Source organism: Saimiri boliviensis, chromosome 15 (genome assembly GCF_048565385.1).
Source record: "Saimiri boliviensis isolate mSaiBol1 chromosome 15, mSaiBol1.pri, whole genome shotgun sequence".
Classification (NCBI taxonomy): Eukaryota; Metazoa; Chordata; class Mammalia; order Primates; family Cebidae; genus Saimiri; species Saimiri boliviensis.
The window spans coordinates 58,470,251-59,046,966 of record NC_133463.1 but is presented as its reverse complement, the minus strand read 5'-3'; the positions used below and the strand labels follow the sequence as shown (position 1 = coordinate 59,046,966).

Sequence of the window (576,716 nt, the reverse complement as noted above, 5' to 3'; positions counted from 1 at the left end):
TTCTTGATGGCTCTTTACCGGGCACTGGACATCCTTCTCAGTTTCTAGAGGCCCTCCTGCATTCTTTGGTGAAAGTTGCCTTTCTCCATATTCAAAGACAGTACTGGCTGTTTGAATCCTTCTCACACTTCAAATCTCTCCTTCTTTTCCTTCTTTCTCACCTCCTCTGCCTCTTCCTCATAGAATTTTATACTTTAAATAAGTGTAGTTTATTTTTTATAAATTAAACCTTGATAAGGTTAATTTAAAATATATCTCAGTAAAGACGACAGAATTTATAAAACCAAATATGATATTTGAAGAACAAAATGACAAGATAAAGTAACCAATTAAAAAAATAGCAACTTGAAGCATATTTTATACAGTTAACATCTTCAGTTATCTTATTTATGGTTAATCTTTTTCATTTTTAAGAATTTTTATGTTAATAATGATTGTGAGGGAATTTTTTGATTGATAAAAATATTTTATATCATGACTGTGGTGGTGAACTTAAAAGTCTATGCATTTTCAAATCCTATAAAAACTATACCACAAAAAGTGAATTTTATTATACATATACTTAAAAACAAACATCACAAAAAAAACTGTATGTAGGAGGAACTTAACAGGAAACAGACTAAAAAATAAACCGATTTTTTTTATTATAAAAGATTTTGGGGGAAGAAAAGAGCAAAGGAATCTAGCTGAGTTGTAAATGAATGTAAGCATGCTGAGAGAGATGGAAAAGTAAAGAACTAACGTACTTTGCAAAACATAATTTCAGCTGGATAAAAAGAGAAAGAATTGTCCACAAATGCATGGGTTGGCAATTCAAAAACTATGTATATAGTGAGGTTAATTAATAATCAAATATAGTTTAGATAACAAGAACCAGTTACTGCCAGAGAAAGAAGTTACAAATAAGGAAAGGGGGAAGGATAGAATTCTTTGAAATCGGAGGTATGGGTACAAACTCATTGTCTTAAAAATTATATGTATTGGGATAAATACTCAAAGAAATTTACCATGCATTTGCCTCTGGGGGTGTGTGTGTGTGTGTGTGTGTGTGTGTGTGTGTATGTTTCTATTCTCTGTTCACTAAGCAAGCTACAAATGACAGCCCAGTAGTAATGACCCAGATAATGGTTCTATTGGAGCACGATGTACCATTCTCCAGTAAGAAGCAGGGCTTCTTAAAGAAGCACTTGATTCCAGGTCTGGAACATGAGAAATATAAGATGAGCCTAGAACATCTTATAGTATCTGAAAGTTTTTTAAAAATTCAAAAAGGATGAGGAGTGGGTCATGTTGGAAAAGCTCTGGAGCCAATTGGAAAGAGCTCCCAATGGCCAAAGATAGAAAAATTTGCAAACAAACAAACAAACAAAAAAAGAGTTATTAGATTATAATCCAAAGAATAAAAGAAAAATGCATGGGTCCAACTGATATAAATACATTGTATGAATAAATTAAAAAGGAAGAAGGCACAGCTTTCCCTTACAGAAGAATTCCAATTAATGAATGTAGGCAGAATGAGGAAAATAGAAAGTCACCATAAAAATACCACAATAATAATTGTTGCAGGCAAGAACCATCAATCAATGCTAAAATTTGTCATCTAATGTTTGAGGAGAAATAGAATGTTTGCACAGTCTCAAAATATCGCCCCCAAGATATCAATTACAGAGGAAAAAATAAACGTACATCTGTTCTGTGGTAGTCCTACCAAAAATGTACAATCTCAATCTAATCAGGAGAAAACATCAGAAAACCCCAATTTAAGAGATATTGTACAAAATAACTGATTAGTACTTTTCAGAAGTATCAAGTTCATAATAAGCAAGGACAGACTAAGGAACTGGCATAGATTTTAGTTGTATAGTTCTGAGATAGCCAGCTGGGAGATAAGTCAATGGAGAAACTCCAAACAGCCTGCCCACTGGGGTGGAGCCTCAGGATGTTCACGCCCTTTGCAGGGGGGAGGAGCCTGAACTCTTCTTCCTGTGTAGAACCTCGGATCCCAGAGTCCTGGTGGGAAGTGCTCTAGCAGGGACTCTGGCCTAGCAAAAGTCCCTGTTTCCCTGCTTTCTTCCTTTTCACCTAATAAAACCCTGCTTTACTCACCCTTACAACCATCTGCCAACCTAAATTTTCATGACCATGGGACAGACAAGGACCTCATCTTTAGCTGAACTAAGGAAAAGTCCCGCAACAGTTCTTTATATTACAGTCTTTTATCTGCTTAGAATTTATTAAAGTATTGACAAAACCACAATCACAGCAGGAGATTTTAACCTCTCTTTCAATAATTGATGGTACCAATAAAATTTTTGTAAGAATTGCTTGTTGGAGCAGTTTTATAATCACTGCTTTAAAGTTTTTTCCAGATAACTCCAACGTCTGTGTCTTGGAATTGGCATCAGCATCTATTGACTGTATTTTTCCCAGGTGAGGTAGTAGAGTAGAGCTATTTTGCAGATGTAACCAATAGGTCTTGATGATTTTGCTTGCATTTCATCAAAGGTATGGGTGAAATTAAGGTAGAGGTAGTGAGGAATGAGATCTTAGGAAGCATCAACAAATTTTTGTGGCCTCTGGCTTCTGTATCTGGGTGAATTTTTGGTAGCATTTAGTGAAATAAAAGAGAAGGTAAGAATATGAGGGATTTGTCCGTTTGGTTGGTTGGTTGTATGCCTGTGGTACAACCACACAGATATATCCAAAATGCAGTTGGATAGTCAAGTCTGATCTCACAGAAGGTGGCATATCTAGGAATACAACTTGTAAATGTGTATTGCATAAGTGTTTAAAGCAATCAAATATGGTTTATAACAGTCGATTATAGAAAACAGAATGAGTGCAAAAGTGTTTTAGGGAGTAGACAGAAATAGGAGACTCAGAATAATTAGAGAGAATATACAAAAGAAATCTAGGAAGTAAAGTGTGTCAAAGAACAAAATTTCAACAAATTGAGTTGAAAGATCCAATTAACTTTTATTAACTATTTTGGCCCCTTTCAAAGTCAAGTTTGATTGCATAGCACCTAGTATGAATGCTACTTTCCATTCTGGTTTGGTCTGATCTGTTGGCAGCTGGTACAAGAGCTCAGTACCAAACAATGGCCTCTCATAAGTTCTATTTTAAAAGAGTTTCAAGAAACATAAATCCATATGATCAGAAGGTGGAGAAGAGTGTAGTAAGATAAAGAATGAAAATGGTATTGGTCACTGATCACATTTGCCAGTTTCTGTGTCTTGGTGAAGTTGGAAAAAGATCAATGCATTATGGAATGAGGGAATTGAAAGGAAGTGGATTAAAAGGTGGGGACCACTGTTTTTTTGGATTATGGCTAAGAAAGGAAGGAATGAGTGAGGCATATGGTGAAGAAGCATATGGAAGAAAACCATGTGATTCCGAGATTTGGTCAAAATACCTTTTTTAAGTAATCATTTGTATTTGCTTCATCTCATGTAACTGAAACTTCATCTTGGAAAATAAGAATTACTGAGACTGTTTTAGCAACTCAAGTCGAAGTGATGATACAAAGCCACAAATAGATCTTGAAGAAGCACAAATTCCCAGAGCTGCTGCTTGAAAGTAAAACTATTCCATCAATTTTGACCTGCTATTGCCATGCAAAAGGAGCCAGAGGTAGCTAAGGCTTTGTAAATTAAGTTACCTCTTGAATGTCTTCTACACACTGCAGGATATGGGTACAAACTGCTTCCTTGTCTGAGCTCATTAACTGAAACTAGGCTGCTGCCCTCTCTTTCTGCCATGTCTCTGGTGGCCATGATATTCTTAGAACACTAAATAGACCTTCTACTAAGCAGAGGCTTCCTTTTTCCCACCACCTGTTAATAATGCAATTATACGTTATGCTTGTTTTCCTAGTTTCTTTCTACTTCTGTTCTCAGTGTTTATAATGTATGTTTGATTAGTTTCCTTGACCCTTCTAGAGGGAAGCTGATTGGCTGAAGATACTTCATCATAAAAAATAGAATTACCGCAGCATAACTCCATATCTGTAAGAAACTGTTTTCCAACTCAGAGACTTTGATGCAATAATTTTTCTGGTTGTAGAAAGGCTACAATATCATCAGACAGTTTCTGCTTTGCAGAGTGATACATTCAACCTATGAAAGTAAAAAGAAAATTTATATTTTCTATGTCCTATTCTTTTGTTGTTTCAGCAGAAATTTGCTTACCTCTTGACAAAGGAAGCAAGTAGGTGAGAGTGTTCCCAATACTGTTTATGGCCCCAAAGCCAACAATTCTCTTTGAGGGAACCAAGAGAGGAACACACTAAACCTGGATTCTTAGTTTTACCTGATAACACCATTAGAGATATCATAATTAGATATGAAGGGGGCATGATGGCTCTAGTATTGTCTCACTCTGGAGCCCCCAATAGTTTAAAAGGGAACTAGGATTATAAGGCTATAGGGGCCCCAAAGGGTCGTGGGGTATCCCTTATGCTGTGCTGAGGTGCCGGATCTGAGAATTAAAGAGACAAGACACTGAAGAACTGGTGAAGAGCATCTGGACTGAGGGGACCACACCACCTGTGAGTGGAGATCAGTGATGGCTCCCAAAGTGTTCTAGAGCATCTGTATTTATTAGGTACAAGCAGGGGCAGGGTCGTGAGTGAGGTTGTCATCTGTGGACTTAGTAATAGGGCATACATAATCACATGAGTCACAAGTGAGGGGGCCAGCCCATTATGTCACCTGGGCAGAGGTGGGCCGTGAGCAGCAGGGGTTGGTGCCATGCACAATAGTAGAGTCGTGTGCAGAAAAGGGGTCCACCCCCATTAGGTTACTGAGTCAAGCAGGTAGGCTGTGTGCAACAGGTGTTTTGTACAACACTTATCTGGGGGCTGGAGACTTCAAAGGATTTCTAATAGAAGGATACTGTAAGCTTAATGCAGTGGGAGCTGACAGACTTGTGCTCTTCTCTTAAGATATTTATGGGAGGATGATTTGAGCTAGCACAGAAGTGAAAAAAGACTGACAGAGTGTACAGCGACCATGACTGGTTGCACCAGAGGGGTTCTTCTTCCTCAGTTACTTCCAGGATCTCAGGCCTGAGGCCTACTTTCCACAGGAACTGGATGCAAGTTACTACAACTGCTTTATCAGGAGGAGAGGCTCTTGCTCCAAGCCTGCCATATAGCATATGCCCTTTCAGGCAGGGACACCACCACCTGGATCTTTGGTTCTTGTCCTGGTCTTGTCCATGTATTGCTTCTGTTCTGTGACTGCTCTAGGCATTCTTCCTACTATAAACTACTATATGGTTATATGGAAGGATTATATAAATCAGCACTAAATGTGTCAGTATAGCACCAACCACAATACCTATATGATTATATAGAAAGATTATATAGAAGTAAGCATGCTAGATATAAATATTAAGTCTGATTATATAAACTAAATTTATGTAACCAGTAAGTTACACTTAAAGCACTAACTAATATATGATTATATATGAAGGATTATATAAAGGAAACAGCTGAGCAATAACACTATAAACTAAGATATTCTTCAAGCACTTGTTGTGCCTGGAGTCTGGACAGTTCTTCCTCAGTGCCCATGGGGGATGCTACCCACAAGGATAACAATTCAAAAATTAAAAAACAAAATGGATGAGAAAATAAAAGGATTTAGCTTATTTAATCTGCATTATAAGAATAAAATGGGGAAAAATGACTTTGAGAACTATAACCAACTCTCCCCAAAGTAAAGTAAAAATCATATTAACTGTAAGCTGACTAATGAAGACCCCAAATAAAGACTGTGTATCACTTAACTTTCATGTGTTTAACATTATGTTGAATAAATTTTGTCTCCTGAAAAATTATCAAAATAATAAAAGCAATTTATGACAAATCCACAGCCAAAAATTAGAAAAAAAGAGAATCCTCCCTAACTCTTTCTATGAGCCAGTATTGTACTGAACAGGCAAAAACTGGAAGCATTTCCTTTAAAAACTGGCATTAGACAAGGATGGCCTCTCTCATCCCTACTATTCAATATAGTATTGGAAGTTCTAGCCAGAGCAATTAGGCAAGATAAAGAAATAAAGGGCATTCAATTAGGAAAAGAAGAAGTTAAATTGTCCCTATTTTGATATACGTTTTATTGATACCTAGTTTATTGAGAGTTATTAGCATAAAGGACTGTTGAATTTTGTCAAAGGCCTTCTCTGCAACTATTGAGATAATCAGGAAGGGGTCCTGTTTCTGCTTTCTGCACATGGCTAGCCAGTTTTCCCAACACCATTTATTAAACAGGGAATCCTTTCCCCATTGCTTGTTTTTGTCAGGTTTGTCGAAGATCAGATGGTTGTGGGTATGTTGTATTTCCTCTGAGACCTCTGTTCTGTTCCATTGGTCTATATCTCTGTTTTGGTACCAGTACCATGCTGTTTTGATTACTGTAGCCTTGAAGTATAGTTTGAAGTCTGGTACTGTGATGCCCTCCACTTTGTTCTTTTTGCTTAGAATTGACTTGGCGATGCGGGCTCTCTTTTGGTTCCATATGAAGTTTAAGGTGGTTTTTTCCAGTTCTGTGAAGAAGGTCATTGGTAGCTTGTTGAAGATAGCATTGAATCTGTAAATTACTTTGGGCAGTATGGCCATTTTTACAATATTGAGTCTTCCTAACCATGAACATGGAATGTTTCTCCATCTGTTTGTGTCCTCTCTTATTTCGTTGAGCAGTGGCTTTTAGTTCTCCTTGAAGAGATTCATTACGTTCCTTGTTAATTGTACTCCTAGGTATTTTATTCTCTTTGTAGCAATTGTGAATGGCAGTTTGTTCTTGATTTGGCTTTCTTTAAGTCTGTTATTGGTGTATAGGAATGCTTGTGATTTTTGCACATTGATTTTGTATCCTGAGACTTTGCTGAAGTTGTTTATCAGTTTCAGGAGATTTTGGGCTGAGACGATGGGGTCTTCCAGATATACAATCATGTCATCTGCAAATAGAGACAATTTGATTTCCTCCTTTCCTATTTGAATACCCTTTATTTCTTTTACTTGCCTGATTGGTCTGGCTAGAACTTCCAATACTATATTGAATAGGAGTGGTGAGAGAGGGCCTACTTGTCTAGTACCAGATTTAAAAGGGAATGCTTCCAGTTTTTGCCCATTCAGTATGATATTGGCGGTTGGTTTGTCGTAAATAGCTTTTATTATTTTGAGATATGTTCCATCAATACATAGTTTATTGAGGGTTTTTAGCATAAAGAGCTGTTGAATTTTGTCAAAGGCCTTCTCTGCATCAATGGAGATAATCATGTGGTTTTTGTCTTTGGTTCTGTTTATGTGGTGAATTACATTTATAGCCTTGCATATGTTGAACCAGCCTTCATTCCCCAGGATGAATCCTACTTGATCATGATGGATTAAGCTTTTTGATGTGCTGTTGCAGTTGGTTTGCCAGTATTTTATTGAAGATTTTTGCATCTATGTTCATCATGGATATTGGCCTGAAGTTTTCTTTTCTTGCTGAGTCTTTGCCGGGTTTTGGTATCAGGATGATGTTTGTCTCATAAAATGATTTGGGAAGGATTCCCTCTTTTTGGATTGTTTGGAATAGTTTCAGAAGGAATGGTACCAGCTCCTCTTTGTATGTCTGGTAGAATTCGGCTGTGAAACCCATCTGGACCTGGGCTTTTTTTGGGTGGTAGGCTCTTAATTGCTGCCTCAACTTCAGACATTGTTATTGGTCTATTCGGGGTTTCAACTTCTTCCTGGTTTAGGCTTGGGAGGATGCAAGTGTCCAGGAATTTATCCATTTCTTTCAGGTTTCCTAGTTTATGTGCGTAGAGTTGTTTGTAATAATCTCTGAACATGGTTTGTATTTCTGTGGAATCTGTGTGATATCCCCTTTATCATTTTTTATTGCATCTATTTGATTCTTCTCTCTTTTCCTTTTAATTAATCTGGCTAGTGGTCTATTTTGTTATATTTTCAAAAAACCAGCTTCTGGATTTATTGATTTTTTGAAAATTGTTTTGTGTGTGTCTCTATCTCCTTCAATTCTGCTCTGATCTTAGTTATTTCTTGTCTTCTGCTAGGTTTTAAGTTTTTTTTTTATCTTGCTCCTCTAGCTCTTTCAATTTTGACGATAGGGTGTTGATTTTAGATCTCTCCTTGCTTCTCGTGTGGGTATTTATTGCTGTATATTTTCCTCTAGAGACTGCTTTAAATGTGTCCCAGAGATTCTGGTATTTTGTGTCTTTGTTCTCTTTGGTTTCGAAGAACATCTTTATTTCTGCCTTCATTTCATTGTTTATCCAGTCAACATTCAAGAGCCAGTTGTTCAGTTTCCATGAAGCTGTGTGGTTCTGACTTAGTTTCTGCATTCTGAGTTCTAACTCGATTGCACTGTGGTCTGAGAGACTGTTTGTTATGATTTCTGTTCTTTTTCATTTGCTGAGGAGTGATTTACTTCCAATTATGTGGTCAATTATAGACTAGGTGAGATGTGGTGCTGAGAAGAATGTATATTCTGTGGATTTGGGGTGGAGAGTTCTGTAAATGTCTATTAGGTTTGCTTGGTCCAGATCTGCGTTCAATTCCTGGATATCCTTGTTAATTTCCTGTCTCATTGATCTGTCTAATATTGACAATGGGGTATTAAAGTCTCCCACTATTATTGTGTGGGAGTGTAAGTCTCTTTGTAAGTCATTAAGAACTTGCCTTATGTATATGGGTGCTCCTGTATTGAATGCATATATATTTAGGATCTTTAGCTTTTCTTGTTACATTGATCCTTTTACCATTATGTAATGTCTTTCTTTGTCTCTTTTGATCTTTGTTGGTTTAAAATCTATTTTATCATTGACGAGAATTGCAACTCCTGCTTTTTTTTGCTGTCCATTTGCTTGGTAAATCTTCCTCCATCCCTTTATTTTGAGTCTTTGTGTATCCTTGCTTGTGAGATGGGTTTCCTGGATATAGCACACTGATGGGTTTTGGCTTTTTATCCAATTTGCCAGTCTGTGTCTTTTGATTGAGGCATTTAGCCCATTTACATTTAGGGTTAATATTGTTATGTGTGAATTTGATCCTGCCATTTTGATGCTAGCTGACTGTTTTGCCCATTAGTTGATGCAGTTTCTTCATTGTGTTGATGCTCTTTACCATTTGGTATGTTTTTGGAGTGGCTGGTACTTTTTGTTCCTTTCTATGTTTAGTGCCTCTTTCAGGAGCTCTTGTAAAGCAGGCCTGGTGGTGATGAAATCTCTGATTACTTGCTTGTTCGCAAAGGATTTTATTTTTCCTTCACTTATGAAGCTTAGTTTGGCTGGATATGAAATTCTGGGTTGAAAGTTCTTTTCTTTAAGGATGTTGAATATTGGACCCCACTGTCTTCTGGCTTGTAGTGTTTCTGCTGAGAGATCAGCTGTGAGTCTGATGGGCTTCCCTTTGTGGGTAACCCGACCTTTCTCTCTGGCTGCCCTTAGCATTTTCTCCTTCATTTCAACCCTAGTGAATCTGATGATTATGTGCCTTGGTGTTGCTGTTCTTGAGGAATATCTTTGTGGTGTTCTCTGTATTTCCTGGACTTGAATATTGGCCTGCATTGCTAAGTTGGGGAAGTTTTCCTGGATAATATTTTGAAGAGTATTTTTCAGCTTGGATCCCTTCTCTGCATCAAATTTAGCTACACCTATTTAATGTAGATTAGGTCTTCTCACATAGTCTTATATTTCTTGGAGACTTTGTTCATTCCTTTTTACCCTTTTTTCTCTAATCTTGCCTTCTCATTTTATTTCATTGGATTGATCTTCAACCTCTGATATCCTTTCTTCTGCTTGGTCAATTTGGCTGTTGAAACTTGTGTATGCTTCGCGAATTTCTTGTGTTTTTCAGCTCCATCAATTCACTTATATTTCTCTCTAAGTTGTTTATTCTCATTAGTATTTCATCTTTTTTCAAAGTTCTTAGTTTCTTTGCATTGGGTTAGAACATGTTCTTTTAGCTCACAGAAGTTTCTTATTACCCACCTTCTGAAGCCTGATTCTGTCCATTCATCACACTCATTCTCCATCCAGCCTTGTTTCCTTGCTGGTGGGGAGCTGTGATCCCTTGTAGGAGGAGAGGTGTTCTGGTTTCGGGTGTTTTCACCCTTTTTGCGCTGTTTTCTTTCTATCTTTTTGGATTTTTCCACCTGTCATCTTTGTAGTTGTTGACTTTCAGATTGGGTCTCTGAGTGGATGTCCATGTCTGTTCTCATACTGCTATGAAGAAATACCCAAGACCAAGTAATTCATGAAGGAAAGAGGTTTAATCAACTCACAGTTCTGCATTGCTGGGGAGGCCTCAGGAAATTTACCATTATGGTGGGAGGCAAAGGAGACGCAGGCACCTTCTTCACTGGGCAGCAGGATAGAGGAAGTGCAAGCAGGGGAAATGCCAGATGCTTTAAAAACCATTATATCTTATGAGACTTACTAAATATCTTGAGAACAGCATGGGCAAAACTGCCTCTGTGATCCAATTTTCTCCACCTGGTCCCACCCTTGACACATGAGGATTATGCGGATTACAGTTCAAGATGAGATTTTGGTTGGGCACACACCAAACCATATCACTGACTTCTTGCTGATGTCTCCCTTCAGCCACACTGACCCAGAATCTAGCCAGCCAAAGAGTCTGGATGAGGCAGCCTGTAAAGCAAGACTTCTGGGAAACAGAGCAGGACACATGAAAAAACTGAGACTGGACCTGAGGAAGGTGTTGGGATAATAAACAGAAAATAACTAGCACAGAGACCAGTTAGAGTTTGTTGCAGCAGTCTAAAACAGAATAACAGTAACTCTTTTTCAGGGACTTTTAATTAATGACAATAAGAGAAATAGACAAATTAAAAATACTCTTTGGAGATAGAAACAATGAGACTTACTCACTGATTAGATATGAGGGTACCGAGGGAAAGAAAGGAATAAAAAATGATTAACCAATACTGTGTTAATATGAAATATGAGCCCACTAGGGAACACTTAGTGGGCTAAGACCAAAAAGAGTTTCCCTAAACATTCCATAGCAGATGGGCATTCCAGGGGTTTTCAGAGTGCAAGTGCTTAAGTTAGAGGCACTGAATATTCAATAAGAATTTATTAGAAAGAGTATTAGCCCATGTGGCAAAGCAGGGTGGTACAGCTCCTTCCTCAGAGGAATTAAACATGATGCTGAGATTTTTAGCTCAAACTGGAGTATTAGATTTATCACATTTCATCATAGTTATATGAATATGTTTCTCTTACTAGTTGATTGAGGGCAGGCACTAAGTCTCATTTATTATTTTCTATCCAGTTCTTAACCCCCATTCAGGGGGCACAGAATAGGAATGGAATAAATGCTAAATAAATGATCCCATGTTTAATTTAAATAACAACAACAACAATAACAACTATTCCTAACTATAAATGCAAGTAGTAAAACCATCTACACTTTATCTTTTTCTTATATTTTCTCCTTTTTCATTACTTCTGTGTAAATATTTTAGATGTAAACATTATTGAACGTAGAAGAGAAGAAAATTATGTTTTCTCCTTTTTCATTACTTCTATCCGTGTAAATATTTTAGATGTAAACATGATTGAATGTAGTAGAAGAGAAGAAAATTAGATATTGGATGTAGGAATAGGACCTTGATTTTCCTTTTACAGAACTTTTTCATTTTGCCATTATGCTTTCTTCTTTTGACAGAATAAGATAGAAAGCAATAAAGATGGGGAGGAGGGAGAAAATAGCAGTGAGGTGGAGATTTAATCTGAGGGCATATAGAAGAGAAAAATAAAGATAGGAAAGACATGGGACCAACAGATGAGATGAGAGTTAAAGCAACCCAAGAGGATAAGAGAGGCTGGCAAGGTGAGATTATGCAAACCTTCTCTCTTCCTGCCTTTTATCTCCCATGAGCCTGTTCCTTTTGCTGCTAGCATACACCCCCAAAACACAATTTGAACATGAAATCCTTAATGGAAAAAGAGACCCTTGGTCTCATGCAGGTAGCATAATCTGGATGAATGACTAAGTCAGAACTAACAGCCTTTCAATTTTGGTTTCTTAGCTTCAATTTAAATGCTCCTGCAGATAATAACTCTTGAAAAAACAAACAAACAAACATGAAACAGAAACTTACCGGAAAAAAAAAAAGAAAGAAACTAATGAATAATCTTTCAAAAGCATCTTGAACAGTGAGCACATGTGATGCCTTCCTGATTCATTAATTTGGGCAAAAGCTCTGGATAAACTTACACCAATTACTGCAAGGCATTCTCTATTCTTACTGGATTTTTAAAACAAAGTTCTTCCCTAAAAGTTAAGAATTATACAAAAGCTTTAGGAAGAATTTTACTATTCCATTACCCAAAGTAAACAGTGGTTATTTTCTTAGCTCTGAGTTCGTATTTATTTGTAAGTTATTGTGATTATGTATACTCATATATTTACAATATACTAATTGTTTTTAAATGAGATTTTTATTCTGATTTTAAAACAATTCATCCTCACTGGAGAATATTTGGAAATATAGCATAAAAAGTAAAACATGTCACCATTATTCCATTTTGATATATATAAACTTTAGGTAATATTTCATATATAGTAAGGTATTATTAGGTAATATTTCATATATAGTAAGGTATTATTTTATATATAATAAAATTAACCATTTTAGGTACATAATTCAGTGAATTTTGTCAAATGTATAGTCATTAATCACCACCACCACAATCTTAATATAGAACATTTCTATCACCTAAAACTTTCCCTTTCTCCCTTTTGTAGTCAATCCCTTGTCCCCACTTCTACCCACGGCAATCATTGATCTGCTTTTTGTCACTTTTGCTTTGCCTTTTTGAGAATTTCAAATACTCAGAATCAGATATAGTATTTTGTGTCCAGCTTCTTTCACTTAACTTAATACTTTTGAGATACTGATATTCTTACAATATTAGTAGTTAATTCCTGTTTTATTGTTCAGTAGTATTTGCATTGTATGGCCATACCACAGTTTGTTAATTCACTTACCAGTTGATGAATGTTTGAGTTATTTTCAGTTTTTTAGCTGTTAGGAACAAAGCTGCTATGAACATATTATACAAAAAATGTTCCTGCTGTGCTTTGTGAGGTCTAAATATAGACAAGATATATGTTGCATAGCTTCTTGGTTATTAAGTTTAGATTTGTCCCCATGAAGCTATGTTACTAGCAGTCTCCTGGCCACCCTGTAGAGAGGTATATTCAGTATATGGGGGAGTGGTGAGAGACACACAAGATGTGGAGGTGCGATGGTTACATACAACTTGAACTCCTATGAACCAGAGAGAAATCTTTTTTCTCCCACATCTTTTTTTTCTTCTACTGTAAAAAGAATATTTACAACTCATGTAATAATACTAGTGGCCATATTGTTGGGCATTCAGTGTGGGAAAAAAAAATTTCTCTAGCTATGTAGAAACCCACTCTAGCTAATGTATGTAAGAAGGTGTTTATTCTAGGGTATTAAATGGCTTGCGAAATTGTTGGGTGAGATGAAGCAACAAATTCTACATTGAGCATTCAGGAGTGAATCCCAAAGCCACTGCAAAATTGGACCTTTAAAAATGTTGCTGCCGAACAAAAAACTAAACACTGCATGTTCTCACTTATAAGTGAAAGCTGTATGATGAGAGCTCATGACCACATGGGGAGAAATGATACACACTGGGGCCTGTCAATATTGGTGGGGTGGTGGGGGAAGGGAGAGCATCAGGAAGAATAGCTCAATGGATGCTGGGCTTCCTACCTAGGTGATGGGATGATCTGGGCAGCAAACACCATGGCATATATTTATTTGTGTAACAAAGCAGCATATCCTGCACATGTACCCCTGAACTTAAAATAAAAATTGAGGGAAAACTCAATACAATTCATTAACTACAAAAGAGAACTAAAAATAATTGCACAATGTCTATCTTGATGTGTAAGTGCTTAGGTACGATGACAATGGAAGATGTAATGAAGTCACCCAGTGAGCAATCTGCTTATAGAATCTCCATGAATGGGACAGCTAAGAGGCTCACCTATGACGATGTGTTGTTTCATAATTCAAATATCAAGAGTGGCCTTGCCATCTATGTCATGACGTCTCCAAATGGTGGACAACTTGGTAAAGTTCCCATCAAAATGAAGTATAATTTTCCTCAATTTACAAAATAATTGCATCCCTGGAAAAATCAACATGTCTTAAAACCATGCCAGAATTATCTCATGTTTATATGTGAAATGGAGTTATGTTATACTAATGATTAGAAGCAGATGTTTTTTTGTCTATGCAAATATCCAGAGGACAATAAACAGGGTGAGAAACGGGAACATGACTTCATCATTTAGGATCATCTTGTCCATTACAGGAGGTTGTCACCTTCTCCTGGGCCCACTAAATGCCAGCAGTCCCCCACACGTCACTGTGACAACCAAAAACCCTCATGCCAATATCCAGATTGCCTGACCCCCATGAGTCTAGACTGTGGGAGTTACCTTCAGAAGAACCAAAACAAGAAATAGTTAGAAGAGGTTGCCTCTGGGAAGGAGGCCACTGGCTAGGAGGGATGGCTGGGAGACTTGCTTTTTATCATAAGCACTTGTGTTCTATTTAATTTTTACCATGTTTATGCATTACATACACATATAAATTTTATTAAAAATGAAAAAAATGTTTTCTTTCCTATGGTCAGGAAGTTATTGGCTTCAGCCCAAATTACCATTGCCACAATCAGGCTACCACAATCGTCAGGAAGCTGTTGCTACTGCCACCAGAGTAGGAGCCATACTGCCTTTTGCCATCTGTATCTGTACCTGTGAAATAGTTGTTGCCTTTCAACATGTATGAAGGTAGTGATTGGACAATGAGACCTTTTCTAACACAACCAATGAAAATACAAATGTCTCCACAATCTTAGTTGATCACATAAACAAAAGCAAAGCAAAGGAAAGGAGACTGACATCCTCCTCACTTTGCCTTTCAAATTTTAGAAAAGTCCATCTCCTTTCCAAAACTAAATCACGTTCAGGTCTTGGCAACGATTTATTGGACTGGAGTTATACCATCATCTCTACTGCATCTCCTGCTTGTCAGTTGCAGATCTTGGACCTCTCAGCTCCAAGTGTGAGCCAGTTTCTTATAGTAAATACACACACACACACACACACACACACACACACACATACACATTTCTTATACTACTATTATAAATTATACTATAAGACTATATATATTGTATATATAACATCATACGCAATATATAATATATGTAAGTATGTGTGTTCCGTTTCTCCAGAGTACTATTGGTCTGTTTCTCTTGAGAACCCTAACACAGAATTTGAAATTGGGAGTGATTCCACAGATACAGAATTTTAAGGATGAATTTTCTGAACTATTTTATATTTACAGAAAACATTCAGAGTACAGAGAATACCTATAATCCTATACCCAGTTTTTCTTATTATTATCATCTTACCATTAAGATGGTACATTTGTTGCAATTAATTAACCAATATTGATGCATTAGTATGAACTAAAGGAATACTTTATTTAGATCTCCTTAGTTTTTAGCTAGTGTCCTTTTCTGGGGGTGGGGGGGGATCCTATTTTAATTACCAAATTACACTTAGTCATCACACTTCTTAGTCTTCTATTGGCTATGACAATTTCACAATCTTTCCCTTGTTTTCCTTTCTTTTTTTAACAATAGATATTTTGCTCTTATTATGTGACATATATCAAAATAAAATTAACATGTAATTTCTATTTACTTATTTAAACATTATTGGGGTATAATTTATATACAAAAATGTGCACGTATTTAATGTATACACCCATAATACCATCACTACAATCAAGGTATGTGCTTACTATGGTATGTGCACATAAACCTATAATCTCCAAAATTTCCTTGTGCTCTTTTGTGTGTTTGTGCTTCTGGTAAAAACATTTAATGAGCTTTATCCTCTTAACATAGTTTAAAGTGCACAATACCAAATTGTTAACTATAAGTATTATGGTGTATAGCAGATTTCCAGAAACTATTCATTTTACGTAACTGAAACTTCATACTCATTTCACTGAGATTTGTCTGATGTCTTTATTAGACTAGTAGTAGTTAATTTTTAATCATTATTTTTAGTTAATTTTTAAACATTAAGGAAATGGAGAGATGCAATTTCTGAAATGTTTCAGTACTACTATTTTAAGTGAAACTGTTAAAATGCTCTTTTAATTGTATCTAATCCAATCTAAATACTCTAGCAATTTGATAGCCATCACCATTCATTTTAAAAATACGAGTAACTTTTTAAGTGTAAAAAGTTGAATGTCATGTACTCATTGAGCTCTACATTTTATCTTACTTTCCCCATAAAATTTTATGTTAAGAAAACATGTTTGTATCCTTAAAATTATTTTATTGATCCTCTATCAAACTTGTTTTTAACAAAGCTACGTTTATAAATTTAAACTAAAATGTTTTATTATATTAAAACATATGTATGGGATCATACTATCATTGCATTATGAGTATGCAATTTGATTAAAATAATATGATAATTATTAAACAAAGAATTTAATTAAGCACTTACTGAGATGAATGGCACCTTTTTTCAATTAGTTAATGCAACTCTGGATGAATATTACTCATTGCTTTAGTGAGACAGGGAAGGTTCAGCATCAATTCACATAAATAAGTAGATGGGAATAGAATGGATTTTGTTACATTGATTTTCCTTAATTCTTTGAACACTTTCTGAGTTATATGACAAACATCTCAAAGTGATCTAACATCAAAAAGCACATTTGATGATTTATTAACTGAATATTCTATTAGGTTTACCTTCAATTTTGTTGAGAGCAAAGAATTGAAAATCAATTCACTTGCAAAGATTTGCTACAGAGCTGTTGGAATCATTCATTTTCTCAGTTTCTGGGAACTGTACCAGAAGTGCTTCACCAATACTTTTTGGATGGCTATTAATTGTATCTGTTATTTTTGCATAGAGCCATGTAGTTTAACTCAATACACTCAAGAAACAACTAGAACATGAGGTAGTAATAACTTCTACATACCTTTGCCAACAGAATAATTTGACAAAATACTTTTTCTCCATAGTCTATATGCGTTAAATATATTTTTATCAAAAATTCGGAAATTCAAATTCAGTTCATCCAATTAATAGATTTCCAATCTACATCCAAATTAGCAAAGCCATTACTCCTTAGTAAACCAATCAACCAAATCAAGCATACTTATTGTTAGAAAAAGTCTAGCATTATTTTTTAATTCAACTAAATGGATTAACATGTGTTTCATTTTCACTATTACTAAAAGCACTGGAAACCAAATTATGGAATGCATCTTGTAAAATGGATAAAGTCTAGCTTTATTTTTTAATTCAAGTAAATGGATGAACATGTGTTTTATTTTCACTATTATTAAAAGCACTAGAAACCAAATTATGGAATGCATCTTGTAGGATAGAACCCCCAAAACAGCTGAGTCTAATTTAAGATGATGTAGGATCTAAAATAATAAAAATGTTTTAGTTTTTATGAATCACAAAACAAAGTGTATCACATTTAAAATTTATTATGTATAATAATGTAATATTAAACAATATCCAATATCTTATGTGGTGGATAGCCAAAATAAGTAGCTGCGAAGTGAGGAGTATAATAAATCAGCCATAATATTCCTTTCCTAAATGAGTTTGTAGACATTCATTGAATTCTAGCATCAGATTTTGGGAACTATTAAGTATATTATATAAATATTCATAATATAATCAATTTTTGATAAAATAACATTTTCTATGTATTTTATGAAAGAAAAATGTTTTTATTGCTGAATTGACATGGCAGCTATTATATTATTGCATACTATATAATAGGAAATAGAAAATATTAACTACTTTATAAAATGAACTAGTATATAATTACAATGAATATTTAGAGTTCTGATTTGATAAACTATACTTTAATGACTGTTTAATAATGCATACTGAATCTAAAAGAAATTACATAAAATCTTCATCTGTAGATATAATTTCCACTAAAAGTAGAAAAAATATTGAATAGTCCTGGAAAATATACTCTTTTTTTTCTTTTAAGAATAAGTATTGTTTAGTAAACTGGTTTTATAAGTACTATCTACATACTATGTTGGTGAGAAACATTTCTCAACAGAAAATATACTCTTAAGAAGAGTTAGTGTTATTAAGCTGTAGTGTTTTGCAACAACATGCCTTTCATTATGAATATTATAAATATCCAAAAAATTGCTCATTTTAGAAAAGGAGTTTTTAGCTTTTAATATTTCTTGACAATGCTTTCTTCAATATTCTCTCCTCAAATTATCCCTTAGGGGGCAAGGCATTCTTTGAAAAGGGTCTAGGGAAAGGAAAAGGTGAAGACTGCCTCTGTATAACAGATCACATTTTAAAACATTTTTATAAGGATCAATATACCCTGATTTCTAATGTTACATGCTTCAGTTTTGTCAGAAATATGGATAAAACACAGAAAAACAGGAAGACAGGGTCTTGATATATCAACAAAGGAGCCTTTCCTGCATATATTACATTAATTGCATTTTACTGATGCCCCAGATACTTTTATACCCTGGCATAATGGCATAATTAGATTCCAGATGAGTCATGACAATGTCTTTCTTCTGTAAAATGAGAGAAGAGTCATTTTGAAAGGGAAAGTGGGGGAAGATAATCTACCTGACGATGAGGAAAAGGATATATGGAAGTTGAGAATCTGAAAATGAATGCTCGTAAAATTATAGCCCGATGTGAAGACTATATCTATACCTGACCTGTCCCAAATCTGGCTTTTTTTTCTGCCACAGAAATATTGTTATTTTGCCATTGCTTTCTCAGTGTGATATTCAAACCTTGCTCTGTTTTCTTCTTTGTATATTTTAACTTCATCTTTGGAAGAGAAAGAACAAAAGAGCCACTTTTATTCATAGCTGTCCTTGAAAGATAATGTTCATGACTTCATGGTCAAGGTCTCCAGCAATATTGCTTACCACTACCAAGGTACCAATACCAACTGGAAATGACAACAGACCCAATTATGATACTAAGATAATGACTATATTTGAGTACATCTTCTTTAAAAAAAAAAACACAAAAAAATCTACATAATAGAAAATAAGAAAATATAGTAAGAAAGAAGGAGATAAATACAATCATTTAGAAATAACGTGAACATTTTTGGAGTGTCTATTTTTCAATCAGTTGTCTTTTATCTATCTTTTATGTATGTCAATAAATCTATCTGTTTAAAATTATACAGTGTGAACTGTTTTGAATTTAATTTTACCTCTCCAGCACATTAATAACATCTTTCTGTGTTGATAAATGCACATCTACAACATAACTTTTAATGGCTGTAGAATATTTCATTGTATGATTGAATAAATTCAATCAATGTAGTACAGTTGAATACATTATTTTCAATTTTTTCAAAGCTCTAAAAAATATGTGATTATTATCTATGTAACTAAATCTTTTAATACCCATTAGTTATTTCCTTGGAAGTTTTTTCTAGAGAAGCTATTTCTGTGTTAAAATTAAAATCTTTGGATATATAATCTCCAGAATGGTTATATCAATGTACACTCTTACAAGAAACATATGAGTCTCCTTGGAGGCTTCTATACTTTACTTAAGAAAAGTTAATACACCCAGCTTTGGTAAAAAGTGTGTATTAAAGTTAAGAAAGTGTGTAAGTAACATACTTCTTTATGTATGTGTAAATAATCTATTGTAGAAGAAAAGGAAAATTATAGAGATGTTTGGTTTTCTTTCCTTGCTGGGTAATCTCTTCCTAGCTCTTGTATTTTTAGGCTTTACAAATAGAGTTTTAAATATCAACTGATTGGTGGCAAACATATCAAGATAATTATTTTGCCACATATGAAACATGTTTTGCTCTCTGCATCTATATAGTTTAAAGCTTTGATTAGTTGTTCAAACTGAAGAATCCTAAAGGTTGGCTTATTTCCTTATTCAAAGAACATTTGTTAGGAAGTTTTGAACATCAGGAAATAGCAGAGGCAGATTGAGACAGGCAAACTATTTACACAGTGCAGAGGAAAACTTGGTTTTATATTCTTTATTTAGAATCACTATGAGGTTAAACACCAGTGTTCCCAGTAAGTAAGTAGATAGTTACTGCCTGAAAAAAATTATTGGCAATGATGATGATAAAAATAGGATCTAAAAAGAGGTTGTGACATTTTCTTCCCTAGAAAGCATGGAATAAAGACTTAGATTGTCACTAATAGAGAAGCTGTAAGTATGACTGAAAGGGACACTACGAAATAACTAACATGGATTAATAGAAAAGACTGTCTAATGGCATAGGACCAGGGAAGCACATGTGAATAGACGAAAGTTTATTGGACTTGTATTTGTACTTGAGTTATTCATTTGTGCATTCATTTAACAAATATTTGTTGAGTATTTACTATATGCCAGAACCTACACTAGGTACTTGAATATAATGGTGAGCAAAACTGACATAATGTTATTTTCACTGAATGTAGAATTTAAGGAGAAAGATGGACATTAAAAAGTAAATACAGTGTTTTTAGTTTCAACATGTATAGATCTTAGAAATCTTTATTTCTGTCTTTAAAACAAGAAAAAAAATTAGAAAAGTGAACATTAATGACTTTTCTTGGCCCCATCAGAGAACTGAGTTCACAGGGTACCATATTTCAATCTGGAAAGAAAGGTAAATTTGGGGAGTTACAGCAGAGATTTGCTTCCCTGGAACAGAAATTAAACTGGTAAGAACATATAAATGATGATGTTGATAATTCTTGACACATGCAAATTTTAAAGAAATTATTTAAAGGTCACCAGATCCCAGGATGGAATTCAGAATCTAACTGTATTACAAATGTATGAAACAACCACTGCACTGAAAGTACTGTGGAAAAAAGTGCCAACCTAACTAACACTGGAAATGAGTGGAATCTATAAGACAAAAGGCAGAAAGAACTGCATGTAAGCACTGTCTGCTAATTGATAAAGTTGTCTCCCACAGGAGTATGAGGTAACAATTTGATACCACTATATGTGTATATCGGAATTGAAAAACCAAGCAAATGGATGTATATGGTGAGTTTCTCACTATTGGAATGAGGGAATATAGATAAACAAGAGGAAATGATCCATGTGGTAATGGATTAGAGTTGGAGATACCAGTATAAACTCATGTTTAGTCTAATATAAATACTAGCATGATTATACTGAGAGTGTGGAAGAAGGCCAGTACATTTTGAGAGGAGAAAAAGTGAGGGTCCATGGTGGACCAGGCTGTTGAGGCCTGCTTGAGGCAGACTGTGCAGGACCTTGTCTGCCTATCATAGCATTTTTGTGTGTATCCTTAGGGCACTGAGAAATCATAGAAGGGTTTTAACCAAGGCATTGATAACATCATTTTGAAAAGATCTCTAGCTGAAGTATAGAGAATGGATTAAAGGAGGCGAAAATGTACGTAGGTTAGAGCAGTTATGAGGCTACTACAATGGACAATGTCAGAGGCAATGGCAGCTTAGTCCAGGGATGGGGAGTGGGTGAGAGTAAATAGCATTCAAATCTCAGCTGTACCTAACTAGCAGTTTGCACGTGAGTAAGTTACTTGTTCTTATGAAGGAAAATTAGAAACACTTAAGGCAAATTGTTGTCTTACGAAACACTTAAGGCACATTGTTGTCTTACTTAATTTTATAGATTTCAGGCATGGACATACTACAATCCATGCTAGTATTTATCACATGTGTAATTAACAATATTTCCCAATTCCTTCCCAGCAATTTAAGACATTTCTTCTCATGAAAACCTATGTGAAAAGAGAATAATTTACTAAATCTTTTTGTGTAATTTTTTTTACTGGAAAAATGTCATCAAAATACATAAATCTATGTATATTTTTGTCTTTATTTAATTCATACTCTATAAATTTAAAATTGATTAACATTACCTGTCTCAATTTCCTATCTTGTTAAAAATGTGACATTCAGGGCCAATCCAATCATAGCTGTCTCTTAAAAATATTAACTTTCTTACAATTAGCAATGTTCAAGTGTTATTTCAAAAAATAATGCTACTGTTTATGTCATAAAAATTGAGTAGTAATTTCCCTAGTTAATAAAGCATCATACTCTGTTTCAATCTTTACATTTCAAAAGAAGTTTTTAGTGCTGAAAGTCAAAAACAGTGACATCTTAAAGCATGACAGTGAGGAAAGGTTAAACAAGTTAAAATTATTTACCTTACATGAAAATAAAATGAAATCATAATTTGATGACTATTTTCCAGTAAAAGAAAAGTTATATAAAAATATTTAATAACTTATTCTCTCTTTTCACATGGGTTTTAATGAGAATAAATGGATTACATTGCTGGGAATGAATTGGAAATATTGTTAACTATGCATGTGATAAATAGTAGCATGGATTGTAGAATGTCCATACCTGAAATCTATAAAACTAGGTAAGACAAAAATTTGCCTTAGGTGTTTTTAATTTTCCTTCATAAGGACAAGGTGGTTGCATCAGAAGACCCCTGGAGTTCTCTTTCAACCCTTTCATTCCATGAGAGAAGGGATTAGTATCTACTGTTTCTGACTTGGTGACAGCAGTTTTTATCATGTTCCTTAATCCTTACAGTTATCCTGTGAGGTTGGGTAATTATTACTGCTTTACCCATATCAAACACTTTTTTCCTTCAGTTCTTTTTCCATACCCTGGAGAGAGCATCTTTTTGGATGTGAGGAAAATCACAATTGAGCCTCCAAATTGCTTGTAAATCTTTTTTATGTGTAGCAGTCAAACTGTTTATAGTCACAGATTCAGGTGCAAACATGAAACTTTATTCCTCTTTTCTGCTTGCTGGTGAAAACATAATTTTGCTAAGCTCAGACTCTGCAGCTTCCCTCCTCCCCTTTCTTCCCCTTATCTCCTTGAGTGGTGTCTAGAATTGGAAGAAATTCTGCCCTATGTAACATCATGAAGTGGGTGACATGGAGATCCAAGATCATCTTTTGACCTTGCTTGCCTGTCTTGATGGGTGCCTTGTCCTAGCAGGTCCTGGCTCTTCACATCTGGGACTGCTGCATCTGCTGTCAGTGTAATTTCTACCACAGCCTTAGTTAGCTGGATACCATGGTGTATATTAGCCTTCCCTCAGGCATGAGCTCTCTTTTGGCTTACTGTTAATTTCTCTGCTTCTCTTGGAAACCTGAGCGATGGTTAGATGCTTTGCATGTAGCTTTAGCTCTGAAGGAGACTTGGAGGGAGCATATCAAGCCCACTTTCTTTGTCTATTGATGCTACACCCATTGCTTATCCACTCTCTGGTGTTGTTTGAATGCAAGGCTTCTCTCAGAGATATGCATTCTATTTAGGCTAAACCTTGGAAAGAAAGGCTATATCCCATCCACCCTAGGATCCCTCTAAACTGATCTGCCACCTGGGATTAAAATATAGTAGGGAAGTGTGGCAGAGGCTTTCTCAGGTGCTCTACATTCATATATAACGCTTCTGCTTTTCTTTTTAAGTTCTTGTCCTTTTTCTCCATAGCCCATAAAGGGTTTTAGTCGCCTGTCTGGGTGTTAAGAAAGATATTCTTGTGCCATCACACATTCTTCTCTGCTCTATGTTTTGAGTTTTCCAGTCTTTGCTCTTAATCAATAAAGTCAAGCTTTTAGAACTCCCACAAGTCCACCAGAAACTTCCCACAGAAAAACCAAGCAGCATAAAACGATTATTTCTTTCAAATACCTGGTTCTTGCACTGGAAAGTCACTACTTTTAAGACATTTGGGAACAAAAATCCCAAAATTTGACAGTTTTCTTACTGGATTGCTTTATATTCTCTCTTCTAGGGCAATAAATCTTAGCTTAATGGTCTATGTTTTTGTTTTGCTTTTGTTTTAACTAACTTTGATACTGAAATATAACATACATATAGAGGAGTGGAAAAAAAATTAATAAACATACAGCTTATTGGCTTACTGCAAAGTGAATATTAGTGATACCATTACTCACATCAAGAAACAGAACATTGCCAGTACCCTAGAAATCCCTTAGGCCCGCTCCTTCCCCAGATACTACTCAACCTTCAAAAGAACCACTGGTTTAATTTCTAATACTATAGATTAAATTTACCTGCTTTTGAACTTTATGTAAATAAAAGCATAGAGGATGCATTATTTGTGTCTGACCTCTTTAGCTCAATATGACATTTATGAGAAGGATTTCTATTGTGAGTAGCAGCACTTGTTCCTTTTCATTGCCATACATTCCATTGTATGATTTTCCACAGTATATTTATCCATTTTATTATTGATGAATATTTAGGTTGTTTCCAGTTTTTGGTTAATGTAAATAGTACTTCTAAAATCACTCTTGACAATTTCCTTTGGCACACATTGTATCCATGTATGTAGATAAACTCTTTGGAATAAAAATATTCATCTTTCATTTGCAGTACTTAGTCTAGATACAATATTATTCTTTTAATAGCTTCCTATCTTGACTTCTTGCCTTTCTCTAGTGCATTCTCTATACTATAGATGAAGTACTCTTCCTAAAATGAAGCCAAATCCTATAATTTATGTTTTTGTTTGTTTTGTTTGAGACGGAGTCTCGCACTGTCACCCAGGCTGTAGTGCAGTGGCATGATCATGGCTCACTGCAATCTCCACCTCCTGGGTTCAAGCAATTCTCCTGCCTCAGCCTCCTGAGTAGCTGGGACTACAGGTGTGTGCCACCACACCCAGCTAATTTTTTTGTATTTTTAGTAGAGACGGGGTTTCACCATGTTGGCCAGGATGGTCTTGATCTCCTGACCTTGTGATCCGCCCGCCTTGCCCTCCCAAAGTGCTGGGATTACAGGCTTGAGCCACTGTGCCTGGCCTAATTTATGTTTTTAAACCACTTCAGTTGGGTTGCATTGCTTGGGAATATATTATAAACCCCTTCCATGGCCCACAGACCTTCTGCGAGTTGGCTTCTGCTTGCTGCAGCTTTTACCCTTTGCTCTAGCTAAACTTTGTTCACCTTTTCTAAATGTGCTCCTTCACAGATGTTTACTCTGCTAAAAATCAGTTTTCTTTTACTCTTTGCCCATCTCCATCTTCATTCCTTTCTATAATTTTATCTGGCTAACTTCTACTTACTTCTCAAGTCATAGATTGTCATTTCTGAGATAACATGGAAGGTGGAATTGTCAAATCCTGGGCATGTGGAAAATCACAACACTGAAGGGAAACATGGAGAAGTCTGGACATGTCAGCAAAGTCACCCAGGTCTGTTCTTCCCATACTAGGATGTATATTAGAGCATGTGAGGACCTAAGTGAAGCTTGAGTGATATTACTTGCATAATGGGAGTCATTTCAGTAATGGAATATTTCTTTTATATACACCATTAATTACACAGTTTACATGACATTTCCTAGTGAGCTATGTTCTAAAACTCATGAATTCCATCTTTAGTTATAAAAAGTAACCTAACAGTTAGGACATCTCATAGAAAGGACTCTTCCCTTAGAAAATACCATAAGCTCTATCATTAGTGTTTACAAAGGGTTTGACTGTGGCATCTCTTCCTAGAGGTTGATTCTTGGCAATCTCTTCTTTCTCCTGAAGGAAGAAAACAGATTATTGACTGGACGCAGTGGCTCGTGTCTGTAATCCCAGCACTTTGGGACGCCAAGGCGGGTGGATCACAAAGTCAGGAGATTGAGACCATCCTGGCCAACGTGGTGAAACCCTGTCTCTACTAAAAACACACAAAAAAATTAGCTAGGCTTGGTGGTGAGTGCCTGTAGTCCCAGCTACTTGGGAGGCTGAGGCAGGATAATTGCTTGAAACTGGAAAATGGAAGTTGCAGTGAGATGGATCACCCCACTGCACTCCAGCCTGTCAATAGATGGAGACTCTGTCTCAAAAAAGAAAAAAAAAAGAAAAAAAGAAAGAAAAGGTAAAGAAAATAGATTATAGACTTGCTGTTAATCCTTTTTTTCTCAGTTTCCTAATGTAAGCACTTATGATCTTCTAAATCTGGACGGGTATCCCTACCAATATTTCTGTAGTTTTTAATTTCCTCCACCCAACTGATTGCTGAGGTATTATAACTTCTTGGTTTGTTGTTCCCTGTAGCCCCCTAAATGCTGTGAACTCCATTAAAATGATGATTATATGTAATTTATTTACTATTGTATGCCTGATGGATGGCAGTGTGCCTGAGACATACTAAAGATTCAAAAACATTTACAAATTTGTATATCTGCTCCTTTAAACTAAGGTCATTTGTTTACTCAGTACAGAAACTGACATGCTGCCTTTTAAGCTTGTTTGAACAAAGTTTGTATTGACATGAGTAGTTTTAGCATAGCAGAAAGAAAAAGATTTATGAGTTTCTTGCACAAACCTTGTCATAATAATTTTATTTTTATATTCTTATCAAATATTAGGCATAATATGTCTTTGACCTTTTTGGAGTTATATTATTTATTGCCAAGCACATTTCCACTGACTTACAATTTTTTGTTTCATGATCCTTTTCTCTTTTTTGTCATTTTCTCACTCTATTACTCTTATTTTCAATTTTTACCTATTTGTGATTTACATTTTCTTTTTGTCTTTTTTAAAAAAATCCATTTCCTTTCCTTAGTTTTTGTCGCCTGATAGATATAATTTTAAAAATTAAATTTCCCCACCTTTTGAATTCAATATTAAATAGTAAGTTTCTTGTTATTAAAATAATTAGGAGTTTAGAACTAGCTTTTTTCCATGAAGGCTCACCTCCAGTTAGCCAGGAGGCTGACTGATAAGGTTATGATAAGCCTTCTAACACTAAGTGGTATTCCTAAATGATGCTAAAGTATATCAGTGAAAAGTGATATATTCAATCATTTATCTGCATTCAAACAATAATACATTTCATAATAATATGTATGATAATATGTGTATGAGTTTACTTGACATCTAACATTTTTGATAATAATAATATGAGTTTACTTGACATCTAACATTTTTCTGAAACTAAAGCATCATTTGCATAGGGAATCTAGCACTGACTGCTTTCACATGGATTCTTTTGAACTGGACATGCCATTGCTTTCTTGTGCATTGGTTCAATCATGGCAGTCCTTTTTCTCTAGCATATTTCTCTATTTAAATTACTGACAAGTCTTTATTCAGATAGCATTTATAATTACAATGGGTTTTCACTGAGTATGAATACATCATTTATGTAATTAGTTTACCTCTGATTGTATCTCATTAGCTAGTTTATTATCAACAATTAAAGTAGTACTACTTGGCATCAATGAAATTCTAATTACAAATGAAAATATGGGCACTGAAATTATATTACAATAGTCAGCAATATGATGCTTATTTAGATATTTTAAAACAAGTTTGTATTAATTTTGTTCAGATTATTATCAAAATAGATACACAAAAGTTAAAAATTGTATAAACAGCTCTCAGGTCCTTGAGACTATGATTTGGATCCCCAGAGGGTAACATATATTAGTTTGAGAAATAATAGCCTCTTACTTTAATTCTTAGACCTGTGAATCTCAAAAGTTTGGTTTCCTGAATAACAGCATCTGCACCACCTGAGAACTTGTTAAAGTGCAATTCTTGGGACCCATCCCAAATCTACTGAATCAGCAGCTTTGGAGATAGTATCCAGCAATTTACGTCTTAGCCTTTCTGGCGATTTTGATGCACAATAAGGTTTGAGGACCACTGTCCTAGGCTATAAGCAGAAGCTCTTTGCCCTGGATAGAATAGGCAAGTAGGACAATATAGCTGTATGTATTCTAGAATATGCATGTGACTTGATGTACATAGCATAAACCATTAAAGGTTAGTATTCACATAGCAGGGTAACTATAGTAAGAAATAATTTTAAGTAATCAAAAGAATAGAACTGGATTGTTTGAAACACAAAGCTAAATACTTGAGATAATGGATACTCTACCTGATGTGATTACTATACATTGCATGCCTGTATCAAAATATCTCATGTAATCTATAAATATACACACCTACTATGTACCCGCAAAAATGAAAAATAAAAAAGGCTAGTATTTAATCTCAATTGCATAATGGGGCAGGTTCTTACAAGTTAAAAGCATCAAGAGGGCACTAGTAAAACAAAACTGTTTTTCTAAGATTGGAAGACAGGGGTACCATGATCTGAACCCCAAATCTTATGTATGAGGATCAAGCTAATCCAGGAGAGACTGGGGGTCTGGGAGCAACAATGTGAAATCTGAGGATTCGGTGTTAATAACCCCCATCTATGGACAAACAGAACATAAATTCTAAACCAAGGGAAGACAGTATTTTGCTGACTTTTCTGTTGCCATAGAAAGTTCTTTGGACCAGCTGAGATCCGTTATTATTGCTATAGGGTATATCTCTATTGTTCTGAAAGCTTTGGTTTTTAGAGGTATGTTGAGGGCTATTCTATGAAGCTGTATTTTAAAATGTATCAGAATGTTAAGATCAGCTGCAGCCATCTGGATGTCACCTTATCATTCAGGGTTCAGTATGAGCTTCACTTCTCTAGAAAAATTATCCTGACCCTATCAAGACAGGTAAAGGTTTCCTCCCATGTGCTCCATAGTGCCATGAAATTCTCCTGTCATAGAAATCTTGCACTGTAATAGAAGTGCCTTGTCATCTACCTATCTTCTATGGTAGATTATAAACTTCATGAGGCACTGTGTCAGGAATCCCCAAGACTTCCCCAACTTTGGTGATTCCCTAGTTCACAGGACTCTTCATATAGATGTACTCAAGGCTAAAGACTTATTACAACTGTGTAGTAAGGATGCACAGCCACCAGATCATAAGGGAAAGAGACACAGGTAGATTCTGGAAGAATCCATGTGTGAGTGTCCTTGGGCTTTCTCCAGTCCATTAGGGCTTACACAGAACACACTCTGCCCCAGAAAAAAAACAAAACCAGCAAAATGCATATGACATTTCTGCCTAGGCAAGCCCATTAGAGACATAGTACCAGGGTTATTATTGGAGGTTGGTCACATAAGCATACTCTGCACAGAAAGTAACAAAATACCAGATTCCCACAAGGAAAGAACGTATACAGCATAAACTGTCTACATACAATCTAGCCCTTATCAATTAACTGTTTAATGAAAACACTCTGAGAGCCAAATTCCCAGATGCCAAGCAAGGGCCAACAGTCTCTTTCAAGGATAGCAGTGTCAAGCCTACTGTTAGCTCTTTTCTGCCCAGAGACTACATCTGCCATATTCTCTGCTGTTTCTCTAGCAACTAGCATATTGCCTGAGACACAGAACATCTTTAGGAAATACTGGCCAAATGAACTTCCTAAGGTAAAGCTGCTAGACTTGTACACATAAACAGCATGATTCTAGAAGTTTTGGTTTGAGCACATTTGAATAAACACACATATAGAACATATTCCATGGGGAACTATGCATGTGTCAGTAAAATGTTGTCAGAGGAAAACTTAATAAGTTGACCCTTGAGCAACATGGGTTTGAACTTCATGGGCCCACTTCTACACAGTTTTTTTTTAATTTCAATAAAACCTACACTGAATGCAGGTGCCTGCCTTTCTTGCCTCCCCTTCCACTCCATCTCTTCTTCCTCTGCCACCTCTGAGACAGCAAAACTGACTCTTCTTCTTCCTCCTCCTTCTACTCCTCAGCCTACTCAATGTGAAGATGATGAGAATGAAGACCTTCATGATGACACACTACCACTTTATGGATAGTTAATGTAAGTTTTCTTCCTTATGATATTCTTAATAACATTTTCTTTTCTCTAGCTTACTTCATTGTAAGAATATAGTATACAATACCTATAACAAACAAAACATGTGTTAATTGACTCTATGTTACCAGTAAGGCTTCTAGTCAACAGGAAACTATGAGTGATAACATTTTTGGGGAGTCAAAATTTCTCTGCACATTTTTGACTGCATGTAGGGGGTATGGGATGGGGTTAGCACCCTTAACCCCTGCATTGTTCAAGGGTCTGCTGTATAGGACTTGGGCTTATGTCAGTTGATTTCGGGAAAGTATAAAGAGCAGGATTTTGCTTTGGATTAAATGCTGTCAGGAATCAGGAGTAATTCTATGATTGAGTATTTTTACAAATCTTATTTAGAGGAGGAGAAACAAAGGTTAAAGCCATGATTGGTAAAGAAGTTACAGTTATTTATATTAACTGGAAGAAAAGGATGTTTGGTATTTGTGGCTTCAATGGTGTTCATATTTTGTGTGCTCAGATATGATTATGAAATGATCCTATTTTAGTCTTCACCCATCTTAGTCACAGAGTGGCTTTGTCCAATGCTGATATGTGAAACTACTTACGTTCATCAGCAGAACAACAAGGCCTAGCTGGGAGTACCAGATCAGCTCCTGCATGTCAAGGACCATTTTTCTTTCTCTCACCTCTGTAGCTGACATGAAACTGTTATAGAGGGCAATTGATACACATTGAGGGACGGTGTGAAGAAGTTGTGTTCCTATAGAAAATTAAGTAATGTTTTTAAACAGACATATAAATTTAGAGCTTAGGAGAAATACATATACTAAAAGAGAATTTATAGACAAAGACATCAACAGTTTGATGAGAGAATGCAATAAAATCCCACTAACATTTCCTCCTTTATTTCTATGAACATTATTTTCTTCAATCCAAGAATCAGTTAGAATTCAATTTTGTGTCATTAATAGTTTGCAAAGTGCTTTCCCACTCTGTGATTAATTTGATTCTTATTGTAACCTTGAGGCAGATATTAACCTAATTTGTTTACAGATTAATAAACTGAGGCTCAGAGAGGTTTAACAGATTTGTAACAGAACACAGAATCAACTTCCACCAACAAATGAGAGAGAACTTGATACCTGATACCAAATCTCATGTTCTTTCAAAAATAGCACCCAGCTTTCATTGGGAGAGACTTCTTTTATCTTTCAAATAATTTAACAAGTAGAATAACACCTTTCTTGGGTCACAATAATACCTCTTACACAGCATTTGCAATGGTTCAGAGACTGTACTAACCACTTATATATTACCTCATTTGATTCTCACTGTGATTCAGACACTGTTCTAACCAATTCACATATATTACTTCATTTAATTCTTACTATGATTCAGAGACTGTTCTAATACTTTCACATATATTATCTCATTTAGCTCTTACCTCCTCTGGTAGAGAGACGTTAGTATTACAGAAGATGAACTGGAAGCACAAAGGATGAGACTGAAGAACAAGGAGAAAATTTGCACAAGGTCACACTATCTGTGTGAAATTTCACACCCCTATGAGGGGTGTGAAATAAAAATGAAACACTAAGTCCCCAGCTGACTGAATCAACCCCTCATGGCCAAGGAGACCCCAGAAAAACCTTAAGGACTAAGTTTTCTGCCCATGACAAGATTGGAGGTGGGTCATGCCTCATTATATCCCCTCTCTTGCTAACTGCCATTAGACTTTTTTCCTAAGGGTTAAACAGAAACCATAGAATGGAAGAATGGAACAGCAAACAAACAGTGGAAGGCTTACTCCACTGACTTCAGCTCACCTCCTGGTGCTGTGACCAAATTCCCCTCCTCTTGTGAAGTTTCCACACGACAACTACTAGCATTTCTTCCTGATAAGTGATCACCAACCACTGTGGATCAGTCTGGTCCACAAAGTCTAGACACAAAGCACCTCTGTGTAGTCTGTTTCACTTTTTGTTGTATAAAAGTGAATTGTACTGCATTTTAATGTTAAGTATCCACCCCACAGTGAACATGGGATGCATGTAACATCCATGTTTGCATACCACACATGCACATGACTTCTCCTAATGAACGAGTCGGGCCAATCCATCAAGCATAAAACTTCCATAACACCCTCCTTCTCTCAAAGTTCGTGCTTTTGGTCTCTGCTGGAGGCTACACTTCCCAGCCTGCAGGTTGCAACTCTCCATAAGAAATAAAGTTCTCCTTTTCAAATTTATGGATTTCATGATTTTAAGTCAATGGAGAAATGCCAGAATTTAACCCCAAGTATACGGTCTCCAGTGCCATAATCTGAACTGCTGTTATTTACAGTCACTTGTCTCCTCCAGATGTTTGGCTGGTGAGTGATTAAGCTGCTCCTGGCCTGATGAAATCATGGCTTTCTGTAAGGTCTCTGATTATCCTTTGGCTAGCCCCCATCTTCTAGGGTTCACTTGCATCAAAAATAGCCCAGGCTTTTATTTAGTTTCTCATGCACTATTTCTGATGAGAAATATTTTCGAGTTGTTCACCTCAATCCTAGCAGAAGAGGAGGAGGAGAGAGAGAGAGGGAGACAGAGAGAGAGAGAGAGAGAGAGAAAGAGAGAAAGAGAGAGAGAGAGAGAGAGAGAGAGAGAGAGAGAGAGAGAGAGAGACCCTCAGGCCTATTTTTGTAAACTTGAACACTTTGGCCTTTGTACAATTTTTCTGCCCAACTTCACATTCTTTGGCTATGTCACTGTTCCAGTTCCATGCTTATCCTTGACTGTCATGACTGAACTGGTTTAGTTTAAACTAAAGCCTTCCTAGTTAAACCCCATATTCACTAAGTTCAGGGCCTGGACTCACTTCTGGTTCTTGGTTTTTAAGTTTTTTCTGGGGTTTCCTTTGCTATGAGGGGTAGGTACTTCTGGCTCTGCCTTTCCAGCTCCAGACTACAGGAGGCATATCCTATAAATATGATTCAGACTCTGATCCCAATGATCTGTTCATCCCATGGGGCCTCCAGTGCCCTTTGCCTTCAGCAGACCTGTCAGCTCTTAACTTCCTTCTCTGCTGCTGCTACCACCACAGGAAAAACCACCTTCATCTCTCACAGAAATCACAGCTGCAAAAGTTTCCTCTCTTATTTCTCTTTTGCATCTCTGTAATGATTCTCCACACAGAAGCCAGAATGATCACTCTTTGGCATAACTCTGCTCAAAACCCTCCAATGATGTCCTCTGAAACTAAACATAAAATCCAAAGCACATACAAGGCCTAGCAGGCCCCATGTGATCTTCACCCGGCTTCTGGAGCCCATGGTGCTTCTGGGCTTCAGATACACCAGTCTGCTTGTTATTTGTTCAACACAGGCCAAGCATGTTCTTGCCAAAGGACCCGTACATTTCCCATTCCTCAGCTTGTAGTGCTCTTCTTCCAGATGTTTCCATGGCTCAGTGTCTCATTTCCTTTAACCCTTTGCTCAAAAGTCACCATATATGTGAGGCCTTCTTTGGTGCCTCTAAAATAAAATTCCTGTTATAATCCCATAATCCCTTTGTCCTGCTACAAAATTGCTTTATCACTGTTACCGCTACCCAGTATTACATTGTATAATTTATTAATTTTTTATTGATTATCCCTCACCTCTAGTAAAATTCAGTTGCTAAATTGTCAGGAGCCATTTCTCTTTCATACTCCACTGTCTCCCCAGTAGCCATAAAAGTCCTGGCATTGTGTGTGTGTGTGTGTGTGTGTGTGTTACCCTGTGAATATCACATTTACATTGTGTGTCCCTTAAAAAACAGTCAGGATATCTTGAAAAGAAACATTTGGTAAAACTGGATATTATTTGGTAAATGAGGTACTAAAACCATTTCTACTATAATCAGGAGCTGTCCACATTAAAGAAAGCACAATAATTTGAATTTTTCCTTTACATAAGGGGTCATTCTTGCCACTGTTTTGTCTTTCTGTCAGAACTGAGCTAGAATGTGTTTAAAAATAGTGTTGCCATAATATATACAATATTCATTTCACAAACATTTTCTAAGCATTTATATTGTGCTAGGTCCAGTATTAGGCCCTGGGGTTACACGCATGCAGCCTACACAGTCCACATAAGGAAACAAACTGTTATGTATATTTAGGGCTTGTTCTAAGTACTAGGTTTTTCTATTAGTCCATCCTCATGCTGCTATCAAGAAAGTCCTGAGACTGGGTAATTTATAAAGAAAAGAGGTTTAATTGACTCACAGTTCCACATGGCTGGGGAGGCATCAGGAAACGCACAATCAGGGCAGAAGGTAAAGGGGAGCAAGGCACCTTCTTTACAAGACAGCAGAAGAGAAATGAGACTAAGCATAGGAAAAACTGCCACTTTAAAAACCATCAGATCTCGTGAGACTCATTCACTATCATGAGAACAGCACAGGGGAAACCACTTCCATAATCCCATCACTTTTCTCCCTTGACAGGTGGGGATTACAATTCTAGACGAGATTTGGACTAGGACCTAGAGCCAAACTACGTCAGTATTTAAACTTAAACAACACAGTATGCCCTTGTAGGCATCACATACTCTAATAATTACATGTGAACAACAGTCAGTTGATCAGGAAACATTTGCTAAATCCCTGCTGTGTACCACGGACTGTATTCGGCGCTAGTGATAGAGTGGAGAACAAGCTAGACACTACCCTTACCTTCACGGGGTCACAGAGTAATGTGTGTGTTTGGGGGAGGTGCTTCAACAAGGCACATAGCCCAGTCTTGAAGAGGGGATGAGAGCAAGAAGTAGTAGTTAGCCATATGAATGTGGAAAAGAAAATAAAACTCTTAACAAAGCAGGAAAAACTTCACTCTGCAAAGTTTCTTAGCTAAGACAGAGCTCAGTGCCAGTATGTCTGCAGTACAGAATTTTATGCAAGAAAGGAAAAGAATTCAATTTATATTATTCCATCCAATCATTCAACTCATATTAGCCATATTAGAGAGTTTGGACTTAAGAACAATAGGAAGTCTTTAACAGGTTTTAAGCCAAAAAAAAGACACAATCAGATCTACTTAAAAAAAAATCTTACGTTCTAGCTACAAAGAATGAATTAGAGGGGAGCTAAATTCAGGGTACAAAGATCAGTAGGAGATATTTTGTGACAATTCAAGTGAGAGAGGTTCAAAACCTAACCTATAGTGATGGCCTTAGGATTAGAGAGAGACACATTTCATAGATATAAATGATACACAATCCACAAGGATAGATATATAATTCCATGCATGTCATGAAGAACTGAAGCAAGAGAATCACTTGAATGTGGGAGGTGGAGTTTGCAGTGAGCTGATATCACACCACTACACTCTAGCCTGGGCGAGAGAGTGAGACTCTGTCTCAAATAAACAAACAACCAAATAAATAAATAAATAAATCACCTCATATTGGAGGCTTTCTATATAGAGAATAACTTCTTACTGTATGCCGTTTCTATAATTGCATGAAATTCCTATTTTTTTTTTCACTTAGCATAGTAGTCTGTTGGTTCACATGCTTGTTTTAATAACTGAAGTCCAAGTTCCTTGAGGGCAGAAGCTGAATCCTACCCATATTTTTTTAATCACAAGGTCCTACCACAGTACCTAGCAGACAAGGAGCAGTACCCAACCTTTTTGGCACGAGGGAACAGTTTCATAGAAGACCATTTTTCTACAGATGGTGAGGGGATGGTTTCAGGAGAAACTGTTCCACCTCAGATCATCAAGGCATTAGTTAGATTCTTGTAAGGAGCATGCAAACTAAATCCTTTTCATGTGCAGTTCACAATAGGGTTTGCGCTCCTATGAGGATCTAACGCTACCGCTGATCTGACAAGAGGCAGAGCTCGGTGGTAATGTTTGCTCACCCTCCACTCACTTGTGGCTGTGCAGCTTGATTCCTAACAGGCCATGGACTGATCATCGATCCACGACCCAGGGGTTGGGGACCCCTGCCATAAAGAATAAACATTACCTTAGAAAGATTTTAAGTCTTCTTGCTTTCTCTTTTTTTTTTTTTTTCTTTTTATTTAGACAGAGTTTCACTCTTGCTGCCTAGGCTGGAGCGCATTAGTGAGATCTTGGCTCATTGCAACCTCTGCCTCCCGGGTTCAAGCAATTCTCCTGCCTCAGCCTCCCCAGTAGCTAGGATTACAGGCATGCATCACCACACCCAGCTAATTTTGTATTTTTAGTAGGGACAGGGTTTCTCCATTGTTGGTCAGGCTGGTCTCAAACTTCTTGACCTCAAGTGGTCCACCCGCCTAGGCCTCCCAAAGTGCTGGCATATTGCTTTCTTAGTGTACTTTGGAGCAAGACAGATTGCCCTGTCTAATCTGACTCAGTAAACTTATACTATGCAGACAGTGGAAATAGCTTCACTGTGTCTACTGTTCAAAGATCAGGGTAGCTCTTTATACGCCCAATCAACCCCACATCAGTGCTTAGAATACCAAAGATGGGACCAAGAACAGTTAACAGAATCAAGTAATTCTCTTAGTCTTCTATTTTACACATACCCCCTTGCCCACCCCTCCTCCCCACACACATATTATACACATCACAATATAACAACTTTTGATGTTAATTTTCCAAGTGACTGCAGAAAAGTTATTCGCTGCTGACACAAAAGCAGCACTCCTTTTCTTTGAAACATTAACTCGTTTCTACAAAACAGTTTAAAATGGAGCTTTCTCTCCAAGTCACCCTGAAAAGTCAATGATACTAATAACTAAGTTGTCTTTATTGAGCTTTCACTATGGGCTGCACATATTTTTTTAATTCAATCTCCTGCATGCATAGTTTCATTCACTCTTCTTTAGAATAGAATGAAAATTCCTGTTAAGCAAAGCTCATCGTTTGTTTTAATACCTCCCTGAAGCCATCTGGGCATCCATTCATTCACTCTGAAGTGCCTTAATATCAACTTGCAACATGTCTAAGATTTTAAGGAAGAAAATGTGAAGAACTGGCCACAATATTTCTAGTTAACAAAACTTCTGATGCAAGAACACTAAGATTATGCATTCTGGAAACAACTAGGGAAACCCTATGGATATATCTGTAATGGAAACTTTAAAGTTATCAGTATTGGAAACTTTATGGTATGGGTTGTAGCTGTTTTAACATAAACCATAGACTAAGGCTTGTTTGGGATGGGGTAATCCTGTAGATATTTTATGAACACTATCTCAGAAGATGAATGCTTAGAAATGACCAGTGGATGTATTGTGCATGAATGATGACAGAATGCAACACAACATTCTGACCTTTCATTCTATTGAGAAAAGTGGGGAAAAAGCTAAAACTCTCCTGATAAAATTTGATATATGTATATATTCACACTAATGAAACAGTATACATGAAATATGTGCAATTTTTAGATATCAATTATACATCAATATGATGGCTATTTAAAAATGAATTTCCACCAAATTAAATTTTTTAAAAGTATGTTGGATTTTCTGATGATCAGCAAGAAAGAGTAAAGAAATTGACTTCCCAAAAGGCATTCTTTAAGTTCTGAGTAATTAATCATTTAGAAGGAACATCTGTTGCATCTTGAAATGAACTACTGGGAGAAAAACATTCTCTGGAAAACAGAGAATTTGAACCTATGTCACAGAGAGTTTTACAAACAGTTTCCAAGACTACAATAAAAAAGAGAATTATTCAGCACTTATGGCTACCAAACCAACATTCTATGGCATCATGCCAATGTTATTATTTTTGTTCTGTTATGAATTCTGATCTTTAAAATTCTCCTGAAATAATCAATCAGAAATAAACTTTTAATGTTATCTTATTTGATTTCATGGTGCCTAAAAGTCTGTTCTTTAAACTTGGCATGCACATGTATTTCTTTTTCTGAACTATTGTTGCATTGAAAACTAGAAGACCACCTGCTCGAGATTGACTCTAATTGGTATTATTATGTGACAGAAAGGTAGTAGGCTTGCAGTCAGCCTAATTTGAACCGTGTTTCTACCACTGACAAGCTGAGAGAATTTAGGTAATTTAGTTACTTTCATTCAATAGAATGGAGTTGCCTCATACATACACAGGGACTAATATCTATCTCTTGGAATTGTTGTACAGAATAAATGAGCATTTGATGTGCTCAATTACAGAGTAGTTCTAAATGTTTTCCCTTTTTTCTTCATGAAACTCCAGCCAACTCTAATGAAATCTCCTGACAAATGCCCGCAAGTCAGGACAGAGACAGAAAGTATTATGGGTAGAAATACATCTTGCAGTGGTCCACGTAGGTGGCTAGTGTCAAATTCTTTTTTCTGATGAATGATATTTCAGAAGGGATCTAATGTACTCGAATGATCAGGTTAGGGAAAAAAAGTTTATTAACCTTTCATTTGACATTTGATTTGTCTGTAAATAACCAAATATTTAAAAATAATTAAGTTGGTTATTTATTGACGCTGCCATGATGCAGGCACTCTTTATACACACTATTTCATTTAAAACTCAACATAACCAGACTTAGTATTTTTATCATCCCTAATTTATAGATGGAAGCCCTGAGATGAAGAGTCAGACTTTAAAATTAGTGGCAAAGTCAGGGCTTATATCCAGCCTATTTGATCTGAAAACCAGGCACCTTTTACTTCATCACTTTGCTTCCTCAAATCATTCCTTTTTCACATATGTGAATTATGTTCAAGGCCACATCATTATTTAGCAATTGCTAATAAGTATTATAATTCCACAGATTTTCTTTCCTTTGCTTTGTCCTATGTTCATTTTTGTGTAAAACCTGCATATTGTCTTGTGTGGCTTTCAAAGTGTACATTAAACATCTTCAAATGTATATATGTCAATCACATGTCAATAAAATGGTTTACAAATTAAGTAAATAATTAGAAAATTTGACGGCAACTTTATGTCTAAGTAACCCAAACTCATGTTTCAAAATTATATTCCTCCTCCTTCCCTTCCTTCTCTCTTTCCTCCTTCCTTTTCTTTTCTCTCCTTCCTCCTTTCTTCTCTCCTTCTTTTGGCCATTCCAATCCATTAAATGTTACATGTCTATATATACAAACATGTATGTATAGAAATGTAGCAAAGCACTCCAGCTGTGCATACTTACAAGTGTTAAAGTGTACTGTGCCATGGAAGGACACGTTCCAAAAAATGGCAGGTCTGTAGAACATGAATAAATGATATATGGTTGGCTGGGTGCAGTGGCTCATGCCTGTAATCCCAGCATTTTGGGAGGCCAGGGCAAGAGGACTGCTTGAGCCCAGGAGGTGAGACCAGCCTGGGCAAAACAGTGAGACTCTGTCTCTGAAAAAAAACAAAACAAAAAAAAAAACCTGGGTGTTGTGGTACCTGGCTATAGTCTCAGCTACTCAGGAGACTGAGGAGGGAGGATTGCTTGAGCCTGCTAGTTCAAGGCTACAGTGAACCTTGATTGCACCACTGTATTCCAGCCTGGGCAACAGAGTGAAATGATCTTATAATTGAATGAATGAATGAATGAATGAATAAAAGATTGTTGAGTTCAGAGCTTGGCTGGGAAGGAAAAGTAGATAATTGCCTATATTATGGTGTAGGACATTAGAGAGCCCCTCTAATTGCCTTCACATTTGAAAGGTCTATAGTAAACTTTTTCTTTTTTGTACTAAGCTATTGTTGAATTCTAAAGCACTTTTGTGAAATAAATCATTCCAAAAATAGACTTTGTAGTTCAAGGAATAAAGCCTTATTCATTTAAAAAGCCCTGAAATCTGGAACATTAAATTTTCAAATTGTGGAGCCCTTGATATGCAGTAAACACTGAGTATTCAATAACAGAGCTGAACCTGTCTTTATGGAGCTTACAGTCCAATTGAAACAAGTATTTTTTTTTATTTAGTCAGAGGGAGGAACAAGGGTGAAACTAGAGAGCTGTTGCATTAGTTTGTTTTCATACTGCTGATAAAGACATACCCAGGACTGTGCAATTTACAAAAGAAAGAGGTTTAATTGGACTTACCATTGCATGTGGCTGGGGAAGCCTCACAATCATGGTGGGAGGCAAGGAGGAGCAATGGATGGTAGCAGGCAAAGAGAGAATGAGGAAGTTGCAAAAGTGGAAGCCCCTATAAAACCATCAGATCTTGTGAGACTTATTCACTACTATGAGAACAATATGTGGAAACTGCTTCCACGATTCAATTATCTCCCATCAGTTCCCTCCCACAACATGTGGGAATTATGGGAGTACAATTCAAGATGAGACTGGCGGGGGAACACAAAGCAAAACCATATCAGCTACCCTGAATAGATGTCCACAGTTGGAGTCCCTTTGTTCACATGGACAAAGGGAAGGAGCAGAGGGGAGGGACTCGGGGGAAGACAGCAAAACGATGCTAAGACAAACATGAACTCTTTCATAGTTTTACCTGTTAGTAGCTCTGACCATGCAACACACATAGTGTAAAAATACAGACATGCCTCTCTGAACCACAGTGGACTGGATCAGTACTTTTCTATATTCTGCGCCGTCTAAATTCTATACTTGGATTCCCAAGAATTATTGTCTTAGCTAAGTCAATGTTCCCTAGTGCACAACCACTGTATCCCAGAGGTGATGGTTCCAGAGAAATTTCCAAATTCAGCTGCATGCAGTGTTAGAACCAGCCTTTCCACATATACTCTTAAGCTATGTTCTTAAGACTGGGTCAAAAGCCTACACAGCTACCCTTTTTGTCAAGGTAAATTTATTTCAGGCGCCCTGTTTCTATTTCTTGCCAATGAAACCTGATCTGAGCAATTTCAGAAAGCCCCATCAGGCCTTCTTCCTAAGTTTTTTCAGGCAGCAGTGTTGAGGCTGTGTTCCTTTGACTTTCAGAAGTTCTCTGGGTTCCCAAGTAATTCTTCTAAGATCATGAGCTGCTCAAGTTGCAGAAGGTTTTTGTTTCCTACACTGCAACAACCAAGAGGGCTACTCAAGTGAGTTTTGTTTTGATGAAAATAAAGGGCTTTAAAGATTTTCATACAAATAATACAAGTTCAAATTACACACATATGCATGTATATAAAATCAGATTATTACACAAATGCTGCTTTATATCTTAAGTACTACTACTACATAATTTTTAATAATCCCATAATATTCCATCTATAGAATTATAATTTACTTAATTTTCTAATGTTGAGTTTTTAGATTATTTCATTTCTAATTGCCATCTATTGTAAATATTTCCTCACAATGAACACCAGAGGCATAAGTTTAAATGCTCCTAATAGTATCTTCAAAGACCTTTTTAATCTGAAAGACTGAATTCAAAGAAATCCAGAACATTGCAAAATAAATTTGAAGATTGGTTGGAATGTGTCACCAAGTCTAACAGGGAGATCGTGAGTTAGAACCATACAGCTATTCCTTTTTGTTGCAAACAATACTCAAGTGATGGACCCTAAATCCTCTTACTTGGCTGTTCATTTGCCCCTTGTATGTTGGATTCCATCTGCCTCTGAAATCCCCTTTCTGAGTCTTGAGTTCCTCCTCCATGCTTTCCCAAAGGTGACTCTGGACCAAGACCCTCCCTGTTTCTGCCAGGTAGGCATGGGGCACTTCTGAGAACCCAGTTCAATGCCTCTCTGCTTCTTTCTCAGCCTTTTAGAACTTCCAGTTTACACCAGCCCTGATTTCTGGAGAAGCACAAAGAGGTGAACACAGAGAACTTTTTAACTGTTCCTAGTAGGGTAGGAGTTCAGAGCCAGATCAAGAGCCGTGTTGAGGTCAGGGAGTTGACAATCCACTTTCACAGTGTAGAACCCAACGCTTCCCTAGGTACCTTCCAGCAGTGACAGTTTATTTCCTCTCTCTGACTCAGGCTATGTTTCAGCGCCTGCACCTGTGCTGTGCACTTCATTTATCTTTATCTTCTTTTGCAAGCATACAGGCCCCTGTGTTTTACTGAGCTCAATTGGCTTCTGACCCTATTCCTCCTTCTAACCCTTGTCAGATCTCCTGAAGACCCAGGAGCCTCTTCTGCTCTGGCTGTCTTAGTAATGAAGAGGCTGTGGTGTTGCTCAGTTATTTATTCAGTCATTCATATTCATAGAAAAGCATAAAGACAATTTTCTTAATTACAGTACTGGATGCTGCAATGTGTCTTCCAATTTTCTGTGTGCAGTTTCCTCTGTGTAACAGCCACTCTGCATGAATTCGACGCCTTTAATTGCTGGAGAAATTTCTCCAGGAGAGGTAATGCAGAAAGAAGCAAATAAGCTTCCAGGATTCCATTTAAAGAATGTTTACTTGACTCTGGTCTTACTGGGTTTGGGAAGCCTGGCTGAGCTGCTGCTTTGTGATTTGCATGTACAAACCAAGATTAAGCCTCTGGTTTGCATTCTTCATTTGCTTATGAAAGTTCTGTTTATTTACCTGCAGGTGGAAATTTAGACCTTACTCTCTCCTGAGATCTGTGAAAGGAGGGAATAAATAATTTTATGATCTCTAAAACATGAACAGAGTAAATAATTTCATGATCTTTAAAACATGGAGAGAGACCACAAAATTGAATTTTGTGAATCCATCAATTAAGGGCTATGGAAAGTGGAGTGTGGACTCTGTGGCTTCCCTCCAAAAGCACAAAAAAATGTCAGCAGATCTAGATTTGTTAGGTAGAATGCTTTATAATCTCAGTCCAGTCTAGAGAATTTTAAAATAACAGCTGGGAGGCAGAAATAAAGACCGATGAATACATTTGCTTTCAGGATCTTAACAGTTAAATCTCCCTGTTTAATTTCAAAATTCTACCTCAGCTTTCTCAGGTGTTAGCTGCTCACACTAAGTAGATTATTTTTCTTCTTAGTCATTTATAGTCTTATGACAGTCAAATATGTTTTGTTTCATTCTGGCTCTGCCCCTCTCGCCATCTGAATGCTTGAGGCTGTTGCTGATTGAGAGACATTCTGAAGCTGTAAGTGATGATGTCTGAGTTGGTGTTAGTACTTCTCCTTTGGGTAGGGTTGAACTCATGTTTGAAGTAAGCTAGGGATCCCTTGAGTTTTTCTCCCCTTTGACATTTACTCTTCTTCCAGGTCCCCAAAAGAAGAAAACTAGCACATTTACTTTGTTTCTCAAACCGCCTGTTTTCAATACAATTCTAATTTTCACTGAACTGATACTGCAATTCAGTCTGCTGTTCTGGTGAGCCAGTGCCTGTCATTATTTACCTTCATGAGTTGACTTATATTGGTGAGGAAGATGTGCTAGAGATGGAAGTTTTGCAATTAAGTGTCTGATAGCAGCAGTGGAGGAGGCAGAAGATCCAGCCAGGCTAGATTTGGTCTTCTAGCAAAAGAGCATTCGCAGGTGGAAACTGAGAGCTTATTTTTGTAAGAATCATTCTTATACACAGTACAAAAGCGGTGGCATTAAACCAAGGTTATGACAAAAGTTGAAGTGACATAGGAAATAGAGGCTATTTTACAAAGAGCAGGAAAATAAGTGTAGTTCTTTAAGACAACAGAAAGTTTTGCACCTTTTAAGGTTGGAAGAGATGATTCCTTTGGCAAAGCTGCATTATCACAAAGGGAACCGGAAGCCATGGCAACAAGAAGTGCTATTCTTCTGTGGGCTTTGAGTCAAAGAGGAGGCTGAGGTTGAAGAACAAGATAAGCCTTGAGCAATGTGATACCCACCCTGCAGGAAATAACTGAAGGAGAGGCTGAGGTTTTGTGTTTTAGAAAGGGCAGTTGACCACCCAGTGAAATTGCATGTTAACCCTAATATGATTTAGTTTGTATCCCTAGGCTGGTGAAGACCAGAGGAATATAAACTACATTTGCTTCTATTTCACACAGCACAGATACGTATTTGGGACTTCAGACTTGAAAACAGAGACATTACATTTTACCTTAGGGCACTTTATGTTAATGCCAAACATTGGCAGAGATCACTCTTTTTGTTGCATTTCCATTATTTCAGCACATTTGCATCTGGTGACTTTCTAAAACCTGATGAGATAAACTTTGCTATTTGTTTTGTGTTGTTTCCGAAATGGAAGCTTACAGAATGTGAAATCCTCCTGGGATAATAAAAACAAATGCAGAAATTGCTTCATGGCAGATGATAGCGTGTGGAATGAATTCGTTGTCTTTTTTTTTTTTTAGCAAGAGGGGCGAGAGTGGAAGATGAGGGATGTCTGAAAGGCAACTTGTGAACTTGTGGGAGTTTTGATGAGACTTCTAGAAAGTGAACTTGTAGTGAGAAGAAAATAGGAAGAAATAGTGTGCCAAGAGTAACCCTAAAAGCATTTTTAAAAAGCACTGAAGTCATCGTTTAGCAATTTAAGTATTCAAATAATATCTGCTTATCTGTCTGGTTGAGTTTATCTCTCTCTCTCTTTCTGTTCATCTATTTATCCATTAATCCTCCTTAAATACATAAAGTCAATCTTTAATTGAATAAAGATCTTTACTTCGATCTCTAGTAACAGATATAGAGAAAGTATAGCTTTATGTTTATGTGTTTTTTAATGTTAAAAATTATGAATTTAACATCTGACATAGATTGATTTGGTTTTGGTCAGAGCAGTGGTAAATTGAATAAGCCCTTAGAATCTTCTGGGGAATGTTTTCTTGCTTAATTAAAGTAAGAAGAATCTCTGTTAATAAACCCACTTGGTCCCTCCGGATGTTTTAGTGCCATGTTTTAGATAATGCTCTGTGAAGAATCAGGAAGAGAATGAATAGAAAGAAAATAATGCAAGAGAAGAAGGTAGAGAAGAAGAAAGAGAAAGATGCTGAGAAAGATTAGTAGACATTTTGAACCTGCCTTGAGGCAGTCGTGGTAAATAAGCTTGTAGCTCCTGTGATGTTTTGATGCAGCAGCTTGTCCCAGTGGTTTTGGAGGAAGCACTTTTGACTCAATCTAAGAAAAGAAAATTATCAAATGATTGGTGTATTTTATTACCCAGAAATGTTTGAAACAAATATTCCCACCCCCATCTTTAGGTTTTACCTCTTTGAGTTGTGTATTGAACATGGGGTGGGGGATGAGATGGTTGGAAGAGGAGATTAAAACTCAAGGCCAAGGAGAGGAAGAGAGGGCCATTAGACATCACTTTTATACAAAGCACATACAACCAGGAGAGAAATGGTTACTAATTTTCCATTTTCAGAAGGCATAGTCAGTTCTTTTCAGCATGGACACTGTTTAGTATTGGAGAATTCCCTGGAATTATAAATGGTCTCCGTCTCACTACTCATTTGTTGCCTTCAGTTGATTATGTGTTGGATGTTTTCCCTACTGGACTGAATTCTTTTTCTGGTTCCATAGATAGATGACTATCACCTCACTTTCTTCTTAGTGCCTGCTTCATGCAGGTGGCAGTTTTGATGCCAGGTCCCAAACCCTCTAGCTCTTCTATTTGACTATATCCTGTCAATTATAATCTGTCAATTAAATCAATATTAATTTTGATAAAAATCCCAAATATATGCAACTGACATAAGAAATTAAAGAATTTTATACTAATCATCTTTGTTGCCACTTCTGATCGGCAAGCAGAAGGGCATTATGAGATATAGCCTAGATGATCAATAAATGATGGCAAACTCAGCAACTACCCAATTTGCCCAAGTTGTAGTTTGCCATCTGACCATGGCAATCAGTGTTTTCACATCCTTCATATCTTGGCATTTTAAAAAATATGTTCAATATTCCAAGCAAAGGAACAGATTCTTTCAATTGTCTCAGATCGTTCTGGTGGCCAATTGTATTCCTTTCCAAGAAAATGACTGATTGTGAATGAAATAATGGTACTCATATGAAATATTTAATTTAACCTTTCCCCCAATAAAGCTAACCCAGAATATGCTATTTGGAAGACTTATCATTGTTCTAAATTCTGTTTTTCTCCTCTTTATCTGTCTGTTGGGGTAATGGTCTCAAAAATATTTTTGTACATATCTATCAAACCATAGCAAATAGGACTTAGAAGCTAAACAAGCAAATATTCTAATTGTTGGCATTATTGCCTATTTGTCAGGATTTTTTTTTTCAGCTCAAGAGATAGTTTTCCATAAAAGTTTTAAGTTGTCACAAACATGTCACCTGTCATTATAGCCAAGGGCATGAGATATTTAAATTCAATATATGGAGTGTGGGGTAAAAGTTGAAACCCATTTAATTATCAATGATGGAGTTTCTCTGAGGATAACTTGGCAAAGACAGAGTCATTAGGAACTGCTAATGAAATGAAGTTAGAAACTGCTAATGAAACGGAGTCAATTGGTGTCCATTTCACATTAAAGGAGAATGACCAAAGTCATGAGTGGTAGGTGAATGATATATTTTAGTTGTTGAGTAAATGTGTGTATGAAGTGAAGTAAGAAAGATGTTGAGTCTGTGCTTCCTATGATTTATACTTCTGAAAGTTTTGTGATTTGGTTGTGTGCGTGTGTGTGTGTGTATTTGGAGCTGAGAGGACTTTCGCTTATATTGCTACATAAGAAAATATGAAACTAACTGACTCAAGTGATAGTTATTCAAAAAGATCCTTGCAATAAAAGCCCTGCTATACTTGAATTATGGTTTAAGAATTATGAACATTGTTAGTCATTTTGAAAAGAAAATTTAAATAATATTGCCATTTGATTAATTAAAAAAAAACTTTAGTGCCAAAATAATTTGGGGCCTTATAGGAGAAACATTTAGATCAAACTACTTTTCTTTTGGATTTCTATTACTAACATTTATTTATTTAGTAAACATATTCTTTTGGAATAATTTTAGGTTTATAGAAAAGTTGCAGATACTGCTACCATTATTCTAAACCAGAAAAAAATAAGCAAAGTAGTGTTATAATTATCATGCATTATATTTTCAAGAACAATGTCTTTATTTTTTCAAGAAAACTTTTTTCAAAAAAAATCATAAGATGTAGCCCAGCTAAATTTCCTTTAACCTTCCTTCCTTCCCTCCTTCCCTCTCTCTCTCTCTATCTCTTTCCTTCTTTCCTCTCTCTCTTCCCTCCCTTTCTTCCTTCTTCTCTCTCTCTCTCTTTCTTTCTTTTTCTTTCCTCTCATTCAGTTGCCCACACTAGAGTGCAGTGGTGCAATCATGGCTCACTACAGCCTCAACCTCCTGGGATCAAGCTATTCTCTCATCTCAGCCTCTCCAGTAGCTGGGTCTACAGGCCTGTGCTACCATGCCTGATAATTTTTTTATTTTTTTGTAGAGGTGGGGGTCTCACTGTGTTTCTTAGGTTGGTCTCAAACTTCTGAGCTAAAGTGATCCTCCAGCCTTTGCTTCCCAAAGTGCTGGGTTTATGGGAGTGATCCACTGCACTTGACCCTAAATTCTCCTTTTGAATGAGCACTAGCTGACTTCAGAGCTATTCCACTCTTGATATTCTATTGTAAACAAGGTAATTTTCCAGTTTTTAGCTAACTTCTCTGTAACCACACCATCTTATCCTCTCTTATTTCTTTCACTCAGACATTTTTTGAATGTCTCCTTTTCTGCCTACTCCACCCCATACCTTCTCTGACCTTTCACATTTTACTACAATTTAACATTCAGATCATATCCTACTGCCTTCTGAAAGTCTTTTCTTGCTAGCTGCTATGATCTGAAGATTTTTGGCTCCTCATTACCACCAAATTGTGTTGAAATCAAAGTATCAGTGTGCCAGTATTAGGAGGTGGGCTTTTGGGAGGTGATTAAATGTTGAGGATGGAGCCTTCATGAACAGGATTAGCGTCCATATAAAATAGGTCCAAGGGAGCTCCTTTGGCTCTTCTGCCATGTGAAGACACAGCAGAAAAGCATCATCTATGAACCTAGGAAACAGCCCTCACCAGATTCCAAATGTACCAGTGCTTTGGTCTTGAACTTCCCAACCTCTAGAACTGTGAAACATGCATTGCTGTTGTTTATAAACTACCCTGCTCTGATATTTTGTTATAACAGGTAACAAAATAAGATACTAGCTTAGACTGAAGTAATTTATCTCTCTCTTCTGAAATTTCATGACCATTATTGTTTATGTTAATAATTGGGGAATTAATCAGGTACTTCCTTTTTTCTTCTCTTGGCCTCTTAGGCTGCTAGTTAAACCTGATGCTGCTACATAAATTTAAAATGTTTGTATTTAATCTCTTTAGCCAGATTGTAAGATTCTTGAGGACAATTCTTATTTCCTCTTTTGTCTTATTGTAGCACCAGGGAAGGTGCCTTGTTCCCAGTATTTCTCAGTGAATATTTATGGCTTCAGATGGTTGAAATTCCTTTTATTGAGTCTGATTAGTAATTGTTAGGAAATGTTGAGTGTAAACTATGGGCCCATCTTATAACTACTTTTAAATGTAATTTAATTTAATTATCTTAATTCATTTATGAATTCGATGCATTACTATCTCTATTTTACAGACCCAGTTGTTAAATTCTAAGAGTAAAATACTTATAAATTACACAGGAGAATTTGAACAAAGTTGAGTTGAAATAACATTATACTTTATGGTTCAGGAGTATAGAGAAACAACTATTTTTTCTGTGATACATAAACTTTGTGCTATATTAAAACTATTTTAACTGACATACATATGCAATGGTAGCTCTTCAGTATTTTAGAAGGCAGTGTTTCATTGGAAATGAAAATACTTTCTACTTTTGATAGTTTGACTCATCATACTTATGATTTTTGACTTTACTGTGGTATGAAAGCAATACAGATTCAGTAGAAACCATAATTTGGAATAAATTACATTAGATATTCAGCACTCTTTCATAAATAAGTTTTGTGTTAGATGATTTTGCTTAACTATAGGCTACTGTAAGTGTTCTGAGCATGTTTAATGCAGGCTAGGCTAAGCTACAATGTTCAGTAGTTTAGGTGTATTAAACATATTTTCAACCTACAATATTTTCAACTTATAATGGGTTTATTGGGACATAACCACATTATAAGTTAAGAAGCACCCTGTACAGAGAGAACTATTTTGTGTCACTTTCTGATTTTTCATTTTCAAAATGATATTTCTGATCCACCACTCATAGACATCTACTTAAAAACATTATCACATCGATGGTACTCCAAAGCAGAGCCTGAAACAAGGATTTGGGTGCAAATAGTACATTTTGTAGGTTACTTCAGGAAACAGAAGTGAGGAAGTGGGACAAGGAGGGAGGAAAAGTCCATGAAGGGTATGTGTTTGAGTTGATTTCCAGTAGGAAGAATAGGGGCTTGGTAATGCTGAGGACCTTTTGAAGAATTGTTTTGAAGATGGCTCAGAAATATTCCATTAGACGATAAGAACCTGGAACATTTGTCTATTAGTTTTTACTCCCCACTTTTTGATGGGTGTCCCTAGGGGTATTAAATCCCTTGAAATCTTTGACTACCTGTGCTTACACTGAGTGTTATAATACAGCTTGGAGGAACTCTGCCACTTCAGTTTGCTGAAGATGGGATAACAGCAATGTATATGAAATGGTCTACCACAGCTGTGCTGAAATCATGGGACCAAAGAGGAGATGTGGCATGAGGCACCATGAGTGGCTACTATCACTGGTTTATTTTTATAGATTCATCTACATTATCTCCCCTTATAGATATAATAGGCAGTTATGCAGAGTGCATGGGATGGACACATTCAATTTATTATAAAATTAAATGTCTATTTGTCTATTACTTATAATTATTTTGAAAAACCACCAGTGGTACATGTGGGTGGCATTGAATTAAAATGAAGTATTTTGGGCAAGTGGTTTAGGGTCCAGTCACACCAAAAATGAAATAATTTTGAAGAAAAAGAAATCTAAAGAGCCAGGTCTCTCAGTTTGATGCTTTATTGCTCACCATACGATACTGGAACAGACACACAGTTTCTCACAATAAAGCACATAATACTGTACTTTATTAAAAAAGAGTGTTTGCCCCACAAGGACACAATGATTAATTCCCAAAATAATGAAATAAGTCAGCATACAACTTTCTAAAGCTGATAGAAGGAAGCCAAAACATTCCAAGGCATGTCGTAAGCAACATGCAAGTCAACACTATTGTCACAGTAGTCCTAAGCAAATCACATGTTTCCCAGTTTCATGTTTAATGTCGAAGTTTGGGTTCATGAAGGGCCTAGGTCCCTGAGCTAGCTCTTATCTCTATGTGTAGCATAATTGGATAAATCCAGAGTCATTTAGTACTCCTGAATAATATACACATATTTAAATATTTTTAAGTATATGATGATAATGTAATATAGAAAAAAGATAAATATATACACATATATTTTTCACTTGGACAATTAGGACTATAAGAATACTTTTAGAATTATAACATAAGACTGTATTTTCTAGATAATCAATGAATTCACAAAGTTTAGAAAACAGACATAGCAGATTTATATACATTTCTACTTTATATTCTTTTGCATGGGTGAACATTTTCTCACCAAATATAAGCACAGGTTGGTCCCTTACTTCCTTTATCTTTTTTTTTTCCCCTTTTTTGGACTAGCTGCCTTCCTTAATCAATCCCTGATGAATTGTATTTGCTTTGGATACACATTCTTAATATCAAGAGCCTTGCTTTAAGATTTATTTATGTCTCCTTTCCTTTACTCATCTTATTTTTTCTCACATGGATCATCTTTTCTTTAACTATCTAAATCAAATCTATCCTTGAATGACTTCAAGCCCTATGGATGCCCCCTTTCCTCTGAAGAGCTCAGCTGTGCGTAGTCTGAAATCACACAATTTGGCTCTCAATTATGTATTCTTTTTTCTTCTGGCATGTTTCTGTGTTAATACATTGTCACTAAATTGTAATCTCCTTGAAAGCAGAGAAAATGTTTTAGTCTTCCTTTTTCTCATTATTAAAGTAGATGGGTGGACATGAGAGTACCACTGAAATTGCCATGCATGTTACATACATAGGGATTGTTCTGACCATCATCTGGCACACTTCATGCAGTGCCTTTCAATGAGCCAGGAGAACTATTTAAAACATAAAACAAGCACAATGAGTTATCTGATTGTGAAGATATATCTGTAGTCAAATTAGATATTATTAATACCCAATTTAGAATATATTTCTGAATTTGGGATTGATTTACTCATTCATTTTACAGATATTTAGGGACATCATCCAACAGATAATAAATAATTAACTAAAAAGTAGTTTAGATAATTTGTGAAATACAAAGATGAAATAGACTTACCCTCAAGGATTTTTCCATTTAGTTGCTTAGTAAGAATTACGTGAGCTTGAAGGCTCTGAGGGCCCTGAACTCAGTGGTTTTTAAGGTATGCTCAGAAGACTATAGGCATCAAAATTATCTAATAAATGAGAATTTATTAGGGCAAGACCAAAAGAAAGTGCATTTTAAGATAAGCTCCCAGGTAACTCTTATGTATATGAAAGCAGAAATGTTTTATTATTCTTGGCTAAGGATTAAATATTTGGCCTCCTTACTAGGGCATCTTGTGCCGTTTCAGGAATATTATGTTCCTATGGACTTCTGAATTCAGATCTCTGGTTAGATGGAGACTTATTCTGCTATCTTGTATTTATTTCTTTTTTTCTGAAAAGTCACCATTTTTGTCAATATCAGTCACAGCATTTTTTAGGAAGCTCATACTATCTCTTGTTTGGAAGTCAGAGAACAACCTAATGCACAAGAATTAAGTTCATTATTCTGTGAGGAATGAACTAAGCACTTACAGGTACTGCTTCGGGGCTCAGATACACTGAAGGAGCTACAGCTGACTCCACTGTTTATCCTGCCTTTTTAACTTTTATAATTTATGAAGTACTTTTATTTCCATTATTCCAGTTGAGAGTGTGTAGCATGGACTTAACCCAGGTGCTTCTCCATTGAGGCCAGGCAGGAAAGCAGTGTGAATTCACTGTTTATTGGCCATTAAAACTATCCTTTGTTACCTTGCTGGATCCAGATTTGAACATTTGGGACAATGTACTGTCCTAGCTGTACTCCTTCATTTAGCTCTTTTTATTTTTCCAGATGTCATTTCTAAAATGTGAATTAATAACCTTATATTGGCTTTGTCATGAATGTGCTTGCTGTAGAAGAATGTAAATAGGCCCAATGATATTGTACACAAACACTCATGATCCCTTTTGTCAAAAGAGATTACAATAGTTACTCCTTCTACACAGTTTGGTTTGGTTTTCTGCAGTTTCAGTTACCTGCAGTCAACCTCTACACAAAAATATTACATGTAAAGTTCCAGAAATAAACAATGTATACGTTTTAAATTGAGAGACATTCTGAATGGCATGATAAAATCTTGTGCCTTGCAGCACCATCCCACTCAAAACGTGAATCCTCTCTTTGTCCAGTGTATTCATGCTGTGCACGCAGGCTGCCTGCTGCTAGTCATTTAGTAGCCATTTTGGTTATCAGATCAAAAAAACAGTATATACAGAGTTTGGTACTATCCACAGTTTGAGGCATCCATTAGGGGTCTTGGAATGGATCCCCAGAGGATATGGAGGACTACTGTATTTGAATATTAGAAGCAGAATCCTGTAGATTTAGTTTATGTCAGCATTGTCATCATTTGGTACTAACCATGTCAGTGACAAAATTGTTCTCTAATGTGCAACCCCTGTAAATGAGGTTTGCTGCTGAGTGATGAGATTATACTAATAGGCTGAACATATCAGAAAAATAGTACAAGGTCTTAGCTGACCTTAGTTTCCTGTGTAATCAGTGAAGAATTAAGTTAACAGATACTTCTAATTAGAGTCCATAAAGTAGAATGAGAATATGTAAAATTGATCATTATATTAAAAGTCATCTTATGAGATTTCCAATGGACCGTTAACAAATGCTTCTTTAAAATCATATTTCTGACATCTCAGATATGTATTCTAAATATTGCCAAATGGTTATATCTTGAGGTGATGTCATGTTGGTCTTGTTTTTCTTGTACGATTATGAGCTTCATAAGAATGAGAAGAGCCTTTTGTCTGCTGAAACAAATTTCTGCAGCAATTTTGCACATATTGAGTGTTCTTTGATTAGTTTCTGACAGAAATCTCTAAAATGCCAAACTTGTACTTTGTTCTGTGAGGGAAAGAGCCATATTAAACTTCTCAACTCTATACATGATCCCTCGCATGTAAATGAGGACATAAATAGAACTCTATTTTAAGACATCAGTTTTTCAATGTTTAAAAGTGATTTCATGAAAATGAAAGTTTGCAAAACAACCACATATTTTTATACATAAATACATTTGAAAGAACACTTGTACTTAAGATATTTCATGTCCAGGTTTAGTCTTGAATGAACTTAGATGAATCTTTCTGCTACGAGGAAAATGATGATTGTGGAGTGATGAGAGTTTGATGGGGAAGAGAGAAGAGAGAGAGAAAAATACTTATGACCACCGAGCTCTGTAAGATTTCTTCGTGTGTATTATTCTGAAAGCTTATGTTCATTCAATCAGATCTTGGTTTTGATGGCTGTTTATTGTAGACAGCTATGCTTGCATAGGAAATAAATTGCTGGGGATATTCATGTTTACTGAGTGACTTAAAACATTTGAAAACATTTTTTCTTGACTTTGGAACTGACTAGTGTACAATAATTCACATTGAGTTTCCCTATTTCATACACAAATATTCCAACCCCTGTTTTAATTGCAATTGAGAAGTAAACATATTAAATATAATATTTATAGAATTCAAAGATTGATGGGTTAACCACATAAAATCTGTTCCTTCAGAAAGTTGTTCTCTTTTTATCATGTTTAGAGATTTAGCATAGTTTAAAAGGATATAAACTCTTTTATTCTTTAAAAGCCAGCCAAAACTATGTTGACCCAGCTTTTACTAAGACATATTGTTCTTATTATTCCAACATAGTCTTCTGAAAATAAAACATTTCAGATATCCATTAAGACTTAGTTGCACTACACTAAGTTTTATGGCTGTGGCTTTTCCTTTGATATTATAAGTTGTTTAGCTAAATCAGCCATTTATTTCTGTGTATTATCAAGGTTTATTGTTCTGTACACTGAATTTGTTTAAGAATGGCTATAGAGTCCAGACTTGTCTTATTTTTCTTCAGCATTTAGAATATCTGCCTTGTTTGTTAAGGTCTAGAAATAGACCCACAGCCCTTAAGTCCTGAAAGTGAATTTATGTTTGTTCATTTTATTCATGATTGGTGCCCTTTACCCAATTATCTCAAGTGTAAGATCTAACCAATAACACTCAGCAATTAATGAAATTGGAAGTAATAAAATAAAACAGGGAATTTTTATTAAGGAAGGCTCTTAATAACATTACTTCATTTCACCAGCAAATTTTAATCTAGCTCTTTGTTTCTCATTTGGTGGTATATTAAGTTTTGATTATGGAAATATTTCATAATTGAGTATAGTGTGATAAAGAATATTTTAAAAAGTTATGTCTCTTCTGGATAAATTCAAATATTTATTGGATGTTACATAGGAACATTTAATTTTATAATGGCATTTGCTTTAGAGTTAAAACACTATGAACTGAGTTCTTATGAATTTCCCATGTGCTCTAAAACTAATAGATTATTGGCAAATAACTTTTTAAAAATTAAAGTAGAAGAAGTCAGTCCATACATTAAATATCCAAAAATGAGAAGAGCATCTTTGTATTCTATGTATATCGTGTTAAATTAATTGTATTTTTTAACACCTGATATAATCATTCTGCAAAATCCATAAATTTTTATCAGTTAGGAATTAGGTTACAGGAAAACTGGTCTTACCATCAGAGAAATCACAGCTGTAGTGAAATTGTGATGAAGATAATGTTGATTGACTCTACCCGCATACCTGGGACATAGTAGGTGCTCAATCATATTAGTTTCTTTCTGTAATGAAAAAAATCTCATATATTCCAATCCCTTTTTCTCTAGTTTATGAACATGTGGGTATGTGTTTATAAACACACATATGCTTGTGTGATTTGGGGTTGGGTCACTCTGATGCTCTATACAATGCCAAGATTAATATTTATACCGGAATGAAAAGTCAGTTGACGTAGATTGCTTACTGTCATGCAGGTAGAATTTTAGGGTATTTTCTGCAAATATTGGCTTTCATTTGTTTACTACTATAGCAACAGGATAAAAATGTCTTGGTGGAGTAGATGAAGACAATTTTCAAAAAAGCATATTCTAGAATGAGGTTCTGGATAGTAGAGTCTCCATGAAACAGCATTTAAAAACAAGTTTTGAAAGTAGAATGGCATATTCTTCATTAAGAAGGTGGGTAGTCCTAATTATCATTAGCAACTAGGTTCTAGAAAAGTCCATAAAATAGGGATATAGACTGGAGAGGGAAAATGCCAGGCTATGGGGCATGTAAACGTATGGGTACTTTTTGATCATCCAGTCATTAAAAATCAGTGACTACCAAACCATTACCAAGGGCAATTTACACCCTTGAAGATTCTGGTTGGCCAAATCTCAGTAGGTAAGAGATTCAGGTAGGAAATGATAAATGCCCTGGACAGATTCATTCACAAATCTCTAATAATCACTGCATTAGCAGATCTCAGTCATAAATATAAAAGTGAGAAACTGATAATATGATGAAATCAGTTTTAACTCTACTGAAAATAAAGCCAACAGAATTTTGCATTGCTTTGATTGAGAATCTGTAAACAAAATATCAATAACATTTGAGAAAAAAACAAAAAAAAAAGAACCTACAAATGACAAGCAGTTAGGAAGAAAAGACCATTGCAACCAAGGTAAAAATCCATAGACTACAATTCTCAGTGGGAAGTCTTCATCTGGAATGGGGATACCAGGATTTTGGCTGATTTAGAGTAACAATGAAGCTTTTACAAATGTTTCAGACTTTTAAGCTAGATTTTGCTTGAAGGATGGCTCAATAGTTTATAAACAAAAACGTCCAAAAAGATTTTCTTGCTTAAAAACTTCAAAGAAGAAGCAAAACGTTATTATAAATACTTGCTTTTGTCTTGGCTGTACTTTTCAAAATTAATCATATGTTAGTTTGTATCTTCACAGTTATTTAATCCGGGTTTTTACCTTGTTCCGTCTATCATGTAGGAGGCTGGAAGAGTTGATAAGAGTTGGATTTATCTTAAAATCTACATTTCTTCTTAATTAAGAATTTTGGATACTTTGAGGTTTATTTTACGTTAAAGTTAAGTGATGGTTATCTGCCTTCTAAGATAAAAAAATCATCTCAGAATTTTATAAACATTATGACAGTTTTTAAAATACAGTGAACATGTATGTCTAAAATCTTATTTTTACTCAATATATAAAATGTTTTCTATAATATTTTTCCTTTTAATTTCAGATATACACGAGCTAGCACTGTACTATGTTAAAAGGAAATACTAACTGCAAACATTTAAAAATCTGCATGTTGTCAAATTATTGAACGTATAAATAACTTAGGGGGTTGAAAAGTGACATTTGATAAGGTTATTATGAATAAGGTAAATTGCAATCTAGATTTCACTGAAACTCTATAAGCCCAGAAAATATAATAAATTTCTTAAGTTAAACGAAAAGGGCTAAACTTTCACTTTTTAATCATTTAGCTATTTCACAGATCGACTTCATTTTTTTGTGATACTAGTTTGAAAGAAGGAAAGTCTGAATCATCCTTCTTAAAGTTTCTAGGGTCAGGACTTGTTAGAACATTGACAAAGACTGATCTGCTCTGTCTTCACATACAAGTATTGGCCATATTCTCCCTTTTGTTGATTACTGCACAGATTCTCATTTTCTCTGTGGTTTGTTTTCCCCTAATTCATGAATCAACTTTGGCTAAAGGATACCTCCGAAGCCAAGCAGGTGTCATCAAAAGATACTTTTGTGGCAGACAGGTAAGTGTCAGTGACAGTGATGTCATCAAGCTCTGTGCTGAAATGGTCTGACTCCTTGATGACACTGTAATTTAGGGCCACAGTGTAGTTAGCAGGTTTCTCTGTTAGTTTCTGCTTGCAGTTGCAGAGCTTTCTGAAGGCTGCACGGAATTTCTGGGACATGAGGTTGTAAATCACTGGGTTGATGGCACTGTTGAGATAAATGCAAATTCTGCAAAAGAGCAGGAACCAATTTTCTTGGAAAGGAGTGGAGAGAAATGAGTTGACAACCACAAGAGTCCTGTAGGGCATCCATAGAAGGGCAAACAGAATTACAACCACTGCCAGCATCTTGGTAACCTAAGGAGAAATAGAGAGAAATGCTGTACAAACACAAATGAAAACAAAACAAAACACCCTTTCTTCTCTCACCCAAACCTTTAGTTCCCAAAATGTGGTCTGAGACAAGGACTTAGGTGCAGGTCATTTACTGGGGAAATAATCCTAGGAAGCAGGATTAAGGATTATTCATTAGAACAGAATGCAATAGACAAGGAAAAGCCAAAGTAGGGTGTGCTATTGAGATAGCTCCCCCTATGGCCAACTCTGACTCAAATAATGCAATTGAGAATTATCTGCCAGAAGGAAGAGAGTGGATGCTGGTGTCCATTCATTAAAGGGTGTTGTGAAGGACTTTAACTCCTCTGTACTTACAGAATTCTCTTGCCTGAAAACTCCTAGGGCCTTTAGAGAGGAACTTAAGGCCAAGAAGAGGATAGACAAATGGTACAGTGGAGGCCTGGAGTGAGATGTTTCCAGCTGCACGAACCATCTACTGCAGCTGTGGCTGAAATCAGAGTCTCGTAAGAGGATGTTAGCACAGGGCGCCAAAAGTGTCTGTGACAAGCATTAGGAGATTTGGAGTCAAATCCCTTCTTTACTTACCCTATGCGTGGCCTAAGAAATTTTCTTAACCTATCTTATGGCTCATCTGTAAAATGGAGCCAAGAATGCCCTCCTAAATTGAATGAGGTAACAGTGGATGAAAAGAATAATGCAAAAATGTCAGTGTTTATTGAATGCCTGCTATATGCTAGACACTATCCAAGGTGTTTGATATCTGTTATCATGTTTAAAACCTCCTAAAATAGGTTTTGTACCCACTACTTTTTCAAATTATAAAACAAGTACAGAGGCTGTTAAGTACTTTGCTGGAAGCTGTAGAGTCTCGGGCCAGGGTTAGTGAGTGAGCTTAAATTCAAAGCTTTTGCACTCTTTTAGGTTAAAGGGAAGTGAAAGAGAGAGAAAGCAAATGCTGGAATTCTACCTAACGCTGAAGCCACTCCTAAGTATAAGCACTGCACAAGAAGTTAGACAATAGGTAGGATGAGGTTAATATCCCACATTGCTCACTGCTCACTGGGCTTCATTCTGACTCAATGCAGGTAGGATGCTAATGCTCCCTATTTTGCCACTGGGAGTAGAAACGTTGTTCAGTGAGATTTCACATTGGTTCATATACTACCAAGTAAGACATTCCAGAGATTCTGACTTCTTATAGAGTCAAGAAGGGTCTACTTAGCAAAGGGGTTAACTGAAATGTGATTTTTCCTAAGTGCACTTTTAAAACTGTGTAAGTAAGTATTTTAATTGGTCATAGGAAATCAAAGTGATAAATGTTCTAAGCTTTTGGAGGAGATGCAGTGATTATCATCTTCATTGTCATCATCAACCACATCCCTGCCTTTATTCTCTGCTTGGTACTCCAGACTCTGAAATCAGATCACTGCTTCACACTTGTCAGCATTCTCCCACTCCCTGTCAGGCGTAAAGCATCCTACATTGAAATACCTAGTTTAGTATACAATTAGATCTCTACCATCACATTTTAGTCCTTTAAGATGGCACAGGTAATCTGAAAAGTGCTATATAAATGTTATCTTATTTAATGCTTATAGTAACTCCACGAGTAAGCTAGTATTCATTTCATTATGCATATGAATAAATTAAAGTTTAGGTAATTTATATGATTTGTCTACAGACACATGAGTAGTAAGTGACAGAGCTGTGATTCAAACCTATGTACTTAAGACAAAGTCATGCTCCTTTCTTTATACTTTGCCCTTTCTATGAAAGTTTCTTGCATTTTTGTTAACATTTCTACTGTATTATTTTCATTATGATCACCAAAACACTTAACTTCTTCAATGTACAAACCAAACGACAATTACTGCTGCTAAATTTCAGAAGAAAGGTTGAATTTCATCTACTTTTATCTTTCCCTACAACTGTCAGGTGAAACACTGAATCCACATTGAATCCACATGTAACATGTACCTACCTCTTTTCACTGAATGTCAGTGAAGGGAGCAACTTAGATTGTGTGGAGAAGAGCAACCTGTTCCAAGGTTAGCATCTCTCCTGTGTATTTCCACAGCGCCTCCAGGCATACTTTGACATCATTCCCAAAGATTTCATTGCAGTGACCTATACTTGTTTATCTCTCCAATAAATAGTAAACTTCTTCACAGTGTGGGTAAATTTACTCATTTCTCTACTCTCAGGGATTTAGGGCACTATGTAATGTAAAGTGGCCCTAAGAAAAACTTTAATAAATTCAGGCATGGAAGGAATTGTTTAAAAATATGTAAATCTGATCATTTACTGTGCTTCAATGCTCTGCTATATTGTTATAGGGTTTTGCAAGAATATATTATTTAACATTTTAAACACTCTCATAAATGGAGATTAGGTCAATTAGTAAAATGAGTCCTTAATACATTTCAATTTTTTTGTTTAAAGTGTATTTGTAAAATGTTAAGGAGATGTGAAAAGAAAAAAATATAATACTGTTTCTAGGATTTACCCAGAAAAACTATACCTCCAGTGAGATGAAAGAGAGTACGTTTAATTCTGCCCATACTTATTTTTAGTTAATTTCAAATTTTTGATTTAGTTTAATCAATTTTTTAAATGTTCACAAGTTTTTACTTTAGCTATAGTTTGGATTTTAACAGCTCATACTCAGTGTAAGAACAAACACCTAGAAAAGAAATGTCATCAAGATTGTCTTTTATACTCAGGTAATTTCACTGTGGTTTTAAAAATTTTATTTCTGCTATTATTCCTTATCCTGAAAACGTGACATAAATGTAGATTTGAAACACATCTTAAAAACCTCATTGTTTTGAAATATTTACGTTTCTGCCAGAGTAGCAGATAGGGTGTATGGTGATATGAAAGATGGCTTCTTTACACCAGCCTCTGCCCTAAGATTTAAACATTCTTGAGAAATAGCATGACGCAATCTTTGAGTGAAAATGATCTTACAATATACTTTTGATTGGGAATGATTCTATCCATTCATTCTAAGTTATGTATTTGCATCCCTACTGTGTATCAATCAATGTTCTGGCTCTCAATGATTTGACAGTGATCCAGAGAGACATGACAATGCCTTCATGTACCTTAAATCTGATGAACAATTATAATACAATGTGACAACTGCTCAGACAGAGGAATGTTTTGGTTCTAAGGGAACCCTCGATATAAACTTGGGGTTGAGAGGTTGTTAGCAGGGGCTTCCTTGTCCAAGTGACATCTAAGTCAAAATCCTAAGATAAAGAGGGATGAGAAGACTGTTCTTGCAGAGATTAAGTGTGTGTGACAATCTGAAAGCATAACAGTGGGCATATGATGGGACTAGAAGTAATTTAGTATGCAGATTTCAATTGCAGACCATGTAATGTAGTGGCACTATCTCTTTCTTTAGCAATCTTGTGGAAACCACTACAAAGCCATTACTTTTATATGATGAGGTGATGTCACACTCTGTGGAGCACCTGGCTTCCATTCCTTCTGCTTTCCCTACAGAAAGAGATACAGCTGCCAAAAGGGGTACAGGTATATTGAGTTCTGAAAATGTCAGCTCTGTGGAGTCATTTTAGTCAACATAAAAGCAGGCAGCCACTTTTGCAGAGTGTATTGAAGGCAAGCAAAGGAGATTGCAAAAATAAATAAATTAAAATTTAGTATTTAGAGAGTGAGCTTCCTGGCAGAGACAGTTGGGAAGGGCAGATGAGAACAGGAGGGTCTAGGCTTGATGGCTTCTGTTCTTGGCCACTCTGGCTAAGCGTTACCTTCTTTGTGAGGATCAGCTGGTAATTTTGGTATCAAATTCTGCTATATATCTTTTAGTCTTCACTGTATTTAATATGTAAAATAAGCAGCATAAACCTCTTACAAAAGTTGGAGTTCAGTCCTTCTCAAAACCCCCTTTTGTCATCTTTATAAGGCCTCTAGATAAAGATCCTATTCAGGCAGTTATCTTTTATAAGTGTGCATTGGACAGATTTCTGTCTTATTGCTAAAATGAAGATTATAGTTCCTCAAGTGGGCTGTATATGCAGTTCAACCCTGTGTATATCTGCTGCATGGAAGAAACAGGCTAACTGGGTTCCCTCTTCTAACATGCTTATGAATCTTCTATTACTAATTACTATCACTGTAACTACTGCTATGACTCTTACTACAAGTTCTGAAACTATTAGCTAACATTAGTATATTGCCTTTTTGTTTTAGAAAGGTATTAGATTTATAGAAGTGTTGTAAACATAATGCAGAGAGTTGCTATATACCCCACACCAAAGTCCTTCTATTATTCACCTTTTGCATCAGTATGGCAGATTAGTCACAATTAATGAATCTATGCCAATAATTTTTATATGGAGTTCATTAGCTCCATGCTTGATTCAGATTTCCTTACCTTTTATCCAAAGTTTCTTTCCTGTTCCAGGATCCCATCCAGAATACCATATTATCTTTAGTTGTCACAGCACCTTAGGTTCCTCTGGGCTGGAACAGTTTCTCTAACTTTCCTTGTTTTGATGGTCTTGATAATTTTGAGGAATACATGAGGTATTGTATAGAATGCACTTTAATTTGAGGTTGGCTGATATTTTTCTCATGGTGAGACTGGGGTTATGAATTTTTGAGACGAAGGCCACAGGAGTGACATGCCATTCTTGAACCTGCTCCAAACAGGTTTGCCAGAATGGGAGAAGATGTGAAGATAGCTATAGTAAACATATCTTTTGAGAATTTTACTGGAAGAGGACAATTAGGGAAACTGTTCTAGAATAGTGAATAGTCCAGTGCACAGTGTGGGGTTGTTCTCATCTCAAACATATCTACAAAATTATTTTTTAAATATCTGCCTCTTCTTTATTTCTTAGTCACACATTTAAGAGATCAACATAATGCATGAAAAAAATGTGACCTTTTTCATCAATGATCCAAATCCTGAGTGGAGTTCTGATAGCAGTTAATTGTTGAATTTTTAAAAATTAACAGTTCTTTTATTGTAATTGAACCATTTTGTGCTTATATTTTTCTGAGATTTGTAGGACAAGTGTTATCACTGCCATTTTATTGATGAGGAATTAAAAATTGAGCTCAGAGAAGCAGAGAAATAAAGCCATACAGCTTATACATAAAAGAAACAAAGCTAGCTACTGAACCAAAGTTTTCCGAGTCTTTCCAGATAATCACAAAAAAATCGACATATATAGTGAGTTGAAGAATTTTAATCACTGTAAATATTGCTTATGAACTATTTGGAAGGCATAATAGTGTTGCCAGAAATCACTGGTAACTATGGAATTGTGGGGTTTCTGCCCCCTACATTCAGAAAACACTGATTAAGAAGAAAGTTTTCTTAACAAGGCAGATAGAACTCCTTCATACTAATCTATTCCTGGGGACAGAAAAAAATAAAATTGAAAATACAAAAATAATCACACTTTAAAAATGAAAAATTTTATTTCTTGGGCCACAGTCCAGTTAACAGCATGCCATTTATTAGGTTCTGGTTACATAGTATCTGGGGACATTTTGATTAATTATCAGATATTAGCTTATAGGTTTACCTAGGAAGTCGTAAGGATTTGATTCATACCTCAATGCCCTAGGAGTTTTAGTCAAAATTTTTGTACTGATTCAGAAAAAATTCTGAATTTTGATTCTATATATGATTCAGAAAAAAATCTGTGCATGCTCATGTATCTTGCTAGTATCTGGCTACTCCTGCTTTGGAGATAAAAGATATGGCTTTGTTCTTCTGTGTGTTATTGAATGACAATATGTAGTAGGTACAGAAGAAAGAGTTGAAATTTGCATTCAGCATGGTGGTTTCACAGTCCTTTTCTGCCTCTGAAGACACTGGCCAGGTAATATGACTTTTGTCTGAACCTAATCTAAATTCCAGGGCAACCTTAAGTTGTGAAAAAGCTCTGTTAGTACTAAAAACCAAAGCCATATACCAGACGGTGACAACCTTATCTTTAAAATTGTATTCGAAGACTATTTATCTCTTTTATAATGAGTGATCTTCAAGGGTATTACAAACAGATAACTTTAATTTGTGAATAGACTCTTTATCAATTTTGGATCTCGCCTTGCATAATGCCAAAACCCCTGTTTGGCTTCATTCACAAAGTAGATCAACAACAGATCTTCACTTCATCTGTACTCTACAAAACGTTGGGAGAAGTCTTTTTTTTTTTTTTTTTTTTTTGAGACGGAGTTTCGCTCTTGTTACCCAGGCTGGAGTGCAATGGCGCGATCTCGGCTCACCGCAACCTCCACCTCCTGGGTTCAGGCAATTCTCCTGCCTCAGCCTCCTGAGTAGCTGGGATTACAGGGACGCGCCACCATGCCCAGCTAATATTTTTGTATTTTTAGTAGAGACGGGGTTTCACCATGTTGACCAGGATGGTCTCGATCTCTCGACCTCGTGATCCACCCGCCTCGGCCTCCCAAAGTGCTGGGATTACAAGCTTGAGCCACCGCGTCCGGCCGGGAGAAGTCTTTTGTACATATACTTGGCACATAAGTACTCAATGCACAGCTAAATTATTATTCAGTAAATATTTTTCACAAATGTTAAAATATTATTATGGAGTTATGCATCAGTTTAGAATTTGTTAAGTCAGCAAAAATACTCTAGTTCTTGTATTTCTTCTGGCTGGAATACTCTCATTTTCAGAAATATACTTCTCTCTGGAAATATTTTTTTGTTAATGAATATAAAACATTTAGTCTTTATTATTCTAATGCCATTCTTCAGAGGGTAACAATACATTCTGTGCTTGGACTCTGTCCATGTTCTCCAATATTTCCGCATATTAACAAAGTGTCCTATAACTAGGAGTATTTTACTCTCAGATGACCCTCAGTAAAGCGGTCAATGACTCTTTAAATTTTGTTAAAATAATTGTGCCTGCTGAATGATGAACTTGACACGATAATTAAACAAATCTGAATTTAGCCAAGCTTCCACACTAATTGGAAGCTCTGGGAATTTCTTCTTGCATATTATTCTGCTGTTTTGATTTATCTCTGGAAACTCAGGTTTTTTTGTTTGTTTGTTTGTTTGTTTTTTTGAGATGGAGTTTCACTCTTTTGCCTAGGCTGGAGTGCAGTAGCATGATCTTGGCTGACTGCAACACCACCTCCAGGGCGATTTTCCTGTCTTAGCTCCCCAAGTAGCTTGGATTATATCTGTGCACCACCACGCCCAGCTAATTTTTGTATTTTAGTAGAAGTGGGTTTTCACCATGTTGGCTAGGCTGGTTTTGAACTCCTGACCTCAAGTGACCCACACTCCCTTGACCTCCAAAAAGTGCTGGGATTACAGGCATGAGCCACTGCGCCTGGCTGACATTGATCTTTCAAGAGACAGTTATAATCAATGTGGGGTGCTTCATGTCATGGAATGAGATCATTGATGGGGCTTAAAAGTTGAATGAGGGGGATAAAACGAGGGCTTGACATCAACTCATCAGTTAATTATAATGAAAGTGAATGACAACTGAGTGGTGATTCATGGAGGAGAGACTGTGGACTGATATTCTGTGTTGTGTATTGCTTATGGATTTCTTGCCAAGAAGCCACCCAGGGATGGTGATGCATAGGTTCTTGACTTCACTTGCCAAGTACTGTACCTAAACGTTTCATTCAGAATAGCCTTTCTGGCAAGCGTTATGGAGTGTGTTCTGGGCTCACTTCTGATTAAAAATGCTCAAGAAAATATTAGCGGGGATTCACAATAGGGAAACTTTGGTTGTATCTGATAAGGAAAGAGAAGAAGGACTGAAGGAAAAGAAAACAGTGACACAGGATTTTTATTTTTGTTTTTTTTCTTTTTTGTTTTTTTCCACAGACAGGTTATCAACTGTCACCCAGGCTGCAGCACAGTGGTATAATCATAGCTCACCGTAAACTTGAACTCCTAGCCTCAAGCAATCCTCCCATCTTGGTCTCCCAAAGTGCTGGGATTACAGGTGAGGGTCACTGAACCTAGCCAGGATTTTTAAAGTATAAACTTATAAGTGTGGCACATCAGTGAAATGGGGAAATAAAGTATTTTCTTCACAATTCTAGAGTACGCTGAGAAATATAGGGAGACTTATTTTTTGAGCAAGACATTTGAGGAGACAGTAAACTATACTTTATATCTCAGGGGGTCTGCATGCACCAGCAGGGGCATGAGTTGACACTGTTATCAGGGGGTCTGCATGCACCAGCAGGGGCATGAGTTGACACTGTTATCAGGGGGTCTGCATGCACCAGCAGGGGCATGAGTTGACACTGTTATCAGGAGGATATCAGAGCACAGATGACAATAGGCTTTATAGGATGGCTTAAAGCTATGTAGAATATGACATGACCCTTCCTCTGTGACACCTTCGGTTCTCTAGGAAAATAACTTAGCATCATCAAATGCAAATGTGAAGGTACTTCTTATGGAAAATGAACAGAGCTCTGCTTTTCACTCTGATGTGAGATGAACCCTCAAAGCCTTGTACTTTCTTTTGGGAAGAAAGTTAGAGGCACACATGGAAGAGTGGGAAAGTGATGGGATTTTGAACTGTCCTGGTTAGTGGAAATGGGGTTCAATGCTAAGTTACACCAACATTTCTCAGTGTAAGAGAGGCTCCAAGTGATGATGAGCCTTGCTTTCTGAGAATCAACAACAGTCTATGTGAGATGGGAACTATGCAGTATTTTCAGAACATATTTTAATCTAGAATGGAAAAAATGAGATGAAAATGGAAGGTATTCTAATCTAAGTAATGGGAATTAGCAGATCAAAGGAAGAAAGATAATTAAAATATATGAAATACGTAGCAGGCACCAAGCAAGGCACTTGGTATATTCTTCATAACAGCCCTACTTTTTATCTACATTTTACAGATGTCAGAAAATGTATACGCTGGTCATCAAAAGCCACACTTTTGCTGTATCGGTATATAAAAATAATACATTGGACTCCAACATCATCTTTTTCTCTTTACTATAATGCCTTGAATTTTGGGAAAGAATATTTTTCCTTAAATTTGAAAAACCTAAAAGCAAAACTTGGGCTTAAGTTTGGAATTGGCAGAGGTTGTATGTGGGAGGGGAGTAGGGAGAATGAAAAATGAACTCTTATTTCTACACAAGAGTTTATTATGCCTATTAAACCTAACAAAGATATTCCTGTTCACACTGTGATACTAAGTTCTTATGGAACGTATTTTTAAATGTTTCTTATCTCAGGGTTCTTCTAAGAATGGAAAACAGCTGTGTGCTAGGTAAGATTTGAATATAGACTTGAGGATTAGACATAACACTTTCTACAATGCTAGCAACTGTTATAGTTCTGAGGTTTTAGTATTGATTATGGAGTCTGGTAATCACGAATGATGAGAGGTTGGTTTTTCTCCTTTTGCTTGGATGTTTTCTTGTTCACAGGAGGTGAGTATTTAGAAACATACTGAGAAAGAAAAACTCAACTGGCAGAATTTGGATTCAAATTACAATAACATCTAAATTTAGAAAACAAAATGTCATTTTGAATTCTTTTGTGAGCCATGCTAGAAAAATGCTACAGTTGATCTGCCATGGGCTAAGTTTGCTATTTATCCTTTTCTAAATATTCTCTCTTCTAGATAAATTACTTGTAAATAGCTAAGCCTGTGGAAAAGTCTGTCCTAATATAGCTCACTTTAATTTTCTTAACTTTGCTCTCTAGGGTATGTTTACTTTTTCCTGCTTATTTTTTCATTTGGAACTAGTTTTTAGGAATTCTAATTGAGCACCTTAGCTGGCTCCGAGTTGCTAGTTGTAACACTTCTCTGAAGACACTGATCTTTCCCAAGGGAGATATTTCACAGCCTCTTCTCTCCCCTCGTGCTTCTCTGGGCTATACAGCCTGGTAAAGGTGATATTGTAAACAGAGACACAGATAAGTGATTCCTCAGCTGCTTACCCAGTAGGGGATGGGAAATCAAAGAGGATATTTTAAACTGTAGAATGCAAATGATGGAGAAGGAGAGAGATGATGGTGATCCTTAAATAGAAGTAAAATTCTCAGAGCTGCTAGATTTTTAAGGGGGCATTTAGTTGTCTTGCTTCTAAAAATCTTGGACAAAGTGCCTCATCATAGAGCTGGGAGCACCTGGGAGGCATCAGACTCCTTCTCCACCTGTGTCTCTCCCAAGGGAGACAGGCTATACTACGTTCAGGCCTGGAGTTACAGAGCTAATTTTCTAGCTATCCTAAAAGAACTCACAGAGTTAGCCAAAAGGTAGGCACATTATCTTCCTTCAGCAAACCATACATTCAACCTTTTCCACTAATTTTAGCTTTCTGATGAACTAAGTATGATACTCAAAATCAGAAGCCTTGGTTTTAAATCTCAGTTTTACAAACCATTGCCACTAAAAGATTTTTTTAGCCTTGATATCTGCATTTAATGTGTGAAAATATATGCATAAAGATTCATTACAAGGAGAACATGAAAACGCATTATAACATTTCTTATATAAGGGGCTGTTATACTCTTTATCTTGTCTTGAAATCTGCATCCTTGGTAAGAGGTGCCAGCTTTATCACTCTGTGTTAATCTAACAGACTGAATGGAGTTTCTTTGAACTTACCTGCTTCTTCACTGCTTGACTAAAAACATAATTTGAGCCTACAAACCATGCTGGCCTTGGCAATGGGTTCTAAGCAGTCAACACAGATTATTATTGCATCAGAGTCTCTTTTGGATGATACAATCAGGATTGATTTTGTAGTATTAGCATAGTGATGAAGGGAACAAGCTATGGAAGTAGACCTAGCTACATTTCACCCTTGTAAGCCTCAGAATATATGTCTGTGAAGTACAAAGAGGTATGAAGAATAAATGAGGTAGTTTAGGTAATGCACCAGCATAGAGTATGGTTCTCAATAAAAAACAGCTAATTTTCCATAATTTAAGGGGGTACGATTTACCATCACTGGGGAAATATGTAGGATTTAGCCAAATGACAGATGAAGACTTTGACAATAATATAATAATAATAATAATAATAATAATATCTTACTGAACACTTTATATTTTAAACATAGAACCAGGAATTTTATTGAATTGTTTATTTTTTATGGTATTTATGAGGCAGGCATTCTATTCTTCATATTATATGAATGCAGAGAAACAGATTCCTAGGTGTTAATAATTCTGGAGAGAGGTAGATACTAATCCTTCTTCCAGTTACTTTCCCTCATGTCTCCCTGTTTATTTGTTTGTGCTAAGAGTCATAATCTGAAAGGATCCTGTTCCTTCATTGGCTTGCTTATGCACTGTCTCTCATTCTTCCCTAGACTGATGACTCCTTGAGGGTTGCCACTCCTCTACCTGCAAGGGGCAACATGAGGCTCTGGCACTTAGTAGGTACAATAAACATTCAGAAAAAGAAAGAATAAATGAATGAAAAAAACCAGTTCATTAGTGCTAGTCTAAGTCCTTCTGCCTCTGTGGAGTTCTGTGTTGCCATTTTACATTTCCATTCCTAATCACGAATGTCAGTATGATATCGTGTCTGGTTTCTTTCCTGCTTAAGAGGCAGGATATGTATTGCATGTTTTTGTCTCTAACTTCTAAAACAAGTTTGGCATCAAAAACACTTGCATTTAAAAATCAGAATCAATGTGTAAAGATTCCTTCTCAGAAAAGGACATGATTGATAGATCAGAATACAATTACAGTGAAGAAAATGTTTTCAGGAAACAGTCAGTTATTCCATAGAAATAAAGAATTATTGGCTATATTGTTAGGAAGAACTTAGGAAAAATAAAGAGCTAAGGGAATGCTAACTCAATTTGATTTATGATAAGTTCACTTCCTATTACTGAATATTGATTGGCACTATGTTAATATGTACCAACCTAAAATGGGATTTGCCTCCAAAGGATACGAAGCTCATTTTAACAGGTTTTCTTGCTCTGTCCTATCTGTCAGCTGTCACATTCAATCTTCTGTGGCTCCTCCTTTACTCATGAAGTTGTTGAAGGCTATTTCTCATGATGCCACTCTGCATCTATAGATTATAAATTGGTATCTTTAGGGTCTACTGAAATAAGCAGGTTCCAACATAACACAGACAGCACTTTGTTTAGGAGATACAGAGTTAAAATTAAAGCAGGAGATGCACTAGCTGCCAGTTTAGGCTGCCTGCGATAAACTTGACCTTTACTGCATTTGGCAATTTTGTGGAATGCAGACATATTTATTTAATGTGTATTAATAATTTGCTTATTGAGCAATTATCATATACCAGTACATATACTAAGTGTATAATTATTTTCACAAATAAATTCTTAAGTAGGAATGGTTCCGGAGTCAGCAAGCTTTTACTGTAAAGGGCTAGATAGTAAATATTTTAGCCTTGTGGGCCATACAATCCTTATCACACTATTCAATTCTGCCAATGTAGTAAGAAAGCAGCCATGGTCAATAAATAAGGGAACAGGCATGGCTTTTTAAGATCTACTAAAAATTTAATTAGGAAAACAAGCAGTAGAACTGCTTTTGCCCCATGATCTCAGTTTGCCAGCGAGTGGAGTAGTTGAACACTTTTAATACAACAAATGTATATAATCTGTTTCAAACTACTGTTCATATTTATGGCTCATTATTTTTCAAATTCTTCACCTATTATCAACATAGACCATGAGTAATATAAATCATATTATGCTGGTTCTTAGCTTGTGAACCAAAGTTTTGATTTAGAATTTTCTTTCTTTTATGACAGAATCATAATTTGCATTCTCTCTCTACCAACACCTAAAACAATCATGGTAGCATTATACTTTTAATAATCTTGGAGCTCTTTTCCAGAAGATATGTACTGTTGTGCATGGTTAAATCAAAAAGTAGTGTAGAAAACCATGCAGGAACCTCTTGGAGAAGATGCATGTACAAACGGATGGTAGTTGGCCCTCCAGACCCAAAGCAAGCCAGTCGCTTGGATTTTGTATCAGACTTCATTTACCAATATAAAAGACTCTGCTTTTTTATGGTAGACCCTCTGGCTATCCTGGCTCCAGCACTCACCAGTTGGTAGGCATTGGGCCTATTACTGTTTGTGAGTTTCAGTTTTTTCTTCAGTAAATGGTGACAGAATTTTCATGTGTCTCACAGAGTTGCTGTGTGGATAAATGTGGTAAGTGCTTATGCCAGTGCTGGGAACATAGCAAATTTGAGAAAAGTGAAAGCTATTTTTGAAACTAATAATAGAAAACACCCATAATTTACTATGCACCAGGTTCTGTTCTAAGTATTTCACACATATTAGCTCATTTAATCTCCACAGTAACACTGCAAAGAAGATAGTATCATCTTTATTTTACAAATGAAGAAACTCATATACCACTTTGAGATTTGAACCAGGCAGAAGAGTCTCTTGTCCAATCTGTCCCTAGAAAGGTAACTATTTCTTATTCCCCAGGTGAAAAAGACTGCATAGAGATTGCCATACTTTCTTTTACAAAAATGGAGAGAGCTAAGACCTATTTGGATAAAGGAACACCTGTCACAAACTTCTCTTAATTACTGACCTTCCTAAAGGTCCTTATTCAACCACTGGAATGTTGTAGTTTTGAATTAGAATGCTGTTGCAGTTTTGAATTAGAATGTAGAATGCATTTTCTTTTAGAATAATATGATTAAATAGTATCGCTAATGCTATATTTCCTGTACATAGAAACCAAATGACTTATGTAGGCCAGTCTGGTATCTTAACATAGCATCAATGGGAAAAACTCAGGCTTTGGTGTATAAGTTTCAGGTATTGATGTATAAATGACATTCACTAGTGCCTGAATATAGAGTCAATACAACAACATACTCTGAAAATGGGCTATTTATTTAATATCACTGACTGTTCTATTTAAAATTACACACCTCTCATTTCAGCATTTCATTATTTCCCTCATTCGCTTGATTTTTCTCCACAGTCTGACAGGTTGCAATGTGATATAATATGGGCATTTGTTTTTTATTCCCTGTTTCCCCTTAAAAAGAAAGCTCCATGCAAGAGGGATGTTTGTCATATTTGTTCATTGCTATGTTCCAAAGGCCTAAAAGAGTGCCTGGGATTCAGAAATGTGTAAATATTCAACATATTTTTGTGGAATGAATGAATAAATTTAATTGTCACACATATATGATGATGCTCACTTTTTTCTGGGTGGATACAGCCTTTATCTCTGCACCTCATTTCTGAGATGCTCGTACCGTGGGCAAGTGAGTAAAGAATCAGAGAAAAGTGTTGCCATCAGAGACTTTGGATTAGATTCTGGGATTAGACTTTTTGCTCTTCATTTTTTGAATGTGTGACCATGAGCTTAATATCACTAAATCTTATACCCCTTATCTTTAAAAATCACAAGATAAATTATACTTATGTCATAGGTACAAATGAGATGATGTGTGAAAATTCCTTAGCACCAACATGCCTGGCACATACTAATAGCTCAATAATATTACCTATTACAAAGGTTAATTAATGATGAACACATATGCAAATGGGACAGATTATTTTCTGGATTATGTTGTTAGAAGGATAATCAGACAAATATATTTAATCTGTTACATTAAATATATTTATCCAAGAGATGGGGTATCTCTATGTTGCTCAGGCTTCTCTTGAACTCCTGGGCTCAAGTGATCCTCCCACCTCAGCTTTCCAAGTAGCTGGGATTACAGGCATGAGCCCTGGTACCCAGTTACCAAATGAGATATTAACTGAAGAATTTAAGCTAGAATATTTAAACAATGATTCTTGAACTGGGATGGGGAGGTTTTGAGGAGGATTAAAAAATCACTTAGGGGAATTTTCAAAACTCTCCATGCTCTCTGGAGAGTCTGCAATGTTGCCTCATCTTTAGAATTTGTCTTGGGATATACCTCTAATACTGACAGGAAAATGTCCTGTTCTTCAGGGGTTTGGGGTGAAATAAATGTTGACAACAACAAATTTGCAATATATAAATTTGCAATGTATTATATTAAGATATAATACATTCAAATCTTCATAATGACTGTAAACCTGGCAATAAATACAAAATATTGGCTAGTTTTAGTATATGAGGAAATCACTACTCATTCCAAAGGCTTTTATGCATAGCATTTCCCCTCGCAGTACTACATAACAGTTTACCAAGATGTTTTACTTCTGAACACAGACATTTCTATTTCTCTTTGGGGAAAATGGTTTTGTGAATTTTGTCTTTGCTAATCATCATTTTTCAAGTTGTCTTTATGGTAAATTTTTGGTGCTTTTGAAAGAATAGTTTATACTCCCCAGTGTTACTAAGCAGCTTGACTCTCTAGCATTGATTTTTGGAATTGTGTTAGGTCACTTTAGCTGAAGAAGAAAGATGATCTTACTGAATAAGTAGAATTCTGATTATAATAACTTTCCATTGTAACTCTTTAAAGATAGTGGGCAACCTGGCAGTGGGCTTACATTTGGGAATAAATTTGCAAAAAAAATTATTCTACCTTTCTTAAAGTCTACCAAGACCTTTCTAATGAGCACTAAAAATTATTTGAGATGATAATTCATTTCATCACAGCCCATAAGTTTCTGCTTTTTGACTAACAAGGCATATAAAAACATGAATTTTCTTTCTTCTGCTGCCTCAGTGTTCATGGTTTTTTTTTTTTTAAATCAAGATTGCTTTCTCTGCTTGTGGTATATGCATGGGCATTGTTCTGATTTAAAACATGTTAATGAGAGAAGCAATGAGCCTGGTGTGATTTAATAACCTTTCCCGATTGATTATCCTGAGGAAATGGATGGAGTTGAGGAGAAGCCAGCAACAGAAACTGTTATTCATTAGCTTAAGAGCCATGGTCAGTAATGGCAGTTTTCCTCCTGTCTCGGTTTGGGTTCTACATTGGATTTTGAGTGGTTGACACAGACTTCTTGAGTTGGGAGAGCTCCCCTAAGGAACAACCAAACATTCTGCATGATGCTGAAGTGTGAAGAGTGGTACATTGATAGAGAAAGCCTTTGTAGCTTTTGCCTTTAGTACTCTTGATGCTGTTGGTGAGGCACAAAAAAAAACCCAGTATGCTTTCACATGAACAGGAAGAGTCAAGCACCCTTGATCTATCCTGTTTATTAAGAGCATTGTACCTCACACTATCACATTCCTTTGATGTTAAGGCAGTAACAAAATAAAGTCAAGAACTGTGGGCAAAATGGAGTGCGTGGCTTGTGTCACAGGCTAATTGAATTGCTTCTAAGTGTGTTTCTAGAATTCTTTAAAGATAAAGTGGAAACAGCCATGATATTTGAGGGGAAGAAAAAAAAATGGACTGTGAGCATCAGACATCATCAGGGAACGCTGATAAGGGAAAGTCCTGGTTCAAGATTGTGAGGAGAGAGTTATTACTCATAAATTGGTCTTGTTCACATGTTTTTGAGTAAGGGATGTATTGAGGCACTTGGCTTCTATTGATTTAAAATTAGGACTTTGTAGAACTTTTTGGCAAATGATGAAATCTCTGACCTGTGTTATCATCCAATATGATCCAGTCTGGCCTTTAATTATAAGATCCTTGCCTCAGTGAAGCGGAATAGAGTGCTAAATATGAAATCATACCTGTTGTGTGTGTGTCACTGGCTGCAGCAGCAAAGGAAACAACCTTGAGGACCATGCCAGCTAGCTACTGGCTAATAAAATGGCTTGTCTAAATACGGTGTATTGGGAATGAGTCCCAGAACAGACCCACTGGAAAGTGTTTAGATGTCACAGAGAAATTCAAATCAGCTATAATTTACTACCACACCAGTTTCGTTTTTTAAAGAAACATGAATGGAACTTAATCTGTTATCAGTCTACCCATCTCTACTTCTTCCATTTCCCACAATGAATAGCCATGCCTTTTCTCCTTGCCATTACCCTCATTCTCAATCAATGATTTTCCATTTACCTCGCTGAAAAAACAGAGACCAACTTGCTAAACTCACAGCTTTCTTCCTCATTACTTAAAATTAATCTGCAACCACGATCATCCTTATCTCTTTTCTTTGCATCTCATTCATTTCTTCTTTAATTCATTCATTTATCTATCTGTTTATTTGACAGTTATTTATTGGATACATCCATGTACCAGATACTGTGCTAGATGCTGCAGATGGATCAGTGAATTAGGCACAATTCTATCTGACAAGAAAAAGAAAGATGAGCCCTATCCTATTCCTTCTTACCTCCTGAGGAATCATGCTCCATCAATATCAAGTCTTGCTTGTGCATCTACAAAAATTCCTTCCACTCACTCTACTAGCTCTTTTTCATCAAAATCAGACAGATGTAGATTTCTTCTATCTTAATAAGTAAAGCAAAATAAAGCAAACAAATATACCTGCCTTGTTTCTCCATGTTATTTCTGTTCTGTCTCATAATCAAGCTTGTTAAATCATTCACCAACACCATGCAATCTAATTTATTTTTCCAACATCTTATGGAAACTGCATTTACAAACTGGGTGCTTTTCAGTCCTTATCTTTATGTTTATCATGGACCACTATTGAAATAGTCTCCTTTTTTGATTTCTGTAACTCTTTCTCCTTGTGTCCCTCCTCCCCCTCAGAATATTCCTTCTTTGTTTATTTCAAAGGCTCTTCATCTCATTCTCCCTAGAATTCTAGCTACTCAAGGGTTCTTGTCTATTTTATAAAATTTCCTCTAGTGATTACATCAACTCTGATGTCTTCAACAAACCATCTGTATACTAATTACTCCCAGTTATATCTCCAGTCTATATGTTTTTTCTGAGCCTAAAATCTATATTTCTATTTGTACCCTGGCATTCTATAGCCACTTCAAGAGCAACATGGACAAAACTAAACCTGACATGCTTACCCTACTGAAACATGTTTCTTCTCTACTATTGTCCACATTTACAGTATTCAATTAATAATAACAGTAGCTAACATTTGTAATTTCCATGTCAAGGTATTGTGAGAAGTACTTTATATGAACTTTTGCACTCAATCCTAATAAATCCCTTGTGAGATAGGTACTGTTATTATCATTCTTTTTATAGATATGCAAATTGAGGCTCAAGGTTGTAAGTTAACTTGTTCACATCACATGATCTGCAGCCAACCCTTGCTGTGACTCCAAGGGGTAAAATTGGAATCCAGGCTCTTAACAGTCACACTACTTTCTCTCTCAATGGTTCGAGTAAAGTCACTTTGACTCCTTTCTTTTCACTTTCTACACGTATACTCACACCAAATCTATTGATTTTATTCCAAATGTATCATTTTTTCTCTAGCCTCAATGCTATTTACCTTATCATGTCAGGCCTTTGCAGATTGATTCATATCTTACCCACATTGTTGCAGTCCTCTCCTAACTAATGGCCTTAACTTTGGTCCAATTATTTGGCCACATAGAAGACAGAGTGGTCTTCCTCAAGCTTAGCTCTGATTATAACACCCTCTGCCTTGTAATCTCCCAGTGTCTTTCCATAGCCTTTAGAAGCTCATCCAAATCCTTCATATATGAAGGAAAGGTCTTATTTCCTGATCTCTGTTTACCTCACTAGTATCATCTTCTGTTGCCTAGACTTAAGGTGTTACTTGCCATTTTCTAGACTGATTGTGTTATTTCTAGATTTCTGGTCCTCACCTGTGTAGTTCCTAGTATATAAACCATCTTACTTCCCTTCACCTACAAAATGTCTATGAAGCCACAAGGCTCAGCTTAAAAGTCCTCATTTCCAGAAAGCCTTTCTTGTGCCCACCTCTTCCCAAGCCATGTAGATCAGGTGCCATTAATCTGGGTTTTCACTATGATAACATTTATTTCTTTATAACTTTATCAGTTTACTATTCTATTCTCCTCTATTAGACTGTGAACTTTTTTGTGAGCATAAGCTTTGTTTTAATCATTTTTGTATCCTAGTGGCTAATAAAGTTCATGACATTTAGTATGTTTTCAATTAAATCATAGGTGGGGAGATGCAAATATGTCCGAATCTATCTTCTCCTTACTTTCACCATTTTCCTGTCCCATACAATATAACATACTGGAAGGGACTGTAAAAATAGAATTATTATTTTGGAATTCAAAACCAGACCATGCTTAATTCCAGGATAGCACCTCTCCTGTGCACTGCAGTTGCTTTATACCAACATATTGATTCTATTGCTTTTACTTATTCAGACAGATTTCCAACTGATTCCTAAAGAAATCCCTGGAGGTCCATCCTAGCCCCTTATAATCTCTAGTTAAATATTTCTCCTGTAAATATACTCTGAATCTGAGCCTATTCCTATTTTTCCTGGTAAAACAGAAAATCTACCAGTGAATTATTTTCTCCTACCCTTCTCTACTGAATTTTATGTATGCATAATCTTTCAAATGTTCATGAGGTAAAATTAGTCACAAAGCCAAGCTCCTATCAGAGAAAACATGGCAGGGTGTCAGTTCTGCACATTGCCAGGGGCTTGAATCAGTTGACTATACAAAACGATCTTTAAAAATTCATGGAGTGCTCTGCATTCACCCTGCCTCTGTCCTTTCTCCCTCTCACAATGGTGCCACCTCTCTCACTGAGCCACTTCCTTATTTTCTAAGCTAAGAGCTGCTGCCCACAGAAAATATGCTGAGTTTTCCCACAGTCATAAATCCTCATAAAACTCAAACAACAAAGGCCCAAAATGGAGAGGCATAGGATGCTTTACTTTCTTGCAGCTACTATATAATTATGTTCAGAGCAATCTATCCAAGGGTTATAGCCAAAAGTCACCAGTGTTGTTTATGAAAGGTTGCAGTGTTTTCTTTTTTGAAATGTTATCTATTTTTATTTCAACTGAATATGGCTGTCAAGTGTTTCACATTATGCATCCTAATTCATGTGCATATGTATTTGGCCTTGTTCAATTCTCAGAGCTAATTTAGCTTTAAATTTATTCAAGTTCTTCTCATGTACTTCCATGTAGCTCTCAAGTGTTATGTTTGACTCCAGTGGCAAGACCATGACTTCTAGTAGATAAATCCACTTATTCTTTTAACTGTATCTTCTCTTGCTCCATGACTCATTTTTCTTTCTTTAATTTTCCTCCCAAGTGGGAGAATCCACTAAAGCATGTCTTTGGCCCTCCAGCCACGTCCAAGAGGAAAAAACAGGTCCTTTTATTTCTAGCTAAGTTCTCCTATCCCATTTTAGCCTAATTGTAAACATTCTTCTGTACCTCAGTTTTTGTCAGTCTGTTCTTCAGGCCTTAAATTCAACCCCCATCACACCTTCTTTCCATAATTATAATGATTTACAAATTCACTTTACCTGATCCTGACCACTCACTTCCAATCCCCTATTTCCACTTCCTACATAAAACTCCTCCTCTTAATCTCTCTCCATTTAATATCTCTCCCTTACCATTTATTTCAATAATTCTACCATTTTCTGTTTCCTGAAAAACATCTTTAGAGTCATATTTGATTCTTCCATTTTCTTATCCTGTATACCCAGGCTTTACTAGTTTAATCATTTATCAATATGACCATGGAGGCACCATGGAGGCTCCATGAACACAAAAATAAATGTGATCATGTTTCTGCCATTGTGGGATGCGCAATCAGCTAAAAGAAAGGCACGGGAAGAAATGCCAGATGTAGATGACAGGGGGATGGAGGCAGCAAACCACCTTGTCATGTATGTACCTATGCAACAATCCTGCGTGATCTGCACATGTACACAAGAACCTAAAGTACAATTTAAAAAAAAAAGAAAGAAAGAGGCATCTGAACACATGATTAACAGCAAAATAGTGAGCTGTACAGATGAAAGCACAAAGTATTGCAAAGGGAAGGGAGAAACACCCAACCCTGCCAGTGGTGGTCAGGAAAGCCTGCTCCAAGAGGTGACCTACCACAGGAAGGATAGAAAGAAACAGGTCAAATAAGTGGCTACCGAACGCTCAACACTGGAGGAGTCTGCATGCTCGCTGGCAGGCATGAGAGAGTGTAACAGTGAAGGAAACTGCCTGTATGAGGGTATGTTGGGAGACAGAGGGCCCAATGAGTTTGGGAAAGTAAAGCAGGGAGCAAATCATAAACGTCCTAGTATGCCAAGATAGTGACTTGGGATTTTAACATATAGGAAATGGGAAGATTAAAGGATTTCAGGCAGCACGGTGATGGTATCAAGTTTGCATTTTAGATGATTCTAGCAGTACCCTGGGAGAAGAACTGGAAGTGGGCAATCAAGAGGCAGGGTGGGGGTGGGGGGATGCGATGGCCAATGGCTGTAATTCTAGCACATCGGGAAGGCAAGGTAGAAGGATTCCTTGAGCCCAGGAGTTTGAGCCAGCCTGGGCAACATAGTGAGACATCATGTTTATACAAAAATGAACGAAATTAGCCAGGCATGGTGGCATACCCCTGTAATCTCGACTATTCACGAGGCTGACGTGGGAAGATTGCTTGAGCCCGGGAAGTTGAGGCTGAAGTGAGTTGAGATCAAGCCACTGTACCCCAGTCTGAGTGACAGAACAAGAGTGTCTCAAAGGAAAAAAAGGGCAGGGTATTGATAGGAGGCTTCTGCACATGTGGCAAGACAGGAGATGGAGATTAGCCTCCTTGCCTACAGTGCAGAGAGGACACAATGGGACTGGAACTGTGGTCATAACAATAGAAGGGAGATATTGGATGTGGGAAAAACTTCAAAGGAAAGAACTCCATGTATAATGACATGAGGATAGTAGGGAATTTTGAAATAGCCATTTAAGAAACAAAAAGAAGAAATTGATTATGGTTCTGCATATGGATAGACAGAAATCCCTGAGGGCCCATTTGGAATGGAAACTCCAAGGGTGAGGAAGCTGCTGTCTGTAGAATGTGATATTCTCTGGCATTGCTCAATTGCATGAAGAGAAAACTGAGAAGGCAGGTGTTGATGGTGGTCTTGGGCTTGGTTTTTCTGGCCTCGTTGACTACTTCTGCTGGTTGGAAGGTCTTCTTGTATTTCACGTTGGCCTGGTGAATGCCTATTCATCCTTCAAGTGTTGAGAGTGACTCATATTCCATTGGGGGCTTGCTCTTCAACCTTATACACAATAAGCACCACTTTCTTGTCACTTCTATATGCTGCACAGCTTAACCTTGTGTTTTAATGTCAATCTTTCATATTTTACTGAATGTTCCAGAAGAGAGTAACTACCATTGGTTCTTTAGACAGCTCCTGGCTTAACATTGGTGCTCAATAAATGTTTATTGAATTGAAGAGATAATGGATGAACAAAGACAGAAAAATGATGAAAGGGTCATATTTTGAAGGGTGTTGAAAGCCCTCAGAGAAGATTGGATATATTTTCTTTTTATGGAAGATGATGTGTGCAAACTGTTTAAGGAAAATTAGTCACATAGGGGTACTTACATGGATTCCTTCTCATCTTTATACCTCTGTTCATTTTGTTTCCCTTCCCTGGGCTGTCATTTCTCTGCCTCTTTATGCCTTCTATCCAAGGTAGCTCTCTTATTGTGGAGGGAATTTGAAGGTTCATGGGAAAGCCAACAGGTTGTTGTACAATGAAGTGAATTATTATCTGAGTGTGCCATGTTTTGAAATCAACCTGTTCTGTTTGGAGGGGGAAATCTTCCTAAAACATCTTCTTCACTAATATAATCACCATCATACTGTCTAGTTGCAGTTTTGTTATTTGGGGAATTCAAAAAGGATTTAATAAAATACAAGGATATTTTAATTAAAATCAGAGAAGGATATGTCACATGGAAAATATAAGTTTTCAGGGAGCAAAATAGAGTGTTGGACTTGACTTAGACCCTAAGTCTGTATGACTGTATTATTTTACACTTTCATTTACTACATTTGTAAAATTGCATATCATATATGCATATATATAATCACAAAAACACAGAAGTGTGCTGATAAATATTTAACAATCATCTCTCCCCAGAAAAGAGGGGACCCTGGCTTGTCATATTTGCTGATTTTGTGGAGTAAGTAATTCAGCCATGACCAATTTTAATGAACCCATGTGATGGCACTGAATGTGGAGTTAGGGAGTGAGACTAATCACCTGCTCTTGCAAAGCCTGTACTCCTTGGCAGCTACACACCACTGAGTGTATACATTTTTGAGAACTTATTTTATGCCAAATGCAGTGCTAAGGGTACCAGAAATACAAAGCACTATTCTTAGGGATGTTAGTGAAGGTAAAAAGACATGCCAACAATTATAAGGACCAAGAATTACTAAACCACATGTGTATGCAAAGTACTGTGGAAACACAGCAAGAACACCTAACATAGTAGTTAAGAATGTAGCTACATAAATCTACCTGGGAAATTCTATGAAAGCTTGATGGGATGGCTGGGCATCATTTGATTTATGACTTGAAAGATAATTGGGAGTTTTCCAGATGAAGGGTGTTCCAGCTGAGAGAATGCAGCAAGTTCAGAGAACTACAAATAATTCAGAATTGCTGGAGCGTAATGTGTAAGCTGGGAGAGCCACATGAGAGGAAGTCAGAAACATAGGAAAGGGACAATCTCTTATTTGTTATGCTGAGGAGTTAAAACTCCAGGCCTCAGGGGACTGTAAAAATTATGCTGATAGTATCTCTCTGTGTTAGAGAGATCCCTTAGTGAGCAATGTGCAGAATGATTTCAGGGAGAGTGCCATGGGAGCCAGAGAGGCTGGTAAGGTGTGCACTGAAATAGGGCAGCGAGAGGCGGTGAACCAGGGCAGCAGCAATGTGAGTGGAGAAGTAGGTCAGCAGGAGAATAATGAGCTGGAACCACTAGAACTTGGCTATTGCTTAGCTATGGGGAGCGGGGGGATAACAGGAGAAAAGGGCACTTAGAAGGACTCCCAGGTTTCTGGTTTGGGAATCTAACATAGGAAAGAAACAAAGAGGTAGATGTTGATAAGGCAAAATAATGTGTTTTGGTTTAGACATATTGGATTGGATGTAATTATGTGATGTCCAAAAGGCAACTGTGTGTATGGGTCAGGAAATGTCTTCTATAAAGCTATACACTGAAGACTCAAGTGGTAGTTGTAAGCATAGGCATAGAAGAAAGTATGTAGAATGACAAGGGACAGGATGGGGAGGAGAGGTGAGAGTTAGGCATAGCTGAACCACAATCTGGCTCAGACTTCCTTCTCTAGAAACTTCCCTTCCATAGCCCACTTCAACAATACCAGATTATTCTCTCCCTGAACATGCCCGGTCCTCTCCCATCTGCTTCTCCCTTTCTGCTGGTTTCTTTCTTTTCTGTCTGACTTTAGGGTTGCTTGTAGACATTCGTCCCATCTTTATAGGTCCAGTTTAAATACTATATACTCCAAAAGCCTTCCTCCATTTCCTTATCCTCTCATGGATGCCATGTTCTCCATCATAGAATGTAGTGGTATGCTCAGAATTATTTGTGTATATGGCCAATATTAAGCTCCTTGAAGATAAAGAGTTTTTCTTTATATATCCCTGTAGCCTCTACATCTAGGGTAGTGCTAGGGGCTTTTTGGATGTGAATGAATGCTTAATTTAATTAGGAAACATATTGAATAAGAATGACCTACTGCAAAATTTTGCTTAACACTGACCCAGCTTGAGCATTATAACTTTTGCTTTTTCTGAAAATCATTTAAAAAAACTTAAATGAGGCTAAGAACAGTTACTGATCAGCCTTCACCTGACTGGAACTTGGGGTATCTGTGTATATTTTGAAGAATTCATGAGAAGTTATATAAAGAAGTATAAAGTAGTTTGTCATCTTCAAGGTTAGCTGATATTATGATGTTTCTTGTGTGACCACACTGAATTCTATAGGAGCATAGGTCTTTCTTTTTTATAGGCATATAGAAAAATTTATTTTTCTCTGCCAGTGAAATTATGGCTCAATTATTCATAAATATACAGTGTTTATTTCTAATTTAATATTTGCATAAAAGCTGCAAATATCAAACTAGGAATAAACAATGTGTATTTAAACCAAGGCACACAAAACACACAACTTTTGGGGGTAATTATCCAATTTATAGGATAAGTACAAAATTTTTTCTTGTACAAGATGTGAATCAGAAAATAAAAGACTATTCTTTAATAAAAATAAAATGGCACACTTAGCTGTGAGCTGTCATAAAATTATACATTTTTCTCCTGAACTTAGAGATATACACTACCAAGTATATAGTTGATCTCAGACACTTGGAATAAATAAAACAATGAAAAATGAAAGATGAGCTGGGTGCAGTGCTGTGCACCTGCAGTCCCAGCTACTTGGGAGACTGAAGCAGGAGGATTGCTTGAACCAAGGAGGAAGAGGTTGCAGTGAGCTATGATTGGCACCCCTGCACTCCAACCTGCATGGCAGAGCAAGGCCTCCATCTCTAAAAAAAATTTGAGAAATGAAAAAAGAAAAAAAGAAAATGAAAGATGAGCCTGTAGCCTCAGTACTTTTGGGAAACCTCTAATCTAGGCCTAATGCTGAAGAGTTTAATATCATTAATTTGCCCTGTGAGGTTAATCATTGATTAAGCTACCTGGGGAGAAGGACGAGTCTGTTGAGTAAAGGTTCTCTTAGATGTAGGTAGAGCTGGAAGTTGCTTATGTTTACAATTTATGAGATTTTATGCTCCCAAATGCCAGCCCTACTGCCTGACATTCCAACATTGTGCCTCCTTTCCTTTGTGTATTAAAGGATTTACATACTCTCTCATGAATTTTTCAAAATGCAAACTAATAACCCAAGTTCCAGACAAGTGAAGGCTGGTCAGTAACTATGTTCTTAGTCTCCTTTACTCTTTTTTTTGAGATGGAATTTTGCTCTTGTTGCCCAGGCTGGAGTGCAATGGTGAGATCTCAGCTCACTGCAACCTCCTTCTCATGATTCAAGTGATTTTCCTGCCTCAGCCTCCCGAGTAGCTGGGATTACAGGTGCCTGCCACCATATCCAGCTAATTTTTTGTATTTTTAGTAGAGATGGGCTTTCACCATGTTGCCCAAGCTGGCCTTGAACTCCTGACCTCAGATGATCCACTCACCTCCTCCCAGTGCTGAGATTACAGGCATGAGCCAGCCACCACACCCAGCCTGCTTTTTTTTTTTTAATTTTAATTTTATTTTATATGAGTTTGGGGGAAAGCAAAAGTTCTAAAGCTAGAGCTGGGTCAACATTAAGTAAAATTTTGCAGTAGGGCTGTTCAATATCATCTCTAATTTAATTAAATATTCATTCACACCCTAAAACTTGTATTCTTTAAAAAGTAAATAGGTTGGGCATGATGGCTCATGCCTGTAATCCTAGGACTTTGGGAGACCAAGGTGGGCAGATCATGAAGTTAGGAAATTGAGACCATCCTGGCCAACATGGTGAAACCCTGTCTCTACCAAAAATACAAAAATTAGCTGGGTGCAGTGGCACGTGCCTATAATCCCAGCTACTCAGCAGGCTGAGGCAAGGGAAACCCTTGAACCTGGGAGGCAGAGGTTGCAGTGAGCCGAGATTGCATCACTGCACTCTAGCCTGGTGACAGAGGGAGACTCCATCTAAAATGTATATATATATAAAATAACAAATAAAAATGAAAGTTGCATTTTTTTCTTGGGCTACCAATGTTTCTTCTAGATGTTCAATAGTTTGACAGAAACCAAGACTGTTTGATATTTTTAAGGTTTGATGAGTCAAGTGAATTCCATAGTAAAAATTCTGCCATTACTCTTAGAGCTTCTATTAAGACTATGTTGCATGGTTTCTCTATTAGTTATTCTGTAAGAATTAAGAAAAAATTATTAGAGTGACTCCATTGAAAATAAAACTGATAGCCTGTTTTATAACTCTATAAAATATTCTTCATATCTCTGCATCCTCTAGAAAGCACATATTTGAATTGAATGTATTTATTGATATTACATTTTACTAAGATGTTCAGGTGTTTCTGTGCTTTCAGAATGCCAGAAATCCAATCAATTACATAGAAATATACAGTCAATGATAGAGATATTTTATCTACATAATGTTAAACAGCTGAACTGACTGAACTGAGGAACTATTTAGGCATTGTGTAGATAGAGCTGAAGTGTCACAAATATGGTAATTTAAACCATGCCTCTTTTGTACTGAAACAACCAACTATAAAAGCAATACATTTAGTCAATCAGATAATCCTTTGGATTTACACAATTCCAAGTCATAAGTCTGAGTAATTTATCTTATTGAATTTACCCAACATTTAGATGGCTTCCTAAAATATAATTGAATCTCTGAATGAAAGAAGAAAAGATTCTGGGCTGGATTTTCTGCATAGAGACTATAAGTAAAAAACAAATAAGCCAGGAAAAAATTCCCATTTGTCCCTAATATATAAATATGCTTTTACTTCCTTTTCATATAGCTCTTTTAGGCTATGCACATTTGAATTTAAGAACTTGGTTAGAAAGACCTGACCCAGATAAGTATTTATTAAAATGTAAATTAAACTTGCCTAAAAGAAAAAAAATGCATAGAAAATATTAAAATTAAAATACTTTGGCTACAGAAAGTGGAGATTTGAACCTTTCAAAGATTTAAGAAAGTAACTATTTTGGAAGAAAAAAAAAGCAGGCCACTAATTTTGTACTAAACTGGCTCGCCTTCCCAGTTCTCATTTCCCGTGATCAGGGCACCACATTCTTCCAGACTCAGAATCCTGGTGCCATATTCAATTGTCCTTTCTTCATCTTTTCTAATATGTTCATATCACACCCTTTCTTTCTTTGAAACATTTTTTGGTTTACTCTTTACTTGAAACTATCCTGATAGAGAATCTTACTGCCTCATACCTGTAGCACTACTAACAACTTCCAAAGTGGTTTTTCTGCCACCAGTCTCTTTCTCTTCAAATCTGCCTCCCCCAACGCTATCAGATTTCTCATCCCTAAACACCATTTCATCATCGCTGCTCTGTGCTCATCACTCACATTCTTTATTACCTCTCATTAAGTTCAAATTCCTTTCCTTGCCTGACTGGATCCTCTACAGCCTTCTCTGTCTCTCTTTCTTCCTTCACTCTCACACACACTGCTATCAATCCAATCCTACTTTTTAACATTCCCCCAAATAACATCATTCATTTCAGACAATTAAGTCACTCCATTCTGTAAGTTCCAATCTGTATGCCCCTTCTTGGCCCCTCTCCAAGCCCATACTGTTCTCATTCCAGCCACTGCATCTTGTCCTTTATGCATGGAACACCACCCTTCTTGAGTTTTACTTTTCAAATTATCTTCATCCTTCCAGAACCATCTCAAATGCCACCTCTTCCATGAATACTTCTCTGATCCCTGTAGCCCAGTAATTTTCCTTCTTTGCTCTGAACTCCCATCCCATCTATAATCAGGATTGAATTACGAGACACATTACTTAAATACACTCCTACTGGCTTATATGTCACCCTATGTTTCTCAATTAGGGTGTTATGGGTATTCGTAACAAGGAACTTCATTCCTTACTCTTGGATGTTAACTGACAGTGGTGTTGATGTGACAACCCCAAATGCTCAGAATGTATTTCCAAATGCTCTAATTATTTAAAAACAAACAAACAAACAAACAAACAAACAAAAAAACTCCTTAAAGAAGTTACTATGTCATACACACATTTGTTCAACAAGTAATCTATGTTAAAGCAGTGAATATATATTTTTAAGGAAATACCTGTAGTTCCCTTATGGTTACCAATATATTCTTAAAAATTAGGAAGGAGCCTAGCTAACACTCAGGTGTTAATCATCACTGCACTTTAGGCATCTTTCATGAGGTTTTTCACAGGACCTTACCCTGATCCTAGATATTGCTATTTATCTCATTTCATAGATGACAAAACTAAGGCTCACAGAGTTCTGCTTATCCAAGGTTATAGAGTTTGAACGGAATCCTGGCATTTAAGCCCAAGGTTGTTTAGAGCCAAATTTTTGGCTTTTTCTCCTATCATACAGCCTCTGTAAAGACAGCTTATCAGTAACAGCTTTGAAATAAGAGTATGAACATGTAACATAATTAGCAAATTAAAGCATGTTATTAATGCTGATAGGTACTAATGACTGTAATGGAAAGAAAGGACATTAGACAAGACAAACAAGTTTTAAAAATTTATAACAGGAATGCAAATTGGCATCTAATAAATGGATTTACTCCCTGAACTTCCTTGCTGCAGACATTAACCTATGTTTGATGTCTAACTGAGAAGTATATATTCTTTACTTTCTTATTATGTTTGTCACCATTTGTCTTGGAAGATAGTCAATAGATCTCTCTAAATTTCCATTAATCAAGTTTTGGGTGTTAAATGGCCAAATAAGCCTTATATTAGGTAGTATTGCGAGATCCAGGCTAAAGAAACCTGAGCTGACAGTAGTTGCTTAGGTCTTCTCTTCTGCTGTCTAGTTAACTTTAATAAGACATATTGCACAAAACAAGTATCACAGCACCATTTAAAATGCAATATGTATTTCCTTTAAGTTATGGCTCATTATTCATTTCATGCATATCTAAAACACTTAAATTTTTTAGTTGTTTATTTCACTATGTCCAGTTACAATGCATATATCAGCTAGAGTTTATGAAGTAATAGTGTGAATGATTCATATGTATACTTGTTAGAAAGTACACTCAGTTTCTAGCTATGTACACAGAAAGAACTACATTCTTTGTGAAAAATATGAGAAGATTCAACCCATTTAAAAGAATCAGCATGTTGATTTTAAGTTTGGTTTTCTTTTTCAGCTATAAGAATAAATATCATCTGTTTATTATGTTTAACGAATAAAGAAATTTAAAGCTAAGTGTATAAGTAACTTAGAACAATTGTACAAATATAGATAAATGTGTAAATGATATAAAACATTTTATTCCTATATGATTTTATAAATCATATATACTGCAATAAAGTTTTGCACTTGGTTCACTAGTAAAACCACTATTCAACTAATTATATGGGCATTCAGGTGATCTAAAAGCATAAAGGAATTTTTAGGTATGCTTATCAGGAAAAAAACAGATTCAAAAAATTCAATCATTCTTTATGAAAAATTGAGCTTGATGTTGGCCCTTTTATTAGAGCATTTCCTGAGCAAGGTGCATTTTCAGTTTCTGTATGTTAGGACATTGTGTAGGGAGCTGGAGGAGAGGGTGAATCTTTCCCTACTAAGACTACGAAAAGTAAGTCCAGGAACCTTCTCAGGTAGGTCTCCATTGTCAGTAACTGTAGAATGGCAAAGAAAGTTACTTTTTTTTTTTAAACTAACCTGTTTTCAAACTATTTTGTCAAATCTTTGTTGTACAATAGAATTTTTAAAGATAATTCTTTACCATGTAATATAATTCTTCCTTACAAAAGCTAGAAATTGTCCAAATATTTTAATAATATTTCCAGAGAGGCACAAACATATTAAAGGTGAATTTCAAGAGTTTCTGTTTATATTTCTTTGTTTCTTAATAGCACCTGAACTGATACCTGCTGATGTGCTATCAAATATTCCCTATCTATTTTTAGATCTTCAGTTACTTTAGAGATGGATTTAATATGTTAGGCAGAAGCTTACACTGTGAAACATTTGCATGATTGTATTTTGGTTTCGCCATCAGCTAAACAGGGCAAAATTGATCCCATCTCCAAGGAACTCTATCCCACATTTTCTCTATTGACTTGGAATTTTGGTTTTGCTTACCTGCTTCCTTGAAGATACCGTGCTGTTGAAACATCTGTTAGAGGTATTTAAATTCAAATTTGTGTTCTGATGGGTTGAGTCATTTTTCCATGTCTTAGAGTTTTCTTTAGGATCTGAAGGAATGGGATTTAAGAAAAGGATTCTAGCTATGAATCCATAGAGGACGGTAGCCAGGATCATTGGCACAACATAAAAGACACCAAAGTCCATTAGGTAAATAGGTGAGTAGTAATTCCTGGAGATCTTGTAGCCACAAGATATCACAATAGCATCTTTGTAGGTGCTAATATTGAGATCCAGCAAGAAGAACCAGAGCATACAGTAAATAGATGTGAACGCCCAGACAAAGATGATAATCTTTTTGGCTCTGGAAAACGTGCAGAGAAACTGGGCTTTGATGGGGTGACAAATTGCTATGTACCTCTCAATGGTAAAGGCTGTTATTGAACAAGAGGATGCATTAATTCCCAAATACTGGAGATAAGTAATGCAGAGGCATCCAACATAGCCATAGACCCAGGAACCATAGATACTGTCTGTTATATTGGGGAGGCCTGCGGCCACCAAGACCATGAGATCGGCTACTGCCAGGCTCACCAGGTAGCAGTTTGTGGGTGTTCTCATGTGCTTGGTTCTCATGACAACGAGGACTACCATGATGTTGCCCACAATCCCCAGGCCACAAATAATGAGCACCAGTAAGATGGTGACCACCTGGTATTCTAAGGCCACCACTGCTCGTGGCTGAAGCTGTGTTTGGTTCAGTTCACTGACTGTCTCGTTTTCCATCTTTCTTGGGTTAAAGTTTCTCGGAAACACTGACTTCTCAAAACATCTTCTTTCCAGTGCCCACCTTCATTGCAGCAGTTCCATCCCCCTGTGAAGAGTCATAGTACATATTTATTAACAGTGTTATTATTTCTGATCAAGTCCCAATCACAAGTAACTCACTTCCACTCCTTTCACTTCCCATTTTTTCTATGAGAATAAGGCTCACATGTACTTCTTAAAACTTCTTTTATTGCATCTCTAGTGTAGAATGGAGTAACTGTTGTGATCAGCTTACGTAAAGAGGGAGAAGTTCCCTCTTAACGGAGAAAAATGCTTAAGGAAAGAGAAACAGAAAAAACTTCCTGTTTTGAAACAGTGCCCAATTGAAAAAAAAAAAAAAAAAAACTAAACAGTATCAGCTAAATGAAAAATAAATACTAACAAATCTCCTAGATGCTTGGCAAAAGTATAATAAAGAAGAAAAAGATACCAGAGAAAAAAGCCAAGAGGCTCAATAATCAAGCTTGTTAAAATTTAGCTGTTGCATCTTTTGCTCTCAGAGGGTAAGATCTGCCTTTGGTATAAAATAGCAAGCCTTTAAGATGACATTTTCCCATGCCCCATGCCCCCTGCCCCATATATCCAAGAGAGAACAGTTTCTTTTCTTACCTTACCCTGTGTAGCGCTGCCTGCTTTTCTGGGTAGATGAAGTAGTAATAGGTCCAAGTTTCTAATCTCGCAGAAGAGCTCGTCTACTCTATTTGACAGGGAGATCACTTAGCAGTGCTCAGTTTTTAAAACTGCAGTTTCTCCAAACCCTCACAGCCCTTTTCAACTAATGACAGACCATACAGCTGCAGCAGAAGCAGAAGCAGCAGCAGGAGCAGCAGCAGTGAGGCTGTCAAATCATAGATCGTCCCCTAATGAGAACATACACGCTCGCTCGCTCTCTCACACACAGAGACACACACACGCGCATACATTCACACACACTCACAAATGCCAGTCAGTCCTCACTGATTCAGTGTCTTCTGCTCTTGGAGGATTTACTGTTAAATGTGTTGATGATACAGTGTTTACTTTGGAAAGCTGAAATCACAAGCAAGGGGTCCAGAAGCAGCTGATCTTGTGGTTGCTGATCGTCTAAGTTCTGCAGAAGCTCCAGTACCTGAGCTGCTCTGAAATACATTTACACTCCTTGCTTAATAGGACTTTGGGGGTAGCAAATCCTTGTCAGTCTAGACACGGCCCTTGAAGCTTGAAATACCTGTCTAAGCTGAAATCAACCTCTTTATCTTCTATGAAAACCTTTACACTGTTTCTCAACTGAATCAGTGCAAGTGGCTTCCTCCTTTCATATTTTGTGAATGGAAAATGAGTTAAAATTGATTTCAAACCATTTCAGCTGCAATCTTCTGATGCTTATAACAATTATTTTTCAAAAGCCTCTTTGAGCTAAAAATATCGATTTAAACCTACATAGAGTCTGTTACGTTTGTTTTTGAACTCTTGTTTCTGGACGACTTTATAGAATCTATCAGCCCTGGGTGCTTTTCCCCTTTGCCCATCCTCTGGATTTCCAATCACATGAACCACCTGGCAATGCTGTGTCTCAATTTATTTCTAGGTGAAAAAAATCATCAAGTAAAAATCTAGACTAGTGCCTCTCTGGTACCACAACTCTGAAATGAAAATGTATAGATATACCTTTTTAGCCGGGCGCGGTGGCTCAAGCCTGTAATCCCAGCACTTTGGGAGGCCGAGGCAGGTGGATCACGAGGTCGAGAGATCGAGACCAACCTGGTCAACATGGTGAAACCCCGTCTCTACTAAAAATACAAAAAATTAGCTGGGCATGGTGGTGCGTGCCTATAATCCCAGCTACTCAGGAGGCTGAGGCAGGAGAATTGCCTGAACCCAGGAGGCGGAGGTTGCGGTGAGCCGAGATCTCGCCATTGCACTCCAGCCTGGGTAACAAGAGCGAAACTACGTCTCAAAAAAAAAAAAAAAAAGATATACCTTTTTAAGAAAAGTATTCAGCTTTATTTCTCTGAAGTAGCCAGTGGGCAAATCTATACTTTTTTTTTTTTTTAAGATAGGATCTTACTCTGTCACCCAGACTGGAGTACAGTGGCATGATTACAGCGCACTGCAACCTCGAATTCCCAGGTTCAAGTGATCCTACCACCTCAACCTCCCTTGTAGCGGAGACTACAGGCACACACCACCATGCTCAGCTAATTTTTGTATTTTTTGTAGAGATGGGGTTTTAGGGTTTTGTCATTTTTGCCCAGGTTGGTCTTGAACTTCTGGGCTCAAGTGAACCACCCACCTCAGCCTTCCGAAGTGCTGGGATTACAGGTTTGAGGCACTATGCCTGGTCTTAAATCTATGTATATTTTTTAATGGAAGCTCAGAAAACATGTATTTTTTCTCAAGACACCAACTGAATACATCAAATGCTAATGCTTCTCCGCTTTCATCTTATTAACTGACAATGAAAAATATCCTTAGCTAAATTTCCTGTAAGGTAACTGGTGGATTAGGAATAGACCTCTCTGCCAAGTGTAATGGCTCATGCCTGTGATCTCTCTGCACTTTGGCAGGTGGATCACCTGAAGTCAGGAGTTTGAGACCAGCCTGGCCAACATGGTGAAACCCTGTCTCTACTGAAAATACAGAAATTAGCTGGGTATGGAGGCATGTGCCTGTAATCCTAGCTATTTGGGAGGCTAAGGCAAGAGAATCACTTGAACCTGGGAGGTGGAGGTTGCAGTGAGCTGAGATCGTGTCATTGCACTCCAGCTTGGGCAACAAGAGAGAGACTCTGTCTCAAAAACAAAAACAAAGACAAACCTCTAGAAGAAGTCAATGGAAGAGCCTATTTTGAGTAGACAGGACTGTAGGGATATCAAAAACATGCCCAAGGCCGGGTAACAATGAGATGAAGGTGAAGTTCTGGATTATACTGAATGACTCTCACCTGTTGAACTACTGAGGCATCACTGAATTTCTACTTCCCAATTATTTGTAGTAACATATTAATGACCTGCAAGCCCACGGTCAGCCTTCAGTCATGTATAGTTTGGCCTGTCGGTAGGCCCAAGGGATTTAACACAGTTTATTATTTTTTACCTTTTAAAATCGAGGAATTGAATATCAAATTGGGATTGTTATCACAAATATTTGAAAGGTCTGGCAACCAAAGGCTTGCATTTCTTCACAGAAATAACCATTTGCAGCGGAGTGGCTGTTGTGGCCAAGAGTTTGTATCGGTCCCTGGTGCAGGATGTGCATCCATACTACCTCCAGCTTCTCTCAGTCATGCATACCCGCCCTCTGCTGCCATTTGAGTTCTGATTCCTGCATCACACCGAAGTTCTGAGAGTGGAGGGCACCAGCCAAATGCACATTCTTTTACTCCAAGCAGGATTTTTGTCTGAATTTTAGTTTTCTCCTCCACCTGGTTTGCTGGACAATGACTGTCCCCTATGCCTTTCTCCCTGGCCTAGAGGACAGAGACTATGCTGAAAACCCTGTTTCTTGTCTAGCCTTCTGCTTTTCAGGATGAAAAATGCTTTCTGAAGCGAAGGTGTTTTTCCCTACTGCACCCTACCCCCACCACTTCCAACTCAAAATTGCTCTTGAAAAGTCTTACTTCGTAAAGCTCATCTTCCCATCTTGTTTCCCTAAGGAGTTTAGCTAGCCTTCAGGCCTCCTGGAAACAGCTCACTTGAAGTCCTATAGCTGAGTTGTCAAGATGAGAGGAGAGAATACATATATTGCTACCTGCTGTCTCAATTCCACCTCCACTCCAATTCTTTTTTTATTGCCATTCTTCAGCACTTAACAGGCAAGGCTCTTTTCTGTGTCTCTGATTGTTCTTTTAACACCTAATTATGAAGCTCCTACTATGTGTCAGGCAGCTAGAACATAAAATTTCGTTTTACCTCCAAGTAAGTTGTGGTCTATTGGGAGCAACAGGTTTATAAACAGTTACAGTGAGATATGCACTAAAAATGTGTGCTGACAGGGTTTGGATTATGAAGGGAAGGCATTTGTGGGTGGTTAGGACAGTCAGCTGAGGCAGAGAGGGCTTCTGAGGCAAAGTAACATCTGAGAACAGCCTTGAAGAAAAGCACAGCTTTCCTTTGAAAGGTGGGAAGAGTGAAGACATTCCGGCTAGAAGTAATAGAATATTACGAGGGTCAGCTGTGTAAAATGGCCAGGGATGTGGGAAGACAGGAGAGTGATTTTATGACTCAGCTTTGGCCATGAGGAGTTTGAGTTGGTGATGAGACAACCATCTGATGACCACCAGATAGGTTTTCTAATAAGGCACTCTACCTGTGCACTGACTCAGACTGTCCTTGGTCCCGCTTCCTCCTACCCCTTAACTTGTTCTTTCAACTCTGGAGAGGCTACGCTTCTGAGTTTACCATGCTAGACTTGCCTATTCAGTACGGTACTATCAATCAACTTTCATGCTGCCAATCATCTTTCAATCAACTTCATGCTCTTTTCGAAATTATATTTTCAAAGTGTGATTTCAAAGGTAGGGTTTCTATTTGTAAACTCAGATAATATCTAATAAATGCTCCCTATGTGCAAACAACCGCACAAAAATGGAAGAACTTTTTTTTTAAGGCAGGATCAGTATTATGAATTTTCCCTTTTGCCTCAGGTTCCAAGTAGTAATCCCCTACTTGCTTTTTCGATATTTTGTTTATTACATATTATTTTCCAGCAATTTTGATTTTTAAAGACATTTTAATAGTAAATGTTATCTTGATGACTGAGTTTTTTGGAGCTCCCTATACTTCGTGCCATCACTTAACTTGTTCTATTCTCAGGTGTCTCATCCCTGGCTAAATTTCAGAATCAACTGGAGTGTTTTAAAAATTATAGCAATGTGGGGGCTAATCCAGGCTGCGGGAGGGCCAGGCAGCTGAAATAAACTGGGTGTTAAGTAAGCACCAACGTTCAGAAAGGTGACAGCTGTAGAAAATTTGGCAACAGAGAGCACTGGCCTGAGAGTCTGGTTCCTGTGAGAAATAAACTATGCAGGTTCCTGGGTTTAGACGTGCTGAATGCAGTACAGTGTATTGAGTTAGGATCCAGACAGAGAAACCATGGCAAAGATTTGGTCACTGGAATCAGCATGTAAAGTCTGGGTTCTGGAGCTGGAAAATAAAGTCACTATAGGATTTGATGCTGAATCACCTGGGTACTGAACGAAGCAGCTTTGAATTTTTTTTTCTGTTCAGTTATAGACTTCATCACAGACTCTGGAGTAGGAGAAAGCATTTCACAAACTTTATAGGAAAAAAAAAATCAAAATCCATTTTGACTTAAATTTAAATATTAGCCAGAGAAATTTATCAGCTTTTGACCACAAATGGAAATGTTTTCTTTCCTAGGATTATGAAGTTGTATTTGTGCTTATTGGAAGAGGCATGAAGACTTGTTGTTTACCCAAAAGTAAAATATACTGTCTGGCAATATTGTCTATTTTGTGTATAAGCTGCCCTCCTTATTTCTCTACCATATATACTTTTATATGATCCAGAGTCCATGTTTATAGAGAAAATAGAGTATTAGTTTTGAAAACAACGTTTTCAAAATCTACAATGAAGGGAAGAAAACAGCCTAAAAAGGCTGAGAATACCCAAAATCAGAATGCCTCTCCCTCTACAGGGGATCATAGTTCCTCCTCATCAATGGAACAAGGCCTGATGGAGAACGAGTGTGTTCCATTAACAGAAGCAGGCTTCAAAAGGTGGATAAGAAGAAACTTCTGTGAATTAAAAGAACTTGTTCTAACCCAGTGCAGAGAAACTAAGAACTTTGAAAAAAGGTTTGATGAAATGTTAACAAGAATACACAATTTAGAGAGGAATATAAGTGAATTAATGGAGCTGAAAAACAACACGAGAACTTCTTGAAGCATGCACAAGTTTTAACAGCTGAATTGATCAAGCAGAAGAAAGGATATCAGAGGTCGAAGACCAACTTAATGAAATAAAACGAGAAGACAAGATTAGAGAAAAAAGGATAAAAAGGAATGAGCAAAGTCTCCAAGAAATATGGGACTATGTGTAAAGACCTAATCTACGTTTAATAGGTGTGCCTGAATGTGACGAAGAGAATGAATCCAAGCTGGAAAATACACTTCAGGATATTATCCAGGAAAACTTTCCCAACCTAGCAAGGCAGGACAATATTCAACTCCAGGTAATACAGAGAACACCACAAAGATGTTCTCAAGAAGACCAACCTCAAGGCACATAATCATCAGATTCACCAGGGTTGAAATGAAGGAGAAAATACTAAGGGCAGCCAGAGAGAAAGGTCAGGTTACCCACAAAGGGAAGCCTATCAGACTTAGCAGATCTCTCAGCAGAAACCCTGCAAGCCAGAAGAGAGTGGGGGCCAATATTCAACATCCTTAAAGAAAAGAACTTTCAACCCAGAATTTCACATCCAGCCAAACTAAGCTTCATAAGCAAAGGAAAAATAAAATTTTTTGTGAACAAGCAATCACTCAGAGAGTTCATCACCATCAGGCCTGCTTTACAAGAGCTTCTGAAAGAACCACTACACATAGAAAGGAACAACGAGTATCAACCTTTCTAAAAAATACCAAAAATGCCAAAAAGTAAAGAACACCAACATAATGAAGAATTTACATCAACTAATGGGCAAAACAGCCAGCTAACATTAAATGGCAGTATTAAACTCACGTATATTATTATTAAGTTTCCCAATAATAGTGGAAGACTTCAACATCAATATTAGACAGATCAATGAGACAGAAAATTAACAACGACATCCAGGACTTGAACTCAGATCCGGAACAAGTAAACTTAATTAACCTTTATAGAACTCTCCACTTTAAATATACAAAATACACACTTATCAGTACCACATCACACCTACTTACAGGTTTAAATGAAATATTGGTTGGCTGCTTGTTTGTTATTTTCTTCCCTCATTTTTTTCATGTCTTCATTATTAAGCAGAGTTATAGGAATTCCCATTTTTAGGCTGCATTCTAGCCCGGGCAATAAAGTAACACCCCTGTTCTCTCTCCCTCTTACTCTTCCCCTTTCTTCCTCTCCTTCATTCTTTTATTATTATTAATATTCTTTTTCTTTCTTTTTCTTTTTTTTTTTTTTAAAAAAAAAAAAGAAATGGGTAACAATGGGAAGAGGAAAAAAAAGAAAACAAAGCACAGTAGAACTCAACCTAAAAGTGTTTAAAAATGAAAAAGTGGCTGGGCGCGGTGGCTCCAGCCTGTAATCCCAGCACTTTGGGAGGCCTAGGTGGGTGGATCACGGGGTCAAGAGATCGAGACCGTCCTGGTCAACATGGTGAAACCCCGTCTCTACTAAAAATACTAAAAATTAGCTGGGCATGGTGGTGCACGCCTGTAGTCCCAGCTATTCAGGAGGCTGAGGCAGGAGAATTGCCTGAACCCAGGAGGTGGAGGTTGCGGTGAGCCGAGATCGCGCCATTGCACTCCAGCCTGGGTAACAAGAGTGAAACTCCGTCTCAAAAAAAAAAAAAAAAAAAGAAAAGAAAAAGTACAAACACATACACACTGCTTTCCCTTGGCAGTCTGTGCAGTCTGTTGTCTGGTCAGAGGAATAGCCTGTTTAGGAAGGGTTAACACTGTTTACAAAAGTTTCCCCAAAGTATCACTTGGGGATACAACCAACATAAAAGATTTTAAATGATAATAATTTTAATCAAGTGTTTAGCTTCTGACCTTATGTTTACTTTGATTTATTGCGTGTTTTATGGAACACTATTTGAACTTATTTTTAAACGTTCATAGAATTTAAGAAAGTTATTGTAATTAAGTTATTACAAAAGCCCCTTTGTAACAAATCATGTTTTAATCTTTACTCCAGACAGGAGGAATTTCAAGTCCAAATTTATATTTTACATAAATAGTTGTGTAAAACAAAATGCTTTTTTTTTTTTTTTGCCTACTAAATTTATCAACGAAGTATTTGATCTTCAGTTGGTCTTCGGTTCATATTTCTTTATGTCATAGATATGTGTGTGTATACACATAAACACAGATACATATACACTGCTTCACAGAACTCTGGGGGAAATATCAAGAATTACATTTATGTGTGGATATACATATATACTTCAAAATCAGCTTTGTTGAGGTATAATTTACATACAATAAAAATAATTTAAGTGTATAGTTTTTTGAGTTTTAACAAATGTATAAACTTTTATAATCTCATCACCGTGACTAAAATTCAGAAAATTTTCATCTCTACATTTTAAACATTAAAAAAAATTTTAAAAACATTCTCTACATTTCTTCCCAGTCAATTCTTTACCTTCTGAACAATTCTGTGTTAAGACAATTGTTTTTCATCATTGTTCAGCTTTTCGTCTCTAGATTGTATTTGTCTTTTGAAGAGTTTCATATAAATAGAATTATATAGTATGTACTCATATACTTACCAATGTTTTTTGATTTTTTGTTTTTTTGAAACAGAGTCTCGCACTGTTGCCTGGGCTGGAGTGCAATGGTACAATCTTGGCTCACTGCAACCACCGCCTCCTGGGTTCAAGTGATTATTCTGCCTCAACCTCCCTGGTTAGCTAGAATTACAGGCACCTGCCACCATGCCAGCTAATTTGTGTATTTTTTGTAGAGACGGAGTTTCACAGTATTGGCAAGCTGGTCTTGAACTCCTGACCTTGTGATCTGCCTGCCTCAGCCTCCCAAAGTGCTGGGATTACAGACATGAGCCACTGCACCCAGCCCCGATGTTTTTGAAATTCTAATTGTGATAGAAAACATTGATAAAATATTCGTTTTAGATGTTAAAAATTGTTGGCTTAAGTAGCATCTTAAGGCAGAAAGGAGAATGCAGAATATTGAGGCTGGATATATTTTTTTTTTGAAAGAGAAAAAAAGACAGTAGTTACAGATAGCAATTCAGTCACTTAATTTTTAGGTTGTTAATAGTAGTTGGATATTTGGGGTTACTGATGAGATGATTCTGGCACTGATGTGCAGAACAAACCACATCTCCATAAGGAAATTTTTTCTGGCAGTCCCAGAAATGGCTCACACCCTCAGAGAAGGTGGGTCAGGTGGGGAACTTGTTGAGAGTGAGAATGATAGGAAATGATGATTTATTTGAAGGATGTAAGCAAGATCTGCCTAAGTCAAAAGTACAACATCTTAGAGAATCAGAAGCCACTTTAATATTGGAAATGATTTAAAAATTAAAAAGAGACATTAGTGTGGAACACACTTTCACTTTGTAAAATCACCACAGTCATTTCCTTTAAAGCAAGACAACTCTGAAATATTTTACTAACTAGTCTCATAAACTTTCCAGTCTGCTGGCAAAGCCTCTGTGAAGAAGAATGGCAGGAAAGAAGAGTAAAGAGATATTACAGAGTGATTTCTCACCAAAGTTGACTGTGAAGAGTCAACTCTTTGTCCACTCATGCTTGTTCAGTACTTACTTATTGAGTGCATATTATTTCACAGGCTCTCTGCCAGACACTGCAGATAGAAATGTGAATACGAACAGCACAGAGGAGTCCCCAGCCTGGCACGGTTGACTTACAAAGAGTGCCAATTATACTGCAGTGTGTCAGCTCCTGTAATTGAGGTATGTACACATTTTTAAGTGTGATTAGGGTTAGAAATGACAAATTCCATGTGAAATGGTACAGCATAATTTTGCAGGACCAGAGAGAAGGTCAACAGGAACAGGCCCAGGATTTAGGAAAAAATTAGCAAGTTGGATAAATAGCCCCTGAGCAACCAGTTGGGGTAGAGAAAAGGTACCATCAGAGAAAATTCAGAGGACACAGCAGTAGGTGCCTTGCCTTTCCCCAAGAATGTCCCATGCAGGGCCTGAGTCCTCCCTGGGCACAGGGCCCCATTGCAGAGACACATGCTAAGCCCATGGTTCCTGATTCAGGCTGACAGAATCATTAGTCATTAGTCAGTCCTAGAGCACTTCATACTATCTGTGACTTCAGTAAGTCATTGAACTTTTCTGTACCCCAATTTCTTCAATTGTAAGGTAAATAATAATAGAAGCTATCTCATAGGGCTTTTGTCCTTTTCCCTAGGATTAAGCGAATAATATGAATTAAAATTATTAGCACTAAGCTCACACAAGGAAGGCACTGAGCAAATGTTTGCAGTTACTATAATTATAGTAGAAGAAAATAACTGTTTTCTAATTCTTCTGATTTTTGAGGTATAGCCTTCTGAAGTTGTGCCCACCTCATAAATGGTTTCAAGAAGTGGCAGGGCTATTTACAGGAAGCTCTACATGCTCGATATATGGCAGAGAACTGACTGGGAAAAGATAGAATTCAAATCTATTCAATGATGAAGGGAATTAATAGGGTAACTCTTTTTTTTTTGAAACAATGTCTCACTCTGTTGCCCAGGCTGGAATGTAGTGGTGTGATCATAGCTCATTGCAGCCTTAAACTCCTGGGCTCAAGCGATCTTCCCACCTCAGCTTCCTGAGTAACTGAGACTACAGGCATGCACCATCATGCCCAGCTAATTTTTTACTTTCTGTATAGACAAGGTTTCACTATATAGCCCAGGCTAGTTTCAAACTACCGGCTTTAAGCAATCTTCCCACCTAAACCTTCCAAAGTACTGGGATTACAGGCGTGAGCCATCACGCCGAGCTCCATAACTCTTTTTTTGCTTATCAAGTCCTTGAAATAAGTCAGGGAGATGAAAATACCCATCCTTATTGTCTCTTTCTGACTGAAATTTTATAGTCTCTGTGCCCATTCTATAGCAAAATGAGTTTTTACCAAACTCTAGCAAAATTAATATACTAAGAGAGAAGGATAAGCATTGTTAATTTCAAATTGGATATTTGATAAGAAATTGATAAGCATTGTTATTTTCAAATTGGAATTTGAGACCCAATTTGAGTTATAAAATTAAAGTTTTGTGACAAATGCTTTTTTAAAAATATTTCAGATAATATGGGTATTATTTTATAAACTTCTAGTTTCACTTATGCAAATAAGAAATAATATAATGATTGACACTGAGATAGTGCCCAACATTGTTCGCAGAACTTTATAGTAACTCAGTTAATACTCATAACAATCCTAAGAGATAGGTCTTATTACCAACCCAAACTTGCCAATGAGGAAACCAAGGGGTTAAACAACTTCCGAAAAACAGAGAATTGGTAAATTCTAGATACAGAGCACAAACCTGGAAGCCTGGCTCTACAGCTATGAATTACATGATAATGTAATATGTACATCTTACTGTGGATCTGGGTCAAAAAAGTTTGAAAACCACTATGATGAAGGAAATATGGGCAACTCCTACCGCCCCAGCATCCCTAGCAAAGTGCACTATTTTTGCAGACCCTCAATCTGCTGGGTGATCACAGCCAGTTTCAGCGTTCAGGTGACTTCTGAACTTCAGCAAAATGATTTAGTCCATTTAAGAATAAGAATAATGTCAATCCATGTGAAAGAATAAAATATCAGCAGAAAATCAAACACCACATGTTCTTACTCACAGGCAGGTGTTGAACAATGAGAACACATGGACACAGGGAGGAGAGCACTACACACTGGGGTCTGTTGGGGGAAAATGGGGGAGGGATAGCGGAGGGGGGAGGTGGGGAGAGAGAGCATGGGGAGAAATGCCAGATATAGGTGAAGGGGAGGAAGGCAGCAAATCACACTGCCATGTGTGTACCTATTCAACAATCTTGCATGTTCTTCACATGTACCCCAAAACCTAAAATGCAATTAAAAAAAAAAGAATAAAATATCAGTCTTCAAGGGCATGCCTTTAGGAAGGAAATTGGTGAACTGATGGAATGTGCCTACCATAAAAAAATTAGTATCATTCACAAAACACTATTTTAAATAATGAACATTAACCATGCACCTACGTATTCTAAGTACTATGGGGAGCAATAATAAATAAAATTGGGGCCTTTGTTCTTAAGTAGTTTATAGTCTAACAGGAGAGAGAAGCAAACACAAAATATGAGTCACAATATAACTTGATAGGTTCCATGACAGAAATATGAAGAAATGCAGTGAACTCTTCAGTTTTATGTGAGTAGCCACCAACTTGGCCTGGAAGATCAAAAAAGCTCCTGGAAGAGCCACTCCTTGACTTGAATCTTGAAAGTAAAAAGAAGAGTGAGGTTTTTTTCAGGCTGTGGAAGGAATGTGTACAATAAAGTGAAGGGATGGGAGGGCAGGGCATGTTTATAAAATTGAGTTTGTTCCGACTTAGCCCTTACTACCATATTTCCTAGTAATGAGAATGACCTTGCAAATAAACATTCCCTATTTTTCTTCCTTCCTTCCTTCCTTCCTTCCGTCCTTCCTTCCTCCCTTCTTTCTCTCTCTCTCTCTCTTTCTTTCTTTCTTTTTTTGAGACAGAGTCTCACTCTCACCCAGGCTGGTGTGCAGTGGAGCAATCTTGGTTTACTGCGACCTCCACCTCCCAGGTTCAAGCAATTCTTCTGCCTCAGCCTCCCAAGTAGCTGGGACTACAGGCATGTGCCACCAAGCCCTGCTAAATTTTTTTTTTTGTATTTTTTAGTAGAGATGAGGTTTCAACATATTGGCCAGGCTGGTCTCTAACTCCTGACATCGTGATCCACTGATCTCGGCCTCCCAAAGTGCTGGAATTACAGGCGTGAGTCACTACGCCTGGCAACATTCCCTATTTTTCTACAACATCCTAATAACTGAAGAAATACTGAATCTTGACAAAATAACTGTTTTTTTCCTAGACTCAATTGAGTATGTATAATGGAATACTATTGCAGTTGAAAAGGCAATATCTACCCATATTATGCCTGTTCCTAAGATTCTGCTGAATTAGCTTACCTAAAGTTTTAGTGTACTTCAAAACAGTTTCTACTGATTGATTCACTGCCTTTCAAAGATGATGCTGTAGGCAGCAACTTAAAACTTGCCTCACTTGTCCTGATTATATTACATTGAGGGTTCACCAATTCTCCAGGACAGAACGAGCCATAAGAATGTCTTCTCCCAATCTACACATGCTTTTTAACAATGTGCCTCAATAAGCAATGCTAGCTTTTGGCATCCAGAGTTCGGTAGAATGTATAGTGATGCAGTGTCATCTTTTGAAACAATTGGCTCCATGCTTGGAAGAGCAGGGAGGAAGGGTGATATATATAATAGAAACGAAATCCTTGGGGAGGCTCCGTAAAAACTTCACTGTCCTACAAGTCAGCTGGATGAACCTGAGCATGTGCTTCAATTCTTAGAGCCTCAGTTTCCTCAACTATAAAATGAGGTTGTTCTGATTTTTAAATGTTCGATTTTGAGGGCATCTTAGGCTCTTCTTGAGAATGAAAGGAAAAAGCCATCAAAGATTCAGATAGCTTACAGTCATGCTGTACCATAGCTCCTATTTAATTATTTTGAAGGAACCATAATGGAAGCCAGTTTCTTCTCTTACTAGACTTAGCTATATTCTGGCTCGAGAATGTGAAGTTAGACCCTCTGCTTGTGCCCCTGGGATGTCATCACATCTGTAAAACTGCTTTGCCTACATTACTGGCAGCCTGTGACGCTGCTCTATTTGACTTCCCCTTTGCTGCTTTACCTCCATCATGGAAAAGCCTTTTGTATTGAAGACTTAAAACCGCTAGCTAGTAGACAGTCTGTGAAGGTTAAGAGTTGCATAAAGGAACAGAGATAAAAACCCATGTGATGTCAAAGAATCAAGCTCTTGGGACCTTTAAATCCACTGTACATATTCAGATGAGTCCTCTTGAGAGCTCAGGGTAATAGTTCCTCTTTGCAGAGAATTGCATTTACCCACTTGCTCCCTGTTCTTATGAAATGCATATTAATTCAAAAGAAAACCAGAGCTTTACCAGTTTAATGATGTATATTTTATGGTCTTTTCATCGAGTTCACATATTTGATTGGTTACCCACTTATCTGTGGTTAAGGAAATGCTGAATCTGGCTCCTGTGCTGTTGCTATAGCGATTCCTGGGAGACAAAAGCCAGGCATGAAGTATTCAGCTGAAATTTTTATCAAACTAATGTTTAAATTAAATGTGGACTTAATTTATTTATTAAAATATTTAAAATACAGCCATCTGGGAAGCTGAAGCACTACTTTCCCAATTACCTTTTCCTTTTCCTTGTTGATTGCTGTTTTATGCACACAGGTGTCTTCAGCAAGAGTGACTCACTTGCATTTTCTTATTATGAGGTGAGAATTGCTGAGCTACCATGAAAATAGTTAAGTGACTGGATTAGCTAAAAAGATGGTCTTCTTGGGCAAGAGCTTAAGCTTTTATTCTTTGATGAGAGAAATTTAATTAGAAAAAAATTTCAGATGCTTACTGAGATATGCGCCCCCTTTCCACCTTATACAATGGACTGAATATTGTTTTAAGTCACAATAACTGTACTTAGAAAATGCGGGTTTCTTTCTAATTCAATTTTGCATAGAATGTCCTCATTCACCTTTGCTGGTGTATCATGCTTATATTTCTCTATATACATTTCAAGACAAAATAAGCTAACTTGTGCGTGGTGGGTCAGACATTTATTGTGCCACATTCTCACACAAGAGCAAAGATATGAAAATGAGATCGATGGAGATAGGTAGAATGGAAGGTTCACCCAGACAGCAGTGGAAGGACAGGTCATCACTCGAGTACTGCATATGTAAAACATCCTCCTCAGCCCCTTGTTTAGTATTGTACAAACAAGGCATCAGAAAACTTTTCCTGTAATGATCCAGAGAAGAAATATTGTTGGTTTTGCAGGCCCTCCACCTGTTGTCATTACTCGATTCTGACACCATAACACAGAAGCAGTCATAGACAGTGTGTTCCAATGAAATTTTACATATTAACAATGAAATGTGAAACTTACATGATTTTCATGTGTCACAAAATATTCTTCTTTTAATTTTTCTCTCCAACCAATAGTGTAAAAACTATTCTTAGTTCATGGGCTTCTGGAATAAGAGGTAGTGGACTGACTTGGTCATCCTGTTGCTGTTTGCACTCCTCTGGCATAGAATGCTAGAAGGGTGGAATTCAGCTGGGCACGGTGGTTCACACTTGTAATCTCCCACTTCTGGGAGGCTGAGGCAGAAGTGTCATTTGAGGCCAGGAGTTTGAGACCAACCTGGGGAACATCACATGACCCCATCTCTACGAAACATTTTTTTAAAATTAGCCAGATGTAGTAGCATATGCCTATACCCAGCTACTAAGGAGACTGATGCAAGAGGATTGTTTGAGCCCAGGAGACTGAGGCTGTGATGAGCTATGATTGTGTCACTGCTCTCTATCCTTGGCAACAGAGAAAGACCCTGTCTCAAAACAAAACACACACACACACACACACACACACACACACACAAAAGAAAGAAAGAAAGAAAGGGGAGGGGATAGTGTCTACAGTATCTGGAGTCAGTATCTCTCTTTGAATCCCAGACTTTTCCTTTCTACCTGTTTTGCTGTGGACAATTAATTTATCTGTATCTTGGTTTCCTCATGTGTACAATGAAGTTGGTAATAGTACCTACTTGGAGATTTTTGAGATTAAATAAGGGAATGTATATCAGCTGAAAAGAATTGTTCTTAACATGGTATGCTCACTAACAGGCATAATTATTACCTACAGAGTGCCTCTGTTCACTGAGGAAGATGCTTGATTATCCTGGGACTAACTGAAGTAGCAAGAGTTGATATTCATGGAAAGAGCCAATGTAACTTAGAGTGAGGATATAAACATCCTTCCTTTTCTGCAGGCACCAAAGCAATGCAAGCTTTCTTTCCCTCATCTGCCCTGATAGCCTGCTCCTGGCCACTATCTATGGCCCGCTTATGATGAATGCTTCCCTGTGGAAACAGCTGCTTGTGCTCTGCGTGCCCGTACCTTCTGCCACAAAAAATTTAATCATTTTTATTTTTTTTCCACTGCAGTTTCTAAGTGTTGACACAGTCATTTCAGGACTAGTCTCATCATTTTCAGATCTTATGATGGCCATTTTTTATACTTCATAAATCCAGACAGGCAAAATTTTGTTGAACATTATACAGCTGTTGGGTAGCAGAGAACTGCCCTCTCAGAGCTGTCGATGAAAACACAATTTATTTTTTATTTTTTTTTTAAATGATGCTTGTTGTTTTTCTCCTCATGTAACCGCTCCCATTTGGGAAGTTTGGAGCTGAGAAATATTTTTAAAGAGGGAAATGTAGAAGATATAGGATGGGAATGTTCTATTTGCGAAGAAGTTTGAAAATACCTTGAGTTTTTCCTATGATGATTTACTTTTTTAAAACACATGATTGATTTAAAATCTTTCAAATCTGTTTTCCCAAGACAGATCAAATCAAATGGATTTTTATTTAGAGATACCAGCCACGAAAAGAAATGCTGCATCAAAATGTTATCTCCAATTTCGGCCACACGTACATCCATTTGGAAAATTTCATAATTTTCTAACCATACTTTTTATTGCTGCTTGAAAATTTTGTCAGACACTTTCTGGGATTAGTCATTTTCATATGATTGTGATTCCTATGACACTTTTTTAGATGTGTGATTCCCTACTAAGTTGTATTGTATTTTATTTTTTAATGCTGAATTATTGATCCATTCAAAGCATAAAAACATGATTTTGAGAGTCAATTTTAATCCTGGACCGTCACTTAGTAGTTTTGTCATTTGGGGTAAGTTTAAACTGTCTTTGCTCAGTTTCCTCCTCTGAAAGAAACAAGGGGGTAATAATTGCACCCACCCCATGCAAATATTGTAAAGAATATAAATGATAACAGACATAACACTCCTAGAATTGTGCCTAGCACAGAGTAAATGTTATCTCTTTCTATTCATTTATTCATTTAGCCTTGAGTTCGTGTGTCCCATAATGCTGTGGGATCAGCCTCTTTTATTTATAGCTGTGTGACCTTGGGCAAGTTACTCAATCTTCCTGAAACTCAAGCTTCTCATCTGTAACATGAGGATAGTAAGAACTTACCTAATGGAGTTGGTGTGAGGAGAAAATTTGCTAATACATTTAAAGCATTTACATCAAGGCCTGATGCATAGTAAGTGTTCAGTAAGTGTTAGCCATTATTATGTTTGTAATTTGCCAAGGCCCCGTGGTACTTCTGGGTTTCAGTGGACAACTGCTGTCATTGTCCACTCAGAAACTGGTAAATGAGATCACTAAGGCAATGATTATAACAGAGTGTGATCATTGTGATGACAGAGGTGTGTAGAGACAGTGCTTAGTCGAAGGTAACAAACATAAGGCCTTGTCTCTTGGCTTCTAAAGATAAAACTTTAACATTCTACTGTTGTAAACTCATGGAGATAATTGAAAGTGAAAAAATATTAATGTGGACATGAACTTTACACCCTCCACAAAAATTAACTCAAAATGGAACACAAACTTAAATGTAATGTGCAAATGTATAAAATCTAGGAGATAATGTAGCAGAAAATCTAGATGACCTTAGGTTTGGTGATGATGTTTTAGTTGCAGCATCAAAGGCATGGTTTGTGGAAGAGAGTTGATAAGCTGACCTTCATTAAAATAAAAAGTTTCTGTGCTGCAAGAGTCACTATGAAAAGACAAGCCACAGACGGGGAGAAAATATTTGCAAAAGACATACCTTATAAAAGGATACTAACCATAATAGGCCAGTGCAGTGGCTTATGCCTATAATCATAGCACTTTGGGAGGCCAAGGTGGGCGGATCACCTGAGGTCAGGAGTTCAAGACCAGCCTGGCCAACATGTTGAAACCCTGTCTCTACTAAAAATACAAAAGTTAATTGTGGATGGTGGTGTGCACCTGAAATGCCAACTATTCGGAAGGCTGAGGCATGAGGGTTGCTTGAACTCTGGAGGCAGAGGCTGCAGTGAGCCAAGATGGTGGCACTGCACTCTAGCCTGGTGACAGAGTGGGACTTGTCTCAAAAAAATTAAAATAAAATAAAATAAAGAAAAAGAAAAAGAAAAAAGAAAATTTTTCGTAATATACAAAGAGTTCTTAAAACTAAACAATAAGAACACAAACAACCCAATTAAAAATGGGATCCAAAAAAGACCTGAACAGATACTTCACCAACAAAAGATATACAGATGCGAATATGCATATGTAAAGATGCTCATATCATATGTCATCAGGTAAATGCAAATGAAAACAACAGTGAGATGCCACTACCTCTTAGAATGTCCAAAATCCAGAACACTGACAACAGTAAATGCTCACGAGGGGTGACACAACAGAAACTCTTATTCATTGTGGGTGGGAATGTAAAATGATATAGTTACTCTGGAAAACAGTTTGACAGTTTCTTATAAAACTCAACATACTTCCACCATATAATCCAGAAATCATGCTCCTTGGTATTTACCCAAAGGAACAGAAAACTTATGTTCCCCAAAACTTTCATGCAGATATTTATAGTAGCGTTATTTGTAATTGTCAAAATTTGGAAGCAACCAAGATTTTTTTCAGTAGGTGAATGAATAAATGGTGGGACATTCAGACAATAGAATATTAGTCTGTGCTGAAAATAAATGAGGTACCTAGCTATGAAAAGTCATAAAGGAAACTTAAATGCATATTACTAAGTGAAAGAAGGCAATCTTGAAAGGCTATATACTATATAATTCCAAATATATGACACTCTGGAAAACTCAAACTAGACAGTAGAAAGACTGGCAGTTGCCAGAGTTTGGGACGTGGGAGGGGTAAATAGATGGAGCACAGAGAATTTTTAGGACAGTGAAACTATTCTATGCTACTACAGTGGTGGATACATGTCATTATACATTTGTACAAACTCATAGAATGTACATTACCAAGAGTAAATCCTAATGTAAACTATGGACTCTGGGTGATAATGATGTGTCGATTAAGGTTTATCAATTGTACCAAATGTTCCACTCTGGAGAGGGGGATGTTGATAATAGAGGAGGCTGTGCATGTGAAGGTGCAAGATGTATGTGGACTATCTCTGTACCAGCCTCACAGTTTTGCAGTTAACCTAATATCTCTTTAAAAATAAATTCCACTTTAAAAAAACCCAAAAGCCCCCCCCAAATATATAATTATTGCGTTTTCTAATCCTTGATACAAGAATCAACTGGTGATTATTAAGAGAATATTTCTTAAAATCTTTTACCAAAAACACAAAGTTCTGGCTGGGTGAATTGGCTCATGCCTGTAATCCCAACACTTTGGGAGGTCGAGACTGGAAGATTGCTTGAGCCCAGGAGTTTGAGATCAGCCTAGGCAACATAGTGAGACCCTGTCAGTACAAAAAATTAAAAAAAAAAAAAATTAGCTGGGCATGGTGGCATCATCTGTAGTCCTAGCTACTTAGTAGGCTGAGGCGGGAGGATTGCTTAAGCCCAGGAGGTTGAGGCTATATTGAACTGTGATCGCCCCACTGCACTCCAGCCTGGGTAACAGAGTGAGACTGACTTAAAAAGAAAAATCAAAATACAAGTTCTGCTAATCTCAAGTGATAAGGATTTTGTGGTTTAAATACTTGCAGAAATTCTGGATTATAGATTTATTTACTGCAGAGCACTTCATACTCTTTTAAAATACTAAAGTGTATTGGGTGTCTCTTTGCAGGGATAGAATATTAACGTTTCTTCAGTTTATTTGATCATGGTACTCCCTCTTTCTCTCCCCTGCCCCTTTTTTTTGCTCTCTCTCTATGCGTGTGCGTGTGTGTTTTATTCTATGCCCTTGTCCAGTAGAACTCATTTTGGAAAACGATGCTTTATCTTTTTATACTCTCATCTAACACTCATATAAGTCTGCTGCATTGCCTCTTAGCAACATCCCTGCTGGTGTTCTGAAGGTCAAAATATAATATTGTGCCAGACACAAATATGTTCTTCCTATTTTCTAGACTTTAAAGGATTACTAGAGTTTTACTTTTGAACTGCCTACAGTGAGTTAATCATGAACATCTTAGAATATTTTTTAAAGAAAAACTTACTCAAAGTAACAGGTTAACACTTTGAAATTGAAAAAAATAGGAACAAATAATAAGAAAAAAAGGTGGCAGTTGAAATCCATTGCAAATATTTACTTCCCCACAGTCTTTCATCTCCAATTTGAAAGAATTCTGTTTTGTGCATTAATAAAAATTTCTCCCCTGTCTGATTCAAGCTCACTTTCAGGTAATGCTTGTACAATGTTCATAACCAGAAAGATACGTTCATAAACATAACTATTCATGTTATATAGGCAAGGATACATTGCCTGAAAACAAATGTATCTTTTTGAAGAATGAAGGGAATGGCAATGGCCAAGGTCGGCTAACAGAACATGTTACCTGTGGTTGTGAGTTGTAAAATGCCTACATAGACAATCAGGAGTCCATATTGAATTTTTTTGAAATCCAGGTCTAGCTAGGAATTGAAAACAACAAAACAACAACAAAAACACACTTTTGGTCTAAACTGTTGTTTTTATAGGCATCCCCCCAAAAGTACATTCACATATGCCTGCAAAACCTCAAATACAAATTAACATTTCCAAAGCATGTGAACAGTTTGGTGGCAAAACCCACGTGATGCTGGCAGGCATGCTTAGTCACCCTGCTGTCCTGAACTCTGAGTGAGTCATGGAGCCCTAGGGATCTACCTAAACTAGGGCTTCATAACTAAAGCAGATGGCAGTCCTATTTGTACGTGGCAGTTTGGGGATAATAATTCAGTTCTTAATAGAGAATAAAGATGGATTTAATAAATTTAGTAAAGCCTGTAATTAAACAAGTTAAAGGTCTTTAAAACTATCCAATAATTGATTGTATTTTTCTAATTTGTTCTCTCAAACTAAATTTGACCTGTCAGGCTGACACAGCTCCATGTACATTGGATTATTGAAGGGAGGCAACAAAATCATTCCAAAGCATAGAGCTTGGATCACACAGTCTTGAAGGAAAGCAAAAGAGGGACTAGAGACTGCCCTGTAATATTTCAGTTACTTTTAATTTGTCTTCAGAGCAGCAGCGTGAGTTTAGAAATGCCATGTTCTGCTCTTTCTTCACATTATTGGGAACTTACGATTTTTAAAAGAATTAAGACATGGGCCGGGCGCGGTGGCTCAAGCCTGTAATCCCAGCACTTTGGGAGGCCTAGGCGGGTGGATCACGAGGTCAAGAGATCGAGACCATCCTGGTCAACATAGTGAAACCCCGTCTCTACTAAAAATACAAAAAAAAAAAAAAAAATTAGCTGGGCATGGTGGCTCATGCCTTTAATACCAGCTACTCAGGAGGCTGAGGCAGGAGAATTGCCTGAACCCAGGAGGCGGAGGTTGCGGTGAGCTGAGATCGCGCCATTGCACTCCAGCCTGGGTAACAAGAGTGAAATTCTGTCTCAAAAAAAAAAAAAAAAAAAAAAAAAAAAAAAAGAATTAAGACATGAATTCTAAAAGTGCTTCACTTTTTTTTAACAGCAGGTACTTGATTGTTTAGATGTAATTGCTTGAGCATATTTTGTGAGGAAAAAATTAGAAGTTTAACATTTGTATGTATTGGTTCACCAATATCATATTTCTCTTCTAGTCACTCCCAGGGATCTTTTCCTGATAGCTAAAAAAACTTAAACACTACCTGAAACCTAAGGCCTACTTCAGACCCTATGCTGTAGAGCTATTCTTAGTATCTCATTTTTCAGAACAGGTAATTAAAGCAAGCAGGTGGTAAGAAATTCACCCAGCATTGACCAATTAGTCTGGAGCAGAGCTGGGATTTGAACTTGAGTGCTTTGTCCTCAGAGCCTGTGCTCTTAGTCTTGATGCCTGGAGTCTTCCAGATAGAGTCTTCCTACAGTATAGAAGAGGCTCATTCTGAAACCGCTGTAACTCCTTGAGCCATTTATTTCTCATTAACCAAGTGTGATGGAAAAAAGGAAGCACACACGTGAGTGGCAAAAAATGCCACAGTATCAGATGAATTCTGAAAGATGAGATCCCAAATGTTTTGGACTATGGTAACCACCTTAGCTGTGTCTTCTTCCCTTATAGCTATTTTGTAGTGTTCATTAGGGTGCATAAGGGCCACTACATTTGTAAGATGTTAGCCCCATCACATTGTGTCACATTCCATATATAGTAATCAACATGGGTAAGTGGCAAGCTAATGTTGGCCAACCAATTTTCTTTTTTTAATGCTAGAGAAGGAAGGAAGTAAAAGCAAAGATGAGGCACTGCATTGGTTTCATTAAGATTATGCTTCTAGGAAAATGTTGTGATCGTAGAGCAATTAGGTGAATGAATAATTATCTTTAATATCCACAGGCAAATAGTGGGTAGTTCAGGCTCACATGCTGTGATAAAAAACAGATACTAATTCTGTGGTCAAAGTAAATTGTACATAGCTCCCTCCATTTCTGTAAGTATCCAGGATTCTTGTCGTTTCTTTTCTTAGGGATCTTTCCTTCTCTTAACTGGAGAAATGCCCTCTATAAATGAATGAACCCTGCAGTCACCGCAATCTGTTTCAAATTATGGTTGTTTATTGTGGATTGCAATGTGCCAGCCTCAGCCCTGTTGAAACTCTTCTTTGAATGAATCTGGTTCGTGTGGTTGGTACTCTCAGCTAACCAGTATCCAGAGTCCCACCGAGCTTTTATAACACTCTGAACAACTTTTACAGTAATTTAATGCCTTTGAATGCAAAATTTGGGTGTCTTTTATTTACAGTGCTTCAGTTTAAGAGTTTGAGGACTTTATAACATTCCCACTGTTAAGTGCAGAGCTTCAGAAGTATTTATCAACAATGTTAAATGAAGCCACCTGTCACAAAATTAACTGGTACAAAGCTCATCGTTATATTTGATAACATTTTCATGTCTATGAAAGAAAGCAATGTTTCATCTTGGTACATATGATTTGTATATAAAGTGTTTCTTCCTGGCAAATGTTGCTGTTTCCCAGTATTGATTTTCCCCTAAGTAATAGGCATGCCTCGCGGTTTTAATTCCCATCTTCTCTTTAAGCTCTGAGATGTAAGTAGAAGTTGCTCTTTGGGACTTGCAGAAGGGCTGAAAGGAAGCAGTAAGTTAGGAAGTGAAATTTTTGGATTTTCTCTCTCCCTGGGGAGCAGGCTGATGGCTGGAGATCTAACAGCTATCATGGAGCATTAAGTAATTCTGAAGATGCTAAGGCTTATCTTGACAGAAAAAACCCAAGTCCCTGATGTTCATAGGCAGACCTATCCTAGCCTTCCTACTTCTTTATTTCTTTTGTGTGAGAAACAAATAAATTTCCATTTTGTTTAAGGCTATTAAACTGTTTTTCTCTCTTTTCATCTGTTTGGCTTAATGCTATTTATAGGCAAACTCAGTTCTAAGAATAGAGCAGTTGATTTAAGTGAATATTCAAACAAATGTTTAATGGTATGGTAGAGTTAAGATGTTAATAAGAATTTCTTGATCTATCAAGACTTCTAAATAAAATATTTTTCTTCAAGTTTCTAGTCTAAATTAGGGTGAGTTTTTAATAAGTGACCAAAAAGAATGCAATACAAAATTGTCATGACCAACTGGAAGACGTGTGGGATAGCTTCGAAAAAGATCAACCGGCCTAGGCTGAACAGCATTTCTCAGAATTTCCTTTCCTGCATGTTTACAGAGATAGTGGGCCATAAGAAAGATCCCTTAGGATATTTGGAAAGCAGAAGCAAGCTTCGGAGATTTTGTAGCTTACACAATGCTGTTGCATATCGTGGGGTCATCTTGTTAGTATGAGGCAACAGCCAGGCCTGCGACTACTCCACCTTCATCTGGATCCTCCTTCAGCTTCTTGGAATCCTGGGCCACATGTGTGTGCTTAACGCCATGCTGAAAGCCTGGGATTTCTGTAGACACCCACATCTTCAAGGTCAGAGGAAACAGGGACTGATGTGGATTTCAGTCTGTCTTTATGAACTCCAGCCCTTATCTGGTGACTCTAGCTTTTTCTTGCTCCCCCTGACTGATTGACATGGTCTGAATATTTGTCCCCACACAAATCTCATGTTGAATTGCAATCTCCAGCGCTGGCAGTGGGGTCTGTAGGAAGTGTTTAGGTCATGGGGACAGATCCCTCCTGGCTTGATACTGTCTTCGCGATAGTGAGTTCTCACAAGATCCGAGATCTGTTTCTTTAAAAGTATGTGACACCTCCCTGCCCCATTCTCTTTCTCTTGCTCCCATTCTTACCATGTGATGTTGTTCTTGCTTCCCCTTTGTCTTCAGCCATGATTGGAAGCTTCCTGAGGCCTCCCCAGAGGCTGATGCCACTATACTTCCTGTACAGCCTGCAGAAACATGAGCCAATTAAAATTCTTTTATTACAAATTTCCCAGTCTCAGGTGTTTTCTTTATAGCAATGCAAGAATAATCTAACACACCCACTTTATCTTCATCCATTTTTCCTAATACATGAATGAACTTCAAGCTCTGTCACCAGGTTCAAAGAATATAATCATACAGAGCCAACCTCATCAGCTCTCACAATTGCAAGAAGGCCAAATCCCTGACACAAGTTCCTTCACATTATAGGTTGCTCAGGTTGTTCTACTTTTCTAATTGCATCTTAACTGATACAATGCACCCTTCCAAAATAGTTTGAAATTGAAGAGGAATAAATAAATGTAAGGTGTGCCAATTAGGGATAAAATGGCCAAAATAAAATATAACTAGACAGAGTGGAAAAGCAGGAATCCTATGTATCATTTTTTATTTTCCTACGTGATTATTTAATTCAACAAATATTTATTGGATGATAAATAAATGTAAGACACTGTGCTATCACTAAAATTAAAATGATGAGCAACAGATTTAGACTTTTCCAACCTCGTATTTATTGTGCTGGGTATTGGGCATACAGTAATGGAAGAAACAAATGCCCCCCCCCCCACCACCCCATCACCACCATGGAGGCATTCTAGTTCTCAACCAACATTCTAGTTTGTTGAGGCATTCAGTAAATATCTACAGGCTTGGTGAGGTGGCTCAGGCCTGTAATCCCAGCACTTTGGGAGGCTGAGGCTGGTGGATCACCTGAGGTCAAGAGTTCAAGACAAGCCTGGCCAACAAGGTGAAACCCTGTCTCTACTAAAAAATTAGCCACACATGGTGGCATGTGCCTGGAATCTCAGCTACTGGGAAGGTTGAGGCAGGAGAATCACTTGAACCCGGGAGGTGGAGGTTACAGTGAGCCGAGATCACACTATTGCACTCCAGCCTGGGCAACAAGAATGAAACTCTGTCTCAAAAAAAGAAAAAAGAAAGAAAAACTACATTTTATATGTAATATGTACATATCAGACTAATGAAATAAAGAAAAATCAAGTAGAAGGAATAAGCCCTACATTGCATGATATTAGCAAGAATTTAGAGACAATATGTGCAAAGTGCCTGACTCAGGGTAGACCTTCTAAAAACGATAGCTATTGTTTTTATTAGAATTGTGGCAGAGGGATAAAAAGGAGGAGGAAGATGTGATAAAAATCCACAGAGGAGGAATCATTAAAATTCAGTAACTGATTACTTGTGTTAAATTCTGGCCTCTACAATATGAGAAAATTAAATAAACAAAAGACATTATTCTCCATATTGATGAGAGAGTAAAAGAAAAACTTTATTGGGAGAGCCAGACAAGATAAGGCAGCCTGAAATGTGTCAGGAGAGAGTATAAATGACCATAAAGGAGAACAGGAGAGCATTCATATGGTAAAACCCTGTGTACATTGCTGAATCTCTGTCTGTGGAGAGCTCTAATAAGAGAATTAAATAATGTAAAAGTTGATTGATTTAGTCCCTTTTGCTTAGACGGACACAGCTGTAAGCCTGTATTACTTTGTGATCATCTGATTCTCAGACGATAGTTTCTGCTGGTTTTTGGACCAGACCATAAAGGAAATAGGCAGCCTGGGGTGTGATGGGGCCCAACTGAACAGTCCATCATTTTAGCTACTGGTCCACTAGTGTGGGACTGTAGGTGGATACCAAGCCTTGCATCTGCTGAGTAAGCCTCCCTGAAGCCCCTGCACAACCCAAGATTTCCGTTCCCATTTGCCCTCCATGATTAAACACCCCAAACAAGGTAAAGATCTGATTATTATCTTTAAGACACGTTTATAATTTCCAGTGAAGAAAACGGAATAGTATGTTCCATGTTGTTAGGGGCATTAAAGAAAAAGTTTAGCAGTGAATAAGGCCAATTGAGATGTAACGGGCTTCATTTCAGCTGGAAATAATAATCCCACCTTGAATAATTGCACACAGCTGCAAGTCACTGATCATTTGTGTGAGTGAGCCATGCCGAAGAATTAGTGAGGTGTTGCAGAGAGGGTGAGAAGGCAGTTCCGGCAGAGACTGTGTGGAGGTGAGGAGTGCTGCGTCTGACCAAATGGTCACCATGACCTCAGGTGACTGCAGAGGATGCTTCAGCTTAGCTGGGTGAGTGAGACATCCTTGACTGTATTCACATTATTACTGTATTATGTGGAAACCAATTCTTCAGCTTTCTTTTTTTTTTTTTTCTTCAGCTTTCTAATGAGAGAAATGATGTTCCGACATTTTCTTGCAGAAAACAATCTATGAAAAGGTTAAGATGAAAACACAAGATCTTTTGATTTGAGGCAATGAGGAAGCACATTATTAAAAAAAATTAGATAATAACACATTGACATATAAATAAAACTTTTTTTTTTTTTTTTTTTTTTTTTTTTTTTTTTTTTTGCCCTGGTGTATTCCAGAAATGTCAAAAGTCCTGACATCCTATTTTGGTAAAGAAGTTATGAAAGACTAAACACATTTGAAACATGGACATAATTTGAAATTAAGATTTTCAACAGGAAATTCTATGAAGCTTACGGGGGAATGAATGCATAGGAAGGGTAAGCCTCTTTTCTAAGCTAAATTGAGAGACTAAGCACAGTATTTTTTAGGAAAGCCTTGCTTGATGCCATGACCCAGGATCACCTCCACCAAAATAGTTATAATCCTCAGATACTGCTCTCTGAAGGCAATATCCAACCTTATTTAGCATCTTGTCCTTGGAACCTATAGCAGTGATTGGCTTAAAGCAGAAAGAATGATAAAATACTTACTTTTTTTAAAAAAAAATTTACTTTAAGTTCTGGGATACATGTACAAAACGTGCAGGTTTGTTGCATAGGTATACATGTGCCATGGTGGTTGGCTGCACTTGTCAACCTGTCATTTAAGTTTTATGTCCTGCATGTATTAAGTATTTGTCCTAATGCCCTCCCTCCCCTTGCCCCCCACCCCCGACAAGCCCCAGTGTGTGATGTTCCTGTCATTTGTCTCATTGTTCAACTCCCACTTATGAGTGAGAACATATAGCGTTTGGTCTTCTGTTCCCGTGTCAGTTTGCTGAGAATGATAGTTTCCAGCTTCATTCATGTCCCTGCAAAGGACATGAACTCATTATTTTTTATGGCTGCATAGTATTCCATGGTGTAGATGTGCCACATCTTCTTCATCCAGTCTATCATTGATGGGCATTTTGTTGGTTCCAAGTCTTTGCTATTGTAAATAGTGCTTCAATAAACATGTGTGTATGTGTGTTTTTAGTGGAATGATTTATAATCCTTTGAATATGTACCCAGTAATGGGATTGCTGGGTCAAATGGTATTTCTCGTTCTAGATCCTTGAGGGGTCACCATACTGTCTTCCACAGTGGTTGAACAGTGTAAACCATTCACTTCCAACAGTGTAAAAACATTTCTATTTCTCCATAGCCTCTCCAGCATGGATTGTTTCCTGACTTTTTAATGATTGCCATTTTAACTGGCATGAAACGGTATCTCATTGTGGGTTTGATTTGCACTTCTCTAATGACCAGTGATGATGAGCTTTTATCATATGTTTGTTGGCTGCATAAATGTCTTCTTTTGAGAAGTATCTGTTTGTATCCCAGGTGCTGTTCTAGACTTTTCACCTGCATCTATTCATATAGTCCTCACAACGCTTATATTTGATAGGTGCTATCATGATTTCTATTTTGCAGATGCAGAGATACAGGCACAGTGAAGTTACACAACTGTCTCAGGGGCACATAATTCATAAAGTGACAACCAGAGGTTTGCTTTTAGATGCGAGGTGCATACCAGCATATTGTACCACTTATTTAAAATGGTTATCTTAGAAAAACAATATCTTTAAAACTGTGTGAGAAAATGTCCACTTGTGAGAATAGCACTTAAAATGTTGTCTTCTTATCACTTTTGAACTGAGAAGACATCTGTACTACAGATGCTCAAGGGAGGGTTTGGATATTCTTTTATGCCAGAGAATATTGGGATACCAGAGGAGGTATGGATTTTTATTATTGACTAAATGTTTGTGAAAAAGAACACAAATTTCATGTGAAAGGTTTCCTTTTAACAATTGATAGGAGCACCATTTAGCAAATTTCTACTGAGTTTTAAGATCAGCAGAGATAACCTGTGAAATTTTTTCTTTAGTGACACTTTGCATGACCATTATTACTTTTGATCTTCCCAACAGCCCTACTGTGCAAGGATTAATATTTCTTATTTTAGTATATAAATGAAAACTTTGAATATTTGACTGACCTGCTAAACTTAGGCAGAGTAAAAGGCAAAACCAGACAGTATTTGATACCGGAAATTAGGAAGTAAAAGTTCAATGCCATTCTCACTTTGCTTCATTTTCTAATGATTTGGACATTTTATAGACAAAATCAGAATAAATTTGTCCAATATAAATGATATAGAAAGATCAACTGTTCCAGTTTGTTTAGGACCTAAGAGGTTCTCTTGATGTGGGACTCTCAGTTCTTAACCTTAGAAAATCCCCTGAAAACTGAGATGAATGCGTCACCTTCTATAAACCTGATTGTTTACATGACAAAAGAAGCAATATACACCATAGAATGCTATGTAGTCATAAAAAAGGATGAGTTCATGTCCTTTGCAGGGACGTGGATGAATTTGGAAACCATCATTCTCAGCAAACTGACACAAGAACAGAAAACCAAACACCTCATGTTCTCACTCATAAATGGGTATTGAACAAGGAGAACACATGGACACAGGGAGAGGAACATCACACACCAGGGCCTGCTGGGGGTTGGGGGCTAGTGGAGGGATAGCAGTGGGTAGGGGGATTGGGGAGGGATAACATTAGGAGAAACACCTAATGTAGATGACGGGGGATGGATGCAGCAAACCACCATAGCAATTGTATACCTATGTATCAAACCTGCATGATCTGTACATGTTCCCCAGAACTTAAAGTATGAAAAAAAAAAAAATAGAAATACAGAAAGGTGGAAAGTAAAAAAAAAATTAAAAGATATATTATGTACTGAAAAAAGGAAACAAAACAAAACAGTTGTTGGTTGTAATGGCCATGTATATATATTAAGAAAAACCATGAAAAGATGAGCTTGCTATTAGGTGGGTTGTGACTGAACATGATTTAATAAGTAGATGAGAATATTATTATTCCAAATAAAAGTCAGAAGAAATAAAGATGGCAGAGTGTAAATGTTCCCTTTCCAACTGATTATAAACACAGGATCATAAAGGCTAGGAGAATGGAAAAGCTTTAAGTGAAAGAAAGATAGTGACCAGTGAGGTTTGAAATATTATTCAAAGACAGGTGGGATTTTTTTCCTGATTATTTAATGGAAATCTGGTGAAGCTTGGCATGAAACCACTTTTTCAGAATTGAATTGAAAGGATGAATGCAATTCTATACTTATATTTGTATGGAGTTGGAGAATTAACCTTGCAACTCTTTTAAAATATAAGCTAACATTGTTTGCAAGCCTACCCTGTCCCAGGCACAGTAAATGTTTCACATTTAATTCTCACCACAACTTTTTGAAAAAAATTCTTAGTTCCATTTATATAATACATGGAGAAACAAGCAAGTCTATGGCAAAGCTTTAATACAACTTAAGACAATTAGTTCTAGATTCCATGTGGTTAATTTCTATGCTGCATCCAGTCAAGGGTGTGACAGGAAGTGATGGTACATCTGTTTATGGATAGCTCTCTATTTGAAATAGAGTGGGCAGATAGTCAGACATGAGTAGGCAAGGAAGTCTCCTGGGAAAAGAAGCCTTGGAGACATTGTCTATTGATAGCAGTGTTTACTGACAGTAAAAAAGGCAATGGGTTATACTGGCTACTTTTGGCCTTATGGTTGGGTTTTCTTTTAAGTCTTAAAAAAAGACTTATTAGACCCTAGTCAGAGATAACCACCACACTAGGGATTTTTCCCACCAATGAACATGAACACTCTTCTAAACACTCGCCCTTGAGTAGTCTTTTGCTCATTATAATAGTAAAAAATACACCCCTGGGTGGAGATTTTAGATGCTAATGAGACATACGACATGTGTACTAGCATGTACAACCACAGAACATGTGTGCCCACAAAACAACCCTTACTACATATCTCTTAACTAAATTCTTTCTTCCAAATTAAACAAAATCTGAAAATTACCACACTTCCCAATAACAAAATCACTTCTAAACTGTGTAAAAAGTAAGGGAGAGGGAAGAAGCAGAAGGAGGAGGAAGGTTTGGGGTCAAATCTTGGAAGAAATACTGACTGGTGCATTATTAATGAGAATCTTGAATGTATTATTCTCCCTTTCTCCTTGTGTGTTCGTATCAAATCAAGTAGGATACTACCTTCTATAGCAGTCTTCTAGCTTCCTTTACCTTCATCTCTTTAAAATACCTAAATGAGATTTGAGGGAAAGAAAATGTCAGGTCTGTATAGCAATTCCTGTCCCCTCTATAAACACAGTTTTCCTGAGGAAATCTATGGTTCACTCTGTACCTTATTTCTTTTTTCAATGGAATTTTGTTGAGGTAGCTTTTTCATTATTGGAATATGGTAGAGGGTTAATGTCTAATTTATTATAGGAATGCTCCCTTAGAAAGGTTCTTTATATTTGATATTCAAGATGTAGATAAATGTTCTCTGTGATTACTTATACTGAGAGCTACAGGTGTCAGGTTATTTTTTATAGAATATAAAAACCACAGAGTATGCTTCAACTATGCAGTCACAAACTTTAAGTATTCATTCTTGGTCTTTTCTGTTCAGAATATTTTAATAGGCTTTTAAAATATGGATGGAGTATTTCAATATTTTCCAATGACAATGAAGTATCTTCTTTATTCTGAAAAAAAGAAAAATACTGACATTTGGGTACTAGGAATACATCTGATACATATTCCAAACCATTAATTTCATGTTTTAAAGCTTACATAGGATTGGCATTTGTGAGTATAGAAGAGAAAGTAGAAGCATTGGAGTTAGATACATTTGAATTTTTCTTAGCTGTGTCATTGGTTAAATCTCTCTTACTTTTCTTATCAATAAAATGGATAAAATACCAACTTATGTAACATAATAATGTGATAATTAAATCATGGAACTAAAAAAGTCTAATATATAGTAAACAAATAGTAGGCATATATTTATTACATTGACATTCTGTCAATGTAAAAGCTCTAGACTTGCTAATGGGCAAAAATAGAGCAAAACCCAATTATTAGTAGTAAGGATACATTTATCAAAATTTTCCCTGGCTCTGAATTCAAATACGTCTGCTTACACGGACAATCAATTTGAATATGCTATTCCATCCTTAGACAAATGCTAATACGTTGAAAGAAAATATGGTGCTTATAGGTTTCATTCAAATAGACTTTAATTCAAACCCTACTTATATCATTACAAGTCCTGCCAGAGCTCAAGATTTTCAATTGCTTCTTAAGAGCTGGTCAGGAAATATTCCCTGGAAATATACCACATGAACCTAGAGATGACTGCTTTAATGTTCTAGTAATTAAAAATTAAGGCTGGGAAATTCAATTTTTTCAACAGTTAAAATATAAGCTCATAGATTAAAATTAATATGGGTTGGCACTTGATAATTTCTCTTCTTGCAAGTCTTTCTTAAGTGTATCTGGTCAAGGCAACAGGGGTCTAAGAGTAATAAGGAAGGATTACTTTTTTTGCTGGTGTACTTTAAATTGAATATTTTACCCTTAAGTACTCAGACAAAGAAAATACATGACCTTGTATATGCTTGTTTTTCCATTTATGTGAATAGCCTGTAAATCCTCCCAAAGTACAATTATTACTAATAAATTATATAATTCAGATTTCCTTCTTTTAAGGGAGATAGTAAATTCCTAAGGGCAATTACAAGAAACGAAACAATGGTTGCCCTTTAGAACCTTTCTTTTTTTGTGTTCCCATTCCTTCTGCTTTTATATTTGTTCTTCTACATCTTCATTAGAGGTATTATTGTAATTGGACATTTTTAATTAACATGAAGCTCTCAGAAGCCATTGCTGCAGGCACAAGAAAGAAAATGTTAATTTTCAGACTGAGGAACAATATTTTTAAATTATAGAGTGATTTTATGGCCTTCCCAACCATGACAGCTAAGAAAAGTTACTAAGATTGGAAAAAACTTAAAATATGTTATGTATTTTAAGGCATTATGTTTGCATATATTCAAAATGATAGATATATTTCTTATTTTACCCCATAAATTCATACTTATATGTAGAAGGTGGATTAAAGCTTTATTAACTCAATTTTATAACATGCTAAAGAATGCCAACCCACCCTAGAAAAAGAAGCGGTTTACTCAATAACTCCATGATGCCAAATGATTGTGTTGACCAGCTCTGACTCAGAATTATATCTCTAGCTTCCATCATTTATTAACCACCTTAGTCTCAATTCTTGCCAGAGTGGTCTATTTTGCAGTTCCCAGAACTTGCCATATTTTTCCTAGCTTTTAGTTTTTATTTTGCGTATGCTTTTGGATGTGTTGTTCTCCCTACTAGAAACATTCTTTCCCGTTGAGCGAAATGTCCGCATTCCCTGGCTAATACGTGCATAAATGATTCAACCATCCATTCATTCTTTGGGCATTCAAGTACAATCCACCACTAGCGTGTGTACCGAATGTGGGCAGGACAGGGGTATATACAGTGAATGAGATATTCATGGCTCCTCCCCTAGTGGATTTACAATTCTGACAGAGAGTATCTTTCTACATTCTTTTTCTTTCCTATGTTCCTTCTTAGCTTTACTCCTGATGGGAAGAGTTTGTTAGTCTAATAACTTTGACCTTAAATTTAGAAAGACATACAATAGTCACAGACAAAAGGCTTTTTTGTCTCATAATTTACCTAAGAAACCAATGAGCCAACAACTCTAAGGGTCCCCCCATCATCTTCACAAAAGGAGCCAGGGGGACAAGGCCATTCCTGCCTTGACCACTGTCACCTTTGTGGAGCAGGAACACTGCGTTGGTGACAGAGGAATAAAAAGCAAGTGTGGAAGAAAGAGGATAGAGGAAAATCTCAGATGCTCATCTGGTCTGAGTTAGAAGTCTTTCCATTTTGCACTCACTATAATATATTGTAATTATCTGTCTCTTTGTCCATTTTCCCTAGTAGGCTCTACATTCCCTACCAACCTTTATGTTCTCAGAAACTGATCTGGAGCTTAGCACATAGCGGACACTCAATAAATATTACTAATGGATGATCCAGAGCAGCCCTTAGCTGTAAAGGTAACATGCTGCACAGCTACAGAGGCACCACTTACATAGATTATATTGTGAATGGGATTCTGCATTTGCACAACCATATGTTGTGACTCTGGAAATGAACTAATAATGTTACTATCTAATGAATGACTTTCTGTGGTAGTAAGTGTAACTTAAAGTACTTAAATGAATAACACAAAAATGATTCAGACATATACAAGGAAAACTATAATAAGCAAAACAAATATTAATGTACAATACGCTATAGAAAAGAGATGAACTGTGATGTGCTGAGCTGGGAGGACTTCATAAATGAGTTGATATTGGCCAGAAGTGGTGGCTTGCGCTTGTAATCCCAGCACTTTGGAAGGCCAAGGCAGGCAGATCATAAGGTCAAGAGCTGGAGACCATCCTGGCCAATGTGGTGAACCCCATCTCTACTAAAAATACAAAAATTGGCTGGGCGTAGTAGCATGTGCCTGTATTCCAGCTACTCTGGGGGCTGAGGCAGGAGAATCACTTGAACCCAGTGAGCCGAGATGGAGCCACTGCACTTGGCTTGGTGATAGAGTGAGACTCTGTCTCAAAAAAAAAAAAAAAAAAGTTGACATTTAGGCAGGATTTTGAAGAACATTATAAGAAAAGGTAACAGTATAAACCCCACAGCAGATTCTGAGAACTGTAACTAGTATCATGTAGATGGAAAGCAGGAAAAATTAGAGTAATAATGGGAAACACAGCTATTTAGAAAGAAAACTTCATGAAGGACCCTATAGAAATAACATGGAAAAAGGGCTTGTACATAATTCTAAAAAAACAGAGTCATTGGAGAATGTATTATGGTTTTACAACAAATACTCTAGCAAGGATATGGAAGATAGGTTATCAGTATATAGATATGTATGTGTGCATAAATGTGTATGAACACATTTTAAAAATCAGCTTTATTGAGGTATAATTTACATACAATAAAATTAATTCATTTTAAGTGCACAACACAATGAGTGTTGACTACATTATACATTCCCAGCCTCTGGCAACCACGGATTTACTTTCCATGCTACGGGTTTGCCCTTCTAGTATTTGACATAAATGGAATCATACAATATATACATTTGTGTTTGGCTTCTTCCACTTAGCATAATGCTTCTGAGCTTCATCCATGTTCTGTGTATGTCAGCAGTTTGTTCCTTTATATTGCTGAGCAATATTCCACTGTATGGATATACTGTAATTTGTTGATATCTATTCATCAGCTGATGGACATTTAGGTTGTTTCTAGTTTGAAGTGTCGTGACTAAAGCGGTTATGAATATTCAAATATAAGACATTGTGGGCATATGTTTTTTATTTTCTTTTGGGAAAATACCTAGGAGTAGAATTGATAGGTCATAGTATCAGTGTATGTTTAACTTTACAAGAAACTGCTCAACTTTTCTAAAATGGCTATATTATTTTTTATTTCTATCATCAGTGTATGAGAGTTTTAGTTGCTCCACATCGTCACTAACACTTGGTTTTGTCAGTCTTTTTAATTTTAGCTATTCTGGTACGTGTGTAGTGGTATTTTGTTGTGTTTTTAACTTCTACTTTTCTAATGACTAATGAAATTTTTGAACTCTTCAGATGCTAATGTACCATTCCTATATCTTCTTTTGTAAAGTGTCTATCCAAGTCTTTATGGTCATTAAACAAATTGGGTTGTCTTTATTTTCCAGTTAAAAAAGAAAACAATGTATTTTAGAAAAAAGTTATTTATCAAAATATATATTTTGTAAATATTTGTTCCTAATATACTTTTCCACTTTCTTGATGTCTTTTGAAGTACATGTTTTTAAAATTTTGATAAAATTCAGTTTATTAGGTTTTTTTTTATGGTTCTTTGTATTCTATTTAAGGAAAATGGTATAACCCAAGGTTACAGATCTTCTCTTATGTTTTCTTCTAGGTGGTTGATATTTTGGTTCTTAAATTTAAAAATGATCCTTTTTTTTTTTTTTTTTTTTTTTTGAGATGGAGTCTTGCTCTGTCGCCCAGCCGGGAGTGTAGTGGCACAATCTCAGCTCACTGCAACCTCTGCCTCCCAGGTTCAAGCAATTCTGCCCCAGCCTCCCAAGTAGTTAGGATTACAGGCATGCCCCACCCTGCCCAGCTAAGTTTTGTATGTTTTAGTAGAGATGGAGTTTCCCATGTTGACCAGACTGGTCTCGGAACTCTTGACCTCAGGTGATCCACCCACTCAGCCTCCCAAAGTGCTGGAATTGCAGGCATGAGCCACCGTGCCTGGCCTTAAAGGTATGATACATTTTGAGTTAACTTATTTATAATGTGTGAAATAAGGGGCAAGGTACTTTTTAGTCTTCTTTTTCACAATCACTCTGGCTAGAGGTTTATCCACTTTATTATTTTATCTGAACAGTCAGCTTTCTGTTTTATTGATATTCTCTAAATTTTAAATGTTTTATTTCATTGATTTCTACTCTTTCTAATTTCTCTTGTGCTTTATTTGGGTTTAATTTGCTCTTCTTTTTCTATTTCTTAATGTGGAAGCTTAGTTCCTTGACTGCAGACAACTCTTATTTCATCAAATAAGAATCGAATACTTGAAATTTTCTACTAAATACTGCTTTAGTGGCAGTCACACAAATTTTATGTTGTTTTCATTTTCATTCAATTAAAAATATATTCAAATTTTATGTCTGATAACTTCTTTGACATGTATGTTATTTGGAGTTATGTTGCTTAATTTCCAAATGATTAGGCATTTGTAAGATATATTTCTGTTATTCCTATCTGATTAAATTCTGTTGTGTTCAGAATGTATACTTTGCAGGATTTCAATTTTATTTTAACAATGAGTGAGAATGTTATGTAACTCACAATGTGTTCTATTTTGATAAATGTTTTCTATACACTTGAGACAAGTGGGTGGTCTTAAAGTGTCCAGTGAAATGTTTTATAAATGTCAAGTAGGCCAAGTTGGTTGATAGTGTTCAGGTCTTCAATAACTTTACTGATTTTATTTCTGCTAGTTCTATCAATTACTGAGAGAGGACTTTTGAAATCTTAAGCTATAATTGGTAAATGTGTCCATTTCTTTTTTTTTTAGTTTTATCAGTTTTTTGCTTTATCTGTTTTGAAGTTCAACCGATATCAGCAAATATTTAGGGTTTTTGTAAGTGAGTTCTTCATTATAAAATGTGCCTCTGTATATCTGATAATATTTCTTATTTTTAAATCTACTTTGAAAATAATATATCCATTCCAGCTTTTTTGGGGGGGCTTGGGATTGCATGCTGTCACTTTTTCTATCATTTTTGCTTTTAACCTATGTGTCTCTTTATAGTTAAAGACAGTTTTTTGTTGACAACAGCAACAAACTACTTTTGTGCCTTTTTTGGGGGGAATGTTTATACCATTTACAGTTTGTGTATTTATTTTTATCTTTGTGTTTTAAACTGCAATCTTGTTACTAATTTTTATTTGCCCAATCTCCTATAACCTCCTATTTGTCTCTTTTGTTGTACTCTATGTTTTCTTTTGGATTATTTGAAGTTTTTGTTTAATTTTACCTTTAATGCTGGCTTATTAACTATATGTGTTTTAAATTTTAAGTGGCTTCTTCAGGGTTTATGATATACTTTTTTTTTCACTTATGGCACTCTACCTTTAAAAACATTATACTATTTCACATGTAGTGCAAGAATCTGTAAATGGCAAACCTGTTTTTTATGCTATTGTTGTCATACATGCTATTTTTATCTATGATATATACCCTATAATACATTGGTCTTATTTTCCTTCAACCCATCAGTTATCTGTTAAAGGAATTCAAATAATTGGAAAGAATGTCTTTCATGTTTATCTACCTTCTTAATATTTCCAGTGTACTTGATTCCTTTGAAAAAGCTGGCATCATTTTTTTAATACATAAAGAACTTCTTTAAACTTTCTTTTATTGTAGGTCTGCTAGCAATAAATTCTCTTCGTTTTGGCTTGTCTTAGAAAAAAAACCCTTATTTCCACTTAATTTTTGAAATAAATTCTTGCTAGGTAAAGAATTCTAGCTTGAAAGTTTATTCTTTTATTACTTTAAGGATGTCATTGAATTTTCTTCTGTCTTGGGTAGTGTCTTAGAGCGTTTTGTGTTGCCGTAACAGAATACCTGCGACTGGGCAGTTTATATAAAAACAAAGTTTCTTTTGACTCACAATTCTAAAGGCTGGGAAGTTCAAGATCGGGCATCTTCATCTGGTGAGGGCCTCAGACTGCCTCAACTCATGGTAGAAAGCCAAAAGGCAGTTGGGCATGTGCAAAGAGATCACATCATGAGAGAGGAAGCAGATATGAGGTCACCAGGCTCTTTTTAACAACTAGTTCTCGAGTCAGAAAATAAAGCAAGAACCCACTCACCCCTGAGGGAGGGCATAAATCTATTGATGAGATATCCACTCTTATCTCCCAATCACCTCCACAATGGGGATCAAACTTCAACATGAGTTTGGAGGGGACAAACATCTAAACTATAGCAGGTAGTTTCTGATGAGAAGTCTTCATTTCTCTGTATATAATATTCCATGCATATAGTCCTTGAGATTTGTTGAGTTTCCTGGAAGTACAGTTTTATAGTTTATAATTTTCTCTCTTCTTTTGATGAAATTTTAATAATAGATGTCACTTGATAATTTCCTATAGGACACTGTGTTTGTTTCTTTTTCAGTTTTTTTTCTTGTCTCTCTGCTTTATTTTAAATAGTTTGTATTATGTTTCAAATTCACTGATCTTTTCTCCAACACTATCTAATTTGCTCTTAATTGTACTCGTTTTTTTTAACCCTAATTCTTTCTAGATCTGTTATATCTTCCATCATATTCATGATTTCCTCTACCTACTTGAGTTGACTTTATGTTTTCCTCATCACATTCATGTTTTCTTCTATTTATTTGAACATGTAGGGAATATTTATTAGACCTATTTAAATGGGTTTGCTCATTCCTTCATCTTGTTATTGGTACATCTGTTTCTTTTTTTTTTTTTTTCTTGAAATGTGTCATTTATTTTCCTGCTTAATTTTTTTTTATTGAATACTAGGCATGTTTGAATTTTATATTTTCAGAACTGAGTTTTGTTGTATTATTTATTATTTAAATTATGCTGGGATTTATCTCAGCATATGTTTAATTGGTTTCAGTTTTATGCCTTTCCAGCTTGCTTTCAAGATATGTTAGGGAAGATTGAGAGAAGCCTTTTTGTTTCATTTTGTTGTTTTTAGGCATGTAGCCCAGGGAGATTGTGTGCATAATATAATAGGGCTTTGTTAGTGTTCTTGTGTAGTTAGTGCCTTATTCATTTTGGTCTCTCAAGTCTGAGTGTCTAGCATTTGAAAGCTTCTCTACTGATATCTGTTAAGTGGGAAAACAGATGGATTAACTTGTTGATTTGTTTAGTTAGAGGAAAAGAAGCTGCCTTTAAATTAAACAAAAATATTTTTAAGTTTGTCAACAGGTAAATAAAACTACTAGTAGATTAAGGCTTGAATATGTTAAAACATTTTTCTAAGAAGTGTGCTGGTATATAATTTTAGCATTTGAAAAAAACTAATAAAAAGTTAATCATAAATAACTACTTGTTTTTAAATGCATGGCTGTGTACTGAAGAAGCTTTAGGAGAGTAGAAACAACATTGATCTTCTAAGCAAAAAATTGAAATTGAATTCAGATTCCCTTAATGAGTGATCTTAAGCAAGTTAATTATGACGTTCAGAGGTAGGCTGATATGGTTTGGCTCTGTGTTCCCACCCAAATCTCATCTTGAACTGTACTCCAATAATTCCCACATGTTGTGGGAGGGACCTAGTGGGATATAATTGAATCATGGGGGTGTTTTCCAGCATACTATTCTCATGGTAGTTAATAAATCTATTGAGATCTGATCATTTTATCAGGGATTTTCCTTTTGCATCTTCCTAATTTGCTCTTTGCCTGCTGCTATCCATGTAAGATATGACTTGATCCTCCTTGTTTTCCACCATGATTGTGAGGCTTCCCCAGCCACATGGAAAACTGTTAGTCCAATTAAACCTCTTTCTTTTGTAAATTGTCCAGTTTGGGGAATGTCTTAATCAGCAGCATGAAAATGAAGGAATACAGTAAATTGGTACCAGTAGAGTGGGGTGCTGCTAAAAAGATACCCAAAAATGTGGAAGTGACTTTGGAGGTGGGTAACAGGCAGAGGTTGGAACAGTTTGGAGGGCTCAGAAGAAGACAGGAAACTGTGAGAAAGTTTGAAACTTCCTAGAGAGTTGTTGAATGGCTTTGCCCAAATGCTGATAGCAATATGGACAATAAGGTCCAGGCAGAGGTGGTCTCAGATGGACATGAGAAACTTATTGGGAACTAGAGCAAAGGTGACTCTTGTTATGTTTTGGCAAAGAGACTGGCAGCATTTTGCCTATACCCTAGAGATGTGTAGAACTCTGAACTTGAGAGAGGTGATTTAGGGTAACTGGTGGAAGAAATTTCTGAGCAGCAAAGCATTTAAGAGGTGACTGGGGTACTATTAAAAGCATTCAGTTTTAAAAGGGAGGCAGCATGAAAGTTTGAAACATTTTCATCCTGACAATATGATAGAAAAGAAAATCCCATTTTTGAGGATAAATTCAAGCCACCTGTAGAAATTTGCTTATGTAATGAGGAGCCAAATGTTAATCCCCAAGAAGATGAGGAGAATGTCTCCAGGGCATGTCAGAGGTCTTCACAGCAGCCCCTTCCATCACAAGTCCAAGGCCTAAAAGGAAAAAGGGGTTTTGTGGGCCAGGCCCCGGGTCCCTGAGCTGTGTTCAGTCTAGGGACTTGGTGCCCTGCATCTCAACTGTTCCAGCTAAGGCTGAAAGGGGCAACATAGAGCTCAGGCCATGGCTTCAGATGTCTAAGCTTCAAGCTTTGGCAATGTCCATGTGATGTTGAGCCTACAGGTGCACAGAAGTCAAGAATTGAGGTTTAGGAACCTCCACCTAGATTTCAGAAGACATATGGGAATAACTGGATGCCCAGGCAGAAGTTTGCTGCAGGCATAGGGCCCTCATGGAGAACTTCTGCTAGGGCAGTGGGGAAGGGAAATGTGGGATTAGAGCCCACACACAGAATCCTTACTGGGGTATCACCTAGTAGAGCTCTGAGAAGAGGGCCACAATCCTCCAGACCCTAGAATGGTAGATTCACTGACAGCTTGAACCTCGCACCTGGAAAACCACTGACACTCAATGCGAGCCCATGAAAGCAGCCAGGAGGGAGGTTGTACTCTGCAAAGCCACAGGGGTGGAGCCGCTCAAGATTATGGGAACTCACCTCTTGCATCAGTGTGACCTGGCTGTGAGACATGAAGTCAAAGGAGATCATTCTGGGGCTTTAAGATTTGACTGTCCCACTGGATTTTGGACTTACATGGTTCTTGCAGCATCTTTGTTTTGACCAATATCTCCCATTTGAAGTGGCTGTATTTATATAATGTCTGTACCCACATTGTATCTGGAAAATAACTAGCTTGCTTTTGATTTTACAAGCTCATAGGCAGAAGGGGTTTGCCTTGTCTCAGATGAGACTTGGGACTGTAGACTTTTGAGTTAATGCTGAAGTGAGTTGAGACTTTGGGGGACTGTTGCAAAGGCTTGATTGGTTTTGAAATGTGAAGACATGAATTTGGCAGCAGCCAGGGGCAGAATGATATGGCGTGGCTCTGTGTCCCTACCCAAATCTCATTTTTAATTGTACTCCCATAATTCCCAGGTGTTGTGGAAGGGACTCGGAGATAATTGAATCATGGGGTAGTTTCCCCTACACTGTTTTCATGGTATTGAATAAGTCTCCAGAGATCTGATGGTTTTATCAGGCTTTTCCACTTTTGCGTCTTCCTTATTCTGTCTTTGCTTGCTGTCATCCATGTAGGATGGGACTTGCTCCTCTTTGCCTTCTACCATGATTATGAGGCTTCCCCAGCCAAATGGAACTATAAGTTCAATTAAACCTCTTTCTTTCGTAAATTGCGCAGTCTCAAGTATGCCTTTATTAGCAGTGTGAAATGGACTAATACTTATGCAAATTATGGCCCAAGGACCTGCCATCTGTTTTGTAAACACAGCTTTATAGAAACACAACCAAAACCAGTTTAAGTATTATCTATGGCCACTCTTATTATAACAGCAGAACTGAGCAGTTGTGACAGAGACAAAATGACCCAAAGAGTCTAAAATATTCACTCTGGCCTTTTATCAAAAAAGTTTGCTGACCTGTGCATTAGAGCCTCAGCTTCCTTATCTGTAAAAAGGAATGATAGTGCCCATTGTACAGGGTTATTGCCAAGTTACTTACTATGTTTATATGTATGAAAATCTTTAGGCTGAGTGCGGTGGCACACGCCTATAATCCCAGCACTTTGGGAGGCCATCGTGGGTGGATCACTTGAGGCCAGGAGTTCCAGACCAGCCTGGCCAACATGGTGAAACCCTGTCTCTACTAAAGATACAACAACTAGCCAGGTGTGGTGCTGGGCACCTATAATCCCAGCTACTCGGGAAGCTAAGGCACAAGAATCACTTCAACCTGTGGGGTCAAGGTTGCAGTGAGTTGAGATTGCACCATTGCACTCCAGCCTGGATGACAGAGCAAGAGAAAGAAAGAAGGGGGTGGGGGGAGAGAGAGAGAGACAGAGACAGAGAGAGAGAGAGAGAGAGAGAGAGAGAGAAGGAAAGAAGGAAAGAAGGGGAAGGAAGGGAAGGAAGAAAGGAAGGAAAAGGGGAAGGGAAGGAAGGAAGGAAAGAAGGTAGGAAGGAAGGAAGCAAGGAAGGAAGGAAGGAAGGAAGGAAGGAAGGAAGGAAATCTTTAGTGCTGTGCTTATCACATAGCATTGCACAACAAATCCTTATTAAATTTAAATCTAAAAGTTTTACCCTCCTGATGGTTGGTTTTAAAACTGAGCTATTGTCTTTTTAATCTTACTTTTACATGTTGAAACAGTTATATGTCAAAAAGTAAAATTTGTCTTTTAAAAACATTGTTATTTGCTTAGTCATCATGACTTTGTCAAACAATATAACTTTTATTCATCTTTGTCATAAATAATTAAATAACAGTAGGAATTTTTAAATGCTGTACATAATGCAGTGCTGAATGCCACAGACTTCTACAAATAGAAAGGAGGTAGTAGAGTATTTCTAGTTTTTAAGTGGAAAAGTTTATAATTATCTTTATATAGCAGCAAACATAAAAACTTGTAAAGTAAATCAAGACTAGTGGTGTTTCTTTCTTGAATGCCACTGGTGAAGATATGAAATTATTTTTTATTTCTCTGCTTAATATTTAGAAATACATTGATGAAAAATGAAAGGTAATCTGAAAACAAGTATCAGCAGGAATATTCTATATAAGGTACTATTGTAGCTACTGCATAATTCTCAGCTACTCATGCTGACTATGACAAATAGGTAAATAGGAAGAGGCAAGTCACCAGGTGGTATTTCTTCCTCATAGAATTGCTTTTATTAAATTGTGCTCTGCTGTGACCAGTCTATAGTGAGGTAAAATGTAGGAACATTACTGAACACATCCTCCTGTCTGATTTTAGTGTAATAGTCATTGTACTTGCCTCACATATTGCTGCTTCCATGTTATGGATGCTGTGCTTTGAGTAACTGAGCAAGTTTTCATTTTCTAGAGAACCTGGTCAAATTGTGACTCAGTGAGAGCAATCATGTAGTTCTATTATGTGCACTGTCACATCAATCCTACTAGGATTTTATTTCCTTTGTTTCTTCCTTTTGCTCTGCTTTTATTTATGCTAAGTGTATTTTGTGTAACTTTGTAAGCCACATTCAATTCTTTCTAGAACAAGATTGGTTACAAATAGATAGGTAATAGGGGAAAAGGTGAGTAAAATGCTAATATAGCTATTTGGTTTTCTCCTTGAAATCCTTACAAATAGCACAATAAAACAACTCTCAGCTTAAAGCCTGATAAATCCCACAACTTAGAGAAAGAAACTTAGTTACTTGGATCTCTACCTCACATAAAAAGATTGAAATAATTTTTGTTGCAACTGATGCACTGTCTTTTAAATTAAGCCTGTGATCTTAACCAAATTCTTTAAATATCAAAAAGAAGGAATGCTTATGGTCTACATTTAAATCATTCAGTCACACTAATTTTATTTGCTTGACAAATATGATTTCAGTTAGTTATATTTTTAAAAGCTGTGCAAGTGAAAGTATAAAAAATTACATATTTTTGCTCATGAAAAATGCTGTGTCATTTATTATACTAAAGAGCTATTTGTTAAGCACTGCTATGCATCAAATACTTTTCTCAGCACAGTGGATACTGCAGTGAATAAGACAAAAGTCCTTCCTTTTGATACCGTAGAAGAATTGTATCATTGTAGGTGGTTCTAAGCACTGAAAAATAACTGGAACAAATGTATACTAATATTATCTTATTTATACTTATCTATGAAGTTTGATGCTAGAAATGTGAGGCATTTTTAAAGAGATTTGTTACTTATTGGAGGAAAATCATAGAACTCTCATCTAGCTTTCAAGGTACAGAGTTAGGTAGATCAAGGAAAAGATGAGAATTAAGTCCTAATGGCATTTGACCCACTCAGTGGCTTTGGTCCCCTGAAAAGCCATTGGCCTAGAGGTGGTGCCATGATGTTTTCTTTAAGAGAGAGGCTCACACTTCTCTAGAGGGTGACTAAAAACACATATAGGAAATTAAGACTGGTAGAACCAATACATATATCTTGGAGTAGGCTAAGGTAGAGGGAAACTATATAAGCAAGTAGTTAGGGCTAATGTCTAGTCAGTGGAAGCTAAAGATTAATAGAGGTTAAAAGGAGCTATGGCATCAGAAATTGCTATGTCCTATAGGAAAAATAAAACTTGTCACTTAGTCATACTCCACCTGTTGTTTCATACCTTTTCCCTTTGTTCAACTTACTCTACTGCCAGGAATTTTTTATACCCTCATCCTCCAGAAAACTTATCTGAGATTCAAGGTTGAACAAAATGTTGCTTACCGGTTCTCACACTATCCTGTTGTTACCTCCATTGTTTCTTTCACCACGTTACCTATGATACTTTCCTTTGATGTGTCTGTCATTCTTATTAGACCAAGAGGTTCTTTGATGTTGTAGACCATATCTTATTTCATTCTCCTCAATGCCAACTACTTTAAGTCTTAAGAAGAGATTTATTAAGTTAAACTGAATAAATCAGGTAAACAGCAACAAGAAAACAGGGAGCATGAAGGCATTATAAAATACCATGGATGAAATACTCCAATACCTTCACGGCCTGGCTGACATTAGAAATTAATCAATGTATGCGCCATCTAAGGGGAACAACTGTTCCAATCTTGCCAATTGTCATGTGGGAGAGCAGCCTCATATTGTCAGACTAGAGGTTTTGGAGAAGCCAGAATGATAGATTTTTAGTGTAAATATTCCTATGTCAGAGGTTAGTGCTAATAAATCCAGTTTAAAGATTCTCTTTGGGCCAAGCAAAACCTGGCTGTTTCCAGAGTGGGGTTACCACTCATGTCTGGGCTGTAAGATTTCTCCTAGAGTTTACAAACTATAGAAAACAATGTTTGATATCCCATACCAGAAAAAGAAAGCTGAATAACTAGATCCAAGACAGTACAGAACCTGGGTAGTGCTAAGAAATCTTGTCCAAAACCAATGGCCAGTTGCTTTAGAAAGCAGCAGAGTATCTGCGCTCCAGAAGGCTTCTGATTATGACAAGCAGCTATGACAAATTATAGGTAGAACTGCCTGATTTAGCAAATAAAAATACAAGACAGTTAAATTTGAATTTCAGATAAACAGCCAATAATTTTGGTATAAACTTATGGTAAATTTATATTCTGTAATTTATAGGTATATTCCATGCAATATTTTTAACTTAGCAATCCTCATAAGTCAAAATCAGAGTCTGATTTGTTTAATTTGGGTCACATATTTTTCCTTAGTCTCCTGGGTGCACCATCTAGGAATATTGTAAATAATGGAGTAGAGATACATCTCCAAATAGAAAGGAGCAAGGAATGCTAAGATGTCAAAATAAATCCACCCATTCATCATCCATCCACCTATTCATCCATTTATCTACCTGTCCATCTATATTATCTATTACCAATCTATATGTTTATCATGGTTGCTTATACACACACATAATGAAGTGGCATTGAGAATATTTTTTAAATGTTGATAAGGTTGGATCAAGGTCCTTTGCTGTGCTGCATTTTATCTGTTTAGTTTCTGAATTGTAGTGAGGAGGTCTGTATTTCCAGGGGAGGGTCCAGGAAAGTTGTAGGGGAGGAATAAGGGATCTTGGTAGCAGCTATTTATTGCTCAGTAGAGAAGTATTAGATGGCACAAAGATAAGCCTTTAAGAAAGCTATTGCCTTTGTTTGGAAAAAATACCTTGATGGGATGTTTTGACAGAGTGGCAGTGTTATTAAATAATGGAGGAAGAGGTAGCTAAAGTATGCTTTGTAAAAAGTTAATTTCTTTGTAAGAAGTTGAGTTTGTGAGGAAGAAATTACAGGGGAGGGGAAAATATAGAGAGAATATGAATGCACAGTCACTGGCTGGAACCTATGGAGAAAGATAGTGAGGAATGCATGAAAGTTAAAGGACTTATAGACAGAATAAGTCCCTTACTAGGCTGGAGTGCAGTGGCACCATCACAGCTCACTACAACCTCCAACTGCCAGTCTAAAGCAATCCTCTCACCTCAGCCTCCTAAGTAGCTAGGACTACAGACACATGCCACCACACTTGGCTAATTTTTTATTTTGTCGAGATGAGGTCTTGCTATGTTGCCCAGGCTTGAACTTCAAGCCTTAAGCAATCCTACTCTGGCCTTCCAAAGCGCTGTAATTACAGGTGTGAGCCACCATGCCTGGTTCAGCTACAGGACTTTTAAATAGAGATGCTTAATATTAAATTCTTAATTGGTTATTGTGTTGAAGTAGCATACAAAATACCTTACGGAAATAGTTTTGGAAGAAATTATATAAAAGAAGGTGTGTTCTGTTTCTGGGATGGCAAAGAAAAGAGAGAATAGAACAGCCCTGGGAAGTAAGAGGTGAGTGAATTTGAGAATTCATGAATGCAACAATTCACAATGTAGGCACTAGGAGAAATGTGTGCTATTAAGAATTCTTTTGAATGTGGTATATATGTCGGGAGGGAAATCCAGCATTTTATAAAAATTTAGTTAAATAATGGTATATAGGGTAACTTCAGTTGATATTTGGTTCATACATATGACTCAGAATAGGGTAACTTATATTCTGCAGTTGTAGTTTATTTATTAACCCCCCAGTGCTTTCTTTCTAAGCATTGTTAATATCTCCATTCTTAAAGGTGGGTGAATCACTTAGTCCTTTTTCTGGTTTCCAATAATTTCTCCTGTGCTACTCTTCTCATTCCAAATCCTCAAATCTCCAGTCTTCCTTTTTCTTGTGAGTTGCATAGATTCTTTGATACCCTCTTTGTTTACCCAGAGTATAGTAATTATGGTACAAGGACTTTCTAAGTTAATTGAAAGATAATGTCTGCCCCTGATATTGCTGCTACTGCTCATATTCTGTTCATTTCTTTAATTTCCTCTTTTATATCTACATATTCCATAAGATATTAATACTGCCATGAATGAAGAAGCAATTTCCTTCTTTTTGGAGCACATGGCTACGAGTTGGTCTTAGATGAGGCCATCTGGGTTAAAAACATTGACTCCACCGCTTATTGTCATGTTACTAGATCTCTGTGTGGCCCCCTCCTGTAACAAAGGTTTCATGATAGTGCCTCCTTCATAGGTTTCTTCTTTTTAATTGAGTCTCAGATTCATAGAATTGAATTAATTATGATCCTTGATTTATGACATACTCTCTTTATTGTCCATGCAAGGCCATTTTCTAACCATTTCTCTAGGACAATCACTTATAAAACTACCACCAGAAATTTAAACAAAGAGAATACTAATAACAGCTAATATCAACCTGTATGTTTCTTTCTCATCTCATCCCTCTTTCTCTCCTCTATCTAAAGGCACCACTATCTCAAATGTGGTACTTACCATTTGCTCACTTTTTTAGTAGTATATTTCTATTATATCTAGTCACCCAAAACCTTTTAGTTGTATTTAACTTTATAAGAAAAGGTAGCATGATGCACATAATCTTTCATGATGTATTTTTGCATTTAAAATTATATTGTAAAAAGTCATCCACATCTTTGTGACTAGGTATAGTTCATTTGTTTTGACTGCTACATTTTATCATATGTGCATACCACAATATCAGAATTTATTTATTCATTTTACTTTGAACATAGTTGTTGCTAGGTTTTTGCTACTATGCAACCGGGCTGCTATAAATGTCTTTGTACAGATTTTCTGGTACATATGTGCAGGAGTTTCTCTTAGGTATGTGGTTAGCAGAATAATTTCTGGGTCATAAACTCTGTATATCTTCAACTTTAGGTAAAGCCAAACTGATATCTAAAGTCCTGAGATGTTTGGAGTTAATTCTGGAGTATGGTTTGAAGAGTAACTTGATTTTATCTGTTTTCCTGTTTATAATTTTATTCTAATTCCACTTATTTATTTTTTATTTTTTTATATTTTGAGACAGAATCTTGCTCTGTCACCCAGGCTGGTGGACAGTGGTGCGATCTCAGCTCACTGCAACCTCTGCCTCCCAGGTTCAAGTGATTCTCCTGCCTCAGCCTTCCAAGTAGCTGGGACTCTAGGTGCTCACAACATGCCTGGCTAATTTTTGTATTTTTTTTTAGTAGAGACGAGGTTTCACCATGTTGCCCAGCCTGGTCTTAAACTCCTGATCTCCAGTGATCCACCCACCTCAGCCTCCTGAAGTTCTGGGATTACAGGCATGAGCCACTGCATCTGGTCTAATTCCATTTATTGAACAGCCTTTTCCCCTAAATGATCTGGCATGCCCAAAGTTTCACATATGTGTGGGTATGTCTCTGAATTCTATACCCCATTGGCTAATTTTTCTGTCTCTGTGCTAAGATATAATTGCCATAGCTTCAAAAGGAGCCTGGATATTTAGTAATGCCTGAGATATTTTGGACGCATTCTCCTTTCATATTTATTTTAAAATCAATTCTACCTTTCATAAACATACACACCTCTTTAGTTTCTAAAAATGTTTTTCAATGAAGCCTATACATTTCCCACAATATTTTTCGAATCTTTTGCTAAGTTTAATTCTATTTCTTTTATTTTTTGGTTGTTATTTCAAAGGGAAGCTTTTTTAATATACATACTTTAAGTTCTGTGGTACATGTGCAGAATGTGCAGGTTTGTTATACAGGTATACATGTGTCATGTGTGCCATGGTGGTTTGCTGCACCCATCAACCTGCCATCTACATTAGGTATTTCTCCTAATGCTATCCCTCCCCCAACCCCTACCTTAAAAAATGATTTTAATACAATAGGAATGATTTTTAAAAAATAATTTTTTAAGAATCATTCTTGTTGTATAAAAATGGATAGCCACTTTGGTAATTACTTTCATTATTTCTAATACATTGTCTGTAGATTCTCTTTGACTTCCTATGTAAAAGATAATATTGCCTGCAAATAAATGTTTTTTTAAGAATTTTCAATCCTTCTGATCTTCATTACTATTTCTTGTTTTAATTTTTTGGCTAACTCCTCCAATAAAATGCTAACAGAATGGTGAAGATGGCATATACATCTATTTTCTATTTTTTTAATTCCAATTTAGGGTGATGTGTTTTTTAGGGTATGTTGTTGTTGTTTAGATATCCTTTATTATTGCAATTTATGGAGGGTTTTATCCTGAATTTAGGTTCACTTTTATTAATTATTTGTGTCTGAGAGGTCTATGAAAAAGGTACTATGCCTTTTTCTGTAATGTGTTAGTGTAGTTAATTGCATTTATAAATTTTATCAATCATCTCTGCATCCCTGGAATATACTCATTATTCATTATGTGCCTTCATTTTTACGTATTGCTAAACTGAAACAATTCCTATTTGGTTTAGGATATTTTGTACTTATGATTAGCAGAGAAATTGAGCTTGTTTTTCTTTGTCTGGCTTTGCTCTCCAGTTCATGGTCTTCACAGAGGAATTTAGGAATATTTCATCTTTCCCTTCCTTAAAAGAGTTTGTAGAAGATTGGTGCCTTAGAAATTTAACCCTACTTGCCTACAAAACTATCTGAATCTAGTGATTTCTCTGTGGAAAGATTTTTGGGTCTTTTCAATAAAGAATAATTTAGATTTTTTGTTTTTTGAGTCAGTTTAAAATTATGTTTTTCTAGGAACTTTTACAATTTATTTAAGTGTTCAAAGTTGGGATACAGTTGTTGATGGGATTAATTTATTTGTTAGGTATTATTGTAATGTACAGCAAGATTGCATGATTTTTCAAAATTGACACTACTGACATTTTGGGCTGCATAATTCTTTGGTGTGGCTTCTACCCACTAGATGCCAGTAACGCCCCCTAAATAATGATGGTCAAAAATGACTTCAGACATTGTCAGTTATTCTCTGAAAGAGCCACTCATCCCTGGCTGAGACTTACTCATAGATACTTATGTACCCTTTTTGATTTCTATCATTATTTATTTGTTTCTTTGCCCCCCTCTCCAATTTATCTGCTTTCCCAGAAGTTTGTCAATTTTGTGAGTCTTTTCAAGGAATCTATTAAAGGAGTCTTGGGAAGACCAACAAAATCTTGGCTATTTTAAAATCCTGTTGACCAAAATCTTCTTGGCCATTTAAAAATCTTTAAAATCTTCTTGGCCATTAAAAAAAATAATTTCTTGTATTTCATTGCTTTCTGTTCTTATTTTATTCTCTTTTCATTCAAAAATCTTTGGATTTGGGTTTACTTGTTATTTTATTAACTTCCTAAGTTACATACTTAGATCATAGACTTTTAGCCCTTTTACTTTTATGTTCATTTAAGGCTAAAAATTTTCCACAAAGCACCACATTTGTTGAATTCTATGTGTCTTTATAATCATTCAGTTGTAGACTTATCTAAAATATAAGAGCATAAAGATTGAAAATAAATTAATAGAAAAGTAAATATTGGACAAATAATTTTTAAAGCTGTGTATTAGTATATTAATACTATACAAATAGACTAAGACATAAAGTATTCTTTGTGATAAGATCTCACATATTGATAAAAGTTTCAATTCACCAAAAAGCTACAAAAATTCTAAATATATGTGCTATATTAAGAAGGCATATATTTGAAGGAATTTCAGGATAGACATACACGATTCTACCACCATTATGGGGTGTTAAATACCTCTTTCAAGTATTGATATGTCAGGATGATTTTTAAAATTAGCAAGAATGTAGAGTAATGAACAGTAGAATAACAAATTTGACTTTGCAGGCATAGACTGTATTCTGCAAACAACAATCAGAGAATGCATATATATATATTTTCAAGTACATGTAGAACATTTACAAAAATTGATTATGATATCAATAAATGCCACAGAATAGATATTATTTAGATTATATTGATAAAGAAATTATGCTAGAAATCTATATCAAAAATACCAAAATCTATATGCATTTGGAATTCAAATAACTTATTTCCAGATAACTTATAGGACAAACCATAATAAAAATACCACTTCATATCTGTCTCCCACAAACAGTTCTGATAATAGAGTGTCTTCTTTCCTCACGGACAAACTTTGGGTAACCAATGGAACACTGCTAAATGTATAGCATGTGGCTCTTGGTCAGGGCCAAGAAGGTAGAGTGGTGAATTTGTACTGCCTGGTGACTTCCATGGTTAAATACTCCCATCATGACTGACTTCAAGCTACTGATATGACATCACTGCACGTTGGTGAACTGGGAAGAGACATGCCCAATGGCCCTTGCCAGACTCCAGCAACACTAACATGACCCATAACTTCAGTTTCTGTCCTGCAGTCACTTTAAGTGCAAAGACTATCCATTCAGACATTAGAGTCAGAAGGCTCCAAAAATAGTTAAAATCTGACGTTGATGTGATATGAAATGTTGTCTCCTCACAGTCCCCTCCAGCCTGGCAAGATCACTGGGGAAAGGGGCCATCTCCTCTTTGCCTTGTTCCTTAGAGCTCTCAACAGCAATAGAGAAGAGTGAGAGAGTAGTGCAATTCACCAGGGTAGGATGGGGAGTTCAATTGATGGAAAAGATCACATGATGCTCACAAATGTCTTAATCTAAAAGGAACCTTCTGAGTAATAGATATACAAATGCTGAATCTTTTTCCATTGAAGATGGCATGAGTATTTTGGAGCTTCCCTTACAGGCTCTCTAGCTTGATCTCCTGTGATGTGGCAGTGGCTCTCCTTTGGCTGGCCACTTCTGCAGTGCTTTGTTCATTCATCCATTCTTCAGTAAATATTTATTGAACACCTGTTCTAATCACTAGAACAAGGATTGCCCTAGGTACTAGGAAAACAGCACAAACAAAATACAAATACCTGTATTTTTCAGGTTAATTTTCTTGTTTCACAGGGGAAAGAAATCACACATGCTTTGACCCACCTTAAGGGATCATTTTCAAAAACTGGAGTCACTTTCACTAGGCTGCAGAAACTTACCTTCTCCCTATCATCAAAGCAGCGCCGGTGCTAGTCTCTGCTGCCTTCCAGATTTCCATAGACAGAAGTCAGGGCTTGATTCACTGTGTCCCTAACATCAAAGACTCTCTAAATTGTCTTGCTGAATCCCTCTCCCAACCCTCCTTCAATCACTAGACTCCTCTTAAGAAGACTGAACCCATCAACCACTCTCACTTGAAGAAAGAGGGACTGGAGCTCAAAACATAGACTATGCCAAAGAAATCTTCCTCACAAAATCCTTTTCCTCACTGCACTCTCTTGAAACTCTTATCACCCCTTTGTAGATAAATTTTTGTTTTTAGTGTTGCAAAAACCAGCTTTCAGCAAGCTGATTCCTAACAAATTTCTGCATGTGGTTATTTCTTGAGCAACCTCAGTTATCTTATGCAGTACTTTTGACCTCACTCTAAACCAGAATACCTGGGTTTAAATTGGAATCCGAGACTCATGACAATAGCTGTGCAATATTGGACAAGTTACTTGACCTGTCTGTGCCTCAGTTTCATCATCTGTAGAAGGTTTTATAAAGTTCCTGCTTCCTATCTTTATCATGAGAATTAAAGTCAGAAAAACTCTTAGAAGAGGGTTTGGACTATTATATGCTATTGGTATTTTATAGTATTTCTCTATGCCTCAGTTTAAACTTCTAAATTAGTATCCTGTTGTTTTATCCTGTTTTCTCATAATCTCTTTTATTCTTCTGTCCTTAGACTGATTTGAATTCCAACCCATCATTGCCATCAAGGCACCAATCCCTACCTAAACTTTGGATACTGATGACATTTTCTTACATAAAAGCCTTTCCTCTTTCATGCTCACTGTCTACAGCTCACATAATTATGAAAAATGAGTCTCTTCATCAAATTTCCCTAAGCCTGTCTTTGAAAAAGCAATATCTAAATGATTTCCAAGCAAAGAGGATGTGGTAACAATTTTTATTTTTTAGTGGCAGCTAGAAATCAAAAAGCTATCTGAGGGAGGGATTTAGTAGTAACTTTCAATGCTTGTTCTTTTATTTTGACTCTTAAGCAGATAATTCTTCAGTGATAGTGACTATTTTTAAGATAAGGCAATAATTTCTTATAATGTTAATGATGCTTTTGAATAATACTCCATTCTCAATTTGTGACATATTCAAGGAAATCCATCTTCATTTAGTTGCTTTTTTCCTGATTTCTCAAAGGTTCTAGTAGTTTTGAGTGAATAATATCACAGAATCATAATTCAAATAATTGACAATTAGAGCACTGTTTTCTTGATGTGAGACTTTTGGAATTGCAAAGCAACGAAGTTCAGCATTTTACCTACTTAGTAGATTTCAGTTGCCAGAAAAGTACTTTTGCATTTTTCCTCACTGAAGGTCATGAAATCTTTGAATCCTCTCTGGTAGAGATCAAGCAAGGTTGTAAGTCATTGAACTTTAGGTCATTTTTCTGAGAAGAAAAATTCTCAGCTATAAAAAAGGTAGAAAATTCCTCTAAAGAGTAAGAACCTCATATATTTCAACAAAAGATTAAAGCTATTTTTGTGGAATAGTTATGGAACTCCACACAGTAAAAAAATTTAGCCAAAACATTTTTTCTGCATTAGTTTTATCAACCAAATAACTTATTTTATAATTTCTCTCTTTCCTGCTTGTTTGAATTTAGTTGTTTAAATTAATCAAATCTATCTGTCATTTTGGCATTATGACAACCATCAATTTCTGAATGTATTCTATAAGGTGCCTGCTGGTCCTGTGAGATACTTATTCATTCACTCGTACACTCAATGCATACTTATTCAGCACCTGTTATGTGTCAGGGATAGATATTGGGGATAAAGGAGCAAACAAAATGGAAAATATCTTTGCTCAAAAAGTTTACGTTCTAAGAAGAGAGATGAGAAATGAGCTAATCAGTAAGTGATTCTATAAAATATCATGTAGTGAATAGTACTGTGAAGAAAAATAAGAGAGATTAAAAGGCTAACATGTAAAGAAGGAGCTTGTTTTTTATATGATGTTTTATTTAGAAAGGTGATAAAAACTTTGTTGGAAAATGATATTTGAGAATAGATAAGAATAGAGTGAGTGAAGCAAAAGGATAGCAGTGGGAAGCACCCCAAGACAAAAGGGTGTGTGGCATATTCCAGAAGCAGCAAGGTGGTCAGCGTGACCCGTGAAGGCATCATGAGGCAGATGCTGATCAAGGTGAGAGACCAGATAATGTAGGGCTTTGTGGACCTTGGTCTGGACCATAATTTTTGTGCTGAGTTGATATGAAGCCATTGGAGTCATTTTTAAGCAAAGGAGTGACATGATCTGATTCATGCTTTAAATTGGAAAATACATAGGGATTGGAAACGAAGAGTAGGATATTAATAGAATTTTTCCTTAAGATTTTTGTGGTCAAACAAGTTTTGGAAACACTACATTAAGTGACGTAAATATTAAGGAGTTTTTCAGAGTCAATATGTTGTTATATTTTGTATATCTCAAATAATTTGTAGAATATGAAACACTCTCAACTTTAACCACAGAAATCTTTACTGAGACCCTCTTGGGATTAGTGTTCCATCGTCATTTAAGGCAATGATGATGTAGACACCACCTAAATAAATCCTCTCCCTTCTGGGAAACAGAAGCTTTGAAATATCACTGAGAAAGAAGTTTTCTGTTAGACTTTCTCATAATTTCTTCTATGACCTTAATACCTAATGCTGGTGAGATTGTTTCCTGTTTTCAGCAAGATTTTGTTAGTTTTTTTTTTTTCAGAGTTCTGAGTGGAGGATCCGAACACTATATCAGATTCTAACGCTTTACATAGTTTTGATCTATGCCTGTAGTTTCCAGCTTTCGATTAAATATCCACCTTTTTTTATTTACCAGAGGAAATAGGACCATAACAGAATCTTGTACATAACTGGGAAGACAAGTCAGGCTTCCCACAGAATGGCTAGTTTTTGATGGGCAGAAGAACGCTGGATTTGTCAAGAGAAATGTTATGCCCTGTTTGTTAGAATGTTACCCTGGAGCCAAAGTTATTCACATCGGGAAGCATGCTCATTATTTTAAAAGTAGTTCTTTAGCTAATGGATACCGCATAATCACGGAAATCTTAGATTTTGCTCACCCCGGTGACATGATATGTGTGTTTTCTAATTATCTGTGAAAGCAAACTTAACATGTAACTGTGTCATTATTCATCACATTTAAATGTCCCTGAACAGACAATGACTAATTATCTACCAATTTTTGCCTTTCACTTTGTTGAATTAAAATGTTTTTAAAGGTTAATTGTCAAATCTTTGAGGGGAATAAATGCTATCTAAAGGCTAAGTTTCCAAATTAAGTAATATGTCCTTATCTCATTTAAAAACATTTGCTTAAGGTGGTTTGGATTTGCTTTGTAAGGGGTTTGCTTGCTGGGAAAACTTAAAGCAAGAATAGTTGTACAAGGGTAGAATGAAATCACCTGTGTCCTTGGGCCCAATTAGGCTTCTTGCCTTTCCTTGGGAAAGAAGGTAGAACATGCAGCAAATGGAGAGGCATCATGATATGGTACAAGGCTTTGGGATCATGCACCCTTCAGCTGGAATTCCAACTTTGTCACTTCCCAGATGTGTGGCTCCAGGATGTTAGTTGCATTCTGAGTTTCCATTCTCTCTTCTGATAAAAAGATGGCAATAACTCCTTAGTGGAGCTATTGTGAAGAGAAAGCACGATAATCCCTGTGCAACTCATTTCTCCTCATCCCTGGGCAGCGCATTTGTTGTTGCCAGTGTGCCAACCTTGGTGCAGACCTGGGCTGCTCACATTTACCAGCAGGAAGCTACTGCAAAACATTAGTGAACAATATATATATCACTAAATGTTTTGGCAGAAAACTCCAGGTGGGTCTTCACATGGTACAGGATATAGCATTTTACTCCAAAACTCTCAATTAGTTATTTCTTGTGGAGTGGGCAGAGACTGCCCATACTGCTCTTCTTGCTAAGAGTAAGAGAAGCCTCAAGTTTTGTCTGAGAACATGGCTGCCCTCCTAAAGAGAATGATGAGTTTGGGATTTAAGATTTGTGCCTCTCTTGCACCCAAGTGCAACCATGTAACCAACCCAGGTCCACGAACAACAACCATGTGTGCTATTGCCCAGTCATTCTGTCAAAGCTTTAGCTGTTTATTTTAGACTCTTCCCCAGATTTCATATCCTAAAGAGTAGGGACAAATGAAACAACTTTAGAAATCATTAAGTTCCCAACTCTTCATTCTTAAACTGTTAAATGCTAGCAAAATAAACCATCTCATTTCAATCACTACATTTTAGGATCTTTTTGTTAAAGCAGCTTAGTCCGTATTCTAATCACGCAGAGACCGGTTCTTGGTCTCAGATCTCTTTTCTCTCCTTGTCCTCCAGGGCTGGGCTTTGCATACTGCAGTCTCTCTCTCACTAGGTCTAATGACTTCATCTTATTCCATCTTTTTTTGTTCAAATTTAACTTTTATCCATTTTCTCCAAACATTTATTCGCTATCCATCATTCTTTTCTGTCTACAAAGGACCCTCAAGTCTCCAGGGTGCATCTTTTTTACAAGATAGAAGAGGATTATAAGTTACATATGGTATTTATTTTTTTCATCTCACATGTGGAGAAACTCCACATAGACTGGACGTAAAAGCTGTTGATGACATGCTCTTCTACAATTTATCTGTGAGCCCTGTTCCATCTCTAGAAGTTAGCAGTACTCCTAGGATAAACTACAATAATTTAAAGATCAATTTCTACTGTGTTACTATAACCTTGCTGTAGATCAAAACTGACCCCTGGGAAAAATCTAGACCAGTGGTAACTTGAGTCAGACACCTTAGGAATGTCTTGGGCCAAAGAGAACCTTCTTAGTAAATCCAAAATCTAGTTGATAATCTGCAAAATATGTAAATCCCAGGGTCCCACTGCTGGAAGGTCTGGTTCGGTAGCTTTGCTGTAGGTAGGGTCAGGATATCATTATTGCTAGATTATATACCAGGTAATTTTGATGCAGCCATTTAGCTAGTGTATAGATTGAAAGCTTGGATACTATAAATATAGGATTTGGCAAAAATCAAGCAAATTAAGGAGATGCAAAATGTCAGATAATGCTCATTTCTATTACATTATTTTTTTTCCTACTCTCAGCTTTATTGATAGAAAAGCTTAAATTGGTTATTCAGCCATTAAATAAAGGGCCTTAAATGTTTCTAACCATTTTAAACCATAGGTCAGATTCAACTCTCAGGTTCAAACATATTACCAAGGACCACAGAGGGCTTTGAGTACATCCAAGTAAGCTTTATAGTTGACCTTGGCACTCATGTAGAAATTGCCAATGAAAGAACAATGAAGAATAACACGAAATGAAAACACATCTGTTTGGAGGCCCAGCTACCTGATATGTTAGGTTTGCCCATCTTTGTATACTTTGTCCTGCCAATGAAGTTGCTATCAGGGAAACTGGAACACTGACTTTATATGGGTAGGATTAGCACCAGTGATGCCACTGTATATATTGGTCCTTCCAAACTTTATTATTGAATTCCAGAGGTTGATCTGGGGCTCAATTTGGCAGCCCTGAGTCACACAGCTCATCACCTATAATGAGAATTATGTATTTTTATGATCGATCTGATTTATTTCAAAAATATTCCTGGCCTAGGGTCTAGAACTCACATACGGAAAATAAATACGATATTTAAACTCAAAACAGCAAGCTTTCAAACAAAAAAAAATATTGAATGGTGGAATTTCAGAGTCCAAACAGTGTGCTGCAGATGCTGAAGGTCAGAAGAATTCATTAAAGGGGAAAATGCTGGGGAGTAGAAAACAGAAGCAAGAGAGAGGCCCATAGAGACCTTCTCTCCCATCCTTCTGCAAAGAGATGGATGCTTGACAAGTCACCTGCCACTACTGACCATGTCCCTCATTAAGACAATGACAGGAGGAGGAGGAGGAGGCTGTGAACCAGTATTTGCAGGGGCATCAACACAAGACCAGATACATGGGATTTTATTTTCTTTATACATTTCAGTTTTAAGGAATGTCAAGAGGTGCCATTTGTAATCTATCCAAAGTCCTGGATTTAATTACTTAATAAAAGAGTGCTAATTTTGGATGTAGGGGTAAAAGAATTGAACCAGCATGAAAACAAGACCTCAAAAGCCTTACTCAAAAGCCTCACCTTTAAATTAGCACATTGGATTATGCAGTTTACCAAAATGTCCAATATGAGTAAGAGATTATTATTTTCTTTTTTGTGACAAAAATATACTCAAGCACTTGGATTATCTTCTGAGCCTCAAGTCTTCAGAGAATCTCAACACCAGTTGAGAAACCCATGCCAAGTCAAATTATTCTGTTCTCCCCTTCTTTGTGATATAGTAGAGGTCTCAGGCTGAGATCAGTAGGAGGGAAAATTTTGCTGGCATCTTATGTATTTGATGATCAATTTTTCTGGATGACTTTATGTAGATTTTTTCCATCTTTATCCAATTCCTCTTATTTTCCTAGTTCTCCCTCAGCCAGAATCATTTACTTCATCCCCTAGAAAATTTCCAATATTAACATTTGTTGAACCCCTACTTAATGTCAGCCTTTGTGCTTGATGATTTACACATAGGCATTCATTTAATCCCTTTAAAGACTTCTAAGGAAGTGGCATTGTTCCCATTTCACAGATTAAGAAATTGTTACTCAGGAAGGATGTGTAACTTAATCTAATAAAACTAGCCAGTGTCAGAGCTGGAATTAGAGTCCATGTCTTGTGACAACAAGCCAGTGGTATATTCATCGTATTATGTTGCTCTGCTCTCTTTTTAAGCAAGAACTAGGACTTTTTGAAGCAAATGAATTCAGGAGTGTATCAGATACTATCTGAATTCAACCTGATGAAATAGCATTTGATTAAAAGACTAGGTACACACTTCTTATGAGTGTGTGGAGACTGCTATGATTTCTGTTCTTTTGCATTTGCTGAGAAGTGTTTTACTTCTAATTATGTGGTCAATTTTAGAATAAGGGCAATGTTATATTCCATCTCCTCAATGGTGACATACTTGCAGGATTTATTTGGAAAATTTTTCACAGGAAATTCTGTTCTCTCCCTCTTATTTACTTATTCAATCATTTATATCAGTGTAGACTATGATATTTATTTTATACTTTGAGTTATGATCCACTACTGTTTTGTTACTCAATAGTAAGTATTAATTTTGCTATTAATGTTATTACCCAGCAGAATCTATGGTGAATGAGTATTCTGCTGAATTCCATTTGGTAGTCAGAAAGGTGAGTGTGAGGTTCAGGATTTGTGTCTATTTTGTCCACCTCTGTACTCTCTCTAGCTTAGCTCACGTTATATGCCAAATAGACACTATTGAATTAATATCTGAAATACACTGCTAAATTATAAGTCCTAATGATTATAAATATCATGGGTATACAAATTAGTTGTTGCAGAATTCATAAACAGGATTGCAAATGTTTGGTAGTCATAGAAACAATCTGCAAATTTATCACGGGACTCCTGCATGTTTTTTCCTCACCCACTCCACACTCTCCCATCTCTTAGAATAGTCACAGCTGGAGCAGAAGATGCTTCAGTTCAGTGAACTCCATCTCTAAGAACCACAGAGAAACATCCTATGCAACACTGAAAAGGCTCATGTATTTTGTAAAATTCTCTGTTAACATAAAACGACCTGCAGAGTTTTCCCCAGCCAGGTTGTGAAGTCAACTGCAAGCACATGGCTGAGAGAGCAAGCAACCTGTGAGAAGAAGGCAAAGCCATGCTTCTGACCAGCCTTCAAAGCACCCTTCATCTATCAGCGGTACAAGCACTCAGTTTGGAAAGGGAGCTTTGGACTACGTATCCTGTCATTCCCAGTTGGGGAATGAATCTCAAAGTTCCAACTAATTCCAGTTAGAGCAACACAGGCATTAAATTAAATGGAGTCCACCTCTGGTGGTGATCCACAGTAGATATTTGTCTATAACCAGGGACAAGTCCAAGCATTGGCTTTAATTTATTGTGTCTGGCAGTTTCCACTGCTGGGATTTTTGCCAAAGCCAAGCTTTCTTTCTCTGTCTGTCTTTATCCAGCTCATTTCTCAGTTAACATTTTGAAGTACTCTTCTTTATGAATCCCTAAATATGCCTTTTGGAATTTGACTTATAATGACTTTGTTCCTCCCAACATCTGTTACATATTGCTTCTGTAATCAAGATTTTGCCAAATTCTAATGCTCTCTGGATCAGAAAAATCTGGAACTATATGAAATCATTAGTATAGTATGGAGCCCATTGTAGGGGATAAATAAATAATAGACATTTGTTTATCTGAAGGTATATGAGGAGCCCTTTTCATGGTGTCAACATAATGATATACAAATAAGAAAACTTAAGTGGGAAAATATATTAGAAAATGACTCCTTAGGAATTATTCACATTCTTCATTGATGGAAAGTTAAGCAAATCATTGTGCTGGTTTGGTCGGTTCATATTAGTCACTCAAATTCCATTTCTGTGATGGTGCCTAGGAAAACTTCAATTAGTGAATTCATCATGACAGAGCAAAATTGAAGGAGTTTAAACCAGGAATGAGACTCACTCCCAGGTAAAAGTCAATAATGGGAATAAGAAATTTGATTTTGGATTTCACCCTAAATTCTGAAATGAGTGACATCAAGTAGTAGAGGCAGAAGCTGATTTATTCAGAAACAGAAAAGGAGCCAGAAAAACAAATCTGGAAATTAAGAAAATATGAAGTAATGGAAAAGATAAGGTAAAGATCAAGGTAGAGCCAGGAATCAAGTCTAGTGGATGTGAGAATTGTTCAAATAACCAAGAACAAAACTGGGGTCTTGGTATAGGAAACATTAACTAAAGATTTGTTTCAACGATAGCCAATTTCTAGAGTAAGTTAGGTTTGTAAGAGTAAAATTTTATCCTGTCTTCCCTTTTCCACACTACTGCCTCTGCAAACCCATTCTATTGACTTATCTTTCTCTGCTCCTGCAATAGAGCTTAGGTAGATTCCACAGCTTCTCTGCAAATCAGAAATTATTTGCATAAACAGTCTCAATTTTTAAGATAATAAACAATCCAGTATAGCCTAATGTTAAAACTCCAAGCCCTCTTTCAGTCTAAAAACGTCTATACTCCTCCCCATCCCACCCCAACCTGCCTGTTGGGCCTGGATTCAGGTTAGGGACCTGTAGTAGAAGAGACGCCAGGGTTAGCTGCTTCCCACCTCTCCCTAAAACTGCCCTGGCCCCTTTACCTCTCTCATTTATAATTCTGCTTCAAAGGCTAGAGGGGAAGAGGAAGGGCAGCACAATGAGGGGTAAAGAGATGGAGGGAGGCTTTGATGAATACAGTTTTCATCCATTATTTATGCCTTCTGAGATGTCAGATACCCAATTATTCTTTCTCTTATTGATAATTTTGTAGATATTTGGAGGTTTCTTCCTCCTCTGGAGGCACCCGTAGCAATTTCTTTAATGAAAGTGATTTCTCCGCAGGCTGGCTGCTCTACCCCTTAGCTGGATCACCACATCCTTCAGGAATTCCCAAGGTATTCAAGGCTACCTCCGTTCATAGGGTCCACACCAGTCACATTGTTAAGGAAGTGCAGAGGCCTCCAGGCAACCTTATTTTGCCTCTGTTGACCAGCCTCCTACCTCTGGACTTTGGTTTTTCCAGAGATCTGCGGCAGTCTTGGAGTGGCTCCTTTGCAATCACATTCACATGGCTTGAGAAGGTCGGTGACGGTGAAGCCTGGCAACAATCTCACAACTCTCCTCTAAAGAAATTATCTGTATAGATTTTTAAACCAATTTCATCATATCTACCTCTCACATAGCCCGGAGATGGGCAATGGACTAAGCATCATAAAATTGAGGTCAGTCTCTTGGCAGGTCATGTGTAGATGGTCCAGTGCTTATTGCTTATTGTTTTTGGCCTTTGGAGCAGGCCCAATATTCCAAGTCCACAAGAAAAATCACATCTAACATCTGGTTACCCAGCAAGATGCCTCTCTAAAGACTTTTTCTGTGACAGTACAGTATTATTTGCTGTTCTTGCATTTCCCTAAGGGGATCTTCAAGATGCTTGATAGCTTCCCAGCTACTGTGTAAATTTCTTCTTCTAAGAAGTAGTAACAGCTTCATAGTTCAAAGTACATGGTTTCTGTTTCACCGTATTCAGCTAATAAGTTCTGTCCCTTGTTCTGTGAGTTATCCTGTAAAAACTGTTTAGCTCTCTCTGTGCCATACTTTCAACATTTATGAAGTAGACGTAATACCTTACTCATTGGGTGGTTGTGAAGATTAAACAAAACACCATGTAAAGTGTTGACCACAGTGGCTGGTCTACAGAAAGCACTCAGAAAAAGGTGGTTTGTAAAAGGTGACCTTGTGGAATGGATCAGCCTTTTTAAAGAAGGATCTTTTCTTTTTTTTCTTTTTCTTTCTTTCTTTGTTTTGTTTTGTTTTGTTTTGTTTTGAGATGGAGTTTCCCTCTTGTTGCCCAGGCTAGAGTGCAATGGCACGATCTCAGCTCACTGCAACCTCTGCCTCCCGGGTTCAAGTGATTCTCCTACCTCAGCCTCCTGAGTAGCTGGGATTACAGGTGCCTGCCACCATGCCCAGCTAATTTTTTGTATTTTTAGTAGATACAGGGTTTCACCATGTTTGTCAGGCTGGTCATGAACTCCTGACCTCAGGTGATCCGCCTGCCTCAGCCTCCCAAATTTCTGGGATTACAGGCGTGAACGTCCGTACAGGGCACAGGAATAATCTTTTTATGAGGATCTGGGGGAAGTTAAACAGGGTACTGAGGGCTTGGTACCCTGCTGTAGTAGAATAGAAGCAAAGGTATATTGATATATGCATGGCTCAGATAATATGTTTTAGTGAAAATGCAAAATAAGCAAGAGATATATTGATAGATCACCTTGCTTTAAGAATTATACATACATATATATATACATAAAATTTGATTTATATATACATAAAATTTGATTTATATATATATGTAGTTTTTAAAAATTGTACTTTAGGTTCTAGGGTACACATGCAGACCATGAAGGATTGTTGCACAGGTACATACATAGCAAGGTGGTTTGCTGCCTTCATCCTCCCATCACATATATCCCCACATTATCCCTCCCCACCCCCCTGACTCCCTGCTATCCCTCCCCTGGCCCCACCAACTGACAGCAGTGTGTGATGCTCCCCTCCCTGTGTCCACGTATTCTCACCCTCCTATGAGTGAGAATATGCAGTGTTTGGTTTTCTGTTATTGTGTCAGTATGCTGAGAATGATGGTTTCCAGATTCATCCATGTCCCTACAAAGGACATCAACCCATCATTTTTTATGGCTGGGTAGTATTCCATGGTGTATATGTGCCACATTTTCTTTATCCAATCTATTGTTGATGGACATTTGAGTTGGTTCCAAGTCTTTGCTATTGTGAACAGTGCCACAATGAACATACGTGTGCATGTGTCTTTATAATAGAATGATTTATAATCCTTTGGATATATACCCAGTAATGGGATTGCAGGGTCAAATGGAATTTCTGTTTCTAGGACCTTGAGGAATTGTTACACCGTCTTCCACAATGGTTGCACTAATTTACATTCCCACCAACAGTGTAAAAGTGTTCCTATTTCTCCACATCCTCTCCAGCATCTGTTGTCTCCAGATTTTTTAATGATTGCCATTTTAACTGGCGTGAGATGGTATCTCAATGTGGTTTTGATTTGCATTTCTCTAATGACGACTGATGATGAGCATTTTTTCATATGTTTGTTGGTCTCATATATGTCTTCTTTTGAAAAGTGTCTGTTTGTGTCCTTCGCCCACTTTTGAATGGGTTTGTTTGTTTGCTTGTTTGTTTGTAAATCTGTTTTAGTTCTTTGTAGATTCTGGTTATTAGCCTTTTGTCAGATGGATAGATTGCAAAAAATTTTTCCCATTCTGTTGGTTTCTGGTTCACTCTACTGATTGTTTCTTTTGCTGTACAGAACCTCTGAAGTTGAATTAGATCCCATTTGTCTATTTTGGCTTTTATTGCCAATGCTTTTGGTGTTTTAGTCATGAAGTCCTTGCCTATGCCTATGTCCTAAATGGTTTTGCCTAGATTTTCTTCTAGGGTTTTTATGGTGTTAGGTGTTCTGTTTAAGTCTTTAATCCATCTGGAGTTAATTTTAGTGTAAGGTGTCAGGAAGGGGTCCAGTTTCTGCTTTCTACACATTGCTAGCCAGTTTTTCCAACACCATTTATTAAACAGGAACTCCTTTCCCCATTGCTTGTTTTTGTCAGGTTTTTCAAAGATCAGATGATTGTAGATGTGTGGTGTTGCTTCCAAGGACTCTGTTCCATTCCACTGGTCTATGTCTCTGTTTTGGTACCAGTACCAAAACAGATTACTGTGGCCTTGTAGTACATTTTGAAGCCAGGCAGTGTGATGCCTCCAGCTTTATTTTTGCTTAGAATTAACTTGGCTATGTGGGCTCTCTTTTGGTTCCATATGAAGTTTGAGGTGGTTTTTTCCAGTTCTGTGAAGAAGGTCATTGGTGGCTTGATGGGGATAGCTTTGAATCTATAAATTCCTTTGGGCAGTATGGCCATTTTCACAATATTGATTCTTCCTAACCATGAGCACAGAATGTTTCTCCATCTGTTTGTGTCCTCTCTTATTTCCTTGAGCAGTGGTTTGTAGTTCTCCTTGAAGAGGTCCTTTACATCCTTTCTTAGCTGTATTCCTAGGTATTTTATTCTGTTTGTAGCAATTGTGAATGGGAGTTCACTTTTGATTTGGATCTCTGTTTGTCTGTTTTTGGTGTATAGGAATGTTTGTGATTTCTGCACATTGATTTTGTATCCTGAGACTTTGCTGAAGTTGCTTATCAGTTTCAGGAGATTTTGTTCTGAGATGATGGAGTCTTCTAAATATATAATCATGTCATCTGCAAATGGAGACAATTTGACTTCCTCCTTTTCTTTTTTTTCCCTCATATAAATTTTATTTCCAATTTGCTTTGTTTATTTATTTATTTTTAATTGTACTTTAGTTTCTGGGGTACATGTGCAGATCATGCAGGATTGTTGCATTGGAACACGCATGGCAATGTGGTTTGCTGCCTCCATCCCCCTATCACCTAAATCTGGCATTTCTCCCCATGTTATCCCTCCCTGACCTCCCTACTCCACCAACTGCTGTCTCTTCCTTGGCCTCCCTCAATAGACCCCAGTGTGTGATGCTCCTCTCCCTGTATCCATATATTCTCATTGTTCATCACCTGACTATGAGCGAGAACATGTGGTGTTTGATTTTCTGTTCTTGTGTCAGTTTGCTGAGAATGAATACCTTTTGTTTCTTTCTTTTTTTTTTTTTTGCCTGATTGCTCTGGCTAGAACTTCCAATACTATATTGAATAGGAGTGGTGAGAGAAGGCATCCTTGTCTTGTGCCAGATTTCAAAGATAATGTTTCCAGTTTTTGCCCGTTCAGTATGATATTGGCTGTGGGTTTGTCATAAATAGCTTTTATTATTTTGTATATTTTGTAATATGTTCCATTGATACCTAGTTTATTGAGCGTTTTTAGCATAAAGCGCTGTTGAATTTTGTCTAAGGCCTTCTCTGCATCTATTGAGATAATCATGTGGTTTTTGTCTTTGGTCCTGTTTATGTGATGTATTACGTTTATAGACTTGCATATCTTGAACCAGCCTTGCATCATGATGGATGTTTTTTGATTTGCTGTTGCATTCAGTTTGCCAGTATTTTATTGAAGATTTTTGAGTTGATGTTCATCATGGATATTGGCCTGTAGTTTTCTTTTTTGGTTGAGTCTCTGTCCCGTTTTGGTATCAGGATAATGTTGGTCTCATAACATGAGTTAGTAAGGATTCCCTCTTTTGTATTGTTTGGAATAGTTTCAGAAGGAATGGTGCCAGCTCCTCTTTGTACCTCTGGTAGAATTCAGCTGTAAATCAATCTGGAACTGGACTTTTTTTGGTTAGTAGGCTCGTAATTGCTGCCTCAACTTCAGCACCTGTTATTGGTCTATTCAGGGTTTCAACTTCTTCTTGGTTTAGTCTTGGGAGAGTACAAGTGTCCAGGAGTTTATCCATTTCTTCCCAATATCTGGTTTGTGTGCATAGAGATGTTTGTAGTAAACTCTGATCATAGTTCGTATTTCTGTGAAATCAGTGGTAATGTCCTTTTATCATTTTTTATTGCATCTATTTGATTCTTCTCTCTTTTATTTTTTATTAGTCTGGCTAGCACTCTATCTATTTTGTTGATCTTTTCAAAAAATCAGCTCCTGGATTTGTTGATTTCTTGAAGTTTTTTTGTATCTGTGTCTCCTTCAGTTCTGCTCTGATCTTAGTCATTTCTTGTCTTCTGCTAGCTTTTGAGTTTTTTTAATCTTGCTTCTCTAACTCTTTCAATTTTGATGATAGGGTGTCGATTTTAGATCTTTCCTTGTTCCTCATGTGGGCATTTATTGCTATGAATTTCCCTCTAGACACTGCTCTAAATGTGTCTCAGAGATTCTGGTATGTTGTATCTTCGTTCTTGTTGGTTTTGAAGAACTTCTTTATTTCTGCCTTAATTTCATTGTTTATTCAGTTGACATTCAGGAGCCAGTTGTTCAGTTTCCATGAAGTTGTGTGGTTTTGAGTTTCATAATCCTGAGTTCTAGTTTGATTGCACTGTGGTCTGAGAGACTGTTTGTTATGACTTCCATTATTTTGCATTTGCTGAGGAATGATTTACTTCCGATTATGTGGTCAATTTTAGAGTAAGTGCAATGTGGTGCTGATAAGAATGTATATTCTGTGGATTTGTGATGGAGAGTTCTGTAAATGTCTATTAGGTTCAATTGGTCAGATCTGCATTCGAGTCCTGGATTTCCTTGTTGATTTTCTGTCTCGTTGATCTGTCTAATATTGACAGTGGAGTGTTAAAGTCTCCTACTATTGTGAGGGAGTCTAAGTCTCTTTGTAAGTCATTAAGGACTTGCTTTATGTATCTGGGTGCTCCTGTATTAGGTGCATATATATTTAGATAGTTAGGCTGTTTCCCTGCTTTCAGTTCCCCTTGTTTCTGGGGGGTGGGTAGCTCCGTCCAGCCAGCTTTCTGGCTTTCTTTGCATCAGCCAGTACTTCCGCCTAGATCTGTGCCGACAGCCCTGGCACTGGCCGAAGTTGTTGATCAGCCCTGTTGAGGCAGTTTACGGAGGCTTTTCAGTCCAGTGAAGATTTCCTGTTCTGTGGGTTGTAGAAGGTTTGGGTGGAGTGCTGTATCTGAACCGAAGTCCCAGAGAGGAAGATCCTTTAGTCCTCTGGTCAGTTGCACGCACCTCCTGCATGGGCAGTGCCCTACCTTGCCTCAACTTGCCCTATTTGATTTATACCCACTATCCAACCAGGCCAACAAAATGAACCTGTTACTTCATTTGGAATTGTGGAGATCACTCAGCTTCTGCATCTCTCTCACTGGGAGCTGTGTTCCAGAGCTGCCTCTTATTCAGCCATCTTGGGACCCCCCATACATATAGTTTTAATGATCAAATCTTGTTTCTATGTATGATGAAGTGTATGAGGCAATAATAACTAAGCACTGTAAGGCTACCTCTTTGAGATCTAGGAGGAGATTTTCTGGGGTAGCATAGCATGTGATGAAATGCATCTGAGTCGAAAGACCAGGAGAAAAAGCCTCAGTGGTCACATTTTGAGCATGATTGTTCTACCAGCTGTGAATTTACTCTTTAGATTCAGTTTCTATCTCATCTTCAAGAATATCCTATGAGATTTTCCTATTCTGCTAAGTTACACATCTAATATATCTAAAGAGGCTGTTATCTATCAACTGTTATTCTAACTTTGAAAGTCATAAATGCTCCATTTCAGAAACGCCACAGACCCAATAAGCCTCCTCTCCACCCTCTGATTTGCTACCATCAAGCATATCTAAAGTAATTTAACATGGGTTCTCAAGTTCTCTTTATTTTTCTTTTAGCCCTCTCTGGCCTGCATAGATAAAGTTCTCTTTAAGAATCTATTCCTTGACATTTAGTACTTTTACTCTGGGTTTTTAGGTAGTAGTCTAAATAAATGGAAATCAGTTGAATTTTTTTTTTTTTTTTTTTTTTTTTTTTTTTTTGCAGTTCTATAACATACCCAAGGTCTAGGGTTGCCAGGTTTTTTTTTTTTTTTATTTTTATTTTTTTTTTTTTATTGCATTTTAGGTTTTGGGGTACATGTGATGAACATGCAAGATTGTTGCATAGGTACACACATGGCAGTGTGCTTTGCTGCCTTCCGTCCCCTCACCTGTATCTGTCATTTCTCCCCATGCTATCTCTTCCCACCTCCCCACCCCCCGCCCCTCCCCCATTTCCCCCCAACAGACCCCAGTGTGTAGTGCTCCCCTCCCTGTGTCCATGTGTTCTCATTGTTCAACACCCGCCTATGAGCGAGAATATACGGTGTTTGATTTTCTGCTCTTGTGTCAGTTTGCTGAGAATGATGGTTTCCAGGTTCATCCATGTCCCTATAAAGGACGTGAACTCATCGTTTTTGATGGCTGCATAATATTCCATGGTGTATATGTACCACATTTTCCCTATCCAGTCTATCATCGTTGGGCATTTGGGTTGGTTCCAGGTCTTTGCTATTGTAAACAGTGCTGCAATGAACATTCGTGTGCACGTGTCCTTGTAGTAGAATGATTTATAATCCTTTGGATATATACCCAGTAATGGGATTGCTGGGTCAAATGGGATTTCTATTTTTAGGTCCTTGAGGAATCGCCACACTGTCTTCCACAATGGTTGAATTAATTTACATTCCCACCAACAGTGTAAAAGTGTTCCTATTTCTCCACATCCTCTCCAGCATCTGTTGTTTCCCGATTTTTTAATGATCGCCATTCTAACTGGTGTGAGATGGTATCTCAATGTGGTTTTGATTTGCATTTCTCTGATGACCAGTGATGATGAGCATTTTTTCATATGTTTGTTGGCCTCCTGTATGTCTTCTTTTGTAAAGTATCTGTTCATATCCTTTGCCCATTTTTGAATGGGCTTGTTTGTTTTTTTCTTGTAGATCTGCTTTAGTTCTTTGTAAATTCTGGATATCAGCCCCTTGTCAGATGGGTAGACTGCAAAAATTTTTTCCCATTCTGTTGGTTGCCGATTCACTCTACTGACTGTTTCTTTTGCCGTGCAGAAGCTGTGGAGTTTGATTAGGTCCCATTTGTCTATTTTGGCTTTTGTTGCCATTGCTTTTGGCGTTTTGGTCATGAAGTCCTTGCCTACACCTATGTCCTGAATGGTTTTGCCTAGATTTTCTTCTAAGGTTTTTATGGTATTAGGTCTGATGTTTAAGTCTTTAATCCATCTGGAGTTAATTTTGGTGTAAGGTGTCAGGAAGGGGTCCTGTTTCTGCTTTCTGCACATGGCTAGCCAGTTTTCCCAACACCATTTATTAAACAGGGTGTCCTTTCCCCATTGCTTGTTTTTGTCAGGTTTGTCGAAGATCAGATGGTTGTGGGTATGTTGTATTTCCTGTGAGGCCTCTGTTCTGTTCCATTGGTCTATATCTCTGTTTTGGTACCAGTACCATGCTGTTTTGATTACTGTAGCCTTGTAGTATAGTTTGAAGTCCGGTAGTGTGATGCCTCCCGCTTTGTTCTTTTGGCTTAGAATTGACTTGGCTATGCGGGCTCTCTTTTGGTTCCATATGAAGTTTAAGGTGTTTTTTTCCAGTTCTGTGAAGAAGGTCATTGGTAGCTTGATGGGAATAGCATTGAATCTGTAAATTACTTTGGGCAGTATGGCCATTTTCACGATGTTGATTCTTCCTAACCATGAACATGGAATGTTTCTCCATCTGTTTGTATCCTCTCTTATTTCGTTGAGCAATGGCTTGTAGTTCTCCTTGAAGAGGTCCTTTACGTTCCTTGTTAGTTGTATTCCTAGGTACTTTATTCTCTTTGTAGCAATTGTGAATGGCAGTTCGTTCTTGATTTGGCTCTCTTGAAGTCTATTACTGGTGTATAGGAATGCTTGTGATTTTTGCACGTTGATTTTGTATCCTGAGACTTTGCTGAAGTTGTTTATCAGTTTCAGGAGATTTTGGGCTGAGATGATGGGGTCTTCCAGATATACAATCATGTCATCTGCAAATAGAGACAATTTGATTTCCTCCTTTCCAATTTGGATACCCTTTATTTCTTTTTCTTGCCTGATTGCTCTGGCTAGAACTTCCAGTACTATATTGAATAGGAGTGGTGAGAGAGGGCATCCTTGTCTAGTGCCAGATTTCAAAGGGAATGCTTCCAGTTTTTGCCCATTCAGTATGATATTGGCTGTTGGTTTGTCGTAAATAGCTTTTATTGTTTTGAGATACGTTCCGTCAATACCTAGTTTATTGAGGGTTTTTAGCATAAAGGGTTGTTGAATTTTGTCAAAAGCCTTCTCTGCATCAATCGAGATAATCATGTGGTTTTTGTCTTTGGTTCTGTTTATGTGGTGAATTACGTTTATGGACTTGCGTATGTTGAACCAGCCTTGCATCCCCGGGATGAATCCTACTTGATCATGGTGGATGAGCTTTTTGATATGCTGTTGCAATCGGTTTGCCAGTATTTTATTGAAGATTTTTGCATCTATGTTCATCATGGATATTGGCCTGAAATTTTCTTTTCTTGTTGAGTCTCTGCCGGGTTTTGGTATCAGGATGATGTTTGTCTCGTAAAATGATTTGGGAAGGATTCCCTCTTTTTGGATTGTCTGGAATAGTTTCAGAAGGAATGGTATCAGCTCCTCCTTGTATGTCTGGTAGAATTCAGCTGTGAACCCATCTGGACCTGGGCTTTTTTTGGGTGGCAGGCTCTTTATTGCTGCCTCGACTTCAGACCATGTTATTGGTCTATTCAGGGTTTCGGCTTCTTCCAGGTTTAGGCTTGGGAGGTTGCAGGTGTCCAGGAATTTATCCATTTCTTCCAGGTTTACTAGTTTATGTGCATAGAGTTGTTTGTAATAATCTCTGATGATGGTTTGGATTTCTGTGGAATCTGTGGTGATATCCCCTTTATCGTTTTTTATTGCATCAATTTGGTTATTCTCTCTTTTCTTTTTTATTAATCTGGCTAGTGGTCTGTCTATTTTGTTGATCTTTTCAAAAAACCAGCTCCTGGATTTATTGATTTTTTGAAGAGTTTTTTGTGTCTCTATTTCCTTCAGTTCTGCTCTGATCTTAGTTATTTCCTGTCTTCTGCTAGGTTTTGAGTTTTTTTGATCTTGCTCCTCTAGCTCTTTCAATTTTGATGATAGGGTGTCAATTTTAGATCTCTCCTTTCTTCTCATGTGGGCACTCATTGCTATATATTTTCCTCTAGAGACTGCTTTAAATGTGTCCCAGAGATTCTGGTATGTTGTGTCTTCGTTCTCATTGGTTTCAAAGAACATCTTTATTTCTGCCTTCATTTCATTGTTTATCCAGTCAACATTCAAGAGCAAGTTGTTCAGTTTCCATGAAGCTGTGCGGTTCTGAGTTAGTTTCTGCATTCTGAGTTCTAACTCGATTGCACTGTGGTCTGAGAGACTGTTTGTTATGATTTCTGTTCTTTTGCATTTGCTGAGGAGTGATTTATTGCCAATTATGTGGTCAATTTTTCTGGTTTCGGGAGTTTTCATCCTTTTTACGCTGGTTTCTACCCATTTTTGTGGGTTTATCCACCTGTTGTCTGTCTCTGTCCCAGGGAGTTGGAGCTTTATGAGTTTCCGTTGCACTACTGCCTTTTTTGATTTTTTTTTTTTTCAGGTCGGACCCGCCCAGCTAGCAGCACGCCTAGCCTCTGCCTGCCCGCAGGGGCTTTGCTGAGCTGCTGTGGGCTCCGCCCAGCTGCCCTGAGCTCTTCCCTGTAGTCCTTTTTATATGGGCGTAGTTAGAACTCGGAAATCAGTTGAATTTAAGAATGTTTTAAGAGAACACTCATTTAGACCTGAGAGAGTATTCAGGGTCTCACCTGAGACCCAGTTTAGGAGTAATTATACAGCTAACAGATTAGAACAGGGTTAGTGTAGATGGATCCAAGTCAATTCTTTGAGTGTGGAATCTTACAAGACCTTCAGAGATATATTTAGAAGCAGCAGAACCTGGAGTGAACCACCTCTGTGCTCTCTCTCACAACCCTCTTCATAATATTTGGTACATAAAATTGTTTAGTATAGAACCAAATATATTAAAATGTCTTTAGCATCAGAAAATAAAGAAGATTAAAAAGAAAAACGAAGGTTTAGTAAAATGGAAGTTAGGAGAGAGATTCTCATCTACCTTGTTATGTGATGAACACACGGAGGAGTAAATTGGAAGATGGGTAGACCATCCTTTCCCAAACTCTCATTCATTATAAGAGGTGGTATAATATTTAAAATGTGTCTTCTTAACAAAAAGCCTGAACATAACTGTCCTAATTAATTATAGAAACAAAAGGAGCATGACTGCTTCTGGGGAAAACCCAAAATGCCTGTTTGAGTTTGAAGCCTCATTTTGTTATTTGGGAATTGTGTGAGCTGAAGAAACTCCTCAATATCTCTGAATTTCATGTTCATCTAATATAAAATGGGTACATTAATACATATAAGTAGGATTTTATCATCATAAAATGAGATAATATATAATACAACTTTATAGACAAGGAGTAAACATTTGCATAGATTACATGTTATTTTCATCACTTCACAGGAGGTCTCCTCAATGTAAAGGATATAGTGTAAGTTTCAAAGATAGGGTTATCTAAGTTCAATATTCATCAAACATATCAGGGGCACCTTAGCTTCAGCAAACATCAGGCTCTGGTATCTTCTATGCAAATTATGCTGTACCATAAGAAGTTCATCCAGACCCAAAGGCAATTCAATAGCCAAATAAATTCATTCATTCAAAAATGTGTATTGGATGCCTGTTCTGTAACACTATGCTAAGTGCTCTGGATGTAATTTTTGCTTGAGCAAAGGTATCTGACATATAGGATTTATTTGGCTACAAGTGATATCAATGAAGATAATCAGTTCCAGAAATTAGAATTATGGTTGCACTTCTGACCTTATCTGCTCATTACTAATAAAGGGAAGGAAGTTTGCAAGGAAGCTCTAAATATGTGCTGCAGCCAGGTGTAAAATAACAGGAAAGGATGGGGACTGTGATCTACTAAAGAGCTCACATCCAACCTGCAGGTAGTCATGTTTCTTTCAAATTCAAGTTAATTAGAAATAAACTGAACTTTCTGATGTGATTTTGATGTTCTCCCCTCGAATTCTCATGTTGAATTGTAATCCCCAATGTTGAAGGTGGGGCATGGTGAGAGGTGGTTGGATCATGGCCATGGATTTCCCATGAATGCTTTATCACTATCCCCTTGGTCATAGTGAGCTGCTGCTTGGTTAGTTCATGTAGTATCTGGCTGTTTAAAAATCTGGAACTTCCCTCCTCTCTCTCTTGCTCTTGCCATGTGATGTGCCTGCTCCCACCTCACCTTCTTCCGTGAGCAAAAGTTCCCTGAGGCCTCCTCAGAAGCCATGCAGATGCTGGTGCTACACTTCCTATATAGCCTGCAGAACTGTGAGCCAATTAAACCTCTTTTCTTTATAAGTTACCCAGTCTCAAGTATTTCTTTATAATAACACAGGAATGTCCTAAAACACTTCTCAAATAAAAGATGACTGCAAATTGAATTTGGCATGGTCATTCCAAGTGTACGGTTTTCTATTATGTGGTCAGTTAGAGACTGTTTCTGCAAGAAAAGAATTTGCAAATTCTAACATTCTCCAACATTCTAGAGCTTTCTGTTTTTAAAAAATTGTTCTCACCAATATTGATACATGACAGATACAGCTGAAAATAAGAACTGTGCAGGGCATCTCTTTTCAAATTCTACTTCAAATCAATGAGAAGAAAGAAACAAGGTCTGTCTCTAACTGAGGTCAACGGAAGAATCATGCTCTTTCTGTTAAAACTCATGAGAAACACAGTAAATCACTTGCTCTCAGCCATAATGTTGGGGCCTGTTGGCAGTGACATTTTAAAAAAACCACAAATTCACAAATGGTAAGATTTTTTCTGGCTTGAATAACAAAACATAGGACAGTCACCAGCCACTACTAAGAATTCACATGCTTGTGGGCTGTGCTACTTACTATGAAAAACTTGCCAAGTGCTTCTGATGAAATATCCATTTGGAATCACTTCCTTAGGGGGAAAAAAAGCAGAGTTAATTTCCTGTAGAAGATTAAATTTTATGTTGGATGATAATGGCATAGGCAGAACTAGTAAAGACAAACATACATAAACATTGATGCAGTTCAAGAGGTAAATGCATTTAATAGGCATCACGACCACAGATAACATTTTTTAGTTTGGTAAAATTTCCTATATGAGTCAGGAATGAGAGAGTATTGGCACGATTTTCCTTGTCATGTTAATAAGATGGCAAAACAATTCAACTTTTTGGATATGATTGTGTTTCCATAACGAAAATTTAGAATGTTTATGATGTGTATTGCCCATTCAGATTAATGCACATAGCAATCCACAAGCCCTTTCTTGAGAATCTCATGGCTTCCTCCCAAATTTTCTCTAGTGCTAGCCTCTGACTTGTGTGTCAGGGCTCAATTTCCTAATGCCTTTTGGGAATTTCCACCTGGAAGTTTTAAAGGTATTGCAACCTTTACATTCTAAAATGGAACTTAACATGTTGGCCCCAAGTCTTCTTATCTCTCATACGTTCTACTCTGGTTACTGTTATTTCTATTCATCTAGTCTCCCAGCCTTCAAACTGTAAATTCAGTCCCAGTTTTCCTTTTTCCACATGCATCTAACTGGTCATAAACATTTATTTTATGGTTATAATTATTATGCATAAAAATGTGTTTTGAAACCTAAATATATTATTTATCTTCTTTGTCACCTCCTTAGTTCAGATGCCCATTACTTCACATCTGGATTTTTTGGAGCTAGAAACAAAATCCTAAGTACATATATACAACCGCATTTTAAACATGCAGAAATAGTTGGGAATTAATACTATAAATTATACCAAAAAATCAGGAAATAAAGAACAAAGCAGTGTGTATGAGTGCACAGAGCTGGCCTAGCATTCTCAGCTGTGTCTGTCTTTCTAGCAATTAGGCTGGAACACATGTCAAGGTGTTTTCTCCTTTGAGAATAAAACATTTCACAGAACACCATGACAGAATAAGACAAAAATGAGAATTCTGCATAATCATGCCCAAGTAGAGACAAACAGAGGAACACCGAACAAACCACAGAAAACATCAGCGTTTGCTCTGTGTTAGGACAGGATAAAAGGGTTTCCCTGGTTCTGAAAAATCAGTCCATTTGAAGCACTCACCCAAAATTTATTTTCCAAATTAAAAATGCTGTTTGTTTACTGGAATAGTTCAGATCTTGTTACTTCTCCGTTCAAGAACTTTTAACCTTTCTTCTTATCATACGTAATGCTTTTCTGATAACCCAAAATGCATTCCTGAACTTCCAATATTATTTTTTCATATTTTTGAATTGTCAAAGATCTGTCATTTAAACATATCCTGTTCTTAAAAGAGTTGTTGCTTTATTTTAAAGTGACAGTCTCAGATTCCATGTTTTTAAAATATGATTGCCTTTCAGGAAGCTGAGATATTAATTATACAGAACATTTGGAATCAATGAATTATGATGACACTTTACTCACAGTCCTTGGTTGATTGTCAAAAATAAAGGGCAACTCTGAAACAGCAGCATATCAGGATTGAACTTACAACAGAGCTCTGTTACAATTGTGCTAACTCACCACTCTCAGGATAAGTTGGATCATCAGAAATCAGAATGAGGATATCAATGGGGGGAAAAGCACACAATTTTCCACTTTTGCCTTTGGTAGATGTGTATATATAGCCACTTCCAAGAAATATTTGAGACTTTCCTATAAAAGGTATTGGATTATGAGCTCTAAAGGTAGAAATACATTTTTGTTTAACTTTCCTTCTTTCCCCTCTTTTTCCTTGGCCTTTCCTCCTCTGCTTCCTCCTTCTTTTTCTTTTGTTCTTCAAAGTATCCTTAAATATATAAAAGTTCTGACAATCAAATTGTGGAGTGTTAGACATAATTCTATTCTGATTCTCGCAAAAAGAAGTTACATAAGCAGAATATGCAAGTGGAAAAAAAAGGGAAGAGAAGTGGTATTAGCACAGGCTGTATTGTCCTTTCTGGTAGTGGTTTGCTTATAAGGACTTGGTCGTTTGAAAAGATCTTCCACAATTCCTCCTACCTAAACTGCAGACACATCAAAAGTCAAAATAACAGGAGCCAGAATAAAAAAATATTTTAAAATACAAAAAATACAAAAAGACATATATATGTATATGTGTCTATATACATATTACATAAATATAAAGAAGTTATTTGAATTACAGAGAATATGCAGAAAAATTTTGATTAAAAAATGATGCATAGAGACCTAGTAGGTTTCAAAGAAAACCCCAAAAATTTCAAATTAGCATGACATCTTAGCATTTTTCTTTTGAGGAGTTACCCTTTGGTGGTCTCATTAACTTCAGTGGACTTGACTACATATATAATCCATGTCTCATTCCTGGGAGCTTTGTATTGAGAGCCACTCCTCTTATACTGATGGCAAGCAGAGTGCTGCTCTTACTGCCTGCTTTTGAGAATTGGAGAGTTAGGAAATCAAGAGTTCTATCAGCCATCACGAAAATGAGAAGTATGCTACCCACATTTTAAAGTATTCAGAGAAAACATTCTTTAGCTCAAACAGATGAGTATTTTAGTTTAAGTGGTAATACTAAATGCTATGTTTATTTTCCAAAGCAAGACAGACAGACATTTTTAACCCTTTGAAGGTTGAGGAAAGAAAAGAACCCCTAATTTTTCCATAATTTCAAGCTTCATGTTAATATGAAATATTCTATAAAACAATGCTGGTAAATTCACCCACATTTTAGTCAGAGAGGTTTCCATGTTTTAAGAATTGACTCAATAAGGTATTTGTTTTATTGAAAAAGTAGTCCTTGCTTCTGAAGTGTTTATGGTAACAACAATAAACATCATAGAGTTGCATGGTAATTATTGTCAAAGATCAGATTGCTGTAGATGTGAGACATTGCCTCCAACACCTCTGTACTGTTCCATTGGTCTATATCTCTGTTTTGGTACCAGTACCATGCTGTTTTGATTACTGTAGCCTTGTAATATAGTTTGAAGTCAGGTAGTGTGATGCTTCCAGCTTTGTTCTTTTTGCTTAGAATTAACTAGGCTATGCGGGCTCTCTCTTGGTTCCATATGAAGTTTAAGGTGTTTTTTTTTTTTCCAATTCTGTGAAGAGGGTCATAGGTAGCTTGATGGGGATAGTGTTGAATCTATAAATTCCTTTGGGCAGTATTGCCATTTTCACAATATTGATTCTTCCTAACCATGAGCATGGAATGTTTTTCCATCTCTTTGTGTCCTCTCTTATTTCCTTGAGCAGTGGTTTGTAGTCCTCCTTGAAGAGGTCCTTTACATCCTTAGCTAGTTGTATTCCTAGATATTTTATTCTCTTTGTAGCAATTGTGAATGGGAGTTCGCTTTTGATTTGGCTCTCTGTTTCTCTGTTATTGGTGTATAGGAATGCTTGTGATTTCTGCACATTGATTTTGTATCCTGAGGCTTTGCTGAAATTGCTTATCAATTTCTGGAGATTTTCGGCTGAGGCAATAGGGTCTTCTAAATATATAATCATGTCATCTGCAAATAGAGACAATTTGACTTCCTTCTTTCCTAATTGAATAACCTTTATTTCTTTTTCTTGCCTGATTTCTCTGGCTGGAACTTCCAATACTATATTGAATAGGAGTGGTGAGAGAGGGCATCCTTGTCTAGTGCCACATTTCAAAGGAAATGCTTCCAGTTTTTGCCCATTCAGTATGATATTGGCTGTTGGTTTGTCATAAATAGCTTTTATTATTTTGAGATATATTCCATCTATACCTAGTTGATTGAGGATTTTTAGCATAAAGGGCTGTTGAATTTTGTCAAAGGTCTTCTCTGCATCTATTGAGATAATCATTTGGTTTTTGTCTTTGGTTCCCTTTATGTGGTGAATTACCTTTATAGACTTGCATATGTTGAACCCGCCTTGCATCCCTGGGATGAAGCCTACTTGATTGTGATGGATAAGCTTTTTGATGTGCTGTTGCAATCAGTTTGCCAGTATTTTATTGAAGATTTTTACATCTACGTCCATGATGGATATTGGCCTGAAGTTTTCTTTTCTTGTGAGTCTCTGCCAGGTTTTGGTATCAGGATGATGTTGATCTCATAAAATGATTTGGGAAGGATTCCCTCTCTGGCAAAGGGCTAATATACAGAATCTACAAAGAACTAAAACAGATTTACAAGACAAAAAACAAAGAAACCCATTCAAAAGTGGGCGAAGCATATGAACAGACACTTTTCAAAGGAAGACATATATGAGGCCAACAAACATGAAAAAATGATCATCATCACTGGTCATTAGAGAAATGCAAATCAAAACCACGTTGAGATACCATCTCATGCCAGTTAGAATGGTGATCATTAAAAAATCTGGAGACAACAGATGCTGGAGAGGATGTGGAGAAATAGGAACACTTTTACACTGTTGGTGGGAGTGTAAATTAGTTCAACCATTGTGGAAGACAGTGTGGCAATTCCTCAAGGACCTAAAGTAGAAATTCTATTTGACCCAGCAATCCCATTGATATATACCCAAAGGGTTGTAAATTGTTTTATTATAAAGACACATGCACATGTATGTTCATTGTGGCAGTGTTTACAATAGCAAAGACCTGGAACCAACCCAAATGCCCACTGATGATAGACAGGACAAGGAAAACGTGGTACATATACACCATGGTATACTATGCAGCCATAAAAAATGATGAGTTTGTGTCCTTTGTAGGGACATGGATGAATCCGGAAACCATCATTTTCAGCAAACTGACACAAGAATAGAGAATCAAACACCACATGTTCTCACTCATAGGTGGGTGTTGAACAATGAGAACACATGGACACAGGAAGAGGAGCATCTGTTGTGGGGGACTAGGGGAGGGACAGCAGGGGGTAGGAAGTTGGCTAGGGATAACATGGGGAGAAATGTCAGATATAAGTAATGGGGATGGAGGCAGCAAACCACATTGCCATGTATGTACCTATGCAACAATCCTGCATGTTCTGCACATGTACCCCAGAACCTAAAGTGCAATAAAATATATTTTAAAAAATGGTTGTTACGTTGATTCATAAAAAATAGTGTGTGTGTAATTTAAACTTCTCAGAAAAAAGAAGTGGAGATGGTTGGTATGGAACGTAGCTCAGCAGTGGTTGGGTGGAGAGAATTGTAATATCAGTTGTACCATTGTATTTGTTTGTATGACACAACAAATCTTTAGTAAAGATTACAGAAGCTATTTACTGCCTGTTGAGATTAGATTTATAGTAGAAATCAGTGATGAAGCTAAGCTTTGCATCCTCCTTTAAATGACGTGGAACCAGTAATTCCAAACAGATGAGATATAGCTGTCACAAGGAAGAGTGATTAATTTATTTCAGAATGAAGTTCTTACTTTGCCACTCAATATGCTATAAATCTGGTTCATATTTCTTTATTCTGTTTTCCAACTTGTCTACATCTATGTTACTTTTGCCAAGTGAAACAATTCATTTTTCCTGCATGCATTTTGTACTTTCCTATTTCTGTGTCTTTGCTTCACCTGGATTGCTCCTTTCCCCTTTTCCGAATCCAAATATTTATAACCTTTGAGACTAAATCATGTGTACTCTCTACTTCCTCTAACAAACATTTCATGCATAATAGATATCCTTTATGATATATGTTCTTTCTCATTTGCAGACAACAGAAGCCACTCTAACTGATTTAAGTAAAGATTAAGGAATATGGGAAACTTCACAGTTATTGGAAGAGTAGAAAGAGTAAGATAATCCTCAAAATGCAACAGCAGTTGCAGGAGTATGGAGATTTGTGGCAGGAACATGGACAAATAAAGTTGAGTTTCTAGAAGAAGTAATGCTGGTGATGCTGGTGTTGTTTTTGTTTTGTTTGTTTGAGATGGAGTCTCGCTCTGTCACCCAGGCTGGAGTGCAGTGGCTCACTGCAACCTCCACCTCTTGAATTCAAGTGATTCTTCTGCTGCAGCCACCTATGCAGCTGGGACTGCAGGTATGCACCACCACGCCCAGCTAATTTTTGCATTTTTATTAGAGACGGTTTTATCATGTTGGCCAGAATGATCTCAAACTCCTGATCTCAAGTAATCCACCGTCTCTGTCTCCCAAAGTGCTGGCATTACAGGTATAAGCCACGACTCCCACCCACAAGTAATGTTGTCATTTTTAACTACAAGTGGAAGGGAGCAATTAATGTCTGCAAAGTAAGGGTGATTAACTGGTTGCCACATGAAGGAAACTGAAATTAATTAGCATGGCTGGAGTGGAAAGAGTCAAGAGGAAGTTACTGAGACCAGAGAAACCTGATGGGCACCAGGCCCCAGGGTCCATGTGTGACGCCTGTGGAGTTTGGACATTACCTTACCATCTCCATGATGAGGGTATAGGGAGTGCTTTTAGATAGCGTTGTAACCCCAGGCTCAGCACAGTGCCAAGTACATAGTATTCTATTGGTTGCTGATTTTCAAATTCCATTATTTCTTCTGTATTTAGTGATTGACCTACTTGCAGAAAACCTTTCTATTTTCTCCATTTTAAAAAAATTTACTGGTTTATTTTTATCAGTTTAGATGCTTATTTTATTCAGTGGGTTATGATCTATTACTATAATGAGTTGTGTTGATGCTCCAGTTGTCTGAGATTTGACCACTAATAGCCTCTTCATCTGGCTCCTGCATCCTTTGACATGTCTCCATTATTCTAAGCACTTCCTTACTTTTTGGCAGAAGTAAGTGTTCTGGATTAAGGAAAACTAAAGGATCATGGCAATAGAATGCAAAGTGTATCCTGACCTAGTTCCTGGACCAGAATAAAAATATTTTCCTATAAAAGATATCATTAGAACAAATTGCCAGGTTTGAATAAGTTCTATAGATTAGATAATAGAATTTTAATCAATATTAAAATGTTAATATCTGGATTGTAGTTAGCTATAAGGATATTCTGTTTTAAGGAACTGTACACTGCTATGTTTACAGGTAAATGAGTATCATGAGTATCATGTCTTCAACTTATTCTCAAATGATATTTATTAAACAATAACAATAATAATATATTATTATATATATTTATATATATTATATATATAAATATATATATATTTTTTCATGCTATTGATAAAGACATACCCGAGCTGGGCAATTTATAGAAGAAATGGGGTTAATTGAACTTACAGTTCTATGTGGCTGGGGAAGCCTCACAGTCATGGCAGAAGGCAAGGAAGAACAAGTCATGTCTTACAGGTATGGAAGCAGGCAAAGAGAGCTTGGGCAGGAAACCTCCCCTTTATAATAACCATCAGATCTCATGAGACTTACAGTCACAAGAACAGCACCAGAAAGACCTGCCTCCATGATTCAATTACCTCCCACCAGGTCCCTCCCACAAGACGTGGGAATTCAAGATGAGATTTGAGTGGGGACAGAGCCAAACCATATTATTCTTCCCCTGGCCCCTCCCAAATCTTATGCCCTCACATTTCAAAACCAATCATGTCTTCCCAGCAGTCCCCCAAAGCCTTAACTCATTTCAGCATGAACTCGAAAGTCCAAAGTCTCATCCAAGACAAGGGAAATCCCTTCTGCCTATGAGTGTATAAAATCAAAAGCAAGTTAGTTACTTCCTAGATACAATGGGAATACAGACATTGGATAAATACAGCCATTCCAAATGGGAGACGTTGGCCAAAACAAAGGGCATACAGGCCCCATGCCAGTCTGAAATCCAGCAGGGCAGTCAAATCTTAAAACTCCAAAATAATCTCCTTTGACTCTATGTCTCACATCCAGGTCATGCTGATGCAAGAGCTGGGTTTCTATGGTCTTGGGCAGCTCCACCCCTGTGGCTTTTCAGTTTATAGTCCCCTCCCAGCTGCTTTCATGGGTGGCGTTGAGTGTCTGCAGCTCTTTGAGGTGCAGTGTAAGCTATTGGTGGATCTACACCATCCTGGGGTCAGGAGGACAGTGGCCCTCTTCTCACAGCTCCACTAGGTGGCGCCGCAGTAGGGACTCTGTGTGGGGGCTCTGATCCCACATTTCCCTTCTGCCCTGCCCTAGCAGAGTTTCTCAGTGAGGGTCCTGCCCTGCAATAGTCTTCTGCCTGGGCATCCAGGCATTTCCATACACCTGAAATCTAGGCAGGGGTTTCCAAATCCCAATTCTTGACTTTAATGCACTTTGTAGACATGGAAGCTGCCAAAACTTGAGGCTTGCACCCTTTGAAGCCATGGCTCAAGCTCTACATTGGCCCCTTTCAGTCACAGCTGGAATACTGGGACACAGGGCACCAAGTCCCTATGCTGCACACAGCATGGGTACTCTGGGCCTGTGATGGGAGGGGGTGTCATAGGACCTCTGACATGCTCTGGAGACATTTTCCCTATTGTCTTGGGGATTAACATTTGGCTCCTCATAACTTATGCAGATTTCTTCAGCCTTCTTGAATTTCTCCTCAGAAAATGGTTTTTTTTTTCTATTGCATTGTTAAGCTGCAAAGTTAACAAAATTTTATCTTTCCTTTCCCTTATAAAACTAAATGTCTTTAACACACCCAAGTCACCTCTCAAATGATTTATTCTTTAGAAATTTCTTTCACCAGATACCCCAAATACTCTCTCTCAAGTTCGAAGTTCCACAAATTTCTAGGGCAAGGGCAAAATGCCATCAGACTCTTTGCTAAAACATAGCAAGAGTCACTCACCTTTCCTCCAATTCCCAACAAGTTCCTTATCTCCATCTGAGACCATCTCGTCCTGGATCTTATTGTCCATATCATTATCAGGCTTTTAGTCAAAGCCATTCAACAATCTTTAAGAAGTTCAAAACTTTCCCACATTTTCTGGTCTTCTTCTGAGTTTTCCAGCTGTTCCAACCTCTGCCTATTACCTACTTCCAAAGTCGCTTCCACATTTTGGGGTATCTTTTCAGCAGTACTCCACTCTACTGGTACCAATTTACTGTATTAGTCTGTTTTCACACTGCTCATAAAGACATGCCGGAGACTGGGAAACTTACAAAAGAAAGAGGTTCAATAGGACTTACTGCTCCGCTTGGCTGGGGAATCCTCACAGTGATGGCAGAAGGCAAGAAGGAGCAAGTCACACATCTCATGTTTATGACAGCAGGCAAAGAAAGCTTGTGCAGGAAAACTCCACTGTATAATAACCAGCTCATGAGACTTACTATCATGAGAACAGCACTGGAAAGACATGCCCTGATGATTCAATAACCTCTCACCAGGTGCCTCTCACAACATGTGGGCATTCAAGATGAAGTTTGGGTAGAGACACAACCAAATTATATCAATATATATCTATATACTTTATGTATGTATTAATGTATGAATGTAACATAAATTTAACATATATATGAGAAAGAGAATGATAAAGTAAACATAAAAATGCTATTATTTGGGAAACCTGAAACAATGATATATGAATTTTTTAATGTAATTCTGAACATTTTAAAATATGAAGTTAAAAAAGTAAACAAAAAATTATCTTGACTATTCTATAAAAAATTAAGTTGTAGGAAAATTAAAGTGGAGAAGAAAATCTAAGAAAAGAAGCTATTCCGGTGGTTTGGGAAGAAATGGCCATGATGTGGATTGGATGTGTGGGAAGTGGGTATGTCCGATGTAAACAGACTGAAGGCACATATTAGAAATAGAACTGACAGGACTTGACTATGTGTGAGAAAAGGGATGTGAGGGTGAAAAAAAGGGAGACACAAAGATGATGCCTGGGTTTGGACCTTCGGCAGCTTGAAGAATAGTAGTGTCATTTATATGGCAGGAATTTGGAGATGGAAATTGTGCAGAGAAGAGAACATCATGAGCTTTTAGTTGTAAAAATTTGAGGTTGGTGTTAGTCATCCAGGTGAAGACATATGGCATATACAGTTAACTCAGGGAGGAAGTTTATGGTAGACAAAACTTACGGGAGTTGCCAGGATAAAGATGGCATTTAAAACAATAGAATCATATGAAATTATTTAGAAAGTGAACTTGAAGGGTGAAGGGAAGACTGAACCTGAAAGCACTATGTTAAATCAAAGTAGATAGAAAGGATATGCCATGTAACTTCTGAACACCAGTGCAAAACAAAAATGCAGGATCCTTTGTTCAAAAATTATGAAGAATTTCAACATGGCAATGAAAAGCCTGAGGGCCTTCTAAGCAGTGTGGGGGGGGGGGTTGGGGAGGGGATTGTGACTGTGTGGATTGAAACACTCATGAAACCAGCACTGTGGATAGAGAAAGGAGGTCCAGTAAAGGAGATGGAGAAGAAACCTTCAGGGAGTTAAATCTCTGGATACTGATCTCCCAACAGCAAGATGAGGAGAATTTCCAAGGAGAAAGAATGTTGATTGTTTCGAATGTGCTTAGGTAGGTTCAGATAAAGTAGGAGAAATATCTGTGAATTTGGCAGCATGCTTATTTGACAGAAGTCATTAAGAAGAATATTGGGCAGAGAGGTCAATCGAGTGAACTAAAGTAGAAAGAGTAAGTGTAATTAATTTTTTTAGAGGAAGATTTTCTTGGAAAAGGAGCAATGAGATTGTGTGGTAGATGGAGGGAAATTGGGATTTTTATTTTTTTAAATGAGAAATGAAAGAGTCTGTAGGCTGATGGTCATAATCTAGTAAAAAGGGAGAGAGCGATGATGCAAGAGGGTAAAACCTCAAAACCCAATTGGATGACTTAATTGCTTGAACACAGGCATGGATGAGGGCTGGCAGAAAATTTTTCATGGAACTTTTGTGTTTCTGTACAGCTTGTAAGCAGGGGCACTGACTTACTTTGTTGAGGACTATCTTTTAAAAGATATTTGTGCAGTGTACAGACTTGGAAAATGAAATGATGTCTCCCACCAGAATAAAGGGCTGTCATATTGGTTCTTACAGTCTAGCTTAATAAACATACTATCTTGACTGTAGTGGGTATGCTAATGTCCATTATACACAATTCAGGTCCCTTAAGTGTAGGTCTCCTCTCCTGGAATGCAGCCCAGGGAGTATATTATCTGATCCTCTTTGTGTCACCCTGTGGGAACTGGAGCTGAGGGAGCCAGAGGAAAAATTTTGATACTCTGGCTACCACTATTGCTGTGAGTAATAAAACCATTCTTTACTTCTGATCCAGGAGGCTTGATTTCAGCCAGCATCCATGAAATTGTGGCAGTCTAACCTGTTAACTTGCAAATAAGGTGAAAACAGGTATTTCACAGTTCTTGATGATAAGTTCCAGAAAAAGAGCAAGAAATCAAGTAATGAAGGTATTTTAAGGGAAAAATTAAAATATTGGGATTATAGAATCTAACCTGGGAAAAGAAAATGAGAACAGGAAGGTGTAATGGAAAATTAGCTGCACATGCATCCATGTTTGTTTGTTGGAGAGCTTTAATAGTGAAAGAATTGTTTGGGTGTATCTTTACGTGGAGATACTAGATTATGAAAGGAAGACAAAGTGTGTGATGCTTGAGATCAATATGCAGAAGAGGCGTGGCTGCAGGAGATGAGAAGCTCCAAGGTATGTCTGACTATGCAGTGAGGGACTGAAGTGGAATGAAACAAGGTTTGGAGATTATTTCTGAGAATGTTTTCAAGAAAGAAGGGTTTTCCTGGTATGATCCCAAATAATTACATCTACCATGCTGGGATCCTAGACAATTACTCCTCACCATAACTCTTGAGGAAGGTGGTGGAAGTGGGCAGGGTGAGTATATCTTTATCCTCTTTTGAGAACAGTCCTCTCCCCACTGATTCTCTGCCCGTCTCTGTACCCTGAAAGATTGACCTCTATCACCTGGACTCAATCTCCTTCCTGGGGTGGGCCAATGAAAATTGCTGACTGAAGCTTGGAAGACAGGAGAGGGGAAAATATTTCGTATGTTGGTTTTTCTTCCCCATTTCCTCTTGACTTTGCCACAGTTCTGGGAGTGACTGTATCTCTCTATGATTTACAACTTACATCAGGCAGCCCATCTTCCATGGCCCTAGCCCCCAGAGGGGCTCTAACACCTTTCCCTCTAGGGTCCCATCAAACCAGTGAACCAGAAGAGTTTCCAACTACTGTTCGTTCCTGTGTGCCTCAAAATCACGCGTTGGTTCCCTTAACCCTGCTGCACTTCAATAAACAGCTTCTTCTTTAGACAATCTTTGTAAAGTTCCCAGCTGAGTGTGCCATCTGTTTCCTGCTGGGACTCCAACTGATGTAACCGTATGGGGTGGGGAGTGTCATGAGGTGGGTAGGCAGGAGCCAGAAGCCATTCTTACCTAAAATAGAAGAGACACTGACAAAGGACTTGATCACAGTTGTATAAGGGAATAGTGTCTCTTCTACTTGGGCAAGACCCAGAACTGTTTTTACGTTATTCTTGATGTAATGTCATATATAATTATTGTGTCCTTGAAATACTTTAACATCAGATAGTGTAAATTTTATAATGACTATCTTTTTTCACAATTTTCTTCACTTAATTTTCTTTCTTTCTTTTTTTTTTTTTCCTTTGAAAAACTATTTGTAGAGACAGGGCTTTGTGTTGTTGCCTAGCCTGGACTTAAACCCCTGGCTTCAAGTGACCCTCCTGTTTTGCCCTGTCAAAGTGCTGGGATTACAGGCATGAGCCACGTCACACAGACTTTCACTTTTTAAATGTATTGATTCTTGTACATAGATTACTTTCAAGTAAAAATAAATTCACTATATTGATTTTGGCTATAATTACATTAAAAGCTTAGTTACACACACGGAGTCATAATCTGTTTTTAGAGAGAAGAGTGTGAAATGACTGATACATTTTCCCATTCAATAATACCTTCTTGCTCTTTATCCTATCTTTTGTAATTCTAAGAACTGTTTAAAATTTTTTGGAATGTGATCTACAATTTTCTGATTACTTTTGTCTTTAGACACCTCATATATTGTTTCTATTATGATAAATTATTTTTCTCTGTTATGTTTTTCAATATACATTACATATTTTTCCATTGTTGGGAAAATTGGCTAGCAGTGTGTAGAAAGCAGAAACTGGACCCTTTTCTGACACCTTACTCTAAAATTAACTCCAGATGGATTAAAGACTTAAACAGAAGACCTAACACTGTAAAAACCCTGGAAGTAAACCTAGGCAAAACCGTTCAGGACATAGGCATAGGCAAGGACTTCATGACTAAAACACTAGAAGCATTGGCAACAAAAGCCAAAATAGACAAATGGGATCTAATCAACTTCAGAACTTCTGTACAGCAAAAGAAACAATCAGTAGAGTGAACTGGCAACCAACAGAATGGGAAAAACTTTTTGCAATCTACCCATCTGACAAAGGGCTAATATCCAGAATCTACAAATAACTAAAACAGATTTACAAGAAAAAAAACAAACAAACCCATTCAAAAGGATGTGAACAGACACCTTTCAAAAGAAGACATATATGAGGCCAGCAAACATATGAAAAAATGATCATCATCACTGGTCATTAGAGAAATGCTGATCAAAACCACATTGAGATACCATCTCACACCAGTTAGAATGGTGATAATAAAAATATCTAGAGACAACAGATGCTAGAGAGGATGTGGAGAAATAAGAACACTGTTACACTGTTGGTGGGAGTGTAAATTAGTTCAACCATTGTGGAAGACAGTGTGGTGATTCCTCAAGAATGTAAAATAGACATTCCATTTGACCCAGCAATCCCATTACTGGGTATATACCCAAAGGATTATAAATTGTTTTATTATAAAGACACATGCACATGTATGTTCATTGTGACATTGTTTACAATAGCAAAGACCTGGAACCAACCCAAATGCCCATTGATGATAGACAGGACGAGGAAAATGTGGCACATATACACCATGGTATACTGTGCAACCATAAAAAATGATGAGTTTGTGTTCTTTGTAGAGACATGGATGAATCTGGAAAACATCATTCTCAGCATACTGACGCAAGAACAGAAAATCAAACACTATATATTCTCACTCATAAGAGGGAGTTAAACAATGAGAACACGTAGACACAGGGAGGGGAGCATCATTTACTGGGGTCTGTTGGGGGTCAAGGGGAGGGACACTAGCGGGGAGGGAGGGAGGGTTAACATGGGGAGAAATGCCAGGTATAGATGATGGGGGGATGTAGGCAGCAAACCATCTTGCCATGTATGTACCTATGCAACAATCCTGCATGATCATCACATGTACCACAGAACCTAAAGTACAATTAAAAATAATAATAATAAAAAGAAAGGTACTGATATTATTTTAAAGACATAGAGACTGAAATTTTTTTAAATAACATATAGTGGAACAAATGGGTATTTAACTGAAAAAGAATGTTTTCATCTCTATTGCTTCTTACAACAAAATAAGCTCTTACTGGATTAAAAATTAAAATAAGCCAGGTGTGGTGGCTCACACCTGTAATCCTAGCTCTTTGGGAAGCTGAGGCAAATGGATTACTTGAGGTCAGGAGCCTGAGACCAGCCTGGCTAACATGTTGATACACCATCTCTACTAAAATCACAAAGAAATTACCCAGGTGTGGTGGTGCACCCCTGTAGTCCTAGCTACTTGAGAGGCTGAGGAATAAGAATCACTTGAACCCAAGAGGTGGAGGTTGCAGTGAGTCAAGATCGTGCCAGTGCACTCCAGTCTGGGTGACAGAGTGAGACTCTGTCTCCAAATAAATAAATTAATTAAATAAAAAGTAAAAGTTAATTCATATTAGTCCATCATTGGATGTGCAGTTTGCAAATATTTTCTCCCATTCTGCATATTGTCTGTTCAGTCTGCTGACTATTTCTTTTGCTGTGTAGAAGCTTTTTAGTTTAATATATCAATGTCACAAAACTGTATCTGTAGTCCCTAAATTTATACAAATTCTTTTTTTATTTTATTTTATTTTTTTTTTTTAGTGAGATGGAGTTTTGCTCTTGTTACCCAGGCTGGAGTGCAATGGCGCGATCTCGGCTCACCGCAACCTCCGCCTCCTGGGTTCAGGCAATTCTCCTGCCTCAGCCTCCTGAGTAGCTGGGATTACAGGCACGCGCCACCATGCCCAGCTAATTTTTTGTATTTTTAGTAGAGACGGGGTTTCACCATGTTGACCAGGATGGTCTCGATCTCTTGACCTTGTGATCCACCTGCCTCGGCCTCCCAAAGTGCTGGGATTACAGGCTTGAGCCACCGCGCCCGGTTACAAATTCTTAAAAAAGAAATTAATTCCTAAAAGTAGTATAGGATACATGATTTGAAGTAATTTTATTTGAGTAAGGAAGGTATATCAAAGTATAATAGAAACATCAAAGCTATAAAAGAAAAGAAACATTATTTTGACTCTGCATCTATATCTATTAATATCTATTGTCAAAGACAAATCTCAAACTGAAAGAAAAGTTTTCAATACGCGTGACAAGATACTAACTTATGTAATGTATAAAAATCGCCCGGAATTCAACGTCTTAGTCAACAAATAAGAAAAGAAAATGAATAAACTATTCACAGAAAAGGAAATAAAAATGACTTATGAAAATATAAAAAAGGTCAATCTTTTAATCATAAAGAAATCACACTGTTTTTTCAATGAGATACTATATTGACTTCTATCAAATAGGAAAAGATGAAATAGTGATAGGATACCCAACCATTGAGGGTATAGTTAAACACTTTTATGGATTGTTATTAAAAGTTAATAGAGCTCATTGAAAGACAATTTGGTATTATCTCATGTAAATTTTATTGTTCAAGTATTTTAAGTTAAATTTTAGAAACCACATCAGTGTCAACGGAGATTGATTAAATGCAATATTATGCATGTGTTTAAATATCAAACAACTTGATTTGTACTGATCTATTTCCAGAATGAATTAAGTGAGAAAAGGAAAATACAGAAGAAAGTTCATAATATGCTACTAAATATAGGAGATTATCTTTTTATCTAACTAGCTATATAGCTAGCTATTGATCAGTCTATCATCTATCTATATTTATATTTAGCTATCTAGCTATGCATGCCTATGTATGACAAGGATATATCTTAAAAGAATAAGAACTGAGTAACTATGGCTACGTCTATGGCAAGGGACAGCAACATGTGGGACAGAAGTGAGAAAGAGATTTACTTTTTAGTACATATCGTTTTGCACTATTTATTTATCTTTACCATTGAGTACATTCTTTACCTATTCAAAATTAATTTGTTTATTTTAAAAGAAGGTACAAATCAGTTACTATATGAAATTATCTCATGGTTATAGTTACCTTTTCTGGATTTTCTGGGTAGACATGAAAACAAAAGAACAATAAACAAGAACACGGGGACACAAAGAAACTCTGGGAGGTGCTAGATACGTCTGTTCCCTTGATTGAAGCGATAGTATCATGGGAGTTTGCATATTGTCTACACTCAACAAATTTTATACATTAAATCTGAGCATATTTAATGTATACAATTAAAGCTGTCAAAATACAAAAAATAATAGATAAAAATCTAGGAATGAGAAAAGAATCATCTTGAGTTTGTATTGATGATCCCAATTCTAATGCAGGACCAGAAGGCTTCCCCTTAATCTCATCAATCTTACTAACAATATCATCTATCTCCTTTCTTCTTTGTCAAAAATTTAGATCTCAATGTAATTGCTTACTTGATTTATCCCAAAATATATACATGAAAATATCGGGATAGCAATTGTGACACTACTTTCACTATACAATCACTAAAAACAAGCCTAATATCTTTTTAAATTGTTTTTGTCCTTTGCTTATGTCTATTTAGGGATGTTCAGTCAAATCTGTGAATTTTCAAGCCATTTGGATGGTCATCTCTATTGGCCATGCCATGAAATGGTTACAAAATTCGATTAATTTGTTTAGTTTCCTTTTTGTTTTTAGGTATTTTAATTTTTATCTGCATTTTAATAATTATATATGGTATTGAGTGGTGTCAATGTAAAATCAAGCTGTATTTAAAGAATTCCAGCTTTTCTCTCTCTCTCTCTCTCTCTCTCTCTCTTAATTTTATTATCCCTCTCTTATATAACCACTAAGAAAAAGGTTATTAGTTATTCTTCCAACAAAATCAAATATGTGTACATCATATATATGTGTGTCTCCTTTTCTGTGTAGCTTTTCACTCCCTTTCTGACATAAATAGTACTCTATTATATACTTTCTCACTTTCCTTTTTTAATGTAGCCTCACTTTCACACTTTTTTTTTTTTTAACTTCCTTAGTGATCTCCAGTTTATGGCTGAGAGCTGGACTTTGTAAAAATAATTTTTTATTTCTCAAACCCAGGTCTTTCTTTAAGCTTAGGAGAATTTTCTGGTATTATTTCTTTTTTATTATGAGCTCCCATTAAATTTCTTTCAATTCTCCAGTAAACTATCACACATAGGAGGATTTTTTTTCATTCTCCATCTGTTATGACTCTCTCCTCTCACTTTTGACTCATGGTTAAAAAACTTTTTCTTTGCTTTCCTAGAAACTTTAAATTCTTTAGGTTAATTTTCTTTTGAGTATTTATGTCCTTTACTAATTATCATAAATTCTGCTGTTGGAGTTTATCTTCTAATCCCATGTCTTAAATCTTACAACTTTATTTCTGTGCATTATGAGCATCTTCTCTTCTGTATGCTGCTTACCATTTTATAAAGTAGGTAATTCTTTAAAATTATGTTTTATTTCCTCTAGCAAAGCATTTTCTAAAGGTTTTTTTCCTCTGCACCTCAAGTTCGATGTAGTTATATTTTTAAGTTCCAAAATCTTTCCAAATTTTTCATATAGGGTTTTTCCATTTCTTTATCTGTCAATGAGAAAATTTTATCCCAGCTTTAGGTTTGCCTATAGATAAAGCAAGTGGATGTTTATGGTTCTCCTCAGCATTTTATTGTAGGTATTCTTTTCAGAAATATTAAGGTAGATATCTATTTGATATATTTAAGCCTTAGCCAAGATTTTAGTCTTCTATTCTTTATTTCACATAGATCCGTTGACTGAGTTAATTCTCCTTGTAATTATTGAGAGGACTAAAATTTATTCTTGTGTAAAGTGAAGCAATTTAGCAGGGTATCCTTTCTCTCTTAAAGTAAATGAATAATTATGACTCCCTTTGCATGTGATTTCCATGGTTATTCCCAGCCAGTTCCCACTGCTGATGACAGATCGCTAAATGATCATTGCCACGTTCTCTTTTCTGACCCCACACACATTGGCTAACTGGGATTTGGAATGTTGGAATGGATGGAGAGAGTATTAATAAAACGAAGTGAAGCAAAAATATTCCTGCTTCCCTTAAAATACTGAGTAGCTTCCTTCCCCTTTTGAGCAAAGATTCCTGAGGTTCTTTTAGCCGGGGTACACACTGAGAGAAGTTTTCTTGTTTTTGTTTTCTCCTACATGGTCCCACTTTACTAGTTTGTGGTTTCATCCATGCATTGTTTAGTCAAGTGGAAAGTTCCTGACAAATGTTTCTAGTTTTTAATGATTGGGATCAGTGATTGTTTTTAGTTTTTATAAATATTAATATCAGTATAAAAATAGGAAAGAAAATTACTTACTGCTAGCTTTCATTCACTCTATTCCTTCTTTTTAAATAATTTTTTTTTTTTTTTTTTTTTTTTTTTTTTTTTTTGAGCCGGAGTTTTGCTCTTGTTACCCAGGCTGGAGTGCAACGGCGCGATCTCGGCTCACCGCAACCTCCGCCTCCTGGGTTCAGGCAATTCTCCTGCCTCAGCCTCCTGAGTAGCTGGGATTACAGGCACGTGCCACCATGCCCAGCTAATTTTTAGTATTTTTAGTAGAGACGGGGTTTCACTATGTTGACCAGGATGGTCTCGATCTCTTGACCTTGTGATCCACCTGCCTCGGCCTCCCAAAGTGCTGGGATTACAGGCTTGAGCCACCGCGCCCGGCCTTAAATAAATTTAATCCCAAAACTGTACCTCTGGTTATAATTTTGATAAAGCCCAATTTTTAATATGAAGTGCTTTAAATTCAACATGAAGATTATTTGTATGTTCTGGCAATGTCCACAGTCTTCTATGCTAGATTAAGACGATGTTTCCACAGATAAATTTAACTGCAAACTCAAATGATAGTGATTTGAGTCACTTTCAGAAATGAGGTTTTTTTAATGAGTAACACAAGGTTCTTTTTCATTAATTGATTGACTAGTTAATCTTTCTTTTTGATGCTTCCATTTTAAAATATTTTAAAGATTGCATTTTTTAAAGTTTTGTTTTAATAGCATTAGATTATTTGGATTCTATATATCTTTTCCAAAGAAAGTAAAAATTTATTGTTTCATTTTCAAACCATTTTACCATGATGATTAATGATCCAATTACCTATTGCTTGCATAACAATACATCCTAAAATTTACTGGCTCAGAATAAGAGCAATTATTTGTTTTGTCATGAATTTGCAGTTTGGGCAAGGTTTGGTAGGTAAGTTTTATCTCTCTCCTAGCAGAGTCAGCTGAAGTGACTCAACTGGGACTGGAGGATCCAATCCTAAGAGAGCTCATTCACAAGGTTGGCAGATTGGAGTTGGCTCTCAGCTAGAAGCTGAAGACTTAGAATCTTGGTTTTTCTCCAAGTGAGTACCACCACAGACTGCCTGGGCTTTATCACCACAAGGTGGTTGAATTTCAGAGCAAGCATCCCAAGAGAACTAAACAGAAACTGTATGGTCTTTTTGACATAGCCATAGAAATCATGCTAGTAGCTACATGACAATTCACCACCAATGGGAAGGAACACTAAAGTCAACCTCTTCATAGAATGAATGTCAAAGTTGGATTATAGGAAGAGTCTGTGGAGTAGAAATAGTGTTATGAATTTTTTAAAAACACAACTTGCTTTGCTTAGTAAGAAAAATAACAAAATAAATGGTGTTACATTGGATTCACATTTAAAATAAAAGTTTGCCCACTTCACCATGCACAGGCTTTTCAGAGGTTGACTCTCCAAATCTGCATCTAATATCATGTGATGATCATAGGCTAAATGATATTTATTCTTTGTAGTTAAGGAACATTGAAATAATTATGCATCATCAACTGTGAATTTATATACTTACCTTTTTAAGAGTTCTTCAATTTACTTGCCTTGTTCAAGCCGTTAAAATCATTTATTTTATAGATATTATCTTCATCTATGTCTTTCTTGCCTAAATTACTACAGCTCTGAAAGTTGCATCAACCATTTAGCTACCAATTATATACTGGGTTACATTTTCAAGTGTCTTTCATTAACTTTTAAAGCTTAACTCTAATATCCCTTTGTTAGGAAGATTCCCTTACCATCCACAACTCATTATATGCTCTGTACTATATCTTAGCTTTATCCAGTATGAAATAGTGATTCCTCTATACAGCAATAAGCCTGTGCTCCCTGACTGTCAAGTGTTGGGTGAGAGTATACCACTTACTTTGGGTCTTTTATATGCTAAAATCCTACTGCTCTTTCACTATTCCCTCATTTCGGTACTTATTCACATATTCCCTGTTACAGGCTTCCTGTTTCCTCAACATATCTCTTTCTCCTGCTCTCAAATGCCTATAATTTCCTTAGTTGAACAAACACCAACCAGCTAAACAAAGAAACTTAAAGTACACAGAAAATATACTTCACATTAAATGTACTTATTAAGCCCTAATTAGAATAGTATCTACTGATATATTTTTTCAGAACAAATTTAACTAAAGAAGAGAAGGAAGTAAACAGTAGATTTTGTTATTGCTGTTGGAAGATGGAGGCAGGAAAAAGAAAGAGAACTCATAGGATGTCAGAAATAAACTCATCACAATTTTCCCATGGGCTGTCTTGTATCATGATGTAACATCCTCATATGCATATGCCTCACTCTTCCAGTATGAATGTAAGCTCTTCCAGGGCTTGGGCTGGCAGAACTGGGAGCATATTGTGTTCAAAAATACTTTACTGATCAAAATAAATTTAAATATCTGACAAAGAAAGAGTACATTCTAGTCTCTTTGTAAAACCTAGCATTCGGTAGAATAAACAGTAAAGGGTAAATATGTTTTGCTCAATTATTCTCTGTAGATGAAGAAATAATATATTGTCCTCTACAATTATTGAAATGATCCCTGAACAGTTTGTACCTAAGTTTTTTTGTTTTTTGTTTTTTTTTTTTCTTTTTATCGAGACAGAGTCACTCTGCCGCCCAGGCTGGCATGCAGTGGAGCAATATTGGCTCTTTGCAACATCTGCCTCCTGGGTTCAAGAGATTCTCTTGCCTCAGCCTCCTGAGTAGCTAGAACTACAGGTGTGTGCCATCATGCCTGGCTCATTTTTATATTTTTAGTAGAGATGGGGTTTCACATGTTGGCCACGCTGGTCTTGAACTCCCAACCTCGAGTGATCAACCCACCTTGACATCCCAAAGTGCTGGGAAGTATATGTTTTTAAGAGACTCTCCTGTTAGGTTCAAAAAGACTGAAAATCAGCTCTAAGATTCCTAATTATCCATCATTGTCTTGCTTAGTAATGCCTGGGTAACAAAAGTTTCTTTCCTTAGTCTGGTGACAGTATAAGCTATCTTAGATGTTACCCATAATGCCAAGATAAAGATAGAAAAATGGCCCGTGGAGACTAGGAGACTGTCATGTCTATGATGGGTGAGATGTGGCATCATCTAGGAAGGACAGGCCTGTTGAATTGAACCAGGTGACTCAATGGAGTCCTGCCTTCTGCCTAGGACTTCACTACCATAGTGAGTTGACACAATATAACCGGCATTTTAAATTTAAAGGATGCTTTGAACATATCAAACTTGTCACACACTTATTGTCCATTAGGTACTAGCTCAGATAAAGACGATCAAATATTTCCTTCTTTTTTTGGAAGGTGTTATAAGCTAAATTGTGTACTCTTCAAATTCTTATGTTAAACTTTTAATCCCCGGTACTTCAGAATGTGACTGTATATAAAGATAGAATTTTTAAAAAGGTAATTAAATTAAAATGAGATCATTTTAGTGGGTCCCAGACCAATATGACTGGTGTCTATAAGAAGCAGAAACTTGTACACAGATGGGTACAGAGAAAAGACAATGTGATGACGCAAGGGGAAGTCAGTCATCCTCAAGTTAAAGGAAAGAGGCCTCAGAAGAAACAAGCCCTGCCAACATCTAACGTGTCCTCTAGCCTGCAGAACTGAGAAAATACATTTCTGATGTAAAGCCACCTAGTTTGTTATACTTCGTTATAACTGCCCTAGCCGAGTAGCGTAGAAGGAAACAAGCAAAAATTGGATAACTTGGTCAAGGTCATAATGAAATCCAATGACTGGGAGATTCTGAAATAGCATCTTTCTCCAGCCCCACCTTGTGCTCTAATCATAAAGTAGCACTAGCATCTTTATAAGCTACAACTGCTGGAAGTCCGATATGTAATATCAGTTGTATTTTGGAGAAATAAAAATCTTTCTTGAGGAGTTAATCACTCAGAGTTGTATTTGGTCTTTTCATGAGTGGAAAATTGGATTTCATTGTACATAGCTACATTCTAGCTTACTGATTTTAGTTTTCCTTGTTGTCTAGATGTCTTCTCTTCTTTTTCTTTTTCCTTAAATAATGTTTAAGTAAAAATTAAAACTTTCAATTAAAAATTTGTATAGCACAAATACCTAAATGTAAATTTGCCAAAAGTATTCCTTCTCAAATTATATGAAGATGATGTAATGGAGTACTTAAGCAGATAAAGCAATATATAGTTTATTAAATATAGGAAGATAAAGCAATATATAGTTTATATAAGATTTGCATTAGAGTTTATTTCACATTACAATTTTATATTATATATCTACAAATGATAATTTATTGTAATACATGTTTTATATATAAACATAATTTATTATAGATATTGTATGTATATTACACATTATAATTACCATATCAAAATGGCACCTTGAACCTTTGTGAACTCCTTATCAGGGAGTATGATATAATCTTGGGATGCATGGAATTTAAGAGAATCTGTAATGTCCTAAAATTGAGCATAAAAGTTTTTGTGTATGTGCTTTTTTCTGGAGATAAGATCCATAGAGTTCTTGAAAATTTTAAAGCAGCCTGTAGCCTCCTAATACCCATATGAGAATAAATGTTTTAGAAGAAAACTAAAGATGTTATCAAAATTTTAAAATTTTGTTATGAAAAGGATAAAATTTATATTTTGAATTGAATTACAATGCTGTGTGAATTTTAATATCTTGCACTGGTTGCTATAGTCTATTTAAAATACATATAGTTTTGTGAATTGGCATTTTTATTAAGTGATAACTTTCATTGTTTATTGCTTTAAACATTTATCTCTAATCCTCATAGATCTCTTGAAAGTAAATACTATTGTATTTTACAGTTAAGAATCTGAGCCTCCAAAAACCTAAGATACTTATTGAGCAAATAAATGGCAGAATCTGTATTTGGTGACAAAACCTATGCACATTTATTTTTTCTGTTAGAGGCAGTGAAATATTTTATTTTTTGAGCACCTACTATATCAAGCCATAGGTTAAAAACTTTATAGTTGTTGGCTTTTAATACTCATATATACCCCAAAAGATGACATCATTATTCTCATTTAATTGATAAGTATACTGAAACGAATGAGGTAACACCATGGAAAAATGTAAAGTGGTGTTCAAATACCAAAAAGTTGTAAAATACATGTTTCCTTTTACAGACTCTAACCTCTCCTAAGTTATTGGATGAGTTAGGAGTATGTTCAGGAGCAACTAGGATATGCTTCAGAATAAACAAGTAAGGAGCTTATTCTCTAATAACAAGACACTTGGGAAACAGTGGCCCAGGAATGGCTTAGTAATTCAAGGATATTTAGCAATGAACTAGACTCATCCAATATTCCTGTTCCGTCATTATTATGTAATTTTCATTCTAAGATGACAGCTTTACTTCCAGACTTTATCTTCTTATCCAGCCCAAGAGAAAGGCATGCAAAACGGGCAGAATGAGAGACTTCTTCTCAGAGTTAATTTGCAAAGAGGAACCCTCTTAAAGAAATGTCTTCCTACGTCTTAACAGCAGAATTTCCCAAAAATTTTTGTTGGTACTTTAAATAGAATATTTATTGAATGTAAAAACTCTTGTAGAAAGAAGTTAAATCTCTTTGATATTAAGCCTTTCTATTGAGAAATGAGGTATGTTTTTCTTTTTGTCTTCTCTTGCCTCCTTTGGTAGAATATTAACATTACTATGAGCAGTATATTTTCTTTTCTTTCTTTTTTTTTTCAATTTTTATTTTATTTTATTTATTTTTAATTGCATTTTAGGTTTTGGGGTACATGTGAAGAACATGCAAGATTGTTGCATAGGTACACACATGGCACTGTGGTTTTCTGCCTTCCATCCCCTCGCCTGTATCTGTCATTTCTCCCCATGCTATCTCTTCCCACCTCCCCACCCCCCCGTCCCTCCCCCATTTCCCTGCAACGGACCCCAGTGTGTAGTGTTCCCCTCCCTGTGTCCATGTGTTCTCATTGTTCAACACCCACCTATGAGTGAGAACATGCGGTGTTTGATTTTCTGCTCTTGTGTCAGTTTGCTGAGAATGATGGTTTCCAGGTTCATCCATGTCCCTACAAAGGACGTGAACTCATCGTTTTTGATGGCTGTGTAATATTCCATGGTATATATGTACCACATTTTCCCTATCCAGTCTATCATCGTTGGGCATTTGGGTTGGTTCCAGGTCTTTGCTATTGGAAACAGTGCTGCAGTGAACATTCGTATGCATGTGTCCTTATAGTAGAATGATTTATAATCCTTTGGATATATACCCAGTAATGGGATTGCTGGGTCAAATGGGATTTCTATTTTTAGGTCATTGAGGAATCGCCACACTGTCTTCCACAATGGTTGAATTAATTTACATTCCCACCAACAGTGTAAAAGTGTTCCTATTTCTCCACATCCTCTCCAGCATCTGCTGTTTCCAGATTTTTTAATGATCGCCATTCTAACTGGTGTGAGATGGTATCTCAATGTGGTTTTGATTTGCATTTCTCTAATGACCAATGATGATGAGCATTTTTTCATATGTTTGTTGGCCTCCTGTATGTCTTCTTTTGTAACGTATCTATTCATATCCTTTGCCTATTTTTGAATAGGCTTGTTTTTTTTTTCTTGTAGATCTGTTTTAGTTCTTTGTAAATTCTGGATATCAGCCCCTTGTCAGATGGGTAGACTGCATAAATTTTTTCCCATTCTGTTGGTTGCCGATTCACTCTACTGACTGTTTCTTTTGCTGTGCAGAAGCTGTGGAGTTTGATTAGGTCCCATTTGTCTATTTTGGCTTTTGTTGCCATTGCTTTTGGCGTTTTGGTCATGAAGTCCTTGCCTATGCCTATGTCCTGAATGGTTTTGCCTAGATTTTCTTCTAGGGTTTTTATGGTGTTAGGTCTGATGTTTAAGTCTTTAATCCATCTGGAGTTAATTTTGGTGTAAGGTGTTAGGAAGGGGTCCTGTTTCTGCTTTCTGCACATGGCTAGCCAGTTTTCCCAACACCATTTATTAAACAGGGAATCCTTTCCCCATTGCTTGTTTTTGTCAGGTTTGTTGAAGATTAGATGGTTGTGGGTATGTTGTATTTCCTCTGAGGCCTCTGTTCTGTTCCATTGGTCTATATCTCTGTTTTGGTACCAGTACCATGCTGTTTTGATTACTGTAGCCTTGTAGTATAGTTTGAAGTCTGGTAGTGTGATGCCTCCGAGCAGTATGTTATCATAGGCTTTTTGAAAATGTAATTACATGTGATAATTTTATAGAAATTATTTTTTAAAAATCTGTAAAAATAAAAACAGAAAACAGCAGAAGTCAATGGCCACTTCTAGCTAAAAACGTGGCTGGAAGATGATGGACTATGAACTAATTACATATTGTTGCAGGAAGTCAGTGATGCATGCTAAATTGGTCTTCATTTTTTGACCATATTGATAGCCTATTGGTAACATTTTCAGTGACTATCTAGGAACTAACAATGATTAGAAGACATGGAATCCAACTTATAAATAAAAAAAATTAATGAGAAAATACTAAATGAATGATAGGGCCCCTTCTAGAATCTTATGATAAAGTGGTAAGAAAAATGTCCAGAATGTGCAGAAATCGGATGAGTCCTGCTGAAAAAGGAAGTATGTTATATATAAATGAATATCATGACTATCTAATGTGATTTGGGTGGCCAGAAGATGAGACCTAAAGAATGAGTAAGAGTTTTTAAGTTTAAGACCTTGGGAAGGCAAATGGGTTTCAGGCAGAAAGACAGTATCTACGAAATATTTGTGGAAGAAGAGAAAAACAGGAATGCATGGAGAATATCCACTGTGACCACAGCATTGAAAATTTGATGAGTCACAAAAAACGAAACAAGAGCCAGAGGAATGGGCCAGATTATGATGGGTTTCCTAGGGGATGCTTTGTTCTCCAATCTTTGTAAGATCAATGAGACGCCAAGGAAGATGTTTAAATACAAGTGATGCATGACTTGATTTTTATCTTAACAGATTACTCTAATTGTCTTTGGAAACCAGAAAGGAAAATATAGAGCATTTTAAATTCATAAATGGAAATATGCAAGCTTAGATTAGCATGGGAACAGTAGCACTAAACAAATGCGAATAAACCAGGGTGGGATTGAGTTAGTAGGATCTGCCTATCTGGGTCTGATACTGGGTATGAGGCTGGAGGGATAAGGGAATTCAGGTTTCTGATTTAAGTAACTGGGTAGATTGCTCTGATAATCATAGATTAATAATAATGACAGATTGGTCTGGAATCTGGAAAAATCTCATTTAGTCCAGCATCAATAATTTATAAAGGAGAACTGGAAGCCAGAAGTAACTTACCTAACAACTGCTTTTCAATGGTTAAGCTAAGACTGACTGATTAATTAATAATTATTGGGTACCTATGAGTTTTCAGACCCTGTGTTTGGCATCTGAAAATGCAGAAAAGAATAAGAGAGATTTGGTTCCTGTTCAACCTCTCAGAGTTTTAAGCCCAGGTTGGCTAACTTTAGCCTGAGATATCTTTCATGCAATTGCTCACATTTATATCTTCTTTTCTAAACATTTATAGAGTTATCTTTATTGTATTTTATCCACTCTTAAATTAATATCTCTGAGAACAATTATTTTACCAGTTTTGATCTACATAACTGCATCACTACAATTAAATCTCACCAAAATTTCTCAATATTCACTACACAAGTTGTCTTAAAAACAAATACAAATTTTCTCTAATATCTTGATCTTCCACTTGTATACTTCTATGTGCTCTATTATACCTTAAATTAGTTAAAAGCACAATTATGTCAAATTTCATTTGTATTCTCAGTACTTGACTGTGTAGATAATTGTGGTTGCAAATTTAATTTTTTTAGGTTTTAAAATCGCATTGGATTTATAAATTTACTTAGAGGAGCACATTATGGGATTCAAAAGTCCAACTTCAATGTTGTTTTTCTGCTTTTTGAATGCTTTATATGAGAGTTTAAAATTAAGTTATTTAAACTTTTCATGAATTCTTATTTTAAAACCACAATTGTTAGACATTAATTCATACTTGGGTGGTTATTCTATTTATCTTTCATGAAATGTATTTCACTAAAGAATCATGAAAAAGTTTTATTGGCAACCATAAAAATAAACAAGAGCTTTTAATCTTGAGGTATTTGTTACAATAGTGATTTTTTTTTTTTTTTTTGAGACGGAGTTTCGCTCTTGTTACCCAGGCTGGAGTGCAATGGCGCGATCTCGGCTCACCGCAACCTCCGCCTCCTGGGTTCAGGCAATTCTCCTGCCTCAGCCTCCTGAGTAGCTGGGATTACAGGCACGTGCCACCATGCCCAGCTAATTTTTTGTATTTTTAGTAGAGACGGGGTTTCACCATGTTGACCAGGATGGTCTTGATCTCTCGACCTCGTGATCCACCCGCCTCGGCCTCCCAAAGTGCTGGGATTACAGGCTTGAGCCACCGCACCCGGCCGATTTTTTTTTAGTAGTATGATCGATTTCATGCTATGTGAGAGTTTATGTGTTTTCAATATTGGAGTTTCCCTTGGGAAGAAGTTCACAGCATCTCTGACTACTGTATTATCTTACAGTGGATGCTGCGTTATTATGCAGGGTTAGTTTTCAGATGACTTCAGGAATAAATAGTGGACAGTAAACCCAAGTATATGAGCTCTGGACCAGAAAAGAATGTGAAATTGCCTTCATTTTCTAATAGAACTCTATTTTCCCCAGATTTTTCAGAATACCTTTTGAGGAATTGATCTTAAATTTTATTTATAGTTTAAGTTTGAATTTTTAATCAAAAGCCTCAACAGTAAAATTATATAGTGATAGAATCATCTCTCTCTGAAGGTACTGAGTTTTCCTATCATTAGAGGATTTTAACCATAAAGTAGAATCATCACTACAGTATCTTAGTACATCTGGTACATAGTTAGTGCCCATTAAAAATAATGGTAGAAGTTATAATGATGATGGTGATAGTAGCAGTAGTAATATATAATAATGGTTACCTTTTGTATTTATCATTATTATTATTATAATTATCTGAGGTGGAATTATTACAGAGAAAATTCAAACACAGGATAGCTAGCCAGATTATATGTAAATTGGGAATATTTCCACCACTTAGATTTATTGATTCTTTAAGATTTACACGTTTAAATTTTGTAAATGAATATTAAAAACCGCTCAATAAGTAATTTTTCCCTGTTGGTTAGTTGATTAGAACTTTAAATCAAAGTTAGTATACTAGAAACTTTGAATAAAAACTTAGTATTCCAAACTGAGAAATTATCTGTTAACTTATTGTTAATAAATATTCTGGGAAGACTCAGTACCATAGTCACTTTGTAAGTACAAGATTGTACCTTATTTCAAGGCCTTGACCTATCTTGAGTGGTGTAGGGCAAATGATTTTCCTAAAGCTATTTGCTTTTCCAGTATTAGGACTGAATTGATTTTGTTCACCATACAATTTGGATATATGGCCCAAAATGGCATGTGGATATGAGTTATTACATACACAGGGTTTCTGTTCATTAGAGCTGGCTGAACTGTTATAACAAAAACACTCCAATAGTTCAAACAAGTTAGGAATTTAGCTCTCTCTCATATAGTTATGCTGGGGCTGGATGAAGAAAATTCTTGAGATCAATCAGTGAACAAATATTATCCAATAATTCAGAGAAGAGTTTCCTTCCATCTTGTTTTTCTAGCATTTTCCAGGATATTCATTGTATGCATGGTCACAAGAGAGTTGCTAATGCATCTGGGTAGCAGACAACAGGAAAGGGCAAATCGAACATGTAAGCAGTACATCCACTGTTTAAGGGCAATAGCCAGGAAATTCCACCACCACTTTCGCTTATGCTGGAGAGTCTATCTTATCATCAGTGAAGCAGGGAGACATCATGTGTCTGGGCAGCCACAGGCTGATACTTCTATCACTATGGAATGAATGAAGCTTAGAGTTTGGTAGACTGGACTACAAGCAGTCTCTTCATCGCATCCAGGCTTCTCCTTGTACTCCGTGATGGAGCACCTTAAAATAAACTACAATTCAGCCTCTATCACTGATAATCTGGTCTTCCTTCAAAGACTAGAACAACATGTATCTTCCAGACTGTTGAGGAATGGGGCTTTCAAGGATATTAAAGGTGGAGATATTATTTAGGGACCCCTTGTCTCTGACTCTGCTATTTACTTTGAAAGAAAGTGTCATCTTATTATGGCTGAGTCTGGCTTTGGAATCAGGAGGGACTCAGTTATTGTCTATTAAAGGCATAGACTATTTGTTTATATTGTTCCTAAATTTAGCAAAAGCTAAATAAGAGTATAAAAGGGTTATGGCACATCAAGAAATGAGGTTCTCACTTCTAGCAGTGCCTGATGTTGGACTGACAGTGTCACCTAAGGGAAGCTCTTTGAAGATGCTTTGTCTCCTCTGTTTCTAAGGGGCCACCTTATTGCTAATCACTCTTTCTGGCTCTTGGATAACTAATTTGGGAATTTTATTTCATTTAAAGTGGACTGTGTATCTGACCTTGTCATCTGTGTATCTATCTGGCTGTCCACCTATCTATTTATCTATTTATTGTCCATCTATCTAATACAAATATATATAATTTTTGTTATAAACAGTATGCATTTTATGTTATTATTTAAAAAATATTGTTCTGAGAATGGGAGCACAGACTTTACCCAAGGAGGTCTATGAAATAAAACAAAACAAAAACAAAAAATCAATAAACCGTGAATGAGACAGAATTTAAAGATCAAGAAACATATGCAACATAGATTCAAATTGGGGCCTTGTTTCTTCTTTTTCAATTCCTTATTAAAATTTGAACTGAACCCACAGAAGCCTCTTTGTATTGTTGCAATCTTCTTCTAACTTCCTTACTCCTAAAATCCCACAGTTTTGCACTTAATCTAAGACTTGGATTCAAGTAATTTCCAAAAGGAGTAAGGTTGTTTGAGGACTCCAAAGTATTTGAACACATAGATATCTGTTACATTCATGTTCTTTAAAATAAGGTAGTATTGATAAATTATTATAATGAGTTTCTCTACTTTTTGACTGTCCAGGTTTTTTACTGAAAAATAGCAGGATGGGCAGTCATCAGCTCTGTGTGGGATGGAAGGAAGTTTTATAGAGTGTATTCCATAAAGCATGGGATGTTGGCACTTAGGCACTTTTCTCCAGCTGCTTCCTGCTTTTAGTCTCCTCCTCCTCCTCCTCCTCCTCCTCCTCCTCCTCCTCCTCCTCCTCCTCCTCCTCCTCCTCCTCCTCCTCCTCCTCCTCCTCCTCCTCCTCCTCCTCCTCCTCCTCCTCCTCCTCCTCCTCCTCCTCCTCCCTCCTTCTCCTCCTCTTCCTCCTCCTTCTCCTCCTCCTCCTCCTCCTCCTCCTTTCTCCTTCCTCCTTCTCCTCCTCTGAGTTGGATGGTAAGACATTCCTAAAAAGAGGACTACATCTTTATTGTTCTCATGACATGGGGTTTTCCTTGCTTGTCCCGAGAACTTGGATGCCCAACTTAACTGCTTTGTATGGGCAGTTTAAGTAGCAGCTTTGATGGCTATCGTCTATCACATTGATAGAATTACGGAGAAGTGGAATCCAGCATCTTGTGCAGCCTAGGCTTGGCACATAAATTTGTAGACTACCATTAGAATATCAATTGAACTGAATGTCAAAAAGAAAGAGAGAGCAAGAGAGAGATTGAGATTGACATTATTATATTAACTCTTTAAGCAAAATTTGTGCTATAATCAATGCATTGTATATTTTCCTTTCTTGTTACAAATGTTTTGAAACTGGTTTAAAAACTTCTTAACTTTAGTTCACAGTAGATAATGTGACTTGAGATACTTAGAGCTTGGATTGTGGATCATAATAGTTGTGTCTAAATATCTGTAACTATTGTTGAATATAACTCCGTTCGAAAAAAAAATACTCTATCAATACTGAAAACAGTGTGCTAGGCATTATCCAGAATTTTACCATGGTGTTTATGAGTATATCATAGATGGCCAAGTTGGTTCAGTTATTTTCTTTGCCCAATTGTCTACAGAGTTTGAGATGTTTCATATCAGTGATAAATCCATCTGATTTTGTGCAGAGTTGGTGCTCAAGCATAAAATAGAGTTCAATATATCAAACCTAAACTTTCTTCAACAACACAAGAACCAAATATATTGCAAATGATAAACTATATAAAATGAAAGTGTCAATAGTTATCTGTCCACTTTTGTTCCAGTCTAGATGGTAAAAGTTATAAATATCCCTTGTTATTGCAGAGAATTCCATTATTTTAGAAGGTCTTCAGGAAAAGAAAATCGTCATATCATTTAGACTCTGTCTATGCATGTCACTGTTTCAACTCATTTTAAAAAAGCTTTGTCTACATGTTCTTAGTCAGAAAATAAGAAATTAAAAACCAAAAAATATGATTCATCTTTCTCTTTTATAAAAATTACACCTAAGACATAACACTACTAACTCTTCACTGAGTCACACAATATCCCTCAGCAGAGAAACTCATTTATATCAGTGATTATTTTATTTAAATATGTTGATTTATTAAGCTCATCTTAAGGATTAAAATTCTACAGCAGATGGGAACTGGGTATAATTTTTTATAGGAACATATTTTGTCAGTGTTAATTGCATAAATTATTTTTTTGCAGAAATAGTAAACAAGAACATAAGAGAAGCCTTGAGGGAAACTAAGATCAACAATTTTTGCTTATTTTCCTCTTTATTTTAATGCTATACCTTGAAATCTACATTTTGTTAAAATGCATCTATTTTCTCTTTGCTCACAGTAGTAAGAACAAACTCATACATTTTATTTTTCTGCAGATTGATGAGATTATTTTTGCTTAGAAACTATGAGTTAAAAATAGCAAGTATTTTCTAGTCATCTGAAAGAGAATGTTTTATAAGCTCTTTATAAGGTTCTGGTATATATTTTAAATTTCTAATAGCTACCACTGAAGTTATGATAAGAAAAACAAAAACAGTGAACTATATTTGAAGACAAATTTTATGTGTGTGTGTTTTTCTTATAACTCTCTCATCTAATTTCTGCCAAGCATAGGACATAATTTATCTTGATAGTAATCATTCACTTTTCACCAGGTCTAAAATGAGAATGTGTTGTGCATGATTGTGCAATGCTATTATCCTAAACCAATAAATAAGTTTCAATACGTTGCTACAGTTTGTTTCTATAGCTTACATTAATAAAAGGCTAAAGAAGTCCAAGGATATTGCAAAATCTGTCACCATGTAAAACTGCAAATTAAATGTCAGATGTTTATATTTAAAGCTGCTAAACTTCACTCTTATTTATTTGGAAATTGGAACTTACTTATAATACTTTGTTATTTTATTTTATTTTATTAACTTTTACTTTAAGTTCTGGGATACATGTGCAAAATGTGCAGGTTTGCTACATAGGTATACATGTGCCATGGTGGTTTGCTGCACCCACCCATCAACCCATCATCTACATTATGTATTTCTCCTAATGCTCTCCCTCCCCTTGTCCCCTCTTCCCCAACAGCCCCAGTGTGTAATATTCCCCTCTCTGTGTCCATATGTTCTCATTTTTCAACTCCCACTTATGAATGAGAACATGCAGCATTTGGCTTTCTGTTCTGTGTTAGTTTGCTGAGAATGATGGCTTCCAGCTTCATCTATGTCCCTGCAAAGGACATTAACTCATTCTTTTTTATGGCTGCATAGTATTGCATGGTGTATATGTACCACATTTTTTTATCCGGTCTATCATTGATGGGCATGTGCGTTGGTTTCAAGTCTTTGCTATTGAAAGTAGTGCTGCAATAAACCTACGTGTGCATATGTCTTTATAGTGGAATGATTTACCATCCTTTGGGTATATACCCAGTAATGGGATTCCTGAGTCAGATGGTATTTCTGGTTCTAGATCCTTGAGGAATTGCCACACTTTCTTCCACAATGGTTGAACTAATTTACATTCCCACTAACAGTGTAAAAGTGTTCCTATTTCTCTCTACAGCCACACAAGCATCTGTTGCTTCCTGACGTTTTGACAGATACTTTGATAATTAACTTTAAATGAGGACCGTATGTGGTCTTGTTTTTCAATAACATAACAAAACATTTTTCAGAAGAAGAAAAACCGAAGTCTTAGTCTTACTAGTGTTTTTATCACATTTCACTTGTGGGGAGCAAATAGATTTGCTGGTTATTTCTGAAAACACATCTTGGAGGTAGATGAGAGGTAGATGCTTCTTTTATGCCAATGAAGAAATGTAGAGCGCATGAGTTTTCAAAGCTCTATTGGAAGAAGGAGTAGAATTCCAGGGCATGATGCTTTCATTTCTGAATGCATTTACCGTACAAGGCAGCATGTCTCCACATTTATTAATATGCCTGCAATTCACACCAGTAAGCAGTGGGGACCCTAGTCTCCCAATTGGCAAAAGGCCAATATCTGTGTTGCTGTGTCATAGGAAGAATTTTCTAGAACAGTGACCGTTTCCCCTATCCTTTTTCTCTGCTCTACGTATCCTTTTCTTTACACTTATACTATTTGCTTTTTCAAGAGGGAGAAACCTATGTGAAAGATTTTTATAAATACCAGAGCTGATATCTGTAGGTAGTAATAGAGTTTTAGAGTTTTACTTGTTAAAGATTTCTTAGCATGGATTTTCAACTACGTAGAAAATTTAGTCTGGATAGAATGTTATATCTATGTAGGCTCACAAATTAAGTCTACCCTGTATTTTTACTGTTATCGTCATTCTTATTCTGCAATAATTTATTGCCTCTCTTCACCTCTCTCTATATAGTATATAAAAGTGAATAAACTAAATGGAAGCTATAATTTCTCCCTTCTTGGGAGTCAGGTAAACAATAAAGTGCATCAGATCAGGCATGACTCAGGTGTTTCTGCAACAGGTCTGGCATGAGTCAGGTATTTCTGCCTCAAAGAATACGTAGTCATGGTTCTTTATGTGTAACTTTTGAAGAAAATAAATCACTTAAGAATAGCAGAAGAAAACTAAGATGAATAAAATGTTCTGTATGATTTACGGTTAAACTAAAACTATAGTTCAATTTCAGAGACCTTTAAAAAATGAATTTATATTTTTGAGTTAAAGTTTAGCTACTGTTCATTTTTTACTAGGTTGTTCTATTGCTCAGTGGTTTCGACGGCTAAGTTCTTTGCTCATGTTATCTTCATCCTTCAGGCATAATTTGCTGTGCTTTTTCCACGTATACCATTTTTCCCTATTGATTCTGCTCTTATACCTGGTTATAATCTCTTCGAGCACCTCTTGTAAATATTTTAGAGAAAACTTGTAGAATCTCCCTTTGAATATCTTAAAAACCAGCTTTTGCTATTACTAGCAGGGCTCATTGGGCTTAGATAAAAAGCCCATTACTGGGTATATATCCAAAGGATTATAAATTGTTCTATTATAAAGACACATGCACACGTATATTCATTGTGGCACTGTTTACAATAGCAAAGACCTGGAACCAACCCAAATGCCCACTGATGATAGACTGGACAAGGAAAATGTAACACATATACACATTTTTATGGCATACTATGCAACCATAAAAAACGATGAGTTTGTGTCCTTTGCAGGGACATGGTTAAATCTGGAAACCATCATTCTCAGCATACTGACACAAGAACAGAAAATCAAACACTGCATGTTCTCACTCATAGGTGGGTGTTGAACAATGAGAACACATGAACACAGGGAGGGGAGCATCACACACTCAGGTCTTTTGGAGGGGACTAGGTGAGGGACAGTGAGGGGTAGGGAGTTGGGAGGGATAACAAGGGCAGAAATGCCAGATACAGGTGATGGGAATGGAGGCAGCAAACCACATTGTCATGTATGTACCTATGCAACAATCCTTCATGTTCTTCACATGTACCCCAAAACCTAAAGTGCAATAAAATATATATATATATATATATAAATGAAAAATAAAAGATAAAAAGCCTAATGTTCTCACAATTTTCTCTTTATTATACTTTAAGTTCTGGGGTACATGTGAAGAATGTACAAGTTTGTTACAAAGGTGCACACACGCCACAGTGTTTGCTACATCTATCAACCTACCATCTACATTAGGCATTTCTCCTAATGCTATCCCTCCCCCATCCTCCTACCCCTTTATATCCCTCCCCAGCCCCTCACCCCCAACAGGCCCTGGTATATGATGTTCCCCTCCCTGTGTCCATGTGATCTCATTGTTCAACTCCCAGTTATGAATGAGAACATGCAGTGTTTGGTTTTTGTTCTGTGTTAGTTTGCTGAGAAAGATGGTTTCCAGCTTCATCCATGTCCCTTCAAAGGACATGAATGCATTCTTTTTTTATAGCTGCATAGTATTCCATAGTGTATATGTATCACATTTTCTTTTTCCAGTCTATCATTGATGGGCATTTGGGTTGGTTCCAAGTCTTTTTCTATTGTGAACAGTGCCACAATAAACGTAAGTATGGATGTATCTTTATAGTAGAATGATTTGTAATCCTTTGGGTGTATACCCAGTAATGGGATTGCTGGGGCAAATGGTATTTTTATTTCTAAATCCTTGAGGAATTGCCATATTGTCTTCAACAATGGTTGAACTAATTTACACTCCCAACCACAGTGTAAAAGTGTTCCTATTTCTCCACATCTGTCCAACATCTGTTGTTTCCTGACTTTTTAATGATTGTCATTCTAACTGGTGTGAGATGGTATCTCAATGTGGTTTTGAAACAACCCCATCAAAAAGTGGGCAAACAATATGAACATACACTTCTCAAAATAAGGCATTTATGCAGCCAGCAAACATATGAAAAAAAGCTCATCATCGCTGGTTACAATTTTCTCTTTCAAAATCACATTCCCACTGCAGCCTCTCTCTTAACTCTTGCCCGTCTTACTCCCCACCCACTTATTTGCTTGAGAGGCCCTTGTAAACATTACTTCTGCTTTTCTTCTTGGCTTGCTTTCTGATTCTATTCCAGGTGGGCTGAGTTATTTAAATTCCTTTCATCTGGGCAAGTCATACTTGGAGGTATTGGTAATGCCCCTAGGAGAAGAGAGAACCTGTGGAAACAAAGCGAGACATCCCTTTTTTTAAAACTTTAATTATTATTTCTTTTTTTTGTTTCAGGGTTCAAAGGTACATGTGCATGTTTGTTATTAGCTAAATTTCATGTCACAAAAGCTTGGTGTACAGATAATTTCATCACCCATGTAATAAGCATAGTACCTGATAGGTAGTTTTCCAATACTTACCCTCCTCCCTCCCTTCACCTTCAAGTAGGCCCCATGTCTGTTGTTCCCTTCCTTGTGTCCACATGTACTCAATGGCAAAACATCTCTTGATGGCGCTTGGTTCCTTCTTTATCTTTTGGAAACGTTTGTAAATCAAAGAGTAAGATGACAGAGTTCCATCACTACACATAGCCCACTACGCACTACAGGGTTACATAAGTATTTAGATATATCTAGTAGATAAGAAATACCACTCATTTTTTTTTTTTTAGATAAGAAATACCACTTTTTTTTTTTTTTAATGCAGGCCATTTTCTGCCTGTGGTTAGTAAAACCATCCAAAGGGCAACTGTTTTGTGGTATTTATTTATTTAGGTCCATGATCTATTCTCTTCTTTCTTGTGGCCACGACGCTAACTTCACTTTGAGGTTCTTTCTTCCTTGTGTCACTTATAGGGTGGGTGACACTGAAATCAAGGAATCTCATGTCTCCTTGTGGTTAACAGGCTGGGAAGGCTTTCTGAAGAAGACCGTAGACTCAGTGCTCTTCAAAGCTAATAAGCATAGGGCAATAGGTTCTTAACAAAAGGGTTTCTGTTCCCAGGCTCCATGGGCTCAGGGCATCTAGTCAGGATATTCTCCCCAAATCTTCCCTGCCTCTCTTTTCTGCCCATTGTTGGTGAGCTCTTCTTCAGATCTGGTCACTGCCTTATATCCAGATTTAGGTCTTCATCGTGTTTTTGTGTAAACTTGCTCTTGTCCACAATACAACTCTAGTTCTACTTTTCTGTCTGCTCTACAGATGAAAGTCAATTTTAACTGCCAGTGCCTCAGCTGGGGTAGACCATCCCTAAGCCTCTTGCTCTCTTAAGGTGGATGGTTAGCACAGGTTATATCTGAAAAAGAAGCCACTAGCCAGTTAGAAGTTAATGGGGCCATATTCTGGGCCTTGGAAATGATTCATTCTAATAAATGATTCCCATATATTGAATCAGCTTTTTCTCAATTTAAAATTATCTCTTGGGATGACTGGGGCAAGATGGCCTAATAGGAACAGCTCCAGTCTGCAGCTCCCAGTGAGACCAATGCAGAAGGCAGGTGATTTCTGCATTTCCAACTGAGGTACCTAGATTGAGGGTACCAGAATGTTCCAGATCTGTTGGAGGCTCATGAGACCTGGCTCTGTTGGTGTTTCAGTCTACAGTTATATTTATGGCATATATGTTAATCTCATTGGGACTGGTTAGACAGTGGGTGCAGCCCATGGAGGGGGAGCCAACAGGGGTAGGACATTGCCACAAGGGGTCAGGGAACTCCCTCCCCTAGCCAAGGGAAGCCATGAGGAACGATGCTATCTGGCCCAGATACTACACTTTTCCCGCAGCAGTCACAAACCACAGACCAGGAGATTCCCTTGGGTACCTACACCACAAGAGCCCTGGGTTCCAAGCACAAAACTGGATGGCAGTTTGGGCAGACACTGAGCTGGCTGCAGGATTTTCTTTTGTACCCCAGTGGCGCCTGGAACATAAGTGAGACAGAACCATTCACTCCCCTGGAAAGGGGGCTGAAGCCAGGGAGCCAAGCAGTCTTGCTCAGTGGATCCTACCCCCATGGAGCCTAGCAAGCTATGATCCACTTGCTTGAAATTCTTTTTTTTTTTTTTTTTAAAGATGGGGTTTCACTATGGTGGCCAGGCTGGTCTTGAACTCCTGACCTCAGGTGATCCACCCACCTCAGCCTCCCAAAGTGCTAGGATTACAGGCGTGAGCCACTGCGCCCGGCTCACTGGCTTGAAATTCTTGCTGCCAGCACAGCAGCCTGAAGTCAACCTGAGACACTCCAGCTTGGTGGGGGAAGGGTTATCTGACATTACTGAGACTTGAATAGGTGGTTTTCCCCTCATCATGTAAACAAAGCTGCTGGGAAGTTTGGACTGGGCAGAGCCCACCATAGCGCCACAAAGCTGCTGTAGCCAGACTGCCTCTCTAGACTCCTCCTCTTTGGGCAGAGCATCTCTGAAAGAAAGGCAGCAGCCCCAGTCAGGGACTTATTGCTAAAACCCCCATCTCCCTGGGACAGAGCACCTGGGAGAAGAGGTGGCTGTGGGTGCAGCTACAGCAGTCTTAAATGTTCCTGTTTGCTGGCTCTGAAGAGAGCAGCAAATCTCCCTGCACAGTGCTTGAGCTCTGCTAAGGGACAGACTGCCTCCTCAAGTGGGTCCCTGATTCCCATGCCTCCTAACAGGAGCCATCTCCCAGCAGGGTTGATAGACACCTCATACAAGAGAGCTCTGGCTGGCATCTGGCAGGTGCCCCCCAGGACAAAGCTTCCAAAGGAAGGAGTAGGCAGCAATCTTTGCTGTTCTGCAGCCTCTGCTGGTGATACCCAGGCAAACAGGGTCTGGAGTGAACCTCCAGCAAGTTTCAGCAGACCTGCAGCAGACCTGGATTAAAAACTTAAACGTAAGACCTAAAACCATAAAAACCCTAGAAGAAAACTTAGGTGATACCATTCAGGAAAGAGGCATGGGCAAAGTCTTCATGACTAAAACACCAAAAGCAATGGCAACAAAAGCCAGAATTGACAAATGGTATCTAATTAAACTAAAGAGCTTCTGCACAGCAAAACAAACTATCATTAGAGTGAATGGGCAACCTATGGAATGGGAGAAAATTTTTGCAATCTATCCATATGACAAAGGGCTAATATCCAGAATCTACAAGGAACTTAAGCAAATTTACAAAAAAAAAAAAAAAAAAAAAAAAAAATTCCATCAAAAAGTGGGCAATGGATATGAACAGACACTTCTTAAAAGAAAACATTTCTGCAGCCAACAAACATGAAGAAAAGCTCATTATCACTGGTAAATAGAGAAATGCAGATCAAAACCACAATGAGATACCATCTCATGCCAGTTAGAATGGCAATCATTAAAAAGTCAAGAAACAACAGATGCTGGAGAGGATATGGAGAAATAGGAATGCTTTTACACTGTTGATGGGAGTGTAAATTAGTTCAACCATTGTGGAGGACAGTGTGGCAATTCCTCAAGGATCTAGAACTAGAAATACCATTTGCCCCAGCAATACCATTACTGGGTATATACCCAAAGGATTATAAGTCATTCTCCTATACAGATACATGCACACATATGTTTGTTGCAGCACTATTCACAATAGCAAAGACTCGAAACCAACCCAAATGCCCATCAATGTTAAATTATAAAGAAAATATGGCACATATACACAGTGGAATACTATGCAGCCATAAAAAAGAAGGAGTTCATGTCCTTTGCAGGGACATGGATGAAGCTGCAAACCATCATTCTCAGTAAACTAACACAGGAACAGAAAACCAAACACCACATGTTCTCACTCATAAGTGAGAGTTGAACAATGAGAACACATGGACACAGGGAGGGGAACATCACATATTGGGGCCTATAGGAGGGTGGTGGCAAGAGGAAGGAGAGCATTAGGAGAAATACCTAATGTAAATGACCAATTGATAGGTGGGTGCAGCAAACCACCAAAACACCATTTATACCTATGTAACCAATCTGCACACTCTGCACATGTATTCCAGAGCTTAAAAGTCTAATAAAAAATAAAATAATCTCTGGACACATGCTTTTCTCTGGCATTATAGGCTCTGAAGTAAGTCCCACAGGTGTCATACAAACCCGCGAAGTGTTGCTCAGGCAGTTTCTTCCTACTCATGGCTGTGCCGTCACTGCATTAATCAAAGCTTGTTCAATCAAACTCTCTCCTGCCAACCTGTTCAACACAATCTGACAGTTATTAAATGTGCTTCAGAGAAAAAAGTGTTCCTTGCTTTCTTTGGTCTACCCCTAAATCTCTGCACACTATCAAAGCCACCTTACTAATAGTTCAATCAACAGCTATGCATTTGATAGATGTTTCCATAATATATTCTAATTTATTTTATGTTTTATTTTTTCCTCTGTATTAAGTGGATTTTTTCAATTAATCAATCTATGCAGTATTTTTGAAAGAGTACTTATGGTAGCTTAGTTGATTTTTCATCTCCACAACATTTCTTTGAGAAACTACCGTCTCCTTTTCTCAGTCCCTGTGGTTCCACTCAGGTTGATACCAACATCCACACTTAGCGTTAAAATGACCCAGCCTGGGCCTATCAGGGCACCAGCTTTCTATTAGCCAGAGTGATTGGTTTAAATGTGGATATAGGCCAATTTTTAAAATCCAACCAACAAGATGAAAATATCATTAACTTTATTATAGAAGCAATCTAAGAAATTGAGTACGTATGGCTAGTGCCAAAGAAATACCATTTTTCCTTTCAACATTTTTGGGAATTATCTGTATTTGCTTAATTAAACGTGGAAATTACTATGCCTTCTATAGATAGCATTTTATTTTGGGTTTTAAATAGGTGCCACAATTAAGGACTGTCACCCTGCTCAATAGCACTTCTATATGTTTTCTCTCAGATATTACCTGTATGTAAGACATTCCTGCCTTTAACCATAGTGTCATGTTCCTCTAAAGAAAAAGAGAAAAAATTTAGAGTCAAGGAATGTTCCAGATCCGTTGTAGGTTCACGAGATCTTTTCTATTGGTGTTTCAGTCTACGGTTATGTAATGTGATCATGTGAATATATTCCACAGGAATCTTCTACCAAAATATCCATGCATAATCTGGGTTTGATTACTTATATGATTTTAGATATAAGTGGTAAAGTCTGTTTTGCTTAAATGTATATCTCCTTTGCTAACTGCCTCAATGGCTACTGTTCTAACAAGAGAGGGTCATGGCAGTGGATTGGGACTCTGTCTTCTGCTCTCTCCTAGGAAACATGCATGTACCAGCTGTAGTGAATGAATTCACTAATAAACCATCAATACCCTGTTTTGTTTAGTAGCTAAGATTATTTTTCTACCAGTGTAGAGATAAAAGAACTTGATTTTTGAGGTGAGGTCAAGAGACACGTAAGTTTCAAAAGTGACAGAGGGCCAATTTTATTTCAAGTGGGATAATGATGTGCTGAGGAATTCAGGATAGAACATCTTTACAGGAAGCTGTTGGGGAGTAGAAAGATTAAAGTTGGATTTTGGAAACTTGGCTTTAAATTCGTGATATGACCTGCCATGTACTCAATGTATGACCTTCAGAATGCACTTGACATTACTGAACTTCACCTTCCTAATTGTATAAAGTGTAAATAACTATATGTTCACCAGAGTTATCCTGTGAGAGTGAAGTTAGGACAAAGTGTGTGAATGTATGTGGTGTGTGTAAGCATTTAAGGAATTCCTGGGGAGAAAAGAAAACAAAATGGCATGAAAAAGTAAGGATTATGGAGCTACCTAAGCCAGGATTTGTATCCATCACCTATGAGCTGCATAACCTTACACCTGTGCCTCAGTTTCCACATTTGACTAGTGAAAGAGTTATTTTGGAGGTGAAATAAGATGACATGCATAAAACACCTGACATAGTGTCTGCTTGATGGTATGACATGATTGAAGTTGAATCAATTTGAATTTCACTGGAAAACTGCAGCACAAGTGGCTTTTCTAAAAATCTCAATGTATTAAATTTCAAATATGCCTTCCAATAACACTATCATAGTGAAATTGTTAGGAAGCAATCAGCTTTGTGTCTGTGCCTGTGAACCCCTGACATTAATCAGCACATGTTTTAAATCTACTAAATTCAGTTTAGTTGGTTGCCATGCAACCTGCTTTACACAGGCTATAATCCAAAAAAAATTCTATTTTTTTCGCTTCCATGATTTTGTTTAATCTATTGAAATATAACGGTAAGACACACCAGGTAGAAGTCACTTTTTTAAAAAAATTATTCCTTGATCTCTATGTAAGGTGGCTCCAAGTATACATACAGACTTATTCTTTCATTTGGAATTCCAAGCACACCTGCCCACAGAAGCAATATTAGCCATGTTGATTAGGTCTCCAGTTCAGCCAAAAGGGAAAAAATAAAATCAATAAAACTCACAAAGTCCCTGAACTGCAGGATGAATAGTGCTGCTCTGAGGTCTACATTCTGGAGAGAGAGCACCATGATCCTCTAGGGCAGAATCAGCTGAGAAAAAATGTTAAAATAGTTCAAGTTTAAATGTGGCCCTTTTACATTTTCCACTCAGCACTTCTCAACTACTGCTAATATTTCTTTTCCCAGGCTTCACATATTGCTTTTTTAATAAAACACTCCATATAATCCTGGTAAGTTTCCCCCTTCTCCCTGTCTCTCCCACGGAAGCCGTCATGCTTTACCATGATGATGACTCACCTTTCCTTCATTGTCAAGTCAAACTCTTGTTTCCTCAGTGCTACTCTTCTCAACTAGGGAGAAGCAAGACGGTTGAATTAATTGGTAGTAAAGTGAACTATCTGATTTTACCAGCTAACCGTTTTTCACTTCTGTAAAAAATGATTATCCTCCCAAATTTACACCCAGTAGGTAGAATTTCAGGACATGCGACAGATAAAGTTAAAGCAGAAGGCAAGCTGTGTCTGTGTGTACACAGCTGCTGCCTAAGTCATTCAGGTTCAAGGCTGGGTCGGGGGATTAGGAGGTATAACAGATTAAATCTATCTATTCTCCTGGTCAAGCCTTGAACCCTCGTGCCAAGAATCTTCAGAGGAGGGGTTATACCCCTTTTTCTAATTTGTAGAAAGATGTGGCAATGGCTAGCAATGATCCTCAGGACAGGTGAGCTAATTTTGGGCTGAGGACACTGCAGAGAGGCCAGCTCTATATAAAAGAGCACAGCTTGGACATGCTGTTTTTGCTTTATCCAGCTAATTTTACTCTTTAATTACAGATTTATAACATTGTTAAATATTTCTATTCATTTTCTCTTCTAGAATGGATTCTTGGCAGAATAGCGGTAAGAGGCAACATGTTGAGGATCATACATGGGTCCGTTGTAGGTCAGAGTCGATCACTTCTGAGAACTTGGTTTTGTTTGTTTTTTTTTCAGTGTTCTGTTGTTGTTGCTTTTTGGTGACTAGGAGCATCCTCATGGAACATCTATTTTCTGCTGGTTGCTGTTTACTAAAGAGATTTCCCAAACTCCTTGGACAGGTTTACATAGCTATTTAGAAATTTCCCTGCATTTAGCTCTTCAGACTTGTTTTCGTCTTTATTGTCTCTGTGTCTGTCACTCTCTTCCTCTTTTCTCTAGCCATAGTGAGCTTCTTTCAATTTCCCCCCAAAGTCAGGCTTTCTCTGACCTCTAGAGTCCAGACTTTTGCATGCTATTCTCTTTACTGGGCTCCCTTTCCCACATTACTTCATATGGCTAATTCCTCTTTAATTCTTGGATTAAATGTCACTACATCCAGGCTCTTCATCTTTTAACTCCACTCAACCAAAACTAGGTTAGATCACCTGGAAGGAATCTTAGACCTTTTCTATTTTTTACTGTAATGACTTGCTTTTTTTGAAACACTGGAAGCTCTTTGCAAGAGAGGCCCTGTCTGTATATACTCAGTGCTGTATCTCCAGTACCATGTACATTGGAGGTGCTCAGTGAATGTCTGCTGAATGATTATGCTTGTCATACAGGTCTGTGGAGGAACAAAATCACCATCTGGATTTGAGGCAGTGGACCTTGTAAAGATTAGAAATGCTCTGACTTGGTTGTATTAGTGAAATGAATGCTGTGCTTGCCTCCAATCATTCAGTCAACAAGGCCTGTTATCTCCAAAATCATTTAATATTAAAAATATGTGAAAGAGTAAGAGACAAATAAAGGGTAACTCAGAAGTAGCAGTTAACTTGAGCAGGAAAAGGGAAATGTGTTAGCTGGCCATGGTGGTGCACACCTGTAATCCCAGCTACTCAGGAGGCTGAGGCAGGAGAATGGATCGAACCCAGGAGGTGGAGGTTGCAGTGAGCCAAGGTCGCACCACTGCACTCCAGCCTGGGAAACAGAGTGAGAGTCTGTAATGAAAGAAATAAAGAAGGAAAGAAAGAAAAGGAAGGAAGGAAGGAAGGAAAGCAAAGAAAGAAGAAAAGAAAGAAAGAGAAAAGAAAGAAAAAGAGAAAGAGAAAAAAAGGAAGATACAAAGAAAGAAAGAATAAAAGGGAAATGTGTAAGTCATTTAAGAAGTTTTGGGGTATTGAGGGTGGTGGAGAGTATATGCTCCCACAGTGCTGGTGTTTTCAGTCTGGGCCCAAGGGCCCAATATGGGAATGAACTGTTGCCACGATTCTACTCCTACCTCTCTTTCACGTTTTTTTTGTTTGTTTGTTTTGCTCCTCTGCTTACAAAATACTTGGAGATAACAAAATTGCATCTACCTAAAAGGCAGAAAGCCAGCTGTGACATTCAAAGCAAAACATGAATGCCTTTATCCTAAGAGAATGTCAGCAATTAGAATGAATATATTTATAAAATAGAAAGGATTATGCATATATCTAAATGTCTAATGTATCTACCTTTTAATCCATATTCTTCTCTCCACCAGACACACAGACGAGGATCACAGCATTAAACTTTGTGCCTTTGTAATTCCACTCAGGAAGAATAAGTTATTCTATTTAATTCACTTGTTTCCTTACCCTAAGAAGAGAGAAAATTGCTAGTATAGCTAGCTTGGATTATAAAGAACAAACTCTCCCCCAAGGTTCAGCAAGAAACTTTGACCTTTCACTTACAACTGAAGACTTAGCTTTATTTAGCAAAGGGTTGGAAAATTTCTAGGGAGCACAAGACAGCTTGTATACATTCTAGCATGGGCTATTACTCAAGCCTGTAACACAGATCACAATTACGTGCCTCTCTAGCAGTTGAGTTCCACTGATGTTTTGTATAGAGCAGTTACAGGGTAATTTTGTGTCTACCTGTGGATGCTCTCACACCAGCACTCACTTCCCCAGGCCTAAAAGGCAGAGGGGGATTTTCTCTCAGTCTTTAGGCAACCTGGACAGAAGAAATAGAATGAAAACAGACCACTACCTGTTATGTGTGGACACACCAATTTCAAAGCAGAGCTATTTCAAAACAAAGAAACAGATGGAAGATTTAAAAGAAAATGAATCTTGCATTTGCTGTTTTGAAAAGCACTTACTGGGTAATTGCTGGGCTCTGAGTGATCTGAGGTGGGAAATGGGATTCAGATTTAATGAGATCCAGCCTAGGGCACCATTTGTGGAAGCCCAAAATGGCAATAGTGGAGTTATTTCATGCTTTCTGTTTGCTCCTGCTTGGTCTCTGTGGAATGATTAGAATTTTCTAAGTACAGTATTGTGGGATGACTCTTCATTCCGTAAAAATGTCTTCTGGTGACATCAATTTGTGCAGGTACACAGGCAAATCAATGACTAGGAACATGCTGTCCTTCCAAGACTAAGAGCCAGCCTGTTCCATCACAAAGAGGTTGACTAATATGGCTTTAACAATCTCTCTACTTGATGATAGACAGTTTTCTTTCTGACTATAGACTCAGACCTTTTTTCTTAGAGCACTTACTTAAGAAAACTAGCAATTGTAACTTCTTTCTCTGCCCCTTTGAAACATATGTAAATCTTTTCCCTGCGGCTTTTAAGTTTTACAACCCAGGAATGTCTTTCTTCAAGAGCTGAGAACCATCTCTTTGAAATGTAAATACTGAGAGAGCTAGCAGTCCTAACTCCTTGTCTCTATGGGAGAGTAAGGGCCTAATTTCAGTGGGTGCCAATTAGCAAACACAGGTGGCCTAATTACAGAGAGATAACTTCACAAATCCTGGAATAACCCATCATGCTGGACACATCCCACCGATCAGCCTCTCCCTACTGTTCCTCAGTTCTTTTCCACTAGCTCACCCCAAAGGCTTAAACATTTCTCCCACCATTCGTCTCAACATAATTGAATTCAGTCTTTCACCTTTATTGCAATAGTCTTCAAAAGAATCTTCCTATTCTGCTTAACTTTGTCTGGTGCAATTTTACTTTGATAAGGCCTAATGCAAAAAAAAAAAAAAAATGATGGTAAGGATCTTGAGAGTCATTTATCAAACTAGGGGCATTCAATTACTGTGGTTGCCATAACAAAATGCCAGTCTGAGTGGTTTGAACAACAGAATGTATTTTCTCCCAGTTCTGGAGCCTCAAAGCCCAAGATCAAGATGGTGGAATGTTTGGTTTCTCCTGAGGCCTCTCTCCTTGCTGTTATGTGGCTGCATTTTCACTGCATCCTCATAGCTTTTCCTTTGTGTGTCTGCCTGTTATCTCTCTGTGTGTTCAGGTCATTGCCATACACCCACTTCCTCCCTTCAACACACACCTTCCAAGTCTGCCTCTTAGCTCATCAAGGCGAATCCCATCAAACTCTTTATCCCTATTTAATTGGTAACACCAGCAGGTCAAGGACCCCAGGTTTATCGTTCCAGATTTTGCTTCATATGACTTCATATATTCTCTGCAATTCTGTCCCTTCTAACCTCCTCTGTGCTCTCTGGGACATAGAGTCTATCACTGTTCTCATTCTCTTTGAGTCTTTCTTTACCTGTATATTAGTTTTCTGTGACTGTTGTAAAAAATTACTATAAACTAGGTAACCTAAAACAACAGAAATTTATTCTCTCACACTTCTGGAGTCCACAAGACCAAATAAGTATCACTAGGCTGAAGTCAAGGTGTCACTGGGACTATGCTCCCTCTGGAGGCTGTAAGGAAAAACTTAGAAGTGAAATCTTCCCCAGTCCAGCCTTCAGAGAAGGTAAAAGCACTAGCTAAAAACCTGCCTTCAGCCAGTGGGAGACCCCTGCAAAGCCAGACCAGAGGACCCAGTGAAGCCTCATCCAGATTCTTGACCTGCAGAAACTGTGAAATAATAAATGTGTGTTGTTTCATGCCTCTAAGTTTAAAGGTTATTTGTTAATACAGCAAAAATTTTTTTTTCATTTAAATCTACCTGGATTCAAATCTCATTTCTACAACTTTCTAGCTTTGTAATTTGGGGAAGATTATTTAATTCTCTTATACCTCAATTAGCTTGAAAATGGGGATAATAGATTTTGTAGGATTGTTGTAAACATTAAATTAAATTAGCAAAAAATAACTAATAAAAGAACAGAGCAGAGTATTTTTAAGGCCAGAAAATGGCTTATATAATATCTGCCCACATCCAAAAGGCCAGAATTCAGTTTCATGGCCCCAGGTGAACTTCATGGAAAGTTGAGAATGCAGTCTTTCTAAGTGCTTAGGAGGCAAATAGTGTGGTACACAGATGTGTTGTCATGCTGCAACTTTATTCTCCGTATTGCAGCATTTTTTCTAGATGTATATATTTGCTTATTTCTATTTATTGTGTCTTCTATGAAATACATTTTTTTCATTTTTGAGAAGCACATATCTCTATCTTATATTTTCTAGCTTATGGGGTTACATAATTGATTTAGAAAGTCTCCATTAACATTTGATCTTTATATAAAGTCCATTCTATTTTCTTGCAGGATTTTTTTTAATTTTTTAGATAAGTTTTAAACTCAGGTAATTTATTTTCACATTTGAAGTATAATTTTATTTTCTCTCACGTGGCTAATGATGATAGATGGCATCATTTGTTAATTCTCTTCCCACCCCAATTTAACTACCAACTTAGTCACATAGACCTGTTAAGTCATCATAGAGATTAGAATCTATTTCTAGATCCTCTTTTCTGACCTATTAATTTAATGTTTATTACTGTGTCAATACAACATCAAGTCTATTACAGTGCTTTCTGGTGTTTTCTGTTATTTGTGAGGCAGGACTTCAACCCAATTTCATTTCTTTTTTTGACTATTTTGGCAATTTTCTTCAATGTAAAATTTCACATTATTTCATCCAAACCTATATACACCCTAAATACTGAACAAAAAAATCTTTTGAGTAGTGTGCCATAAATTAAATTTCAGTTTAATACTACTTTGGAGATAATATTTGTGTATTTATATTATTTATATGTATTTTTCCTTCTCAAAAACGATGTATTTTTAAATATGTTAAAAAATATAACATATTCAACATATATGTATATAAACTGAACCAACTTGAAAACCACTGCAGTATTATTCATCAGTTGTTAGCCCTTCTGCATTGGTTTCTGTCATGCCTTTTTGCTATGTATACAGATATTTATATTTTTCCTATCTGTTTCTTAATTTGTTTCAGGGAAATAACACACCTTCCCTTGTGTCTTACTTGGCTCATCTCTAATTTGCAGAAATAACGCCCTGTGCGGTGAGTACCTGTAGCACATTGAGAGGCATAAAGTATTATGGTCATGGCAACATTGAATACTAAGGTCACCTGGGTTCAAATCTCATGTCTACAACTTTCTGGCTTTGTGATTTTGGGAAAAGCATTTAATTCTCTCATACCTCAATTAACTTTAAAATGGGAATAATAGTTTTTGGAGGGTTGCTGTAAAGATTAAATTAAATAGTTCATGAAATAATTTACAATAATGCCTACCACAGACCATGATTCAATCAGTGTTATATGTTTTCTTAATGGCAGCAGGAGCAGACACTATTTGTTTAAATTGACTATTCATTCTTTATATCTGCTTCAGAAACAATGATCTATTGAAGAAGAATAATTCAAGGAACATTGTTATTTATATTTAACAAAGTGAAGTATTTGTAATATCTAAAAGGGATTTATAAATGTGGGATAGTTTGGTAATTTGCTTTTATCATAAAAAATGCTGAATTTTTTTACTATTGCTTTTTAGTGATTCTGATAACTGCCCAGTGCAAATGTACTTCTATTCTTCAGTAAAATTTTAGTGATTTCCTTAAGGAAAAATATTCAACAACAGCAAATTAACTAGGGGTATATTTTTATTTTCTTTTATTATTATTTCTTTTTTAAGAAAAGCTACTGTTTATTGAAAGCTTTCTATTTGCTGGGGAATCCTGTGAAGTGCTTTGTATATTTTATCTCACATCTAATTCTTCAAACAACTATGCAAATATAAATTGCTGCTCTATTGCCAAAAACCTGTTAATAAGAACACGATAGGTGGGCAGTAGAGCCAAGAGTTGGCTCCCAATTTCTACACTCACCTTCTTAACCACTGCTTTAGACCAATTCCTGAGAAGAGTGAAAGGCAGCTTAGCCAGGGGTCCTTGCTTTGTTTTCCTCTGTCCTTTGACCCTGAACCCCGAACTGTCTCCCCCACTAAAAGGCAGGTCACGGTTATTTGACTTCTTGTTAATTTTTCAATACTATCACTCAAGAAAAGGCATGCATGTCTTGCCTTAAACTGTTTTACTAAATCTACTACTTTGTACCAGCATTATTAGACAAAATGTTAATTGGCCTCAGGTGCCTGAACTATACCAAGAACTGTGCACCAATATTTACCCCAGAGGTACAACACCCAAGCACAAATGAAGGTCAGATATATCTGCAGAAAGAGAAAGTACAGAAAAATGTTTAATTCCCCCTATTATTCTTATGTTTGCTATCATAGTTCAATATATTAGTGTTTATGTGAAATAAGGGAAATTTTCTCTCATTTGTTTTATAACCAACCCATCAAATCATGCCATTTATTCATCTATTTCTTCAAGTTTTCATGTATTTATTCAGTAAGTGTTTATTGAGTATCTGGTATGTCATAGCCATTGCTCTAAGAACTAAAGAAACAGCATAAAGAAAACAAGCAAAAGGGAAAACATCATCATCATAAAATAAAGTTTCTGCCATTGATAAGTTCTGAAGGGAAATTCACATGCTTATTAAGTAAACAAATCTATAACATAATGCCCAGGAATCACAAGTACTATGCCAATTCAGAGAAGGTCACGCTGAGGAGGTATCATTTGGGCAGGAGTTTGTAAGAAGCTAGGGAACTAGTGCCTGGGAGCCCTGGAGGAAGTGATACAGACAGAGGGTACCCATGTCAAAGGCTCTGATATAAGTGGGCTTGGTGTGTTTGAAAAGCAGCAAGAAGGCCAGTGAAACTGGGTGCATGAGCACAGGGAAGAGCTCCGGGAGATATGGTCAGAATGGAGTCTTGTAGATCAGGGTAAGAACTCTGGACTTTATAATATACATATGAAAAAAAGCCATCGGATGGTCAGGACAGGGAGAGGGGTGCTCTGGGTTACATTTTAAGTAGATATTATCTTTATCCTTTTATTTGCCAAAATCATTATCTCTTCAATCTCCACATTTGTTATGCCTTTGCCAAAACCTGAATAAAGTTGGAAACTGGCCCCACTAACAAGTGGGGAATGGTCATGCCATTACAGCTCCATCTATGGGGAGGAATTGGCTGGGTGCCTCTGAAACCAGTTCTAATGTCCCATAAAAAGACCATCTGAACCTTGTTAAGTTCTCTCTAAGAAAATAAAAATTAAAACCTCTGGCCTTAACTTGAGTGAGGACACAGGTCACAATTGTGAGTCTTTATTCATTTTGTTTTCTTCATCCTTCACTCATTCAACAAGTATACATTACTATCTACTATGTGCCATCACTACGCTAAGCACCAAAGGTACACCATGAAGGAGACAGAGGCTTCTATCCTCACAGATATTCTAGTCTATTGGCCTACATGTGATTCTAGGGCACACTGTTCTTGGCCACCAAACCCTCCAATGGCCATGCGCGTACCAGGTTGATATATTGGTAACAATGAAGTGTCTGGATTTATAGTCCCTGTAAATATGCACTCTGTGGCATGTTCTTGGTAGTAATACCATCTTCGAACAAAAGACAAGTTCAATTAATTTCAGCTTCTAAGTGAAGGCACTTTGCTGCTGGGATGCTGGCCATTCACTTATTATGTCTTTAATAATCTAAGACTTTAAAAAGAATATATTGAATTAAAATGAAGCATTCACAGAGACACAGACAATCATGTCTTGTGAACTGGAATATATATATAACAAGATTAAAAACTCATTCTTTTCTAAGAAGAGAGCCAACAGAGAAATAATTCAAGATTTGGGATGAGAAATCAATTATCCTTTCTCTACCTGAGGAAACTAAGTATTTTAAGAGTTTATGAAAAAAATAACTTGTTATAGCTTTATGTAGGCAAAGACAGATTGGAAATGTGATCAAATTATACTTTTCAGTATTTGAACTTGTTAATAAACCAACGAGCATTTGCTGAGAACCTGTGTATGGAGAACTGTGACTGTCTTGATTATGGGGGTGCCTGGATGTCTGACTTTGACTCTTGACCAAGGAAAGGGAAATGAGACTTATGATGTGCTATTTAAAGTCCAAAACTCCCCTGAGGACAGCTAAGACTGGTTTGTTTGCTGTTCACTTTTAGCTGTTTCAACCAGTTAGACAGTTGGGATTCATTTTGTGACCAGAGGAACATAAAAGATCCTGCTGGGAACTTGACTTCACCTGAATTAAGATTCATCATACAAATCTTGGCAGTTCAATCCAGAGATGAAGCACATTACTACACGAAAAAGAACCCTAATAAACTAGCATCTTGATGTCTTTTGGATTCCCAGTGCTGGCTGATGTTCTTTTTGTCTACTGGATGTGGCATTTGCCTTTAAATAAAAGCCTCATGTAAATATCCTCTGTGGAATCATAGGAATCCTTTTAGAAATCCGAGCTTGTGAGGCCGGGCGCGGTGGCTCAAGCCTGTAATCCCAGCACTTTGGGAGGCCGAGGCGGGTGGATCACGAGGTCGAGAGATCGAGACCATCCTGGTCAACATGGTGAAACCCCGTCTCTACTAAAAATACTAAAAATTAGCTGGGCATGGTGGCGTGTGCCTGTAATCCCAGTTACTCAGGAGGCTGAGGCAGGAGAATTGCCTGAACCCAGGAGGCGGAGGTTGCGGTGAGCCGAGATCGCGCCATTGCACTCCAGCCTGGGCAACAAGAGCGAAACTCCGTCTCAAAAAAAAAAAAAAAAAAAAAAGGAAATCTGAGCTTGTGGAATCTTCATATTATATATTCAGCACTGTGCTAAATAGGACTTTTGGAGCATACAAGAGTATTAAGAAACTTAAAGTTCATATGGGAGAATAACAGTAAATAACAAACATAGAGAAACTACAAGTAATACGAATACAGGAGCTAAAAAAATTATTTAGACAGTTCGTGAGAGAAAAGAGTCCTGGGCAAGACTTTTCTTTTAATAAAAAGCAGCCCCCAAATAATTCTTTTCTAACAAAGAGCAGCTTGTAAAATCGAGCTGCAGACATGGATAAGCTACTTAAAAGCCTGGCATAGGTAAATGGTGGCACCTGAGCCAAGAGGAAAAGGTCACCTGTGGGCCAGGCATGTTCAGCATGGTGGCTCCATCCTCCCTTTGTCAACCACATGTACAGTAAGGAACAGACAATATGGTGCCGGCCAGGTAGAGAATCCATCTGCATAACAAAAGATTAGAGTGGGATGGCCAGCTTCTTTGTGGGCTATGCAAACATCACACCTGGACTGACCAATCTCTTGGGCCCTATGTAAATCAGACACCGCCTCCTCAAGCTGCTCTATAAAAACCCGTGTATTTCACTATGAAACCAGAAGATCCATTTGGAAGCCCCTCTTTATCCGCAAGAGAGAGCGAGTGAGCAAGCTATTCTCTATTCTCTTTCTTTTGCCTATTAAACCCCCACTCTTAAACTCACTTCTTGTGTGTTTGTGCCCTTGATTTCCCTGGCATGAGACCAGTAAACAACAGTAAACAAACCATGAACCTCAGGTATTTACCCAGACAAAGACGCCACTTCTGTATAAAAAGAAGATAACAGTTAATATCATATCATATCACATTATCATATCGTATGATATCACATGGCATTATCCCTCAAGTAGTCCAATTAGCCACTTGGTGGCAAGGGGACTATGTTGAGCTCTTTCCACCTGGCAAGGGACAGTAATTTATTCAAGTGAAGATAGACATACACTCCCTGTATAGGTTTGCCTATTCAAGCCACAGAGTTTCAACTGACACTACTCTCTGGAGGCGTATGGCGTGTCTGACTTTACCAGCACAGTATTCCATCAGAGAAAAGGAGATAAGGAAGTAAGCCCATGACCATGGAATCCACTAGTCACATCACATACCATGGCATCTGGAAACTGCCACATGATAGAGTTTTGGAAGCAGTATTTTAGAAGCATAGCTTAAGTGCCAGCTCAGAGGTGATAACTGAGGATGGAGCACCATCTTACAGGTCATTATACATACTTGAATCAAAGATCTTTATATAAGGGAACTATGTCTTCAACAAAAACAAAAAAACAAAAACAAAAACAAAACAAAACAAAAAAGATTGGTCCATGAATCTAGGGGTAGAAGCAGGAGTAGCCTTTCTTACTCCCAGTGATCATCTTGGAGCATTTGTGCCTTCTGCCCCCAGAACTCTGGGCTCTTTAAGCTTATATGTCCTGGTCCCTTAAGGGAGAATACTTCTGCCGGAGAGCAAAGAAAAGCTATGATTAATGTTGGAGAATTTCTTTGTACCCAGGAGTCATGAAACAAGAAGAAAAGTCACCATGTTGGTGAAGATAATTGATTCTGATCAGCCGGAGGAAGGGCTGCTGTTAAATAATGGTGGAATATTATTAACACCTCAATGACCTGTTTGGGCACGGCTTGGAACCCTTTTGCCCAATTTTGATGTAAAATTCACAATTCTCAGGCAATCTCAGCCATTAAGGAAGCATTGTGACCAGCCAAGATCAACAGAAGTGCTATCTGAAAGTGAGGGGAATTTGTAATGAATAAGAGAAGGAAGACAAAGAGACTCAGATAAGCTTCAGTTGGAAGAATTATAGTTCGTATCATTAACCTTGCACTTTTAAGTTTCCCTTGGGAAGAGAGACCCACCAGAATCTTGAAGGAGTTGCTTCCTAAACACATATGAAGAAGTGAATCAGCATGGTACTAGGGGTGGACTGCAGTGGACATGGTGATGTACCTTCTAGGTCCCACTTCAAGGAAGGACTTGTTGATTCAGTTACTAAAAAGGCTGCTGGCAGACAACTTACAGCTGTCAGTCCCTTCAGGGATTGCCTCAGCTGCAGAGAGCTGCCTGGGCAAGGTCACACTCTTCTGGGAATGACTGACCAAGCAGAAGTTTAAAGGTTCGGCCCTGTTGACCCACCCAAAGCAGAATAAGTCTGATGGAAAGAGGTTGTCTTTGGGACAACTTGACTTTTCCATCTACCCAATCCTGCTTCTTTTTCTCTTCCACAGGAGCTGATTTCAAGAATACCCTTTAGTAAACATTCGAATCATTGAAATTGCCTGAGTCTGTTTCCATTAACAGTTATCAGCTACTTTAAGTGGAAAATTTAATTCTCATAACTGGTTATCTTTTTTCATTCATTTCATGAAATCAAAGTAAAACCTTTAAGAGTTTATTCCATTAAGTTGTGAATGCTAGTGTAAATTCAGTAAAGAAATTCACCATTAAAGATAACATTATTTGTTTCAAGGGGAAAATATGAATATAAATTTTGGTGGATCACAGTATCATTGCAAAAATAATGTTATCACTCCATTATAACAAAAAATGCATGACACAGAAATATACTTGGAATTTGTTGTAGTGTATTCCTAATTCAGAAATTGGCAAATTTGTGTCTGGTAAGGGGCCAGATAGTGAACATTTCAGGCTTTGTAGGGTATATGGTCTTCATTGCAACTACTGTTTAGTGCAATAGCAGTCATAGACAATCAATAAACAAAAGAGCATGGCTGTGTTCCAATAAAACTGTATTTACTAAAACAGGCAACACTTTGGATTTAGCCAGAGGACTATAGTTTGCCAAAGCCTGTCCTAATTCTTCAGCATCCAAATGAGCTGTATTGAAATTGGAATTAAAAATAGAAACATATCTAATATAAGCAGTATTATATTAGCACCACTTACAGTAGTCTCCCTTTGTACTCGATATCAATCACATTTCATAAGTGTTTCAATCTCTGAATTACTACTTTGCAAATTAACTTAAGTGTCTACAATGATATTGAACTTATTTTGAAATGACTCCTCTAAACTTTGCATTGTGTTCAAAATTAGAAAATTTAAATCAATATGTGCACAAATGGACTGCCAAAAATTCCAGTGTTTGAAGCTTTTAGCATTTTGTAATCATTGGAAACATTGCAAGCAGGGAGACATTTAAAGTTATTGTTCCATAGCAAGAGAGGACCTGAATAAATTAATTTTTTGAGCTCAATGTAAGAGATTTATTTTTTGAAATTCAAAACGTGTACTTTTAAGTATCACAACTTATGTAAATAATCTTATGATAGAGCTTCTATTTTAGTTGGATATATGTATATTTTGCATAAACAAAATGAAATTGAGAAGATCTATGATTTTACATCATGTAAGTTTTGTGAAATGTTCAAAAGAATTGTAATTAGTGACAAATTACTTGACAGGATTTATCCTGTATGAATATTTATTGAAGAAAGATACTCTAAATGAAGGCAAAAAGATAGTATCTATGGAAATACTTTGGCTAAAATATTACAAGTTAAGAATATAGAACAGATCATTTTCCCTATTAAGCACATTTTTTTCTGAGCTTAGTAGGTAGCAGAGCACTAAAAAAGAAAGTTTATTTTTTTCTCAGTCAAAACTTTATGTTTTATGGAGATGAGCCGATTGAAGGCATCAGAATATCAAATTTATTAATCCTAAAATGCCAAATTAAAGAAGATTGAAGGCAATTAAAAATAAGGCAATTCTCTCATATGGATAAAAATATAATCTTCAGAAGAATAAAAGAACAATAGTAAAAATTGATACAGCTAAGAAACTGATTAAAGTGAATGAGTATACAAAATAATTATTCTGCATGTATTCAGATAATCAACTATAAATTTTTTAAAATTTTGTATTACATAGTATTTTAGAAAGAATTTTATTTTTGCAAATGGGTTTATTATTTTAACTAGCCTACAAAATAGTTTTATTTAAACCATTTGCCAGTCTATATATATTTAAAATTATATAATTTTTTGATTTTCTGTTTCATTCTCAAAACTGTCCTGTTTAGAATATAATTTGTGATTTTGTGACAGTGATCAGCAAATACAAAAGATCTTCATTAGAACTCAGACTCTGCATGGCAAAGAATGGGAGAATTTTAATAATTTCCATTCAGTATATCTGATCATGTCACCCAGATAATCTCATCTAACTTTTATAGTAACTCTACTCTAGATATTATTTACTCTATTAAAATACAACAAAAATGGCTGGGCTGGTGACTCATGCCTGTAACCCCAGCACTTTGGGAGGCCAAGGCTGGTGGATCATTAGAGGTGAGAAGTTTGAGACCAGCCTGGCCAACATGATGAAACCCCATCTCTACTAAAAATACAAAAATTAGCTGGGAGTAGTGGTGGGTGCCAGTAATCCCAGCTACTTGGGAGGCTGAGACAGGAGACTTGCTTGAGCCTGGGAGGCAGAGGTTGCTGTGAGCCAAGATTGTGCCACTGCACTCCAGTCTGGGCTACAGAGTGAGACCTTGTCTCAAAAAACAAAATAATAAAAAAATAAAAAATAAAATAAAATGCAACAAAAATGAAGATTAGAAAAATGAAGTAAATTGCTAGAGATCACACAACTATTAATTTGCCAAGACAGAATTAAAACTTTGGTTTGCCTGTCTCTAAAGTCTGAGCTTTTAATTATTATGCCATATTTTGGAAGACAAATTCTTAATCTTATTATTAAAGTTATGTTTGTTATTATCTGCTTATAAATTTGTAAATACAAAAATATTTTTTAAAATGTCTGTAGTATCAGTATAAATAAATAACTTTGGTAGTATTAATTATTTTTCTAATACATAACTTCATGTATTTAAGTGATTGAGATCGTACAATATATTATACTCCTTTAGCTTGAGAGAAAAAAAAACATAATGTGATAAATGGTTGATAATAAACTTCCAAATAGTCCTGGGATGTTGTCTTTATAGCAACTTAGTCTTATTTCATTTCATAAGTGCCAAATACTTTTCCTTAAAGTTCTCAGAAAAACGTCCTTATAAAAGAAACGACTTATAATAAATACATGGCCAAGTTTTATACAGAATATTCAAATCATATTCAGCTCCTCTTGTAGTTATCTTTAATAAAACTTTAAGTTTCTAGGGTCTAGTTGGAGAACACAAGTCATACTTTGCTTGACTTTATGTTTGAGACAGGCTTTGTGTACTTCAAAAAGATTTTTTTTTTTTTTTAAATTGAAATGTAATTTGCCAAGTGAAAAATCCTCCATGGATACTCTAAGTAATGTTGAAATTCTTGACATGTGTAATTAGAGGAGAATTTGAATGGAACAAATTGTAAGATACTCTATTTACAGTGTTACTTAGGATAAAAAAATAGTAACAATGTGAATTTTTTTTTTTTTCTGGAACACGAAGTACTTCTCAAGTGGAATCCAACTCTAGACATTCATCAAGATGACTGCTTCTCCCACATGTAATAAAGAATCCATAAGCACTCATCATGATGAGCAATATTTATAGTGATTTTTACATTTTATTGCGAGTAATAGGAAAAACATATTTTTTTGGTCTGTAATTGTTTATTGCTTAGTTTGGCATTTAGCTCTGGTTTGTACTTACAGATAAAATTTTGAGATAGGAAAATTAATTTGCTTTTACATAATGTAAATTATATTATTTTCCAAATCTCCCTAGTTTTTCAATTATTCAATCTTGGAAAATTTTGCATCAAGATTGTGTTTATTATTTGTGTCAGTGTTCTTATTTTACAAATACTAAATTAAGAATTTTTTAAAAACAAAAATAAATAGACCTTCTGACTTCAGACATAGCTCCTTGTTTTCCCACTGCAGGAAGCAATCAGACTGACCTGAGGTCCAATGGTAACTTAGCTTTTTCACTTGTTTGAGCCTCAGGTTCCTATTTATATGTTGGAGACAACTACTTCTTAGTGGTGCTTTGAGGATTCAATAAAGTAACAGGCAAAGACTTAGCCAGTGGGCTGGCACATAATACATGAAAAAACAAGGAACATTATTTGGGCTGGAAGCTAGTGGGGAATAGAGGGATGTTGGTCACATAGACAGGAGGATAAGTATTTGATATCTACTACATGGCATGGTGACTGTAGGCAATAATAATGCATTGTATGCTGAAAAATTGCCAAAGGAGTACATTTTAAATGTAGTCACCACACACAAAAACTGATAAGTATGTGAGGTGATGTCTGTGTTACTTAGCTTGATTTAATTATCCTAAAAGGTGTACATCTATAAAAATGTATTGTACCCTATAAATATATACAATTATTATTTGTCAATCAAAAATTTTGAAAAGCAAAGTTGTTTTCATTATCTTTTCTATAAGTGCAAAATGAAGGAAAAATAAAAGAAATACAAAACTAATGCTTGCAAGCTTAAAGAAGCTGCATATTCAGAAGGAATTAATCCTATAATATATAATTAGAATTGTTAAAGAATATTGTGTGTTGAGATACACTCAAGAACTCCTGCTAAAGTGTTGCTATGATAAGAGACAGGAAAAATAGACTCCTTGGATACTTACACAAGGATTGTGAGATAGGACTCATAACTCAGATGAACTAGAGGAAGTAAAGCCATTGGGAGATAGGCCAGAAGTCAACCTCAATCAGCAGAAACATTCACGATGTGTCAGGTTCTGTACCAACTCTATGGACCCAAGTGCAAGTTAAACAAGCCCTGCCTCCAGGGAAGCACAATTAATCACAAGGGTTATTAATGCACAAGCTACTTTGCTGTAGAGAGGATTGCTTACTAACATAGCCAGGGAGGACTGGGGGAGGATTCCTGCTGCCTGAGCAGAGCCAGGAAGGGAAAATAGGAGTTAGCAAGGCAAGGCAGGTCATTCCTGGCAGTGGAAACAGAATGAACAGAGACAAGAGAACTTTGGGAGGCCGAGGTGGGTGGATCATGAGGTCAAGAGATCGAGACCATCCTGGTCAACAAGGTGAAACCCTGTCTCTACTAAAAATACAAAAATTAGCTGGGCGTGGTGGCGCGAGCCTGTAGTCCCAGCTACTCAGGAGGCTGAGGTAGGAGAATTGCTTGAACTCAGGAGGCGGAGGTTGCAGTGAGCTGAGATCGCTCCATTGCATTCCAGCCTGGGTAATAAGAGTGAAACGCCATCTCAAAAAAAAAAAAAAAAAAAAAAGAAAAAAAAAAAAAAAGACAAGAGAAAAGGCAGTGTTTTGGGTAATGAAAAATATGCAAAGTGTTTGGAGCTTAAGGATCATATGAAGAGTGGCAGAGGTGGAGCCAGGGTGGAAACAGGGTCATGAAGAGTTCTCTCTGCCAGGCTGTGGTTCTAGCCACACATAAATGCTTCAGTTCCCCGAATGTAGCACTGTCATAGTTTGGGCTGCTATAATTGAATACCATAGACTGGGTGGCTTAAACAACAAATATTTATTTCTTGCAATTCTGCAGACTCAAATTTTCACATTAGGGTGCTAGCACAGTCAGGTTGTCAGTGAGGGTTCTCCTGCTGGTTCACAGATGGTTGCCTGTATTCTAACATGGGATATAGAGAGGTAGCATGCTGTCTTGTGTATCTTCTATTATAAGAACACTAATCCCATCATGACTGCCCCACCCTTATGATCTAATTAACAAAAAATCCTATCATTATGTGCCATCATATTGGAGATTTGGTTTTTACTTATGAATTTTGAAGGGACACAAACATTTAGTTAGTAGCCACCAATCTCCCTGTCAAATCTAAAACTGGTCTTCTTCTCATTCTTGTAATATTTCTAGTCCATTCCTTCTTCAGGGTCTTTGTACATATGGTTCCCTCTGCTTAGTCCCTCTTCTACAAGATTTTGTTGTGATGGCTCCTTCTTACAACTCAGGTCTCAAAACAAATGTAACCTTCTGGAAAAAACCTTTATACACTCTCTATAGAGCTTAATAATTTTTCCCTAACAATTTATCATCATTTGAATTTGTATCCTACAGTTTCTTTTTTGTGTTTGAATTAATCTCCTTCCCCCCATGAGAAGGAAAACTGCATGAAAGTGGGACCTTTTCTGTGTTGCTCATGCCTGTAATTCTGTCCCTAGAACAGTGCATGATACACATTGACACCCAATCAGTAAAACACAGGCTGTTCCTTCTGTCGGAAAGTCCCACCATTTCTGCACCAAAACAATTCCAACCTTCCAGAGGTGTCTAGGAATCTCCTTTCCATTCATCTTTCCTACTTCCTCATTGCTCCCAGAATGAGGTGATTTTTAAAAATGTTCTCTGAGAGAGTACATTTCTATTTCAACCTTATTATACTGCACTTTAATCATCTGTTTACTCTCTTCCATTTTACTTTGAACTCTATGGAAGCAGAAGCTGTGTCAACTAGTTCTTTTATTACCAGATGCCCAACATAGGGGCTGGTGACAGTAGGTGCTCAGATAGTTGTTGAGTGTTAGTAAGTGAAAGAGGATTGAAGAGGATTGAGACAAGAGGTAGGGAGGGCAGATAGGAGTCTCTGACATCCACTGCTAGGAATCTCACCTTTGATAGTAAACTCACACATGCACAATGATGATGGTGGGGCCTAATAAAAATAGGCAACAAGCTATATTCACATTAAAAGGGAATGGTTAAGTCATGTAATCTACATCTTTATAATGAAATACTAAGTAGCCATTAAAAATATCACATGTATTCACACACTGAAATAGAAATCTCTCTAGATATTTTATTAAGTGAGAAAGATTGAGAGACTATTATATAAAGCATGTAATATGTTTTGACTCTGTGTCCCCACCTAAATCTCATCTTTTAGCTCTCATAATTCCCATGTGTTGTGGCAGGGACCAGGTAGGAGATGATTGAATCATGGGGGCGGGACTTCCCTGCACTATTCTTGTGATAGTGAATGGGTCTCACAAGATATGATGGTTTTGAAAATGGGAGTTTATCTGCACAAGCTCTCACTTTGCCTGATGCCATCCATGTAAGATGTGACTCACTTCTCCTTGCCTTCCACCATGATTGCCTTCCTTGCCTTCCCCAGTCACGTGGAACTGTTAAGTCCACTAAATCTCTTTCTTTTGTAAATTACCCAGTCTTGGGTATGTTTTTATCAGCAGCATGAAAACAACCTATTACAGCATGTTCTCCTTTGTATAAAGAAATACTCATACCTTATGTCTAACCATCCATACATATATATGTATGCAAATATAAAGGAATAAGAAATGAAGGAATATATACCAAATGCTTAACAATGGAGATATTTTATATATATATATATATATATATATATATATATATATATGGAAGAAGAGAATCAGGATGTGGTATGGAAAGAGAAAATTTACCCTTTGTACTTTTATACTATTTAGATTTTTTACAAGGAGAAAGTATTTATTTACTAACTAGGTAATTAAATGTTCTTTTAGTAGTCTAGTCACTAATATGCACAAGAAGTTATTAGGATCTGATCAATGACAATTACAAAAACACATCTTTGACATTGGTAGAACTTAGTGAATAATTGTAGAAAATGAAGGAGAAGGAATAGACCAAGATTTTAAGCTTAGTTACTTCAGTGGATGGTGATACTCACTTTGTCAGACAGCAAGGCAGAGAATATGAGATTTAGATGGGAAGATGTGTTTAGTTTAGGCATGTTGAATTTGAGGTGCTTGTGGAATTTCCAAATGGACACATTTAGTAGTTGTACATACAGGTCTGGAGTACTAGATAGAGACTGGAAATTAAAAAAAAGATTTGGGACAATCAACACAGATTAAATACTGAAGTTGGAGAACAAGTGTTTGTCTATCAGCAGTCATAAAGCAGGGAGATCAGTAAGTCCCTCAAAATGATATGTAAACTTTGTGAATATGCCCCCTGACCCCCAATCCTCACACTTCTCTGAAAGAGTTTATTATTTCAACAGATTTTTGGAAGAGGCTCATGACTTGAAAAGATTGAGAGGAATCTAGTAGAGTGAGAATGGAAAATGGTTGATGATAAACCTTGAGGGCAACCAATGAAGGAAACTAATTTTTTTTAAAGAGGTGAGAGAACAAAAAGAAATCATGATGGAGACTTCAAATTTACAAGGAAATAAAAAGAGACATAAGAATATTAAGGAAGTTAAGAATATTAAGGTAGAGAAAAATCAAGAAAAATAAACTATTTGAAAGTATGAAATTCTTCAGAAAGTTTCCCTAAATACAATCTTCCTGCTAAGTAGAGTAAACAAGTAACTTAAGGCTATAAACAAAGAAATAATTGTCTTTTACATCAAGGAATACAGAAGCAAAGAGAAGGATGTAAGATGTCTGCTGATTTGCAAAATATCCTATCTTGCTTTGAAATTTTGTTTTCTTTTTCTGTTTTTGAGATATGAAACTCTGGAAATTGTCCAGGTATTAATAGAATAATGGCCTATGATCCTGAGTCAAAAATCAGAGAGCCTTCAGATGGGAAATGTTTATAGGAGGCTGTTACATACTGATCTATGCAGTGAGAGCATGTAACAACCTGCATTGAACATTTGGTAGAGAGAAAGGAATTTGTCACTGTGCTCTGTATGAATTACAATATACATATTACTAACCACAGTTTCCACAAAGCTAGCACGTGGCAGAGCCTGAATATAAGCTTAAGTGTGTATTCGGAACACCAGAAACATTTGTTCTACATTGGAGGAGCTACTACACATTGTGCTAATAACCCAGTACCTTTCTGGTTAAGTCAGATCTCCTTCCAAGATTTTTCTAAGAAAAGTGATATTTCAAATAGCATGATGTTACAAGTCTCTGAAATGTTTTCTCCTAGATGTCTAAACCAAGAGTCTTTAGAGGGCTTGGAGAAGGTGGTGAGCCAGGGTGTGGTACAGAAAACCAGTGCCTACACATGGTGGGACTTCGATTTGTTTCTTGGGACTCTGATTGACTCAGAAAAGCTTTCTTCTAACTTAGTTTGCATTACTTTGGAGATTAGCTAGGAGAATTAGTCCAAACATGGCAATGAAAATGTCATTACTCATCTCAGGTATCCATTTAGATTTTACTTTGTTTTACTTTATATTTCATTTTTGCATTGCCCATCTCTTTGCAGTCTTCTGTAAGCTCCTGCTACTTTATACATTCTTTCCAAGGTTCCCGGGTCAGTCATTGTGGTTTGCATACATTGAGTTGTCTACGGTAGCTTTAATGTCCTGAGTCATGCTGTGGTGTGGAAGCTATAGCTGTTACAAAGAACAAATGATCTGAGTTTAGGATTTCTACAAGAGAGAAATACAAAGCCCTTTCATGGAATAATATTAAAGGGAAAAATAGAAGGGAGAGAAAGAGAGTTTTTGTTATCAATTTGCCCAATTTCTTGACTACCTCTGAGTCATTTTCATCAGAGGGGCTGCTTAATTTCATCCTAGCACTGGGTAGAAAACTTTTATGTCCAAGTTAAGAACCAAAAAGAAAATTAAATAGGTTTTTCTCTTTGCTAGCTTCAGACAGAGTGCCTGGAGATGTTCCTGTGACTGAATCAGAATGTTCAGACAGGCTGGCAAAGCATATTTTCCTTTTATTTAAAACAAAAATTGAAATTAATAAACCTCAAATTGCTTCATGTCCTCTCATAGCCTCTCATATTTTGGAATTGCTACTGGAAACCACACAAACCTCGGTAGTAAAAGCAAGATTTGGCATATATTATTAAAATGTTCATTTTTAGACAATCTCTTGTCAAGCCAAGTTTTTCATACATCTTCTAGTTCATCAGTTTTGGTTTTATTTTTTTCTAGTTCATTATTATTACTTTTTGTCCTACAGAGATCAGTGAAAAAAGCAACAGGAGAGAAAATGATGGGAAGTAATAGACCTAAATTACCCACACTTTCAGTCTTTAGCAGTGCCTCATGATTAAACGAGATAATGTTGTGTTCGCAGGGTTTTGAACAAATTGTAGAGCTCAGTAAATGTCTCATATTATCATAATTCGTAATGCCAATCAAAAAAGATAATATTTTTATAATTTTTTTCACTTTCTCATACTCTTTATGTAAAAATTTTTAGTTCAACCATTGTGGAAGACAGTGTGGCGATTCCTCAATGACCTAAAAACAGAAATCCCATTTGACCCAGCAATCCCATTACTGGGTATATATCCAAAGGATTATAACGCATTCTACTATAAGGACACATGCACACGAATGTTCATTGCAGCACTGTTTACAATAGCAAAGACCTGGAACCAACCCAAATGCCCATCAATGATAGACTGGATAGGGAAAATGTGGTACATATATACCATGGAATATTATGCAGCCATCAGAAACGATGAGTTCACGTCCTTTCTAGGGACATGGATGAACCTGGAAACCATCATTCTCAGCTAACTGACACAAGAGCAGAAAATCAAACACCGCATGTTCTCACTCATAGGCGGGTGTTGAACAATGAGAACACATGGACACAGGGAGGGGAGCACTACACACTGGGGTCCGTTGAGGGGAAATGGGGGAGGGACGGGGGGTGGGGAGGTGGGAAGAGGTAGCATGGGGAGAAATGACACATACAGGTGAGGGGAAGGAAGGCAGCAAACCACACTGCCATGTGTGTACCTATGCAACAATCTTGCATGTCCTTCACATGTACCCCAAAACCTAAAATGCAATTTAAAAAAAAGACAATTTTGATTCAGTGGAAAGAGAACTGGCCTGTGAGTAAGGAGAATTTAGTTTCAATTTTGGTATAGATTTTATGCATTTGTGTAATAGTGACATTTCTATTTGAATGTACTTCATAGCAATGGAATGTTTCTTAACTCTCAAAAAAAAAAGTAAGAAGTCACTTTTAAAAAACTTATAAGTCAGTTTATTCTATAGAAGTAATCTTCTTCAAGTAAGAAACACTGGCAAAATTCAGGAAAAATTCACAAGATATTTTCCAATTACAATGAACCTTTACAAGTTACCAGGGTCCTGGCCAGTGCTCAGATTTAGGTATTTTAAGTATAAATTATTTTAAAAATTGAGGCATTTATAAAATTATTAAAAGATAATTATTACCAAATTTTGTTAGGTCCTTATACTTTATCATATATGATTTAAATAATTATTTTAGGTACTATTAGAGATAAAATAGAATCTCCCTCCCAAAGGAAGTTTTAATATTTAAATCATTGTCTCCTCTCCCAAAATAACTGTTTCCTGGAAACTGATGTTTAAAAATCTTACATATGCTTTTGTACCATTCCTACATAATTATGTGTCTATAAATATTATGTAATGTTATTTTTTATGCCATTTTATGTATTTGTTATCAGACTATATATATCATTCTAAAACTAGTCACCCTCCAACATTATTTTTATTTGATTTATCCATTGTACATAGACTTACAGTTCATGTATTTTAATTTCTTTGTGGTATTCCAGTGATAAAATATAAAAAGAAGTTGATATCTCCTTCAATGAACATTTAAGTTGCTGCCTAAATTTTCAGCATTATGAACAATCCTGCAGTGATTAATCTTGTGTATATTATTTTATGCATAAAAGTGAGCATTTCTCTAGTATATTTGTCTGGAAGTGAAATTTGTGAGTTGAACACTATGTACATATTTAAATTTGCTACATATTGTCAAATCATTCACCAGAAAACCAATACCAGTTCCAAATCTCAGTATTTTTATATGATGTCACAGATATCTTACTTCATGTTGGTGATACTATTTGCATTAACAGATTTTACTTATTTGCCAATCTGGGGTTAAAGGAATGCAAGTAGAAATCAGGCAACTGATATTTTATTTTTAATTTAATTTCCATTTCTTTGATTACTAATGAGGTAAAGCATCTTTGAGTGTGATGATTGGAGTTTGATGTTTCTCTACTGTGAATTGCTTTTGTCATAATATTTGCCCGTGTTTCTATTGAACAGATTTGACTTGCAAATATCGCTTTTCAGATTGTGTTTTGTCTTTTACTTTTGTTTATGATCTTTTGTGGAACAGGAAGTTTAATGTTATAAATATAACAACTTTTTGCTTACAGATTTTTCTCCTTGTGCCTTATTTTGTCACCATTTCCTTCCTGAAATTATATTTTCCATTTTTTCTTCAAAAAGTTTTAAAAATGTAGCATTAGGTCTTTTACCTATCTGGAATTTAATTTAATTGTGATGTGAGATATGATTAATTTTATTCTTTTTCATATTGGTAAAAAAACATTATAACCATAGTTGGCATTACTAATCAATAAAGAAAAGCTGTATCAACCATAGTGTTTTGATTAATACTATCATTCATCATAGTATTTGTGGATAACATTGTGATTAATGTGTCTTTTTCTTTTGATTAGTAATGCCAACTGTTATGGCATTTCCATATTTTTATGAGTTCATTTCTGTGTTCCCTATTCTGTTCCATTGCTTTATTTGCTTATTCTTTCACCCATAAAAGACTATATGATGGCAGACTTACAAGTCTAGCTTTACAATAGAATAGACTTAAAATCTGAAGCCCTGCCAATGTCATTTACTTCTCTTGGCAATATGCTCTTTTATATAAATCTCATGATCAGATTGTCTATTTAATCCAAAGAAACACTTTTAGGATTTTACAATAAAATGCATTGAATTTATAGATCAATTTGCAGAGAAGTATCTTTAGACTTTTGCATCATTATAATCATGAGTATTTATTCCATTCTTTTTACTTAGGTCTTCTCTTACTGTCTTGGTTATTTATTCTTTTTTATTGAGAATTGTATTCATTATGTAAATATCTCATAATTTATTTTCTCATTCTCCGGCTAATGGGCTTTGGGTTCTTTCCGGCTTTTGGCTGTTATAAATAAACCTGCTGTGAACATTTTTACATGATTTTAAGTGGACATAAGCACCTAGTTTTGTTGGAAATGTACTCAAGGGTATAATTGCTTAGTCAAAGGGTACACACATGATTAGCTTTAGCGGATATTGCAAAGTGGTGGACATGCATATTCAGATATCCAATAGCAATATAAAACACTGCCTGATGGTCTAAAACGTCAGCAACTTTACAATTGTACTTTTAATTTTAGCTATTCTGGTGGTGAGTATGTCTTTGTATCCTTTTTGTGGCTTTAAACGTGTTTGTCTTTGATGACTAATGATGTTGAGCACCTCTGCATATATATAGCACTGATTTTATTATCCTCTTCTGTGAAGTACTTGTTTAAGTCCTTTGTCTTTAAAAAAAATATTTATTATACTTTAAGTTCTGGGATATGTGTACAGATCGTGCAGGTTTGTTACATAGGTATACATGTGCCATGTTGGTGGTTTGCTGCATCCATCGCCCTGTCATCTACATTAGGTGTTTCTCCTAATGCTGTCCCTCCCCAATCCCCCCACCCCCTGCTATTCCTCCCCTAGTCCCCCACCTCCCAGGCCGCAGTGTGTGATGTTTCTCTCCCTGTGTTTGTGTGTTCTCATTGTTCAACACCCACTTATGAGAAAAAAAAAAAAAACTGTACGTCTTTTCTTTTCACATAGTTTAGTACGCATTATTTATATATCCTGGATACAAGCTTTTTGACAAATATATGTATTAGAAATCTCTGCTTTCAATCAGTAGCTTTCCTCTCTAGTACATTAAGTAGTGAAATTCAATAAACAACAACAAAAAATTTATTTCATAGTGATTTTTTTGTCCCATTTAAAAATATTTGCTCATCCCAAGATCATGAAAATAGTCTTTTTATTTCAAGAAGACTGATGATTTTACTTTTTACATCATGATCATTTTGATTATATCAATCTATAATCTATGGTGTTGGGAGGAGTCAAATTTCATGTTTTAGCTATTCAGTTGACTCAGCTCCATATTTTGAACAAGACCACCTTTACCCTCTGATTGGTTATGGAAACTTTGTTGTGAATCAGTTACTAAACATGTGGACACTACGTCATTCTGTTGATCTCTTTCTCTATTCTTGTATTGCTTAGACTGAATTCATTCTTAGCCGTATTAAATTAACTACTTTTAGTTTAAAAATAATCTCTCTATAAGTAGAGTAAATCTATCAATATTTTTCCTTCTTTGAGATTGTCTTGGTTAGTTTAATTCCTCACATTTCCTTACACATTTTAGAATGTTAATTTATACATACTCAACGATTTGGATTATGATCAAAGTAACATTGACTCTATAGGTCAGTTTGGAACAAATAGACACCTTTAAATTGTAGAATATTCTATTCCATGAGCATAGGATACCACCTCATTTATTTTTGTCTTTTTTGTATTTGTCACAGAAATATTTTATAGTTTCTAATTCAGAGGTCCTTTATTAGATTTATTCTGAGATATTTAATATTATTTGCTACTGTCTTTTTTTTTTTTTTTCTTTGAGATAGAGTCTTATTCTGTTGCCAGGCACCAGCTTGGAGTGCAGTGGTGCAGTCTCGGCTCACTGCAATCTCCACCTCCTGGGTTCAAGCAATTCTCCTGCCTCAGGCTCCTGAGTAGCTGGGACTATAGGTGTGAGCCACCATACCCAGCTAATTTTAGTATTTTTTAGTAGAGACAGGGTTTCATCATGTTGGACAGGATGGTCTCAATCTCTTGACCTTGTGATCCGCCAACTTCGGCTTCTCAAAGTGCTGGGATTACAGGCGTGAGCCACCATGCCCGGCCTATTTGCTACTGTTTTAAATGAAAGTTTAAAATTTTAATTTTCCACTGGTTTAAGTGTATTAAAAATGATTCTTTAATGCTGACTTTGTATCACAATCTTGATAAATAATGACAGAATATTCTGGTAAATAATTTATTCTTCTCCAACCTTAACCTAATTTATTTCTTTTTCTTGCCCTGACTAAAACCGTCAGTGAAACACTGTGTTGATTGAAAAAAGCTGAATTCTATAAAATATTTGAAGAGATTCTGAGCCAAACATGAGGACAAAAAATTATATATATAGATCTTTATTTTTTTTTTCTGAGATAGGATCTCTTGCTTTATTACCAGGGCTGGAGTGTTGTAGTGTGATCATGGCTCACTGCAGCCTTAAACACCCAGGCTGAAGCAATCATCCTCCTCAGCCTCTCAAGTACTATAGGCATGCACCACTGTGCTTGGATAATGTTTATATTTTTCATAAATATGGGATCTCACTATGTTGCCCAGGCTGGTCTCAAACTCTTGGGCTCAAGCAATCCTTCTGCCTTGGCCTCTGAAAGTGCTGGGATTATACGCATGAGCCACCATGCCCATATTAGCCCTATATGGTAATATTTTGTTTCTATTTATGTTCATGAGAATTAGTGGCCTATAATTTCTCATTCTTATAATGTTTTATTAGATTTTGGCATTAGTGTTACTTTCAGTTGGGAAGAATAACAAGATAAGTTGGAAAGTATTTATCTTTTCTTATTCTTTGAAAGGAGTTGTATAAAACCAATATTATTTCACCAGGGACAGTTTCTCTTATAGGAAGGTTTTTAATTACAGATTTAATTTCTTTAGCAACCAAAGTTGCTTATCAGATTTTTTATTTCTTCTTCTGTCAGTTTGGATATTTGACATTTCTCAAGAAATTTGTTCATTTCATCTCAGTTGTCAAAGATATCAACTTTTCATAATATCTTCTTATTCTAATATTCATGATTTGAAAAGAATAATGTTCCTGGGGTATTATCTTTTTATAAATTTTAAAATAACTTTTATTTTATTGACTGTCCCTATTCAATGTTTGTTTTCAATTTCATTCATTTCTACTTTTACTTTTTAGATATTCTTCCTTTACTTTCTTTGGGAATAGTATTCTCTTTTATTTCCAGCTTCTTGAGTTGGGCATTTAGATAACTGATTCTCTACTTCTTTTCTAATAAATGTATTTAAAGCTACAAAATCCCTCTAGGCACTACTTTTGCTATATCTTACAGATGTTTATAAATTATAATTTTAGTATAAAATATTTTTAATTATAGTTCCATACAAAATAATTTTTATGGTGAGTTCCTATGTTACTCATGAGTTATTTAGAAGCATGTGTCTCAATTTACATACATTTAGAATTTCCATTTATCTATCTGTTGTTGACTTCTAATTTAACTCTCCATGGACAAAAACCTACACTGTAAAATTTCAATCCTTTGAAATTTCTTTCTTTAACATCTACTTTGTCTTATGTCAATATATATGTGCCATCTTTTTTTGGTTAGTGTTTGTATAATATATATTTTTCAGTTCTTTATGTTGCATTTTTTCTTTAATCTTATTTTTAAATTCTGTCTTATAAATCACACATATATATTTTCTTTTTAAAATCCAGTTTTACAATCTTATTTTTTAATCTGAGTGCTTCACATTTACTGTAATTATTGCTATGCACAAATATGTCAGGTTATTTGTGTCCTATTTGTCACATCTGTCATTTTTGACTGTATTGGTTTTCTAATGTTGTGTAACAAATTTCCATAAACTTAGCATCTTAGGACAATGGCCTTTTATTATCTCACAGTCTTCATAAGTCGAAGGTTTAGGAATGTGTTAGTTGAGTCTTCTACATGAGGTTTCACCAGGCTGAAACTGAGGTAATAGCTGGGGTTATAATCTCATGTGCGACTCAAGGACTAGTAGATGTAGGTGTTACATGAGCTGTACCTATTATGAAATCTAATAAAATGATGTTATTAACTTTGGAAAGTGGGGGTTAACCATGGGGCTGGGAAAGGAGCTATGCCTTGGAGATCAACAGTTCTGGGCTCAAATTCTAACCATGATGTGTATGAGTTTTAATTTTATCACATACATACAAAAGAACATTTTGCTTAGTTTACAGGATTAAGTGATTAAATGAAATATCTGAGACTACCAAGTAACTATAACTCTTAAGCATCTATCTTTATTATTAAGCATGGAAACTCAAACATATTTCTGAGACAGGGGAATCATGAAAAAATATTCAACGTTTTGAAAAGATGTTGAGATGATAGGAAAATAATGAATCGTGTCCAGTAGCCTCACTTGATAATGAGGGTGCAGTAGTGTGGTTAATACAATTGAAAAGATCCTGAAAAAGTCACAGAAACTGCTTTAGTTATTTCATTTATTTATTCATCCAATATTTGTATGTGCGTGAGAACCTCCTCTGAGATGGGAATCTTTCTAACTGCTGAGGATATGGTGGTAACTAATCAGCCAAGGGCCTCACCCTTTGTATAGTCCAACATTTCCTAAAGTGTATTGACTGAGATGTTATGAATCCTACAAATTAATAAGTGAACAAGTGATTTAAAAATCAAATAAATTTGTGAAGTTTTATGTTATGCATAGTTCAACAAATTCTTTTGCTGTAGTAGTTCTCAGAGCCTTGAATATGCAAATGAAAATTGTGAATCTATAAGAATTAGACATAATATGTAGCATTTTCAAATTTATTTTACTTCAGAGCTTATATATAGAGGAACATATACTAATATCTTGCAAAAGACAGTTTGAGAAATGCTCAATGAAGCCCCAACTCAGATTGAATAAACGGATTTATAAAGCAATACTAAAGGCTTGTCAGTATTTGGATTGCATTCATTGGTAACGGATCTAATCATGAAAATTATATGATGTCATTTGGCACAATTCCACAACTTAACAGAAGGCCTAGAGAAAATGGGCAGCTGATTTGTCTAGGTCTAGAAATTGGGCAGCTGATTTGTCTAGGTCAGACAAAGTGGCATAATAAAATATGGAGGTATAAGAAAATCCAGGAGGCTTGTGAAATAAAGATAAAACAGTGAACCATGTATTCCAGCCTGGATGAGGAATGCAAAGCCTCAATAATTTGAGAGAATGATGAAATACAAAAATATTAGAAGTATAATGCATGTTGCTTAGAAGTAAGAAAATGTGAATCAAAATAACATCGAGATACCACCTCACGCCAGTTAGAATGGCAATCATTAAAAAACCTGGAGACAACAGATGCTGGAGAGGATGTGGAGAAATAGGAAGATTTTTGCACTGTTGGTGGGAGTGCAAATTAGTGTAACCATTATGGAAGACAGTGTGGTGATTCCTCAAGGACCTAGAAATAGAAATTCCATTCGATCCAGCAATCCCATTACTGGATATACCCAAAGAATTTTAAAATTTGTTCTATTATGAAGACACATGTACACGTATGTTCATTGCAGCACTGTTTACAATAGCAAAGCCTTGGATCCAACCCAAATGTCCATCATTGATAGATTGGATAAAGAAAATGTGGCACATATACACCATGGAATACTATGCAGCCATAAAAAACAATGAGTTCGTGTCCTTCATATGATGGACATGGATGAATCTGGAAACCATCATCTCAGCAAACTGATACAAGAACAGAAAACCAAACACCACATGTTATCACTCATAGGTGGGTGTTGAACAATTAGAACATGTGAACACAGGGAGGGGAGCATCACACACTGTGGTCAGTTGAAGAGAGGGGCTAGTGGAGTGACAGTGGGGGGCAGGGAGGGTGAGAGGGATAACTAGGGGAGAAATACCAGATATAGGCGATGGGGCAATGAAGGCAGCAAACCACCTTGCTGTGTATGTACCTATGCAACAGTCCTGCATGACCTGCATATGTACCCCAGAACCTAAAGTACAATGAAAAGTAATAATAAAAAGGAGAAGACAATGTGGAAGAAAATTATAGTCAGAGAGACACATTGCAAGTTTCAAGATATCATGTGAAAAACTGATGAAAAGTGATGACATTGTTTGGAACATAACTGTGGGTTCATTGCTAAAGTGGAATGAAGAGAAGGTCAAAGCATTATCAGTCCATAGTATATAATGGTTGTCCATTTGAAGAATGAAGTTACTTAAGCATCTAGAAAATTATGAAGTAGAAAAGAGAACTGTGGTCCTGGCATAAATAATTTGTGCATACTGATAGGTACCTAGAAATTGGTAGAATTATTTAAGGCCAGGTGTGGTGGCTCACACCCTTAATCCTAGCATTTTGGAAGGCCGAGGTGGGTGAATCATTTGACATCTGGAGTTTGAGACCAGCGTGGCCAACATGGTGAAACTCTTTCTCTATGAAAAATAGAAGAATTAAGCAGCTGTGGTAGTGGGTGCCTGTAATCCCAGCTACTCAGGAGGCTGAGGAAGGAGAATTGCTTGAACCCAGGATTTGAGCTAAGATCTCACCACTGCACTCCAGCCTGGGCAAAAGAGCAAGACTCTGTCTCAAAAACAAATAAATAAACAAGCAAATAAACAAACAAAGTCAATATGTGGTCTTCGAAGTAGGCATGGTAGAACCAATCTGAAAATCTAATGGGTTTGAATGAGACAGTAGGAAGCAAGGATATTGCCAACCTTTTCTTACAGTGAGCAGATTTAATGCAAGTATGAGTGCCTTTGCATGGAGGTTCCACAGGTAGTATAGGGGAGAATGAGTCTCGAGTTCAGACAAACACTGGTTAGATTACTGACTCTGCTGCTTACTGCATTACAGTCTTAGTTAAATATGTAATGTCTGTATGAATTCTAAACTCTTTCACAGAGTCAATATTCCCATTTTATATCCTTGAGGGCTATTCTGAAGATCTACAAAATTGTAAAAATCTTAGCACAGTGTCTATTCTTCACACAGGAGTAGCCTTTATACTGTGAAAATGAGAGCCATATTCTAGAAAAACATTGTAACTTGTGTGAAGATTATGAGCCAGTGATAATAGAAGTAAAATTCTGAGATATGGGTTTGATTGTTATGGAAAAGATGGGAAAAAACTCTGGATGGAGTTAATTCTTTTCCAATTTGTACTGAATATTTGTGGGAACTTTGGTCTGAAGTGTAATGATGCACTTTAAAAATACTTGTCGAAGGTAGAGATTGCCAAACTTGATGATAATAATAAAAATGAACAAAATAATAGCTACTTTATACTAAGATACAGCTAACTCTATGAAGTAGATTTTGTCACTCGACTACACTCTTTATTTATATGAGAAAAATGAGAAGTGAAATGACTTGTACGAAAGCATAGAATTTGCAAAGCCAATACGCCCTCTCAGATCAGATAGACATACAAACATATACAGATTTGTGTGGATAAATATACACATATTTACATGTATTTACATAGGTATAATGTGTTTATGTGTGTATATATGTGTTTATATGTGGGTATACACACATGCATTCACACACACACACACACACACATATATACACACACACACACACACACACACACACACACACATATAGACACACCCACACAGAGAGAGAGAGAGAAAACATTAGAATAGATCCACCAAAGGAGCTCTCTCTTTTTAAGTACTACTTAAAAATGTACCAAACATAAAAACTTACTGCATTTGATATTTTGACATAGAAGATGAGGGAAATACAATGGCTCAAAAATATTCTATAAAGCCTGTTATTATAATCAATAACACAAAAGTTTAAAAACAAAAGATCTAAAAGTTTAAGTGTTGTTCAAACAATTTAATGTGAAGCTGGATTCTATAAGACACAGGAATCTGATTTTCAGGTTACAAAATCTTCTATTGCATAACCATGGGATTCAATGGCCAAGGCAAATATGTTATGAGAAAGAATAGTTTTACTTTAGAAGAGAGAAAAAAATCAAACATGAAGTCTTGTCAACACTAACACAACCCAAAGAAAGTGGACATGGAGCAAACTAAACCTCTTTTGTTCAGAACTGTATGTCTAGTGCCTAGTCAGAGCCTGGCAACTAGCAAGTTCATTAAATGAAGTGAATGAATGCCTGGGAAGAAAGAGCAGAAGCACAAGAACTGGTTGTTGACAATCAGGAAGACATTACATAGAGCTTGGGTGATGAGACACTTGTATCTCTTTTAGACTGCCTGTGCTTCATATCTTTATTTGTTGAGTAAATCATTCCAGAAGAGCTTGGCCATAAATCAACAGCACTATTCTCTCTTTATTGACAGATATTCTGCAAGAGAAAGGGAAAAATCACTTTAGGTTACAGGCAGAAAGTCAACTGCTACCTAAAATCCATTTTGAGGGAAGGGACATTACTCTTAAGTGTTGGTGTAACAAAGAATAAATGTGGCATTAAGCTTCTCCTTGACTCACCGAAATCTAGGATATATCAATAAATAACTTGCCTAGAAATTTTGAACTAAAAGCCCACTTAATTATTATTGTGGGTTTCTGAAGTTCCAACAAACTTAGGTCATGACCTTAAACACTCTGGAAAGAAGCATCTTTCAAGCTAAATGGCTCACAAATCTCAGACTGTCTGATTTTCCCCAATTCAATCATATTAACTACATAACTGAATGATTATGGTATTTACAGGTTTTTATTCACTTTGACACAACTAAAATATCTCCACAGCGTAGACCAAAAAACCCATAATCATCTCTCAGTAACAGCAACATGGGTAAGCAGAATAGAAGACTGCTTTTTGATCAAGCACACTTGTTAAATGGTGGGTCATGGGGAATAAATTGTGTAATCACACCAGATTAGATCTTAAATTTTACAGCCTCACTGAAAGTACTTCCTACCAATCCAATGGTCAGGACTAAATGTGTTTGTCACACAAGGATGACAGGCAAAATTGAACTGTATTTCTGAATCATCAGTCCTAAAGGCTGTTAAACTAAGTCACATATTACATTACCTTATATGACCTAGAAATGCAATCTTATTCAACAATATTTGCTAAATACCTAATCTGAGTCCTCAACATAAGCCAAACTAATAGTTATAATACATTGCAAATACAAGCATAATTAAAGTATCAAGGAGTGACATTGCAATTTAAAAAAACTGAAATATTTTCTTGCTGTAAGTCACTGACATTGTCTTCTCAGTTGTAGAACTAAAAAATACCACCAAGAAGTCATTGTGTACAGTCTCCTGCCTTTGTGGGCATGATATATTGCTATGACTTATTGGTGATGAAGAAACAAAAGACTAAAAAGCATACATAGCTTTCTGAAGATTATGTGAATAGTAAATGACAAAATGCAAGAGCAGAAGTCAGGTCCTCTTACTTCTTGGTGCAAAATTTCTTCTTATATTCCATGCTGTTTCCCATAGAATTATACATGGGAGAGTGAAATAAGAGTCCAAATGATCTGAGGTATGACTGTATAAATACTGATTTATAAATTTCTGCACAAGTCTGACTGTCCATAGTTATGCTTAACTAAGACCAATTAAAGATTTTCATATGTGAAAGGTCAAACAGCAAAAATAATACAGCTTAAATTACTTTTGTTTGTGAATATTATGCTTTGGTCAGTTAAGGACTAGAAAGAGAAGTAAGAACAATGGTAAAGATTGTTCTAAATTAAGCTATAACTAGGTAGACAGAAGGATATAGTTAGTTTGGTGTCATTGTGAGTGTTGTTTTATTGAGGTTATTATAAAGTACAGATAAATTTAACAAAATGCATGCATATCCTGGATGTTCCAAACTATAAAACATTGCTGAGTGAAATTAAAGAATACCTATACAAATGAGAAGATATAGCATACATTCCCCCCAAATTAATCTATAGATTAAATGCAATTCTAATCAAAATCCCATGAGTCCTTTTTTCAGTTCAAAATTGGCAAGCTGATTCTATAGCTCATTTGGAAATGCACAGAAGCCTACACAGGCAAGGTAAGTTTGAAAAGAAAAAAAAAATAGAGGACTTGTACTACTACAAAGTGACAGTAATTAAAACAGAGAGCTGTTGGTAAAAGAATGCACTTATAGATCAAAGAAACAGAATAGAGATTCTAGATATAGACCCAAAATATATAGTAAATTTATTTTTATAAAGCTGTTTATTTTATAAAACTCTTTAGCTATTTTAATGGAGAAAGTATATGTTCTTCAGCAAATGATGCTATAACATGTGGATATTCATATGGAAAAAAATGAACCTCACGCATTCATGCAGATTAACGAATCACAGAATATATTTTTAAAACCTTTGCAAGCCATTAATAAGACAGCAGGCAATTCACAAATGGCCAATGAGCACATGAAAACAACAACATCATTAGTCATCAGATAAATGCAAATTAAAACCAAAATGAAATACCGCTACCAGCCATTTAAATGGCTAAAATACATACCAAAATAAAGAGAAAAACCTTAAATCTCCCAGAGAAAAATTATTTGATAAATTAGATTTCCTTTTCATCTTCACCATAAGACCAAGATTTCTGTCTTGTTCCTCGTTGTATTTCTAGCACTTAGCAGAGGATATGAAATGCAGTAGTAGACTCAACAGATAAGAAATGGATGAATGAATGTATGCATAAATGAATATGTGATTAGAGTTATTTATCATTGTACCAATATGTAGTATCATGGGAATCACTATCATCTTGTTAAATCACATTTCCTCACACGTATTTTGCTTGTAAACACATATTTTTAAATTTTCAATTTTGAGATTGGTTTGTTCCCAAGTTCCATAATAAAATTGATACTAAATTTGTTTGACCTGTGGATGCTTTCCAAATCATTTCCATTGTCTGATTGAAGCAAACAGAAATTTTCTTTCTGATTAATACTAGAAATGTCATTGTTGAGGTTTTTAAAAATACTTATTCCATGTGTTTAAAAGAGTATGGAGAGTTTGGGAAAAGATAAAGGGGTGATGACCACTTTTATATCCAACCTCTTTTTTTCAAAACTGCATATTCTACTCCATATAAAGTAGGCTACATGTACCGGGTTTGGACCTCTGAATTTAGAATGAATTAGGATTTGTAAAATTTACTGAGAGATTCCTAAGTCCTGAGGGCAATTTGATGTCCAATAGATTGGAAAGAAGAGAAAGTTAGTTTCTGTACTGATAATAAAGAATGAAAAAGATTGGGAGAATGCCCCAATGAGAAGAGATAATGATGGGATCTTCTTCTGGTGGTTCCAGTCTTTTCATGATTCTGAGCAAGATTTTTGCCCTTGCATTCTATTAGATTACTTTGTACTCCTATAATATGCACCCCTTTCCCCAACTTTTGACTTTATGCTTTGGTCAGTTAAGAACTAGAAAGAGAAGTAAGAACAATAGTAAAGATTGTTCTAAAGTCAGCTATGACTAGGTAGAGAGAAGGATATGGTTAGTTTGGTGTCAGAAGTGTTTCTTTTGCTAGCTTCTCCCTTGACTCCTGAAAACACACATACATACACACACACACACACACACACACACACACACTCCTCATAATGCACTGCAGATTAATCCCCAAGAATGTCTAAGTACTTCTTAGCATGATCCTCTCAGAAACGTGGAGAATGGATCTGATTTTAGTTTCGTAGTAATAAATTTATGAATGCACTTCTCTGAAGCTGTTATTGCATGATGGAATTGAGAGTGATGAATGAAAAGCTTGCTCCCGTCTCAGTAGTCTGTTTGAGACATTGGTGTTTAGTCTACACGGTATTACCTTAAACTTGACTAGCTGCATGAGGTCCTGAAATGGTGGTCTCTGGTGTGTTTCCAGATCAGGCTGCCTCTTGGGCCACTCCAATTATACATGTAAGGATGGGCTTGCTGAAAATTAGTTCAGAGACTGGTTGGCCCTCACCCATGTATTATCATCCATAAACTATTCTAGACATGGATCTACAAGCATATTCCTTCACTGTTTCCCACTTACTTTGGATCCTCATTGCAAATTGTTTCTGTATTGTTGAGATGAAAAAATCTTGCTTAACTCTTTCATCCCTGAGGTCTTTCCTGGCAACCGGGGCCCAATTTTCACATTTGTCACTACACTAAACACACTTACACATAAAAAGAACTTTGCTCTTCCCAACTCTCAAGGTAGGCAATTCATGAGGCACCTGCTGAACCTCACTGTGAATTCATTATATGTTTGGTATCTGGATTTAACAGATTAAGTTTCACCAATGCCTTCTTTGATTCCCAAGGGCAGAATTAAACACTTAATTCTTCCCTTTTCTATACCATCCTATATGTGCTTCTCTTTTGTAATTACTTGTTGATTTACTTGTTTTTTCCTCTCATATGTGAGATCCTCAGGAGCAAGTGATCTGATCGCATTAATATTTGTATCTCTGTGCCCTATCCTAGTCCCAGGGATGTACATTGCCATTCAACAAATGTTTGTTTTGTGAATAATTAAATGAATAGATGGACGGATGAATGAATGCTTGACTCTCCATAAAAGTTCAAAGGCTAAAATCATGAGATGTCTAATTTCCGTAGGAAGAATCTCTAAACACTGTTTTATTACTAACATCAAATCATTTACACGTCTAATTTCTGTAACAAGAGTCTCTAAATACCGTTTTATTACTAACATCAAGTCATTGTCATAGGCAAGGACCAAACAATACTGCTTTTAACAAAGAGATAAACAATGTAAACCTTCGTCTAGTGTGAGGTTGTGAGAAACCATTTAGTGAATTATGAATATATAAATATATATGTGCATATTTGCTGTGGAAGGGATACTGAAATTCTCATTATGGAATTACTGACAAAGACAGGAATTTTTCCTCTGACACTAAGGTAAGCTGTGTATGTGAGAGGAGTGAGTGAAAGAGGATAGAAAGGGAGGGAAGGAAAGAGTGAGATGGAGAGAAAGAGACATTACGCATCTGTATTTTTTTTCCTGTGCATGCAATCCTGATAAATCAATAGTTACTAAAATCAGAGTTTGTGGTTAAATCATAAGCAAAAAGCCACCATTTTGTCCATCTGCTACAAACTAATAGCAAAAAACAACCTGCAATTTGTTATTCTAAGAGGCGAAAGTTGTCTTCAAAACATCTCTTATTAAACATTACAGATAATAAATTCTCATAACGATACTCCATTATTTGTATTGTTCTGGCTAAAGATGAATCATAAAATAAATACAATTGACAATGAAGGACAATAGGGTTGGCTGTTCAGTTTAACAAGCTCCAAGTTAATGAAGCCAAGGGCATGGCTGTCACCACCCTGCAAGCCTAGTAGCATTGTTTTTTTGTATGACTGAAGCTGCTCTTCCCTGTGCTGTAGTCAGACTGTAACTTCGTATTTTGAAACCATTTATTTCCTTTTATGCCCTTCTTGTCTCCTTTCTGCCCTTGTTTTTTCTGTCTCTCCATTTTCTCTCACCTACATTTATCATAAACTAGGTATATTTTTAGGCTCAAGGCTTATAACAAGAAATAAGACAGTGGTGTTTCTTTTTCAGTATCCTTAGTCTAGCTAAGGAGAAATGCGATAAACATTTGTTGACAATGTAATTTGATAAATGCTTTTATAGTGGTAGGTACAGAGGAGGAAATGCCAAATTGAATACTAAGGCAGACCAAGAAGGCATCACAAAGGGAATTCCCCTTGAAATTTGTCTTAATAAGAGAAACTTGAAGGAGTAAACACTCCTCTAAATATTTTGTAACTATATTCTTAATATGTTATAAGAACTCTAATAGGTTTATATATATACGTGTGTGTGTGTGTGTGTGTGTGTGTGTGTGTGTGTGTGTGTGTAATGATTAAATAAGTTTTCTGCTTAGAGAATATAATCAAATGTATTCCAAGGGCATGGAACAACATATCCAAAGGCAAAGTAGCGAAAGAGAATTTGGCAAGTGCATAATGGGTCAAAATGACAAGGAAAAAAATGAAAATACTTGATGCTTCATTGTAGGATTATAAAAGGAATTTAGAAAAGGATTATAAATAATTTTGATGGTATTTTTAAAAAGTGAAAGCTATGATTTATACTATTTGTATGATCAAAATATTTCATTCTATGTTTTATCTTAGCTGTATGTCAATATTGTATTCTAATTTCTTCCTTTAGTTTCATAGCAAAAATATTTTCTAGATTGCTGTTAGGTCTGTATATGATTACTTTTCATAGGGATGCCCAATATTATTTTGACTTTACTCATCACTTAACCATTGTTCTTGTTTTTTTTCGATATTACAATTTAATCCCTTAACAAAGTCTAAATCAGTATCTTTCAATTTCTGGGTCAGGCAAGAAGCAGCAGCATGATATCTATAATTTGCTGTGGGCTGCGTTTATACAGAGCCAAGGAAGCCAGGTCTGGTTTGCACTTTCCCAATTTCCCTGAGGGCCACTTCATGCTATGAGAAATTCTATAAAAGAAGATTTAAGCACCTTCAATCATCTCCCCAACCCAAATCACATTTGGGTCAAGACTTCTCCAACTGGGGGCAGTACTGTCTACCATAGTAAGCATTAAAGTTAGTGACCTAAATAATTGAGTGGCCCACTCCAAGGGAGAGCTAGTGGACATGTTCCCTCCCTCAGTGCTTATGAAAGATGCTGAAGAGAAGGGCTCTGAGAGGTGCACTGGAGAGCCCTGCCCAGGGCAGCCCTACATTGTGTACTTTCCTCAGCTTGGCTTTCTGAAGAGTTTCATAAGAACAGTTGGGGTGGCAAGTGCAATGGGAAGCCCCAGAGAGACTTAGAGTTGTAGAGGGAAGATGGTAGTCTTGGAGCAAGAATAGGGCAATGGTGAACAAAACTCTGGTGAGCACATGAGAGGTTCTAGAAAATTTCTGTTCAATGAAGAAGTCGTGGAAGCCAATCAGTAGAGATTCTGCCAAATCAAATGCAGAGCAAAAGCCAAGAGAACAGAGGAAACCCAGAGCACTAACAGGGTAGGAGCACAGGGCAGTGTTTGGCAGGAAGAAGGGAGAGGGTTAACACAAAAGCTTTGTGGAATTGTAAGGGTTCTAGCACAGATTGGTTTCTCCAGTCACTAAAGGTTTCAAAAAAGGTTTATTTTTTTCTCTTAGTGATGTAAAGTAAAAAGAATAAAAAATTGATTACAAATAAAGTCTGATACAATCAGAGTCTCAGAACATCTGTGTTGGGATTCACCTCTAATAATGTTTTGATTGTTGACCAAAGTTTGAGTTCAGCAAAGAAGGCTATAGGTAGCTGAGAGAATTAGACACAATTCTCCATTTGGAAAATGACCCTATTGCTTCCCTATAATTTACTTGGGCATTTCTTTGCCATCTCTTTTTGTTTGTTTTGGAGATGGAGTTTGCCTCCTCCAGAAATCTTTCTTCTGATATACACCCACAGGCATTTCTATCTTATTTTCCCATCATACCCCATATGTATAATAGCACTTATCATACTGTATGAGATTTACCTGTTTGTCTTGTACAATCCTTTTGGGGTTATATTAGTTTCCTAGAGCTGTCATAACAAAGTATCACTAACTGGCTGGCTTAAAACAATGGAAATGTATTCCTTCAATGCTGAGGACTAGAAGTTTGAAATTATGAAGTCAGGAAGGCTACACCCCATTCTAAAAACTACAGGGAGAAGCTTTCCTTGCCTCTCCAATTATCGCTCCTAATGTTAGTTTCCAGATACATCACCTCAGTCTCAGCCTCTGTCATCACCTGACCGTCTTTTGCCGTGTATCTTTCTCTTATGAAGGCGCCAACCATACTGCATTAAGGGCCCACCCTACTCCAGTATAAGCTTATCTTAAATAACTTCATATCTGCAATGATTGTATTTCTAAATAAGTTCACATTCTAAGATACCACGGGTTAGGACTTTAATATCTTTGCAGAGGAGGGGTCTACAATTCAATCCATAATAACCAGCAAGGATTGTGTCTATTCCAAAACTGATGCTTTTTGTATCTTTAGCAGTTATCTCATTGCTGAGCACATAAAACATGTTCAATAAAAATTTGACAAATAAAAAGAAAAGAAATTTCCATAGAAAGGTATGGGATTAAGCTGCAGAAACTTCAAGGCCCTTCCAACTTCACAGTTCTACCATTCCTTTGTCTCAACACTGATTTGATTCCAACTATTTAGAAAATACCTGTGAATAGCAACTGATTACTGATCACATCTCTTTAAACCCCAAATAGACAAGATGAAGTGTCATAAAGAATATTTAAGTTCATAGAATTGTATGCCTATTGTTTGGAATTTTGGAGGTTTTCAAAAGGTCTTCACCCTTATATATTAATTTTAGGCTGTTTTGGGGTTACTTGGGAGAGAAGCAAAGATTCTGTTTGAGTTGTATGACTGACATCTTCTGGCTACTTTGGATATTTACAGAAAGACTGAAATTCCAGAAAGGGTAATAAATGAAATCACTCTGCTTTTAACATTGAAAAAGAAACGAAAGGTGGCCTTATATGTGGAACTAACAGAAAGCGATTCCCAGATAGACCAATTCATTTTTTTTTTTAGAGATAATGAATATATAGCCTAAGAAATATTTGGAGTTCACCAGAATTGATTTTTGCCTTGAATAAGAAAGTGAAGGAGATGAAAACATAGATGCAGAGAACATTCAGGAACAGAGCATGAAGAAACAGATTAATCGTGAATGTTGTTGATGAGAGACTAGTACTTTGGCTTTCTTATAAAGAATGTAGGCATGTGGGGAAACTATGAAAGACATTCTTGAATACTTTGGCAACTTGACTATTGTTTTGCTGTGACCCAGACAGAGGTCTTGGTAGGAGTTTCCGTCTGTACTTCTGCCATTTATGATTGGCTCTCTTTGCTCAGTTATAGGGACACTCTGGGAATAATTATTCATTCCTTCATGAAAAACATGCTGTGCATGTTTTTTTCTAAGGTCCAAACATGTTCTCTAGCGTATTGTTCTCCATCTCTCCAACCTGTTTCATTTTTCTTTTCTTGATGATGTAGTGCCCCTGCTACTTCCCTGCTGAGTTTGTTGTTCCTGGCTACTCTCAATCCTGAAAAGAGGGCATGTGACCATGTTAAAGAATTTGGTTTTTATCCTAAGAGTAATTGGATACTATTGAAAGATATCAAACAGTGAGTTTACAAGATCAACTTTTGCTTTTTACAAAGCTCAATCTGACTGCAGTGTGGACAGAGACCTCGATCGCTCCCGTATGCAATTGACAGGAGGGAGCTACCTTCACTAAATTACCTCCATGTTTGCTGTACTTGGTAGAAACAGAATTGCTATTTAACAGTTAACACTATAGCCTAGGAAAATGAAGCAATGTTTTCACATATTCCTGACAGGTGAATATTCACCTTTAGGTTTTCACTAACAGGCTGAGTGAAGTTTCTCAGAGGTCCTCTGCCTGGGAGGACACCCGATAGAATCTTGCATCAGCTCTTAATTGTTGGCTTTCATTGTTATTGTAATAAGCCCTGCTGAACAGGGACGTTCAGTGCTCAAGGGAAGCTTACCTGCAATCACTCATTGTCTGCCTGCACACCTACATGCAACCTCAGAAAGCCAGGGTAATTTATACATTCCAGGATTAAAGGCAGGACCCAGGAGGTGGAGTGACCAGGAGTGCAGGGAGTTCCAGCCCACCTACAAGAGAGGCAGCATCTCTGTGCAAGCTTCCCTTTAGAAGCCTAAGTCATAATAGGCAGTAGCTGCTCCTTACCCAGTCCTCTATATTAGAGTCTTTTTATGTCAAAATTTCTGGTTTGCAGGTCTTAAAGCTTCAGATTTCCGTGTTCTATTTTCTACTGCAAGTTGTGTAAGAATGTTGTCTTCTGTAATACAACCTTCCTTGTATTCATATTTTACATTTCTTGAGTACATTGCTATATAATTTTTCTAAAGTATGGTCTGATCTTGTTATTCAGTCCTCAGAAATATTCTAATATTTTATAACAAATGAAACGAGAGACTTTTGAATTTGGGATTCAAGGTGCTTTATAATATTATTCCTTTATCTCTGTTTTTAGTAGTTTCTTCTCTGTAACCTGTGTTTCAGGAAAAGTAAAAAAATCCTGAACATTTCTTGAAATTTTTCCTTCTTTATTATTTCTCCTGTTCAATTCTCTACCTCAGCAGCAAAGGTGCTTTTGCATCAACCACCCCTACGCTCTTTCTCTATTCACCAAGAAAAAAAAAAAAAAAAAACTGAATATGCTTTCTCCCTCCTTTGAACATGCAATTAACTTTATCTCTCTTATAGTACTGGCTGACTTTTGCCTTGTAGTAGTATGTTTATTGTAAATTTTTAAATTCCCATCCCCTAGTTTGTAAGTTTCTTTGAGAGTTATTTTATACCTGAGGAGCCATGGAGATAAAGTCACTATTTTGTGGGTTTGGGAGGGCAAAATGATCCAAGTTAGCACCTTGAGTTTCAATATTTGATAATTTTGTGAGGAGTAGGAGTCCAGAATTATTAGGCATCAAATAAATGTCTTCTTCCTGCTGCTTCTCCAGCTCTAGGGAAACTTGGAATTCTCTTAGCGTATCCATTAGTTTCCTTATATCAATCTTTCAGTTTTTGTCTATTTCTTGCTAGGAAGAGAACTTCTAATGCAGCCTTAACTTACCGAGGCAGATACATACCACTAGCCAAAATATTTTATTACTTTTATCATTTCTGTTCATTTTTCCCTTTTTGAATGAAATATGTAGCAGGCTGAAAGGACATTAGTTACGTTTTTAAGTGGTTTGTCTCAATAATATGACATAAAGGCATTTTTTTTCTCTATATGCTTATGCATTTTCAGCTTCTTTTTTATTTACTTTTACAATAAGCCTTTATATATGTCTAACCCATAAATATGAAGTTAAAAATAAATATCCTGAGACATTTTTGCTGAGCTGCCTTTTATTTTTCTTTCTACAGCTTTGCTTCCATGCCAAGTGCATACCTCTTAAGATCAAGGTAACAAATAAAAAGTAAAAGTGGACTTCAGCCAAAGCACTTTGCAGGCTGTCAGAAAGCACTATAGGTAGTTGCTTCTGATTAAAATCAAACCAAACTTCCTTGAAAACTGAGGTTTCCAAAGTCACTCAAAAGTTATAGCAAAACAATTCATATTGACAGCAGTTGCTAGGGACTTCGAGAAATCTACTCATATAGTAAAGATAACTGGAAGTTTTGGTGTAAATTCTGGGCTTCTGTTGGGATGTCAGATGGGGAGGGAGGTTCATAAAGAAGGTCTAGATTTCTACACAAAACGCCTAGTAGGAACAAGAAAAAACTAGGCTTAATAACAACAAAGGATACCACTTCCTTAATAAGCCACTGGAGACCAAACTTGTGTAATAATATTTTTGTCCTAGTTATACGACAAAATTTTGAGACTCTAAAATCAATAGTTGAGATTGTGTTACATGTATAATGAATTACTGTTGAACTTTTCTCACCTTATGCAAAGTGCACAAAGAACCCTTTGAAAATCAAATGTGTAAAACTCATTCTGGAGGAAGGAGCATAAAGTACAGGGAGAAGATGTGTACCTAAGATTTGGTCATGGAAGAAGTTATTGCTTCATTCTACATCTGGTGGAAGCAAGACTTTCAATAACCCCCACAACCTGTGGATAAAGTTGGGGTGTGCTAGGACACAGATCCAATGACATGTCATACAAGCAAATACAACGGTGTTGTCAGGGCTCACTGGGATAGGTCAGATGGTCAGGACAATCAGTAGTGAAAAGAAAGACTGTAGCCTTTGGGGTCAGAAACTTAAGTTATGAATTCAGCTCTTCTGCTTACTAGCTGTGTGCCCTTGGGGGAACTGTTGAACTTCCATGAAATACTTTTATCTCTGAAATGGAGAAAATGGTATCTTTGTTTTGTTTTGAGAAGTAAATGGGACAGGGCATATATATAACATGACAGATGAAGACACATAATTAATTTGAGTGGAGCCAGATGAAGCTCATCTACGTTTGTTGATCTTTGCTTCTCCAGTACCTGGCAGGGGTAATCGCTGAGTCTTCATGGAGTAAGAGGAACACTTTCTTAAGGGGAATAGGGGTGAGGTGACTTGAAGACAGTATTATCACAATAAATAAGGAAATAACAATATTATTAGTGTTATCAAGAAATATTATTAAGGAAGTAATATTATTATTATAAATAAAGAAATGAGGGAACAAGGGAAATGTGGAAGATCAATGGAGATGAAAAAGGTCAGAAAGGGGAAGAATGGCACACTCAATTTTTCTTTTTTTTTTTATTGCATTTTAGGTTTTGGGGTACATGTGAAGAACATGCAAGATTGTTGCATAACTACACACATGGCAGTGTGGTTTTCTGCCTTCCGTCCCCTCGCCTGTATCTGTCATTTCTCCCCATGCTATCTCTTCCCACCTCCCCACCCCCCCATCCCTCCCCCATTTCCCCCCAACGGACCCCAGTGTGTAGTGCTCCCCTCCCTGTGTCCATGTGTTCTCATTGTTCAACACCTGCCTATGAGTGAGAATATGCAGTGTTTGATTTTCTGCTCTTGTGTCAGTTTGCTGAGAATGATGGTTTCCAGGTTCATCCATGTCCCAATTTTTCTACGTTGGGAAAGGAAATGGTTCAAGGGCTGAATGTATGTGTGTGTGCACAATGCATCTGACTAACAAAATGTAAACAAGAGAAATGTCAACATATAATTACCTGTTGAAATGTACTCTTCCTTTCATTTTACATCTATCCCCAAAGTGTCCATTATTAGAGGGGAGTGCATTTAATAAGTTAGGATTATCTCCTAGAGTTGCAGAGCAAGATGAACCAAGTAGAGTGGATTTCTGCAGTCCTCCTTGCAAAGAAGATAGGTTTTTATGCGATTTTTAAACTCTTGGTATTAACTATTCTTTTGTATTATGATGTTTTAAAATTAATTTTTTGAAGGGTTTTTTTCTTGCTGTATGAAGTATGTTATTAAACTGATATAAAGAGTTGTCCTATATGATTGGAAAGTATTTCTGGTTGTAAAAGGGTGGCATTTTAGAAGGAGCAGGCGTTGAAACTGCTAATCAATTAGAATCGAATAATAAATGAAGAATTCAATTCATTTTGGAAACAAAAAGCTGATGAAACACTTTTGGAAATTGATTTGTGTTGACTAAATGCTCCCCTTAACAAATAAAATTCTGGAATGATGATATTTGCTCTGTGCACAACATGTGTGATCTTTTTAATATAAGAGATTATCTCTGTGAAATTTAGTTTGTAAGGCTTCTTAGAAGGAAAAATATTTTAAGTGAAAAAGAAGTATTTTTAAGCTACTATGCTTAGTGTATAATTTAACTTAAATGGAAAATTCATAAATGCATTTAATGATTTTTTTAATAATTGTGCAATTGCAATATAATTATCCTTCCTATTTGCAAAGATTACATAAATGCATTTCAACATTAAATAACTTAAGAAATATGATTATAGTGGTAGGTCATTATGTTAAATTTGAGCAAACCATAAAATTCTGTACATCAACCAAGTACAGAATTCAATTACATATATATCTCTATGTATAGTTAATGGAAATTTTTTTTTAGCTTGAGAAATGAAATAGGCATAGTACAGCCCTTGAATTCCTACTTTGCTTGAATAAATCCTCAGCTGAAAAATATTATCCAAGTTGAAGAGAAATGTCAAAAACAAAAGAAACCAAAAAATAGGCAAATCCTAAGAACTTCAATCAATAGGAATATGAGTACCTAGGAAAAAAAACAAAAATTACCTGACATTCATTGAATACCAGACCTGAGCTAACACTGTGCTGAGTGTTTTGTATATGTTGTGACATTTAATTATCACAATAGTACACTGATGTAAGTATTGTAATATTCATTTACAGACCAGGTCACACAGCTGGCATACAATGCTGCTGGGATTCAAACTTTGAAATGTCCCACTCTGAAGCTCATACTAGACCTATCGGATGAAGGAATGCATGAGGTGACTAAAATTATGTAATGAATATTTTTAGGAGGTCAAAATTTTTTCAAGTCACTAGAGTAAAACATGTTTTTAAAACAGCACAAGATATGTTGAATTAGATATTACAGAAGGATTTTTTTTCTAAAATATTACCTTACCTTAACTTTTAATAAAAAGAGCCAGCCAGGCTAAAAAGTATCCCATGAGAGAGAACAGGTAGTATAAAGAATATAAATTAATAACAACAGTAGCAGCAGCAACAACAAATAGGTCAGTATTTCTAGAAAATCGAGGTAAAGGGGATGATGGTATTAGGTAGGAACAGAAGTGTAGCTAGTGACTACAAATAATTCAAGAATTTTGCTATAAAAGGAGTAGAGAAAAAAGCTGATGGTTGGAGGAGCATTTGAGTGGGGTAGGTAAGAGGTGATGGTGTCTTAGGAGCAATGAGGGTGGTAAGAATGGTTGGTTTCTGGAGATATTTTGAAGTACTATCATATAGAATGTCCTGACAGTTTATATGAAATATTGGCATTAACCATAAAGCATAAAAGTACAGTCTTTACATTTAACTCTCCATAGAAATAGTACTTAATTGGCCACCTCTTTGATTTTAATCATCGTTTCTGTCATATAAAGCTATAGGCAGACTAGCTTTATTTTCATTTAAGCTACAAAACTTAAATTTAATTTTAAAGAGTTCTATTGAAATCAGTGTCCTTATTTTGAAATTGGCTATAAAATATTTGCTAGTTTTAAAAACCTATGCTAAAGAATCTAAATGTCTTAGTTCACTGGGAGGAACTATCAGGCAGCCCCTTGCCAAGGAATCTGTCTAAACCACTGGTGTTTTCTACACATCTTGGAAATGAATCTGCACAATAATGAGTATTTTACCTTTTATGTGCTTTATCCTCCAAATATATCTCCAGAGACATTTCTTCTGTTATCCCCATAGATTCTACTGTAGATCTAGTTTGACATAAAAAGTTTGAGTCTGATAACCTCCAGATTATAAATTTTATGCACAAAGCATAAAATCATACATAGATCCTGCCTGTATCTACAGGCAGACAGACAGATTCTATTATTCTATCAAGACCCAAAGTAGACAACAAATCACTTACTAAATAATAAGACATCCTTTCTCATTGCAGTTTGACTCTCCTGCTCCTTATTAAATTCTTCACTACCTCACTGAATGTGAGAAATCAAGAGGTAGGGTAAATATTTATTCTTCTAAAAGTGCAACTTAATATCAGATCCTTATCTGTACTTTCAAGCGAGCAACATATGGGGAGCTAACTAACTAAAAGAATATCACAGAAGGAAAGGAATATGTTTTTTTCTTGCTCACATATTTCCAGGTAATTTAAGAGGATGAAACAATTGTAATCATATCTTCAACAGCTTTTATTTCCTTTGGATTCTATTACTCCAGTTTTGCAATATCCCTCACCAAAACAATTAAACTAAGTTCTAAGAAATAATCTTGGCCGGGCGCGGTGGCTCAAGCCTGTAATCCCAGCACTTTGGGAGGCCGAGGCGGGTGGATCACAAGGTCGAGAGATCGAGACCAACCTGGTCAACATGGTGAAACCCCGTCTCTACTAAAAATACTAAAAATTAGCTGGGCATGGTGGCGTGTGCCTGTAATCCCAGCTACTCAGGAGGCTGAGGCAGGAGAATTGCCTGAACCCAGGAGGCGGAGGTTGCGGTGAGCCGAGATCGCGCCATTGCACTCCAGCCTGGGCAACAAGAGCGAAACTCCGTCTCAAAAAAAAAAAAAAAAAAAAAAAAAAAAAAGAAATAATCTTATGGCATTACATTTGAATTTTGCTATTTTCACAGGTTTAATACAGTTTAATTTCAGGGACTGAATTGCCGTAGCTAGATTGACAAAATATTTTTCAAATAATACATTTTATTGTGTAACTTTGGAATTCTACTGAGATCTATGAAATAATTTGTTATTATATTCAATGAATGCTGTGATTCCAAATTAAATGCACATATTCTTTATCAAGTGTCTGTATGAGAGCCATCTGTTCATGGCTCACAAGTAGGCATTTAATAAATATTTTTAATGATGATACATGTCTTGAAGAAACCTTAGATTACCTCAGTAACACTTATTCTCTTTTATCTTCTAGAATTACTTTTCTCAATGTCTTGAGAAAAGTTTTACAAGTGTATCTCATTTCAAAGCCTAGTTTCTTTTCTTATTAATGACATACCAGTCAGTATGTGATGTGGTTTCTATTTTGGGGCCTGATATAATAATAGATTCTATGTGTCTGTGAATGTAAGGAGAATTTATGTATACTGTTCCCTATACAATGCAGGAAGTCAAAGAGTCACATTACCAATAATGTCTTAGATAGAATCTAAATCTACACAGTTCCCCCAATAGTTTGTAATTTTGGTGTTATCAGGCTCCTTTCACCCTAACTATATCTTCGTTTAGTTTATGCCTCCAAGAGTACTAGAGGTTTTTTTTTTTTGTTGTTGTTGTTGTTTTGTTTGCTTGTTTTTTATGAGTCTTTAAACAGATTTTTTTTTCCTTTTTTTTGAGATGGAGTTTTGCTCTTGTTACTCAGGTTGGAGTGCAATGGCGCGATCTCGGCTCACCGCAACCTCCGCCTCCTGGGTTCAGGCAATTCTCCTGCCTCAGCCTCCTGAGTAGCTGGGATTACAGGCAGGTGCCGCCATGCCCAGCTAATTTTTTGTATTTTTAGTAGAGACGGGGTTTCACCATGTTGACCAGGATGGTCTCAATCTCTTGACCTCATGATCCACCCGCCTCAGCCTCCCAAAGTGCTGGGATTACAGGCATGAGCCACTGTAGAATTTTTTTTATTGCATTTAGGTTTTGGGGTACATGTGAAGAACATGCAAGATTGTAGCATAGGTACACACATGGCAGTGTGGTTTGCTGCCTTCCTCCCCATCACTTATATCTGGCATTTCTCCCCATGATATCCTTCCCCAACTCCCCACTCCCCACTGTCCCTCCCCTATTTCCCCCCAACAGACCCCAGTGTGTGATGCTCCCCTCCCATGTGTTCTCATTGTTCAAAACCCACCTATGAGTAAGAATATGCAGTGTTTGATTTTCTGTTCTTGTGTCAGTTTGCTGAGAATGATGGTTTCCAGGTTGATCCATGTCCCCACAAAGGACAGGAACTCATCATTTTTTATGGCTGCACAGTATGCCATGGTGTATATGTGCCTCATTTTCCCTGTTCAGTCGATCATCAATGGGCCTTTGGGTTGGTTCCAAGCCTTTGCTATTGTAAACAGTGCTGCAGTGAACATTTGTGTGCATGTGTCCTTATAATAGAACAATTTATAATCCTTTGGATATATATATACCCAGTAATGAGATTGCTGGGTCAAATGGAATTTCTATTTCTAGGTCCTTGAGGAATCGCCACACTGTCTTCCAAAATGGTTGCACTAATTTACACTCCCACCAACAGTGTAAAAGTGTTCCTATTTCTCCACATCCTCTCCAGCATCTGTTGTCTCTGTTTCTCTCTCTTACTTCTGTGATTCTTGGCTTCATAAGTTGTCTTAAGCAATAAATTCTTCTTAGCTGATGTTTTACCAATGAAAGGTAAAAATATGTCATAAAACTTTCTTTGAACAGTGTAGCATAGTGAAGAGGTGACTGAGATGATTATGTAAGTCAGACTAGAATAAATGCTACATTTGAAATACAAACAAAGTGTTTATGAGGTTCCCGAGATGAGAACAACTAATTTTGATAAAGGGGATTAGAAAGACTGTGGAGAAAACAGTTCAGTTTCACAAAGAAATACAAGATTTCAACATGCAGAAAGGCAAAGGAGGACATTGTAGAAAAAAAACAAACATGAGGAACAAGAAAATCTGAACAAGTCATTTTCTAGGTGACCAGAGAAGAAAGCAGAAGTCGAAACTAAAAGGGCATTGGGTCCAGGATGTAAAAGGCCTTGAATGACAGACTAAGGAATCTGGATTGTATTCCACTGGGGGAAACCATTTAATATTTTTAGAGTAACAAAATGATATTTACATTTCAATTACTCTGGAAATGTGAAAGATGAATTGCAGCAAGTTTCAGAAAACAGGCATGGAAAAGAGACTATTGCTTGCCAAATATCCAGACAATTCTCCACATTTTCCTTTGGAGTATGTGACTCAATTCTTACCAACAGGATTTGTGTAATGATGTAAACCTGTACTGTCAGATTTTGCATTATATATCTTAAAGTTATGTTATTGGCTCAGTGACATTTTCCATATGAATTTGATACCTTTCTTTTTATGAAAGTTTCATCTTTAACTGTAGCATGCTTTTTTCTTAAAGCCCATTAGTGTGCTGTTTTTTACGCTATTTGCATGCTTTAGAAGAGCTATCCACCTTTTTTTCTTTCTTTCTTTCTTTTTTTTTTTTGTTTGAGACAGAGTCTCGCTCTGTTGCCCAGGTTGGCATGCAGTGGTGTGATCTTAGCTTACTACAACCTTGGCCTCAAGTCATTCTCCTGTCTCAGCCTCCAGAGTAGCTGAAATTACTGGTGTGTGCCACCACACTTGACTAATTTTTGTATTTTTAGTACAGACGGGATTTCACCATGTTGGCCAGGCTGATCTCAAACTTCTGACCTCAGGTGATCTGGGCACCTTGAACTCCCAAAGTGCTGGGATTACAGGCATGAGCCACTGCGCCTGGCCTCCGCCCTCCTTTTGGTTAGTGTTGCAGAGAAACTTTAAAAAAAAATGATTCTGGATAGTTAAGATTTTCCAAGCAAATCTTACTCAAACTTGGGACCTGAGGTGGAAGCAAGTTTGGAAGTTTATATGATTGGCTAGATAGTAAAAGAACTCTAGAGATCTCTGTTTTAGAAACTTTGTATGTGCATGCAGGGCAATATTAATAAATATAAATTAAAAATTTTAAACATGGTATATAAATTTTCTTCTTTTCTATTTCTGGCATATCTATTTTTAAGATTTTTAACCCAATCAACTAATCTTTGTCTTTTAATTGAAAAATTCAGCCTGTTTAAACTAAGATATACTTGCTTTTAAATCTTAGTTATCTATATTAGTTATCTAGCTCATCTATTTTACCATGCCTTTGCTCTTCTTGCCATTTTATGATTAAATATTTATATTATTATATTTCCTACTTATTAGCTTGTTAGTTATGTTTTTCTGATTAGTATTTTTATTAAGTTTTTCTTGTCGATTAGCTTGTTAGGCCATGTAATATTTTACTATAGTTTTGGTGGCTACCATGGAGACTACAATATGCATCCTTGAATTTTTAAACCCCTATATATATGAGTAGTTTTAACACTTCACTTACCATCTTCTCATCATTTTAGAATTGTTTTCATGTATTTAAAAAACAGGTATTTTCAAATGCATATTTTTACAATTGTTTCTGAAGTCAATATTCATTTAAATTCGCTCTTGTACTCACTCTTTCCATTATTTTTCATTTCCTCCTACGTGTCTGTGCTTCCATGTGGAGTTATATTCCTCCCATGTGAGTAATTCATTTGAGTAATTCTTTTAGGTGTAGGTCTTCTGGGATAAATGCTATCAGTTTTTGTTTCTTTCAAAAGGTTTGTATTTTGTCTTTATTTGTGAAGGATATTTTACTTGGTATAGAATTTCTGAGTTGGTAATAATTTTGTTTCAAGACTTTAAAGATCTTCAACATTTTCTGGATTTCATTCTTATAAAATGTCAATATTACTATTACTCCTTTTACGTTTATATGCTTTTTCCCTGTAGATGCTTTCAACTTTTTTGTGTGTGGGTATAGTTTCCTGAGTAACATGAAGTGTGTTTTCTTTTATATTTTTCCTTATTGGAGTTTTTTATGCTTCCTGAATCTATGAGTTTTCAAAATTCTTGTAATTATTTCTAAATACTATTTTTTCCCCCTCCATTCTCTTTCTCCTCTCTTCCTTGGATGTGAATTACATACATGTGATACTTTTCACCTAATCTCAAATCTCTAATGCTCTTTGGTTTTACTTTTTTAAAAATCTCCACTCTAGTCACAATTACTTCCTTCCCCTACTAGATTTAAACTTAGTTTGCCTTTTATTTTCTAGTTCTCTAAAGTGGAAAATTAGGTTTTGATTTGAGATCTTAATTTTTTTATTTTTATTTTTATTTTTTTTGAGACAGAGTTTGGTTCTTGTCGCCCAGGCTGTAGTGCAGTGGCACGATCTCGGCTCATCGCAACCTCAGCTCACCACAACCTCAGCCTCCTGGGTTCAAGCAATTCTCCTGCTTCAGCCTCCCGAGTAGCTGGGACTACAGTCATTTGTCACCATGCCCAGCTAATTTTTTTTTTTTTTTTTGTATTTTTATTAGAGACGGGGTTTCACCATGTCAACCAGGATGGTCTCGATCTCTTGACCTCGTGATCCACCCACCTCGGCCTCCCAAAGTGCTGGGATTATAGGCAGGACCCACCGCGTCTGGCCGAGATCTTTATTTTTTAATGCATATGTTTATAAATTTTCTCCTGAGCATGACTTTTGCTGCATCCCATAAATTTTGGATTGTTGTGTTTTAGTTTTCACTAATCTCTAAATGTCTTCTAATTTCTCTTGTTATTTCTTCTTTTACTCATTAGTTGCCAAAAGTGTTGTTTCCACGTATTTGTGAATTTTCTAGTTTTCCTTCTATTATTGATTTCTCATTTCATTCTGTTTTATTCTGAGAAGATGCTCTGTATATTTCAATATTTATTTTAAAATTTCAATATTTTAAAATTCGTTGAGACTTGTTTTGTGGGCTAACATTTGGTATGTCCTGGAGAATCTTCCATGTGTACTTGACGAGAATGATTATTCTGCTTTTACTGAGTGAATTATTCTCTATATGTCTATTTGATCTGCTTGGTTTATTACGTTAAGTACTCTCTTTTATTATTTATCTTCCATCTAGTTGTTTTCTCCATTATTGAAAGTGTAGTGTTGGAGTATTAACTCATATTGTTGAATTGTCTATTTTTTCCTTCCATTCTGTCAAATTTTTCTTTATATATTTTGAAGCTTCAAAGGACAAGCTGATTTTCTTCCTGGGAGATAGCACAGCTGGTGACTTTAAATGGAAGCCAATGCTCATCTGCTATTCCAAAAATCCCAGGGTCCTGCCTATGCTCTATACATAGAACAAAAGATCCTAGATGTCCTTTGAAGATTTGAAGCTAGGTGTTGACTTCTCCTATCTAGCCATAAAAGTACTAGATGACATCTTCTTCCAATAGAAGGCTAATTTGTCCACATTCAAAAATCTGCTGTTTAGTTTAGCCACCACCATTACTTATGTTTGCTAGATTTTCTGAATAACTTGATGCAGCTTCTACAGCAGCACTTGCTGCTTCCTTTTGCATTTTTAAGAGGAATGGCATTTTTAAGAGGGATTTTTATGGGGATGGCTTCTTTCCTTAAACCTTATGAACCAACCTCTTCTGGTTTCAAACTATGCTTCTGCGCCTTTCTTATCTCTCTCAGCCTTCATAGAACTGAAGAGAGGTAAGATCTTCTGAATTAGTCTTTGGCTTACCATAATGTTATGGTTGGTTTTGTTTTCTGTTGAGAACACCAAAACTTTCTCCATATCAACCACAAGATTGTTTTGCTTTCTTATCATCCATGTGTTCACTGGAATAACACTTTTAATTTCCTTCAAGAACTTTTCCTTTGTATTTATAACTTGGCTGTTTGGTGCAATAGAACAGGCCTAACTTTCAACCTGTCTCAGCTTGTGACATGCCTTCATCACTACACTTGCTCATTGCTTGCTTTTGATTTAAAGTGAAAGACATGCAATTCTCCCTTTCATTTCAACACTTAGAGGCCATTTTAGGGTTATTAATTGTCCTAAATTTCAATATTATTATATCTCAGAAATAGTGAAGCCTGAAGAGAGAAAAAGAAATGGAAGAATGGCCAGCAAAGCAATTAAAATGTACACAATGTTTATCAGTTAAGTTTGCCATCTTATATGCACATGGTTCTTGCCAGTGCAAAGCAATTGCAATAGTAACGTCAAAGATATATATTACAGATCATAATGACAAACATCATAATAATGAAAAAGTTTGAATTATTGTGAGACAGAGACACAAAGTGAGCAGCACATGCTGTTGGAAAAATGGCATCACTAAGACTTAACTTGGGAAAAGGTTGCCACAAATTTTCAAATTGTAGAAAATGCAGTATCTCAAAGTGCAATAAAGCAAAGCATAATAGAACAAGGTATACTTGTTTTGTTTTGTTTTTGTCATTAAGTTATAGGAGTTTCTGATATATTTTGGAATATTAACCCCTTATCAGATATATGGTTTGCAAATATTTTCTCCCATTCCATAGGTTGCCTTCTCACTCTTGACTGTTTCCATTGCTGTGTAGAACCTAGTCCCACTTTTTAGTCTGATGCTAACCACTTTCCTATTTTTGCTTTTCTTGTCTGTGCTCTTCATGTTCATATCCAGGAAATCATTGCCTAGACCAATGTCATAGAGTTTTTTCCGTGTGTTTCCCCTAGTAATTTTATAGTTTCTGGTCTTATATTTAAGTCTTTATTTAGAGCTGATTTTGTATATGGCATAAGATAGTGGTCCAGTTTTATTTTTCTGCATATACATATTTATTTTCCCAAGACCATTTGTTGAAGAGAATATCTTTTCTCCATTGTATTCTTGGTGGCTATGTCAGATCAGTTGACTATATAGATATGGGTTTTATTTCTAGGCACTCTATTTTGTTCCATTGGTCTTTATGCCTGTTTTTATGCCAGCACCATACTGTTTTAGTTGCTATAACTTTGTTTGTTATATATAATTTCTATATAATACATAAATATAATATAACTATATATTACATAATTTAGATTATATACATTACATATAACAAAGCTATAGTAATGAAACATTATAGTATATATAATAGCTTTGTTATATATAATTCATATATATATATATATATATATATATAAATTTGTTATATGTATAAATTGAGTCAGGGTCTTACTACGTTACCTAGGATGAAGTGCAGCAGTGCAATCATATCTCTCAAACTCCTGGGCTCAAGCAATCCTCCCCGCTGAGCCGCCTAAGTAGCTGGAGCTACAAGCACATGCCACCATGTGAGGTTAATGCTTTGTAATATATTTTGACTCCAGGAAGTGTGATGCCTCCAACTTCATTTTATTTTATCAAAATTGCTTTGGCTATTCTGGGTCTTTTGTTTTCCCATGTGAATTTTAGTATTTTTTTTTTTTGATGTCTGTAAAAAAAGCCATTGGGATATTTATGAAAATTGCATCGAATATATAGATCATTTTAGGTAGTACAGACATTTGAACAATATTAGTCTATGAGCACAGGATATCTTTGCATTTATATGTGTCTTTTAAAACTTTTTTATCAACATATTGTAGTTTTCAGTATACAAGTGTTTCACCTCCTTGGCTAAGTTTATTCCTAAGTACTTTATTCTTTTTGGTGCTTTTATAAATAGAATTGTTTTATTAATTTTTTTCAGATAGTTTGTTGTTAGTATATAGAACTAAAAGCCTTTAAAATTTGTTGTAGGGCAGTTCTACTAGGAATGAAATCTCTCAGCTTTTCTTCACGTGGAAATGTCTATTTCTCCTTCAATTTTGAAAGACAGTTTTTCTGGATATAGATTTCTTCATTGGAAGTTCTATTTTTCTTTTGACACTTTAAATATGTCCTTTTATCATCTTTTGATCTCTATGGTTTCCAAAGAGAAATTAGCTTTCTGTCTTATTGAGGATGCCTTGTTCATGAAAAGTCATTCTCCCCTGCTGCTTTCAAGATTTTATCTTCTTTTGGCTTTGGACAGTTTAATTACAATATATCTTGGTGTGTGCTATGGTCTATTTGTGTGCTCCCAAATTCATGTGTTAAAACCTTATCCCCAGAACGATGGTATTAAATGATTGGACTTTGGGAAGCTGACTAGAACATGAAAGTGGAGCCCTCATGAATGGGGTTAGTGCACTTATAAAATAGAACCAAGGGACTTCATTTGTCCTTTTCTACCTTGTGAGGATGCAACAAGAAGGTGCCATCTATGAACCAGAGAGGAAGCCCTCATCAGACACCAAATCTGATGGCATCTTGATTGAACTCCCCCATCTCTAGAACTGTAAATAAGTTTCTGTTGTGTATAAGTCATCCAGTTTGTGGTAATTTGTGTTAGCAGCCTAAATGGACTAAATTTGGTTATTTCTGAGTCTATCCTATGTGGAATTTGTTGAGCTTCTTGAACATGCAGATTTACATCTTTCACTGAATGTTGGTATTTTTAGCCATTGTTTATTGAAATATATATCTTGTCCCATCTTAGTCCATTTGCTATAAAATAATACCCAAGGTAGGGTAATTTTTAAAGAAAAGATGTTTATTTGGCTCACAATTCTGCAGGCTGTACAAGAAGAATGTTACCAGCATGTGCTTCTGGTGAGGGCCTCAGACTGCTTCCACTCACAGTGGAAGGTGGAGAGGAGATGGTGTGTGCAGAGATGACATGATGGGAAAGTGTATTAGATCATTCCTACATTGCTATAAAGAAATGCCTGAGACTGGGTCATCTACAAAAGAAAGAGATTTAATTGGCTCACAGTTCTGCAGGCTTTAAAGGAAGCATAGTACTGGCATCTGCTCAGCTTCTCGAGAGGCCCCAGGAAGCTTACAATCATGGTAGAATGTGAGGGTGAGCAGGTATTGCACATGGTGAGAATGGGAGCAAGAGAGAGAGTGCTGTACACTTTTAAACAACCATTTCTTGCAATAATTCACTCACTGTCATAAGGATAGCACCAAGGGAATGGTGATAAACCGTTTGAATTAGTCTGTTATCACACTGCTATGAAGAACTACCCGAGACCGTAATTTATGAATAAAAGAGATTCAGTTGACTCACAGCCACACAGGCTATACAGGAGGTATACTGGAGAGGACTCAGAAAACAGAATCACGGCAGAAAGTGAAGGGGAAGCAAGCACCATTCTCACGTGGCAGAGCAGAAAAGAGACAGAGTGAAGGAAGAGGTGCTACACATCTACAAACAACCAGATCTCATGATAACTCTATCATGAGACAGCACTTGGGGATGATGCTAAACCATTAGAATCCACTCTCATGATCTAATCACCTCCCACAAGGGCCCACATCCAATATTGTGGATTACATTTCAGTATGAGAATTGGGTGGAGACAAGTATCGAAACTATATCAGAAAAGAAGCAAGAGAGAGATGGAGGAGGCACCAGGCTCTTTTAAACAATCAGCTCTCACAAGAACTGATAGAATAAAAACTTACTCATTACCGTGAAGACTGTACTAAGTCATTAATGAAGAAACTGCCCCCATGACCCAAATACCTCCAATTTAGCCTCACCTTCAAAATTGGGTACCAAATTTTGACTTGGGATTTGGGAGGACAAATATCCAAATTATAACATGCCTCTTTCTCTCTCTTTCCCTCTGTGATGTTCACTATGTGTGTGTTGACTTTCACTATGCATATGTTGTTATGTTTAATGTTGTTCCACCTATCTCTTAGCCTCTGTTCATTTTTCTTCATTCCTTTTTTATGTTCCTCAAACTGCATAATTTCAACTGGCCTATATTTATGTTTTTTTTTTTATTCTTTCTTCTGCCTGCTGAAATTTGCTGTAGAACCCCTCCAGTGACTTTTTGATTTTCAGTTATTGTACATTTGCTCATGCATCATTCTTTTGATTTTCTTTCTTTGTCCATCATATCCTTTAGCTCTTTGAGCACAGTTAAGACACTTGATATAACTATTTGTCTAGTAATTCCAATATCTGGGATTCCTGTCAATTGATTTCTTTCCCTTTGAGTTTGCCATGCTACCATTTTTTCTTGCATGCCTTATAATTCTTTGTTAAAAACTGGCATTCTGATTATTATACGTAGCATTTCTGAAATATTATTATTTCCCTTCCCCGGAGCTTGCTGTTGGCTCTTGCCATGTGTTGTAGTTATCTTTTTAGTGGCTTTAAAAACTAATTTTATCATGTGTAGTCACTCAAGACTGTCCCATTAGTTTGGTGGTCAGAATATTTATAAACCAATTTGTTAAAGTATTGGTATTAGATTATGTGGTCTCCAATAGAAACTCAAACAAATAAAAATATAAAACTTTATATAAAAAAATAAGAATTCAGGAAATTACAGCAATTTAAGGTTTTCTCTAATTTAGTTACAATGTAAAGTTTTTGAGTTAAAAATTTCCATTTCCCTAATTTTGGTTTATGTGGAAATTTCAGTTTTAACATGAAGATGTTAATTACTTTGAAAGATTCAGTGTTTACCAAAAAATTATATAAAATGCAATTTTAATTTTTCTAATTAACTGCTAGTCACCTCAGGACATTTTTGCAAACTTCTGTCTTCCTAATAGAATCCCTTTTTATTTAAGACTGCAACATGAGTGTTAATTACATGGCTAATATTTCAACCTCCTTCTAACTGCAGGCAACCATGTGATAGTACACTGACCAAAGAGATGTAGGTAGAGTTGCTGTGAAAGACTCTCATCTCTTGTTCACAAGAACAAAGCCCGCTTAGACTGTCATCTCTTTGTCTTTCTTTCTTCTTTTTTCCTGGACTATGCACATGTGATCCATCTTGTCTACACACTGCAGATTGCAGATCAAAAATGTGAAAATATCCTGGCTGCCTGATGCCACTACAGGTTGTTAAAGAATACCTCAGAGATTCAAATCTAAACAAAATGCTAAGTCACGTTCCTCCACATTCACAATTAAAACAATTGAGTGATTTGGGTACAGATGATGAGGGAGAGAACAGAACTCACAAAATATGGTTTTCTTGTTTGGGTGGGCTGCTTTTTATGGCATTAAGGCACAGGCACCATATTTTATTGTGTTTGATTATTTACTTATAACCTTCTATCCCATCAGATAGTAAGGGTTTGGGGGCAAGGGCCTTTTTCTGTGTTATTCACCATTGTTTCCCTTATATCTACTACTATGAGGTTAAGCACAAAAAAAGGTACTCAATAAATATTTGTTAAATTTTTAAAAATGGAAAAAAAAATAAGTATAGTTTAGGACACAGTTTATCATGTCTGTGACGATGGGAAGCGTAAAGCTAACACTAACGTAATTGCCCATCAGGTTCTTCCTACCTGCCCCACAGACAAAATCATTTTACTCAGACCACAGCTTTGCAGTAAAGAAAGAGTTTAACTGACGCAAGACTGGCCATGCCATACAGAAGATGGAGTTATTAAAATCAGTTGCCCTGAAGGCTTGGAGGTTAGGGGTTTTCAAGGACAGTTTGGTGGGCAGGGGACTAGGAAATGGGTGCTGCTGACTGGTTGGGAAAGCCATCACAGGGGAGTGGAAGATGGTCCTTGTGTACTGAGTCCACCTTTGGGTAGGAGGTGGGGATCACAGGACAGGTTGATTTATGAGTCAGGAGTCCAGGTAGAGTCAGCTGTGGTCAGAAATGCAAAAGTCTGAAAAGAAATCTCAAAGGGCTAATCTTAGGTTCTACAATAGTGATGTTATCTACAGGAGTAATTGACAAGTTCCAAATCTTGTGACCTACAGAACAAGGGCTAGAAATCGTTTACTTACATCTTAGCAGAAACCAGGCCCCTGTCATAATTCTAACCTTATGGCCTTTCATAAATTTTATAAAGGTTGTTTAGTTTTGGGAAGGGCTATTATCATTCTTGCTTTCAGGCTAGACTACAAACTATATTTCTCCCAAAGTTAGTCTGGCATACAGTGGAAATGACCAAGGAAAACTTGGAGGTTAAAAGCAAGGATGGAGCCAACTTTGTCAGATTTCTATTATTATTATAATTTTGCAAAGGTTGTTTCACTAGTAGTTAACACTAAGTATTTGCTGTGTGCCAAAAATTGTACTAAGAGCTTTACACACATTAATTCATTTAATTTCAAAAACAAAAGATTAATAGGTAGATATCAGCATTACATCCATTAAGATAAGGAGATTGAGGTAAGAAGGGCATTAATTTGTCTGAGATTACATAGCTTATGTCAGGCATCCCCAAACTTTTTACACAGGGGGCCAGTTCACTGTCCCTCAGACCATTGGAGGGCCACCACATACTGTGCTCCTCTCACTGACCACCAGTGAAAGAGGTGCCCCTTCCTGAAGTGCAGCATGGGACCGGATAAATGGCCTCAGGGGGCTGCATGCGGCCCGTGGGCTGTAGTTTGGGGACGCCTGGTATGTAGAAGAGCTTGGATTCTAATTCAGTTGGTCTGGATTCAAAGCTTATGCACTTAACAATTACCCTCTACTACCTGTACTTCCTTCCCCAGCTAAGGCAGGTCACAGGCTATATATATACAGCTCCTGTGTCCAGCCTTAGTTGGGGGAGGAAATAGATAGATAGTTAGATAGATAGATAACTGTGTTAATGGGAAGTGTGGCACTAACACTGACATCATCACTCGTCAGGTTCTTCCTACCTGCTGCACAGGCAAAATCATTTTGCTGAGACCACAGCACTGCAGTAAAGAAAGAGTTTGCCGGGCGCGGTGGCTCATGCCTGTAATCCCAGCACTTTGGGAGGCCGAGGCGGGTGGATCACGAGGTCAAGAGATTGAGACCATCCTGGTCAACATGGTGAAACCCCGTCTCTACTAAAAATATCAAAAATTAGCTGGGCATGGTGGCGTGTGCCTGTAATCCCAGCTACTCAGGAGGCTGAGGCAGGAGAATTGCTTGAACCCAGGAGGCGGAGGTTGCGGTGAGCCGAGATCGCGCCATTGCATTCCAGCCTGGGTAACAAGAGCAAAACTCCGTCTCAAAAAAAAAAAAAAAAAAAAAAAAAAAAAAAGAAAGAGTTTAATTGAAGCAAGACTGGCCATGCCACACAGAAGAAGCATTACATATAACTCATATCTACATATGAGTTAAAGGTCATTTTCCAAACAGAATTGGAAGAAGAAAAGTTATGCACCTGAATTTCATTGTCTCCAGCAGAGCTGCACCAGTTGTTAGGAAGCCTCACAAGATGGCTCTGTTCACCACAATCAAGCATCTAGCTGTCAGATATGCCTGTCAAAAATTCAGATCTGCTCATGCTGCTTTTGTTAATTTAGTATAAGAAACTTGACTCACACTAATTTATAAATGACTACTAAAATCAGAATGCTTATTGACTCAGTCAAAAAGAGAAAGTTAATTGATGGACTAAACATCTGTGCAAGGAAAGCAGTGTTCAAAAGAGGTTCTTAGAATAAAATAAGAACTAGGAAAATTTGTAAAACTATTGTAATGCTTAAAGACTCTAGTATTTCATACACTGTACTTCACCAGTGATATATCTGCCAGGTAGACATGATTGAGCACCCTCTCCTTTGGCCTATGAATGTGCCTGGTCTGTTTCTGTATCTCTCACCCTCTTGAGTCCTTCTGGTTGACCTACCCTGTGTTTAGATTTCCGTCAAGATTTCCTAACATGACTACCTTTTCCTGAGAAGATGTCTTCATTTACAGTTAAGTCTGGAAAGGGCAACCTGATTTGTTTCTCCAAGTTACTTGTCTCTTCCTACCTCCCTTTCACCTGTATTATTTGCTGACTTTCCTCTGCTTTTTAGTCACCATACAAGAAACATGGAACCTCTATCTTGAGACTAAAACCTCCCCACGCTGTGCTTTTGTCTCCTGCTCCTTCTTTTACTTTTAATACTGTGACCACTATTGGTGGTCTGTCTTTTCTTCTGCACTTTCAACTTCAACTTTACCAACTCATAAGATTGAGCAAATGTCTACCATTAAAGAAAAAAGGCCACAATTCCATGTTCCCTCTAAAAAAGAACAGGAAGCTCTCTTTCATTCCTGTGTCTCTTTTAAGTATTGCCATGCCTCCTCCAACCCACAGCCAACCTCCTTGACAGATTGACTTCCATTCACTATTCCACGTCTTTACTTCTGTGACTTGCCAGTTCACCACAATCTGGCCCTGGCTCCCACTGCTTCAATAAATATACTTTGGCACACATCCTCAATGGCATCCCATTTGTCAAATTCAGTGACTTCTTTTTTTATATTACATCTTTTTTACCTCATCAGCATTTGGCACTATTGAGCACCTGTGTAAAGCTCTCGTCTCTTTCCCTCATGACACTATATCTCTTAGTTTTCTGTCTATGCTTTCTTCCTCATCTACTTTGTCTGCTCATTTTCCTTTTTTCTTCCCCTTAAATGTAGGTGTTCCCTAGGGCTTCGTTATTGGCCTATTGCTATTTATTGTGTATACATTCTACCTCCGTGATTATTCCCATTTCTACAGCTTCTACCACCAATCATATCACTCATGCAGATTCTCACTGGGGCTCCAGATGCGTACATTCATCAAAGGACATCTCAACATTGACATTTTAAAACTGGAATTCAATAGTTTCTTCAAAATCGGCTCCTTTCTCTTTTTGTTCTTGGCACTATTTGTCCAGCCAAATAAGAAACTTGAGAACCATTCCAAGCTTTTCTTCTATCTCCTGAACCCTCACTAAATTAGTGGCAACAGCCAATCCTATTAATTCTATTGCTATACTTCTTTGGTAGTTTTAACATTCTCTTTATTGATCATATGCCAAGAGAGACGTTGTCTAGATTTTTCATTTCTGTCATTTTCCCTCAAAATTGTGAAACCTCATAAAAGAAGTTTTTAATATTTTATATTTGATTGCCCAAATATTTTATCTATTGGCAGAAAAATCTCCTGTAATTTTGACGTGAATGAATATACCTCTTCTTAGGTGCTAGAGGAGCTTTGAGGAAGAGCCAGATATACATCACTACAGTTATTTCTTACTAACAAGCAAACACAATTAATGTAATGTTTAAGTATGGCTGCTAGGTGCAATACATCTAATTAAATTTGAATTTCAGATAAAGAGCAAATAAATTTTTTAGTATAAGTATGTCCCATGCAATAATTGTGGCATCCTTATGTTAACAAAAACTCATGATTTATCCAAAATTCAAATTTAACTGGGCAGATTCTCCCAGTCAGAAATCAAAGGGCAAGCTTGGCTCAACCCATCACTAATGAGCTGTTACATGAATCACTAAATAAATTATAATCACTTCAAATCCCCTTATACCCATATTCTAGGACAATAGAGATTTTTGAAAATGAGAAGCCAGAAACTCAAGTTACATTATCTAAGATCACAGATGTAGAAAATAGTAGGTCTGTTATGGCAGGGTGCTTAACTCCAAACTAGTTCTCCTTCTACTATACCCTGCTCCTTATAGGTTAGCCTTGTAATACTGGAGATGAGAAAACACACTTAGGTATCTCTAGAGTAGTTACTTAGTATACCTAGACTCCAAGAAAACATCAATACAACTTTTAAACTAAATTACAACAGAAATGTATTGTAATCTTACAGTTAATAAAATCAGAAAAGCTTTAATTATAAAAATCTTGAGCCAAATTGTTGGAAATTGTATTAAAATGTTGATTAATTGAAGCATTAAAATTGGAGAAAATTAGTAAGGCAAATCATTTTCAAAATATTCTTTGTGTTTCTTTCCCAGACTGAGAAGCTGTTTCCTTAGTAGGAACAGTGTGTCGCTCCTGACACCATGTGGCCACTTTGTGTACTGCTTCTAACATTTTTGAAGACTAATGGTCTAGCCACGGGGAAAAACCCAATAAAAGCATACTGTGAGATGCAAGAAGATATCATTTATTACCATTTATCTATTTAAAAGTTGAAGATTATTATAAAAGTTACCATTAGGTGATTATCAAGTTTTTCATATCTATACTTTAAACCTTTATTCCCAATTTTGTTACTGGTGTCAGCCGGTACTTCTGGAAAGATGTAATCAATTTTAAATTTCTTGACAGTAAGCCAAGTGTTTTGCATTACCCTTTTTGAGCAAACTAACAATTGCTATAGTACGGCAATTAAGGAAAACTAGTTTTTAGCATCAGATGAACTTGGTTCTCTCCACCTCCTTCAACTCTTATGTACTGTTGAGGCCTCTTCTAGCCACAGACTGTCCTGCAGTTATCCCAAAGCAGCATATATAGGACATTACTGCTAAAATCTTGGCCACTAGCTGATGTTCCCAAAGCTGGGCATTATCAATGCTTCCCCAACGACAGCTAATGCCTTAAAACCTTCTTTGTGCCAGTAGACACGCTATTCTTGAACTATGCATCTGATGAAAGCTGTGCTTTATTACCCACAAAATCTGGAAGGATGTTCTTTGTTCTTTTTTTATGCAACACTGTCTCATGTACATTAAAGTACTGTCGTGCTCCCCAGTGTCTAACAAAACTTTAAATGAAATTGATTCCTGGAAGTCCATCATCAGACATGTTTAAAGTGCAGTAGGAAATACAATTTAGTCTTATGCTGGCATATCTTCCTCACTTTTCACATGTACTCTTAGTTTCAAATTTTAATCTGTTGTTGAAACAATTACACAAATATTCTACAGATAGAAGAAAACATGCCTGTATATTTCCTGAGAAGTTTATCAAAATGTTAGGTCAGTGACAAGTCTAATATTATGAGGATAAATTTAATGTTCCAGTTATTTGACCTTGTTTCTATCAGGTGTGAGCCATGTCTGCAAATATTTTATTCAGCTTTAGAGGTTCAGAAAGTGCACAATATAGCTCTCAGCTGAACACGGTTGACAAAGCTTGAGTTAGACAACCATTAGAGAGAGAGGGGTGGATATAAACTTAGTTTTAAATAATATGTCGCAGATAATGTTTTATTGTATATGCATGTTTTCACTGACAAGAGGAACTTTTGGGGATTATACATAAATATTAAATGAAATTATGCTTTTACATTAATATTTCCCTCTGAATTAAATCAGAATTTATCTATACCTCAGATATATATCTTTTTGTTAGATATTTAAAAAACTTTACACAAACATATTACATATGCTTTTCTATATATAAAGTGGGCTATTCTGAATGCCTTCTTGATTGATTAATGTCAAAAAGACTATTCATATAAGTGAGCTTTTATAAGTTCTGGGAAGTCCAGTCAATCAATGACAAGAGTAGCTCAAATACATTATAACCTTGAGTGGTGATATTGATGTAAATGCTGTATATGAAACAGTCAGCACTAGATCGAGTTATATTTTTGTATTTGAAAAATGCTTGCTACAAAGATTACTTTGAATTATGTTAGAGTCCAGAAAGAAATTCAAATAAGTTTGTTTTTTCCTTTTTTTTTTTTTTTTTTTTTTTTCTGGAAGACAGTGCTATGTGTTAGAGAATTACAAAAGAGAAAAGCAAGTAAATAAAAGCTTGTAAGAAAACTTGAAACTTTTAAGCATGAAAGTACATTCCTGATAAAGTAAGGGAAGCTAAAACTATTAATAGTAAATTTCCAGTGGAGAAAGCTGGCAAATATCACCTTCACCAGGTGGTATTACATAGCAAGTGATATCATATGATATCATGTATCTCCTGATAATATGTAATGAGGAAAGAACTTCACTTCTGTGACATTCTTTCCAAAAATCAAAAGCCCCAGTATAATCATGAGAAAAAACCGGATAAACCGAAATTGAGAGACAGTGTACAAGTGCCTGACTAGTATTTTTCAAACTACTAAGGTCATTAAGGATAAGAAAAGGCTGAGAAACTGTCATGGAACAGAAGATGTGACATGACATGACAAGTAAATGCCATGTGGTACCTGGATTGGCTCCTGGAACAGAAAAAGATCATTAAGGGGAAAGCTGGTGAAATTCACATAAATATGGATTTAATTGTTAAAATTGTTAATTGTTAAAAAATGCATTTCTGAGCTCATAAAAGTAGACAACATGCTTGAGATTGATTTTTCAAGTGGTGGTAATTGTACTTAATTATTTACACTCTTTAGCAACCTATCAAAACCCTGCAGAGAACTGTGACGATGCTACCCAAATCAGAAGACTTTTTCTAAAGTTAGATATTTAGGTCTTCTCTACTGCATGCACTTTCACTCCTCCACAATTGTCTATTTACACGAGTGCTAGAATACAGACATTGCTACATATTCAAGAATTTCTGGAAAGCAATAAGAGATTTCAGAATAGTATAACTGTCTGAATAGTATCACATTAATCTAAGACACGAAGAGGGGTGGGCAGGGTTTGGTAAGAAAAATAATGTATTTAATCTCTGAATGTGATAAGTTTTAGGGACTTCTGGTGGCAGCTACAGGTGTGGCCTGGAGCTCAAGAGAGAGAGCTGTCAGTGACACAGACGACATAGATTTGGGAATCATTAGCCAATAGTAAGACTCCCTCAGGGGAGGGGAAGGCAGAGAGAAGACAAACCTATTCCTTTCAGTCTACCTGTTTTTTCTCACCCGTGTCATGAGCACACAATCAAGAAACTCAACTAAATGGGAATTGGTTTACATCACTTTTCCAGCCCATGCGCCAAAAAAAATTTGAACTTTAAAGCAGCACTTTGCATAATGATATGAAATGTTGAAGGAAAATGCAAGCAATCATACAGACTACCAATATTTTCAGCAAGCTGAAGATATTCCAATCTAAATTTTGTCTCACTCTTTGACTGCAGTGTTTCATTTGACACCTGATGTTGTGGGAGGAGTTAAAAGTTGAGAAACTGACCACAGATTCATGCAGGCATTGAAATCAACACGAGACGGTCAAAATGAGAGAATGCTCTTGGTATCTATATCTGGAAGAAATCCTGCTTGTTTTACCATTTATTAGTTACCAAATAACGAATTGTTACAATTCTACATGAAATAGATTCTTATGCTTCCCTCTATCCTAAAGAAGAAAGAAGAGCCTTACAGGTTTTTGTCCACTTAGATTTTCTAGGCCTTTCCTGTAAATCACTTCAGATTCAGATTTTTATGTGGATCTGGAGGCTTTGCACAATTGATAGTGCATGTTTTTAAAGTGCAGATATGGGTTTTGGTGTTTGTATTCCACTCATTTCAATGATCTCATTTTGTTTATATCCACCAGGGGTTCCCATAAGAACTCTTTGAGGTGGCTCTGCACTGTCCAGCTTAGAGGTCAGAGCGATCGGTCAATTGCTAGGACATTGGACTCTTGCCATAAGTGTTAGGTCGGGAATTGCTGTAATTTCTCAACAGGTGTAATTTCCCGAAGGTGAACTCGATAACAGAAAATGCGAGATACAAAGATGTAAAGAAAAGGCAGCATCCCTCAGAAAAGTTTATCCTGGTGACAGGACAGAACTAAAAGGAAATCTTGTTGCAGATTAACACTTCTTAACTCCTTTGGCGTGGGCTCTCAAATTCAGCCATTTCTGAAATATTGAAAAGAGCATCTAGACTGTAATCTCAGAACTTTGGGAGGCCAAGGCAAGAGGGTCACTTGAACCCAGAAATTCAAGACCAGCTTGGGCAACATAGTGAAATCCTGTCTCTATGAAAGATTTTTCAAAAATAGTCTGGCATGGTGGCAGGCACTTGTAGTTCCAGCTTCTCAGGATGCTAAGTGGGAAAATTGCTTGAGCCTAGGAGTTTGAGGCTGCAGTGAGCTATGATTGTGTCAATGCTTTCCAGCCTGGGTGATTAAGACCCTGTCTCTAAAAGATAGAAATGAAAAAAAAAGGAAAAGGAAACACAGAAAAAGAAAAGAGCATGCATCTACAAAAATTGTTGCCTTGGACATTTGAGAAAGAGTGAGCTAGGAAAAGGTAAATGAAATATTTTAGGAGAGGTTTAATATGGAGAAACAAACTCACATGGAAAACTACTCAGGCAGCAGTGTTAAACCAAGAGGAAAGAAAGAATGGCCTTAGACAGCAAAACTGGTCTCAAGAAGCTTACTGCTGTTCTTCCCTGGAGCCAATCACCATTCTACAACTCCTGCCTGTGGCCCCAGAATCCACCACTCTCTAGATCACACTTTCTTTCAGTCCCCATAGTCATGCTTCTATTATTATTGTTTTTCCATATAAAATGACAAATATCTATTTGTGTAATTGGTTCTTACATTAATCTATGAATTCCTTTTATCCTGTAAACAACATTCCTGGAGATTTCCAACTCCTCACTGTTACCATAGGAGGTGACTAGAACTATTTTTTCATGTATTTGTTTACATGTTTTCTCCCCCTTACCTCACTAAACTGTAGGCAACACAGTACCAGGATCACATCTATTTGGTTCACTGCTGTATCCCCAGGGACTAAAATAGTGTCTGGCAGGGAGTAAGCAAACATCACTTAAATGGACAAATGGTCAGGAGAATCAACACAATTTCTTGCAAGATCATATGGCTCATATGCGGCAAAGAAAAATTTGAACCCAGTTTTGTCTGACACCAAAGGTCAGTTGTGCTCAACCTCTGTATCAATTAATGACTAAAACCCTCCCAAAATCCCCAAGCCATTAACTGATCAATCCAACAATCCATATTCATCAAGCTTACTTGATACACAGAGAAATGGTTCTAACTGTCACAGCACACATTGCTGTGACTACCATATCTTCACATGGTATTCAGATCTCAAGACCTGAAATGCCCAGAATAGTTAGGGCATACTTTGAATAGTCAATATTTATTGAATGCTTAATCAACCAGAATTATTTAAGGAGTTTGAGATATTTTCTGATGCAATGCTTACACTATACTTTTTGAGTGAGATAAACACTATTATTAATTATTATAGATGATGTAACTAAACACAGAGCATTTGAGTAACTGCACTATTTCCAATGCTGAGAGGGGTACAGCTAAGATCTAAACCCAGACAATCTGCCTTCCAATTATGCTCTTAACTATGATATACTGCCTTTCTAAGAATTTGAAGTATTGAGGGGGTGTGGGAGAGTAGTTAGCTTCATCTTTGCAAAGGCTACTTTCTATTTTTAGTGCCTAAAATTAATCCTGATAATAGCAGGTGCTCATTAAATATTTATAGAATATATCTGACTAGCTATTGTCTCATATGAAGATTGCAGACTAAAAAAGATGGAACTCAGTGGAAAAGTGGGAAGTTCTATGCTTTAAACCATACCCCAGGATAGTGAGAACTTAAGGGGAGCACGTAAAAAGAAGGAAGACTCTGCAGATGTCAAAAGGGTGAGGGAAGCTCCTAAAAAGGCAAAACAAATAAATGAGGTCAAAAGGACTACCACAATATCCAGATTTGCTAATAATGGCCCTTCCAATGAACTTATATAATTTCCTCTAAGACCAACTTAGTGGCAAAAAACATCACCAGGGAATCTACCTTGTTTTGATTCTTCAGCTCTGGACACAGGCCACAGCTGACACATGAGGACTATGGATCTCTTCATGTCCACCTTTGTGGCAACTTCCTATTATTTCCAAAGGTATGGGGACCACACAGTTTACTGTGGACATCTGGTTACCCCACTAATAATCATCTTTTGAGTGTCTCTAAGTCACCATGTTAGGCAATTATAGCAATAGGCCAGGCTTGAGAACATGCATGACTATGATTTGTTTGTTCATTTCAGAGAAAAAAGAAAGGGATGATTGTAGAAAATATGAGGATAAAAAGTTTTCAACAGATCTTGATAACTGACAGGATATAAAATAAGAGAAAACAGAGTCAATGAATTGGACTAACTCAAAACAATGATGGTTAAATATTATAAGAATTCAATAAAGGGATTTGTCAAGGGAAAAGAATAAAGGTGAGAAAAGATGATGCATTCAGTTTTCAAGATACTGGATTTTTGGAGATAAAAATGATATTTAGACAGAAATACTTAAATATGACTTCAAAATATTGTAGATATGGTTAAGTCCTCTTATTGGAGATGATTTGTGAAAACTTTAGAAAATATATATAACCTTTATTTGTAGATTCTGATGTTCTTTGCACTAGATAAGAAATTGAGAGTAGAAAGAAGAATGACAAGGTTTACACTCTCCTGAGGAAGGACCCTCAAGAGAGAACCCTTTAAACACAATTAGCTATAGAAAGAAACTTGGAAAAAAATTATGGTACAATGAAGAAATTAATGTTTAAGGCTCAGTGGAAGAAAAAGAAAAGAGGAGGTCTCAGAGAGTTAATTCATGAAGTGAGCATCAAAGTATGGCAATAACTAATTAATGTTAAGACAAATGTACCAAAATGAAGCTAAATTTGGAGAAAAAAAGTGATGTCAAAAAGAATATGGCAGCTGGGCATGGTGGCTCACACCTGTAATCCCAGCACTTTGGGAGGCCGAGGCGGGCAGATTGCCTGATGTCAGGAGTTCAAGACCAACCTGTTAACAGAGTGAAACCCTGTCCCTACTAAAACTACAACAATTAGCTGGGCATGGTGCCTGTAGTCCCAGCTACTCGGGAGGCTGAGGCAGGAGAATCGCTTCAACCCGGGAGGTGGAGGTTGCAGTGAGCTGAGATCGGGTAACTGCACTCCAGCCTGCGCACAGAGCAAGACTCTGTCTCAAAAAAAAAAAAAAAAAAAAAAAAAAAAGAAGAAGAAGAAGAAGCCGGTTCCTCCCTCCTTCGGAGCTCTCCCCTGGCCGCCACGCAGGAGAGAGGCCAAGATGGCAGATGAGATCTCCAAGGCTTAGGTCGTTGAGCCCGGTGGCGACACGATCTTCAGGAAGATCATCCACAAGGAAATCCCAGCCAAAATCATTTTTCAGGAAGACCGGTGCCTTGCTTTCCACGACATTTCCCCTCAAGTGCCAACACGTTTTCTGGTGATACCAAAGAAACATATATCCCAGATTTCTGCAGCAGAAGATCATGATGAAAGTCTTCTTGGACACTTAATAATTGTTGACAAGAAATTATTTGGGCTGATCTGGGCCTGAATAAGGGTTATCGAATAGTGATGAATAAAGGCTCAGATGGTGGATAGTCTGTCTTTCACGTTCATCTCCATGTTCTTGGTGGTAGGCAGATGCATTGGCTTCCTGGTTAAGCATGTTGGGGGATTATTTTCCCTTCTCTAGGCAATGATTAAGTTAGGCAAGTTCCAGTATGTTAAGTAGCACACTTAGTTTTGCCTGTGTATGCAGAGATTCAATAAATAATTTTAAAACTGGGTACATAATAAAAAACATTGTTGCATGGTTAAAAAAATATATATATATATATATATATAGCAATCAATTTTACCTGGGAGGAGTAGGGGAGACTCTGGTAACACATCTCACAGAAGAGGGTAATTAAAATTGTTTTCAGAGGACTCTTCTATTTTGTTCATTGCTATATCCCTAGTCGTGAATATCACATAATTATATGAACTGAATCTTTTTTTATGTGTTGACCTGGAAATATGACCATGATTTTAAATGAATAAGCAACAGAGTATACCAGAAGCTATTGGCAGATCTTTTAAAAATAAATTAGGGGCTTTGGTGGCCATTTGCTATGTTACAATTTTTTTGTTCATTTGTGAAGATATGAGCTTGCTAGACTATCATTGAAAATGTATGATATAGAAAGACATGGGACACTCTATTTCCACATGGTAATTCATATGTAATGTAACAAGGGTAATAAAACCAAACTGGGACATTCTCTGGCCTTTACCTCTATTGTGAATGAAGTCATGAGTCATTCTTATACGCAATGCTGCTTTCTAGTAATCCCTACCAGAGACTGGAGGGAAATCTCCCATGAGAAAGTTTGTGATTGGCTAACATCACCATCAATTATCTGGGGAAAAAGGGGGATACAGTCATATAAAGAGAGAGAAACAAGTTGGACCCTCTGTTTTATTATCAAAAACCTTTTTCTTCTTTATCTCCTGGAGTTGAGGGCTGGGGACAAGGGATGGTCTTCAAATCACTGATTGTTATTGTGAGATGCTGATGTAAAAACATTTAGGAAGGACAAAAGTCCAAGAAAAAAACACTTCTTGCAGAAAAGGGCTATAGTGGAAGGATTTTCTCTATGAGACATCACGTTTATGTAAAGCAATAACAACTGGGACAGTGCAACATTGGCAGAGAAACAAGAAAATTGACAAAAAATAGAAGAGAGTTTAGAAACAGACCAACATCTATGGAATTTTGATATATGCAGAGGTAACATTGCAAACCCTGAGAAAATGAAGGCCTACTTAATAAATAATACTGGAAAAAACTTATCTATGTAGAAAAAGATTACTTTGAAGAAACGTTTTATCATTTTAAACATAATATATGAATTAATTATTCTATAAAAAAGATGTGACATATAAAAGTAAAATTTTATTTGGCTACTACCATCAGTGCTAACACTGATGCCCTTTTTATTTGAACAATATAACAACTAATACTTATTTAGTTTGAAATAAAAATGTTGCTGAGATACCATGAGACTAAAGGTACCGCATTTCAGAGGAGGTGCTGGACCCTATGCAAAGTGTATAAATAAGATATGGAGAAACCTAATGCCAAGTTAAGTGACTCTTATCCCTTCACTCACATCAATGGTATAAAAATATTAAGAGTTAGAAATTAGAATGAGAAGGCTTCTTTAGAGAAATCTACATACTGAGTCTGAAGAAAGAGTGCTGAAGGATCTTGTTTGAAATGGAAAAAAGGGGTTTTGTGAAGCTCAGCATGTGTCCCATGTAATGCAGAAATCACAGTGGACAGGGTTATGAGTCACACTAGGAAAATCTAATGGACAGGGCTGCCTGGCTGCTTTGTCAATGTGTAAAAGAGAAGTGATGACTTCCAGATTCATCCATGTCCCTGCAAAGGACATGAACTCATTCTTTTTATGACTACATAGTATTCCATGGTGTATATGTGCCACATTTTCTTTATCCAGTCTACCTTTGATGAGCATTTGGGTTGGTTCCAAGTCTTTGCTATTGTAAACAGTACTGCAATGAACATACATGTGCATGTGTCTTTATAATAGATCAATTTATAATCCTTTGGGTTTATATCCAGTAATGGGATTGCTGGGTCAAATGATATTTCTATTTCTAGATTCTTAAGGAATTGCCACACTGTCTTCCACAATGGTTGAACTAATTTGCACTCTCACCAACAATATAAGTGTTCCTACTTCACCACATCCTCTCCAGCATCTGTTGTCTCCAGATATTTTGATTGCCATTCTAACTGGTGTGAGATAGTATCTCAACGTGTTTTTGATTTGCGTTTCTCTAATGACTAGTGATGATGAGCATTTTTTCATATGTTTGTTGGCCTCACAAATGTCTTCTTTTGAAAGTGTCTGTTCATATCTTTTGCCCACTTTTTGATGGGGTTGTTTGTTTTTTTCTTCTATATTTGTTTAAGTTCTTTCATTCTCAGCAAACTGACACAAGAATAGAAAAACAAACACAGAATATTCTCACTCATAAGTGGATGTTGAACAATGAGAACACATGGACACATATGATTTTATTTTTCAAACACCAAGGAATCATATTTATAAGGAAAAGGCATCAGTGATCTCCTTTGGGAAGCATTTTTCAAGGCAAAATATCGTGGTGTTGGCCTTCACCATTTTTAGGTTGACAAGTGATGATTAACTACATAAAAGCATAGTTCCATGTAATGCAACTTGAAAATGTAGCAGGGCTTAAAGGCCAGTGAAAGTAATATATCAAGACTTCTAAGTTTTAGCAAACAATATTCTTATGTTCATAAGCAATATTTTCCATGCATGTAAGAGAAATAAAGAAGAATGAACTGACAGTTTTTAAAAGTATTGCTTTATATTTAACCTTTTAAAATAACTGCTAACTGCCAAGAATTATGCTGGGTGCTCAGATTGCAAGGTTGGGTGAAATAGGAAGTAGTTTCTGCCCTCAAAGAAACAAGATAGACAATCACATAGTCATATATTTATCTAGTTCTATCACTTTTTGAAATAAAATGCAGGCAGTTGTGAGGGCAAATCTTAGAGAGATCCAATGTATTCTAAGGGATCAGAGAAGACTTCATTTTAGGCATAACATTGAAATAAAATCTCAAATGTGACTAGGGATTAACTGGGAAAAAGTGGGAAATAACTAAGAGGAGGTCTATGTGGCTGTATGTCAAAAAGCAAAGGGGTGGGGAGCACTACACACTGGGGTCCGTTGGGGGGAAATGGGGGAGGGATGGGGGGTGGGGAGGTGGGAAGAGATAGCATGGGGAGAAAGGACAGATACAGGCAAGGGGACAGAAGGCAGCAAACCACACTGCCATGTGTGTACCTATGCAACAATCTTGCATGTTCTTCACATGTACCCCAAAACCTAAAATGCAATAAATAAAAAAGCAAAAAAAAAAAAAAAAAAAAAAAAGCAAAGGGGTAAAAAGGCCCAAGGTGATTTCGGAGGGCTTACATAGGGCATTTAGCTCATGTTTGTGGTTTTTATTTTTATTGTAGGAATACAAGAAAATGTCTAGCATTTTAAGCAGAAATGTGAAATAATCAGATTTACATTTTAAATGATTACCCCAGCTGAGGTATGGACCCTACCCACTACAAAGCATTGAATGGAAGAGGCCAAATGCAGGCCTAGTGAAATCATTGAAAAAAAAAAAAAAAATGAATTTCTTTGTGAATAAAATAAAATTAATCCCAAACATTATATTTTATTCAGACACTCCTCCTGTCTCCCTAGGTATAAAAACAAAGCTGCATATAGTGTACACAAAAACAATATAATCTAAGGAACTAGAGGAAAACAATATTTAAAGAATGATAATAAGACCTCACAGCAGACTTCCTGTCAGCAACGTAGATGCGTGAAGAAAATAGAAACCTTCTGAAACTACTGAATCAAAATACTGATCAATGTTGAATTCTATGGCAAGTATGATTCAAAAGCGAATGTAAACTAGAGATGGTTTCTCACATACTGTGAGAGCTTTTACTACTTGCTTACACTTACTGAAAGAACTAAAGAATATGTATTTCGGCAAGAAGGAATTAAGCTAGAAGTAAGGGGCTGACTGTAAGAAGCAATGATAAGTAAAGGAACTGATAAAGATATTAACAGATCTGAACAACATAAAAATAGTATTATGGATGATAAAAAATTCAGCCCAATTAAACTGAAAGGAGTTTACTTGAGCAATGGACAGGCAGCTCCCAGAATCACAGCAGATTCACGGAAACCCCAGGTGTGCCTCGTGGTCAGAACAAATTTATAGACAAAAAAGGTAAAGTGATGTAGAGGAATCAGAAATGAGGTAGGGAAACAGTGAGATTGGTTACTGCTCAGTGTTTGCCTTATTTCAACACGGTTTGAACACTCAGCAGTCGACAGTGGTTGAAATATAGCTGCTGAGATTGACCAACACTCAGCTATTGTTACAGCTGCATACTACTAAGTTAGGTTTTCAATTTTGCTTGACTATTAAGCTAGGTTACAGTTCATCCACAAGGACTCAAATATAGAAGTACAGAGCCCAAAGTAAAGTACAACTAAAGAAAATAGTAATATTTTTAAGACAGAGAGGGGTGGTCATATTTGTAGAATTTAAGATCCTTTTTATAAAGAAGGAAAGCAGAATTATAGACAAAATTAAGATATGTTAATAGTTTTTATGGTTTGAATTACTCCCCTCCAAAATTCAGGTGTTGTCAATGTGACAGTATTAAGACGCGAGGCCTTTAAGAGATGATTAGGCTGGGAGAATTCCTCCTCCATTAATGGGTTAAGGCCCTTTTAAAAGAAGCTTCAGGCAGCAGCCTTTGGCTAGCTTGCCTTTCTTTCTTCTGCCATCTGAGAAAACCGCAGCAAAAGGCCCTCACCAGACAGAACCTGCTGGCACCTTAATCCTTGGACTTCCCAGCCTCCAGAACTGTAAGAAATAAATTTCTGTTCTTTATAAATTACTTATTTTCAGAAATTCTATTATAGCAACATGAAATGGACTAAAATAATAGAAATAACATGGGTAATATCCCAAATGAATTTAAGGCAAAGAGAAGGAAAAAACAAAACTTGACAAATCCAATTAGAAAGTAGAAAGGGAAAAAAAAAAAAAAAAAAGAAGTGGAAAAGTGTAAGTAGAAAACATAATACAAGACCAAAAAGTAATCAGGAATCACAATGAATATAAATAGAAGATTATATGCAGATGATTTAAAAAGCTCTCACAATTTCTCTAACACTTCACCCTCAACCCACATGATGGCTTTATCGTTGGAATGGCTGGTTTGAGCAGAAGGCCAGGCTCAACTTTGTGGAGTTGGCATTTCATTTTTCACAGAGTGAATTTAGAAAGCCTTGGATATGCTTCTGGTTAAAAGGCTTCCATATTTCAGTGGCAAAAAGTGAAATGTATGTTTTTTGCTTATAGTTCAGATTTAATGGGAGTATGTCATTTTTAAATAATTTTCTGTAAACTAAATCACACCCTAAAATATAAGGGCATAATTTCACAATTTCTTCTCAGTGAAATCTCTTTGCAGAACAGATACAATTGACCTAATGTTTCAGAAAGTCTCTAAATATATCAGCATGAGTCAGCATGGAAGATTTTCAAATCCCCTGAGGAGGAAAGAAGTGGCTCTTATATCATATAGATAAACATGGAAAGAGATCATTAGTGGTTTCATGGTACCTTTGTTCACTTGACTTCCTATTTATCTGCAATCTAATCACTCAGAAAGTTCATAAAGCTTCAAAGTACTTGCTCATTTATGTTGCCCTATTCTCTATAAGAGGTACTAAATTATGTTCTCATTCACATGATATGACAGTGTCCTCTGGGTCAAATAAAATCAATCTTGTTACTCAGGCCCTAGATATTTTCACCAGAGTTTGGTACATGATCTGAAAGTATCTTTATAATGTCTGAAGGTAGTATAGGTCAGGTGTCTCTTATACTCCAGTTAGAAAGTAGGATAGGTCAGGTGTCTCTTATACTTCATAGATGGTAACCACCTGGCCAATCACATTATTTCTTCTCATTAGGGTAAAGATTTCTTCTCACGTTGAATTGTAATGATCTCCACCTGTCAAGGGCAGAACCAGGTGGAGATAATTGAATCATAGGGCAGGTTTCCCTCATGCCATTCTCATGATAGTGAGTGAGTTCTCATGAGATCTCAAGGTTTTATAAGGGGTGTTCCCCTTCACTCGGCTCTCATTCTCTCTTTGGCTGCCCTGTGAACAGTTACCTTCTGCCATGATTTTGTTTCCTGAGTCCTCCCAAGCCAAGCAAAACTGAGTCACCTAAACCTCTTTTCTTTATAAATTGCCCAGTCTTGGGTGGTTCTTTATAGACACATGAGAACGGACTACTACACAGGTGTTGGAGTGGGCATCTCTAGGTCACTAAGATCAGAACAAGGCTTGCAGCAAGATGGTCTTAACTTGGAACAAAAACCCTCATCTCTTTCCTCTGCCTCCAGCCAGAGGGAGAGACCTCATAATGGGATTGTTTCAGGGATAAGGTGCCTTTGAGAGTAAAGAGCCAGTGCAGACTATGCCCAAAATATTCTTTCAGATGTGGTTTTCTCTAAGTTTTAGAGAAGATTTCAATATTTTCTACATTATTTTGCCTCCTTTCATAGCACTGATGCAGTTACTAAATGTATTTTTTTCCCAAGTTGTTAGAAATGAGTCATAAAATAAATGACTTGTGTTTGACTTTCAAGTATTTCTAGCACCAAGCATTAGCAGTAAATGAAATCTTTCTAATATTTTCTATGGGTGGAAATGTGTCAGATTCTTACGGGTTTTAACTAGAGTCAATTTAAATTTAGTGTATTTCATCACATATAAAGCAAGTTTACTCAGAAACTATCAAGCATGTGTCAAGGTGTTATCTGAAAGTCAGAAAATTCACTTTGTGCTTCACAAATAAGTACAGGTGATTCATTTCCCTCCTATATCTCTTTAAAACAAATGCATTTTGTTGAACACCTTGGATATTCAGCCCAGAATTGAGAGAACACAGAATGTTTTAATTGAAAAACAAAAACAACAAAAACACCACCACCTAAGAAATCAGCTAGTGTAATCCATTAGTTTTACAAAGGTGGAAAGCAAGGCACAGAGGTAGGTTTCTCTCTTAGAGCCACACAAAAAGCTAGTAGCCTAAATACTGGTCTCATGACACCCGTTCTTGTGGTCTTTGAACCACAAAATTATTCTGCTGTCAGTAGCATTAAATGCTTCCTCTCCACCCATGCTGAGGATGTACATTCCCCATAAAAGAGGGAATTGATGTGATCTTTTTCCTGCTTCAGAAACATTTTCCAGGTTTGTTCACCTACTTACCTCTTCATGTCAAATTCCTTTCTATGGATTTCTGGGAATTTATCCAGTTGTCTGACCAAGGGGTACAGTCTATTTCCCAATCTCTGTGGAAGGAGGCTTATTGGATGGGCTGCCCTGGCTTTGCATTAGGTCTCTCCCTACAGGCTTCCTCTCCCTTGGGCTCTCCCATTCTAGCCTTACTTATCTCAGCTTTGAAACAGGTGATGCTGCAGCCCTGTGCCAGATCCTGCTCACTCTCAGGACCTTGAATTTTGAGCCTGTTCCTAGATTCAGTTCAGCCTAATATCCTGGGATAATCAGGGAAGTCTAGTTATAACTATGTCCATATCAATACTTGATAAGCCATCTGAAGCCTGTGTTCTTTCCTCAGTAGAACAGTACTACTTAAATTATCTGTAAAATATTTACAAAATGAAGAATTTCAAAAAGAAACAAAACCATCCATACTTTTCTGTTTTGAGGCAGGGTCTTGCTTTGTCACCCAGGCTGTAGTGCAGTGACTTAATCACAGCTCACTGCAGCCTCAACGTCCCAGGCTCAAGTGATTCTCCCATCGCAGCCTCCAGAGTAGTTAGAACCATAAGTGCACGCCACTAAACACAAATGACCTTTTTTTTTTAAAATTTTTTTAGAGATGGGGTCTTGCCATTTTGCAGACTGGTCTTGAAATTCTGGACTTAAACCATTAGCCCACCTTTGCCTCCCAAAGTGCAGGGATTACAGGCATGAGTCACGATGCCCAGTCCATCCACAATTTGCATCACCTAATAATAAACATTTTTCGTTTATTCATTTAGTTATTTATTTTTCATTTATTCATTGAGTCAATGTGTGCTTTACTGAGCACTTACTGTATATCAAGACCTAGCCTGGGTTTTCAAGATAAGGCAGGAAAAAGTAAAGAAAAGGCCCTCAATTGTGAATTTTACAGTACAAAGACCTAGACTGTAAATGGGAGATTATAATACAGGGTACTACTGGAAGAGAAGGGAAGAGACTATGCTGCAAGATCAGGGCATCAAACTTGGGTAATCAAGGAAGGCTACCCCAATGAAATAATATCTTAGCTGAGGCCCGAAGGAGGAAAAAGATTTAATCAGATAAGAGTGAAGTAGATAAGTGTTTCAGGTAGAGGGTACAGCTTTGGCAAGGCTCTAAGGTGTAAGAACATAGTCTGTGTGAAGAAAGAAAAGATGTTCAGTATGTCTGAATTACAGAATGGAGGGCAGTTAGTGGAAAAGGGTTGAGTGAGTATCATGGAGTGAGATCTTGCAGAGCCTTATAAACCACAGAGGAGAGTTGGGGCTTAGTTCCCAGAGTGATGGTGTGCTCTTAAAAGGTGTTAAGCACTGGCGTGACATGATCCAATTTGCTTCAGAAGAATCAGTTTGGCTACAATGTGATGGATGGATGGGATGGAGACAAATCCAGAAGTAGAAATACCACTTTAAAGATGTTTGAATAATTCAGGCAAGAGATAATTTTAGTCTAGAAAAGAGTCAAGTCTGCAATGATGGAGAGAAAAAAAAGACATATTCAAGAAATTTTTAGAAGGTAAAATAAATTTAATTCTGCATTTCTTTCTGGAGTCTTCTTGTTTCTCTTTATCAATAATTCTCTCCTCCATGCCACACTGCCTTTCATGTGGCTGAAAACAGCTCTCAGCTTAATGTCATCTTCTCAGAGAGGACTTTCCTGACCAACTATTTAAAATGGCTCCCATCCTGACTCTCTGAGTACCTATTTTATTCCTTCATAGAAGAATCAAAACATGTAACAATTTTATTTGCAATGATATAATTAGTGTCTGCTTTCCCCACTAGACAATAAGTTTCATGAATTCAGGTACCATGTTTATTTTTATTTTTTATTTTTCCATATGGAATGGGAAAGGGTCTGTTTAGTTTCTGGCATAGAGCAAGTGCTGAATAAATTTGCTGAACATGAACGTGGGAGGCAGATTGAAGATTCAAGGATACCCAGATGTCTGGCTTGAATACCGTTACCTGAGATAGAGAACTCTACAGAAGGAACAGGTTTGAAGAGTTATAAGATATGCTCAGTTTTAGACATGTGAATTTTGAGTACTGTGAGATTTCATAGCAGAAATGTCTACCAGGAAACGGAAAACACGGATCTGGGGTTTATTAAAGAGATCTAAACTGGAGATATAGATCTCCAGAAATAGATATATTTCAGAACTTTTCTCAATATTTATATGTTGTTTTTTCTAGCAGAGAATCATATGTAACTTGATTTTTCCAACTTAAATGTATATCTTGAGGCTTCCCATGTTTTAAAATATTATTTTACATTATTTTCACGATTGAAAAATGTTCCACTGGGCAACTATCACATAGTTACTTAATTGTCTTTCATTGAATATTTAGATCGCTAACAGTTTTTGTCATTGAGGGTAATCTGTAATGGACAATCTTCAGCTAAGACATGGTTCTCATTCCTGAGTAATTCTTTTTTTTTGGTATTATGTGTTAGATTTTTTTTAAAATTGTACTTTAGGTTCTGGAGTACATGCGCAGATCATGCAGGGTTGTTACATAGGTACTTACATGGCAAGGTGGTTTACTGCCTCCATCCCCCCATCACCTATATCTAGCATTTCTCCCCATGTTATCCCTCCCCAACCTCCCCACCCCCCACTGTCCCTCCTCTACCCCCCCCAACAGACCCCAGTGTGTGATGCTCCCCCCCCCCGTGTCCATGTGTTCTCATTGTTGAACACCCATCTAAGAGTGAGAACATGCAGTATTTGATTTTTTGGTCTTGTGTCAGTTTGCTGAGAATGATGGTTTCCAGATTCATCCATGTCCCTACAAAGGACACAAACTCACCCTTTTTTATGGCTGCATAGTAGTATTCCATAGTGTATATGTGCCACATTTTCTTTGTCTAGTCTATCACTGATGGGCATTTGGGTTGGTTCCAGGTCTTTGCTATTGTAAACAGTGTCACAATGAATATACATGTGCATGTGTCTTTATAATAAAACAATTTATAATCCTTTGGGTATATACCCAGTAATGGGATTGCTGGGTCAAAAGGAATTTCTATTTCTAGGTCCTTGAGGAATCACCACATTGTCTTCCACAATGGTTGAACTAATGTACACTCCCACTAACAGTGTAACAGTGTTCCTATTTCTCCACATCCTCTCCAGCATCTGTTGTCTCCAGATTTTTTGATGATTGCCATTCTAACTGGCGTGAGATGGTATCTCAATGTGGTTTTGATTTGCATTTCTCTAATGACCAGTGATGATGAGCATTTTTTCATGTTTGTTTCTCATGTACATCTTCTTTTGAAAAACATCTGTTCATAGCCTTCACCCACTTTTGAATGGGGTTCTTTGTTTCTTGTAACTCTGTTTTAGTTCTTGTAGAATCTGGATATTAACCCTTTGTCAGATGGGTAGATTGCAAAATTTTTTCCCATTCTGTTGGTTGCTGGTTCACTCTAATGATTGTTTCTTTTGCTGTACAGAATATTTCTAGAATTGGGATGGCTAAATAAATGAACATATAAAATTTTATGGCTTTGGTACTGTAGCAGGATAATAGTTTTGAAGTATAGATTAATCCTTTCACTTAGAATCCACTGATTTGCCCTCCTTCTTTACACTTCTTTCAAGCAACTTGGCTATGGCACCCAAAGAAATAATGTGTTTTCATCTGAAAGCAAAGAAAACAATGGAATGCTAGCTTTTTTCTTAAAAGCCTGAAATCTTAGGGAGACAAATAATTCTTGGGAAAGGGGAAGGAGAAGAGATGGAAGGAAATTTCACCATTTCATTAAAATTGCAAGTTGGTATAGGAATAAGTTGAATAAAAGAATATATATCTTGAACCCTACTCTTGTTGACTGATAATGATACTCTCATTAGTGCCTATTGCCAAATTATGAGAATATTTTTAGTCAATAAATTTAGAAGACTTTGAACCCAAAGGCCTAGGTTATATTTTAAAATTAGTATGTATTTTTAACAATTAAAATCAAAATTTAAACATCTAATAATATTATTTTCATTCATTTTAAAATAAAATCACAAGTCTATTAACAATCAGATTCTCTTCAGTATTTAACAGATTCTCTAATGTGATATATTCTCAGACATTTCAAATACTTTAATAACAAAAAATCAGAATAATTATTTCAGTTTTTCTCAGAAACTGAAAAATATGAATAACATGGATTTGGTATGCTTTTATCTCTTTGCTTATTTTCACAGCTCCTCAGGATTATATAAATATTTATCACCCATATGTTGTCCACCAATAGTTCCATGCAATTTGGAGCAAACTGAATTGAGAAGTAGAATTCGAGGAAATCCTTTCTCACCACATAATAAGATGAAGTCTTTCTTAGAGACTTACAAGAATCAAACTTTTGAAACCCATGTCTTTTCTTACAAATAACTACTTCATATTTTTAAAAATCAGCTCTTTATTGAGGTATAATCTACAAAAAAAATTACCCATTTCAAGTGTCAAATTTAAGTTTTCACAAATATATACAGTATATATAAATATATGGTAAATTATATATACATATTATATATGTATATATAGTAAATATACACAGTACATTTCACAAATGTGTGTGTATATGTGTAATATATATATACACACCACTTACGATCATGACTGTAGAACATTTTCATCAACTTTAAAAATTTTCTTGTGCCTCTTTAAAGTCAGTCTCTTTCCCTTGTCCTGCCTGCTAGAAGCCAATGATCTGTTTTTGTCACTAAAAACTTATACCTTTTCTAGAATTTCATATAAATGAAATCATATAGAATACAGTCATCTGTGTTTAGCCTTATTCCCTTGGTTAATGCTCTTGAGATTTATCTAACTTGCGCATATCAGCAGTTGTCTTCATACTAATGGGTAGTATTTCATTGCATGGATATACCACAATTTTTAAATTGATCCATCAGTTAATGGGCATTTGAGTTGCTTCCAGTTTTCTTTTTTACTGTTATGAATAATATCATTATCGTCATTGGACTGCAAGCCTTTGTATCAACATACAGTATGTTTTTATTATAGTGGATAAATACATAGGGTTATGGTTTCTTGTTACATGGTAAGTGTGCATTTCACTGTAAAAAAAAAAAAAAAAAAAAAAAAAACCAAACTATTTCCAAAGTGGCTGTACCATTTTGTATTCATACTGTCAATGTTGGAGAGTTCCAATTGTGTGCTTACCAACAGTTGGTCTTTGTCCAGAATTTGTACTGATTGCACAATGCTGCATCTGGTATATTCACTTTTGAAAACTAAATGTCAATATTTGAGACAGACTGGCAGTAACAATACTGCTCTGGAAATACAAATACCAGGGTGTTAGACCAAAGTCCCTTACTCCCTTACATTCAATAAAAACATTCCTCAAAACACAAGTTTAGTATCAGTATTACATACAGTTATATGAAGCAATTTGCAGGAGTTCTGACATAGCTGAGTGAGAAGTAATTCTCACTGAATAAATTGGTCCAATTAGAATTAGGGAGCACTCTTTGTTCTTTCACTTCAGTTTGAGGTGTCCGAGTTTAAATATACGTCAGTGAATTTTTCTCCATTGTACTCCATCCTGTAATCTGTTAACTAATAAGACCAGCGAGTGATAATCTACACATTCTCCTATCCTATAACATAACATTTTTCTTCTCCCTTTATCAGGTTAATTTGTAGATTTGTCTTATCTGTATATTTGTCTGATCTACTTCTGCTAGAAATAAAAGATGGAAGCTCAGATGTAGAGTGCCATCTGTCTGAAAATGTCCATGTTTATAGACAGATGCTGTACACCATAAGACACTCAGACCTCTCCAAAAGCTAAAGTAAAACCTACAAAGTCAAATTCTGGATGGAGGTTGCATTTTTAGGCCCCTTAAGCTCATCTTGTTGGGCCATGGTCTGCTGTGGTTATGAAAAGGGATACTTATATGAAAGAATAGTATGCAATATTTCAAAGAGGAAAGTGTTTTACGTATGTATGTGCATGTGCACTTTCGAATGCTTAAATAGGCATTGGTTAAAAGAAAAAAAATTCTTTTGTTTGAATTGAGAAATACAAGGCTTCGTTCTCATTATCAGGGCAGGCATGAGTTCAGTAACATTTTTTCAAAGTTCATTCCTAGGACTCTCAGAACTCCTGCAGGCTATAGCTATAAAACAAAGGAGAGTCCTGGTACCAGTAACAATTTCCTCCAAATTGGTGTGCTCCTGCCAAGTTTGAAGCCCAGGGAGTTTAAAAATCATTTAGAATTTTTCATTGACTTTAAAAAAACACTAGACATGTAGTTTTACAAATATTGTACCTATTTAGGTGAACATAAGTACAAATGAACCGTTGAGATCATTGGCACCTGGAATGAGGGTGGGAGTGAGATGGGGCTCCGGAACATCCGGCCTTGTGCCCTAGAATGTCACTGCCACCACACAAACAGTCGGAATGAAGCTGTGACACCAGCTGCCTAGCTTCGAAGCGATAAAGAAGGATTTTGAATTCACTGTGGTAAAACTTAGGCTTTCGTGCTAAATCCTCCTCTCCTCCTGCTTGTTTCCCTTTTTAGGAAGTTGTAGCTGACCACCTGGTGTTCTGAATCATTAATTCATGGGAGACATTCTGTCAGGAATAACGTCTAACAGGCAGCCTGGCAACTGCCATCCAAACTCTTCCAGCTCTCCATTCACTTTAATTCATTTCAGTAATTATTTATTGTACACATACTATCATGCCCAGCCTGGTGCTAGGCAATGGGGCTTTCAAATGAACTAGAGCATATAATTCTTACCCCGGAGATTTAAAAAATTTATTGGATGCCGCATTTGTTTAGAAACAGTAGATGAACTGCTGCATGAAACAGAAACATTACAAAATTTTTCTATGTGTCAAAGCATTATGAGAGTAACAAAATAGGGAAGAATTAGCTTCAGTTCTTGAGGACCTGCCAAGCCACAGGTGCTGTATGTATATAGACACTGGGTACCTTTCATGTGTCATTTCATTTAATTCTCACAGCTACGTTAAGAGACAGTATGAAAACTCCTGCAATAAACCTGAGAAAAAATGAGATCTGGGGAAAAACTAGTTTCCTAATCTTTCTCACTGAAATGAAAGGTGATTGAGTGGGTTAGAGAAATCACCAGGACCTCCAGGGAAGAACAAAGTATCAGGTGTCTGGGGTATGTATAGGAGCATCAAGAAAAATAAAAAAATATTAAAAGGCAGGTGAGATGGGTCCCAGAAAACCAGAAGATAAAAAGGTTACAGATCCACAATCTGAAATCCAGATTAAGTAATCAAAAATACATATCCTATAGGAATTGAGGGAACGTGGTGTCAACGAGCATATGGAAAGTCACCAAAAAGAAGACTTTACCAGGAAGGCAGTTCTGGAACAAAGTTCTGGTTGTTCATGGTTTCCAGGTGGTAGAACCCATCCTGTAGTCAGGAATCAAGCAACTGAGAGTAGAGGAGTCAGGGGTGAAATTCCTGGGAAGAAAGTTAACAGTGTCTGATGGACCACATTTTTCCAATTTGGCATGTTTATAATAATTTCTTTTAATTTATGTTTTTTTCAAGAATCCTTGAAAAAAAATCATGTCCATTATGTTTCTCAATTATAATAATTATCTTAAATTAACTTAAATGTTCTTTAGGTTATCAAATCTAAATATTTTGTGCTTTCAGTTTCTGAAGGCATTCTGGGCATAAGAACTGTTTTTTTTTTTTTTTTTTTTTTTTTGGTTTTGTTTTGTTTTTAACGTATTGGTTACCAGACAAGAAAATTAAAAGCACAAACATTTAGCTCTACAGAGAACAGAATAATGAGAAAGTTTTTACTTGCTTAAACCCTCAAGGTGACACACTTGAAATTTCATGGTTATTCTCTTAAATATAATTTTCCTTGTGCTGCTGAATTCATTTTGAGCATAAGCTTCACTCTAGCGCATATCTCTCAGTCAAAAGAGATGTCTCTACAATTAAGATTATTATATCCTACTTGGAAACTAGGACCAGTCATTACACAGTTTCTGAGTAATGACTGTTAAGTACTTGAAAGTACTGTTCTGTCTGCCAGGGTCACTGGAGTGCTGAGTGTACTAGGTCATTGTGTAGGAAACCAAAATGGATCCAAGTGCATTGTTAATTGACTTTAACAATGCAGCTGCTTTTAGAAGGGGTGACAATTAGCTGGGACAAAAGGAATCACAGACAACATTATTATACATTTGAAAATATACTTTTATGACTACTGCTTTGTCCTAGAAAAAAGTAAACATTTATACTTTCTTATTTGAGATTCCTGTTTATTTGGAAATAATCACAACATGTTATTTAATTCCAGAAGGCAATCATGTAAAGCAATGATATTTACAAAGAAGGCAAAAATTTGAATTACCTCTAATTCTGTATTTTGCAGAACCTTTATATAATTCTGTATTTTAGTATAGTCTAATATATTAGTTGCAGAAAAATTGGCTCCTGCCCCTAGCCAAATTCTGTGTTCACCCTGATGATTGAGAAAATGTCGAAATCAGCAGTTCTCAAACTGAAAGCTAAACATTAATCACTCAGAGAGCTAGTTTAAAATGCTGATTCTTGGTTGGGCGTGGTGGCTCACACCTGTAATCTCAGCACTTTGGGAGGCTGAGGTGGGCAGATCATCAGGTCAAGAGATCAAGACCATCCTTGCCAACAGGGTGAAACCTTGTCTCTACCAGAAATACAAAAATTAGTTGGGCATGGTGGCGCACGCCTATAGTCCCAGCTACTCCGGAGGTTGAGGCAGGAGAATTGCTTGAACCCAGGAGGTGGATATTGCAGTGAGCTGAGATCGCGTGACTGCACTCCAGCCTGGTGACAGAGCAAGACTCCAAAAAAAAAAAAAAAAAAAAAAGCTGATTCTCCCAGTCATTCTGATGCAGGTAGACTATGCCACAAAATACACATTAAAAGTTAAATAAATGCCAACGTAGACTTGAATTAATAATGAAAATACTTGTATCTTACTAAAAGCAATGTCAATCTTTCTAGACCCTTCATGGGATGTGATACGGTGTGGTAGCAGTGGCTCTGTGTTTAGATCCAAACTTAGTTTACAATGACTTTATCATCTACTGGTTTAATGATTCAGAGATCTTTATTTCACCTTTACGATTAAGTTGCATTGTTCGTAAAATGAAAGAAAAAGAATCTATGTTGTGAAAGTAAATGAAATAATGTTCATAAATCACTTAACACCTGCCACATAAATAGTCCACACATTCTTGATTTGTCTTTTGTCTTGATTTTGTTATTTGACCAAGTCATTTTGTTTCTACTTTTATCCGTTGAATTCTCAGAGAAAGTGAGAGGCAACCCTATTCCCAGAAGATGTAGTGGAGAGGCTTGTGGCTTTCCATGGACATCTCTGTGGGTTCCATTGATATTTATGGTGATTCTGGTTTTCCAATCAAACATTGACTGATGCACCAGAGCAGTGGTCCCCAATCTTTTTGGCACCAGGAACCAGTTTCGTGGAAGACATTTTTTCCACAGAGTTGGGATGGGGGGATGGTTTTGGGATGAAACTGTTCCAACTGTAGATCATCAGGCATTAGAGTCTCATAAGGAGCACGCCACCTAGATCCCTCACATGCACAGTTTACAACAGATTTTGTGCTCCTATGATAATCTAATGCTGGTGCTCATCTGATAGGAGGTGGAGCTCAGTCAGTAATGCTTGCTACCTACTGCTGACCTCCTCCTGTGTGGCCTGATTCCTAACAGGCATAGAATAGTACCAGCCTGGCCTCGAGAGTTGGGGACCCTGCACTGGAGTACCCTGGTACTGATTCTTGTATTATCTCTCCTGGCTAATGTGCTTTATAGCAAATACTTATTTGATATAGGGTACCCCAACCCACATTCCAATTCTCTTGAACTATCCTCAGAATACATCCGCTTTCAAGCAGTCTGGTTTTATTTCACCTTTAACACGTTGGTCTTCATTATTATGCTTCAGCAAAATTGAGCATCAAGTGTGTCAGGATAATAACCTCAGGACCACGCTAAAAGTTCAGTCTAGGTCAGAACAAGCTCTAAGGCCTCATCAGTCCTAAAGTTGTAAGTGGAAGTGTTTAAAGAACAACTGGCATTTACATTTAAACTAGCTACTGCATTTGATTCTAATATTCAATCATTATTTGCGATTTTATATCATCAGTTTCTTATATTTGGCAAATAGTATAGAACATTTTTTTTCAGATATTGGCTCTAAAGTGAAACCCAAAATAAACCAAACTTTGCTTCCCAGATGATGAATCTATTGTCTTCCAAAAACTTCCTAAAGTTTGGCGAGCTAAGGCTTCCACGAACAGTGTGATTAGTTTTATCCCTTACCAATGCTAGATCCGACTGTCAGGTTTACAGCTCATTTCACACCATAAAATGCTGTATTTTGTCAAAATGGAGTTATGATATGACCTATGATCAAATTAGGTAAAATGACTTTTCTGTGGAGTAATAACAAGTGTAGACACAAGACGTATAATTCTTCTTTGTGCTATTCTGCCTTTAGTATTTTCTTATTTGCCTTGTTCTCATTTTAGCCTAGTAGAGACCTAATGTATAGAATGCCTATTATGAGCCAGAAACATTTCAAGGTGATAGTCACATGTTAACCATTCACGTTAGGTATTATTATCTTCATGTGTGGGGTGGGCTAACTGAGGCTTAGAAAAGTTAATGAATTTGTTCAAGGTACGTAACTAGAAGGTAGAAGAGGTGATTATTCAATTCCTGGTTTGTTTGATTCTGAAATGAGTGCAATCCTGACTCTTCCAGCCTGCTTCACATTATCTTATTATTTTCTAAGAAAAAACACTTCAGAAAGAAGCATTTCTTGTGATCCAGCAAGCTGAACAAAGAATAAAATTGAGTGTTCAGTTGTTGCTCTCTTTTCTCTTTAGGAGACTTTATTGAAAATTAAGTTCTGTGTACCAGGACCCTTTCTTTCCCATTCATCTTGCACAGTGGAGTCACAATAATTATTTTTTCTGCCAATCTGTAGGAAGTTTGAGCGTTGCCTGCCAGCAGGCACTCTTTGAAAGTGAAGCATTAGATGATTCCTGATGCCTTATGGGATATTCTTCAGTATCAGCTGGAATTTGTTCATTTCAGAGTTCTCCATGTGTTAGTTTTTGGTCCTTTTCTAAAATAAAAATATTAATTTAATAAAATATTATTAAAAGCTCTTTGTAAATTGCAAAGTTTATCTTTTGCTGTGGTCAGAATAATACTATACAGACAGTTACAATTCAGTATCCATGAATGAGTACATTTGTTGTGACAATCTTATGACCAACAGGGAATGCTAAATATTCCCTATGTCACCAGACGTCCCTCTAGGTAGAAGTGCCTGAAGAGGAAGGCTGGTATGGGGTAAGCCAAGTACCACAGTGCTTCTGGGAAGAGATTCAGTATGAGAAGCAATACTCAAAAACCCTTGTCATTGTTGGAATGCCCTTTTATGTCTGGATTTCCTCATTTGGGGTTTATGATCTCAGCTCCATTAATGGAGGGTTTCCCATCATGCATCACTCAATAAAATAGGTTTGGGACTACCTCATACTGGTAGACATGGAAAGCTTCAGGGTGGGCAACTTCATTTGGTTATGCATGCTTCTTTCCTCCTGACTGGCACAACTTCAAATGCCAAGACAGTGGATGAGACTTGAGTAAAGGGCCTTAAGGGCCCAGAGTTTACTCTAGGTCAAAACATTCCACTGGATATTCTACTTGGATATCAATGGGAATTACAGAGCTGAAAGAGAGAATTTAGATGAAAAGAGAATATACTATATTATCTCAGTTGTGACCATTCACAACACACAATAGCAAATTAATGCATGTGAAAAGTTTTAAGGAGGCCCTTAACTTGGTTTAATACTATTTTTCAAATTTGAGCACTGAATATTACGATTTATACTTTCTTGGATAAATTGTACTGCTTGGGACATCACATTTGAAAAACCTGATCTGGGTATTAGAATAGAGGGGCAATAGGAGATCCCAAGACCTAGGCCAGGACCAGGAGTGCCACATAGGAATCTGGGTCCAAAGTCCTACACAGATACACACACACACACACACACACACACACACACACACACACACACAGAGTTTGTGCCACATAGGAATCTGGGTCCAATGTCCTACACAGATACACACACACACACACACACACACACACAGAGTTTGTACTATGCCTTTTTCCCAGGAACCTAAGGTACAGGCTGCCTAGATGCCAGAAGGCGGTAGCACACAGCACAGAGTATATAGCACATCTACACAGAAGGAACATATCTATATTTTAGCCTCTGGTTCTGTTTTGAGGACAAATCAGTTCTAACTGAATTGCATGTATTTTATGTGTTCAATCCTGTTCGTTTGCTGTCTTTTGTTACATTCAGTAATATCTTGACAAAACATTGATATGTTTTGCCTAGCTTTTTTGTCTCCTGCAATATTAATCTGGAAAAATATTTGAGGGGGCGGGGGCTAAGGTAATTTCTCCTGGAATAGTCACCCATCTCAGGCATGCAGCAGTTGACCAATTGCTTTTCATTGCGTGAATCGTTCATCCTGACTATACCTGATTGATCCTTTCTGACAATCGGTGAGATAGCTTCCTTAGACTGAGAATGTTCTATTATGGGTAAGGACAAACAAATGATTTAAAAATCATACACAGATATTAGATGCTGAGTAAGGCCTTTAAAAAAGTGTTGCTTTTTTTTTGGTGGTTATTAATTAAGCACTGTGTATTTAACTTTAGGTCTTACTTGTAAACTGTAGCTATAGTTATGTAAATGTGCAAATTAGTTTTATTTGTTTCATGGAAAGTAAGTAATGTGTCAACATTTTCATGTGAGTGCAGGCCAATTTATATTCTTTATATATTGGAATATATAGTGAAGTTTATTTTCTTGTATAAAGAGAGAAAAATGGTAAAGGAATATTGATGACCCTGAGGTGAAATACCTTCAAAACAGAGAAAAATGTGTACTATGAAAGTTTAGCTAATAAAACACACATATGAAAATCTGACATGTTAATAGCCGAGGAAATAGACAGTACTCATGTCTCTCAGTTTTGGACACATGTCGGACATCATCACCAAAGCAAACTGCAGTCTAATGAGACACAGGGAACAGTTGATGCTACATTAATCACAATCATTGTTATTTCCAGACTGAAGCAACATCAGTTTGGTTGTGTGCTGTTTTATATGTGAATATACACTATATATTGCCATGCAGGGAAGATGAAGTCTTGAAGAGAAGATGTAAAAGGCATTCTCTCTGCAGGGAGAGTCTTGGTTGATGAAGCCATGCACTGTGCTCTCTGACAGGTCGTCCCCAGATGGGGTCCTAAAGGGAGTACTTTGCCTCTGCTCTGACATACTTAAGATGACCTAATTTCTGTGTTCTGTTTCTTTACTGACCGGGCAAAACTTTGATTTCACACTTGCTGCCCATACAGTTTAATTATTGTGAGAGTGCACATGTCTAGGTAGGAACATTCCTGTCAGTTTACCATGAGCTGTTTTTCTAGTATCAAATCATCTTTGGATATATATTTTTTAAAGTCCAGTCTCTATATTTGCCAAGTTGAGAATCCTTGTTTTTCAGATGTAGGGAATCCAATCTAGGTATTCTCCTTAAAACCACCTAAACAAATAGAAGTTCAACTTTTCAGAGCTGCCATCTGTTTTGTCAAATAATCTTTTCCAACCTACCTAAACACTGTACATTTCATCTTCCAGAAAAGTCACTCACAATAATGCTCATTGTAAAATAATTTTCTTTTAATGATTAATGTATTAATTATTTCTGACCATCTCCTTTTTCACAGATAAAATTACCCTATATTAGCAAAATTCTTTACCTTTACAATATTCCCCTTTATAGAAAATTAATTATAAGTCAACCAAGATTCCTATACTAGCAAAGCTAGCAATCAAAAATAAAATCAAAATAAAAAAATTCCCAGATAAATAAAAATAGAAATTTTGTTGCTACCAGAGCCATCTTACAAGAAATACTATAGGAAATCCTTTAGGCTGAAAGTAAATGAACCCCAAATTACTTTATTTATTCCCAAGATTTATTTTTTTATTGCTTTGTAATTTCTTCAAATAATTATCATATATTGTCCTAGCAAATAATTATATGTATATAGAAACATAGATATTTTGCTAATTTTTGCACTATGAAAGCAAAATAGAAATTTTTGGTTGCTTGGAAGTGAATAATGAGAGGAAAGAAATAAAATGACCCAAGTACATGATCAAAACTACAGTTGGGCTAGATGATATGTATAGCTTCCCCATTCAGCTTAAAATGCATCAATCTAACAAAGAAAATCACACAAATGTAGAAAAACATTGAGAGATATTAAGAAAGAGTGTAGAGATGGGAGTAAACCCCCGCCACTATCATTGTCATTGCCTAAAACTCTTCAAATAAAACAACAAAAATAAATAACTATTGGATTGCAAATAAATATATCCCTCAATCCTCCCACCACATACACCATCAATTTCAATACCATTCCCTTCATACTCAACTTGTAGTACAGGAAGACATATCAAGAGAAATATTATTTTTAAAAAGACCATTAATTAAGGGAATGCTAGAGGGATGGAGAGAATGGGGCAGGTCAGGGAGATTTTTAGGAAGCAGATGTGATGAAGAATTGGATGCTGGGGAAAAGGTAAAGGGGGTGGTCTAGCATAACTTCCAAGGTACTTTGTGCCTTGCTTGGTTAACAGAATGTCATGAAGAAGACAGGACAATATGCAGATCTGGGGGAAAGGATTGGTTAATTCTTGAATAGCTTTATTGAGATGTAATTCACATATTGTGCCATTTATCCACTAAAAATTTAAAAATCAATGATTTTTAGTGCATTCAAACAGATGTGCAACTATTACCACAGTCAATTTTAGAATATTTTTGTCAAAAAGAGAAAAGAAACTCCATATCCTTTAGTTCTCTCTCACCCCACCTCCCATGCCACATCCCTTCTTTCTCTACCAGCCGCAAACACCCAAGCAACCACAAATATACTCTGTCTCTATAGATTCTGGACTTTTATATGAATGGAATTATGTGGTATATGGCCTTTTGTAATGGGCTTCTTTCATTCAGCATGACATTTCCAAGGTTCACTCAGGTTTTATCATGTATTAGTACTCCATTCCTTTTTATGACCAACTAGTATCCTATTATATGAATATACTGCATTTAATTTATCTATTCATCCATTAATGAATGGATGGATAGATATTGGGCTGTTTCTACCTTTTAGCTATTATAAATAATATGAATTGCTATAAGCATTCATGTACAAATTTCTGTGTGGATACATGCTTTCATTTATCCTATCTATCTATCTATCTATCTATCTATCTATCTATCTATCTATCTATCTATCTACTATCTATATCTAGGAGTGGAAATGCTGGATCCTATGGTAACTCCATGTTCAATCATCTGAAGAGGTTCCTCTCTGGTTTTCAAAGAGGCTGAATCATTTTACATTCTCACCCAGCAGTGTGTAAGAGTTTCCATTTCTCCATATCCTCACTAATACTTGCTATCTGACTTTTTAATTCTAGCCAGCTAGTGGGTATAAAATGGTATATTGATCTTGTATCCTGCAACCTTGATAATCTTGTTTATCAGTTCTAATAATCTTTAGTGGATTCGTTATTTTTTATGTACAAGATTATGTCATCTGCCAATACAGATATTTTTTTCTTGTCTTATTTTCTTGGTGAGAATTCCCAGTACAACATTGACTAGAGGTGGTAAGAGTGGACATTCTTCCTTTGACCTTAGGAAGAAACCATACAGTCTTTCACCATTAAGTATGATGTTAGCTATAAGATTCTTGTAGATCACCTTTATTAGAATAAGGAAGTTTTCTTCTATTCTTATGTTTTATGACTATTTTATCATAATGGGTATTGGATTTATCAAATGCTTTCTCTGCTTCTATTGAGATGACTGTAATTTTTTTGTTTTATTTTTATATATATATTTATATTTATATATATAAATTGTTTTTTGTTTTATATGTATGTTTATATAATATATATCACATATATAAAATAACTGATATGGTTTGGCTGTGTCCCCACCCAAATCTCATCTTGAATTCCCACTTATTGTAGGAGGGACTCAGTGGAAGGTTATTGAATCTTGGGGGCAAGTCTTTCCCATGCTGTTCTCATGATAGTGAATAAGTCTATTAGATCTAATGATTTTATAAAGAGGAGTTTCCCTGCACAAGCTTTCCCTCTTTGCCTTCTGCCATCCATGTAAGATGTGTCTTGCACGTCCTTGCCTTCCACCATGATTTTGAGGCCTCCCTAGCCATGTGGAACTGTAAGTCCATTAAACCTCTTTCTTTTGTAAATTACCCAGTCCCAGGTAATTTGCTGTCTTTATTGGCAGCGTGAAAACAGACTAATACAATAATGTAATATAATAAATAATTAAATAAACATAATAATTTAGTTAATAGTAATTAAATAACAATGTAACAAATTTTCTTTTATTGTCTTATTTTCTTAATCTGAACTCAATTTGATTAATTGAAACTATAATCTTTATTTGTTCCTTACTTTTGCTTACTTTAGCTTTACTTTGCTTTTTTTTCTAGTGCCTTAAGATGGAAGTTAGGCTATTGATTTGAGATCTTTATTTTTAATGTTGGTGGTTGCAGCTATAACTTTCCTTCTAAACACTGCTTTATCTGCTTCCATACATATATATATATATATGTTAATATATATTGTTATATATATTTATTGTTTTATATATTTATATGTAGTTATCTATGTGATATATATATTCATTATCTGCTTCCAGATATATATATTATATATAGTATATTATATATATTATATATACTATATATTATATATATAGTATATTATATATTATATATAATATATATTTTATATAGTATATTATATATATTATATAATATATATTATATATAGTATATTATATATTATATATAGTATATTATATATAATATATATTTTATATACAGTATATTATATATTATATATTATATATTTTATATATAGTATATATATACTATATATATATATACTATAATATATACTATATTATTATATTATATACTATATACTATATAATATATACTATATATAATATATATATTATGTATATTCATTCTTATATATTATATATATCTTATATATATTATATATGTTATATATATTCATTCTTTATCTGCTTCCATATATATATGTTAATATATATTGTTATATATATTTATTGTTTTATATATTTATATGTAGTTATCTATGTGTTATATATATTCATTGTTATATAAATAAATATGTATTATAACAATATATTATTACTATATTGTTATAACAATATAGTATATATAACAATATGTAGTAACCTATATTGTATATAACATATATATAGTATATTGTTATATATAACAATACACTTATTGTATATAACAATAAATATATATATAACAATAAACATACATATATCACATACATATAGTTATAACACATATATAATTATAGTTGTATATGTGTTATATGTATATTGTTTTATATATTTTTATTATACACATATATACATATATGTACCTACATATATATGTGTATATATATATGTGTATGTATATATATATAATGTATACACACACACACACACACACACACACACACACATTTCACTGAGTTTCAGATGTTAAACTAACTTTGTATCTCCAAGATAAATCCCACTTGGTTATGATGTATAATTAGTTTTATATGTTGCTAGATTTTATTTATTAGTATTCTGTTGTGACTTTTGTAGCCAGATTAATGAGCTATATTGGTCTGTAGACCAATATATCAAAGATATCATTATTTTTTTCTCTTATGATATCTTTGTATGGTTTTGGTCCCAGAATATTATTGAAACAAAATCAGTATTATACTCAATATACCAGGCCTCATAAAATGAGTTGGGAAGTGCTCTTCTTTGAATTTGTGATAAAACTAAATTATGAAAATATAGTCTGGGATTTTCTTTGCGGGTTGTTGGTTTGGCTTGTTTTGCTTTGTTTTGCTAATTCAACTTTTTCACTTGTTATGTGCTATTCAGACTGGCAATTTCTACTTGAATCAATTTTGGTAGTTTGTATCTTTCTAAGAATTTGACCATTTCATCTAAGTTATATAACTCGTTGGAATACAAATCCTTTATAATCCTTTTTACTTTTGTGAAGTTGGTAATAATGTCCCCTCTTTCCTTTCTGATTCTAGTAATTTGAGTCTTCTCTATTTTTTTTTTTTCAATCAAATTGGCTAAAAGTTTCTCTGTTTTGTTGCTCTTTTCAAAAACCAAGTTTTGGCATAATTAATTTTCTCCTATTATCCTATTTTCTTAAGTTGAACTTAATTTTATTAATTAGGACTCTGATCTTTATTTGTTCCTTACTTCTGATTGTTTTAGCTTTACTTTGCTCTTTTCCCAATGTCTTAAGGTGGAAGTTAGGTGACTGATTTGAGATCTTTATTTTTAATATAGGTATTTACAGCTATAACTTTTCTTCTAAACATAGCTTTATCTGCATCCCTTAAGTTTTGATGTGTTGTGCCTTTATTTTCATTCATTTCAACGTTTTTTCTGATTTCCGTCTGAATTTCTTCTTGACTTGTTGATGATTTAGGAGTGTCTTGTTTAATTTTTACATATTTGTGTCTTTCCCATATTTTCCGCTATAATTGATCTGATTTCATTCCATTATAGCTAAAGGAGATATTTTGTATTTATTGTTTTAAAAATTTACTGAGGTTTATTTCATGGCCTCACATATGTTCTATTCTGGAGAATGATCCATGTGTACTTGAGAAGAATAATATATCCTATTTTTGTTGGGTAGAGCGTTCTATAGGTATCCGTTAGGTCTAGTTGGACTACAGTGTTGCACAAGTCTTCTGTTTCCTTGTTGCTCTTTTGTCTGGTTCTTCTATTTATTATTGAAAATAGGATATTGACATTTGCATCTTCCATTATTAAATTGTGTCTTCACTTAAGTCAATGTCTGTTTTGTGTATTTTAGTGCTCCTTTATTAGGCACATATACATATATATGTCACACTAAAATATATAATATATATAATATAATATATATAAATATATAATATAATATAATATATAAATATATAATATAATTATAATATATATAAATATATAATATAAATATTATATATATTATATATAATATAATTATATTAATATATTATATTATATTAATATTATATATTATATTATTATAATATAATATAATATAATATATAATATAATAATTATATAATATATAAATATATAATAATATGATATATAATACACAAATATATAATATATAATATATAATATATAGTATATATATATTTTATATATATATGTGTGTGTGTATATATATATATATATATATATATATATATATATATAAAATGTCTCACCACAACCTCCACCTCCTGGTTCAAGCAATTCTCCTGGCCTCCCGAGTAGCTGGGATTACAGATGCCCACCACCACACCCAGCTAATTTTGCATTTTTCATTAGAGACAGAGTTTCTCTCCATGTTGGTCAGGCTGGTCTCAAACTCCCGACCTCAGGTGATCCTCCCTCCTTAGCCTCCCAAAGTGCTGGGATTATAGGCATGAGCCACCGGGCCTGGCCAGGTGCATATATTTTTATAATTGTTACCTGTTCCTGATGAATTAACCCTTTTATTCTCTTTATCTCAAGTGACTCGTTTGCTAAAGAGATAGCATGGGGAGAAATGTCAGATATAGTTGAAGGGGAGGAAGGCAGCAAATCACACTGCCATGTGTGTACCTATGCAACAATCTTGCATGTTCTTCACATGTACCCCAAAACATAAAATGCAATAAAAAAAGTCTATCATATGTGCAATTAGTATAGCTGCTTCAGGCTTTCTGTAGTTGCTTTTTACAGGATATATCTTTTTCTTTACTTTTACTTTAATCATTTTACTTTAATCAATTTGTATCTTTGAATATTATCTTATTGATAATATATAGTCGGATCATGCTTTTTTATCTCATCTGATAACCTTTGGTTTTTATGGGATTGTTTAGCTCTTCATGTACTGTTATTATTGATACAATTGTTTTTATGTCTGCTATTTATTTCTTGTTTTGTCACATGTCTTTTTTGCTCCTCTAGTCCTCTTTTACTGCTTTCGTTTGCAATGAATATTTTCTAATGTAGCGTTATCATTTCATCAATAATTTTTCACCATTTTGAGTTTGTTTTCCCAGTGTTATCTCTAGGGTTTACCATATACAGCTACAGATTTATATATGCTTAGTTTCAATAATACATAAAGTGCTGCTCCTATACACCTCTACTCCATTTTCCCCCTTTTTATTATACTATTGTTATACATACTTCATCTACTAATGTTACAAATAAACAATACATTGATATATTTACTGTTTTACCATCTGTCATTGTTTCTTTAATCCATTACAGCTTTGCTCCTGCCCACTTCCTTTATGCTGTTAATGGAAAATATACTATGTATTTATTATTTTTCTATATATTACAGTCCTAACAATATATTTTGCATATATCATTTTATAAAATTGCTTTTTAAAATTAGTTAAGAGAAGAAACAGAAAAATGAATTTACAGTGACTGTTATAATTGTATAATTACCTTTACGGTGCTCATGTTTGCTCCTGTGAATGCTAATTACTATTTGTGGTCATTTACTTTCAGCCTGAAGGATTTCCTATAGTATTTCTTGTAAGATGGTTTTGGTAGCAACAAAATTTCTGTTTTTATTTATCTGGGAAATTTTTTATTTTGATTTTATTTTTGATTGCTAGCTTTGCTAGTAGAGGAACCTTGGTTGACTTTTTTTTTTGTTCTTTAGCATTTTGGGTATATCACCCACCACTTTCTGGCCTCCATTGTTTTTGCTCAAAGGCCAGCTATTAATCTTATTAGGTTTCCCTTGTAAGTGATGTGTTTTTCTCTTGCTGCATTCAAGAGATCCTCGTCTTTGATTTTCAGTATTTTTACTATGATTTGTGTCTGTTTGCTGGTTTCTTTGCATTTATTCTACTTAGAGTTTGTTGTGTTTCCTCTATGTATAGGTAATTGTTTTTCAAAAAATTTTGGGCTTTTTCAGCAATTGTTTCTTCGATTTTTTTTTTTTCTTTTTCTCTTCCTTTGGAACTCCCATTACATATATATGGTGTGCTTCATTGTGTCCCATCGTTCTCTGAAGCTGTTTTTCTTTCCCCTCTCTGTTCTTTGGCTTGTGTAATCTCTGTCAATTTACCTTCAAGTTTACTAATTCTTTCTTCTGACAGCTCAAATCTATTGCATCTCCTTTTTTTAAAAAATTTCATTTTTCAATTCCAGAGTTTTCATTTGGCTTATGTGTGTGTATGTGTTTGTACACATGTGTATGTGTTTATATAGATAGATATGGTTTCTTTTTATTGGTATTATTTGATGCAACATCGTTATTGTATATTCATTTACTTCTTCAATCATGCTTTCCATTAGGTCTGTGAATATATTTATAATGTCTACTTTGAAATCTTTCTGATGCATCCGACATCTCCTCACTCTCATGAGCAGTTTCTGTTGCCTGATTCTTTTTGAGGCAGAGTATAGATCATATTTTCAAAATTCTTCATAGCTTCATATTTTTTGCTAGATATTGGACATTTTGGATAATATATTGTAGGAATTCTAGCTACTAATTCTTCTCTTCCATAGTTTGTTATTACTCATTGTTCAGTTATTTGTTTAGTGACTGGTTGAATTATTTTAAAAAAGTACACTCACACCCCTCAACACACAGTGTTAAGTCTCTGATGTTGCCTCAACTAGACACAGCTTTGAGCCAACCTGGGATAACAGTGGTATTTTGTGGGCCTCTCTTCTAATTCTTTCCCTTGCTCCACTGCTGGCAATTGCTTTATTGTTTACAATACCCTGGGCATACATTTCTTTACAAACTAACCTAATTAAATGTAATTCCTTTGAAAGAATGGCTTCCAATGTCAGTGTTTGATGTTTATTCTGACCCCAGGAGAGCTCCTCTCAGCTGTCCCATTCCCTTATTTCCTGCAAACTAGCTGGCCTGCAGTCTAGGCTGTATCTTCATTAGATTCACAGATCTCATTCTAATTGCCTTTCAACACAAGCTACACTAATCTTGAGAGTTTCCTTAGGTTTAAATTTCTCTACTGCTCTGTTGCAGATGAAGTCACTATTCTACTGCCTGCTTCTCCTCCCAGAAAAAATTTCTTAACAAGAGCTCTGAAGCTGTGAGTAGGGACAATAGCAATTTTCTCTCTGAGTAAAACCCTCATTTTAGGAGAGCACTCAATAGGCAAATGTTTTCTTGGATTGCCCCTCTGGCACAAAGGGACCACAACACAAGCCAGGGGAAAGGGCACTACAGCCCCAGGATTCTCAGCATGCCACACCTGAGGTAGACCCTCCAATCTTGAATAGGCATTGGGCAGAAGAAGAAAGCCTCACTTTTCAACAACATTCACCAGGACTAGACTCAGCATCAGGCAGCCAGACACAGACGGGATATGTCAAAGCCTTGTTCTTCTCAGAAACAAAACAAAACAAAACAAAACAAACAAACAAACAAACAAAAAAACCAGGCAAAACAAAACAAAAAACCAGGCAGATGGTGAAGAATAGAGCTGTTTTGGAGCAAATATTACAATCTCTAACTTTTCTTGCTGAAATTTCGTAGATTTTATTGAATATTTGTTTTCATTTGCTGTTTTGCTCTTATGATTATTTCTAGCGGTTTTTGGTGTTTTCTTTTTAAAAACGTTTTTCACCAGTTTTCATCAGGGAATGGGTCAGCAGAGTTACTCATGCTGTCATGTGAGAATAAGTGATTTAATTTTGAATATGCAGGTTAGGATTTATCTGGGTGAAGAGTTCTCACAGGCAGAAATATACACAGAACTGAGAGCCAAGGAACAGACCTAAGCTGGTTATGTAGATTTGGAAGTCAACTTAGGGACAGAAATAATGAGAGAAAAGTAAGAGAAATAGAAGAGGGTCAAGATCAGAACTCAAAAGAATATTAACATTTAAGCAAAGGAATCTGGGAAGAACTGGTTAGAGAAGTAAGTTATAGTACACTCGAGAAAGAATGTTTTATATGGAAGAAAAGAGTTAGTGTAGAATTTCAAAGAGAAAATGATTGGAGTATTAGAACCATGAAGAATAAGATCAGAGCTAAAGAATCTTTTAAAGACGAATAAAAGTTACATTTTACTTTTCAAAAATTAAAGGTTTTGAAGTTGTAAAAAAATTACAGTATTGACATATGCCATTGGATTTGACAATTAGGAAGACACTGATAAGGCCGGGCGCAGTGGCTCACGCCTGTAATCCCAGCACTTTGGGAGGCCGAGGCGGGTGGATCACGAGGTCAAGAGATCGAGACCATCCTGGTCAACATGGTGAAACCCTGTCCCTACTAAAAATACAAAAATTAGCTGGGCATGGTGGCACACACCTGTAGTCCCAGCGACTTGGGAGGCTAAGGCAGGAGAATTGCTTGAACCCAGGAGGCGGAGGTTGCGGTGAGCCAAGATTGTGCCATTGCACTCCAGCCTGGGTAACAAGTGATACTCTGTCTCAAAAAAAAGAAAAGAAAATTAAAAAAAAAGGAAGACACTGATGAATTTTGCCGAAGTGTTTGGGGTGTCCTGTGGGTGGTAAAGACAGATTGCAGTGGGTCGGTACGTAAAGAAATAGAATTGAGGAATGGAAATTGTTAGGGTTGGGAATGGGGTTTATATCCTTATCCTGACACTTAACTCTGACTCCCCAGGAGTCTGGGCAGTGCTGTATATACACAAAGAACAGGCAGCCTGGTGGAGATCGTGGCTTATGCTTCATTCAAGGCTCCTTGGAAATGGCTAGATTGGAAAACACAGTACATCTCTGACCCCTCCCACATAAAATCCAGGTCCACAAGAACTTGTCTGACCCAATTTATCCCATCGCTGGTAAGCTGAGAAACTGGAACAGAGAGGGCACACATGGGTGAATTTTCTACAGGGAGACCCTGCCTGAGAACCACAGTGAGAAAGGTGACGGAGTTAACATCTTCTTTCAGGGTCATAGCAATTACATGAACAGCTAATATGGACCAAAACAAACCAAATTTAGTAATTTACTGTGGAGCAAAGTGAAGGCTAAAACACAGGTGTCAGCCAAGAGTCAGAAAGTTTAAACAAGTGGACACAATAAAAGGTCCAAGCCTAGAGGGAATAAGTAGAGATTTAGATAACGAGTACATATGGAATCATGAGATGTGTGGCCTTAGTTTTCTCAAGAGAGAAGTGAGGCTGTATACTCTTTACTCCTTGTATATTCCTTGTATATTATTCTCATCAGGGATAAGCAAGAGAGAGAGTTCAGAGGTAGGCTGACTGCTGGAGGACAGTGGAGAAAGTTAATGCTGGTGAACTTGAACACATGCACTCTGGGGACTGGCATAGTGAGCTGAGCCTTGTTCTGTGTTTCCTGTTGCCACCAACAGGACAGAATTCTAGGATGTACAGAACACTGGATTCATCTAGAATAATGCTTCTTACATTTCATAGTCACCTTTATTCTCCTACTATCCTTGTTAAAAGAGGTTGTCATGTATGTGTTTGCAGAATAAGCTCTGTCCATGGGGAAATTTTCAGCAGTCTAATACATTGAATAAAGACAATGTGATTGATATTTTATAGGGCTCTTCAAATTCAAGGCTGCCCTTATTTATTGCTGCTTCTTATTATGGGGAAAACAAAATGCCTACTCTTTAATAAAACTAGGATACTGGGTAATTATTTTTATTTTTTGCCTTTACTTAGCAATAATAAAAGTGGACAAGCATAGACCTGTTCCTGTTTAATGAGTTCTTCTGGTCTGTAAAATCTCAAAGTTGGATCATCAGCACTTGAGTATATTTTCATAAGCAGTATGCTACCCACTATGAGCATAACTGAAGCAAATGAAGGAGGATAAAATAATTATTTAGCAACTGGAATACTAGGCCCAAATAATAAAGAAAATTAACATAAGGTGAGCCTCCTTCTCACAGGCACACACACATCAATGTTCAGACCAGGGGTGGTTAGAGATCCATAATAACAATGTCTCATTGTGGAACTCTGCAGGGTAACTCTCAAATAGCTTCATGGCAGAGACCATAGCTTATAATGTCATAGTCTATGTTGCCACGGCAACAACACAGCCAGCAACAGAGGCTGACATTTTGAAATGTGCATGTGATTTTATTATTTACAAGTTGTAGAGAAGAGAACAGTGCCAATGTGGTGGCTTAGAAGCATCTGTTCTAATACTGCCCACTTGCTTTTGAAAAGAGTGCAATATCTTAAGTAACCACATTCATCAAAAGCCATGTGCAGACTCAGCCATTCTTTCATCTATTTATTCATTCATTTATTCAGCAAGCATTTACCTAATAAGCACCTAGCAGGTGCCTTGTTCTGGGAATTCAAGAGTGAACAATACAGACACAGCCTTTGCTATTTTTACTATATATCTATTATGATATAAAGAAAACTTGATGGAAATTAATGTACTGGGTCTTAATCTGAGCAGAAAAGGTAATACTCAAATAGGGAACAGGTTGTGCTGCTCCTATCCCTATCCCCCGTCATGAATATTTGGATAGTAAAAATTATGCTGCACTTTGTTTTCACATTCTTTCCTTAGATGGCGATTCTAATGGGTTTTTATCCCTCAAGATATTTTGAGAAAAGTAGGTTTCTAATTAAATAATTTTGAGAAATGCAAAAGATAGAGCTTATCTTACTCCTACCAATTCACAGGAACATTTCTTGATATGATGTTTCCGTCGAACCCTATTATGCAGTATTAGTGTTCCAAGGAATGTATTTTGGGGAAACTTATCTTAGTATCCTTTATAAATTGAAATAGTGGTGATGACACTGGCAATGCATACATTAGCTATGGCGTTTGAAAGGCTATAAGCAATGTACGTATCATGGCATCCATGGTAGGCAGAAGACTGCATTCATAATTTATGAATTCCAAAGATACTATTCAACCTTTTACATCTTCTTCTCAGGAATAAGCAGCAGGATTCCTACAATTAGAAAACATTTCTCACAATATGCCTCATGGGTATATCACTATGTACCTTCCTGATGAGCTTGAATTTAGTAATCTAAAAGCCATCCCTACTGGCTATGCTTAGGAATATTTAAATAAGTGAAGGCAACACCCTGTTTTAAGGCAGCTATTTATTGAAGCATAAGTGCAATCCAAAAAGGCAGGAGGACAGCAACTGTACAGGTTTGCAAAAGGACAAGGGTGATGAGGCTTGATTGCTGATAGAGCCACCTCAGTTAAGTTGGCTGATAGCAGGTGATGTCTGTTCCACACCATCCCTACCTGTAGATTTAGTGAGCAAGATCAGACTGCTTGCACAGCACTGGGGATCATGACTCACTGACTTATTGCTATTGAAATAAAATCTCTCTCCCTTGAAGTCAGCTGAGGACATTGAAATTCTTCTGTCTGCATTTGCTATCAATTTCATTCAGCTGGCACTGCCCCATTGCTACCTGGCAATACAATTTAATTTGTGAGGGGAAGAGAAGTCATAGTTCTTACTTCCTGCAGAGGGTGAGAAGATTAAAAGATCTGTGCAGAGCCCCTGCTGTAGAGAGACTGCAAAGGTGTTATTAGATGGAGACAGTGCATAATTCTCATGCTCCTTGCAGCATCAGTGAGCAAATTGTATTTGCAGGCAGGTGCTTTTGAATAGCAAAATTGCCATGACTGTGTGGAGGACAAAGTCTGCATGATGGTTTGGCTGGAAGCCTGTCTCTGAGACAGCCTGGTGCAGGCACAGATGTCCCAAGTAGTAATGCAACAGAGCAGCCCTCATGCTGAGAAACACTGTATTGTCTGCCTCTTCTCAGCACCCTCTGCATATGTTCTTGTATTTTTATATCCATTTCACTCTCACACTTCACTGATCTTTTAAATTTGTAAATTAACAAAAGAGATGACTCTGTTTCAAATGAAACTAAACTGAGCTATCTACCAAAAAAAAAAAAAAAAAAAAAAAAACCCAAACCAGAGGGCTGCTATCTACAGTGTGCATGTGTGGGAAGAAGACCACCAGTTTATCCTGGCTTTGGTTGAAATGCCAACTGGATATTTTTTAAATGCACATGAATATTTTTTTCTCTGATGTTGGAAAAAGCAAAAAATTGTTGGACTTGTAAATCTGTTTTGAAGTGAGGCATTTCCAAACACCTTCAGACATTTTAAGTCCTTCCTTCTTTGCTGCTCTAGACCAGACTCCGTTATATGCTTAGGAATATATATATTAGGTTATACATATAACCTTAGGTTATACATATAAACTTAGGTTATACATATAACCTTAGGTTATACATATAAACTTAGGTTATACATATAACCAGACTCCGTTATATGTAAAAATGTGTGAGATTAGATACATCTGGGTTTGAAACCAAGCCTTTCAATGTAAAAGCAATATATGACTACTAAACCTCTCTAAACTTTGATTTCCTCAACTATATGATGGGAATAATAGTAGATCCTATTTCATAAGAACGTTGTAAAGATCAAGCAATATATGTCAATGCTTACATAGAATGTGGCATATAGTATATGCTCATTAAATAATACCTATTATTTTTATAAGTAGATAATCTGTTGTGAACTTAAAAAGAGGAAGTACAAGACTTATTCTCATGTATGTGCCTATGTACCTGTGTGCTTGTATCTATGTATTTTGCTTTATAATTGAAAGTAAAGGTGCTTAAGCATGTTACCCATCTATACTTGTTTGGACTAGAATTCTATCCCTCTGTGCTATTATAAATGATTTAGAAAAATGTGAATTTCATTTCCACTAGTGTCTTTAAGTCACTAAAGTAGTGTAGAGAATAGGGAAGAAATCTGCACATGTAATTCTATTTTGGTTACAAGTTACTTTGAAGTAAGAATAGTCTAAACAACACAGACTTTTAAAGAGATACCATAAAGTACAAGTAACCCAGAATCTCATTGTGCAGAGTCACTCATGTTTATTCATTCACGCACTCATTCACTGAATAAATATTAATAATACATATACAGCATGCCTATAATAGTTATGAGGTATAGAAAACAAATGACTAAGGAGTAAGATATGCTTACCTTAAGGAACTTACAGTCGTCGTGGAGAGACAAGTAAAGAAACTCTATATCAATGCAATAGAAAAGGAATTATAATAATAACAAATTAGGCTATTTGATTTGCAGAGCAGTTTTTAGCATCTCTCACCTTTTGATAAAAACTGAAGTCTTAATGCATATGTATCTTGAAATTCTTAAGTTATGTTTTTACTTTTGCTTGAGATATATTCTCTCTGTTGAGACTGTCCAATGTGGAACATTTTAAAAATTATATTGGTTATATTAACTTTGCATATTGTTTCTTTTAGAACAGTTTGTCATTTAGTTTATAAAATATCATCACACACATAGAACAGGATACATAAAATTTAAAAGTAGAAGAATCACAACCCATTTAAAAGTAGTTATCAAATGTTCATTTTCTGCATGGTATTAGGTAAAAGGAAATTTAATATTTTAATTACTTAAGATAAAAACAGATTTGGAGCTATCAGCCTCAAATGTAGCTATATTCAAAAAAAAAGTTATCTTTTTAAAATCTTTTCCTTCTTAATTTCTCTCTCTCTCTTGCTGCTTGCTTCCTTTATTGTTTCTTCCTTCCTCTCTCCTTGTTCCTTTTTTTTCCTCATTCTTTTTTTTTCCCAACTTGCTGGACTAATCAGATTGATCAAAATAGCCCAGTATTGGAGGAAGGCAGCAAATCACACTGCCATGTGTGTACCTATGCAACAATCTTGCATGTTATTCACATGTACCCCAAAACCTAAAATGCACTAAAAAAATAGCCCAGTATTTCTGACTTCTGAAACAACTAATATTCATACATAAAAACTTGACATAAATTTTGAATTTTCACCCATTTCTTTTTCTTTAATGGAGGTTTAAAACTTAAAAACCTATAAACACACTTGAACAGAAGCTGTTTTCTTAAATCATGTGCAGATAAAAATGTCACACTTCATCAGCACCTGACTCTACTACCAAACCTGTCTTCCTGGTGAAATCTTTTTATTTCTTAGGAATCCTATAATTATTATAGGTAAAATGAGGGGGATATAGGGACTATTTGCCTATTTTTTTGCAGTAGAATTTTTTTTTTCAAATTACCTTATAAGTCATACCATTACATAAAAAAGTTAGAAATATAACTGGTCTAGCATGTTCTCACTCATAGGTGGGAGTTGAACGATGAGAACACATGGACACAGGTAGGGGCACAACACACACTAGGGCCTGTCGGGGTGGGAGGCAAAGGGAGGAAGAGCATTAGGACAACTACCTAACGTATGCATGGCTTCAAACCTAGATGATGGGTTGATAGGTGCAGCAAATCACCATGGCACATGGATAACTATGTAAGAAACCTGCACATTCTGCACATATATCCCAGAACTTTACATATATATGTGTGTGTGAGTGTGTGTGTGTGTGTGTGTGTGTGTGTGTGTGTATATCTATATCTATATCTATATATAGATATATTTAGCTGGTCTAACCAAGTAAGGAGGTGAGCGGACAAGACCTTGGTCCAACTGAGGAGCTCCAGGAATCCAAAGACTGTCCTTTGAAAATCTTTGAACTAGGAAATCCCTGAGGTTCCTTCTACTGCTAACAGCTTGTGACTATAAGTGCTAAATAATTCACACTGAATTACACTTCTCAAAATAAATGGATGCCTTTCATTCTTACAGATGAAGTAACTGAGATTCTCTTTATGCTTGTGACATTTACTTCCTTTTTAAAATAAATCAACACAACAGTAACCTGGAATTAATCTCCCTGAAAATTATCCATGACCAGGAAGAAATTTAGGCATTAAATATACTATTATTAGACTAACAGATGAGCGCTATTGAAACAATAATACTTTCATATACTATTCATGAAAAAAGACCTCTGCATATAGTGATCTAAGTTAGTAATACTTTAACTACATGATTATGTTATTAGGTTGGTGCAAAAGCAACTGAGGTTTTTGCCACTGAAAGTAATGACAAAAACTACAATTACTTTTACACCAACCTAATATTTCTCTTTATATCACCTCTATTGACCTAAAAGGCAGCTGAGTTTACTTCTGTTATATTTTTCTAGCTATGTATGATTATGTAACATCTATAAAACAAAGGATATGTAGCACTAGAAATTTAATAAGTCAATATTTGGTTTTAGTATTACTTATTCCAAAGAAGTTTCATACATTTATTTTAAACTAACATTCTCTGCTATTACTATTAGTCACTTTGTAAACATTTTCTTACTCTACTCATATTAAAGATGGAGAGGATTCCATTTAAAATCTATAATCGAATATATATTTTCCTTTGTACATCTCACCCATGACAACAATCAGAGCTGCTTCTTCAAGCAGTAGCAGCTCATGACATTTCAGGAATTAAGATGGGAAATGAATAACATATGAGATTTGTGTTTCATGGAGAAGGTCCTGCCCCAATATTTTCAGATGAAAAATGTGAGATGATCTAGGAAGAGTATCATCTTCTGGTTATTTTTGTTAAAATTGCAGATGTGGTTTTCCCTTTGCCAATCATATTTGCAAAATTCTAAGTACCTGTTCCACACTGACCTGTAGCTGAGATGGTGGAGAGAGTTGAGAGCCAGTGGGGTGGGGGATCTTTGGAAATGTTCTTCCAAGTGGAAGGTATGTTTTGTCATGCTACTGCTTTCTTTTTATTAAAGAAATAATAGCTATTATAATACCTAATGGACATTTATATCTATTGCAGGCCTTATCTTTACTGCAAAGTGATTCATTTAGGTAAAGAAGTTTCTCCACCTCAGATTTGTCTCATATTCCCATATATCAGCACTTTTTAAAGTCAGATGAAAAAACTTACCACATCGTGATTGTTAGATATCTTAGGCTGGAAATCTCATTCCATTTTCACACTTCTTTGTTCTCTGTATTGAAGACAGTGAACAAATTTTATCCTGTATCCCAGGAGCACCCTGAAGACACTGTGAGATCTGTGGTCTGTTTCATACAAATGAGAAGAAATTATTTTTAGCCTGCCACATTTTCTCATCTAGAGGGTTAAAACATACAAATAATAACCAACAGTATTCAACTCACCTGCAGTATCTTATTCTTTTCAATATCTGGAATACTGTGTTTAGAAGTTCAGAGGCTGCTTCCCAGATCAACAGGGAAAAATGCCATTAGGAACATCTGCCATAAGTACAGAAGAGAGTGGGGACATTTGCAATAAAGTTGTCATACTTGCATAATTAAGGAATGTTTAACATGTTAATTTATTTCATTATCTGGGATTGCAATATGGAACTATCTTATTTTACTCAAAGTTCATCAGGATTGCAGTTTTGCTCAAAATTTACCATTATTAGGATTACATTCTAATTCTACTATAGTTTGGTTAAGTGTTGATCTCTGACTTGTTTTTCAAATAATGGATTTTTGTGGTTCAATCAGGTGGCATTTGAGCACATTTTTATACATTTTAAGTAGCCTGGAGCCATCTTTTTTTAGAAAAATTCTAGCATTTTAGATGTTATACCTCTGGCACTGATGAAGAGCTAACAGATGAAGCAGCCCCCAGAGAATGCCCCTGTAATTTGTATAACTCTGCTATTAAATATGTTGTTCATTACATTATCCAATGTGCCAACTATAAAAAAACCATGGTGATACAATTTCCAATTTTTGACACAAAACTCCACCTACAATTATAACAAAAATAACCGAAGATGAAACTTCTTACCATTTTTCATCTGGTGATATTGGGGCAGGACCTCCTTCATGAAATGGAAATCTCCCATTATTATTCCATCCTTAATAACCTGAAATGTAATAAACTCCCACTGCTCAAAAATCCAGAAAGCGTTTACTTCTGATTAGTCGGTTTGCTCTCAACAACCGAATACTGAGATGTGTGTGCTTTCACTGTTGCTCCAACTGCTAAGGAACTCAGACCTAAAGGTTCCATTCAGTTGCTGTACTAAGGCAGCAGGACATGGAGATTTGATGTAAATGTCTTTTCATTTACAAAGCAGTTTTGCTTTTTTTACTGTGTTTAATGCTTTGTGGTTTATTATACCAATTCCATTATCATTAACTGTCTTCTGCAATCATTTTTTGAATGTATTTTAAGATAAGATAAATATGTATATATGTATACATAAAGTTTATGGAAAGGCATTATTTTAGACTGGTCTCTTGTCCTAGGCCCCGGTAGACCAGACCAAACCGAAATGGAGCCCCTCATGATAAACATCACGTAATCAAACTGAAATTTTAAGGAAGCAGGCAAATCCCCAAACAAACCAGTTTTGCCTTAAAACGGATTTCACCAATCAGTAAGAACCCAGTCTACCTGAGATAATGAGGAAGTCACTTCTGCTCTAACCTTTACAACTAAAGAGCCCTGTAGTAACCTGATGTCGACCAATCCATTCTTTTCACTTTTCTTTCTTCTTGTTTCTACCTTACCAAAACCAACTGTTTTGTCATAGCTAGTGGAACACTCATTCCATCTTACAGAATGAGATACTGCATAATTCTAGAATCTCACACAAAAGGCAATTAGATGTTTAAAGTTATTGTAATTTGGCCTGCTGACAACCTTTTTTATCTTATTCACACTTTCTTCTTTCCAATTTTCCATTCTACTTATGCTCTGTGTTTGCCTGAAACTCACTACAACCTCCCTACCTTCGTCATCCACCCCCTTCCAGAAAGTGGAATCTGAGACAAGTGCTTTTGTGCAGATAGTCTCTAGAGCAAGCAAGACAAGAGAACAGGATGGAAGGACTAGAGAGAGTGAAACAGAGAAGGAAAGCCAATTCACTGTTAATATGCTATGCTGATCTCTGTAGTGGACAACTGGAACTCAATACAGCCAAGGCCTTCTGAGGAGTCTTAGAGAATGTGCCTCAAAATGTCTACTTCAGGGAGAGAAGGGACCAGATTTTTTCCACCATTAGTCAAAATGGGCCACACACAGTGTTAATAAGTACTCAGATCCACCCCACGCTGCTGCATCCAAGAATCCCCAGGCCGAAAATGAGAGATATATAGTGCTGTCAGGTTACATCTGTGAAAATTCATTGCTGCAGCAATGCCCAGAAATAAAGACTGAGCCAACAGGATTAGAGGCAAGGCACAAGAGATGTCCTACATAAGTCTGAACTCCATAGGAAACCTCCAGCAGCATTGCCTGGTTTTTCCTTTTCACCAAGACCTGACACTGCTATATGTTACAGCAGGCGTCCCCAAACTACGGCCTGCAGGCCGCATGCGGCCCCCTGAGGCCATTTATCCGGCCCCCCGCCGCACTTCAGGAAGGGGCACCTCTTTCACTGGTGGTCAGTGAGAGGAGCACAGTATGTGGCGGCCCTCCAATGGTCTGAGGGACAGTGAACTGGCCCCCTGTGTAAAAAGTATGGGGACGCCTGTGTTACAGATTCGCCATACCCCTCCCTCAGTGGAAAGAGACCAGAGCCAAACTCTTATTTACTCAGCAGGTCTCCCTTATTTGGAGGAATTCATTTAATGGAAGGTAGTAGCAATATAATCAAGGAGTTCAGAAGGATATCTCAGAGGCAGAGACTTAGAATTGTCCCAGTGGTTTTACTGAGACTTCCCGAGTAGTGAAATGAGCCTTTTCTGACCTCACATCTGTCAGAGACACATTGTGTCTGTGTCATGGGAATTACAGCTGATAACAGACCTTGAAATCATAGGAGCTACCAATTAAGTAGGAAGGAGAATACAAAATCCAGGTTTCTTCTGCTTGTCCTCAACTCCTTCCTAACTCTCAATTTCCAATAACTGCTTCCTTCCTCCATCTAGTCTAGAATGTTCCTACCAGATATTAGGAAACAACAGGAGGGCATCCTTTACTCTCTTTCTCACAGTTCCCAAAGAAGGACCTGATATCCCTATCGGTAAATAGATTTTAGATTTATTGCCACTCATGGGATTATTTTGCTGTCTCCTTCATATAATGTGGACTTACATATAACAGCTGTTTCTTTTCCTGGTGAGGCAAACTGATACGTGCTACAAGATGGAAGGGTGAAGGTCATGCCCTAGGCAGTAGAGTTCAGTGTTAGAGGCAGAGTCCCCATGTTGCTGATCTGGCACCAACAGACTGGCTGACTTCTGGAAAATTTACCTAACCTCTCTAGGCCTCAGTTCCCCTGATCAGTGAAATGTAGACAGTGATGTAAGTCCTATAGGGATGTTGTGAGTATTAAATGAGGTAGTGCATAAAAATTGCTTAATACAGCCCCTGGCATAGAGAAAGTGAATAGTAGTGCTGGCCAGCAGTATAATACTATAATGGGAGAATGAAGAAGATGGAGCCAGGATCAGGGAATGATAGAAATTAAAACGTAAGAAATGCTGTGTCTGAGAGGCAAATGAAGACCTAAGGGAAATCACAGAATTTTATACAACTAACTTTTAACCATAGTCGTGCCCATTCACAAGCCCTACTTCTCCCTTGTAATAGTAATACCAACTCTCTAACTTGGTGCCAGTAACTAAAGCATCTCCACAACTTTAGAAGAAACTCTCTCATGAATTTGGTCCTTTCTCTGACCTGCTTTAGTTCTTCCAGCTGCCATTTTAACACAGATGAGTCAACTGGTGGTGTTCTAGCAAGGGCAGTGCCAAACAGGTATTGCCATACACACTTGTCAAAGCAAATCAAAGCTCTGATCTCTGCAAGAGCACAGGAGAAATGGCTTACCAAACAGGATTGAGAAATCAATCTTTGAGCCTTTGAATTCAGATCCAGACTTACACCATTGGACCCAGTTCTCACACCCTCAAACTCAGACTGGGACCTACACCATCAGTTCCCCTGCATCAGGCCTTTGGATTTGAACTGGAACAATCCAGTTAGCTTTCCTGGGCCTTCAGCTTGCAGATGGCAGACTGTGAGACTTCTCAGCCTCCATAATCACATGAGCCAATCCTTCATCATAAATATATTTCAATATATCTATCAATATCTATACCTATGCTTATCCACTGGATCTGTTTCTATGGAGAACATTGACTAATACATTGGGTCATAGATACATATATATATAATCAACTTTAGGAGAAGAGTTTTTCTAAAATGGTTATACCAATTTACATTTCTGCTTATAGTTTATGAGCATTCCAGTTGCTCCATATCCTCCTTATACTTGGTATTTTTCATAATTCCTAAAGAGCTGAAGAAACATGCAACATACTCTAGGCTGAGATTACAAGAATGACTTCTGTAGCCACACTGGAAAACTGGATTGCCTAGGGAACTATGTCTTTCTTGTGATCCATGTCAGCAAAATGAATTCTCTTTTCCTATTTCTTTTTTCAGCTTTTTAAAAATTGTAAACTATAACATAGCATCGTTTTAGTTCTATTAAACTATATACCATATAACTGGTCCATAAACTGGATTGCCTAGGGAACTGTGTCTTCCTTGTGATCCATGTCAGCAAAATGGATTCCCTTTTCCTATTTGTTTTTTCAGTCTTTTAAAAATTGTGAACTATAACATAGTATAGTTTTAGTTCTATTAAACTATGTACCATATAACTATATACCACACACACATGTGTGGTATATTAATTCTTTGTAATGCATTCATATTACAAACACATCATCTTCCATGATATGTGTTTTAATTTTCTTTTCCCTGATGACTCATGAAGTTAAACACCTCTTTATAAGTTTACTGGCCTTTTGAACGTTTTCTTTTGAGAAGGGCTCAAGTCTTTTTGGGCAGTTTTCCATTAGGTTGTCAAACTTGCAAGTGATTATTTGTTTGAGGGAGTTTTAAAAAATGTCAAGGACCTAGAAATAGAAATTCCATTTGACTCAGCAATCCCATTACTGAGTATATACCCAAAGGATTATAAATTGTTCTGTTATAAAGACACATGCACATGTATGTTCATTGTGGCATTGCTTACAATAGCAAAGACCTGGAACCAACCCAAATGCCCATCAATGATAGACTGGACAAAGAAAACGTGGCACATATACACCACGGAATAGTATGCAGCCATAAAAAAGGATGAGTTCATGTCCTTTGAAGGGACATGGATGAATCTGGAAACCATCATTCTCAGCAAACTGACACAAGAACAGAAAATCAAACACCACATGTTCTCACTCATAGGTGGGTGTTGAACAATGAGAATGCATAGACACAGGGAGAGGAGCATCACACACTGGGGTCTTTTGTGGGGGGCAGGGGAGTCACAGCAAGGGAATGGGGTAGTTGGGGTGGGATACCATGGGGAGAAATGCCAGATATAGGTGATGGGGGGATGGAGGCAACAAACCACATTGCCATGTACGTACCTATGCAACACTCCTGCACGATCTGCACATGAACCCCAGAACCTAAAGTACAATTAAAAAAAAAAAAAAGTCATGAATACTATTCCTTTGTCAGATAAATATATCATGAATATTTTTCTCTGTGTTTGGCCTTTAGACTTTATGAGTAGTGTCTTTTAGTAACCAGAAATTCTTCATTTCAATGTAATTACATTTAAATATTTAAAAAATCCAGTTAATACTTTTTGTTTTCTGACTAAGAAACCTTTTCCTATGACAAAGTCATGAAGATAGATGGTCTTCTGTAAGCTTTGTTTCCCTTTCACATTTATATCATTAATTTACCTGGAATTAAATTTTTATGTAAAATGTACAGTAGGGGTCAAGATACATGTTGTTTCCAAATTGATATTCAGTTTATGAAGTACTATTGAATGAGATCATTTCTTTATAACTATACTGTACTGCCATTTTCATTATATTTCAGGTAACGGAATATATGTGAGTTTGTTTCTGGAACAGCATTTTGTTGCATTGATCAGTTTGTCTACTATTGCTCCAATATACCAATGTCTTATTGATATATAACTTTATATTATTCAGTGAAAAGCTCCCAAATCTGTTTAGCTTTTCAAAATTGCCTTGGCTCGTTTCCATACATTAAATTGCCTTGCATTCTCATATAACTTTAAAATTCGATTGTCAGTTTTATCAAAAAAAAAAAAAAAAAAACGTGTGGGGATTTTGGCTAAAAAAATAAATAAATAAAATCTGTAGATCAATTTGAGAAAAATCGACATCTTTATCTCATTTAATTTTTACTAAAATTATGTGAATTATAAATTTGTTATCTACAGTTTATTGCTGAGACAACTGAAGGAAAGAACAGTAAAGGAACACATATCATCTCAAAAATTAGTACTCACTTCTGGATCCATTTCCAGAATATACAGGGCAGAATGTAGCTAAAGTACAATTGACAGTGTTTTGCTTTCATATTTAATATTATGATTACTTCTATTTATAGGCTATTTGTTCCAAATATATAGTTATGGTAACTATATATTTGAAATTAAAAATGAGACTATCTAATGAATGTTGTAACAAATATTTTAGATGGTAGGCAGATCGTAGAAATAGTGTGTATGAAAGGTTGACTGTGTTTGAAGAAACTCTAACCAATTAAAAGCACATGTTTGGTAATCACTAACTTAATATTGTTTGGAACAATAACTAGTTAAAAGTGTCTAGTTCATGTTATTGACATTGATATGGCAGTTTCCTTGATTTTACTCCTCCTAACTGGATGACATGTAACTTTAAAACCTGTATTTCAAAATATGTAGGAAATAAAAAGTGAAACTAGGACACAGCTCCTTTCCAAACTGTTTAGAATTGATATGACATCAATCAAAAACCTATTTTCAATTACTCTCACTCTGGTAATAATACTAAATTTGAAAAGCAAGAATAACCTGGGATCCACAATAAAATTATTTTGCCTGGGAATGAGACATTTAGTTACAAGGGAACTGAGCATATAATCCTAAAGTTTTCTCCAAGGCATAAAATTCTATTATTCTGGGAAATCAAAGAGCTATAAAAGGTTATTGAACACTGCAGAAAAAAAAAAAAAAACACTTATGCTATACTGGTTAATTGGCAAGAATGAAACAGAGGTCATTCCGTGGTAGCTGTGAGTTTCACATGAATAGTCTACAAATAGCTACTAAGCTGCTTGGTATTGTATATATACCATTGAGCCAAAGACACACAGTTTCTGCCTCTACAAGCTTCCAGTCTAAGGAACTAGTCTCCATGGAATATTGCAATGAGAAGCAAATCCTAAAATAAGTTAAAACACTAAGAAATTGATTTAACCCTCTCATGACTCTTGTTCTAGTTTTTAAAAATGGGCAACATATGAAACTATTTTTTCCCTACAATCAAACATAGCTTGTATTAAACCTTGGTATAAAATTTTACAGATTATTAGGTTTATAATTAGATTATACAAAGAAGTTTCCTTTTCTTTTTCTTTCTTTTTTTTTTTTTTTTTGAAATTGGAGGAGAGTTCAGACCTGTATGGATAAACCATGCTCAATGTATTAAGACATATTGTAAGAATTTGTGTGTACCATTATGGATAAATTTCAAAGTACTCCTAATGCAGTAACTGTACTAGTGGATCTTTACATTAACTGTAAAGTTGTATGTTACTGGTATTATCTTGGAAAATAAATATAGTTACTTGGTGCCTAATATATGCAATGTTTTCATTTATAAAATAAAGAAGAAATTGGGGTATGTGTCCTGTGTGGTCATCAAAAGAGATTTGTGCTTTTACAATTTTTTTTTTCACAGAAGTCATGCATAAGTAACAATTTTATATTGCCCAATATCAATTTTATATTGATCTTTATATCAGAGTGAAAGTTTCCTTTGGTTTCTAATAAAGTCATTTATTAAATAATAATATACTGATTCTAATTTTATCTGAAATTGTTTCTTATGTCTAGTTTCAAAATTTTACTTCTGTTTTATTTTCTTTCTGGTATTTATTTGAGCCTTTTGTTGTCTACCTATGGTGCTATTCTGTTGTTGTATATATCGATATGTATTTAAAGAGGAAAAAGCTCTCTTTAAAGAGTTCCCAGCAGAGTGTTAGGCATGTTTTTTAACTTCCTGAGGGAACTCATACAATTGTAAAGAGCCTTATTTTACTTTCACTGTTCTAGTTATGTGTATTATCAGGTCAGGTAAAATATTGAAGTAAGAGTAAATTTAAGGTAGAAATGATGACTCTTACCTGAATCCAAAATATCTTCTTTAAGAAGAAGAAGAAAAAAAGAAGCGCTGACAATTAAATAATCAAGTGAACTTCTCCCTTAATGCGAAATGTAAGTAAAACTCCTCCCTGGGCTTTACCAGAAGCCTGGTTAGCACTTGAAGATTATAATTATACATAAGTGGAACCAAGAAGTTCCAAGAATTTATTAATGTAGTTATAATACTCCTATTATAGTAACCAGTAGGAGGCAATTTTTCCAAATGAGATTTTCAATGTAAAAATCCTTTTCAGAATCACTGCCAGTTCTACCATATTGCTCTCCTAATACCATAGTGTTATCTAAGACTATGTATGGTTCAGAAAATCTGTGCACATATTAGCATCAGGGCTTGTATGCATTAAAATATCCCAGGCCAGCCTTGTCAGAAAGCTTCCTATCAAGGTAGAACACATTTTTATTATAAGAATTAACTATTTCAAAAGGTGATACTTAGAAGCTTTGAATACATATGCCCCAAAATGATACAGACAATCTTGTCTCTATCCAAATTACTTTGTAGGAAGGCGGATTAAGAACAGAAGCTAAAATCTTATTTCTAAAAGTTAGGTATTTTGTATTCATAAGAGGTAACTGAACACCAAGGAACTAGTCAGAAAGAAAAAAAAAATCAACAGGAAAAAAAGAACATTCAACTACTCACCTTTTTTTTTTTTTGTTTTGTTTTTTTGTCTTGTTTATGTTTCAATGGCCAGAAGAAAGGGGCTCAGATCACAAAAAGCTGGATGCCATGCCGGTGGAAAGAGAACTGAATCTCAAGATAAGTGAGTTGCTTAGAATAGCATATAATCTTGAAATGTTTGTCTCCTGACATAGTCAAATTATAACCTGGGTTACCAAGAAACACTACATCATTTATACTCTGTTAGTTTTTTAATAACACCAAGTAATGAATGTGAAATCAGAACACTGGAAATAAAGTTAATATTCCTGATTTTCTTTTAAGAAAAAATATATGGGAACCAAGTGTAGGTTCTATATGTCAGATTCCAGAAAAGAAATGGGCTACACATTATTAGATTAGCAAATCATGATTGTCTTCTTTATTTAGACTGCCATAATGAAAATACCATAGATTAGGTAGCTTATAAGCAAACGCAATTTATTTCTCAGTTTTGGAGGCTGAGAAGACCAAGAGGAAGGCAGCAACAGATTCCTTGGCTGGTAAGGGTCACTTCTTGGCTCACAGAAGGCAATGTCAAGGGAGCCCTCTGAGAGTCTCTTTTACAAAGGCAGTGATCCCATTCACGAAGGCAGAGCCTTCATGACTAATCAACTCCTAAAGGCTCCACTTCCAAATGCCCTAACCGTAGGGATTAGGTTTCAACATATGAATTTTGGGAAGACACAAACATTCTGTCCCTAGCCACGATCCTAAAAGCAAACATAGTCATTTTTCTTTTACATGTGTTTACTAATCTAGCAGAATAGGAAAATACTGTGATACTCTTCATCTCATTTTCAATATAGCCATTTATTTCTTATCCAGGCAGAAATAAATTATTCCATTCTTCAACCCATAGCAATATAGTTGTATAGTAGATTCTATAGAGGTTATGTGGTATTTAACAAATCTAAATCTAACATATACTTCTATAACTTGCTCTTAATATAATCAAAGAATATATCAGAACAATATTTTTACTTTGGTTTTTAGAGTAAGATATGTATGAAAAATCAAATTACTTAATTCTCAGTTAGTATTTTTCTTAGCATCTCCTCTAAATAATTTTGTTGATGTTCCCTCTGGGACATATGAGGGTTTTATTGGCCAGATTTCGCAGGTAAGGCATTCTGAGCATCTCTGTTTCTACCTCTATAGGATTGGGAAAGCATCTCAGTTTGCCCTAAAATTAAACTCCTCAACAATCACAGCTTGAGCTTTTCATTTAGCTAATTAGTACTTATTCTTCAATTGTATTGTTACCCATATGGGAAAAGGACAGCAGATTGCCTGTCTCCTGTCTCTTCCTTTTGATTTTCTCATTAAACTACTGATAAAAGAAAAAACTTTATCTGTATTAAATTTAAAGGAATTTCACTGAGCAATGACCAGTTCACGAATTGGGCAGCCCCCGGAATCACAGCAGACTCGCAGAGACTCCAAGGATTCCTCATGATCAGAAGAAATTTATAGACAGAAAAAGGTAAAGTGACATAGGAATCAGAAGTGAAGTACAGAAGCAATAAGATTGGTTACAACTTGGCATTTGCCTTATTTGAAGGCAGTTTGAACATTCAGCAGTCTATGAGTGGCTGAAGTATGGCCGTTGGGATTGGCCAACACTCAGCTGTTGTTACAGGTGCATACCACTAGGTTAGGTTTTCAGTTTTGCCATTAAGCAAGGTTACAGTTCATCCACAAAGATTCAACTATAGAAGTATGGAGTCCTTCTCAGACCATATTTAGTTTTCTTTAACACTGTAAAACATATTTTTTTTCTGGTTTCTTGTCACTATTCTGTATAATCAAGAGAAATCGTGAGGCAAGGGGTAGGAGGAGTAAAGCAATCTCTTATGGAAAAAGCCTCAGTGTTCCTTCTCAGATATGTCCAGGCATGTGGGGCTCACATACACAAAACAACATGCAAGCTTTAAAAATCTCAAGGCAATAAAAGCTAGCAAGCAAATACACTGCCTGAGTCACTGATGATCAATGCCCTATCGATACATCCCTACAAATGTGTATATAAATGTGAATTAGAACAATAGTTAAGTAGTTTCACCTCAAGATTCTCAGTAGTAAAAGTATCTCTTTTGAAATATTAAAACTGTTTTAGGTAGTTTTTAATTGTCATTTTTGTTACATTGTTAACAAATTCTTAGCTCTACAGGTGGGGTTATTTGACTACGTACCTACATGTATCTCTCAGTTGATGTCCTGGCAGGAGAAAGAAGGCTCAAAACGATAGGATTTTGAAGAACTCTCTACAAAGGAGTGGGGAGAAGTAAGGAAACCAGTGAAGGCTGTAGGGAGGCACTCACTGACTACCAACAGGGGAAAGGGATGACCACCTCTAAGCCTAAAGGAGCAGGGAGAGAAAGCGCACCTGAGCTAGGTGAGTGTAAGAAGGGGCATGAAGGTCTTTCACGTAGGATGGGAACAGGAATACCCTGGCCTCTATTCCTGCCCTCCAATTTCCTACCATCACCTGGGACAGAGAAAAGCAGAGGTTGAATGGGGCAGGAAGGTGGGGTTGGAGCACAAAACAAGAAGAAATGAACTTGCTAAATTACAAAAAAAAAAAAAATCATAAATGGAGTATTATTCCACACTATAAAATTCCATTTTATTTCATTTGCTTTTTTTTTTCAGCCCAATTCTAAGACCCAATGTTGGAGATTAAAATGATGTAAATTTTAAGCACTTAGAAGAAAGCACTAAATAAATGTCTGTTGAATGAATACATGAACTAGTGAATGAGAAATTTGGTTGAATTATCTCTATGGAATATCTTAAGCTCAGATTAATAAATGTCTTAGTTTTATTTCTAAAGGTATTCTTCAAACATTCGCTTTTTATTCCACTGACCCATTCTAACCCTAAAGCTAATCAATCTATTTTTCTAAATTCACTGAGATACATGAGCCTCATATTTTCTGCTCTCAAACCACTCTAAAATTTACATCAGCCAGGTGTGCCTTAGGAGAAGCTAAAGGAATCCAGCCCCTAGTCCTTGAATTCCAAAATAGGAGGACAAAATGGTATTAATGGTTCTGACTGATTCCTAAATCAATCATTATACATTATGTCTTCTCTCTCTTTACTCCAACAAGGGACCAAATACTTTAAGTTAGAAAACAACCTTATGTCAAGGTGAAGACAGTATTTTCTTTGCTTGAAATATAGTTAAACATAAGGGTGAGACAAAATTTTAATGCCATGAGGATGAAAGTGGCCTTATTGAATAAATTCTAAGCTTCTTAGGCTTGTCTGCAAAGAGAACACGATCATGCTAATAATAATGCCCATTTAGTGAGTGCTCACTATGTCCCAGGGGACCTGAAGTGCTTTAAGTAAGTTCTTTCTGCCGTACTATTTGAACCTTGCAGTTATTGACCAATTTAATGATAACAATATCAATAAAAATAATAGCCACCATTTATTAGGTGCCTATTATGCACAATCCTCATTTGTATTCTCCAACTCAATTCTGCAAACAATTTTACAAAGTTGAAATGTGCTGATCATATAACCTTGCTCAAAGCCTCACAGAGAGGGCAGTGAACACATCATGAGTAAGTGGCAGAGGTAGCTGGAGCCCAGTTTTTCTGAGCAAAACCTTTGCTTTTAACTAATGCAATGACATCCCTCTTCTGACTCCCCTTTGAATTAATATATTTTTGGCTGACATTGGAAATGCCCATGTCTCCTACTTGGATCTGCAGGGTGCTATTAAACTGCCTCCGAGAAAAGAAAGCCAGAAATTTTATTTCTACCATGTGAGGTATAGGGGAGGAAAGTTTAGTTGACTTTAATGAGAGTGATTATGATGAGATAAGAAAGATCAAAAACAAGTACCGTGAAAAAAGTGAGTTTTTGAAGGAAAAATGATGACAGTTGACTAAAGGAGGGGGCATTGTCATTCTACTCCATGTTCTCTTTCCACTCGTACGTATTTTCCAGATGGAGCCAGAGACATTCCACTTGACCTATGGCTGCCCTTTAAATAGGCAGCTCTCCAAAATGACTCTCAGTGGCAGCCCTCATCAGAAAGCAGAGGCAGCAGCACTGACTGGTCCCATTAATTCCTCCTAACCTTGGCTGCCACTGCCTGCTAACCACCATGACACTGGACCCTCACTTTCCATATTAGTTTCAGATCTCCAGTCTGGTGGTCTACTAGGCTTTCCTTCTCTGCCTTAGCAGAGAGAGCCTCCCTCTTAATCTTTGGCTCCTGGCTCATCTTCAAATGCCATCATTGGCCACACGTTTGAGGTCAGAGATTCTGTTGATCAAGTCTTGATCCATTTCCAACCCACCCCCGAGTATACCTGCTAAGAGAAGTAGAGTTAAGCCTAAATTTTTTAAAAGGAAAAAATAATCTTTATAGAATTAGACAATTAAGTATGGGAATTTCCACCCACTCTTATCAAGTAGTTTAATATTTATTTTGTGCATTTAGTACTATAATAAGTACTTCATTCCCTAAGTTTCTATCTAGGGTTCCATCTTACATATATCAGATAGAAAGACATTTGTAGAGGGTTCTGTGCTAAAAAAACTTTTTTGAAATCAATTTTTAATGCTGCATAACAATTGTTTTTTAATGTTTTTAATAAAGCAAAGTGAAGCGGGTCTTGAAAGAAAATCTAATCTGTATACTCATTATTCAGAAAATTAAAAAAAAAACAGATGTAGGACTTACAATAGAGATGGGATAGTACAATGGTTAAAACATACAGGCTCTACAGTCAAATCTCTTAGGCTCAAATCTCAATCAATACCTATTAGCAGTACAAACATAGACAAATTTCTTAACCTTTCTCTGCCTCAGTTTTCTTATCTGTAAAATTGGAATTATTATGATAGCAACTGATACATAGGGCGTTATGCGAAGTGAACGATACGGTAGTAAAGCATGAGAAGTACTTAGAATAGGTACTGGCATAGAAAGCGCTTGGCGACTATTACTATAGCTAGCAACAGCTCCATGATCAATTTTATCAGCAACTCACTATCTTCCTCCCTAAACAGCCTTGGCCTGGGATATAGAAGTTCCTTCTGTCTCTGACAATATATTGTCTCCCTAGAAATAGGCTTCCTTGACCAAATGGCAATCAGTTAAATTCTGACTGCTGGCATCTCACACATATTAATATTTCTAAGCTCTAGTATAAATCCCCTCCCACACAACTCCCCCACCTCCTGCACAATATGTCACACAAAAGAAGGGGACCGTAAGAACAGAAATCTCATCACTGTTATTATTCCCCATGTGTGATTTAAAATGTACTACCGTTTGTCTGGTATCTGCAATAACTCCCAAGAAACCTCATTCTGTCACCAGAGTTACAGCCTTTGAGGATTTGCCTATGCCATTTGTCAAGCTTTGCAACCTTCGCTTTATGCTTTTAGTGTTCTAAAGAAAGGTCATCCCAAAGACTATACTGGTAACTTATTTTCCTCTCTTCTGCACTCTTCTTTATAGTTCTCTTTCTGTTTAGGATAAGAGGCAAGAAACAGAGACAGGATTCATTTGAAACTCATTTCATGCCCTCTCCACCACTCAGTATCAGGAGAATTTAGTATTTGAGTTTACCTTTGGGGACAGACTCAATATCCTAACTCCATCACTCATTAGTTGGGTGATACAAGGCAAATTTGGTATCTCTGATGTCATGTAAATAAGTATTATTGTGAGATTAGATTAAATGAAATGATGCATTTAATTGCATATAGTAACCTTTCAATAGTGGTATCGATTAGTACTGTATTTCCCCGACTCTAATATCTGACATATTTTCCCATATTTCCTCTCTGAAACCATGTCAAGATCTTGATGCTTTATAATCAGTCTATCCCCCTTTCCCTCCCCTCCAAAAAAATCATATTATTTTAATTATCTCCTTTGAATCTTTATTTGCCACCTAATCAAAACACTTCTGGTTCAGTGATCTTCCATTTTCCTTTCAAAACATTTACTTTCATTCCTCTGTTTAATTATCTGCAGCATCCCACAATATATTACTATTCCACTTTTTCTAATGTATGAGGGTAAAGCTTAGATAATTCCTCTCACTTTCTATAAAGGCCATTTTTCTGAAACCCTAGAGCACTCTGGAGGGGAGTGCCTAGGGTCACTGGTGATACTGATATTGGGACCTATTGGAAGCTGGCTGTGGTTACCTCAATGATGCACATAGCACAGCTGCTGTCTCCTCAGTCACTGCAAGCCTGAGGATTCAGAAGCTGAAAGCAATTACTGGAACCAATGCAGAGGGGTAGAATCTAGACTCATCCTCTGGATTAGATGGAAAACACAGAACAGAATAATGCTCAAAGGTAAGGACTTTAGAATTAAGCCAAATGTAAGGTCAGGTTCCAGTAACACTACTTTCTACCTATGTGACAATGACCAAGTTATTTTAACTTTTCTGGCTTTTGTTTTACAGATTTAAAAACGTAAGAGTAAATAAAGTTGTATTTGCCATATATATGTGTGTATACATATAAAATATTCATTCATCTCCTTCTTTACTGCCATGAGGCTTCCTTAAGCTGCTGTTATATCCTCCCTGGAAAAATAAAATGCTTTTAACTGGTCATCCTGTTCTGCTTTGCATCTCCCGACTCCATCATCCACAAAGCTGTCAAAATGTTCTTTAAATCATATAGATTCAATTCTGTCACTCCTGTATTCAGAACAACTTTTCATTGCCTTTAGGAAAAGAACTCTAACTTTTAACAAGTAGCTGGATCAGGCCCCTGTCTACTTCTCTCTCTTCATATCACATCACTCTTCCCCATTATGTATTTCAGCCACACTAGTCTTCTGGCAGTGCCTCAAGTGCACATGCTTCTTCCCTACTCAAGGGCTTTTGCACATGCAAAGCCTGGAGGGTTTCTCATCTGTTTATTTGAATAGTCAACTGTATCAGTATTACACTGACTTTGAATAACAAGGTCCTTGGTATCTAGAATTTTCTTTACAACTCTTATTTGGCTTCCATGTGATTGTCTGCAAACACTATGAATAAATTTCTACTTTTATGCTTATGATATTATATACCTCTGCTTCTATTCAATCCTATACCTATGCCTCTAACAAGAAAGAATTCATTATTCTGATGTGACTATTATGACCTATTTCCCTAGCTTGGAGTACAGATATGGTCACTATATTAGTCTTCTTAGGCTGCCATAACAAAATATCATAGATTGGATGGCTTAAATAACAAATGCATTTGTTCACAATTCTCCAGGCTAGAAGTCCAGCATCAAGGTTCTGGCCAATTCGGTTTTTGGTAAGGGACCTTTTTTTGGCTTTCAGATGGCCACTTTTTTTGTTGTATCCTCACTTGGTAGAGAAAGGGAGAGAGACATTAAGAAAAAGAGAGAGAGAGAGAAAAGAAGACTCTGGTGTCTAGTCTCTTCTTTCAAGGACACTAATCCTATCAGATCAGGGTCCCACCCTTATGATCTCATTTAACCTTAATTACTTCCTTAGAGTGCCCATCTTTAAATACACAGGAGGCTAAAGCTTCAACCCATGAAGTCGGGGGAGATGCAAACTTTCATTCCATAACAGTCACATGTATTTTATTTTTAAATTAATTAATCCAGTATTCCTATAATCAAATAGGGCTTGTTGCAAAAAGGTCAGTTTTGCTTTCCAACACTAGGCATAGAAAAATAAAAAATCAGATGGTTTGTTAGTAGAGCTCAGCTTTCTGCCTACCTTGCTTCCGTCTCTACCACAATGATAGAGTTGAAAACTGATTCTGCAGAGTCCTGTGCTTCAGTGACTATCTAATTGGTCTCAGTTCTGAACAGATAGCAGTGACCTCCATGTTCTGAATCACAAGATGACAGTTCAACCAGTGGAACATTGAACTGAAAGCAGCTCTTGCCATCAACACTTGAGTCCAGGCATTGAGCCTAGGTTACTAGCTTAAATTTTCCACTCTTGAGTGTTGACTTTGCTTTCAGAACCTGGATTTCCTTTCCTACTATTAAGGTAAGTGAGATCATCTCCATTTATCAGAGCCGTGCTTAAACTTTGAAGAAAAAGAGTCCTTGGCCCTTATGCACATTTGTTTATTTCTGTCCTAGCAATCAGAGCCACATCTCCAGAGCTATTATTCTCAAGCACATACTTTCCCAAGCCCATAATGTCCTGTAATACTATTTCCATGGGACAATGGGTGCCTAGTAACTTTACACTTGCAAAACTGGAAAGGGTCGTTAGAATAATTCTTCTGAGGAAGGAATTAGACAAAGAAGTAACCAGAAAATGCACCTTCATTCTTTACTCACCATCTTTATTTATATTTTCATCTGTCAAGCCTCAGAACAACCAAAAGAATCTTACTTAGAACCCCAAAACTGAGAAAGTTAGGGATCTAGGAATTATGAATATTCATAATTTATTTTCTTCAGCCAATTAATGTTTCCTCTAATTTGTAAAGAAGTGGAAATCACAGGAGAATGCATGCAATGACACATTAAGAAGTGTGGCAAATAGAAGCAATAGACAGATTTAGTATAACCAAGTTGGACAAGAAGATGAGGACATCAGTAATGCCCCCTAGAAATGTCCTTAGATTACTGTGACACAGAAGGATTTGTGTGCATAGTCAGACTCCCTAGGAGCACAGGCAAATATGCTACAACTATTATGCATGGCTGTGTATATTCAGGAATATGGATGAGTTGAAGGCGCTCTGAATAGCCAGCATATCAAGAAGGAATTTGCCAAGTGTAGGAACATGGGCCTTTTAATTTGAATACACTAAAATTAGAATTACACTTATCTCCTGGCTCCCAAAGAGGAAGGTCTGGTTTTCAGAATAGGAAGTAGTTTCTAAGTAGTAGTATTATACATACACTTACAAAATAGAGATTAAGATCCTGTCTTATATTTTCTACAATAATCAAAGACCTTAGAGATATTCTGTGATGGGCCTCAGTAGTATTACTTTATATTAACACAATGGTCTTATTTTAAATGTGCACCCAAGCACTCTTGTCCATATTTTAGTTAAGGAGACTGGTTAGATAAAATATTATGAAGAAAATAGCCTCATTTGGTTAGTAATAAGAATGCAGTTAAGCCCTCCAGATTTCCCCTTTGTATTAGTCCATTCTTGTACTACTATTAAAAACAACAACAACAACAACAACCTGAGACTAGGTAATTTATAAAGAAAAGAGGTCTAATTGGCTCACAGTGCCACAGGCTGTACAGAAAGAATGGGAGCATTTCCTTGGTTTCTAAGGAAACCTCAGGAAACTTACAATTATGGTGAAAGGTAAAAGGAGATCTGACACCTCACATGGCCAAAAGCAGGAAGAAAAGAGAGAGAGGAGAGGTGCTACATACCTGAAAAGACAAACAAACAAACCAAAAAAAAAAAAAAAAAAAGATCTCATGGGAACTCACTGTTACCATAATAGTACCAAAGAGGATGGTGTTAAACCATGAGAAACCACCCCTATGATCCAATCACCTTCCACCAGTTTCCACCTACAGCATTGAGGATTACATTTCAACATGAGATTTGGGTCAAGACACAGATCCAAACCATATCATTCTGCACCTAGCGCCTCCCAAATCTCATGCCCTTCTTATATTTCAAAATACAATCATGTCTTTCCAAAAATCTCCCAAATACCTAAGTCATTCCAGCATTAAAAGTCCACAGTCCGAATTCTCATCTGAGACAAAGCAAGTCTGTTCTACCTATGAATCTATAAAATCAAAAACAGATACTCCCAAAATTCAATGGGGGTACAGGCATTGGGTAAATACTCTCATTCCAAAGGGGAGAAATCAGCCAAACTAAAGGGGCTATAGGCACCATACAAGTCTGAAACCCAGTAAGGCAGTCATTAAACCTTAAAACTCCAAATTAATCTCTGTTGACACTCTGTCCACATCTATGGCATGCTGGTACAAGGGGTGGGTTCTCAAAGCTTGGGCAGCTCTACCTCTGTGATTTTGCAGGGTTCAGCCTCCACAACTGCTCTCATGGGCTGGTGTTGAGGGCCTAAAGCTCTTCTAGGTTCAGGGTGCAAGCTGCCAGTGGATCTACCATTCTGGGGTCTGGAGGATGGTGACCCACTTCTCTCAGCTCCACTAGGCAATGCTCTCGTGGGGACTTCATATAGTGGCTTCAACCCCACATTTTCCCTCTGCACTGCCCTAGTAGAGGTCTCCAATCCTGCAGCAGACTTCTGCCTGGACATCCAAGCATTTCCATACATCCTCTGAAATCTAGGCAGAGGCTTCCAAGCCTCAGCTCTTGCCCTCTGCACACCCACAGTCTTAACACTATGTGGAAGCCACCAAGGCTTATGGCTTGCACCCTCTGAAGAAGTGCCCTGAGCTGTACATGGGTCTATTTGAGCTACAGCTAGAGCTGGAGCAGTTGGGATGCAGGGAGCAGTGTCCCAAAACCGTGCAGGGCAGTAGGGCCCTGTGCCTGGCCCACAAAACTATTCTTCCTTCCAAGGCCTCTGGGCCTGTGATGGGAGGGGCTGCCACAAAGATCTCTGAAATACTTTGGAGGCCTTTTCCGCATTGTCTTGGCTATGAGTATTTGCCCTACTTTTAGTTGTATGGATTTTTGCAGCTGGCTACAAGTGCTCCCCTGAAAATGGGGCTTTCATTTCTACCACGTGACCAGGCTGCAACTCTTCAAACTTTTACACTCTGCTTTCCTTTTAAATATAAGTTCTAGGTTTAGGTCATTTATTTGCTCATGCATATGAGTATAGGTTGTTAGATGCAGGCAGGCTATATCTTGGACACTTTGCCACTTAGAAATGTCTTCTGCCAGATACCCTAAATCACCACCCTCAAGTTCAAAGATCCACAGATCCCTAGAACAGGGCACAATACAGCCACTCTCTTTGCTTTTGCATAACAAAAGTAACCTTTGCTCCAGTTCCCAATAAGTTCCTCATCTCTATCTGAGACCTCCTCATCCTGGACTTCATTGTCCTTATCACTATCAATATTTTTGTGACAACAATTTAACAAGTCTCTAGGAAGTTCCAAACTTTCCCTCATCTTCCTATCTTCTTCTGAGCCCTCCATACTCTTCTAGCCTCTGCCCATTGCCCAGTTTCAAAGTTGCTTCCATGTTTTCAGCTATCTTTATAGCAATTCCTCACTCCTCAATACCAATTTTCTAAATTAGTTCATTCTCACAGTATTATAAAGAAATTCCTGAGCTGGGTAATGCTGGGAAGATGGCTGACTAAGAACAGCTCAGGACTTCAGCTCCCAGTGAAAATGCAGAGGGTGAGTGGATGCTGCATTTCCAGATGAATTTTTATTGCCCACAGACCAGGAGATACCCAGGCAGAGGGGTCGCCAGCGCCACTGTTCCGGCCGGTGCAACTGTTTTGGCCCCCGCGGGGCTGATTTGGCCTGTGTAGCTGCTTTGACCACGCCCTGTTGCGGTGGTTCTCCTTACAAAAGCCACTGGTCTGGGAGCCCTCTTAGCTGGCGATCAGAGCCCTGAGACGGCAGAGTTGCCCATTCATCTGAAATAGCGAGCCAGGCCAGGAGATTCCTAGGCAAAAAAAACCGCCAGGAGCATTGGTGCCGCTGTTTGAGCCGACTCAGTGAGTCGCAGCATGGGAGATCCTGGCGCCTTTTCAACAAGTGACTGGAACGCTGGGTCATTCAACTTAAAAAATAAAAAAAAAGACTGAGTCAGGGAGCTAGGCAATCAGGCTTGGTTGGTCCCACCCCCCACCCCCAACAACAACAACGACAACAAAAACAGATTGAAAACGCTCTGGGTTGAGCATTTCACAGCAAGCACAGCTGAACCCGGGACGGTCCCACTCTGTGGGGGAGGGGTGTCTGCCATTACTGAGACTCTCCACCACTACGGAGGCAGACCGCCATTGCTGAGGCAACCCGCCATTGCCAAGGTAACCTGCCACAACAGAGAGAGTCCGCCATAACAGAGGCAGGGCCACCGTTGCCGAGGTGGTCATATAAACAGGACTGCAGGGAAGAGCACAGGGCAGCTGGGTGGAGCCCACAGCAGCTCAGCAAAGCCTCTGCAGGCAGACAGTGGCTAAGTGGGCTGCTAGCTGGGTGGGGCAGACCTGAAAGAAAAATCAAAAAGGGCAGTAGCACAATGGAAACTCATAAAGCCCTAACTGCCCGGGACAGACCACCTGGGAACAAAAAGCAGTTTATGAGTTCAACTGCAGCAGACCTAAATGTACCTGCCTAGCAGCTCACAGCTCAGGACTTAAGCCCCAATAAAAGATAGACTGTCTCCTCAAGTAGCTCCCTGACCCCCATAGATCCAAAGAGTCACCTCATAAAGGAGAGAATGGGCTGACAGTTGGTGAGCATCCTTCTGGGACAAAGATAGCAGAAGAGGAAACTGGTAGCAACCCTTACTGTTCTGCAGCTGCTGCAGGTGATCCCCAGGCAAGCAGGGCCGGGAGAGGACCTCAGCAGTCCTACAGCAGAGGGGCCAGATTGTTAGAAGGAAAGCTTAAAAAAAAAAAAAAAAAAGAAGTAACTTCAGCATCCACGAACTAGAAACTCACTCAGAGACCCAATCTGAAAAACAGTAACTACAAAGACAACAGGTGGATAAACCCACAAAAATGGGAAGAAACCAGCGCAAAAAGGATGAAAACTCCTGAAACCAGAACACCTATCCTCTTAAAAGGGATCAAAACTTCTCACCAGCAAGGGAACCAGACCGGATGGAGAAGGAGTGTGATGAAATGACAGAATCAGACTTCAGAAGGTGGGTAGTAAGGAACTACAGTGAGCTAAAAGAACATGTTCTAATCCAATGCAAAGAAACTAAGAACCTTGAAAAAAGATTGGACAAAATGCTAACGAGAATGGACAACATAGAGAGGAATATAAGTGAATTGATGGAGCTGAAAAACAACACGAGAACTTCGCAAAGCATGCACAAGTTTCAACAGCTGAATTGACCAAGCAGAAGAAAGGATATCAGAGGTCGAAGATCAACTCAATGAAATAAAAAGAGAAGGCAAGAACAGAGAATAAAGCACAAAAAGGAATGAACAAAATCTTCAAGAAATATGGGACTATGTGAAAAGACCTAATCTACGTTTGATAAGCGTACCTGAATGTGATGAAGAGAATGAATCCAAGCTGGAAAATATTCTTGAGGATATTATCCAGGAAGACTTCCCCAACCTAGCAAGGCAGACCAATATTCAAATACAGGAAATACAGAGAACACCACAAAGATATTCCTCAAGAAGAGCAACCCCAAGGCACATAATCATCAGATTCACCAGGGTTGAAATGAAAGAGAAAATGCTAAGGGCAGCCAGAGAGAAAGGTCGGGTTACCCACAAAGGGAAGCCCATTAGACTCACAGCAGATCTCTCAGCAGAAACCCTACAAGCCAGAAGAGATGGGGGCCAATATTCAACATCCTTAAAGAAAAGAACTTTCAACCCAGAATCTCCTATCCAGCCAAACTAAGCTTCATAAGTGAAGGAAAAATAAAATCCTTTGTGAACAAGCAAGTACTCAGAGATTTCATCACCACCAAACCTGCTCTGCAATAATTGCTGAAAGAGGCTTTACACATATAAAGGAACAACCAGTACCAGCCACTCCAAAAACATACCAAATGGTAAAAAAAAGCATCAACACAATCAAGAATCTGCATCAACTAACCAACAAAACAGCCAGATAGCATCAAAATGACAATATCAAATTCACACATAACAATACTATCCCTAAATATAAATGGACTAAATGCTCCAATCAAAAGACACAGACTGGCAAACTGGATAAAAAGCCAAAACCCATCAGTGTGCTGTATCCAGGAAACTCATCTTACATGCAAGGATACACAAAGGTTCATAATAAAGGGATGGAGGAAGATCTACCAAGCAAATGGAGAGCAAAAAAAAGCAGGAGTTGCAATTCTCATCTCTGATAAAATAGACTTTAAAGCAACAAAGATCAAAAGAGAAAAAGAAGGACATTACATAATGGTAAAGGATCACTGCAACAAGAAGAGCTAACGATCCTAAATATATGTGCACCCAATACAGGAGCACCCAGATACATAAGGCAAGTTCTTAATGACTTACAAAGAGACTTAGACTCCCACACATTAATAGTGGGAGACATTAACACCCCATTGTCAATATTAGACAGATCAGCCAGACAGAAAATCAACAAGGATATCTAGGACCTGAACTCAGACCTGGACCAAGCAAACCTAATAGACATTTACAGAACCCTTCACCCCAAATCCACAGAATATACATTCTTCTCAGCACCACATCACACCTACTCTAAAATTGACCACATAATTGGCAATAAATCTCAGCAAATGCAAAAGAATGGAAATCATAACAAACAGTCTCTTAGACCACAGTGCAATTGAGTTAGAACTCAGAATGCAGAAACTAACTCAGAACTGCACAGGTTCATGGAAACTGTACAACTTGCTCTTGAATGTTGACTGGATAAACAATGAAATGAAGGCACAAATAAAGATGTTCTTTGAAACCAATGAGAATGAAGACACAACATGCCAGAATCTCTGGGACACATTTAAAGCAGTCTCTAGAGAAAAATATATAGCAATGAGTGCCCACATAAGAAAGGAGAGATCTAAAATTGACACCCTATCATCAAAATTGAAAGAGCTAGAGGAGTAAGATCAAAAAAACAAAACAAAACAAAAAAAACCTCAAAACCTAGCAGAAGACAAGAAATAACTAAGATCAGAGCAGAACTGAAGGAAATAGAGACACAAAAAAACTCTTCAAAAAAATCAATAAATCCAGGAGCTGGTTTTTCGAAAAGATCAACAAAATAGACAGACCACTAGCCAGATTAATAAAAAAGAAAAGAGAGAATAATCAAATTGATGCAATAAAAAACGATAAAGGGGATATCACCACAGATTCCACAGAAATCCAAACCATCATTAGTGTTTATTACAAACAACTATGCACATAAACTAGTAAACCTGGAAGTAATGGATAAATTCCTGGACACCTGCACCCTCCCAAGCCTAAACCCGGAAGAAGTCAAAACCCTGAATAGACCAATAAAAAGGTCTGAAGTCGAGGCAGCAATTAAGAGCCCACCACCCAAAAAAAGCCCAGGTCCAGATGGGTTCACAGCCAAATTCTACCAGACAAACAAAGAGGAGCTGGTACCATTCCTTCTGAAACTATTTCAGACAATCCAAAAAGAGGGAAATCATCTCATGAGACAAACATCATCCTGATACCAAAACCCGGCAGAGACTCAACAAGAAAAGAACACTTCAGGCCAATATCCATGATGAACATAGATGCAAAAATCTTCAATAAAATACTGGCAAGCCAATTGCAATAGCATATCAAAAAGCTTATCCACCATGATCAAGTAGGATTCATTCCAGGGATGCAAGGCTGGTTCAACATACTCAAGTCCATAAACGTAATTCACCGCATAAACAGAAGCAAAGGCAAAAACCACATGATTATCTCAATTGATGCAGAGAAGGCTTTTGACAAAATTCAACAGCCCTTTATGCTAAAAACTCTCAATAAACTAGGTATCGACAGAACGTATCTCAAAATAATAAAAGCTATTTATGACAAACCAACAGCCAATAACATACTGAATGGGCAAAAACTGGAAGCATTCCCTTTCAAATCTGGCACTAGACAAGGATGTTCTCTCTCACCACTCCTATTCAATATAGTACTGGAAGTTCTAGCCAGAGCAAACAGGCAAGAAAAAGAAATAAAGGGTATTCAAATAGGAAAGGAGGAAATCAAATTGTCTCTATTTGCAGATGACATGATTGCATATCTAGAAGACCCCATCGTCTCAGCCCAAAATCTCCTGAAACTGATAAACAAATTCAGCAAAGTCTCAGGATATAAAATCTACGTGCAAAAATCACAAGCATTCCTATACACCAGTAACAGACTTAAAGAGAGCCAAATCAAGAACAATGTGCCATTCACAATTGCTACAAAGAGAATAAAATACCTAGGAATACAACTAACAAGGAATGTAAAGGACTTCTTCAAGGAGAACTACAAGCCACTACTCAACGAAATAAGAGAGGACACAAATAGATGAAGAAACATTCCATGTTCATGGTTAGGAAGAATCAACATCGTGATTTGGGCCATACTACCCAAAGTAATTGACAAATTCAATGCTATCCCCATCAAGCTACCAATGACCTTCTTCACAGAACTGGAAAAAAACACCTTAAACTTCATATGGAACCAAAAGAGAGCCCGCATAGCCAAGTCAATTCTAAGCAAAAAGAACAAAACAGGAGGCATCACACTACCAGACTTCAAACTATACTACAAGGCTACAGTAATCAAAACAGCATGGTACTGGTACCAAAACAGAGATATAGACCAATGGAACAGAACAGAGGCCTCAGAGGAAATACAACATACCCACAACCATCTGATTTTCGACAAACCTGACAAAAACAAGCAATGGAGAAAGGATTCCCTGTTTAATAAATGGTATTGGGAAAACTGGCTAGCCATGTGCAGAAAGCAGAAACAGGACCCCTTCCTGACACCTTACACCAAAATTAACTCCAGGTGGATTAAAGACTTAAACATAAGACCTAACACCATAAAAGCCCTAGAAGAAAATCTAGGCAAAACCATTCAGGACATAGGCGTAGGAAAGGACTTCATGACCAAAACACCAAAAGCAATGGCAACAAAAGCCAAAATAGACAAATGGGACCTAATCAAACTCCAAAGTTTCTGCATGGCACAAGAAACAGTCAGTAGAGTGAATCAGCAACCAAGAGAATGGGAAAAAATTTTTGCAGTCTACCCATCTGACAAGGGGCTGATATCCAGAATTTACAAAGAACTAAAACAGATCTACAAGAAAAAAACAAACAAGCCCATCCAAAAATGGGCAAAGGATATGAACAGACACTTTACAAAAGAAGACATACAGGAGGCCAACAAACATACGAAAAAATGCTCATCATCACTCGTCATTACAGAAATGCAAATCAAAACCACATTGAGATACCATCTCACACCAGTTCAAATGGCGATCATTAAAAAATCTAGAGACAGATTCTGGAGGGGATGTGGAGGAAAAGCAACCATTTTACACTGTTGGTGGAAGTGTAAATTAGTTCAACCTTTGTGGAAGACAGTGTGGCGATTCATCAAGGACCTAGAAATAGAAATTCCATTTGACCCAGCAATCCCATTACTGGGTATATATCCAAAGGATTATAAATCATTCTACTATAAGGACACATGCACACGAATGTTCATTGCAGCACTGTTTACAATAGCAAAGACCTGGAACCAACCCAAATGCCCATCGATGATAGACTGGATAGGGAAAATGTGGTTCATATACACTATGGAATATTACGCAGCCATCAAAAACGATGAGTTCGTGTCCTTTGTAGGGACATGATGAACCTGGAAACCATCATTCTCAGCAAACTGACACAAGAGCAGAAAATCAAACACTGCATCTTCTCACTCATAGGCGGGTGTTGAACAGTGAGAACACATGGACACAGGGAGGGGAGCACTACACACTGGGGTCTGTCAGGGGGAAATGGGGGAGGGACGGGGGGGTGGGGAGGTGGGAAGAGATAGCATAGGGAGAAATGACAGATATAGGTGAGGGGAAGGAAGGCAGCAAACCACACTGCCATGTGTGTACCTGTGCAACAATCTTGCATGTTCTTCACATGTACCCCCAAATCTAAAATGCAATAAATAAAAAAAGAAAGAAAGAAAGAAAGAAAGAAATACCTGAGCTGGGTAATTTATTTAGGAAAGAAGTTTAACTTGCTCACAGAGTTCTGCAGGCTGTTCAGAGCATGGCAGTATCTCCTTGGCTTCAGGGGAGGCCTCGGGAAACTTAAAATCATGGCAGAAGTGCAAAAGGGTTGCTGGAACTTCACAGGGCCAAGAGCAGGAGGAAGAGAGAGAGGGGGAGGTGCCACACACTTTTAAAAAACCAGATCTTCTGAGAACTCACTGTTGCCATGACAGCACCAAAGGGGATGGTGCTAAGCCATGAGAAACTGCTCCCATGATCCAGTCGGTTCCCACCAATCCTCACTAGCATTGAGGATGACATTTCAGCATTAAATCTGGATGGGATTTGGACACAGATCCAAAATATATCACCCTTCATTTTGGCTGCCCTTTATAAAGGTCAGCCTTTTCCAAGATTGCCTTAGCTGAAAAGAATTGCTTCACCCAAGATGATATGTTTTCTAAAAGGATCCACACTTAATGATTGATAGACACAGGAATATAAAGGCCCATCTACTTAGGCCCCAAATGGAACATCCCTGATGAGTTATTTTAGCTCCAATCTTCCCATGGAACTGGTTTAGGCTGTCATCTAGCCTATATCACAGTGTGACCTCTCCCTTTGCCCATTCTCCATACCTCCCTATTTCTGCCAATGAAGCTGATTATGGCAAATGTGGTAGCTGACTCTCAATATTCATTATATGCATTGTACTTAGTAATATAATTTCTAATTTATTTGGAAATATTTCAGTTCAGTTAAAATAACTTATTTATCAAACTTCCTCACAAGTTGATACAGCCAAGGAAATATTTTGGTTAAAGAAATGTAAGAAAAGTGTTTTTAAAACATGAGATTTACCTTTTTTCACGCTTTCTTCTCAATATTGTTAGGAATGAAGACATGATGGAAGGAGATTAAGCAACTCTCTTGGTCCATGAAGCAACATGATAGGTATGACAGAGAAGCAAAATAAGAGCCTAGGAGCCTGATACTTGTGAGACCACAGTACTAGCCCAACCTGTCTACTTTTTATATGATTATTTTTATATAAAAAGAAGTAAATGTTTATTATGTAGTGTCTTTTGAGGGAGTTTTGTTTTTATTTATAGTTAAATTGTAATTTAAAAATATGCAAGAGATTCAGAGAAAAATAATCAACAAAGGATATAAAGACAATTCTCAACATAAAACTAAACAACAATTCCCAGCATAAACAAAACCTGTTTATTCCCAGAATAAACAAAACCTGACATATAGAGCAACCTGTTCAGATCAGAGTATGAAAGCTGTTTCCAGGAAAAACACTTGGAATTAACTCATCTGTTATGTTTGACTGTCAAGAAAATTATACTGAGAGGCATTTAAAAAACTATTAGAAAACATAAAAAATAGTTAGATTTTCAAAGAAAACTAAATGAATAGTAAACAAACAATGTGAGGGCTTCTGTAAGTACAGAGGAAATAAACAATATTTTTAAAAAATCATAGTGTTTTTCCTGGTTCAGTATGAATAATATTTATGTAGTCAAAACAGTAAAAATACTGAGTCATCTTTTAACTAAAATGGATATATACTGAGAGGATGTGTGGGATAAGAAAGGAGAAGAGGAATTGTGAGTTAAATCCTTACATGCCATGTGAATAGAAAAAATAGTTGACAAATTAAATTTGGGTGACTGTATTTGAGTCAAGAACAATTCATGTATTTGGGCATGCTGTGGTGAGGTATTTGTCTTACATAGTATGGTCTGATGGGAGGTTCCTAGTTGTACAACCAGTTGACCTATTGTATGTGATTTGCTGAATCTCTTTTTTTTTTTTTTTTTTTTTTTGAGACAGAGTTTTGCTCTTATTGCCCGGGTTGGAGTGCAATGGTGTGATCTCAGCTCACTGCAACCTCTGCCTCCCCGGTTCAAGTGATTCTCCTGCCTCAGCCTCCCAAGTAGCTGGGATTACAGGCACGCACCACCACTCCTGGCTAATTTCGTATTTTTAGTAAAGATGAGATTTCTCCATGTTGGTCAGGCTGGTCTCGAACTCCCAATCTCAGGTGATCCACCCACATTGGCCTCCCAGAGTTCTGGGATTAGAGGTGTGAGCCACTGTGCAAGGTCGTTGTTTTATTTTTAAGCCAGTTACAAGAAATATTTCCAAGTTAATTTCTAGTATGCTTACATACAAATTCTGGGTACAGAAACTCCAGGTTAATGGCCACCATCACCTGCTTATTTTGCCTTGACAACCATAATAGAAAACATTTATTAATGAGGAAAGAAAATACAGTATATGCATACTGTTTAAAATCATGGTGAAAAATACCTAGAAAACAAGCTGAATGAGTTAAAAACACTTGTCTCTAAGGATCAGGACAAAAGGATCAAGTAAATATAATTTTTATGTGATTTTAATACTATTTACATTTAATTTCTTTCAAGTTTTTTTGTTTGTAATACTTTTGAACAAAACGACATTTTATTAAAAAATCAGGGAACAAAATTGAAAAGCTTTCATAGAGAAGACCCAAAGAAATGTAAAAAATGGATAGAAAAAAAAAAAAAAACTGAAGCAAAAGCCTGAACAACTAAAAGTGCTTTAAATATTTTTGCAATGTCATCATTGCTTATAACACGATATGTATGAAACCTTATCTATGACAATTATAATTATTGCCCATATTCTAAAATTTCCCCAGAGAACATTAGTTTTCTGCCAATTCACGTAAGCTGAATATCCTAAACTTTCATTTTCAGAATTAATGTTCTTCCCAGAAGGAAAGATCTGTGCAACATTCATCCCTAGATTTTGCCATATTGTAAGCTGCTTGAAACTCGAAAGACATTTAAAATCCAGATTGCCAAGAAAAGGATTTTTCAATGTCTGTTGATTACCACAAACTTCATATTAAACTGCTAGCCCATAAAAAAAAAAAAAAAAAAAAAAAAAAAAAAAAAAAAGCTTCAGCCATTTTTAAGACAACTTAAAAGGTTTTGTAGGGCTATAAAATATTCCATTAGAATACTTTTTATAATTTTTTTCTCTTTCTTTCTGACCATATGTGACCTATGTTAAAATATCTATTTCTAAATTATACCTTAATAATTATCTTGAGGAGTCCCTGTATGATGCTTATGTAATCGCTGCTTGATGGATAAGCTAACATTTTTACTAAGTTTTGTCTAACATGTTACCTGCTTTATTATGTAAGATTATTTCTATTTTTTTCCCTTCTTTATCCATCACACATAGCTCAACCATAACTGATATTACCAGCCATGCAAAGGTTTAAAGGTAAGATGTGGATGCTAGTTGATTATTCAGTAGCCAAATATTATTCAAATTTGTTTTCTAAATCAAGAACTTCTGTGCCAAAAACTATTTTAAATAATGTAGTTATGATCACTACTCTCTTTGTGACCACTATTCTCTTTTATATAGCTATTCTTTCTCACTAGTTAAAAAAAAATGGATTCATTGTTTAAAAAAAGGATGGAGAGAGCTGATGTGCAGCTTCCACCTGGACAGACATAACAATATGTAGGGATACACACTGTAAACTTTTGCTCCAGAAACCACTGCAGGGACATACGAGGAAAACGGAAAGAAATCACAGATCCCTTGAAAGAAGTGGCAGGCCACTGCAAATTCCACAAGACTGGTGAAAAACTCTGATGCACTCTCAAAAGTGCCACCTCTTGGCTGTAGGCCTATCAACTAGGAAACTACAGCAACTCATGACAGAACAACCAGGCTCTAAGGAAGGAGAAAACAACAGTTAATTTCATTGCCTGAAACATCCTGACTAACCAGTGGTCCTGAATCTATCCATATGACAGCTTTACTGCTACCATAACCATCATTCAAGAAAGCCAGCATCCTAAACATATCTACAACCAATGACTCTCACTGAATCTACTTCACTCTCCTGAAATCTCCCCCAGAGCAGATACTGGTATGCATAGCTGGGAGAGCTGAAGAAGGATCACATCCAGGACTATTTGCAGACATTCCCCAGCACCATCCTAGAGCCTGGGAGCCCCTGTGGGTTACAAGACCCAGAACAATAACAAGCACTGCAGTCTGGCTTTCAGGAAGCCTCATTCCTAGGGAAAGGGGGAGTGTATCATATCAAGGGATCACCCCATAGGACAAAAGAATAAACAGCAGCCCTTGAGATTCAGATTTTTTTTTCACTGAGATACCCTATCAAAATGAGAAAGAATCAGAAAATTAATTCTGGTAATATGAAAAAAACAAGGTTCTGTAACATCTCCAAAGGACCACACTAGCTCCACAGCGATTGGTCTAAACCAAAAAGAAATTTCTGAATTGCCAGATAAAGAATTTAGAAGGTTGATTATTAAGTTACTCAAGAAGATACCAGAGAAAGGTGAGAACCAATTTAAAGAAATAAAAGACAAAACAATACAGGTTATACATGAAAAATGCTACAGAGAAAGAGATATCATAAAGAAAAATCAATCACAAATTCTGGAAATGAAAGTCTTAGAGAAATACAAAATGTGTTGCAATGTTTCAAGAATAGACTTGAATAAGTAGAAGAAAGAACTTCAGAGCTTGAAAATAAGCCTTTTGAATTAACTCAAAGACAAAGAAAAAAGTATCAGAAAAAATGCACAAAGCCTCCAAGAAATCTGGAATTATGTTAAATGACCAAACCTAAGAATAACTAGTGTTCCTGAGGAAGAAGAGAAACCTAAAGTTAGGAAAACATATTTGAGAGAACAATCAAGGAAAACTTCCCTGGCCTCACTAGAGATCTAGATATCCAAATACAAGAACCTCAAAGAACACCTAGGAAATTCATCACAAAAAGATCATTATCCAGGAACACAGTCGTCAGGTTATCTAAAGTCAAGGCAAAGGAAAGAATCTTAACAGCTGTGAGGCAAAAGCATCAGTTAACCTATAAAGGAAAATCTATCAGATTAACAGCAGATTTCTCAGCAGAAATCCTACAAGCCAGAAGGGACTGGTGTCCAGTCTTTAGCCTCTTAAAAATAATTGCCAGTCAAGAATTTTGCATCCAGAAAAACTAAGCTTCATAAATGAAGGAGTGATAAAGTTTTGTTCAGATAAATACTAAGAGAATTCACCACTACCAATCCAGCACTACAAGAAATGCTAAAAAGAGTTTTAAATCTTGAGAAAAAAACCAAAAGTCTTGAAATATATAAAAATAGAACCTCCTTAAAGTATACATCTCATAGGGACTATAAAATAACACAATGAATAAAACCAACGTATTTACACAATGACTAGCATGATGAATAAAACAGTACCTCACATGTCAATACTAACACTGAATGTAAATGGCCTAAATCCTCCACTTAAATTAAATATAATAGTAGAATGGATAAAAATTCACCCACTAAGTATCTGCTGTCTTCAAGAAACTCACCTAATGCACAACGACTCACATAAACTTATAGTGAAGAGGTAGAAAAAGATACTCCATGCCAATAGAAACCAAAAGAAAGTAGGAATAGTTATTCTTATATCAGACAAAACAGATTTTAAAGCAATAATAGTTTAAAAAAGACAAAGAGGGACATTGTATATGCATTGTACATGGGAGCTTCAAATTTTATAAAACAATTATTACCAGACCTAAGAAATGAGATAGATGGCAATACAATAATAGTGGGAGACTTCAATACTACACTGACAGCACTAGACAGGTCATCAAGATAGAAAGTCAACAAAGAAAAAGTAAACAACTATACTCTAGATAAACTGACTTAAAAGATGTTTACAGAACATTCTACCCAAAAACTTCAGAATATACATTCTTTTCATTAGCTCATGGAACATTCTCCAAGACAGACCATTTAATAGGCCTCCAAGACAGACCATTTGATATTGAGACAAATCAAGTCTCAATAAATTTAAGAAAATCAAAATTTTATCAAGTACCCTTTCAGACCATAGTGGAATAAAATTGGAAATTAATTGCAAAAGGAACCCTGAAAAGTACAGAAATTAAATAATCGGCTCCTGAATGATCATTGGGTTGACAATGAAATCAAGATAGAAATTTAAAAATATTTTGAACTGAATGATAATAGTGACACAGCTTATCAAAACCTCTGGGATACAGCAGAAGCAGTGTTAAGAGGAAAGTTCATATCATTAAATGCCTATATCTAAAAGTCAGAAAGGGCACAAATAGACAATCTAAGGAACTGTAGAAACAAGAACAAACCAAACCCAAACCAAGCAAAAGAAATGAAACAAAAAAGATTGAGGCAGAACTAAATGAAATTAAAACAAAAAATGCAAATGATAAATGAAATAAAAAGCTGGTTCTTTGAAAAGAAAAACAAAATTGTTAGACCATTAGTGAAATTAACCAAGAATAGAAGATAGAAGTTCCAAATAAGCTCAATTAAAAATAAAACGGGAGATATTATAACCGATACCACTAAAATACAAAAGATCATTCACGGCTATTATGAATACCTTTATTCACACAAGCTGAAAAACCTAGAGGATTTGGATAAATGCCTGGAAATATACAACCTTCCTAGATTAAATCAGGAAGAAGTAGAAACTCTGAACAGACTATTAAAAAGTAGTAAGGTTGAAACAGTAACTAAAAAAAAAAAGTCAATAACAAAAAAGTCCAGGACCAGATAGATTCACAACTGAAAGCTCTGAGGCATCCAAAGAAGAAATGGCACCAATAGTATCTATTCCAAAAGATAGAGAGAGGGAATCCTCCTTAAATCATTCCGTGAAGTCAGTATCATCCTAATCTTTTTTTTAAGATTTCAGCTTCTTTGAGAAGATTTTTGAAAATATAAAAAGTTCACTTATAAATATTCCATTTATATCCACCAAATTTTCTCAATCCTAACAAGTATGCTTGAATTGCTCATTAAACAAAGCTAGCCATTGAAGGAGTTCAGGAAATGACACCCCAAATATGTCACTTTGGTATATTGATTACTTTGAGCTGAAGGTACTCAAAAAACAGCAAAATGAAAGAGGAGGCTTTCTGTGAATCCCCTTCATCTGCCTGAAGACAGATCCTCCAATAGGAACTTGATTGTCATCAATCCTCTCCCTGGGGAGTTTCATCAGCCAGGGAAGATGAACGCTTATCACAGGAGAGGTCAGACACCACACCCAGACCGACTGTCAAAACCCATCACCTATTCTTCTAAAGACTCACTCATCTTTCTCCAGAATCATTAACAATAAGGATCTCTCCTTTTATCCCCTGATCATTTACCCATTTCAGCAGAGGGGCTGAATCATGGAACACTTGCTCTTTTCTTGTTTGACCTGCCTGATTATTGCCTTAAGTGATTGTTAGCTGGGTTGCTTATTGTAATCTTTGCCTTCCTTTTTAGATGTTTAGATTTCTCTGAGCTGGGATAAATAGAGTGGACTGGTTTGGACCCCTGTAATGTTGAAGGACTAGTGAGTGTTCTTCTGGCCAATTAACCTTTGATGAATTAAACTTTTGTGTCAACCTCATCACTGTCAATTTTATTTATCCCATTTTTAATAACCATCCAAAAATTTTGGACCCTAAATTTGCATTTCCAAAAAGATGGCTCTTAGGCAAAGCAAGATAGAAAATTGACATCTCAAAGTTGCAGAACTTAGATTTGAGACCTAAATACCATTATTTGCCAAAACCAAGAAGGGTATAAGTGAAGACAAAGATGATAAAAAGTAAAGTTTGTTTAGACCAATGCGTTCTCCCATTATGAGCATTTCTTAAAATAAATTTTGCATATGTACACTTGTTATAAGTGTTTCAAAATAACCAGCTAAATTCCAGAAAGATGGCTTTTCAACTTAGTTTATGTTTCTTAACTAAATTATTAAGTACAGGGCAGAGCGCATTAGTTAATAGAGCAAACAAAGCATTTCCTATGCCTGCACTCAGAATGGATAGCTCTGAAAAAGAAGCAAACTGCTTAACCAGAAGTCCTTTATTAACACTTTTTTTGCCTTCGAGGTGAAAGCGTAAATAAGTAAAAAGGTTGGCAGATTTAATGTTCATTAGCCATTAGTTACTTAAGCTTTTTATTTGCTTTCCATAAGGAGTTTTTTAAAGAAAAAAATTTTTTGACATACTTTTAGAAACTTCTGCACGTCACTCAGCATCCATGGTTGGATCTAATTTGGGAGCCCTCTTTTTTTTTTGGTTTGAGATGGTGTCTCGCTCTGTTGCCCAGGCTGCAGTGCAGTGGCACAATCTCAACTCATGGCAACCTCTGCCTCCTGGGTTCAAGTGATTCTTCTGCCTTAACCTCCTGAGTAGCTGATATTACAGCACCTGCCACCACACCCAGTTAATTTTTGTATTTTTAGTAGAGACAGGGTTTCACTATGTTGGCCAGGCTGGTCTTGAACTACTGATTTCTAGTGATCCTCCCACCTTGGCCTCCCAAAGTGCTGGGATTATAGGCATGAGCCACTGCACCCAGCCAGGAGCACTCATTTTAAAGCATGCTTCTCAAGTACACTTGAGAAGATGGTACAAGACTGTTCATCTGGAACATTCCAAATAAGACCATCATAATTTTAAATTATCTTTAGTATGTCATTGTTGTAAGTATTTGTATCTTCCAGGGCCTAATATATATATAAAGGCAAGTACAGACACAAGTTGGAGTACTTGGTGTTTTAGAAATTAAGACTCCCTATATAATGGAATACTATGCAGCCATGAAAAGGAATGAATTAACAGCATTTGCAGTGACCTGGATGAGATTGAAGACTATTATTCTAAATGAAGTAACTCAGGAATGGAAAACCAAGTATCATATGTTCTCACTGATACATGGGATCTAAGCTATGAGGATGCAAAGGCTTAAGAATGATACAATGGAATTTGAGGAATTGGAAGGAAGAGTGGTGAGGGGCAAGGGATAAAAGACTACAAATATGGTGCAGTGTATACTTCTTGGGTGATGGCTGCACCAAAATTTTATGAAAAAAATTGTTTTAGACTAGAAAATAAATAAATTTATAATGTAAGAAGGAAAAAAATGCCATTTTTACATTGATTTTTAGTCTCTCAGAGTCAAGATAAAAGCTTAAGGAGCAAAACATCATTTGTGGACATCCCAGATGATCTCCCAGCAAACACCCTTGATTGAGACTCTGTTTCAAAAAAAAAAAAATCTCTCATAAAGTTTATCCTGGCTGATATGGTTTGGCTGTGTCTCCACCCAAATCTCACCTTGAATTATAATAATCCCCACATATCAAGGGCAGAGCCAGGTGGAGATAATTGAATCATGGGGGCGATACCCCCATACTGTTCTCATGGTTGTGAATAAGTCTCATGAGATCTAGTGGGCGTTCCCCTGCACAAGCTCTCTTGTCTACCACCACGTAAGACACACCTTTGCTTCTTTGCCTTCCACCATGAGCGTGAGGCCTCCTCAGACATGTAGAACTATGAGTCCATTAAACCTCTTTCCTTTTTGAATTACCCAGTCTTGGGTATGTCTTTATTAGCAGTGTGAGAACAGACTAATATACTGGTCAACTGCATAACTGGGGCTAACCTTATATAAAGGATCCATGGAATGAAAGTCCTAGATGGGTCACTCCCACAGCAAGCAGTGGATGGAGGGTGTTTGCAGAGAGATATATCTGGGATTTCCAGTGGGCATCTTTACATACCCAATCCAGTATATTGCTCAGAGTAGTCAGACTTACATGTAGGCTCAGGGCCCAAGATATTCCAGAAACAAGATGGCAGCTGCATTGCCATTTTTGACTTAGCCTTGGAAGTCACTCAGTCTCACTTCTGCTGCATTCTCTTGGTTATTAATAAGAAACAGCCCCACCATAATTCAAGGAAAATAGGACACAGATCCAACCTCTTGGTTAAGTCAAAAAAACCATAACTATTTTTAAAAATTATTTATCAAACAGGTATTTATTTTTCACTGCCATGTGCCAGGCACTGCACTAGGCACTGAGCATTCATGAGTGGACAAAATATTCAAAAAGGCCCAGAAGAATGTAGAGCAAAAATAAAAGTTCTCTTTGAACTAATCTCTCTCTCTCAAGTCTCCCCCAAAGGCAACTTCTTTTTCTTACTTTTTAAAAAATTTGTTTTGTTTTGATAAGAACACCTAACATGAGATTTACCTTCTTAACACATTCTTAAATATAAAATACAGTATTGTTAACTATAGAGACACTGTTGTGCAGCCAATCTCTTGAACTTATTTATTTTACATAAGTGAGATTATGCCCCTTGAGTAGCAGTTCTCCCATTTTCTCCTCCCTCCAGACCCTGTCAACCACCATTCTGCTCCCTGCTTCTGTGAGTCTGACTATTTTAGATACCTCTTACTAATGAAATAATGAAATATCTGTCCTTCTGTGACTGGCTTATTTCACCCAGCAGAATGTCCAGATTCCTTCATGATATCTCATATTACAGTATTTCTTCTTTTGTTAAGGCTGATTAATAGTCCATTGTAGTATGTGGTGGCACATGCTTACAGTCCTAGCTACTCAGGAGGCTGAAGTGGGAGGGGTTGCTTCAGCCCAGGAGTTCAAGGATGCCATGAGCCATGATCATGCCATTGCACTCCAACCTGAGCAACTGTATTAGTCCATTTTTACACTGCTATAAAGAACAACCTGAGACTTCGTCATTTATAAAAAAAAAAAAAAAAAAAAAAAAAAGAGAGATTTAATTGACTCAACAGTTCTGCACGGCTGGGGAGGCCTCAGGAAACTTACAATCATGGTGGAAGGCAAAGGGGAAGCAAGGCATATTTTAACATGGTGGCAGAAGAGAGAGCACAGAGAGGGAAGTACCAAACTTCAAAACCATCAGATCTCATGAGAACTAACTCACTGTCATGAAAACATAAGGAACCACCCCTGTGATCCAATTATCTCCCAACAAATCCCTCCCTCATTGTGTGGGGATTATAATTTGAGATGGGATTCAGGTGAGGGACACAGAGCCAAACCATATCAGTGACAGAGCAAGACCCTGTCTCACAAAAGACAAAAATAGTCCATTGTATGTATAGACCAAATTTTCATCATCCATTCATCCATTAATGAACATGTAGGATGCTACCAAATTTTGGCTATTGTGAATAGTGCTACCATGAACATTGGTAATAACATTGCTTAAATCTCTTTGAGGTCTTGATTCCAGTTTTTTAGATAATTATCCAGAAGTGGAATTGCTGGATCGTATGTGTGATTGTTAGTTTTAGACAGCCATAGAAAGTATAAATTGTTACATCAAGTTGTTATAACCTAAGAACATATTGTTATTTGTGATGTATTTTTGAGGCTCAAATTAGCATTTTTTGAGCTCCTGTGCTTTTTAAACGTTTACTAAAGTTAGCCCCACTCAAAGTATTATGTTTGAAGTTATCTTCTATTCCTGAATGTTTTCTCCTCTTTGAAAAATATATTAATCTTTTAACAATCATATTGATTTTGCCAAGTAAATTTCACAATAGAGAGTTTCTAATCATCTCCTGCCACATTTATTAAAATAGTATTCCACATGTAGTTGTTATATTCTTTCATCTTTCCTTCCTTCCATTTCCACCACCACTCTTTCTTCCTTTCATATCCAATATGCTTTGGCTTTTTGGTTCCACACGCTGCTAGGTACTGACAGCACTGAGATGAATGAACCATATTCCTTGCTCTACAGTAGCTCACATTTTGATGAGGGAGATGAAAACTAAAAATGACAAATAGTGTGGTAAATGTTATTGCATAGATATGTGCAGAGGATACGGGAGTGCTGAAGCAAGACTAAAGCTCCTCAACATCTAAGTTATTCAAGAGAGAGGGGTAAAATTTCACATTCAATTTATTTTTAAGAGTGGGAGAGAAGAAATTCAAGATCTGAGATACATAACTATAATACTCAAACATATCTGGATCATATATTTCCAAATAAAAATGATTTTACAAATGACATGTCTTGAAAATAGGATTCTTTTAAAAATAATATCACCCACCACATTCATACAAACATCTGAAAATAGGCATGTATTTGAAATCAACATATATGTCATATCATCAAGCCACTGGAAGTCAGCTTCTTTGGGGGTAGCTAACAGCAGAAAAACCCCTTGAGATAATCAGAAGTGCTAACCTACTCCAGTAATTGGATTCTCACAGCTCAATTAAAAGAGAAATAGCAAGTATATCTGATCATTATATTTAAAATATTTATGAGGATAAAAGGCCTATATAGTGTCTTTCACTATTAATTTATAGCTAGATGGAAGGAGAATTACTTTGGACTCTTACTTTCATTATAATTTTTATGATAAAATGTGCCAACTGTTTCCCTTTTAGTTTAGCTTGAGAATTAAACCAATGCTTGCATATCTGATTATTTTAAGGTAGTTTCTTCTAATCTTGCCCCAAGAGAACTTGGCTGCTTACTACTGTTGAGAGAAGACAGGAAATAGAACTGTTCAGTTTATTGAAGACATCAGCACATTCTACTCAGGAGAACACCAAGTATTTAAATTGGTTCAGGCAAACCACTGGGCTAAGTTTGGGAGATATTTAAGGTAATTTTTAGGTGGGTAAATCGGCTGGAAGACATTTAATACATAGAAACAACTGCTTGTAGAAAAAAGCACTGGGAATTCTGTGGTACTTTTTGGAAAACAGAAAAGGTAAGGGAAACGTTCCTTCTACAAGCTAGCCTATATCACATTGCGAAAAAGCTTGAAAGTGGATACGTTAGTCATATATTCCTCTTTCTTTGAATTCCCAGCATCTAGCATAGTGCCTAACCAGAGTGTGTACCAAATAAAATTTACTAAATGTGTGGAACAATAAATGTGCAAACTATAACATCATAAAAAAAAAGTCCCCAACTATAAGTAGGCAAAGGGTGGACAAATCGAGTTGCCTTGCACTTGAACTTTGTAATTTCCGTTTTCTTGGTATTGCCCAGTTTCTGAAGATGATTATCATCCTAATCATAAATCTCAAAGAAATGCAAACAATGTTCTCATGTGTTATGACTATGAGGAATATGTAAGATTTTAATAGATGCATGAAAATAGAAGTGAGGACTATGTTGGGTTAAGAAAATTTGGTAATGAGTTACACAGTCTGCCCCTCAGTGAGGGACAGATAGAGCAATACTTTAATGATCCACTTAATTATTTCTAAATTACTTTTGATAGATGGATATCATAGTTTAGCATATATGGGCATTGACATTATTGTGCACGGTGACAGACTCTTCTAGTACATATTTTATAGTTCATTATACTGTTTTTTCTTAACATTTAACCTTCATTTCTATTGCTGCTTAAAGTTACTTTGTCTTGATTTTTTAAAGGAAGGGCTTTTTTTTTTCTTGCTGGTTAAGACATACATTATTACATTCAACTTCTCAGAAGACCAAAGAAAGAAAGAATTCATACCATATAAAAGAGCTCTGGCTCTGGCTATCAGAACTAAACACTTCACATTGCTATGTGATTCTCCTTTTAGCAAAGCATCCATTCTAGTTAATTTTTGCAACAGCCATTGCCAGATAACCAAATTCCCTTTTCCTAGGAAGACTGAAATCAAAACATTAATAAGGACTTACAAGAATTAGCCTTAGCTTGCTTGTACATTTTATAAAATGAGAATGCTGTTTGTGGAATTGCCATATTCATGATATTTGCCACGAACTTGTTCTTCCATTTTCCTGCAATGTGTTTTCCTTTTCTCATTCTCTTATTCTAAAACTCACTATCCATTAAAAAATGATTGGATTGTCATTTCTAGAACATTTTCTTCCTTTTGGTTAGAGGCTGTTCTTGGTGTTTGCTGTGTTTTTTTCTTTTTGTTTTTGTTTTAAACCAAAGGCATTTATTTGTAGCTTTTGTTTTAGCTATGATAGCAAAATGGGAGAACTACATGGATTGAACAATTTTAGGTTTCAGTTCTTCATTTATCAATTGATTTATGTATGCTTTCATTCTATGAATATCACCTGAGTCCTGTGAATTGGAATCTGCTTACTGCCTTTTGTTTTTTAATTTATGAATATTGCTCCTGCTTTATTTATAAAGGAGAGCTATGTTACAGTAGGTTTCAGATTATATAGAGAGTCCTTAAACACATATAATGAGAAAAGCACTATACTGAAACTGGTAAGTAATATAAATTAAATCTAGTACTACCTCAAAGACTTAGTGAGAAAAAATGAAAGTACATCACACTTGGATGCTTTCATAGTTATCAGAAAACCCAACTCAAGCTAATGATTTCTAGACTCAAGTCACCAAGAAGCTCAAAGTTTAGAAGAATTTCTTCACAGCTTAACTTTGACTATCACTGTTTCTTTGTGATGCTTTAGACTCTTCTGTGTGTCAACTTTGTTCTTAAGCTAACTTACTTTGTGGTTACAAGCAGAAGCAGGGACTACATACTTCCTCCACCCTCAACCAGTGGTCAACATTTTGAACTTTATTTTGATTGGACTATTTCTGAGCCAATTGTGGCTAAGGAAGTCCCACATTTGATTTGGTTTAGGACTTTTTCCTTCCTTTGTGGCATGGGGGAAATGATTAGACTTATTGATTTGTGCCTTTGAGCAGTGGATAGGGTCAATCTCCTCCAAACCACAAAGTTGCTAAATAAAAGAGGAAGACAGTTACCTCAAGGGAAATCCATGTGCTGCTAAAAAAGAGAATGACGGGAAATTGATTCTGGTAAAGCAACCAATGATTATGTGACTGAGTCTCCGTAGATAGTGTTGGTTCTCCACTCATTCCCACTTAATGTTCAAATTTAGCACTTTAATAGTACAGTAGACCAATTGAAAAAAAAAGCCCTAATTGTTTCACATTCCTGGCAGTATGATTCTGTAGGTCATCCCATCGAAAAGTAGAAGTTATTCCCCCATCCTTTGAATCTAAGCTAGCATAGAGATTTGATTTAACATAATAAAAATGTGTTGAAAATGACTGTGTGCCAGTTTTAAGCCTATCCCCCGAGAAGCTTTGTGTCCCCCACTCACTCTCTTGGACTCCTGCTGAATCCTAGCCTGATAGCTGGAGGATAGGAGGCCACAGAAAAGAAAATACGAGTTTTCTCAACTCAGATCATTCTAGACCACTCAGTGACCCAGCATTTGACCACAGACAAACAGAGCCCAGTCAAGACCAGGAGTATCTGGCAGGAAGGTGAAAGGAAGGGTTATATATAACCCTGTAGGGCCACTGCTTAGTCATAATTCTGACATCAAACAAACTCTTGGGGCAAAAGGATTTCTATTAATTTATAGGAAACTCATTTGACAGCAAAACCAAATCTGAACTTACATAAGGACATAAGGCTATTTGCACTTTTCATTTATCCTAACATTTGTGTGAATACACATATGTGTTGCTGAAAAAGATATTAATGTGTTTGACCATAGGGTTCTGCCCCAGATTCCACTGAAGATTTTACAAAAATCACTGTATATACAAAGTGTTAGCTTTCTAAATTAGACATGCACACGCATACACACACACACACAAACACACACACACACACCCCAAAGCAAAAACAAACAAACAAACAAACAAAAACCAAAAACAACCTACCTAAATCTTTAAATATATCTGACTCAAAAATTTGGAAACCTAAAATTCCATTTTGTATGGAAAAATTTTTAGCCACTTTTTTCCTTTTTTTTCCTTTGTCCATCCTACTCACAAAACAGCTTCCCTAATCTCCTTTCACAATGTTTTTTTTTTCTCCCTCCTCCTCCAAAGTCCCTTTCTTCTAGCCTGTGTCTAGTTTCAGCCTCCTTCCCACTCTGGGATTTGCCTTCCCCCACCTCTTTCCTTGTATAGTACTACTTAAACCTTTTTCAGCTCCATAATTTGCACATTTAAATATCACCAGGCTCAGTAAATTGAAAGACATTCCTCTACATTTGCCTCTTTAGAAGGGAAGTGAAGGTTAGAAATCAAGAATTAAATTATGACTAAAGTTCTACATTTTTACATAGACAAATAAAGATAATATACTGGTGGTTCTTTGATAAGAGTGTAATAATTAGATGAGGCCAAGATACAAAGAAAATCGTGGGGAAGGGTGGGGAGAGACTGTCAAGGAAGAGGCTTATAGAGAAAACCATCACTTAGCAGAGTAGACTCCTATTTAGGTGCTACCTGGACTTACAAGTAACTGGGACTGTAAAATTGGCACTAGCTTGTCTAAGTAGAGAAGGAAACTTGAGAAAAGGAATATTTGGATACAGCTGGAAAAATTGTTTCAATTTCCTGTAGTTTATGAGAATGGAGCCTATGTTAGGAGATAAGGAAGAACTAGGCATAGGCCAGTCATAAACTTTGTCTGAAAGAACAAGCTACTCTCAAAGTTGTAGAAGACAGCTAATGGGGAAGAAATCAGGAGGAATTTCTAAAACATGAAAAGCAGATGAGATTTGACTGAAGACATATGAAATCACTATAAGGAAGCTACCAACACAGGCAGGGGGACAAATCCAACAGAAAACCTTTGCTGTGAAAATGAGCATGATTTGGCAAAAGCCAACTAACTGTGAAGAAACATCTCATGAAAGAGAGACTAAATGGAGACCTTATGCCCAATAAATAGTTAACAGAGTAATCAAAATGTATCCTGGTTTTACACTTGAAGATATGTAAAATTAATTTCCATGGAGAGTTAAGAGAGGACATCACATTTATAAAATAAGAAATAGCACAGATCATATTGAAAATGAAAAAAATTAAATAGGAAGTTAAAAACAACATAATGGAAAGAGCTGAAAAGCAAAAATTAAAAAATAATAATAAAACCCAGATAATTTATTATATATCAGATACTGTTCAAAGTACTTTGCATATTTAATTCTTTTTCATAGTAGTCAAATAAACAGTAATATTGTCACCCTATTTTACGGATAAGGACATTGAACTACAGCTCCTTTATAAAAATTACTCAGAGCCACCTGGCTAGTAAGTGGCAGACACTGGACTTGGCCCAAGATGATGGGCTCCAAGAACACTTAACTAAACCACCATTCTACAAACAGAAGATTGAACCTAGAAACCTCTTTTAAATGCAATGCAAGTAGGTTAAAAAGAAGTATGGAAGGAGGGATCCAAGATGGCCGATTAGGAGCAGCTCAGGATTGCAGCTCCCAGCAAAAGTGCAGAGGGTGAGTGTACATTGCATTTCCAGATGGATTTTTACTGCCCACAGACCAGGAGATTCCCAGGCGGAGGAGCCCCACAAGTCACCAACATGGCTGGTTTGGCCAGCACGGCTGTTTTGCCAGTACCCCAGTGCAGCGGTTCTCCATACATAATACATGGATCAGGGCACCATTTTAGCTAGCGATTGGAGCTCCAGGAAGGCAGAGTCACCCATTCATCTGATTAAAAAGGGGGGGACTGAAACAGGGAGCCAGGCCAGGAGATTCCTGGGCAAAAAAAGCGCCACAAATCTCAGCGTAGCTGTTTCAGCTGGTACAGTGGGTCACTGCATGGGAAATCACACAGATCCCAGCGCCTTTTCAACAGGTGACTGGAACACCTGGGAGACAGTCAACCTTTCAACAACAACAACAACAACAACAACAACAACAACAACAAAAGGCTCTGAGGCAGGGAGCCAGGTGATCAAGCTCAGCTGGTCCCATCCCACAAAAAAACAGCAATCAGAAACACTCTGGATTGAGAGTTTCACAGCAAGCACAGCTGAACCTGGGATGGGCAGCTCTGTGGGGGAGGGGCATCTGCCATTACTGAGGCAGTCCACCACTATGGAGGTAGTTTGCCATTGCTGAGGCAGCCCACCATTACAGACAGAGTCTGTCATTATAGAGGTGGGCCACCATTGCCGAGGCAGTTCTAACTACACCAGTATAAACAGGACTGAAGGGAAGTTCACATGACAGCTAGGCAGAGCCCACAGCAGCTCAGCAAAGCCTCTGCAGACAGACAGTGACTAGGCTGCCTCCTCACTAGGCAGGGCAGCCCTGAAAAAAGGCAGCAGCACAACAGAAACTCATAAATAAAGACCTAACTCCCTGGGACAGAGCACCTGGGAAAAAAAAGGGGGGGGGGGTTATAAGTTCCACTGCAGCAGACTTAAATGTACTTGCCCAGCAGCTCTGAATGAACAACGAAGCTCACAGCTCAGCACTTGAGCTCCTATAAAGGACAGACTATCTGCTCAAGCAGCTCCCCAACCCCAGTATATCCAAAGAGTCACTTTATAAATGAGAGCTCCAAATGACATCTGGCAGATATCCTTCTGGGACAAAGACAGCAGCAGAAGAAACTGGCAGCAACCCTTACTGTTCTGCAGCCACTGCAGGTGATTCCCAGGCAAGCAGGGCCTGGAGTGGACCTCAGCAGTCCTACAGCAGAGGGGCCAGACTGTTAGAAGGAAAATTAAGAAACAGAAAGAAATAACTTCATCATCAACAAACTGGACGTTAACTCAGAGACCTAATCTGAAAGTCAACAATTACAAAGACAACAGGTGGATAAATCCACAAAGATGGGAAGAAACCAGCACAAAAAGGATGAAGACACCAGAAACCAGAACACCTCTCCTCTACAAGGAATCACAACTCCTTGCCAGCAAGGAAACAAGGCTGCATGGAAAATGAGTGTGATGAATAAACAGAATCAGGCTTCAGAAGGTGAGTAATAAGAAACTTCTGTGAGATAAAAGAGCATGTTCTAACACAATGCTAAGAAACTAAGAACCTTGAAAAAAGATCTGATGAAATGCTAATGAGAATAAACAACTTAGAGAGGAATATAAGTGAATTTATGGAGCTGAAAAACACAACACAAGAATGTCGTGAAGCATACACAAGTTTCAACAGCCAAATTGACCAAACAGAAGAAAGGATATCGCAAGTCAAAGATCAACTCAATGAAATAAAACGAGAAGGTAAGATTAGAGAAAAAAAGGGCAAAAAGGAATAAACAAACTCTCCAAGAAATATGAAACTATGTGAAAAGACCTAATCTACGTTAAATAGGTGTACCTGAATGTGACAGAGAAAATGAATCCAAGCTGGAAACTACTCTTCAGGATATTATTCAGGAAAACTTCCCCAACCTAGCAACGCAGGCCAATATTCAAGTCCAGGAAATACAGAGAACACCACAAAGATATTCCTCAAGAAGAGCAACCTCAAGGCACATAATCTTCAGACTCACCAGGGTTGAAATGAAGGAGAAAATGCTAAGGGCAGCCAGAGAGAAAGGTCGGGTTACCCACAAAGGGAAGCCCATCAGACTTAGCAGATCTCTCAACAGAAACCCTACAAGCCAGAAGAGAGTGGGGGCCAATAGTCAACATCCTTAAAGAAAATAACTTTCAACCCAGAATTTCATATCCAGCCAAACTAAGCTTCATAAATGAAGGAAAAATAAAATCCTTTGTGAACAAGGAAGTACTCAGAGATTTCATCACCACCAGGCCTGCTTTACAAGAGCTCCTGAAAGAGGCACTAAACATAGAAAGGAACAACCAGTACCAGCTACTCCAAAAACATACCAAATGGTAAAGACCATCTGCACAATCAAGAATCTGCATCAACTAATGAACAAAAGAGCCAGTTAGCATCAAAATGGCAGTATCAAATTCACACATAACAATATTATCCCTAAATGTAAATGGACTAAATGCCCCAATCAAAAGACACAGACTGGCAAATTGGATAAAAGCCAAAACCCATCAGTGTGCTGTATCCAGGAAACCCATCTCACATGCAACGATACACAAGGCTCAAAATAAAGGGATGGAGGAAGATTTACCAAGCAAATAAAGAGCAAAAAAAAGCAGGTGTTGCAATTCTCATCTCTGATAAAATAGACTGTAAACCAACAATGATCAAAAGAGACAAAGAAGGACATTACATAATGGTAAAAGGATCAATGCAAGAAGAGTTAATGATCCTAAATGTATACGCACCCAATACAGGAGCACCCAGATACATAAAGCAAGTTATTAATTACTTACGAAGAGACTTAGACTATGACACAATAATAGTGGGAGACTGTAACACTCCACTGTCAATATTAGACAGATCAATGAGACAGAAAATTAACAAGGATATCCAGGACTTGAACTCAGACCTGGACCAAGCAAACCTAATAGACATTTGCAGAACTCTCCACCCCATATCCACAGAATATACATTCTCAGCACCACATCGCACCTACTCTAAAATTGACCACATAATTGGAAGTAAATCACTCCTCAGTAAATGCAAAAGAAGAGAAATCATAACAAACAGTCTCTTAGACCACAGTGCAATCAAGTAAGAACTCAGAATTCAGAAACTAACTCAGAACCGCAAAGCTTCATGGAAACTGAACAACTGGCTCTTAAATGCTGACTGGATAAACAATGAAATGAAAGCAGAAATAAAGATGTTCTTCAAAACCAACAAAACGAAGACACAACATACCAGACTCTCTGGGACACATTTAAGGCAGTCTCTAGAGGAAAATATATAGCAATAAATGCCCACATGAGAAGCAAGGAGAGATCTAAAATTAACACCCTATCATCAAAATTGAAAGAGCTAGAGGAGCAAGATCAAAATAAAATAAAATAAAAAACAAACCTCAAAACCTAGCAGAAGACAAGAAATAACTAAGATCAGAGCAGAACTGAAGGAAATAGAGACACAAAAAACCCTTCAAAAAAAATCAATAAATCCAGGAGCTGGTTTTTCGAAAAGATCAACAAAATAGACAGACCACTAGCCAGATTAATAAAAACGAAAATAGAAGAATCAAATAGATGCAATAAAAAAAAACGATAAAGGGGATATCACCACAGATTCCATAGAAATACAGACCATCATCAGAGATTATTACAAACAACTCTATACACAAAAACTAGTAAACCTAGAAGAAATGGATACATTACTGGACACTTGCATCCTCCCAAGCCTAAACCAGGAAGAAGTAAAAACCCTGAATAGACCAATAACAAAGTGTGAAGTTGAGGCAGCAATTAAGAGCCTACCACCCAAAAAAAGCCCAGGTCCAGATTGGTTGACAGCTGAATTCTACCAGACATACTAAGAGGAGCTTGTACCACTCCTTCTGAAACTATTCCAAACAATCCAAAAAGAGGGAGTCCTTCCCAAATCATTTTATGAGATCAACATAATCCTGATACCAAAACCTGGCAGAGACTCAGCAAGAAAAGAAAATTTCAGGCCAATATCCATGATGAACATAGATGCAAAAATCTTCCATAAAATACTGGCAAACCAATTGCAAAAGCACATCAAAAAGCTTATCCACTGTGATCAGTAGGATTCATCCCAGGGATGCAAGGGTGGTTCAACATACATAAGTCTATAAACATAATTCACCACATGAACAGAACCAAAGACAAAAACCACATGATTATCTCAATTGATGCAGAGAAGGCCTATGACAAAATTCAACAGCCCTTTATGCTAAAAACCCTCAATAAACTAGGTATTGACAGAACATATCTCAAAATAATAAAAGCTATTTATGACAAACCAACAGCCAATATCATACTGAATGGGCAAAAACTGGAAGCATTCCCTTTCAAATCTGGCACTAGGCAAGGATGCCCTCTCTCACCACTCATATTCAATATAGTATTGGAAGTTCTAGCCAGAGCAATCAGGCAAGAAAAGGAAATAAAGGGTATTCAAATAGGAAAGGAGGAAATCAAATTGTCTCTATTTGCAGATGACATGATTGTATATCTAGAAGACTCCATCGTCTCAGCCCAAAATCTCCTGAAACTGATAAGTAACTTCAGCAAAGTCTCAGGATACAAAATCAATGTGCAAAAATCACAAGCATTCCTATACACCAATAACAGACTTAAAGAGAGCCAAATCAAGAATGATCTGGCATTCACAATTGCTACAAAGAGAATAAATTACCTAGGAATACAATTACCAAGGAATGTAAAGGACCTCTTCAAGGAGAACTACAAACCACTGCTCAACGAAATAAGAGAGGACACAAACAGATGGAGAAATATTCCATGTTCATGGTTAGGAAGAATCAATACCGTGAAAATGGCCATAATGCCCAAAGTAGTTTACAGATTCAATGCTATTCCCATCAAGCTACCAATGACCTTCTTCACAGAACTGGAAAAAAACACCTTAAACTTCATATGGAACCAAAAGAGAGCCTGAATAGCCAAGTCAATTCTAAGCAAAAAGAACAAAGCAGGAGGCATCACACTACCAGACTTCAAACTATACTACAAGTCTACAGTAATCAAAACAACATGGTACTGGTACCAAAACAGAGATATAGATCAATGGAACAGAACAGAGGCCTCGGAGGCAACACAGCACATCTACAACCATCCAGTCTTTGACAAGCCTGACAAAAACAAGCAATGGCGCAAGGATGCCCTGTTTAATAAATGGTATTGGGAAAACTGGCTAGCCAGGTGCAGAAAGCAGAAACTGGACCCCTTCCTGACACCATTCACTAAAAATAACTCCAGATAGATTAAAGACTTAAACATAAGACCTAACACCATAAAAACCCTAGAAGAAAGTCTAGGCAAAACCATCCAGGACATAGGTGTAGGCAAGGACTTCATGACCAAAACACCAAAAGCATTGGCAACAAAAGCCAAAGTAGATTAATGGGACCTAATCAAACTCCACAACTTCTGCACAGCAAAAGATACAGTCATTAGAGTGAATCAGCAATGAACAGAATGGGAAAAAATTTTTGCAGTCTACCCATCTGACAAAGGGCTGATATCCAGAATCTACAGAGAACTAAAACAAATTTACAAGAAAAAAACAATCCCATTCAAAAGTGGGCGAAGGATAGGAACAGACACTTTACAAAAGAAGACATACATGAGGCCAAAAAACATATGAAAAAAACACTCATCATCACTGGTCATTAGAGAAATGCAAGTCAAAACTACATTGAGATACCATCTCACATCAGTTAGAATGGAGATCATTAAAAAATCTGGAGACAACAGATGCTGGAGAGGATGTGGAGAAAAAGCAACTATTTTACACTGTTGGTGGGAGTGTAAATTAGTTCAACCTTTGTGGAAGACAGTGTGGCGATTCCTCAAGGACCTAGAAATAGAAATTCCATTTGACCCAGCAATCCCATTACTGGATATATATCCAAAGGATTATAAATCATTCTACTGTAAGGACACCTGAACACAAATGTTCATTGTAGCACAGTTTATAATAGCAAAGACCTGGAACCAACTCAAATGCCCATAGATGATAGACTGGACAGGGGAAATGTGGCACATACACACCATGGAATATTATGCAGTCATCAAAAATGATGAGTTCATGTCCTTTGTAGGGACATGGATAAACCTGGAAACCATCATTCTCAGCAAACTGACACAAGAACAGAAAATCAAACACTGCATGTTCTTACTCATAGGTGGGTGTTGAACAATGAGAACACATGGACACAGGGAGGGGAGCATCACACAGTGGGGTCTGTCAGGGGGAAATAGGGTAGGGACAGCGGTGGGTGGGGAGTTGGGGAGAGATAGCATGGGGAGAAATGCCAGATATAGGTGATGGGAAGGAGGGCAGCAAATCACACTGCCATGTGTGTACCTATGTAACAATCTTGCATGTTCTTCTCATGTACCCCCAAACCTAAAATGCAATAAAAAAAGTATGAAGAAACAAAGAGGAACAGACATAGAAGTTCTAGCATCTAAGAGAAAGTCTATCTGGAAAGTTTAACAGTAACAAAAGAAGACAATATTTAAATGCATAATTGAGCCAGGCATGGTGGTACACACCTGTAATCCCAGCACTTTGGGAGGCTGAGGTGGGAGGGTTGCTTGAGATCTAGAGTTAGAGACCAGTCTGGAACATAGTGAGACCCTGTCTTTGCAAAAATAAATAAATAAATGATAATTGAGAGTTTCTTACAATGGAAGAAAGATATGTCTTCTTTAAAAGGGCCACTAAGTGCTAAACAAGACAAATTTAAGCAACAGAAATTAGCTATAGGTTTTAAAGGGGATTGCCATGATTATGTGCTTTATTAAGATCAATCTATTGGTAATGTTATGCGTGAATTAGCAATTTAAGATTTCAGGCAAGGCACTAACTAGCAACAAATGTAATAGTCCAGACAAGAGATGATGAGAACCTACACTAAGGAAGCAGAAAGAAGGAAGAAGTAGCAAGCAGAGTCAGAAAACTGATGCTGAGACTAATAAAAATGGTGAAATACTAAAGTCAAATCACACCATAAAGTCTAACAACATTTAAAAAAGAAACCCTATGAAGCGTAGTCACTACCGATGACATTTGCTAATGTCAGGCCTTCAATAGCGTAACACATAACACAACAACAGATAACATAATAGCATGACAGAGTTGAACTATAAAGGTCCCTGAAAAATATGAATCAAAATATGAAATATTCTTACCTGACATGACTATGAAAAATTATAGCAGTATATCTCAGAGTTTATTTTAAACAACACCAGTTCTACAAGATGCTTAATGAAAAATAAAAGATTCATAACATTGTAAGTTTGGGAAAACCTTAAAAACCATCTCTTGCCCTTGGAGTTTCAAAACATATATTAGCATCAAAGGGTCTCAGAACACCTACAGTAATGAAGCCTGCTGAAGTTTTAAGGTGCAGAATCCTTTCCTCCAGAATTACTTAGTTATATATCTCATGCAACTAATATTTATATAGATTATATATTTGGGGACATACTGCTCTTGAGACATATGTTTATGCATGTATAGGAATCTGACTTTATTCCTCTGATGTACATTTGAAAGTATAAAATATAGACATAAGGTATTATTATGCTTTTCTAACATGTCTATTTTATAGAAAATGGACAGGAACAGATAGGAGTGAAAAATTCAAGTAGAAAGAGTACTTAGTTTAAGCACTGAATAATATTACTCAAAAAAATTAGTAATAGTAATTACAAGGAAAATCTAAACTAAAATGTTTATCCCTTTTAATATTAAAGAAAGCAAAATACAGTAATGGCTTAAACCACTATCTATATAGGTAGATGAACAGATCACTTGTTTCCACTTTCTGAGCTCCTTTTCGACCAGCTGCAAATTAAGGAGAAAAGGCTCTCCTCTATATTGTGATTCAGTGATTCCGGCTACTTCCATATTGTGGCTTCAAGGTTATTTTAGCATCATATAGAGATAGAAGATGGTATGAAGAGTACAAGGGCAGAAACATCAGACACATAACTACCTGAGCCTGGTAGTTAACGTGCATCATTTTCATACATATTGCGTTGGCCAGAACTGGAAAGGTGGTCAAACAGAGATTCAAGGAGTGTAGCCATAGTTAAGATTGTTGTGCCTTCTTGATATACTGACCCTTTTAGCCTTGTTTCATTCTATCCCTGGTAATATTCCTTGTCCTGAATCTCACTTTAATACAACCATTTCAGCTTCCTTCTGATTAATATTTGCAAGATACATCTTTTCCTTATAACTTACCTGTGTCTTTACATTTAAATATCACTGATATTGCCTCTTGCTTGGATGATTACTATTAGCTATTTGATGACAACAGACTAGCTCATCTTCAATCAATTCCACAGATTAGACTGCACATCTTTTCAAAATTTATATAATGTACTATTCTCCTGCTTGAAAACCATCCTTAGGATTTTGCTATTTTCAGCCACCAGGTCCATCTAAGAGATAGATGTGAGCATCAAACTAACTTCTATTGTAGCAGTGAAGTTTTGGGCTTATTTAGTATAACAGCCTTTTCTCCTTAATTTGCAGCAGGTCAAAAAGGAGCTCAGAAAGTAGAAATACATGATCCATTCATCTACTTATATAGATAGTGGTTTAAGCCATTATTGTATTTTGCTTTCTTTAATGTTAAAAGGGATAAATATTTCAGTTTATCCTTATCCTTACTTAGAAGAGCAAGGACAATCTGTCCTCTACTGACATTTTCCCTATTGTCATTGATATTCCTTCCCTTACACTTCATACTGCAGACATACTAAAGATTTTTAAGTTCCAATAATTCACTTCTGAATTATCACTCACTGTTCATCTTCATCTTGCCTTATTCTTCTAATGGCCAGTTTCCTTCTAAATTTTATCACTTGGATATTACATCATGTAGGAGTCTACTTTGACCCTTCCAATTCTGATTTCAGCTTTCTTTCTGTAGGTTCGCACTGTATTATCTATTTCCCTTGTCACACTTATGAAATGGTGTTACCCTACCTGTTAAATTGACATGTCCCTCGCCAGACTGTAAGCTCCCTGAAAGTTAGGATATGTCCATTCAGTTCACTGTTGTACTTCCAGCACCCAGCATAGAACTTGTTGACAATTAATGGCTATTGAGTGAATGGCTGAATTACTTAAAGTCATTAATGACCTTAACACAGCATTCAGTGCAGTGATAATCTCATAAACTGGGTTTTGTCTCTAGAAACAGATGTAATAAAAAGACAGGGAAAGAGTTTAAGACATTGAAATATTTCTTGTGATCATGGTAGAATGGTACCAGGAATGGTTCTGTTCCCAAAAAGGCCATGTCATGAAGTGAGCAGCAAGAGGTCATTTAAATGAGAAAATGGAAGGGTACCCAGGAAATACAGAGCAGATATCAAAAATCCCAAGCCAAAAAGGGCTGAACTTAATAAAAACACATCAGTCAAGAGTGAAGGTGGAAGAAAAGCATTGGTCAAGAGTTGGGAAATGAGATAGCAGGAGAGTGCACAGAAGGCTGCCTATTACTGATTTTGCCTCATGTGAGATACCTCTCTCTGGAGATTTACCGTTAAGGTACTGGTAGCAAATCCACATATCTACAAAAGCTAAGTAGCAGAAGGACTTACCCAGATGCACGTTGAGGATGAGAACTACGAAAATCTAGATAGTGTATGTCCCATCTACAGAGTGCAAACCCTGCTAAGCTCTAGTTAATTGTTAACATACAAAAGTGAGGTCCACTGTTTCAAAATTTTTCATATAATTCAAGAGAAACCAGAAATCCAAATAGCTTTCTCAAATATTCCAAATTTCCAAATTTGAAAAATACCTAAGTATATTTTAACAGCTCAGTGCACCAATAAAACCATGTAGTTAGATCAGATTCAATCCGTAAGCCAATTTGTGTTTTCTACTTAATGAAATTAACATGAACTCTAACAGCAATAGTAGATTAAAAAGAAAAAGAAGGTTCCAGATTAGGCCCAGTGAATGCAGCCTTGTTTGTAGTAAGTTTAATTACAAAGAAAATCTGTGGTGTGAAGACAACAGGGACTTTATGCAACCAACAGACCCAAATCCTTCCACCAATATCCAATATTCTCCCCATATTGTTCTTTCTAAAAGTGTCATAAAGTTTATATGCAAAATATTAGACATGAAATATTTCCATATTTTTATTTTTGAGATATCAGTGCTCAGATTATTTTAAAGCCTACTGTTGTAAGAATTTTGGGACAATCTGAATAGCATACTTTTGTACACTCCCCACCCCGCCATGCATAGCAAGATGCCAGGTGAAGATAAGATAGAGAAAACTATCTTCAGGTTCTTCTTAAGGTAAAACAGAACTCTTTGATTTTGATATAAACCCTTTTAAGGCAGAGATTGCAAATCAGGCGCTTGCAACCTGAATCCACTCCAACAGCTGAATCCACTCCAAAGGCTGAATCCACTCCAACAGCTTTTAATCATGAACAACTACATACAGAAAAGTACGTGAAATAAAGAGGGTCACCTCCGGTAATTTAGCTCAGAGAACACCCTTGTAAACACATCCAGGTCAAGAAATAGAACAGTGCCAGAGTCTCAGAAGCCTCCCCTTTAGTCTTCTCAGAATCACAATGCTTTTTTTTTCCTTACAAAGGCAACCTACCTCTCGACATTTACGGTAACTGCATTCTTGCTTTTCTTTACTGTTTCACTAACATCCCCAAATACTTTGGTATAGTTTGCCTCTTAACTAACTAAATATCAATGAAATTATGCAATAGAATTGCACATTGTGTAGTTTTTAGTAGCTAGCTTTTCTTCAGCTTTACTGTATATTTTTAATATTCATATTTATTAATTTTATCATGAATGTACACATGGTGTTGGATCAGAAAGAGATTATTTACTTAAAAGCAAATAATGACCATGCAGTCCTCTGGATCCCAATTCTTACCCTTGGCACAACACAATAAAAGCCAGGTCAGCTGTCCTAGGAATACAAACTTTGAAGTTTGTATCATAGATGACAAACAAGTGAAAAAAATAATTTAGTCTGTTTACATATAGAAGCAAGAGAAAATCAACTTTTCCACCTCTCCCCAAAGATAGAAAAAAAAATCTTTGCTCCTTGGATGCAATAATTTTGGGTTCTCTAAATGTTTCAAATATAAATACATCTCTTCAAAGCCAAATGCACCCAAGTGTCTCCAGTGGTTTTGACCTAGAAATGTCTCTAAGATCCTGGGCCTCATTCTCCCTTTAATACCTACCTCTATGGCAAGATAAATCCCTTTCCAGTTCCCTCATTAATTTTGTGAATGTTAACTCACTCTCAATGCTTGCTCTTGCCCAGGTTTCAAGATCCCAAGTTTCAGCCAAATTTGCTGAGAAAGCCCCATAAACACAAAAATATTTTGTCTATACCTTACATTTGTGAGACCCACCCATTTTGTTGCATGCAACTGTAGTTACTTCATTATATATTATGCCAATGTATAAGTATTCTACAACTTAATTCTCTATGTTGCTGGTGGTGGACATTTTCTTGCACATGTCTTGGTACCCATGTGTGCATTTTTGTAGAGTGTACATCTAGGAGTAGAATTGCTGCATGATAGTTAACTTTCGTGGTTAATGCAAAAAAAGTTCCAAAGTGATTATACCAATTTACATTCCCACCACCAGTATATAAAATTCTAGTAACTCTATGCCTTACCAAAACTTGACATTGCCAATTATTTTGCCACTTCATCCATTCTAGTGCATGTGATGTGCTATTTTACTGTGGTTTAAATTACATTTCTCCTACAACTGATTATTCTGTGTTTCTTTCTATATACATATTGGCCTTATAGATACTCCTTGTGCATTTTTCATTCAAGATACAGAACTTTTCCATCACTACAAAAAATCTCCCTCATGGTAACCCTTTATAGCCATACCCACCCTCTTACTTCCTACAATCTCTAACCCCTGGCAACCACTAATCTGTTCTCCAACTCTATAATTTTGTCATTTTGAAAATGTTCTATTTACAGGGAATCAAAATACAATAAGTGATGTTTATAAATTGCCTTTTTTCATGTCTTTTTAAATTGTATCAGTGTATTTGCAAAATTATTGGTAAAATTGGTTTGAGATGATGCTGTACGTTTTCCGAGACTGAGTCTACTTTCTTCATCCAGGTATCTGGTATGTTAGCACTCTGAAGTCACACTGGTTAAATATTAGAAATTGAGATATTCATAAACTGAGATGCATGCCCTCTGAGGGCCTGCTTTACACTGCTGAGATGCAACCTTTCAAGATTCCAACCCAAGGTTTAGGGAGTGGAGCAGATTCACTATGGCTAATTTCTTTGGTGGGTTCAGGACCCTAATGCCCACTCTTCTTAGCCTCTTTGCCTCTAAATTGCCCTCTCTGGATCATGTAACATCCCCAACTAAAAAAAAGTTCCAAGCTCCTGACTTGCCTTTCTGAGATACTCTCCTTCTCTATATCCTAATGCAGTAATTTTTTTCTGTCTTGTTAAGTTTTTATGCCTTCAATCAAGTGACTTTTACATATTTTGTCAAGATTTTCTACTTATCCTCAGCAGCAGATAGGTCTAAATTACCATCTCTTACTACTGGAAACATCTTTCCAATAAATTTGTTTTCTCCGACCCATTAAGGATTTAAAATATATTAAATTTTGAATTAAAAATTCTGATATCTGACTTCTATTAATGTCTAAATTCACTTAAGACAAAACTCAGGTAGAACAATTAGGGGATACTGACCTTTTGGGAAAAGAACTTGCTCTTAACTTGGGTGATCTTCCCCCATCCCTATGGTCTATATTCAGACACTTTATTTAAGTAACATGCCGGCTTGGCCACTGTAAGCATTCTTATTAAGTGGAAACCTTTCAAATTTAATACGATACTTTTTTGTTCCTAGAATCTTGTTCATTAACAAGATCTTCATTCTCTAAATTATGGTCACATTCATTCTTTTCTTAGCACCAGCATGGGGTACAGGACCATATTCCTTATGCTACTCCTATTCAGTGACTGATCTTCTCTCCAGCCTATTCCAAAAATGGTTTTCTTACCTCTCTAGGACACAGCTTCTCCTGATAATAACTCTAAGTCAACTAATCAGCCCTTATTACTATTGAAAAAAAAAGAAACTGGAAACATCCTCGGTAATTATTATAAGAGGCTGGTTGTTAAAATTCTCGGCACTACCCTTGATTTACATGGTAAATTTACTTCCCAGAATTTTTCTTATTTTTCTACTGGTCAACAGTATAATAACGATAGCTCCTCCCACATGAAACAGAGTATAAGTAAACAGGAAAATGTGAAAATGTAAAACATTAAAATTAGCCTAAGACCAAAATCATTATGTAGATTTCTAAGAAGTGTTTTATCAGCATATATTAAGGAACTACTGTTGCCTGTGCATTGCACTATTTCATACCCACATACAGATTTAAAGTGATAGAATATCTTGGTTCTCAAAGAGCTTAAATTTTATCTGGAAAGAGAGATCACATTGAAAGCAGTATAAAATATTCATGAAATACTTTTCTATATCTAAAATGACAGCATAAAAGAAAGTGTATTATGCTACTAGAAAGCCAATTAGAGAGGTAACAATAAGTTGAGGATGTTGAATAAGAAAGGCTTTCGAAAAACATTCTTGGGTCAATTTTCAGGAGAGTTTTAGACACAAATTTACAAGAGAGAGGAGGAAAGTATTCCAGCAAGTGGCAATTCTTGCAGAGCTTGTCTTTCCAAGTACTCAATTGATTCATCTCTATTTTTTTGTCAGCAGACTTTTAAAGGTGATTTTGTAGTGTTGGCATGGAACTGATATATTTTTAATGCTCAAGAATATGTAGACAATCAAGTATTATTATATTTAGAAATAGGAAATGAGAGAGAATAATGGATAGGTAATCAGCTCGAGTCTCAGTTCAGTCTTGTCATCTTCCCTCTTAGCAGAAATACTGTAGGAGGTAAGGTGTTCAGTATGTAGAGGCTGACCTTAAGGAGTTTACAACTAATTACCATTAAGATTTAGGCACCTAAGCTAGAAGTTAAGCTGCATGCAGTGAATACCTAGCCACTCAAGAAATGTTGCAAAACAGTGGATGATAAATATCAAAAACATCAGTGCTGACAAGTCCCAGCAAATTTCACAGGAGGTGGAATCCTTGGAAGAAAAAGGCTTCACGAAAGAAATATAACTTAGAATCACTTCAGCATGGGAACCACAGAGATCCTCTAATCCAACTAGATGAATTCTTTCTATGACATCACTAATAAATGGCTCTTTCTCTCTTTTTTTAATCTTGACCAGTAACAGAGAATTTGCTTTCATGAGACATCAATTTTAGAAGTTTTAGAAATAAGTCCTTCCTTATACTAAGCTTCAAATCAGCCTCCTTCTTAAATTTAATAGTGCTATCCAGAGCTTCTCAGATTGGTGCCCTGGCACCAGGTGTGTTTACTTACTTATTTCCCTGGCCCTCCAAGATATCCTGCAGAGACTGAAGTACCCACAGCCCCAGAATCATGACCAGGAGAAACCTCTTGTGTTTAATCACAGTGCCATAAATAGTATCACCTGTTACGTATACTCCACTTTAAAGAAGATTGTGAAGCATTTCTCAGTATAGTGTGTTGGTGAAGAGATAAGTCTCTGGAATCACACAGACCCAAGTTAGAACCTTGGCTCTGCCAGATACTGTTTTTCAGACCTTGGGAAAGAAACTGCATCTTTTTAAACCTCAATTTCTACACTGCAAAGTGGGTGCAATATTACTGCCTCCCTTGTGAAGTTGGTGTAAAAATTAAAGATGATAACATAATAGCACTAAAAAATAGTAATATTGTCATTAGTTTTGCCTTTACCCTCTTAAAAATGCTATAGAATCCCTCTTTTACTTTTATATAAACTTTAGAATATTTAAAGTTTAACTATTTATTGCTTCCTCTAAGTACTCTCCTACAGCTAAATAGCCTAAGTACCTTCAGCATCTCCTCATCAACGTAAATTCAAGTTCCTTCATCATCTTAGTTGGTTTCTTTATTTCCTTTTGAATATGAAGTACTAAGAACTGGATGCATCCCTGTAGATTTGGCTTGATAAACTAGTCCTCAAAGAGTGGATGGAATAGGGCAATGGAAGAAAGATATTCATGCTGGAGACCCGTGTAGTAAGCAAAGAAAAAGAAGTGATAATACATCTATCATGTTTATCAACAAATGGGCCTCACTGGCTAAAACATAATTATATGGGGGGAAAAGGATTTTAAAGCGGCAGGATTGTGAACTGCTGTATTCATGAGACTATAGATTCTACCCTATGTAAAGAAATACCAACATAATTGTCACTACAGGAGATCGATCTATCTTTTGAAAGCAAGCAACCACAGTATTTATGTGAGCTACAAGCAAAACGTCATACATAATGTAATCCATTTTTGCTCCCCTAGAATTGTCCCAACGGGATGCTGGAAAGCTGGAGATTATCTACAAGCTACGCATACCCTGGGCTTTCAGTGGCTGTTGGCTGTTGCATTCCACTCTGGTTGAAAGAGGTTGGTAACAAGATTACCTTGTCCTATCCTGAGAGTCACAACTCAGGAGTTTCAACCTTCAGATTTCCTTTATTCCTGACCCTTTTTATTCTAGTCTTCTGGTGTTTCTTCCATTCATTCCACACAATATAATGCTTAGAACCTGTTGGTGTTTATGCCCCCACCTCGGCTAAGTATTAGTTGTGTGACATTGGGCAAATTATTCTACTCCTTTGTAACTCAGTTTCCTCTTCTGTTAAAATGAGGATTTTTTTTTGTTATTTTTACAGAACTTTAGCAACAAATTGTGACCGTTACATGAGATAATGTATTTGCAGTACTTAGAAGAGAGCCTCGCAATAATAAGCGCTATTTATGTTAACCGTTACTTTGAGTCATTATTATTCATACATTCAACGAATACCACTGTGCTAAGTTCAAGGGATATGGTGGCACACGGGACAATCTCTTACGCTCAATGCTCACATTTCTTCTAATTTTGTGAGAAATGCAATGACTTTAGAATCTGACTCCTGTATACAATTTCAGAACTTGGTAACTGTGGATAAGGCACTTAACCTCTCTGAGCCTGTTTCCACGGCGTAAAATGAAGATTAATAAAATATACTTGGAAGATTTGTTTTGACTATTAAATAAGACAAAATATGCAAATTACCTGGCACATTTGGAGCCAAATATACTTTCCTTTTCACAGTCTTGTGGCCACACCTGAGGCTAGGGAACTCCACTCCGAGCTTAGAAACCAGTGCTGTCTTCTCACGCGCCAGGAAGGAGTAAGGGAGGGAACTCATCTGCAGGAAGGGTAAAACCCAGAAGGCGTGGGAGGAGACAGAGACGGGAGGGATATAGGGACCGCCCCCGGCCTACAACTCCCGGGATGCTCCGGGAGCGCCCCGCCCCGCCCCGCCCCACCCCGCCCGCCACGGCGGGCGCTACCCACCCCGCGGAGCCCAGCGGCGTGCCGAGGCTACAAGTGCGGCGGCTGGTGATTGGGGGACTTTCTCCGGGAGCCTTGCGGGGAGAGCGCGCTGAGCTCGAGCCGCACCTGGCGGCCGAAGTAGGTGAGCGGCGGGGAATGGGACGGGGTGGAGGCTTTTGGGTGCGAGAGTGAGAGCCCTGGAGCCTAGCGGAGCTGGAGCGCACATCCCCGCTCCCTGCCCAAGGTGTCCTGCTTCGCGGACACATCCCTATCTCGAGTGCCTCGGTGGGCACCCAGTTCACCGGGAATGAGCTCCCGATCCCTCGGCGCTTGCGGGGGTCACCGCTGCCCGGTGCTTGCCGCTCGCTGTCCTGGCTCAGCGCGCTCGGGGCGCATCCAGAGATCGCCTCCCCGAGACCAGCCTTGCCTGTGTCAGTTTAAAGCAAATATTAACGCTGTTAATTGATGACAGATGGCCGAAGCAAAGTGCTTGTCCCCTCGCTATAAGGCGCGTTGTCGTTAACTGGGCTTTTAAGCAGATCAGAGGAAAAAGAGGCAGAGGACGGAAGAAAAGAGCCTTTAGCTGGTCCCCTGGGATTATCCATTCTCCACTGAGGATGGAAGCCCCGGATTAGGGAGCTGCAAAGGACTGTGCTGCTAGCGTACCTCCGATACAACAAGCGAACAAGCGGGAGTAGCTTTTCTTTAAAGAGAGGTAGAGGCGGCTGTAGGGAATTAAGTGGGGATTGCTGTCCTGTTTTGTTATAAATTGAAATTCTCAAAGAACCCTGCTGATTTTATCCAAAGTAGCCTAGTATGATGAGTTTAATTGTGCCAAAGGTTAATCAGAGCCCCTAATGCCCGAGAAAACTGGGAGACGAGTTCTCGGTAATTGATGAAGCCTGTTACCATCACTTCATTCATTGAGGGATCCTTCAGTGCTGGGGGTGGGGGTGGGGGGGTTGTTCTAGTTTACTAGTGATTCTTTTGCCCTTGGTGGTTTTTGCTGTCTTCACTGTAGAGAAACTCTGATAATAGGAGAAAAACGTGTTTTGCTTTTTTTTGTTTTGTTTTAAATAAATTCTCATGTTGAGCAGAAAACATGTCGATTCCCTCTCCCATATTTTGAGTTGCCAGGTTGACCTTAGGTGACCCTTGCCTGTGCTGCTGTTACCAGCTTTGGAGCTGTGGATTTTGAATCATAAGAAGCCTCAAGCCATTGGGTTAAATCAATTATCACCCTGGATTTGGAAGTAAAATAAAAGCCTTTGGTTAAAATCTCTATATTTAGTGATAGTGGAAAGTGAATTTTTATGCCTTGGAAAGACGGCAGAGGCAGAGAAAAATAGGCAGATGGTTTTCTGCTCAAACCAAAGTTCTGTTCCAGGAATGCCCCTTGCTGCAATGAGGGATGAAGAGTGACATGTTTATAAAATTCCAGAGGTAACCTTGGAAATAGCTTCTCACCTATTTGCCTCCACAGAACTCCTACTCTGTGGGTTTATAATTTGTCTTTTATTTTCAGTTTACTTCTAGACTGGGTTTGTAAAACTATCCGGATGGTCAATTTCTTGTGCATGTGTGTTAGCAAAGCATGCAGAGAAGGAGGAACACAGACCCGCACAGACCCAGGGAATGGGAGTAACAGATCTTGCAGCTGGAACAGACAGGTGTGTGTGTGGAACAGTGAGTTGGCCCATTGTATTTTGCAGGAATTGCAGTAAGGTCTGTTGCCTATACGCTTTGGGGTTCCGAACATGCTCCTCCATGGAGCAGTGTTCCATGGGGGAAGGAGGGAATAGGGCTGAGTAGAAGCACAGCAAATAAGCAGCATGTGGACTTGTAAATAAAGGGCTGTGTGACTAGGGTCACTGAATGTATGACATGTAAGGTTAGCAGAGGTGGCTGATTAAACTGGCTTTTTTTTTTTTTTTTTTAAATCTACTTCAGATCTGCAGAATCAAAACGCTGAGTTCATTCCCAGCTGATAGGGGTGTATAGTCATTCACTTATGGTGATGCTCTAAAGCTAATCTGTATTAGAATCTGTTCTGAACTAGGGAGAGTGTAAACACTTACAGTCTAATTGAATTAAGAAGTCTGTGCTTCCCCAAGTCTTCCAGAAAATTGGCAGCTCTACTAAAAAGGGCTCTTGCCTTTCTCATTTGTCTTTTTACAGGAAACCTGCCTTGTCGTTTGAGGGATCCTCTTGCAGGAATGTGTGAGTCCTTGGATAAATTTGGCTTGGTGATGGCAGTTGCCTTTCTCAGTAGACACCACCATTTCCTCCATGCGCCTTTTCTACCCTGACCTAAGTCTTTCAGTGTTGATCACTATGACAAGTGAGAGCATTTGCCCTTCCAACACTTTCCTGCCACTAGGTATCCCCTCCCTTCTTTCTCCTGTTTGAGGTGGAAAAGGGGCTAAACAGGTCCAGCTGTGAAGAAAATGGCGCTCTCAGGAGCAACACTCCTGGAAATACAGCCTTAGCTTCTGTTAGGTTCTTATCTAACTCTGTTGTTATTGGCAGACTTTCCGGAAGCTGCTGGGGAATGTCTGACTAGCGTTCATGGAGCTCTACTCCCTTGCTAAGAAGAGCAACCAGGCAGACCTCTGTGATGCCAGGGACTGGAATTCAAGAGGGCTTCCTGGTGACCAGGCAGATACAGCAGCCACAAGAGCTGCTCTCTGCTGTCAGAGACAGTGTGAGTCCACCCCAAGAGCAACTGAGATGGAAGGGTCTAAACTTAGTCCTTCTCCAACATCCCCTTCCTACTCTCTGCAAAACAGTACCCTTCTTCCAGACGCCTTTCCACCAGGACCTCTCCACTCGGGGAACAACCAAATAACAGCGGAACAGAAAGTCTGTAACTGCTGCAGCCAGGAATTAGAAACTTCTTTTACCTATGTGGACAAAAACATCAACTTGGAGCCACAGAACCAGAGCTCGCCATCAGTAAAAGGGCATGATCACCCTGGGGAGCTTGGCTGGGAAAATCCAAATGAGTGGTCCCAAGAGGCTGCCATATCTTTGATATCTGAAGAGGAGGACGATACAAGTTCCGAAGCTACATCTTCAGGGAAGTCAATAGACTACGGTTTCATCAGCGCCATCTTGTTCTTGGTCACTGGCATCCTGCTGGTGATCATCTCTTACATCGTCCCCCGGGAAGTGACTGTGGACCCCAACACTGTGGCAGCCCGGGAGATGGAGCGCCTGGAGAAGGAGAGCGCGAGGCTGGGGGCTCACCTGGACCGCTGTGTGATTGCAGGGCTCTGCCTCCTCACACTGGGGGGTGTCGTACTGTCCTGCTTGCTAATGATGTCCATGTGGAAGGGGGAGCTCTATCGTCGAAACAGATTTGCCTCTTCCAAAGAGTCTGCAAAACTCTATGGTTCTTTCAACTTCAGGATGAAGACCAGCACGAATGAAAACACTCTGGAACTGTCCTTGGTAGAGGAAGATGCACTCGCCGTACAGAGTTAATTCTGGTTGTGAATATCTTGAGAGTCTGCCTTGGCATTTTATAGTATGAAAAAAAAGTTAATTTGTAAAAAAAAAAAAAAAAAAAAAAAAAAAAAAAAAAAAAATTCACAGTGCAATTTATTTGCCTGGCAAGAAAAGTTTATTTCACAAACCAACAGCCAATGAGTGATTTTGTTCTCCATGTGATCTGTAATGGTCAGGAACTTCTACTTCAATAGAAAAATATTTCTAATGATCCAGTACACAAATATGTGATATTACTCTTTGGACACTAGGTGGTTCTACGCATAGTAGGATCAATTGCTAATCTATTTTGTGAAAAAGAACTAAGCACTAATCAATAATAAGGCTTACATTTAATTCTCAATGGTGCTTATCCATTTTCTTGCTAAATTATCCTTATTGTTATTTGGCTAAACACTAAAATATGGAGTTTTGAATTTGAATATTTTGAAGTTTGAGGATGTTGGGCTTTGTTTAATTGTAAAAAATGCTATGTTTGAAATTATTCCTGTATTCAAAAATGGCAATTAAGTCATTCGGATAAACTTTCTAATAAAGGAAAATTATGTAAATCATTGTAAGACCAATGTGAATTTAAACTACAGTATTAGTGCCAGATAGCAGCCAGGGTCACTGCTCTTTTTTAAAATGAAGTCAAATTAGTTACTGATATAAATTTTATTTTTTGTGACTTTGCCATCATACCAGTTGTTTGTGCGCTTGAAGTCCACTGTTTCTCACACCAAAGAGGCAAGCCATGAGACATTTTAAATATATTTCCGGACATCTAAACATCTGGGCAGGCCTGAATCATGATTGGCTCTGGTGTGCTCCCAGGTGACATCTTATTATTGCTGTTTGGGGAAAACCACCAGTAAAATTGCAGCTAGACTTTTGGGGACTGTGCCTAGCAGGCTGTATCACTTGCTCTGGCCAAGCAACAACTGCTTCCCTCATGACAGCAGCAGTCCTTAAGCCCAAAGCCAAAAAAATTAAAATGGGGAGAGAGAGATTAAAAACACCAATTCAATGGGCACTGTAGTCATCGTCTAAGAAAGTGATTTCTTTGTAGATTTTTAAAGGCTATTTCAAATGTTTGAAATTTGTGTTGTTGTGGACGACTGTGGAATACATGGGTGACTTTGGCTAGCAAAATGTGTGAATCAAGAGATTTATGTGGATGAGCTCTCATGGGTGCCAGAGATTGATTTGATGAGTGAGGTATGCTGCATATAACTAAGAGTTGAGGTGAAATACAAAAAAGGGAGACTTGGAAGACAATAAAAAAGAGAGGAGGGGCATATGAAAGAATTAATAGGTAAAAATGAGAAATCATATGGGCATCAGAGGAAGCTAGAGGTAGTTAATTGCCTTCTGCTATAGAGCAATGCTGATGGCCTAAAAGAATTGAGATAAATATGACTTTTCTATTACTGTTTCTTTGTGCTTTTTGAACAAACTTTGTTTTACTGTGACTCTGATTTCATTATTTTTGTTGAGGCTGCCTTATCAGTGGCATAAGTTTTATATTCTGAGGGTTTCTACGTCCAGCTCCAGCCTGCTTAAGAATCCACTTTGGATGACCTGGAGACAAGAAGGAAACAATCTACTACTCTGCTGAGTGAGTAGGTCTAAGCTGTATGTTAAAAAAGGAAGGCATTAAAAAAATTACATGTTTATTCATAGAAGCTAAGTGAGATCAACTAAGTTTTGTTTTTATTTATTGGTGAAACAGGATTAATTAGCCAAATGGCAGACTAAATTGAATTAATGTAGAGCCGACTTTCAGTTTATGAAGGAAGAGGAGTTTGGGAATCAAGTGTTAGGAAGTCTTTTCAACTGATGATAAAGATTTTCATGCAGAAGCATTTAATGAATCTTGCAGAGCTACCAAATAATGTAGATGTGATCTAGAGGCAACACATCTAATGGCATTTGGAAAAATGCCATTTTGGAAAAAAAAATTCAAGGGGGAAGGAAAAGACCTTACAAGTCAAAATATATTTCTTTTTTTTCGAGAACTCTATAATTTTCTTTAAAATTTAAAATTGAAATGTAAGTAAACACATATTTTAACATTATTTAAATCTGCTTACATATAGAGCACATATCTTTTAAGATTCTACTTATCTGAGGGCAAACTACTATATATTATATGATTTAGAAAATCATCTGGATGACTCCTTTTGGGCTGTAGTGACACTATTCAGATGCTTGCCTTAATCGACTTTTCCCTGGGTATTTGGTTTATGTAGCCCTTATCCATCCTGGCAGTGCCTGAATTCAAGATGATTACTTCAACTTAAAATGATGGTAACACAGGCAAAGAAAAGCCATGTGTTTTATTTACTGTTGTTTCCAATCTGATGAGGAGTGTTTTTGGCTCTAGAGGTACTTTGGCAAGACCAGGTGATACATTCTATAGGTATTGGCCATACAATAGCTATGGTGTTGGTCTTGCATCCTTCATGGGGATTTATGACCTTACATTTGTCTCTTCAACGTGGTGCTGGTTGTTATCTATGAAAGTTTTTATTGCTAGACCTAGAGAAGAAAAACATTTTCAGTGGTCCTGGGTCTTTAGCTTATTTACATGGTTTTAGAAGTCTAAACGCAGAGTCATCTTCCTAATCTCAGTGAGAAGACAGTTCATCTTTCAGCAGTGTGGTCCAATGGGGTGAATTACAGAAAGAAAGCTGCCTTTCTCCTTTATTACTTGGATCTACACACTGCTGATGGGTGATTTAAGGCTTCTAATGTCTTTAATAAGCCAATCCTTTTAAGGGTACCCTAAACTGTTACAAAGAGTTTGCAAAGAGTTTTCTTTGCAGTGCTCTGTGTCCTTTCCACCCACTGGGAGCTATTAAAGTAGATCACGTAATGTGATGTACTGGCCCCTCATATAAAGAACAGCTTTTCTTCATGCTCCCCACTACTTAGCTGATTTATAGTTTAGAGCAGGCATCCCTAAACTATGGCCCGGCCCGTGGGCTGCATGTGGCCCCCTGAGGCCATTTATCCGGCCCCCCGCCGCACTTCAGGAAGGGGCACCTCTTTCATTGGTGGTCAGTGAGAGGAGCACAGTATGTGGCAGCTCTCCAACGGTCTGAGGGACAGTGAACTGGCCCCCTGTGTAAAAAGTTTGGGGACGCCTGGTTTAGAGGAAGGCAAGACTGCTTGGAATCATCAAGTTCTTGGAGGCCATGGGTACTTTTACTCACATGACTGCTATAACCCTTGATTCTGTACTATCAAGATACTTGCCTTGATATCACATGCTTTGCTGTCTGCTTAAAATATGGGTCCATCTCCCTCATCTTTATTTGTTGTAGAGACCCAATTGGAGCAGTGCTGGCACATGCCCTTTAAGGTACAGCTTCTGAAAGGAGACTGCACTACCAAACTTATGTGTGCCTTTATCTCAGTCCCCCAGGATAAAGTTAAATGAGTGACTGAGCACGATGCTAGTTAAATATCAAGAATTAAAGGTCTGAACCCAAATGGCTCTACCTTTTTTTTTTTTTTTTACATCTTTCCAACAAGCAAAACTTCTAGGCAGAAGCATGTGAACATTTTGATCTTCATCTTTCTTATGTGCAATGGTAGGTGCATGTAAAACTTTACTTGGATTAATCGTCTAAATTTTTTGAAAAGTGCTCTATGTATATATCTCTTAGGAGAATGATTTTCAACCTGAAGGTCAGCTTTCATTGCAGCAATTAATGTCACCACCAAAATGTGGCCTGACAAAAAAGATTCACAACCTCTACCAATAGTTCACCTATTACAGCAAGATGTAGTACTACCAGTACTTACTGTTCTCTATAATGGGTTTAACCTTTCCCAGAATTGGACATAAAGAATGATTATGATGAGAAGATTATAATGAAGTCTCACAGGCTTTTCTAGTGTAAAAAGAGTTCCCAGTAAAGAGAATTAACATATCATTGACTTTCGGCTGATTTTCAACTATATCATTTTATGATTCATAATATTCTATGATATCTCCTTCCAACGTTTATAAGTCCTGGGAAATAATTTGCCTAGTGAATTGACACTGTAAAACGCAAGATGTTATTTTAAACACCTAAAACTGATTTCAAAAATCTGTGGCTTACACTTAAGAGTGTATTTGTGGTTTATGTTTGTGCGAAGATTTATGAGCACTCAAGTCTGTGCATTCAGACTATATTTTACAGTTACACAGCTTTAATATCCAAAGCTATTGTTAGAAGTTTTATTATAGAAATTTGGCATGCCTTACTGTTGACATTAAGAAGAGAAGTCTTTCACAGGTCATGAATGAAGAATTTGGAATCAGCCTCAGAATGAGATGCCATAATTATTATAAACCTGTTTTGGTCATTCAGCCTCCCACAAACGTTTATTGGTTTATTTTTTAACTTCTCTTTCAGACTCATAAGAGTATGGCATATTTAGAAATTTTTTTACCATGATTTTCTATTTTATTTCAGGGAACTATAGGGAGCATATTTCTTTGTTTTAAGTTTGGGTAACTCTCCTGCATTTCAGGAACAGCTCTTCCTATTTTTCCACTGCCATCTTCAGGCTTCCTAGCCAGGCTCTAAACAAATGTCATATAAGAAAGATGAGTTATTTTATATTGTGTATCTAGAGTTTGTGCCCTGTGGTTCTCATTGTGCTTTTAATTTTATTTTTCTTGCCAAAAAAAAAAATAATTTGACATTGATTATGTGCTTTTTGATATTTTCAAGGGCAATTATTAAGGTTATGAGTTCTTAGGGCATTTGATGCCTTTTATGTTAATAGCAAGTGTGTCATACCATTTTAAAATAAAACTACTAAAATGCTTTATTGCATTTAACTTTTCTTTAAATTGGAATCTGTAATGCTGATTTGGTCTTTTAAAATTATATTTGAAATTATTTGTCCAAAAAATTAAAATGAATATTTACCCCAAATTCAGGTTTGTCATTCTTCTTGCTACCATATCACTATATAATGTAGGCTGTGCCTTATTTTTTGTTGTTTTATAGGAAGTGGTCCAAGTTATTTGAGTTTCTCTAAATCACTCAGCATTGAACTTAGAGTATATGTTTTATGATATGGAAAAAATACATGAATGGATATTTTTTAAAAACACTGAGTGTCTAGAAAGCTTTTAGGTGAGAAAGAAATATCAAATTAACTTATGCCCCTACTCTTAATCTTCTAGTAATCTAATTTTAATCTCCATTTTCATTTGCAGAATGTATAACAATTTATATTATTAACTGGAATTTTATCCTCATATATAAGTGTGTCAAGGTCAAAAACTCTAAAGAGACAGTTGGAAGTGAGGCTTATCTACATCCTTTATAGGAAGAAAGTCTACTTCCTTAGATATCTATTTTTTGCTAGAAGTTCTTTTGGGTTTTGTTAACCACCTCTGATCATTCAGAATGAGCTAAGTGATACTGTTATGACAATTCCACAGCCTTTCGCTATATGATCCTTGCAGGTCAGCAAGCAAAGAACTCAGTCTGATGTAGCCACCTTTTTACATGTCCCTGATTGCCAAGCTAGAGGGGAAAAGAGTCTGAGAGGTCTCAGACTCTGCACCTGTCAATGCGAATTTAGTCAGGACTAGTCATATAGTCCCACTCAGGCCAGGAAGTGCAATTCCATCATGAGCCCTGACGTAAGGAGAATTGAGACTGTTTGGCAACTGACACTGATCACTACCATAATTTCTAAGGTCTTTGTTTTGTTCAAACAGAGTATATATCAATGAACATAAATATCCTTGTCTTCTCTAATGATCACTTGACCAATTTAATATTAATATATTTATACTAGGGGGAAGAAAAAATGCTAATGATCTCCAGAGAAGGCACAGTTTAGTAGATCTTTATTTAAAATGTTTAATAAGAAATTACCACAGTTGTATCTTAATATTACCTATATAATTTTATTATTTAATCATAAAAGGGATATTAAGTCAACATTTGTGCTTTCAACCATGAGCAGGAGGAAGTGCTTACTTTCCTGAGTCCTTACTATGTATTATTCAATTCATGCCTCACCTCATTTAATTCTCACAGCATATCTGCAAGCAAATATTGTCTGCATTTTACAAATGAAAAACTGAAGCTGGAGAATGTCAAAGAACTGGCCAAAGTTATGTAACTAATCAGCAGTGGGGAAAGAATTAAAACCTGGGACTCCTTCACTAAAATTTCATATTTACTTAAGTTTAGAAGGAATATGACCCTTCTTATTAAAAAATAAATTTATACTAGCTATTTTGAGTTTATCATTTTATAAACTAAAGAAAATGACAGACATATGATCTGAGAAATAAGAAACCCTTCTTATAAAGAAATCATATTACTATTTTGCTTTTAGATAATATAGTGATTTATCAAAATATATGTCAAATTAAAACTATCAGAATTCACAGTCATCCTACTCCTTGCCCCCACTGAGGTTCAAATAAGCTTATGCTGACACTTTTCCTTGGGATTGAAAAGAAAATGTAGTTACTCTATGTGCACAGCAGTGAATGTAGAGTTTATATAGCCTCAGTAAGGGATCCAGGGATGGAGAGAAAGCCACATTTGAGTGTTTACTATGTGCCAGGCATTCTGCATTCTTGTGCAGTTTCTTGCATAAGCTCCACAATACATCATAATAAAGTCTTCAGAAACATGGAGACAGATGACCTAAAGTTTGAATGCCTGCTCCTCTACTCTGGTAGACTCTGATGAAACTTAAATAAGAAAAATCAGAGAAAAGTGAAAAAAAAATCATTTTCTGGTATCCCATCATAACAGCTACCATTATCTTAAGTGAGTTTCTTTGTAACTGCAGAATCTAAGGTTTTGTAGGTACTTGGATTCCTATATGTTCATGTGGATTACTGGCTGATGAAAAACTAAATTGGGCCAATTGGCAGATGATTACTGATCATCATGATAAGACAATCTTCTTTTCCTTATGTTCCTTTCTCCTCCTCATCCTCCTTTTCATTCTTCTTTCCTTCCTCCTTTTTCCCACTCCCTCTTTCCTTCCTTCATCATCATTATCATGTGGAAGCTGCTCATTTGGATTTCTCTTACTTTCAGCATCCCAAACACATCCCTCCAAAAAGAAATTTACATCTCCCTTCATGAAGGGAAAAACAATTTGGAAAACTGCCTTTTGTTTAATTGTGCAGTATGGTATGTAAATATCTATAATCCTCTAGACCAGGCATCCCCAAACTTTTTACACAGGGGGCCAGTTCACTGTTCCTCAGACCGTTGGAGGGCCGCCACATACTGTGCTCCTCTCACTGACCACCAATGAAAGAGGTGCCCCTTCCTGAAGTGCGGTGGGGGGCCGGATAAATGGCCTCAGGGGGCCGCATGCGGCCCGCCGGCCATAGTTTGGGGACGCCTGCTCTAGACTTTGAATAGTTATAACTCCAATCATCAGCATATGTGGCAAAATATTAATATTTAAATATCTTTTGTTTAAGACAGAGTCTCTGTTGGCTGGGCTGGAGTGCACTGGCATGATCTTGACTCACTGCAACTTCTGCCTCATGGGTTCAAACAATTTTCCTGCCTCAGCCTTTCCAGTAGCTGGAATTACAAGCACCTGCCACAGCGCCTGGATAATTTCTGTATTTTTAGTAGAGTTGGGGTTTCACCAGCATAGCAAGGCTGGTCTGGAGCTCCTTCCAGGTAGCTGGAATCATAGGCACCCACCACCACGCCTGGCTAATTTTTGTAATTTTAATAGAGATGGGTTTCACCCTGTTGGCCAGGCTGGTCTCATCCTTACATCAAGTGACCCACCCACTTTGGCCGTCCAAAGTGCTGGGATTACAGAGGTAAGCCACTGCACCCAGCCTAATTATCTTTTAAACAAAATAGCTTTTACCATAGCAAAATCCAACAAAATCCTGTCATTTGGTTGAGTTGTTTTTAACGTTCATAGTGTTAAAAGATTTTATTTAATTAGCACTCTGGCAAAAACAAAAACAAACAAAAAAAGTTCTTCATTGCCGTTTATCTAGACCACAGAGTTCATGTGTTTATATTTATCTTTGGATTTTATTGAACCTTGTCCACATTCTGCCAAATTAGCAAAACTAACTGTTCTGGGATACAAATGGCACTAAGAACAGTTGCTAAAAACTGAACTCATTTTCTCCTGATACTGAAATGGCATAATCAGTGATGCCGCCTGCTGCTGAGTAGATCCGTAGCAGGGAAACCAGGGTACCAGAGCAGGAAGAGGGTAGAACCCTCAGCCTTCAGTCATACGCTATACAAATAATGATCTCAGGAAAGAATTTCCTGGTTGCAAACAGAATATAAGGGGCCTAGGAGAGACAGAGGCAAGACCCTAAACAGTAAAATATGAAGCTGAACGAGACTTGGAGCAATAAAAGGTCAGTGATGATGCTGTCTTAGGTCAAAGAGCATGTAAGGTCAAAGCTGCTTTTTATAGTCTCAAAAGAGCACCAGTTAAGCTGAAAAAGAGAAGCCATGGGTCAGAAAACTAAGAAACAACTCAGGCTGGAGGCAAGAAACTTTTAATATGGTTATTGGCACACAGAACTGATGGGAAGCAGGTAATGCAAAAGCCTAAGTTTCTAAGGGAATTACATTCCCAAAGAACCCATGAGCCTTAGACTGTTTGAACCTTAGTAAAAACACTTGAGTCCCTAAACGTGTACCAGTTGGAAACAGGCTAGAAAATGTGTACAGCCCCCAAAGCAGGCATGTTCCTATATATTTATTTTAGATGTGGCCACAGATAAAAGGAAGAAACTACTAGGACTTGAATGAGGGGCCTTGGAAACAGTGAACAAGTGATTCCTTCCAGAAAGAACAGGGCATATCCAAGGAATTGACTCCCTGCCCACCGTAGGGCAGAAGAACAGCACAATGCCTGACTGACAGTTTCAGCATTCTTACGAACCAACTATTACGTCAGATTGTTTCTTATGGTTATCATGTTTCTGTTCCATTATTGTATGTTTTTTATGATGTGTAACATATCTTCCGTCTATAGTTTGCCATATCACAAGATCTGGCAACTCTATGAGAAGACTATGTATATTTTGAAGGTCTTGGATTTGGAGCTGGAGATATAATCTGGATAGGTCTTTTAGTTTTCCTCCTTGGGAGCTGAGTCTGTGTGTGTAAGAAACAACAGATTAGCCAGGTGTAGTGGCTCACACCTGTAATCACAACACTTTGGGAGGCTGAGGCAGGAGGATTGTTTAAGGCCAGGAGTCTGAGACCTGCCTTGGCAACACAGTAAGACCCAGTCTCCAGAGAAAAAAAATTAAAGGAAGGGTGAGATTATGGCAGATCTGCCAAAGATCCATGCCCATTTCCTTTGTGTAGAGTTTTTGCTAGAGAACAGCAACCAAAACAAGGGCAGCATTTCCCAGTTCTCCTTCCACTTGGGTAGGCTCATATGGCTAATTTGCACCAAAAGAATGTGAGCAAAGTGACATGTGGCACTCTTACTCTAGAGGTTAAGAAACCAGCATGCCTTTATGCACATCCCTTCTCAATCTGGTGGCTGGATGATGCTGCCTGAGAACTTACAGATGCCACATTGAAGAGATAAATCTAGCAGCCTCATTTGGGGGGCTGTCTGCTTCACTGTTGTTGAGAACCTTAGGCTGATAGAGGCTCTGTCATTTTTTCAAAATCACTCTGGTTGTTAATATCTAGCTGGCAGACAGAAAAAGAGATAGCAATGGAGATTTTATGGGAGGTTTTCAGTCCACTTGGTTAGCATTCAGTATTATTGCCACATACAGCTGCAAGAGAGGCTGGGAAATGTAGTCCAGCAGTATATCCGGGAGAAAAAAAGAAATGGGTTTGAACAGCTAGGCAGTCTCTTCCACAAGGTATGACCTGCTTATAGTTAATTTCCTATTTAATGTTTGCTTTTCTACTTACTCATTTCTACATATCAAAATCTCCTTCTAGTTCACTATGAGTTTTGGCTTCTTTTCTCCTGAATTGAATTAGGTTAAGTATCTCATGGTAAAATCTCAATTTAGATCACATTTGGTGTATAAGTCATATATGGCTGCATAATACCTTACCCTAAAATGTAGTAGCTTAAAAAATTAAACTTTTATTATCACACAGTTTTCTGTTGGTCAGGAACTTGGGACCAGCTTAGTTGTGTGGTTTTGGCAAAGAGTTCTCTCATAAGGTTTCAGTCACGCTGTTGGCTGGGGTTATGGGCATTTTAAGGCTTGCCTACGACTGGAGGATTCTATTCCAAAATGACTCACTCACATAGCTGGCAAGTTTGTGCCGGCTGTTGGCAAGAGGTCTTGATTTGATTCCTTACTACTTGGACCTCTCAATAGGGCTTCTTGAGTTTCCTCCAAACAAGGCTGCTGGGTTCCTTAAGGAGAGGGACCCAAGAAAGGAGGAAGCTGCAAAGGATTTTATGGCCCAGTTTTGTAACTCAAACGCTGTCACTTTCACCTCATTCTCTAGGTTACACTAGTCACTAACTCCAGCCCCCACAGTCCAGGACAGTGTAACTAGGCTCCACCTTTTAAGGGGAGGAGTGTCAAGAAGGAATGCATACACATTTTAAAACCTTCACTCTCAGTATTTTGATTTTTCTAAATCCTTCTATTTTTTTTAGTGTTACTAATATAGTACCTCTTTACTTAATTAGTATTTTAATTACATGCCTATTTTAATTCCTATTTTAGAAATGTTATCTGAATCTTTTTTTAGGATATATTAATGAGAGTGTTGAATTTGATCTTTAAAAAATCAGAGCTGACTTTGAGTCTTGCAGAGAAAAATCAGGCTCTCAAGCTAAATGGAAGGAAACAGGTCTGTGGGTGTGTGCTCCAATGAATAACTGACCTGAGTGCAGAGCTGAGCACTGCACTTCCAAATTTAATATGTGTATCATGATTTGGAGGAAGACTTCCAATTCCAGTCTCTTCCTCTTCCTGTCAGGGCCAAATTTGCCTAATTCTCAATCAAAATACCCATCTTTATCTAATGTAATGGAGAATCCTTACTATATCATATTAGTAAGTAACTTACTAAATTGATGCTTACACAGGTTAATAATAAAAGCTGACACTATTGAGTGCTTATAATGTGCCAGGCCCCAGTTCTCACATTTACTCACTGAATCCCCATGACAATCCTGTGAGGTAGGTCCTTTTATTATTCTTATGTTATGCATGAGCAAAGCTAGACTTATCATAGAAATTATTAGCTTGCCCAAGTTCATGAGTGGCAGAATTGGGATTCAAACCCACTTAATACACTTGGCTTGAGGTTAAAGTTACGAAGTGGTGTAGCTGAGATCTGACACAAAAATACATGCTCTCTTCATCTATAATAGGCTGCCATTTACTTCTGTAGTTCTTTTCACCCAAACTACTTGACCTTCCCTCTGCCAAGGCCAACCTCATGGATAATTAGTCACATTATCATTGATCTCTCTCTTCTTTAAATGGGTGTAGCACTTTGTATGTATTCCACAATTCACTCGGTGTAGGCTGACTTAATTGATCACTAATTGTTTCAAGCATTGGTCATTTCTTTCCAACTATACTTTAATACCCCGGGAGAGTAAGGACCCTCTCTTATCTCCACAGAACCCAGATCAATGCCAACTCATACTAGTCACTTGATGGTTGTTCCTGATTTGCATAGATAGGAACATCTCACTATGCCAAATACAAGTCAGTTAGGCCCCAGTGCCAACACAGCCTCTTACCCTGGTTTCTAGCATAGGAAAATAACCCAAGAAAGGAAAAACTTTCTAAAGGAAAATTACAAGTCAATTAAAGTTAGAAAACATGACTCAAAGGAAAACATAAAAGAACAATGAATTCCACTTGGAGAGACAAATGCTAAGGCATGACTTAATGAAAATGTACTATAGTAGCTACTCTACACTTAGTATATAATAGTTAACAGAAACATTCACTTTAACCATGAATCAAAGATTCAAATTAAAATATTAAACTATGAGCCAGGGGTGGTGGCTCATGTCTGAAATCCCAGCACTTTGGGAGGCCAAGGCAGGCAGATCACAAGGTCAGGAGTTCAAGACCAGCCTGACCAACATGGTGAAACCTGGTCTGTACTTAAAAATATAAAAATTAGCTGGCCATGGTGGCATGAATCTGTAATCCCAGCTACTTCGGAGGCTGAGGCAGGAGAATTGCTTGCACCTGGGAAGTGGAGGTTGCAGTGAGCTGAGAGTGTGCCATTGCATTCCAGCCTTGGCGACAGAGCGAGACTCCGTCCCAAAAAAAGAAAAAATATCTTTATCTACATCTATATATATAAAAAACTATGGTAAAATATGGTAGTTTTTACCATAAAATTGGAAATTATGTTTCTTTTTTAAAGCAATATTTAATGTTGCTATGAAAGATAATATCTCATACTACTTTTAGCAGCATCAATTAATACATTTCTTACTAGAACATAATTTAACAGTATGTATCTGGAGTCTTCAAGGTATCCTTTCTCTCAGCATCCTACTTCAAGGAAATTTAGAAATATTCAAAAAGATAGATAAAAGTTTATTTATAAAGACAGTTATTACTGAATTAGCTTAAAAAAGGAAATATCAAAAACAACATCATATCTCAACAACAGGGAGATTGCTGATGGTATAGGCTCATACACTGGATTGCTATACAACCACTAAACATAATTTGCAAAAATTTTTAGGAATATGGAGAAATGTTTATAAAATAACATTAAGTGAAGTAGCTGATGATGCAGAGCTTTTTCTCAAATATAGCATCATTCCAATTATGTGCTATATATGCAATTTATATATACATAAGACCAGACAGAAATATATTGAAATATAAACAGTGTTATCTCTATAGTAAAATTATTGATAGTTTTTTTGAATTTTGTTATATGTTCTAAATTTGTCTTTCCTTTTTTCTAAATATGCTTTAAATTTTTTAGCAAGCATTTATGTAACACTATATGTCAACACTGAATCAAGGAATTTACATATATAAACTCATTTAATCCTTCCAAGAACTCTTTGAGGTAGGTACTTTTGTTACCTCAATTTTATTAATGATGACATTGAAGTGTAGAGAGGTTAAACCATTTCCCCAAGGTCACACGGCTAGTACATGTTGTTAGTTCACATGCTTAACTATGCTATGACAGTGAAAAACCTTGAAATGAGGAAACAAAACAAAATAATGACTAATTAGAGAAAATAGTAAAGTATGCATTAATTATCTTGATCTCTCTGGGTTAACATAAGAGGATAAGAAAGCAATCTGACGAACTCAGTTACCCATCAGGAAGACTATTTAGATGTCAGGATTGTTACACTGGAATGAGTAACAAGGGAAGATGTAGGACCTTCTCAGTGAGACCAGAAAAAATGAGATTTATTTTCCTCTATAAAGCTCATGTCTCCATGCTGAGGGTAGGGTAGGAAGGAGGTTCTCAAGGTCCCTTCCAGGCCTAGGATTCAGTGATTCATGAAATCGTGAAGCAAGGTGGGAGGACCCAGTTTGTCCTTTACTTACATTTATGCTCTCATCCTTTAAAGAAGCCACAAAAATGAGACTGTGCTTCCTATAAATATAGTATCTTAATTTTTTTCTACAACTGAGATCATCTAAGTACTTTCTAAGAAGAGAAGAGAGAGTCCGCTGTTCTCTTACCTTTCTTCTCAGACTTGAATAAGCCGACTGAGGAAAATAGAGTAGAAAGAAGAACCTGTCAGCATATTGTCAGGTAAGTATAAGAATTACACCATATAAATAGCTACCATGAATAATTTATTTGGAAGCCAGATAGCATTATTTGTGCTGAACTGTGCTTCATTTTCCTTCCTTCTCTTTTGGGGTTTTTATGAGTTTAAGTATTGTGTCATGATATACATCAGAGGAAAAATAAATATCTGTTTAACAATAAAAACATTCTAATTTGTTAAAAGGCCTGTAAGTATTCTGAGAAGTTTGTTGTTGTTTTTGTTGACCTCTATTTATTTGCAGTAGAAAAACAATTTAGTATAATAATCACTATGTTTTCTCACTATACTAAACCATACCAGTTTTTAAAAAGAAATCATTTTATTTTGTGACAGTGAACCCATTCTGTAGCTTTGTTCTCACACATTGAACTTTCTCTTTCTCCTCCTCCCTGTATTTGATCATATTCCCAAAGTATGTCCATGAGCAGCTTAGTAGGTAGAAACATTTCTGACAAGATTTATTGATCTATGGAGAAAGTCCAATGAAACAGTGACTAAGTAAGTAATGAAAAATTTTACCTAGGAAATAGCAATAAAAACCTAAGATATGATGTGATAAAGCTCCATAAAAGATATTTGTAGGGCACTATAATACAGGTTTAAAAAAGATGCTAGAAGGGAAATTGGAAACTGGCCCCAAGAAGTGTTAATAGATAATAAATAAACACTTCTTCTTGTGAAAATGTTGAAGGGAAAAACTACTATAAGGACACATGCACACGAATGTTCATTGCAGCACTGTTTACAATAGCAAAGACCTGGAACCAACCCAAATGCCCATTGATGATAGACTGGACAGGGAAAATGTGGCACATATACACCATGGAATATTATGCAGCCATCAAAAATGATGAGTTTGTGTCCTTTGTAGAGACATGGATGAAGCTGAAAACCATCATTCTCAGCAAACTGACACTGCATGTTCTCACTCATAGGCGGGTGTTGAACAATGAGAACACATGGACACAGGGAGGGGAGCATCACACAGTGGGGTCTGTTGGGGGGAAATAGGGTAGGGACAGCAGGGGGTGGGGAGTTGGGGAGAGAGAACATGGGGATAAATGCCAGATATAGGTGAAGGGGAGGAAGGCAGCAAATCACACTGCCATGTGTGTTACTATGCAACAATCTTGCATGTTCTTCACATGTAACCAAACCTAAAATAAAATAAAATAAAGGAATTCACACATAGCTTAAGATTGAATCTCTATGGGGACAAAATGATCATTGTGCACTTGTTTTAGAAAGGTGGTGAATTAAAAAGAAAAATGCTTCTCTTTGGCTTACAGAAAGTAGTAGAGAGAGAAGCCCAGGCTAGGAATATAATTTGTGAATGGCAAAGGGAAAAGGTGGAATGACAAATGTCTCTGCCAAAGTACATGGTCCTTTTACTTAGTAAAAATAATAAACAATAAAAAGAGAAAGCTGTGATCTAGTTTGGGGTTAGAGAGAGAATTGAAAGTACAACCTACTACTTTGTATAAGAAATAATGAAGAATTTGAGGGTTGGGCACAGACAGCTAGGGAGGAAAGAGGACAGGGGAGCAAGGAACAGAGGCAGAGGGCTCAAGAAGGTGGGTGGAGGCTTAAGAAGGAAAAGTGTGCTTGCTGAGAAATTCACAGTTGCAAAGATGGTTGAAGAATTTTGAAGATTTGTACTGTGACTTTTTTTTCTTTTTTTTTGAGACAGTGCCTTGTTCTGTGGGCCATGCTGAAGTATGATGGTGCAATCTTGGCTCACTGCAACCTCCACTTCCCGGGTTCAAGCAATTCTTGTGCCTCAGCCTCCCAAGAAACTAGGACTACTGGCATGCAACATATCACACCCAGACGTTTTATAGTAGTAGTAGTAATGGTAGAGAAAGTGTTTCACCATGTTGGCCAGACTGGTCTTGAATACCTGACCTCAAGTGATCCACTGTGTCAGCCTCCCAAAGTGCTAGGATGATAGGTGTGATGTATCATTTTCAATATTAAGCTGTTCCCTATTCCAATAGTTCTCTATATTGTCTCTCAATATCTTCAAACCTTGCATACAAGTCAGTCATATGTAACAGCCTCATGTCAAAAGGTCCATAGGGAACTTAAGAATAAGACATGGAAAAGAAGGGCAAGCCCCTTGGAATTACCCTTTTACTGAGGTCTACTTGGCAGAGGTGACAGCAGTTGAGGGAGACGGTTGTTCAAGAATTCCATGATCCTTTGGGAAACAGGTGAAGGTTTGAGCCAGACCAGAGAGCAGGAGGTAGGAGCTGGTGGTAGCAGAAAAGCAAACCCTCGTATGCACTGGCTCACCTTCAGTTTTTCCCAGACCTACCAGAGGAAGGTGGGCCTTGAAAAGAGTTGTGAGAAGGCAGGGAGGGAAGCGGCGGTGTGAAAGGCTACAACACTTGGGTTACAGGAGAAGCTGGTGGTATTGGGGTCAGAGACAACATCTAAGTATGTCAGGATTATATAAATTGAACTTTTTTTCTGTAGATAAGAGCTACTCATTTTGTTTAAATGAAAGTGACATAATCAGATTTTAATTTTACAAAGAAAACTCAAGTGATAGGATCTAGATGAGATTGTAAAAGTTGGTGAGGATAGTTGGGAAGATTAGGAAGGATCCAGGGATAAATAATAAACTAGGATAGTAAAGAGAGAAACTAAGAGTAGGCAATAAATTTGTCAATTCAAAGATCAGACAAATAAAGCTGTTGGTTAATTTGAATGGGGTGGAGCAGTGAGGGAAATTGCTTGGATTATTAGTCACTAGCCAAGGTAGGAAAGCTTAGGAAAAACACCAGGTTTAATGGGAAAGATATGTTGACTTTGAGGTCTGTGGGGAACACCTAAGTGAAGATGGCTAATTGGCTAATGGCAGCAGAAGTATGGGTCTGGAGCGCTGGAGTAAGGCTGGGCTTATTTATGATATAAATAATGATATGATATGATATTTGTGACAATATTATGTCAGCCCAAAAATTGGGATCCAGAGTTTTTCTAATTTCCAATGGCCAATGAATTTATTTTTATGAAAGTTTTACAAATCTACCTGAAAGCATATCATTAGATTTCAACTAATCATCTTTAAGAAAAAGAATAAAGTCGCCTGAAATCAAAATGTCCTTGAAAAAAACAGGTATATGGTCACTATACTTATACGTCACCTATTTCAAAAAGAACATCAGCTCTTTTTGAATTGATGTAATTTAGATGTTAGACTAAAGCTTAACAATAAAAAAAGATTAATTAGAAATCGATAAGAAGGAGAAGAAAACATAAGTAACTAGTTCCCTTAAGTTAGTTAATAACCTCAATAAAAGTTTAAGTTAACTTGAGATTTCTGTTAAAATTAAGAAGGGGTGAAGAATATTGGATCAAAGTTGCAACGTATTTGATAAAAAGGAAGGCCAGTACTAATTTAAAGAGAGAAACATTTCTTGACACAAATTCTTTGGGGATTGATCACACAGGTCTTTACATAAAGAACACTGAGTAGGGGGCCGGGCACGGTGGCTCAAGCCTGTAATCCCAGCACTTTGGGAGGCCGAGGCGGGTGGATCATGAGGTCGAGAGATCGAGACCAACATAGTGAAACCCCATCTCTACTAAAAATACAATAAATTAGCTGGGCGTGGTGGTGTGTGCCTGTAATCCCAGCTACTCAGGAGGCTGAGGCAGGAGAATTGCCTGAACCCAGGAGGCGGAGGTTCTGGTGAGCCGAGATTGCACCATTGCACTCCAGCCTGGGTAACAAGAGTGAAACTCCGTCTCAAAGACAAAAAAGAACACTGAGTAATAGTGAAAAATGGTTTTACCAAAGTTACAGAAATGTTCTCAAAATGGATCCTTCCTATCTTGACATTATTTAAAAGCTAAAGACATAAGATTGAGTTCAAAGGGAAGATAGTTTTTCAGAAAACTAAAAATCCATGGCTCAAGTAGGTTGCTTTTTGATGATAATTAAAGGAATGGAGCCAGAAATCTCTTGAGGATTGGGTAGTAAACATGTTTTACTAATGCTCAAATGTTAGATATATTCAAACAAGCTTCTGACAAAATTGCTGAATCTCTACTCTTTTGTTGTTGAATTCTCTGATGAATGTTTAGGTTTTTGACATTCTGTGTTGAGGTGAAAGTAAATTTCAAATTCTTCAGGTTTCAGACTGTGATGGTTAATATTGAGGGTCAACTTGACTGGATTGAAGGATGCAAAGTATTGTTCCTAGGTGTGTCTTTAAGGGTGTTACCAAAGGAGATTAACATTTAAGTCAGTGGCCTGGGATAGGCAGACCCACTCTCAATCTGGGTGGGCATCATCTAATCAGCTGCCAATGCAGCTATAATGAAGCAGGCAGGAGAAGAGGGAAGACCAGACTTGCTGAGTCTTCTGGCCTTCATCTCTCCTTGCTCGATGCTTCCTGTCCACAAACATCACACTCCAAGTTCTTCAGCTTTTGGACTCTTGGACTTACACCAGTGGTTTGCCAGGGGCTCTTGGGCCTTTGGCCACAGACTGAAAGCTGCACTGTGGGCTTCCCTACTTTTGAGGTTTTGGGACCCTGACTGATCCATTACTGGCTTTCTTGCTCCTCAACTTGCAGATGGCCTATGGTGGGACTTTATCTTGTGATTGTCTGAGTCAATTCTCCTTAATTAACTCCCTTTCATATATACATATATCCTATTACTTCTGTCCCTCTAGAGAACCCTGACTAATACAAAGACCTACAAGAGAAGAGTTGAGACTCTATTGTGACAGTTTGGAGGTACCTTTTATGGTGGCCCGCATGGAAGATCTTACCATGTTTCCATGAATGAGGGCCTCTACAAATTTTGTAAAAGTCCTTCTAACTTGGAAAATTACTTTGAATCTATTTAATCCCTTATAGAATTTTACCACTGAAGGTTAGAGAATATAATTTTGGCTTGAAAACTTCAATAATTTGTCATTCCAGCCAAAAAAGCAAACTCTTCATTTCTTCTATGAAGAGCATTCCTATGAACCCACAAGATCCAAATGAAATAGCTCAATTCTGCAGCTCTCTTTTGATTAGTTAAAAAAAAGAACCCCCAAATTAATAATATAATAAAAAAGTTATCCCTCATTGCTGCTTTCACTGGACACCTTCAAATATGATCTCTTTTAAAATCCTGCTGGATGAGGTCATTTAACCATACCTATTTAAATATTAGGGAATACCAGTAAATGCAAGTGTTTTCAGTGTTAGATTATGCTAATGCTACTGAAAATAGTCTGCCAATATACTTGCTGCTTTTTCCAAAGCTCTGATATGAACCAAACAGGCTGATTCTTACATATTTTTTCATATTTAGAGAGAAAGTCTCCCCCAATAAGAAAAATTTGTCAGAATGCTTATGAGCACTTAAGATTTTAGGTAAGAATAGTCCATGCCATTTATTGTATGTCAAGTATAAGAATTTAGGACAATATGTACAGTCAATCTGTTTAAAAAATCTGTCTTTATAGATTGGTTAAGTATGTGATAAATCTTGATCTGTTATTAATAGTTATTAAAAATAACTAAACATGACTGGGTATGGTGGCTCATGCCTATAATCCCAGCACTTTGGGAGGCTGAGGTGGGTAGATCACTTGAGGTCAGGAGTTCAAGACCAGCCTGGCTATCATGGCAAAACCCCTCTCTACTAAAAACCCAAAAAATTAGCCAGGTATAGTGGCACATGCCTGTAATCCCAGCTACTTAGGAGGCTGAAGCAGGAGAATTGCTTGAACCTAAGAGGTGGAGGTTGCAGTGAGCTGAGATCACATCACTGCACTCCAGCCTGGGTGACAGAGTGAGACTCTATCTCAAAAAAAAAAAAAAAAAAAAAAAAAGAAAGAAAAGAAAAAAGAAAAAAAAAACTATCTAAAGACTATCATTTACCATAGCAAATGAGTTTGATAAGCTATTTTCTGTTTTGATGCAAGAGGCTCTCTATGAAGAGATGGCTTACAAGGAAGCAATATATTCCAATTCAGGCTTCCTATAAATGATGTTTTGTAATAGAACCACTGCCGATCATGGTATTAAAATTCCTTTTGAGACAGGATGTAAATGGATCCTAGTGAAGCTCAGGTTGTCAAATTGACACACAGTCTGTTGCAGGCATTCTTGATCTTTATTAACAGGACACTTCCAGGTGGGTCTTAACCCAAACTGAATCAGAATTTTAAGAAAGGTGTTCTTATATGTACCCTATCAGGTTAAAAGCTGAACTTCAAGGTGAAATGAAATCATCCTGGCTGTCCTGCTTATATATTACACTTTTTCACTAGATAACTAGCTAAGAAAGAGTCCTGTAACTTTAGATATGGAGCAATTGGCTTTCTAAAAGAAGATTCTGTCTTTCCCTTTTACCATCTCTGTTTCGTCTACTGGGTTTTTCTATTTTGTGCGCTAGTATTCTTAAGAAAAAAGAAGAAAAAAAAGTAGTTTCAAACTGCTAAAAACCTTAACTCGGTTGTGTTGCCTATGGAGTCCCTAGGCTCTTCACCATCCCCTAAGGCCCAGGATGATGGAAGCCTCTGAGAATCTTGACTAACAATTTCAGGATCACTGACAGTGAGAGCAGAGTACTCTAAGTAAGGTAGCTTTGTCAGACCTGAACCTCTTTTCTCAGGATTGGCTAAGTTCTGTTCACCAGTTCAAACCTGGAAATCAGTGCCATGGTCTTTAGTGTAGGAACTGCAAATATGTGCTTATTCAATCTCCAACTCTTACACCTATTTCCAACCACAAGTTAAGCACAGAGAATGTGTTGAAGTTGTGTGCCTGAAAATAACCACAGTGACTTGATAGGCTGAAAACAGAAGGGGAAGAGGCTAGAAGGCCAATCACATCAGAGCCCTAAAAATATAATATAGCAGGTGGATGAAGACTGATAAACTAAGCTTCATCGAGTTCTTATGGATTTTCTGCAGCTGGAGAACATGAGGCAGTGAGTTCATCTCTGGCGAAATTGGGACTAAGCTTATTCCTTAAGATGCCTACGAGAGTAAAAGAATGTTTTAAAAGACGAGATACAAGCATTTTTAGCAGCCAGCAAATTGGAAGCAGAGATAAAGCAGAGTGAGATGAGCTGGAAGAAGAGCTATCCTTCCTTGAATAGCAGTTCAAGCTCATATTCCCTCTGTCACCATTCAGACATGACCCCCACCAGCTGAGCCTAATGCAAAAGCGCAGCATAAAGAAATAGTGTCTCTTTGAATGGCATCCAGCAGGAGGAGGCAGGGCCTTTTGTCTTAAACCAACCTGTGCATACAGAGGGATAAGGAATTTTCCTCATCTTAGGCTCAAAGTGATCTCTATTTTAGAATAGGAGAAAAAATGTACATGGCATCCAGAAATTTACATTTTTATTTAACCTCATTCTTCTGCTTATCGGTTAATACCAGAACTTTATTCTTAACTTTTTAACGCTTATGTTCTCTTTATCCCTCTAGGAAAGACATGTTTTTAATAGTTGGCAAATGTTTGAGTTTGAGTTTTAGTGTTTGTTTGTTTGTTTAGTCTTGACTGTAGAACATGTCAAGCCTATTGAAATTCTATCAAAGCTCTAAAGCTTACAGATGCCACCTGCAATGCTAATTTAGTCCTTTTCCCATTGCCTGTAGTTGGTAGTTAGTATGCCATTGTTGTCAATTAGACTGAACCTGCCATTGAAACATCCTCCCCTTTATCTTGGTTGTGTTTGGAGATAATAGATAAATCAAATGCCCCAACTGAAATGCTATCAAGTTTTCCCTCAGTGTGTAGAAATGGTGGTTTCTGAAGACTTACTTAGTCTCAGAACTTCCACCTTCCAGAGATGATACAAAAGAAAAAATGTAGGTAAAAAAATCCATGTTTGCTAGTTGTTTTCCCTCTGGGAGAATTTTCACTAACTCTTTTACTTTCTTTTCCTAAATACTGTTCTATCAAGCTGTGTGCATGAAAGAATGATTAAATAATCAGAAACCTGTAATGTAATAGTTGGAAGAATTATTGTTTAATTCTGAGACCATGCAAATAATCAGTAAATCTATACTAGCCTGAAGAATAACTCTGGAGATAGTTATAATTTCTCAAATCAAGAATGCTTTTAATTCAGATACAGAATTTTATTAATAACATTCTAATACTATGCAAACTATTTCATGCCTAGATTTGTGTTTATATGGCTAAATCTCAGGAAAAGATTTTTAGTGCTTTAGAGGCACAGTTAACATTTTTCAGAATGACTTAAAATTCATCTATTTGCCTTTACCTGCTTGAGGTCTGTTTTCCCTTGTATCTGACTCACTATATCTACTTTATGTGGGATGGTCAGAGCCATAATAGATAGGAATGTTACAATGGAGAAAAGGGTTGGTTTCCCGAACTTGTCAATGGGAAGAGGGGAAGGGTTTAATTGGGATTCAGCCAGATGCATGGGACAGTTCTTTCCATGAAATATGGATTCAATGAACATGGGAATTCAATTTCAAAGAAATATGGGGAACGACTGTGGAAAGGTAAAATAAAACAATTCAGAAAAAAATTATTTTTATGTGTACTTTCATTTATTTAATAGATTTTATTAATTCCTATATTCTAGAGATTTTGGTAAGCAGTGGAATATAAAGGTAAACAAAGCAAAACTAGAAGCTACCTGTCCTCAGGGAGTATTGTTTTTGTTGTTTTTAAATATGAGGTCTCACTACATTGCCCAGGCTGGCCTCAAACTTCTGGGCTCCAGCAATTCTCCCACTTCTCCCACCTCAGCCTCCTGAGCAGCTGAGATTATAAGTCCATACCACTATGCCTTCCACTGGATTTTAATCTAGTAGAGGAGACAGATATTAATCAAATAATTATGTAAGACTGCCATTTGAATTAATGGTAGGTACAAGAGAGGGAAAAGATGGGAAGATATGATAAAGTATAATGAAGAAAAAATATATAAGGAAATTATTTTGGAAAGTATATGAAAAAATTGTATGAAAAGTATATATAAGGAAATGAGACCTGAAGCTTGACTGGTGGGAAGATAAATGTTGTTGGTCATTGAATTTTGACACATTCAAGGTAGGCTCTACCCATGGGGCTGAGTTCAAAATCCCTGAACACTTACACAAGATGAACAGAGGAACCGAAAACAGGAACACGTTAAGAAATCACACAAAATGAGGAACTGACATTAAGTCCTGAGACTGCATATTACTAAATTTGCTTTGAAGGATTTTCAACTTATTCATGAGAATCAGCTATTTGTCCTTAAGATAATGCATGAAATAATTCAGAATGTTTTCTTCATGTCACAGGAAACCCAGCATGTTGGAAGCTGGAATCCATCAGATCAAAGTATATTATATACTTTTATTCTTTGAATCTCTGTAATTCTAGTTAGGTACAATTGGAGAGACGATGGAGATGATAGTCTATGCCAAGTTTATTTGTATGCAAAGAGGCTTTCATTCATGAAGCCCAGTAGTTTCTGCCACAAAATCTTACTGAACATGATGTCTATTTTGTCAACTTTGGCCTCTGGTGTTAATAGCAGGAAGAATGAAACAGTAGTGAATTATTTCAAACCTTGCTGGATTGAATTCTGATCAGCTGAGTAATGTAAGAGGGATTTCATTGGGTGGAGAAAGAGCCTTTAAGGGCCTTTCTTCCAAAACCTTACAAGAGGGCTTCCAGCCCTGTGGCAGGTCTGTTTTGTGTTGTGACTTGATAGCAAATCATAGTGGCTGAGTAATTTTTTGGAAGAAAGAGTTGTCTGTATTTTTTTGTAATAAACCTTTGAAATATATGTCATAAAAGACTCACCTAGCTTTTTGAAAGATTGCTTGATGTTATAAAAGTCCTCATGTAAGGACTAACTAGAGAAGAAAAAACTCAGTTACCCCACCCAGAAGAGTATTAAAGCTGCATTTTATTTGGATAGATAGGAAAATAGGAAGAGGGTAACATGGAAGCCTGTGGCTTCCATGAACAAAGACCTTGGATATGAAACTATCCATCTCCAGATCCAGATGATTCTCCTGGACAAGAATAAGAGGGTCAATTTAGAGGCTGTTAAAATATCCTCTCTAACAAGATGGAAATGGTATCTTTGTTTCAGACATGGCCTATGTACAAAACTGTACCTATGGCTCTCCTTTATAAGGATAAAGTAAACAATTATCATAGATCATTAATACAATTTTACATGTATTGTAGACTTACTGTGTTACATCCTCTGTGTAGATTTCTTTATATTGATTATCTTATTTAATTTTTATAACAACACTAGGTTCTATTTACATGTTGGAGAAACTGAGGTATAAAGAGATTAAAAAACTTAATATAAGATCAAGTAAGTGGATAATCCTGGACTAGAGCCCAGGTTTCTGACTCTTGAAACCATGCTACTCTGCTATAGCATACTGCTTTTCATGCTCAGAGTCTAATATTTAGTTTTAGTTATACTGGTGATGTTTTGTGGATTGATGGAGTAATGAATTGATGAATGAATAGAAACCAAAATAAGGTAAATGAATTCAATTAGTTTAATAAATTATCTTGCAAGGGAAAAAATGGAGAGAAATTTAGTAAAAGTAATAAAGCTTAACACACACAAACACAAAGAGAGAGAGAGAGAGACCAAAACCACTTAAAAAGAACCCCATATAAGAGGAGAACACTGCAATTAGAGGAAGCCCTTTAACTGACAGAGCCAGCCAGCAGTGACCCAATCCCAGAGCAAACAAATCATCTCCTTTCCCTTCTGCTTGGCAGACTGGATTGAGTGTTGAAACAGTAAAAGCTTGGGGTTGTAGCACTCACAGGTTCACTATAGATCATGGTGTAGAGTTACATCACTGTACCCTCTCCAGGTAATGACACTCCTGGCTGAGGCTCACATCAGACACCAGCTATCAGGCATGACATTGCTACAGCCAGACTACAAAGTGACATGAGAGAATTTTTAAAAAGGGCAAGGGGATAATTGCATCTCTTCTAAGGAATGCTTCAGGCACTTAGCCAAGTAAAGGCTAAGTTAATGTTGCAGTCAGAGCAAGAACAAGCCAGAAGCATTTGCTGCCTCTCACATTCCTGCCAATAGATGCATTCTGTCGAAATTGCAGACAGAATGGGCTTGCTAATAATCATCAAGCACTGCTACTGGCAACTCATCTCCTCAGGTAGCATCTGTGCCTAGCACAGCCTTTGTGATCCCATATTGCTACCCTGATACACTTGGCTTTTCAACCTGGATCACCCGTCCCAAGAGACTGGCCAACCCTTGTTTGATTTCACCCTAAGGTGCTTGGAAGTTCCACTTGCAGTCAAGCAAAGGGCCATCAGGTCTATTATAGGGTCTGTTTGTCAAAGTACTCTGAATGTCACAGTGGAAGCCTTTTCTTTTTATTATTATTTTTTAAATTTTATTTTTATTTATTTATTTTTGTGATGATGTCTTGCTCTATTGCCCAGGCTGGAGTGCAGTGGTGCAATCCCAGCTCACTGTAACCCCCACCTCTTGGATTCAAGCGATTCTCTTGCCTTAGCCTCCTAAGTAGCTAGGACAACAGATGTGTGCCACCACACCTGGCTAATTTTTTGTGTTTTTAATAGAGACGGGGTTTCGCCGTGTTGGCCAGGCTGGTCTTGAACTCCTGACCTCGTAGTGGAAGCCTTCTAAGCTGTGCTTTGCATCATGCATATTAGGTGATTAAGCTGTGTGAAATTGTTCCTATTACAGGCTAAAACATATAATGGTTCAACCCATCACATTTATCTTACCATTTTTGTACAAAGTACATATCATAAAAATTAAATCTTATTTCACCTCATTCTCTCAGTTCTCCTCCATAGAAGCATCTGTCTTTAACAATTTATGTAAACTTCCAAATGTTTTCATACATATGCTTACAAAGGTTTGTTTCTCAGCATATATATTCCTTACACCAATAAGACCACCTCTCTGTACACATAGTGCCATTCTGCTTGCCTTCCTTGTTTTTACTCAGTTTATATCAGGGATCTTTTCTTCTCAGCCCTTAGAGAGCTACCCCATTCATGTTGCATTTTTGCTTTATGGACATGGCTTTATTTAATCTATCCCCTTTAAGTTGTTTCAAAAGTTCTGCTATTACAAACATTGCTACAATAAATATCTTTCTATATTTACCTTTTTATTACATTAACTATATCCATAGAATAAATTACTAGAAATATAATTGATGAATAATAGGTATACACATTTTATATTTTGATAGATACTGTCAAATTGCCTTCTAAAGACATTGCAATTTACTCTTCCACCAATAGCAGATGAAATAGTTCATTTTTCCTAATACTTAATCCACCCCCACAACTGTTATAGGAAATAGGGGATTTTTTTTTTTTAAATAAACAAGGCTGTACACATTAGAATAGTAGATTACTTTACCTCTCTTTGATCTAATACCTCTTTTTACTTCCTTTGAGATTACAGCCATATTCAATTTGTTTATTATTCTCAAAATTTTTACTACTGTTACTTCTAATACATAGATTTTATGGATGCATTTTAAATATATTATGAATACTTCATACGTTTACTTTAAATAAATACAATATAGTTTGGACATACGTCTTTAAGTATTACATAAATTGTGTAGTATGGTACCATCATTTGGCAGCTGGATTTTTTGAAATCACATTTTATTCCTGGAATTTACTTGTTTACATAGCTTTGATTTAGTTTATAGTTTTCACTGATATATAGTACCTAGTACCCATTGTAAGTGGTGGAATATGCTACCACTTATTTTTCGAACATCTTATTGATGGGAATTTATATTATTTACATTCTTCTCAGCACCACATCACACCTACTCTAAAATTGATCACATAATTGGAAGCAAATCACTCCTCAGCAAATGCAAAAGAACAGAAATCATAACAAACAGTCTCTCAGATCACAGTGCAATCAAGTTAGAACTCAGAATTCAGAAGCTAACTCAGAACTGCACAGCCTCATGGAAACTGAACAACTTGCTCTTGAATGTTGACTGGATAAACAACGAAATGAAGGCAGAAATAAACCAACGAGAATGAAGACACAACATGCCAGAATCTCTGGGACGCATTTAAAGCAGTCTCTAGAGGAAAATATATAGCAACGAGTGCCCACATGAGAAGAAAGGAGAGATCTAAAATTGACACCCTATCATCAAAATTGAAAGAGCTAGAGGAGCAAGATCAAAAAAACTCAAAACCTAGCAGAAGACAAGAAATAACTAAGATCAGAGCAGAACTGAAGGAGATAGAGACACAAAAAACCCTTCAAAAAATCAATAAATCCAGGAGCTGGTTTTTCAAAAAGATCAACAAAATAGACCACTAGCCACATTAATAAAAAAGAAAAGAGAGAATAACCAAATTGATGCAATAAAAAAATGATAAAGGGGATATCACCACAGATTCCACAGAAATTCAAACCATCATCAGAGATTATTACAAACAACTCTATGCACATAAACTAGTAAACCTGGAAGAAATGGATAAATTCCTGGACACTTGCCTCCTCCCAAGCCTAAACCAGGAAGTCAAAACCCTGAATAGACCAATAACAAGGTCTGAAGTTGAGACAGCAATTAAGAGCCTACCACCCAAAAAAAGCCCAGGTCCAGACAGGTTCACAGCCAAATTCTACCAAACATGTTTTATATGTTTTTTTTAGATTTTCTACTGTTGCAAACAATACGATAATGAACATTTGTTATTCTTTGATCTGAGAATTCTATGATAGGTTTGAGGGTGTGAGCATCTTCAGGTTTGCTAAATGATACCACTCTGAGCTCATTTATTCTTCCACTGGCCACGCATTAGCACTGTCATTATTCAGCATCCTCCATAGCACTTAATATTGTCCAACAAAAAGGTTTGTTGGACAAACAAATCTGACAGGGGCAAAATTATATTTTTATTGTCTCTATTGCTTTTCCTCCATTACTAGGGTGATTGCACATGTTTTTATACATTTCTTGGACATTTGTACCCTGTTTTGTGAACTGGCTTTACACGTATCTGTCCTTCACCCCACTGAGGTCCAGAGAGTTAAGCACCCTGGTCGTCTCTGTACTGGGTAGGTTTTTTCTAATGCGTTCCTTCACGGAGGATATAAACCTTAGAGATCCTTGGCATATGCAGGAGTTTCAGTTCATACGCTTACTAGTTTTCAGCATTCCCTTTGTTTCTGCTTTGTATCTTAAAATACATGTGTTTTGTTTTATTTTGTGGTTTTATTTACTTATTTATTTATTTTTGTAAAGGGATTTTTTAGGGTAATTTCTCCAAGTTATTTCTGGAACTGGAAGTCTGTTAAATATACTGGTAGGTTATTATAAAATTCTTATAAAATTCATTAAATGATAGAGCCTAGTTACTGATATTTCTAAGAAAGCAGCTGCACAACTGTCTGAAAGGTGTTCTGCTTTTAAAAATTCCATTTTTAAATTCTCGGAGAGACATAAGAATTTCAATCTTCTCTTGATAGCACAGGAGAAAAAGCACACAATCCAACTGAAAAGTGAAAGATGCAGACTTCAGTATACCAATGCTTCAGTGATCAACATAATAGTGTAGATTTGAGAGTAAGCTACAACAGGTTTGCTAAAGGGAAATTTCTCCTAATTTGATTTGAGATGGCAAGCGGGGAGGCAAAGAAGACTTGACCAAGGAAGTCATAGGGAAATTTAGCACCTAAATGCATTATTAATTATGGTGTCATTAAGCTTATTTTCTCTAAAACAACTATATAAATTTTAAAAGTACATATATGGTACTTCTTGGAGGCATTAAAAGCAATGTATTGGTTTTATAAAAAACACAGAAGAGAGGCAATTTTTATCAGCAAGCATGTAAACTGACTTTGTCAAGGTCCTTTTTAAGATAAAAGTGACTAAATTACTTCATATGTGAGCATGTGAATATCTCTAAAAAACAGAAAATAATAAATGTTCACAATAGTATAATATTTAAAAATCAAGCATTATTTATTTTCTTATTAATAACAGTCCATGTGGAGATAAATATTGATTTATACAATCTGATGGAATATAAGAACACAAAGAGAGTGTTACTTCTTTTAAGAAGATTTTACTAAACTAGGGTTCATATGTGTTATCATTAAATTATCCACATTGAAGATGAACCTAATCATTTAGCCTGCATCTACTATCTACTAGATAAGATAGTCCTAATCTGGCATTACTGTTCTTAATGCAACAGTAAGAAACACCTGGATGAGGTGTTTTAGACCCCAACTTGGGGCTTAAAGGCTTAGCTTGTAGACCTCAAATTAGGAACTATAAGAACAGGATATATTCTAATCCTTTTCTATTAATAGGATCGTATTGCTCCTTTGGGTATTGTCCCCTAGCTCCTGAGGAAACAAAAATGAGTAATGGAATTACTGAGGTCTGTGGTCAGAGCAGATGTCTGTTGGGAATAATAATTAGAGTTGGCACCACAACATCAGAATTTATGCTATTACCAGGTGAGTAAACTCTTTCTCTGGTTCAACTTCATTCTTGCAGTTCCTGCAACGTGTATGGACCCAGTCATGGTGAATACACCAAGAAAATGGCCGATCTGCCCTCATGAGGATAAATTTTCTTTTTCTTTATTTTTTCTTGCTTTCTCTTTCTTTCTTTCTTTCTTTCTTTCTTTCTTTCTTTCTTTCTTTCTTTCTTTCTTTCTTCTTTTTTATAACAGTGCTTCACTCTGTTCCTCTAAATTTGCAGATATGTATCTTAGGTTACAAAGGAATGAACAGGCTGATTTGACCTAAGATGAGCTAAAATTCAGGAGCATAACAGACAGTGGTGTTAACTATATCAAGAATATACTTACTGGAACAGATTCAGAATTTTAGTACCTTCCATCTATTTTTAAGTTAGAAAGGGAAACATAATTTCCCATGTGCTGTTTACCGAAGCAGACACGTTGGTGTCCAAAATTTCTGTAGAATCAAATACTTTGTACCACATATTAAAAGAGTTCTCTACTTTACACACATAGTAAATCATAATTTCTGTTTCATCAAATGGATTTGTACTATTTCTGGAATGCTGCCTTCCATTTACTTGGAGGTGAATAAAATCTAACAGTTTGAAGATTTAATAATAGAATTAATCAACTATGAAAGTTCAGAAACAAATTCATTTCAAATAAACTCTCTCATTTTCAATTGTGCTTTGTTTTCTTATTACCTAGTGTTTTGTTGTTGATGCTTATATGTGATTAAAATATAATTCCTTGATTCCAGGAATGGCAAACATAAAATAAGAGAAGTACTCCTCATTCCCTGTATTTCTTAATTTCTGATAACATACTTTTTCTTCTCTATTTTCTCTTTTTATTTGCTTATACTCTCTCATTTAAACCTTAAGTTAATTTTAATTTGGCAATAAATTTACATTGTTATTTACATGCAATGTTTACTCTGAATTTTGTTCTACTCTGACTCTTAACATAGTACTTTTTTTTTGCATGAATCTCCTATTTTAAAGAGATGTATTTGACATTTAGTTGCTAATTAAGCCAGTCATTATCAGAATTCACAATCATTTCTTAAACTTCTATAAAAAAGCAACTTGTGAGGTGTAAAATGTAAAGGTGAGATTAATTTGGATTACTTATTTTAATAAAAAAATCTTAGACTTAGGTCCTTGAGAAATAAAAATCAATGATGCCAAATAAACATTTTCTGACAGTGTAAAATGTCCTCCTTAAGCTTAAATTTTGAAAGACATTACATAGTTTTAAGTGGGACTTCTAGACCTATTTTCGCATGCATATGTCTAGTTATATTAGTTTTCTATGCTATATGACAAATTATCACAAACAGCAGCTGAAAGCAATATACATTTATTATCTCAGTTTCTGTGGGCCAGGCATCCAGGCATAGTTTAACTGTGTTCTCAAATCGAGGTCTGAGAGGCTGCAATCAAGAGGTATCAGCCAGGCTGCTTTCTCATTTGGATTACTGACTAGAGGAATCTGCTTCAAGCCTCACTCAGGTAGTTAGAATTCATTTCCTTGGTATTTTAGAACTGAAGGTGGGCCCTTGACTACAGTCTTCCTGCAGACAGCCTGCAGTTTCTTGCTCTGTAATTATCACTGTGATGGTAAATTTTATGTGTCAACTTAACTGGATCACAGGCTGCCCAGATATTTTGGCTAAACATTATTTTTGGGTGTGTCCATGAGGTTGTTTCTATATGAGGTTAGCATTTGAATCAATGGACTGAGAAGGCAGAAGGCCCTCCCAAATAGGAGTGGGCATCATCCAATCCATTGCCAGCCTGAATAGAACAAAAAGGCAGAGGAAAGAAGAGAGTGCCCCCTCTGCCTGACTCCAAAGCTGGGACATCCATCTTTTTCTGCCCTCAGACTGAGGCTTACACTGTCAGCTCCCTGGTTTTGGCCCTCAGACTTGGACTGAACTGTACCATGCACTTTCCTGGGTCTTCAGTTTGCAGATGGTGGATTGTGGAACTTATCCTTCATAACACATGAGCCAGTTTCTCATAATAAAACTCTGCCTACCTCTCTAGCTACCTACCCATCCTATTGATACTGTTTCTCTGGAGAACCCTGGAGAACCCTGAAGTTAGAGCCACTAACTTCATAAGGTTGACAAGAAGAGTCTCTAGAATAGTCTGCTAGCAAGGCAGAATCTTACATAATGTAACATAATCACCACAGTGACATCCCATTGTGTTTGCCATATTCTGCTAACTAGAAGCAAGTCATAACTTCTTCCCACTCTCAAGTGAAAGGGATCACACAAGAACTCAAAGACCAGGAGTCAGGATCATGGTAAGAAGCACCCTAGGGCCTGTCTACCATATAAGTAAATATAAAATATGTGTTTCTTATTTTTATCTTGACTATATTTTATTTAAAAATCGATCAACATTTTAAAATGAAAATAATAACTACATACGAAATTTTAGCATTTGTTGAAATAAAATACATGTCAACGAAAACACTAAGTAGAGTAGAAGATAAAATTAATTTTGTCTTTCGTTTCTTAACATTGTTTACATGGTAGAATAAGACTACCTGATAGTAGACTGTAATAATTTTAAGATGCATGTCATATTCTATAGAGAAGTGGTTCTCAATGTATGAGCTTCAGAACATGTTAGATAAACAAATTCTCAGCTCCTACCTCCTGCTTTTGCAATCAGAAACTCTAAGGTTGGGCCTAGCAATATGTGGTTTAACAAACACTCCAGGTAATTTTTATGCATTTTGAATAAATCCACTATAAACTAATATAGTGAGATCCACTATAAAGTAATATAGTGAGGTACCACTAAAAACATCAGTAGAAGAGGTAAAGTAGATACAGCATACACTGGATTCACACAAATAAATGCAATAAAAGAGGAGTAGAGGAACAAAGGGCAGATGAAACACATAAATTTCAAACTCACACATCAATTAAAGCAGTACAAAACAGAATAGACATGCCTGAATACTGAAGTGCTGTTATAGATGAAAACTTGGGATCAACTCATAAATGGAGATGAAAAGGACAAACAATGATACGGTTGGAGTAAATCTGATAGCTGGAATAGGCAAACTGGATCTTCAGTAAGTATAATTGGTGTCCCTGAAGTATGAAACTCAACAAATAAAACGGAAAATATTGAAAGATAAAATAAGCAAATTATTTCAAATTAAAAAAAAAAAACACCTAAAGTTGCCATCCAAAGGGCACATAGGTTCCTTTTCTTGTTTTTAAGGAAAGTTTTATTCCAAACATTCAACACAGCATAGCAGAATATTTTGATGGCAAATGCTCAACACCAAGGCATAAGGCTATTTATTTTTAGACATCCAGGCATAATAAGAAAAATACCTACTGGGGGAAATAATAGCCTGGCATCATATTTCAATATACAAACATTCAATGCCAAAAGATAATGAATCTATGTTCACTAAATTCTGAATGTGAGAACTCATAATCTAAGAATATTATATCCAGCCAAGATATTCTTCCCATGGCATTCTTAAACCTGAAAGAATTCAAGAAATAAAATGCCAATAAGTCATTCTTGAAAGACTATTTGATCAAAAACTCCAGAAAATTAAGAGATGAATCAAATGTTCAAAAGATTGTCTCAGAAATGAAGAAGCTTAGAAAAATGAACACAAATTGAAATATATGAAGAACTGAAGAGAGAAGGATGTGGCAAAAGTACAGCTGTGTTACAAAAAGACAAATGGAGGTTGGAAAGTAGCAAACTGTTAGTGACACTAATATCTCCTCCTTTTAGCTGCTCACTTATAAGATTTTCATTATAAGTGCAAGAGAAATAAAGACATTGCTTCTAAGACAGATAAGGAATGAAGCAAATTTCTAAGGAAGAGATGTAGATAGTTAGAAAAGTATAAACAGCTCAAGTGGGAATAAAGAGTAATCAAGGTGAAGGAAAGGTTTTTGGCAGAGACTCATGTATTTGAAATGACAGAAATTGTTATATAAGATTTCAGAGAAAAATCAGTTTGAAGTTACAGTAAGGTTTGGTTGCAATGAGTTTGGTAGTTTACAGGTACATAGTTGGGATGAAAGAAGGTATAACAGGTTGAGAATGACTTGTTAGATCATACATGTGGACAATGAGGCATACGTTCTGCAATGACAGCAAGTTTTTAAATGTGAGATGCCACATCATTGACCTTTGACCAAGGGCTACATTTATAATTCCTATCCTTTCCTTTTTCATTCAATAAATATTTCCTGAGAGTTTATTCTGTGCTAGACATTCATCACAGGCTTTAGGTGGATAATGCATTTACTCTGAACAGCCATATGAAGTAAGAACTGTTGTCATTCCTTGTAAAGAACTGTTGTTATTTTAGAGATGAGGAAAGCAAGGAACTGAGAGCCTAAGAAATTTAATCAAGGCCACTGAGCTGGCAAGTAGTGGAACCAAGATTCAAGCCCAGAGAGTTCAGCTTCAGGTCCAGTGCTCTTTACCACTGCATCCTTAATATTGTCTCATTCCTTTTATGATTCAGAAGCGAGGGGCTAGCTATGTTTTTGTATAAGGTAAGGGTTGTCATTCATTCATTCATTCATTCATCAACGTTAATTGATTGCCCAGGCACTATAGTCATGGTCAAGACTATAGTCCCCAGCATCCATGCTGCTTCCTCTTTCTCTTTAATAAAGTTTCCTAATGGCATCTGGTAAGGCAAGTTCCCTGCATTCCTATTCCTTTTCAACATTGTCCTAGCTGTTTTCACACATTAGAATAATTTTGTATGTTCTCCAAATGCTCTTGTAATTCTTATTGGCAATATATCATCTATAGAGATGAGTTTAGGGAAAGTTTCTAGTTCTTGTTTCTGAAGATCAAGGTATTTTATTCCATCTAGTTTAGGTAGTTTTGTTTGGATTTTTATTTTTGTTGTTTTAATGTTCCTTAATAGAAAATGTTGGGTTTTTTTGTTTCTTTATTTTGATCCTGAACATTTCTTGTTATATTTAGCCCTCATTTATGTTTTTTTGTTGCTGTTATAAAGGAGAGCTTTTCTTCCATTAAATTTTTTTTCCAGTTACTGTTCGTATAAAATAGAGCTATTGATTTTTGTATATAAATTTGTAACCAATGACCATCCTGGGTTTATTTATAGTATCTAGCAGTTTGAGGAATATTCTCTTGTGTTTTCTAAGTATATAATCATGACATTATTTGGATCCAAGGCAAAAAAGAATGTGCAACAGAGCCAGGATTCAAATTCCATCTCCTGATCCAAGTTCAATGGCATTTCTACTGTGCCACAAAGTGTATTTAGAGCTATACGGAAAGAGATGCACCAAGTATAATATGGTCTAAGAAATCCTCGCTATTGGCCCCTCCCTAAAAATATCTTCTCTTCCTTTCAGCTTATGGAGTCTAAAATATTTTAACCCTAAAGAATCCTTTTTGTGGGAGAGGTTGTACAAACAGCTTAATTGTTAAAAGCCATTCTGTTAGAGTTCACATACTATAAGGATTAATATTGTAGGACATCCCTCCCCAAAGTGGGTTATTTTTTGCTAGAAGTCCATGAAGGCATTGCCAGAGGAAGGTATCTAGGTCACTCTTGGTGAATCCATATGGGTCAGTAGCAATCTCAATTCTTGCCTCTTCAGGAAAAAGAATCTGACTAAAGGGCATAGGGCAGAAATAGAGACCAAGGCAAGTTTCAGAGCAGGAGTGGAAGTTTATTTAAAAGGCTTTAGAACAGGAAACAGAGGAAATCAAAGTATGCTTGGAAGAGACCCAAGCAGGCATGAAGGTCAAGTGCAGTGTTTAACTTTGATCCAAGGACTTCACTGGCAGCCCTCTTCCCAAGATTATTCCCTTAGGGTGGGCTGCTCACATGCACAGTGAACTCCTTACCCTTGGGAGGTGAGCATGTGCAGTGTGTTTAGGAAGTTGTGCATGCGCTCATCTGAGGTTTTCCTCCATTTTCAGGTGATATGCCCCGAAAACATTATGTTCTGCCATTTTGTCTCTTAATGTGTATGTCCAGGAAGTTTCTTCTCCCTGGTGTCTGCATTCAATCACCACTTTAGTGCAACAGCTCTGGACTATCAGGAAATGGCCTCTCCCTCATGCCCACTCCCAGTTTATCACTTTTATAGAGGCAAAATTATAATTGCCAAACCATCTCCCAACTTTCCTAGTGGGTAGGGGAGAGCCCTCTCCTGCCCTGATCATGCCTAATTACCTGTAACAAAGGGAAGAATCACTACTCTCACTTATGAATTTCTTGATGCAGCAGGTAGTTTCTGTAAATGTGTTTGCTCAATTGAGGTGAGTTAAAATATGGAGAAAACTAATCCATAAGATGTTAATAGGTGTTATATAAAAATAATTTCCATAATTAAATACACTTGAGCAATGTTGGGTACAACAATGTTTACATAGTTACTTCACTGTGGAATTTTCAGAGGTTTTATACACTTGTGTAGGTGCCTATTGTGATTCTCAGAGTAGGACCTAGATTTTCAGTTTTCTAACTTGTTTTGCCTTGAAGTCTTTTCATTTCCCTCAGAGCAGTTTAGGATTCTGAAAATGATGCTGAAAAGGATCATGAGTTAATAGATATCAATAGTAATTAGCTAACAGAGAGCTAAGATCAGAGGCCTGTGAGATGTGGCACAGGCTGGAAACCTGAGCAGAGGAGAGGTCAGGATAGGACAAACAGGAGGGCTTTGAGGACAGACTACTTACTTTTCAGCTCTAAAAGTAATGTCCAAGACATCATCTTGCAAGGCCAGAGAATATAGGTATATGTGGTTACTAATCTGACATAATCTCCCAAATGCTTTCACCATCTGTCCTAATAATGTCTGGAGATCAGTGAAGGTACTCCAAGTGTGTCTTCAGATCATGGGCACATGTGATGCAGCCTCACATTGAGAAATGAGCATCTCATTCCTCTTGAAAACCAGCACAAGACAAGGTTGCCCTTTCTTGCCACTCCTATTCAACATAGTATTCGAAGTTCTGGTCAGGGCAATCAGGCAAGAGAAAGAAATAAAGGACATCTAAACAGGAGGAGAGGAAGTGAAAATATATTTGTTTGCAGATGACGTAATCCTAGATCTAGAAAACCCCATCATCTCAGCCCAAAAGTTTCTTAAGCTGATAAGCAACTTGAGCAAAGTCTCAGGATATAAAATCAATGTCCACAAATTGCCAGCATCCCTATACACCAACAACAGTCAAGCCAAAGGCCAAATCAGGAATGAACTCCCATTCACCATTTCCACAAAAAGAATAAATAAAATATCTAGAAATAGATAATAAGAGAAATGTGACTTCTTCAAGGAGAACTACAAACCACTACTCAAGGAAATCAGAGATGACACAAACAAAGGAAAAAATTATCCAGGCTCATGGATAGGAAGAATCAATATCTTGAAAGTTGCCATAATGCCCAAAGCAATTTAGAGATTCAATGCTATTCCCAATAGAATACCATTGGCATTCTTCACAGAATTAGAAAAAAAAATTTTTTTTAATTCATATGAAACCAAAAAAGAGCCCAAATAGCCAAGGCAATTCTAAGCAAAAAGAACAAAACTGGAGATGTCACTCTACCTGCCTTCAAATGATACTAGAGGGTTACAGTAACCAACACAGCAAGTTCTCTGTATTTTCACTATATTCTCACACAAAACCCATCTCGCACCACATGTATGGTGAAAGTACAGACACACAGTCCAATGGAACAGAATAGAGAACCCAAAAACAAGACCGCAAACTTACTACCATCTGATCTTCGACAAAGTTGATAAAAATAAGCAATGGGGAAAGGATTTCCTATTTAATAAGTGGGGCTGGGAGAACTAGCCAGCCACATGAAGAAAACTGAAACTGGATCCCTTTGTTTCATCATATACAAAAATCAACTCAAGATGTATTAAAGACGTAAATGTAAAACCCAAAACTCTCTCTCTATATATATATATATATACCCTAGAAAAAAACCTATGGCAGTACCATACCACATAGGCATGGGCAAAGATTTTATGATGAAGATGCCAAAAACAATTGCAACAAAATCAAAAATGGACAAATGGGATCTAATTAAACTAAAGAGCTTCTGCATAGCAAAAGAAACTATCAACAGAGTAAACAGACAACCTATACAATTAGATAAAATTTTTACAATCTATCCATCTGACAAAGGTCTGATATCTGGCAACTACTAGGAACTTAAACAAATTTACAAGAAAAAAAAAACTCCACTTAAAAGTGGGCAAAGGACATAAATAGACACTTCTACAAAGAAGACAAATATGTGGCCCACAAGCATATGAAAAAAAAGCTCAACATCACTGATCATTAGAGAAATGCAAATCAAAATCACAATGAGATATCGTCTCACGCCAGTCAGAATGGTTATTACTAAAAAAGTCAAAAAACAACAGGTGCTTAGTGAGGTAACGGAGAAAAAGCAACACTTTTACACTGTTGGTTGGAGTGTAAATTAGTTCAACCATTGTGGAAGACAGTATGGCAATTCCTCAAAGACCTACAGGCAGAAATACCATTCAACCCAGCAATCCCATTACTGGTTATATACCCAAAGAAATATAAATCCTTCTACTATAAAGACAGATGCAAGCATATGTTCATTGCAGCACTATTCACAATAACAAAGACATGGAATCAACCTAAATACCCATCAATGATAGAACAGATAAAGAAAATATGGTACAGCTACATCATTGAATACTATGCAGCCATAAAAAGGAACAAGATCATGTCCTTTGCAGGGAGTGGAGGCCATTATCCTTTTCAAACTAATGCAGTAACATAAACCAAATTCTTCAAGTTCTTACTTATAAATGGGAGCTAAATAATGAGGACACATGAACACATGAGGGGAACAACACACACTGGGGCCTGTCAGAGGGCAGTGGGTAGAAGGAAGGAGAGGATCAGGAAGAATAGCTAATGGATGCTGTGCTTGATACCTGGGTGATGGGATGATTTGTGCAGCAAACCACCATGGCACATGTTTATCTATGTAATAAACCTGCACATCCTGCACATGTACTCCTGAACTTAAAAATTAAAGAGAGAGAGAGAGAGAGAGAGAAAGAAAGAAGTATGTTTCTGCTGCTGGAAATCATAGGGCAAGTGGGCTGGCCACATGCAGGATCAAGTGGAGCATATTTCTCTGTGATACTCTTACACCTAGCTTTATCATTTTAACGCCTACATTTCTCTTTTACCCTGATTCCTCCATCTAGTTTGTTTATCTGCTTTTTTTCTGTATTCTTGCCAGCTCTCTAAATTCTTTGTTAGCTAGAAAGAAACATTGTATGGAAAACTCCTATTTGTTTCACTATATTCTCATACAAAACACATCTAGCACCAGATGTGTGGGTCTTCCCCCAACAGACCAATTCTCTAACATCAGCTGGATGTCCCAAAACTTGGCTTGATTTGGACACTATCTACCTAGAGATAGCATCAGATCCCAACAGGTTGATGGCTCAGTCCCACAAGACTATGTCCACTTCAGGCACCAATCACAAGTCCAGGTTGTGCCTTGTGCTTCTGATGGTGTGGCTGTCAATTCAGGATTCCCCAGACCTTGTACTGAGACTCAGTAATTTGGCAGAACAGCTCATAGAACTCAGGACGACAATTTACTTACTAGATTAGCAGTTGATTATAGAAAGATATAAATCAGGGATAACCAGATAGAAGAGATATATAGGGCAAGACAGGAGGAAAGGGGCGTGGGGCTTCTATGCCTTCTCCAGACTCTCCACCTTCCCATCACCTCCATGTGCTCAACAGCCTAGAAGCTGTCTGAACCCGGTCCTTTTGAGTTTTTATTGAGATTTCATCATAAAGGCATAATTGATTAAATTATTGACCATTAGTAAAGGTCTCAACCTCCAGACCCTCTTCCCTCCCCAATGGTGAAAGTTCCAACCCTCTAATACCATGGTTTGTTCCCCTGGCAACCAGCCCCCATCCTGAGGCTACTTAGGAGCCCCTAGCTACCAGTCATCTTATAAGCACATGAAAGACACCACTTTGGAAATTCCAAGGGTTTTAGGAGGTCTGTGCCAGTAACTAGATGAAGACCAAATATATATTTTTATTTAAAATTGCAATATCACAGGCATAAATAAACAAATACTATTGCCAGGAGGTTCTAGTGCTTAATCTCTACATTTATGGAGCTCACGATTTACTGGGAGATCAAAACCTAAGCAAACAATCACAGCTCACTGTGAGAGGTTCTGTGATGGTGCACATACAAGATATAAAAGGGGTGTCTGCATTGTCTAGGGAAAACCGGAATGCTTCACGCTTTTGAGACAAGTCAGTAGTTCATGTAATTTCAATTGCTGAGTGACTACAGCCATTTATTTCACTGGATGGGAAATGCAACTGGAACTCTTTCAGTCAAGAGTCCCCTCTTAAATGATTTTCCTTGGGACAACATTGAAATGTTGCAGACATGGCAAGCAGGAATCTCATCAAGTTTGGAGTGACAAAGGAAGTCAATATGGAATTAAAATGGACCTTAGATAGTCCACGGCGATTTTATACAACTTAGTAACTACTTACATATATGTACATTTATTAAGTGCTTTAATATACACCAGGGTCAGCAAATTACAACCTGTGGGACAAATCCAGCCCAACATCTGTTGCTATATGGCCAGGAGCTAAGAATGTTTTTTACATATTTAAATGCTTAGAGAAAAAATCAAAAGAAAAACCACTTTTTTTGAAATGCAAAATATATATAAAATTCAAATATTAGTGTTCATAATAAAGTTTTATTGGAACACTGACACATTTGTTCATGTATTGTCTACGGCTGCTTTTGCCCATCAACAACAGAGTTGAGTAGTTACAACAGAGACCATAATTACCAGCAAGGCCTGCATATTTACTCTGGCCTTCCATAAAAAAAGTTTGCTAACCACTGAGAATTACCACTGTTTCAACTGCACAGAAATCTATGGGGAAATTGGGGGAGTAGTCCCTCCAACTGAACAGATGAAGAAAGAGGCTGAAGAGTTTCAGGTTACCTTGATTGTGAGTGCTTATCCTAGAAAACTAAGTGCAGATCTTGTGACCTCGAATGGAGTCTCCTTCCATTATAGTAAACATACAGTTAGACCATTTTACTGTAAATGTTGTTACTATCATAAAGGAAAATAAAAAATCTCAGGTCCCCCAAACTTTTTATGCAAAAGAAAAGATTAAGCTGGGAGGCTGAGTCATAGGCCCTTTTTCAAATGAATAGCTGTTACCAACATTATCTATCAGCCACATTCCCAGGGAAAGGTAGAAGGCCCCAGACATCTACAGAGGTTGCCTCCACAGATCGCTCATAAGTAAATTCTTTGCTGTACTCCCATAAACAAGGACATGCCAGTTGTAACTTTAGGTCTACAATCTAAGTCTAGCTCTGAAAACTAAAGCCGCCTCATTTCCACTCTGATAATGTCAATTACAAGCTTATCTACCCAGGTGTAAAACAAAGACAAAGCTCATTTTTCCATCTGCCCAGAGACATCTGCATAATTGACTCTTCCTTTCACTCCCCTTTTCTCTTCAAATATTCACCTTCTCTTATGTAAAATGTAGATTTACTAGGCACTAATATGTCTCATAGGAATGTAACTATTCACTTTATCACCCTACCTGCCCTTCATGCCTGCCTTCCCCCTTTAAGGAAATGTATAAATACTAAACCTAAAAATCTCTTAGTAAAAACAGCCATGGATGTGTCTGTGTCTTCCTCTTTTCCCAGAGGCACCCTAAAGCTAGCTTAATAAACCTTGGTGATTGAGACTTTTTTCTCAGTCACTCATTTTGGTTGTCACTATTATTATTTGAAAATTTGGTTTTGTTTTGGTTATTTTGAGTAGGGAAAAGAAAATTCTGGTCATTTGTGCTGAGGCAGCCAAATTATCTGGCCTAAAAATACTCAATCTGAATCTGAAGCAAGGTCAGGTCGACACCAAAACCCACACTCAGAATTTGCCGCCCGGCAAGCTCTTGCAGTTGATGCTGTGAGCCCTGAATAGAGAATAAGAGTAAAATCATAAAGTGTGAAATAAGAGGAAATGTTGCACACCTCCCAGGGTGCAGGGACACTAAACATTGCCCACCTCCTTTTATTCTCTTGCTTCTGCTAAGAAAATAGGATTGAATACCTTGGTTGGCATTTTTTGAATCCCTAGATAAAAACTATCTAAATAAAGATTTTCATGTGGGCTGCAGTTCACATCTTCCCCCACATTTTCAAACATTCTTTCTCCCCTTGGAAAGCTACTCAGCAGAGTGCCCCTGGAGGGAGGTGAGAGGCTGTAGAGGAGAGTGGGAGGATGGGACACTATCGAGAGAAAAATAAAACTCTGTGCAAAAATAAACTGAACTGTCTGAGCCTAGTGATATTATGAATTGATTTTTAAAAATCACCAGTTAGACAAAGCTCTCTAGAAGATTTTCTCAGGCTTCTGCTATCATAAGAGCCAAGAAAAACTAAAATAAATCAAACCATAGGCAAGTCTGCCAGGTAACTTTACAATGCTATAAAAACAAGAAAGCTATATATTTTGCCTCTACCCTCATTTAAAGTGTTCCATCATAATAGATATAGAATGGAAAGATTTTTAGTTCTAGAACACTTTGCATGTATTTGTCAATGATGCTATTTTTTTCTAACCAATAAAATCAAATTCTTCCACTTTTTTCCTGTTAAATGTCCGGTAAGGTCTTTTTCTGTTGTCGTAATGCAATATTTCACCTAGTTGTTTTGCTGCAAGAAGAAGGAGAAGCAGCAGCTTTCAAATTATACAAAAGAAGAGAGTTAAGTTAAATAAATTCTGTGGCAATATTGCCAGTATACTTTCTTAAGAGAAAAGGCCATAAATTTAACTTATATTATCACTTTATCACCAAATTTTGAATTTATTCATATACAGTAAACAGCACGAGGATTTTTGCTTTTGTTTCAACTGTGAAAAACCACCTCCTGAATTAATTGAGGCTTAGCCTGTTGTAACAAGAGACATAGATCGTTTTAACATTTTCTGCTTAAAATACGTTCATTATGTTCTTGCTGATCCATTTCAAGGCTGTTGCTATGTATAAAACTATCTATCTACTATATAAAGCAACAAGCAAGGAGGAAATGCCACTTGTGCTGAACACACACAAAAAAATGGTCTTCAAGTTGTTTTCGGTTACAACATCTCTATTGATTTACAGCTTTCCTGATTGAAATGTTACACTTGGTCATTAATAATAATAACTCATATTTGCATGATGCATTCTGGTTTCTAACCAACTTCCACTTTATGCCTTCATTTGATTCACACAGAAGCCTGTAAAATCAGAAGGCATGTTGTTTCTATTTTATAGTGAAAAATCCAGGCTTTCTCAGCAAGCCAAAACAGCTTGCTCAGGTGTATAAAGATGGTGAGTATCTAAGCGAGAGAGCTCAGGACTTTGAATCCAGAACACTTTCTACTATAGCTACTGCCTTAGCAAATGCTTCACAGTTAACATATGTGACATCACAGAATGGGCAGGAAAAAGAATAGTATAAATAGGATAGAATAAGAATAGTTTCACAGAAGAAATAAAGCAAATTTTCAGAGTCACACAGCTAGTAGTAGTGCTACTTATGTCTTAGATTTGCTGTCAGAATCTAATGTAAACACAGTGCTGAGAATTGTGCTTCATTCAAAGTAAGAATCTAATAATTGAAAGCTAGTGTGGTAATAGCTATCGTGGCATGGATCACATTGCATTAAAAATGAATTTTGTTGTTTTAAATTGCTTTTCCAAATAGGTAATAGACGCATATGGCACAAAATTGTTTTTTATGTGCTGTGAAATATTTTTTAACTTTTAATTTAGTTTTGAGGGTACATGTGAAGATTTATTATATTGTTAAACTCATGTCACAGGGGTTCTTTGTACAGATTATTTCATTACCCAGCTACTAAGCCTAGTATCCAATGGTTATTTTTTGTCTGCTCCTCTGCCTCCTCCCACCCTGAACCCTCAAGTAGACTCTTAACCCTCAGGTGTCTGTTGCTCCCTTCTTTGTGTTCACGAGTTCTCATTATTCCAGTCCCACTTATAAGTAAAAACATGCAATATTTAGTTTTCTGTTTCTGTGTTAGTTTGTTAAGGATAACAGCCTCTAACTCCATCTATGTTCCCACAAAAGACATGATCTCATTCTTTTTTTTTTTTTTTTTTTATGGCTGCATAGTATTTCATAGTATCTATGTACCACATTTTCTTTATCCAGTCTGTCAATGATGGGCATTTAGGTTGATTCCATGTGTTTGCTATTATGAATAAGGGCACAAAATTCTAATAGGCCAAAGGGGTTTACAGAGAAAAGTGAGTCTCTCACTCTTGTCTTCCATCCTCCCAATTCCTGCTCCACAGACATTAACTGTTATCCATTAGTAACTGTTATTCTTGTTTCCCAAGTACTTAGTTTCCATATGTCCTCTTTTCAAAATGTTAGCTATAACTAATGTTTTTATTTGTTCCCTAAAGTTAAATTTATGTGTTTTTGATAGGTCATATTACATGAGCTGAAGCATAATCTAAATATCATTTGGCATCTCATATATATATATATATATATATATATATATATATATATATATATTTTTTTTTTTAAGCACAGTTTCACTCATTACCCAGGCTGGAGTGCAATGGCGCGATCTTGGCTCACTGCAACCTCCGCCTCCTGGGTTCAAGCAATTCTCCTGCTTCAGCCTCCCGCATAGCTGGGATTACAGGCACGTGCCACCATGTCCAGCTAATTTTTAGTATTTTTAGTAGAGACAGGGTTTCACCATGTTGACCAGGATGGTCTCGATCTCTTGACCTCGTGATCCACCCACCTTGGCCTCCCAAAGTGCTGGGACTACAGGTATGAGCCACTGCGCCCAGCCCCATATTTTTTTTACTTAAAACTGGGGGAAACATATAGTTACATTTCAACTAGGCTGATATGAGGGAGAAAAATGCTGCAATTAGCAATTATGCCAGGTGTAAACCATGTTTGTTCCAAACAAACTCCTATAGCTATCTTACTTGATGATCTACAACAGCATTTCATATAAGTACATAAAGTATATTAGTTTCAAAATGTTTTATTATGTAATGCTTTATGCATACAAAAGAATTGTGACATACATGTGAGTTTGAAGCATAAACCTAAACTACTCAACCTAAGAATTTGAATCTTCTTTTTATATTAAAATCATCTACATGTTCCTGCCCATTCTCATCCCTTTTCTCTTCTCTGCAAAGATTAGCAGCCACCTGAATTTCATGTTAATAATATCATTGCTTTTTTAAGTAGTTTTCTCACATAGTTAGGTATACCTAAATGATACATTATATAATTTTGCTTTTTTGTATTATAAAAATATCAGATAGTTTGAGGTCTTCAGCAATGTGCTTTTAAAAAACATTCAATTTCATAAGATATTATCTGTATTGTTTCACATAGCTGTAATGCACTGACTTTCACTGATAGGAAATTTTTGACTAAGTATTTAGGAATTTATTTATTCATTCTTCTTTTGATGATGTTTGAGTCATTTCTAGTTTTTTTTTTTCCAATACAAACAATGATGCTGTGAACTATCTTGCACATAGTTTTAGGTACACATGTGCAAGTTTCTTCAAATCACAGTCATGAACTTATTATTTTTTAGGGAAGGTCCATGTCCAGCTTTATAAAATAGTGCCAAGTTAGTTACCAGAGATTTTAACAACATTTTACACCATTCCACACAGTGAGAGCCTTCTGATCTGCACAGCTAGATCACTGATCACAGATCACTATAACAGACATAATAATAATGGAAAAGTTTGAAATATTGTGAAAATTGCAAAAATGCGACACAGAAACATGAAGCGAGCACATGCTGTTGAAAAAATGGCACCAATAGACTTGCTTGACACAAGGGTTACCACAAACCTTCCATTTGTGAAAAATATATTTGTGAAGCACAATAAAGCAAAGCACAATGAAACGAGGTATGCCTGCAGATCACACTTTCTGGTGTTCACAAACTTGTACAGCTCCTGTTCTTTGAATCTAGGTTAACCCAGTTAACTCACTTTTAACCACAGAATGGGACAGAAGTGATGCTGCATGTCTTTGAAGGCTAGGTCATTAGAAGCCTAGTAGCTTCCAGCTGGGTCTACTTTATTTGTGGGTCAACGATTATGGAAGAAGCATGACTACCCTGAGATGATCACGCTGTGAAGAACCACCCCTCAGACTTTAGCCATGAGGAGAAGCTAATTGGAGAGAGAGAGACTCCCAGCCTCCAAACTGGCCAAGTCACCCTAGCTAAAGCACCAGATATGGAAGAGAAAAAGCCCTCCTGGACTTCCAGACCAGTCAGAATTTTGGCCTTATTTATCTTCTGACGCAAAATCAGATGAGCAATCCTATGAGAAAATCACTCAGCCAAGCCCAGTCAACCCACAAGAACTGTGAGAGAGAGCAATTGCTGTTTTGAACTACTTAGTTCTAAAGTGGTTTATTACACAGCAATAAATAATTAAAATAACTCTTCCCTCTTTTCTTATAAAATGGCCTAATGAGAGTGACAATAAACTAACCCCTACACCTCAAAAGTCTGAACTGTCCTATCATTTTTTCCTAACAGTAAAGCCCATATAGTCTGCCTCCTAAAATACAGCACACAACAGTTTTACCTAATTCTACAGAAGCATCATCACAAATTTTCCAGAATGCATCATGAGACCGTATTGTCCAGTACCCCCACTTTCTTCCTTCAGTCAATTCCACATTTTATCTTGTGTTACTTTCAGTACCTATTCTAGGATTCAAATTCCAAATTAATTAAGGATTGCATTGGCTGCATGTAATGGTATCATAATTTAAAAGATTTAGTCAAATGAGGATTTTTTTTTATTATTTATCAAAAAGTCAAAGATAGGCCAGTGGGGACAGAGATAACTAATTATGACCCCCCAATTTTCCTGCCTTCTTTCTTTGCAATAACTCATTATTTTTAGCTGCACACATGACTACCTTACAGTTAAGTATGACTGTATGACTAATTTCTGGCTGAAAGATGTAACTAGAAATGTCCTATGTGACTTCAGAAAGTATTTTTAAAGGAAAAAACTATGTCCTTCTTTTGTCCTTTCTTGGTCATGATTAAATTGTGGATATATATGGCTAGATCATGTGACTATACAACAAAATTCAAGGAATCTGAGTACCTACTGACCGGAGTTGCCATACCAGTCTTGGACTGTTCATTCCTAGACTTCATTAACATAAAAGAGAAATCCACTTTTATTTTGTTATGCCACTATTATTTTGATTTGCTTTTTCCCAAAGCTGAAATTAACTGTATCTAATACAGGAGTGAAGGGCAGATGCAGAAGCTCCATCAATGGGCCAGGCTGCTTCTGTCCCTCCATGCAAGGCTCACATCCTTATAGTCACTTCATTGTATCACCATGACCATTGCTCCCCCAGCTTTCATTCCAGGAAGAAAGAACAGAAACAGGTGTAATGTCTATATCAAAAAGGTAAAGCTTTCTAGAATCCGAGGGAGACTTTGCTTATGTCATGTTGACTGCATCTTGATATTTCAACACCCCGAATGAAAGGAACTTTCTGAAGTAAGATACGTGAAGGAATAGAGACTAAGGAGACCAATAGCAGGGTCTGCCACAACAGTGTGCCAGGAGTGGGGCTCTGAATGTTCTGAACTGTGCACAAACATAGTTTCTGCACTAAACTATGTCTAATACAGGCCCCAATCATACATCCTAGGTGGAGATATACAATTAAGATCCATTCACAAACATTTATTAAGCATTTATTAGTAGAGAGGTGGGACTGGATACATCAATAAGGTAGTCCCATAGACCATGGTTGAAACTGGGGCCATCTCAAGAGAAAGCACACATATTTAAAAGAATGGTGGGCTGAAAATGAAACCTTGTGGAAAGATAATGAAAAGAAGATAAGCCTAGGAAGAAAGACTCCTAAACATAGCAACAGAGATCAGTTAAAGAGATAGTAAAAACTGGAGTAGTTAATGACGATCATGATGGAAAAATCTAGGAATTACATGTAGCATGAAATTCAGCAGGTGAGCACAGGACTGAAAGATGCTTCTAATATTTACCAATTTGAAAATTATGTGCTACTTTTCAAAATTGTCTCAATAAAGTAGAGAGTACCAAAATCAGTTTACAGGGAATTGAGAACTGAAGGGAAAATAAGAAAGTGGATGTGAATGGTAGACTCACATGTATTGCTTTGAGTAAATACTATTCCAAACATTCCTCCTCTACTGAATTTTTATTGTGCCATGTCTCATTGTATTGTATTATACTGTCCTGTATTGAAGTTGTATTGACCTGCAGCTGTAGAGATCTAAGGACGCCCTTACCCCAGACTGGTGACACCCTGTTCCTACTGGTTTCAAAGAGGTGAGTAGGACTCAGTGTCTTTCTCTCAATAATAAGAAACTATTTTGGAGTCAGATTACCTTTGATAGAAAATTAATTTTAATATTTTAATATTTAGATTCTACACATTTAACATTATCAATAAATTATGCTTGCTTTTTAAATAATGCATGAACCAGATTCAAAGGACAAATGTCCTAAGTGATATTCTATCTGGAGCACATGAAAATGTTGCCAAATTGATTTGATATGCAAGTCATTGAGAAATCATGTTAATTCGATCAAGAAGAAATCAGGCCAGATCCAAAGGAAATAAAGGAACAAGAAGAAACTACATCCCATGCCTTTTATATATTTTAGCTCCTCTTCAGTACCCTAAGAAGTTTCTATTTTGAGATTGAGAAAAAAAAAAGAATTAGGATGATCAGTAGTTCACTCAGGAGTTCATACATAATAAGTAGCAGGGCCAGGGTATGAACCCACAATTTTATGACATTCAGGTCAGTATATTTTCACCTACATGACCCTGCCTTCTAAAGTGAATACTTCAAAGAAAATAAGCAGAAGGCCAAAGAGGCTCTTAATAAATTGCTGGTGTTGCTTTTCTACTTTATAAAGTTAAACATTTGTCTTTTGAGTAATGGTTTAAAATGATCAGACCAAAAGCATCTATAGAGGAGCAGAATGTTAAATTTATGGAAAGAAATTGGCCTAAGCTGCAATGAGGCCAGCTACAAATTTATGTCCTTGTTCGTAATGAATGCAACATCAAGGTAGATTTATCATTTTTTCTAGAAAAGTAACCCAAGATTCTACTCACACAGCCCACTAGTGTGATGTACCTGCACAACAATCTGTGTACATGGTAAACCGAGGTCTGGTGAAAGTTTTGCAAAGCTTACAATTCCAAGACTATTTAATTGTCAAGTATTTAAAATAACGAAAACATTTGTCCAGCATGTAGATTTCTTTTAATAGATACTCAGATTATTCTTCTCATCAACTTGCTGCTATTTTCAGTTCGAAGATTTCACATGTGTATGTGTGCATGCTGTACATTTTCCTAGAATTTAAAACTGTAGCTTCTATGATACTAATAGGAAAGAAGAAATACTGTTCCAAGAGTGGCATGTAGACTAATAACATCTAATTATCACTAGGGTTGTCATATCTACTAATTTATATAGGACCATCAGAGAAAAAGCTATGACATTAATTCTAAGAATGATGTAATTTATTATTTTAAAAATAACTTAAAAATCACACTTCAAGTAAAAAGAAAAAAAAAACTTTTAACAAAAGCCCCGTGTAATTTAAGGTTAGAAAATTTCTATAACAGGTATACCTCAAATATAAAATGGGTGAAACACAACAGAAATTACTTTCTTAAGTTAACAGTCAATGGTGATGCTAGGTTGATGGTGAAGATTAGTGTGAGCTAGGGGTCTTTTCATGCAGTTTTTTAGAGACAAACAGCACCAAAAGTCCAGCTGAGGTTAGACACTAAGGATTTTTAATGATGCAAAACATAAAGTTGTTTAAAAGCAGAAAATGCTTGGATTAATCCAAAGCTAGGACTTCATATTTTGCAATAACAGAAAAAAAGAAGGCAAGTGATTTGACAGTTGTCAAGTGAATGATTCAAGTTAATAGGCCATGGGGTATGTAGCCAAGAAAATAAAGTTAGAAGATATTATATAATTTGGAAGAAAATGAAATTGAATCTTTATATGTTTGAAGAGTAGGTGTACAGGGAGGAGGAAAATGAGTAAGCTTGATGTGTGGCCAGAGAGTGAAATATTGGTTATTATGAAGTGGGCAATATATAAAGATAAAGATGCCATATGACTCAGCAATTCCACTTCTATCTCTAAGAGAAATAAAAGTGTATGTACACATAGACACTTGTACATAAATGTTTATCAAAGGATTATCCATAGCATTTAAAAGGTAGAAACAGCCTATATGTCCATCGATGAACAAGACGATAAACAAAATGTAGTATGTCTATACAATGCAATATGATTTAGCCATAAAGAGGAATGAAGGACTAATACATTCTACAACATGCATAAACCTTGAAAACATTATGCTAAGTGAAAGAAGCAAGTCACAAAAGACTGCATACTACATGATTCTATTCAAATAAAAGTCCAGAATAGAGAAATCTATAGATACAGAAAGTAGATTAGTAGTTGCTCAGGGCTGAGGAGTGGGGAAATGGGGGAATAAAAGGATGAGAGCTAAAGGATATGGGCTTGCCTCTTAAAGTGATGAAAATTCTTCAAAATGATTGTGATGGTTTCACATATCTTAGAATATATTAAAATCTACTGAACTGTAAAATTAAATAGGTGAATTTTATGGTAAGCACATTGTTTCTCCATAAATCTGATAATAAATTAGGCAATGGCTGGGTTCATCGCGAGACACAGAAGTGGGCTGCTAAAACAGAATAGAAATGAAAGTCAGAACTTAACCATAGGATATACAATGAGACATCTACATGGACATTGACATAGAATGATAATGGGATTACAGATAGACTTACAAAGTCAGATATCAGGGTCCTTAGTGAATGCAGAAGAGTCAGAATGCAGAAGAGTCATTAGGATCCGCAGACAACAGCAATAAGCAGACAGTGGCAGTTAACTATGCATTTGGACTACAAGTATTGATGTTTGTTGCATCTTTGTTAAAATTTTAAAATATATGCATTTCAGATAGGTTAATCAGAAATAATAAGAATGGCTAGTGTCATACCCAGGCCTGAAAGTGTGATAATAAGCAGCTTCCACTTAAGAAGGCTACAAAATCTCAAGTGCCTCCGGTTGAATTGATGCAAGGATGAACCTAAGGCATTTTGTGAATAATTTAGCCTCCTTAGAGAGGTTCATTTTTTCTTTTTTTCCTTTTTTTCTTTTCTTCTTTCATTTGAACAAGAAAAAGTTCCAAAGGCTATATAAAAACTTAGCAAAAAGGAAAACAATGAAAATATGAGTTGAAGTAGTGGGGAGGAGGAGAAGAGCACTGAACTTAATAGAGATAATGATTTAGTGAAGAAAAATAATTGAAGTAACTTGTATTTTGAACAATGTAAAAGAACAACATGAATGAGAGGTATATTAGGATTCTTCACAGAGACAGAACCAATACGATAAACAGGTAAGTAAGTAGATAGATGGATGAGAAGGGGGTTTATTAGGTCAATTAGCTCACTTGATTATGGACACTTAGAAGTCCTATGATAAGCTCTGTAAGCTGAAAAAATAAGGAAGCCAGTAGAGGGACTCTCACTCCAGGGATGAAGGCCTGAGAACCCATTGGCACCACTGGAGTCCAAAAGGTGAGGAACCTGGAGTTCTGATGTCTAAAGGCAGGAGAAAGGTGTCCCAGCTCCAGGAGAGAGTGTGAATTCATCTTTCCTCTGCCTTTTTATCTATTCAGGCCTCCTGCTAACTGGATGGTGTTCCCCTACATTGCAGGCAGATCTTCGTCACTCAGGCTTCTGACTCACATGCCAATCTCCTCCAGAAACACTCTCACAGACACACCCAGAAATAATGCTTCACCAGCTTTCTCGATATCCCTTAATCCAGTCAAGTTGACACCTAAAATTAATCGTCAAAAGACAAATGACGGGATTCACTGGTTTGTAAACAGCTTGGAATTCTGAATGAACAAATGAGATAGTACTTGATGTTGTGGAATAGCTAAGCCAGAGCCACATTTCAGCAACTGGTTTGTACCTGTAAGGACTTGCAGTGAGAACCCAAAATGTGCCACACATTGGGCCATTCACTGTGCTATGAACAATCTTTTTCTAGGATAACAGTTCTTTATTCAACAAACTCCCTTGTTTTTACAGCAAAATAAATGCTGAATATTCATAGCCTGAAATAAGGTAATAAGTGGTAATGGACAAATCTGGAAGATATTTTCAAAATTTTACACTCCCACCAACTATATGTGGTAGTTCCAGATGCTCCATGTTCTCTAAAATGCTTGGTATTATCAATCTTTTTTCAATATATGTTTTAATTTTCATTTTCTTGAGGCTTGATGACATTGGTTGTTTTTTAATGTGCTTATTAGCCATTCATATATCACATTTTGTGAAGTATCTGCATAAATCTTTTGTCTGTTTTTTTAGACAATTAAATGCCTTATTGTAAAAATTTCTTATGTATTCTAGGTGTAAGCCTTTTGTCGGGTATATTTATTCAAATATGTTATGAATATTTTCTCTCACCCTGTTGCTTATCTATTAAGTATCTTTTGACAAGACATTTTTCATTTTGATGGAGCCCAATTTGTGGTTTCATTACCCTCTCTAAGAAATCCAGCCTACAATAAGTTCATGAAAATATTTGTCTATGTTTTATCTTAGAAGCTTTATAATTTTAGCTTTCCTTTATGGGTTCATGATCAATTTTAAATTAATTTTTTAGTATGGCGTAATGCAGAAGCTGAAGTGCCCTTTTTGTTTTGGATATCAAGTTTCTCTGGCACCATTTGTGAAAAGATATTCATCTTCTCATTGAATTGCTTTGATGACTTTGTTAAAAATTATTTGATCTTATATATGTGTCTATATCTAGATTCTATATTTTAATCTGTATTTATTATTTTACCAATACCACACTGTCTCACTGTCTTGAGTACTGCAGCTTGTAACATATCTTGAAATTGAATGTTTCTTTGTTAAACAATTTTTTGTCTGTTCTAGGTCCTCTGCATGTCCAAATACATTTTAGAAATAGCTTTTTTATAATCTTAAAAAGTTCACATGGGACAAAGAGAATTTGATTATACTGAACACACACACACACACACACACACACACACACACACACACACAAATATATAAATGGGGAGAGAATAAACAGCTAAACAACATTGAGTCTTTCAATTAATAAATATGCTGTTTCTATTTACTTCAGTCTTTTAAAATTTCACTCAGCATTGTTTTGTAGTTTTCAGTAAAGCAATATTTGGTATCTTTTGTTAAATTAACTCTTAAGTATTTTATGGTTCCAAAACTATTGTAAATGGTATTTCTAAACTTTTAATTTCCAACTGTTCACTGTCCAAGACATTTTAAAGGAAGTAACGGTGGAGCTTAGAACTGCATGTACAGGAGTTGGGAATGGGAGGGGAGTGGAGTCAACTGAAAGAAAAGGATGAAACAGGAAGCCCAAGGCTATACGTCTAGGGATCAGAAAACTCTGCTGGTAAATTCTGAAACAAAGAAGTTGGCTTAGGAGAAAAAAAATTGGTGAGCTCATTGTTCAACACATGGACACAGGGAGGGGAACACTACACACACTGGGGTCTGTTGGGGGGAAATGGGGGAGGGACGGGGGGGTGGGGAGGTGGGAAGAGATAGCATGGGGAGAAATGACAGATACAGGTGAGGGGACGGAAGATAGCAAACCAAACTGCCATGTGTGTACCTATGCAACAATCTTGCATGTTCTTCACATGTACCCAAAACCTAAAATGCAATAAAAAAAAAGTTAAAAAAAAAAAAAGTTAAAAAAAAAAGAAGGTGAGCTGTTATTTTTCATGCTTCCTTTCCTCTGTTTTTATCTGATTTAGATTCTCAGGAATAGTTATAGATCCTTTTGCGAAAATTGAGAACGATTTCTCTTATGGGAAATAATGATTAAACTTAAATTATTCTACAGAACAATAATCAAACATTGAGAAACTAAGACATGGTATGGCTAAGAACAGTTTTTTTTTAATGTCAGACAAAACTGACCTGGTTGTTTCATTCATCTAGAACACAAGGTTAGCTACTCTGTTAAGAATATTGGCAATGCTGACAGGCTTAGCATAAGGACAGAAAATTATTAGCAGAGTTTGACAGATGCCATGTCCTATTTTGAGTGTGTATTTTTGCTATCACCTAATCCTCCCAGTAATTTAGTGTGTCCTACAGAAGAAATTTTTATTTGAAAACTCTGTGCCATCCTTATCCTAAATAACTAGAGCTGCATTAAATGCCTTGGCAGGCAGAAGAAAGTATAGAGATTTTATGCTCCTAAGTGTGATGAGTAATTTTTGCTAAATATAGATCACTATGTTAAATTGATATGCTGAATTTCCAAGTATTGAGAACATGTATTCTATTGATTATAAGATTGCACATTTTCCCAGAAATTTCTAATCATCTTTTTTGATAACTCTGCTTTCTACAATCTTAATGGCCCTTCACTGTGCCCATGTTTTTTTTTTTTTTTGATAACGACATGAAACAGCAATTTACTCAACTTCCTAAAATCTGGGTAGAAATGCAGAAAATATAGAGTTAACATATGAACTTTAAGACACAAAAAAAGGTTTATAATAAGGCAAATTTAGGAGAGAAATGAAAAAGATACAAAAATAGGAAAGAATAAAGAGAGCAGAGTAAGACGTTTTCAGGGTGAGGAGAAATCTGTATGTTGTAAAATACCACCATTAATTAGATAAAAACACCACATCAGAACTTTAGATTCCCAAGCCCAAGATAAATGTACTGAATCAGATTCTAGCAAGAAATGAACCTGTAATCTGTATATTTTTAAAAAGTTTTCTTCAATTAAATGAATGCCATTTAAAGTTGGTCAGAATTATAGATATAGAACTACTGCATTTAGTTGTGGTGGCAACCATGGAAAGAAATACTGAAACAGTCTAACGGAAATTGTTCTCGAGTGTTATTCTATGGGTAGAAGCAGTACAGGACAAAAGATTTAACTTTTCATTTTCCAGCTATCTAAAAAGATTGACTTGGTAAAACCATGTGCACTCATCGTTTTTGATGGTTCACGTCCTTTGTAGGGACATGGATGAACCTGGAAACCATCATTCTCAGCAAACTGACACAAGAGCAGAAAATCAAACACCGTATATTCTCACTCATAGGTGGGTGTTGAACAATGAGAACACATGGACACAGGGAGGGGAGCACTACACACTGGGGTCCATTGGGGGGAAATGGGGGAGGGGCAGGGGGGTGGGGAGGTGGGAAGAGATAGCATGGGGAGAAATGACAGATACAGGTGAGGGGACGGAAGGCAGCAAACCACACTGCCATGTGTGTACCTATGCAACAATCTTGCATGTTCATCATATGTACCCCAAAACCTAAAATGCAATTAAAAAAAAAACCATGTGCACATGTTGTATTTTAAATAGTTTTTTTTAAAACCAGTAAAATTTAAAATAAAGCTCACCAGGTAACTCTGAAAAAGAGGGAGATTTGGGAAACCTTACTCTAGGATGCAGTTTTAAAGGTATAAATGGATCAAAATCATAACACAAAATAATAACCCATCGTAAACTTAACTGTAAATTCATAAAAATACTATTTCTCAGGATTGATATTTAACTGTTATGACCAGAATAGCCATATCAAATATTTAAATATTTAGATGTATTTCTATTAGTTGGTAATATATCATCACTCCTGATGCTTAGGACCTCCTGAACCTACTCACTTTTCCAAAACTAAACAGTGAATACCCTATCTGCTATGGAAACATGTCTGCAATACTCTGCCCAAAGCCTCTGGCTGATCAGTCTGTTTAGATGCTCAAAAATTTGAATAATATCCCTGCTTCCCTCCCCACAGACTTCTGTTTAACTTAACTATACATGCCAAGCCAAACTAACTTTTTCTTTCCTTTAAAAAACAATGGAGGAGCCAGGCATGATGGCTCATGCCTGTAATCCCCACACTTTGGGAGGCCGAGGCAGGTGGATCATGAGGTCAAAAGATCGAGACCATCCTGGCCAACCTGGTGAAACCCCATCTCTACTAAAAATACAAAAAGTAGCTGGGCATGGTAGCAGGTGCCTGTAGTCCCAGCTACTCTGGAGGCTGAGGCAGGAGAATCCCTTGAACCTGGGAGGCAGAGGTTGCAGTGAGCCAAGATTGTGCCACTGCAATCCAGCCTGCTGACAGAGAGAGACTCCTTAAAAAAAAAAAAAAAAATGGAAGAGGAAGAAGTCTGCACACATTTAAAGCTACAGCTTACAGTTTCACATTCTGGAGATGCATAATAAAAGGAATGAATAAACATGAATGAGTAATTTAATGAACAATATCAAAGAACTTTATCTGAATGGGGAAACCACAATTTTTATGAAATAATGGTATTACAAGAGAAGACAATACGATGGTGTAGACAGTTGTTTTGATTGTGTCGATGAAAGACAGTTGGTCTGTGAAGGACAGTGCTAGGGTCTGTATAACAAATTGCTATACTGTTTAAATACAGCCCTGCCACGGAGGACCTCAGCAGTCTTCTACAATGCACAGCCAGAGCTATTGCCAGAGAATTAGACAGAGAGCATCCCATGTGGGTTTAGACACATAGACTGGCCAGAGCCCAACCTGCCAGCTTGACTCCCCAGCCCAACTCTATTAATCAGTATGGGGAGGCTTGATTTTTATAGGCTTTTATTTGATCTTGAAAAGTTAAATTATAGAAAGATTAGCAGGCTCATCCCAACCCTGAAATGTTTTCCTTTTTAATCAAAAGGCAATGCCTTAAAAGGCTTTTATTCAGGCAGTTGAAGATGCAGATGAAGGAGAAAATTGTTTTTGAAAGACTGCTGGGACTCTTTGAAAACCTAGTTACTTTGGAAGTATTCTTGGGGTCCAATACAGCATTAGGAGTATGGGGGATAAGGTAAATCCAAGCAGTTCTAACTTAATTTCTATATCCACTAATGTTCACTGACCACTCAGTTGCTGAAAATTATATTTGAGATGTTTTCCAGTTAGGCTATGAGCTTCTTACAAGCTAAGAAAATGACTTGCATTTTTATATCCACTGCAAGTAGCTTGGTGTCTATCACATAGAAGTTGTTCGATTGAAGCTTCTGGAATTGAATAGAATGGGATGGGATGGAATGGAATTAAAAGGGAAGGAAATGAACATTTAGGAAATTACAATTAATGTTTGCCTCTTTTCTTAAGAGGTCAAATAAGGAAATATCTATGAATGTTCTATCACATAGACAAAGCACAGTTTCATAGGAGCATCTTTCAAAAAATGCCTTGAATCTTTTAGATGAAATATTCTGATAGGCAGAATGTACCCCAAATATTTCCTTGCCCTAATTCCTGGAACTTGTGAATAAATTACATACCAAAGGAACTTTGCAGATGTGATTTACATTCCACAAAGATTATGCTAGATTATCTCTTATACATTGGCCAAATCTAATCACATGAGCCCTTAAGAGTAGAGAATTTTCTAATTTTCTTTAGCTGAAGTCAGAGACTCAAAGTATAAAAGGGTCTTGACCCACCATTTCTGGAGGGGGTCACATGGAAGGCATGATGAAAGAATACAGGCAGCCTCTAGGAACTAAGACCAGCCCCTGGCTAACAGCCAGCAGGGAAGGAACCTCAGTCCTGCAACCACAAGGAACCAATTAGCCGACCCTGAATGGGCCCAGGAGTAGTTTTTTCCCTTAGCCTTCAGTAGGGAACACAGCCCTGCTGACAACTTGATTTTAGCCCAATGAGACATGTATCAGACCTTGGACCCAAAAAACTGAGACAATAAAGGAGTCTCATTTGAAGTTGCTAAAATTTTAGTATTTTGACACAGTAGCAAGAGAAAGTTAATACAATAATTATACAGTGACTTTATAATTCTCACATTTCTTTTTTATTTGAGAACTAGTCTTGCTCTAGTCCAGGCTGGAGTGCAGTGGTGTGATCTCAGCTCACTGCAACCTCTGCCTCCCAGGTCCTGGTTCAAGCAATCCTCCTTAAAAGTTAAATTGTCCTTAATTTTGTATAATTAGCAAAATAAGTGGATTGCCATATTTTGTCTCCTATTTTGTTTAGAAAAACACATGGCTTCTTTATGCATTTTTTCATTCCAAAAATACTTACTGAGAGTCTATATGTATAAGATACTGAAGAATTGCCTGTGAATTATAACATCAATATAGGTTACACTGATGACTTTAGGTGGAGAATTAACTGGAGCTGATTAGATCATTTGGTACTCAATTAGTTTACACATACAAAAGGAAAATTTTACTAACACTAATCATAACTGTGACCCAGGACTAGCCTTTCTGTAGAAAGTTATACTTTGGTAAATTGAATGAATGGCAATAAATCAATGTTTTCCAGTGTGCTATGGCATACTGGTTCCACCGGGTACATTAGTAAAGGTTGGGTTGAAGTTGGAGAGGGAAGGAAAAAGATTCTATGACCAGGAGAGGACTTTTATGGACTCCTGCCACCCCTCCTACTTTATCAATATCTGCCCCCTTAAACTCTACCAGTTACCATAAATGAAATATTCATGCTGGTATTTAAAGACTTCTTGATATCTAAAGCTGATATTTATAGTCTCACTTGTTCCCACAGGAAAAATAAATGCTCTAACAAGTTCCCCCTCTCTCCTACATTATCAGTTCTTCACATTCTTCTGGATCATTCTTGTAACCATACAAGCATATGCCTATTTATTCCACCTTAACAGCTTCTCTTGCCTGCTTTTCTCCCACCTTTTAAAAAAAAAGTCAATTTTTGCAGCAAAACTCCTTAAAAGAGTTGATATACTAATTATTTCCAGTTATCCCTTCCTTTTAATTCCCTCCTAAACACACTTCAACAGGAGTTGACATCACTACTTTTCTAAAATTGTATTCGTCTAGGTTCCCAGTGACTCTGCATTGCTAACTCCAATGTTTAATCTCGGTCCTCATCTTACTTGACCTGTAAGGAGCATATGACATAGTTGTCACTCCCATATTCTTGATATACATTCATTATTTGTCTGCCAGTACACCACATTTCCCTGACTTACTTCCTATCTTACTGGATACTTCCCAGTCTCCTTTGCTGGACTATTTCCTTCTTCCCAGGCTCTTTGATGTTGGAGGGGCCAAGGCTTACTCTTTGGTCCATTTTTATTTCCATGGACACAATTTTGATTGGTGATCTCTTCAAGTTTCATGTCTTTAAATGTAATTGATATGTTGATTGCTTCCAAAGTTGTATCTCTAGTTCAGACCTCCCTCCTGAACTTCTGGCTCATTTCAAATTGCCTTCCCAGCATCTCTACTTATATGTCTATGATTAACTGCAAACACAAAACTGAATTTCTGATCCTTCTCCCTCAAACAACTAGCTCCACACACAGATTTCCTCATCTCCATTGCTGGCAACTCTATCTTTTCAGTTCCTCAGAGCAAAAGCCTGAAAGATATCCTGTATACCTCTCTTTCCATCATGATCTACATCTAACCTGCAAATTCTCTTGACTCTATATCCAAAAATCTTGCCACTTATCATTACCTGTACTGCTGTCCTCCTAATCAAGATGAGGTATCTCTCATGTGTATTACTGCAATGGACCTCCGTGGGTTCCCTTGATTCTATCTTTGCAATTATATAGTGTGTTCTCAACACAGCAGCTGGAGTGATCTTTTTATAACTCAAATCATTATTTCTGTGCTAAAAACTTCACAGTAGCTCCCCATTTGACTCTGAGAAAAATCCAAAAGCCTTAAGTGGCCCATCAAAATCTTTATAAAATGTCCCCTTTCCTCTCGTCTCTGGGATGATCCCTCTTGCTCTTCTTGCTTCAGCCACGATGGCCCCCTAGCTTTTCAACATTGGAGTTGCTTTTGCCTTAGCACTGGTTATTTCCTCCACCTGGAATGCTATTCCCCCAATTGCCTATTGTATAATTCCGTTCCTACCTTCAAGTCTTCATTCAAATGTCATCTTCTCAATGAGGCCTCGCTAGACCACCCTCTCTAATACTGAATAAAACTAGTTCCTACCCCTGCACCAGCCCTCCTAATTTTCTTAATCACCTTTAATTTTCATGGCATTTCTCATTTCCTATCAAATTTTAAAATTACTTATTTTTTTATTATTCATTTTTTACCTCAACACTCCAGCATGTAAGCCCTACAAGGATAAGGTCATTTGTCTATTTTGGCACTGATATATCAGTACCTCGGACAGAGCTTGACTCATAGAACTCAATGAATATTTGTTGAATGAATGAATAAAATGTATGTTCAAAGCTAATAGAGTTTGTTTACTAATGAATCCCTCAGGAGCTTTAACATACTGATAAGATTTGTGAATCTCTCAAACTGGTATAATGTTTTTACATTTATTTGATCACAGAACTCATTTGTTACATCATACCTACTAATATGTTATAAAACTGGCATTCCACAATTTCAAAATGCTATATAAAATTATTCTTTAGTTTCTTCTATCTACAAAATGTATAATATAACCAGGAAATATTTTGCAATCTCAAATTGCTAGTATGGCCTTATTAGTGCTATTTGACAATTGATTTTCTCTACTTTAAAAGAGGTGATGTACTTTCAAGTGATACATAAAGCCATCAGGCAGAGTTCTGCAGTAGATGAATTTTTATCTTACCCAGACTCATCTATATGCCTTTCTCCTGATTTCAATGCATTCTACAACATTCCCATTAGGTGTAGAGGTTTTAAACCAGTTAGAGATCTTAGAGATGATGGTATATACTCTTACCATTTTAAAAATAAAGAAACCTAAGCAGAAAAGGGATTTTACCCAGGGTCTTACTATTTGGGCCACATGAAGCAGGTCTAATCAATATGGCCCAAAATATCCATAATAAATATAATGGTATATTGTGTATTACACTCTGTGCATTTTTCACCTAAGTTCCCATGTGGTATACCAAAATTCTTTTCTGATCCCTTTCTTCATAAATATCTAACAACATCCCCCTGATTATAGCAGTAATTACATATTAGTAGCTCCTACTGAAGGTTACATTTTCCTTTCAGTGATTTATAGCACCTTAAATGTGAAAAATAAATCTCAGATTTCTGCAATAACACATACCCTTATGAATATAATCTTTGTCACTATAACATATTTAAAGACATATTGCTTTTGTTTTAAAAATAAAAACAGAAAGCTTCTCTTGACCCTACTTTCCTCTCATCTTTTCTTTGATTTCATTTTCAGCAAATCTCCTTGAGCAAGTTGCTATATTTTCTTTGTCTACTTGATTCTAGCAGAAACTTCATAACTGTTTTAAGATATCTGAGTATTTTCACCATTTAATCTCAAGATACAGATGCTTTCTATTAATCTAATTTTCTAAACATTTAAGAAAACATAGCTGAATGTGTTCTTATCCCCAATGCCCTAAGGAAATATTTTAAAAGAATATAGGGGGAAAAAAACTAAAAATAATAAGTAGTCGTGTTTTCGGTGGTGCATTTATCTATTCATTCGTTTAAGAAGTGCTTTTGAGTAATTTTGCCTTTTAGGGATTTTGAGACACAGAGATGAACAAAGCATCTGTTCTTATAAATTATACCTTTCAGTGGAAAGAAACACAAAGATAAACAAATAGCAAGAAGAGTTTTGGTAGCGTTAAGTGCTATTATAAAGATAAAATAAGATGACATTCTTGAAAGATTTGAGGAGCTACCTGGATTAGGCAACCAGAGAAGGTTAAGGAAGTATGTTTAATGAGAGAGCCAAATGGCAAGGTGGGGCAAGTCTTCTAAAGAGGTTAGGGAAACAGATCCCTGCTCGAAGCAGGGCTAAACTCAGTGTCTTCAACTAAGAGAAGAAAGGAGAGTTTGGCTATAGCTTGTGAATGAAGCAGAACACAGTGAGAAATGACCAGAATAGTTGGCAGAGGCCAGACTGTGCAGGGCCTAGAGGACAAAGAAAAGAGGTTGTGTTTTATTCTAAGAGGACTGGGAACAATCAGAGTCCTGTGGGTAAATGATATGGCCTGATATCTTCTTTAAATAAGTCAAATCCTCTAGCTTCTGTGTGGAGACTGACACCAAAGCTAATAAAAAAGGAGATGGGAGAAAGCTTTAGCTATCAGAGTCTGTCCAATGTACCCCAAAATGTACTATGAAGGTGCATTTTCTCTCTGTATTTAAGACTTCCCTGAATATGCATAGCAAGGTGCTTTAGTCTAGGTATAAGCAATTTTAGCTTGTTTTGCTTTTGTCTAAAATATTAATAAACTCATTTTAATAAATGAACTTGCTTATAATGAACATAATAATGAATCACTTCTTATTTCTGAAAGGAGGAAAAAATGCAATCATCTCTTAATTTTGTATATGTGATTCTTCATGTACTTTAATTACCACCATTATCATCACTGGTATCATCTCACAGATTCAAAAATGACCGTGGATACATGGCACCATCTGTATCTAGCAGTACAAAATCCAATTTGATTTCATAACATTTATATAATATGTATGATGTTCTGCACTCTGAGAGGTCCTGACAACACTGAATTAAATAAGGGCACTGTCACTGTTCATACAAAGTAGAGAGTTCAGTCATGAAGACAAGACTATAAACTAATAACTGGAATAGAATATGTGTTTTGGAAAACCATGATAAAGAAATAAATAGCTTTACATGAAGTGCAGGAGGAGGAAGAAGAGTGGGAAGGATTATTGAGAAAACAGGATAATTGAACTGCCAGCCTAAGTGGAGGTTTGGCAGCAAACAAGGGTGGAGACAGAGGAATCTTTACTGGAAGGAATCATCAAGCAAATCATGGAGACCTTGAAAGTACAACGTGTGTTAAGGAAATAGCAAAGTTGGACTGTGGGGGCTCAAACTCAGAATCATGCTTCATCATGTTAAAGAAATTTAATCTAACTGTTGCAAATATAAATTCATAGTCAAATGAATTTTTACCATGTCTAAGGGAAGAACATCTTCCTTCACTTTAGAAAACAGTTCATCTATAGTTGCTTTAAAAATTGGATTTAATAATTCCCTGGAAGAAACCATTTTAAACTACTTTATCTTTTTCTTGCCAGGTGAGGAGTAAGTTTCACATCAAGTCCCCCCTTTAATGTGTCTTCTTTTTACTTACTAATATTAGATCTTGGTTTTGATGTGGAGCGCACCATCTTTCTTGTTTTATGTTTTCATTATTTCAGTACGCTGAAAATAAATTTAGGGCTTCTGTGGGATATCTGGAGCATTGAAGTTAATTGTGACTCGCTTCTATTTGGACTTGCTTCCGTGAAAGCCATTTATAGTTGATTGCCTCACCAATCTTTGTCATAGGAAGAATTAATTGCTTTGAAAGGTTATGGTTTGAAAGATTCAAAATGATTGCTGCCTTGCCTATTTTAGTATAACATATTCATATATATATATATATATATATATACACAAAAAAATAGATTTCATAGGTTGTTAGATTTACAGACTTCGTCAGCCACTGAAGGTTACTCTGGTATTTGAAATTATTTGAATTTTCTGATCTTACCAAGGGCATTATGATCATTTTTTTGAAGTAATTGAAAATTATTAACTCAGACTGAACCTAAATTAATGTTCTACTTCAGAATTTAACAAATGCATACATAACGTCACATTGCAGTGAATCTGTGTAATTTAAATCACCCCTTAATCAGTTTTGCTAAAAACAGAATCCAGAGAAAAAAACACCAAACATCTCATCTGCCTCACAGGATTCTCACTCACATGGAGCTCCCTCTAAGGGTCAAACGAGCTCACTGCAGCACAGACTGTTCACAACTCAGGAAAGGGATGTGTCTGTGCTCAGCCCTGTAAGGAACACTCTGCCGGCACCTCTGTTACCCTCACAAGATCATGAGGTAGGTCAGCCCTATTACTTTCCTCATTTAAGAGACAAGAGCGCTGAGGAGTAAACAAATGACCTGATCTTCCACAGCTAGCAAATGCAGCTATCAAGGTTTAGCCCTAGGGCTCTATAATTCTTAACCTCTGTATCAATGCGCTCTTAGCCATGACAGTGATATGACGATGAAAGATTTCAGTGTATATAAAAACAATACTGTAAGCATCGGCAATAAATAAAGCATCCCTTTGTACAAAAAAAAAAAAAAAAAAAAAACACAGCTTAGTGGAAGCAAAGGTTTCTGGGAGATATATGCAAATTAGAATCATATATTTTATGTGTCAGGTACTATCCAGGCATTCTAACTTACTTTAGCACCTTAGTCCTCAAAGTAGTCAACAAGGTAAGAATTATTACCCTGTTATTGAAATAGAAGCCTGAAGGTAGAGAGTAAATGAACTTGTTCAAGATGACAGAGCAAAAACTGAAATCCGTGGAATTTAAACTGAAATCCCACTGATTCCTAAGCCTATGCTCTTTCCACTAAAAATCGGGTGAGTTCTTGGTGGTAAAGTTCTGGTCAGTGTTCAGTCTTAACATTCCTGTCTTCAAGATGTTCACCATAGCAAGCCACTTGGGAGAAACAGGAAGATCACTTGTATATGAAAAATCCAGGGATAATTGCTTACAAGAATTCATTCATGGTAGTCAGAATAATAGAATAATACTCCCCACCCCCTGCAAAGATATCTATGTGCTAATCTATGAACCTGTAAATATGTTACTTTAAAAAGCAACTTTGCAGATGTGATTTATTTAAGGATCTTACCATGGGGAGATTGTTCTGGATTAACCAGATGGGCCCAATATAATCACAAAGGTACACTACAACTCCAAATTGATTATAGTCTTAAATGTGAAATCTAAAACTATAAATCACCTAGAATAATGTAGAAAAGAAAACATTTTTGACCTTGAATTTTGGAAAGATTTCTTGCATTCAGCACCAATATCATGATCCATAAAACAACAAATTGTTACACACTATATACATCAAAGAATCTCAAAACAATTATGCTGAGTGAAAGATGAGCCAAAGGGGCAAAAAGGAGTGCATGCTTCCATTTGTATAAAATTCCAGGAAGTGCAAACTGGTATAAGGTATATAAAAGTGGATCAGTCATTCTTTGGGGATCAGGGGAGGGGGCAAGAGGGACAGAAAGGAAGAATTGCAAAGAAACCTGAATGTCCTTTTTACATACTGGGATACAGCGGTGAACAAGACAAATTTGCTTTCATAAAAAGTCTTTGTTTTCATGGAATTTATATTCTGTATGAAGAAAATCATAAACCACATAATTATAAAAAGTTATACTTGTTATGAAGAAAATAAAAGTTTGATGTCACAAAGTGACTGGAGTGAGGATGGTTAGTTAAGACTGGGGAGGAGAAAATACAAAAGATCTCCGAGGAGATGGCTTTCAACCCAAATCCCAAGTGAGAAAATCCTGAAGCAGAACATTCCACATCAATGGAACAGCAAAGACAAAATTCCTAAGAATGCAAAGTGTTTAGAGAACCCATGGTCAGAAAGATAACTAGTATTGCAAGAGCAAAGAAAGAGAGGAAGAAAAGAAGTGGGGTAATTGTAATTATTAATTTTTAGTATAAATTGATGCTAGTGTGTCCCAGCTGGGATTTGTTAAGAGTCTAGTGAGACAGATTGACTGTCTTGGTAGAGAGGAGAGATTGAGTTTGGGGAGCATGTCATGCACAAAGACTGCAAATGTCTTGGATACAGAGGTTAGGGATTGTGCTTGATTCTCCACTGTATCTCCAGCACATTACTTATAGGAGACATTCAATTAATGTTGATTAAATTAGGGAATTTGAAAATTATCTCCAAAGTGGGTATTTAAACTTTATATCTTGGCTGGGCATGGTGGCTCATGCCTGTAATCCCAGCACTTTAGGAGGCCGAGGTGGGCGGCTCATTTGAGATCAGGAGTTTGAAACCAGCCTGGCCAACATGGTGAAATACCATCTCTACTAAAAATACAAAAATTAGCCAGGCCTGATGGTAGGGGCCTGTAATCCCAGCTACTGCAGAGGCTGAGGCAGGAGAATAGCTTGAGCCCAGGAGGCAGAGGTTGCAGTGAGCAGAGATTGCATCACTGCACTCCAGCCTGCATGATAAAGCGAAATTCCATCTTCAACTAAACAAACAAGTACATAAATTTTTATATCTTAATTTGGAGGCAGTATTCCTTATTTTACTTATTTAATAACCTTCTATTGGTTGTCTTTTTTATGGCAGGATACCCAGCTGAGCACTAAAGAGACAAAGATGAGACTATCCTATCTTCAGAGAGCGTATAGTCTACCTAATTTATTTGAGTTTACATCACGTTTGCAGCTTTAAAATATTTCTGCAATGACTATGGGTACTATTAGATCAATTATTCATAAAGCATAAGAAGTTATAACTGATACGAGAAAGGCACTCCAGTGAATTACAAAAGGTGGCATCTCATGGTAGGTATTATACCATGTTTTTTCGAAATCAGAATTGATTGCAGACTATTATAGAACCATTTCCCACATTACTGTCCACTTAACAGTTCTCATTGCTATGCTCACAGAACAATGTTCATTTCTAACTGTAGTTGAGCTGACAACCGTCTGACAAGCCAGGAGGATTTTAAAAAATCAAAAGTGATTCAGAATGTGATGATTTTGTTTTAAAATAAATTTGGATATCTATAAATACTTTTTTTTTTTTTTTTTTTTTTTTTTTTTTTACAAAATTTGGGGACAGCTGGTCTGCCCACCCTTGTGGAGTGATTTTGAAATTCACTCTAATCCTTGTCTGTTTGTGGAAGTCAGATAATTAAGAACATTGCATTTGTTGAAAATTAACTAAAGTTCCAAAAAGTTGTTTACATGAACATTTCAAGATGATGACATAATTAGCATGAGAATAAAGGAAAATGTAGAAACTCAATTAGTAGTAATTTGTGCATATGATTTTTTTTAAATATACTTTTAAATAGCCTTTTCAGTGGAAGATTATACTACCTTCCAACAAATTGAAATGTGTTTACACATATGAAGTGGTACAACCTGTCTAGGGGAAAATTTTGTAATATGGACCAAAGTCATAAAAAATACATGCCATTTTTTCTAAAAGTTCTGCTTAGAGAGAATGTCTCAAATTTATCTGCCAAATAAACTTTGATGATACAAGTAAATTTGATTTTCCCCACACCTCACTAGGCTCCCTACTCTCAATGTAGCTTGCCAATGGCTTGAAATTATTTGGATATTCCAGTTTATATTTAAACCGTATGCTTTACGGTTTTATATTTTGCATTCTACTCTGTTATAAAATCATGTATTAAATATAAAAACAGTAAGTTTATTCTGTGGCTTCCTGTGAAATTAGAAGATCTGAAAAAAATGTATTCTCCATTTGATTAGAATCAGAATAAGAAAGCAATTAAGAAAGTGTGCAAGGATGTGCCACAAAGAATGGTGAAGGTAATGATTTCTAAAATCAAGATAAATACTAACAATGCAGATCTGCCAAAACAGAAGATTGATCCAATAAAGTATCATACTGTGGAAGACTACGATAATATTAAACACTTTTGTGAGAATGTCTATTTACCTCCTGGGTTGAAGCAATTCCCCTGCCTCAGCCTCCTGAGTAGCTTGGATTACAAGCACGTGCCACCACGCCCAGCCATTTTTGTGTTTTCAGTAGAGACGGGGTTTCAGCATGTTGATCAGGCTGGTTTCGAACTCCTGACCTCGTGATCCATCCACCTAGGCCCCCCAAAGTGCTGGGATTACAAGTGTGAGCCACAGTGCCTGGCCAACATAATTAATTTTTAAAAATGTTAACGAAATAGGTAAATAATCATTATATTGTATGTAAACAAACAATACAAAGATATGGTCCCATTTTTGTAAATGTTTGTGCATCTTCCCAATTTAATATCCACCAGAATATGTCAATAGAACCTAAATCAAGAGAATCAGAGTAAAAAGATATTTCAAAGTAAATGTCTTTTAATATGTTTGAAGACAAACTTAAGGTAAGCCAACTAAAAACACTGCTCTTCTCTAATCAAGTTTACTTTTGAAATATGCATTAATGATTTGTGTAATTTTTATTGGGACACTGCATATATGACTACAAGGATACAAATATATATACACAAAATGTTATTAACTAGCTATCTAACTGTAGTATGACATAATGGGTAAATTTCATTTATTGTCTCTATTGCTTTTTTTCTGATTATTTTTAAAATGAACATATTTAAACAAGGTGAATATAAATTGCATGTGTAAGAATAGAAAATGTACAATTTTCTTATTGATACTGTGTTTCAAACTTCATACATATTAAATGTTGATTGTCTCAAGGTTGTACTATAGGTTCATAAGAATATAAACATCAGGTGAATTATACATATACCAACATTTCAGCTTCAAATCTTTGCTCAGAGCACCCCATACTGTTCAGGACTCAGTTCCCACCCACATCTCTCTCTCTCTGCTAGTGTTGTCAAAATCCTAGTGTATCACAGCTGTTCTGTTTCTAGCAGGTGTTAACATTAATTAGCTCTAAACACCAGAGGAGTCTGCCCTCTTCCCCAAGTAATATCAGTCACCTGCTGGCTTTCTGCTATTGTGAACAGTGGTTTGCAGGCATTTTTAATCACATTCCACTGCAGGTAATAAAATCTGAGCACGCTCCCATGTATGTATATTTATTTAAACTATATCCATATGCGGTATCAATATACTATATTAATACACTGCGTATTTTTCTAACTGGTACCATTCTTTCATCTCTTCACAGTACAGCAGCCAGGGGGATCCTTTTAAAACCTAAGTCAGAGCATATCACTAGAAACCTCCAATGGTTCCCCATTTCACTGAGAACAAAACCTTAAGTCTTTAAAACGCCCCTGAAGGCCTCTCCCAACCTGGTCACCATCTCTCATTCTTCCTCCCGTATGTATTCCACTGAAGGCACACTTACCTCCTGCTATTCCTTCAGCACATCTCCAGCGCCTGTTTCTCACTCAGGGCCTGGTTCCCTCTACCTAGAGTCCTTTTCCGCCAAATTGTCACGTGACCATTCCCTCCCCCTTCTACTTCCTGTTCCAATGGCATCTCTCCATCTCGCCAGTAGAGCCAACTTGATCATTCTGTTTAAAACTGCAGCTCATTCTTCCCATCGACAGCATTCCCTATCTGCCTCTCACCCTTTGTTTCTCTCCAGAGCGTTTATGACCTCTAATGTACCATATAACTAACATTTTTCAGGTTATCTGACTCTCCCACTAAGATATCAATTCCATGTGAGCAGAGATTTTTGCCCTTTTGGTCCCTGCTCTATCCTCAGTACTAAGAAAGGGAACTTCCATATGGTAGATGTTCAATTACTGTTTTCTGAATTTCCTTTTTTGTGCTCATTCTGTCAGATTTTGTGAGGATCATGCAAAGTGTATATGAATAATTGGTAAGAGATTTAATATTTCCCATGTTCTGAAGCTATACTTTCCCCATGATTTTTGGCATATATTTCATAATGAGGCAAATTGCATAATTTCATTTATTTAGAAAACTATTTTTATTGAGTTTTAAAATTTATCAAGATAGAAATATGTACAATATGCACTGAAAAATTCCAATTTTCCCTCTCTCTCTGTTTACATATCTTCTAATTATTAATTTTATAAACTTTTATCTTCCATTTTTTCTTGGTTAAATTTTATATGTATTTTTCTGTCTTATGTTTTATTCTTAAAGAGACACACCTTTGATTTTTTAAAACCAATGTTACTGTTTTCTTACTAAATAATTTTTCATTTTATTTTTAATAGTTCTCTTTGATGATTTTCTCCTGCGTGCTTTTTACCTAATTTTTCTAAACTTCTTGAGTTAAATACTTATTTAACAGATGTATATGCTGTTTTAATAATGAAATTACATAAAGTTATAAATTGTCCTCTCACTGTAACATTGGGTGCGTTGAATAACTTTGATGTACAGTCCTCTAATTTTAAAATTTTGAATCTATAATTTTAATATATTTTCTGTGACTCAGAGTCAGAAACAGAGAAAAGTTAATATCTCATCCCTTTAGCTCCAGTTCTAAACAGGTTACCTCTTTTGTAGGTGGTCAAAAAGTTTTTGAATTAGTTAATTATTTAATAAATAGTTTTAATGTACTGAAATTTTAAAATTAATTTCTAATATTTTATTTTTACTAGGAATATATACTATATAGCTTTTTACATCCTGAAACATATTGCATATTTTGATTTAGTATGTAGTGATGTTTGGAAAGAAAAAATATTCTCTGTTCATGGAGTAAAAGTTTGAAATGTATTTGTAAGTTTGCTCTTAATAATTACTATATTTAAGCATTCAATATTGTATTTTTTTGTCAAAATCTACAAAGCTGTATAAAATTTCCTTTGTAGAATGTGCTTCTGTCTATATTACTTGCTTTATTTTCTTTTCTCCAAATCAATTTTTATACATGTAATTTGGCATATAAACATGTTTAGCAATTTATTATCTTTGTTATGAACTATAATTTCTTCAAAGTAAAATTGTATTCTATGGTTTAATGAGTATCTTTCACTTTAAATTCAATATTGTCTGCTATTAAAATTGCGACCAGGGTTACTTGTCTCATAAATATTTCCAAACCTGTTTATTTTTAAGCTATCTATGTCATTTAATTTTTGTTTTATGTCTTTTTAACAGCATTTGGTTAGATATTTTTAACTTAAGTTTAGTCCCATTTACCATATACATCTTTGCCTGTATGATACTTTTTTATATTTTTATTATAGTTTATGCTTTCTCATTATCATTTCCAGTGATATAGAAACTGTGTATCCTCTTTTTAATTTACTAGTGATTTTCTTTACATGTAAAAATCATTCAAACTACATCTCTCTCTTTATTACATGATATAAACAACTTGTCAGACAACTTGTCTGACTATAAAATTATTGTATTTCAAGTCTTTCTTCTTCAATTTTTTTTTTCTTGACAATGATTCACTGTTTCCCAAAATTTCCCATTGCAGAACTGTTTAAAAGCAACTCTTTTTTTTTTTTTTTTTTTCTATTTCAACTTCTATTTTAGACTCAGGGGCTACATGTGCAAGTTTGTTACCTGAGTATTATTGTGTGATGCTGAGGTTTGGGGTATGAATGATCCCCTGGCCCTGGCAGTGAGTCATCGTACCTAGCAGTTTTTCAGCCCCCACCTCCCTCCTCCCACTGGTAGCCTCCAGTGTCTAGTGTTGTCATGTTTATGTCCATAAGTCCCGATATTTAGCTTAAATATATTTGTTATATGATAAAAATTACTAAACATGTTTATATGCCAAATGACATAATATAAAAACTAATTTATAAAAAGGAAAATTAAAAAGCAGGTAATATAGACAGAAACACATTCTACAAGGGAAATTTTAAACACCTCTGTAGCTTCTGTTAAGAAAACAAAAAGTACAATATAGAATGCTTAAATATTAGAGTTTTATTTAAGTTCCAGCTGTGTTTATGTCATGTAATGAAGAGAGAAATATAGTTTGAATGATTTTTTTAATATGTAAAAAAAATCACTAGTAAATTAAACATAGAATAGGAACATGAATGGCCTCCAGCTCCATCGTGTTGTCTGCAAAGGACATGATTTTGATATTTGTTAAGGCTGCAGGGTATTCCATGGTACATATATTCCACATTTTCTTTATCCAGTTTATTATTAACAGGCACCTGGGTTGATTCCATGTCTTTGCTATTGTGAATTGTGCTGTGATGAGCATGCAAGTGCATGTATTTTTTTTTTTTTAGTAGAATGATTGTTTTCTTTTGGATATATATCAAGTAATGAAATTATTGGGTCGACTGGTAGTTCTGAATTCTTTAAGAAATCTTCAAACTGCTTTCCACAGCAGCTGCACTAATTTACATTTCTACCAACAGGGTATAAGTGTTCCCTTTTCTTTGCAGCCTCGCCAACATCTGAGGCAACTCATTTTCTATCTTTGTCAGTCACCTGTTTCTCTCTTGTCACTTGAAGAATTTTTTTCTTTATTCTTAGATTTTAACTTTTGTGCAAGAGGGTATCTGTGTCCCCTTTCTTGGTAATTTTGCCAAGAATTTCATCTAACTCTCCTAGAATTTTGAACATACAATTTTATTCCATCGTGACAGATTCCTTCTTCTATTTCAGTTATTCTAATGTCCTCCTCTGGAATATCTATACATTTTTACGTTGTTATTTCTCTTTTAGACTAGATTAGTCTTCTGTTAATTTTAGCATCAACTTGACTGGATTAAGGAATATATAAAGTTTGGTAAAGTATTATTTTGGGGTGTTTGTGAGGGTGTTTCTAGAGAAGACGAGCATGTGAGTCTGAGGGGACTAGGTAGGAAAGACCTCCCCTCAGTGTGGGAAAGCATCATCTAATCTGCTGGAAGTCTGGAGAGAACAAAAACAGAGAAAAGGTGAATGTGTTGATCTGTCTGGCACAGCTGGGATACATTCACTCTTTTTCTCCTATCTTTATGCAACAACTCCAGGCTCCCTGGTCTTTAAATTACAAGACTTACACTAGTGGCCCTCTGGGTTCTCAGGCCTTTGGCCTCGGACTGAGAGTTACCCCAGCAGCTTCTTTGGTTCTGAGGCCTTCTGACATGGAGTTTGATGTTTTCAGCATTGCAGGGTCTCCAGCTTGCAGATGGCTTGTCATGCAACTTTTCAGCCTCCGTAATTGTGTGAGCCAATCCTAATAAATCCCTTCTCATATACCACGTATATCCTATTGACTCTGTCCCTTTGGAAGACCCTAATACAAGTTTTAACATGTTATTTACTCTTAATAGCACCCATAGATTTCTTCCATAGATACTATCACAGTTTTAATGTATATTTCGTGAATATTTATTAAGTCCTGTCTCCTTTACAGTGTGAGAGTGCAATTATAGCTGAATCCATGTATCATGTGTTCACCACTCTATTCCAACAGCCCAGCACTAAATAAATAAATAAATAAATAAAACACACGTATTGAATGAACGCATCTTTTTGGTCTTGCACAGTCATTTTATTTTTTTACCCAATTAATTTATCTCTTTTCTTTGTCAAGTTTTGCCTCTGTAAGTTTAAGTCCATTAGAATTTTTTAATTAACCAGTCTCCTTTTCTATCTCATTATTTTATCATTGTATATAATTCAATTTTTCTGTCGTCTCAGTCTATTCTTGTCTCAGTTTTCAGCCCATTTCCTATGACCTTATCTTTCTATATCCTATTACGGTTGCTAAATTTCTAGCCAGATTGCCAAAATCTGTTAAAGATCCATAAAAGGCAGTAGTTTCCAAACAGATTTTCAAATCTAGTCACCAGGGAAACTAAAACCAATAAACCAGCCAACGAAAGTTCATGTATTTCTGGACTCCAATAACACTGTCAATAACTCTGGCGTAGATCTTAAGGGGACATATTTTTTTCTATTTACAGAATTCCAAGTCTCATTATAGGAAAATAAATATAAAACTACAATCCCTAGCATGCACTGTTACCACAGCTCTTCATGTCTCTACACCTGACCAAAGAGAACACTACCTCCTAGGAAGCAATATCCCACAACATTTACCCCTCACTCCATCCGCAGTTTCTGTTCTTTTAGATTCTAAGAGCTACAGATTCTTCTGGGATTTTGGCAATAGATTCCTGGTTTTAATTGACAGGCTTGTTATGAGTTTTAATCTTGTATTAAATACACCACACACACATACATGCACACACATATATGGCATAATAGTATGAAAGACTAAATGAATCGGGGTGTACTAGGAAGCAATTACTTTGAACTGCAATCCTGATCATGTGATAATGCTCAGCATGGAGTGGCAACACTGGATCAGGGTGAGAATGGCTTTTACTCAGGGAGTAGCCTGCTGTGAATACGCAGAGCTCAAGCAGCATGAGGTGGGCAACCACGAAGAGGGCCGCCTGCCAGGGTGTGCCAGGGCTAGAGCAGCATGGGAAGGGCTTCACTTGGCGAAGCTTTATTCATGCAAATAAAACATGAAACTATGAGTCAAAAGACATAAATTTACACATGAATCAACTGACATTTTGATAAGGAATGAGGTATTTACACAGTTTCAAGGCAGAGAGTTTAGTTTTCAAGCCTATAGTTTATAATTCAGGCTGCAAAACACTGATTTAAACAATGAGGAAATCATGTGCAGCGTATCCCTGAAGAGTTGGCCTTGAATTGATAATATTTTCTGGTTAAACTCATACCTAACTTTTCAATGTCTTATTATACCCCTTGTTCTCAAACTTGAGCACACATCAGAATCACCTGGAGGACTTCTTAAAACACAGATTGCAAGCCCCACCCCTCAGAGCTTCTGATTGAGTAATTTAGGGGTGGGTGCCCTGGAATTTGCAATTTGCAGTTTTCATGTCCAAAAAGTTCCCAGGTGATGCTGATGGTCCAGACCACACAATGACAACCAGGCTTACATTACCAATCTTCCCTCTACCTCCAGATATATCTCTCTATCTGTATCTATAGATATAGATATACAACCCTTCCATCCCCCAACATGGTCTCACCCATACCCTAGACTCAGGCCATACCATAACGCTGGACACATTTCTTACATGGCATGCCTTTTTCTACTTTCATAACTTTATTCATTATGGCCCTAGGAGACCTCCCTCTTCCATGAGCTGGTGCCAGCCAGTGATTGAGCACAATAGGCACTAAGGCAGATCCATGCCTAGGAGATTTTGACTCAAGGACTCCCTAGTGGTCTTGCCAAGCTTCCCCTAGACTGCAAGGTGGCCTGGGACAATTCCACCAAACTTCCTTTCTTCTCTCCTGCGCAAGGTCACATTTAAGCCGCAATATATGGCTCTTCTACCTTCTCATGTCTCCTTTACCACAAATGATGCTTGCTCTCAAACCAAAATTGGTGAGAAAAAAAGGACATAGAGGATTAGATCAGTTAAGAAGAAACTGAGGTGGCACCTGTGCTGACACCTAGGGACTAAGCAGGGCTATAATCAGTAGAAGACAGGGAGTGTTTCAGAATAAATGTAATAGTCCGCTTGTAATTGAGCATAAAATTCTCTCTTCAGGTTCTCTGTGGAATAGCCTTTTAATTCACAAAGCATGGGGGGCTTTGCAATGAGAGACTAGGAGTGGAACCTCCCGCTGGCCACTTAATAACTCTACAACTTTGGGTAAATCACTTAACCTCTTCACTCAGTTTCTAATGTGTAAAATGAGGATGAAAAGGGTTGTGGTGGATTAGAGTCACTAGCTCAAATTCCAGTCTAGTAGGTATTAAATAAATGTTAATTCTGCCTTGCCCTTGAATAGTTGATATTCTGAAAGGTAAAAACAAGTAAGAGGAATGTAAGGAACATGGCTGTGCTTTGGTCAAGGATAGCTCAAGATAGGATGTTTACATCCTGCATGACTCAACGATTTTAGAGTGCAGGTGTATAACTCTGCTTGTTATCACAGCCATGTAGCCATAACATGGGAAGGCTCATCACTTGGCTCTAAGCCACTATTGTCTGTAAAAAATATAATTGCCGTGCTAACACTGTAAAGGCATGTTTGCACCCAGAGAAGGAGAAAGACTCAGAACTGTCCGTCTTTGCAGATGGGCAGCATGGAGCCAGAACACAGCTCTGCTCACTCATGCCCAGACAAAGAATTAAGCTGCTGACCCTAAAGGCAAGGGAGAGTCAGCCACGAAGCTCTATGCAGACGTGGCCCGCTCAAGCAGCTGAAACAAGGCAAACAGTGAAAAAGAACTAGTATAAGTAAGCTGCTGATGAGAGAGCTGCTGAATAAAACTACATTTCACCTGCCTACAGCTCCTCACGTGTTCTTTCAGCTATCTGCTTATCCACCCACTCCCTTCGGACTTCAGCATGAACCTGACCCTGGGCATAACAATTGCCTCAGTCGGGAACCTGACAAGGAAGAAAATAGATTAAAAGACACCAGAACTCACGTGCAGTTCCATATCGTAGACAGTGGCAGCATGTAGTGACAAGACTTGCCCAGGGTTTAGACAATACATTGAGATTCTGGCACAGTTCACCCCAATTTCCTGCTCTCATCACATGTTAAGAATCTGTCAGTCTATTCATGGTCTCTATAGTTCTCCAGTGATTGAAAAGTAAAGCAACCAGTGCTAAGCATTGAAACATTGCAGAAGAAACATTTAAGAATATACTGACCACATCCTATACTAATACATAATTAGAGCTAACATTTATTAAGTTTTTGTTGCATGACAGTCAGTGTACTAGGCACCTTATGATGTAATCTCTTTAATTCTTCTCAGTAACTCTAAGAAGTAATCCTGCTATTATCCCCGTTTTACAGAGGAAAACCTGAGACGCAGAGCAATTACATAATTTTTCTAAAGTCACTCTTATTAAGTGGTAAATCTGAGATATAATCCTGAGAGGGTGATTAGAATCATAATCATAATGTTATATTATAAAGAAACATCAAATTAAAAAGTCTGTTTTATTGTTTAACAGCTTTGTTGAAATACAATTATAGGCAAAGAACTACACATATTTAATATGTTCAATTTGAAGAGTTTTGACATATCCGAACACGATATACCATTACTACATAAAGGAACTAGACATCCAACACCTGACAAATTTTCCTTATTTCCTTTTGTTTTTGTGTTTTGGGGAGTGCTTCTGTTTGGTTTTATTTGATTTGTTTTGGCAGTAAAAACACTTAATATGAGATTCATCCTCCTAAATTTTGAAGTGCAAAATACTGTATTGTTAACTATAGGCACTACTCTGTACAGCAGATGCCTAGAACTTATTCACCTAACATAAACAAAACTTTATACCACTGAACAACAATTCCCCATTTCTCTCACTCCCCTGCCCCTGGCAACCATTGCTGTATTCTCTCTAAGAGTTTGACTATATTACATACCTCATTTCTTCTTTGAAGAAATGTCTATTCAAGAAATGTCTATTCTCATGTAAGGAGAATCAAGCAGTATTTGTCTTTCTTTGACAAATACTGGTTATTTCACTCAGCTTAATGTCCTCCAGGTTTATTCATGTTACCACAAATGGCAGGATAGTCTTCTTTTTTAAGGCTTAATAATATTTTATTGTACATATATGCTACATTTCTTATTCTATTCATTTGTTGTTAGAGACTTAGATTGTTTCCATGTCTTGGTTACCGTGAATAATGCTGCAATGAACATGAAGTACAGATATCTCTTGGAGATAATAATTTTATTTCCTTTGGATATATACACAGAAGTGGGATTGCTGAGTCATAAGTTAGCTCTATATTTAAATTTTCATGGAAATTACTGTTTTTCATAGCTGCTATAACATTTTACATTCTCACCAACAGTGTGCAAGGATTCCAATTTCTCCACATCCTTACCAACACTTGTTATCGTATATATATACGTGTGTATATAGTAGCCATCCTAACAAGTATGGCATGATATCTTATTGTAGTTTTGATATGCTTTTTTTTTTTTTTTTAGATGGAGTCTCGCTCTGTAGACCAGGCTGAAGTGTAGCCATGCAATCTCTGCTCACTGCAACCTCTGCCTCCCAGGTCCTGGTTCAAGCAATTCTCCTGCCTCAGCCTCCTGAGTAGCTGGGATTACAGGCACACACCACCATGCCCAGCTAGTTTTTGTATTTCTAGGAGAGACGGGTTTCACCATGTTGGCAAGGCTATCTTGAATTCCTGACCTCGTGATCTGCCACCTCAGCTTCCCAAAGTGCTTGGATTACAGGTGTGAGCCACTGTGCCCAAACTGCATTTTTTAATACCTAATGATGTTAGGTATTTTTAAATATACCTGTTGTCCATTTGTTTGCCTTCTTTGAAAAAATGTCTATTCAAGTCTTTTGTCATTTTTTAATCATATTATTTGGGTTGGTGTATTTTTTTTTTTTTTGCTATTGAGTTGTAGAAGTTTCATATATATTTTAGAAATTAACTCATTTTAGTTAAATGGTTTGCAAATATTTTCTTCCATTCCATAGACTGCATGTTACTCTGTTAAATCTTTCCTTTGCTGACATGAACAGCCACTTTTCAAAAGAAGACATACATGCAGCCAACAAGCATATGAAAAAATGCTAAACATTAATCATTAGAGAAATGCAAATCAAAACCACAATGAGATACCATCTCTCATCATTCAGAATGGCTATTATTTTAAAAGTCAAAAAATAACATTCTGGTGAGTCGATGGAGAAAAGTGTGGGAATATTAGTTAATTCAGCCATTGTAGAAGGCAGTATGTTGATTCCTCAAAGACCTAAACACAAAATTACCATTTGACCCAGAAATCTCATTATTGAATATATACCCAAAGGACTATAAATTGTTTTACTATAAAGACACATGCATGTGTATGTTCATTGCAGCACTATTCACAATAGCAAAAACATGGTATCAACCTAAATGCCCATCAACAGTAGACTGGATTTTTTTTTAAGTGCTACATAAACACCATGGAATACTATTTCGCCATAAAAAAGAATGAGATCATGTCCTTTGCAGCAACATGAATGGAGCTGGAAACCATTATCCTAAGCGAACTAACACAGGAAGAGAAAACCAAATACTGCATGTTCTCACTTGTAAGTGGGAGCTAAACATTGGGTACTCATGGAGAGAAAGAAGAGAACAACAGACACTAGGGCCTACTTCAGGGTAGATGGTGGGAACAGGATGAGAGTTGAAAAACTATCTATCAAGTACTATGCTTCTTACCTAGATGATGAAATAATTTGTACATCAAAACCGATGACATACAATTCACCTATATAACAAACCTGAATGTGCACCCCCGAACTTAAAAAAAAAAAATCTTCTGCTGGTGCAGAATCTTTTTACTTTGATGTCATCCCACATGTTTATTTTTCCTTTCATAGCCTACGCTATTGGTGTCATATCCAAGAAGTCATTTTTAAAACCAATAACAGAAAGCTTTTGCCCTAATTTTTCTTCTAGGATAGTTGCAGTTTCTTTTCTTACAGGTAAGTCTTTAACTCATTTTAAGTTTATTTTTGTACGTGATGTAAAGTAAGGGCCCAATGTCATTATTTTGGACATGTATATCCAGTTTTCCCAACATAGTTTTTTGATGAAACTGTTCTTTTTCCATCGTGCATTCTTGGCATTCTTAACAAAGATCAGTTCACCATATATTTGTGGGTTTATTTAAAAATGTATACATCATAGGCTTTAAAACCACATTATGGTCTATTAAAGACATGAGAGATTATCTATGTAAACTTTAAAACAACTGCTAAAATTTTGGTGTGTTTGCTTTTTTAGAATGCGATTTCCACCATGATTTGGTCAATCCAAGTAATTTGGAAGATGTCTTTAGAAAGGATGGGGATGATGGATTAAGTAAAGAGTATGAGGTTCAAGAGAAGGTAGTACTTCAAGGCTAGGCTGCAAAAGGCTATCCAAAGCCTCTAGTATCACTGTAATTCCCTTCCATCTACTGCCCCTGTGACTTTTTTTATTTTATTTTATTTTATTTATTTATTTTTTATTTATTTATTTATTTTTTTTTTGAGACGGAGTTTCGCTCTTGTTACCCAGGCTGGAGTGCAATGGCGCGATCTCGGCTCACCGCAACCTCCGCCTCCTGGGTTCAAGCAATTCTCCTGCCCCAGCCTCCTGAGTAGCTGGGATTACAGGCACGCACCACCATGCCCAGCTAATTTTTTGTATTTTTAGTAGAGACGGGGTTTCACCATGTTGACCAGGATGGTCTCGATCTCTCGACCTTGTGATCCACCTGCCTCGGCCTCCCAAAGTGCTGGGATTACAGGCTTGAGCCACCGCGCCTGGCCTATTTTATATTTTTATGTTAGTGCCTCGGATGTCACCAAGAATGTCACATATGCTTTTACATACATGTGCTTGCATACACACACACACCCCCCCTTATAACTCTAGAAGCTAATGCTAAACATGGGTTTTGGCTTTTCTGTCAGATTATTGAAGAGCAAAAACACTTGGAAAAAAATATGGATTATCCTATTTAAAGCTACTTATGAATAATGGAATGTAATAAACATCAGTTTTAAATAGAAGGATAATTATAGAGATTTTTAAGTAATTTTCAAAAAAACAATACGTCCAAAATAACCTATTAAGGGTCAATAATTCCCACCACCTTCAATATGCAATTCAATTCAATTCAACAACTATTTACTTCACATCAACATTATTAAACCAAACCTCAAAGACTTAAAAGAGGTGACGAGCTATTCATGTGAATATGCAGGGAAGAGCATTGCAGGTATTGTAGGTCCATCATAAGTTCAAAGACCCTATGAGGAAGCACACCTATTATGTCTTGGTGTGTGTTGTAGGTTTAAAATCAGAGTACATCCTCCCATTTTGCTCTAAAGAATAACAATTTAATTGCTTTATCACAGTAATTTGAATTTTTATAAATTAAATTGAACCATAAAATCTAAAATCTAGTTATTAGAAATATTTTTAAAACAGATACATATTAAGCTAATTCTTCTAGAAGAAACTGCAAATATTTGGGATGTAATGCAGTTCAAAAGGAAGATGAGAGTGCTGGCTCAGCTGTGCCTCTGGTGTGCTTAGTAGATCAATGGTGGCTCTCAGCACCTGTGGCCATTGGCTGCCAACACAGTCCTCTGCCTACAGCCACCTGTGAATTTAGGCAACAGGATTCAGAATCCTCTGAAGTGGCTGAGGCTCTGCTGTTTGGAATTTTGGTCACAAGCAAAAAATTCCTTCCCAGAAATCAGTGTTGCTGTACTCCACAGAACACAAACATCCTCAGGCCATCCTGTATGACATTTGCAGCAGGAGTCTAATTAGCAGCTGTTAAGTTCTCCTCTTGTGAGCATCTCTAATGAGAGTATCTGTGATTGTTGATATAACACTGTCACTGAACTCCTTCTTCCAAATATGGAGCATTAGATTCAGTATAATACAACTCATGTATGTTATGTATACACTTTTTTTTTTCCTTAGGAGACTCCTGCAGTAACGTTGTAAGGTACATGAAAGATGTACAAGCTCCATTTTACTGTTAAGGTTTCTGGCCAGGGCATCTACATCTGCTTGAGCAGGTTATTCACTACAGAAGGAGACCCAATCAATGATTAAGAGAAGGCTGAGTTCCATTCCACATTTTGTTTATCAAGCCTAGTGCCAGTGAGCCTACACCCACGAAGACGGAGGAGTCTTTTTCTAATTTGTATATAAGAACCATATGGGCTTGAGGTAGCCCTGTATCTGGGGCTTGGGATTAAATGACTTGCCCAAGATCCATCCAGGAATTAACTAACCCTCTGTCTCGCCTAATCATATTTCTCTGAATTAAATTTGCATTCCACTACAATACACTAAAACAGACTTCAAGGTGTTGTTAACACAGATAAATAACCTCCCTTCTCAGAACACTTTGTAAGCATCAAGTCTGTTGACTTCCATCATACTTTTACGTCTTTTTCCAGTTTTGTGTTGTCTTTTTCTTTACTAGACACCCTACAGAGTCTGCTAATCACAAGCTGACACAGATACTCAGTAAAGAAAAGGGCTTTACAAACCATGGGACTAATTTGATAAATTATCCTATATAAATATATGAATATCAATTACACAAGTAGATGAAAAGAAAACTCGATACTATCATGATTGTATTAAAAGTGATGTTTCTAAGTGCTTTATTTGACACACAAAACTTTTTCTCATATGTTATGTCAGATGTTTATATCCTTGAATTTCAGTGATCACTAAGTAGATATTTTCAGTTTGAGATTTATAAATCTCTGGGCTCTCTCAAGGGATAAAGAGTGGAACAGTCATGTTAGAAAACTTTCCTGACAGTTTGATATTTGTACCCCCCTTTATTTAACATATAATCCTCAAAAACCTGGAAGGTAAGACGCCACCTCCTCCAGGTAGTCTCCCTTCCTCCTTCAGTCTGAGTTCAATGCCTCCTTTTACGCTCTGACAATTTCTCTCAGAGGGCCTTCGCCATGCTGCTGCCTCTGATCATGTGTTTACTTTTCTGTTTTCTCCAATAAGTGATAACTCCTGGAGAACAGAGACCTTGTCTTTTTTGTTTTTGTATTCACAACATATAACACATAGTAGGTCATCAGTAAACGTTTACCGAATGAATAAAAGAAAGAGAAAATAGTGGTAGATCTGTTCCTGTAGACCTACATTTATAAATAAAGTGTGTACTTTTACAAGCCCTTCACCAGAAATCTATAGAAGATATCAGAGAGATTGACAAAAAGTTAGAAGACACACAAGTATTCAGTCAGAGGCACTGCTTGAGACTACTCTTAACCTGCTTTGGGTTCTCAAGTTGAGCCTGCATATTGCTACACTATTAAATAGGAAATAGGAAAGAGATGAAAGCATTGGATGAATAGGATGAAAAATGAGAGGAAATGTGTAGACAAACACATGAATAGGAACAATGAATATATCTGTAACCCTGTCCCCAGTCTAGTAAACTTAAAAGGAGGAAACCTAATAGAAAGCATAGGTTTCAGTCCCCTCTTGCATTCCCTGTTATTACTAACTCTTTTCTCTTCCAAGATATAAAGAGGCAAGTTGATCTTTTCAAGCATCAAACTTCCCATGGATAAAACAATGAAATTTAACTAAAGTCTTTTCTAACCCTAATTTTCAAAGAGCTGTAAGAATTTTCACTGCTGTTAAATCAGTTCCTTATTCTTCTGCAAATGTTCCAGAAGGGGGCAGCATTTATTCACAGTAGGGGAACAAAGAAAAAGTTTCACTTCTGCTAGGCTTCAAAGCAATGAAGATTGGGGATTTGGCTGAAAGGGGCATTTGAACTCGTTCTTGAATTTAGTATGAGTACGGAAGGATGTCAAGAGTCGGAAAGTTAGCAAAAATCCTGGTATCCACCCTGCCATATGGGCATTTAGTGAGCAGCCAGGCAAAGAGCTCTGAGAAAGAGATTCAGTCCCTCTGTTCACTTGCCATTGGCCCCAGATGTTGAGTACAGTTTCTGGTATGTAGTAGGTGCTCAATAAATGAATGATGGAAAAGAATAGGTGTGTAATAGGGCCCCAGGACTAGCCACAGGCATAAGTGTGAAACAAGCAAATCTATCTTCGGAGCTTCTCTTTTTACAGCTTCCTTTAGGGTTCATCCCTCCTTCTATGACCCTAATGCAGTTCTACACATCTGTAGCTCTCTGATCTTACACCCTTCTTTACAATTATTGACTCATCCACTCATTTACTTAAATGTTTCAAACACTTGATATATACCTGAGTTTGCTTTGATTCCTCCTCCCTAAAAAAATACACACAAGTTAGCCATATGCCTTTAGATATAGCAGTTCCTAAGGGCAACTGTATTGAGAAGCAGAGTTAGGGCTGGGGCTGATCATGTTAATATACTGCAGGAAATGTACATTACAACACACAAAAAAGTGAGTCTCTAATACTGGCACATCAGATAGTGAAGATGATAATTTGGGATAAGAGGATCTGTTCAGCTCCTCTTAAATCCTATATGAGCTTCTTCAAGAGAGCCTTGATTGCTTTGTTCCAAAACTGAGCATTGGGAGGGACACAGGAACTTTAGAGATCACTTATTCCACCTGCTTCATTTTGTAAATGAGGAATGAAGTCTAAAGGGATTATTCCTTTCCCAAAGAAATACACCACTGACTAGCTGCAGAGAAAGGTCTAGAACCAATTCTCCATGACCCCTTGCAGTGCTCTCTCTAGGGGTCTGATACTTTTTATTCTTTTTTTTTTTTTTTTTAAACAACATTCCTACCTACTCAGTGTTTATTACGTGAGTTTTTTTTTTAAACAGACTTTATTTTTAGATTCACAGCAAAAATATGCTTACCAGTTATTTCATGAATTGTCTTTTTGATATAGTATCTAAAAAGTCATCACCAAATCCAAGACCATATGGAATTTCTCTTCTAGGCTCTCTTCTGGGTGTTTTACAGATTTGTATCTTACGTATAAGTCTATGATCCGTTTCAAGTTAATTTTTGTGAAGGGTGTAAGATCTATGTCCATATTCATATGTTTACATGTGGATGACCAGCTCTCCAGAACCACCAGCTGAAAAGACTACCTTAGCTGAAAAGACTACCTCTTTTTTTTTCCTTTGCTCCTTTGTCAAGGTCAGTTCACCAAATTTGTGTTGGTTTATTTTGAGGTTCTTTTCTGTTCCATTGTTCTATTTCCCTTGTCTTTTGCCAATACCAACCATATGATCTTGATTATTGTACCTTTATACTAAAGCTTAATGTTGGATAGTGTCAATTGCCCAACTTTATTTGTCTTCTTCAAAATTTTGTTGTTTATTATGGATTATTTTAACCACTTCATGTGAACTTTAGAATCAATTTCTCAGTATCCATAAAATTGCTTCTTGGGATTTTGATTGAGATTGTATTGAATCTATAGATCAACTTGGGATGAACAGACATCTTGACAATGCTGACTCTTTCCATGAACTAAAATATTTCTCTGTTTCTTTAGCTCTTCTTTGATTTCTTGCATCAGAATTTTGCAGTTTTTCTCACATAGATTTTGTTCATATTTTGTTACAGTTATGCCTAAGTATTTTTCACTTTGGGTTACACTGTTTTAAATGATATTGTGCTCTTAATTTCAAATTACAGTTGTTCATTGCTGGTATATAGGAAAGCAATTGACTTTTGTATATTTTTCTTGTATACTACAATCTTTCCATCATTGTTTGTTAGTTCTAGAAGATTTCTTTTGTTAAATCAGATTGACAATCATGCCATTTGTGAACAAAGACAATTTATTTCTTCCTTCCCAATATGTAAACCTTTTTTTTTTCTTTTTCTTGCCTTACTGCATTAGCTAGAATTTTCAGTATGGTATTGAAAAGGAATAGTGAACCAGGGTTGCCTTGCTCCTGATCTTAGCAGGAAATCTCCCAGTTTATTTCTATTGAGCATGATGTTTGCTGTAGGGTTTTGTCAAATGCTTTTTCTGCATCTATTGTGATCACGTATTATTTTCTTCTTTAGCCTGTTGATGTCATAGACTACATTCATTGATTTTCAAATGTTGACTCAACCATGCATACCTGGAATACATCCCATTTGGTGGAGGTGTATAATTCTCTTTACACATTGTTGGATTTGATTTGCTGGTTTGTTTTCAGAGTGATTACTAGACTCCCCAATGCATCTATTTCCTTTTTCTCCAAAACTAGAATAATAATCCTTGTTCCTGATAGTCCTCAAAAAGAAGCTCTGTACCACTAATCTGCAGGAATGATGAAAGTCCATCAGCTCAGGAGTTTGGCCTGATTTTGAAACTGGCTCTACTATGCTCCAACTGTGTAAACCTGAGCCAGTCATTTACCCTCCTGAGCACAGTCACTCACTTATCATAAACACTAATGACATCCAAAAATGGCACTTAAGCAGCTTCTCAAAATTTCAACTACATCACTAATTTACTTTATTTTGACTAAGATGATTAAATCCACCATGTATATCCTGAGACTGCACATCTCAGTAATGCAGCATTGATCAATACTTGCCATGTACTCTATTTTCTAGAAAACTTGAGCCATAATTTATCTTTAATCTATCACCATTATTATAAAGACCATCACACTGTTTTCTTTTCATATTCTCTTTTAAGTTGTTGGATGCTCATCAAGGCCATTCCTAGGGCACAATTTTATTTAGGCGAAATTAAATTTTAAAGTACACCAAGAGCAGTCCAGAGAAAGAAAATGCATCCCAAAGAGCAATAGGCAATGTGACAATTAAAGGTTTGTTGTAAGTGTGGAACAGCTGCCCCTTCTGTTTCAGAATCCCTCTGCATTAGCATCTATCTGAGCGGTGCTAACATTCCCCCACTGAGTTCCTTATTAGAAGCTTCCTTTAGCAACTGTCCAGTCACATGGCTCCTTGACGTGGGTGTCCGACAATGCACACACACACACAGAGACACACACAGACACACAGACACACACACACACACAGACACACACACACACACGCACACACACACAGACACACATACACACACACACACACACACACGCACAGGCATTCACACACTCCATTTATGGCCTAGAGCAGTTTATCCATTTCCCATTTCCCAAAGTTTAAAACTGTGGTTTCCTGAAGCTCCTTTTATGCAGCTCCTTTCAAAAAAGAAAGGCCTCTTTGTCACAAATATATAGGAATTACATAATCTCAGAGTAAATGGTCTTGCTTTCAATTAAATAAATTTAGCCATAAGAAAAGTCACTACATTATGTTTATTATTTTCATTTTACCTCACACCAGTGAAATCTTGTCATAGACCTGTGTTTGGAAACCACTGGCAGAGGAACAACTCAATTAATAAGTTAAATAGAGAACTGGGAAAGGCTGACTCACCTCACTAAGGTGAGCAAGGTTCTAGTATGCATAAACCCCAGAGAATACCAATTCCAGAAGGACAGTTTAGGATCAACCTCAATATCTTAAGTGCACAAGACCACTATGTATTTAATAGTCATTGTACAGCAAAGCAGAAGGGAGAGTGTTATTAAGTCAGCCAGTCTTCCTTATCCTCATTTTGCAGAGAACATCCTTAACAGTAGAACAGAAGGCCCAATGTTTCTTTACCTTTATGTCTATTATTTCAATATAATTGTTCTGTGAGGTATTCTGGCCAATTGTGAGATTAACTCCCAAGAATGTTTGCTTGTTTGTTTTGAGAACAGAACACACCTCAGTGACTCTGTGGCTTTGGCATAGAGTGTGACCTCTCAGTGTTTTAGGCATTGTTGATAGAAGAACCACACACAGTCCCTGCCCTTGAGGTCCTAACTATCCAAGTTTTCATACATATACATAGTGCACATAGTATTACAGATACTGGCATACAAGAGGCTTAGTTTTCTAATTTGGTTTTGATGTCTGCTTTAATTCCTTAGTAGGAAGGGAGGGTGGAAGGAAGGAAGGAAGGAAGGAAGGAAGGTAGAAAGAAAGAAAGGAAAGAAGGAAGCAAGGGAGGGAGGGGAGGGGAGGAGAGGGGAGGTAAAGTAATGATGGTAGTTCCCAGAAATAAGGGCAATGCCTGGTCGAAGATTTATGGGCAATGAGAGCCCTGATCTTGCCCAGCTTGTCCGGGAATTATTCTTGCTGGAAGGTTATTTGTTAACTGCTGTCTGGTCGGCCTTTCCAAGGAGTTAATTTTGGACTCTAATCCTCACATTTACAGACACCAAAGCCAAGCCAAGATTGTTTTCCATGAATAGGGATTTGTACGACGAGGCTACTTTAGGCATTGTAGTATTTGGTGAACATTCCACTTCATATTTAAGAACAGAGTCAGTCCAGGAAAAAAAAGTAGTGGTAGTATTACCATAGCTTGGAAAGCACTAATTTTTAAAATATTTTTTTCCTTTCCAGCAGAGATATGTCCCCATGTGACAGAGAATATGAAATGATTAAAAACTCAACCCTCAGGAGGCTGAGGCAGGAGAATTGCCTGAACCCAAGAGGCAGAGGTTGCGGTGAGCCGAGATTGCGCCATTGCACTCCAGCCTGGGTAACAAGAGCAAAGCTCCGTCTCAAAAAAAAAAACAAAACAAAACAAAACAAACAAAAAAAAAAAACAAAAAAAAAGCCTCAACCCTCTGAACTACAGTCATGAAAGACTTCCATTGATGTTTCTGAGTAAATATGACACCCATGTTACTGTGTAATAGAAGAATGCTTTTTGGAGAGGAACTAAGAGTAACAACAATAGTAATTGCAGTTAGCATTTATTGAACTCTTCCTACAATTTGCTATCTCTCTTTGCACACCTAGCAGGCACTCAGTGGATATTCATTAAATAATAGCAAGAGTTTGCTAATGAGTTTCAAATGGCATTTCTTGAACATGAAGTGCTTTGAGATCAAACAGATCTGATTAGCTCACTCCCCTTTAAGCAAGTTTTTTAACTTCTCTAAGCCTCAGGTTTTTCATTTGCAATACAGCAATGTATAATTACCTCTTCCATTAGGTGTTCATTTAGATTAAGAAAATGATTTATATAAGCTTTTATCTTAGAATGATTTGGATAGTAAGTGCTGAAAAATGTTAGCTATTGCCACTTTTATGCCTCATCTTAGGCAAATAATATATACAATTCATTGATCTACCTCCTTGACTATGTAAGTCACGTATGAAGCCTTTTTGTGGTAATATCGAGCATTTTTTCATTGCAAAATGGCATACTTTTTGATGGAAATTTGAGAGATTCAACAAACAAGTGAAAAAAAAAAGTTCCCAAAATTTGACTTGTCCATGGCTTCAGGATTGATTATTGAGAGTAGGTGATAAAAGTGGATTTAACAGCAGAGGGCAGAGCACAGGCACCAGAAGGAAGAGAATAATTCACTCCTAAGAGAGAAAAAAGAGAAGATCCCATTTTATGAGGCTGAGCTTCCTACAGTCTCTGATGGGCATCACTGAAAAAGTACAAATTTCATATCAGTTACATGAGAAGAAATGTGTGCCCATGCTGTCCCTTACCCTGCTTTTTAAATTTCCGTAGAAAAGGAGGAAGATGGAGAAAAGAGAAGCAGAAAACTTCACTATATGCAAAATGGGAGAAGATCAATGTGGGGTGTAGTGTGCTACAGTGGATAGGGCATGGGCTTTGTAATGGGCTACATCTAAATTCAGTGTCCTGGCTCAGCTACTTGCTACCTAGACTAAGTACATATCATTACTTATCTGCACATTGTGCCTACTTGCTCATTTTTGTTATAGTAATAAAAATTGTAACTAAGTCACAGATTCATTGTGAAGATATAATGAAATAAAAATGCTAGTAAAATGCCCACTCTATTTTATAAGGTCCTTGCAAAATACTTCTCACATACTCTGTAGGCAAAGCAAGTACCAAAGCACTTGCCAAAATGCTGCTTCTTGCACCTCCTTATGAACTTCTTCTATAAGCCCCCTTGGTGTTTGAAATTTGTATTGCATTAATTTAGCTAAGCTGGAATTGCATTTCCTACATCCACCTTTTTTTTTTTTTTTTTTTTTTTTCTTCATGTGATTAGTTCAAGCCTAGAAGAGGAAGCAGAAGTAAAATCCCAGCTGTCTTCTTCTGGTACTGAGAAGATTGATGCGGCACAAGGCACTGTTGCTGCTGCAGCTCATGACAGTTGGTGCTGACCTCCTGGCTTCCTAGCTCAATGGTGGAGTAGCCAGGCCCCCAACTCTTCCAGATCCTGCTGCATCTTCTCTGACTCCTGTCCTAGTGTGTGGTTAGCTTCCCGACAAAGGAGTACCATTTCTTCCTGCAGAAAACCCTCACCATGAAAGTTGGAAACTTGAAGGTGAAGAGGAATGTTTATGGGTTCCAGTTCATTTTTGAGGGCTCTAGCTCAAATTGAGGTTTCAGTTTGTCTTTGCTTCACCCACTCCACAACTATGTTCTCTTCCCAGTCACCTGCCTGTGGGCAGCATGTCCCAGCACCAAAATCAGAAACTAAACTTCACAAAACTTCCTCTTTCATAGTTTCTTCTCTTCCATAGTTGTGTCAGGTCAAATCCTTATAATAAATCTCCATAAACATGCAAGTATATGTGTGTGCACATATGTGTACGTGTATGTATGTATGCATGTATCTTGTTGGTTCCACTTCTCTGATAAGAACGTTGACTAACACAGCGAGCCTTTTCTTTATGTGCCAGGAACTGTATACTGTGAGCTGAGGAGACAAATGAATAAGGTGTAGCTCCTTCATTCACAAAAGTTCAGTTTAAGATAAAGGAGAATTCAACACCTTTCATCATATAAAACTTATGTAGTTTCTATGGTTTCACCTACTATGGATATTTCATGTAAATAAAATCATACAACATGTGACCTTTTGTATCTGTTTTTTTTTTTTTCATGTAGCGTGTTTTCAATGTTTGTCCACATTGCAGCATGTATCAGTACTTCATATCTTTCTATGGCTGAATAATATTCAACTTTACAGGCATATCACACTTGTTTATTCATCTATTGATAGACATTGGGTTGTTTACATGTTTTGGAACTAGATAGAGGTGATGGTTGCACAACATTATGAATGTACTATATGCCATTGATTATACACTTTAAAAGGTTTAATTTCACATGACACGAGTTTCACTTTAATTGCTTAATGAGTGCAATGTATGTTATTCAGCTGATGGATGTGCTAAAAGCCCTGACTTCACTACTATGCGTTCTACACAAGTAACAAAATTATACTTGTACCTCATAAATTTATACAAATAAAAATGTTTAAAGGTTATGAAGTTATAAAGGTGGTTTCCTTTTGAAAGAATATATGTGCCTAAGTGTTCAGAGTGAAATTGAGGAGACTCTGCTGAAGTTTATAGATGCCAAACTGGCAAAAAGAACAGCTGCATGGTCATTAAAGTAGACCTTTCCAGTGATAAGATTAGATGCTTTCCATATTTAATTGGAATCTGCTTCGTATATTATTCTTTGCTCTGCTATTTTGCTGCAAGCCTGCCATTGATTGACTTCTTGACATGCACATAAAATCAATTAGCATTCAGCCTCTGAGAATAATTTTTTTAATAGGTTGCTGTTTTCACCATTTAGTCAACAGAGAAACATTTCTTTCCACACCACCCCATACCTATTTAGGAAGGCATTTGGTAACACTTAGGCTGCACATGACAACAATTAGATATCAATAGAATATCTATGCTCAATCTTTTGTATACAAGGAATGTATTAGCCAAAATTTCCAGTCTTCTCACTATTTTCTGAACTCATCTGTTTTTGCTCTTTCATTATGGACTGACTTTAGAGACATCAGTTAAAGGCCCTCCATGTCTTGCCATCAATTCTTCTTCTTTTTTTTTTTTTTTTTTTGAGACGGAGTTTCGCTCTTGTTACCCAGGCTGGAGTGCAATGGCGCAATCTCGGCTCACCGCAACCTCCGCCTCCTGGGTTCAGGCAATTCTCCTGCCTCAGCCTCCTGAGTAGCTGGGATCAATTATTCTTAAAAAGGGGGAAGTATGGGGGTATATATGGAGATTTAGTATAGACCATTATGTGAAACTTCCATTATCTGAAACTCTTTCATTGTTTAACCTTTTAAAATAAACGTAACTTTTCCTTCAACTGCTAACTCAGCTTTCCTTGTTGTTGTTGTTGTTGTTGTTGTTGTTGTTGTTGAGATGGAATTTCGCTCTTGTTGCCCAAGTTGGAGTGCAATGGCGGGATCTCAGCTCACCACAACCTCCGCCTCCGGGGTTCCAGCGATTCTCCTGCCTCAGCCTCCCAAGTAACTAGGATTACAGGCATGTGCCACCATGCCCGGCCAATTTTGTATTTTTAGTAGAGATGGGGTTTATCCATGCCGGTCAGGCTGGTGTCAAATTCCTGACTTCAGGTGATCCGCCCACCTCAGCCTCCCAAAGTGCTGGGCTACAGGCATAAGCCAATGCGCCCAGCATTTGTTGTTATTTTACTTCTTTCTTATTCCAAAGTTCTGATGTGAATGTCCTTGTCTTACAAAATTTTCTGACCCTATCTCCCTCCACTTTCCTCTTGTATAATACTCCAGCCACACTGGCTTATGTGTAACTCCTCTAACAAATACAACTCATCTCCATCTCAGCACCTTTACAATTGCTGCTCCCCCTACTTGGAAGATTCTTCCTTCACAAAGTCATGTGACTGCCCCATTTAATCATCCAAGTGTCAAATTATTTGGTCGCTTCCTAGCTAAAGCAGCCATCTCAGCCACACTCTACTGTATTTACCTTTTAATTTTTGGCTGTGTCCCCTTCCTAGATTGCATAATCCTTAACAACAAAGACTCTGCCTGTCTAGTTCACAGCTATTTTCCCACTGTTTTGAACAGTGCTGCAGCAGATTGGAGATGCGATATTAATATTTTGGCTAACAGGCATTTATCATGCAAATAAATATAAAATTGCAAATGTGATTCATGGTGGTAACATTCTTGTGACAAAAGATGCTGGAAAAGATCAAGGATGCATTTATTTATCTATTTATTTATTTATTATTTTTGTTGTTGTTGTTGTTGTTTTTGCAGGATTGGGCAAATTATAAGCTCAGTTTTAACATTTTAATTTCACAGTACTATTGACATTCTGAAAAGTGGTATCACATAGGTCATTTTGTAGATTAGACTGGACTTATAAATTACAGGTCTGGCCTAGAGATGTATTCACTAGGATATCTGCTTCTCAGTGGTTATTAAAGGTGAGCCTGGATAAGGTCATCAGGAATAGTAAAAAGAGTAAGAAGAGAGGAGTGCCAGTAAGGGTGGTTAACACTAGAAAGAGAACACAATAGGAGTGGCTGGTGAGGGAGAAAGATAACCACTCATGTGTGACACCCTGTAGAAGATAGTGTTTCAAGAAGGAGAAAATTGTACCATGAGTGAGATGCTGCTGAGCCTGAAGATGAGGCTGAAAAACACCCCCTGAATTTCGTAACCTGGAAATTTCTGTCAACTTTTGCTAGTGTTGTTTTACTGAAGTGATGAACCAGAAGTCAGACTGGGCAGTGGACAGTGAGAGCCTAACTATGACTTCATACAACTCTACATACACATCCACAATAATCGGTTTTTGCTTTATGTGACCTTAGAAAAATCTCATACATTTCTCTAAATCTCAGCTTTATTATCTGTAATATGGTTAACTCATAGCTATATGGAAGGTCTCTTATAAGAATTAAATTATATAACATGAAAAAATGCCTGGAACATTATATGAACATTCATTAAATGTATATTCCTCTTTCTCTCTCTCTCTCTCTCTCTCTCTCTCACACACACTCTCTCTCTCTCTTATTTCTCCCACTTGAGAGTTTTTTGGTTTTTGCTTTTTGTTTTTTTAGATGGAGTCGCATTCTGTCGCCCAGGCTGGAGTGCAGTGGCACAATCTCGGCTCACTGCAACCTCTGCCTCCTGGGTTCAAGCGATTCTCCTGCCTCAGCCTCCCAAGTAGCTGGGATTACAGATGGGGACCACCATGCCCAGATATTTTTTTTTGCATTTTTAATGGAGACAGGGTTTCACCATGAAACCAGGAGTTCAAAAGGGGTTTTGAACTCCTGACCTCAAGTGATCCACCCGCTTCTGCCCCCCAAAATCCTAGGATTACAGGCGTGAGCTGAGAATTTTTAAAATAAATCTGTTGCCCAGAATCAACATACTGCTATAACAAAAGACTGCATAAGAAAAACAAATTAGTTGTGTGTACTGTGTAAAAAGAGCAATTTCCGTATATGTATGAGACTGATGTATATGTCTCCTAAATCCATTTGATGATATGCCTTACTACAACTATAGAATATTGTGAATTTATGTCCTGTCTATATTTCCTTCTACCTGTGAGATTTTTACCACAGACTACTTCCCAACTAAATTATTTCTGTATATATGGATTGCCTGTTTAGTATGCTTCCTAAAAAATGATTTTGCATGTTTCGTTATTGCATCGCTCTCAGTAGACTTCATTCTTTTACTGATCAACATTGCAGGGAGCTTGAGACCTTCAAAATGCCCAGAAACATTTTCAGTTTATAATACTTACCAGTTCAGACTGCAAACTTTAGGTGTTCATTTTAGATTTCAACTCTATAGGAATGCTGAACACAAATGACAATATACTCATTGTTGATTCCAGTCCCTTCTTTGGGCCACATGTTCTGGGCACCTGAGGCACATGTTGAACCCTTCAGAAACTCTCTGGCAATTTTCATTCACAACCTCCCGGTTTAGGTGCTGCTCCTCTGACTGCAGATGATGTTCATCATGTGGGGTAGGTTCCCCACAACTCCCTTTTCCGTTGGGAAGAAACCAAAGAAATAGCCTACTACCTCTTTGTAGCACCAACAGCCAGAAGGGAAGCAAATGTCCCAGGCCCAGCCAACATGGGATTGTGACTCTTTAGCAAGAAACAAAGACAAAAAAGAAATCGATTAGATTCTTTCATAGTAATATCAGCTGCCTTCGCATCCTTTATAAAGCAGTAGCTATAGACCAGTCTGTTTGGACCAAAAGATTTTGGATTCTTCCCTCTTGGCATAAAAGTGCCTTGATTTAAACCCAGCCTCCATGCCTGGTTCTCTTTCCTCTCATTGACTTTGTGAGCTCCTGATATCCTTGCAAAAAGAAGTCTCCACATGATGGAGCCAAATATGAACAAGCAACTGTGCTTTGTGGCTGAGCTGGCACGAAGAATTATTTGTTACTCTTGGCAGATTTAAGGGAGAAAAAATAAAACCTGCCTTGTCAGAGCTTCTGTTGCCAATGCCTATCACTCTGATGGTATTCTCCAGGGGAAGAGAACACTGGGGGAGAAAAAAACAAAACAGTATTGTAATTTAGATTGCCACTCCATTTAATAATGAGAAAATGGTATTACTTTCCTGATAATTTTTTAAAGCCATATGTAAAATGTGGGCTGGATTCTATTTATGGAAACGTATGAACACATTAGACAAAGATAGTCGTGTTCATTTACTCAAGACAGCTAAGCTGATGAATTTCAATTGAGCCTGTTACAAACCTGGCTCTGACTTTTAAAATCATCTGTTTTGACTCAAGACTGAGTAGGGCTATATATGTATATACTTCTCTACCCCATGAAAGACACAGAAATATGAAAAAAGTTGTTTATCCCTTGAGCACCAAACATCACACTGATTCCCTCTGAAATGTTAAAAATTGGAGCCATTGGTCTGTTATCTGTATAAGAGAAAAACAATACTGTGGCTTCAGGAGAAATGGAGAGGAGGGGGTGAAGTGGGAAGAACAACACCAACAGGAGTGATAAACTGGGTTTTAATGACAAAGTCACTTTGCCAACTGTAACTCAGGTGCCGGGTAAGCTGATCCGACTTCATTAGGTGATAGCCGGCCCCTCAAAGCCATCATCAGCCTGGAAGAAAGCCATATGTGTTGGTCGCACAAATGGACATTGATTTTTCAACAAACTAGAATCCAAAGCCAACATCATTCCAGTGATATCTTTTCTCAGGAGAGAAGATTTCTCGCTCATGCCTGGCACCATGTCTCGGCTCTTATATTACAAGAATTACATGGGTGAAGCAGAGTAGAAAACATCAGCTCACTTAAGTCATGTGATAAATGAGGCAATTAAGTCAATTAGATGCACAGTTACTGAGTTATAACTGTTTTGCTTTGTAAAATATGATTTTAAACAGGATCATCTGTCTTACTATACTTGACAGCATTAGAATTCTGTGGGGCAGAAAAACTGTGGTTCATTGCTCTGCGAAAGCAGTGCCTACTCTCTTAACTGAATAAAGTAACCTTGGCCTTTAAGTCGGAGGTTGTGGTTCCTTAACTCTTTCTCTGTAAGAAGGCAGAACACATTTTGTATTTGCTATATGTCCACATTTCTTGAAATATATAGCTTTCTTACTAGTTTTCATGTGTCTGTGGGATTAGGACAGAGAATTTTAGTTTTTTCCAATGCAAGACTTGTCAGATGCATCTCTTTCTAGAGGAAGAGAGAAGTGAAGTTGTAGCAAATTTACAGTGTTCTGGGAGGAGTCACTTAAGTGACGTTGTAATGAAAGGATAAGTAGGTACCTTTGTCAAAAGGAAGAGTGCTTGGAGCTTTAGTAGCTTAATGCTGTTCCCCATCCCTACCATCCTTGGTACACAGACTTGACACTAGAGAAGAGGTTTGTACATCTGCAGAAGAGTCAAGGAGCCCTCTAGGAAAAGAAACTATAATGAGACCATTTGCTTTTAAATATTCAATGCCTTTGGAGCCTACAATAGATTGCAATGGTTCTATATAAGGTGTGTGGGCTGGTCAAGACGGCAGGAACAGTTAGGGGAAACTAACCAGGAATGAAGGTAATACTGGGTTGGTAGCAAGGCTTGATTGGGGGATATCAAGAAATTGCTCATGAATCAAATTATGTTTCCTTTGCTCCCCATAAATTTCATTTCCTTTGTTTTAAAGGAATAAACCAACATTTAAAAATAGTATTTCTTTTATAAATACAGATTCCTTTGGCCAACGCACATGCTCTGTCGTTTGCTCCAAAGCCCACCATTCACATACATACTTCTGCTCTCCACACTTCATTTCTATTTTGAGTTCTTGACCTTTTGCCTAAATTGTTATAGGGAAGGAATATCAATATTGTGATGTCATAGGGCTAAGACCAGAAGCCCCGACTGACCCAGTCACCTGGGAATATGATTGGGAAACTTTAGCTGAATATATGAGGAGGAGTTGAGAGTTGTAGCCTTGGAACATTCTTGGTTGGACTGAGTATGAATGTGAGTTGTGAACTCAAATGCTCAAGGGTAGGATCTAGGAAAGCCTTCATTGTGGAAGAAAACAAGGATATAAAATGTGGATTTTTCTGGTCAAATAATATGTACATCTTAAATTTGAAAGATAATGTCAAATTGACTTCAGAAATGTAGAATCAGGTTAAATACTGATGAATACTTCATGAGAGCACCAGTTTGCACACTAGTCAGCATTGGCCATTATTGATCTCTTTAAGTTTTGCTAAATTGATGGAGAAAAACAGCTTATTTCTACTTTGATTTGAATGCACCTCAATGCTAATGAACTTAGGCACATTTAAAAATGGATGCTAGTCATTTATATTTTTTGAAGAATTTTATATTTCTAATTTTTGCTCATTTTTCTTATTAGGTTATTTGCTTTTCCTTATATAACTGTAGAAACCCTTAGAGCAGGAGTTCCTAACCCCCAGGCTATGGACGGGTACCTGTATGTGGCCTGTTAGAAATCAGGCTACACAGCAGGAAGTGAGTGGTGGGTGAGCAAGCAAAGCTTCATCTCTATTTACAGCCACTCCCCATCATTTGCATTACTACTTGACCGCCACCTCCTGTCAGATCAGCAGTGGCTTTAGATTCTCATACAAGTATGAAACCTATTGTGAACTGCATGTGCAAGGGATCTAGGTTACACATTCCTTATGAGTATCTAATGCCTGATGATCTGTCACTATCTCCTGCCAGCCCCAAATAGGACCATCTAGTTGTAGAAAAACAAGCTCAGGGCTCCTACTGATTCTACATTATGGTGAGTTGTATAATTATTTAATTATACATTACAATGTAATAATAATAGAAACAAAGTGAACAATGAGTGTAATGTGCTTGAATCATCTTGAAAACATTCTTGACCCCATCATGACAAAACTGTCTTCCACGAAAGTGATATTTGTGGCCAAAAAGGTTGGGGACTGCTGCAATAAAAGACTTTCCTTTTTCTGTTGTTTGCTGCAGATAGTTTCTCCCAGTCTGTTACTTGCTTTTTAACTTTGCTGATGGATCTTTTCTTGTACAGAAATTCTTAATTTTTACTTAGAGAAATTAATTCATTTTAGTGGCTTTGGGTTTTATGTTTTTTATAGGTTCCCTCCATTCCACATTGTCAAAATAATCTCTTGTACTTTCCTTTAATATCAGTCATTGTCAAAATAATCTCTTGTACTTTCCTTTAATATCAGTAGAATTTTGTGATTGTATAATCAACTGGAAGTTATTTTATGTGAGGTAGAGATACAGTTTTTTAAAACAAATGAAGAGCAAATTACCTTAACACCGTATTCCCATTATTTTAAAATTCAAATTAAATTTGAATTTAAGATTGAAAAATTTTCTCTCTCTCTCTCTTTTTTTTTTTTTTTTTTTTTTTTGAGACGGAGTTTCGCTCTTGTTACCCAGGCTGGAGTGCAATGGCGCAATCTCGGCTCACCGCAACCTCCGCCTGCTGGGCTCAGGCAATTCTCCTGCCTCAGCTTCCTGAGTAGCTGGGATTACAGGCACGTGCCACCATGCCCAGCTAATTTTTTGCACTTTTAGTAGAGACGGGGTTTCACCATGTTGACCAGGATGGTCTCGATCTCTCGACATTGTGATCCACCCGCCTCGGCCTCCCAAAGTGCTGGGATTACAGGCTTGAGCCACCGCGCCCGGCCAGGATTGAAAAATTTAAACCTGAACTTAAATTTAAAATTCAAATATTCAAAATTACATCAAAGTACAATTTTAAACTTGTATTTGAAATTAACAGGTGTCTTTTACTTTTCGGTTTGTTTTGAGATTTCACAAACAACTTTCTTATTGAAGATTTGGAAGTGTTGATTACTCACTATCTTTCTTTCCAAATTCCTCAAAAAATGATAATAGACACTTAGAGTCTGATAAGGATAAAAAATGTGCAGCATCAGCTTTATACTGGCTGAATGGTGTACCGTAATCACCTCAAAATATAGAACTTCCAGTATATTGTATAAAGGGTATAAGTCTGGTCTAGGGCCAAGGTGAAGTTTTCTATTTTTACCTACAAATCTAGGTCTTAGAATCTAACTGAGTAAGATTCACAAAGCAATTACTCAACCAGCTAAAGGAAGACTACATCAGCTTCCAAAACCAAACCTAGTTTCCTTGTAATATTTGCCCCAATAATACTCCCCTCCAAAAAAGGAGCACAATTCTCTTTTCTTTAAGAAGAAGCATAAAACAAAACTTCCCAACTTACTCTCCCATTGTTTATCTTGCTTAACTTTTTTAAGGATATTCTTGTATTTATTTTGTTCAAAAGACTTATAAAAGAAACTCGTAATTTTCATGTAAAAAGATTGGGATTTTAATTAGAATTTTGTTTAATGTGTACATTTATTTGGGTTTAATTAACATCTATATCAAGTTTTCTTATCCTAAAGGATTTTATTCAGGCTTTAATATATGTACATAAATAAAATTACATAATTTTCCCTATAAAATCTTACACATTCTGCTAAATTTATTCATGGATATATTTAATAATTTTATTGCTATTAAGTTGGATTATTTTGTCTTTCATTTTTTCTAATTAAGATTTTATTTTTGTTGATAGGAAAGAGATTGATTTTTGTATTGTGACATTGTACCAACCTGTTTTACTAAATATTTTTCCATTCCTTCTCTCAGACAATTCTATTATATGCAAATAGTAAAAGTGTGAGTTTCTTGGTCTATATTTCTAACATATTTTTCTTTTTGCCTCATAACATTGGTTAGGACTTCCATTCCAGTTGTCATGATAGAATTTGGCACCTTTATTTTGATCAAGACTTTAATGAAAATACACTAATGTTCCCTTGTTAAGTATGATGTCTACTATTTGCTAAGTTTTCCCTTTTTTGGTATTAAATTAAGGAAGAACCTACTTATTTTAGCTTCACTTTATTAAAAATGGTGTTGAGGAAGTCATAGGGAAAACTGGTAGGCAAGACAATGAAAAAAGGGCATCCAAATTGGAAAAGAGTAAGTCAAATGCTTCCTGTTTGCAGATGACATGATCTTACATGTAGAAAAACCTAACATTAACCTAATAATAGTTAAACAAATAAATTCAGTAAAGTTGCAGGATACAGCATTAACATATAAAAATCAGTAGTGTTTCCATACACAAATAACAAATGAACTGAAAAGAAATCAAGAAGGTAATAACATTTATAACAGCTATAAAGAAACAAATAAAATACCTGGGAATAAATTTAACCAAGGAGGTTAAAAACCTCTACAAGAAAAATTACAAAACACTGATCAAAGAAATAGAAGAGTATACAAACAAATAGAAAGACATCCCATGGTCATTGATTGGGAGAATTAATATTGTTAAAATGACAATACTACCTAAAGCAATCTGCATATTCAATGTAATACCTATCAAAATATCAACCACATTCTTCTCAGAAATAGAAAAAAATTCTAAAATTTGTATGAAACCATAAAAGGCCCTGAATGAACAAAACAATCTTGAGCAAAAGGAACAAAGCTGGAGGTATTCTACACTAGATCTTAACATATACTACAAAGCTTTAGTAACCAAAATAGCATGGTACTGGCATAAAAAAATAAAACCAGGATGAATTTAGAGCCGCACCTCTCACCTATACAAAAATCAACTCCAAATGGATCAAAGATATAATATAAGGCCCAAAATGATTTTTTAAAAAAACTATTAGGAAAAACAATAGGGTAACTGTTTCAAGACACTGGTCTGGGAAAAGCTTTTATGAATAAGACCTCAGGAGCACTGGCCACAAAAGGAAAAATAAACAAATGGGATTACATCAAACTAAAAAGCTTCCACACAGCACAGAAAACAATCACTCAAGTGAAATAACAACCTACAGAATGGGAGTAAACTACTTATCTGACAGGGGATTAATATCTAGAATATACAAAGAACTCAAACATCTCAACAGAAAAAAAAATAGATAATTCAATTAAAAATGGGCAAAGGATCTGAAGAGACATTTCTCAAAAGAAGACTTATAAATGGCCTCCAATACATGAAAAAATGTTAAAGATCACTAATCATCAGGAAAATGCAAATTAAAACCATAATGAGGTAGCATTTCACCCCAGTTAGGATGGCTATTATCAGAAAAACAAAAAATATCAAATCCTGGCAAGAGAGCAAAGGAAAGAGAATTTTTCTCTACTGTTGGTGGGAATATAAGCTAGTATAGCCACTATAAGGACCAGTATGAAATTTCCTCAATAAACTACAAATGGAACTACCGTATGATATAGCCACCCCAATATTGGTAATTTATCCAAAGAAAAGGAAATCACTAAACTGAAGAGACATCTGCACCCCATGTTTATCAGCCATATTCATAATATCAAAGATATGGACTCAACCGAAGTGTCCAACAACAGATGAATGGATTAAAAAAATGTGGTGTATATATACACAATGGAATTCTATTTGGACATAAAAAAGAATGAATTTCTGTCACTTGCAGAAACATGGATGGAAGTGAGAGACATCATGCTAAGTGAAATAAATCAGCAACAGAAAGTTAAACATTGCATGTTCTCACTCATATATGAAAGCTTAAAAAGTTAATCTCATAGAAATAAAAACTAGAATAGAGGATACTAGAGACTGGGAAGGGTAGAGGGAGAAAATGGTGAGTGTTTAATCATAATAAATGAGAAATTACAAAGAAATGATAAATGTTTGAGATGATGGATAGACTAATGTACCCTGATCTGATCACTATACATAGTGATGTATATTATCAGCATTTGCTATTTTTTGTTTTTCTGATAATAGCCATCCTAAGTGATGTATATCACTATGTACCCCATGAATATGTACAATATAATTGTTTGGCAATTTAAAACAATAGAATTTTTTAAAGGAATGAATTGATTCATGAGTAATACCTTTTTGTAATAATGTAATTGTATATTGGTCTCTAATCTGTTAATTTAGTGAATTATATTAATAAATTTCCCAATGCTATAACATTCTTACACTTCTAGAATAAATCTTATTTGCTCATTTATATTATTCTCTGAAAAAAAAACTAATTTTACTTGTAAATAATTTAAAATATTTGTAATTATGTTTATAAATAGATCAAACTATAGTTTTCTCATATTTTTTCTTTTATTTTCTGTTTTTTTAAAGAGGATTATACAGCCTGATTGAATGAATTTTAAAGTTTTTCAACGCTTTCAATGCTTTGGAAAGTTTAACAGAGTAATTAACTGTTCCTTAAAGGTTGAAAAGAACTGGCTTATAAATCATTTTGAGCTTATGTCTTTTATAAGAATAGACCTTCAATATGGTTATGTATATATTCCACTTTTACCTCTTTCTGAGTCATTAAAAGTAATTTATACCTTCTTAGATAATCCTGCTTTTGTTTTTTTTAAATTATTTTTGGCAAGTTATTTTTACCATCTGTCAACATTTCTTTAATTTCATCCTTTATATCTTTTTTCTTTATTTTCTTCTCTTTTTTCTTTAATACACTTACTACAGAAAACAAATACTAACTTCTCATTTTATTAAATCTATTATAGATTATATTTCATTATTATTAATATCCACTTATCTCTTTATTGAGTCAAACTCCTATTTCAGAAGGAGTTGGTCCATAGTGTGTGCTTAACTAAAAGTTTTTAAGAGCCACAGTAGAATACTGAGAGATTACTTATGGAATATTGTCAGTACTTGTGAGCTTTCAAACATCATTAAAATTAAGGAAAATAAGGTAATTACAAACTGCATGATCTCTAGGTGGAAAGAGCTTTCAAAATCTTTTAGTCTAACTGTATCATTTTCTTCATTTATTTATTTATTCAAATAATATTTTTGAGTACTGACTATGTACTGCATGCTACATTATATGCTGTGTATATAACCATGAGCCAAATAAACATGGTTGCTACCATAATAGGGCTTACAACATGGCAGGAGAGACAGACATTATAAACAGATAAATATAAATCAGTGGTTAATTGTTTGTTGTTCTATGTATTTAGAAGAAAGAAACAGGGTGCTATGAAAGAGAATAATTTAGATGAAGAAATCACAGAAAATCTCTTTGAAAAGTGACATTTAAGTTAAGAATGATGATAGATGATAGGTAGGTAAAAAGTGAAGGTAGGATAGTGAGGGTGAAGAGAACAGCATGTGCAAAAGCCTGGAGATGAGAATGATGCTGGATTGCTCAAAAATTAAAAGGTAATGAATTGAAACTAAAGCAAATTAATCAATGGAAAAGAAATATGGCCTGAGATGTAGACCAATACCTGAGCATAACGGGCCTGTAGTTACAACCAGAAATTTTATATTTGATTTTAAATAAAATGAGAAACCACTAAACATTTTTAATCCAGGGAGTGACACAATTGAATTTAAAAAATCTGCCTTTAAGTCAGAGTAAAAATGGAAGCAGAGCAAAGATGGACACGAAGAAAAGTAGTTAAAAATTGTTGACACATGTAGAGATGACAAGATGTATTCTGATTTGAAGCATTTCACAAGATCAAATCAACATGACTAGGTGATGACTTTTTTATTTTGAAAAAATACATACAACATAAAATTTATCATTTCAACCAGTTTAAGTGTACAACTAAGTGGCGCTGGGCACATTTATAGTGTTATGCAGCCATTTGTTGCTATTCACTTGAGGTGGCTGGCAAAATAATACAGAAAATATTTAGGGAAAGTTATACATTATAGTCTCAAATCTTCAGGAAGGCCAAAAGGTTTTATTGGGGCAGGCTGAAGTTAGCTGGCTGGTCCATTACGTGAAGTTAGGGATAGATAGAGACAATCAAAGGCCTTACCCCCACACCCTTTGTCTCCACTCTGTTTACTCATGCAAATTTTGTGCTGTGTGGCCTCTCTGGAGATAGATCAAAGGGGAATTACCTGTTAATAGCATTTACTCTGGGCCCCCAGAACTTAAAGCTTTTATCAGTCTTAAAACCATTCTCTTAACCATGTTAATTAGCCACAAGTGTGTTATCTTAGAATCCCTGTTGTGAAATCTTAAGAAAAAAATGTGTGGACAGACAGAGGATCTGGGTCTATTTGCATTTCACACTCTGAAAGCAGCCAACGTCCATCCCTAGCCCACTTGAAACACTGTAATGGTGTGAGAGTACATTCATTCATCTGTCCCTGAGTCAGGGTCTGCAGGTCAGGCATCCACAGTTGGTGTCCCACATCTCAGGTGGTGACCCTGACATAATCAAAGGCACAAGTGGTGTCCTGTGTGAAGAAACCCAACGTGACACTCACCACAGCAAAATTTTCATGAGTAAATAGAGTGGAGACAAATGGGTATGGGGTAAGGCCTTTGATTGTCTCTCTCTCTTCGTAACTTAACATAATGGACTGGCCAACTACCTTCTGCTGCCCCAATAAAACCTTTTGGCCTTCCAAAAGGTTTGAGACTATAATCTATAACTTTCTCTAAATATCTTCTGGAATATTTTGCCAGCCGCTCCAAGTGAATAGCAACAGCCATTACTACTATTTCCCAAACGTTTTCTTCACCCCAAAAGGAAGACTCATACTCATTAAGCAGTCACTTCCTATAATGGACTAAGCTGGGTCTTTCCCAAAATTCATATTTTGAAGTTCTAAACTCCAGTACTTCTTTTCCTTGGAATGATTCATAGGCTAGCTTACATGGTTTATAGGAGGAGCTAATAGTAATTGTGGCCTTCTATTTAAGAGAACCTAAGAAAACTGGGGCATGATAATAATAATGGCAGTAGGAGCAAAGTGGGAGAATCACTTGAGGTCAGGAATTCAAGACCAACCTGGCCAACACGGTGAGACTCTGTCTCTACTAAAAATACAAAAAAAGAAAAAAAAAAAAAAACTGGGTGTGGTGGTGGGTGCCTGTAATCACAGCTACTTTAGAGGCTGAGGCAGGAGGATCACTTGAACCCAGGAGGCAGAGGCTGTAGTTAGCTGAGATTGTACCACTGCACTTCAGCCTGGGTGACAGAGTAAGACTCCATCTCAAAAAATAAAAATAATTAATAATAATAGGCCTGGCATGGTGGCTCACGCCTGTAATCCCAGCACTTTAGAGGGCCGAGATGGGTGGATCATGAGGTCAGAAGCTCAAGACCAGCCTGGCCAACATGATAAAACCCCATCTCTACTAAAAATACAAAAATTAGCCACCTGTAATTCCAGCTACTTGGGGGGCTGAGGCAGGAGAATTGCTTGAACCCAGGAGGTGGAGGTTGCAGTGAGCTGAAATCACACCACTGCACTCCAGCCTAGGTGAAGGTGAGACTCCATCTCAAAAATAATAATAATAATAATAATAATAATAATAATAATGGCAGCATAGGTTGACATTTTCCAGATTTCTAAATAAAGACATTCTAATACAAAACTAAATTGTCAAAGCCAGTTTTTAAATTGTATATATTTTTATATAATTGGAATCCATTATTTTTGTTATCTGCACTTTTCATCTAATATCCTATAAGAATTTCTCCTGTGGAATCAAAAGTTATGAAAAGAGATAATCTGTTGAAAAGGTAAGTATTAATGCATTTGAAGGTATAGTGTTTTGCTTTGGGAGGAAAATAGACATCACTGTGAAAGGCAGCATGAAAACTGGCCTCCTACTTGAAATCTACATGTGGCCATGCTCAAAGTACAATCTACCTGGATATCTCTCAAGTCTATGGTAAATTGGGGATATCACTGCAAGTTAGTGATGGAAAAAAATCACAGTAAATTTTCAAAACTTGGGTCACTGTTGCTGGTCACAGCTCATCTACAAGAATGTTCCCTTACATGCAAGTCTTATTTAAAAGGACCTGGGAAGAACTGGACTGATCCAATCTCATGGCTCCAAAGCCAACTAGCCGCATTCAGTCTACAGCTCAAGTAAAAGTAATATGCTGATCAGTACAGAAAGATGGATTTTGCAGTAAAAACAGTCAGAATAACTGTCATTACTTGTCAGTATTCCCTCTTGCTGCGAGGTAATGGTGGAAACATGGCTAGAGTTTGAGACATTTCTGGAAAAAAGTCATCTTTTCAGATTGTGCATGATTCATTTGTTTCAGGAAAAACAGAATCCTAAGGCCGTTTTGAAACTGACTTCAGCCCGAAATCAGTTTCTTCACTTTAGGCTATTGTATTTTCAAATCTTTTAAAGACTATTTTATTCTAACATACTTCTAGCTCACTGATATGTATAATACAATTTTATATATTGTTTCTTATTTGAAAATATATTTTATTTAAGAAGATTAATATTTTTATGTTTATAGTCAGTATTTACAGATTTGTTTACTTACAATTTTGCAAAAATATAGATTTGAGTAACTAATTATTGTAACCACTGGGTTGGAAAGTAGAGAAACTAGATTAGGTTCCTTTCCCTCTAGGCTGGACCACTCTCAGCCATGCCAGAAATTCTCTCCCAGAAACTGTATCCATGTCACAAATTTTATTTAAATAAAATTCTTATCTTCTAGCCTAGGAAAGTGAGATGTTCAGGTCAAGAGATTTATGATGACATATTTTGCAGCTGAAGATTAAACTATAAATGCCAATAGCTGTAAAGAATATGTTTTGATTTACATTTTGGTGTTTGTGACCAAAGTCAAGGCTAATTGGAAACTTTACTTCAACATCTATAAGACTTTCTAAGTCAAGCTCATAAAGGTTTATTGATTCTTTCATTCAGCTATTCACCAACTATTTTATTCATTCATTTCATAAATATTCATTGTGCCCCTAGTATGTGTTAGGCATTGTTATAGGTGAGATTTTTCATTGAGATATGTCAATGAAAAAATATAGACAAAATTCCAGCCCTCAAGATTTTTACATTCTAGTTAGGCAAGGGAGAATGAGAGAGTTAAATAAAATATAAACATAATATACATTACATATTTCACTAGAAGGTGAAAAATATTAATTGAAAAATAATTGGGCAGGGGGTCAATAGAAGGATTGAAATTTTAGATAGGATTATGATAGCAGTCTTCACTTTGAAGGTTACATGTGATAGAAGACTTAAAGGAGAAGAGAGTGAACTGTGTTCATATCTCTGTAGGCAGGGAACAGCTTGTGCAAAGGCTCTAAAGGATGACTGTGCCTGGTATGTTTAAAGCCCAGAAAGGAGGCCACTGCATCAGAAATAAGTCAGCAAAAGGGAGAGTCATAGGAGATGAAGATAGAGAAGCAAGAGACAAGACCATGGAGGTTCCCAGTGGAGGGATTTGGGCTTTTATTTTGAGAGAGATGGGCAGCTCTTACAGAGTGTTGGGTGGAGGAGTGCCATGAGCAGATAAAGTATCCAGAAGTGACCCTACAATGTTTTACGGCACTGTATACATTCTGAATTTACTGTTTTGTCACATACCACTTCCGCCAGCCAGTCCTGATATGTTTTCCCACTCCTTTACAATACATTATCCCCTTGAATACCCTCCTCTTTCATTATTTCACATCTAATATTCCTCCGCCTTTTACAGAAACCTTTTATATGTATGTCCTTTTTAAAAGAGCCAGTTTGTCATATTCGCTGCCTATATTTTCTGTTTTTCTTTCTTCTTTTAATTATTTTGCACCTACATTACAACTAATGTGAATAATATTATTTCATTATCTTAATTTCTCATATGAAACTATCTTCAATATTACATATTCCCACCTACATCTGGAATGAGTATGTTTTAGGAACTGTGGATACCACTGGCCTAGGCCTATGCCCCATTTGTCTAAGTGTAAGCATACTCAGCATTTCCTAGTGTGTTTTCAATTGCCGTGTCATGTCCTCTGAATTTCTGTTTCACCTTTTCTAAATTTAAATTCTCCTGCCGTTTAGCTCCCAGAAAGGCTGATAGAATAATTATTTTTCTATTTAATTCCCTTGTGCTCTGAAAATAGAATAAGGTTGTGACCAGAATTACTTTAAAGCGCCTGTAATATTGGGTAGAAACAAAAACAACATTCATTTGAGCACTTTGTGATTCACCGGGTCCTTCTATTGTCATTTTTAATTGTTTATTCAATGGACATAGATGGCAGCTAAGAGAGTTTCCTGTTACATTTTGCAGGAATGTCCATTGTACCATGGCAGCAAATCAAGGCCAGTACTCCAACTTCAGTAGACAACAAAGAGGGTTTTCCCTCCAAAACTACCAGAATCACATTCACATTCTGAAAATTTTAAAGCAGATCTGGATTTTATTTTGTTTTAGTTTTAGGTCTCTCAGAAGAAGATACTGATATCAGGATTCAAGTTCAAATATAAGTACAAGCAATACCCAAAGAAAAGCGGGGAGATGGCACAGTAAACAAAAGGCAGTCGATGAAAGATATGCTATTGAGCCAGCTGCCACAGTAGGCAAATGGAGCTTATTCTCACAGGGAAATGCTAGGAAACATACAAGATGCATGTCTCAGAATGATTTCATCAAAGAGGCAAGGGTTCTGGGGTATATATACACCAACTTCCATACTCACTGGTGAAGGCTAAGGGTATTAACTTAATGCTTCTGATCTGTCACTTTTCACAACTGAAGGATAGAGATTGGAAATGATAAATCCTTGGCCTCATCTGGCTGTTGAAATTCAGACAGAGCAAATTGAGATATTTGAGTGATATGGGTTGGGCACTGACAGTATCTGCTATACATTGGAATACACCTCCCCTCCAAAGCTGAGTGTATTAACTCACAGATTGCTGCACAATTCTATGGAGGACAATTCATAGAGAGGACAATGTGAGCAGTGCCATTCTGGAGTTGTAGAGCTTGGCCCTGTCCATCTGGGGCCCAGTTCAGTTCACACAACTACAAGCATTTTTGGTCTGTGTGATATGTTAATCTGTAAACTTCTCTTATAGATGGAGTATCACAATTAGTTATAATCTACAGACATTCTAATGACCTTAAGCACATGGTTCAATTACAGAAATTTCTGAATAGATTTCATGGAGTAATACTTGAGATTGAATCTTCAGACTTATTGGCTTCTATCTCTTTAGAATTATTACTTTTCACTAACTGATCTCATCAGCCAGACATATACAACCCATGACAATTAGTATAATGTTCCTGGAAGCAATGTAAAGACTGATGGATTACAACACACAAGATTAAAAGCCAAGAATATTTGTTTCCAGTACAATTCACTTTTTTTGGATCACACTCTCTTTTCTCTACTAACATGCAGAGAAGCACACATATACACATACAAACACATCAATATTTAGCAAACTTATGAAGTACCAACAATATCATGTGTTTAATGTTGGGTATATTCACATGACTAAGTTGTAGTATCAGCCCCACGAAGCTCATGTATATAGGAAAAAAAGACATAAAAACACAGTTATAGCACAATGTAAAAGTTTCTGATAACATACATACTTGTTGAAACAATAGTCTTTAAGGATTGGTTCTTACCTAGTTTTGCCAACTCCAGACATCAGTATTTAGCTTTAAAATTCAAGCTGAATTCATCTAATATAACAAAATGTTTTACTTGGGACATTATAAAAACAATAGGACATTTTTTAAATGAGCCTATTCATACACATGAGAACTATAATATTTGCCATACCCAAACTTAAACCAAAGTATTAACAGTAAGCCAAATACCATCCAGTAGGGTGCTGATAACGGTGTTCCACTATTCATCACAGCAGAACTGGCCAGAGGAATGACTAAGACAATAGTATTTATTCTGATCTCAGCTGAATTCTTCTCTAGGTCTGCAAATTTTCTGTATTTCTTACAGTGCTTTATATTTGTCCCCTATACTCTTCTCTGGCATTGTGTTATTGTGATGACTTACTTGAAGCACATTTTAAGCAGAGTATCACTCAATTGCTTTTGCCCTTTTCTTCCTTCTAAAGTTCCCTCTAAAATATTTGCTCCTGTTACTTGGCTGTCTTCCTCAGCTGACTACTCTCTGGCTGTGTTCTCTCTGCTGGCCAAATTCCCTGCCATAGTGAGGGATGTTTACATTCAGCTCTAGGTGTCCTGAAGATTCGCTTCCTAATTGGAGCCTGTGCTCAAAATATTCCCCTCATTTCTTGGTGCCAATATGTTTCCAATGTAGACTGCTACACAGCAGCTTCTCACTGTAGGCCCTGTATCTGAGATCGTGTCACAATAAAGGCAGAAACCAGTATTTCCAATAGGTACTGAGTACTCCAAGTGTGTAGTCATAATACAAGGCAGGTACTGACTACCACAGAAGCATCTTACCCTGATAATATCAACTTTCATGATCTGTGTTTTAGGATAAAAGAGACAGCTCATAGGATTTTTAAATAGACTAGCTAATTCTACAAGTGCCGTATTTGTGGAGGTAGCCATACCATTATTTCCTTTGGCACTCTTTTCATGAAATAAGGTGAATCCAATTGTGTGATTCTTTTCAAAAATGAACAACTTTATAGATAGATCTTATAACACTATGCAGACATTCCTTGGGTTTTATTTTATTTTACTAAGTTCCAGGAGACATGTGCAGAATGTGCAGGTTTGATAGGTAAATGTGTTCCATGGTGGTTTGCTGGACCTATCAACATGTCACCTAGGTATCAAGCCTCACATGCATTAGCTGTTTGTCCCAATGCTCTCTCTTCCTGCACCCTCCAACAGGCCCTGATTTGTGTTGTTCCCCTCCCTGTGTCCATGCGTTCTCACCGTTCAGCTCACACTTATGAGTGAGAGCATGCAACATTTGTCTTTTTGTGTTAAAGTGTTCCTATTTCTCCACAGCCTCATCATCATCTGTTGTTTTTGACTTTTTAATAATCAACATTCTGACTGGCATGAGATGGTATCTCATTGTGGTTTGGATTTGCATTTCTCTAATGATGAGTGATGTTGAGCTTTTTTTGATATGTTTGTTGACAGTATGAATGTCTTCTTTTGAGAATTGTTTGTTTATGTCCTTTGCCCACATTTTAATGGTTTTTTTTTTCTTGTAAATTTGTTTAAGTTCCTTGTAAATTCTGGGTATTAGACTTTGTCAGATGGTCAGATTTCAAAATATGTTCTTCCATTCTGTAGCTTGCCTGTTTGCTCTGATGATAGTTTCTTTTGCCGTGCAGATACTCTTTAGTTTAATTAGATCCCATTTGCCAATTTTTGCTTTGGTTGCAATTGCTTTTGGTGATTTCTTCATAAAATCTTTGCCTATGCTTATGTCCTGAATGATATTGCCTAGATTTTCTTCTAGGGCTTTTGTGGTTTGAGGTCTTACACACATCTAAGTCTTTAATATATCTTGAGTCAATTTTTGTATAAAGTGTAAGGAAGGGGTCCAGGTCAGTTTTCTGCATATGGCTAGTCAGTTTTCCAAGAACTATTTATTAAATAGGGAATACTTTCCCCATTGCTTGTTTTTGTCGGGTTTGTCAAAGATCAGACAGTTGTAGATGTATGGTCTTATTTCTGAGATCTCTATTTTGTTCCATTGGTCTATGTGTCTGTTTTGGTACCAATACCATACTGTTATGGTTACTATATCCTTATAGTATAGTTTGAATTCAGGTAGCATGATGCCTCCAGCTTTGTTCTTTTTCCTTAGGATTGTCTTGGCTATATGGGTTCTTTTTGTTTCCATATGAATTTTAAAGTAGTTTTTTGCTAATTCTGTGAAGAATGTTAATAGTAGTTTGATGGGAATCACATTGAATCTAAAAATTACTTTGGGCAATCTTAGCTCACTGGAACCCTCACCTCCCATGTTAAAGTGATTTTCCTGACAGCCTTCCAAGTAGCTGGGACTATAGGCATGTGCCACCATGCCTGTTAAGTTTTGTATTTTTAGTTGAGATGGGGTTTTGCCATGTTGGCTAGGCTGGTCTTGAACTCCTGACCTTAGGTGATTCCCCTGCCCCTGCCTCTGCCTCCCAAAGTGCTGGAATTACAGGCATGAGCCACCATGGACAATGAGAATGCCTGGACACAGGGAGGGGAGCATCATACATAAAGGCCTGTCAGGAGGTGGGGGACAAGCATCTAATGCCTGTGGGGCTTAAAACCTAGATGATGGCTTGATAGGTGCAGCAAACTACCATGGCACATGTGAAATGGTTCTTTTGAATGCAGCACACTGATGGGTCTTGACTCTATCCAGTTTGCCAGTCAATCTCTTTTTTTTTTTTTTTTTTTTTGAGACGGAGTTTCGCTCTTGTTACCCAGGCTGGAGTGCAATGGCGCGATCTCGGCTCACCGCAACCTCCGCCTCCTGGGTTCAGGCAATTCTCCTGCCTCAGCCTCCTGAGTAGCTGGGATTACAGGCACGAACCACCATGCCCAGCTAATTTTTTGTGTTTTTAGTAGAGACGAGGTTTCACCATGTTGACCAGGATGGTCTCGATCTCTCGACCTCGTGATCCACCCGCCTCGGCCTCCCAAAGTGCTGGGATTACAGGCTTGAGCCACCGCAGTCAATCTCTTTTAATTGGGGTATTCAACTCATTTACAAAGTTAATATTGTTATGTGTGAATTTGATCCCATCATCATGATGCTAGCTGGTTATATTGCACATTAGTTGATGCAGTTTCTTTATAGTGTTATTGGTCTTTGTATTTCAGTATGTTTTTGCAGTGGCTTGTACCAGTTTTCTCTTTCCATATTTAGTGCTTCCTTCAGGAGCTCTTGCAAAGCAGGCCTAGTGGTGATGAATTCCCTCAACATTTGCTTGTCTGAATAGGATTTTATTTCTCCTTTGCTTACGAAGATTAGTTTCGAATTCTGGCTTGAAAATTCTTTTCTTTAAGAATGTTGAATATTGGCCCTCACTCTTTTCTGGTTTGTAGGGTTTCTGCAGAGAGATCCACTGTTAGTCTGCTGAGCTTCCCTTTGTAGGTGACCTGGCCTTTCTCTCTGGTTACCCTTAATATTTTTTCTTTCATTTAAACCTTGGGGAATCTGATGATTATATGTCTCAGGGTTAATCTTCTTGTGGAATATTTTGCTGAGGTACTCTGTATTTCCCGAGTTTGAATGTTGGCCTGTCTTGCTAGGTTGGGGAAGTTCTAGATGATATCCTGAAGTGTGTTTTCTGATTGATTCCATTCTCCATCTCCCCCAGGTACTCTAATCAGTCATAGGTTTGGTGTTTTTACATAGTCCCATTGTTTTCAGAGGTTTTGTTTGTTCCCTTTTATTCTTTTTTCTCTAATCTTGTCTGCCTGCCTTAACTTAGCAAGAGAGTCTTTGAATTCTGATATTCTTTCTTCCGCTTAGTTGATTCGGCTATTGATGCATGTGTACTCATTATAAAGTTCTTGTGCTGTATTTTTCAGTTCCATTAGGTCTTTCATGTTCCTCTCAAAACTGCTTATTCTAGTTAGCAGCTCCTGTAAACTTCTATCATGGTTCTTAGCTTCTTTGCATTGGGTTAGAACATGCTCATTCACCTCAGCAAAGTTTGTCATTACCCACTTTCTGAAGCCTACTTCTGTCAATTTGGCCATCTCGTCCTCCATCCAGTTCTATGTCCTTGCTGGAGAGGTGTTGCCATCATTTGGAGGAGAAGAGGCCTGTGACCTTTTGAGTTTTCAGCATTTTTTTCATTCATACTTTCTCATTTTCCTGAGTTTCTGTAGTTTCAATTTTTGAGGCTGCTGACCGTTGGATGAGGTTTTTCTGGGGACTTTATTTTTTTTTAATTGATGCTGTTGTTGTTACTTTCTGCTTGTTTTTCTTTCAACAGTCAGGTCCCTCTTCTGTAGGGCTGCTACAGTTTTCTAGGGGATCATTTCTGGCCCTATTTGTCTGGGTCCCTCCCGTACCTGAAGATGTCACCTGCGGAGACTGAAGAACAGTAAAGATGGGTGCCTGTTCCTTCCCCTGGGATCTCTGACCTCGAGGGGCATTGATCTGATGCCAATAGGATCATTCCTGTATAGGGTGTCTGGTGACCCTTGTTTGGGGGTCTCACCCAGTTAAGGGCACAGGAAACAGGACTCATTTAGTGAAGCACTTTGGCTGTCCCATGGTGGAAGGGGTGTGCCGCCTTGGGAAGAAACCCACTCATCTGGGCTGCCTGGATTCCTCAGAGCTACCAGGAGGGAAGCCTAACTCTGCTGGTCCATGGAGACCATGGCTACCCCTCCACCTAGGGGCTCAGGCCAAGGGAGATGAGATTTGTCTCTAAGCCCCTGACTGGAGTTGCTGGAGTTCCTGCAGGGAGGCCCCATCCATTAAGGAGAGATGGGTCATGGTCTGCCACAGCCAGTGTGCTGCACTGCGGGGAATACCCCTTGGGAGGAATTCATCTAATCTCCCTGGCTCCACCAGGGGAAAACACAGCCTGAAGCTATAATGATGGCTGCAGCCCTTCTCCCCAGGAGTTTAGTGTCTTAGGTAGTTTGCAACTTACAGTGATGGCTGCCATTCCTTCCCTGGGGTGCTCAGTTATTTTTTATTTATTTATTTATTTATTTATTTTTTGAGACGGAGTTTCGCTCTTGTTACCCAGGCTGGAGTGCAATGGTGCGATCTCGGCTCACCACAACCTCCGCCTCCTGGGTTCAAGCAATTCTCCTGCCTCAGCCTCCTGAGTAGCTGGGATTACAGGCAAGCGCCACCATGCCCAGCTAATTTTTTGTATTTTTAGTAGAGACGGGGTTTCACCATGTTGACCAGGATGGTCTCGATCTTTCGACCTCGTGATCCACCCGCCTCGGCCTCCCAAAGTGCTGGGATTACAGGCTTGAGCCACCGCGCCCGGCTAGTTATTTTTAAGCGCATACAGCCACAGTGATGATGGCTGCCCCTCCCTCAGGGAGCTCAGTTGTCTTAGGCAGTCAGCAGCTGCAGTGATGGCTGCTGATCCTTCCCCAGGGAGCTCAGATGGCTTAGACAGCAGGCAGCCACAGGGATGATGGCTGCCCTGCTCCTTGGGAACTCAGTAGTCTTGGGCAGATTCCAGCTGAATGGCTGTTGAGAACCTGCACAGCTCTGTGGTTGAGGCACAAGGCCCTGGGGGCATGGGTTCACAAGTGGGATCTTCTGATCTGTGGGTTGCACAGACCTGGGGAAAAAGTGTGGTTTCCCAGGCTAGGTAGCACACTCACTCACCACCTCTCTTGGCTGGGGGTGGAGGGGCTCCCCTTATGCCATGTGGCTGTCAGGTGGGCTGATGCACCACCCTGCTTTTCTTGCTCTACGTGGTTCACACCAACCGTCTAGTCAGTCCTGATGATAAAACCTGGATACCTCAGTTGCCAGTGCAGGATTTGCATGACGTTTTGGTTCTTCCCATGGGAGCCTCCAAACGCCACTGCTTCTACTTGGCCATCTTGGCCCCACCCCCATACCATGAGTTTTGATGAACTTGTTAAAATCACTTTAAAGTATACTTATAACCATAAATTAATCAGTTACTACCAATATTCTTCTAAATTTATTTCTCCTGAAATTTAGGCACACCCCTTCCACCATGGGACAGCCAAAGTGCTTCACTAAACGAGTTCTGGTTCCTGTGCCCTTAAAAAAAAAAAAAAAAAGTCCCCATCCAAAGGTCAGCAGCCTCAAAAATTGAAACTAGACAAACTCTAGGCAAGTGGATGACTAGAATTTACCTTCTCCAAAGTACTTGTCTTAGTATTTGCCTTTCATTCCTTTGCATGCTAAGCATTTATGTTTGGAATGAAAGTCATGCTGAAGGAAAGTGTTAAAAAGACAACCCAGGGAGAGAACTTATACTTATTGAGCACGTACTGTAAGTTAGGTATAACTATTTACAAATAAATGATTTCATAAAAACCTGATAGGTTTTAAATTTTTTCTTATGGTTGAAAAAGCTGAAACTTTAAGATAATAAATAATTTTCTTAGAATTTAAATCTATGTCCTTCAGAAGACTGAGATTATACTCTATTTATGTCTCTGATACATAAGATAAATGAAGTCAAAAAGTTGTGTTTAATCATCCTGATCTTCATATCAAAACTACCTATATTCGAACTACTCCAATTCATTCATTCAAAAGCCAACATCTGGAATACCAACTTTATGAGCCATGTTGTACTAAACCCATTCCCATCCTGCTCATTCTCTATGATATTGTCCTGAGTGAAAAGCTGGTCTTGCTAACTTGTTCTTGCTACAGGATATAGCATCATTGTGAATGTAAAATTATTTAAATTCTTTGAATATCACAAGGACCCTTGTTGGTTGATCTCATTCAGAGAGATATGAGGTGTAAGAGGAAAGTTAAATATCATGGCTTTGTATATTTTAAAACTTTGACTTGAAATCACAAGGATGCTAAACTCATCTGGCACATTCCAATGAGCCAAATGTCAAATTGGGCTCTATCCTGCATGAGTTTCACACAGAACAAACAGCCCTTTATAGACTCAAGAGTGGCCTTGGCTGGGGTTTGACAACTCCAGAAAGCAGCTGTGCTGATCCAAGATGAATCCATGATACAGTCCTAAGTAGAGACACATACCAGCCAATGAGAAAGATACTGAGACTGTGTCTCACAATGCCAGAAAAATAAAATCTAATCTTTCCCTGATTTCATCTACATGAAATCAAAATATTGTGTTTCTGGAAACATCTGGATGACTAAATTTTTGTGCAGCTTCATCTGAATATTTGGTAACATTTAGACACAGCCTGAAGTTCCTAGACTGAAGCCATCCCCTACTGTTAAGAACAATTTTTTCTTCTTCTTCTCCCATAAAAATGGGTTCACTGTTCTTTATTTAGTCTAACAGAAGGATCCATGTACCAGCACTGCCTTAGCTTTGCTTGGCTTCAATTACACAAACTAACCACACTCAGTTGGATGGCAACTGCTGTAGCTGTGTACCTGCCCTCTCCAAATTCATGAGTGGAGTTTTTCCACCCACAGTGTCAGGTACAAGATCTGAAATAAGGATTCAATTCTCTAGTACAAATAAGGGGAAAACTTAAATGAAATAATACTTCTGCTAAGCTTAAGTCATACCAAACTGCTTCCCATACGGAATAATACTAAAAGCTGTCAGGTTTTCTATTGGTTAATCACTATCATCCTGGCACTATGGTAACTTCCTTTACAAATATTATCTCACTTAACACTTTATCTTTTAAGGAAGGCAATATGGAATTCATCTATAGAGTAATTTATCAAATTCTTAACTGCTTGAATATATTTCTCCTACTTTTTTTTCAATCATAGTTTGTTTTAGTCCAGTTGAGCTGCTGGTCCTCCCCTCCATTTGCGGTCCCTGAGGGCTGTCAACTCCCTGTTGCCATGAAATACCAATTACATACTTCCAGACCACTAATCTCTCTCCACCCCACCAGCTTTCCTGCTTCTGACCACAGAGTGACAACATCAGCTGCACCATGCCACGGAAAACAGGACTCAACAATTTAGGAGAACCAGCTCAGCTAAGAGAGTTTCCTGAGTTGTGAAAACCCTCTTAACACGTCAATATTGCATTAACCTAATGTCACCTGCTTTTCTTTTGGGCACAGGGGTTATTAAGCATGTGAACATCTTCAGTCCAACCACAAACAGAAACAGGACAGTTGCTTTTGGCCCAGGGCAGCCTTCTCACCTTGGCAATAGGGCGGTGCAGCTTCATGGGCAATGTGGCAAAGTGAAAATCCTGTTGTTGTGCCACCTAGAAAACCAGGATATTGTGAAACCCTGAGCTAGTATTTAACTTTTTGGCTTTACTGTGAGCCAAATTTGAGGTGCCTTATCAAAACAGTTGGATAACTCCTAGTCAAAGATTAAAGAAAATACTTCCAAGAGTCAGCATTGCTGATCAACTGTCCCTACCTATAGTTTAGGTCATATATTTTGCAACCACATTCAACCAAGGCTTGTATGGACCCTCATCAGGTCTCAGGGTTCTTCCCTAGCTCAATAACCACTGACAGGACTAATGAAATTGTATTTTTCCAACAGTACACTCACTCACTTTCAAAACATCATATCACTAAGCCTAGGTATGATATCCTCAACTTCTTTTCTAGTGTGCCTCTTTATTATAATGAGCACAATTGCTCATTCTTGGAACTGATGGGCTCTTATGGGGATTTTAGAGTTTAAAACAGAACTTAAAGGTTTATAAGTCAATTATTTTCTGATTATTTTCTCTTTTCGTTTTTTTCTGTCCTTTTCTTTAACCTAAAATGCATTGCTGGGTCTTAATGCTATGGTGAACATGGGATAAAAATAGATTCTGGTAATATTTTGTTTTGTTTTGTTTTTTAGATGGAGTCTTGCTCTGTCGCCAGGCTGGAGTGCTATGGTGTGACCTCGGCTCACTGCACCCTCCACCTCCAGGGTTCAAGCAATTCTCTGTGTCAGCCTCCTGAGTAGTTGAAATTACAGTCACCCACCACCATGCTCAGCTAATTTTTGTATTGTTAGTAGAGATGGGGTTTCACCATCTTGGCCAGGCTGGTCTTGAACTCCTGACCTTGTGATCCACCTGCCTCAGCCTCCCAAAGTGCTGGGATCACAGGTGTGAGCCACTGCGCCCAGCCAAAAATAGACTCTGGTAATATGTTACAAACCGCCAAATTCATCCATCTTTCATGTATTCCAGATCTTCCACAAAAGTGTCAGATATAACTATTTTCAAGTCTTCTTAATCTGTTTCTGAAGCGCCAGTTTCATTAAAGATCTTGTGGGGAGTTGAGAAGCAAGTAAAGAAAGTATCAAAATAAATCATTACTCTCTTCGTTCGTTTTTATAATGGGGAAGTGACATCATAGGGCTCATTAAGACTCAGCCACAACCACACAGCCCTGCAGTATATGGGAGACTCAGTATCGAGATTCCATGTGATGATCTAACGCTCTCACATACTGTGATACACAACACATGATACTGGATTAAACTAAGACACTCATTTCTTTCCAAAGACTTTGCAGGGCAAATCATTCCCTAAACAAGTGTTGCTTCTGATCCATTGCCTACTCAGTGTTCTTAAGTAAAAATATTGAACACGGCACCAGAATAGGCTATTTGTTAATAGGGGAACTGAAACTGTAATACTATATGCACATTTTTTATTATGAAACAAAGAACTTTTGACAGCAGATCCATGTTATACTTCTATTATGAACATTTTCCCTAAGTACAGAAAAAATGACTATAAAGAAAAGGAATTAAACCATTCACTGCTTTTTTTTTTTTTTTTTTTTTTTTTTTTTTTTTTTTTTTTTTTTTTGTGACAGAGTCTTACTCTGTCACCCAGGCCAGAGTGCAGTGGTACAATCTCGGCTTACTGCAACCTCTTGCCTTCCAAGTTCAAGTGATTCTCCTGCCTCAGCCTCCCCCATACCTGGAGTTACAGGCATGTGCCACCATGTCTGGCTAAATTTTGTATTTTTAGTAGAGATGGGGTTTCACCATCCTGGCCAGGCTGGTCTCAAAGTCCTGACCTCAGGTAATCTGCCCACCTCAGCCTCCCAAACTGCTGGGATTACTGGTGTGAGCCATCATGCCTGGCTCCATTCACTGCTTCTGAAGAATGCTTTATTCTGTCATTCTGGAGATAACTGGCACCCCCCTCTGATTTGTGGCTATTAATGATAAACTGACAGTGGAAATTGCAGTCAAGTATATATGCTTTCTTCTGCTTTTAAAAATCTTACTTAAAGTCTTATTAAAATTTGAAAAACAAAGGTAATACCTCGTTCTAATCAGAATCTGCTCAGGATCACTAGTTATTTCCACATACTACCAAGAATGGAAAGATATATGATTTTCTTCTACTCCTTATAGCATATATGGCTAATGCAAATATCACCAGCCCAAATTTTCTCTGCATTTCAGCCCAGAATAGGTGAAAGCTTTGGGCTCCATAAATGTTTCAAACAATTTAAAGGGGCACTAATGATTATCTTTCCATTGTAATGTGCTTGGCAGGATAACTTGTGTGTGTCCTCCTTTAGCCACCCCTTGAGCAGACTGCAACCCCAGCCTTGGAAACTTTGGCAAAGTCAGAGGCAGAAAGAAAGAAAATAATGCTTTGAGGGTCAGGAAGTCAGGCAGAAAGGAGAAGTAATATATTTGATAAGATGATATGTATCCTGAAAAAGGAGAGATATCGATAAGTCCCCTAAGTATTGCCTGCATATGCTCTAACAGCAACCTAAGAAAGTGGTGAGACTTCAAAGGGGGAATGGTTGAGTGGGGTGTGTAAGGAGCCAAGATCTCAGACAACAAGATTCCCTGGTCATAAAAATCTTCTGTGCCCAAGTGCTGCACAGAAACAACAGAACTTCAAACTAAATTACAATGTAAACTGGATTTATGTTGTAACTGCGGTTCAACTATGGCAGACTATTGACCGATATCTGAATAAGCTTCTCCAATGCTTTAGGACAAAGTAGGGACACAAAGTTTTGGAGGATGGGAAAAACCAGTCATAATGACCATGAAATTTGGAGTCTCAAGATTTATAAAAAATTTTTAATGTGGTATTTTTTTGTACAAATATGTTGATTTTGCTTTGATAAGAGGCAAACTTCTCTGATACATCAGGTGCTATTAATATAACAAAAACCCAATTCCCAACTATGTATTCTTGAAAGTCAGAAAAAACTGGTTTCTGTCCTTGCTTCTACCTTGGGTATGTGCTTTGACCTTGAATAAGTCACTGAAGTGTGCTCAACTTCAAGTTCCTTATCCTTAAAACGGGAATAAGTGTAGCTGTCAGTCTTATCTCATAGGGCCAGTAGACACAGAATTATCAGTAGTAGCAGTAGTACCAGAGTTAGACTTGGTACTGTTGTTGCTGTTGTGGCTTATTTTGTTATGATATGTCTTAAAAATGATATACCTTCCCTAATAATGTCTACTGATGACTATTATTAATATAATAACTGATAAACAGCATAGTTCTCAAGCTAGAAAATGTGAATGTTGCAGATAATATAAATGTGCTTTTATATACTTACTTATGTTTTGATAAATGTATTAAGCAATAATAGAAATCAGCTTAGGGGTTATATTTTTAAAAGAAGGATAATTATAAAGAGCTCTTTGAAAAGTCACTTATTAAATTTATCAACCAACTGAAAAGATGGCTGGTTCATTTCTGATCATGTGAGTAATATTCAAATATGTGCAGTTTGCCTTTTAAAGGACATTCCAATAACCAAATTTTGATGGCAAACTGATTTGAAATAAAGCATGGTATCTTAACCAAGTAATATTTTTGCTTTAAGTCAGGGAAACAAGAGCTGCAGAACCAGGACATGTGAAGAAGCATGAAAAATATTTAATCAACAGTTATTTCTCTATAGGAAAATCACTGGTGTCCATAAAATGAAGCAGATAATAGCATTGTTCTGCTTCTTAGTATTATGGGAGGCAGTTCTAGGCATTAAATTTCTTTCACTTAAAGGAAGAAAGAACAGAGAACAGAATGCTGAAATCTGGCAGGGAATGGGGCTGGGAGGGTGCAGGTAAGCAGTGGGGAGAGGTATGGAATCTACATAACATTCCAAAGACGAATTAGACCTAGGAATGCTACTTGTATAAACCATGCAGACAAAGGGGAAATGATGAATGAAACCATTAAAAAATATCTCAGGGATCTGAATTTCACCAGTCTATAATCTGCAAAACCTTGATATTCCCTTTATAATAACTATATTATCATAGAAAACCCTGAAGTCAGTGAGTAGTTCCTACTACTCAACTGAGTTACCTATTACAACAATAATCTAAAAATCTATTTTTAAGTGTAGCAGTGAAATGCTTCCATTATCTTTGGAGTTTTTTTCCTATTAGTGAAAAAGAGTGAATAATTAAAAATTACTCAGTAACTGATGATCATTCTAGTTAAAATCTAAAGGTAGCATTTGGATTATTTCACATGCATTATCACGTATTATGACAGGAAAACACATCATTTAACTATAATATTCTATCTTGATCAAAAACACTTAATAATCTTATGTTAGTTCATTTTTTTCTACTTCCCTGAGACATTGGTCAGTCTTGTGTGCCTACTCAAAAAAGTGGAATAACCAACAAATTGCCACACAACTGGGACTCATACTCAGCATACCAGGACAAGAGTCTGTTTTTAATCTGGAACAACTAGATTACAGCCACTGTGACCCTGGCCACTTTGAAAAGCACATAGGTCATTTTCATTACACACACACACACACACACACACACACACACACACACACGCACACACCAATCTGTGTTGGGAAATTAGATCTTTCCTTGCAACTATCAATTTGAGAAATAGGCATTGTTTTTGTGAGAGTGCAAGATGAACCTAACTATTTTAAATGGATGACATAAGAAGCCCATTAGAGATGAACAAAGATTGCACTAGAAAATAAATGTTTACAAAAATCATCAGAGTTAATGCTGGAACATGGCCTGAGTTCATTTGCACTCGGAAGTGCCACTTGGGCTGAATTATCTATAATGCTACATTCCCTCATGTGGTAAATGTAATGCAGTATTTGGGTAGGATTCTGTTTAGTTGGTTAGTTGGTTTTAAGCCACTAAGCCTTTAAAACTCTGATGCTGTTAAATCTGGGCTGAGAGATGGGATGTGACCACATTATGTCTTGTAAAGTCTGCATTAATCTTCTTTGGCTGTTGTCTAATCTCTCATCTCTCAATACTGAGAGGATGAAGAGTAGACTAAGTAGTCACAGTAGAAGGCTATGCAGGGGTACATTAGCATGAATTTAAGGAGTAGATTAATTAGATGAGTAAAAATCCATTACATCTACTCCTTTGTCCATAAGCTGGGACAAAGCATTTGATTTGACTGTTGCCTTTAAAGGGGTCCAAGATGCCCTCTGGTGGGGAACCAAAACTAATATTCAAACTGCACTCCAGAAAATCATTACCAGTTCTTTCAGTTCTTTTTTTTTTTTTTTTTTTTTTTTTTTTTGAGACGGAGTTTTGCTCTTGTTACCCAGGCTGGAGCGCAATGGCACGATCTCGGCTCACGGCAACCTCCGCCTCCTGGGTTCAGGCAATTCTCCTGCCTCAGCCTCCTGAGTAGCTGGGATTATAGGCACACACCACCATGCCCAGCTGATTTTTTGTATTTTAAGTAGAGACGGGGTTCTTTCAGTTCTTATTCATGATTTTGATGCTTTAAAATTCTTTTAGGGATTATTACCAACATGGCCACTGTAATCACTCACCTTGTAGTTACTGTGACTCCTAAGCGATAATTAGCTATTAAGCAAACAAAGTCTATTAGATTAATCTTAGGTAAACACCTATGCTGCCAACTGATTATTGGATAACATGCAGAAGCTATTTCTAAAGGTGGTGACTTTTTGGAAGACTGTATCACCAAGCTGTCTCTTAAAATAGCTTTCAATTGGAGAGTTTGGACTCATTCAGTCCAAATAAATGAGAACTGTGCCTAAAAGTTGGGTTATTTTTATTATTTAAATGTTTCATTCTGTGGTGATTTTGTCTTCCTCCACAGTCTTCTATTCAACTTCAAGGCAATAAAAATGAACTTTTAAAAATTTATTTTGGCAATTTAAGTAAATAAAAATATTTACTTATTCCTTATGCATAGTCTAATTGAATGATATATTCTTAGCATTACCCCTGATATTTCATACATTAACAGACCAGTATAGTACATAACTGGGCATCTGTGGGGCCAGGTTGACCATAGCAATACACCCAGAAGAAAAACTCTAAGTCAAAAATGTTGATATGCAGGGTAGTTCTACTAAACTCTTTGTGGAAAAAAAAAGGGCATTACATAACACAATACACAAGAAATCTCCATCTCTGTTTGTTCTCTCATTGCCTGTTTCTCTCTAGGTGTCTCTACCGCTCTCTATCATGTGTCTCTCACTACCTCTGTCTTATGTATGTGTTTGTATGTGTGTGTGTTTTTCTCCGTGTCTCTTTGTCTCTCCCTTTCTCTCTATCTCTATCATCTCTTCGACTTTTCCACCAGCTTATTTCTCCATCTTGACTGTGTAAGGTTCTATCTCCCAAATCCTTTGTTCTCCAAGTGGGTCTATCCATCTTCTTTGGTATGTGAGGCAATCTTCAGCTGCTTTCATTTTCCATCTCTGTCTTTCACTTCACTCAGAAAATAAGGACTGTTATCTCTGAAACCCACTTTTCCTAGAAAACCAGAGATGGAAAACTGTAGATGCCTATAATTTTATCATCCTTTTCCACCAGTCTTATCATTTATTATTTCCTTCTTTTCACTCTCCTTATAAAAGATAGAGAATTTCTTGCAATTTCACCAACTCCTGCCTTCTTAGAAGGCCCTTTCCAACTTGTCTAACTTATGACTTCCCCCTTTTCCCTGGCTAATTCCCACTGTCCTTTTAAACACTAAGTGTCACCTACCCAGAAAGGAGGCAGCCCATTCAATGTGGATTCAGATGTTCATTTAGTGCTTCTAAAGCCTTCTGTGTTTACCCTTACAGCATTCATTACACTGATTAGGAATTGTTAATAGGGTTTAATGTCTTCTTCATAACACATGGCTTCACAGACATGTGAACACATGTATTTACAGTGCCAGTTCACAGCTGGTACTTCATAAACATCTGTTTAATGAAAATTGAAATTCTAAGGGATAAGAGTGATCCACGCCAATTTCCCTTTTCTTTGAAAGATTTCAATCTTAAATTACAAACAAAAAGATCAATGTGCAATTACCGATAAGCCTCTCTATCTTTCTCAGATGACCTCAACAAAGACCGAGAGAAAAAAACAAGAGCTGCAACGGAGAGAGGAAGAAGACCAGGTTCAGTGGCAAAAATCACAAAGCAATTCTTGCAAATTATAAACTAAAAACATCTTGGCTGCATAAAGCTGCTTTTAAAACAGTCATATAATTTAAAAAGATCGTTTGTATAGGGGATGCCATAACTTTGGCCAACAGTTCTCTTACCACTGATTTAAGAATCTTGGAATAGGTAATTCCAAGGAAAAGGCTTAAAGTAAATGAAAATATATTCAAATTATAATCAAATGAAAATGCTACAGAGGAGATTGTTAGGTGGAATTTTTTTCAGGATCCTACATTTAACCATATAAGATTATTTTCCAAGTATCAACCTAGTCGATCTCTGGGAATGGATTTGCTTTTTAATACTAAACCACATTTCATCACATGGATGGATTCTAATCTCCCTTATTTAGCTATTTCCTTTGACCACAGATAATTTTCCATGTTATATATACAACGTATACATTGCATGATGGTAGCTTTTTCAGACTTGGCAAACTGGAACTACAAACATACAAAATAAGCAATGATTAAAATCTGTTCTCTTCTCCCAATGAACTGAGTTACCTATACGAAGTACTCTCTGTGGGGATATTACAGTTAACTGTTTCACAATGACATATAACAAAAAGATGAAAAAGGGGCAGGTTTATGATGTGTGAATGATGTGTTTAAGTCATTTTATAGACAAGCACTCTGTAAGGCACTACTATTTAACTGTAGGTTTAAACAATACCACACTAGGCATTGTTTAAATCTTATTTAACTGGACAATATTATTGATGTGCTAACTAACCAAATGCTTACAGAGTTTCTGTAAGTGTCAGGGACTGGGTGAGGTTTCTGCTATGGAGTTGAGGCTGTGAGTGAAGTTTTGGGAAGGTTGAATACCAAGAAGAAAAATAAGACTCGGCATCTAGCCCAGAGAAGCAGATAGTTAAATAAACCAGAGAGACTTGTAAACTTGCAATTCAGCAAAGAGGAAAACAATGACCCTTCTGGGTCCATTCAATGGATAAAATCTTAACAATAAAGTTTAAGATAGGCCTGCCAGGGATGCAAAAACTGAGCTAGAATACTGGAAATGAGTAGGGAGTAGTAGAGAAACTAGCTATAATGGTAAGATTTAGAAAAAAGAATTGCCAGGCTTTGATGACTGATGAGTGAGGGGGGCAAGAGAGATACCTCTTGGTTTCTCTGGATTTCTGATTTGGAAAACAAGTAGGTCCTGGTGTGCTGCAAGTTGTGTTCTCTGGAAGCAGATGCAAAAACAAGGATTGGCATGACAAGTATTTATTAGATATCAAATTCCCTAGAAGAAAGGTAGAGGAAGCAGGGTTAGATGGAAGAAGATGAATTGTAATGCAGGCCTGATGCCTCCAGCAATCTCTCAAGAGCTCTGGGGAGCATTTGGCTTGTCAAAGTTGTCCTGAAGGGAGCTGAAATGACTGGGTCTTTATGCTTTTACGGTACTCAGTTATTGGATGTAGACCAGCCCAGAAATGACACAGTCGTAGGCTCTCTGAAGCTGAAGTGAAACTTACGGGAGCTGACAACTGAGGCTGCTTACTGACAACCTTCCCAGCTACTGGCTGTCAGTCCTCCTTGAGGGGAACCTGAGCAGCATTGGTTAGAGAAGGAAGTGGTTTGAGTGAATATAGTTTTATCTTGCACATATTAAGACTGAAAGACTGAAAGATATCTAGCCAGAGCCAGTCTGTAGCCCAACTGGTCGTATGAGAAGTCTTTGAGTACTGGAGACGAGTTTGGTCCAGAGACATAGATTTTGGAATTAGCAACATTCAAGTCTAAATTGAAGCAATGGGACTAGGCAGGCTCACCCAGGTATGTACAAAATGGCAGAAGAGGACCAAGGCTGGAAGCCAGGAGAGGGCCAGACTTTTTGAAATAGCCAGAAAGTGAGGATATTGACAAGGTTAAAGAGAGAATGAGAATCTAAGAAGGATCACTTCACAGGAAACAAAGAAGGAAAATTCTTCTAGGAAGAGAAATTGGACAGGAGTCAACACTTGCTTTAGAAAACTTCAATAAGATAAGGACCCAAGGGTCCAGTGTGTGTGTGTGTGTGTGTGTGTGCACGTGCGTGCGGACATGTGCATGTGTGGGTGTGTGTGTAAAGTGAGCTATCTATAAAGTCCAGACCTCAAGATCAAACTATATCTTACCTCAGCACCTCTATCTCCATCTGCCATCTTGTCCTTATCTCTAGTTTTGAAGAAGAAATGGTCTTTTCTCCATATTAAATGTTAAATCACTTGTGGGTTTATTGCATTTAACTCCTTTATTTATATATTTTTTCTTCAGTTGACTATTTCTATCAAGTCTCCTTATTTTCTGCGTTATCGCAACAGATCTGCCCTATATTGGCAAGGGGAAGGGTTGGTAAAAATAAGTTTAGCTTGGTGCCATCTTCTAGCTGACATTGTTTTCTCTATTTTCTTTCATTGATGACTTTTCTTGCATCAAGGATATATTTCTATTATTTTTATTTCCTCTTCATTCATTCCCCACCACTGAAATGATTATTTTCTTGAAGACTGTTAATAACTACCTGTTTTTTCTGATCTTTGTATTCAAGTTATTAGGTAATAATCATAATTTTCGTTTTACCATGGAGGCTCAGAGAGATTATTTGATTTGCCAGAGATGATACCATTATGAAGTGGCTCAACCATGATTCAGAATGGCATTTGTCTGGCTCCAAAGCTTTCCTAGAACAGCTCACTGCTTTTCTAACATTCAGGGCTATTGATAAATTCAGAGATCCTTTTCCCTCATAATCCTTGTCATCAGCTGCATTTGATATTCTGGTTTCCTTCTTTGTGGAAGACATCTGTTTTTGCCAGTCTGAAATTATTTTCTTTTAAATTGGGTAAGAGTATTCCAGTTTTCTCTTTAGAGACCCATCCACTTCTCTCATTTCTAACGTGTCTATCTCAGCACATTAGGGCTGGTCTCACTCACTCCCAGATCTAGAAGTAAGCACATGACATAAAAGAGAGCAAATATAATAAGGCCAAAAATTCTGTGTACATGCCAATGTTCCTTATTATTTCAGATGCCCCATCTCTATATAACCCTTCTACTTCTAGGGGGCAAGACTGATGTACCAGTTTGAAAAATGGACTTGCTGAAAATAACAACTACTTATATGATGTGCTGAAATTCCTCTTTCCACTGCACCATGATGATCCAGTGCTTGACTGGTGTCATCCCAATTCAGGCCTTAAGCTTATAATTGGCATGGCCAGCAGCCACCAGGAATGAGTTACAAGCAGACCAGCTTGTTCTGTGAAATGATTTCGGGTCTTCTCATTTTCCTTCTGCTTTGTTCTTATTCTCTATGTGGTATTAGTGTCCACCAGACTCTTGTTCCTTCAAATTTTAATTTATGCTGACTTCCATTTCCAAAAATGGTAAACCTTGGGCGTCTCTCTCTCTCTCTCTCTCTCTCTCTCTATATATATATATATATATATATATATATATATATATATATGAAGTCTCATTCTGTTGCCCAAGCTGGAGTGCAGTGGCAAGATCTCAGCTCACTGACTGCAACCTCTACCTCCCTGGTTCAAGTGATTCTCCTGCCTCAGCCTCCCGAGTAGCTGGGATTCAGGCACATGCCACCATGCCTGGATAATTTTTGTATTTTTAGTAGAGACAGGCTTTCACCATGTTGGCTATACTGGTCTTCAACTCCTTATCTTTTTTGCCTCCCAAAGTGCTGGGATCACAGGTGTGAGCCATTGTGCCCTGCCTCAACGTATTTTTTCTTGTCTATTTCTTGGTTTAGTTGGGATTTGGGGTTGTTTTGTATTTTTACTTGCCAAGTAATTTTGCCCATTTCTGAATGCTGCAGAGCACTTACAAACCCAAGGTCCAGCATCCAGGAACCCAAACATAGCACTAATCCATTTGGCCAATACCCAAACTGGTTATCCTGGTGCTTCAAAAGGGGAGGATAAGTCAGTTTGCTGAATTCACATCTGTCTCTCCTGCTTATAAACAAGAATCTCAGGGATGAGGACCAAGTCTGCTTAACTTTTGGATCTCCCAGTCCCTGAATAATACCATGGTAGTTATTCAGAAAATCCTTGCTAAATTAAGCTGGTTGGACCCCATGTAGCTTAGGATTCTTGCCACAATTCTTAACTGTGGCAAGAATTCTCTCTCTAACCTGGAATGATTTCAATATTTCCCTTACATATAAATTAGGGATGCTGATTGGAATTGTCTACAAAAGACTGTAATATTTTAATACCCCAAAGTGAATATTATAAAATATACTTTATGACTATTACATAATGGAGAAAATCCACAAAGAAAAGAGGTTTTCATTTGTTATGATTCCTAAGCTTAATTTCAAATTTTATCATTTTTATAAAAATGGCTACTGGAAAAAAATTTTAGGGTTTGGAAGTTTTCACTGAAATTGAATATAAGAAAATCCTAGAAAAGTGGAGAATCATATGATATTGGACAAGATCTAATTTTCCAAAGAAAGAAGCAGAATTTCTTTTGCATGTTTCTAGTCTTTTTCTACTTTTTTAGGTGATAGTATCTTCTTTATTTTGTTACCTACATGGCAAAAATAGAGATCAAAATGTGTGAGCACAGGAATTCTAAGCTGACTTTATCATCATGAGAGAGATATGTTTAGGGCATCACAGAGGGATGTATTTTGGTCTCTTTGGGACAATGAAGTCAGCCTAAGAGTGGTTATGTCTTGTCTTAATGGAATCATAGAAAGATTTCTACTTGAAACTACCACAGGTAGAGTAATATATTCATGAAATGATAGTTTTCTTCAGGGTATGAGGTTACATATAGTGAAGAGTAACTCTATATGGAAGATGATATTGAAGTTTGAAGGGACTATTAAATAACTCCCCTGGTTTTCCCTCTTGAATTCCAAATCTATTGAGGTGGGCAAAGGAGTGAGGCAGATGAAAATCAAAGTAGGACTCCCAGGGAATGTGTGACAATAAGCTTCCCAATTATGAGCCTTGGAACTAAGCAAACATGTTCACCCACTCACTCTGGGGGAAGAAAAGCAAGTTTACAACCGTTACCACTAGCTTTCCATGTGGTCCACTAGAGCAGATTCTCTGCAGGCAGGCAAATCCCAATGACCAAGGGGAGAAGAAGGAGATACGCTTGCCAGGTTCTCTTCCAAAACTCACCAATCTTGAAATCACTCTGCCTCTCCTGGGGAAGAGAAAGTAAAGAGTCTGAGAGGAGAAAATTCCTTTTGAAGGAAAAGAGGAGTGAGGAATAAGAGCACCTCTTGCCCCTATCAGCACCACCAAATGATGTGTACTTGGCATACTCCTGAGTGTGGGATTATGGTTGTGAGCTACTGTGCCCAGCCTTTTTAAACTTTCTTATAGAAACATCTTTTTCAAAATTCTGGATGCTCAAAATGGTTATATTATCTCATAATGATACTTTCCCTAGAATGTATTGTTTGATACGCTATATTGTTCTACAGTGTTTCAGTTCTTAAAAACCTTTCTGTTAAATATGATGGTAACCTTGTTTATTATCCAATTTATCATAATTTATATTTCTAGTAAGTATTATTAGAAATAAGTATAAATTATTAGAATATTAGAAATTTGGGTCGGGCGTGGTGGCTCAAGCCTGTAATCCCAGCACTTTGGGAGGCCAAGGCGGGTGGATCACGAGGTCGAGAGATCGAGACCATCCTGGTCAACATGATGAAACCCCGTCTCTACTAAAAATACAAAAAACTAGCTGGGCGTGGTGGCGCATGCCTGTAATCCCAGCTACTCAGGAGGCTGAGGCAGGAGAATTGCCTGAGCCCAGGAGGCGGAGGTTGCAGTGAGCCGAGATCGCGCCATTGCACTCCAGCCTGGGTAACAAGAGTGAAACTCCGTCTCAAAAAAAAAAAAAAAAGAAAAAGAATATTAGAAATTTATTCTAATATGCTAATTATTTCTAATTATTCTAAATATTTCTAATAAGTATTATTAGAAATATTAGAAATTATTAGAAATAAGTATTAGAAATATAAGATAAGTAAATTGTTAGTAATAAGTAAATTAGAAATATGATAAGTAAAATAATAAGTATTAGAAATATAAATTATGATAAATTGTATAGTAAACAAGGTCGTCCAATTTATTAGAATTCAATTATCCAGCTGTGCCATGAAAGATCTGCAGAATATTTTCTTAGATGTTGTTACCTATGAAGAAGACTGAGAAAGAATGGCCAACGGTGGGAAGCGAGCCAAGAAGAAATTCTCCTGGAATCCAACAATGTGGGGGAATAAAAGCTAATTTTTCTTATGCATTTTCTAAGAACTACATTAAATTTTTTTTCCCACCAATGATTTTGGCTTTTCAAGGTCACTTTCTAAGTGCTTCTTTTTAATTGTACCATGGATCATTTAAAATTCGTCTTTTAACTTTCTTTTTTTATTATTTTTTTATTTTATAGAAACAGGATCTCCCTGTGATTCCTAGGCTGATCTCGAACTCCTGGGCTCAAGCTATTCTCCCAACTTGGCCTACCAACGTCCAGGGAATCCAGCAGAGAAGATTCAAGAAGATTCCAGAAGTGGTCAAAATATTGACGTTAAACAGTTAAGTAAAATAAGGACCGAAATACATATTTGCCTCTGGCAAGTAAGAAACTGCATACCTCAGTGAAAGTAGTTTTAGCAGAATGATGGACTGAAAGCCATTTTTAATCGGTTCAGGAGTAAATAATCTGTGGAATTGGAAACTGCTATTATGGAATGTAGACTTACACTTCTAAAGATTTAGTTATGAATAGAAGGAAAACGAAAGTACAAGATTTTACAAGATATGTTAGGTCAAGCGAAAATTGATGTTCTTTCATAAAAATGACTACCAATCTAATAAGCATACTGAAAACCTATAGTAATTAGTAGTACATTACTAATGTATTTCTACCTAATGGTATCATACAATAAATTACAACTGATTTCTGTGGTCCCTGCAATTAGACTGTACAGTATACGATGGAATTAAATGTGACAAAAAACAATATATACAAGAGATTTCTGAATGGCTCAAGAACTTTATCAAAGGCTTCCTGGAGGGAGTAGAGCTTGACAGTCCCTTAAAATTAGGTGGAATTAAAAAAAAAAAAAAACTTGGTAAAAAGGACAAAGATTTTTCAGGATGGCATTAGAAGGAAAAAGGTATTGATCAAGGCATAACAATTAGAATGCAATTTTTATTTTTGAAATATAAAATTAAATGGAAATTCTTCCCATTGCCTGTTCTTCTTTCAGAGGCCCCAAACAATTGTTCAGACTCAACCCTCTTCTTCTCCTTCAGAAGACCCAACCCTGGAATTATTAGTCAAACTAGACATAGGTCATGGGGGAGAAAATAGGACAGATTGAGGTGGTTCACATGATTTTTCTTTTTCCTTACCTAAGAACATATTTATAATGTATCACAGGCAGTGATTACTATGTGCAAGATGCTAATTCAAGCACTTTAATCTATATTAACTAATTTTTATAATTTCATTCTCACTACAACCCTGTAAGAAAAGTACTTCTATTTTACATTTTACAAATGGGAAAACTAAGACACAGACAAGGTAAGTAAATTACCCAAGGTTATCCCGCTAGTAAGTAGAAGACCTAGGTTTTAAACCTAAACAGTCTGGTGCCTGGCGCTAGGCTCTCAAATGCTTTTCCTCTACTGCGTTTATCCTTATTCTATCTTCATTGTTATTTTCCACTAAGTAAAAGTAATGCAAGCTCAAGATCTATAAATAAATAAATAAATAAATAAATAAATAAATAAAATCAAAAGTATACTGTCTAATAATGAAAAATGATGGTCCAAAACCCTACTTCTACCCTCAATTACTGTTTGCTGTTTATTATTTTGATAAACATAAGTATGTTTTACTATAAATTTTATGAGTAATACATCCTTATATTATGTATTATTTTATAAGTAATACATACTTATACTATACATACACATATTCTGAAAGGTAAATACAAACATGACAAAATTCCTATCTACCCAATGGTACAGACATTTTAGAAAATTGACAAATAAATAGCAAAAGCTTCCCTGCTCCCCACCTAACCCAAAGCTAATTATCAATCCCAATTTGTATAATTCATCATGAGAAAAAGAATATTTGCACATAATCAAAATAGATATATCTATTGATACACTTCTTTAAAAAAAAGCACACCGAGTAAATGAATCATCTTTATGCATGTGCTGTGCTTTGCTTTTAAATATAATTATTTAATTTTTATACAACAATAATTATTAAACAATCCCTAAAGAGTATTTTACAAATAACAATATATGTACAAAAGATTAATTAAGACACATTCAAAGCCATGTGGTTTGGGGCTAATTCCTTGTTATGTAAACTTTTTTACTTTTACACACACACACATGTGTGTGTGTGTGTATGTGTGTGTATGTCTGTATAATATATATATGCACTTCCTGTGAGCCAGGAAGTAGGGGAGATACAAAAGAGTACAAAATGTCATCCCTGTCATTAGTAGCTTACTGTAAAGATCCAAGAAGATGTCAAGTAAAGGCAAGTGTGTGTCACTGCCACCTTCTGCCCTGTTCTTTGGTCAGGGACTCCAGTACTTTGCTCCTGCAGCTGCAATCTTAGGCCCATCATCCCACTATGTTCTGAAGAATATAACCTTTTCTGGAAGAAATTCCCTTCTTCAATCTTTCAGGCCACTTAAGAGTTTCAGAATAAGTGAACAGAATATTAAATACTTGATTGATAGCCAACATCCCTGAATGATTATTCCCCCTCTGGTATCTGATCATGCATTCTTGAAAACAACAGACAAGTGGGCTGTCTTGAAAGAGTATTCCCGGGCCTTTTAAAATGTCACCTTCTTCTGAATGCTTTCATCCACAAGGCCACCAAAGATACAAACTTTGTTTACATAAACATCTTCAAGAGCGTGTTCTGAGTCAGAAGTCAGGAACACAAGGGTTTCCAGAGGAAATAAACTAAAAGAAGTCTTGTTCCATTATGTCCAGCAAGTCGCTAGAAAATTCATCTTAAAACACTCTTCACACAGGGCACTGTTTACTATGGATCCAGTGAGCCAGATCCAAAATGACCTATTAGATTTTGTTTGAATCATACAACCTTCATATAGTCCAGCCAGTCCACTCAGTTTCTTCTTTGACATGTGGTGGATCATACTCAAATTGATGTACAGCCTTTGTCCTGAGTGTTTGTCTTCCAAAATAATCTCTTTGCTTAAAGAGGCTGTGCTGGGGCAGATTCTTGGATTTTCTGCACAATTGGCTTTTCTTCTTTCTTATTCTTGCTTTCTTTTGCTCTTTACTGCAACTATCATTTCCCAGTGTCTGTTTTCTCTGGACATTATTCTTATGATATCCAGAAAATCAAATTGCTTGAGAATGAGCACCATCCTGCACACCTGTGGTCAAAGTCTCTCCCTCCTGGTATTTGCATTCTGCATCAATCTGCAGAAGCTGGAAGCTCTCAGAGATTTCATGTTCACCTGTGTCCTCTATGATACCTTCTTGCCCCTGCAGCACAGGTGACTGTGTTCTAAGCACTTCCTTCTAATTCTCAGTCCATGTTTCTAGTCCACTGATCCCATCATGCACTTTGCTTTTTTTCAGTTGAAAATGTATCTCCAGTATTTTTCCACATGAGGATACACACAGCCACTTTATTTTCTTTTAAAGTTTGCATGATATTATAGTATAATTTACTATACTATACTATAATTTACTAACTAATATACTATACTATAATTTACTTAACTAATATTTATATATATTAATGGATACTTTTGTTTACAGTTGTTTTAATTTTTCCAGTTGTATTTTTCTTAGACTTGCTGTGAAATTGAAAGTTAATGCAAGTAAAAAAAAAATGTGTTTTTTTCTCTCTAGCAGAAATTTAATTATAAAATCTAACAAAAACAACTGTACATGAAAGTCAAAAACTAAAGATGAAATAGTCTAAAATGTGGCATGATTTTAAGTGTTAGCAAATATATTTGATTTTTTCACTTATGATTTTTTTAAGTGACATATGTTACACAGCTATAATACTGGGTGTATAAAGAAAGCATTGTAATCTCAACATGCTCTTTAGCTCACCAGTAAACAGTTCTGTGTATAACAATGGGGAGAGGAAATGGGTGAACAGACTGATACAATACATACACATATGTAAAAAATCCAAAGAACAAAGAACTCTCCTCTTTTTAGCTTTACTTCTCATTACTGCTTTTACTCCTTGTCAGTTGGGGGTTCAAATATTCTCTAGGCACCACCAGGAAGATGAGCTGACAGTGTCCCCTGACACACACACACGCCCCTACCTCAAAGCTGCCTTCCATATAATCTGAGCTATAGCTGCCTCTGTTCTGTCTCATACTTCATCTTCTGCCCATCCTCTTTCCAATCTCCAGATATTTTTTAAAATCTCATTTTGTCTTTCAGCCTCCTATCTTTCCATCTTGTGTTTCTTTATTGTAATTTTCATAGAAAATTAGCCCAAACTGGAAACCACAGGGAAAGTATATTTAAAGAGATAAGTGATTTTTAATTACAGTTACAGCCTAAAGATTATATTCAGATGAAAGAGAGGAAACACACAGGAAATTTTTAGAATAACTGATGAATCAGAGGGCAGTAAAGTTGGATTCAGTGTATAAACAAAGTTCTTTAGCAAGGAAAAAAACACTCATTCATTTTAAAATTCTTTACTGAAGTTCTACTATATTCCATCAATGTCATAACCACTGGAAAGTATACTAGTACAATTTCTAAAAGCCCATTTTTATGGATCTTGCATTCTAGTGGGAGGAGGCAAACAAAATGAATATACAGAATGTTAGATGGTAGTAAGCACTGTGGAGAAGATTAAGACATAACAGGGAAATAGAAAATGGTCTAGAGCATCAAGCAATTTTAAATAAAATGATTAGAATGCCTCAATGAGAAGAGAACATTCCAAAATAAGTAAAGAAAAAGTCAGGCAAATATGGAAAAGACTGTTCCAGGCAGAGGGAACAACAAATGCAAAGGCCCAAGGCCAAACAAGGCCACCATAGTAAGAGATGGATGAGTGAGGAGAACAGTGGGCCATAAGGCCAAAGAGTGACCTGTTTGTATGGAGCTTTATAGGCCGCTGCAAATACTTTGGCTTTTTCTTGGCATGAAATGAGAACACAATAGATAGTTTGCAGCAGAAGATGTAATCTGATTTACATTTTTAGCAGAATAACTCCAGATAATGTGTTGAGAATAGATTGCAGGTAGACAATCTTGCTGGGGGAAAGAGGCTAAATTAGGAGGTTATTGAAATAATCCAAACAAGAAATGATAATGGCTTTGCTGGCAAGGATGGCTCCAAAGCTTGTAGCCTAAAGAGCCAAAAGCATGAGAGTTGCCATTACCTGGCATGGGGAAAATGATAAGATAGCAGATTTTGGTAAGGAAGATTAATGAAGTTTGAAAAGCGTATTGGATATCGAGCAGAAATATTTAATGGGTAATAAAAAGAATGAGTGTGGTTCAGGAGTTCAGGTTAGGCTGGAGACATAAAGCACACAGCTGATAAATATTGACTCATTTTCCCTTATACAAAAAGGACGGATGGATACTACTGTGAAACTTTTACAACCTAGGGAAGGGAAATTTGTAGTATCTCGTAGCCTCTATGTTGTCTATGAAAGCTGAGGCAAAATAGTCTAATAAGAGAGAAAGGCTGAGGCTCTTAACCCGCATTTAGTGAAAAAAATTGCAAAGTAACATTGAAAGCTCCACGGGATTTGAAAATACTGTTTGTAGTAGTTTTAGTTGGTGGTTATACAGTTTTACTTCTGCATTGTTCAGTAGCCTGTATGTTCAAACAAGGAAGAGAATTCTTGAATTCAGTCTTGAGGATTTATTGCAGTAATATGGAAAAAGAAAAACACAGCAGAAAATTAATAATTCTGGTGACAGTATTATAGAATTATTGACCATAGAACCCAAACTGAGTGAGAAACATGCATAATATGGATAGTTAAAAAATAGAGGAATGAAGAAAAGTTGGTTAATGGGCATAAAAATACCATTAGAGAGAAGAAATAGATTCTGGTATTCAATAATACACAAATGAACAATAATAATAAATTATTAACTATAATAAGTTATTGTTAACTATAATTGTAATTACTATATATTTCTATATATATCTTATAAATAGATATATGTATATAAGATATATTTTAGATATCATATATAGCAAAAAAGCTAGAAGAATTGTAATGTTCTCAACACAAAGAAAAGATAAATATTTGAGGTGATGGATATTACAATCACCCTGGTTTGATTGTTATACACTGTATATATGTATCAAAATATCACAGGCACCCCAAAAATGTGTACAACTGTGATATATCAATAAAAATACAAGACAATAGATCAGAAATTGATGTAGTATACTAGTATAACTCAAATGAGCTAGATATAATGTAACAGAAGTTATGTTTTACAGTACCAATAGCTTCATTCACACTAATAAGAACACCACTAAATGCACAATATATGTGACATCCAAGGAAGAAAAAAAGTTTTTAGTAAAATCCATACTTTTCATAGTTGTGACATTTAGTTCACTGCTCAAACTACCTTAGCTATTTCATTTCAAATTGATTTCATCTGATTCAAGCCAAAACCCCATATGATTCGTTCTAAACTTCTTTGGAATTTTTCAACAGACATAGGCATAATAGTATAATTGTATTTGGTCAAATCCCTTAACAAAGGACAGAATGTCCTCTCGTGGCATTCCAAAGAGATGAGTTCATCTAAGCTGAGTGGAATGCAAGATAAGCAATGTTCATAAACATGGAGGCTCTAAGCTTATGTTGACTTGTTTTATGAAATAATTATCAATATGGAAGCTTTTTTGAAAGAGTCTACCAAACATCAAAATTTTAAAAAGATAAAGCTAGAGATTAATGAGTGTCTTTCCCATTATTCTTCCAAAATATCCGTGTGTTAAACAGATTTTTAACAGGTGGATAATGAGAAGGAATTCTCAAATTATATTTACAGAGCTCACAGCCTGGCAGTAAGAGAAACCAGAACTGGCTAGCTTAAGGATAAAGAGAACTGTATTGTAAGGATACCGAAGACAATTAGAAATCCAAAGATGAGGTGAACAACCAAGCTTGGGGAGAATTAGGAACCAGGGTTGACTGTGGACCGAGAGGTAAGAGCTGGTGAGACTTTGCTTTAGAGAACTATGAACACAATTCAGTTCCGCCTCTTTTAGGTGCTACATATCTTTGTTCAAAACTCCAATTTCTTGGTAGAATAAAACAAAATGATCACCTAAATTAGATGCTTAACTCTGGATCAATGGGCAGGATGAGAACACGAAGGTGGGGGATGGTAATGGAATTTAGAAATAGAGACAGGGTTTGGAGAGATCATTCCTTTGTACGGGAGACAGTGTCTAGAAAAGATAAACTATTGGCTCAAACAGTCACCAGAGGTTTCTATACAGGAAAAGACTGGCAATAGGACAAGGAATTTCAAAGGTAAAGAATAAGAAAGAAAAGAAAAAAAGATTGAAGAAAAGACATAGCCAAGGAATCTAAGCATCAGGGTAGAAAATAATATGGAACCTGAGGTGGGAAGGATGTACAAGAGTCAGCTGGTCCAAGAGGTAAGAAAGAGTACGCAGGCTGGTGCAGTGGCTTAACACCTGTAATCCTAGCACTTTGAGAGGCCAAGGAGGGTGGATCACCTGAGGTCAGGAGTTCGAGACCAGCTTGGCCAACATGGTGAAACATCATCTCTTCTAAAAATACAAAAATTACCTGGGCATGGTGGCACACACCTGTAATCCCAGCTACTTGGGAGGCTGAGGAAGGAGAATTGCTTGAATCAGAAGGTGGAGGCTGCAGTTGCAGTGAGCTGAGATCATCCCCTTGCACTCCAGCCTGCACAACGGGAATGAGAAACAAAAGGAAATGAAAGGAAACAAAAGGGAAAGGGAAAGAGAAAAAGGAAAGGAAAGGAAGAAAGAAAGAGAGAGAGTATGCATTCCAGGAGAGGGATCAGTGTGAAGAGTCCTGAAATAGGCAAGAGCATGTTGTGTTCACAATGCTGGTAGAAGTCAGTATAGCCAGAGCACAGGGAAGCAATATGGAGTAGGACATTTAGATGGTGAAAAGCCTTAGAGACAATGTTAGAATTTTGAACTTATTCTACAGGCAATGGGAAGCTGTAAAAGCATGGCTGACAGAGTCAGATACGCCTTTCCACCCTGGCAGGGTGCGGTGGCTCATGCCTGTAATCCCAACACTTTGGGAGGTCAAGATATTGAGACCATCTTAGCCAAAATGGTGGAACTACGTCTCCATTAAAAATACAAAAAAAAAAAAAAAAAAAAAGTTGGGCGTGGTAGCGCACACCTGTAGTTCCAGCTACTTGGGAGGCTGAGGCAGGAGAATTGCTTGAATCCGGGGGTGCGAAGGTTGCAGTGAGCTGAGATCACACCACTGCACTCCAGCCTGGTGACAGAGCAAGACTGTGCCCAAAAAAAATAAAAATAAAAAATAAAAAAAATGCCTGGCCCGGTGGCTCACGCCTGTAATCCCAGCACTTTGGGAAGCCGAGGCAGGTGGATCATGAGGTCAAGAGATCGAGACTATCCCGGCCAACATGGTGAAACCCTGTCTCTACTAAAAAATACAAAAACTTAGCTGGGCGTGGTAGCACTCACCTGTAGTTCCAGCTACTCTGGAGGCTGAGGCAGGAGAATTGCTTGAACCCAGGAGGCGGAGGTTACAGTGAGCCGAGATCGCGCCACTGCACTCCAGCCTGGTACCTGGTGATAGAGTGAGACTCTGTCTCAAAAAAAAAAGTTAGATACCTAGTGCTACTGGCTACTTGTGTGGTGTCAAATATTAGGTTGATGCAAAAGTAATTGTGGTTTTTGCCATGGAAAGTAATGGCAAAACTGCAATTACTTTTGCACTAACCTAATAAGATACTTAACCTTTGAAATCTCCATTTTGGCATTTGTAAAGTAGAAATAACGAAATCGACCTTGCAGAGCTGTTGTCACTGTTACTAAACATAAACATAAGTTTCCAGAGCATCATAAATAATAAATAGAAATTATTGTTACTTCACATATTATTGCCTTCCCTACTTTTAATTTGCCATCTGGTTTTCCCTCATCTCTTATCAATTCGGCTGGCATTTATGGAATACTTACTGAATGTCATGTAAAGCTGAGTGCTTTATAAGCATTTTCGCATCTAAGTCTCAAAGCAATACTCTAACCCAAGTACTATTATTATCCCATTTTTGAAGATGCAGATACTGAAGTTTAGAGACTTCTAGGAGAACTCATGAGACTTCTAGGAGAAGAATTGCTCTTTGAAAGCAGAAACAAGTTCCCAACTTCTTCTGCAGGGTCTAGTTCATTGCTATACAGACAACAGATGACTGGTTTGTACTGGATGCAAGAATGAATGAAATCCTCATATGGAATCTCAGAAGATGTAAAGAACCAACATAAAAGTCCATAGGAGAGTTAGAAAATGACTGTTTTTAAGTAACTTAATATAAATACTCTTTTTCTTTATTTTTAATTTTGAAATTATAGATCAGTGTATTGTCTAGGGGTTCTTGTATAAGAAATCACCCTGAAATGTAGTAACTTAAAACAACAACTGTTTGTTATAGTTTGTATTTCCTGAGGGTGGTCGGGACAGCTCTGCTAATCTGTGCCAGCCTGACTGGTCCCTCTGGACTCTGCCATGGGACTGTGGCCGGTGCTGGATGATCTAGTATGGCATATTAGTTTTCTATTGCTACTATAACATATAACCACAAACTTAGTGGCTTAGGATGGCACACATTTATTTTCTTATAGTTCTAAAGATCAGAAGTCTGACTGGACTCAAAGTAAGATATCCACAGATCTGTGTTCCTTCTCGTGGCTTTAGAGGGGAATCTATTTCCTTGCCTTCTCAGATTTAGAGGTCACCTACATTCTTTATTTCATGACTCCTCCCTCCATCTTGAAAGCCAGCCATATAACATTTTCAAATCTCTCTATGATTTCTACCCTGGATTCCATGACTCCCTGGTTTCTATTACTCCATGTTCTCTGACTGTCTCCTGTCTCCCTTGTGATTATAATAAACTCACCAAGATGATCCAGGATAATCCACCCATCTTAAAATCCTTAATTTAGTCACATCTTCAAAGTCCCTTTGCCATGTAAAATAACATGTTCACAGGCCCTGAGGATTAGGATATGGGCATCTTTGCTGGGTAGTGAAGCCAATTTTGCCTCCCACAGACAGCTTCTCCTACCTACCTGGCAGTTGTCAGATTGCCAGCCTAGATGTGTCAGTTTTCCTCCATGTGATCTCTTTTTGCCCCTGCAGGCTAGCTCATGCTCATAAAACATGGTGGTCTCAGGTCTTTAGCTCAGCAAGAGGCCAGGCTCCAATGCACAAGCACTTTTCGCATTTGCTTATGTCTCTTTGACCAAAGCAAGTCACATGGCCACCCCAGGCTCAAGAGGTAGAAAAATACACCTCACCTCTTTATGCCTGGATGCAAAAAAATGGGAAGAATTTGTGTCTATTTTTACAATTTACCAAAATAAACATAATTTGTGAATAAGAACTTCTAATACCTCCCATCTTTGGTTGGAATAATTAAGGTCTTTGCGGGGCTATTTCCTTTGCCTAGAATGCTCAAAATGCATTATCTTTTCCTGGCTAAATTATTTACCACTTTCTTATTATAGCTTAGATAGGAACACCTCCAGAAAAATTATTCTAACCCCAAACCTCGTGGTGTTCCCAGTGCTTTATCTTAGTGCTCTCATCATACTAAGTACCTACCTCTAATATAGCACTTAGTACTCTGTATTGAAGTCACCTGGTTATCTTCTTGCCTTTCAACCTAGACCAGAAGCTTCTTGTGGACAAAAAAAAAAAAAATGAGACTTCGTTGTTCACACTTTCTCTGTGACTTAGCAATGTATCTTGTATATAGTAGGTTAAAAAGGTTTTATTAAATAGATGTATTAACAAATATTCTATAAACTCCAATTATAGGGTTTTACCCACTCTTTTATCCTGTAATTACTATTAACGTTTTCTTTTTTAAAAAAATAGATTTCTGTCGGGCGCGGTGGCTCAAGCCTGTAATCCCAGCACTTTGGGAGGCCGAGGCGGGTAAATCACGAGGTGGAGAGATCGAGACCATCCTGGTCAACATGGTGAAACCCTGTCTCTACTAAAAATACAAAAAACTAGCTGGGCGTGGTGGCGCGTGCCTGTAATCCCAGCTACTTAGGAGGCTGAGGCAGGAGAATTTCCTGAGCCCAGGAGGCGGAGGTTGTGGTGAGCCGAGATCGCACCATTGCACTCCAGCCTGGGTAACAAGAGTGAAACTCCGTCTCAAAAAAAAAAAAAAAAAATAGATTTCTTTACTTAATGAATCTTTAATCCCATACTTCTTTTTCCCTCCTTTGGAACCCAGCCTTTTATTGATCAGCAAAATAAGGAAGGAAGGAATTTCTCGTACTAAACATCAGTCATAGAAAAAAATTTCCTCGGAATAAAAAGCTAAATTGTGATTCTAGTACCTTGATAATACAAACTGATTGTGTAACATTTAGGAAATCCGCAAATCACTGCGAAGAATGCTGATTTGCAAACTAGACATCTCTAAGGCTGTCTTCAGCTGGGGGGCCAGTCAAAATTAGGAGCTCAGGGATAACTTGACTGATATTCCTTCAAACTAAAACTAAAAGCTGAGATATTTTGGGATGTTTCCAGGAAGGTCTTAAGAGGCTGCCTGATTGCTCTTAATACATAAGGCAGAAGGCAAAGATTTCCAAAATAACATGACTCAAGGGCTAAGACTCCAGAACTGCAGACACAACGTGAGTAAGCAGACCACTCCAAATTGCCAGTGGAATTAAGGAATTAAAAAGGAGATGGTGAGTTACAAGAAACAGCTTGTTTGGGGAATAGATACTCTGTGTGCCTGTAACCAAGAAAGCCAGCTATAATATAAGCTAAAACAAAATGTACAGATGTTTAGCATAATAAAATGACCAAGGAGGAACCCACCCCTGTGTTAATTCTCCAATGTAATATGTAATGTTCTGTGGACCACACTTGGAATATGGGTGGTTGCCCTGTATATTTTTTAGCTCAGGTAATGGTATTTTTATAACCTGAATTATGAAGGACAAAAATTTATAAAGACAGCATTGAAGTCCAAGGACAATCTAGTCGGCCAATGTTTAACTATCTTGAGAGTGTTTCTATGCCAATGCTAAAACTGTCACTGTTAATGCACTGAATATTTTGCAGAACCTCAGTTTATCAAATCTTAAAACAGATCACAATTTAACAACAATAACAACAAATTCTAGCCTTTTTGAGGAAGGTTCTGAATGCTAAGCCTACAAGGAGAATATACCAAAAAAGGTACATTCTTGTCTATTTGGAACTTATTCATGAACTCACCCATGCAAATTGGCTACAGCCTACACATTGTCATTAAGTTTGAAATCTTGCATTTAAAAACTCAAAGACATAATTCATTTGATCTTGGTGACAACACTGATATGTGAACATTATTATTATACTCATTTTTCAAATGCAAACTTGGCACCAAACGTTTAGCTAATTGTCTAAGGTTATATAATTATCATATAACATACTTGAATCTATCATATAACATACTTGATTCCTAAACCTGTTCCCTCAACCCAAGCACTACACTGTCTTAAAATATATCATGTCACTTGTCCTAAAGTTTGTATTTAGTCTGGATACACTTGCAGAATTTGGAAACATCCTAATACAGTCATTTCAATTTAACAAATATTCTTTGAGCTCATGTTAAGTATGAAGTTATTAGGCTTCTCCCTATCCCCCTAAAAAAAAAAAAAACTTGTGAAAAATGTATATCAAGTGATGGTTTACTGGTTCTATAATTTCTCTTAAAATAATTTTACAATTGCCTCATTAACTAATAGAGGAAAGTATAACTCTGCATCCACAAACTTAGACATGTAGGAAATAATACGTATTCATTATAATTCAACCTATTTAAATCATTGCCCAAGGCTCCCTGTGTTCACCTAGCAAAAAACCCTTTCTGCTATTGTGTTGCTTCCCTCCTCCAGCATTGTCAGAGGCTCAGTCTTACATCAGATTCTTGGCGATGGGGATAAATTAGTTCCTTAGTTATCACTTAGAATCTCTGAATGCCCATTTTTACAACTTGTGTGGCTCCTGTAAGTCTGATTGCTCTGCTGCATCCGTGCTACATGTTTTGGCTAAGGGAATCACAGGCAAGGCTGGGAGCCTTCAGACCCAGGACCATTTTCCTTTGATGCACCATTTTTGCCATGTTTTTTGGACATGATCTTCTCATGTCTCTAGTACATGATCATGCAATGGGGCAAGCTTCTCCTCTAATCATAGATATGTGATTACTGACCCCAGATTTCTCTCTAGCACAACCGAAATATCTTCTTTCTGTTGGACTGCAATACTAATACACGCAATTGGTATGTTGCATGGTGCTGAGGTTTGTGGTATGACCGATCCCATCACCCAGGAACTGAGCATAGTATCCAAACATTAGTTTTTTAGCCCTTGCCCCACTCCTTTTTTCCCATATTGTGGAGTCCCCAGTATCAATTTTACTCATTTTTGTGTTCATGTGTACCCAAAGCTTAGCTCCCACTTATAAGTGAGAATACTCAGTATCATAGGTTTTCTGTTCCTATACTAATTTGATTAGGATAATGACCTCCAGCTGCATCTATGTTGCTGCAAAGGTCATGGTTTCATTCATTTTTATGGCTGTGTAGTATTATAATGTATATGCACCACCTTTTTTAAAAAAAAATCTAATCTACCATTGATGGACACCTAGGGTGATTCCAAGTCTTTGCTATTGTGAACAGTGCTGTGATGAACAAATGAGTGAATGTGTCTCTTTGGTAGAATGATTTATTTTCCTTTGGATATATACCCAATAATAGGATTGTTGGATTGAATGGTAGTTCTGTTTCAAATTCTTTGAGAAATATCCAAACTGCTTTCCACAGTGGCTGAACTAATTTACACTCCCACCAATAATGTATAAGCATTCCCTTTTTTCCGCAGCCTTCTCGGCATCTATTTATTTTTTACTATTTAATAGTAGTCATTCTGACTGGTATAAGGTGATCTCCCATGGTGGTTTTAATTTGCATTTCTCTAATGATTAGCGATTTACAGCATTTTTTCATGTTTTTTGGCCACTTGTATGTCTTCTTTTGAAAAGTGTCTGTTCATGTTCTTTGCCCACTTTTTAATGGGATTATTTGCTTTTTGCTTGCTGATTTAAGTTCCTTATAAAGTCTAGATATTAGACCTTTGTCAGATGCATAGTTTGCAAATGTTTTCTCTCATTCTGCAGGGTGTCCTATTTTCTTTGTTGACAGTTTATTTTGCTGTGCAGAAGCTTTTTCATTTAATTAGGTCCCATGTGTCAATTTTTGGTTTTGGTGCAATTGCTTTTGAGGTCATAGCCATCAATTATGTGCCAAAGCCAAAACTGAGGAACAGAATTTCCTCAGTTTTCTTCTAGGAATTTATAGTTTGAAATCTTACATGTAAGTAGTTAATCTATCTTGAGTTAACTTTTGTATACTGTGAAAGGTTGAGGTTTTATTCCATTCTTCTGCATATGGCTGACTAGTTATCCTACCAGCATTTATTGAATAGGGAATCATTTCCCCATTGCTTGTTTTTGTTGACTTTGTCAAAGATAAGCTGGCTATAGGTTTGCAGTTTTATTTCTGGCTTCTCTATTCTGTCCCATTGGCCTATGCATCTGTTTTTGTACCAATACAGTACTGTTTTTGGTTACTGTAGCCTTATGTTATAGTTCGAAGTCAGGAAATGTGATGCTTTCAGCTTTCTTCCTTTTGCTTGAGATTGCTTTGTCTATTTGGGCTTTGTTATGGTTCCATCTGAGTGTTCTAATTCTGTGAAAAATGACATTGGTAGTTTGATAGGAATAACATGGAATCTGTAGACTGCTTTGGGCAATATGGCCATTTTAATGACATTGATCCTTCTAATCCATGGGAATGGAATGTTTTTCCATTTGTGTCATCTCCGATTTCTTTCAGCAGTGTTTTGTAGTTCTTCTTGTAGAGATCTTTCATCTCCTTGGTTAGAAGTGTTCCTGTTTGTTTGTTTGTTTGTTTGTTTTTCTTTTGGCTGTTATGAATGGGACTGCATTCTTGCTTTGGTTTTCTTTTTCTTTTAGAGATGAGGCCTTACCATTTTGCTGGTCTCCAACTCTTGGTCTCAAGGGATTTTCCCACTTCAGTCTCCCAAAGTGCTGGCATTACAGGCATGAGCCACTGCACCTTCAAAATGGAGTGTAAATATTTACAAAAGGCCTCTGAGTTCAAAGAGCTTCTGCTTTACAGTTTGCAAAAATATATGTGGCAAAAAGTTGCTAAAGATCATGCTCTCATCTTTTAAAATCAGGAAGGAAGAAATATATCTATACAAATTAATATTTCATTTAATTGGCCTCAAGTTATAATTGAAATAATGATATTGCAGAGTTTAGCTCAGTCTAACACTCCTTTAGTCTAAGTCTATGGTTCTCAAACTGTGATCCCTGGACCAGCAGCATCAGCATCACCTGAGAACTTCAAATACAACTTCTTGTGACACATCCCAGATGCACTGAATCAGAAGCTCTTGGGATGGGTCCATTCAATCTGTGTTTTTAGAAAGCCATCCAAAGGATTTTGATGCTCACCAAGTTTGAAGACCACTGGGTTAGGCTATGTGCTTCTCTAGCAAGGACTGTATAGCCTTGAAATTAGGTATTTACTTGTCTTCTCCTTTAGATTACAGATGTCATAAGAGCAGGAACCATGCCAGTCTTTTACATTGTTATATTCCCATTGCTTAATATTAACCATAGGGGCAAGGGGTGTACAGTGAGTGCTTATAAATATTTGTTGAAAATACCAATAAATGAATGAATTAAAACATGTTTTATTTGTCTATGGGATTATCATTCTAGTTTTACCAGATTATCATTCAGAGTACAGTCATGAACTTGTAACAATTCCTAAAATGAATTTAATAACTCTTGATAATATAATAGGCCTTTGAGCCTACTTTTCTTAGGAGAACTGAAAACAGATGTGCCTTGCAATATTCCTGAGCATGATTGTTTAACTAAACTCATGAGTTCATTTATTCACTAAATATTTATTTAATAGCTACCTATTTTTAGGTCTTCTTTGAGGAGTTTTGGGAGCTAGATTGATAAGTAAAGTGCATTTGTGGCTCTTAAAAGAGTATACATCTCAGTAGTTCATCAATTCTAAACATATAACACAAATTTGTTGAGCACCATATATTATTGGAGAATGAGCCAATAAAGCCATATGTGTCTTCTGAATAAAGTTGAAAGTGTGCAGACAATTGCAGTTTTCCAGCCTTGTCAATTGTTTTCTAGGATCATTCAAGCTATTACAGATGGATGGGCAATATATCATGCAAATAATTGAACAGAGATATTTTCTTTAATCTGTTTTTGCATTTCTAACTATATACAGATCATATATATTTGAATGATACATGGAATCTTCAGCTAATGATGATTACTAATCATTGCATTTACTAACACTTACCCTTCACTGTGCCAGGCAGTGTCAAGTACAAAATATTAATTATTAATATATGACACTGATACTATTCCCTGAGAGCAGTTCAGTGCTCCCCTCAAAGACCTAGGAAGCTAAGAGATCACATGAAAAATAAAGATGGAATAAAGTCTATGAAGTCCCTTAACAATCAGCTCTTTCCCAAGTTAAGATGAAGGAGTGGGCTTCTGTGACAGCTAGGAAGGAAGCTTATTGATCTGGGCTGTAGATTAAAAGATTTAGTTGTTACTTGGCTTTCTAATTAACCATCCAGACCAATGTGGCCTGAGAACCTACCTGTCCCACAAGTCTCCTCACTGTAGTTCAAAGGTCTTGGGGGAGATATACTTCTGTTGAAGAATGCAACAGAAAACAGTCCATGAAGAATTACGGGCAAAGCTATCTTGTGGATGAGTTAACATGGTGGGAGCCCTTACAGTGGTGACCTCAGGAGTGTAGTAGCACATGGACTGCACAGCAGGAGAGAGAAATGCATGCAGTGCAAAATGAGAAACAGCATTGTCACAGTGCTAACAGGACAGTATTCTGGCAGTGGCAGTGGCATGTTGTCCCTGAAAGTGATCATTAAACATACACTCTTACATGAAAAATGAGAATGAACTCTGTCAGTAAGGCATTTATTTTGTATTTTCTTTTTTGTTATTTTTCCTAAAAGATTACTGTAATGAATATGTATTGTGATTGTAACCAGAGAACACAATATATTCATTTTGAATAGCACTCAGATTTCCAGGCAATCAATTTACCTGCCAACTTCAAAAGGACAAATAGCTACTTACCTTCTCTATTATACTGTAAGCTGATCTTCTAAAATCATTCTGACTTAAAGTAGAGAATTAAGAAAATTAAAAAGCAGCCCAAACTATAGCATCATGATCCCACAAAATGACCAGGCTTTGATTGCTTTCTAATTTGGAAGGAAAAAGTCAAGAAGTAACAATTGGGCAGAGAAAAGGTTGAAAGCAAACTCTATTTTCTGTCACTTTATATCATCTAAAAAGTGATTTATAAATCACTTTTTAGATGATATAAAGTGATGACATCATTCTCAAATAGGTATGGGCTAAGAGTTGTTAATAGCATCCCTGGAAGCCAATCAAAGCCTGTTGTTTTGGAAATAATCTTTAATCTCACTGTTTACATAAGTGTTTCTTGGCCCTGATGCTAACTGATTAAAGTCAGGGGTCATTATCCCAAGATATAAACTAGGCCAAAATGATAATATTTTTCTGAAATAGTTGTGACAGACTGACTAAACTGTGCATAGGTTGACTATATAAAAAATATTGCTGTGATTTTTTTTCCCAAACAAAACTATATGAATCTCATATATGTAATGCCCTCAGCCTGAAATAAGTAAACACCAAAGATTCTTCCACAGATCAAATCATGTTAAAAAAGAATGGATAAAGAGAATAGCTGTAGATTGAAAAAGACTGATATAGAAGATTTTAAAAGTATAATCAGAATATATCAAGTGACTAGAGGCGTACATTTGAGTGATGAAGATAAAATACAAATTTAAGAAGCGATAACTATGGGCTGGGCATGGTGACTCATGCTTGTAATCCCAGCACTTTGAGAGGCCAAGGCAGGCAGATCACTTGAGGTCAGTTCAAGACCAGCCTGGCCAACATGGTGAAACTGTCTCTAATAAAAATACAAAAATTTGCCTGTAATCTCAGCTACTCTGGAGGCTGAGGCAGAAGAATCACTTGAACTCAGGAGGTAGCTGTTAGAGTGAGCTGAGATAACTACTGCACTCCAGCCTGGGTGACAGAGCAAGACTACAGACTCCATCTCAAAAAAAAAAAAAAAAAAAAAAAAAAAAAAAAAAAGTGAGTATTACAGAAGAATAGTGGCTATCTTTGAGAGTATGGAGGGGATTACAATTGAGACAGGGGACACAGGAGAAGTATCTAGGCTAACTGATAAAGTACTATTTCTTTCCCTGAGTGGTGATGTCAAAGATGTTTGCCCAATAATAATTTATTAAACCTTAAAAGTTAAATTAAAATTATTTTAAATTAGTGCATATATACCCATAAAAACCTCACATGTATTTGGTATTAAATCCAATATATTAAAAATTCTAAGAGTGGTTCTCTACTGGAGACAATATTTCTCTCCCTTCCCTATTCCCCATCAAGGAAGGTTCAGAAATTTCCTGTAATGCACAGGACCAAAATGAGTCATCAAAAGTACTGTGGGTGCATTTTTAATTGTCATTATGACTGGATGGGGCATTAGTAACATTATACAGGATCAGATTTATAAACATCCTATAGCATAAGAAGAGGTCTATATAATAGGAAAATTATCCTATCCAAAATGCAGAGTGTCACCCACGTAAAATTAATCAATGATGATCACCTAATGTCCCATGATGCCACATTTATTTATTTCATTATACTCATTTCTGCCCTTTAAGAAGGGAAACATCATGTATGCACATGTATATGAACACATATACATGCATATACATTGTGTGTGTGTGTGTGTGTGTGTGTAAAGAACTAGTCTATCAATTTCTAGGTTGAACAATTCACTTTACAGTTTATCAAATTGTAATTTGATTGCATGTGGTTAAGCCCATGAGCTTTAGATTCAAAAACAGTCTGGAAGCAAAACCTTGAGCAAAAAACTTAATCCTTCTAAAATTCAGTTTACTCACATACAAACTGAAAATAATAGCATTAGCTACATGTACAAGGTAGCTAATGCTATATTGGTTATTGCTAAGTAACCAGCTATCTCACAACTTAGAGTTTAAACCCCAAATCATTTGTTAATCCTTGCAATCTAGGATTGGGCTGGGCTGTGCTGATCTCAGTCAGGGCTCACTTAGGCTTCTGTGATACCCAGAAGAGAAGCTGGGGCTTGATAGTTTAGGATGATCTTGCTTGGGATATCTTGGCTTCTTTCCACATATGTCTCATGTCTCTTCAGGAGGCTGATACAGGCCTGTTCACTGGGGGTGGCAGAGATCCCAGCGACAGAAGGGAAATGTGCAAGAACTTTTTCAAGCCTCCGCTTGCATTCAGTTTGCTTTTGTTCCATTTGCCACAACAAGTCGCATAGTCATGCCTCAGCCAATGTTAAAAGAAATTACTAAAGGGTGTGGTTTCAAGAGTGTGTGAAAAATTGGGACTATTAACACAATCAGCCCACCACACTGCATCACAGAGCTGTGTGAAAATTACACATGCCAATAAGTGTAAAATATATAGTATAGTGCCTAGCACACAGTAAGTGCTCAATAATTGTTAGTAATTATGAGGAGTAAGTGGCTACACATAATATTTCAAGCTTCCTATCTAGTATAGCTGAATATGTTATGGAATTATAGCTGTGTCTGAATTCAAGACTACTTATCTCCAGATAAACTTTTTTTTTTTTAATGCTAGAGACTGGAAATTTCACCAAGTTACTGAAAGTTTATTGCTTAGATCTGGGTTAACTTAGTTTCAATCTATTGAAAAACTGCAAAACAAGTAAGAAAAACAACCTGAAGAATATAAGAATATTTTCCTAGACTCTTACTAGCAACAAGATAGAATGTTAGTAAAAAATGAAGTAACAAAAGAACATTTTTAAAGCATGAAGCTTATTTCTCTCCAATACAGCTGAATAGACAACCTTGAAAACTTTGAACTTGAACCCCTAGAGGTGAAAAAGTATGTACAAATTTCTAAGCAGAGTTCTTCATGGGTTTACAAAAGCAAATTCTCATTTTTAATTAATAATTGTGAAATGGTATGGTATTATTGGACTTTGAATTTAGCTTGGAAGAGCTTTAGGCAAACAAAATTTTTACTCACCCTTCAGAATCTGCACTGGCCCTTCCCACAGTTCCACTTTCACACCCAAGTAGGAGATGTGAAGACTTGCACGTAGACGTGCAGTCAGAGTTTGGCTACATTAGCTGAACGTGTCTGCAAAGAGAGGTTGGTAAAATCAGGAAACTAGAAATACACAATGAACCTATCTGTTAGGAGAACACTAAAAAATTTTCTTGACTTGTCACTAAGTGTTTCTTACCCTGGAATGTTAGATCCTTACTGCTGCTATGACAAATTGCCACAAATTTAGTGGCTTAAGACAACACAAATGTATTCTCTTACATTTCTGGAGGTCAGAAATACTAAAGTAAAGGTGTCAGTAGGCCTGCCTTCCTCTTTCCTGGGCTCTAGAAGAGAATTTATTTCCTTGGCTCTCAGCTTTTCAATACCATCTGTATTCCTTGGCTTGTGGCCCTTTTCTTTTCAAAGCTAGCAACAGGGTATCTTCGGATCTCTTTAATTGTCTTTCTCTGCTTCTGAGATCACATCTTCTTTGATTCTGACCTTTCTGCGTGCCTTATAAAGACCCTTGTGATTATATTGGGCCCACTCAGATAACCATGGATAATCTCCCCATTGCAAGATACTTAATCACATCAGTAAAGTCCCTTTTCAATGTAAAATAACATACTTACAGGTTCCAGAGATTAGCAAACGAGCATTTTTGAGACCATTATTCTACCTACCACACCTGGTCAAAGAGGAGATTAGATATTTTAAAAGATTATATAATTAATATGTATTTCTTAACTGTCAGCTACAAAGAGCTGACATTTCAAATGGGAAAAGTGATATTTGGCCTTTCTGATTTAAAAGTTTATTGTGAAGACTGACATAAAATGGAACAATCTTTGCATCCTGTATACATGTAGAATATAGACTGTCCCTCAAATTTGAGAATATAATGCTTGAGCTTACACTTGTCAAGAATAGCAGGAGTACCAAGAAATTCCATCTGCATTTTATCAAAGCCTTAATCCTATCCACATTTTAATTCCAAGGAACCTCTTGTGCTTAATAGCATCCAAGAGAGAAAGGAGTGCTTACTACGGTAGGAGCTACTGGAAGCTAGGTTTGACTTGACTGACCATGGCCAATGCACAGTAGCTGAGACAAACTTTCCTTTCCTTTCCTTTTCATTACTTGAGGAGGGGTGAACCCATTCCCTAGTGTGATGGCCAATAAAGAGAGCCAGACCCCCAGAATCAAAGCACTTTCACTTCTTTTACTCAGCTACTTCCTCAGGATGGAGAGCAGAATGTACTGTATAAGGCATGATTCCTGAGTACACTCAGGCAGTGTTGGTCCTGGGCAAAGTGATCTCCAGTGGTTGTGTCCAGAGATTTAACGGGGAATCTGACCACTTTATGCGGCCCACTGCTGGCTGTTGAGTTTTTCACAGACTAACATAATGAACCTCAGGCAGGCCTGATCCTCCAAAATGCTACAGCCTTAGTTTTCAGATCTTTGGGATTTTTTATTTCTCAGAGCTAGTCATCTCCATGGAGAATTGAATTAAAGCTGGTTCCAGAGAACAGAGATATACATGCTGCTTCAAATATAGAGTATAATGCTCACTCTTTTCCTCCTGCTAAATGCCATCTTTCTCTGACCTTAATGTTAACATTAGTTAAAGACTTGTCACTGATTGTTGGTTAGGACCACTCTAATACTAACGAGCTCCCCAGTTCTGAATCTGAGGGAGAACGAAGTAAGGGAAAGGAATTGCTTCTTTCTCTGCCAGGTCTCTAGGCTCCTCATAAAGGCTAGCCTACTCCAACTTAAAAGTTCCTTATATTGATAGAAGGCTTAAAGGATAAGACAAAAGATCTCCTTGTAACTTTTTGTTACTGCGGCATTCTGTTCAGCATATATTCACTTTCTCAAATAGATATTAAAGCCTTTTCCAAGGAGACCTTCCAACTCTTCAGAGTGGTGAACAGCTATTTTCCTGATTGAGAATATAAAGTGATTAAATTCTGGTAGGACTTTCTGGTTTAAAGATAATGTATATGAAAGGACTCCATAGACTTTAAGGGGCTGTTTAAAAACAAATTCACTAGAATTTGTCTTTTATCAGGGAATCAAGGAAAGGACATCACAAATTTTAGCCACTCTGTCCATTTGAAGAAGAACTTAGTGTAGTCTTTGATCCTCGGTGGGCTTACAGTCTAATTGGAAATATGAGGTTAAGTGACGTTAATGTATTTAAGGACAATGCAAGACAACATTCAATCAGAAGAGACCAACAGAAATTCAAAGTAGTAAAAAAATCAGCAAAGTTTCAGGCTGGAATAGTCAAGAGAAAGCTTCATGAAAAGGGACATAAGCTAAGATTTTTTATTTTAATGAATAGAATTCAGCTAAACAGAAAGTCCATTTGTAAACTTTCTAAGTGAGGAGTGATATGATATTAAAAATAAACCCAGTGTCAGTGAGGTGAATAAGAATTGTCTGTTCTAAAGACGTGTTTAAAGAAATTAAATTTAGTAAATTTTAAGACATTTTCTATAACATCTAAAAAATTAGCAAAGCATTTTGAGCCTATTTAAGAGATGCTGGATCCTACTTCAGGTTTCCGAACAGAGGAGAAATCCAAGGAAAACATTGTCTTGAGAAGCACATAACTCTATGATATGCAGAAAAGATCAGAGGAAGAAAAGACCAGAGGGAGCAGTCTCAGCTAGGACATAATTGCAGTATCTCTGATGGAAATGCTGGGAGAACATCAGTAACAGAGAAAAAGGGAACTAAGACCAGCCAAACTGTTGAAGAAGAAGCAGTTGTTTTAGAGTTTTGTTGTTGCTGTTGTTTAAACTGAATTGATATTGAAAAATGAGGAGAGGAATTTGAGGGAAGAGTCAAGGATTACATTTTTAACAGATACAGGAGAGATTTAGGGAGAGGCCGGTTGAGCAAAGAAAGCAGAGAACTTAGTTTGACCACAATACATTTGAAATTGTGGCAGCATGGAACTGGAAAGCTGTAGAAGTTGGACTGGAGGTGAAGATAAATGCCTATGCAAGGCCAGCTACAATGGTAGGCAACAATAAGAAGGAAGGGAATCTTCCTGATAGCCCTCCATGCCAGAGTGAAAGGCATACTTTGGGAAGGACAGAAAACTCTCAGGTCACCTCTACTGCTCAGACTGTGATGCTGACTTCTTCACTCTGAAGTGCAATTCAACTGGAGGCTCGTGGTGCTGCGAATACATTACTGTGTGGATTCATTGGCATTACCTAGATTCTAGGTCCTGAGCTGGGTGTCCAGGCCACCTGCAATATTAAGTTGAGGAAACTCTTTCCCCACATGCCTGAAGAGGAGCAGTGGTCTTGGTTTTCTTAGAGTGGAGAATCCCTGAAAATCAGCTACAATGCCAGACTCAAGGAGGGAAATGAAGAGGCCATCCATGAACAATGGGAAAGGTTTGGAAAGGGTGGAATATCTTTCCAACTGCTATGGGTAGCCTTATCCTGCAGGGCATCTCAGAAAGTTACAACAGGCCCACAGTACAGTTGTCTTTCCAAAATGATTCATGGATTTTAGGCTAATGTACAGTGTTGGGAGAGAGAAGGAGTAATTTATAGGGGTAAATAAGAGTAGTATTTGGTTGAACATATAAGCCAAATAATGCTAAAGCATGCCCAGCAACTACCTCTACAAGCGCCAAAAGATGATTTTCTTTTCTTGCTTTTAAGCTTGTTTCATCAGCTGGTATTCTTTAAATGCCATTTTGTCTGGTTGGTGGTGAGGAGGAGAGTTTTTTTAATTGTGGCTCCTCCAGTTACTCTGTTTCCATTGCAATTCTCCCACCAGAATGTTAAGTCATATGGCCATAAAAACACTCCAGGTCACTGCTTTGTGTTCTGTGCCCACACTCTTCCTCTTCTCTCAATGCCCATGGGAAATGTCATGAGTAGCCTCAGTTTACCAGTAATTTTTATCATTTCCTACTTGGTAAATTGCTTTTATGCCTTTGGCTTATAGTCACCTCCTTTAGAGAAAGATACTTTTTTTCGAGATTTCTGCAAATAATTTTCCTACTGAAACTAAACAAAATAAAATGTGAAACATTTGCCCTATCCAAATAATGCTTGACTGCTTAAAAATACATATATTAGAAAAATTATGTCATGGCAGGCAGAAGAGGCTTAGTTGACCCAAATTTTTACATGAGGGTGGTCACCACTGAAACAAGGCAAGAAGCGTGGCTGAGATCCACTAGAGAGCATGAGTTTTGGAAATCAGTATTGATGTTGGCAATCCCACAAACATGCTCACTGGGGAGACAGCTAAATCTCCCAGAGAGAGAGAACATTGTAAGATGAATAAGAACAAGGAGTGAAGGAAAAACAAGACCTGGTTCCAATCCTAGCTCTGGCACTCACTAGTTATACGGTCTTGGGAAAGTTATCCAATACCTCAGTCTCAATTTCCTTACCTGTGAAAAGGGATAATGGTATCTTCATCATGGATTCTCAATAAGGAATAAATGAGATCAAAACTTAAGTTCATAACTACCGGTTTATACATGTCACTTATTCATTACCAACCAACCCAAATGAAAAGACAGCTGAGATTCCAGTAGAAAAAGAATAGAGAAATGCTTACCCTAATCAGAGAGGGAAGAGACAGCAGCACAAATTCATTTGCTTGATAAATTTCTCTTGAACCAATGATGCTTCTTGCCCTTCAAAATTTATTATTTTCACAATTGAGGAATGATGGCTCACAAAGAAATGTAAAAATCCCATAAAATATCATCATTTCTCGGGAAAAGAATGAGTATAAAACAGTGGGGGAAAAAAGTCAGCAATTATTATAGTAATCCTCTGAGTGATCTCTGTGCAAAACCACTTTGCACAGAGAGATGACAGATTTTTCACAGAAACAACCAAAGTTTGAAGTTTTTATTTCATCCGAGTCATAAATGTGTGATTTTTGTTACTCTGAAAGATGATTGCTGTCTAATGGGACCATTATTTGAACACTGTCTTCCCAGCATGAAATCATTAATTTTGTACACTCTGGGCCCAAGTTGCTCTAAGTTAGAATGAACCAACCTTAAATTTTACTCATGCAAATTAGAAGAATATGTTCTTCTTATTGCTCATCACAGAATCATTTTAGAAGTGATCCTGGTCCAACTCTCTCATTTTGTCAATGAGGGAATTAAGGTACAGAGAGTCCCACATTAGGTTACTGACTTGCTCAGAAACCACACAGCAAGAAAATGGTACAGTCAAGACACAGACCTAGGCCTTTTCCATGAAGTCCAAAATGACTAATCTAACATATGTTAGAACTTCAATAAATGTTTATAAAATGAGTGAATGAATTCTAACTCCAAAATTTGCTTATTTTCTACTTCATCGGACTACTTCGTTTCTTTCTTTCTTTTTTTTTTTTTTTTTTTTTTTGCATTACATAAATTTTTTTAAATTTCATTTTAGGTTTTGGGGTACATGTGAAGAACATGCAAGATTGTTGCACAGGTACACACATGGCAGTGTGATTTGCTGCCTTCCTCCCCTTAACTATATCTGGCATTTCTCCCCATGCTATCTCTCCCCACCTCCCCACACCCCCATTCCTCCACCATTTCCCCCCAACAGACTCCAGTGTGTAGTGCTCCCCTCCCTGTGTCCATGTGTTCTCATTGTTCAACACCCACCTATGAGTGAGAACATGCAGTGTTTGATTATCTGCTCTTGTGTCAGTTTGCTGAGAATGATGGTTTCCAGGTTCATCCATGTCCCTACAAAGGACACAAACTCATTGTTTTTGATGGCTGCATAATATTCCATGGTGTATATGTACCACATTTTCCCTTTCCAGTCTATCATCAATGGGCATTTGGGTTGGTTCCAGGTCTTTGCTATTGTAAACAGTGCTGCAGTGAACATTTGTGTGCATGTGTCCTTATAGTAGAACGATTTATAATCCTTTGGATATATACCCAGTAATGGGATTGCTGGGTCAAATGGAATTTCTATTTCTAGGTCCTTAAGGAATCACCACACTGTCTTCCACAATGGTTGAACTAATTTACACTCCCACCAACAGTGCAAAAGTGTTCCTATTTCTCCACATCCTCTCCAGCATCTATTGTCTCCATATTTTTTAATGATTGCCATTCTAGCTGGCATGAGATGGTATCTCAATGTAGTTTTGATTTGCATTTCTCTAATGACCAGTGATGATGAGCATTTTTTCTTATGTTTGTTGGCCTCCTGTATGTCTTCTTTTGTAAAGTGTTGGTTCATATCCTTTGCCCACTTTTGAATGGGCTTGCTTTTTTCTTGTAGATCTGTTTTAGTTCTTTGTAAATTCTGGATATCAGCCCTTTGTCAGGTGGTTAGACTGCAAAAATGTTTCCCATTCTGTTGGTTCCCAATTCACTCTACTGACTGTTTCTTTTGCTGTGCAGAAGCTGTGGAGTTTGATTAGGTCCCATTTGTCTATTTTGGCTTTTGTTGCCAATGCTTTTAGTGTTTTCATAATGAAGTCCTTGCCTATGCCTATGTCCTGAATGGTTTTGCCTAGATTTTCTTCTAGGGTTTTTGTGGTGTTAGGTCTTATGTTTAAGTCTTTAATCCATCTGGAGTTAATTTTAGTTTAAGGTGTCAGGAAGGGGTCCAGTTTCTGTTTTCTGCACATGGCTAGCTAGTTTTCCCAACACCATTTATTAAACAGGGAATCCTTTCCCCATTGCTTGTTTTTGTCAGGTTTGTCAAAGATCAGATGGTTGTAGATATGTTGTGTTGCCTCCGAGGCCTCTGTTCTGTTCCATTGGTCTATACCTCTGTTTTGGTACCAGAACCACGCTGTTTTGATTACTGTAGCCTTGTAGTATAGTTTGAAGTCCAGTAGTGTGATGCCTCCTGCTTTGTTCTTTTTGTTTAGGATTGACTTGGCTATACGGGCTCTCTTTTGGCTCCATATGAAGTTTAAGGTGGTTTTTTCCAGTTCTGTGAAGAAGGTCATTGGTAGCTTGATGGGAATAGCACTGAATCTGTAAATTACTTTGGGCAGTATGGCCATTTTCATAAGACTGATTCTTCCTAACCATGAACATGGAATGTTTCTCCATCTGTTTGTGTCCTCTCTTATTTCGTTGAGCAATGGCTTGTAGTTCTCCTTGAAGAGGTCCTTTACTTTCCTTGTTAGTTGTATTCCTCGGTATTTTATTCTCTTTGTAGCAATTGTGAATGGCAGTTCATTCTTGATTTGGCTCTCTTTAAGTCTGTTATTGGTGTATAGGAATGCTTGTGATTTTTGCACATTGATTTTGTATCCTGAGACTTTGCTGAAGTTGCTTAACAGTTTCAGGAGATTTGGGGCTGAGACGATGGGGTCTTCTAGATTTACAATGATGTCGTCTGCAAATAGAGACAATTTGAATTCCTCCTTTCCTATTTGAATACCCTTTATTTCTTTTTCTTGCCTGATTGCTCTGGCTAGAACTTCCAGTACTATGTTGAATAGGAGTGGTGAGAGAGAGCATCCTTGTCTAGTGCCAGATTTGAAAGGGAATGCTTCCAGTTTTTGCCCATTCAGTATGATATTGGCTGTTGGTTTGTCATAAATAGCTTTTATTATTTTGAGATACGTTCCATCAATATCTAGTTTATTGTGGGTTTTTAGCATAAAGAGCTGTTGAATTTTGTCAAAGGCCTTCTCTGCATCAATTGAGATAATCATGTAGTTTTTGCCTTTCGTTCTGTTTATGTGGTGAATTACATTTATAGACTTGCATATGTTGAACCAACCTTGCATCCCTGGGATGAAGGCTACTTGATCATGGTGGATAAGCTTTTTGATGTGCTGTTGCAATCGGCTTGCCAGTATTTTATTGAAGATTTTTGCATCTATGTTCATCATGGATATTGGCATGAAGTTTTCTTTTCTTGTTGAGTCTCTGCCGGGTTTTGGTATCAGGATGATGTTTGTCTCATAAAATGATTTGGGAAGGATTCCCTCTTTTTGGATTATTTGGAATAGTTTCAGAAGGAATGGTATCAGCTCCTCTTTGTATGTCTGGTAGAATTCAGCTGTCAACCCATCTGAACCTGGGTTTTTTTTGGGGTGGTAGGCTTTTAATTGCTGCCTCAACTTCAGACCTTGTTATTGGTCTATTTAGGGTTTCAACTTCTTCCTGGTTTAGGCTTGGCAGGAGGCAAGTGTCCAGGAATTTATCCATTTCTTCCAGGTTTACTAGTTTATGTGCATAGAATTGTTTATAATAATCTCTGATGACGGCTTGAATTTCTGTGGAATCTCTGGTGATATCCCCTTTATCGTTTTTTATTGCATCAATTTGGTTATTCTCTCTCTCTCTCTTTTTTTTTTTATTAATCTGGCTAGTGTTCTGTCAATTTTGTTGATCTTTTTGAAAAACCAGCTCCTGCATTTATTGATTTTTTGAAGGGTTTTTTGTGTCTCTATCTCCTTCAGTTCTGCTCTGATCTTAGTTATTTCTTGTCTTCTGCTAGGTTTTGAGTATTTTGATCTTGCTCCTCTAGCTCTTTCAATTTTGATGCTAGGGTTTTGATTTTAGATCTCTCCTTGTTTATCTTGTGGGCACTCATTGCTATATATTTTCCTCTAGAGACTGTTTTAAATGTGTCCCAGAGATTCTGGTATATTTTGTCTTCATTCTCATTGGTTTTGAAGAACATCTTTATTTCTGCCTTCATTTCATTGTTTATCCAGTCAACATTCAAGAGCCAGTTATACAGTTTTCATGAGGCTGTGCAGTTCTGAGTTATTTTCTGCATTCTGAGTTCTAACACGATTGCACTGTGGTCTGAAAGACTGTTTGTTATGATTTTGTTCTTTTGCATTTGCGGAGGAGTGATTTATTTCCAATTATGTGGTCAATTTTAGAGTAGGTGTGATGTGGTGCTGAGAAAAATGTATGTTCTGTGGATTTGGGGTGGAGAGTTCTGTAAACGTCTATTTGTTTTGCTTGTTCCAGATCTGAGTTCAGGTCCTGGATATATTTGTTAATTTTCTGTCTCACTGATCTGTCTAATATTAACAATGGGGTGTTAAAGTCTCCCACTATTATTGTGTGGGAGTCTAAGTCTCTTTGTAAATCATTAAGAACTTGCCTTATGTATCTAGGCACTCCTGTATTGGGTGCGTATATATTTAGGATCATTAGCTCTTCTTGTTGCAGTGATCCTTTTACCATTATGCAATGTCCTTCTTTGTCTCTTTTGATCTTTGTTGCTTTAAAGTCTATTTTATCAGAGATGAGAATTGCAACTCCTGCTTTTTTTTGCTCTCCATTTGCTTGGTAGATCTTCCTCCATCCCTTTATTTTGAGCCTTTGTGTATCCTTGCATGTAAGATGGGTTTCCTGGATACAGCACACTGATGGATTTTGGCTTTTTATCCAATTTGCTAGTCTGTGTCTTTTGATTGGGGCATTTAGTCCATTTACATTTAGGGATAATATTGTTATGTGTGAATTTGATACCTCCATTTTGATACTAGCTGGCTGTTTCATTCGTTAGTTGATGCAGATTCTTGATTGTGTAGATGCTATTTACCATTTTGTATGTTTCTGGAGTGGCTGGTACTGGTTTTTCCTATGTGTAGAGCCTCTTTCAGGAGCTCTTGTAAAGCAGGCCTGGTGGTGATGAAATCTCTGAGTACTTGCTTGTTTGCAAAGGATTTTATTTTTCCTTCACTTATGAAGCTTAGTTTGGCTGGATAGAAGATTCTAGGTTGAAAGTTCTTTTCTTTAAGGATGTTGAATATTGGCCCCCACTCTCTTCTGGCTTGTAGGGTTTCTGCTGAGAGATCTGCTGTGAGTCTAATGGGCTTCCCTTTGTGGGTAACCCGACCTTTCTCTCTGGCTGCCCTTAGCATTTTCTCTTTCATTTCAACCCTGGTGAATCTGATGATTATGTGCCTTACAGTTGCTCCTTTTGAGGAATATCTTTGTGGTGTTCTCTGTATTTCCTGGACTTGAATATTGGCCTGCCTTGCTAGGTTGGCGAAGTTTTCCTGGATAGTATCCTGAAGAGTATTTTCTAGCTTGGATTCATTCTCTTCATCACATTCAGGTACACCTATCAAACGTAGATTAGGTCTTTTCACAGAGTCCCACATTACTTGGAGACTTTGTTCATTCCTTTTTACCCTTTTTTCTCTATTCTTGCCTTCTCATTTTATTTCATTGAGTTGTTCTTCGACCTCTCATATCCTTTCTTCTGCTTGGTCAATTCGGTTATTGAAGCTTGTGCATGCTTCACAAAGTTCTCGTGTTGTGTTTTTCAGCTCCATCAATTCATTTATATTCCTCTCTATGTTGTCCATTCTCATTAGCATTTCGTCTAATCCTTTTTTAAGGTTCTTAGTTTCTTTGCATTGGGTTGGAACATGTTCTTTTAGCTTACCATAGTTTCTTATTACCCATCTTCTGAAGTCTGATTCTGTCATTTTATCACACTCCTCCATCCAGCCTTGTTCCCTTGCTGGTGAGGAGTTCTGATCCCTTTTAGGAGGAGAGGTGTTCTGGATTCAGGTGTTTTCATCCTTTTTGCACTGGTTTCTTCCCATCTTTGTGGGTTTATCCACCTGTTGTCTTTGTAGTTACTGATTTTAAAATGGGTCTCTGAGAGTACTTCCATTTTGTGGATGCTGAAGTTACTTCTTTTTCTTAGCTTTCCTTCTAACAGTCTGGCCCCTCTGCTGTAGGACTTCTGAGGTCCATTCCAGGCCCTGCTTGCCAGGGGATTACCTGTAGCAGCTGCAGAACTGTAAGGATTGCTACCAGTTTCCTATTCTGCTATCTTTGTCCCAGAAGGATGCCCGCCAAATGTCAGTCTGTTCTCTCCTTTATGAGGTGAGTCTTTGGATATATGGGGGTCAGGGAGCTCCTTGACGAGACAGTCTGTCCTTTATTGGAGCTCAAGACCTGAGCTGTGAGCTCTGTGGTTCATTTGGAGCTGCTGGGCAGGTACGATTAGGTCTGCTACAGCAGAACTCATAAACTCCCTTTTTTTTTTTTCCCTCGGTGCTCTGTCCCAGAAAGTTAGGGCTTATGAGTTTCCGTTGTGCTTCTGCCTTTTTTTTTTTTCCCTTCAGGGCTGCCCTGCCCAGCGAGGAGGCAGCCTAGTCACTGTCTGCCTGTAGAGTCTTTGCTGAGCTGCTGTGGGTTCCGCCCAGCTGCCGTGTGATCTTCCCTGCAGTCCTATTTATATGGGTGTAGTTAGAACTGCCTCTGCAATGGTGGCCCTGCCTCTGTTATGGCAGACTCTCTCTGTAGTGACAGGTTGCCTTGGCAATGGCAGGTTGCCTCAGCAATGGCAGACTACCTCCGTAGTGGTAAAGTGTCTCTGTAATGGCAGGTGCCCCTCCCCCACAGAGCCGGACCTCAGCTGTGCTTGCTGTCAAACTCTCAACCCGGAGCATTTTCAATTACTGTTTTTTTATTTGTGGGGGGCAGAGACCAGCCGAGCCTGATCACCTGGCTCCCTGATTCAGAGTCTTTGTTGTTGTTGTTGTTGTTGTTGTTGTTGTTGTTGAACAGTCGACTCTCTCCCAAAGTTCCAGTCACCTGTTGTAAAGATGCATGCTCTCCTGTGCCGTGACTCACTGAGCTGGCTGAAACAGCGGCGCTGAGATTCCTGGTGTTTTTTTTTTTTTTTTTTTTTTTTGCCTAGGAATCTCCTGGCCTGGCTCACTATTTCAGATGAGTGGGTGACTCTGCCATCTCAGGGCTCCAATCGCCAGCTAAGAAGGCACCCGGACCGGTGTCTTTTTTATGGAGAATTGCCGCACCAGGGCGAGGGCAAAGCAGCTGCACAGGCCAAAACAGCCACACCGGCCAAAACAGCCACGCTGGCCAAAACAACTGGGCTGGTCGAAACTGCTGTGCCAGCCGAAACAGCTGCGCTGGTGACTCGTGAGGCTCTTGTGCCTGGGAATCTCCTGTTCTGTGGGCAATAAAAATCCATCTGGAAATGCGGCATCCACTCACCCTCTGCACTTACACTGGGAGCTGCAATCCTGAGCTGTTCCTAGTCAGCCATCTTCCCCCAATCTCCCATTTCTTTCTTTCTTTCTTTCTTATGTAATTTTTATTTAATCATGGTCCTTGAAATAGTGGTTAGAGGTTTATTTAAAGATGTTAAGCTTCTATTACTTTATCTTCTTTTAAAATGTGTAGCATCAATGCATTTTCTAATTATAAATATATACCTTGTCATTGGTAAACATATGGAAAAATTCAAGAAAATAGAGTAAAAATTATTAATTATTTTTATTATTGTTATTTGTGATAAGAAAACAACATAAGCTCTGTCCACTTAGCAAATTTTTAAGTATGCAATACAGTGTTGTCACTTTGTTTTTCTTAAAGATCACATTTATTCTGTTCTATAATACTCTCTAGTTACTATCCATCCTTCCTCCTTCCCTCTATATCTAAACTTCCTCAAAAAATTCATTCACATATTCTGTAGATGCACCATGTTCTCTCAGTCCCCTATGCTACTGGACGTGTTATGCCCACTATCTGGGTAGCCTTCTCTTTTCCCTTCATCTCTATTCATCTAGGTAGGAGATCTTATTACATTAGGTTCAGGCATCACCTACATCTTGAAGACTGTCACAGCCTTTCCAATCCCCTCTAAGCTGGGATAATGACCTTCCTGTGCATCCTTATAGGATTACTGAGTTATTCCATAACTATTCATCTCTACTGTGGCCTTCTGTTTACTCACCTGCTTCCCACTCAAAATAGTAAGCCTCCCATGAGGGTAGGAACAAAATCTTACCTGCTTTGAAGCCCTAATGTCAGTTGGACACAATGCTTGACTTGTAGTAAGGGCTCAATAAATGTCTGATAAATAACAGTCTGGAATGAAGATGTTATTAATTAATTTCATCTAACTATCTACACCCCCAGTGGCTTGTATTGTTCAAAACAGAAGTAGAAACATTTCTATTTGATGTTTCCTAACATCAAATCACAACAAAAGCAAAAGTTGACAAATGAGAACTTAAGAATTTCTGCACAGCAAAAGAAACTATTCACAGAGTAAATAGACAACCTACATAATGAGTAGAAGTGTTTGCAAACTATGCAACTGACAAAGATCTAATATTCAGCCTCTTTAAGTAACTTAAACCAATTTACAAGGAAAAGAAGATAAATCAAAAGTAAGTTTCATAGCTTCTTCTTCTCATTAGTCTCAAACCAAATTCGAGTCTTACCTAAACATGTTGAGTTTTTTTAGTGTGCTTTTGACATCAAGTGGAAAGCAAATGGGCATTATTCCCCACATGCTTCAAAAATCCTTGGAAAGCTAAAAGAGGGTAAAGTTCTACAATCTTGTTTTTTCCAAGTAACCTAACAGAATCAAACCACATTCAAACTGGCAATGTTCTTTTTGGCTTAGAGGCTATGCACAGGGCTGAATAACTCAGGGAGGCTTAGGTTCCTTCACACACCACTACTTGCAGCACCCATGTCCTCACCCACACCACTTCAGGACACTTTTTACTAGGCATCTGTGTTAGGTTGCTAGGGCTGCCATAACAAAGTATTTCAGGTCCTGGAGTAACCTGGTGGTCTTGTTCAATACCATTCTTGATAACACCAACGAAAAAAAAAAAATCTGTTCCCAGCTCATGCCACTGTCCATGTAGAGCTGGCATGTTCTTCTCGTGTCTGAGTGAGTTTTCTTCAGGACTTCAATTTCTTCCCACATTCTAAAGATGGTCATATGAAATGAATTTATACTCCCGGTATAAGTGAGTGTGGATGTATGTGAGTGAGTGAGTGTGCCCCACAAGGAAATGAGGTCTTGTCCAGGTCTGGTTCCTGCCTTGTGTGCAGAGGTTCTGGGATAGACTCATGATTCCTGTGATATGGAACTGGAATAATTGAGTCAATTATTCTCAATTATTTAATAATTAAGATTGAATAATTTTTATTTAAATAAAAACATCTATTTCTATTAATCTTTCTTAAAATGTATATACAACTTATATTTATTTCAATGTTTTAATTATAAGTGTCCTATAAAATGAGTTAGGGAGCAGTACTTCTTTTTCTATTGTTTAGATTCGTTTCAGAAAGAATGGTACCAGCTCCTCTTTGTTCATTTGGGAGAATTCAGCTGTGAATCTGTCTGGTCCTGGGCTTTTTTTTTTTTTTTTTTTTTTTTTTTTTTTTTTTTTTTTCTGGTTGGTAGGCTATTGATAACTGCCTCGATTTCAGAACTTGTTATTGGTCTATTCAGGGATTCAACTTCTTCCTGGTTTGGTCTTGGGAAGGTGTATGTGTCCAGGAATTTATCAATTTCTAGTTTATTTGCATAGAACTGTTTATAGTATTCTCTGATGGTAGTTTATATTTCTGTGGGATCAGTGATGATATCCCCTTTATCATTTTTTATGGTGTCTATTTGATTCTTATCTCTTTTCTTCTTTATTAGTCTAGCTAGTGGTCTATCCATTTTTTAATCTTTTCAAAAAACCAGCTCCTGAATTTGTTGTTTTTGAAGAGCTTTTCATGTCTCTATCTCCTTCAGTTCTGCTCTGATCTTAATTACTTCTTGTCTTCTGCTAGCTTTTGAATTTGCTCTTGCTTCCCTAGTTCTTTTAATTGTGATGTCCGGGTGTCAGTTTCAGATCTTTCCAGCCTTCTGATGTGGGCATTTAATGCTATATATTTCCCTCTTAAAACTGCTTTAGATGTCCCATAGATTCTCGTACATTGTCTTGTTTTTCATTTATTGGTTTCAAAGAACTTCTTGGTTTCTGCCTTAATTTTATTATTTCCCAGTAGTTATTCAAGAGCAGTTTAGTTTCCATGCAATTTTGTGGTTTTGAGTGAGTTTCATAATCCTGACTTCTAATTTGATTGCACTGTGGTCTAAGAGACTGTTTGTTATGATTTCCATTCTTTTGGATTTGCTGAGGAGTGTTTTTTTTATTTTATTTTATTTTATTATTTTATTTTATTTTATTTCTTTTGAGATGGAGTCTTGCTCTGTCACCAGGCTGGAGTGCAGTGGCGCAAGCTCGGCTCATTGCAACCTCCGCCTCCTAGATTCAAGCGATTCTTCCACCTCAGCCTCCTGAGTAGCTGGAACTACAGGGGTATGCCACCACGCCCAGCTAATTTTTGTATTTTTAGCAGAGATGGGATTTCATCATGGTCAGGATGGTCTTGATCTCTTGACCTTGTGATCTGCCCACCTCAGCCTCCCAAAGTGCTGGGATTGCAGGTCTGAGCCACCACACCAGGCCCTGAGGAGTGTTTTACTTCCAATTATGTAGTCAGTTTTAGAATAAATGCTAGAGTCGTGCTTAGAAGAATGTATATTCTGTTGATTTGGAGTGGAGAGTTCTGTAGATGTCTATTAGGTCTACTTGGTCCAGAGCTGAGTGCAAGTCCTGGATATCCTTGTTAATTTTCTGTCTCATTGATCTGTCAATTGTTGACAGTGGGGTGTTAAAGTCTCCCACTATTATTGTATTGGAGTCTAAGTCTTTTCGTAGGTCTCTAAGAACTTTTTTTATGAATCTGGGTGCTCCTCTATTGAGTGCATATATTTTTAGGAAAATTACCTCTTCTAGTTGCATTGATCCCTTTACCATCATATAATGCCCTTCTTTGTCTTTTTGATCTTTGTTGATTTAAAGTCTTTTTTCTTAGAGACTAGTATTACAATCCCTGCTTATTTTTTTTTCCTTTCTATTTGCATGGTAAATATTTCCCCACCCCTTTATTTTGAGCATATGTGTGTCTTTGCACATAAGATGGGTCTCCTGAATACAGTACATTGATAGGTTTTGACTCTATTTGATTTGCTTGTCTATGTCTTTTAATTGGGGCATTTAGCCCATTTCCATTTAAGGTTAATATTGTTATGTGTAAATTTGTTCCTTTCATCATGATGTTCATTGGTTATTTTGAACATTAGTTGAAGAAGTTTCTTCATAGTTTCATTGGTCTTTATATTATGTTGTGTTTTTAAATTAGCTAGTACCAGTTTTTCTTTTCCATATTTAGTGCTTCTTTCAGGAGCTCTTGTAAGGCAGGCCTGGTGGTGACAAAAATCCCTTAACATTTGCTTGTCTGGAAATGATTTTATTTATTTTTTGCTTATGAAGCTTAATTTGGCCAGATACAAAATTCTGGGTTGAAAATTCTTTTCTTTAAAAATGTTGATTATTGGTCCCCACTCTCTTCTGGCCAGTAGGGTTTCTGCAGAGAGATCTGCTGTTAGTCTCATGGGCTTCCATTTGTAGGTAACCTGGCCTTTCTTGCTAGCTGCCCTTAATATTTTTTCCATTGTTTCAGCCTTGGAGAATCTGATGATTATGTGTCTTGGGGTCGCTCTTCTCATGGAGTATCTTCGTGGTGTTCTCTGTGTTTTTTGAATTTGCATGTGGGCCTGTCTTGCTAGGATGGGGAAGTTCTCCTGGATAATATCCTGCAGTGTGTTTTCCAACTTGATTCCATTCTCCCCATCACTTTCAGGTTCACAAACCAATCGTAGATTTGGTCTTTTCACATAGTCCCATATTTCTTGGAGACTTTGTTCATTCCTTTTTATTCTTTTTTCTCTAATCTTGTCTGCACATCTTATTTCAGTAAGTTTATCTTCAATCTTTGATATCCTTTCTTCTGCTTGATCAATTTGGTTATTGATACTTGTATATGCTTCAGGAAGTTCTCATGCTGTGTTTTTCACCTCCATAGGGTCATTTATGTTATTCTCAAAACTGGTTATTCTAGTTAACAAATCACAGTAAACAGGTAACCTACAGAATGGGAGAAAAAGGTTGCAATCTGTCCTTCTGACAAAGGTCTAATATCCAGAATCTACAAGGAACTTAAACAAATTTACAAGAAATAAATAAACAACCCCATCAAAAAGTGGACAAAGGATATTAACAGACACTTCTCAAAAGAAGACATTTATGCAGCTAACAAGTATATGGAAAAAAAAAAAAAGCTCATCATTACTAGTCGTTAGAGAAATGCAAATCAAAACCACAATGACATACCATCTCACACCAGTTAGAATGACAATCATTAAAAAGTCAGGAAACAACAGATGCTGGTGGAGAACTAGAAACATTTTTACACTGTTAGTGGGAGTATAAATTAGTTCAAACATTGTGGAAGATAGTGTGGCAATTCCTCAAAGGAAATTTTTTTTTTGACTGCTTTATTTATAAGTCCAGTTAGTGATTTGACACAATCCTTTTCTTGCACAGGTAGCAGATGAAGCCTAGAGTTGCCACCACAACTGCTAAGGTGGCCACAGCAGCCACAGCTTTGGAAGAAACATCCCCAGTAGTCTTGTGCCCTTTGGTGTCTGTAACATCCTGTGAGCCTGCCTCCTCCCTTATTTCACTCCTACTCTTCTCCCCAAGGCTCCCAATTGCTTTTAGCAGCCTCAGATCAAAAGGGCCGACACCTCTGAATGAGGAGTCATCTGACAACAGGAGAATGGGTCCCAGGAGACTGACTGTCATTGTCTTTGCTTCAGTGGTCCCTGTGGCTTGCTTGTGCCTAGATGACACAGGGCAGGTCACAGAACACAGAGGGGAGTCAGGAGAAAGTCGATTGCAGATTAAGACACTCCAGTGGAAGTAGACCAGGCTAGAGAGCATGTCGGCTTCTGATACAAAAGCAAAAGCGTTCACGTCAAACCTCTGATAGTGATCAGGATGCGTCACGGAGGAGCCGACTGGGTGGAAGGTAGTCAAGTAGTTATCCAGGTTGTATGCACAGCCAACGCAACAATGTTCCACGTGGGGAGAGATTCTGGATCCATGGTGGACATTGTCCAGCAGTCATCTAAGACCAGCTTGATGTTGGGGTCATCCCTGTTTAGGACTCTCACTTCCATGTAAATTGGTTGGCGGAGAAATCTCACTAGAGGGTACTCATTGTTCTCATAAGGTTGTTGGTAGGAATTACCTGGGTAGCTTTGCAGGATTAAGGTAAATGGACCTGACTTCACTGAGGCCACTGGAGGAGTAAGACTTTCAACATTGATGTTTAGTAGCATGTCATTCCTGCTTTAAGAACACTTCACTGTCGTTCTCAACTCACTGTCTCTAGATATTTTGCTTGGTGGAAGATCCATCCAGTGAGCATGTATTTCATTTTCATAGATGACTTTTTCATCTTCGAACTTATATCTTGTTCCACATCCATTCAGGGGACACCCAGAACATGAAATATCATTTGACCTAGCAATCCCATTACTGGGTATATATCCAAAAGATTATAAATCATTCTCCTCTAAAGACACATGCACGCATGTGTTTATTGCAGCACTATTTACAATAGCAAAGACTTGGAACCAACTCATATGCCCAACAATGATAGACTGGATAAAGAAAATGTGGCACATATACACCATGGAATACTACGCAGCCATAAAAAAAGAATGAGTTTACGTCCTTTGCAGGGACACGTTCCAATAAACATGCTAAATGCTCTTTCATTATAGGATATCCACCAAAAAACCCTGTGAGTTATATTCTATTTGTACCTCATTTTAGAGATGGTGAAATTAGACTTAAGAAACTAACAGACCAGGTGCAGTGTCTCACACCTGTAATCCCATCAGTTTTAGAGGCCAAGGCAGGTGGATCACTTGAGGCCAGGAGATTAAGACCAGCCTGACCAACATGGCAAAACCCCATCTCTACTAAAAATACAAAAATTAGCTGGGCCTGGTGGTACACACTGTAATCCCAGCTACTCAGGAAGCAGAGGCACAAGAATATCTTGAACCAGGGAGGGAAAAGCTGCAGTGAGCCGAGACTTAAAAGTGGCTACAGTTCAATTTGAAATCCAGGACGTCTGACTTCAGGTAGAGAATGCTTGACCACCTCATCAGGCTATACTATTTCCCTAACTAGTGGGGCTACTGATTCTTTTCTTTGATGATGTAGCTGACTAACTCAGAAAAGGAAGCTCTAAGCCAAAAATGATGAGATCTGAAATGCTAAGTTGTTTCCCAGACACCATTCTCTTCAGGCATGGGAAGTTCTTGCCCAGCCTCTTTAATGGTTTTGGCTAAGAACAGCTTGTTTAATGGACAATATATGATAGTCAGTTAGTAGGAGCACATCTGTTTGCCTGTTCCCAAATTAGGGAAAGTGAAAAGGTTCATGTTACACAAATTCTCCTAAAGACATTCCATTTTCCCCACTATGCCTCCCTCCCATCGTGATGTGGAACACATTTAGATAACCTTCTTTTCCATGCCTGTTGAGATCAAATATACTTAGGAGGAGCAACACTTCCAACTCTTACAAATTGCAAATAGACGGTGCCTTCAAAAGGTCCAATTACTGTTTATATATATATATATGTTGGTTCTCTGCCCCTAGTTCCTAACATAGAGCTTCTAAATGCCTTGGAATTTCTGAGTTACAGGAATGTCTTGTTCTAAGGAGGTGACTCTTGGTGGGTTCCTAGATAGAGGCAATTTAGTGCAAAAACTAAGCCATGATTAAAAGTTTGAAACTCTCAGCCCCATTCCCTAAAAAGGGAAAAGAGGGGCTCAGAATGGAGTAAATAACTGGTCAGTACTATGTGATAATGTCTTCATAAAAATCCTAAAATTCTGGGGTTTGTAGAGCTTCCATGTTGTTGAATACAAAAGTCGTGCACCAGAAATCCCATGAGAACAGAAGCTCCTCACTCTTTTGTACCTCCTTATCTAGTTGTTCATCTATATCCTTTATCATATTATTTACTATATATTAAACTGTTGGATGCAAATGTTTCTCTGAATTCTGTGAGCTGCTCTGGTAAGTGATCTACCTAAAGAGAGAGTTGTGGGAACCTCTCATTTATAACTAAGTTGGACAGAAGTTGTTTGTTACCTGCATACTCACAGTTTCCAATTTGTTTCTGAAAGTAAGAGACAGTCTTGGAGGACTGAGCCCTTAACCTGTAGGATCTGCACTAACTCCAGGTAGATAGTTTCAGAATTGAATTCAATTACAGGATACTTAGTTGGCATCTGCAGAGAACTGAATTTTTGTGGGAGAAGAACCTACACAGTTGGTCCCTAAAGTGTTCTAAGTTGAGTGTGAATACAGACAAATTTTTTTTCTATACGTTCAAAAGATGATAAATTGAGTTGAGGTAACTCTACAGCCTCTAATCAGGAGTACTGCAACTTAGGTCAACTTCCACTATGAACCACACTATCAACTAATATACCAAGTTAAGTGATGATACTGAGCATAACTCAGGAAGTCAAACTGCAAGCCAATCTGAGTCTTTATTTGTAAAGTTGCTTTTGACTATTTTATTTTATTTTTGAGACAGGGTCTCGGTCTGTCACTCCCGCTGGAGTGCAGTGGCACCACCTCAGTTCACTGCAGCCTTCACCACCCAGACTCAAGCGATTCTCCTGCCTCAGCCTCCTGAGGCGCTGGGATTACAGGCATGTACCGCCATACCCAGATTTTTTTTTTATTTTTTATTTATTTTTTATTTTTATTTTTAGTAGAGACAAGGTCTCACCATATTTCCCAGGCTGGTTTCAAACTCCTGACCTCAAGCCAGTCGCCTGCCTCAGCTTCCCAAAGTATTGGGATAACAGGCGTGAGCCACCACACCTGGACAATATGACTCTTAATAAGCCCTAATAATCAGCATCATTCCTCCTACTGTGCAGTAAAAATTCTAGTCTCTTATTTAGGGCTTTTTAAAAAATCTTCTTGATATATTCCTCTAGTGACAATATTGCAACCTTCTTGATGTACTCCTCTAGTGACCACACCTTTGAGTGTGAGAAGTCTTCTCAATGTGCTTTCTTGAGTACAGAAGCAGAAATAAGAATAACAATTAAATTTTACTGAGTGCTTACTAACAGGCAGTGTGCTAGAAATTTTAATTTGTTCATTTTTTTTTCCTTACAACAGCCATAGGAGGCCATGATTAGCATTATCCCTACTTTACAGGTGACTGACTTAAAGCACACAACTCAAATATGATGGAGCAAGAATTTGAATTCCATCTGTATTGTTCTAAATCCCATGTTTCTGTGTCATACTATCTCCCACATAAGTATAGATCATTCTTTAGATGGCACAGGTGCCTACAGGGTCTGGATACCATAAGACAAACTTCTTTGTCTATAGCTTGCTTTATTCAAGGGACCTTCTGGAAGTGTGGGAGGAGGGAGGTCAATCTGAAAGATCCCTCACCCTGGTTGTAAACTATAGTAGTTTTGCAACCTTCTCCTCTCTAAAAACCCAAGTAATAATGGAAAATGAAAATGGAATTTGCACATTGATTATACCGGTTTATTGAGTGGTAAACATTTCAAATTATTTTTACACACTCAAGGGAAAATGATAGTATTAACGAAAGAGAACAAAAGAATTTGTATATTAAAGATTTTTTTAAGTCTCCACACAATGAATTCTAGCCAGTCCAAAATTAGCTAATCTTGATTACTAATAACCATTAAGAAATCATTTATGGATTTCTTGTGAGTGTTCAGAGATACTAATGGCTTTAGAATGACTTGGGAATCTTCCTGAGGTCAAAGGAAGAAAATGAAGTATGAAGTGCTGATAAAATGTATGAGGTGACTAATGGGCAGGTTGTATATATAGATAGATAGATAGGTCTAGCAAAAAAACATTGAATTTTTATAGCATACATTTCAACAAATGGAAATCTCACTGCCATAGCCTCTTATCTTTACTCAAGAGCCAGAAAGAATGATAACATTGTGAATAGCCATCTTCCATATCAGATTGTCAGTGATTTCCTAGTCCTCAGGTCACTGGCCCAGACCACCTCCACAGCCACTCACACCCTCAGCTGCTGAAATCTTATGAAAAGCAGTGGGAAAATAATCCACGTTTGATAAGGCACCAATAAATGACTTGCTTCTACACAATGCAAATGGCTAATTCAAACACAATTGTTACATGGCAAACATTAATATTAAAACCAGCCCATCTAGGAGTCAGGTATCTCTCTAGGCTTTTGCTACATGCGTAAACCAACAAAATGATACTAAATCTAATGAAATTTAGAGGTACATAATATCATAAAATTTTGAATTACAAGAGGGAAACTCAGAGCAGAATTTTAGGATTCTATTGTGAATCACACAATAGCATTCTGGATTTCTTCCAATATAGAGACAAACAGAATTAAGTTTCATAGAAAATAAATGTATTAAAAATAATGTAATAATGTAAATAATGTAAAAATTGTTGTAATACAAACAATAGAAGAGTGGATGAGTTACCATTTCAAAAGAAATTTGTCTTGTGTCATCAGTGAATCTAATTAAGAAGCCTGAATGAGATGTTGAATTGCTGTCTAATAGAAATAATCTGAATTCTGGCTCTCAGTAAACCAGATCTTAATATCTAAGGTCAAGTCAATTGGCTACATTATTGAGTGATTCAATTATACACTGATTATACGTTTAAAGTATACATAAAGTTTATATGAAGTATGTTTGACCTACTATGTAACCCTTACATAAGGTTCCTGTATTTAAGGAACATATTTATTTAAGAAAGGAGATAATTGGTATTTTCCAAATATATATATATTTTGGCATATCAGACTCTGTCCCTATAGCAACGTTAAGCTTGCTTGCAGTTTAATATTGGGTAGAGTCTTAAAAATAAATAGATTTTCTCAAGAGCAAGACAAGAAGAAGAATTATTTTGCATAGTGGGCAACAGTGTAGGCCCATTGGGGATATTAAATGATATATATTTGATAAAGCATTCTCTGCAAACATTTTGACTGCTATACCTTATCTTTAAACCTTAAACTATGATCCTATGTTTAATCTAAAGAATTCACATCTGCAATACATAATTTTGTGTTTTGTTTGGAAAAGAAAATCTAGAATGGTCCAAGATAATTTTTAGTACCAAGAAGGGAAGAGCAAAGCTACTTTTGAACTGGAAAGCAATAGATCCAAACACTTTCCAGGGAAAAATGGAAAGAAGTATGTTAGTATGTAACTGTGATCTCATGGCATGACTATATAAAATGTTTACCTCATCATATTTTGATTTGTTCTTTATGGTATGAACATAGGAAAAGTTTTGAAAAAACAAATGCAGAATGGAAAACTTTGGAGTCTTGCTTTCATACTCCATTCCTACCCTTTCATATGTGTGGTTTGTGTTGTGGTTAACAGTTTAAAATCTGCTGTTCCCTCTTCCACATGATTAACAAATATGCGAGATAAGCTTAAGAGGTCTAGGTCAAAGTCTCCCACCACTTGCTGCCCTGTGAGAAACACACATTCAAATTCGTATCTTTCCTCACCTCTCACCCTCCACCTCTCTCCCTCCAGTTTCCATTAACAAGACAAAACATTCTGTGGGAAAGCTATGTAGAAAATCTAAATGCTTTAAAATATACTAAATAGGTTAATTTAAGTAAGTATGGCCCTCTCTATGTCTTCCTACATTTAGCTAATACATTATCTCTATCTTTTTCTGGTACTTTAAAATATAATAAAATAACCTAAAAGAGGGCATTTGAGGGATAATAAAATAAGAAGGAAAATTAATAATTTCATTCAGCATGTTATAAGCTCAGAGATTCTATATGGTTAAAGCATAATAAAGGTTTACGTACTTTTTTTCTTTACTATGGTCTTTAACTCCATAGGAAAGGGAAACATGCAGATATCCACTAACCAACCCAAATATACTCAATGCCTGTTAATTACATGTTCAGTAAATAGGTGTTAGGAGAAAAATGAAAGATATAAAACAGAGTGTCTTACCATTGAAATGTTGAAAATTTAGTTAAAGAGACTATTTATATCTTAAATATGTATACTTAGGAATACATATCTCTTTTGACATGACAGAGGACAGAGTCCTGGAATCCACAAATTTTATTTAAAGAAGAAGTGATCACTTTTTCTTGAGGTGATCTACAGACAACTGGGCCTTAAGTTAAAGATAAAATTTCTATGGTTAAGGAAGAGTGGAATGGTATGAGCAAAGGTGTTAACGTGAGAAAACCTTCAAAAGCTTCTGGGAAAAGTGTGAGTAGTTTATTTTTGCATTCATTATTTTGCTACCTTTCTATCTCACTGGCCAAGGCCATGTTAACATCTTAAAGATCTTAATGAATAGATTATGATGTTGTTTCCATCCATATACAGACAATGTTTAAAATGAAGGCAAGAGAATCTATAAAAGGAGGTCAAAATTCTGATTTTTTGGGGGGGGGGAATAATAAAATTAATTGGATGGGGTGCTATTGGTTCTCCTACTTTGCTGATGAACTAAAGTAAATTTGCAAGACTATGCATATCCTGGCATTGGGAAATCTGACTATGGCTAGAAAAATTAACTTTGAAGAATGTTATAATTCTCCCAAAGTTTTCAGATAAGAGTAAGATTAGACACAGTTTCTCAAAGTCAGCACTATATATATTTTGAATCTGATAATTCTTTCTTGAGGGGCGTTGCCCTGTGTAGGGTATGGAGCAGTATCCCTGGCCTCTACCTAATGGACAGCAATAGCAGTTGTAACAACCGAAAATGTCTCCAGACGTGGTCAAATGTCCCCTGGGGGAAAAATCCAGAGAACGTTTTGGATCTTTGAGAACCACTGGGTTAGAGAAAATTATCAAAACTAGTAAATTAACAGAAAAGTCCATCATTTTCCCCCTGAAATTTAGAAATACGTTTTCAAACTTTATTTGTATTTGCATAATGACCAATTACATAGGAGTGAAAAAATAGTTTTCATATGTATTAATATATTAAGGCTAGTGTTGGGATAAGATGAGTAGGTACACAATTAATTATATACAAGTGTAAAGATTAACACAAATCAGGCATCCATTAAAGGCTATTCACAGCAACATAGAAACATTGTTATCTGCACCTAGGAGAAATACAAGAGACAAAGCAATGAAGCCCTTCAGAAAGTTCTGTTTCTGAAAGAAGACGTTTTTAAGACTGCTAGATTCCTTGAGCTTCAAAAGCCAACAAAAGACAGCAAAACTAGTGCCCACTTGGAAAAGGGTTTGTTTATTCTACTTATCTTCAGCCAAAGATAACAATCTTAATAGTTTTGAAGATCTAAATGTTTCACAGCATTTAGGAAGGACCTAATTTGTAGACAGATGTGTCTATCTATAAATGAACACAGACCCTTACAGGAATTTGACATGCAGTCAAAACTAATTTGAAAGCATTTACACTTAGCTGTTTCTAAACAATGAGTAGAGGACCAATAAAGTTGTGAGTTGGTTAGTTTTTTTTTTTTTTTTTTTTTTCTCTGTAAAGGTAGAAAGCAGAATATTTGTGAAAGGAGAGGTTGGCAAAACAAAACCACATCACCATAGTTTTTCTGCCAGTATTTTGAGAAAATTTCTGATTTCTGATTCTAAAGTTTTAAGCAATTTAAATGTACATGCCATATTACTTTAATCTTTGTATACTTAACCCATAAAACATGGCTGGTGTACAGTAAGTATTTAATACATGTTTGTGAAGTGAATCAATAAGATGAAAGAAAAGGGAAAAGAATTTTAATTAGGCTCTCTGAAATATGTAGCATAAAGTTGATTATTGAAAGAAATATAAGTCTTTTGTTACTATATTTATTCAAATAGATTCCCTTCCTCTCATTTCAAAATTTTGTCCTTTAAGATGATCAAATTTATATTATACCAAACTATAAAATACTAAGATAACTTCACAGAATTCCCAAAATAACTTTATGGGGTAGAGGCCATTATTTCTCTTTTACAGAAAGCATATAACATAATGAGTTCAGAAAGGTTAAGTGATGCCAAAAGCCACAAATAGTGGGAGCAGGAACTCAACACAAGCTTCAATTCTAAAGCCATCCCGAGTATACAGTATCTCAAGTGATGTAAGTAGAGGATAACATTTAGTTCGTGGCAGTGTTTTAATTGCCTATAGTGGTTTAAAAAACATGCATTGGTGTCAGCCTCCCAATCCCACAAATTACCAGTTGTAGGATCTTGAGCAAGTTATTTCAACTCTGTGAATCTGTCTCTTCATCTGAAGAAGTGAGCTGACAACATCCACCCTATAGGCTCCATATAAACATTAAGATAATATATAGGGCATTTTACCCATGTCCCATCAGTAATGGTCATTGTCATGCATCATTGTCAATGTGATGGAATCTATGGGTGTTGTTATGTGGAGTTCTGAGGGCACCTAGACTGTTTACGGAGCACTTCCAGGTTTTGAAAATATGTTCTCACTATGCCCTTTTATAAACTTTTACCCCTTAAAAGTTGAATTCAAAATTTGAGTTGATTACATGTTAAGATATATGTGAAGTCCTCATATATATGGGAAAGTAGAATTTGATTGTGGAAGGCAAGAGAAAGCATTCTAGTGAAAAGATTCATTAGGAAGACTTTTCTACATAATTAAAATTTAAAAGGCAATATGCATCTCTTTCATGACCAGAAGTAAGGAGTGCTTGAGTGCTTATTTTGTGCCTAGCTCTGTTGTAAATGCTCTGTGCATATTCACTTTCAAAACTGACATCAGCACACTTGAGGTAGGTTTTATTATTACCATCTTTATTTTACACAGATAGGGTGACAAGCACTAAGAAATTAAATAACTCGACCAAGTTCACCCAGCTAGTAACACACATGATTTGAATGCAGAGCTGTCTCCAGAATCCATGCTTTTAACTACGTGTACAAGCTACACCTCTCACCAGAGATGTTGTGTTGCTAATCAACCACACATAAACACGGATACAGCAAAGCACTTCTTTACTTTTCTCATCAAGTCTCCCATCAGTTCATAGAACCCTCTATAACAGATGCAGCTGATACCCTGCTTCATATTCCCTGGATGTCCAGTTTATTTGCAGCTACAGTAAAATTCACACACACACACAAATGGGCAACTTCTCACTTGGGCTTCTCTAGACCTTGCCTGAGGGCGTTTCAGGGAGCGGGACCTGGAAGCAGGACCTAACCAAGACAGGAAAAACCTAGAACTGCAGGAGACTTAAAAGGCTCTCAGGGCAAACTTTAATTAATACAAAACAGGAATTGATTAACAAATGCTCGCCTCCCCATCCCATTCACTTTCTTAGACAGTCCTCGGTGGAATTGAGTCTAGTTGGCCCACAGCAATAACTTGTTCATTTATGCACCTTGTAGTGGCTCTTCACACTTCCCTGTCTCACTTACCAAGTTCCTCACTGTGTTTTCTAGGATCTCCTCTTAAATAGACTATCTGTATCCAAGGCTTAGTCTTGGGGTCTACTTTGAGGCAACTCAAATCAAAACAAATTCAGCTGGGGATCTGGAAATTTCCTGCTCTCTCAAATCTCATAGTTTCCCTTGACCCCAGCTCTACCTATATCTGATCACCAAGGACCAGGCATCATGGGAGCAGCAGGAGTAGCATGACAAGAGGCTTAGGAGACTTTAGATCCTCTGGATTCCTCAAACTGAAAGAAAAACACTTCCTCTTATTGACATTGACCATTCTCATAATATCACTTCAATGTATCATGATGCAAGTTCTTTCTCTCTACTCTTACTAAGGATCTATCAAGGAGGCAAAGTAGGGGTGTGGAAGGAGTGAGAAGAGAAGTAAACATTATCCTCTCAGACGAGGGTTCCAAAAATTGAAAAAGGATTAATAATCATATCATGAATGTGCTGTATCATTAGGAAGCCAAATGTCCTTACTAAGTGATATCTTTCTGAGACTGTGATTCACTAGAAAGAATATGCACACACCTGGAAACATACAGACCTTAGTTTAAATGCCAGCTTCACCACAAAGGATATGACCTGGAGCAAATTAACTTCTGGAAGCCTGATTTTTCATATATGTATAATAATGTGGGATTATCTGCCGTCCAAAATTGTTGAAAGCTTAAATGAGATAACGCATCTGAAAGTTGCTGGCAGGTGTTTAATAAATATATTTTCATCTCTACACATATCCCATTGCAACCCTCCACCCCACAGAGAAATAACCATGGCCAATTTTCCTAACTATACTCAGTCTTACACATGCAGGGATATCTGATGATCTGTTGTACTAACCTCCTGGAAATTCTATGTATTTATGTTCAAAAATTTTTACTCAATGATCATTTCTTTTTTGTCCATTATGTGCCAGATTCTACAAGTTAACTAAGGTAAACTAAAGAACTCAGAGAAAATGTAGATGAATATAAACATCAGATTTTGAAACACTGATATAACATACATGCATTAACATAGCCAGATATATGGAAAGTCGATTGAAGACAGTGATAGCTGTTATTTACCAATGATAATAGCAAGGTACTTATAATAAAAGCAAATAAATAATCATCCCTGCCTCTATGACAAATAGACTGATTTTCAACAAACTAATGCAAGAGGAAGAGGAAGAAGTGGAAGAGGAGGTAGAAAAGAGGTAGAAAAAGAAGAGGCGGCAGTAGCAGCCAAAAGCATTGGTCATCTTTTGTCTCTGATTCCAACATAGACTCTCCTTCCTTTAGATCTGTCCTACAAAGAGTTATGTGGTTCATACATTATATACAGTATATTAATCTTCTTTCTTTCTTTTTTTTTTTAGATGGAATTGTGCTCTGGTAGCCCAGGCTGGAGTGCAATGGCCCGATGTTGGCTCATCGCAACATCCACCTCCCGGTTTCAAGCGATTCTCCTGCCTCAGCCTCCTGAGTAGCTGGGATTACAGGCATATGCCACCACACCCAGCCAATTTTAGATTTTAGTAGAGTCAGGGTTTCTCCATGTTAGTCAGGCTGGTCTCAAACCCCCGACTTCAAGTGATACATCAGCCTCGGCCTCCCAAAGTGCTGGGATTGCAGGCGTGAGTCACTGCACACAGCCATGATATCAATCTTCTAAATACACAGACATTTAGAAGATTCAGCTGAAGATCCTATACATAAATAGTTATTTACATTTGACCAACTTAGCAAGATGGTCTAGCTTCCAATTACAGAAGCATGTATATATGTAAATAATTGCTCTCCTGGGACATGAGGGCTGGACTCTGAGGCCTCCTTGCTCTAGGCTTCAACTCTTTCAGAGCAGGAGCTATGCTTAAGATCCCACTGGAAAGCTGGAGATAGGATGAGAAATGTCTTATTTGTTCTACCACTGCCTCTTCCACAGTTACTTCCATCCCACAGAGACAGAGAAAAGCACAAGGTGCTGTGGCCTAGGGTCTCCCAGCACCTGGCTTGCCCCACAGCCTGTCACATATGTCACAGTGGCCCATGCACTTCTTTGGTGACTGGAAATTGTGGAGAGCGGAATGGCCTCAGCCCTCTCACGGAGTTGCACAACTGAAGCAACACCTGCATTCGCATGTGGGATCCACAAAAGATTCAGAACCTTCTGCAGGACATTTTCATACATTCCAACTTTCAGTAACTGAACTTCTTACTCTGCTTATTCTTGGACTTTTAAAAATTATTACTCAGAACTCCTAGTTGATGTTTCTAGTTTATATTCCTGGAAAGCAGCATTTTATTTTCTAATACTTATTCTGCCATTTGGATGCAAAAACATAAATATCTGAATTTGAAAACTTACCCTACCACTTAACAACTATATAAGCTCTCTGTGTCTCAATTTCCTCACCTGTAGGCTTGATGACATTTATACAATAAAATTGTTCTCAAGATTAAATAACTGTGCTATAAACTGTTATGTCTCATACAAATATGGAATAATAATTCTCCTTCTTAGAGATCAATACTTTTAGAGAGGAGACCACAGTTTACCAGGTTCTCGGATGGGGCCTGGGGTCTCTCATGCATTATCACCCTAAAAAATACTGGGCAGTGGTGCTGATGATGATGGTTCATTCTTGTGGGCCACAGTTTGCTGACTGGGTGAAATGATTTGAGTAGTTACTACAACTTCTACATTGTGTCTGTTTTGTACCATTAAGCCATTTAAAAATCAAAGCAATACACAAGGTCACTGAATCATCCTTCTCTAGTTTAATAAAAAAAGAATACTAAACATAAGTAACTTCTCTCAGAGCTCAGAAGGGAAACGATGTTTCAATTACCACAGTAATTTCTGAGTCATCTTCTTCAACTAATATGTAGCATTTTCAATGTATCAGTCCCTACACTGCACAGTGGTGGGAAAGATTTATCAAGCAACTTCCAACAGCACAGAATAAAACCTTTATGAAAGTAATTCAGTATGTACTAGTAACCAGCCTCAGAACTACCTTCGTATAGTGCACAAACCAATATACTCAAGACGGAACAGAAGAACCTTTGTGATTGTCTATCATACGGTTTCTTAGGTCACAAATGATGAAACTGAGGACCATAGAAACAAGATTGTAGCAAAACTGATTTTCAGTTAATTTACAGTGAATATTGAGTTCCAAACTAATTCAAGCAAGGACCTAAAAAGGAAATTATACCCATCAAAATACACACAATCTAGGGACTGGCCAGGATACCCACCAATAGAACCCTTTTCCTCATTGCTACTGCTCCAAAATATTTCAGCACTAGAATTTATTCCACATATTGTTTAAAATGTAGGGCTTACTTTCAAAATGTATCTTCTGGAGTTGATAGAAGAATCATGGAATATATCAAAGGCAATAGGAATAAAAGGCTTTAAGTTGCCATGAGAGAGGCAGTGAAGGAGAATGGGGTGCCTGAATCAGCTACTTCTGTCAATTCTAAAACATAGAGGACAAAAGCTTGTTGTGGGATGCAGTTTCCTCCTTATCCTTCTTCAAGGCAGTAAAGATAGGAATGAATCATTCATTCCTTTACCTGCACTATAAATCTTAGCATCACAACCCATGCTAGTACTCCTAGGACACAAGTCGGGAGAATAGGAGTGGGGAGAAGAAAGGTCTCAGGAAAACTACTTGAAACACAGCAGGGTTCAACACTGGTAAACTTTTCTTGCAATTAGGAGACTCCCAAGGCTGAATTCTCAAGTAGGTAATATTTTTCTATCTTTCCATCCTTTTTCCAAGACCTTCTCTGAGGACTTGGTTTCCCTACTTTCTCCCCTCACATCCCATAGGGCTCTTTATATTCCATTCATTCCATTTTCATGGGGTCTGGGTTCTTTCAGTTGTAGCAAGATTAAATTTCTGCTCAATTATGATACCTCTCAGCTGTATCTTCTTTTTAAATGACTCCCTATAAAACCAAGAAGACTTCAAAAGCCAACCAAATGAGGTTTGAATGGAGGAGTCTTAGACAGTCTGATAAATGGATAGGAGGTCCCCTTCAGTCAGTGTGGGGTAGTGGGATTTCCTATACCCCCCACTGCGAACCAAAATCATATGTAGTTGTAGCTATTTCTGTGTTAGGTTCCAAAATTGTAAAATTTACTTTAAAACAAAAAGGCCATCAGTAGCATTAGCACTGACTTCATCAAAACTGAAGGAGATCCTGAAGAGCAACCCGTAGGCCAAGGTACCACTTATGCTCCAAATTAATTACGCTTCATGAGACCAAAGGTCCAAATTAAGGAAGAGAGTAAACCTCACCCTCATTGACCCCTTCTGTTATAACCAAGCGAGTTTAAACAGAAGCGCCAAGCACTGAATTTGTTGAGAGTCCACCTTTAATTGGCCGACATCCAGGAGTCAGTTAGAGCTCAAACCTCTCGGCCATGAACAAAGGGCAGTTAACATTTTTATACCAGTTTAGGGTCAGGGGTGGTAAGCAGATTATTACAGAAGCAGAACGAGCAGGTTAGGGGGAAGCAGAGGGGTGCCTAACAAAAAAAATTCTACCTAAAGTTGTTTTTTACTCAGGATGTGGGGTAGCAGTTGCACGGTTGCAAGTACAGGATGTATAGGCTAGTGGGCCCTGTTTCTCAGAAAATTGGTTACAAAGATGCCAGGTGTCTCAGACCACAAACTTTTAGAAGAGAATGTCCTACATAGCTCAGGGTGGGCAACATAGCTCAGGGTGGGCAAAATGGAGTTAGCATGATTGTTTAAAACGTATTTATTGCAGCCAAGTTACAGTATTTCACTTCCTACTTTGGGGCCTTTGCACCTGCTTGCATTTGCATGAAATTCTTTTCCCAAGGATACTCCTCAGTTCCTACTTTCACCTCATTAACTCCCACTCATCTTTCAGTGCTCAGGTGACATGTGACATCATGGAAAAGTTCCAAGATGCCCAGAATAGATCATCTCCTCTTCCCACTCTAAATTTCTTTGCTCTACCACTATGTATAAATATGTATAGTCAGATGACATTAACCAACTCCAGGTATCTTTATTTATAATAATCATCTAAGGGGGAGCATTCACTCAGCATTTTCCAAGAACAATACCATCTGTTGTTGACAACAATAGTGCTACATCATAGAGCAACAACTGTGTGAAACTTAAATCAATTTAAGCACAAATCTACGTAACAACTTAAAGTTCCAAGCATCAGCTTAGCAACAAACTTGGAAGCCAGTTCACTTCTAAGGTGGTATGTGCTGATGTGTCTTCCTATGTTGGTATGAAAAACATTGTACTATAAAGATCTTGTTAAGTGGAAAAACAGAAATGGAAGTGCTTTCCAAGAACATATATCTGCCATAATGCCGGACCAAATGATAAAATAATTCTTGCCCTATTTTATATATCAGAATTGCCTATTTAAAAATTTTTTCCCAACCTTTTCATTAAATACTTACAAAAACTTTGGACAAAAATCATCTAATAAAATAAAATGAGTACATGATGTCAGTTAAATTGGGATTGGGATTCTACAATGCAGATTTCAGCTAAACATCATATTCCACTTGATTTAATGTCATCTTATGGAATAAAGTTACTTTTACTGTTCTTTTATTGTTTACTTTGACATCAGAAGGAAACTACAACAAATACATACAAAGTACCTGTGAAATTCTATACTGTGCTGCCCAGATTCCCCTTCAGGAATGCGGGATTTATTTCCCCAGCTGCTGGCAGTATTGCCAGAGCATGGCCCTTTGCCATGAGCACTCTTGGAAGATTGTCTCAACTAAAGAAACATGCTTTTCCTAAAATCATGTCTACTTTGTAAATAAGGTCCTATCCAATCCCAATCGCTGAAGGGATATAAAAGCCCAGCCACATTGCCTCAACTCTAAAGTGTCATCCCAGCTCCAGAGCTCCCCAAGGGACATGCTGAGGTCTTCAGCATATCTTCCTATGTTGGTATGAAAATCACATCTCAACTTCTCTCTGCACGATTCTGTTTTTTAATTCTTCCTTCCAATGTTATTGATCTCTAGGGTGCTTCCTAATAAATGTATTGCACATTAATCTCCACCTCAAAATCTCTTTCTGGGGAATGCCACCTACAATAGCCTGGAAGTAAAAGCCTTCAACAATTACAGTTGAGAAGTTGTCAGTAGAAAAGTGGCTGAAAATTAAGGGCCCATTAAAGGGAATCTCAGCTGCTTCTTCCCCTCCAAGGGCTTTGGCTTGTGTATTTGGAAGGTTGAGGTGAGTGAATCTCTATGAGGGAAATTTCCTAGAAGACCATTTTCTGGTATACAAATGTGTCTTGTTTAATAACAATCTGAGTGCTAACTATTCCTTAGATGAAGTCTTTGCTACCATGAGATATGTGACCACTAGGTCTTTGAGCTTATGGCTGACCCTCCAAGCCATCCTTGGAATTGGTCTTTGCTCTTTCTGTAGCTTTAGTCCCTCTGGGCTGCTCACCATCTCCTGGGATAGATAGGATAGGTTTTGATGATTTATTGGGCCAGTTTACTTTTCTACTTATCTCCCCTCACAAACTGAGAATGGAAAAGAAAGGCATATTTAGTTTATTTCCCCTCTCATTCAAGAGAGTCCAGAATATTGACCTTTCAATATAGTAAGCTTTGGTTTCATATATTTTAATATTGCAGTTTTTATTAGAATGGTGTAGGTCTCAGAACATTCAATTCATACAAGTCTATACTTGAAATACAAATATAAATTGAATTATACTACTAACACATATTTGATTATTGCATTTTGTTTGCTTTTGGTTTAATCATTCATTTATTCATTTTACTTGACAGATATTTATTCAAGATCTTCTATGAATCACATATTTTAATATTCCTGTGAAGTAAATGTAACACCCAATGTCCTGCTGGCCCCTCATCCCAATGCAGTGCTCCTGCTAAAACCAATTTTAATTTTGAGTCCTAACTTTGAGTTTCTCACAAAACTCTCCATAGCTACATAACTCATTTATTATCAGGATCTATATGAATTCTACTAAAACATTGCAGATGGTTTACTAACACTCTCATGTTACATAAGTTTGATTTCTCCTCCCTCTTACTTACAGGAATTTTCTAGTTCATTCTTTCTGGTATCTGTAAGCCTATTCCTCCCTCTTTCCTCTTGCTTTCTTATCTTTGTGAGTCTTATTTCTATTCTCTTTCAGCCTCTCACCTCTATTAGAACATTTCCTTGAGAAAATTATTCTTAAAATTAAGCTAAAAAATATCTAAATGCCCTTGATATACACTCAAGGGGTATGGAAACCAAGAGAAATTAGGAGAAAATATTGATTTAGATTAATAAAAATGGGAATGACATTAGTTTGGGCTAAAGCATAAAAAAGAAGAAAGGGTAAAGAAAGGGTATTAGTATTGAAATATGTTGGACAGAAATTATTGCATAAATAATATTCACAATATTTTAAATAATTGTTAAACTAACAGTGTGTAACATTGCATAATGTTTTTTATTAAAAACCGCTTTATTAAACATTATTTTAATTCATTTATATTTTTAAAAAATACCCCATGCAAAGAAGCCTTACCAAAATGGTACTTCTCCCAGTATTCTCAGAAATTAAATATTGTGTATCAGGTTCCTAAATGCTCCACAAACAACACCACAAGAAAATTTTTACTCTTATTATCCCAGTAAAAGATGAAGCAAACCAAGACTAAGAAAAATGAAGCAATTTGCTCAAAGTTTCAGTCGAAGGATTTGAATTCAGGTAATCTACCTTGCAGTTTACACTCCTCATTAGGACATGATACTGTTCCATTTGATGTAAGGTCTAGAGCCCTGGGGAATGTGTCTAGCCAAGATGAAAATCTAATCAGAGTTTTTGGGTTTGGACTTTGAAAGTGAATTCAGACCTCTTGGCGTTTGCATTCTCTTTGTGGTGGACAAAATGCAAACTTCTATTTGAAAAGAGGGAAAGAACGTGGTCTAAATGGCTTCAAGGTTTTTGAACATCAAACAGTTTTTACCAAAGAACAGTACAATCACTGAAGTGTATCCAAATAAAAAAAAAAAATACATGGATTTGACAGCAATCTGATTCACAAAATACCCAGAGCCATTTCATGGTTATCATAGTTCCAAGTTAAATAGAAAGCTCTGTGTTGTATTATTCTCTCCCATTAATTCATTCCTGATTGGGTATTCCTGGTCTTCCAAGCGCATGCCAGTGGGCACACATGGGGAGCTTCATCATTCAGGAAATGATGTTGGTGGGACCTAGAGGTTTGGCAGGGTGAGTGGCTTGGGGGCAGCCCTGGCTGGAGCTGTCTCCTCTCATATGGTCCAATTCAGCAGCACCAACTGAAAGTAGGCACTTTCAGTCTGGAAATTTCACAATGGGTGAATTTTTTTCCCAGTCCTTCAAAGTCAATGGATGAAGAAATGGGCAAGTAATTCATGCCTGTAATTTGGTAGTGTGGGCAGCTAGGATCAAAGGAAGGGAAATTGTACAAATTGTCCACTTGAATACAAAAGAAGTAAAGAAAGCCCAGCCAGCTCAATCAAATATTGCTTTTTTTCCTTTGAATTCTTTATTTTTATAATTCAGAAGTTTATGTTTTCAATGGCTGGGTAGAAAAGTGGCAGAAGTGGCAAGATTTTGAGATTGCTACTAGAAAACCTCAATTAGAAAGTAGTCTGAAGACTGAACTTTTTATTATTTTGATGCCAATGAGGCTTAATTCAAATAATCATGCCAACTAAATTTAAGCTTTATGACTTACAGAACACTGAGTTAGAGAATAGTTCTTCAACTTGAAGAAGAAACTCGAGCCAGGATGCAGCTGGAGCATAAAAACCTCACAAAACATGTATCTTATCTTATCTTAAAAAAGAGAGAGCTGAATCACCTTCTCCACAGCTCCTTCCCATTCTAACATTCCGTGACCCTATTTTATACTAAATGCATGTGTGGAGCTGGATAGGTCACTTAACTTTAGTCTAAAGGCTTTTGATAATGCATCATAGAGTCCCCTAGTTCTTAGATGACTCTTGTTAAAGCTCTGATCTTGTAGAACATTCCAGAGCCCAACGCTGAAAGTGAGGTAAACTAGACTTGACCCAGATCTGACATTGGTTAGCTACACGCAATTGGCAAGCAATTAGTTTTATTTCCTCATCTGGAAAATAAGACTAATCCTTTTACTTCTAATATCTGGTTCTCAAATAATCACCATTTATTATTCTTATGACCCTTCATAATATTATGTTAAATATTATTTTAATTGTTTTAATATTTCTCGAGGTAGAATAATACTAAGTAGGTTTTAATGTCTTTAACATCAAGGAATCTATGAAATATAGGCAGCATCCTTAATTATCATTTTCTTTAACAGAGAAATAATGTAGGATTAAAGAATCCAAGAATCAGTACCTGATATGGTTTGGCTATGTCCTCATCCAAATCTCATCTTGAATTGTAGTTCCCAAATGTCATGGAAGGGACCTGGTGGGATTATAAATAATAAATAATAAAACATTCAGTCTTCAGACTACTTTCTAAGTCAGGTTTTCTAGTAGCAACCCCCAAATGTCATGAAAGGGATCTGGTAGGAGGCGATTGAATCATGGGGGTGGTTACCTCCATGCTGTTCTCATGTTATTGAATGAGTTCTCACGAGATCTGATGGTTTTATAAGGGGCTCTCCTCCTTTTGCTTGGCAATGTTCTCTTCTATTGCCATATGAAGAAGGATGTGTTTGCTTCCCCTTCAGCTGTGATTGTAAGTTTCCTGAGGCCTTCTCAGCCATGCAGAACTGTGAGTCAATTCAATATATTTTCTTTATAAATTACCTGGTCTTGGCTATTTATTCATAGCAGTGTGAGAACAGACTGATGCAGTGCCTTAAAACATACATATAGGTCATGAACAAGTATTTGAAGATATACTTTCTGGTGATAGATGACATATCAGTTAATTGACAGAAAAATTTACTCGCACTGTTTACCTGGCATTGTTAAGTAATTGGACAGGAGACGAAACCAATGATGTTGCTAAGGAAGAATTAAAAATCAGGCAACAAAACCTATAAAAGTCCTCTCTTAGCCAAACTCTGTCACCAGCTCTTATTTGTGTATTGAACCTCGTTCCAGCAAGAGCACAATCTATTAATTTGAAACACCATCATATTTTCTATGAGCACAACTGTATCCTAGAAAACTGAAAAACATCCCATGGCTCTATAATATAAAATATCAGTTATAATTTACTTGTGATGAATTATTAGTATGTTGCAGAAGTCAGAAATACTTTAAGATATTTTACATGATGTGTTTGCCTCTTCTTGTACCCTAGCTTAGGAAAGTTAGTGATTCAAGTTTATTGTTCTTAATGTCACCTACAAAGTCTTTATCCAAGTTTATTTAAACTCCTAAATCATTGGAAATGGAAATAAGAAATTTCACCTACTGCAGATGTACACCTTATACTTTAATCCACGGATCTCAGAAACCTTTCTAACATGACTGAATTCTCATTTTCTTCATGCTTAAATGAAAATACTCTATATTTACATGCTTTAAAAATCCAGAAATTGAGGCAACTATTGACTTCTCTGGATAATAATTGTTCAGAGACTAAATGATTCATATAATCCCCACATAGATTGTCATATATTTTGAGGACAGGGTCAGGTTTTTCACATTTTATCCAGTCCTTTCCACTCTCTGAGCACCATTCATCCAAAATTTCCCCAACAAAAATGTTGCATACCTTGAGCTCTGTAAATGAGGCAGAGTGAAAAACTAAATTGGTATTTTAATTTCCACTTCATATATGGTAGAAACATTCATGTGAGTTTTGTCTTTGCTCAAAATCCTCTAGTGGCCTCTCATATCACTTACTCAGAGGAGAAGCCAAAGCTTGTGATCCTCTACACCCTCTTCTGTTTAGCTTTTCTCCCCTACCTACTGTCCTCTGCTCTTTTCATGGCCACTCCACTGCAGATATCACAGACACACTTCCACTTCATGTCCTTTCCAACTGCTGGTTCCCCAGCCTGGATCCTTGCTTTCTAAGGCATTCCTTTGGCTGTTCTGTTGGCTTGACTCCTTTAAGTTCTACCCAAATGTCACATTCTCAACTAGGCCTCTTCTCTCCACTTTTTCTAGCATTTTACCCATTTTTCCACATTATCTTTTTGATACTTAATCACTACTTGATATATTATATAAGCTATTTTATTTATTATTTTTCTATTGACTGTACCCTCCAACTAGAATGTAAGATTCATGAGGGCACAGATTCATGTTTCTATTTTGTTCACAACATATTTAGCATTTAATAAATATTTATTGAATGAACTGATGCATTTCTGGAGGTTCATAATTATAATTTTAAAAAAGAGCATTTACACAAACTGGCACTAAATAGGTAGAGTCCATGTCCTTGTCTCCCCACATCTCAGGGAAGGATTATCTCAGACCTTCTCAATATCAGCTTCAATAAGTTTTCTCTTTTACCTTCTAAATCCATATAATATGCTCCTTGAATAATCTTCATCAGAATCAACTTGAGTCTTTGCTCAAAATGGAGATTCCTAGGTCCTAATTCAGGTCAAAATCTCTGGGCAGGGTATGGGACATCTGCAACTTATATTTTTAATGATCTTTTCAGGTGATACACACACTAAAGTGCAATAGCTACTGACAGAAATTTTTTTTGGTCCATTAATTGTCTTACGTCTTTCTTCTCCTGTTCTGAGCTCTGTGTTAGGGTATATACAGCCAATGTCAGTCTATGTATTAGGAACCATATCCACACAGTTCTCCTTAAATTATGCTGGGTACAAGGACATATATGCTTAAGCAATTGTTTGAGGGGTTTTGATGGAAGGGATAAGCAGAATGATAATAATCATTGCAGTGAGGTTTATTTTGACCCTTGCATTCTTCCTTTTTACTAAATAAAGTTTGGGAACTAAATTACTTTCAAGTCTGTTGTTTCAATGATAAAGGCATTTTCTCCTGCTCTTCATAAACATCTATCATGTTCAAGCTTCTGAATGTTATTTTGTGTGTGTGTCTTGCTCTGTCACCCAAACTGGAGTGCAGTGGCATGATCTTGGTTCACTCCAACTTCCACCTCCTGGGTTCAAGCAATTCACTGCCTCAGCCTCCCCAGTAACTGAGATTACATGTACCCACCACCACACCCAGCTAAGTTTTCTATTTTTAGTAGAGACAGGCCTTTACCCTGTTGCCCAGGCTGGTCTTCAACTCCTGACCTCAAGTGATCTACCTGCCTGGGCCTCCAAAGTGCTGGGATTACAGGTGTGAGCCACCACACACAGCCCTAATATTTTAAGAATAGTTTAACATGTTAAACAAGTTAAACTATGGGATTCAGGTTCAGCTGATTCTCTCCTGAAATAACCTATTTTAGATAAAATTTCCAGTTCATATTCAGAAATAAATAAATTTTACCAATACATCTTACCTCATTCAATGCTTTGAAATCTATTGAAAAACTTCAGCCTTGATTATGTGCATTCTCAGAAATATTTATCCATATAACTCTTTGTCTCCAGTGATCAAAGAGGAAAACCATAGACTTTTGAAAACCTCTTATAAAACCTAGCTTCAAACTGACTTGAGGCTTTTACAGTGAATGTGAGGTTTTACAAGGCAAGAGGGAAGTAAAATTTATTTTTTTTATTTGTTTGTTTACCTAATCAGCACACACATTTTTCAAACAATCTGAGTTTGGCATTACCCAAGAGGCATCTGGCTAAACACTTTTTTCCTTAATTTTTATAACCAAAGAAATTTTCAGGGAAATTTAATCCACATGTTTCTGATTCATTCCGTATCCAGTAATGTGTCAGTGAGGGATGTTTGATTCCAAGACCTCTGGAAAAGATTTTTTTATCTACAGTTTCTAAGACGGCAGGTAAGTGAGTGTAAATAATAGGCTTGCTCAAGGTGGGAGATCAGGCACGGCAAGATTGACACACAACGCAACGAGCCAAACAGCCATAAGGGGCAAGTTTCCTTAAGGTTCTGGGAAGTTGAAGTAGCCTATTTTGACCTCGAATTTCCAGTGTGGTTAAACCAGTATTAGTTTACCAGCAGGAGTAATTCTATTTGCATAGAAACTCTACTCCAAAGGTTTGAGTACAGTATTCAATATTTATTGCATATGTAAAATGTGCCAGGTATTATTGCCACAGTCCATGGGGAAATGAGAGATGAATACTCTCTCATACTGATCTGAGTACTGATCTCAAAGAACTTCAAATTTAGTAGGTGGGAATACTACTAATACTGTGAGTATTAGTAGGTGGGAATACTACTAATACAGTGAGACAATACCAATGTTCTATCTTAAACCTGTAAGACAGACTGTATAGTTCTCTACATAGCCTGCATCAGCAACCTCACTCAAATCCTAATACACAAAAATACAGGCATAGACACATGTGCACACATGCAGATGCAGACAGGATTGTAATCTTAGATCACAGAACTAGGACCTTATTTTATTCAATTTAACCAAAATCTATCTTTTCATCACATATAGCATACAAAGCATTTTAAACATAGTATGTGTTAGGTCAATAAAGTAATATAATGCAATTCATTTTCTTGCTTGTTTTATAGATTAATTTGCAGAACTCAAAAGAATACTGTAAGACTGGGATTTATGCCACTTGAAAGTGAAGAGCCAAACTGAAAAAGTCATTAAGTGTCTTAAGAAGACTTCAAACTAAATTCTAGGCCATTTACAGACAGAATACCATGGTGGGTACTATATGCGACACAGCAAAAGCTTCTACAATATAATTAGTGATTGTCACATTCAATTTAATCAAAGAATAGTTTACCATAACACCAACAGGCCACCATTTTATAGTTATCAGGTGAACCGGAGACCAGAATCTAATTGTGCAAAATCTCTTAATAAATCGTTTGTCTATATGTTTGTTTTTGGGCTGGTTGGTCTAAAATGATATTTATTCATTTTAGACATTCTAATTTTTGATTCTACAATGTATATATTTTTAAATATATATATTAGAATATATATATTTATATTAGAATATATATATTTTATATATATATTTATATATATAATTTATATTAGAATATATATATAAAATATATATATTAAAATAATATTAATATATATATTAAAAATAAATATATATATTAAAATATATATATATTTATATATATATAAAAATATATATATATATATATAAATAGTAAAAAGTGCATTTTACTCCAATGCACTTTTAAATAAAACTGTTGAATTTTCTCTGCAGATTAGTCAGATTATATTTTTCAAAGGTGACCTCAACAATGATACCCATTCTGCAGGGTCTCCTGTCATGTGACCTTGCCCCGTTTTGAACATCAAGAGCTGGAGTCTATTTCTTCACTCCCTTAAGTCTGGGAGGCCCTGTGATTGTTTTGACCAATAAAGCAATAGGGTTGAAGTGTGATCACATGCAAGAAGTGTGATTACCCAAATATGTCTACACTGTGAGAAGCCCAAGCTAAGTGGAAAGGCTCTGATTGGTGGGCTGCCATGCAGGTAGAAGCAGGCCAAGAAACACCAAGGCACCTGACAGTGAATGAAAAAGTCATCTGGGAGTATTTCCTCCAGTCCCACTGCCTCAGTTGACACCATCGGGATGAAAGACAAAACACCCAGTCAAGCTATTTCTGAAGTTCCTCACCTCTAAAACCATGAATAAAATAAAATGGATGTTTTAAGCATCACGTTTTGGGGTGGTTTGGTATGAAGCAATATAAGACCAAAACACAGACTTCTAGGGAGCTTTCTGCACTCTATTCAAACCTGTATTCATGTGTGAAAAGGAAAACTTAAGAGATACAGAAGGCAAAGTCAGCATACTAAAGTTTGCAATCTAGTGAGTGACACAGTGTATAAGACTACAGGGAGATGATCAACAAAGAAACAAATAAGAACAACAAGTCATAAAAGAGTAATGGTAATAAACAGAACCCCCAGAAACTTTGGGGATGAAAGAGAAAATCAGTGCTCTGACTTGAGTACAACTGCTGGATAAGGCTTCTCATAGGTAAACTGCATCTTTAAATAATGGTGAGTTAGGATTGTCAGAAAGAAGGTAGACATTTCTTAGGAAAATAGTATGAGTGAAAGATAAAAAGAGGGAAAAAAAGAAGGAAGGCAAAAATAAAAGAAAGAAAAAGGATGAAGAAAAATAAAAGTGAGATTAAGAGGAACTGTCATAAAACTGGCTTGGCTGGAATAAAGAGCCAATTGGGATAGGAATAGTGCATTTTAGAAAAAACCCATTGTATTTGAGGCAGAAGAATAAACACAAATATTTACACAAATATATATACACAGTGAGCTCTAGTCTAAGGAGCAAGAAAAACCACACAAAGACTTGTTATAAATCCTAAGGCATCACACCCCTAATTTGGATGTGAGTTTGATTCCACAAAGCAAAGACATAAAATAAATAAGTAATTAGATGTCACACGGTTTTACCCAAACAACCACATTTGAATTTATCATCAGTGAGGGCACCAGCTGCAACAAATGTCACCAGTTAGCAACCAGCCTTGGGAAACCTTGCCCCACTTTAAAGGTTCCTAGATCTGGCTATACAAGGGAATCTAAGAAACCATGAACATATTTAGTAGGCTTTCTTGTCTGATGCCTCAAAATGACAGTTATTTATGCTGCTATTGAAGACTCGGGAAATGTCTGGGTAGTGTCACTGGACTTATTAATATTTGGCTGCACAATGAACCTTAGATATCATCTTAGTTCAACTGACTTTTGCAAGTGAAAAATTGTGGTACTTAGATTCTGCCTGTTGAGGGGCAGAATCATGACTTACATGCAGACTTCTACAAGTAAGTTTAACACACTTCCTCAAGAAAATCTTGATATTCACCTTGAGGATTCTGTCAACATGTCTAGGAAGAAGCATAAGATAGTGAAAAAGAACAAAAGAGTGGAGTCCAAAGACCTGGGTTCAATTCTAATCTCTATGAGATATGAAATATGAAGGAAGTGAGTTTCTTTCTTTCTCTAAGTATCAGTGTTCTCCTTGAAAAATGGATATTCATTTGTTCAGACATAGGCCAGACACTGTTCTAGAAACTTATGATACATAAGTGAACAAAACTGTAATCAATGCTCTTATAGAGCTTACATATACATAACAAACAATAATAAAACAAATTAATATGATCTGACTTTCTGTTAAACGATTACGCTGGTGTGGGGAACATTCCCATGTGAGACCCCCAAAAGGCGTGAGTCTCACTATACAGTGAGTTTGATCCCAAACACAGTTTCCTACTGGAGGCAGTCGAGCTATCCGGAAATATAGGAACTTAAAGATGAATGATCAGTTTCTAATATCAACCACAATATCGTTTGGGCCTAAAACTATGCGTTGCTGCTAGACCGAGTGACCCCCTGCTGGCAACCGGTTCCTGCTTTTAACCTTTTTATGACTTTTTAAGAATAAGCCTTAAACCTTACTTACCCGACTGCCTTGTACCCTAGATAATGGTTTAACTGTCGATATTTGCAAAGCAAATGCCACCATAAGGGATGGCTTTGATTTCTGACTCAGAGACTCCCGAATGGGGAAGTTGAGTTGAGTCAGGAGTAGACAAAGGAGAATCCGATTAAAAGATATTCTGATGAGCAAAACCAGAAAACCTCTTCACATCTCAGTTCTAAAACAAGGTCAAACCAGAGATACCTGCAGCCAGGAGAAATAATGTTTGGATGTAAACAAGCTTTAATGTAAACAAGCTTTGTGAATAATGTTTGGATGCAAACAAGCTTTGTGATTATAGGAAATTCTGTTACTTTTTACAACCACTGATTGCATATCTGACTTCTCTATTGTATAGGCCATGTGAGGCATACATTTGCATTTCCTCTTGCTAAGAGGTAAACCAGAGCCAAGAAAGTGTATTTATTCCTGGCCTTTGAAAAATAAAATTTGCTGTTTAGGCACAACTTATCAGCCCTCCAGATGCCTCTCTTTCTCTCTCTCTGTCTTTAGTATTTTTCCAGGCGCACTCCCTCTTCCAGGTATTGGGACCCTCTTGCAGGTCGAGAGACCCCCGGGCAGACGTGCCTACCCGTCCCGGGCGGTCCACGACACGCTGGCTGCTGTATTGAAGATTGATTTTAAAGGGTTAAAAGAGGAAAACAAGTTAGAGGCTATTGCAATTATCCAGTAGCAGGTGAATGTGGGCTAGACTAGAGTGAAAATGGAGGAAGTGAAGGAAAGTAGTTAAATTCTGAATGTATTTTTTCTGTAAAGTCAGCAACATTTTCTGATGAATTATAACATGGGGAGTAAAGAGAGGGGTCAAAGGGATGCCAAAATTAGGAACCTGAGCAACTAGAAAGATGCAATCATCATAAACTGAGATGAGAAACTTTCTGGGTGAAAGAGGTATGGGAATAATGTCTGGAGATCATTTATAGGCATTAAAATTAGAATATCTACAAGATAGCCAAGCAGAGATGTTGAGTGGGAAACTGAATATTCAAGTCTAGGGTTTTGGCTGGCTGAAGACGTTAATATGGGAATTGTTAGCATAAAAGATAGTAGAGTCTACTTGGTTGCTGCAATTGCATTGGGTAGCACATCCAGAGAGATAGATAAGTCTTGTTAAAAAATAACATTTTTAAGAAGTAAATATCACCTGATTTTGTTCCATTTTGAAATAAAAAATCTTGCTTGAAAGAATGAAGGATACTCTGTCAGTTATCCAACTGTAATAACTGCAAGGATCCTTCATTTTTAGACTTGAAGATAACAACAAAAAATAAATAATGGCTAAAAGTGAATTCTATATACATTTTACTAAAATGTTGATTCAGTTATATATTTCAAAATTGATTTCAAATTGCTTACAGTGTATTTCTTATGTCTGTTTCTAGTTCCTCCTTACAAGGCTTGTACAAACTTTTATCTAGTTTGCCTCAAAAAGTAGGCAATAAACATATTTCTTCCTATGTTTTCCAGTTTTTGGTAATCTACTTCTTTATATCTCCAATATTCTTTTCCCTACTAATATGCACTGGGAATTGCCTTAGCTTTATCAGGCCCCTTACAATTCAGAGATTTCCGAGTTTCTGTCTGGGCATTGAACTGAAATTTATTCTTATACAGCAAGTCACAGTTTTGCTGAAGAGTTTTTCTTTAGAGACCTCTGCAAAATGATGATGACCTGATTGCTACTAAAACTCTGTTCTGCGTTTCTATAATCTTAGTACTCTTAAGTTTTTTGTTTTTCTCTGCTTTTGACCAATTATTTGATTATTTGGGGTTTTTTGTTGTTGTTGTTGTTATTGTTGTTTGTTTGATTGATTGCTTCCTGCCTCCTTCCACAAAGATTTTAAAGATGGTTTCAATCATGTGTCCAATTTGAAAGGCTATCATAAATATATCCCATAGAGCAGAGCTTTCCAATAGTATACCATGAATGGTTTTCTGGTACACAAACTTACTGACCTCTTGGTTTTCAAAGAAGTGGTTGGGTGATGCAACTCTGGGCTGGCTCACTTCAACCATAAGCTGTCTGTTGTTTTCCTCAGCTTATGCTATGGTTTCAATATATCTCCTCCAAAATTCATGTGTTGACACTTAATGGTTAATGTGGTAGTATTAAGAGGTGGAACTTTTAAGAGGTGATTGAGTCAGTAGGGCTTCTCCTTCACAAATGAAATTAAGGCCCTTTGAAAAGAGGCTTCAGGCAGAATTAAGCTACTTTTGCCCTTCTGCTCTCTACCATGTGAGGACACAATATTCTTCCCCCTGGAGGATTCAGTGACAATGCACCAT

At 36.9% G+C, this 576,716-nt stretch overlaps 2 protein-coding genes, 3 long non-coding RNA genes and 2 pseudogenes across 8 annotated transcripts; 3 read left to right on the top strand and 4 right to left on the bottom strand.

The window, feature by feature from the left end:
• Nucleotides 1–49,797: 49,797 nt before the first annotated feature.
• On the bottom strand, nt 49,798–89,588 carry TRHR (thyrotropin releasing hormone receptor). Its single transcript, XM_003938587.4, has 3 exons — nt 89,201–89,588; nt 87,761–88,637; nt 49,798–57,054 (listed from the first exon to the last, which is right to left on the bottom strand). Exons 2-3 carry the CDS (start codon nt 88,547–88,549, stop codon nt 56,647–56,649), a joined length of 1,197 nt encoding a protein of 398 aa, XP_003938636.1. The 5' UTR covers nt 88,550–88,637; nt 89,201–89,588; the 3' UTR covers nt 49,798–56,646.
• A 7,810-nt stretch (nt 89,589–97,398) lies between these two features.
• LOC141581480 (uncharacterized) lies at nt 97,399–337,066 on the top strand. Its single transcript, XR_012514146.1, has 4 exons — nt 97,399–98,193; nt 212,207–212,275; nt 325,141–325,209; nt 326,479–337,066. It is a non-coding gene; the product is annotated as an uncharacterized LOC141581480 (long non-coding RNA).
• Nucleotides 277,273–279,493, top strand: LOC101037855 (adenosine 5'-monophosphoramidase HINT1 pseudogene; annotated as a pseudogene).
• On the bottom strand, nt 293,202–376,582 carry LOC141581479 (uncharacterized). Of its 3 annotated transcripts, XR_012514145.1 has the most exons (7): nt 376,446–376,582; nt 321,618–321,659; nt 317,014–317,092; nt 316,368–316,463; nt 316,132–316,268; nt 313,295–313,338; nt 310,986–311,201 (listed from the first exon to the last, which is right to left on the bottom strand). It is a non-coding gene; the product is annotated as an uncharacterized LOC141581479 (long non-coding RNA). The 3 variants fall into 3 exon arrangements; XR_012514144.1 differs by lacking the exons at nt 310,986–311,201; nt 317,014–317,092 and adding an exon at nt 293,202–296,136; XR_012514143.1 differs by lacking the exon at nt 317,014–317,092.
• Nucleotides 376,583–376,725: 143 nt separating this feature from the next.
• TMEM74 (transmembrane protein 74) lies at nt 376,726–382,871 on the top strand. Of its 2 annotated transcripts, none has more exons than XM_074387054.1 (2): nt 376,726–376,847; nt 379,239–382,871. In XM_074387054.1, the coding sequence occupies exon 2, from the start codon at nt 379,278–379,280 to the stop codon at nt 380,193–380,195; it is 918 nt and encodes a 305-aa protein (XP_074243155.1). In that variant the 5' UTR covers nt 376,726–376,847; nt 379,239–379,277; the 3' UTR covers nt 380,196–382,871. The 2 variants fall into 2 exon arrangements, with proteins under 2 accessions (XP_074243155.1, XP_010347572.1); XM_010349270.3 differs by having other exon boundaries at nt 376,726–376,851.
• Nucleotides 382,872–509,074: 126,203 nt separating this feature from the next.
• Nucleotides 509,075–567,338, bottom strand: LOC141581406 (uncharacterized). The gene is made up of 3 exons (XR_012513991.1): nt 567,269–567,338; nt 530,566–530,679; nt 509,075–509,146 (listed from the first exon to the last, which is right to left on the bottom strand). It is a non-coding gene; the product is annotated as an uncharacterized LOC141581406 (long non-coding RNA).
• Nucleotides 512,608–520,426, bottom strand: LOC101049952 (tRNA methyltransferase 10 homolog B pseudogene; annotated as a pseudogene).
• Nucleotides 567,339–576,716: the final 9,378 nt, after the last annotated feature.

What these genes read in the sequence shown, in the direction of transcription:
- TRHR (XM_003938587.4), bottom strand. Translation starts at nt 88,549, where the DNA reads ATGGAAAACGAGACAGTCAGTGAACTGAACCAAACACAGCTTCAGCCA. An exon ending in CGGTATCTTCAAGGAAGCAG is followed by an intron (nt 57,055 to 87,760) that starts GTAAGCAAAACC and finishes ATTTCTCCTTAG; the next exon opens with GTTACCAAGATGCTGGCAGT.
- TMEM74 (XM_074387054.1), top strand. Translation starts at nt 379,278, where the DNA reads ATGGAGCTCTACTCCCTTGCTAAGAAGAGCAACCAGGCAGACCTCTGT.